The 493,161-nt window shown below is 40.6% G+C and overlaps 16 protein-coding genes across 21 annotated transcripts; 6 read left to right on the top strand and 10 right to left on the bottom strand.

Moving 5' to 3' along the window:
- Positions 1-411: 411 nt before the first annotated feature.
- mnd1 (meiotic nuclear divisions 1 homolog) lies at positions 412-15,827 on the bottom strand. The gene is made up of 8 exons (XM_083927513.1): positions 15,709-15,827; positions 14,406-14,471; positions 13,721-13,778; positions 11,662-11,810; positions 10,655-10,729; positions 10,376-10,490; positions 3,758-3,802; positions 412-1,027 (listed from the first exon to the last, which is right to left on the bottom strand). The coding sequence occupies exons 1-8, from the start codon at positions 15,709-15,711 to the stop codon at positions 921-923; spliced, it is 618 nt and encodes a 205-aa protein (XP_083783639.1). The 5' UTR covers positions 15,712-15,827; the 3' UTR covers positions 412-920.
- A 1,728-nt stretch (positions 15,828-17,555) lies between these two features.
- On the bottom strand, positions 17,556-43,704 carry trim2a (tripartite motif containing 2a). 3 transcript variants are annotated; one of them, XM_083927348.1, is made up of 12 exons: positions 43,564-43,704; positions 30,339-30,517; positions 27,199-27,436; positions 25,985-26,136; positions 25,618-25,798; positions 22,999-23,722; positions 22,229-22,332; positions 21,760-21,927; positions 20,429-20,597; positions 19,968-20,038; positions 19,621-19,761; positions 17,556-18,333 (listed from the first exon to the last, which is right to left on the bottom strand). In XM_083927348.1, exons 2-12 carry the CDS (start codon positions 30,470-30,472, stop codon positions 18,181-18,183), a joined length of 2,235 nt encoding a protein of 744 aa, XP_083783474.1. In that variant the 5' UTR covers positions 30,473-30,517; positions 43,564-43,704; the 3' UTR covers positions 17,556-18,180. The 3 variants fall into 3 exon arrangements, with proteins under 3 accessions (XP_083783474.1, XP_083783472.1, XP_083783473.1); XM_083927346.1 differs by having other exon boundaries at positions 20,417-20,597; XM_083927347.1 differs by lacking the exon at positions 43,564-43,704 and adding an exon at positions 33,655-33,738 and having other exon boundaries at positions 20,417-20,597.
- Positions 43,705-64,851: 21,147 nt separating this feature from the next.
- Positions 64,852-335,282, bottom strand: LOC310963831 (uncharacterized protein; the record flags this gene model as incomplete). The annotated part of the gene is made up of 35 exons (XM_083936764.1): positions 335,021-335,282; positions 329,461-329,647; positions 318,039-318,094; positions 314,109-314,135; positions 313,760-313,884; positions 312,846-313,487; positions 311,634-312,047; positions 309,553-309,673; positions 308,576-308,751; positions 306,769-306,835; positions 305,836-305,886; positions 305,509-305,722; positions 305,160-305,274; positions 302,468-302,539; positions 300,813-300,869; positions 299,979-300,028; positions 298,922-299,097; positions 296,841-298,595; positions 295,647-295,726; positions 295,302-295,399; positions 294,805-294,919; positions 294,562-294,690; positions 294,023-294,217; positions 293,305-293,695; positions 81,673-81,989; positions 79,572-79,633; positions 74,645-74,747; positions 74,431-74,516; positions 73,674-73,774; positions 72,020-72,090; positions 70,561-70,668; positions 69,325-69,395; positions 68,461-68,578; positions 68,117-68,281; positions 64,852-67,032 (listed from the first exon to the last, which is right to left on the bottom strand). Exons 3-35 carry the CDS (start codon positions 318,046-318,048, stop codon positions 64,852-64,854), a joined length of 8,463 nt encoding a protein of 2,820 aa, XP_083792890.1. The 5' UTR covers positions 318,049-318,094; positions 329,461-329,647; positions 335,021-335,282.
- On the bottom strand, positions 102,294-116,964 carry arfip1 (ADP-ribosylation factor interacting protein 1 (arfaptin 1)). 3 transcript variants are annotated; one of them, XM_083927396.1, is made up of 10 exons: positions 116,714-116,964; positions 114,016-114,401; positions 110,231-110,332; positions 108,589-108,697; positions 107,971-108,072; positions 106,567-106,679; positions 106,198-106,419; positions 105,452-105,609; positions 104,872-105,046; positions 102,294-104,773 (listed from the first exon to the last, which is right to left on the bottom strand). In XM_083927396.1, the coding sequence occupies exons 2-10, from the start codon at positions 114,397-114,399 to the stop codon at positions 104,618-104,620; spliced, it is 1,521 nt and encodes a 506-aa protein (XP_083783522.1). In that variant the 5' UTR covers positions 114,400-114,401; positions 116,714-116,964; the 3' UTR covers positions 102,294-104,617. The 3 variants fall into 3 exon arrangements, with proteins under 3 accessions (XP_083783522.1, XP_083783524.1, XP_083783523.1); XM_083927398.1 differs by lacking the exon at positions 114,016-114,401; XM_083927397.1 differs by lacking the exon at positions 107,971-108,072.
- On the top strand, positions 118,162-139,888 carry fam193a (family with sequence similarity 193 member A). 2 transcript variants are annotated; one of them, XM_083927325.1, is made up of 23 exons: positions 118,162-118,514; positions 120,628-120,702; positions 122,633-122,875; positions 126,411-126,586; positions 126,712-126,879; positions 127,451-127,697; positions 127,825-127,949; positions 128,671-128,818; positions 128,938-129,012; positions 129,111-129,185; positions 129,289-129,401; positions 130,693-130,935; positions 131,091-131,247; positions 131,441-131,587; positions 131,956-132,234; positions 132,835-133,057; positions 133,157-133,519; positions 133,959-134,241; positions 134,362-134,548; positions 135,600-135,839; positions 136,009-136,912; positions 138,689-138,770; positions 139,081-139,888. In XM_083927325.1, exons 1-23 carry the CDS (start codon positions 118,290-118,292, stop codon positions 139,172-139,174), a joined length of 4,872 nt encoding a protein of 1,623 aa, XP_083783451.1. In that variant the 5' UTR covers positions 118,162-118,289; the 3' UTR covers positions 139,175-139,888. The 2 variants fall into 2 exon arrangements, with proteins under 2 accessions (XP_083783451.1, XP_083783452.1); XM_083927326.1 differs by having other exon boundaries at positions 133,157-133,471.
- On the bottom strand, positions 145,811-149,298 carry tnip2 (TNFAIP3 interacting protein 2). The gene is made up of 6 exons (XM_083927430.1): positions 148,866-149,298; positions 147,934-148,236; positions 147,690-147,773; positions 147,224-147,487; positions 146,965-147,081; positions 145,811-146,825 (listed from the first exon to the last, which is right to left on the bottom strand). The coding sequence occupies exons 1-6, from the start codon at positions 149,175-149,177 to the stop codon at positions 146,532-146,534; spliced, it is 1,374 nt and encodes a 457-aa protein (XP_083783556.1). The 5' UTR covers positions 149,178-149,298; the 3' UTR covers positions 145,811-146,531.
- sfrp2 (secreted frizzled-related protein 2) lies at positions 153,855-156,837 on the bottom strand. Its single transcript, XM_083927478.1, has 3 exons — positions 156,259-156,837; positions 155,941-156,021; positions 153,855-155,649 (listed from the first exon to the last, which is right to left on the bottom strand). Exons 1-3 carry the CDS (start codon positions 156,758-156,760, stop codon positions 155,345-155,347), a joined length of 888 nt encoding a protein of 295 aa, XP_083783604.1. The 5' UTR covers positions 156,761-156,837; the 3' UTR covers positions 153,855-155,344.
- dchs2 (dachsous cadherin-related 2) lies at positions 178,918-211,935 on the bottom strand (the record flags this gene model as incomplete). The annotated part of the gene is made up of 20 exons (XM_083927314.1): positions 178,918-181,523; positions 183,401-183,542; positions 184,683-184,969; positions 185,084-185,214; positions 186,061-186,212; positions 186,309-186,520; positions 187,082-187,195; positions 187,293-188,153; positions 188,911-189,120; positions 191,725-191,859; positions 195,793-196,032; positions 196,723-197,563; positions 198,473-198,642; positions 198,723-198,822; positions 198,963-199,150; positions 199,247-200,275; positions 202,061-202,297; positions 204,098-204,329; positions 204,525-204,716; positions 210,190-211,935. 20 exons carry the CDS (start codon positions 211,933-211,935, stop codon positions 178,918-178,920), a joined length of 9,825 nt encoding a protein of 3,274 aa, XP_083783440.1.
- plrg1 (pleiotropic regulator 1) lies at positions 215,740-226,085 on the bottom strand. Its single transcript, XM_083927386.1, has 15 exons — positions 225,946-226,085; positions 223,173-223,279; positions 221,680-221,816; positions 221,404-221,457; positions 221,193-221,286; positions 220,948-221,038; positions 220,747-220,845; positions 220,537-220,629; positions 219,423-219,572; positions 219,221-219,322; positions 218,211-218,313; positions 217,313-217,421; positions 216,792-216,931; positions 216,406-216,599; positions 215,740-216,309 (listed from the first exon to the last, which is right to left on the bottom strand). Exons 1-15 carry the CDS (start codon positions 225,952-225,954, stop codon positions 216,250-216,252), a joined length of 1,542 nt encoding a protein of 513 aa, XP_083783512.1. The 5' UTR covers positions 225,955-226,085; the 3' UTR covers positions 215,740-216,249.
- On the bottom strand, positions 228,553-232,419 carry fgg (fibrinogen gamma chain; the record flags this gene model as incomplete). The annotated part of the gene is made up of 9 exons (XM_083927441.1): positions 228,553-228,740; positions 228,902-229,179; positions 229,798-229,982; positions 230,187-230,320; positions 230,625-230,755; positions 231,685-231,769; positions 231,949-232,135; positions 232,227-232,274; positions 232,357-232,419. The coding sequence occupies 9 exons, from the start codon at positions 232,417-232,419 to the stop codon at positions 228,553-228,555; spliced, it is 1,299 nt and encodes a 432-aa protein (XP_083783567.1).
- lrata (lecithin retinol acyltransferase a) lies at positions 242,895-244,502 on the top strand (the record flags this gene model as incomplete). Its single annotated transcript, XM_083927490.1, has 2 exons — positions 242,895-243,428; positions 244,350-244,502. 2 exons carry the CDS (start codon positions 242,895-242,897, stop codon positions 244,500-244,502), a joined length of 687 nt encoding a protein of 228 aa, XP_083783616.1.
- LOC310957074 (lecithin retinol acyltransferase) lies at positions 245,780-247,312 on the top strand (the record flags this gene model as incomplete). Its single annotated transcript, XM_083927502.1, has 2 exons — positions 245,780-246,265; positions 247,157-247,312. The coding sequence occupies 2 exons, from the start codon at positions 245,780-245,782 to the stop codon at positions 247,310-247,312; spliced, it is 642 nt and encodes a 213-aa protein (XP_083783628.1).
- Positions 260,057-261,142, top strand: npy2r (neuropeptide Y receptor Y2; the record flags this gene model as incomplete). The annotated part of the gene is made up of 1 exon (XM_083927452.1): positions 260,057-261,142. The coding sequence occupies one exon, from the start codon at positions 260,057-260,059 to the stop codon at positions 261,140-261,142; it is 1,086 nt and encodes a 361-aa protein (XP_083783578.1).
- LOC310957050 (PDZ and LIM domain protein 3-like) lies at positions 270,012-284,662 on the bottom strand. Its single transcript, XM_083927464.1, has 7 exons — positions 284,499-284,662; positions 277,847-277,998; positions 275,952-276,036; positions 275,643-275,830; positions 272,733-272,860; positions 271,452-271,563; positions 270,012-270,496 (listed from the first exon to the last, which is right to left on the bottom strand). The coding sequence occupies exons 1-7, from the start codon at positions 284,589-284,591 to the stop codon at positions 270,307-270,309; spliced, it is 948 nt and encodes a 315-aa protein (XP_083783590.1). The 5' UTR covers positions 284,592-284,662; the 3' UTR covers positions 270,012-270,306.
- Positions 335,283-354,604: 19,322 nt separating the features above from the next.
- tlr3 (toll-like receptor 3) lies at positions 354,605-361,175 on the top strand. Its single transcript, XM_083923245.1, has 5 exons — positions 354,605-355,006; positions 356,972-357,431; positions 357,556-357,750; positions 357,889-359,738; positions 360,685-361,175. The coding sequence occupies exons 2-5, from the start codon at positions 356,982-356,984 to the stop codon at positions 360,914-360,916; spliced, it is 2,727 nt and encodes a 908-aa protein (XP_083779371.1). The 5' UTR covers positions 354,605-355,006; positions 356,972-356,981; the 3' UTR covers positions 360,917-361,175.
- A 1,689-nt stretch (positions 361,176-362,864) lies between these two features.
- cyp4v2a (cytochrome P450, family 4, subfamily V, member 2a) lies at positions 362,865-369,945 on the top strand (the record flags this gene model as incomplete). Its single annotated transcript, XM_083936778.1, has 11 exons — positions 362,865-363,057; positions 363,196-363,308; positions 363,889-363,974; positions 365,180-365,370; positions 365,500-365,569; positions 365,651-365,777; positions 365,888-366,058; positions 366,527-366,629; positions 367,123-367,257; positions 369,489-369,668; positions 369,782-369,945. 11 exons carry the CDS (start codon positions 362,865-362,867, stop codon positions 369,943-369,945), a joined length of 1,533 nt encoding a protein of 510 aa, XP_083792904.1.
- Positions 369,946-493,161: the final 123,216 nt, after the last annotated feature.

Below are 493,161 nucleotides of genomic sequence, written 5' to 3' on the forward strand. Positions count from 1 at the left end.
AGGAAAACAAGCAGCGCAATAGCCATTCTAGACATGTCATGACAACTTTTGAGTTCATGCAGAAAGTGAGTGTGCAGCTCTGAAACAAAACATAGATTTTGCAACGTTTCAGCCGATATTTCAAAAGAAGTTTAAGCACAAAAGATAGGAGGCCTGGTGTGAATTCATTTACACGGCATATTAAGTTTTAAATGAAGACAACTGTAGAAAAGAGCTGGTAAAATTCAAAGGAACATTTTATTTGCAGTCTGAGAAAAGAGGTTTTGCAAAAAGTAAACAGTATTTTAAATATTTACAGCACTTGTACACATAACACATCCTCAAAATATCCTCTGTAAGTCATTTCTCCTGTCGGCCCCGGTGCTCTTTTTTTGCGAACGAAGAGGGCTGGATGAAGCTCACAGGGGGTTTTTACTTTTTCCTTCCAGCAAAAACAAAAGATAGCATCAACAAAAAAAAGGAAAAGAACAGAAGCTTCATTCCAAACCATCTGTTTAAACCATATACATCAGTTCACTGGCTACACAGATGTGTTAAGTGTTGATTCATTTCCATCATCGACTTGGGGCTCTCAGTTTTCATGCAAACAGGTGTCCCAAAAGTCAGGCTGCTCGGTTGTGTTCATCAGAGAAACCCCTCACCCTTCACAGCACCTAATGATTCGTGCTTCTCTTCTCTGGTTGCACCAAAGCAACATATCAGCTGATGAAGTCCATCTGCTACAGCAAAATTACTGATATCCATCCTTATTCAAAGCCCACTCCAGACCATAAATATAAATCCTGGTGCATTTATTTCCACTCTAATACACAGAACATAAACTAGAACTGCAGAGACCAGCAACACTGGCTCCAAACTGATGCGTTAATGCTTTTTTCCCCACTTATTGTGACGTTAAAGTCTGGTAGAAAAGCCGGCAGTCAGTCCATGTAGTCAAAGTCCTCAGGGATACCAAAGGCTTTATCAATGCGGCTGTCATCAAAGGAGAACTTCTTCTTCGTCCATGACTTGATGGCAAAAACATTGTCTGAAAACAGAAATCAAAATCTATGTTTTAAGAACCAAAGTACACTGATGCACTTGCCCCTCCAGTGTTATATATATATATATATACAGAGAGCACAGTCAGTCGGGGATTGAGAGGATATTCTTGGACTTGAGAACGATGGTTGAGTCCAAGAACAAACCATCTGTCTTGTTGCTCTGATGCACTTGCTCGATGCGGTTTTTGTGAAAGTTGAGTTATTTTGGCTGAAGATGTGATTAATACAATTTGGCAAATTGGGGAGAACTTAATGAGAGTGGGACCCTCTATACAAAAGCAATGTGCACCAGTTTTTAGCATGAAAAAATTTCTAAGTGCAGATTTGATACCATATGTCTGTCAAGTAGAGCTGTGTGCACGATGAAGTGTTAGCAAATGATGAGAAATGTCCCTTATTGAGACTGGTTCCCTCAGTGTGTTACAAAGCAGATGAATACATGTGATCTCTCCAGACCATTTCCATTCATCTCCTTTTACCTCTCACGTTGTTGACTTTAATATAAACTGTTATCAAAGCAGTAAAATAGTTCTTGAGTTTGATGTATGATGGTGAATCTACCTTGATCGTCTAATGTGAGAATACATTTTTGTATACACAAGTCGTACAGGCATAGACTTTCAAAACACATCGGCTTATTAAGTCTCCAAGTAGCATGGACAATATAGTTAATTACTATTGCAGTTTCTTTAACAATCCAACATGAGTTTCTGTTAATTGAGGGAAAGAGCCTTTTAAAGTGAGACAGGCTGAACACTGTGGATGTGTCACCCGTTTTAAGAGTAAGTCAAATTGCTTCCTGTAGATAAACACCTGTTTTATCAAGAGCTTAGGTCAATACACTGTGAATCATGCCATTAGTAATGCCTTTCACCGTACTCCAGTGTTGGAATGATTATGCAGTTGAAGTGCAAGTGATTAACTGTGGCAGGGCTTGTATGGGAGACTTTTTTTATGTGTGGGTGTGTCTCAGTACAACATCGTATGCTGTCACAGAACACGTTGCAGTCACCCACAGGCAATTTAATACATAAGTAGGGTTGTTAGTTAAGCCTGCAGCAGTCTGTTTGAGAGAAGCTGAAATAACACCAGCTACAAGGCAATAAAAGCGACATCCTTAATGTTTAGTTTAAAAAATAGAAAAGGTGCAAAAGAGATGCAGCCACTTCTTCCACCAAGCCCAGACGGTTTGACTTTGCTGTGTGGATTTTGGTGAGAATTTAACAGAGTAACACATTTGCCGCTAATTGACAGAAATGACAAAATTGTGTTTGTAACAGGAAAGCTGAGAACATTGCAGCTTGTCTTACAGAAGACAAAACATTGTACTTGTACTAAGACAGTTATTGTACACAGTACTTCATTCATTCACTAGTGTCCACCACAGGGAAGTAAAAGTCATGGAAGCAGCAGATGTGACTCATAGTTTCTTTAAATGAGTATGCATTTATGGAAGTAAAGCAAAAATGTGCCAACAAAAACCGACAACGTGACTTTGTTGACTAGTTACAGGCCATGTTGACGCTAAAGAGTCAAAACATCACAGACCCGGTTGGTTACCATGATCCCAGAAGGTCAGCTGTCTCCAAGGTTACCGCTTAGGTCAATGAATGCACACAGAGAGCCTAAGTGTTGACTGCCTGGAGTTGACACGTTGAACACAAAGTTCCCTTACAGCCTGAGTAATAGATATTCTTAAAGTCCCCTTCCATTAAAATACTTTTTCTTTTTCTTGTTCCGACGGTTGGATGTTTGAGCTGCATTGTGCAGAATGATGCACGTGCAGAGTTTGACAGGAGAAACCTGTTCTCACATTTATCTGCTCTATCTAAGCTCATTGAAAAATTCAGTTTTAAGGGGCGGGCCTACGTGTAGGATTTGTGACATCACAACTAGTTTGGAAGTCAATCCGTGACCAATATACAACGTGAACAGGTGCAATGAAGAAACTTGAAGTGACAGTGACATTTTGTGCCCAGCAGGGAAATTTTCGAAATTAACATAATCTGCATATTTATAGAGTCTAGGGTTGTTTTTTTTTAATTAGGCAGAAGTAGTAGAGTTTTCTTTTTTTTATTGTTGCAAGCAGACTATTTGTACATGTGTTAATAAATGTCTGGAGGGGAATATTCAGAGGCAGCTTTCTACAATAACTGTATTATTGATCTGGACCAAAGGTTGAAACTAATGCTCAGAGCCGCAACGATCACTGATCAATAAGCCGATCAACAAAGAATGAGTTACATAGTCCCTGGGTCCAGCTTCTCAAATGTGAGGATTTTTATGGTTTTCTTAGTCACATTCATTATATAGAAAACCGTACATTTAGGGTTTAAACTGTTGGTCAACTACAACAAGCAATCCTCGATGTAGATGATTAACCAAATACAAAAAATGATGTTGTAATGTAAACAATCGTTGCAGCGCTACTAATGATTATTATCAGTATTGATTAATCTGCCTGAATATACTGATTAATAAACTGCTTGGTCAGAAATGTCTCCTTTTGTCGGTTCAACAGTCCAAAACCCCAAACTTTTTAATTTACTTTAACGTAAGGAGGTTCGACGTTTAAAGATGTCAAAAATGAAATGGATCAAATTCTGATTGAAAAAGCTGAAACTGAATCATCAGAATAGTGAACTCATTTCTGCGGTTCAATTCCAGACTTATTAAATATGCATGTATTACTGTAAAAAGTTGAGATGACTCACCTGTCCACCTGGAAACAGCTTCTTTTGCTACGACATTTGACTTCCCTGCAAAACAAAATGTATGATAAGAATCTGTAGTTTACATTATATATGCAATTTTCTTTAGAAGTAATTATTAGACTATGCTAGATGCAATCAATCAAAAATGTTTAGGTTTCTTTAAGTTTATCAGTTGAATGTAACATCATTCCCTTGAGTCGGTTTTGCATTATTGCTCAAAACAAGATCAGCTCAGATCTGTGAAACGTAAAAACACCAGCTGAACAAAGCATTTCAAAAGAGTCAAATTAGAAGTTACACTTAATCATGTTGTGTGTGTATAACGACTGAAAAGTCATGTTGCAAATGACACGTCTATTTTGTGTTGCAAATCCTTTAAGCATGTGACCCATTGCTCATGAGCAAGACTCCCATATTGTGCACAAGTAAAATAAGTAAAGTAAAATGAAAAATGTCTTCTGCAACAAATGTATTGCAGGTGTTGTGAATTAGACAGTCACAAAACACTGGACACAAGACGGAAAACATACTGGGAATGTGGTCAAAACTGAAATTCAGCAGCAAACAATATCCTTTATGGAGAAAATGTGTGGTCAGTGATGTGATGGTTGGGTAGCTACAGCCATACTGTATGAACAAGTGGAGATTTACTATTAAATTCAAGTGGACAGGCTGGTGGTTTAGGCTGCTCCTCCCCTGCGGCTGTAGCTGTAAAGAGTCCACCTAGAAACCTGAAACAGAGCTGAACAATGTGCTCCAACTGGATTGCTCTCAAGCTGTAAAATACATATTTGGTGACCCATAAAACTGGATTGTAGAAGAACAGCAGGTAACAAAATTAAGTTGCTAGGCACCTGGAATAATATCTCTGGAAACCTTTTGTTGAACATATATTAACAATTAAAAAGATAAGAAGCTTATTTGGCTGCTTTGCTTAGAAGACTGGGCTGCAGCTTCCTCAAATAAGACCAATGTGAGCTATTTTAGGCCAAGCTCAATTTACAGCAGATTTGGCAGACTTCCCCCCCGATTTGTCCTTCATGAAAATCTGATGAGCGATGTGATCCAAGGACTTGATCAGTAGCAGTATCACTGACCGTCATTTCAGTATTCATTGAGAATGAGAACAATGAGAAGAAACATTGACATTCACAATAGCAGCTGCAAGTGGGAGGGACTAAATGAAATAACTTCTGAGTCATGAAGCTGCTGATTAATGTTTTAATGTCTGTTGTGCCTGGCCAGGTGTAAAGGGCACCCTTTATATAACCATATCAGATTAATAAAAACATAATAAATATCATGCACAATAGTACACGTCCACCAATACTCATGGTGCTTTGCTACAAAAGGAAGAATAATAAAGGTAGGAAAGGAAAGTTGGTCACAAACAATGTTTTCCTTTGGTAAATAAGTCTTCTAAACAAAAATCATCAATGAGTCTGTGTACTATTGTTTTTCTCTTTCAGTATGGTTGGAAATAAGCTGTGTGAATTCATGAGTCCGACTTTTTATCTCAAAGTGTCATATCTGCCACGCACATGCCTGTGTCTGTGTCTGTGTCTGTGATGAGGTGTGTTTGCCCTTCCCTTGTCTGATGGTTTTTTACCCCGCCTTTCACCACATCAGCTATTTGGTATCTATGGGTGTGGTAACAACAAACATGAGCTGACGAAATCCAACTTAATTCAAAATGTTTTTTGTCCGCTTGTCTGGCACCAACACTAATATTTTCATTGACAATTACGCTGAGAATATTTCACTGTGCCTTTAATAGGACTCAAGTCTGATCAAATGGGAAGTGAACACTACTTCACTACACTGTCTACAATCCACAAATGTAGGTTTTGGCTTGGCTTGTTTGTATTAGTGGGTGTGGCAACCGCTGTCAAACATGCCCAGGTCAATCAAAATAGTACGTATTATAATAAACAGTAATGTGGGTCTGGTTTTATGTCAACAGAAGTAAAGTTCAGGAAGTAAACCATGCTAACGCTACCTTTTAAGCTACTTGTCACCAAGAGCGACGCTATGCGACTAGACAGGCTGGTGAGGAGAGCTGACTCAGTGGTTGGCATGGAGCTGAATTCCCTTATGTAAATGGCAGAGAGAAGGACCCTAAATAAACTGCTGTCCAGTATGGACAATGCCCGCCGCCCTCTGCACAGCGCATTCACTAAGCAGGAGTGTGTTTGGCAGTAGACTGAAGCGGTCTTTTGTCCCACAGGCGATACAAAAATCTGTCATTGGGTCAGTCAGTTACGCTTTCTGCACAAGTTGCATTTGTTTATATATATATACATATACACACACACACGTACTAATATATCTTGCAGTTTTCACTTTTTAATTAATTTCTCACTAATTGCTTACATAAATATCTAACTATATATCTACTTTACTGTTAGAAGATAAAGCAAATATTTACCTTTAACAGTATGTTTCTAACAACTATTGTTAAAGTTTTTTTTAATAACCATATTATAAAGTTATCTATCATTCAAAATCCCATTCCTTAATCCATTGAAAATGACACTTAAGTAGTAGTAGTACTAAAGTGCATAAGTATTATTAGCAAATGGACTTTCACCACACAGACATTTGCTTTTACGATGCTCTCTGAACCAACGAGCACCCTATATGCATGAACAGGTCTGAGCCTTTTCTGCAAGTTCAGTCCAGACCCCTCAGCAGTAGACATAACATAATGTCGTACACTCTGTGCATAGCGACTCACAGCTCTAAGAGCACAATCCAAGTTCCACTGAAGGGAGATGGTTATCCGTATCAAAGCTGTGTGTGGTGTAGTTAAAAAAGAAAAGAAAAGAAGAACACCTGTAGGTAAGTGGATACAGGGTGAATGTGAAAACAAAGCACAAGAGTTTGAAAGTAAGAGAAAGTGTCAACTTTCACTGTCTCACTAACTAAGAGGTTTATCTCTAGAATCTGGGTTCATTTATGATCTGCAGCATTCTCTGTAACTTTCACTATCATACACAAGTCAAAGCAGAACATACACACAGAAAAGACACTTAGGTTTTGCCATAACCTCGATTCATAGTGGGGAGAGCCACAACCAGTGAGAGTTGAGGCATCTACTTTTAAGAAATCAACACAAATTACTGCCACACGTCAGAGAGCAACACCAGAGTTCACACACACACACACACACACACGCACGTCAGTAAAGAAATAGGAAGGCTCTGGATTCCACATACTGTACACCCACTGGCAATATAGATACACATTAAACACATCCATGTCAATATTTTAAGAGGGAAAATCCCTTTGTAGACTCTGTTGGGGGTAGCTGTAAAACAAAACTTTCCTGGGGTTGGGATTGTGACTCCAGCAGCTGCTGCAGAGATTAAGCTTGGCAATAACTTTATCACAGGCACACAAGGCTGAGTTTCTGCAGAGGGTCTTACAATGGGATTATAAAGTCATTTCTCTGGGACTAAAATAAAAATGTTAAGCGTTTACGAAGGCATTTTTGATTTTAGCTTATTTTGGCACCAAGTAAAAAACAAAAAAATATTCCATGCATCTACCCTACAGTGTAAAGAATATTTATCCAGCCGCAACAAAAAATATATCACAGGAATGTAATGCTAATCCGCGAGACAGTAAATCTGCGATATATGTGACTATTCATATCGGTGAGATAAAAAACTATTTGCGATACTTTTTTAACAGTAAATGGTGCGACATACTTTTAACTTTGCTTGTCAACGTCATACGTCCCTCACGTCAGTAGACAGCAGTGCCACCATGATGCTGAAATTTAGGATACGGACCAGACAAAAACAGTGTGCAAATATTGCACGAGAGTGATGAACTACACAAACAGCTTAACCAACATGATGCTGCGACAACACAGAGAGAAGCTCCGGTCACCGCTGCCTCAGTGAGAAAAGAGACTAAAAGGCCAAACCAAGCTGACGAGACGATTTACAACCCCGCTCACCAAACGAGTGCAAGAACCAATGAGATTATGAGGGGCACTGGTGTTTATACGAGGGTGTTCTTCGTAGTTGACAAAGAATTTCCACCTCTGTTCCTGTGAAAGGTTCGACAGCAGGAACAGTGAGAACGTAAAACGTAAATTTCAAGGTACACAGGCCAAACCTTAGTTTGTGTTTGTGCTTAAATGTCAATTATTTCTTCTGTTATTCAAACATATATGTTCAGTTTTGCTTTGCAAAGAAAAGGAAATATGCTCTGCTTTGCATGGTTTATACCCCAGAAATAATCATTCTTTAATTCAATAAAGAGAAAGAGAAATGTATATTTTGTAGTTTTTAATAAAGGGATCTTTTTCACTCGTAATTTGTCTTCAAATTCATTTTGTGAAAATAAATCGTGGGAAAATCCTATAATGAATTGTATTGAATCAGGAGTTCAGTGTATCGTCACATCCCTATCATCTTTTCTAGGTTATTTAAGCTCTAAATTCACTTTCTATTTACACTTTATTCCAAACTAAGAACCATTATGACTAAATTATATGAACATTTTGACCATAATTTAGAGATGTACTGTGTCAACTACTTAATACTCTTGACATCAGACTATAACCTAGAAGAGTGAATGTAATTACCTTAAGTGTAAGTTGGCTTTAACAATTATTTTAACTGAGCCACAAATTAGTCAGGGATTATTTGCCTGCATGTCCTTGTGATTGCCCGTTGATGAAGCAATATTTGTGTCATGTTGGAGTGGGAATAAAACAGCAGAAGTGTGTGCAGACTAAATGCATGCTTGGTGCAACACTGGGAGGCGCAGGTAAACAAATACAATTTTTTATGACACCACACGTCACATGTGCGCATAAGGTAACGCAGCCCTTTTACGGGTGAGCAGTAACATGAACCCAAGGCAGTATATGATTTTTGTAATACCACTAATAGCTGTGTGCATTGTGTGGACATACTATAGAAGAGGAGTCATGGCCAGTGGCCTTGCCGCCTTCTTCTTTAAAGCATATAACTCCAATCCCTGTGAGCCGAGAGGTCAGACGTTACATGGTTCATTTAGACCGCTATTAAAACTGACACGCAAGTCATCAGACCACAACAGAAAATGTCTCTGTTTCAACAGGAAGGCTCACACAGTTCACACTCACCGTCTTGTGTCAACATGTAACCAGTTTGTGGTTCGAGCCGACAGTTTAAAACCGACATAAGAGCGTACCTCAGATGCCTCTGGTGTGACCACTTGCGATCGGTTTTCACTTCCTTGTTCAAATTTGGTTTTAAAACGTGAGAGACTGTAACGCTTTGTTCCCAGCAGTACGATTACAGACCAGTACCTGCACCCCAAAAACCATGTCTCAACTTGTGACGAAGGCAAATAAACCGTATTCCACTGTGTTTGGGAGAATTGTTCTCTACACAAACTATGAAGTCGACTGTTCAATGACGCAAGGGAAGCATTTGCATTCACACTGTGATAATGTGGTCACATGTGCCTCTGGTCACCACTGAGCTTAGCTAAAGAGATTGAATCCTATGCATTTTATTTAGAGCTGTCTGAACATTTGAGATAGCTTTCAGTGAAATGTGTGGGGAGGGAATTTGATGGGGTAAAGTGTGTTTTTTTCAACATCCTGCATATGTGTTCTCAGCATTATGAGAAGGATATTTTATTTGGTGGCGTAGTTCATTGCAGCACTGGTTATTTGATTTTTTTTTTCTCTTATCATTTCCATTAATGTGCCTTTCTTTGTGTGCTTGATGTGATGAAAAGGGGTGAATAATATTAATGTCTGCCAACTGTACTAAGGTCTTATTTGTACCAATCCTATATTTGACAATAAGTGGGAGGTTGCACGGAAATAATCAAGCTCTTAATGCACACTTTTGTTTTCATTACCAGGTGTGAAACCACTTATTCTCAGTTTGAATCATATAGAATCTCCTCAAGTGGCTTATTTCTTGGACGTTGCCCAACTCTTTATTTTCTGCCTCTCTTCTTCAGAGATCCTCACTGAATGCAAAAAGCACCATGTGCCTTAAAGAGCCACCTGGTGTTTCTTTGGTGAGTCTTAATTATTACCTTAGAGAAAACAGCTACAGTATCTAAATACAGGCTTACTGTATGGTTGATTCTTTCAAAACCTCACACAAAATACATGCTATAGAATACAAACACAATTTTAAATCCAGTGGCAACAATCGATTGAACCTTCTAGGTATTATCTTAGTACGTCTTTATACTTTGCACAAATCCACTTTGTACTCGAGGTGCTGTCATGACACACTACATGTACTCGGTGACCAGTAAAATGGAAGCATTTGTGCAATGTAATGCAATCCAATACAGCAGCAACACATTTCACCTTCATGCAGGTCTGCAATACAATATTTAACTGAATCTTATACAACTTCAAACGACACCAACAGCTTAAAATGATCACAGAGTTTAATCACCACCACATTGTCCTGGTCTATGTGAAGCTTCACAGAGGGAGTTTATGATACTGGATTGTTTTACATTTTCCAGGGGATTACAGTTCTCTGGTCAGTGATCGTACGTGACTTGATTGATTGATGCCAAAGCTTAAAATGGACTTTTTGAGGGGGAAAAAATCAACAGTCATGTTGCATCTGTACTTACTCATCTCCTCAACGACCTCTGGGTCACATTCTCTGTACTTCTCCAACTCTGCCTGCAGCTTAGTTCGTTCCTCTCTCAGTGCCTGCAACTCCTTCAGCAGAGAGCTTCTGTCCTTCTACACACGTACACACACACACATACATACACACACACACACAGATCCCTTATGTATTTTACAAGTGTAATTAACATGGAATTGTCATTTTATTATGATTACTTTTCATTTAAAATAGATATTCTTTCTGTACAAGGTGTGGAAGCATATAAAAACATTCTTACTGTATCTTGACGTCCTACTTTCGCTTTTTCAACCGCTTTCTGTGCAGACGCTTTGCGCTGCTTTGCTTCAGAAATCTTCAAAATAAAATAGACTTACATAAGGCATCTGACACCAAACTGCTACCAAGGGCCCGACCGATATGTGAGTTTTGAGGTCGAGACGGATGTTAGAGGGGAAATTTCACCAAATACCGATATGATGGCTGATAGACTGAATTTTTGAGCTGAAAAACTTGCGTTGCTTTGTTAAATGGATGTCAGAATATCAACCGTCACATTACATATTTCGAGTCTACACTTAATCTAATAACATGCTGTGGCGTGTCACCAATGCCTGTTTATTGTAAAGCTTTTGGTATAATTATGTCATAATTTGGTGACAGATTGCTGCTCTACATCATTTAACTTCTGTCCCAGAAATCTGGTGGCCATCATTCTCAGAGGAGTCACCACCCTCACACCATCTGTCCACCATGCAACAGGAGGGGAAGTGGGACGCAACAGACTCCCAGAAATCCAAAACCGAGCAGTGTTATTTTCTGTCATAACAAATCTCTCACAATAGCCACCAAGTGCAACATGAGAGATCCTCAGTTCTAAGTAAGACATAGGACTCATAGTTGTTTTTTACATTTTAAAATGTCTTTTTTTCAATATTAAAATGAAACTAAAACACAGTAATTAAAAAAGGGCCATCTATAATTTGATCACTACCACTTCCCATTTTTCTCTTTGCTTTCTATTACCAGAAGCGCTCTCTGAGCTGTTATCATCATATGCTGACCTCATTCACAGTAAACTACAACGAGCAGTGTCAGCTGAAAACTGAATACAACAACCTTTGGTGAAAATGTGTTCAAATCGATCTTCTCCTTAAACTACAAGTGTTTTCAATGGAGCAATGTTTTTCAGCTCTGGAGAGATGTTTACATCAAAGTCTCTGTGTGTTTCATTGAGTTTGTTTAGTTAACATCGGCATCTCTGAGTTATGAGGTAAGTGTTTTCACCTGGTTTTGCAGACCCTCCAGTTTATTCTTGCGAGCGTGCAGGGCCTTGCTGGGAAAGGCCCAGTAGTAGTTGGATGTACCCACTCTTTCACAGTCCACCATGTTGTCATCCACCAGGCTCTGCAGCACGTCCTTCACACTCATGGGAGCTGAAAGCAACAGGGACAGGAACACACCTCCTACATTAACAGTCCACAATCCTTCATTTTCCATCATTGGACCGCCTTCCCAGCAGTTGATGCTATTTGTGGATTATTTATTGATTTGCGGACGACTGATTTATAGTAGAGGAATGTTGTTACAAGCACGGAAGACTCAAGGCAATATAAAAGGTACCTGACGTTACGTATAATACTGCATTCTACTGAGGATTTAAAAAATATAAGTCAACATCAGAGCTCATTTTTACTGTAGGGAAGATGTACCACTCGAATGTTCACACAACGTAACCCACACATCTGCAGCCGGTTTATGCTTATCTGAGAGAACATCGCATGAGAGGATGTAATAGAGCAGAAGTTCCCTCTTGAACAGTGTCAGCGGTGAAATGTGATACTCCCACACGTTTTGCTCAGCCGGTCCACCGTGAAACTGAAAGAGCGTATCTGCTGTGTTAAGGGCTGAGCTGTGCTTGGCGAGTCCTGAGAGGATGTTGAACAGCAGCAAAAATAAAAACGAGCATCGAAAATGAAAAACACTCTGGATGGATCAATCAAACTCTGTGTGTGTTTCTATTCGTGTCATTCAAATAGCCTTTTCGCCCCTTTTTCAACTTCTGCTTTTTAATGGTTACCAGTATGTTATTACCACTCTTATTTTCAGTTTAGCTGTGATCACTCCCTTGGCCCCTTTTCTCACATGTTCTCCCCTTCTACAGGAAACTGTGCCCATAATGCAGATATCTTGTTGCCCCCTCCCCCCATCACTCAGTAACTACATCATGCCCAAGGAAGGGGGACAAAAACATGTGCTTTTAATCACAGCAACACGATCCAGTTTCTCCAGATTAATCTTATGTCCATTTTAAAACAAAACTCCCTCCTACACAAACATACACACCACAGCTTTGCTCCTCTGCACCACTTAAAAATCCAAGTTTGTATTTTTAAAAATGTTCAATCCAAACTCCTGTCAATGTAAGGCTCCATGTTGACACTGAAGGAAAGTGTTTTATTTAAAACCGAAAGCTTTCAGCGGTTTTCTGAAATACGAGATTGCTGCCATTGATAGGTCTGACTCTGCTCATAAAGAACAAATACAGTTAAGATGGCAACAGCTAGTCCAGTTACCATGGTCATGTTGCAAGCATGTCGCCACAATGTTTTCAAGAATGCATAAGGGTGCAATGCCTGTTGACACTGACTGTATGGTCTTTGAATTAAGCTGATGATATTTGGTATTCATGCATGTTTCATCCCATTTTTTACTCTTTAAACATGTAACAATTTTCATCTTGAGGCAACAAACCTAATAGAAAATCACCTGCTTGTCTCCCAAGCATGATGAATATGTCCTGAATGTTTTAATTTAGTTCATATGTTGTATTTTCTTTAAGAGCTACTTATGTTTTCACAAGTCTAGTCATTAATTATTCTTCTGTCTTAAGTTGTGGTTAACAGGTCAGAGTGTAAAAGTGCATGCGCACATCAACTAGTGTGATGCAGCAATAAATATCTCTGGCTAAATTAAATTTGTGGAGAGTGTATTCAGATATCCACCTTTTGACTGGAGGAAATATACGGTCTGTGTGGTAAATGAGCTAAAGCACGAAAACAATTTTTAAAAAAACAGTATGGTCTATGAAAATATGACAATCTGTTCCAAAATCCTGGCGCATTAGCTTTTCCCTCGGAAATCCCTCGAGTGTCTCTTGTTCAGACTCAGCTCCCACATTCATGTTTTTCTTTCCCCAAAAATAGAGTGACGTTATGTACTTAGAAAACAGTGGGGAACAAAAAGACCGTACCATTTAGTGGATCATGCAACAAACCACCTGGACACATGTGAACAGACCGGTGTTAATAATGTTTCTCTACTGAAACTGTTGATCATTACTCACTTATGCCCTTTTGCTTGGGAGCGATCTTCTCAATGTCTTTCAGCTGAAACACATCTTTCTACAAAGAGAGAATGAAAGAGAAAAACATTTGTTTTTATCATAGAAAATGAACTATTCAACATACAGTACATCTAAGTCTTTATCAGTATCTATGTTTTTAGCTGTACTTTATTTGGGCTTTCTGGAAGTTAATAAAATGGATTTACTGTATTTATGGTTTTATATTCATAGTTATTTTAAATTATAGAGTAATGTGACTTTCAGGGTATTTTCAGTCATGGTTTACATATTTTGCGCAGCCTAAAAGTGTTTCATTTTCTGTACTTTTATTTGCCCGATTTATTTATTTATTTACGACTTTACATTTGTGTGTGCAGATGATGTGTATGTGACTGAGAGAAGACAGAGATACATGACCAAGTGATACATTTCTTCTAAGAGCAACCTGTTCAAAATTAGAACACAAAACCGCCTCACGTATCAAGTCATTACAGATCCATTCGTTGTTCTTAATATGAAAACATTAAAGCTTTATGTCATCGCTGGCATCAAGACTCCATGGTTACAACACCTTGTCTCAGAACATCTCTAATTTAAATACATATAGTCACAGTGTAATCCAGGCAACACATACTGTATTATGGTAATATGGTTTCTACTTTGCCTGTAGTGGGAAAAAACTCACCGTTTCAAAGAAAATCTCCATCATCCGACTTCTCTTCTCCTCCAAACTTAGTCCTTTCTTCTTTGACTGTAACAGATCATTTAAAAGGTAACGAAAGGCCCGGGTAATTCAGGATCATCAGCGTATATTCTACACAGAACCAGAATAATAGGCAAGTGGCAGCAAACACTGGTTGACTGCTTGAATGATTGCATTTCCGTGTAACGATTTCCTAGTATTTAGTATGAAATTTGGACATGTCACAATGCATATCAACCATTTGCTACCAGTGTAGCACTTTGAAAGATGCACATTTAATACATGCAATCACTGCTGCCTATGTTTTATTTTTTTATCTTATTTTAATTCCCCCACAAATTTACTTTCACATCTTCACCAACGTCGCGTGACACAAACAATTGTAGAATAATTTGGCATCATACTTTAAATATATACATACACAAGCCAGACATTTTTCCTTTCAATGAACATTACAATCTTACATTATGATAACAAGAAAGACTACTAAAATACACTATAAAAAAAGGAAATAAAAAATAAATACAAAGTAAATAAATAAATACAAATTGAATTGAAAGTTTGTCTATATAATGACATTTCTCTGAGAGATGTTATATATTGGCTTTATAAATACTTATAATGCTACAAACTAAGGTAGGCTGAGATTTTGAATATTTAGCTTTATGGATGTGACATTTTCCTTTTAGAATAAACAAGTTATTTTTGCTTTAATAGTTGAGAATTGCATCTTTTGCTTCAATTTTAGAATTTGAGTGATTGTTTTGAAAGTGGAAATAATTCTTTATTTTTTTTTGCATAACTCCGAAGTATATTGACACCAGCAGAATAAATGTATAATAGTTGTTTGATGTTTTTAAATCTTGTGCATCTACACTTCTACACCAATGTTGTTGTTGTTGTAATACGGCATCCGGCCACCACCGGCAGCACTGCGCAGCTCTCTACTAGACGACGAAGAAGAAGAAATGTCATCTTTTACATGAAATAAAAATTACCCAAACTCCAGTTGAGAATGTCGTGTTTTTATTATTTCACACCGCGGCCCGTTTCTCTCCGGTTAAAATAGAGGTTCAGCTTTTCTCCGGTATGTTCTTGTATCCGCCCGTCCCCCATTAAAGGACGTAATGAGCGTTAATTTACGTTAAGCTAAATAAAGTGAATGGGTCACTAGGTAACCGTTAGCTAGAAGCTAGCTTGGTAATGCTAACTTAACGTTGATCGTCTGGCGTCTCTGAAGCACCACTATCACATCCCATTCGGGTAAAGATTAATAACTGCTTACCATCTTATTATGTTGGCTGTACCAGCAACCTCTACTGACATCAATGTCTGGTGTTATAACATGTTATATAGCGCAGTTGTTATGTTTGTAATCCGAAACCGTTCAACGAAGGACTGAATTTCCCGCGGAAGGCTGTGAAGGGGCTTCTGTTGCGTTCAGGGCTCCTCGTAAACTCTAAACTCCCCGGCCCCGTGCTGGATAGTATGGAGATAACCTGTTGATTGGGGTTTTGATAAGTTTGTTTATTTTAAAGGCTACTGTGCACTTCTATCTTCTAAGCGTAACGCAGAAAACGATCATGTTTGCCACGGTTTTGGGTTGGTGTATGGTAGTGTCGTCTTCATTAAATGTACTAATATTTCCTACTGCAAGGGAAGGCAGCATTCATTTGAAGGGGAGGGGCTATGTTGTTTGACATCACCTTATGATTTTCTGACGCCCTCTGACACACACACACACACACACACACACACACACACACACACACACACACACACACACACACACACACACACACACACACACACACACACACACACACACACACACACACACACACACACACACACACACACACACACACACACACACACACACACACACACACACACACACACACACACACACACACACACACACACACACACACACACACACACACACACACACACACACACACACACACACACACACACACAGTTGAAGCTTAACTAATCATCTGAGACTCATTCTAAGTTTCTGAATTCACACACACAAACACACACAGTGTATGTGAATGATAGCAACTGACAGGAAGTTAACAAGGGCCCAGGTTGTTGCCTAGCAATTAAGGTCTCTGTTTTACTTGGAGAAAACACAAGTTACAGTGTGCTGTGCAGTTTTTGTCATCTCACAATATATTGAAAACTTTTAGAATTGTGAATTTTAAGTGACATTTCTGACATGATTAGTGTCAGTCTCCAAAGGGATAGATGCTATAGTAATAATAATAAAAAATGTATTATATCACCATGTTTTCAGCAACTATGCAAGTTAATTATATAAATGCACTTTATTACAACATAGCCTAAAGTAAGTACACCACAAAATCAGCTATGAACACGATTTTCTTTCCTATGGGCACTTTAATTCCATTTGGCATTACAAATATAAACAAGACAAGAAAACAAATAATTTAACAGGATTGTGTAGAAAATGGATGACCACATTCAGGATAACAAACTGTGCTTGAGGACAAACAAATTCCGACTACGGCTTTCTAATGGGAGCACAGTGCTTTTTTTCTTTACATCTCACATGTCAACTGTTGAAGAGCGTATTGCATTTATTTTTTACAAATTGCTTTCATACTAAAATACAACTTGTTAGTACAGATTTTGAGAGACATAAGTGCACATGGAAAGGAGTGAAGGTGATCTCAGCTCTGCGTCTGATTGGATCAATTAAACCTGCATTGCAGCATGATGAACAAACTATTTCACTGATGTGTCTGAGTTCACTTTATTTTCACCATTGTTGCCATTTACTCAAATTCTGCAACAGATTATAAAGTGTTTTGCACAGAATCACACTTGTTTTGCACACACAAACACTTGTTTTGCACACACAAACACTGTGTCTGTGTGTAATTAGGCAGAAGTTATCAGTGTACTTTAATAACCGTGTGTGTGTGTTAATTAAAAATGACGACACATTGATTAGTCGCTTCACATAGAGATCGAAGTATTGCAGTTGAAACAGTGCTTTAATTCAAAGTTTGTTTTGGTGATTCTGTTCAGTGTCATCTTGAAACATTTATATATTGTGCACCGTAGCGTTTCTGGTGTTTATTAGTAAAAACATGCACAGAGATGCTTCATCATGCTCTAAAATACCCTGCTACCTGCAGTGGGTGGAATATTTTTCTTTTATAGTGAACAGGCAAAATGTGAGGACTCTTAAGAGCATTTAACAGGAAGCTGCAGTTAACTATAAATAAATATCCCATTCATTTTCTATTAAGTTTCTCATTTCAATCTCACTTAACACAGTGCCCAACCAGTGTTGTGTTTTAGGAACAAGTGCAATAGCATTATTTTTCCAGTTTTCCTTCCACATCAGAGCAAATCCAAAAGTCTAACATATGCACAATACTAAAGTTTTATTTTTAAGGTCGGTGTAGTTGAGATGGAATGTGAACAAGGTTATGAGTGACCCCGCGAAACACCAGTCAGCAGCGTCCGTCTGTGAATGTCATAGATCATCTCACTTCACTCAAACCACAAATGATTCTCTGTTCCTTCAGCGTTAGAGGTCAAACAGGATGTCACAGTCACACAGATGGCACAACGACAGCGTGATGATTCACAGGGGTGAAAGTGGGTGAGTGCAAATCTGCCCGTCGCTCCATACTAATGAGTGTGTGTGTGTGTGTGTGTGTGTGTGTGTGTTTATATACACTGTACAGTTTTGTGCGCTGAGAGTAAATGGGGGCTACTGCAGATAGCGGTAGACTTTGAAGCAGTGGTTGCCAGAATCTGCAACCACAACATGTCCGTCAGAGGTGAGAGCGAGTCCCTGCGGGCCGTACAGCGGGTCTGCTGATGTGTTGATGTAGGACAGGAATGAACCGCTGCCATCAAACACCTGAGAGAGAGAGAGATATAAAGGCAGTGTTTTCTTTGTGTTTGCATTTGGAATAATACCAGGGAATCATTTGTAGGTTATATTAAGAACTTGGGTTGTACAACAAAGTCGTTAAAAGTCCATTTAATATATTGGATTTCTCACGTACACCAAATAAGTGCAGGGAGCAGCACTACACACTTGCTGTTAAAGTGAATATAATTAGTTAAGGGGGATCTTTCTATTGGAAAACAGAGTATTACTAAAACATCAGGCTGTGTGGATGCACAGTTGTGTACTGTGCAGTGTATTTTGGTTAGAGTTGTTCCCTGAAATGCTGGATCAGGTCTCAGCAACGATCCGAAATCATGTAATTTAGCCAAATCTACATTAAAGTAGTTTCACTCAGATAAAATGGCTGTTTTCCCAAAATTAAATTCTATATCAGAAGCTTATTTAAGATACGTTACTATAAATCTAAAATACTAAACATTACTGTTTGAATGTGAATATGATCCTGAACATAACGTCGCTCTTTCAGATGTCAATGTTTTTCGTTTTGGGGAGCTGATAGTTTCATTCTCAGCTACAGGAAAATGTGGACATTATTTTCCAGGACATTGTACATTTCCAATCCAATCCATTTAATTTCTAACGCACACTTTTAAATAAACACAAAAGGTTTCCAAAGTGCTGCATAAAACACAATAAAAAGACAAAATACTGAAGATTAAATACACAATAAAACGTATAAATCAACAACCTACGCGGTGTGAAAAGCCAAAGAAAAGAGGTGGGTTTTAAAGTGGGACAGTGAGGAGGTCGGTCTAACGTGCAGCGGCAGTTCATTCCATAATTTTGGAGCTGCAACAGAAAACGCTCTGTGCCCTCCGAGCTTCAGCCGAGTTATGGGAACCCTCAAGAGCAGCTGATCTGCTGACCTGAAGGATCTGTGTTTTAATGCGTTTTCCATGACTGATTTTCTAGGTTTTCCAGGACGCTCATTACACCTGAAAGTAGAGGATCTTTATAAATGAAGTGTAGACTCCAACGTCTAATCAACCGTTTCTGTTCAGGCTAAAATCACATTCTGATTTGTCCAAAGCGACGTAGCGGGGCTATAATATGGCATGGCACTTGATTAAATCATCTCAAATCAAATTCAATTTATATGACATTTATTACATTTATTTAGCCGACACTCTTCACAGTGTAGAAAATAGCCATGAAGGCATATACTGAAATCAGGAGGTAAAAGTCTACTTCCATTTTCTTAAGACTTGTTTAGGTGAGACTTATCGTACTGACCTGTATCCTGCTGTTGCCCCAATCTGCTACGATGATGTTGCCATTGACGTCCACTGCCACTCCCGTGGGGGCGTTGAACTGGCCGTTGCCCTCGCCATTAGAACCAAACTTCAGCAGGAATTCTCCCTCTGTGTTGAACACCTATATTTGGGTTTTCAAGAGAGTAATAGCATGGAGACAATTATTGAAAATGTCTTTTTTACATAGTAAACAAAATACACAAAGTAATGCGACAACTTCAGAATAGTTTTGTTAATTCAAATTGTGATTATCAGACGCTTAGAGGGGCTTTACTCTGGACTTTGTGTGCCTGTAATACACTTTCACCCCTCTGGTTTCGCTCTTACCTTGACCGAGTGGTTGTGGAAATCTGTCACAATGATTTCATTGTTGTTGTTGACGGCAGCAAAGTGAGGCCCTTAAAAAACAGACAACAGAGTCTCAGACATGTGCCCTTTGTCAGAATTCAACAGCGTAATTTGGTTCAGAAAACAACCTCATGACAGATCTTTCCTAGAGAACGTGCAAATGAAGTTAGTAGTCAAATTGATTTAATGACAAAACAATACTGTTCAAACCTATTCATACCACGATCGGTGGTACTACATGCTGATTTGAGTTAATAATATATGCGGTGCGGTGAAAAATTCTTTGGCTCATCTGTTTGTTTTTAAAAACCTCAGAAGTCAAAGGAGGATGAGATGTTTATGGTTCCTGGTTTGGCATTCGTCTTCATTCCACATGCAGATGTGAGCCGGTTGGAGAAAGACTGTAAGGGGGCCATTGCACATATTACCATTGAGTGTACCTGCAAACTGCCTGTCGCCATTGCCACGGTTACCGAACTTGGTGACCAGCCTGCCGTTGAGCTGAAAAATGAAGACGCAGCAGGCCTTGTTGTCAACCACGATGATGTGGCCGTTCCTGTCCACCGACACGCCTTTAGGGCCCATCAGCTTCCCCGAGCCGATCTTGTTCTGGAGAAGTCGCAGATTTTACATTTCTGTCTTTTAATCACAAAAGTTCATGACAGGGAGTAAATGTATGTGACCCCAGTTAGATTTAGATATAGTTTAGTGTGTATCTTAGTCTTGCGTTATGCTCACAGTCAATTTACAAAACTGGACAGTTGTTGAGAGAAGAGCTGCATTCAGCGTATTGACCTGAGGCTGACCTGAATGAACTTGGCAGTATGTTATGTTTTGCTATTACAACCCTGCTTTGGGAAACTAAGTTCGCACTCACACTGTCCTTCCGCACCAGGCCAAAACCGTTTTTTCAGCTAAAGCCTAGTGCGTTTGAGCAGTGTGAGTGCACCCACTACGTGCATAACTGCGGACAGCGGGCCGCAGTTATGCACGGCCCATCTGAGAGAAGTGGGCTTTTGTAGAGCGCGTTTGCACATGTACGAGCACGAGCGTGCGCACATGTACGAGCACGAGCGTGCGCACATGTACGAGCACGAGGCCTACGGCGGTTCTGACGTCTTTCATGTGCGCCTGTTCGGACATAGAAAAAAGAAGGACGGACCATGCGCGGACATTTAACAACAACAACAATGGCGGCGAAAGGTTCACGTTGGTGTGATGTGGAGTTGGAGTGTTTACTGCAGATTTGGTCGATTAAATTATTCAAAAACAATTGACAAGACGCACAAAAACTCCGAGGCCCATGGAAAGGTTTGTAAACAAAGCGACGCATCGCGATGACATTAATCAATGCGTGTGACGTGTGACGTGTTACGGCGTGATGACGTATGGACAGCAAAAAGCATTTGCGCGAGGCCCAGGCAGTGTGAGTACAAACGGGCCTGGGGGGACAAGTACCCTAAAGCCCGGGGAGCGGTGCGGAAGGACAGTGTGAGTGCGCTGACAACTTCTATCAAACTATCCAAATCACAGGGCTAGAACTTTATATTTTGACTGTAAAATCTGCCCTTAAATTAATTCAGCTTATTAAAAATGGACTCAAGTGGGAATTTTAAATCTGCATGTGTCCCTTCAGAAATGACTCACAGATGTAAATCAGGGTGTGGCATGCACCTGTTTTTTTCCATCTGAATCAGTGAAAGACTTTTCCAAGAGTCACTCATTCTAAAAAGGTACAGGGCGTGTTGAATGGACAATGTAAACGACTTACCTTAAATTTGCCTTCGCTTGAGAAGATGCTGACCCATTTGTTGTCATAGTCGGCAATGATGATGTCACCGTTTGGGTGGATGGTCACGCCCGTCGGCCTCTGCAGTTGACCCGGAGTCCTGCCGCGGACACCAAAACGACTTTTGAACTGCCCGTCATTGGAGAAAATCTGCATCATACAAAACAAGTTCACATCACATAAAAACATAGATTTTAAATGTATTCATTTATGTACATTAACGTTACCTAACAAGGCTCTTTGAAGGCACACTGTGTATAGATAGATAGATAGATACTGTAGATAGAGAGGGTATATGTATATAGTATAAGTGCATAGGCAGCACTGTTTAAGGTAACTGATCGATGATAAGTTATATAGCGCTCCACCAGTGAACTCTCCCCACCCTCCTGAACGTGCGGCTCCATCTGTAGGCTGAGAGCAGCATCTTCAGCACAGGAAGTTATTTTACCTGCACACACTGGTTGTTGCTGTCTGCTATCAGCACCTTCCCCAGAGCAGAAGCAGCCACTCCCTGCAGATTAGTGAACTCCCCTTTGTTTCTTCCTTTTGTCCCTTAAAAAAAGACAAACATGAAATATATTTACTGACATGAGCCGGTGCATAAACGTAGATTTTGTTTGTTTATATTGGCTTTCAGGTGAGACTGTACAGTGTGTACAAAGATGTGACTTGTCGGTTTTGAAGTTCAAGTCAAGCTTGTGTTTAAAACCCTACAGCATGTAAAGATGAGAAAATGTTCCATCTTTGCTCGACCATCTGCCACCTGAATCTGGCAGTCTGTGAATGTCAATCTTGCAATGTAAAAGCTATGAAAAACATTCATTTATGACGAAAATATTGTGTAAAACCGCAACAAATTTATTCCACTGAATAATCTTTCGACAATGATTTAAATAATGAGAAGAAGAAGAGGAAAGAAATTTAATACATTCAAATTGCAATGATTAAAGACAGAAAGGCAGCTATTTGAGAGAGAGTTTAACATTTTTTTAATTAATGACTTAAGTGATTAATTAATCATCAAAATAGTTATTAATATTTTGACATACTTTTGTCACTAGTACAGGAAAAACAAGATTGGCAAGTTTGGTAGAAGGTGTTTTAAGTCATGTGTGTTTTCTTAAGATTTTAAACATAGGCCTACTTTTGAACACACACAGATAATATTTGAGTGCATAATTGACATTAACCACATCTGACAAACGGCAGCTTTCTTACCGATCCTGAAGATGAGGTCGTCCTCGATGGGGTTTTCTTTCCTCCTCCCTGTGCTGTACATACTGGCCGGCCTCTTGATGGCCTTCTGCTTGATGTGACTGCTGCCCGGAGACTTCAGCCTCTTCTTGATGCCGTCTGAAGTCGGAGACACATCTATGGATTTGGTGGCTTTTATCTTAAAGGGGCTTCCTTTGATATGCTGGTCATATAAACGCAGTGATAAATTAAAAGTCCCCTCTTTAGGAGCTGTGAACAGGTATTCATAAGTGCCGTTCTTGTTGTCCAGTATCTCCCCGTCACCTTTGCTGCCATCAGTTGAGGACATTTCAGCAGTGATGACTGCGTTGCCCATCTTACACAGCTCTCCATCTTTGTCTTTAGTGGTTATGGTGATGGAAGTGGGGACACCCACCACGCAGTGCCGTAACCCTTCACCTGTCGCCACAGTCTCAGAGGCCACGGCGTTAGTCGTTACAACAGTGCCCAGGTTGTGGATGGACTTCTTTAGTCCCTCCGTCTCCACGATGAAGTCCAGCTGGTTGTTCTCCCCGGGCTGCAGAGGAAGCTCCTGGCTGGCCAGCTCAATGAGACGCTCGCTCATCTGCTTCTTCACCAGCAGCACCTCAGCCTCGGTGCCGTGGCTCAGGGCCTGCTCTGTGAAGTTACAGCTGCTGTTGATGCCCTCCTGGCCCTGCAGCAGGGTGTCCAGCTGGGCTTGGAGCACCTAATACACACATGCACACACCAGGGGGCAGCAGAGTAACCTTGTGGTTAGACAGACTGTCCTTCCACATGGAAAAAAAATAAATGCAGTAAAATCACATCTAAAAACAGACAGAGGGGGGAAACAGAATTCCCTTGAGAGCACGAACTGTATAAAAAAAAAAAGTATAATATCTGACATGCAATCATCAAAGTGGTGGGAATTTAGCTGATTTCTTACACGTTGGCATGAACATATCTTCTTGTGATTCTGCATATGAGAACTAACAACTTTGAGACATAAAAAAACATAAAATGTGAGATAAAGATCCTTCATCCTGTATTAGTCTGAAATTACTATTACAGTTACTGGTATAGTTTACTTAAAAATCATCGTACAAAGTAGCTTATTCACTACATCCTGCAGTAATTCCTACATTAAATAATTGTGAGTCATGCATTACTTAAAGATGTGTTTTGTAACACGAGAAAAATCGTAACTGATTCCTCCTTTTTAGGGGACATCACCTCGCCTCCCTTAAAGCACCGCGACACTCACCCGTATCTGATCATCACGCTCCTCTTCTCCAACAACAGAGGCCATTAAGCCATTAATCCCAGGAGTCACCCTCTACTATCTTTTTCTCTTTACACTAATTCACACTCTGAGGCTCTGACCACTAACATACTGTTGGTACATACTGTAAGAAAAGAGATCAAGCTTCAGAGGGAGAGGATAAAGTGTAGCGGTCTGAAGAGCAGAGCTGTACGGTGTTCCTCGCCGCACATGACACACCCAAAGTGTACATACAGTACACTGGCTCCATCTAGCTACCAGAGACAACACAGCTGAAAGTCGCTTATCTGACTTTCCCCCTTGGGCTCCAGTGTTTTGACTGCACACCACTCAGTGAATTGTAAATCATTAGCAGCCCATGTGATGAAGCTCCCCGAGGGAGGGTGGTGTGACAGCAGGCCAAACATACCAGCTGAGCTCCTAACACAGATCAGCAAAAACAGCCCGATGAGTAGCCTGCGATGAGTTAAATGCTTTAAAACATAGATTAGAATTAGGTCAATGTTCATTTTCTTTGTTTATTTCTGTATCGTTTCCTTTTGTTATATATTCCAAAAACTCTTTGTATCCAGTTGAAAGGTTAGTTTGGATCTTTTGATGTGTGTTTTTTTGGAGTTTCTAATCCATACTCTGTGTATTACCTACAGTAAATGCTGGTTGACACGCCCCCAATCTGGAGAAGCAGGCAGGAGGACTGACATGGAAGCTAAGTGATTTACTGCTGTGGACGGAGGCAGCTACTCAACATACTTTAGACACCTAAAAACATGTATATCTGCTAAAGTGTATGCTATACCTTTGACAAAAACTGTAAGTTTACGTTGCAGAACACTAGTTGCTTGTTTACCGCTTCCTCGATCGTTTAGTTCAGAGGCAGCAGTAGACCAGCAAATCATGTCTTCCGTCAGGGAAAATTACTGTTTTTGTTAATGTAGGCTGGTGGCTTTGAAGAGAGACATATACCAGCTACAGTCGCTGACATAATGGGCTGTTTGATGGCAAGGTAAAGCAGTGAAAATATTCTGAATATTGAGTACACTTGACTGATTTTTGTTTGGGTGTGTCTAATACATTGGTTACCTTCCATGTCTGTCTGTCCTGACTGCATCTCCAAACTGGGGACGTGCTGACCACCATTTACTGTAGTTGATACATCGACTATAGTAGTAACTTATACAACCCCATTTTGAAAAATCCAAACTATCCCTTTAATAGTCCTACAGCCTCTTTAAGAGGTAGATAATAACTTCTGACCAAGTGCTTTACGCTGATTAAAAGAAACTCTTATCACTATTGCAGCCAGAAAGGACCAAAGTCTAAACATAAATGAGGGACTTTACCTTCTGCTTAAGGCCATAGTTGACCTCCAGCTCCATCAGCAAAACGCTCTTGCGGACATTCAGAGTCTTCTGCAACTCGTCAAAGGTAGTATGGATGTCGTCCTCGATGGAGCTCTTTTGATTGGTCAGCTGCTGCAGGATCTCTGACAGCATCTGCAGGGCTGAGTCGATCTCAGGCAACCTGGGGGCAACAGAGGGACCCGATGAATGAGGACACATTTTCACATAATGAGGCAACAGTCACATGACATATGCACATAAAAGAGGGTAGTGTGTCTTTCATTCGTGCCATCGTGGCTGTTACTTGGGAGTAATATGCATAAAGTCTGGAGTGCAGTATGAAGTCGACACAATGCTGCTGTTTTACCTCTTCTTGACAGCGTCTAGCTGGACCTGCAATGAGGCCTTGTGTTGTTCCACTACGTCTTTAAGAGGCACTGTTGGGTGTTCTCCATGTTCCCCACTCGTACACTCCTGACACATGGCCGTCTCACAAGGTGGACAGTAAAACTCCATGACCTAACAGGAAAGAGTACAGATTAGACTTTAATACGGGGTTGAGGTTTATTACAGATTTGCAGCATGGCTGATGGCAACGTTGGTTTCAGGCTGAAATATCTTCACAGCTACTGGATGGATTACCGTGAAATTCTGTACAAACGTTTATGATCCTCAGAGGATAAAGCCTATGGACTATGATGATCCCCTGAAGTTTCCTCTGGCACCACCAGCAGGTTGATATTTTTGGTTCAGTGACTGAAATGTATCGGCCCCAACGGGACAGATTCTCCATGACATTTGGTACACAGTTATCTCACCTCATCTTTAACCGCTTATCCAGGGTCGGGTCACGAGGCAGCAGCTTTAGCAGGGGACCCCAAACTTCCCTTTCTCAGGGCCACATTAACCAGCTCTAATTGGGGGATCCCGAGGCATTCCCAGGCCAGTGTGGAGATATAATCTCTCCACCTAGTCCTGTTCCCCATAACTCAAGTTATTTGTGTACTTTATGAGCAAATAAAGAACAAAACAGGACATTCCCATGAGACTCAATTTTGTCTTTAGTGCTAACTTGTAAACATTAGCATGCTAACACTTTAAACTATAATGGGGATGAACATGGTGAGCATTATACCTGCTGAACATCTGTGTGTGAGCATTGTCATTGTGAGCATGTTAGAATATATTCTTATAGAAATATGAAGCTATTGTTAAGGCTGAGCAAAGCTATGGTCCTGAAATAAACTTTTATGTAAAAGGAATCCAGCTAATTCTGTCACATATCAATGAATGCATGAAGTAACTGTGCATTAACATTCCCAAACTGATGATCTATTAAGTGTGAACTAACCACACAAAGTCATTGTGACTGGATCCTTTGTTTTCATCATGATCATGAAGTCTTGCATTTGTTAAGCATGACTTCAGTATATGATCTGTACCCTTATTATAAAGTGTTACCAGTCAACCACAGCTGGACGTTCAGATGTGGCGGCTTATAGGTCTGAACTTGAGGTCCAACTAACTTTTCTGTGTACATTCGTGAGAGAGAGAAAGAAGGTGAAATGAATAGACCCTTACGTTGCCTCCATGGTTGGGGCAGGAGAGCAGTTGGCCTGTAGCCACAGTGGTGATGTTGTTGAGAGTGGCGGCCTCCTGGCTGCAGCTGTCCGGCGCCCGCTGCAGCACGTCCATCAGGTTGGTGATGAAGAAGTTATTCTGCAATGCCGCCACACCCTTCTCCGGCAGGATCGAGGTCTGGCGGCACACGGGGCACGACAGTGTGAGGCTGTGGGCCGGGATGTAATTCTGCAGGCACCTGGAGGAAGAGGAGACCGGAGGGGACAGTTATTATTCACCAAGAACCTTTTTTTTTTCCTGTTTATTGATCGTTTGTTGAACAGATTGCAACATAAATGAAAAAGCATTCAATAAAAACATTCAATACTGTAATCTTCAATATCGTAACTCTTTATTATCAGTTATTTGAACCTGTAAAGTGGATGAACACAGATTAAAATGTTGCCTATGATGCCACCCAGCGGTTGTGTTACTTACCAGATTATCATCTACACTTGTACAGGTTGGTACAGTCAAATACATTAACTCTGCCTTAAACCCAGGTTATAATGTTCAGTGTGTGACTTGTTGACACAGTTTCAGAGCAGGTGTTTTGTTTCTAGACTTCATGCGATTTAAGGGGTATCAAATATTACCAATATGAACAAGTAGACCAAACAAACTTTTGTTTGTGGTTGTAAAGTAGGCAATAATTCAATATAATAATTGGTCATCTTTCAGTGGAATCGTATTGTGATTAAATCATATATTTTTTTATTTTATTTTTTATTTTTTTTATTTTATTATTTCAGGACAATGCACATTAATGAACATATACAAAGTACATGTAAATGTGCCAGATTGTAGCCCAGGGGCTAATTTCCATCTGTAGTCCAATGTAGGCAGGTTAAAGCTCTAAAGCCTAAAGGCAGGTATATCGAGACACAATTGCCGTCTAGACTGATACCAACAAACACATACTGATTAAGTTTTTTCAGGAAAATCTGAAATATTTTGAGTACTAGAGTTCCTAATAAATTGAGAAAATACCCAGTATTTTTCATGTCACATATTCAGTTCATACAGGAGTTTCTAAAAATAGGCTTTACTATTTCACATAGACAAGTTAAATTACTTATATCGGGACAAAAGATTTTGGCCATGTCTGTCTCTGTTTGTCTCCATGTGCCCTGTGATAGACTGGCGTTCTGTCCAGGGTGGACCCCGCCTCACGCCCGATGTCAGCTGGGATCGGCTCCAGCCCCCCGCGACCCCGAGAGGGACAAGCGGTTGAAGATGAATGAATGATGAATGTCCAACCACATTGTAAAGTTTAATGAGGCTGTTATTATACTAGAGGTCACTATGGGGAATTTTATTTTTTATATTTAATTTTAAGAGGCTCTTTCCAGTCAGACCCATTTTATGTAACTTCAAACCTGTTTAGAGCGCCCCGTTATAAGAAAAGGTGAAAAAACACATCTACTCCATGAGTAAAACTGCAGTGGTTTTTGCCCCAAACTATATGGGATTAGCATGAAGTGGCTATATCTGTAAAGGGGAGACTCGTGGGTATCCATGGAACCCATTCAGATATCTTGGAGGTCAAAGGTCAAGAGACACCTTTGAAAACCTCTATAGCAGTTTTTTCTTAGACAAATTTTTGCCCAATTTTGGAGCATTAAGCTAGCACGACATGGTTGGTACCAATGGATTCATTAGGTCATCTAATTTCATATAATATCTGCACAAATGTTTAATTTAACCCTCTCAGGGTTAATATTTTGTGGCCCATTTTACATAAACAGAGGTGGAAAACCATTAGGAACACCTCTCATTATAATGCAACAATCCCAACACCACCATTATAAGCTCCATAGATCTATTACAGTGCTGCTGTACTAAACTGAATGAACTAAATAAACTCAATGTAAAGCCACATTACATTGGCGACCAGTGTGGTCACAAATGCACAGACCACACCTAGCATCACTTTGGATGTGGTCAGAAATGCATTATAGAAGAAGCAACTTCAGGTCAGTGCAATAATGCCTTTCTACCATTGAGGATTTCACACTATAATACACTTGACACATTTATTTCGGTGCTCTGGGATCACTTCTACAACTAGGAAATGCATTTCCTGCGTAAAATGCGTGGAAATGCTTGATGCTTAAGCTACACTGCAATGCTAGCTTGAATGTGTGAGAAGAAGCTGAAAGTCAAAAGAAAAAGTTAAATATTTGAAATTAATATTTAAAAAAGCTGAATATGTGCAAAAGTAGGAAAAAAGCCTTTTAAAGAGGGGCATGTTTAAGAGGATTTTAAAATGATATCCATAGACTTTCATTATAAAATAAATATGAAAATGCTGAATACATGAAAAAGTATGGCAGAAACAAAGTTGGACATCAGCAAAAAAGAGTTGAACATTTTGATATTTGAATGTTGTTTTTTTTAGCAGAAAGTATGCAGCAGTTAGAGGCGGCCAATAAACATACAGAATAATAATAATAATAATAATAATAATAATAATAAGTTATTTAGTTTTGGGCTGTTTCTCTCTGGTAGATCCGAGAAATCGAAGCCCAGGACAGAAAAAGACGCAACTGATATCTGATCAAATCCAAATAATTCAAATGTGAGGTATTCTTTTCTAGTTTCCTCTTGCCACTTTAGAAAAGTTCACTTACACCACAGACATGCATGTGTGAAAAAGATATACCAGAAGACAAATTGCTACATTGCTCAATTAGACAGCTTGGTACCAGAGTAATAAGGAACAGACAGTCCAGTCAGTTTTTCTTTTGTGTCAGAAACAAAGGCTGGTTGTCAGAGAGCATGGCACCAACACACCCAAGTTAACTACAGAGAGGCTTCTGATATGAAACAATACTCAAACACACAAAAGCACGACACTACTGAGAAAGTATTATTACTGCATCTGCCACATACTGTCACGTAGCATTAATTTCTCACAGAATACATGCAAACTGAATTTGAGACCTGACCAGCTGCGTATCGCCACTTTATCTACTCTTCATTTGCACATTTTAACCTCAAAACTCACACACACACGCACACACAGGTCTCTGTCTAATATATGCAATTGATAGGAACAAAACATGGAATCCGTAAATAGAAACAACATGGTAACTCACCGCTCACAGAAGGTGTGTAGGCAGGGCAGTACTTTGGGGTTTTCGTAGCGGTCCAGACATATGCTGCAGATCAAGAACTGCTTGTCAATCTGGCGGACTACGGGGCTGGGAAGAGTGGAGCCTTCACTTGCCATCCTAAAACTGTGTCATAGGAGTCCCTCTTCCTCTTACCCAGCACCCTGCAGAGAGAAACAGAGAGAGGATGAGAAGGGAGAGGGCAAAACAAAAAGACATCACGTATGATCAAACGCACAGTGATGACCCATCAGTGGGTTGTAAAGATCAAAGTTTAAAGCAAAATGCCTCCTTCCTTCTGTCCCCTCACTGACAGAGGAAATGCCAAATGCACAAACAGACACACAGATCAGTGCCAGTGGCTACAGCCTTAAAGTCGAACTCATGAACACAGAAATATAAAAACTAAGTGACTGTAAACATCTCAATCTGCAGGTCCCCAGGACAAATCCAAGGTGGTTTTCCTTTTGCTCAGTGGAATAAACCCGTTGATATACTAATCCTGCGATGGGACGCAACGCCAAATCAGGTGATGGGCATGAAGTTGGTGTTGGTGGGCAAAGTTTTGTTTTGTGCATCTGGTGAGACATCTTGCTGAGGTTGTGAAAAGGGTGAGAGGTCAAACTGAGGTCATGGCTTCAATACCAAATGTTTGCAAAAGCACCAACTAACTGAGGATCAAAACAGTTGCAGTATTGGGGATGCAAGTAATAAACCTCCAGCTCTAATTTAATATATGTACACATACTGTACACTATATATATATGTGTACACTACCCTGTATATTGAGATTGAAAGTCCATTCTTGCTCTTTGGAAACATCCGAAGGTCTTTTTAGTGGCTGTTCCTGTAACTTTTGATCAAACAACATAATCTCTTCTCAGCAGATAACGTTTGTCTAATCTTATTGAAATGTAGAAGGTCAGATTTCTACTATTCAAATATGGAGCACTTTTGAGAGTGAATGCAGTACAACAGTTGTTGCCAACCTTTTTGGCTCATGACCCCTAGGTTGCCATCCCCATCGACGGTAACCTACTTGAGCTCAGCCTCGCTGCCAACAAAGAAAAATGACCTGCAGTCCAAAAATCATTTTCCCTGTCGACCACCATTATACTCAATAGACCAGAGGCGGTTAAGAGAAGTCTCTAAAACTGTTGACAGGACACCTCAAACTGCAAAAAAGGGTCACTTATGGAGGACCATTGAGGTTTATAAAAGCCATCTTTGACTCTGGTATCTAGTTGCTATAATATATCCGTTCATGCCACGGGTTGCTTACATCTAACCTGACTCTCGCCAGATGAATTTTGTTTCGCCTTCACTCATACGTTGAGTGGAGCTAGGCGGAGTCAAGGCGGATCGAAATTTATCTGGCGATAAATCAGGGTAGCTTACATCCAGGAGTTGTGAGCAATTCAGCCTCACCCACGTCTGGATTACAAAACCAGGCAAAGCAGGCAACTGCCCCCGGGCGCCATTCCCCCAGGAGCAGCAAAAGCCTCAGAGTCATGTGTCAGTTTATGTCTGGTAACTCATTTATTTGCACATTTGTCCCCGGAGGACCCGTAACAAGTTAGTCCAGGTTTGTTCAACAATCCAAATATTTCATTTAAATAGTTTTTTTTTATTAGGAATTCATTATAATATAATGCACAAGATCGGTATTAGCACCTGTACTCACTTTATTAAGAGGATCAGGCCTGATGTGACTGAATTATAAGAAACAGTGTTTAATGGGGATCAGATTTTCAGCTGTTACACAGATTATAATCAGTAGCTGGCTGATAGGATTAGGAGGTGTATATCTATACACATACAGATTTTAGATTAAGGAGAAACAAGAGCACTGGTATTGGATCAGTACTCAATATGGGCAGATACTGAGTTGAGTAGTTGGTATTGGGTGAGAAACAAGTCTGATAATTGCATTCTTAGTCGTTAGAGGCCTAAAGAGGTAAAACTATCCTATATGAAAAGAGGAAAGTCTGGAAAAAACAAACTGAATTCATCTTCCGACCCCTTGTGGGCCCTCGACCCTGGCGTTGGGAACCAGCGCAGTAGCAGAAAGTCTGTGCGGCGCTTGAGTCAGAGCTGTGGTCGGGCGTTTGTCATAAAAGCCTCTTTGAGTGATAAATATTTGATCATAAAGTGAAAGCAAGGCACTTTATTTTTGTAGGTTCGGTCTCTCACTGATGAGTGCTGAACACAAACACTTTAATACCACTATGGACAATATTTACGCTGATTTTTACAGTCTTCTAAAACATCCGTTCACTGCTTCCTTTATTTTAACGTACGACTTTTCTGTAACGTTTTCTGGCAGCCAGCTCTGACACAGAAAGTGTGTCAGTGCTTTTATTGTCTCTGCACATTGAAGACAGAAGCACAGAAACAGGCCACCTCTGCTGCTGAGAGGAAGCCCTCAGGGAATGTACTTCTTTCTACGGTTCATGCTCTCCTTCTCCTCTTCTCTTTTCTGTTTCCTCTTAATCCCTTTCTCTCTCATACACGCCTCCTCCTCTCTTTCCCATCTCTGAAAGCAGATAGAACTACAATGTGGTGATTTGGTCAGCCTGAAAATGGAGCGGTGGATAAAATGACAGTGGGTTGTTACCAAGGTGTCCAATATGTTACATGGCCGTAATGTCCACGTATTGTGTTGACAATAGTTGTTTGTTGAGCAGCTCAGTTCAGCTTCATATAGCTGGTCAGTAAGTTACTGTAGAGTCATGTTACACAAAACCTCAATAAGTTATATATGTGTATACAATCTATCTTAACATTTGACCAGAACAACATTCAGAAAATTTGTACGCATGTATAAAAAGGAAAGGAAGGACAATATATACGCCAGCGCAGACACGCACACACCCAAAGGTCAGGTTTTAGGCTGTAATTTACCAGCTCCGCGGGCCAGATGAAGCAGATTAACAGAGCATCAAATATGGCACAGATTAAAAAAGTATAAATTCCTAAATCCTGCAGAAAGCCACAACAGAAGCAGCCCCGTGTTGATGGTGCACAAGGTCGCAGCAGCCTCACGACTCTCCACTCTTACATAATCAGATCCGCACCAGCTAAGCGGAATAATTCTCCTTGCTGGATCGAGCTGTCATCTAATACGCAGCAGGAGGGTACACATGAAAAAGGCAAATATTATTGGAGGGATGCAAAATGAGTGGATTTGTACATTTTTTGCATGTCGTGACCTGAAGAGAAAATTGTGATAATCATGCAAAATACAAAACCAGTTATTCCAAATGGTTTGCCTCATAATATTGTTAATGGGAAGACTTACAGTGCTGCATCTAGGCTGATCAACAGGCGTCATCCACTCCAGTACGCAGACGGAAACACTGGCTCCATGTGAGTGGGCACTAAAATCCCTCTGAACCTGCCTTCATGTCAGCTGACATGTAATGACGCTTCCCTCCAGGTAGCAGAAAAGAAGCCAAAACAGGAGACGACAGGATGTGTGTGAGCGACACAGCTCCTCCGCGTGTTTATGGGCGTGCACACAGAAACACGCATGTGAGCGAAGTTGAGGAGGGGCGATTTAGCCAGATTGCATTTCAGTTTTTACATCATCATCTTCCACCCTCCCTCACCCACTTCCTCTCCTCCCATCACTTGCATTTTTGGCTCAGTCTCTCTCATCCATTCATCTCCCTCCTACCATTCTCTCCCTCTCTCTCTCAAGTAAATGCTGGCTCACTGCAGTGCAGCGAGTGTGTGCAGCATCAGGAGTATGTGAGTGAGAACTGGCTGACGGATGGCGATCTAACAAATGGAAGAAGGAAAAAGAAAAAAAAGGACAGCAGTTATGGGTCTCCTCCACGACCAATAGAGTTAAAGCCAGTTTGTGTGTGTGTGTGTGTGTGTGTGTGTGCGTGCGTGTGTGTGTGTGTGTGCGCACATGCTGCTGACTCACTGTTCATGCAGAGGCGGAGCAAAAAAAAAGAAAAAAGGAGGAGGCGAAAAGTCAGAGGCAATACATTAAAGATGAAAGAATCATAAGGTATATAGGAATGGAAGTATGACAGAAAGAGGAGAGTAGTGATTCTAATCTGCCAAAATCAGAGACACTCTTATATGTGCATGTACGCATTCCTTTATACTTACATTCACACACTCACATACACACACATACACACATACACACATACACACATACAATCAATCCTCCATGCCACCGATGTATGACACAGCACAAGCAGGCCAATCAATCAATCAATCAATCAATCAATCAATACCTTATTGTTAGGGACAGTGCACATTAATGAACAACGATAACAACATATCACTGTAAAAGTGCCGGATTATAGCAAAGATGCTAATTTGCATCCGTAGTCCCTGCTAAAAAAATACAAAATAAATAAATAAAATACAAACAGAAGAGACAAAACACACCTCACACCTCACATTACATACTCAGGAGGACACCAGACCCACACAGGATAAAACAATGAAATAAAAATGTGCAATATGATACAGACGAGTCAGTGGTCGCACTTTTGATTTGTTTTAAGCCACTTTTTGAGTCGACCTTTAAAAGAGGAATATGTGGGGCATTCCCTTATTGTGGAGAGAAGACTAATCCAGACCCCCCCCCCCCCACAACAGATAACACTTTCTTCCCAAATGCAGTGCGCCTGTGGGGGATCTCACAGTCTCCTCTAACACAAGCCCTGGTGCTCATACCTTACAGAGTCCTTTTCTTTATGAATTCAGTCATTGATGTTAATTTGGACCAACAGCAGCTCCCGGTGTTTACGGCCTGGATATCAGGGAATTCCAACTGAGAGGAGCACACAGCTAATGCACCATAGGTGCGTCCTTTTGACGACTCTCATTAACACGAGGCTAAATTAGGCTGTTAAAACGATACATGGTTACAAAGATTAGAAGTTAGACTTTAGTTTTACACCATTACATTAGACCATCATTTATATTTGTAGGTTAAACAGAAAGTTTGATAGAATTCAGCCAAAAACTGTCCGACTGGTGACACAGATCCGTTAGAATTGAGATACGTTGTTTCTAGCGGCAGCTTTGGCGGTAAGATGTAATTACAGGCACCTTTGGGACTTCATCTCCCAGAGTACCTTTAAAACCAAACAGATCAACTCTAAGACGTCAGCAGATTGGTAGCTCTCATGTGCCCGATGCGGCATGATGCGGCGTGATGCGGTGTGATGCTTTCACCAGTTCCACACTGATCCACAGGAAGGAAGACCAACCCCTGCTGACAGATGTGAAAAGTGTCACTACCTGTGCGGTGCATTTGATTTTAGCTCAGGTCACCGCTGACACTCAGATCATATTTCTGCTTTCATTCATGCGTCATATGATCAGTCACCATTGTTTTATCTCAGTCTTTAATAGATAGAAATTTAACAAACAATTAACTAAATACAAATTTTTACGGATTACAACTTAAAAAAAGCTGTTGCACAATTCAACTTACATGAAAATCAGTCTCTTCTGCTGTTTTTTCCCAAACTGGCCTGGTATTGTTCTCATTCACAGCCGTCTCCACTGGTTGGAGGAGTTGGCTAACATGGAGCATGGCTTTGATTAAATATTTTGACCATATTTCTAGAAATGCATCTAGTTCCTGAGGCTGGGATTGGTTGCTGGATTTCAATGATCTAATGCAGAGAAAATGCATCTACCAGCGAAAAACACACAACACATAACACAGGGAAAGTTCTCAAATTCTTCTGTAGTGTTCCTGACTTTCCATTTTTAAAAATGACCTCAGCTGATCTTGACAGAGAGCGGTTCACACACTTCATTATGCCTGGCAGCTTCGAGGCTGTTCCAGTGATCTCATCTCGGCCTCTGCCAAACTCGGTGAGTCAGTCAGAGGAGCGGGACACAGAACAACAGAAACTAGTGCAACTCTGGGGGAAAGATGAAAACACAATGGCCAAATAGTCTTTTGTGCGTGTGTATCCGGATCCCCAAAGAAATTGAGGTCAAAAGCAAGTATCCGGATCATTACATTATTAAAGCTTTAGGCTCTGTATAAACAAAAACATTGCTACATAGACCTACAGTGGTCAACAACTCGACTGGATCATTTTACTGGTCACAGAAGCTGCTTTCAATTTGGATAATGCAAATGTCGTTCATCCGCGCAGCCTCCAGCTTCTATGACAAACAAAACACTTCTGCATCACTTTGTTTCTGATTTGTTAAAGGCTCCGTCTGCAATCTGAATGGAGACAAAACTACCAGAGATCAAAACACAGGACTGGAACCTGCTACCACCTCCAAACTGACTAACAGGCTTTTTACATCAGCAGCTAAATCACATGTTTTATCACAGCAGCAGTGTTTGTAAACACAGCAGGAAAAGAGGATTTCATTTCAGTTATGATTATGATTCAGTTTACTGCCGAGTTCTTGTCTATCAGTCGAACGCTTCACTTATGCATCGTTTAGCCTAAATGATAAAATTTACTATAGCCTAATGTTTGCAAAAGAACTGTCAGGATGACTAAAGCCATTCAAAGCATGGCTTAAAATTAAGGTTTGGGGCTACAAGTCTGTTCCTTTCATAGCCACAGCAACAGGATATCACATCACTGGAAGGCCGTATGAAAGCAGCATAAAGTAGAGACACTAACAGCTCAGGGCAAGAGTAGAAATCATCACCCCAGGTGCAGGAGGACTTCAAAGAATACCACAAAAGCAATTACACGATTTCCAACTGATTCAGTCGCTCTAATAGATACAAATAAATGACATCTGCAGCTCTCAACACAGAACACACAACTTTGACCAACTTTAACTGTTGTATGTAGAGGATTTAGGGAAGTAGTTCCCAAACTTCTCTTAATAATGTGCTGTACCCTCTTAATATAAAATAATAAATATTTTATTCAGCAGGGTGAGAAGTTCAACCATCCGTGAGGAACTCGGAGTAGAGCCGCTGCTCTTTTGCATTGAAAGGAGCCAGTTGAGGTGGTTCGGGCATCTAGTAAGGATGCCCCCTGGTCGCCTCCCTAGGGAGGTGTTACAGGCACGTCCAGCTGGGAGGAGGCCTTGGGGAAGACCCAGGACTAGGTGGAGAGATTATATCTCCACACTGGCCTGGGAACGCCTCGGGATCCCCCAGTTAGAGCTGGTTAATGTGGCCCAGGAAAGGGAAGTTTGGGGTCCCCTGCTAAAGCTGCTGCCCCCACGACCCGACCCCGGATAAGCGGATGAAGATGAGATGAGAGATTTTATTCAGCCCCCTGACCACAGGAAACAACATTTTTGGTAGCATAAAAAAATACTAAACAACTAAAAAAACAGTTACAATGCTACATTTCATAGTTTAGAATCATCACTAAATTTATGGTGAACCATTTTTTTGTCCTCATGCATTAACACAAAGACAGCATTGTAGTTTCATTGGACTACATCTCGTTGGTCAGGAACTTTTGTCTTGTGCTTCACATCTTTGTCATTCTGTGTTTTCAGCTCTATCGCTGCACGTGTCAACCACAAATCATTTCATTCAGACTCCTCGTTCCAAGTGAACAAACTGTGGACACGATTACATTTGTTGTGACTTTTGACAGTTTACGGGAGTTAATACCTGCACTGAAAATAGGAATACTGAATATTGTTTCTGTCGGGCTGAAACCTTGAATGATACAAAACCGCCTTTTTTTCAGGAACGTGATGTTTTGCTGACAGTTTGAGTTTCCAACGGTGTTACAAGACTTAGTCGCAAGCTTTTTTTAAAGACTTTTCATTAGTTAAAACTTTATAAAACCCACACACAGACGTAAAGAGTCGCCAATAGCACTGATCTATTAAGAAGAAATATGATGATACGAGGATTCAGCGACGATTTGAAACGCAGTTAATCTGACTGACATTTACATTTTTTATTGTACTTAACATATAATAATTTACAGAATCACACATGACTGATATTTTCTAAATGAACATTTTAAAAAGATCTTGTGTACACCCTGCAGTAGTCCCCAGTACCCCTGGAGGGTATGCACACCGTGTTTTGAGAAACACTGATCTAGGACAGGCTGTAATTTTCATTTCAACTCACCAGTATGAAGGGGAAATCGTTTTAAAACAGCTCTTTCAGGTATATTAATGGATTTGGAGGGTTGCATGTTACTCTGGGTCTCCCTCTGGTGTCCATCCCACAGCTCTTTCCAGAGCGCTGACGTCAGCTGTTTTCCCCAGCTCACTGTTTCTACACACATAATGCCATGTCACCCTGCACAATAATGACCCTGTCAGTCGGAACGACCACCATTGGTTACACATCTTCATTTAGATAATGAGGTGTTTCTGTTAGACAGCAAGTTAGTGAACCGTTTATAATCGTTTATGATGCAAGACTCATTTGTTTGTCTGGTCAGAAGTCCAAGAGTCCAGTCACATGCACGTTTACTGCTGTGACACCATGTTGATGTCAACTGAGAGTCACATGACACTTGACTGCTGCTATTTTAATGCACCGCCGCTGTATTGATAGTTTTAATTGCATATTGTGAATAATATCTTGTTATCCTTTGCACAAGTGTATGTAATGGAGATAAAACTATTAAAGAGAGAAAGCCAGTTAGGGTGTACTCATACACTAGGGTCTAAAAATGTTCAACATGTAAACTGCAATCTAAGTGAATCCTAGGAAACATGCTTATTCAAGCCAGATTAGAAAACCCAAACAATCCTCATGTCTGTACATTAAAAACAAAGCTAGAGCCGGTAGGCGTTTCTGTCTGAAGTTGAAATGTTCACTTACTATCACATCTGAAGTTCACTAGTTAACACATCTCATTTATTTCAGTCATAGAAAAACAGTAATGCAAGACTACAATGCACAGCTGTACACAGCTAAATGTTTAGTTTAGCATTTCAGCATGCTAAAACGCGCTACGATACAGGAACTGAGGATGAGTATTTGGTCATAAAGTACTAGACAATTTTTACCTGAGGGGAACCTGCATGTTTGTACAAATGTTAAAGCAATCCAACCGACAGTGTAGACATTTCACTCAAAACCACAAATATGAACCTCAGGATGATGCTGGAGGAAAAGTGATTGAATGAATGTCTGTACAGAATTTCATCTCAATACAGAGGTTATTGAATTATTTCAGTGTAGTGGACTGACTCACCATCCCTCGGGCCAAGCAGCTGTCATGAATAAAAACAACAATTTATTGTTTCAGGGAGCCGTCTCTTCCTGCTTCCAGTCGTTATGCTAAGCTAAGCTAAGCTAATTGAATACTCAAAGTGTAATTCCAGTAAATTTGCATTCCATTATCTTTTTCTGCATGAATTTACATCAAATAAGCCATCGAGACAGTTTTTTTCGTTGATCACCTATTAACAGAGACGTCCTGGACAGTCACAGCCAGACATGGCTGTTAGCAACTAGTGTACAGCGTAGCTATGTTACCCGCTTTGTATCTGAGCGGGGAACATCAGACCCTTTTCTTAAAAAAGGATGCAATGTTCTCCGCTTTTGACAAAAAAGGGTCCTGGAGTTTATTAAAAAAGACAGTTTTACAAGGCTACATGCTTGGGCCGACTCTCAATGCCTCTTAGCCGACTGCTAAGACTTATAGCATTGTAACACAGTCTTTTTTTAATAAACTCCAGGTTTGCTAACTACGTTGTTCGAGCTTCGTTTTATGGGTAGGGACTTTTATTATGCCACTGCAGAGGTTTGGTGCCATTTTGAGCAATATTAGTGGTTAAAAAAAAGCCATTTGAATGGTTCAGCTCCGAGACACTCAGAGTTAGCCATGTCTGGCTGTTTGCGAGTCTCCGGGGTTTCTCTGTTAAAGGGCGATCGACAAAAAAAACTGTCTTGATGGCTTATTTGACGTATATACATGCTGAAAAAGACCATGGAATGAAAGTACGCCGGAATTACACTTTAACACTCAAGCATGAGAGTGCTTAGACGCTTTTTATTAAATGTCTGATTTTACGATATATACTGTATCTGCGGACACAAAATAAGACTAAAGTGGATTTTTTTTTTTTTTGTCCGACAATGGCTCTCAAGTTTGTACCTGACCTCACTATAATCAGGAGAGGTCAACATGGACTGGATGATACACTGTCTCTAAACACAGACTATGTTATCATCATAACTGATGCTTATGTGTGAGCTGTTTGTTTGTTTGTTTGCAGCATTTATTGCATTTTAAATCCTCTCACCACCTAAAGCCAGATGGTCTGTCTATAAGGCTTATGTCCATTGTGACCCTGGTAATCGCACAGTTACATCAATGCTGCAGCAAAAATAATTAAAACCACACCTTTGCAGAGAGTGTATAGAGAGTGCATATTTCAGTTTCAGTGCAATCGGGGGCTTCACATGCCTTCGACACTGGAGACGGTGACATAACCACCTCCCCTGAATTATAAGAACAGTCTCATGCTAATCTAAAGCAACCACTGGGGACAGGATGATGAGAGATTACAGTGGCACAGCACGCCTTCAGCCCGAACAACCTCTCGTTCGACTCCACATCCACCCAACTCCACCCTTTGGAAAGTGAACGACCAGCAGCATCTTTTGCAGATGAAAGCGATTTCCTGAACATCGTTTTAGGGGGTTGGTTCCATCAGCTTTAACATATTTGTTAAACACATTTGCGATCAATAAATAATGTACGATCTGTACAATAATATGATCTGAATATTGTGCGCTGTTGTTTTTGACGAGCTGACCTCCATTCTTTGTGGTTTCTTGGGTCGAACTGTCATTATTCAGAGAAAAAGTCAGAGTGAATAAGGATGTCACTGCGTCACTGGACTGTTTATCTGCCAACCGTGCATTCTGGTTTCACAAGATAAGACAATGCTCCATCTGGGTGTCTAAGTGTGTTAGCTATGTTAACGACAGAACTCTAATTAAGGCCTACAGATGTGCTAACGTAGGGCCACTGGAAACTGTCCATGTTGCACATCTGTCAACCAGAGTAAAGCTAAAACATTGTGAATCAACATCCAGACAAAATGCACCATGAATATTTGTTTTATTTAGTTGATCCTTAATTTTCCTGCAATGCACTTGACATAGCCATGCCACCAGTAAAGGGGAACCATATGTGTATAATTCATTTAGAGTTTGTACTCATTTTACCGTTATTTTAAATTGTTATACATTCATAATTTGCCAACCAACACCCAGAGGCGTTTACAGGGGAATTCTGATTGACCACCTGTATTAACTGTCTTAGCCGTATCAAGAAACTTGATGATCTAAGGCAGGGGTGTCAAACTGATCCAGTAAAGGGCCGTGTGGCTGCAGGTTTTCATTCCAACCAATCAAAAACACACCTGGTCCAACAAATCAACTGTGTGAAGACAGTTCAGGTGATTGAGTAAGTCGAGTCAGGTGTGTTCTTGCTTGACCCTTGATCTAAGGAATCAATTGGTACCAATAGTTTCATGCTAGCTTATCGGGAAGGGGCTAAATGACGGTACAAAGTAAGGCTAAATGTTGGCGAGGGAAAAGCTGTCCCTTGACCTCTGACCTCAAGATATTTGAATTAAAATTGGTTCTACGGATACCTACAAGTCTCATCTTTACAGAAAATACCCACTTTATAATAATCACATGCAGTTTGGGGCAAAACTGCCAGTTTGTCTGCAGTACGAATGTGTTATTGTGGCCTATTCTAATATGGTGTGTTTGAATATTTCTGCATGCTGGGGTCCTTAAACAGTCTTGGAATTGCATGAATTGGGTCTGACTGGAAAGCTGAGACCCTTGTGGATTCAATGAGCCCAATTGTATTAATGCGTGTTGATTTCCGTCCTCATAGGAGCCATTTCATTGTAGTGAGACAATTTTTTGAAACATGAGCTTCCTGTATAAAACGAGCTGTTGTGACCTTGAGGATAATCCCAGCCTTGTGAAACTTTACAACCACAAACTAGAGACCTGAAGCGTTCAGTAAACATCTGTAGTGTTTACAGCTGAGATACACTACAGCCTCTGAGAGACAAAGAGTCAGACAAATAAGTCAATGCCCCACTTGGGACACCCCAGTCAAAAAAGGTATGGATACGCCACCGCTAAGGCCTCTTAAATTCACCAACTCCAGCCATCAATCAGCATTTTTTTCAAATGTACTTGTGTTCAGTAAAGAAGAAAGGTCCGGGACACTCTTCTGGTGAGTTACAACCCACACTTAGCAGCACAAACATCCTTCTTCAGGAGTTAGGGTGAGCTGAACTTTTGTGTCCCTGTCGAAAAGCCCCTCATTATCTGTTTGAACTTCCGAGCACCTTTATATTTTGGTCCTTACTTTTCTGTTTAGCTATAGGACCTACATAACACTTGCACATTGCCTGTACAGTATATTATTTTCCAACTTCTACAGCAGTTATTCAAGTGTAAAAGCTGCAGATATGATTTTTACTTCTACCTACATCGTGAACACAGCTATGATGCAGGTACTTGGTCACAGTAAAAGAGTTCCCAGTTTTACAATATGGTAAATCTGTCACTTTTTATTGACCTAACAGTTTAATGATGCAGCTAGATGTTATACTTTATCACATCAGCTGAGACACAGACCTTTTTTTTTATTATTGTCTATTAAGACTTACCAACATCTGTTTATTGTAAAGTATGTAATGAATCAAATTAGTGCATTATGACCCCATCAAGGGTGTAACATGTTGTACACATTGTAATACCCTTGCAGACAAACTTTGGGTTTTAAAATAAGCTTGACTTGATTGTTTTGTAAGTGCACCTTCTTGGTTTCGAGACAGGCCAGCTGAGGTCACTGAGCATGACAAAACAGGAACAGGAAATTAGATTAAAAGTCAATATTTTCTTGCCAGCATACAGTATACACCTGCACAGAAAAGCCACTTAAATCTGCACTACACTCCACTACTACTACTACACTACACTATGTGAAGACCTGAGACCATGTGAACTAACCTGTATTTCTTGTATTAGCTCGCAAGACTTGCAGGGAAATACCCTGAAATTACAGAAGCATCTTTAAAAAATAAGCTTTTCCTGCTACAGCAGCCAAACAGACTTACACACAAACAATTCATCAACACTGCACTCTTTATAAGGGCTTTCCCAAAACATTTCCTTTAATCATTTCCGTGTTTTATTTCCTGTAATTTTTCCATCTATTACTCATTCTTTCCAAACCTCCTCTCCATCTTTAATCATCCCACTTACTTTGACTCCATGGCTGCTCTCCTCTCCTGCTCTCTTCTCTGGGATGAAAACAAACGCTGCTCTCTCTGTCACCTAATCCTCCTCATCTCTGATATGCTGTGCAGAGTGTGTGCAGTGGGCAGAGAGGGGAGCCCATGTGAGAGGCCTGAGCTGTTACAATAATCCAAACAGACTGACGGGGAGCCACTGGGTGAGCGGAGACAGAGGGGGGAGGGCCTGTCGGTGGTGTAGAGGGAAAGCATCGACCAATCGGAGGTTTTTATTAAGGCCGGAGGAGGTGGGGCTCGAAGCGTGTGCTGCTCTTTAACCCCAGTGAGGACAAGAGTCCCAGAGGCATGACGAGCACGGAGGAGAAACTGATAAGGACTGACGGAGGACAGATGATCTGACAGAAAGAGAAGAGAAACTTTGCAACAGGAGCCGAATTATTTAATCTGCCCAAGCACTGGTATTAAAAAGGCACAGCATCATCTATGTGTTCGTATTACAGGGTCTTAGTGCTGTTTCCCAGAAAGAAAGGCCTCAAGTGCACTATACTTTTCTCTGTAGCAAGCTGCAATGACAATTTTTTTCAAGGACACATGTCCAGATTGTCAAAGCTAAAGCACATATCTCCAAAGAGCAGAACATTTGATCTACTACAGTGAGCGAGAAGCAAACATAACACGGCCATTCTTGAGAGATAAAGTCAACCATGGGCGTTGAAGAGCCAAAGTCACGGTAATTGAAACAAGATGGTCGGCAACTGGAAGCCCCAATAACCATGACAATCCTCTGAATAATGATCATCACAGTGCAGTCATATACAGAACATTATAGCTCAAAGATTTAAACTCCAGTTGTTCAACAGCTGAGCAAGAATGTTAGTGTTTCACGTTTGCCTGGGGGACTCAGTGCTCTAAAGCAAAGCTGGTAATTAAACAAGACAGAGATGGTGAAACAGAACCGAAGACAGGAGAGGAAGATAATAACTTTACCCACAAATTACTAGGATAAACCAAAACAATACTCTCTGAGTCTTTACTCTATGGATGGAAATGTTGGTTGGTCTGTGGAACAAAGTGACCAATATATCGGATACATCTTGTACAGACATTCAGGGTCTCCAGAGGATATATCCTAATGACTTTGGTGATCCCTTAACCTTTCATCTAGCTCCATCACCAGGTCAACATTGTCATTTGTCCAATACGTTGGTTTATGACCAAAGCAGCTATAGCCTATTAACCTTTTCAAGATGTAAACATAAACACGTGTCCTAGTTTTTGTCCTGTTGCAGTGAATGTCATCAGCTGACAGGAGGTTAACTATTGCTGTTGCCTAGCAATGGAATTCCATTAAAAAGGTCTATTGTGTATTGCCGATAAACAACTGTTAGCATGCCTACATGTTAAACATCATACCTACCTTTAGCTTTAGCTTGCTGAAGTTAGCTCAAAGAACAGCCAACACATTCTCACTCTCAACTCGTCAGGTACTTGGTCTGGTCTCCTTGGGCGTAACTGTTTTCGACGCTCTGGGTACCCCGCCGCTTGGTGTCATTTTTGAACGTGCAAAGTAGAAATATGTTTAGGCAACAAAACCACTTGGTTAAGTCTAGGAAAAGATTGTAGTCATGGTTAAAATAAGTAGGTTTGTTACATAACTGACATATGTAAAGTTAGTTAGTTAGTCAACCCTTCAAATGAATTCATTCAGAATCGTTCTGTGGGTACGATCTGGCATCTATCCTCCTCTCCTCCTCCCTACATGGCTCTTTATCCCTGCAGACTTTCGTGCTCTTAATACGTCATTTCACGGCGCCGGGGCCTGTAGGTTAAGGCATCTCATACAGAGGCTAAAGGGTGACTTGTGAGTCGGTATCATAACACACTTCTTCAATATTAATTGTAGTCTAAAAGGCGGTCGCGCTACGTTGCCTTGATAAAACTGTCAAATTATTATGTGCGTCGACGTGAGTTCTTAACATTGGAAACAGCAGTTAAGCAAACAATCTCACCATCAAGTCCATTTAATAGTTGTTCTAGTGTTTCGAATCATATCATGGTGATTGTATCGGAGCGGTTTAAATTACTTAAGTTTTCTGAGGAAGACACTTTGCAATGATCAAAAGCTCCAGAACAGTTAGAAAATGGTGGTAAGATGCTTTGCTCAACTGGCAAAATGTTTTTTAAACCCAAGACTTCAAGTCTGACCCAGAAACTTCTGATACTCGCTGCCAAAAAAGTATTGGAGGTTTGATACTCTGGCCTCTCCTGTGTGTTTGCATTAGTATTTCATGATTTAATTCTTATAAATATCCCAAAGAATGATCGCAAAATGAGCATCCTGTTCAGACAACTGCTGCCAGGAGACCCTTCCCCTCACTGTAACCACAATTTTCATACTTCATCTTGGCAGAAAAACATTTGTGGCTCCACAATAACAAAATCATTCATTCTGTCTTTTTTTACACACACACACACACACACACACGCACACACGCACACGCACACACACACACACACGCACAAGCGCCCCTAGAGAGTTTCCCTGTTGCTTGAAAGCTTTAATCTTATTGGCAGGCCACAAACGATGTTTGTAGTAATTATCCAAATGCATCCGTTTTCCCCCTGTACAACCACTCCCACTTAACTGGATTACTTACAGCGTAGAAAATGACTCAATGCGGACACAAGGATACTATGATTCAATTCTTTTTCAACTTAACTTTATATGATGTGACTGTCATTTGGATAACCAAGTCAAGGGGAAGCATATATATATATATATACACACACACATACGCACACACACTATATTGACCAAGCTAATAATATAAATTGAATCCCTGAGAGCATGAAAAAAGTAAAGCACGTTAAAAAAAGTACAGAACACTTTGACATTTTATGCTAACACACACCAGTTACTCAGTGTATCAGCACTAGTGTGAATGTCAAAAGATAACTGAAGAAGTCCAAAGATCAACTGCAGCCCAGTGTGTAGAAAATAAAAGGTAAGACAAGAATACCAGATTGTTCAGGATATTTTGACTACTGCGGCTCTCGTTTCCTGGGGCAAAGAAAACAAAGACAAAGTGCTCGACCAAGATGCAAAGGAACAGAGGGAGAGGGAACACAAAATAATCTGAAATGCAAACAGTCAATCTGAATGACAAACACAGGTGAGTGTGGACACAAACACACTGTGCACACAATTGTTGGGGACTATGAACTACGTGTTTTTGTTTATTTAAACTCTACCTCATCACTTTTAGAGAAGACAAATAATCAAAAACGTGTTATTTAAGAAGCATCATCACGTCATTCTTATGGTAATTATCTGGGTGGGTCCTGTTCCTTTTGTGCAGCGCTGATATCCCCTGGTGGTCAGAGGATGACATGCACTTTGCATTATGATGGTGCTTGTTTGATCATTCCCCCAAAATGTCTTGCACACTTATTGCTATAGTGTGCAATTGGTTAAGCTGCAGCGTGTCAATGGTGGCTGCGTGCCTAAGGTTGCTGACCCCTGCTTTAGAGAGTCAATAAGACAATTAACAGAGTGATCGATAATGAAAATAATCATTAGTTGCAGCTGTATCTCATTACAAAACAGATGTGATTGTACCTACTAAGGTAAATCAAACAGGGACAGAGTGACCAGCCCTGAAGAGCCTCTTGTTACACTTGTTTTGCGGTAAATGCTACGCCCCTTAACACACAAACACACTATGACTTCTCCAAAGCCTTTACAGTCAGACACTCGGAGTTACTACTCGGCTAAGAGTCATTAAGCTGGCTGATGACCGGTGCTCATCTATTAGCTTTAACCAGACGTCCGTGGCTGTAGAGTTCATTGATCCTGAGAGGTTAAAATGTCACCGAGCAGTACGCCTGCAGGGCCTTTAGTCAATGAACAAGCTGAAGGAAAACATCAATACCTCCACCAGTTGACATTTACAATGGAAAAAGATGTCTTTATCTGGCTAGTCAGACGCTCATGGCCACCCAACCTTTAGTAACGTCATACACTGAGTTATCAGTTCATTAGTTACAGCGATTCAATCTAATCAGTCGTTCTGGAATAAATCTGACCTGACCATTGCTTAACATTTTCAATACTAGCGCTGAAAGGGGCGGGACTTCGCCACTCTATTAACTGGCAGGTGTTACAGAAGACTGAACACGTATACTTAAAAACTGATAACTTATAAATTAGAAAAATGCTTTTAAGTGTGGAATTAATGTAAAATCAGTATGACATGTAATGCATTGTGACAAATCAACCAATTATTATACCTATCAGTAAAGTTGGGTTTACATTTAGCATCACTTCTGTGCACGGAGTCCTCTTAGTGGCTTCCTGGATCTGCGTGAGAATACTCCTGCAGCTGCAGCACAGTGTACTGCAGTGAGAGTTATGCAGCTTTCACTGCATCACTCTCTACTTCCTGTTCCCAGAATCACTTACTGCATTCAAGCACCTCTAACGTCACAGTGACTGAAAAAACAGCTGCCGTAGAACAACAACGGATCAGACATCAAAGAAGGAGAAACACACTCTCACACACAGACAGAGGCAGACAGAGAGAGCAGGCAAATGTAATGAGACGTTAATCCACTTTTAGTTTATCTACGAGCATGAACGGAGCCAACTAATGAAATTCATTTGGCTCGGTGATGTGCTGCTATGATGATACCAGTGCTGCAACTAAAGATTAACATTACTGAATAAAGAATTAAGATTTGTTCCGATCAATTAATTACTGCAAAACGTATCCAGTCTACAAATATATATTTAAAATGCACATCACAGTTTAGGTGTTGTAATTAAAGTGTTCGAGTACAAAGTTAAAGGAACATTCCTGGGAAAAGTGTTTATCAACGTTCTTGCCAAACGTTAGATGAGAAAGTACCAGTCTTAGATCCAACTGTGGAGCGAGAACCAGGAGTTGATCAATCTCTGAATCCATCGACTATCGGTGGGGCCACAATTTAGCTTCTGGGGGCAAAGGTCAATATTTTGGGGGTTCTGGTGTAGCTAACGGATTGGGTCAAGACTTCCTCTTCTATATGCTGGTCATTATTTACAATCTGATAAGCAACCAGATCCAGATCCAGGTCCATACGACATCTCGCGAGCTTTGTATTTTACCCACAGATCAGTCTGGTAACGCGCAACGTGCGTTGTTTTTGAGATGTGTGTGACGCAACAAATGCAAATCCGACCTGATCTAGAAACATTTCAGATGGCGGTAGCTCTAATTCTGTTAGACACTCGCTAACGCTTTTTTCTCTTGGATCCTTTGTTGGAATATGGACCGGGCACCTGAAATTGTGCCTTTTATCCGTAAATTTGAGTTACACAAACGACAAATATCCTTTACCGACATCTTGTTTACTTTCTGAGCTTTGCCTCGACTCTCTGTTCATACGTCAAGCGCTTTGTCAAGCTGATTGGTTGATTTGTCCTGATAGACAGATGGTTTACACAATCAGCAACCAGTAGTTTTGCCCCTTCCCAAAAGATCTCCAAACGAGAGTTCCCAGATGGATATGCTGAGCAACTGCAAATCATGCGAAATACAGATCTACATTCATATGTTGATATCTGTTTATAGAGAATAGGAGTTGATTCATATACTTTAGAAGAGAGACTGAAAGCAAAGGGAAACAGCATGAAAACCACAATTATGTAATTTTTACATTACTGTTCATGAATGAATTAAACAAATGTGACATGAAGTGGTAACTTTAAAAAGGTGCTGGTAGGAAGATTCTTGAATGTTTCCCCCGATTCAACTTTTTATGCTAACCTACCTTAAGGGGGAAATAATGAGCTTGTTCTCTTTAAAGTAGTTTAATCTGCCCACTAACACCTCTTAAGTTCACTGAATAGCATGTTACACCTTGTCTGTACAGGCGAACGGATGACAGTCGCATTGATCTTTCTTTATCTCAAGCTCGGCAAGAGATGGAATAAGTGCATTTCCCAAAATGTCTTCCAGTTCTTTTAAACAATTTTTTAAAACAGTGGTTCCCAAATAGAATCGGAGCAGCAGGGGCGGTGTTGCAGTCTCTTTACCGCACTGAGAGCTGAGCCGGAAGGCAAAGCTCTCGATCTACCGGTCAATCTTCGTTCCTACCCTCATCTATGGTCATGAAAGCTGGGTCAGACCGAAACAATGAGGTCGCGGGGACAAGCGGCCGAAAGGGGTTTTCTCAGGAGGGTGGCTGGAGTCTCCCTTAGAGAGAGGGTGAGAAGTTCAGCACTCCGTGAGGAACTCGGAGTAGAGCCGCTGCTCCTTTGCGTTGAAAGAAGCCAGTTGAGGTGGTTCAGGCATCTAGTAAGGATGAACCCTGGGCGTCTCCCTAGGGAGGTGTTCCAGGCACGTCCACCTGGGAGGAGGCCTCGGGGAAGACCCAGGGCTAGGTGGAGAGATTATATCTCCACTCTGGCCTGGGAACACCTCGGTATCCCCCAGTTAGAGCTGGTTAATGTGGCTCGGGAAAGGGAAGTTTGGGGTCCCCTGCTAAAGCTGCTGCCCCCGGATAAGAGGTTGAAGATGAGAGTAGCGATGAGAGATGGTTCCCAAATATGAGAATATTTCATGGCCCCACTGACTTGTAAATTGATTGGATTGTCATCAACCAGTAAGAATACCGCAGAATATAATAACAAAACAAGATGAAATGTATTAATCAACATGACCTGCATGTTTCTTTTTAACAATGTTTCTAGTGTGTAATGCATTTTTTTGTTCACACGCAAAGACACAAGGCTCTCCTGCTCACTCACAATTGACAGCAAAGTCACATTCTTTGTATGTTTTATTGGTGAGCACCTGTTTTTCCTCCCTGTCAAGTCTGTCCATCTTGTATTTGACACGTTGTTTTTCTTTCTGAATAAATCTTACTCAGCTGAATTTTCAGATCTCTTGTTTCTTTATTGTCCCCAAATAAATAAGACTCTCAGACCTTTTTCATAGCAGACATTTTGACTGAGGAAAACCACAACATGCTGGAACAGAGCCAACATATAATATTGTATTAAGTCATGGCTTAATCCAGTAATTATTGCAGCTGAAATGCACAAATTGTGTCTATTATTTCAAATGTTTGCTCTGAAGAAATCTAACTGCACAAATTCAACAAATTCAACTACAGGTAACAAATAAAAAAAGAAATCCCTAGAACTAAGAACTAAATGTATCTTCTTAAAAAAAAAACATCATAGGCCTACAATAGCAGCTCCTTCCACCTTATTTGCACAAAACCTGAGAGTTGAAGTCTCCTCATATTCTGACAGTAAAACTAAATATATTCTCTATTATCACTGTGCACGTTAAACTATTAAACATAAAGCCACCGAGTGATACACAAGAACTCATATGAACTCATGAATTAGCACACAACGCAGGCAGTCTTGCACTTAACGCGATTGGATCATGCATATTTAATGTTAATCCAGAAATCTGCACTTTTAAAAAGCTTCTTCAGACTCGTGCATTGATGCAAAAAGTCTCAGAACAAAGTGTGAGCACCGATTCAATCCCTGCTCGTGTTTTCTGAAGAAAGCTTTGCAGTCATCACAGCCTAAATTTGCAAAACACTCACCTAAATGTTGTCCGATCTGCGGGTGCGAACTCTACAATGACGCATGAGGATGGCGCTGTTAGAGGACAGGCGGTGATGCTTTCTGCACTTTCCCCAGTTGCACTGCTGTCTGTCTCTGCCTCCGCCGTCCTGCCTGCTGCTCTGCACACAGACTGGGAGCTGCGGCTCACTTCCACCTCACTTATTAAAGGGAACCGCCGACAATGAAAGGGAAGGCAACCGCAGCCGGATGTAGTCAGAGCTAATCCAGTCCCGAAACATAAAAAAAAACCCACATTAATATTACATTCACGTGTATAAATAGCATTTGTCTCCATGCATTATTTCTGTTTTCCCCTTTGGTAGGTTATACAGGCTGTTTGTGTCATGTTGTTTGACCGGCTTTGAAATGCCATTTTAAGTTAACAAGTGTATTGGGTTTTTATTTAGAAAACTTAAAGGGAAGGCAGCTTTATTGGTATAGCCCTTTTCATACACAAGGCAGACTCAAAGTGCTTCAGAGCACAACATGTCATGAATTAAAATGCACTACAGAAAGACAAAGAGAATAAAAACAGAGACGATAATAAAAACAGTGCGGACGTTAAAAGTGCAAAGATTTAGCAGAAAGCTAAGTTTTAAAAGTGGTCAGAGTGGGTGAAAGTCTCACATCTTCGGGAAGTTTATTCCAGCTGTTTGTTGCATAATGACTGAAAGATGCTTTCCCTTGATTTGAGTTTACTCTGCGAACCACTAACAGATTGGCCTCAGAGGATCTTAGTGATCTAGAAGGCTTATGTAGTGGCTTAAAGGGAAAGTTGTGATTTTTTTAAGTGTGGTTATATGAGGTACTTATCCATAGTCAGTGTTTTATCTACAGTAGATGGCGGTCAGCACGCTCCCAGTTTGGAGAAGCGGACAGGAGGACGGGTATGGAAGCTAAGAAATGTACTGCTGTGGATGGGGGCAGCACCTAGACCAGGCGTCTCCAATCCTGCTCCTGGAGGGCCGCTGCCTTGCATGTTTTATGTCTCTCTCTGCTGAAACACACCTGAGTCTAATGATTTTTAAACGTGTGATGAGCTTCAACTGCTTGATAACAAACAGAGCATTAGATTCAGGCGTGTTGGTGCAGGGAGAAACCTAAAACATGCAGGGCAGCGGCCCTCCAGGAGCAGGATTAGAGATGCCTGATCTAGACTGTATAAAAAATGGACGTAGCATACCCGTCGAGGTCCGTTCTCTTGACTTGATCTAACCGTACTCGCCTACGGGAGTCGCCATCTTGTCAGACGTTAATTCCGCCTCATTTCCTCTTACCAAAAAAGGTAAGGTAATGTATGTGACGTTGGGGGGAGGGAGATACGTCCATCTGATTGACGTATACCTCAGAGAAGAAGTGAGGGCCAGGGGCTAGCTGTCACTCAAGAGGTCACGCCCCTAATTATTCATAAACTTTAACGTCCAAAAAAATAAAAACTAGCCTGGTACAAAAAAATGCACCCCCCTCAGTGTTGTCATGGAGATATGACCTAAACATACAGACTAGAATGGTTTTGTACCAGGCTTTAAACAGGTTTAATTATGCTGTGAAAGCGGCCTGTTTAACATGGGGCTCAAAGAGAAACTGCTCTATTTTGCAAACTACTCCTAGTGGACACTTGGAGAACTGCAGGTTTTGCCACTTCCATATTGACCATATTGAGCAACCAGGAAAACGCTATGGTGAGGGCTTGGGGCAGCAGCTAAACGTATTTTAGCGACCTAAAATAAGACCCACTTAAAAAAAATCAATATCGATTTAGGTGTTCACTATATTTAGAACATTTTTCCTGCTTTACCTTGATAGACAGCCCTGTTTAAGTTTATGCGGGGCCACCATTTACAAAAACAGTCATTTTACTTCACAGAACGTGGGAGATGCTGGTCTACTTCTGCCTCGACCTGTTGGTTAGTTAGGTTTGTTAGTTCCCAACTTCTTGAATTTCTTAATTTCATCATTATTTGGCAAAATTATGTGATTTTCTCTATTTTCTCTACAATATAAAGTGCAGGGAATCACTTGTTTTTATTTCCCTACATGATCATAATCATATTCATGACAATCAAGTTTATTTTTACTTGATTTTGTGTGACTGGGTTTGAATTTGAAGACATTTAGGATGTTTCTGAGAGCATCCACGTTGTCCCTTTGCGCTCATCTGACCTCTCCAACCTGTCTGTTGAACTTTACCTCTTCAGACAGGCTGTTTCCCCTGCTTCCAGTCTCTATGCTGCCGGCTATGGTCTAATATTTACCTGACAAACAAATTTACGAATAAGCTAAAAATGCTCAAAATCGAGAAAACTTTAATCGGTCTGAGGATCTATTATAAACCAGAACAAATAAGATTAAGTGGTGGTCTAATATTTACCTGACAAACAAATTTACGAATAAGCTAAAAATGCTCAAAATCGAGAAAACTTTAATCGGTCTGAGGATCTATTATAAACCAGAACAAATAAGATTAAGTGGTGGTCTAATATTTACCTGACAAACAAATTTACGAATAAGCTAAAATTGCTCAAAATCTAGAAAACTTTAATCGGTGTGAGTATCTATTACAAACCAGAACAAATAAGATTAAAAAACAACAAAAAAAACAACATTAATTGACCAAAGTGGGGAAGATTTTCAGCAGCACCAGCTCTACTCCTGATGGGACATCCCAGCCCTAGTAGGAGCTGTGGTTTCCAGTCAAGCCCCTCCCTTCTTATGAGGGAGGCTGTTGCCATGACAACCCTACATTATGCAAGAGGCCATGAAAGACTCTTTTCAGATAAAAAAAACGAAGAAAGAAAGAAAGAAAAGAAAGACAGAAACAAGTTATTTGCATTCCTATTCCATCAAAGATTTTGTGCGATAGAAAAAAAAAGGCGGCGCGAGGTTTATTGTCTGCGTGTGTGGGGGAGGGAGTGATCCTGATGCATCGCACAACTATTTTAGAAAACGAATGCACTGTGTGTGTGTCACAGTCAAAGGGCACCTGCTTAGCATGCAGTGCACAATCGCAGGCTCGCTGCAAAGACTTCTGCTCGTTTCAGCATCTCACCTCTGTTTTATTTAACAGAAACAAACAAAGGTACAGTCACTGATTGAAACTCAAACTTCAAGTCAAACAGTTTAGTTCACAACAGTTTTGAGAGCTAAACGCGACAAAATGAAGCTGTAAAAATTCAATACTCATTTTTTAACGGTAAGAAAATTAAAGTATATTTGCTTCAAGTGATTGAGATGATGAATCAAATCAAAGTGTCAAAAAGCAACATGTAAACATTCAAAGCTGCTACACTGTTACCACTGTTATCACTTATTTAGTTTGTACTTATTTTATTTCAATATGCTGCTAAACTGTACAGTGCATATTGTTGTATATTGTATAAACCTACGTTTAACCACAATGTCTTTTGCATTCTGTCACATCTAGTTAAATGTTTGGTTTATTTTATGTTAGCTTTATTTGGATTGATTTATGTTTTTATGCTTATTGTCACTCTGATCCTTTCCCATCTTTGTATTGAAACTGATGCACAATAATTTCCCTTGGGATAAATAAAGCTTCTTGAATCTTTAATCTTGAACCTTGAATTGCCAAACGTTAGATGAGAAAGTACCAGTCTTAGATCCAACTGTGGAGCAAGAACCAGGAGTTGATCAATCTCTGAATCCATCGACTATCGGTGTGGCCACGATTTAGCCTCTGGGGGCAAGGGTCCATATTTGAGGAGTTGTGGTGTAGCCAACGGATAACTGGGTCAAGACTCCCTCTTCTGTGTGCTGGTCGTTATTCACAATCTGATAAGCAACCAGATCTAGATTGAAATCAAATCCTGCACCTCAACGTTTCATGGCTGTCTGCTGACCCTGTAAATCCAGCTGCACAGTAAAAGAACAAAAGCAGAATAATCAGACCGTAATTTCATCCTGCACCGGCCCCAGCCGCCTGCACCTGCCGCTGTCATTAGTCCAGTAGAGCATGGTGGGATTATCGGAGAGAGTCCTGTGAACGGCTGCTGAATAATTGACCAACTTGTTTGTGCCTCATTCACACTGCTCTGATTGAACATGTGTTGACGACGTAACTGCAATGAAATATGATGTGGAAGACAAATATCTAATGAAGATATTATTGATTGGAGCGAAGAAGAAGAAGAAGAAGAAGAAGAAGAAGAAGAAGAAGAAGAAGAAAAGAAGAAGAAGAAGAAGAAGAAGAAGAAGAAGAATTCCTTTATTAGTTCCACAACAGGGAAATTATTTCTCATGTTACACACAAACAGGCCCAAAATACACACACATGCACAAACAGGAGCTATATACATGCAATTAATGGAGTGATGTCAGAGCCCAGATATGGACCAGATATATAAGAACACGGAGACCTGAACTGCTTTAAGTACCTCAATTATTCTTGATGGGAAAATGAGTAAATGTGACTTTCTTTGTTCGAATGTTCCTATTTTATACAGTACAAAGTAAAATGAAAGGGTCGGAGACAGCTTGGAGGATATGTTAGCACAATTGTTCAAATTCATGCTTTTGCTTAGCCCTGTATGTGTGAAACGGTGCTGAAATGACTTTTTATGTTTCCCCCTGATGATGATGATGAAAGAAACATGATGTGGAAATGGTGATTACGAGGTTTAGAGTGAAACAGTTACAGTACCAAGGCAACACCACAAATATACAGTATCTGAGTGTACAGAGATGTCAGACTGTGTTGTACAGATGGATAATGTTTGAATAAACCTTTTCATGTATCACAATTAGTGTGCTACTATAAACTGTATATATGGGACTTAAAGTGAAATGGTCTTTTTCAGCACTTACATACACCTAATAAGCCATTGAGAAATCTGTGAGAGTCGCTAACAGCCGGGCGTGGCTAACACTGATTAGCTCGAGACATCACGGTGAACACATTTAAACGGCTTTTTTAACCACTAAAACTGCTCAAAATAACACCAAACCTCTGCAGTAGCATGAGAAGAGTCCCTACACATAAAATTAAGCACCAAGAACTTAGTTAGGGAACCCAGAGTTTAATAAAAGAGTGTTTTAAAAGACTTCTGGCCCCACCTTCTATCGTAGTAAAGCCAATTCAAGTTGATTACCAAAGTCTGGATTAAAGGAGCCCATTGGGGCTTTGTTTTATGTCTAAGGACTCTTATCATGTTACTGCAGAGGTTTGGTGTTATTTTGAGCAGTATTAGTGGTTAAAAAATATGTTTTAATGCCTTCACCGTACTGCAACGAGCTAATCAGTGTTAGCCACTTCCAGCTGTTAGTGACTCTTCTATTTCTCGGTTAATAATTGTTCCACGAAAAAAACGGTCTCGATGGTTTATTTGATGTGTGTAAGTGCCGAAAAAGACCATGGGATGATTTTGTGGCAGAATTACACCTGAATATAAAACTGGAACTTGAATCAGAGAACGCGCTAATACAGAAGCTTTTTAACGATGAAGGGATGATTGCTTTGTCTAGGAAACTTTAAAAGTTCAATAAAAAGCAGCAGTATAAAATAAAATGTAAATTTAATATAAAATATTCAAACAGGCTCCTATGTGCTTTCAGAAACCACCCAATCTTTTATTTTAACTTTATTAGCAGCAATGATAATTTACAAACTCAATCAAAAATAATTTGACTGTAAATCTGAATATTAGGACTTCATCAAAGGTTTATTTATATACATATTATTGCCTAATCTGCCGACTATATACAGAATAACAACGTGGTAAATGGACTTATATTGCGCCTTTCTAGTCCTCTGACTACTCAAGGCGCTTTCACGCTACTTGTCACATCCACCCATTCACACAGACATTCACACTGATTGCGGACATCTATATACCATGTAATCTAACCATTCATTCCACATTTACACACCCATGCGCAGCATGGGGTGCAATTCGGGGTTCAGTGTCTTGCCCAAGGACACTTCCACATGCTGACCGAGGGTACTGGGGATCGAACTGCCGATCTCTCGAATGGAGGACGACCCATTTATCCCTCCTTCAATACAAAACCCAAACTCAACATGGCATAGAGAAACAACAAGCTATCACAGAAACCAGAAATGCTTGAAAATTGACTGAAATGATGCTTTGATTTTGGAAATAGTTGCATACAGAGGCCGAGCCAACGTCTGCAAAACCAGTCAGGAGCATCCTTGACTGGAAGAATACGTCACAAACCATAACAACCAAATCTATTTTCAGATGGAGGTCCAAATGTGTATCAGAAAAGGTTGAGAACCACTGCTCTAAATCACAAAAACTGAGCCCTCACTGGATAGTTTCTGTAACAACTCCTGCAGACCTGAATGCACTGCTCCCCCCTCAGCTCATGTCCCAGGTCGCACCTCCTGGCCACGCCCTCTTATTCCCCCACGGCTAACACCAAGTGCCTTGACACCACCAAGGAGCTTTCTCCACTCTTCCCCCTGCTGTCATCAACTCACATCTAGTCGTGTTCATGCCTTCAAGGAGACGTTGAATAAACATCTCTGCAGAATGAGACTGCACTCCTAAAGCTCACGGGCTTCAAACATACACAAATCAGCTCCATATATATCCGCAAGTAGCTGCAGAATAGCTCTAATGATATTCATGAAGCTTGTTTATGCTAAAGCAAGATTTAAAGAAAAACTACTGCATGTTACCAAACTATGCAAAGAAAGAGACAAAGTTTTCAGCTTTGCTCTGTGACCAAATATAGAATAGAATACGTAAGAAGCCGGGTCCAAACAGGAAAGGGAAGCAGTTCATCACATGAAGACGCTACTTATACTGCATCTCACCCCATGTCTGTTTCCTCCAGTTTTATCTCCCTGTCTCGTCTCTCTCTGCGTCTTTGGGGTCAGTTCAGTGGCGTCGGTTCAGCACGTGTTCATGTCCTGTAGATCTGAAGGCAGAAGGAAGACATCAGTATCTCCTACATGGAAACTAATGATGATCATCTTGTCCTTCCCATAAAAAAGACACTGTTGTATTTCCGTTGGCTGCTATTCTCAGTGGTTTTCTGTTGATCTCACACTGATGCCGTATTTGTTAAAGGTCAGACTGATTCAGTGTGACACCGTGTCCTTTAAAGTGACATGCAATAAGGTCATCAAAGGTACACTGTGAACCCTATCACCTTGCATTACAAAGCAAATCATCTCCGAAGAACAAACTCACATGAACTCAAGATAGCATGATAGCGATTAAAGGTCACAGCCTCATTTTTGAAGGGGGGCATCATTGTGTGTTTTGGTGCAAATCTTCAAACATTCAGATTTGATATTCACCAGAAGAACATGCTTTTTTATTTCTATTTATAAGAAACAATTGCTGTATTAAATGTGCACTGAAAATGTTTCATAGAATAGAATAGAAATACTTTATTGATCCCAAGCTGGGATAAAACAGACAGAAGTAGTGACTCACTCGCTCCAGGAATGCTGCTGCTGCTGCTGAGGCCTCCTTCCTGTCCAGGTTGTTGTCTGCTTCATGACGTACTCGACGAGCAGGACAACATCCTCAAGTTGCTTTTTTCACCCATTTAAAACGGGTAAATACAAGATGTGGATGACGTTAAACAATGAGAGGAGCCGTCACTGCCTCCTGCAGCAGTGTCAGAGTGAAAGTCAAGATCCTACTCCTCAGGTGTTTGGTTGAGCTGCAGGATAAGGAGGGATTTAGAGGCCAATAATCCCTCACACATGGCTACAGCAACTTTGATCTAGAGATAAACGTGCCGTCACGACATCTCATGCCATACAATACATAATACTTTGTTTTGAGCAATGCCTCTGGCGTGTAGAGTCCTATATGTACACACAGAACTAAGCCGTATTATAAAGAAACTACAGGTGGTCAGAGTGACTAATCTGTAATGAGTGGTTAACTCATCTTTTGGTGACATAAAACCTTGTTTAAAAAGGTTTTTTAATCATCTTGACTAAAATATAAGAATAAATGAATATAGTGGATAAAAAAAAACCTTTTGTTCATCTCCTGGGCACTGCAGAGGTGCTGTTCAGCAAGGCACCGAACCCCCAACTGCTCTGGGTGCTGAGCTATTGGCAGCCCCCTCGCTCTGACATCTCTCCATTAATTGCATGTGTATAGGTCCTGTTTGTGCATGTGTGTGTGTGTATTTCGGGCCTGTGTGTGTGTTTCCCCTCGCGGGATTTATAAAGTAATTCTTCTTCTTCTTCTTCTTCTTCTTGATGCAGCAGAAGTCACATTTCTCCGTTCACTGGAGGAGTTTCATTGTTCATTGTGGTCCAATAAGGTTTCTAAAAGCCTAGAATCAAAAACTGGCAAAAAACAAACAAAAAACAAAACAAAATGTTGTAAAGTATTAAACCACAGCAGCTAAACCTGCATCAATCAGAGAACTGTTGGAGTGTTATTGACTTGACTGCTGACACACGAGACACTCTGGTGCCCTCTGCTGGTTTACACGCTGAGGTTCACCCGTTAAAGTGGTTTGGACTTCTTTAGCTGCCAGTGAGTGTTTCATTATAAATAACTAACAATAATAATGGACCTTATTTAGTTTGGGTCAATATTTTGTTGTTGGTGTTCTTTAAATATTTTCTGAAAAACTATTTCGAATATACCAATCTGTCTGTTATGACTCAATACAACTACTACTACCACCACTAATAATAATACTACAACTACTACTACCACCACTAATAATAATACTACTACTACCACCACTAATAATAATACTACAACTACTACCACCACTAATAATAATACTACTACTACCACCACTAATAATAATACTACAACTACTACTACCACCACTAATAATAATACTACTACTACCACCACTAATAATACTACTACTACTACCACCACTAATAATAATACTACTACTACCACCACTAATAATAATAACACTACTAATACTACCACCACTAATAATAATACTACTACCACCACTCATAATAATAATAATACTAATAATAATAACAATACTACTACTACAACCACTAATAATTATAATAATAATAATAACACTACTACTACTACAACCACTAATACTACTACTACTACTATTAATAATAATAATACTAATAATACTACTACCGCTACTAATAATAATACTACTACTACTACCACTAATAATAATACGACTACTAATACTACTAATATTAATACTACTACCGCTACTAATAATAATACTACTAATACTACTAATACTACTACTACTAATACTACTACTACTACTAATATTAATACTACTAATATTAATACTACTAATAATACTACTACCACTAATAATAATACGACTACTAATACTACTAATACTACTACTAATAATAATAATACTACTACTACTACTAAAAAATAATGTATACGTTATTAATGTATTAAGGAGGTGAACTGGCACCTCTCCAGCCCCCAGTCCATACTGTATATTTGGTCCGGTCCACTTGACTTGAACTGGTGACACCAGCTGCCTACGGGCTCATCTGCTGCCCAGAAGAAAATCAGCTGTTTACAGTTGGACAAAGAAACACTGAGAACCAGTTTTCAGTTTACACAGCAACATGTGATTTTTATTTATTTCTTAGATGTCATCATCAGAAACACAAACTGCAGCAGAGGAACGTAACAATTTGCAGCCCTGTGGTCTACCGTAGCGATCAGAGCAGGTCAGAGACGATCATAGAGATGTTCACTGTGAGACTTCAGATTGTAAAAGACCAAGCGGAGCGGTGGAGCACCTACATGTATTTGCCTCAGGTGTGAAAACTACACCACACACGTCAAAGGACAAAATAAAAAACAACAACACAGTAGTCCTTACTTTCCAGTGTTCAAAACACTTCCTTTTGGGGGTCAATGAATGCAAAAATAAGACACATTTAATCATTTGGTGAAAGATAAATGACGTGAATACATATTTATACTGCTAGAGACTCAACCGTTCTGCAGGTCATTGATTAAAAAACTAAATTACATTGGGTCACATACAGTGGTGTGAGCAGGTGTGTGTAGAGCAGACGTGAAACAATCAGGACAGCGTGGACTTTTCAGGTTTACAGGGCCTTCAGTAAGTAATGGACTGTTACTACGGAAACCATCCCGTAACAAGGAAGCTGTGGTGAAAAGGGCGAGCGAGTATTCAAATTCCTCAGCAGCTCTACTGCTGTAAGCCAGCCCGATGAAATGTAAAGGGCACCCATTGTAACGCTCGGGGGCTGTTAAAGCGGTGGCAGCAGGGGGCATTGTGGGATACACAAAGGAGACTCTGAGGACGGGGAGGGTGCAGACGATTAAGACTTGGTGTATAAGTTGTGTCTGGGTTGGGGGAATAGCATCGATACAGCTTTTCAAACGGACCGATACAAATGTGATTCCACTGTTAAACCTTGTGCGGAGACAACTTTAGTGTTATTTATGCCAAAGACTAATTTTTACAGTGTTTTAAGTTTGAAAACTGTTAAAATATTTGATCATTTTCCAACAATGCTTATGATTTTTACTTTACAGGAGGAAACACTTGAATGGGTTTCACAACCTTAACCCAAGGTGCACTTACTCACTTTTTTACAGAGCTCTTAATCGTGTTGAACTTGCTCCTAAGGTGAATTTTTACACTCAAATTTAAGACTGAACGGCAATGAAAGTGTATGTATGAGCTGTAGCTTTCCCAGACTGATACTCTTTACTAGTTTCAAAAGTAAAGTCATTACTTTAGAGCAGATTAACTAATTTATCAGTCAGCAGAAAAATGATATACTGCTGCTTTTGATGATGAGAAAATATCTAGATACAGCTTCTCAAATGTGCTAAAAAGGCAACAGCAAATGTAATCCATAGGTGTAAAGTGAAGATATCTGGGTTTGGACAAAGCAAGCATTCTGAACGTGTCTACTTCAGGAAGCCTCAGGACTATTTTCTGACTTGTTACAGACGCAACGATTACAGTATATAGACTATATTCATCAGATTGATTGATATTGTAAGTAATCGCTAGTTGCAGCCCCTCCCCTTACTTTACTTGATACTAGGCTCTAAATGAAGGCCACACACAGTCACACTGGGCCTTTTGTGTCATCGTGTCATTTGCATCACAAGGAACAGGAAGACACCGGGCGCATGTCAACACACTGTAGGTCAGGGCTCTCAACATCTGATACAAGATGTGGATGCATTTTTATCCGTGCGCTCACGTACTTCACTCTTTTAACCTCCATGTTTTGATGCTATGTAAACATATTGATAGTCAGAAAAATACTATGTCTTTACATTATGTACAAAGTGTATCACTAAGCGGAGGAGCCTCCGTTTCAGCTCGGTGTGATGGAATGTAGGAAACGTTTCTTCTCACATTTTACAATGACGCAGTTTCTACTGGTGATGGATCGGCTACATTAAGCTTTAAGGCAACGCACTGTTGTGAGTGTTGCTGCCATCCAGGCAATGGCACAATGCAGTTTGAAAGGCAAGTGGTGCGAAATGGTCAACCTGGCTGAATATAGCCTCAGTTCGTGCCTCTCAGGTGGTATCATTACACACATACGAGTCACAAAGCCAAGCGTCAGGTTTTTTCTGAAAAATAAATACTGGTGATCTTTAAAAGCCAGTAAGGTTGTTTCAAAGCACTCACTGGTGTTCTCAAACGAAATATTACATCTGTTATATGACCAAAAATATCCCTAACCCCCAGATTTAACCTATTTAACCTAAGTTGCAGCTATATTTCTTCTCCAGTTAGCCAGGACACACACGAGAAACATACATAGTTATTTTGTATGCAAATATAAAACAATACAAACTTACTTCAATATGCACAAATATAACTTGTTTCACATTGAACAAATTCAGCAGGAAAATATGTTATTTCCATGTTTTAAATTAGGAAACATTAACACAACTTGAGAAATTAAACGTTGCATTATTGTTCAGCAGAGTATTTTTGTGGTAGAAACAAATGTGGTAAATGCAAATAACATATATACGTCATGCTCAATTTGTACAATGTGAAACAGTCCATAACCTTTTTTCTTTAATCACATTGATGTGATATTGTATCTGTATTTCCAAACAGAATAATGTGCTTATATTATTCTTGTGATGTACAAAATAAGCACATGGCTTAAAATACTTTTGACCGTGCCACAGACAGAATATTTTTGTATTCATGAATGTAGCAGTAGGTAATTTGTTGATTTTTAAAAGGATTTTTAAAATTTTTGTTCACCAGTGACTAGACAATGAAACAGACCGAAGGGCAGAACTTGCGAAAGCAAATCTGTCTGCGACTTCAGAACCACGGACAGCGCTATGGACTAATCCGTTAGGCTACGGATATTTCAGAGCCATGGTCAGGGCCGTAGACTCTAACTTACCCAAACCTCAGTCAGTTAACTAAACCACCCCTCTGCACTCTCACTGCTACTAGGGGCTGGAGAGGGATGACATCAACCTTCATATCACGTACTGTTTATTAAGTAAATATGAAGTATTTACAGCTTCAGAAATGACCTTCAAAAACAGCGTTAAGTGTTGTTGAGCGACTTTCTGGGCTGTTTATTAGTCAGTAACTGTGACTCTGTGATTCAAATGAAGTGGCGACATCTGAGAGGCACAACCTGGGGTGAATTATGACCAGTTACTGTTGCAATTTGACGTTGTCAAGAGGTGCAGGCCCAGAGAACGTATGAGATGACAGCATTCATTGGAGACCAGGCTGACAAGATAATGACATGATTATTTAAGTGTTGTTTTCAGACGCGTTCAATGCTTTCCTTTCAAAGCGTGAGCGTTGATCGTGGATTAGCATACGGTATATAGGAAACATTTCCTACGTGCACGTCTACTCCATGACACCATGGAGGAGTTCTAACACATTTACACATTACCGACACATACATACACAAGGTACAACATGTACCACAGTTGGTTTACACTGGCTTATAATCTGTGACTTTATATATTGTAGTAATATTAATATACCAAGGATTTGTAAAAAGTGACATTGCAGTTTAAACCAACTGATCTACATCTTCATCATGCAGAGCCAAATGAACAAATTCTACTTCTTCTGCTGGTACAAAGGCCACTGCGATCTTTCTTTCTGAGGTATCAAGCAAAGGAACCAAAAAAAGCAAACGGGCGCGATACTCTACAGGAGGACGCAACCAAACTAAAAGACACCATAACAGCAGCAGGTTAAGGTACAACCAATCTTGTAACCCTGAATGGAACAGTCACTGAAACAGACCGTTTCAAATTGTCGGAGCTAATTAGCAGCATCATACAGTCAGTAGTCAACATCATCACAGACACTAGCATATACAGTAAATAGACAGCTAAGCAGGCAAAGAGGCTCCTGTGTAAAAACACCAATTTGCCATTTGTCAGTTTAGTTAATGCCCCCCCCCCCCAAGGAAGTTGTGAAAACAGCAGCAACAAAACAGGATCACGTGGAGCAGTTCATTGCATCTTGCTCTTTGCAGTTCAAAAACCTGATACGGAATCAGCTGTTGGGGAACCTAAAGGGGAGATAGCTTAAAACCTTTTTTTCAGATTCCTGTATTTTGCATGATATGAGAGGATACGTCTGCACTGTAGAAGGGAAGAAATAGTAAATATCAATTGACATCAAAGTCTCTCTTTCTTCTGGTCTCGTCTGCAGACAGTTTCCACTCTATTTGTTTTATTTCCAGCTTGGTTTAGCGCCTCTGCTGGGCGTCCCCAAGTCTCTAGGCTGGACGGACTTTTCAGAAAAGCTACTAGTCTTACGAATATCTTCACGTGTTGGAGGGGGCGGGGGAGTGTCGCTGCGGTAGGCGCTGCGACTGGTAGCTTTCACGCTTTGCACCCGTCGCAGGTTTGTCCCTTGTGGTCGCTCCTCGCTGGTAGGAACTGTGGGCGACAACTTGTTCTGCTTCGCTGAGGTCTGTCGACCTACAACCGAGGGGCTGCGAGACGGAGTGGAGGGGACGGACGGCAGGGGAGCCAGCTCCTTCTTGACCCTGGAAGTTGAAGCTACGGTGTTGCGGGCAAAGCTGGGGACATCTGCAGTGTTTTTTGCGCTGAGTGTCACACAGCTGCTGTTCTCAGAGGAAGCTGCACCCTGAGCCTGAGCCTGAGCCTGAGCTTGGGCTTGGGCTTGGGCCTGCGCCAGGGCTCTCATGGTGGAGCGACACATCTTCTCTTCGGGTGCAGGCTTGGGGATGTTCCTCAGAGGTTTGGCGCTCGGCTTGTGAATAGAAGCCTTTCTCGGCATTGAATCGCGTGCCCACCTTGAAAAGCCGCCTGTGGGGCTACTTCCCTTCTGAGTTTTTGACTCGTCCGGAGGAAGGCTGGAGTGTCGAGGAGGTCTTAACGTCTTCTCGCTCCTTCCTCTCGCCGGGGTGCTCTGGTCACGGCGTGCCTCTTCACTGTCATGCACCAAAGGTCTCTCTGCTCTCTTGCCGTTACCCGTCCTCGTAAGCTTGCTTATGGGCACAACTTTCCTCATGCCCTGGCTCTCGCTGCTGGTCAGCGTGCGCACACCGCGACCTCCGCAGCACTTAGTTGCTTTGATAGCTTTGCTCTTTGTAGGTGCTGGTTTTCTGCTGTTTCTCTGTGCATCTTTCTCCGCACCTTGTTTCCCCTCAGCAGTGTCACAGCTCTCTGTGTCCCACTCTTCCGTGGTGGCAGACGGGGTCACAGATTTTGGCGCGGAAAGCTCATTGGTTGAAATGGACTGTTCGTTGGTTGACATGGACTCCAAATTAGAGGACAGAGAGCTTGGATCTTGTTGGTTCTCCTGGTCAGATTTCCTGCGGTCAGCGGTTCTGAAATTAAGTCCCTCTTTCGTTAGAGACGAGCTTTCGACCTCAGAATAATCCGAGGTGACAGAGCAGTCTGTTTCTGTGCAGTCTAGTATATAAAACAATGGTTTCTTATTGGATACAGAGGTGTCTAGTGGGAGGGGTGTATCACAGGTTGTTGATGAAACTGTGTCCTCTTCTTCTTTGTCTCTCTCAGGAGAGGCCCCAGCTTGTGTGGGAGGATCTAATTTCCCTCCCCATGCCTCCTTGGGACCTTCTCCTCTTTCTAAAATGTGACCATGTAGGAGGATGTCCAGATTTATGGGAAGTGACTGTCTTTCCTTTTCCAAATCAGTCACCACAACATCCCCCTGGTTTACAAAGGGCATGGGATTACTGTTATTGTTTGGACTAGGTAGGTCAAAAGCTTGAGGACCTTGAACTAAAGTGTGCTTCTCCACACTGACATTCATGTGGCCGGTAATTGTTGGGTTAGGAAGATGTGGGGGCTTCTGAAAGATGCAGAAGGGACGAGGCAGAGCGCTGCCCTCTGACAGAGATGAGTAGTTATTGTTGTTGTATGGGTCATTATCATTTAGCCCAGAAGAGGAAAACCTGGCCAGTGGGCTGATCGGCTCAGTTTCTGCACGTGGGGATGTCACCTGTCTGTCACAGCCCAGCTCACGGTTGTCGTCCTGCGCTAAGATCCAGGGGGTCGTCCTTCGCTGCATGGCGCGGCCCGACCGAGGTAGGCTGTTGAACTTGGAAAAGTCACCGGGATTCCCAGTGCCTCCAAATAGCTCCAGGTATCCTTGGAGTTCTCGGTCTGCTATGGAGGTCATGGTGTGGCGGTGGCGGCGGGCGCTAGCGGAGCGTCCCAGCGGGCTGTGCGGACTTTGAGACCTCTGTTGAAAGAAGTCCAGCAGGCCTTCCTTGGTGAGCATCTCCACATCGTTCTCGCTGCTGCTGCGACCGAATCCACCGCTCTGATCTGCACCCGACCAGGCGAAGCGCTTTTCCTCCAACTCTCGCAGACGACGCTGTCTGGCTGCTTCCTTCAACTCACGGTCCGTGTTGTCCTGAGAGAAAAAGGAAGGTGGAGAAGTATTTAGAGGCGGACAGGAAGACAGGGACACCAATAAAAGATGCCAATATCAACATTTCAAGCATCTTTTTACTAAAGTTACTCCTCTTAATGGAAATTTCCCAGTTATTTTAACATCGGCTTGTAGACTTAGTTCATTTTTGGTGATGCAATCTGTGCCCCTAGGACAACACAGCACAGTGCTTTGCTTAACAGAATTGGGCAGAACTGCCAAAATAACTGGAATAGATATAATGACCAAAATGTAAAGCTGTGGTTCTCATGATTAGTGAAATATTCTAATAATTATGGATATCGTGTTTTTATGTGATCATGAGCGGCAAAGCCCCCTATTAACGAAAAATGCCACATCATATTAGTCTTTAACATCACAAATGAATCCATAATTAAAGTTTTCATTCTGGAAAAGTTGGTTTTCTTTTATCTTAACAAGCCAAAATATTAAGTTTACAGCCTGACTTCCTGTTGTCAACATTCTACTACCAGTTGTGGAAACAGTCCGGTTTCAAAGCATAGCTTAAAAAAATCTAACGTATCCATGATCCAATAGCCAGCAAATCCAACAGCCACAATGAAGCACTAGACCCTAATTTACCCTCCACTCAATTTGGAATTAAAACTAAGTGCACACAAAATGTTGGTAAAAATCCTTAATAGCACAAGAAAACTAAGGTTGTACTTTGGGTCATGGTTGGATCAGTAAGTCCTTCTGCGTTGTGTGTGTCTGTATGTTAGCTGACTGTAAAACCATTTCCCCTCAGGGGACAATAAAGAAAGGTGGTGTTGACATTCTGTACACTATGATGATGGTTAGGACAAACAGTTTGGGCAGTAACTTTACTGTTCTTTGTTTGTTTTTTTGCAAATAATGCTAATATGGTCCCTTTAAGAGTAGTGTCATTTTCTCCTTTCCTGGCCTGGTCCGACTTCTTTTCAGCAATGTTTGTGTTCCCACATATCAGCAATCAACTTAGGGAGGAATTGGGGTTGTAATTACTTGTGGAAATGATGCCAAAAACTATGAAAAGTTGTTAAATCAGAGTTATTATTTTACCAACCTTGACAGCTTTCTTGAACTTGATGCAGAAGTCTTGAAAGATGCGGAAGCATTCGTCCAGCTTAAAGGTGTCCTTGTCTTCACAAAAGAAGTCAATAAGAGTGTTCCCCTCTTTACGCAGATCCAGCCTGCGTCTCTTCAGGTCCTGAAGCGTCTGCGCGGAACTCTGAGACATCGGACACATACATTTTTTATCATTACACTCTTATAGCTGTCATTATCTATTGCACAAGTCAGCAGTGCTAGAAATGTACAGTGGCCTGGATCCAACTTTCTGTCTGTGTGTGTCTGTGTATATAATGCATGACATAACTACTGCTGCCGCTGCTGCTGCTGCTGCTTCACCTGCAGAAAGGGCTCCAGCTGCTGCAGTAGCTCCTGGTCTCCTTGAACTTTCTCCTCCAGGGTTTTAATCCGAACGTATAAGGAGGAAAACTCCACTTCGATGTTTTCCACTGAGATTCTACATCAAAACATTACGACAGAAAGATGCAGATCAGGAAAAATGTGCTTAGAGACAATTTTGCGTGATTCCATACATAATAATCACAGTGTCCTCATAATACTGCTGAGCAGGACAAAATATGACAGCATTTTGCTGCATACACTGTCAGACTGTCATCTGTTAAAAGGTGAAGATGGGACCGCTGTGAGAAATGCCTCTACATATCCAGAGGGAGGGGGGAGCAATCTTGGTGCTGTGGTGCAGGAGCTGTACCGTCTTCACACAGAGAGATGACCTTGTGATGCTGACAGAGCCTGACAGCCACCACACTGCGTTCTGAACGTCACCCTCAAAGCACTGCACTTAACTTCCATGTCAGCCTGAGTAGTGAGGCTGGATGAAGGGGTTGTCAATTCAGCAATGAATAAAAATGTTAAAAACTCAAATTTGATCAAAAGATTTTTCACACGCACGTCATTTACAGAACACATAAATAAAACAGACAATAAGTACATAGTATTTTTCAGAGGCCAAAAACATTGTTCTAACTCAAGTGGATGGCGGAGTACACACCACACTATACAGTACTCTGTAATGACAACAACAGTGGTGAACAATGTCACTGGGATCACTTTCAGAGTGATTTAATGAATGACAGAAAAATAGAGAGCCAATTAAAACCCTTCTGAATTTACAGGGCATGATGTTCAACCCGTCCCGACTACATTACCAACTTTGTACAAAAGCTGAGAAGAACCGTTTACCTGGATGCACTCTGCACATCCTGAAGTTTCTCTGGAAACTTGAGCAGCTTCTCGTCTTTTTTCTTCGCCTCCTGTGTGGAGAGACACATCACGCAATTTACATCCATGTTTGTTGTGTTCTGATGAAGTGGCATCACTGCAGTGTGAATGAGCACTCTCTGCTGGGTTATATAAGAGCTTGGCCTGCCCATCTGGGCTCTTTTCTGTTTCCTGTCACCATCTGCTGTCCACCTGCCCTCCTGTAGTCTATTTACTGAAGCACCACTGCGGTGAAAGATCTAATAAAACTTACTGTTTTGTTTTGATGTTTTGTATGATTTAACTGCAGTAATCAGGATATACCAGACTGTAGAGTTAGAGGGGTTGGTAAGCTGGAGTCTGACCAGACTTCCTAATATTAAAAATATTAATAAGATGAAATCGGTGTCTAGTTGTCTGAGAGATAACTGAGCAATGTCTCCAAAAGAGCTCCTATAGTACAGTACATTACTTCAGTTCACATTACCATTAGATAAGTGTGCATTCAGTACTTATTCACATGTAAATACACCACCAAGTACACATAAAAAAAGATATATAATTAGTTATTGTAGAGGTTTGACTCTGGACTGCAGTTCAATAAGTCACCCTGCAACAACAGCAGCCGTGTGAAGCTTTCAACATTTAATTTTATGGTGACTTTGTGTCAGAGAAGTGTTGACATGGTTATTTTCTGATGCCCCACTTTGCCGCGTGGCGTCGTATCGGATTACACAAGACAGTACAGCCCTTAATGATATTGTGTGCATCATATAGAGTGCTGCAGTGGATCTTGGATTATTGCAGAAAATAAGTTCTGTGATACTTGCATGTTTCCCTCAGCACAAATGAACACCATTTTTATGATTTTTGAAGCGTAAATGCATCGGCAGAAGTAAAAAGCTGATGTCAAGCTAAGGCTATGAACGAACTAAACCACCTGCTAGCTTCCAAATGATTTTACTTGTATGGCGTGCTGATGTTTGTAGTCTCATTTAGCCACTTGTTAGCAACCGCCTCACAACAAAACGTCTCTTTAACCACAGACCTTATTTAAGGCATCTAAACAAAAGAACATTAAAAAATCCAATTGACTTTAAGACGAGGACATCGGAAGTGCAAACATGATATCTCACTTTCCCTGGTTTTAGGACGCATTAGTCCAGCACTCTTATTGAAGTAGTAGTAATCAGCAGTATAATTGAAGCCTCCACTTACCATGGCGACAAAGTGTAGGAGGTTCATCCCTGGCTTGTTGGCCTTGGTGTCAGCCAATGAGAGGAGGGATGACAGCTTGAAACCCACAGCGTTTCCTGCGTAACCTCCCTGAGAACCACAGAGGGATCAATGAAAGATCTCAGAAACATATCAAGATGTTGAAGGAGGAGGCCGGGGAGATTCTATATTTTCCTTATAAACAAATCCAATGAAAAGCCCAGAACCAACAATGACCTTATCTGAAAGTACTTCCTATGTAGCCAAAGCCTAGAAACTATAAAAGGAGTAGCTTTATTTTAAGAAATGTCTGTTGTCTGCCTACGCCTGTATCAAGCTAGAGCAAACAGCCAGCTTAGCTTAGCTTAGCATGAAGACTGGAGGCAGGGGGAAACAGCTTGCTGAGCTCTGTAAAGTTGGAAAAATGAGCCTACCAGCAGCTCAACAAAATAAACAAACTAGATACAACACGTTAAGAGTTAGAGGTGTTGGTAAGCTGATATTATACTCTTGAGCAGAGCAAAGCTAGCTCCCCCTTACAGGCTTCCTGTTAGGCTAAGCTAACCGTCTGCTAGCTCTAGGTTCATATTTGATGTACAAATCATCGATATTCTTTTCTAACTCTCTGCAAAGAAAGTGAATAAGCGTATTTCCCAATATATTCATCTTTTAAATATGTAGCTAAAGCAAATGGTTAGCTTAGCATAAAGACTGGTATCAAGGCTACATTTTTGTTTTCATGCTTCAGTTTTTGTAGGAATTCAACAAACAAAATAAAGTGTATTCATTAATTACTCTTAGAGGTTCTGGTAAAGGCAGATTTCATTACATTTTAACAGAGCCAGGCTACATGTTCCCTCCCCAACTCAAGTCTATGCTAAGCTAACTGTCAATGGATGTAGCTCCATATTTAGCATACAGACATGAGAATGTTATCAGTCCCCTCATCCAACTCTCGGCAAGAAAAGGAATGAGTGCACAACCTAACATGTCCAACCATTCCTCTAAATATGAAGCTCTAAAGAGCCAGGAGACAGTTAGCTGAGCATACAGACTGGTAACAGGGGGAAACATCTAGTCTGGCTAAGAAATAGTCCAGCTAACTCCTATAAAACCACTTAGGTTTTTGACTTTATACTTCACTTTTTGCATAAATTGAACAAACATAATACAATGTGTCCATTTAAGAGCTTTTGAGGTGATGGTTAGCTTATTTTTTAACCTTCATATAGAGCCAGGCCAGCTGTTCCCCCCCGTTTCCGTTCTTTATGCTAAGCTAAGCTAAACGTCTCAACCAAAAGGCCTAATATATTTGTGCTGTGTTACAGATTTACGTCTTCAGTAGGACTTTTTGTCTTTTCATGAGTTTCAGAAGAACATCAAACAATAACATTAGGCTTATCCTTAAAATCAGACAGTTAGGAGAGTGATGTTCATGTATGAAGTGAACTGATGGACTTACAGCGTTCATGATGTTTCCGGCCTGCAGCACCAGATGCAGAATGGCATGAAGCTCCTCGCAGCCCATCAGCTCTATAGGATGAGATCGATATAAACTCAATTAGGAAAATTCAAAGCAGATGACTGCAGCGCATAACACATTACATCACCTCCTTAGAGGACATCAGCAGATCCTAATCATGACATCCTACTCCATCAAAAGTTGACAAAGACGTATTTTTGACAAGCTGCCCTTTTTACTTCTACAGTTTTAATTAAAAAGATGTCACAAGGGTTAAACTTAATTTGTCCCATGCAGTGGCTCCGCAATGCAGTGAAAAGGTCAAGGTACTGTAGAAGAGGGTCTAAGAAAAATCCAATAAACCACAGAGCAGAAAGACAGTGGGACTCAGCTAAAATGACACACGCTCAAATGTTGGTTGCATAAAAAGTTTAGTTTACTTTTTTTTTATAGTTTCTTAGTCAGTTTAATAAAACCCAGAATATGCAAGACATGGCTACAAGTACACTATGTGTGTTCTGTATATGGAAAGGTGTGTTATTTTACTGTTAATTACTAATTCAACAGCACACAGCACTTCGAGCCATGTTTGCAGCGTTGCTCTCAAGTGAAGGACGTCACACTGACTCAGATTACCATGAAAACTCCCTCTCAGGAGTAACTGTAACAACTTTGGTGATCCCCAAACGTTTTATTTAGTGCTATCATTGGATCAAGAGGTCCAATACTTTGATTCTCCAAATTCCTGAAAATGAATGACATTCTTATATCTGGTAGCTAAACATCAGCAAGTAAGCATTTTCACTGTGAGCATGTTAGTTATCATTTAGCACCACTGTCCCTAATGCAGAAAACACACAAATCAGCCACAATTATTACACTTTTCTGTGGTCAAGGGGCATGTTCCTGTGTTTCAAGAGGGAAGAAATTATTTTTAAAGAAAAATCAACATGGAGGAGTCACAGTTAAAGGCCACTTTATTTGATATTCAGGACATTGATTAAGTAACAGACAAATATTTTATATGTAAAGAATGTAGTGGAGTAATGGCATCCTGAGCAGATGATGAAGTCACAGTCTTCGTCTGTGTGTGTTTTAATCATAGACTGTATAAAAATGGATGTAGCCTCTCCGTAGGGGTCCGTTCTCTCAACTTGATCGAATCGCACTCGCGGGCATTGATGTGACGTTGGGGGGAGCGAGATAGTCCATCAGGCTTACGAATACCTTACGTATACTATATTAGCAACACCGTCCATTTTTTAAAGATGATTTTTTTGACAGTTTTTCAAACCTTTTTAAACCCACAGCTGCTGCCTCGAGGACCCCCAGCCTCTCCACATTGGGCGGCCTCTCCAACCACTCAGCCACCGGCCGCCCCAATTTTTGCAAACTTTAAAGTAAATTTTATCACTTTAATAATGTATGATTTATATATTGAAAAAATGGTACAGGACAAAACATGACAGTACAATCAATTACACATCCTTGTCTTTCCATTCTGACCCCACGTCAACGCATCTCAGGTGACACATTCCTACTTCTTGTTCAGCACAGCTGACAGCTCAAATATCTGGGTCACCTGTCTGAGCGCATGTGTGTGTGTGTGTGTGTGTGTGTGTGTGTGTAGGCAGCAGAGCCTGTGTGTTGTTACCTTTTGTGGCGACGCGGACGACATCGATCTCGCGGCTCATGACGGCACAGGAAGGGAAGAACTCTTCACGAAGGACAATGGCCTCGATCCGAACCTCGAACCTGTCAGAGATGAAGCAGAGAGCGGTTAAATCTTATTCTGTAGTCTGCGATGAATTGATGGACGTTTGAAAAGGACTGGTTAATGTTCAGCAGGGAAGCGTAAACATAATTTTCACCGTTAAATGCTCACGGTGATGGATGGAGAAACAGGAGGATTGTTAGTGGAACATCACTTTATTGAGTGGCAGTGGGAGCTGATGCGTGCACCTCCAGAGAATTACGACTCATTTAAAAATTTCTGTTACATTAATACTACTTTGATGCCTTATCCCCAGACCTAGTGTTGTGGCAGAAAATACCAAAGGACTTTCAGCAGAACTAACTACAACATATGTGCGACCTAAATCTTTGCAGGTAGGGTAATTTTAACACCTTGGGATGAGATTGCGGATGTGTGGAGCAGTGCAGTTTAAAAGGTAAATTAATGTGCATTGTCCCAGAATGATAAATAAATACAAATACCCCAGTTTTTTAGGAACACACGTGAATAAGGAGAGCAGTGGAAGCTCCTTGGAAAGTCCCCAACAAAACGCAAATCCATCCATCAACTCTGCACGGTGCAAACCCTTTTCTCTTTCACTGACTGTCGAACAAATGACTTCACATCTCCCTTTGACTAGAACGACACTATGTACACACCATTAAAATCAACGTACCGAGGCACCTGGATCAAGAGGAACATAAAGGAATCGACCAGTGTCAGCTTGTCTGGGTCTCCTTTAAACGCTTGAAGTTTCTTGATCTGTTGGGGGGGAGCAGAGAGAGGAAGCTCAGTAGGCTCTTGTCTTTATCCACATTCACTTTCTTTTATCATCAGGTTTGGTCTTTGATTCAAAAACCAAAGCCACACAGATGTTGATAAACACAAACCTCCTCTACGTCAGGCAGGAGTTTCAGCAGGTCTCTGAGCAGCTCTGCTCCATAAGTCTTTCCTTCTCCTTGTCGTATGTCTTCAACAATGCTGCGGTTGGACCTGGAAAACAAACAGTTCATTTCAACATAACTTACTGATGAATAGCACAGTTTCCCTCTTTTAGTGCTTTCACTGTTAATCACAAAACAAGGAACATACGTTAAATGAAAAAACACTTGCAGAGAGCAGGTTTCATACATTAAGTACACTACAGACAGAAGAAAGAATGAAAAAGAAAGGGGGATTTACAAAAAATATGTATAGACATAAAAATAAATATAATTTTAGATCACTTGACATTGATATGAACCAAAATAACACAAAGAGGAGCAGAGACTGCAGCAATAAATCAACACAACAAGATGTATCGCCACATATTTTCCTTGTAATTTTACTGGAGTACATACTACGGAGATCAAAATCAGAGAACAAATTATAAAAAATTTGATTTATTCTGAAATAAATCAAGTATCTGATGGAGAAACATTATGTTTGGCGTCGGCCTGGGAACGACTCGAATCCCAAGTGTCTAAAGAAGTCAGTTAAATTTGGAGGAGGACGTATCGGAGTCCAGATCTAAACCCCATAGAGACTCTCTGGAAAACCTTGGCAACAAAGTAATGACTAAGAAACCCACTACAGTTACCGAACTGTGGAGGAGACTGCAAGAAGAATGGACCAAGATCAAACCAGAGCAGTGTGAGAAACTAGTGATGTCCTGTGGGCGCAGATGTGCTGAAGTCATTCAAAGCAAGGGCCTCTACACATCCTGTTCATTTTTTAATCCTATAGCCCGAAGAAAAAAAAGTTTTATAAATCTTCTCTTCTGACACTTCTGGTTACTGTTCTTCAATTTTCCTCCATGTCTTTGTTTCACAAAATAAAGGTTTTTGTCAAAGTGCCTTGGTTATTTTAAAAAGCATGCTAGTACAGCAGTGATATTGCCACGGCGGATATTCTATCTAATTCTGAGCAATAAAAAAATAATTTCAGAATAAATCAAGTATTTATAATTCGTTCCCTAATTTCTATCTCCAGTGTAAATTTAAGTGCTGAGAAAAACATTTTAAGATAATTTAAAAAACAAAAGAAGGAGGGCTTACTGTTTCTCTGTTTGCTACTCTCGTGTAATGCTGTTTATAACGGCGTTAATTCAACTTTTACTCAGAGAGAAAAATCCCTGTCAGGAAAATCAAACCAAAAACACTGACACTGACAATATTCAACTGTGCATGTGAGCATTTCGTTGCTTTTTCCGACACAACACATCCCCACTTCAACCTGTATTCTCAGTCATGTCTCATTATTTCTAGTGTCATTCATCGATAACACACCCAAGTCTGTGGTGCTGCAACACAACTCCCAGTTATATCACTGCCAGAAGAGAACAATATCAGTAAGCTGACACTTTCAATATGATGTAACCGCAGCACAGTAGCTCTATAGTAAAAACACAAAACAGCTTTATGAAGCTTATAATACTCATATAAACAGATACATGTTTATACAACTGTTGAGGACATTGTTATTGGATCACGGTTGTTGTAACAGCAGAACAGTATTTTGCCTCAAACTGGAAATTGCATGAACTCTATTGTTTCGACCACAGACTGTATTGACAGATGGATGACTTTGCGGCTCCTCAAAAGCGAAGCAAAAGCATCTGAATCTCCCCTAAGAGGCTGGCTGCATTATAGGGCATAAATCCCGCCCCCTCCATGTTTGCGTCAAGTATTTTTTCTACAAAAAACGGTTTCTGTCATTTTGAGTAGTTCTCATCACGCTGGTGTTTCTTCAAGTGTTACATTTTCTGATAAGTTGGGTTTTAATTTATTATTTAATGCTATAAAATAGAGGAGAAATGCCATGATTGACCGCTGTAATCGACTCAGGCGTGGTCAGACAGGTATATGGATGGGTCTTGGACTTAAAAGTTCTCAGGCACCATACCCGATTTCAGTAATAGAGAATAAAAGCATGAATAAATTCATATAAGCCTTTAGGTAAAGCAATTCTTACCTTTCTGGCATTTTGACACCTTTTCTTTTGCAATCCTAACAAGTGTATGGATCACTTAAATGTAAAGTAATTGACACTCATCGATAATCAATTCTCATATATTCTGTCCAAATAAAATTATTTGCAGAGTTTCCTGCCCGTCATCCTTTGTTTCACTTGTGCTCCTCATGCTGTGTTCAAGTGCCATGGGAAGCCCGAAGTTTCAGACCTCCAACTAGGCAAAGTTAACCTCCTACCAGCAAATCAGGGGTAGGTCGATACCCGAAATTCGCTAGTAGGACAGGCTTTTCAGTGCACTTCGCCTAGTTGGAGGTCCAAAACTTCGGACTTCCCATTGCACCTGAACGCAGCATTTCTATCACAAAGCATGTGTCAGGGGCGTCAGCGGTCAGGCAGGGGTAAGAGGTCGGGACTTTGGAGGGAAGCGCTGAGTGCTCTAACTGAGACATAGCATGAAAGGTAAGAACTGCTTTAATGCATTGTACACATTTCCTCCTGGACAATATTTCAAGCTTACAAAGGGTTTCTTCCCTATAATGCCAGAATGTAATATATTGTTTGTTATATTGATGTATAATTATGTTAAATGTTCTTTAACAAAGTTATTTGTTTAAAAAACATTGGTGCACAATCCATGTAGAAAATGCCTATTTTTATTCCAGCTCAGAAATTCACTATATCTGCCGCCATAACGGTATCAGTACGATCAGTTTATGCAAAAATGATTTTGTTTTGTTTTATTGCATGTTGAATGATGAGTTCTGTGCTTTGTGAAAACTGACTCAAAGCATTTATAAAGCCATATAGGAGAGGACAGAGGATAAATACACAAAAATAAACACTATCTGTGATGAGCTCACACTCAGTCCTGACTGACTGCAACATGTCTGACAGTCAAATGTCATGCAAATACAGTGGAGAGCCATGCAAATACACCGTCATGCAAAAAGACACCTAACATGCCTTTTTGTACCCTGCTGCAGGCGACTTACATAACCCACAGCTGAGTCCGGTCAAACAGATAATATAGACGATGAAGAGCTAAGAAGGCCTATTAATTTAAGTGGCATAGATTTGTATCTCTCTGTTGTAAAGGTTTTTAATCCGACACTTTAACATGAACTGATAATGTTTTCAAGATACCATCTGTGAATGGTGTCGTATCTCTGTGACAGCTGCGTGAACAGCTAAACCAAACCACACTTGAATCAAATGGTACATGAAGTAGGATAAAAAAAAAAAGAAATTATCAGTTTTCTCTATGGCTAACAAACACTTATTGTTCCTAAAGTAATTTGAAACTAAGACAAAAACAAGACAGTGTGCTAAAGAGTCACTGACTTCCTCAGAGTGGTCAAAAGTCTCTCTCTCCTAATCTGTCTGGAAAACAATTTGCGGCCACAAGCTGAAAGTTTGGAAAGACTCGCCAAACTGTACATAAACGCAGCCCCCTCCCTCCTTCTAGACACTCTGTACTTCTTATGCTTCACCTTTTGTGGCCTCATAATCTGGATTTAAAGATTGTGACATACATAACTGTTTCACAACCACAGTGAGTTTCACTACATTCTCCTACTGCTCTATAATGCATATACTGTATCTGCAGACAGGAGACAAATGAAAGAACAGCCTAGATAAATGGGAGAAGAGACATAGATAGTTTTGTTGAACCACTTTGTAGTCACCAGATCGGAGAACTGTTGTTCAATAAAAGATTTGAATATTTTGCACATGTATCTACTGCGGCCGGTTCAGGACTGAGGTTATTCTGGAGGACGCTGCTGAAGCCAGTGACGGGAGATTTACGTTTGAAAGGACGAGAGAGAGCGGAGAGAGATAAAGTTTTTATCAAGATATGTGTGAAGATATAAAGCGAATGAACAGAAGCTACAGTTTGCAGTTTGAGCACAAATAAATGCTGCAGCTCCTCCAGAACGGTTGGGTATTTGCCAGGGGGTGTTTGTGTTGCAGTTCTGATTGAATGTCTAACATCTCCCTCATCAGTTGAACTTCCAGAGGTTTCTTCCAATTTTAACCACTAATACTGCTCAAAATAGACCAAACCTCAGCAGTAGCATGAGAAGAGTCCCTACACATAAATCAGAACACCAACAATGTAGTTACTGAACCCAGAGTTTATTAAAAGAGTGTTTTGAAAGACTTACCTTCTGGCCCCGGTAGCAGCTTCTCTGGTAGTAAAGTCCATTCAAGTCGATTACCAAAGTCAGTCCAAAAGGAGGGAGCCCATTGGTGCTTTTATTTATGTGTAAGGACTGTTCTCATGCTACTGCAGAGGTTTGCTGTTATTTTGAACAGTATTAGTGGTTTAAAAAGACGTTTTAATGCCTTCACTGTACGGCCAGAGCTATTCAGTGTTAGTGTCGTCCGGCTGTTAGCGATTCTCCGGATTTCTCCGCTAATAGTTGTTACACGAAAAAAAATGTCTCGATGGCTTATTTGATGTATGTAAATGTCGGAAAGGACCATGGGATGATTTTGCGCTGGAATTACACTTTAAGTTTTTATACGGATTAAACAAGCAAACAAGATATAATGTGTTATGAGCTTTAGAGGTTCCAGGAGGCAGATTTGGTTACCTTTTGGAAAGAGCCAGGCTAGCTGTTTCCCCTTGTATCCAGTATTTATGCTAAGCTAAGCTACTCGACTGGTGGCTTCAGTTTAATACACTAAGTTAAGTGGGAAACAGATGAATAGTGAGGACAGCTGATCGACAGAATGTGCTGCACGTTTTGGTTTATGATCTGACGTTTACATTAATATCCATCCTTTAGTTTGTCACCAATCTGTACTGTACATACTCCACTAAGGGAAGCAGCTCTTCCCTCAGGTAGGCTGGTGACTTACTTCTTGAACTGCTTCAGGAAAATGCCCACATTCATCCCCCTCTTGGAGTCAAGGATGCTGATCTGAGAACAAGAGAGAAGCGATACATGAATGTGCTGCACTTAAACACACAATGAAACACACCCACACATGTACCCGCACCTGGTACTTCTTATAACCTCTCCTGGTTGTTGTTGCTGGTGTTACCTACAGTATAGTCCATGGGACACTGAAAGTCCCCTGGGCCACGTTTGGTTCCCGCCTCCTTCATTAACAATGACTTGTACTGCTTTCCTTTAACAGCTGACTGTACAGTGCGTACATTTTAAAAAAGGCTCCCCCACAAGACCTAATTTGTGTATTATTATTAATAATAAAATAAAAAAACGACAGAGTACAGGTGAGGTGGTGGAAGACACGTAACAAGACCATTTCAATTAATCTACTTCAACCTTGTGTGCAATGCAGTGTTATCATCCATCAACAATATTGATTAATGGTCAGCTGCTTAAGTCATCTATCAAACAAAACTGGTGTATTATCTGGTTCAATCTTCTCCTGTGTTTAATATCATTAGAAGTTCAATATGTTTGGATTATGGACAACTTGAGGACATCATCTTGGGCTCAAGGAACTTCTCTGCGAGCATTTGTTACATTTTATAGACTAAACTATCAATAAATCATTGATTAACTGAGAGTGAAAGCTGTTTGCAGCCCTAATATAATGAATGCATAAATTATTCCCTTGTGACCATGACAATAACCTAAGGTTTGGGACATTATATTTCATATATAACACACAAAGAGCAGCAACTATAGATGCTTCTGTGTGCACAAATGGTGGCATTATCTCAAACTCCCACAGGAGTGTTTAGTAACTACTTTTCCCGACAAACTGCTCACTTTGTGGTTCGACCAGCTGCAGTCAGTCCATTGTGGGGGAAAGAGGCGAGTTATTCTGTGACATGAGTCTCCCTACGCCTCCTTCAGGTATTGCTTTACAGTTCACATGTTAATTTCCAAGAGGCCATAATGACGCAAGCATGCTTTTGTTCTGTTTACGAAACGAAATAATTTCTTAAACTCAAAGAAAAGCTGTAACTGAGCACGGTTACCTAACTTGTCCCTGCAGGGATATCTTAATACAGTGAGAGTAGGGTAGAGTTATGAGCCGTAGCATTGTATGGTCGTGAAATCTTGAGGACCTGAGGTAACCAGCACGTCTTCCCACATGTTAGCAAAAAAACAATGTCTGTGGATGTAAAAATCTGTGGGCAGCATGACTCAACATTACCATAACATCCAAGAATAAAACAGAATATAGCCACAATAATCTGATATTTCCAAATAAAATTCAAGATTTCTGGTTTCTTCTGAGTTTTTTTTTTTAATAAGAAGGATAATATAAACCCTATATCTGTAAAATGCTTTCCTTGGGTTCAGCAAGTAAAAAGCTGTAAAATAATGGGCACACAACTAGACGGGAAACCAGACCAATCTGCCAAACTCATGTTTCTTTTGTTCTGGCAGATAGGTCTGGCCCCTCTCCCATACAGACGGATTTTGGCTTGACATTGTACGGACCAATCACAGCCGTTTAAGACAATGACTGACAGTGTAATCCATCCAGTTTTCAGGCTTAGGTCAAACTGCTAAACTAGGCAGCGCTGATCAAATATGACTTGGTATTCTGTTACTGTGTTGTCTGTTTTTCAGAAATGTATTTTAGTGTACTGTAATATCAGAACATTTGTGACCTGATCGCTGATGTTTTCCACTGAGTTAGCCCTGCTGTTTTGTTGCTCTAAATGGTTATAGGTCTATCAAATTGCCCTGCACCATTGAGAATATCCCTTGGAAACTGAAAATGAACAGAGGAAACCAAGACTAATAGCATTTGTGATTGGTATGGTGATGCCAGGCTGGCACACAACACAAATAAAGGCACTTCTTACGATAATTATCTAATGATCTCATTGGTCTAAAGTGAATCCAGGAACTTCTATCCCACACATGAGCCACTATAATTGTAATCGCTTTGTCAGCACTCTAAATGTACCCATCACCTTTCGTCTTTGTTAACTGTTAAGTCCATTTTTGTCAGTATTTTAACCACTCACCTCATCCTTGCTGCTCTCCTTGAATGAGCGAGACCTAGAGACACGAGCTGAGGTTCCAGCAGCCAGCATCGGCCCACGTACGCCTGTCACAGCCTCTTCCTGCTGACCAAACAGCTCCTCCACAGAGCGAACATCAATCTGGTACTGCTGCTGCCGCACCGCCATCGTCCAGATGTTGGGCTTCCCGCGTACTTTCTCCTCTGGTATCGGCTTCCAGAAGAAGCTGCGGACGCGGCGCTTTTTCCTGGCGTTGTGGTTGGTGGACGTGGTCGCCGGTGGTGGAGGGGGCGGGGGCGGCAGGGGAGGAGGAGGAGGAGCTTCATGCTTACAGGTGTCAGAGGCATCGCTGAGGGAAGGCAGGGTGGGGTGAGTGTGTCCAGACATAGAGGAAGGGTCAGAAGTTGTGCAGCTGCTTCCCTCGCTGCTGCAGCTCTCTGGCTCATTGGTTGTGGATGGACAACTCATAACAAGCATTACAGGGATAAGCTGTCCGCATATGAGCTCTATGCTAAGAGAGCAACACAAACTGAATATATCTGATCAGTACTTCCTCTATTACAAAATTATTTCCAAGTGATTTTCTTTTAGGTGCGTCAACAGGCTCTGAAGAACATCAGAATGATGCAGTGTACGTCCCCTCACTGCAGGAAGAAGGTTGGTGTCCCTTCATCTGGTCACAATGAAGGGAGCACGTCCTTTGATTGTGTCCATCTCCATCACTCAGCTGGTCATCCATCGTGCTGAGCAGAGCCTTTGAAGGTTACCTCCATGGGGAGAGGGCGGGTGGCGGCGATGGCCATGGAGCTACAAGAGCAGCAAAAACAACACAGGATTATACAGAGGTAGTCATGCGTGTTGTCATGGACAATCTGAAATTAGGGGAAATTAAGGGGTGCGACAGATCAAAAGACAAGGGGTACCCAGTCTAAGGGGCTAACAATGAGGGGAAATGGCAAATCCTATTTTTTTTCTGTTTTTGAAGGGCTTTGAAGTCAGGCTCTGGGGTGTGTAATGGTCAGAGACATTACACCCACAGCTTAGCTTCTGTTACACCGTTTGGTATCATTTTCATTCTTGAGAAGTTCTCATGTAGCGGTCCACAAAGAGAGATAACAAGTTATTGCAGGTTAAAACAAACCTCTGCCTCTCATTTAATAATGTCATGTGCTGTGTACTGCAGTAGCTCCATCCCAGGGACTACATCTGGGAATTAGCTGTAAAGGCTAAAGCTGCTCCTTTTTACTGTAAAGTTAATTAAAGGGGACTGTCCACAAAACTATAAACAAATAAATTAAACTAATCTGGTAGACACTTGTTTGGCCTCAAAGTAAAAAGTGAATTTGTCAAATATATAATAATACATTTTCTGTATGTCTGATGATGGTTTGTTTAGTTATTTCTGTCTGCCGACTTTCAGACAGTTTCATCTTTGAGACAGTTTACAAAGAACACATTTAGTCAAGTGAAAAGCAACAACTACTCAAATTCACACATTTCCTTATTTAGATCAGAGGAATAGAGTCTGGTAACCAATCACTACAATCCAGTACTGACTATAGACGAATGAAAAACAACTGACGGTCTCTGGTGTATTCAGCTCAACATCACCTCTTGCCATAGGGAGGAGCCTGTCCCGTAGCAACACCATTAACAAAACAACACAGTGCACCAGGAAAAAAAAAGGTTGAGATTGGGTACATTTTGTCAGATTGTTTTGCAAGGTCATTCTGGAAAAGCATGTAACAGACAATCCAATGAAGTAACTGAAGAAGACTTTAATGTCATCAAACCAGACTCACAAGCTGCACATTTTGCTTGATAGTAAAGAATTATCAGTAAATGACCTTCAGTACTCAAATACAGTACTTTAAAAGGAAGACCAATGACATCAGTCAGATCCAGGTGAATAATCATTTGTGCAATAAAATGGGCTACAAGCTGACTGATAAGAATGGCAAGTAGCATCATTTTTTGCTCATGAGACATCGATGGGTTTAGAAACTAAAGCCTTCCCAGGACATGATTTAATCTCAGATTTCAGGAAAGTGCACACACATCTCCTCTGTCTGTAGAGGAACTTGAAAATATTGTTTTAGTGGCAAACTTTGCACAGATATGAGTCAGTGTCAATATCAGATATGTTTAGGGACATAAAACACATTTTTGAGTGGAGGTGAACTTTAATGCAAAACCAAGCAGCAAAATCTAACATTTTAGATTCTGTAAAAATAAAATCAGCCATTTCTTTTTTACATAAACACACTGTGTAATATTGCAGCCTAACTACTGAGAAACACAGTTGTGTATAGTATAAACTACGAATTGCATATCTGGTGGTTTTACATGTCTCTACTGACTCTAACATTTAAAAGATTAAACCTGTAATATTTGAGTAAGTGGACACTCTTCTCTAGACTACATTAGTTTGAAACAACATAAGATAATTATTTATTTAACATGTAAATGGTTAGTGGTTGATAATGTGGTAAATGAGTACGGGGAAAACCCAACCAGTCAGAGGAAGTACTTCTCCTCTCATCTCTGTCTCTTTGTCAGAGCAACGGTTACAATATGTTGCTCTCAGTTGGAGGGAAACTGGTTCTGTTTCAGGACAACACATCAGTCACTGCCACAGTTGACATGGCTACAGTGACCTGATACTCTTCTTTCCCTAAACAAAGAAATGAAAGGCGTTTCTGACAAAAAAAACAAGATAAATCAGAGGCATTGAGGTGATAATACATTGTCTTTTAGCACATAAGCAGAAAGAATTTGGCTTCAAGGCAAAAAAGATAAAAAAAATCAGCTTCAAGATCTCTGGGATGCGTTCAAATAAAAACAAATAATGAATGTTTGGTATTAAACACTGCATATGTGGCCACTTTCTGGTGATTTATAGAATCAGCCTCTTATTGTAACATCTTAGTGCTGTAAATTCCCATTAGTTATCAGCCCTTTCCACCTGATACCCAGCTATTATGACTAATTAATAAAGCAGACGCCACAGATGGCCTCATGTTGCCAGCGTCAGTCTGCACGCTCAGCGGCCCCATCCTCGAGAGCTGGACCACACGGCCGCTCATGTCTAATTCATATAAGAGCATCTGACTCATCTCCTTCTGTGGTGCTAAAAATTGTGGCTACACTAACGGAGGGCGTGTACCTATGTTCCCTGGGTCCTATGTTCCCAGCTTTGTATGTGATGTTCCCCCGCTCTTCACAGAAAGGGTCCTTTGTTCCCCAGTCTGTTTATTTTTTTCACAATCAGTGGTCAATAGGCTTATGTAGACCCTAACACTATGCCTGACCCTAACTGTAACCCCTAACCCTTACAAAATGCTGAATTAAATCCGCGAAGGAATAGGCTTATGCGACCAGGGAACATCTGATCACTAATGTGATGACTGATCACTGATCTGATGTTCCCCAAGTGGGGAACATAGGACCCAGGGAACATAGGGATGACCCCAACGGACAGCTAGGAGGTAGTTAGCTAAGATTAGCTTAATTTAACAGGTGCGAAAAGCTAGCCTGGTTCTGTCCAAAGGTAAAAACAAAACAAAACTTAGTAACCAGCAGAGGTAATGTGTATCACAACGTTGATCGCAATACTACACTATAGGCCTTTTGATTCCTTTGATAACAATACTATATTTGCTGATATGACCAAGTGTGCCATGATACGACGCAACGTCACTATATACGATTAAATTCATTTCAGGGGCATGTGATCCATAAGACGATATCATAGGCCCGTTTAACAGAATCAGTTACATTAATATCAACTCAAAAGCAACTAAATTTTTACTGTCAGAAAAAGCAAAGCTAGCTACATGCTAAGCTAGGCATCTGCTAGCTATAGCTTTATATTTGATGTACAGATATTGAGAGTCACAAATCAATTCTCATCAAACTCTCAGCAAAGAAAGCAAATAAGCTGATTTCCCAAAGTATTAAGCTAGTTGTAGTCCAAGCAACAGCCAAGAGGCGGTTAGCTTAGTAAAGGGAGGCTAGCTGAGCTAAAGATGTTCCAGTAAACTCCCGTAAAACAAGTTATTGTATGAAGGTGGCAGCAGGCTGATTTTTATATAAAACCTTTGGACAGAGACAATCCTAAGCTAGCCAATTGTTACTGTAAGAAAGGGAATAAGCATATTTCCCAAAATTTCAAACTATTCCTTTAAACAAGTCAAAGCCAGAAAACATTAGCTTAGCAAAAAGGTGGAAACAGCTAGCCTCATTAAAAATGTCACAGCAACTTCAGGTAAAAAAACTACAAATTGTTGATTTTCATGCTTGGGGTTTCCTGTGAATTAAAAAAACAGAATATAGTATGTTAATTACTAAGCTTTAGAGGTGCTGCTAGGCATATTTGCTGAGTCAGCTCACCGTCACTGGTCGTAGCTTAATAGATTTTCCTAGATTTGCAAAAAACTGACAAAAACTCTTTACATTAACCATTGGAGTTTAATGCTTAATCCCAAATCTAATCCTATCCATTCAAGGTTAATGCCTAACCTTAACCGCCTCATGAGACTTGTGCAAATCTTGTGTAACCATCTAGTCATGACCCTTCATAGTGTACCGACATGGGAATCTTCTTACCTCTCTGCAAGAAAGCGTCTTTTCCTAAAGTGTCAAAAATTCCTTAAATTAAACACACACACTTGGAGACAGCCTGATTTAGTTTTCCTGTCTGCATTGTCACTGAAACACAGATATTTAACCACTGTGTTAAGGTGCTCAGGTAAAACAATCCTGCCTCTAAAGACACCGGCTCTGTTACAGTGATTGATTTGTGGTATTTCACATGCATTACATTATATTATATTTCAACCAACCGACCAGGCTAAGTGACATCCTTTACAGAGGAAACACACCTGTCAGTAATACTATACAGAGAAGCCCTGAGGGAGAGAAAAGCACTCTGAGTGTCCAGATTCCTCCGATCCAACCTGCTGCCATGAATGAACACTGACAGCTTGAGATGCTTCATCTAAAGTCCACCTGTTGTCGACCCCGAGGCACTTCCAATCAGTCTTCATTAGTGACAAGAAACACCCCACCCACTGTTATTAGCCTTTGACAGCTAACACTGCCCAGATCAACAGGTCAAAATTTCCCAAGGAGTCGAAAGACAAATCTGAGGTCCTGACTGGTGCGTTTGAGTCCTAGAAAATGAAACCCCACCCAGGACCCATGTCAGGCTAGGTCACAATTATATTCAGAGCTACACCTCAAATTGCAAAATGGTATTCAGGGTCTACCTTTGGGCCCACTCTTGTACACCCATGGGGAGGTTTCTGCGTTGTGCTCTCTTAATACAGGGAGCGTCATTAATTCCGGAGCCATCAGCACCAAGCATACCTGTATTTCGAATTGGTTGCAATAAATGGTTAACTCTATGACGAGAGTGTTCCTGACTGAAATACGCTTGATGTGGTCATTTACTTTCACTTGTCACCTGTCTTTAGTTTCATAATAAACAAAGAATGAGGCACAGAGACCTCTGACTGCCCACCGGATTGTTTTTCCCTTTCCTGCTCTATAAAAAAACCCATTCTGCAAGGATTTTAACCGGAGGTAGGCCTAACTGTCAACAAGCATCCAGGAAGCCACCAAGTCACTCACAAATGTGTAATGCTGAAGGTCAAGGCGCCACCGGCTGCTATAATAATCCCCTGTTGCTAACTTCCCGTTCAATTTCCTGAGGGTCAGTGAACACCCCGCAGAGCCGAGGTCTTTCACTGACACCGTAGGGGCAAAGGGGTGCATTCACAAGGAATTTGGCAAGTCCTGCTCCATCATCATTACCATGGGAACGCTCGTTAAGAGAGACGTTTTGCGTAGGGCTCAGTGGGACGCCGCAGTCAGACCTGTTTGTTTTTGATCCCTCTGACCACCTTGATCTCTGCTTGTCCAAACAGTGGTGAGGGGGCAGACATGACGGGATTTAAGTAGCACTGAGATTTTTTTGTACTTCTCGTTTTATTAAAAACTTAATGAGCAAGGATAAGAACATGATTATTGACGTAAATATTGCTGTAACGCAGTTTGGCTGAAGGTTTTTTGTCATTGTAATAGTGACGATATAGAAAAAATATATATGACGGACATTTTTGTATCGTTTGAGGATATACGTCATGTTGTCATATCTCAGTCCTAACACAATTCTAAACAAATATGCACACGTATGTAAACAAGTGTTTTACCACTCGGATTGTGTGTTTCTGTATCGCTCAGCTCAGTATGTTTTCTGGGACTCCCTGAATGAAAAGGACTCCATGTCCATTTGGTCACTCTCTTCACAGCGCCGGCTTATCTCTCTGATTTCCCTGTGTACAATGGCGAGGACACACAGTGGACTGAGAGTTGAGCACATTCGCAGCGACAAAACACACGCTGCCCAAGCTACAACTGCCCAGATACCAAAGACAAAAGGGCCGTGTTGCCAAAAATGCTCTTTTCACACACAGAGGATATGAAATGACACCTTTTAGGGCGCATGTAGCAAACAGAGCCAGACGTTTACAGTACAGCGGTTCCTGGCAACGGCAGAGAGGCTGCGGTTCATCATTCAGCTGTAGCAGAAGGTGACTGCAGCAGGATCGCTAATGTATTCAAACCATATAAATCTGGTCTGTTACATAAATCACAGTAAGCTTCCAGCCTCTTACGCAAACAAAGTGTGCCTTAGACAAATAATATATAGACCTATATACTGTATATTTATCACTTCTACCTAAAATCTTTTGAAACACCTTTATATAAATTGCTCCTCTAATATTTTTTTAATCTGAACAAAATGTGCTTAAGTACCAAACTACATGTCAAAGATCTGCTGAGCTGCAGGCCATTTATCACCTCGTGCCACTGGTTGTGTAATACTCAACAATACTGCAACAAAACACAGCAGAAAAAAAGAGTCTAATTGGGAAACACTTTGGACAAGGAGCCTATTATTCAGAAAATCCTGGATTTATCAAATATTTTCAAAGATTGAGCGCTTGGTACCGCTATGTCTGTATTTTCTGAGTGAACCCTGGCAGAACCTGACAAATTATTCATGTCCCCATGAATAAAGAAACCCCTCTTCTAACCCATCTGCTGCTGTCCCGAGCCACTCAGTGGTGCTGACCCAGAGGCACATCACCTGCGTACCTGCATGGCTCAGTGAAATATTTATAATGCAGGGAGCAACATGTTGTTGAAGGGCAAAAAATAAAGAAATAAATATGACTGCTATGACAGGGTTTCTGCAGGTTTCATCAATTTTCTTTTTCCTTTTTAGCCACAACGTGTTTTATGGTCACACCAGCCAAAGTATGAAATATACCTGTATCAATGAAAATGGTCTAAATGATAAGTGCAGTAATGAATTGACATTTATCACGTTTCTGTCAGTACTATAATTTTTATTTCTATAAATCATTGAACACACTCTGGGTGGACATGGATTAGCAACAGAAAATGAGAGGATGAATGGAAGAATTAACAAATGTAAAAAAATAAATAATAATAATTTTAGGTCCATGTATTTCGGGTCAGACGCACTGGGATTTTCCAGCAACATTTTGTTTCTAAAATCAAATACGAAAACATGTTATAACCAATATTATTGCCGACGACCAGCCGGAAAGAATATTTGAGACCTTTGAAAATAAAATGTAAGACTTTTTAAAGTCTTTGAATGACCTTTTAGAAAAAGTAGCCTTTGAGATTGTTTGCCTCCGCCGAACCACTGAAGTTGCAGTTTAGATCCAAACTGTCCAGACTTAATATTATATGTAGTGAAGACTTTGAAGAATATTTAATAAAAGGTATAAAGTTTCAAGATTAGTGTCACCAATTGAGTATCCGACCAAATGTCTCGCCCTCTGCTCCTGAGTTATGGGGTTGAAAAATGGTCAGAAACATTATGATGTCACAGTGAAGTTGACCTTTGACCTTTTGGATAGAAGATGTCATCACTTCACCATTTTATCCTGTTTGTGTAAAATATTGTTGTTATAATTGTTATATTATCGTTCCCTGCGATAGACTGGCGTCCTGTCCAGGGTGGACCCCGCCTCACGCCCGATGTCAGCTGAGTCGGCTCCAGCCCCCCGCGACCCCAACAGGGACAAGCGGTTGAAGATGAATGAATGTCATCACTTCATCATTGACACCAAATGGACAAGAATGAGAAGGACAACCTGAAAACATAACGTCTCTGGCCACAGCTGTCGACGGTGCAGAGACATAAAAAACAAATGCTTTTTAAGACTTTTCACCGCCCCATGTTTCACACAACAAATAAATTAGCTCTTAATCACCTTGGAGGGAGGGATAAGAGTTAAAACACTCAAGCTTTCAGCCCGACTCCCTTGACACAAAGTGATCGAGACTCCAGACGAGCAAATACATCAATGAACATGTCAGTACTTTGTCTACAAGCTGCCGCATCAGATAATCCCCATCATGGGAGTCTCCTTCATTTCCTTTACTCACTTTGTCTGCTAAGCTTTAAACTTTTGTTCAAAGGTTGACACAGTTGAAGGCACTCCTCCTCATTCATTCATTCATCTTCAACCGCTTATCCCGGGGTCAGGGTCGCGGGGGGGCTGGAGCCAATCCCAGCTGACATCGGGCGTGAGATGGGGTACACCCTGGACAGGACGCCAGTCTATCACAGGGCACATAGAGACGAACAGAGACAGACAACCATTCACACCTACGGGCAATTTTAGAGTCATCAATTAACCTAACACATGCATGTATTTGGACTGTGGGAGGGAACCGGAGAACCCGGAGGAAACCCACGCAGACACGGGGAGAACATGCAAACTCCACACAGAAAGGCCCAGGCCGGGATCCTAACCTGTAACCTTCTTGCTGTGAGGCGACAGTGCTAACCACTACACCACCGTGTAGCCCGGTAATCCTCCTCCCATTCCTTATTTAATCCTTATAGTGATAAAAAGCCTAAAATGATTTATCTTACATCTAGAATTCAGTCTGACCAATTTGCTGAATGTGCAGCCGACAACCACCATAACAATGATGCCAAAGGCTCTGCATGGAAGATTAACGGAGCTTGAACAAAACTGAACAGTGTCTTTGCTCCCAAATCTCTAGCATTGGTGTTAAGGGGATTATTACAGAGCGAGGAAATACATTCCTAATGAGGCCAAGGTACACTACTTAGGACCTCATACCATGTGAAACTAAGGCTGCACACATGAACACAGATCTTTCCATCACAGGTTTATCTTCTCATTGTCAGTAGAGGGTGATCTCTGTTTTGCTTATCATCCATAACTTCATATTTTCATTTCACAGAATGTAGTTATGAAACATGGCGGATGTTAAGAGGAACAAGATCCTTAAAAAGTGACATGTCACGTGTAAACAGCGTATGCTTAAAGTCTGCAGTTTGCTGTCCTCCAAATGTGGTGAAAAAGAAATTGAGGCCCTGCTCAGTGTTCAGCAATTAAATCCATCTAAAAACTGTCCCCGATGTTCCTCTGCCTGGACTCAGAAATGAGCCCACGATTCACAAACGTCACTATAAATAGACGGCAATCTCTCTTCCATCTCTCCCTGCGTCAAAGTCCCATTCAGTGTGAGAGGAAAGCTGTCAGCTGGAGGTGACAGCGCCGTCCTTTTAATTCATAAAGTTTTAACAAGCAGCTCGGTTATTAACCTCCCAACCTTAATTATTTATTTCTCTTTTGTGATTGAGTCAGGAATACTGGATGGTTCACATTTTCACTCCATGAAGGGATTAAAATAAGTTCAGTAGGTATTTTTTATTAAACTGTCACAGCTTCACTCTTGTTTTGTGCCATCAGTGAGACTGAACAAACAACAATAAGAAGGATATTTAGGGCAGTTAAAAGTCCTGATTAATGATCACGTCTAATAATTATGGCATTGTGTTTCGCTGCTGCGGCACTTTGAGTCTGTTTAATGAGACATCTACTGACTGAGCTTCCTTTCCTAGAATCCCGGCACTCTATTTTAAAAAAAAGTACATAACCAATAACATTTATGATAAAACTGGCAGGCGAATTTAAATTTAAGCACTGTTATTTCAGTTTTTAAAGGGTAAATTCGCAATTTTTCAAGTCTGTCTTAAAGTGTTACTCCGTCAAAAGTGGACCCCACGGTCTTTTTCTGCATGAATAAACATTAAATAAGACATTGAGACGTTTTTTTTTTTGTTGATCACCTTTAACAGAGAAATCCTGGAGAGCCGCAAACAGCCGGACATGGCTAACACAGAGTAGCTCTGGGCGGAGCACGTAACCATCCAAAATGGCTTTTTTTAACCACTAATATTGCTCAAAATAGCACCAAACCTCTGCAGTAGCATGATAAGATACCCTAACAAGTGCCTAAACAGGTCGATTACCAGGTTCAGTTCTATTGAAGTTCAATAGAACTGAACTCCAGTGCATTCGGTAATCGTCTTTGGGCTGCCTGTCAATATGGACGTAGGCAGCTGCTAAGGCTTGTAGCATTGAAAAACAGTCTTTTTATTCAGGGTTCGCTAACTGAATCAATAATAATCAGGTGCCCGTATGTAACAATTCCTCCTGTTAGTGATGGGGGACAAACTCTACAGTCCACCTTCTGTATTCAGTAGTTTATCTGACGTTACTTTGAGGTTCTGAAGGGAAGCAAGGGGTTATTTCACCGTTCTTATAATGGTAAGTTTGAATATTTCTGCATACTGGGGTCCATAAACAGTCTTGAAGTTGCATAAATTAGGTCTGACTGTAAAGCTGAGACTCTCCTGGATTCAATGAGCCCAATTGTCTTCATGTGTGATGATGTCAGTCCCCATAGTAGCCATTTCATTGTAGTGAGACCATTTTGGATACTTGTGTCGAGCTGCTGTGAACACAAAGATAATCACAGCCTCATGAAACTTTACAACCACAAACTAGAGACGTGGAGCATTAGAGGAATGGTGGTTTTCCTGGGTATATTAACAATAAGGGGGCTTGTGAGCAGTCTCCAGAACAGCAGTACTCGACATCCAGTTGCCAAAAACTGTGGTTCTTGTAGAAAACTCCAAATGTCAAGGTCTGGGTGTCTTAATCTGGTATTTTGGAGGGATTTTATTTTCTTATTAATTCACAAGTGGTCAAAAATGGTTACATTTTGCATCAAATCTGTGTAAATGGATCATGATTCAAACAAATCAATAGGCATGTTGCAATAAATCGATTAATCGCATGATAACTTTGCCAGTCGCAATAATTTCCGCCTTCTCGTTTTCCTGGTGTTTCTCTATCAAAGTGACTGGAGGACAAGAGCTTTCACTCTGAGTTTTACACTGCATCTGTTTCCACTGAGCCCTCTCGCTTCCTCAGTGTAATGAGGAGTTAACCCTCGTCTAGTGTCGTGTCAGTCACCTGTCAGCTGCACGGCCTCTGTGTGGGAGGCGGACTCCGGGCGTTAGCCAGAGTGCAGCAGGAGAGCCCTGTGAGGATCAAGTTAGAGGACACGCTAGTTGGAGTTGGTTTCAGAGTCGAACGCCACAGCTGCTGTGTAGGAAGTTCACCTGAGCGAGCCAGTGTGTCGCATTTGTTGTAAAATTGTAGCAACTAAACACGCCAACGTGTTAAAATAGACTGAGAGTCCATTTGATTTATTGTTTTTGGTTGTTTTGTTTATTTTGTGGGATATTTAAATTTATAGTGTCAAATATTCTTTAGAAATAAACGTTTATTGATCTTTGAAAGGGTGTTCTTGCATTATTACGCCATTATCATTATATCGGTTGAAAATGCTCTCAAGGCTTCAATGTTATTGCTTTTCGCAATAATTTCTGGGACAATTTATCGCCCAGCAAGATGTGGTATCGTGACAGGCCTACAAATCAAGTCGATGGTCTCCAAAATTACGGTATTTTGAGTCCAAAATTGCCTTGAATCTTGATTTACTTTACTTTTCCAGCAGCTACAGTTACTCAAAGAACTTCCTATAATAATCAACACATTGATCCTGAACAGGTTTATCATGGAAATATAAATAACAATAATCACAGCGCATTAGAAACCTTTTTTTTCTTTACATTATCTTTGTTGCAGTGTATGATAGCCTGCAGACTGCTGAGGCCCAAATTATGTCTCACTAGGCATTTTTTATTAGAAGCCTGAACAAGTGCATTATTACTTTCTGTTGACACTAGTAAGAAATGATTAATGATATGGGATTTACTGGAATTAAAGATGTCCAAACCACAAGAATGCCAACACTGTCACAAATCATCTTAAAGCTTACATCAGCTGTGTAAAGCGCCCTCCACTGTGCCTCCGACTGCAACACCAACACCTGCAGAGTCAGAGAAGGAAGGACTCTGTGGAGACTGCATGCAGATGCAGTCACTCCCAGCACAACATATCCAGCGAGCTTAGCATAAACCTGGTAATAACAGCCTGTGTCTGAAAGGAGGTTTTCAGATTTGAAAGATTAAAGTTGCCAATTTGCAGAGCACGCGTTGCTGCTCCGTCAATGACTGTTTAAACAGGCTTCACGCGGGTCCAACTAAGACTAATATGAAAGACTATCTCACCTGTAACACAGGTTATAACGCGCACATCAGCTAACCTGTAACTATGGAGGGATTTCATCTATTCATCATATATACAACAGTAAAACCTTTCTAAATCTCAAACAAACAAGGGATCTGCGTTTATCCTCTTAACAGCTGACCGGGCAGAAAAGTGTTTTGAACGTCTCGCTCATTAAAGTTTTGTTGGTAAACAGCTGATGATTCATGTATGTGTATGTGAGATAGGACTCATAATTCCACGCAAAAGAAAAATAAACATTTGCGATAATGACACATCAGCCGTACTTCAGAGAACATCTGCAACACTGGTGAAATGATGAGTTGAATCATCTGATTAGGTTTTGTGATTGTTTGACCATGTTTAACATTTATTCAACAAAAATGTCAAACAATTGCACGTTCCAGCTGCGTTAACGTGAGGATTATCTGCTTTTCTCTGTTTAAAGTGAACACCTTTGGATTTTGGGTTGTTGGATTTGAAGCTGTTACTTTGAGCTCTGGACACGTTAGACTATTTAGATTTTTTGACAAAACAGCTCAAAAGAAAAGTGAAAACAAAACAGTTATTTATCTCGTTTCAGTCTAAACACGACTGAAAAAGCTATTCTTCATTATCTTTGATAGACTACACAATCGATCCATTAATCAAAACAATAATATGCAGGTCAACTGATTATTTCATAGTCATAAGTTGCAGCCATAAAATGAATAAGGGTTGGGCATGATGATATATATAATGAATTATACACCATGAGATATGTTACCACACCATGTAATCGTAGCTCCGTTTCCAGTTTCCATGTGTCGTCAACACTTTTTCACTCCTAACTCGTCACATACAGCCTCTCTGTCAGGTACCATTTACATATGGTGAGTTAAAGTGTAATTCCAGTGAAATATTATCCCGTGGTCTTTTTCTGCAAGGAAGCATCAATGGGCTCCTTCTTTTTGGATTGCATTTGGTGATCAACTTGAATGGACTTTACTATGAGAGGAGCTGGTACCAAGGCCAGTTGATAAGTCTTTCAAAACACTTTTTAATAAACTCTGGGTTCACTAACTACGTTGTTGGTGCTTTGTTTTGTGTGTAGGGACTCTTCTCATGCTACTGCAGAGGTTTGGTGTTATTTTGAACAGAATTAGTGGTTAAAAAAAGACGTTTTAAAGCCTTCACCGTTCTGTCCGAGCTAATCAGTGTTGGTCACGTCTGGATGTTAGCGACTCTCCTGGATTTCTCTGCGTTAACAGTTCATACAAGAAAAAAATTGTCTCAATAACTTATTTGATGTATGTAATTGCCCAAAAACACCATGTGGTTCAACAGTGGTTCCAACCTCACTTAGTATTTCTTTAAACCAATCACAACCCTTAACCTGATAGCGGAGAATGCAGAATCCAGTGAGCCAGACTGTTATCCTCCCTACGTGGACTTCTTTGGTCTTATGAACTACATCATCTCACAGCGCCGTGGTCAAGCAGTTGCTCTGAGCATCTAACATTGCCGTTGATTGGTTTACATTGGAGTTAATTAAAAAGCATGTTGTATCTCCTGCAGATGCTAAAGGGTGCTTTGTGTGTCGGTATCAGACTGAGGAAGCTAACCAAGCTGCCGTATTTGAGGAGTTGGGAGAGAGAACGGGTTGCTAAATGAGTTTTTATCAATGAGGGTAGACTAAGGTAGGGGTGGGCGATATGACGATATTAGATCATGAAGGATTCAAACGTGCTGACGATCTGCCAATGCAGAGAGATCGTAGTATCGTCTATAGGTAACATTTTGTCCCCTGTTCTATTTTCTGCACAAACGCATCAGGGCTTTTTTCTCCTAAGCCAAATCACATTATTTGCTAGAAAGAGAGTACTGGGAAGTCATGGCTGAAAAAATGAAAATGAAACTACAGTGTCCATACGAGTCAGACTATCGCGTTGCATCAACACTGTCTGTCCACACTTATTCATAGAATTTGTGGAGCAAGCTTTAATTATGCGCCTAAAAAAACAGATAAATGCCACATAAAACTGCGGACTACTAATATGTTTAACAAGGAGGCACAGCAGTCACTTAACAGAGGCCGACATTCTGCCCAAACCTGCCACACACACACACACACACACAGTCACGCAAGGTGCGCACATCGGATGGTAACACAACAAACCTTTTCAACCAAATAATGAGACAGCATCCTAAACAGTCACACTGCAGCCAGCAGAGGTAACAGGTAGTTTTAGGTCGATTTTTGTTAAATGTCCAATGGCACAAGTTGGCGAAATTGCACAAACTGATTCACATGTGTTTAGAAAGGTTATTTGGCCTAAATGCTTTGTTATAAATTTTCTCTTTTAGGGCTATGTTTTTACATAGGGAAATACTTTGGCTGCACTTTTCAGTAAGTTGCAAAACAATTAAAAATTAAAAAATCTAAGAATGTGATTTTACTGTAAAAAACTGTGATATTCTGCCGTATCGCCCACCCCTTGACTTAATATTAAACACAGTATCATGCATTTCAAACAAACACTGCAGATCATAAAGTTGAATCAACACCTGTCTACAACAGTTGAAATAAAAACTGAACATCATGAAGGGAGATTCTATCGCAGGACGGCTACGAGGAATAAACCTGCAACAAAGTGCATATTATTCTTTAAAGGTGTTCTGACGCAGGCGAGGAGTTGGTGGAGACCAAAACAGAGCTAACAGTCAAGTGAACGGGTGGACAAAAACCTGTCGCTCCGTGTTTGCTGAACTTTTCTATGATACAATTTAAAACGACATAAAAGGCCAACCACCGTCCCATCTGGTCCGCTTCTAACAGGAACACAACTGTCCCACGCAATGACGCAGCAGCTTCAAACGCACATTTTTACATAGGGATATTACACAAAACATACAAAGGCACTTATTACCCAGAGAAAAAGTAAATGAGGTGAAACAAAACCAACCCAGGCGACGTAATGAAAGGAGAAGGGAGGAGATGGGACACCGTGTGCGAGGCTTCGACTCTTCTTCTGTTTGTTCTTTTGTGAACAGGTGATCGGTGTCTGGCCCGCAGCAGACCGCTGCCTCTGCATCACCTCTGGCTCTGCTCTCCAATTGTTGCTTCAGCAATCTGAGCCCCGGTGCCAAGATCAGCTTTAGGCAAATCTCGCCGTACCTCTTGGCTTTCACAGTCTTTGTGCAGCATTAAACCACCGTCTGCCACGGAAGCTTACGGATTAAAGATTTGGAAGAATAACACGTGCACTGTTTTATGATTCAGTAAAAAACTCCACCAACAGATCCTGAGCAAGGTTATTGTGATATAAAAGGTGAGAAATAAAGCAGGTGTACAGGTCACCATAGAGACAACAGCAGGGAAACATGGAGGGAATGCAAACATGTTTACATGGCGGTGGGGAAAAGTGTTTGCCCAAGGGCCCAGAGACACAGCAGGCTTCATTAGAATACACTTTAATACCTGCGAAACACTACTTACAGACCGCGCATGTGCACGGATCACGTTACAGACTCTCCCAAAACACAGGACAGGAGCCAGGGAGCAGTGCTCAGAAGTCCCCATAACAATATTTATCAAGACATCTGTGGAAAGAATTGTGTTGTTGTTTTAGCCCAGAATGCTTTTTTTTTTTAAATCGCCTTTTCTTAAGTTGTATTTTGCACTTTTTAAAACTTTTTTAGACACTTTATAGCCCAGTGATTCGGCTGGTAACGGGGGTGGGAGCCAAGGACGCTATAATTCTCTTCCTCTTTTCTTCTTTTGTTACATTTTATTTTTTTTAACCGTTTTTTTATTCCAGACTAAAATTGAATTTATAAGACAAGGACAGATTTTCAGAGTGTAAAAGAGCACTCGAGTTGACCCAAGTTGGCAGCAACTATTCAGCACCTCTCCTGCTCCCACAGAAATAAATCAAGCCCCCCCAGCATCTTCCTCCTCTGGTGTGACGTCAGAGAATTGAGTTTTCCATGTTACTCTCTGCTTCCACAGCAACCGGGGGATGACACCGCCCTCTCCCTTGACCTGACCCGGGGAGAAACCCTTTTTTTTTTTCCACGGGGGTATTGTTCCCCACACTTGAATGGATTGCCCTCTAATTCATCTCAGCATGTATAGTAGTGTACAAAAGCCAAGGAAGCCGGGGCCTAAGGTGCAGAACAAAACCAACAGGGGCTGAGTTATACAGCCAGACGTGGGTGAACTAAAAGGGCACTAAGTTGTTTGTGAATCCACAACAGCAACACCAAAACCCTGCTTCTTACTGCAGTTATCACTTTAACGTAAAATAAAAATGTCCATCAAATATACAGGGCTGTGTTTTAACCTTTGGTAGTAGCAGCCAAAACCCATCTGAGGCACCGTAGAGAATCAAAAACTGTGTATTAGCATCGAACGTCTTCTCTGGTCAGAGAGTTCTTGGTTTAAATCAAAGTTTTGCCAGTTTTTAAAACTGGTTTAATTTGTCAAAAGTTCTTGTGTAACGCTGTGAAACGACATTTTAAATTTGAGAACTTTGGCTACTTTTGATTTATAAGAAAATGCATTTTGAAGGGAAAACATGAAAGTATTTGATTGTTACCAAAACATAAAATCACAAATATAGGAACGTTTCAAACTAGACCCAGCACAAACACAATATCTGTGGATCACGTAACTATCAGTTAAGCAAAACGTATAAACTCCAATCATCTGCAAAAACAGACAACTAGAAATTGTTAACATGAAATAAAAACTATAAAAACTACTACTGTCTTGACATTTTTGATTCAACTGTAACACAACACATTTACCGCGACCCGACCAATAAGCGGATGAAGATGAGACAATACAATTAATACTTTTTTATTTATAAGCAATGTAGCCTTATTACACTACAATGGGGTTGTTTGAATGACTTTTACCCCTTTGGGAAGAAATTCTTAATCTATTGTGTAATAATTTACACGTTGGACTCTCTAACAGCATCATTAACTGGCTATAATCAAGTCTTTGAAACATGATCATGTCCTTGAATGAAATCTTTGAAACATGATGAATCTAATGTTTCCTTGGTGTGTTTACATGATCAACAAACATCAGAGCTACAGACCCAGGCCTCAAACTACACTAGAGCTTCACTATGATGCCATGTTGGACCTTAACTGCAGCACAGGACACCTTCTGTTGTCACCGTGAAGGCTCAGGGACAACAAAACACTTCAATGCTCTGAGAAAATGGACATGCAGACTCACTCTCACGGTACAATGACTTTTCACAGGACACACACACACACACACACACACACACACACACACACACACACACACACACACACACACACACACACACACACACACACACACACACACACACACACACACACACACACACACACACACACACACACACACACACACACACACACACACACACACACACACACACACACACACACACACACACACACACACACACACACACACACACACACACACACACACACACACACACACACACACACACACACACACACACAGAACATGATGCGGCGGTACCGTCCTGTTTGACTTACCGGGAGGATGGGAGGGCTCGCCGGGACACGTAACGCGCTCCGACACCGCTGGAGTTGGTGGTCGATACTTTTCAGAGGAGAAAATCTTGGTTGTGTTTCCGGTTGTCAGGCGGTCAGGTGAGCCGCGTCCTCCCGGCACAGCTGCAGCACCAACAGTGCAGAGAGAGACACTCAGCACCACCAGCAGCAGCAGCAGCAGACGGCGGCGGTGTTGTGAGCTTCCTCGTACGTGATTGGTCCAGGTGGAATAGGCGCGTTCGCGTGTCCCCTGCGCGCGCCAGATTGTGACCACTGGTGCAATCACAAGGCTGGGGCCAGTGACTCAGGTGGGTTAATGTGAGTCTGCTCAAAAAGGGGTTGAGAAGTGGTGGAAAAGTCATTTTTACTCAAGTAGTGCTCTGATTAAAGCTTGAATATGGTGAATCTTTATTAAAAGCTATATTTTTAAAATAATACACACACGGGCAGTGGCGGATTAAGGTGGTCAGGGGCCCTAGGCTACTGTTTGTTTGGGCCCCCCACATTAAAAATCATGCTTTATCAGAAAAAAAATATAATATAGGAATCAATATAGGAATCTTCTTGATCTTGGTCCTGTTGATCTTTCAGCCGTTGTGCTTTTCTTTTTTCGTGCACCGCTATCACATTTCCTCTCTGACGCTTTGCCTCAATAATGTCAAGTAACAGTGAGCGACGTATCATTTGACAACACAACTGACCTTCTGAACACAGCCACATGATGGTAGCTGATTGGGTAAATGTGTCCCATATCCATCCAGTCAGCGACTTATTTATTTTTAATGTTTCTATGAGCCCCAATGGGAGGGGAGATTTTTTTTCCCCCAGCATAGTAAATTAAAAAAAGTTAAAATAGTGTCAATCCGGGGACCGTAGGCTGCAGCCTGTGCATTAATCCGCCTCTGCCCACGGGGCGTTTTGAGGGGTACAGAATGAAAGTATTGCTTTTCCATAAAAATATATATTTAGTCTGACAATGACTCTCTGTCACGTTCTGTTTACACGGCGGGTTGCCAGGGTTAGGCTGCAGAAACAAGGACTCACTTCTAGAGAGAGAGATAGCTAATCCATCCAGACTACCAGTTGAAGACTGGCTAACGTTAAATACTGTTGTAAAATTAATTGATCAGTCAAAAGTAGTCGTTACCCTGTTTGATTCATCACTTGACATGGCGCGGGCTGGCAACCCGACTGCTGGAGTTCTTTTTTGTTGTTGTGACTACGATGTTTCAGGCACTAGATGGAGCTGTTCTGCTCATTCTCCATATTCAACCTTTAGGTACACTTTTGAGGTGGTTGTACTTTTTTCGATTTCTATACAACTTTAAACTTTTACTCCATTACAGTTCAAATGAGCTCCACCTTGACCACCTCCAACAGTAAAATGTTGCATGCGTGTATGATATATAAAGCCAGTAATGTCATATGCATGCTTTTGACTTTTGAGTGCAGGGAAGTTAATTTGCACTAGTATTCCTCTTGGAGAGGTGGAACAAGTATTTAGTCCACACTTTAAAGGCTAAAAAAAGAGGAATGTGCATGTTTGCTCAGTCTTCTAAATCTTATGATCAAGATCAAGACAGTTACACTAAATGTCTTCTTTTTTGTTGATTTGGCCTTCGACTGTACCTGCTGATGCTGTAATTCAATTACTTATTATTTAGCATCATTGTGATCCAGATGATTAAAATCACACAGATTAAGATCTGCTGTCATGAAACAGATTTGCAGTAAATCAGTTCATTACACAGTGTTAAAATAATGAACTAGACAAAAACAAACTGATAATAAATGTACAGCAGAGCCTTTCTTTGCATTAGCTCATTTGCATAAATAAGTCTATCAAACACAAACTTTAATTGGACGAGATGGATTTTCCTCCAGTGTCTGCACCAACCAATGAGGTACAAAGTAATTTATGTAAGTGGGAATAGTCTTTTTAATTAGTACTGCGTGAAATTAAGAGTTGTTCCGATGCTTCCTCTGATGCTGCCCTAAAACTCTGGTATCGCTATCAGAGAGTATGCAAGTCTATACATTGACCCTATACCACGTAATTCTACTTTAAAAGCAGTTTATGTCCTTTTTTTGATGACTGTCAAGCTAATAAATAATAAAAGAAAGTTCTAGCATACATTCTCTGCATGTATAACCTGAGCCAGGACATACAACTATAGCAATCATATCAGAGTCATGTAGAGTTAGTAGTATACAGCTGTTGATGAAATGAATATATATATATTTTTCCCCAGACATATTGGTATTGAATCTGTACTCTGCATCGAGTGATACATTCACATATATCAGTCGGTGTCGGGAAAGGAAAACAAAGGTATCAGAACATGTCTAAATCAAATGCATTTAACAATAATGCGGTCACATTTTAAAATTGCAACTACTTTCTTCAGTTTTATTAGAATCATATGTTTTGCTTGAATCCCAGAATCCCTCTCCACTGAGAAACTTAATTAAACTGCTGCTGTCAGTCTGGTTAGAGGAAATGTGCTTTGTCACATGTGACTGACGGTGTACTCGCAGATAAAACACATCACTGAGTCTGTGATCAACATCCTCAAGGCTTTTCCCAGGCTTAACCAGATGTTGTCTAATGTATACCCGCGGGTGTGGTGCGTCTGTGATGATGAAAAACTAAGAGCACCTGGACTTTAGTAAACACAAGGCAATTTAAATCCATGTCAACGCTCTACAAAACATTGCTGTTTTAGTGGGAAAGAACAAGTTGACAAGAAAAGAGTGACTGTGGAACAGGTTTACTTGAAACATGATTATAAATTCTCATAGGGAATGTCGTATTCTTGTCTGTTTCCTTTTGTTTCCTCCATCAACCAAATATGCTATACTACTACTAAGCTGCGTCTACACCTCTGGATGTCCCATAGAGTTACACAACCTTCAGAATCCTTTTCTTAACTCAGCATTAGTTAATGTTTCAATATTGCAAAAGGTAGAAACCAACTAGCACATACTAGTACTAACATATTCTGTAGGTCTTCAGGGGAAAAAACATCAAAGTCAAATGGCAGCATTGATCATAAACTACATACTCAAGGTAAAATAGAGAAAAATACAAATATATATATCCATCTATTTCAGGAAAACAACAGCATGTTGTACAGTACTCACACTCTCAAACTGCTTTGTGGCGCCATAGGAAAAGTACAAATCAACTAAGTGTGGACATGACAGCTGGTTATCAATACCAGCGTGCAATACACTGTATGTCCTCTTTGAAAAATATACTTTTATATAACCCAATGAAAGAAAGCAGCTCAGACAAAAGATGCTGGTCTTTCAAATTTACAAAAAAGACAAAAAGCTTTCTCAAGTTAATTGTATTTTGGTTTTCACCTCACATTTCATACAGTTCTTACAAGTTTTTTTGTAATTAGTCTCAAATGCATAAATGTGCACATGTGCAATGTGGATAAATATCTTTGAGAAGAGCGAGTTACAAAATATATTTAGACTTTCTGAATGTTACTCAAGGATTTTCTGTAACGCAGCTATCGTATTGTGTTGTGAGGAGTGATTTAACATGTACAGTATCCCACTGTACCGCCCTCAGAGTGTGTGTGTGTTTGGTCCATTCTCTTCCTGTAAGAGTTGGTCCCAAAAACGAGCAGTGAGAGTGTCTGCTTTTTAAACAACAAGACCAGATATCAAAGCACGCAGGGGAAGAGTCAAATCCAAGAATTCAAGGCACATTTAGTCACATAAGGCTGGTCCTTCACTTCAGAGAATCACCCCTCTTACCCATTCAGTCACATGCCATGAATGTGTGCTCAAAATCAGAGGGTAATAGTGATTAAAAGTAGCGTTGTGTCAGCATCACCACATCATAACATGTAGGATTTGTTGTGAACGGCATTCAATATGATTTTAACAACGATTTTAAGGAATAGTTTGACATTGCGAAGAGTTAGATTATAAGTTAGCTAAGCATAAAGACTTGAATAAAAACTGGAAAACTCTGTCCTAAGGCACATAACCTCCTGTAAAACAATAACTTGTTTTTTCTAAACTTTGGTTTTCGGATAAGCGAGGTTTTGGAGGTGCTGGTAGGTGGAATTGTTTGTTTTTTTAATTCTTTCGACAGTCAGGCTAATTGTTTCCAGTCTTTATGCTAAGCTAAGCTAACTGTCTGATGGCTGTCGCCAAATATTGAACAAATTCTCCGCAACAAAGGAAATAAGCACATTTCTCAAAATGTTAAACCACCACTTAGCTTAGAGTTTACTGGTGGAAGTGACCAGTTTGCTTTTGCATGATTCATAAATCTGAGTGCCGTTTTGTCCCATTTATCACAACAGGTGTAAAAATCAGTTTCTCGATTAGACTTTCGTAAAGAATTCATCTAAAGCTTTAGTCAGCCAATAAGAGTACTGTAAATAAAGAGTAAAACGGCAGCCGTTTTGATCTGCTGCCCTTACAGAGCCCACATGTCCGCCGTGCTTGGATACAACATTCATATGCTGAAATACAAAAGGCAATGTACAGTTTCCAAATGTGTTTACTGCAGCAACTCCTGTTCGACAGATTTGTCAAACAGTAAAAAAGTGCGATTTCCTATGATTTCAAATAACTGCAGGATGAGAAGGATGATTTAACAACAAGTAAAATGGATTGTAGGAGTGTTTTTTTTTTCATTTTGTGTATTGAGTAAAAAGATTGTGAAAGTTTTAAAGGCAGTGACAGAAGAGTTGAAGGGAGGAGGGAGTGTTCCTGTAGTTTCTGTAGAAATTGACATTTCCTGTTGACCTGAGCCACTGTGGCTTCAGGGGGAGTGATTAGTGCTCTTCCAGCCAAGATGGACTGTCCCCACCTGGCATTTTCAACTTGATGTGGAACTGCTTGAGTGTCTGTTCCAGCTGCTGTTGGTTTCCAGCGTAGTATGCAGCTATGGCATTGTGGAACAGGATAAGCTGGTTGTGCAATACCTTCACCTGTTTGGAAGCATGAATTAAAGAGAGGGTAAGCACACTTGAACGCAAAGCCATTACGTTGGCGTGGGTATGTCGAGCAGAACAAGCCTCTGACCCACCTTGTTCTCCTCCAGGAACTTCAGCTTGACAGACACGTCGTTTCGCATCCTCTCATACTTCTCGCGGTGGATCTGGAACTGCTGCTGGGACTGCTCAATCTTGGGCATGGTGGTGGCATCACGTGGCCCCAGATTCAACTCCTCCAGATCTGTACGGTAGGCGTCGTACTCAACCCTAGAAGTGTGGCATTATTAAAACAGCATCAGAAATATGTAATATGAGTGTATACATTATGAAATGTAAAAAAAAACTACAGATGCAGGACAGTCAAAAATTAGCACAAGATAAAAGTAAAATTGAACTGAACTACTGTTTGTACAATAAAGTGTGTGTAATAAATGTGACTTCCAAAGAAGTCTGGTAACTTGCAAAAGACAACAAAATCCACACCTTTTATTTATCACAAAGACTTGCACTGCTTGAAAAACTTAAAGGCAAGGCCCTGACGATGTAAAACATTTTTGATCCAACAAAAGATCCCACCAGGACTGAAACATCTTTGTCTTAATGGCTACGTAAGCCTCTGTGATTTGTAGATGGTGCTCAGGAACAATAAACACACGATCACGCATTACCTACCTGGCAAATTCATACTGCTTGATATTAACCAGTGTGTCCTCGATTGTTTTGTCCACGAGCGTGTTAACGCTGGAGATGAAAAAGGTGATGGCACCCAGCAGTGTCTCTCCATTTTTGGACAAAAGCTTTTGGGTGTCGGCGTTGTAACCAAACTCCTCCTAGAGAACAGAGTCAAACTCATTTTAGTTGCCTTGCTCGATTTTGCTCTTTTGGCACCGTTCTATGCAGTGACTAAACCAACTACGGGTCACGAACATCAAACAGTTCACTTTGCAAGCATATATACACTTTGCAAGCATATATACACTTTGCAAGCATATATACACTAGTAATAGTGACTGTTAAAACTATATGAGTTAAACAGTTAATTTTGTTGGCATCTACAGCGATTAAACACAAACATTCTTCCAATTCCATAGAAATATTTTCCAACAATAAATGAATAGTGTAACATTCCCAAAAGAACATCAATGTAAGGGATATAAAATGCATACAGTACATTTCTATGATATACAATAGCTGTACTGTACGTGCACTCACAAATAAGACATAGAATGCACTTGGTATTTGAAGCTTGAAGAGAAATCCTGTAACACAATTAGAGGACTCAGAGGAAGAGGAAATTAACTTTAATTATGCATGACTTTTAACTGTCCATTAAGCCATTAACTTGTGATACGGACACGGAGTAAGGATGATGGCAACTACTCAATCTGATGGAATAAAGTGCCTCTGTATGGACTCACATGTAGTTCTGGTGACTTGAGGCTGAGATCGGCGAAGGCGTCCCCCAGCTGCCTCTGCGTCTGCATTATCTGGGACAGCTGACCAGCCAGCGTCTGAGCCAGCTTGATTACGTTCTGGTACTTTCTCTTGTTGTCGCGGAGGACTTCGATTTGAGCCTCCAGCTCCAGGTCCACGGTCCTCGAGCCTCGACCCAGCTTCTCTGACAGGATCTGCCTGGTGCACTGCAGAGGACGGCAGCAAGAAAGAGACAATCAGAGGGAAGAGCAGAGCCAAAATACAAAGTCTGTATAGTTCACTTTTTTGCCAACAATCTTAAAACTGTGAAGATAAAATCGACAAGAAAAAAAATCAAGGACAAAGAGGATTACTTTATATGTGTTGATGCTCCACTTTCTCACTAGGTCCAGTTTTTCCATGGCTGGGCTCTTTAAGTCATCTGAAAGGACCACCGCTCCACTCTTTGGCTGTGCATCCATCTCGCCTGGACAATTAAAAGTCATTCACTTAGTAAGTGATTAAGTTATTGGATTTGCTGGATAGAGAGTTGTGCTGAAAATTAGGAAGGTGCAATTCAAGTATTGTAATCATCAGACACTGTAATGAGATTATCATGTTAACACTGAAACTTCAACACAGACTATAATACTTCATTTACATTAGAGGACACTGATGACACTTATGATTAGTCAACACCATTAAAATACAATTAGTTTGGGCACAGGGAGGAAATGCTGAAAGATGTTGCCCCCAAAGTGACAAAATATAGTTAAAAAAATATCAGACAAGTCAATAACAAAGCTGAATACATCAGTAAACAATATTGTTAAATAGTTAAAATGTAGTATAAAAAGAAACTTGGCCTTACCAGTTCAAATTCAGTTCAACATGACATAAAAAGAAAAAGGCATGAAATCTCTATATTTATTTCTCTTAGACTATATTTTAATTATTTAACAACGCATGTTATTAATTTTTTTTAAAATACTTGGAAAAATACTTTTTGAGATTAGAAATCTCTTTTTCAAGAGTGTCCTGGCTAGGACAGGCAGCAGCACAAGTAACAGTTTCAGATACACACACAATTAAATGGAAATAAGTAAGAAAAATGATCTTCTAACATATCAAAACATAATTTAACATTCAAAACATCTACAGCCGATGTGACGCTTCCAAGTCTTTTAGCATCATTTTAAATGAGTCCAAGGAAACCAGCTCCTTCAGATTCAGGCGGTTTTGGTTCCAGAGGAGGGAGCAAACTTAAACGCCCCTTTTTCCCAGTTAAGTATGGACTTCAGGATGTATTCTGTTATGTTTGACTTGTCTGACAAAATTTTTACTCCATTTTATCAGCATCAGGAGAAAGATTGTGAGAGCCTATGGGTGCCAACTTTTGCAAGGACAAAGGTGACAAGCAGGAAAACCCACTGAGATTATATGTGAAAGCAGTTTTCTTCCCAAGCCAAGCAAATGCTTTATGCATCAGATCTAAATCTTGTGACTCTAAGGGGTGTGTAAACATCATTAGCCACTGCAAAGCAGAAAACTACTTCATTTAGCCCAGACTTATGCAAAGACAACATTTGGAGTGCCAATAAACAAGAAAGGAGAAGAAGAAAGGTTTGACTCTGAACGGACCACAGCCTGTGGGAAGAAGGAGCAGGTAAGAAACTGACAAAAAAACAAGAAAAGGTACAGGGACTGCGGTTAATTTAGTGTGCAAATGGTGACGATTCAGTATCATCTGATTCATACTCCATCACTGCTGCTGGTACCTTTCTCAGCCTGACTATCGCTGGAAGAGCGCGCCAGGCGGCTAGCAACAGCTGAGCTGGGAGCTACAGGTGCCACGGGAGATGTGGGTAGGCTTGCTGACCCTGGGAGATATTCAGAGTTATGATTCATTAGTATGTCACCATCCAGCCTACACAAGGGTAAGGGGGGGCTTCCCGTTCATGTTGATTTCCTGTGTGTGTTCATGACAAAAGCAGGTCTCAACTAGTGTAAACAACATGGAAAATAGCCATGGCAACATTGTGGTGAACAGGTTCACCACTCTATGGGGAGATTTTTATTTGCATTTCTAACAAGGGCATGATGATGAAAAGGAAAGGAGGGTTACAACCTGGAGATCAGAGGAAACTCATTAAATTCAATTGGTTGTCCACCTTTACAAATTCAAATGTCCGCCTTTCAAATTTCAGAGATTAAACCCAAAAGTGGAGCACTGTGAATACATGGAGGGAAAGACTGCTCTAAACAAAGCAATCAATGTAACAAGGCCAGATACGGTTTTGATGAGCTGCACTGTCACAAATGTCTGATGAGCGAGGAACGGGTTCATACACAAAACAAGCAGAGCAACACTAAAATCGTAGCGTGATATGTTTTACCTTTGTATGGTCCTGATTCAATGATGCCCTCTGTTGTTGAAGCGAAGTTGCTGGAAGTGACGCAGGACTCTGAAAGGTTTAGGGCCCCGGGGACACTGGGGTAAGAGTCCTGAGAGAAGGAAAAGGAGGAAAATATATATATTTTTTTTTAAGTACAATGATAGATTTAGATCAGCTTCACAATAAAGACTAGAATGATTACTCCAAAAGTACTGTAGTAGACATGTAGAAATTATGTAGATCAGGTGACAGATATGTTCACTTCTGTTAAAATTAACATAAACATTTGGCGCACTGCTGATGGACGTATGTATTAATTTATGTTATACGCCTGAGCAAATGTTTTTTAGATTTAAAGTTTTGGGGTTGCAAATATTCTTTTGGGTGTTGCATCCTCTCTGCCACAGTCTGTCAGTGTGACTGTAAGCTGTTAGGAGTCAACAGCAGGTCATCTTGAAACACTGCCAGCTCACAGTCACAGTCAAAGAAAGGACTAGTTGTTGACTGATACAGATCTTTGACTGGCAAACCGATGGCCAATATATGATGCATCTGATAGAATTCAAATGAGATAAAAACAATTGCTATTATCTAGCTAACTAACTATTGTCTGCATTGTGTTGTAGGATATAACTTGCAGCATGGTTTTGAAATAAAATTTTAAAATTTAAGTAAAAAAACATCCCGTTGTTGTGGTGACCGCCCCGAAAAGACTTCAGTGTTACACTTACTTACCACCCCAAAAACCATCCCAAATTACAAATCTGATAAATGTTTTTATGAATGGGGGCTGGGGACGCACATGCAATAGTTCAAGCATGGGCGTTCTGTTCTAGTTTCAAGCCCTGTAAACTAGTTAAGATGGACAAATGCTCGCTACCATGATGCTGACATCTACATTATTTACGGCATTGTTTCAAGGCTTTTTTTTATCTCATCAGACAACCTATGAATCCGTTTATCACTAGAAAGGGCGACCTGATTTTTGCATCAAAATGACTTCACTGCAGTAGGATGTTACCTTGACTGTCCGTGTCACTGCCACACAGAAACAAACTAGTTTTGTCGAGCTGCAATGATTTTTTAAAATTTCCCTTTTTTGATATTGGTAAATTGTTTGAGTTTATTTTCAAGATCAAATGCGAAACATTTGTTGATTGCAGCTTCTCTTTTGTGAGGATCTTAGTTGTTTGCCATATGTGACAGTGAACTGAATATTTTTGAATTGTGGACTGTTTGAAATAAAAAAAGCTATATCATTCACCGTTTTCTGGTATTTCATAGGGATAATTTAAATATATTAATTGAGAAAAACATGGTAAATTGACAATGAAATAATCGTTGGTTGCAGCCATACTACTGTATTTATAGTGCCGAAAACAACGGTTTTGCATATTTATGCGCAATATGCCTTTGAATCCAGGAAAAGGGTCCTTATGTTGACCTAATTTGATTAAAGATATTAAACCTGATGTACAGACAGAACATAAATGGCGTTGTTGTTAAAGACGCCATCTTTCAACTGAAGGACTTAAAAACATAGCCATGGTTTTGTTAGGGAAGCTAGGAGACTCACATTGTCTGAGACAATTATATCATTTAGAGGGATGCGGTGTTTAAAAGTCTTTGAACCAGTCCTTACCCTCCGAAAAACCATCTCAGGGCTCTGATCCAGGTCTCCATTGCTGGTGACTGGGATCTCAGCGGCTGAGCTTCTTTGGGACTCCTCAGTCATTGTGCTTTCCTGTAAAGAGGAGGGTGAAATGAAGCAGGCTATTCTTTAAATCTTTTTCTAAACAACTGCAAAGAGGGAGACCTCCACTGAGGAAAAAAAGGACGCAGGATCCACTAGTGGGACACAATAGTTGTGGTCTGCCATCTTGTGGACACAGCCGTTGTGAAAATCATTAGCCTTGGCCGGGATTTGGGGGTGAATATATACATTGGTGATAACCACTTTAAAGTTTAAACATTAACAACACTACAATAAATGCATATGGCGCTTTTCCAGGTGCTCAAATACGCTTTGACAGGACGCTTTTAACTCTACAGGATTAACTCTAACACAGTCCTGTATTCTGGTCAATCCTCTTCTGCCCACATTCAATGATTTCTTTTAATTTCCAGGACAGGATGGAGAACTTTCTGAGCTACAAGTCAGTTATGTTGCAGTATTACAGCATTTACCAGGATAGCTGAAGTTCTTGTGCAACAACTGACAGAAAGTTTCAACACTCCCCTTTTTTACAACACCACTTTTGTTGAATACTACACATAGCAGGATGAAGTATGTTTCCAAGAGATCTCCACATAAGCAAAGTTTCTAATATTATGTGTCATAAAGGTTTAGTGCATAAAGCCTCCACCCACCATGCAAAAACAGGCATCAACCAGTTATCTCTAACGTCTGCTGTTCTCCATAGCAATGCTTTGGACCGACAATATCTGGTTTATCGTTGCCATGTTCATTACAGTGTTTCCAAGCAAATACAAGGCTGTATGTTTGACAGTGACATCAATTATTTCAGACCACTTCAAACCCTGTGTGTCATGTTTTATAACTGGTCATTCTGTGATATAACACGGAAACTCTTGTGATGCAGGGACACACATGGAACAAAATTATCCCTGACCTTGAATATGATTAACAACCAAAATGAAAGTTCTGTTTTAATCTTGATGAAACGTTAATCAAGGCCCGTCTTAATTGTACCTGTGGATTAAAACGACAGAGCTACACACTGGTTTGCTTCGCTGTATAATGCACATTTACATGTTGGCTCGTAGCACACCACAGGGTGGAGACAAGAGTGTGTGCCAATACATTTTTGTTTGGCCTATAATAAACCAGCTGCCTGTAGGCTGAAGATACAGCTGTGTTATAGTCAGTAGTAGAACAATGTGCAGCCTGGTCACTGTGGACTTAGGAACTAGGTCACAGACCTAACCACTAAAAGGCTTTACATGTGAACTTTGTGAGGTTGACATAGATAAGTACTATTATAAGGATTGGTAACACTGAAAACATTTGACAGAATTACAACTGAATAAATCAGAATAAGCATCTTTGAACAAGATCCTTACACTATAGGCAGACCTTGACCAGTGACTAAATAATGCAATCAGCTACCAGATCACCAGGTAACCAGATCTAGGTCTCATCTAAACTGACCAACTGGTTTCACTGTAACATAACACATTTCATATCATAGTTTGCATGTTCAGCTGAATGCATGTATTCTCTGAGTACCAGCTCCTGCCCTCTGGGAGGCGGTAAAGGGTTCCTGAGTGCAGGAAGAACAAATACAAACATTCATTTATTCCTTTGTCCATATCACTGCTGTCCCATGTCTTCATATATAATTGTTGACACACACACGTGCACACACACTCACACACACGCAAGCACTTTTCTCCTCCTAAAGTAAAGTATATGACCATAAAATGACTGGCAGCGCCAAGCCTGTAAAAGGATTTAGTGACCACAGAGAGTCCTACTGCATACATAATACAAAAAAGGTAGATAGACTATAAATAACCTGATAGCTTCTTCAAAACTGGTTTTACTGAAGTCCTAATTATAACAACAGAAGGGTGTGTCATCTTCATATGTTTCAAATACAAGATATAAAAGTTTTTCTTTAATCACAATGTGTCATCTGACACTGTACGTATGTGTTTACAAAGGGTGAAGTGTCAGTGTCAGCTTTATGCAAAAAAGTCTGTGCGTTAGGATTTTGGACTCTCTGGAAGCCAAACCATTTCTCTATAAAGCCAGAATGACAGATTTCTGATATGCTCATACAGGATATAACATTTAAAAATGTTGCATGACAAAGACTTTACTTTGAGTGTTGTGTCATGTGATACACACATAAATACTTAAAGGCCATATGACGCCTGCATGCAGGCAGATCAGCACAGACGGGCACTGGTAGGCTTGTCTAGCGACCTACTGCAGCTACTGCAGATAACACAGACTCCTGCTTGACAATCCTCTCTGACATCAAGTTTAAACAAGCTGTCTGGTACAGACACGTCTCTGAATACATCCATTTCAAAAACAGGGTGTAAATTAATACTGATTGTAACCAAGTTTGCCAACAGGCATATTTTTTTTCATTTTGCTGCAGTTGTTTGCTTAATATCCATGTATCTTGATTCAAGATTCTTTTTACATTGCAAAATCCTAATGGGACTGATCCAGCCATGGATCCATGAAGATCAAGGGTCTTGGTGCCAAAATGATCCAGTCAAACATCTGGAAAGATTCTGCAAGGCTTCCAAGCCTACTGCAGCACTGAGAGCAGCAAAGTGGCTGCAAATGAATCAAGCATATGAAAAGGCAAGGTATGGCAAATCATCTTGCGCCATTCCCTATAGTTCCGTATCCTGGAAACAAGCTAACGACATGACATCTGAGGAAGGGATAACAACAATAAACTCATTGTCCAATTAGCTGTGCCAGCTCTAAAAGGAAGGAATCATGGCGTGCCTCTCACACTAAAGAAGAACATGACCATATTGTGTAAGGCCGGGTTTAAGCTGGATGGAAAGTGTAATTTAAAGTAACCCCTTGAAATTCATGGTTACAACTATGCTGCATTTAGGGTTACTAAATGAAGAGGGTTGTTTTTTTTCTTCTTATTCTCGCCATCTGACATGCAATACTGGCACTGTGCCTCAATCAGAATGTGAATCAACAGCCTGAGGAGTCACACATTCCAGCGACGAAAGAAATGTGGGACTGCCTGAGAATGTGCAGTCAGGAGTCCAAATCTGTTTCACTTACCCAGCCATGTGACCGGCAGCACGTTTACCTCAAAGAGCTCGATGTACACCCAACTTACAAACAGGGAAACACTGTGAGGAAATGGTGTCATTTACACATCATGTACACGTTCACTTGCGCACACACAAACACACGCAGTCAGTGTTCGACACAGGGAGGCAAAAGCATAGAGAAGTGTGTACTTACTGCCTTACACTTAATAACATACAGCACATTGTGTTGATGAAGAGCAAATATAAAACCTTCTCAACAATCACTTTGAGGTAAGCTAGAAGTAACACAAAGCAGAGGAAACATATGAATCCTTGATCATTCCCAGACACATAAGGCACCTCACAGAGCAACACACAAGTCAAAGAAAGAAAGCCACCAACTGCACCATCAACACAGAGCAACAGCTACACCCGCTATTCATTTCTAGCCTCAAGCAAAGCATATATACCGCACAATCTCTTTACAGCTATAACTCAGGTTCATGTTGTTGATTATATCAGATTAAGCTTCACTACTAAAATGAATAATAAAGGAATGAGTCCACCACCACAGCAAGTAAAGATCAAAACAGCGAAATGAACAAGAGCGCAGTGAGGAAATGCTAGAAGAAGATGAATGTCCAAAGTGAAGTTAAATATCACCTTTGTTTCAGTGTGAGAATCTCCACTTGTGCCTGGTGTTTCAGCTGTTTCAACATGATGATTTGTCTCGTGTCCCCCGCTTTCTAAACTGTCAACCATGTGTGCAGCATCACTGTCACTGCGCGTCACCACGCCCTTTCTCTGAATGCCCTCATCCTCCTTCTGAGTAGCCTCCTCACCGTTTTCTGCATTTTCTTCAGCGCTGTCAATATCAATGTCGTACAGCACATCATCTCTGTCATCCACTTCACTACTGTTGTCTACACTCTCCTGTTCTACATCCTCACTCAAACTCTCTTCTGCTTTGTCAGCCTCCTCACAATCCATCTGAGAGTCCTCCGCTGAGGTCTTCCCCGATTCAGCCTCAAGACTAACTTCAGACATACCTGAAAACAGGGAGATAGAAGGGTATAAATAGGTCCTACCAAACTAGTTGACTGCTTATAGTGCACTAATACAGTACAACAAATGTGCAAAACAAACCTACCCCCATTTTGTACCTCTATGTGAATGTAGACAATATTTGAAAAACACAGGTTGTTTAATAACACTTACTGCTATTTAGAAAGTATTTCCAGAAACCTTAAGATAAATATAAATAAGATATATAGATATTTTTCATTTTCCCCACCATGTTATGACTAAGGCAGTAATGCCACAACTCATTGCTTGTACAACACAAGAATAATATAGTGTATATGCATTACTGTTATTATTATTGTTGTGAATGTGAGTATGTAGGATAGATAGACTTAATTGTTCCCATGTTGAAAATGTGTTTCCAAACTGTGTGCATTATCTATGCCTATGAAATATATATGCATCCACACAGCACATAATCCCTGACACACCCATTAAACAACCATGAAAACAACTAGATAGGAACATTTTAATTTGGTTTTGGCTCATGTCCTACAAATTAAGCAATGGGAAAGTCATTTCCAGCTACCATGACTTTGTAAAGCCTTTGACTTTGTATTAGCTTGATCTGTACACCTGAATTATTGTTCCATTTGCTGCATTTGATTATCTTCAACTTAACTTTCTAAAAAATATCACTTCAAACATTGAAGCGATCGTTGCCTTTGATACAGACGAACATGTGAGCTTAAGTGCTGACAACGCAACGTTAGAGTGTGCATTTCCAGGTTTTCGTCTCCCTGCAGATGGAAACTATGACCCATTTCTAACGTGATTGCTGTCCAAGTTTGTGACATTAAGACACATAGTCAGCGCTGTGTATGTTATTATTTGTACAGTTGTCAAACACCAAAGCTGCTGTCACAATGTTTGCTGTCACACACACCGGAACTGGCTCTCACGTTTACGGCAAGCGGTTTTAACATTTAATAGCTAGACTGGATATGTATTGCAGATATCTGTAATTTAGTTCTTCCTAGTCAAAAAAAGCATTTTCCATATCAACAATGACATTTTAGATACCTAGAATAAACATTCAGGATATATGTGAAGTAATTCTTAATTGGAAGAACTCCCATTTCAGATATCTACAATAAAATTGTTACTAATCATAATTCTAATTTCAGATATCCCAAATGAAAATCCAGTCCAGATATCCATAATGTAAATTTGTATTTGACTATCCAAAATATATTCTGACTAGGAAACATGTCATCTACGTATATGTACAAATGCAATTTTACTAGCAAGTAGTACATTACAGATTAGAGATGCACCGATCCGATACCGGAATCGGATACCGGCTCGCTAGATCACAGCCAGATCACATATCGGATAAACGAGGCATTTCTTTTTTATTAACATCATACACAGCAATTCTATGTTTGCAACACCGGTTAGGGTATTATATTCCATTTTAAAATATCTGTTTGAAGTGCACTTTACATGGAAGTGAAGTATTAATAAATAATATTAAGTACATTTATATCCGTGTTCATTTGTTACCTTTTTTTAACAAGGCTAAATGTTTAAGTCAAGCCTGATGCCTTCACTCACATGGCAAGGTTTAAGTTCATTCATTCAACAGTAGGATCGGCTCAACCCAGGTATCGGATTGGAAAACAATGGATCGGTGCATCTCTATTACAGATATCCAGAAAGTTAATTCTAGATATCTTAAATGTGATTGTGGATATCTAGAAATAAAAGCCCAATACACTTGAATGGCAAAAGTAACGTCATTTATACTAGTAAAATGACGTTGTGGACATCTTAAATTGTCAATCTGACTAGGAGAAATGACACTATGGATATCTAAGATTTAATTACAGGTAGGACTGTGATTAAATGTTAAAATCGATTTCAATACGCGTTTAAAAGTTAGGACAATTACCTGTTGCACTTGCAGCACAGTCACGTGACTGGGTGTCCAAAAGTGAGGAAATAGTAGTAAATGCTACTAGCCTAATAACGACACATAATATAACTTAATGTTATGGTTATGTTGAATGGTTACGACCATTTGCAACACAAACCTTTCTGTAGCTTTACCTCCCTGTCAGTTACTTAAAGCTGTCCACTTATTGCAGTTAACGTGAACGCATCAGAGCCGTTGACGTGTTGTTTGCTAACGATAACCTAGCTAAAAGAGCGGATACCGAACCGACGAAAAACGTCAATAAACGCAATTTAAAAATGGTTAAAACTATATTATACCATATATGCAACTCAAACACCGTGAGGGAAAGGCGATGCTAATAACTTTAGTTAACGTTACCTGTCTGCGGTCGTGGCTAACTATTTTAGCTGAGAACTGTTAGCCGTTGGTCACTGGAGTCCTTGGTGCCGTGTGCACTGGGTGCCCCTTTGAAAGGCAGGGTTCGTGTTTTTAATGCAGACGCTGCATAAATATAAACAACCAGCGGCTCCTCGATGGTGCGCGACTCTCCTTAAAGCACGCCGGACTCGCTGTCTGAACCCCGGAAAGACTGATCCACACTGCGGGGCCCTCCTCGGCTGTCACCAGAGGCAGACCGCATCATTCCGCTGCATGCGCTCTCCCCCTGCTGTTATAATGGGTAGTTTGCAGTTTGTGTCCAAAGTGGGAAATTATTTAAAACGTTAACATTTTTGAGAAAATGGGTAGAATAAAATACTGATCAAGCCCTCGCCTATGGAGGACTAAACATGACTTTTTTATTTTGTATTTATTGGTTCCTTTCATGAAAATGCCTATTCATTACATTGTACACACAATGATAAATTCAATTCACAGTTACAATACATTTAAACTTAACTTAACCCTACTGTAATCCTTAGTCAATGTTGGTCGACATCATTTTTTTACATGGTTGACATCATTTTTTTGCTTTATATTTAAGGACTTTTCCTAGCACCATAAAAACAAGAATTGTAGAGAAGTTTGACTGACAGTTACCGTCATTCAAACTTACAGCTAGGTACAGCTAGGTAAACATGAAAGTTAGCTTATCGATCAAGGAGAAACGTAACCATTTAGCCGTGCGTTTTAATGCCGGTGAACTCCTTTATCTCAGTCCATGGAGTGAGTGCGTGGCCTATATTGACTCTGGTTTTTGCCCGTCTCTGGTCACTCAGCTGCTGGGACTAATAAGCAGCTGCAGGATTGGCAAACTCCATTTCACCAGTGCCAGCCTACAGTAGCTGCACCAAACAACAGACAAACCTGGCAACCCGCAATGTCCAACGCTATTGGCTGGTACAATGTAAAAAGAACGTGACAGAAAGTCATTGTCAAACACATAAATGTAAAATATTAATTCAGACTAAACATATTGTTATGGAAAAGCAATACTTTCATTCTGTACCCATCAAAACGCCCTGTGGGTGTATCATATATTTTTTTAAATATAGATTTTAATGAAGAGTCCACATATTTAACCTTAAACATCATCAATTATCATTATCAAATATTTATTGTATTTTTTTGCATATTCATTTAATTTACTAAAACACACAAACACAAATAATAGGTAAATAAACCAAAGGGGAAACGGGGAAATTAAGAACAGCTTCCGCCCTGTATCTTGGTACGACGCTAAATAACACAACAAACTCTATTTCCCAGAATGCACCGGGGCGGTTGACGCACAGTTGCGTTGTAGCGCAAACCCTGGTTGAGGCAGTCCAGCTATAGAGGCCATATTGGAATCTATGAAGTCGGCTTGCACTTTGATGGCACTGAGTGTCTGTCGTTTTGGGAGTCTCTAAAAATCGCTATCCCGGATTTAAACCCGAGTGATTGCGCCAGGCATTCCACTTGAGACCCTGCCAGGTGTGGACGGCAAGTTGTCTCGCATCTTGTGTGGAAAAAAATGAGTCCAACCGATGCTAAGCGAGGGGCTAAACGCAGGAAGAACAAGCGGGGCGGTGGCAGCAGTTGCAGCGCTGTCTGCAACACCAGCAGCGGTGGCAAGGCCGGGGTTGCATCGGCCCTTGTTGGCTGTGCGGGAACAGCAACAACACCTGCCTCTGTTGTCAGCTTCTTAACACCCGGCAGTGCAGGGAATATCGGGTCCACCACGGGCATAAACGGAGAGGTAAGAGTGTCACGCCACTGTTAAACCTGTGGATGTCAAAAACAAGGGCGACTAGCTTAGTTAGCAGCGGTATCAACGACACACATCTGATGATTTGGGCCCCGACACTGATGCGAGGACGGCGGCTATCTATGACTAAAGCTACGCGTAGCTGGACATTTAGTGGCTTAATCACCGCTAAAGCTAGTTGTTATACTTTGAGGAATGCTGTATAATCGTATAGCCGCGTAGTTATAACATCACCGGTGCCGTTATAGTGTAATAACCCGCCGTAAACATTAGGCTAACAGTTACTGTGCCTGACTATCGTTAGCTCAAGTTTAACAGATCGTAGTTGAATCGACAACTTAGCATTATTTTAAAGATAATACAGTCCAGATAGGTGAAGATTACATCTCCAAAAACCAATATTATTCGGGTGTATCATTAGGGTTCAGCACAGCGGACCATTATGGCTGATATTACACAGATAAACATCAATGCTAGCTAATGCTAAAAGAGAAGACTACACGTTACCAACAACTTCAGCCTCTGTCGGGCCTCGATTTGTGTTTTCTTCTATAAACTGACTTGCTTATAAAAAGTTGAACCTAGTTAAAATAACTGACTAACTTCATTTACCCAAGTTAGACTAGTTAAACACCACAAAAGTAAGCACTACAGCAGCAACTCCTGTGTCACAACCCATGTTTAATAGTTAACCTCACACTGTAGATGTCTATTCAAGAGTTAGTTGGTTAGTCACATAATCACACACATAAGTTGGCCAATAATGATAGTCTAACTGCATGACAGTCAGATCTGTCTTGTCTGGTTTTTTTGTGCATATATATATTTAATGTGGTGTTGAATCTATAAAGGTAAACAAAGCCTTTCATTTATCAAATGGGTGTAGGTGTATGATACGTGCAGAAGCAGGCAGCCTCCTAAAATGAATAACCTGCTTCCTTGCATGTTGTCACCTCTTCATTTAGGCAAATCTTGCACATCATGACAATAACCTTGTGGACACAGGTTTTTCCTGTACTTTTAAAACAGATGTCTGTCCACTATTAAGTTGTATGTACTATATTCCTTGAGCCCAAAATGATCTGTTATGAATATTAATCGGTTCACGCAATTTGCCAAAAGATCAAAGGAAGCCGTAACTAGATACTAAAAGGTGCGAGTAGTATTACACATTATTTGTAGTAGTCTATTTGCCTACCCTGGGCAGGCCCGTCTGTATTACTTAACAATTTTCTCCCTTGAATGTGCACCACACACTTAGAGCTTGGAAACTCAGGAAATACAGATCTCAACTTCACCATGTAAAGATTTGAAATATGATGATATGGCCTCGTCTCTATATAATTGACCCGCCAATCGGCAATAGATAAAATGATTATCTCAGCGACATGCAATTCACTCATAGACCTTTTCAAAGATGTAAACCTTTAACATACATTCCAAACAGTCCTAGTTTATTTCCTTTTGCAGTGTACGTGAATTACCTCAGCTGACAGGAAGTTACCAAGGACCAAAACTGTCGCCTAGCAATGGAATTCTGTTGGAAAGGTCTTATAGAGCCTCTTAATATACACTTCTGCTACATTAACTCTAAGTTTTGCTGTAATCGCAAATCAGTTTGTTTTGGCCGATCATCCTGACGGATGTGGTGTTTTGGGCGTCCGATAAGGAGTCCCAGAGTGGATGAATGTCAGAACGCCACCCTTGCGTTTTCATGTGGACAGCTACTCACGTATTTTGTGAAGCGATATCATCACCCCGCCCCTCGACCTTATAGCCTTGCACCCTCTAACTCTGCAAGTCACATCAGAAATAACAACAACAGAAACAACGGACATGCTTCGTCTCTTCTTCTCCGTTTTTGGTGCATTTCTGTGGCATGGCTACAGCGCCACATGTAGGCCTCGCATGTGCATACAGCGTCTTGAGTCGGTTTCAGTGGTTTCGCGTGGACAGATAATCTTGCGACGACGCCCTGTTTTACAGAAAACTTTTTCAAAAAGAGGGGGAAGAAGATCGTTTTGGGATGTGTGAGAGTACCCTAATTAATCAAGTCGGTAAGTGGTCAGTTCCATGTAAACACTGAGTTGTCTGTGTCCCTCAGGTCAAAGTAAACAACAGCGTTACACCACAGTTTACGGAAGGACCAGTGAACGCTGACTTCTCCGGGGTCCTTCAGGTAAATTTACCTCAGGTGTTTTCATTCATCTAAGGCGACTGTAAGATATGATTCTGATGTCTTCTCTTTTTTGCCAACATAATTTACACCTTGATGCCAGAACAGGCACACGCTACCAGATGCCTTAATTGTTATGATGGGATCTGCAACAGTGACATCAAGATACTCCCAACATCTGTATTCAGAGGAGCCACTGGCATTGTAGTGTGACTGTCTGCCCTAAGTGATCACTTTCAACAGTAATTTTAGTCTCACCAGCTCTTTTTTTAACAGCAGTGCTGATAACTCAAATGCTGCTTTCTGCTGGCAGGTAGCCATATTTACATCATCAAAACATGTCCTTAAACAGAAAGTTTGGACTTAACCTGACTTTATATTGTCCTGTTGCAAAGATGTTGGGCAGTGAAATGAATATCTGCAACACAGAAACTCAACGAAACTGAATTGATGATGACATTATATCCAAATTAGTGTTTTTTTTAATGTATGCCTTCTTGCATATAAGGAACTATGCACATATCCCAGTAAATTCTCTGTAGATGTAATTAAAAAATCCAAAACGTTCTTTCAGATTGACAGTTCTCACATAGTATTAGCACATGCATTACCGAACATGTGCGTTTTGTGTTTATTGTTTAGAGTAAATCAGCACACACAGTGAATCAGAATCCACCCCATGCTTGTTCCAAATATGTCAAGTGTCTGTTGACCTGAGCTACCTTAAGTTATTGTCACCACACCTATTTTTTTTTATTATATACTTCTACAAAATTGATTGTTGTACTAAATTGAAGGCAGACATGTGAGGGACATTGTTGGCATTGCTTTTGTTTTTCTCAAAATGTATTTATGACAGAATCATAATGTATTTAATCTAACTTTGAACTATTTGCAACTACATATTGACCTTTACATCGGCTGTAGGCGTGAATAAAGTTGAGTAACTCACAACACCCACAGATTCGGGGGTCTCCTGGGAACTGGTACACTTATAAAATGCTGCTGAAATAGATGTAAAGCAATCTTCCCTAAAGCCAACTCGCTCTCTCTGACAAACATAGCGGATGCGGAAGTCATTAATTGAAACTGCTGGCTGCTAATTATGTGTTTGTGCACCTTGTGGTTCACTTACTGACAATGCTGCACATTAAGAGCGCACTCACACTTGGCCCGGTTGATCCTTGCTGTGCATAAGCGCGATTGTCCCTCCTCCCCCGCTGGCCAGGCCTGATCTGTTCTCACACTGCTTCAAAATATCCGGGCCAAGGCACGATTGCTTCTTTCGTATGTGTCATCGCGCAGTAATCCGAAACACACATCGATTGACGTCATTGTAATGTGTTGCTTTGTTTTTTAAAAGGGGTTCTGTAGGTTTTTGTGCATTTGTCCAACTTGCTTTTGAATATTTTCATAGGATCAAATGCAGTAAACATTCTACCTCTGCATCAAACCACGGATTAAAAAAAAAAAGTCTCAATGAATTAACTCTGTGCTGTGCTCGTACATGTGGAATCGTGCCGTGCCGAACCCCACCTCTCTCAACCGGGCCGGGGCCAGTTGCACTCACACTGGTCAAGCAAACTAGACCTCCGCCGTGATTCGTGCTTGGGTGCGGTACAAATGACAAGTGCGAGTGCACCCTAAGAAGAGGTTCCAGTGTTTTAATGAAGTAGAGAGTGGTGGTTTAGAAAAGTGCTGTACCCAGAGTTCAAGTGTGACCTGCCTTGATACATAGCAGGTATTCTACTGTATTTCAGTATATTTACTTATATTCAGTTTTTCCTTCGAATAGCCTGTTATGTTTTTTTCTGTAAATTCAATAATAGTAAAAGGAAATTTAAATAGTTATTTATGCAAAAGCTAAAGTGGCTGCATACCTTATGGTATATTTTTCTCTCTCTGCTTCGTCCTACTAACATACTCACCACAGACCCCATTCACGTTTGGCTTGAACCAGCGGGCACCCTACACGGCCGGCGATCGCTGCCTACTATGCCGGTGCGAGCGCAAAGACAGCGCCGTGCCTTCAGAGGCAGGGATCTTGGGCCAGAACGGTACAGCACAGCCCAACAAGACACCCAGTGCCCTCCAGCTGCCTCTGTGGGTGTGCTCTGACTGCAGGCGCACAGTGGAGAAGGAGGACCGACACACTGCTCTGGAGCAGTCGTTGGGGGTAAGTCACCTGGGTATCAATAGTTTTAAAGATGTGGACAAGGTGTTGGAGTTAAAAGATAACAGGCAAAAGTTTGTGGCTCTAGTGAAAGAACAGCTGGTCCCTCTGGCTTTCGGAAAGATTCCACAGTTTCCAAACATTATCTGTCTCCGCACCGGTGCCATATATCTGCAGTTTCACTCACAGCTGTGGTCAGTCTTTTAGTGGATGGTGTAGCTTGTGTTCACATCCGTTTCTTTGCCAGAAAAGCTAGAACAGATGGAGCAACCAGAAGCAACAGCTGCTGCTGTGAGAAAATGTTATAAAGGACATACTATCATTTAATATTTAACAACTTCAGTTTGAAATATAGCTTGATAATAATATATTTGTTAAAATATGCTAATTTTGTGAACAATGCAGTGGATTAACTACCGGTACTTACAATACTTTATACTATTCTACTATAAATATGTCTAAGACTATTGCCTGTTCATATGTTAGATGTTAGATGGCCTGGATGTGCTCAGCCTGCATCTTCGTAAGGACAAGGTCAACACAAATGTGGAAATAGAAACAGCTTTTGATTCATTCAACATGGTATTTCTTTTCCACTGGAATACAGAGTCACTTTTCGCCTGGGAATTATTGTGTTCATAAGGGTGTGATTACTTATTGTAAGTAATAAGGCTGCAGTTGACTATTAACATGTCTTTAGACTGAATTTAAAAAGGAGGGGACACCGCTTTATGTCTTTTATTGTAAATTGTTCTTTTCCATGTCTGATTTGATGAAGTGCAGCATAATGAGCAGAGCCTAAAGCCCACTGTCATTGCTGTTTACGTATTTTCCGCTGCCACTACTGTGCTGTAAACATTTGTCAGTCAGAAATAAGGCGTAGTCATCTCTAAATTATGAGAAATTCACAAATCATTACTCAACCATTAGATTAGGAAACTAAAACATAAAATAGGATGTTGCATATTGTAGCAGAATTTCTAATCTAGATACCATCTTGTGATAGGATCGTACCAGCCATGTCACCAAATTTGTCCTGAAGCTTATAGTGGTGGCGCAGTGGCCCCTTCCCTACTTCCTATTCCCCTAATTCCAGCGTCCTTGCTTGGACCACACTCATCTTCAAACTCTGCCTTCATTTTGATTTCAACTACAAACCTGTAAAGTTTTGGGACTCTCTTGCACGGTTCTGACGCTATCATCAAATCGGAGCGGGGGCATTTTTCGAACAGCGCCTTCCTTTTGATCTCAACTACACACCTGTGAGGTTTTGTGAGTGTATCTTTCACAGTTGCAACGCTAACGCAGTGACCTTAGTTGTCTTCTGGACTTAACTACAAACAATACCGTGTTGCTTTTGCGACTGGTATTTTACACAGGGTGACCACGCATCCTCAAAAAGTCTTCTAAGTCTTAAATTCATGTATTTAAAATTAAGCCCTTACAATGTCTTAAATTCTTTAAAAATGTTATATGATGGTCTTAAATACGTTACTTAAAAGGTCTTTAATTTGTTGGGTAGGACTATTTAATGTTATATTTTTTGTTCTTTTTCTCGCGGGACTTTTCGAGAACGAGATGTAGAGAGGCTACTTTCTTACTAGCTGCGGATATAAATGGTTATCTGCATGCTTGCTATCGAGTCTGCGACTATTGGTGAGTGCAATTTTATTGAGTTGGCTGGACTACGTCTGTTGCCAACTGAGAATAGGCCAGATGCATTCTGTGCAAAACGACCTTCAAGCTCGGCACCATGGGGGTTAAGGCTGCTGAGAGCCACATGCAGTGCAAAAAGCACAAAACCGTCTCAAACAGACATCAGCCATGTGACAGTTTTGCGTCTCTGAATGAAGAAATCGGAGGTTTTGTGGATTTTAAACACAGTGGTGAAGCACCAGTCCTACAACTCCAATGAGGGGATAGGATGTCCTTTCCGTTTGATGTTCCCTGGCTCACAAATCGCGAGCATTTTTACTTCTGGAAAGGACAAGACTGCCTATATAACTCGTTTTGGACTAGCGCCTTTCTTCAGAAGCAAGCTAATCTGCAGCATCAAGTCTTTTTTGTTCAATAAACAAATAAAAAGTCAACTTAAATGCATCTCATTGAGTGACACACAATACTTGGGTTGTAATACAACGGCATCGCCCATATTTATAGAGTTTTCCGTTTTAAATTTAATTCAAGACGGCATTGAAAAGGTCCTAAAACTTGAAAACGTAATACTTTCGACCAGCTGATATTATTGGCCGATATTTGGGCTTTTTAGGTGTATCGGTATGGGCTGTTACGGGCTGCTGCGTTCACGATAGTTATTTCCCGGCATTATTTACAGACAGGCGTCCACAGGCAGCTCAGTGTTGCTGGAGACGCCTTTTTTAAGTTAAATAAATGTTCCTTTTTTTAAATTTAGACTCTTAACATTTATTATCATCATTGTGTAATTTTCATGATGTGAATTGAGGGTGCAAAAGTAGTATCGGCTCCAAATATCGGCTCAAGAAAATCAGCAGTCCATATCGGTCATTGGCTAAGGCTGATGTAAAAAATCGTTATTGGCATTCGCCCTAAAAAAATCCATATTCATCGATCCCTACAAGGAATATGTGTACTTGTTCAATTGTGTACAATAAGTGAATGCTTAACACTAATCAAAGTAGTGTTACTAAACACCTTATTGAGTACATTTAGCGGTTGTAACTGTGACATTGTCGAGCTGGTTCATACGCTATTGATCAGGCTTTGTATTAAGGCTTGTCAGGTATGCCGGAGTTGGTAGCCTTTGTTGTGGGTGTGGGTGTCTTAGCCACGGCTGTCTGGGCTGGGTTTGGTTTCCTCATAAATGTATTGTTCCACTGCCTCCTCGCAGCAGTGGGCTACTATGCTGCTGACTCACGATATCATGTCCCTGTTGTAAACGGAGCCAAACCACTGGAAAGCTTTGGCTGTGAAGCGGCTGCAGATAGTTTGCCTGAATAGAACTGTAACACTGAATTATAGCGCCAGTAGCTCGTCAATGATCAGAAACCAGCGAGGCGCTTGTGTCAGTTGAATCAATTTGTCATTCAAGTAGGAAACACTTACCTCATGCCATTCCTCTTGTGTGGATACATGCTTGGCAACGTGTCCGTATTACAGGTTCTCGATCAGGCAGTAGACTCAAGCTGCTCAATACACTTTTACTTTGGTCTTGAAACTGCCAAAGTGAACAAGGAGATGGTTATTACCGATGTATATCAATGTCCACAGTTCCAGCTATATAGAGATATTATTCTTTCTTGGAGAGATAAAGTAAGATACTCAAGTACATTATTTAAAACATTATTTATGTATGTGTTGACATGCCCAATCTGTGTTTTTCATATGTCGTTGCAGCATCTTTTTGGCTCTAGGCGTCCAAACATTATAAACATAATCAATAGAAATAACAGTAAACAGTAATTGCCAAGTTTCCTTTAAAATGTTCCTCACTTGCATCTCGAGGAAAGTGTACAAATTGTTCTGTATCTTAGTGCGCTGTTTGTTATATCTCCCCCAGAGTCAGGACTTCCTTTTGCACATGCCTGTGGGTAACGGAAACCTGGGCCAGGAGGCAGCCACAGGGGACAGACTGACCACTGCTGTGCCTACACTACCCATGCTCCCTGCCCCGGACCTCACTGCACCAATGCCTGCTGACACAGTGTGCAGCTGTGAAGCCTGCAACGAGAGACGGTCAGTTCAGAGAAATTACCATTGAAAGTACATTGAATTTCAGTGCATTTAATTTCAGTGTATTATTTGATCTTTATGTTTTCAAAGCTGATGTGATCTTAATGAATGTGTGTCCTGAATAACAGGGAGATCTCAGCTGAATCAGAGCGGGAGTCACAGCAGCTACAGAACCACTGGTCGGAGGTTCGCTACCTGGTGCGCTGCATCTATCGTCAGACAGGAACACCGTTAGCAGATGACCACGACCAGCCCCTAGAACGAGACAAGGATGGCATGAAGGAGCTGGTCGATAGGTAAAACTTTTTGACTTTTTCCTCTCTTTTGTGGTGTTTGTCCACAAGGGGTCTCTATCGAACTTCAGAAGTCTGTGTGGCTGCAGGAGAAAGCCTCTGTATAAACAGTCAGACCTGACAGCCTTTTAAAGGATGATGTCAACAAGTTTAAACTACTACCTTACCTTTACTGTAATGAGTCAGGTGAAAAGCCCCATAGCATTACATCTTTACTTCCTTGATATGATGTATTTCCTGGTGAAACAAGACCTTGGCTGTGCCATGACTCACGAGGGAACAATTTAAAGTGAAAGAAAACCAGTTTTATTTTTAGTATCTCATATTTACACCAACTATGGCTGGGCCAATAATTTAATTTAATTGTATAACACCATATCAAATTTCACATTTATCTTTTTATCTGTTTTTCCATTGAATTATATTTAAACGTCAAGAAAATCAACGTTTAAAAAAAAAAAAAATATTGGCAAAAAATAATTGTGGTTATGATTTTGAACAGCCCTAACACCAACCTGTCCAGTCACAAAATATTACAATTTTTAATATTAATCCCTTTATTGTCCTCCTGTAGACTCTGTGAGAAGGACCCGTACCAACTGTATCAACGGTTGGAGCAGCAGGCGCGTGAATACGTCTTGGAAATGAAGGTGCGGCTACTGAAGCACCTATCTACAGGGCCCAAGACTACAGGACCAGCGGGGACTGTGGCTGCAGCCCTGGGTCCACCTCAGGCCTATCAGTTAATCTCCCTGCTGCTGGAGGAGTACCACGCCCTCTGTCAAGCTGCACGTACCATCAGCAGCTTCCTGCTCACCCTGGTCAGCTTACGTTTTGTATAGTTTGAGCCACAGAGATGCTGTCAGCTGTCCGGCATCAAGGGCAGTTCATAGCCTGTTTAACTTTGTTTACTTCAACTGTGATCCTAACCCCTTTGTATTTTCTCAGGAAAATGAGCACCTCCAGAAATTCCAGGTTACGTGGGAGCTGCACAACAAGCACCTTTTTGAGAATCTGGTGTTCTCTGAACCGATCTTGCACAGCAGTTTACCTGCACTGGTTGCACAGCTGAAGTAAGATTTAGTTTTAATAGTTTAAAGAAAGATATATTATTATTATTATTATTGTTGTTGTTGTTGAATTTCTGAATTTATTTCACACGTAAAAAAAGAATACAAAAGTATACAAAATGAAATTACTTTAACATGTAAGAGAAAAAAAATTATAACATATATACAATTAATTCTGTCTGAAAAGGAGTAGGAAGAACTTTTCACTTATTTAATCCTACCCCCTTTTAACAATTCAGTGTTTGCTGTAATCTGTAGATTTTATCCACTAAAGGTACAAATTGTTAATCTAATTATACAATAATAAATATTATAGAAATTTATAAATAACATAATATATATAAAGTAACATAATATGATTTATCGGCCTACATATAAACATCCATCGAAGCACATCTGCATACACATATATAGATATATAACCGTAAATATACATATATAGCCCATATTTCTACACAAAGCAATTATTTTGTGTTTTTGTTTTTAAAGCCCTTCCTCGTCCCTATGCCTCCTGAAAATAATTCCCCTGTACCTCTTTTTTTTTAACTGGACCATGTTTGGACGTTGCTTTAGCTCCGTGCTCATTCAATTCTCAGTCTGTCAAAGATTAAGAAAATAAAATGGGTGTTTTTCAAATGAACTATCGTCCGTAGTGAACAAAATTCTACAAATCTGTCTTAAATCATACAAGTGTCCTTAATGTCTTGTTCTGCATCTTTTTTAGACACGGCACAGCCTCTCATGATTCATACAATGAAGATATGTACAGGACCTTGTTAGAAAGCTACCATCAGCTGCAGCAGGAGATGGCTTCCGTGGCTACTGAATGGCAGGAGTGTGAGAAGAGGATTGATGACTATGTAGATGAACAGGTATGTATATATATATCTATTCAAAACAAAAAACAACACATATATATATATAAATATATATATAAAAAGCATGGGTCTTGATAACGAAGCCATAATAAAAGGATATGACTCTTTTGCAGCTGCTTTTTAAGGTGGAGGGTCAGAGTCTCACCAACCAAAGAACAGAGCCACACAAGTCCTTGATTAGCAAAAACGTAAGAGACTCAGTCAATGTCTTTTTATCGTCTTTTCAAATTTAAATTTCTTTCATCTATGGAGGTTCATGTTCTTCTAATTATGTGTCCATTTAAAGACTCTGAAGACTAAGCAGCGAATGCTGAAGGAGGACTGGGAGTTCTTTAAGCAGAGAAGATTTATAGAAGAACAGGTACACAACAAGAACATAGAGCCGTCATGGCCCATTTAAATCTGCAGTTCTGCACTTTACAGCAGTTTTTAAAAATGTTTTTTTTATATATTTTTCTTTATAGTTGCCTAACAGTAAGAAGGCTCCCACCGGAGAAAACAACTTCACAGACACTATGAGAATGCTCTCATCTCGCCTGAGTATCCCAGACTGCCCAAACTGCCATTATCGAAGAAGGTGAGTTCCCACGATTCACTCGGAAACCCGAAAATGGTCTTTCCCCGGTTGAGGGAATAATTGGATTATTAAAGTTCACCCCGTGTACATGCAGGGGAGTTGAATGGGAAAACGGAGTAACTCGATCTCCGGTACAGTAGGTGGCTCTTCACCAACATACAGCTGGTCGGAATACGGCTTTTTCTTCTGGTTGACCAAAATCACAAGCGGGGGGGAAAACAGATGACTTTTTGACAGAATTACAACCGAAATGTGTCACCTTGGTCGTGAATTTACTTGCCTTTTGCGAAGTCCTCCCTCGTATTAAAGGTAACACTTGTGTTTTGGGTTTTTAATTTCACTTTGTCTCAGCGTCGTTGCTTCCTGATTTATTCTATTTCCGGGTCAAAAGCCACTGCTGTGGAGGGGGGAGGGGGAGTTATAACCCACGAAGCACGCGCAGACGTGTTACCCGATATTACTCTGTCTGTTGACTGGTTATGAAAACTCAGAATTGACCCAGGTCACGGTGTTTACATGGCATTTGACAAACCGGAATATGCCCTTAATACGAATATAACCAGGTTTTTTGACTGCATGCTAACATACGTCATGTCAAAAGTTTTTCAGTGGATTTGATCACAACCCCTATTATACCTTCTCTCAGTGAGTTTATTTGGGAGCATGAACAGTTTGAATTAGACGGTTTTGTTGTAATGGTGTATGTTATTCTTCTTATGTTATTAAAATCATTATCCAGAGTAAGGCCTCTATGAGCTCAACTTTTAACTCTGCCCCTTAGTCCCCCATAGGTGACATCCTGCAGTAATTCTTTTCCAAATAATTGTATTATGACAAACCTAATTTTGAGATATCGTTATAACTAGATATTAAAGTGTAATTCCGGCGCAAAATCATCCCATGGTCTTTTTAGGCACTTATGTACAGCATAGCTTTAGTGTTATTTTCAGCAGTATTAGTGGTTAAAAAGCAGTTTTGACGCCTTCACCGTGATGCCCCGAGCTAATCGGTGTTAGCCACATCCAGCTGTTAGCGACTCTGATTTCTCCGTTCATAGTTTCTACGCCGAAAAAAACTGTCTTGATGGCTTACACTATGAATGTTAGTGTCGAAAAAAACCATGGGATGATTTTGCGTTTGACTCTGTGGGATGAACATGAGCTAAACTCATTTACTACTCATTTTTACATGTCATATATTTTGAATACCCAATAACACATCAATATTGAGATAATGCTGTGATAATTATTAGAATATGAATTTTGACTGTTCCGCTCACTCCTTCCAACAGGTGCACGTGCGACGACTGCAGTCTCTCTCACATCCTGACATGTGGCATCATGGACTCCCCCATCGCTGAGGACCACCACATCAAGCTACCCCTTCAAGGGGAACCTCCCCGTGACTACCTGACAGAGGTGCATCCTCCCAGCCTCTCCTCTGGCAGTTCCGCCTCTGGCTCCAACTCCAGCTCTCCCATCACCATTCAGCAGCATCCAAGGCTCATTCTGCCTGAAGGGGATACCAACACTTTGTAAGTTAGCCAGTTAATGTCCCATCATTCAATCATTCAATCATCATCAATTGTTATATTGGGTCTATGAGATCATAATTGCACATCTCTTCCTATAAACAAGCCCCCCTCGTCACTTTCCCCTAAAACGACTACTCATTTTTCTCTTCTTTTAGTATTAGTGATGATGACGAAGTGCCTCCGTTGTCCAGTAAATTCGGGGACATCTACCCTATGAGTGGTTATGAGGAAAACAGCGTTGTGACTGCTGCTGTGAACGGCCTCCATAATGACATCAATGGGGAAGGTGAAAACGTGGAACTAAAGGCAGGGGTGAGTCCTGTACTGTTGTATATTACTTGACAAAAATGCCCAAGATTAGTTGTGAATTTCCCGGCCGAGTTTCTGGATGATGAAACGGATGTTCATTATGAGTGGGCCGTCAGTCGTTTGGGAAATGTTTTGTGAACTGTTCCTCTCCCGATCGCTAATCGAGTTCTCTCTGTGCAACACATTTCCGTCTCAGTCTCCTCGCATGACCAGCAGCAGTAGTTCATCAGAGTGCGATGAGGAGGAAGTCGATGGTGAGGTTGGTGGGGAGCCCCGAGGGCAGCAGGAGGAGCTTTCCTCAGGAAAGACCAACAGTCCCCCACCTTCTTACAACCACCAACAGGTGTTGTAACACTTTTAATAAGCTTTCTTTGTTATAATTGGTTTAAAAAGAAATGCTTCACATACAGAGTTATTACTTTCAGGCACGATGATTCCTAAAAAGGAATGAATAGTCCCTATGTCACGCCCTTGACCGTAGAGCCGCAATTAATTATAATTTTAATTATTGTTTTGTCCGACCAACTGACGATAATTGTAGTAGCCAGAATCAGAGAATTTTTGCCATTTTTGCTTGAATATACTGAACTGATCGATAGTTAAAATTGTCTAATTGTTTCAGCGTACATAAAATAAAATAATAAGGGCAGAGGAACACACACTCCAGGATAAAGTAGACAACATGTTTTGAATTTGTGTTACCACTCTCAGGTAGAACAGGTCCAGCATGCCTGCGAGTGCCACGTGTGCAACCAGGACCCCAGCTCCTCCACCCTGGGCCCCGCCTCATGCCTGCCCCCTAGTCGACTCCACGCTGCACCTCCTCCCCCTGTTGGACACCAGTTCTTCACAGAAAGCAAGACACCCCCTGCCCACCCTGCCCTTCACCTCTACCCTCACATCCACGGCCACCTGCCCCTACACAACTTCTCCCGGCCTTTACTGCACCCTACACTCTACCCTCCCAGTCCTCCTCTCACACACAACAAGGTGAGAATAATCCTGGAGCCCATAGATCCATAAGGCCAGACATCAATTATTTTCTGCCTGATTTCATTTTAAAGTGTTTAAAATAATACGAGAGTCCCCTTAAGGGAAAATTGATTCATTTCCGTATCGCTGGGGATTTTGTAAGTTTCCAGGAACAATACTGAGTTTAGTTTTATTCCAGTTTCACTTAGTTTCACTGTAAGTTTAATTGTTCGCCACAAGGGGTCAGACTGAACCCAAGATAGGAAAATCAAAAACTGTAATGTACATCCATTCAAATCAGGTTCTCATTTTCATTCTCTCATTTGTTTTGTAACTTGTGTCTTTTTTCCTCGAGCCTCTACACCCAGACACATTTCGGAATATTTCATACCTTTAGTTAGAGACAGTCTGAAGTGACTCCTTTATTTCCAACCGATTTGGTCCATGTCTACTTCCTGTCAGCTGATGCAGTGTATTTGTAACGTTTCATGATTGCAACAAGGGAACTCTAAAAACAGCACTGGTCATGACGTCACTTGTGCCAAGCATTAGGATTCTTAATGTGTTAGATTGTAGGAAAGCATCTTCAATAATGTTGCTTTTTCTTTTTTCCTGAAGCCTCTGCCCCCGAACCCTACATCAAACCACTCAGCAGCCAAGCAACCGGCGTTCAGCCCATCGTTACCGGAGCACGTTTACCAGAACTGCTTCGGCGGTGCGGGTGGAGCAGGTGACTGGAACAGCTCACTGCAATGCCTCTCGCTCAAGTTTGAGAACCTGTGGGATGCTGCTGTGATGAAGAGCTGGAATCCATCTGTGCTGTTGCCCGAGTCGCTGCCAGGTGAGCTCCTCCGGAACAGCAGGAATAATCAATAAAAAAAGAAAAAAAGACCTAAGAAGGTAAAAATCTCATGATTTGTCTCGCATTGTTTATCAACAGGTGACATGCTTGGGCCACCCCTCGCTGACGTGCCCCTCCCCCCAACATCATCTATCGGCCACCAAGGGGAACACCCCTCACTTCCCAACCCTCTACCCCCTTCCTGCTCCGCTTCCTCATCATTATCATCGTCTTCATCCTCATCGTCGTCGTCCTCATGCTCCTCCTCAGAAGCCAAACAGCAGAAGAAGAGTGGCGCCAAGAAGAAGTGTCTCTACAATTTCCAGGATGCCTTCATGGAGACCAACCGAGTAGTGATGGCCACCTCTGCCTCCACGTCCTCTGTGTCCTGCACTGCCACCACTGTCCAGTCAAGTAATAACCCACCCATCCATCTAGCATCTAAAAGACCCAACTCTTTAGGTAATATAGGGGGTAGGAGCAATAGTTAGGTTTGAATTGATGATGATTTAATTGTTGGCCACTGACTCAAGTAGCTGGATTGGGTATCAGTCACAATGAGGCAGATCCATTTAGTTTAATTCTATGTTTATATACTATATACATTATATACTGGAATTTAATGCCAGTTCAAGCTTTGACCAGTTTTCCTATAAAAAGGTTGTTACTTGCATTTGTCGTTCTGTTCATTTTGAAGTTGCTGGTGCACAATTTATTATTATAATAACAAATTTGTATCTATGTATTTTGTTCAATTTGACTTTCAGTGAATCGTTTGGCTGCTCATTTTCTGATTTTCTTTACTAACTTGCTCCTTTGTGTGAAAGATCTTTTTAAAGAGTTTGTTTTGGGACAAATAACCAAACAATGCTCTCAACCAATATATCTTTGTCTCCTCTAGACGATGTATTTCACAATCTAGGTAAAGAGGACCATCGGCAACCCGCTCCAGCTCCCCCTAGAACCTGCCCGACAGGACTGACCTCCCTCCCTCCGCTCTCTGGCCCCGCCATGCCCCCAGCACCCACCACGCACCTTCCCACAATGGGATCCCAGCCCTTTCCAAAGATGGCCGCTCCAGCCCCAGACTTTATGGAGGCCCACCAGGGTCTGTGCCTCCCGCCCACCGAGCCTCCAGCGTCCTCAGCAGATGGTCCTGTCAGTGCCCCACCCAGTGTCTGCAGGTAAGACCACAAGAGGCAGACGTTAATGAAGCAAAACATTAATGACAGAGACTGTTTGTCAAGGTGTTTTTGTTGTTTGTGATATTTTAAAAAATTCAAAAAAATTCAAATTATTTTCAGTGATCCTGACTGTGAAGGCCATCGCTGTGAGGGGAATGGGGCATACGAGCACCAGCCGTATGATGGGGAGGAGAGTCAGGACGAGGACAGCTGCTCCGAGCATAGCTCCTCCACCTCCACGTCCACAAACCAGAAAGAAGGAAAGTACTGTGACTGCTGCTACTGCGAGTTCTTTGGGCATGGCGGGGTAAGGCGCACACTTTTCTTGAATTATATTTCTGCATTCAGTGTGTTTTTAAGTTTATATTTAGGATGTAATATTGATTTTAAATAGACATATGGTTTTGGTCCCCTGTACATAATTTAAAATAAAATACAGCATTTAAAGTCTAGTGAATCATAGTGTATTAGCTTAAAGTAAGTAGGGCTGCAACAACTAATCGATTAAAATGGTTATAAAAATAGTTGGCAACAAACTTCTGCATTGCTTTGTTTGGTCTACGTTATGATGCATCACGTTATACTCCAGAGTTTTTGCAGATTTAGCTAAAGCCAATTAGTGAGAGACATTTTGGAATATTTCATGTCACTAGTTTGAGACTTGAGTGACTCGTTTATTTCTTCACAACAGAAAATTCAAATATATAGACTGTTTCACTGGAACTGTATTGTTCCGACTTTGGTCAATGTCTACTTCCCATCAGCTGACGTCATTTCTGGTAAAATGGTCTGCAAAATTGTCTGTCAAATCAGACAAAATACCAATAGTTTCCTTGGTTGAAGTGTATTTGTATAGTGTCCTTGCAACAGGCAACAAAGTGGCACACATTTAGGCCCCGATCAGATAGAGCTTGTTCCTCGTCCCATTTGCTCAGCGCTGTTGAATTGTATGTATGATGCAGGGGTTTTCTACTGGAAGGTATTGTGAGCAAACATTGTGACTGGGTTTATATTGGGAAAACATTAAATTTCTCTTTTAGTCTCAGTACGTGGCTGCATCCCCAATGTATTATTTTTTATTTTAGTGGTGTTGTCCACTTGACTTTTGCATAATCAATTATTAACTAAAACAACATAGTTTGTATTGAGTTAGATGTAACTGCAATTGTTTAAAAAAAGCAATGTATTAGAAAGACAGGGAATATGTTGGAAGTATGGAAGTAATAAAACGTACCAGTTAATAAACGATTAATCCAATTAATAATCAACAGATGTATTGATCATCAAAAGAGTTGCAGCCCTAAATGTAAGAATTTATTCATAGTATACTTAATAATCCTTCACTATTCGATTCCCAGCCCCCAGCTGCTCCTACCAGTCGAAACTATGCAGAGATGCGGGAGAAGCTGCGCTTGCGCCTGACAAAACGTAAGGAGGAGCAGCCTAAACGAGAGGAGCAGCAACCGGTGATCGAACGAGATGGAGGGGTGGAGGACCACAGGCGGGTGGAGGACCTATTGCAGTTCATTAATAGTGCAGACAATAAACCTGTCTCCAGTTCTAAGGCAGCGAAACGGGCCAGGCATAAACAAAAGAAGGTAACTATATTTCTCAATCAGTGTTTTTAACAGTGTCGCAATAATCTTCAGTGTATATCCACCAGGTCTAAACCACAGCACAACTACTTAATACATAGCTCTTTTTGTTGACAAGGATGTCTTAGTCAAAGTTCATTATGCTGAAAGTGTATGTCTCTGTGTGATTCAGATAGAGGAGAAGGCCCGTCTGGAGGCAGAGGCCCGTGAAAGGGAGGAGCAGCAGATGTTGGAAGAGCAGCAACGGCGACAGCGGCAGGAAGAGGAAGAGGCGGCCCTTCAAAAGGAACTGCTCCGGCTGCAAGAGTTGCAGCAGCATCGCGCTGCCAAGAAGAAAAAGAAAGAGAAGGCAAAGGAAAACACCGCTCCACCACAAAACAACCCACAGCCCCTAAAACAGACAGCTCAGAATGTCCTAGATAACCTACAGAACGGAAAGTCACAGTCACTGCTTCAAACCCTCATCCGCCTCCCGGACCAGAAGGAACCCAGATTTGACCATGTACCCCGGCCCAACACACAGCACAGCCCAAAACACACTGAGAGGGGTTTTTCTACTGAGACCAACATCCCCCACTGTCAAGCCATCCTCCACAATGGCACGCCCTCATCTCAGCTCGAGATCAACAGTAAAGTTAAGGCCAGGCAGTCTGCGAAAGTGGCCACTTGTGAGGCTGCTGTAAAGAAAGCTCCAGAACCACCCAAGAGCTCAGATGTGGCAGCAAAGCTAGCTAATGGCACCACCGCCACCATGACAGCAGACACCAAAGCAATGCGAATCAGGCCTGTTGAGGCTCTGGCTCCTCTCCCAACCACTGAACCAAGGAGAGAGATGAGGTGTAATATCAGAAGCGCCAGTGGAAAAAGGCAGCATCAGCCACAACAACCGCTGACCCAACTAAAGGAAGACAGGACAAGTCCACCTGTGTCAAACCCTTCCCCGTCTCCCCCTCCAGCCTCCCAGTCTGAGCAGACACAGCAGAATGGCAAACCTCCAAGTGCAGAGTCCCCACAGCCCAAAGGCAAGACCAAGAAGAACAAGAAGAAGAAGGGGGACAAGATGAACACCTCAATAGGTTGGTATTATTAGGATTCAATGCGTTTACATGTAGTTTAAAAACCAGATTATATTCAGGTTAAGAGCATACTACGGTTTCTTTAAGCCATGTAAACACCGTACACCGGGAAATATCAGAATTCTTGTACCCCAGTTTACCTACTTAGATAACTCTTTCAGTACCCCAATTATTCGTTATTATCGGGTTTCGCGTCTGCGCATGCTCCGTTGGTTATAACCCCCCTCCCCACTCCACTGCAGTGGCTTTTGGCCTGGAAATAGAATAAACCAGGAAGCAACGGCGCTGAAAATAACATGAAAAAATCAACAACAATAGAGCGTTACGTTTAAATCGAGGGAGGACTTCACCATGGCGACTAACAACGCTACCAAGAAGACCCGTTCCTGCAATTCTGGCCAAAAGTCAGCCATTTTCTCCCCGCTTGTGATTTTGACAAAGGTGAACCGGGGAAAAAAGCAGAGTTCCGACCAGATGTACGTTGGCGGAGCGCCACCTACTGCACCGGAGGTTGAGTTACTCCGTCATTTTCCCATTCATCCCCTCTCCTGTATACGTGGCAAACTTCAATAACCTGATTATTCCCTTAACCAGGGAAAGACCATTTTCGGGTTACTGATGTGCATGTAAACGCACTGCATTTGATTTTTAAGTTTCAGGTGTGTGTGTTTACGCCCGGTACTAGTTTGTCTTAATCTCACTTGATCTCACCCCTGGTGCCACAGACATCATGCTAGATGAGAGAAATAAAAACTGTGTTTAACAGAACACTCTGACCAGGGACAGCTCGATCTATTTCCTCACTTGTCTCTTGGGTATTCTGTGGTATATATACGGCAGAACAGCATGGTCAGTGAATGTGTACACCGAGCAGATTGCTAGTGCCATTTTCATCTCACTGGATTGAGCAGTGGGGAGCTGCTTAAAGTAGCTATACTAAAGTAGCTTTGCCACAAATATCGGTGTCGCTCTCATGGCCACTGTGTTCTGGCAGTGGCTGTATAAAAGCCTTTTCCACTGAAAAGGTGGGCAAGTTGTGAAACAACAAAGAAAATCTTCAAGTGATGACCACTCAGCCTCACTCTTGTCCTTCAACCTGCTGAACTAGAACCAAGACGTTGCTAGTGACGGGCATAGGTAATATTTTTGAGAATCTGGTGTAGAATCTTCTTGTCAAATCCGAATCCTTTCAAACCCCTTTCTAAATCATTTTTGGTTATAATGTCCAAACATTTTAAACCCGCAATGTTTTCAAGGTGTTTTCAGTGTTTTCACAGGTTTGTTGGAGGAAGTGGAAAAACTCTCGCATACTGTCTCACTTCCTGCTGGTACAGTGTGTGCGGGAGTTTTTCCGCTTCCTCCAACAAACCTGTCTACATCCAGTCAGCAGAGGTTTTTTTTCACTTTTATTCAAAACCACTGCGTATCGTACTTCCATCTTTACCCATCTACCATTCTACCCATTGGTAGACTCAAAGATGAATGTAGGGTAGGGCTGCACGATCATTTTAGCACCATTGCGTTCATCACTCATCATTGCATGCATCGTTACTGGACACGGACAAGTTCCTCCCTGGTAGTTGCTCTCTCCTCTATATCAAGTAATATAGTTATTGCATTATCTTACAACAATATTGCATATCAAATATTTCCCTCATATCGTGCAGCTTTAACATTAGGTCGACATGTGTATCACAGTTCCTATCAGAGACTAATAATTCACCTTCAAACATCTTTAAATAGGGGGATTAACATGCATTTGTTATTTTGTTCTAGATGATGTATTCTTGCCCAAAGACATCGACCTGGATAGCACTGAAATGGATGAAACGGAGAGGGAGGTGGAATATTTCAAAAGGTATGTGAATTAAAAGTCACTAACTGTGTCAAATACTGATATACAGAGATATTTCTGAACTTTTAAAAGGCACCTTGTGGCGTTCTTGACCACTTTTTTTGATGTTATGAATGTTTTTATAAGTAGATAGATGCACACGCAGAAGTACAGTTTGCACAGTTTTACGCTATTCTAGTGATTGAACATGTTAATTAGGCCTCAGAGCTATACAAACTGTTCTGGTGAGGAACTTTGCACGAAAACTTCTCAGGGCATCTTTTTTTAATATTTAAAATTGAGGTAGTATGTTCATTGTTCTGTTTTCCTGCAGGTTTTGCTTGGATTCTGCTCGTCAGACCCGCCAACGGCTTTCCATCAACTGGTCAAACTTTAGTTTGAAGAAAGCTACGTTTGCTGCACATTGAGGCTGTTAGTGAGTGACTGTCAGGACACAATCAGTACCTTAACAGCTATACCAACCCACACACCCCCTCCCCCCCAGCCCATCCCTTTACCTCCACTCAGCTGTTGTCCTCCCAGAACTTCTCTCCTGCTGTGCCCAAATCACACCCACGCTGCCTTGCTTTGTTCTTGTCGCTGTGTGGTTCCAACACAGACCCATCTGGACTGATCCACCTGCAGAACTAAAATAAAATGAAATGACACAAAAAGAATCACAAAATGCTACGTCACATCTGATTAATTTCCTTGCGTGCTTGTGTGCTTTTAGTCCGAGTTGGGCATTTCTCTTGACTAAAAAAAAGCCATGGTCTGAAATTATTTTCTTATATTGGCTTACCCTGTAGTCAAAAGATGCTTACTATGTCTGGGTGGTTTCCTTCCAAAAAAAAGAGACAATGGAAACCACAAAAAAGAGAAATGTAATGAATTAAAAGCTGTATTTGAGATATTGTGGCTTACTATCCCATCGTTTCCCGTTCCTAGCACGGCATCTCATACACATGATTGACAAGGGAATGGGCTTGGTCAGCTGGTCTCCACTCCCTGCTCCCTCCCCGACCCCCCACCACCTCCACCCTATTTCACAGAAAGGAGGAAAGCGTAATACTTGACAATGTTCTTTTTTTGGTTTTTAAGTTCTGTTTAACAAACTGTTGAGTAAAGGTGTACCAGTTACAGTTTTTGTTTTCTTTATTTTTGACCTGTAGCCAGCTTGTATCAGAATACTTTCAGAATGAAATTGAAAAAGAACAATACTCACACTATCAATCTGTTATAGAGTGTATATTGTATTAACACTGAAGCCAAACTGGCTACTTTTAACATATTGTTAAGTAATATTAAATCTTGTCTTTCTTTTTTGAAAGATGGAATACAGTAGTATGTCAGGATTATGCGTCTTGTGTCAAATCTTATTTCCTACATGCAGTAGAAATTTCCAATAAAGGACATGAACACGTAAAACTACACATACATGTTAAGGTATTGTTCAACATTTTGGGAAATAAGCCCATTCCCTCTCTGGCGGAGAGTTCGATAAGAAGATTGATGCCATTCTCATATCTGTCCTTTAAATATAAACTAGCAGCCAGTTAGCTTAGCTTAGCACAAAGACTGAAAACAGGGAAATTGCTAGCTTGGCTCTGTCTATCGGCATAAAATACACCTACAAGCACCACATAAGCTCACTTTGCATGTTACATCTTCTGGACTATTTCTCGGCCAGGAGCGGTTGAGTCTCCGCTAGGTTGCCTGGCAACCGTTAAGAGCCAGATCTGGCACATAACCCCCCTGAAGAACGGACTATTGATGTTTTTACATCCATCTTTTTTGTACCAATTAAATAAAATGTAGCGCGTTGATAAGTGAGTTTCAAAAGGCGCTAGTATGCAGATTTTGTTACTGTTGGACAGAGCTAGGTTAACAGTTGATAGGTGCTGGATCGCATCCACCCAACAAATCTGGCATACTATGCAAGGGTCAACACTTATGTTAGCAGGGGGTCATCTTTATGTTTCCCGGGTCCTATGTTCCCCGGTCGCAAAAGTCTGTGCTGATTTAATTCAGCATTTTGGAAGGGTTTGAGGTTATGGTTAGGGTCAGGGTTAGGGGGTAGGGTTAGAGTCTACATAAGCCTATTTCGATTTTGGAAGAAATAACAGACCGGGGAACATAGGGCCCTTTCTGTGAAAAGCGGGGAACATCAGATCCTTTTTTAAGAAAAGGGTCCGTTGTTCCCCCGGCCACATACATTTAACATAGGACCCGGGGAACCTAGGTACGCTCCTGTTAGCAGCTAGATAACGTTATTTGTGAAGGGGTTCCATCTCCTTACTTATAAGGTTATAACTTAAAAGTAAAAATGTGAGTACAGTTTCTTAGTTAGCTTAGAAGTTAGCTAGCTTAGGAGCCAATTTAACTGGCAGCAGCTTCATTTTTAACCGGTTCAAATAAGAATCGTATCAAAGTCCTCATCCAAGAAAGAAAAAGCTTATTTCCTTTAATGTCGAATTTCTGGTGGATTTGAAGTTATTTAAACAAAAGTGAGAAAATCCCCTTCAAGATCAATTCACTTCAGTGTGATCCTGCCCGTATGGGACTGGTGAATTATCATGTACTGCCCGCGGCAAAGCAGGAATTTTACCCATTGTTGCTGCTCTGCATGTCTGCGGCTACACAAGGTTGCAGGCTGAGTCACACCCTCAAATGTGTGTTCCTTTTGGGAAATCCACTAATTGACAGTCATAATCAATCTGCAAGGCCCCTGTCACTGAGTCATGTAGAGTCTGAGGTTTAGTTCCAATCGCGAAGACAAAAAAAGGTAGCTTCCATTGGGCTTCTTCAGGCATTTACATATACTGTATAGCCCCATTGCATATATGCACATGAAACTCTAGGGAAAATTGATTTGAGGCAGTTTTGAAATCAAGTACATTCCCTCAGGGTACAGTGAGCGTGAAATGAGGTCATGCTTTGGCTTATCTAGATGTAGATGAGTTAATACATACCTTTCACTGAACAGCACTGACAGGATATCAGCAGCAGTAAAAGAGTTTACTTGGTGTTTGTTTGAGTTAAATACAGAAGTTTTTGTCGACTTTTTGTAAGCTATACCTATTCCAAGCTTCCCTTTCTGCTTCGGTGTCATGTTCAACCTGGGTAAAGCTTGAGAAAATCAGGAACTACTCTTGAGTTTAGATTTGCTGTTCATTGTTGTAGCTAAACCCTTAATTAACATTAAGCCTGTGAATGTTCCCATTCGTCCAGGTCATCGTTATCCCCAAAGAAGTTTAAGTTAAAAGCAACTGGACTTAGTCTTAAGTTGCGCAAATACATGAAGATAAAGAGGTGCCCCAACAATTTCAGGATGCAAAATATTCAAATATTCTCTTTTTCTTTACTTAAAAAGAACTTTTTTGTCGTTAAATGTTAAAAGTACAGTATGGTCATATGTGTAGAGGAAGTGAGTTATACTTCTGTTCCTCACTGTGGCTGTTTCCTCTTAGCTCTTTGAAAAGTGACTGTCACTTCAAACCGAGGGATTTCACAATGAAAAATTACCACCCCCTACAAATTTTGATGATTGAGAGAACTGTGGTAAATGTGCTTTATACAACATGCAAGGGCAGGACAAAAGGTTTTGGGTTTTGTGAGAGCCACCGGAGCAGATGTGACTCATACTTTATTTCAGGTATGAATGACTGTTTGTAGAGCATGCTCGCTCTCAGTCACCGGTGATGTAAGATGGGATCTACCACATTTGAGCAAATGCCCCACAAAACTACCACTAACGTAGACGAGCCAAAAACACCGCGCGAATCGTCCGAGAGACAAACGTGGGCCGTGATCGAAATAAAACATTAAAATTGGCACAGATTTTGTATTTCAAATATGCAGGAATAACAGCCACTTAAGTCAAACCTCTCCCTCAGTTAATAAAAGATTTATAAGTCTATAAAAGTAATTTGAGAAGAAACTTCCATCATGTGTCCTTTCAAAAGGTTTCCATGTTATGACATGTGCTGTTGTGTCTTGGTTCATGAAGGAAGACACAAAGGTGCAGTCTGACAATGACAGGGGTGCGCGCCAATAGTATTATTAGAAGGGATCACAGCTGCCTTTTAGCTTGTAATCTGAATGCTGATCTTTTCATTGTCAACTGCCTGGAGCGCTTCAGGATACACTTCCAAAGGAGGAATCCCCCCCACCATCGTTCCTGGCTACAACCTGCCACAGTTTTGTTTTTGATGGCCGAAAACTAAACCCAACCAAAAATCCTTTAATACACAGTTAGCATTAATACCATCAACCTCAACAAACATACATTAAATCAAAATGATCTGCTCGAGTCGACAGCACTCCATTTTCAAATAAACTTGTCTGCTTTTTTGGGATTTCCCTTGTGACGGTGGGAAATTCCCGTTCTTTTAGGATACACATAAGATTAAAGGCCGCATCTATCCACTCCGTGTTTGTCTGGATAAGTGTCAGGCTGAAGTTTTCCCTCTTTGTTTAAGTATACCACATCGACATCAGTAGACATCCTGATGCTTTCAAAGTAGTTTCCAACAGGAACTGACAATATCGCTGTCACCTGACTTTTCTCATTAACTCTTTTGTTTCTTAGAAAAGTTCCCAGACACTCAGGTGGGGACTTGTGACCTATTTTTTTCCACTCTCAGATTGGTGGGTTGCAGGTTTTTTCTGTGTGGATGTTCAGTCACTTATAGACCCTGTTGTAAATGTGTGGGCGTGTGTAGCGGGGGGGAGAATCCCCAGCAGACACCTCATGGCCTTTTTAGGGCCTGTGTGTATTTCTACCATGCGGTTGGCTTATAGATGAGATACTGATGTTGCCCTTTAAAGCCAAAATTGGAACCAATCATTCTGTGGGCACATGAATTGGTACCAAGCTGCTGTATTATGAAAAATAAATGTGTAGGAAGTTATTCAGCCACAAATATCGTCCCCAGTTAGATGAGTAAGTTAACATGTGATGCTTCCTGGTGTTATTTAAGAGTTTGAGGAGTTGGTTATGCACCAGCTGTCCAACCTCTTCATTTTGTTTTTAAAAGTAGTCCGCCAACATCTCTTATAATTTTTCTTCAATAAAGCTTATTTGCCTCAATTCTAGTTTTGGTGGAGATGAAATGGACCACAAATACAGATTTCTATTGAAAAAACAAACAAAAAAAACTTTTAAAATGTTTTAAAAACATTAAAATACTACTACATTTGACAGTTATACATTTTGGGAATTAAATTTATTCACTTCCTGACATAAAGTAAGATAAGAGGATTGATGCCACTTTCATGTTTATATGCTAAATAAGAAGCTATCACTAGCAGCGAAGCTAGCTAGACGGCTAACCTAGCTCTGCCTAATGTTACAGAATCCTCCTATAGCATCTCTGAAGTAGCCTGGAAATCCAGACCCACATCTAGGCCCCGTTTACACCCATACAGTTATTTATAAAAACAGAAACATTACCATAGGCGCGACCTATGTTTACATTTTCATTTGGCTGTGGTGATCATGGATCACAGGCTAACGTGGGCTTGAACTTCTCAATACACTGCCACCTACAGGCAGGTTTAGGTCATATCTCCTTGACAACACTAAGGGGGGTGAATTTGTACCAGGCTAGTTTTTATTTTATTGGAAGTTTACATTTACGAATAATTAGGGCCGTGGCTTTCCGCTGGCCCTCACTTTGCCTCGGAGGTATATGTCAGCCAGATGGACGCATCTCCCTCCCCCCCAACATCACATACATGCCCTTTTTTGGTAAGAGGAAATGAGGCGGAGTCAAAGTCTGACAAGATGGCGACTCCTGTTGGCGAGTAAGATTGGATCAAGTTGGGGAAACGGACCTCGACGTAGAAGCTACGTCCCGAAGCTACGGCTCATAACAGATAGTTCAGTTTGATTGGTGATCGGTGATTTTCTGACATTGTTAACAAGCTCCAATGGTTCGTTCCTAGAGGCAGCGGCAGAGCTAATTGAAATTTTCTAGTGGTGTCCCTGGATCTCTAGGGTACCTCTAAAGCTCACTGATTAATAAATTATATTGTGTGTTTAATCCGAACAAGTGTGCCAGACATTTTCTCATTTACTGTGTTTCTTTTATTCTAAGCTAACCAACTACTTGCGGTAGCTAACTGTACAGACATGAGTGGCATCAATCTTTTCATCTGACTCTTGGTAAGAAAGAAAATACTATAGAAATATAATATGTAATAAAAATTGAAAGTGAGACTACACATTTTGCTAAATAGCAACCAGATTTACCGTTATATAAGTAAATAAGAGTCATACAATTACAGACACCCAGCAATATTTAGGTAGCTTTCCAACATGAGCTAAAATAATCAGTTGGTCATGGATAAACCTTTTCATTTATTAGAAGCATCTGTTGCGTCTTCTTTTAAATGAGCCATTGTCTGTAAAAAACAAACAAAAGTAACACAATACAGCAAAGAACACATTTGTTTTGGCTGCGTCTTTGCTGTTCACTGCAACTGCCTACTTCCTTTTAAACAGGGGATGTCCAGCTTCCTGTGCTCACTACATATACCTCATGACAACTGATTCACCAAACGGTACTATCGGCCTGTGTGTGTCAAATGGAGACGTCACGGCGACTGACTGCAGAATGTTTCGGTCACTTACTGATCTGCAGACGGTTCTTGGATGTAACTTGAGCTACCATATTTCTCTGGTCGTCTCAGTACCCCTGTAGTGTTTGCTTCAGCCACACAACAGCTGAGAATATGGCTGTGACAGTACAGCGTGCCCATTCAGGCAACACTGGGAAGGGGTTTTCCACCGCGCTCAAGCACATACACGTGACACAGATGGACACACACACAAACACACACTAAAAAGACATGCACACAGACTTAGATTAAGCAGTGCCAACATTTTCGTGGTTAGGCTATGATCTGTGGTTACTGCTTGAGGCTGCAGACTGTCTCAAGAATTAAAATACACCACGCGATAAGATAAAGTGTGGGTAAACTGTCTTTTATTACAAAAATAATGTGCCAGCTCAAGAAAAACAGCACAGGATCTCCAAAAATAAGCATATTATTGTCAGTTGGGATGCAATCTGTACATAAACTGTTACAAAAAGTGAATAAAATATATATATTTTCCATTTGTAATGTATTTAACATTTTTGATCCCAAACGTTTACCAGGAAAAAACATTTTCATGGCTTTGGTGGAAAATAAGGCAACAAAACATTGCATTAAACAAATGCTGTGCCCTTTCCAATTATTTATGCAAAGAGAATAAATATTAATATAATAGTTAGATATTTTAAATCTGTTATTAAGAATATATAATTTACAGGACAGAAATATGTAAAGTTCAATCAAAAAAATAAACAACTAATAGCACCACATTATAAGCTTATGCGTCATGAATCTCTAAATGTCAAGAAAGTGCAACAAGTTTGTAATTTGACATGTTGAGGTATATGATATTTGATATATTGCATTGGCATCCACTTTCCCACCACAACAATATCCCGCATTGCCACAGGAGGACACTAAGAACCTGACACTGGATTTTTTTAACAATGCAGACGTAGAAAAGCCTGATGAACTCATTTCTCTTACAACGGGGGAACTTTGGGTTGTACAGTTTTGCTTCACTATGTACAAACATCTCAAGTTAGTCGTTTCATTTGTAGTCAAGTCTCTCCGAACTGGAAACTCCACTCAGGTTATTTTCTGCCGTGTAGTGCTGCTCTTCAGTGTTCAGTTACTGTCAGCGAGAGATAAGTGTCTTTCCCAAAATGAGTGTTGTTCCGTTTATAGTCTGGCACACTCTTCACAATGGTTCAGGTACTCCGCAGCGTCTGTGTCGCTGAACGTGGCGAGGCATCTAGGGCACTGTAACTCTGACAGGCCTGGGCATTCGTTCCACGCGGGGCTCGATGTTGTTGTTGCTGCTGCTGGTGCGGCAGCTGCAGGCTGTTGCTGCATCTCAGCAGTGGTCCTCAACAGAGGCTCTGAAGAGTCCTTGTGTCGCCTCGAGGAGATCCTATGTCCTATGTGCACACGACACATGGGAACCACTTCTCTGTTCTCTCTGCTTGCTCCCTGCTGAGGACAATTATGTACATACACTGTTAGGATTGCAAAGGCCAACACATGGCGATATATGCAAGTGAATGTATCCAAAAGATGCACTCTTTTTATTTTAATTTTAAATGTACATTTTGAAAAAGGGCTGTTGTCTTACATGTTTGTGTAGCTGCTGTTTCAACTGATAAACCTGCTCCTTCAGGTCTTGGATCTGGCCCTGTGCTCGCTCTCTGTCGGCACGCTCTGACTTAAAGTCGTCTGCGTAGATGAGGACCTGATTTGGGAAAAGAAAGAACCTTTAGTCTTCAAACATCAGATGCCTCAAGAGCTGTAAGCTGTCAAACTCTAACAGATTAAATCTCACATTCCACATAGCAAATTACAGAGATGTACCGAGACCACGATGTGGCACCAACCTGCTGCTCCAGAGTCTGGATGCGCTCTTGATCTTGCCGGCTTATCTTCTCCACTCCTCTACTCAGCCGTGCACACTCGCTCATCTTCTCCTCCAGTAAGCCGTTGAGCCTGGAAATCTCCTGATGAAGCAACCCGGTGCTTACAGAGCCAAGCCCAGGCATCAAGCCCTGCCCAGAGGTCTCCTTCAGCCTCTGACACAGACCTCTGATATAGTCCTCCCTGCTGGAGTCATACTTCTGCCATTGAGTATTCAGACTTTGTACCTAAAATAAGGAATGACAACAAAGAGGTTAGACCTTCTGATCAGGTGCTCGGTTCTGTATTTCCCTCTGATACTGAATGTGAGCACATTAGTGTTGAATTTAGAAGACAGGGTTAATGTATTTTCTAAGAAGACAACACCACCACCTTAATATCTTGCATAAATGTTTGTTTTTTGTAAACTTGTTCTAGGTGAAGACTTACATATGCCACTCGCTGCTTTAGCTGTTGATTTTCCTCCTGAAGTTGACAGATTTGGGCGTTGACACCACTCTTTTCCGAGGTCATCTATAAAAAAAAAAAAACAGCGGGAAGAGAGTTAAAATCAGGGCCCTTTAAAATAAAAAAAAGGTGCTCGCATTGCATTAAAAAGTCCAATGCACGAGTAAATAAAGGCACCCCAGAAAGTATACAAAAACATGTCCAATAGAGCCCAAGAGTCACACACCTCCTGAGACTTTTGCTGCTGAGCCACATCCTCCACTTCTCCTGCACCCTTCTTATCTTTCTCCAGCCTGGTCAGCAGCTCCTGGCACACCTTTACCGTCGCGCCAAGCTGGCTGCGCAGCTGGTCGGCCTCCTCCGCCAGGGATGTGCAGAGTACGGCTCTGGTGGCCTCGGACCGCTCCCTCTCCTCCAGGGCCAACCGCAGCCCGTGGATCTCCTGGTCCTTCTCGTGGTCCGGCTGACACCTGAGACGCTCACACTCCAGCTCCTTCTCTCGGAGCTGCACATTCAGCCTCTGGATCTCCTGGGGAGGAAGACGGGGAGAGATTCATTGCATGACCACATGAGTTTGTAATGGTTTATGTATTAAAATATACACAAATGTACAATTAAAATACCGTATTCTTATTAACCCCTGTTAAAAAGGTTGTTGTTGCCACTGTGTGCACGAGATTGCTGGATAAATACTGTATATAGATATTAATAATAATAATAGTGCGACTCGCTGTTGCTCATGGGGGAACTGTTGAGTCTCTATAAATCATAAATAAGCCAGAGTGTGGTCTAGACATTCCCTATGTGTAAAGTCTTGAGATTTATGATTTGGCACTATTAATAAAATGCAATTGAATTCATTGCTTCCCATATTTGATATTATTTCAATCATGTGTCCACTTATACAGCATCTCTGAGGCAGTCTTTAATTATATTTCCAGTAAATAAATCACAATAACCTACATTTCAAATCCATAACCCCCAGCAGGATGACAATAATAAAGAGATCAGTACTGAAATGTGGATTTAAGGGTTTTTAAAGGGTATTAATTACAGCCACAACCCTTGCAGAACGTGCACCTGTATGTAACAGACCTGTTTTTACAACCAGCCATTATATTAAACACATATTTATAAGAGTTTAACATGATTTATTACCTCGGTTTGTCGCGATGCCTTGAACTCCATGTCGTTCCTCTTCTGTTTCAGTTTGCATATTTCTTGACACAAGCTCTCCAGCAAAGACTTGGACGGCCCGATGACCACAGACTCGTTATCCCCCACGGTCATGTAGATCCTCTCGTACCTCCCCAGCCTCGCTTTCAAATCTGCGATGATATTGTCCTTAACATAGATCTGTTTGTTCAGGAGGTCGATTTCCTGCCGAGTCTCATGATACAAAGTATTCAGCGTGCTGCAGCTCCGGAGTTTGTCTTTCAGCATGTCGTTCTCAGAGTTTATACTATCCATAGTTTGTAGATGTTGACAGGTGGATGTTTTTTTTTTTAATGATAATAATAATAATCCAGCATTTGACGCATGTGCTTCGAGCTCCTGGGTCTTTTTCAGAACTGGACCGAGGACGGTGGATTGTGTCGGAAGGTCTGGCGCAGCATCGGTGTCGAGAATAATATCCCCGAAGTCTTTGGGGGATTTCCTAGGGAACTTCCCCGCGGAGTTTTTTTTTTTTTTTTGAGCTTCGTCAAACTGTGAGCCCTGCCTGCTTTCAAAGATTCACCGTCGACCGTCATTTGAAGAGGTGAAAATGCGCTTTTTTAGCTTTAAATAACACAAAAGAGACGCAAATGTCACGTAGAAGCTAAAGAAGTTTAAGCTAGCTGCAACCAACGGCTGGGAGAGAGGACCGTTGTGCTGCCTTCAAAACCGCCGTAAACTACAGCACTCTCTTTTTGACAGGGGAAAGTAACTAAGTACATTTACTCAAGTACAATTTTGAGGTACTTTACTTGAGTAATTCAACTTTAATCTACTTTATACTTCTAGTCCACTACATTTCTTTTAGTTACTTTACAGATTCAGATTATTAAAATGAAAGTATTATCAACAATGAAACAACATTGTTATAGATTAAGCTACACACGAAAATATAAAGTAAATAAAATCAGCCTCATCTTTATCAGCTGCAACATTAAAGTGATATTTACAGGAATCTACCACTAATTATAATCCAATAATCTAATATTCTGAAATAGACCGTTCTGCACAAGGAGCCCTTTTTGTACATTTTGATGCTGATACTTTTGTTCTTTTACCAAGTAACATTTTAAATGCAGGACTTTTACCTGTAGCAGTATTTCCACAGTGTGGCATTACTACTTTTACTGAAGTAAAAGCTCTGAGTACTTCTTCCATCACTGTTTTTTTAATGGCAAATAGCAAATGAGTCGCTAAAGTGTAAACAACAAGAAGTGCTCCTATGAAAGAGTGTTTTACTTTATGCCGCACAGCCTGGGTGTGAGAGGAAAATAAAAAGTAACGCTCATAGCATGCATCGCATTAACAAAACTGTTTTCAAAAATGGTCATTGTAGGCTACAACAACAGAAAGTAGCTTCAAATAAATACATGAAGTCCCCTATAATAAGCATTAGCTAACATTTTGCATGGAACAACAACAACAAACACTAATTTAAGAACAAAACAAACAAACATTACATTTCCCCAACAATAGTTTACAGGGTTTCCACGCATCCGTCCCTCTAAACGTCACATAAGTGCATTTGGAGTGTCACAACAAATTCCCCATATTCTTAAAAAGGTATTGATTTCTCCCATAAAATTGTGGAGGCATCAAATTGTCTTCTCATGATGAGGTAATATGTAATATTTCTGTTGAGCAGTCTGAGTTGCGCAGTTGCGGCCACCACAGCAGTGAGTGTGTGACTGTATCACAGCTGTCCAGACTGAGGCTGATTCATGCACCATCACTGACCATTGTATACATCTCCAAATAATCCTGTGGGGGCATTTCTGCTTTCTGAAATTTTGGAAAAAGCACTAAACATCCCTTACTGTAACAAATTCAATATTTATAGTAATTATAATGCCATTGTGACATCACTTCAGTTGAGAGTCTTATTGTCCCTTGAGGGGAAATTTGATTTACTGTAGCGGCCAGAAACAAAAACACAACAAACTCATGGCACTTGAGTTGATGTTTTATGTTTCTATGTTGTTTTGTTTCTCTTTGTGGTCATTTTATCCATTTTTAATCATTTTGCACGTCTGTTATTGTTTTTTCTCCCCCCCTTTGAGGTCATTTTGTGTCCATTTTCAGTCATTTAGTATCTCTTCGTGGTTTTGCATCCCTATCCGGCCGTTAAGTCTGACGTAACACCCTTTCAAAATACGATTTCCGGGTCCAAAGGCTCCGTTGAAACCATAGACAACAATGGCCGAATATGTGAACAATTACGATCACTTATTTTGTCAGTTAGACATCATCAATAAGAGAGGTAAAATGACAATTACGTTGTTTTTTTAAAAACTCAGATCTGTTCAAACAACAGGGAACACGGCACTACGGCGTTGTAGAGATACGCTGCTCGGGCCGGCTTGGACCTGGAAATCATATTTTAAAAAGGACGTTATGTCACGACTTAAACAGATTGATAGTCATTTTGGGTTGTTTTACTTGTGGTCACTTAGCATCTTTGTGATAATTTTTCAGTCCAGTATGGTTAAAAATAAATGAATTAACTTAATTTAAATAGTTTAATAAATAGTAAGTCCAGAAAATGTAAGCCTACATAAGTTTTATTCCACAACTGCGCATGTAAGGCATCTAGCTAAAGTTCATTCGCAGGCACAGTTAGGCTTTGAATTGAGGATATAGTCAGACATGCAGCTAAATGCATAATACTTCATACACATGACCTATTGTTAACTTAAAAATAGTTAGTGTAAAACTCCATTTCCTCCAGAGTTAGACCCTGGACCACCCACACACACACACACACACACACAAACACTGTACTTTTAATAATTATCTGGTCAAAATGAAACTACCGTCTAGACTGTAGGTAGAGTTAAAGACCTTTCATATGAGAGTCCTCATCAGTTCTACTGGCCTGTGGGGAGTCCCAGGTATTTCTGGGTCAATGGCACCATAATGTCACATGAGGGCGCACGGAGGTGAGTCATTGAGGTCACATGGCAGTCATGTGACAGCTGTCAGACCAGCGATCAAGGTGTGAAGTGTGTAAAAACCATGCAGAAAGAGGTGCTGGGGGGAATTTCAAGTGAAGCTTTAAGGCCAGTGAATGTGACTTCCCTTCCCTCAGGGGACACTGACAGGACTCTGAATATAGGTAGCCTGATGATTTAAATGCCATCCTGACACTCCTTATTTGGTTTCACTTTTAGACACACCTTGATCATGCAACTCCAATAAAGGTCTGCTACGTGACGGCGTGCTGAACCCAGAGAGGCGGAAAGTCCTGGGACTTCCAACCACCGGTTAAGCCTTTTGGACAAGTGGCAAAAGACTTTACCCTCGGAAATCCAGGGTGATTTTGACCTGTTGATAGGGCTTTAGTACATGTGTCTCAGACTTGAGTCCACTTGCACTGGTCTTGGCCTTGTTGGACTCGGCTATGGAGAACTGTTCCAAGTTCTTGTTGGCTGCTGCTGATGTGGGATCAGTTGTGTAGAACATTGTATTTATTAGTTTGACGTTAAATAGATACATCTGGTTTAAATATCCATTCTAACACCTTATTTTAGTATATTAGTATTGGAAAGACTATTGCTTCTTGAACTGGACTTGGTGTGCTCTGGACTTGGTCTCACATCCCTGCCTTTTGGTATAATGCTGAGTCATCCAGGTATTGTACTACCTGGATGACTCAGATGAACCTACATTTTTACTGCATGCACAACACAAGTTAAGTAGACCTGCAAGTGTAGTTTGTTGTAGTCTGACAATACTGATTGACATATTTGATAATTCAATTAAAAAAGCTCAACATTTGCTGGTTTGAGCCTCTCAGATGTGAGAATCTGATGTGTCTCAATTTATATTCCCTTTACACAGAATTTTTTTTATTTATTTTTGGCCACACCATTTACGACGCCTTTTACTCAGACTGACAGACGTTTCACTATTTTCTGACATTTTACAGACAAATTAAATGTTTTAAAAAAAAATAATCAGTCATAAATCATAAAAATAATTCTTAGTTGCAGCCTGACTTTGATGTTTCCAAATGTGTAATTGTCTGAGGATGTAGGGAACATTTTTGGCTATTCAGTAAAAAGGTTAATAAAGTTTTTAATATCACACACATGGACAAAATAGACATTTCTCAAAGGTTCGTAAAAATGTGACCAGTAATATTACATGAAAACAATAGCACATACATTTACACGTTTCCAATAAGTTTATGAGCAAAGACAATAAGTATCTTCTATCTTTTATTCCCTCAATGAAATTACCCGTCAGATTATTTTAAAAGCCTCTCGTCTCGTTTAGACTCAGAGTTTGTGAGCGGGACAATAAAGTAATCAAAGTACTGAAAAACTAATTTATAATAAAAAGTGCCATTCATTTCTCAGGAGTGTGTTAAAATATGCAACACTTGGAAAACATGTAGATATGTGCAATATGTGCACAGACACTCTGCCTACAGACTAAGCTTTATTTAGCATTATAAGCCCATAATTGTAAAAGTGGTAATTCTCATGGAATACGTAAAAAAAACCCAAACCTCTGAATACAGAAGGTTGCAAACCACCACCGAATGCCTCTTATTCATCCAAATATGACAATAACTAAATTCTGCCATTGGATTCCACTAGATGGCGGCGTTTCTTTCATAATACAGATTTTAAGTTGATTTTGCATCTTAACACTGTGGCCGCTTGGATGATTTTTTTATTCCTCTTTTATTTGGGAATATATTGATTTCCTGCGACACACACACACACACACACACACACACACACACACACACACACACACACACACACACACACACACACACACACACACACACACACACACACACACACACACACACACACACACACACACACACACACACACACACACACACACACACACACACACACACACACACACACACACACACACACACACAGAGAGAGAGAGAGTCTTCACAGAACATATCGTTGGCAGCTTTTAATCGCTGAAAACTTTATACAAGAATAAAAAGGCAGTATTTCATATTTACACAGTAATACTTTCAAAAAAATATTTTACTTTGCACACACACACACGCACGCACACGCAACCACTTGATTATTTGCGCCTAACACGTTACTGCTCATCAAATCAACACTACCAACCAAAACTCAGATATTCATCCTCTATAATAATGCCTACGATAAAACGAACAACTTGTGTCACTCAAACAGCATGAAGATGCAAACCAAAGCTCAACGTAAAAGTTCAAATGACATATGAAAGTCTGGAGTAGAAAAAATATTCATTTCATACTGTGGTAGAAAATAATGCAGCGGCTCAAGTACAAAAAAGATCACTAAAGAGTATTAAAAGGTTGAACAGAAAGAGAATATAGCCAGCTATCTCTCATTGTTGCTTGAGAAAACAGGAGGGATACAAAAACACATACTTTTACTTTGAACCTCACACTAATGTACATGCACACAGCTTCACTCAATATGCACCACACAATATGAATTAGTAATTGTACAATGACAGACAAATGCTTTTTATAGGATGCCAATACTTATGTGGGGGAACTCACACCAGAGCTCTTTTTATTTAACTTGAGTTAAGCCGTTAAGGTCTTTGACCCTTGTGATTTAAAATGTTGCTTATAGGAGTTTTGAATAATTCCTGAACAAACAACTTTACCCCATGAAATAAAGTGTTCGGTCATGATGCAGATCCCAGGGGATAAAAAGAGAGGAAAGGTAAATGTCTTAAACTCACCCTGTCGCAGGATTTAACAGTTAACCACATCTGCCAATGATTTTTTTTCCCCTTTAGACTCAATCATTTTTAAATCCCGGATTTAAAGCTCTGCTAGTTTTCACTTGAACCATGTAATGAGGGATACCTTTACACCTTGGATACCAGCTGAGTGCAATTAATGAGGTGACAGCAAAAGCAGCTCCCCAGGAAAGGACACACTGCTTTAACAGTGGCCACTAGGGGGCGCTCACTGCTCACTGAGTGCAAAATGAGTGGGAGTTAATGGATGAAAACAAAAATCTGTTCACAAAATGACAATTTTAAAGGTTTTTTTTTCTGTGCTTACTTGTGATTCAGCCCCTTAAAGATGTGGTTTTAAGAATGTCGTGGCCTGTTGATGAATGCATTGAGGCACAGCACCTTTTTACAACATGAAAATCCAGAAGAAGTATGATTGTGAACTGTGAGTTGGGTTAGCCAGCAGTTAAGCTCTATGTTGCCATTTTCTTTTTAAAGATATTGGGCATTTTTAACTATAAACCAATGGAAAACAAAGGAAGTGGTGCATTTTCAGCCTAAGAAACATGTTTTGGGAATCTAGAGAGGAATCTATGAACCGTAATTGCAGCTTTTGTGACAACTGGAAAGGGATAATTGGAAAGAGCTCAACTAAACTTTGTCTTCAACAGTGACACATGCAGTTTGTTCCCCCCTCCTTAGCACTGAAGTTTGCGGATGCTGCGGGAAATCCTCTTGAACTCTCGCTGTCCCTTCTGCCAGCGCTTCAGCGAGGTGATGACCAGATGGCCGTCCATCTTCTGGCCCATTACCAGGTAGGCAGCGTGGATGTCGTTCATCTCCTCGCAGATGCACTGCAGGCCGTCCTTCAGCCACAGCACAGTCTTCCTCAGGTCACGCTCGGTCACGCCGTTCAGCTTGTAGATGGTCTTGCTCTTGTTCTCCGGCACTATTTTGGTGTCACCGTTTATGTAGGAGATCTCCTTGACTTTGATCTTCAGAGCTTGGAGAGAAAATAAGGCATTTGTTTTCACAAAATCTGTATAGAGGTCATTTTTGACAAGCAACGTTAGGAGGCCTTTTATATTTCCATGTGGTTTAATGCTAAAATACAGACAATAAGGGAGATCAAGGGAAATCCTGGTCACATTGCACATTCTTTCTTTGGACTTTCTATTGAATTCAACACATTTAACAGTGGAATTGGTCTTGAGACCTCACTTCATGGCCTCTCGGGCCCCCTGAACTTCACCATGGGAAATTCTGCTAAAACCAAATAGTGGGGTGAACTTACCAAAGTCGTTCTTACACAGGTTGTCAACAATTTCGTTGTCATTTTCATCCGTTTCCTTGCAAGCATCACACACTCTGGGTACTAGAAGATAAATTAGATAAGGTGAATATTACATAATCTGACACAATTCAACAGAAAATGTGCAAAGTATGTAGGACACGCGTAAACAGTTGTGATCACAGTGGATCCTGGTGCAGTCAGTGGACAGATGAGCGGATGATCTATTATTTACGCGCCGAAAAGTGTGTATTTGGCATTTATACGCAATACTTTACAATGATAAAGCTGCTACTAAAATACAGTTTAACAAAGTCTCACCTTCTTTGGTGACTGGCACAAAGTTGTCGATGCCTGCAGGTGGTATGCACAGGTCATTGTCGAGTGGGAATCGTTCGCAGTCCAACATCTTTGGCCAAGGGAAGCCAAACGCGGACATCACGGGCGCGCAGCCGTTCTTGACGCTCTCGCACAGAGACCTGCACGGCTGTATGGGCTCGTCCAAATCGTCCAGACAGACGGGAGCGAAAAGGGAGCAGAGGAACTTTCTTGTGTCGGGGTGACATTGCTTCTGAACCAGCGGGATCCAGGACGAAGCTTGCTGCAGAACTTCATTCATGGTTTCGTGTCCGAGCAGGTTCGGCAGGCGCATCTCTGTGTACTCTATGTCGTGGCACAGGAGGAGATTTGCAGGGATTGGCTTGCAGTTATTCTTTTTGTAGAATAATTCATGCTGGCCGAAATTGTACAATCCGTGGATAGCTTCCATACAGGGTAGCGTTACCACCCACAGCACTGTCACTGTCGAAATAAAGGCTTTCATTTTGAATGCGCGTGAAACCTGCAAACAGGCTATAACTGCTTAATCAGGGGTTGCTGAGCATCAGTCACCGTGGATGGAGTCTCTGTCAGTGGCCAGCTCCTACTGTAACAAGAGGTTTTCTTCCAGGCATGTCTGGGAGGAGTCTCTATGCTGTGCGTAAAGACCCCTTCTCCATGCAGCGCTTGGTTTCCTCATATCAGGTAAACATTGTGGACAAATTTATCTCCTCAGTCAAAATAAAAGCCCACATTCTCACTTGTTGCTCCTCTGGGTCTTCCAGGTATGTTTGATTTCTAATTATAGCTCATAGTATTTTACCACCAGTAGTTTTCTTTAAAAAAAAACAACCTCTATTTCATCTCCTGTCCTTCATGGAAATCATAACAAAACGTGCCTGACAGGTTTTCCTCATTACACCCAAATCAATAGCCATATATCCTGAGTGATGCCTTAACTTGCTGTTTTTAGAGCCACGCTGTAAATAGTTTGGGAATGTTGTCAGTAGGGGCATTTAGCTCAGCTCAGTGGAGCGTTAATTTTCCATCATTAGGAGTTCAGCGGTGAAATCCTCTGGGCAAGTCTGCAGGTTCATACCACATGGTGATATATTGTCTGCCCTGGTGTGAGAAGCAGACTTTCACTCAGCACACCCAGGGGTGAAACCAAATCTGCCTCCTCCTCGCACTGCAGCTCTGGCTCCTATCCGCTCACAGACCCCCTTGAGCTACAGTCTGGTCTGCAGACAGCAGCGTGGTTCTTCTCAGGCTTGACCCTCCTCTTGCTCTGAAATGAGTGAACACTTAAATCTTCCATGTGGAATTTCTAGCTGTAAGGGTCAGTTCAGTCAAATTACAGAAATATATTTTCCCTCTTACCCCTTGCGGTTTCTAGATATTCCGATATGTTTGCTTTTACTTACCCAGATTTAGAGACATGTGTCACTGAGACTTCTGCTGCCACCCCCCAAATACAATGATGGTAAACAGAAATCCATTTGTGAAGCTGGAAACTCAGCGGCAGCTTCTTGTTTTCCAGAAGCAATTAATTAATGAGCACTGATCTGTTCTAAAACTCATCTAAGTCAAAGTACCACATGTTGATTCCTGTATTGTCACAATTCAGTCTCTCTGTAGCTCCGCAGCAGCTTAATTAACCATTCAAAAAGATTATGAGTCACTTGTTCTAAGTAGTGGGAGAAGGTATTTGAATAGAAAACACAGTTATAGTTTATTTTCTCTGAATTAAACCTGTCATTAAAGTTTATAGCTCTAGGTGTGCCGGAATAGGTCCCATTTCTTACTCTTTCCGTATGAAAACAAGCCAGAGCGCATAAAAAACGGTTCCGTGAACCTGACGTAGAAATAGTGTTTCATGAATCAAGTGCTGCACCCTTGAATAAGGTGTTTGATTGTTTCGCTGCTGTAGATCGTATTTCCCGACTCCTTAACAAAGGAGTCTGAGTCATGAGAGCAAAGCTAGAGCAAGAGACACATTGTAACTGCTACAGCTGCAGGCTACAACAATGCTTCTTTCCAGTAAGCCTTTCCCTTTATATTTAGGCGGTCAGTTACAACAACAAAAGTGTTGTCACTTAACTGTACTTGTATCTAGCCATGCAGACAGTTATTGGTTTTATTTGCAGAGTTTATGAGATATAGTTCTCCACCACAGTGCAAGGTTAAATTGGAGGTGAAATGAGGTTAATACTTGGTGCTCAAATGCTTCGAAAAATCATTAAAAAGAAATTCAACAGCAACATATTTTTCCAGAAACTGTGTTGTTGTAATGCTACACAGAACATGCTAGGAACACTTTTCATATAGGGACTGTTTCTTCAGGGGAATTGTCCACATACATGTTATAGCTCTGTTTTTGGTCTCCACCACAGACTGTATATAAAGATGGACGACGCAGCTTCACTTTCTCCCACTCAACAAAAGTGAAGCCAAACCACCCGCCCAACCAATCACGAGTCGATCACAGCTGTCAATCATGATGTTTCGCCCAGTTTATATAGCATCAAATAACTGATTAAAACAGAATGTATCAGAAAAAGGAACACTTGAACAAACATCAGCCTGACAGAAAACTACCCATAATGACAGAAACCATCTTTGGGAATAATCCATTCGAGGTGTGCTTTGACTTATTAGTTTGGCCAATGTCCCATCCGCTAACATGGAGGGGGAGGGACTTATGAGCTATATTGCAGCCAGCCACCAGGGGGTAGTCAAGATGCTTTGGCTTCAGTTTTGCAAAGCTTTCAAGCTGTGCATCTTTATGTACAGTCTATGGTCTCCACCAACTAATATCCGTCTCTTTAGACGCTAAATGCTTCACTATGTTCCCAAGCTACTTGCCAACAATGTCTGTCTGCCATTTAGTGCCAACCAGGTAACATAAAACGGGCTTTTAGAGTCCACTGGGGCTATGAGAGTGGTGAGAGTGAATCAAAAAAGTAGAGTTGTGGGACCTGAAGAGTTGGCTGAATATTCTCTGTGGACTGATTTGATCCTGTGTTATATAAAAAAAGGTTATAGCTTCTTTAAAGTAAAAAATATCTTCCAAGCCTGTCAGAATTAAGCTGGCATTCAGGGTGAAAACAGTTGCGTTGGTGGAGGGGTGGTGTTGCTTTAGGTACCAGTGAGACCTGAAATCCGATCCAGGAAGTTTGAGTCAGCCGTGAGTCTGAAGGATTATCAGATGCCAAAACGCTGCAAAGCAGTTTATAATACAGAAACGCAATAATATAATTCTGAAAAGTTATCACAGTGGCAATTATCATTTGTTCAGATGATTTTAGAGAAAATTGGAGAAATATGTCAATGTTACAAAGTAATCTACCAGGAATGTGCGTTTAAATGTATTTGATTAGCCACCACCTCATCTTGCCGGATGATGTCATGTTGTCAGACAACACTGCATTTTTTTTTTTTTGCCATAGCCCCTGTGTTGGCTTTTCTTCTGCAGTATTCAAATGAATGAGCAGGGTTGTGTTATTTTTTCATGTAGAGCCAGTTGGTCTGAATGTATGAGAGCCCTAGAGCAGGGACCCAACTGATTCTTCAGTCTGTGTCAAAGGTTTAAGTTGTTTTTATGGGGCATCTGTCCCCCTCTTATCCCCTTTCCTTCAAAGTGTGCTAATTGTATTCAGGTCTCTGTAGAAACACATATACTGCCATTTAAGGGCCCCTATTAACCTGCAACTGGACTCCCTTCAGCTGAGCGGCAGGTCAGCTGGCTAAACTGTACCTGTGGTGTGGCAGGTCACATGCTAACCTTTCTTGGGCGACTAAATGTGATCAGCTGTAAACACACTCATGATCCACACTTGGGCGTTGAGGCATCAGATGTATATAAAACATGTGGTAAAGTAGTCAAAGCGATACATCCTGGAAACTTCAGCTGGTCTTTTGAAATGATGAGAAACAGAGTCTACAAATGATGCAAAGGATCCAAAGGAGGATAAATGGAACTAGGGTCACATCGTACCAAGCATCAGGCTTTGTTTCTCAAAAACACAGATAACATGCAGTCTCCATTAACAATACGGTTTCACACACAGTCAAGGTCAGAGGCTCGGGATAGAGGTAAGCTGATCCTAGGCCTGTGCTTAAAGTCACCCCAGCGGGTTTTCATTACAACTCTGTGTGAAAATGAGACGCAGCTTGTCGGGCCTAGTGGTGCATCTGTAGCCCAGTAACCCCTCGTTCTTTCTCTTTCCCCTCCACTACCATCCACCCTTTACCCCTTTTTTCTTTCTTTTTCATAAAGGATCGAGAGCTACACTACTGTCAAAAACAATCACAGAATGTATAGTGCAGGTTCAAACCCCAAAGGAAATCCAAACCCCAGTGGAAAAGTGTGAGGAATCAATTTATCGAATGCATGAAAACTTGTTGCCCAGTGTGAGAAACATCAAAGTCATCACGACTGCTATAATATAAACCAAACCAACCCAGTTTTTTTTCTAGCAGATTCCCCACGGTCTCATTTACATGCAGACAGGCTAACTAGCTCCATGCAAGACCTTGGGATTTGGACAAAAACAGATTAAAAGATCCTTCAGAGATGTTCTTTATTTGTCTCATTTGTCAACAAATCCCATGCAAAGACCAAAACCAACAATGGGGTGATTCCTCTAAATACAACTCAACTGCATTCTCAATTTCATTTCAAGGGACATGTATTTTGTCACAGATTACGTTTGTTTTTCACGTCACAAATCCGGTTCTAACCAAAGACCGCGTCGGGAAGATGCTAAACTAACATAGAAACCAGTCTTTTCCTAAACCTAACAAAGTAGTTTGTCGTCTTAACCTAACCAAGTAGTTTTGTAACAATTCACAACGTTAACCGTGTGTTTAAAACTGCAACCATTTCACAATGTGGGCCTGTCGCTGGTAGAAAAGACATGTTATCGAGGAGAAAATGTGTTTCCTTGGAACCATAATTGACAATGCCGTTTTTGGGAGACAGGGTTGCAATGAAGCGCATTGCTAAACTGGGTGAAATGTTCCCTCATTGCCATAAATATGGACACTAGTTTATTTTGAATCAGTCGCATATACAACATCCTGCTGCCGTGAATACCAAATGAACCAAATGTGTATTAATCCACGGATGAAAATAGTCCCAAAGAATTGCACTATTTACTCCTGGTGGAGTAATATTGATTAAAAATCTCAGTGCCCAGCTGCTTTAGGGAGTTACTGAACCTCTTTTAAAAATCAAACTACATTTTAAAGCTTTATGTCCTCAGTACAAATATATGGGCTTTGGGTTGAGGGCCATAGACGGGAAAAGATGGGATGAGAAAGTCGGACATTATTGACAGACAGACTAATATAATGCTGACTTTCTTATGATATTTTTAGAATGAAGCCAGCCTTGTTCTTTGAAGGAAAAATCTATTTTATAGTATAGTGTAACTCTAATGGTCTGAAATCTGTTACGTGTGATTGTGCTGAATCACAACCACTTCTGAGTGTACGGCAGACTCTCGGTATCAAAATACTTTGTTGGGACTTGGTAAAGATGGTCTACACTTGATAGACAAAAAATGATTTTATCTGGTGTTAACTTGTCCAATAAAATAAGGATCGTGTAGTAGCCCAGAATAAAACAGATCCCCAAGCCTCCACCGTTAGGACCATAGTCTTTATCTTCCATGGCCTCTTGACTGCCAACTGAAAATCAACCATACGGCTCTGAACATTGTCTTGAAGTGCACTAATGAGCTTGTTAACTTCAATCACTCTTTCTACATTGACATTTGGGATAGGATTTATCCCATCCAAGAGGAATTAATTTCATTAGAGCTCAGAGTCATATAGATTGTGCCTGCTTGGCGTAATTGATGTCCCTATTGTACAGGTCTAATTGACTCAGTATGGGGTTTCCGAGCAGCTGTGGGACATGTAGACGACTTTGGGATAACGACATGCCTATTAGAGATTTGTGCACTGTACATAGCGGTGGACAGATATGTGGAGAGTTGAACTATTGAGATGTAATGTAAATACATATTCAAAGTGATCAGAAATTTATGAGTCATGGAAAGCAATCATTTGACATACAGTTGGACATATAGGCATAGTTTCCAGGTCTGAAAAATGAAGCCAACTGAATCCACTGGCTGCAGAAAGAAGTCTGTTTGAATAGAAGTCAATGGGGAGATGAGCCTACTTCTCCCTTGATTTATTACCTCAGTAAATATCTAATTTAGTTAGTTTATGGTCTCAATTACTATTTTCAAGTCTTCTTCAATACAGCACGATGTTCATTTTGTAAATTATGTTCCCATTTTGTGTAAAATGGATGATAAAGCAGGGTATACTGTAGCGCCTGGCTACCTTGTGATTGACAGGTTGCCATGTTAGCGACAGGATAGAGGTTTAGCGATAGATATACACGACACTATGTACTACTAAATTAAGATAGCAATGAACTTGAATTTGGGTGTTGTCAGTGTTAGGTTCTTAAGGACTTTGACCCTCTCAGAGTGTGTTTTCACTTCATTTAAGTTAATTGTAACCTTGCGGTCACCTTAAAATGTATTGATAAGAGTTCTGTTGCACCTTCCTTACAAAGCTAATGTTAGCTTGATAGTGTTAGCTGAAAACTTCAAATTGTACTCCAGAAGAATCTAGATGCATTGTTTCTAGCGGCCTCTTTGGCGGTAAGATGTAATTGCAGGTAAGCCCTCCATCTTGTCCCCATCTTGTAAACTTTATTAACACATGTTTGGTTTCAAAAAAACAAGATAGCGGCGGACAAAATGCCAATTTCCTGGCTTCAAAATGGTAGTCCACAAACCAATGGGTGATGTCATGGTACCATCTCCTATAGTCTGGGGGTGGAAGAAGAAGTAGTAATACTCTCGTCAAGAAAGCAAATAAATGCATTTCCCAAAGTGTCAAACTGCTGCTCTTATGGCTTGTGACGACCAACATACAGCTTATTAACAAGCAAAGTATTTTAAGGCTTGACAAAAGTTCAGCCAGATATGTGTTACAGGATCCAAAAACAGTGTCATTGTATCATAAAAACACAGCAGTGAGCCAGGCAGGTTTATGCTTGCAGGATGTCGACGGTTCGGTGTGACAAGCAGATCCTTCTGTAGAGCCGTGCTCTTTGACCCCTGACCGATACTGAAGCTGGAAGACTCGCACTGTGAAGGGCTCTTAGGGGATATTTTACAACTTAGACCAAAGTACAAGCAGCTCTGCCTTCACAGAAGTGTTTTGTGAATGACCCGTACCTGATCTCCCCCCCATACGGAGAAGGGCACCCCATAGTCCTTACCCTCGCCACCTTCACACATTCCTTACAAAAGGGATGTTGCTGCTCGCTACTGAACTAGCAGCTGAGCTTTTACCTTTTACCATTGAGGCGAGTTTCTTGCTCTTCCAAGGAGGTTTCAAGTCAAGTTATGTTCCGCAACCTCTATACATTTACGGAGAAGGATAAAAGTTGACATTTTTTTAGTTTTAAAACCTATTTCAGTTCAGTTAAGTGCAGATCCTCTATGACTGCAGCGCAGATATACAGATGATCACACGCCCTCTGAGGCAGGTTTGGAACTGATTGTTAAATATATCATAGGTTGCGATGAATAACGTCGGCTCGAGCTATGTGTATAATTCAGAATTGGCAGGTTTTAGCCCATTGTTTGCCTTCGATTTGAACATTTGATATGATGTTACACCACTTTTGTTCTCTTTTTTTTGCATTAGTCAGGGATGGAAACAAAATTAGCTGTTATCCAGTGTGATTCAATCTTTATTTATATTTTATAAATATATTAGTTTTTGATTCAACATATTACAAGTAACGGATATATAAGGATTTTGCAGTCCTAAATTGGCTTTTTAGAGGCTTCTTAAGTGTTACTTTTAGTGAAGTTTGATAGACGTGGGCCCTTGGTCTCCATCTGCAACATTGTATTTTTTTATGGTATTGTGATGTTGGATGTTGGGTGTTGACTTTGATTTGGTTACTAGCATTCTTGTGATGCTCTCTTGTTTGTTTGATTCTTTTCTATTAATTTGAGTCTTTTAAATACACAATAGTTTGAATAACAAGAACATGTTTATTGGATGTAAATGCAGATGAAAAAGACAAATTATTTGATCTCGAAACGTCAAGACGTTTAAGACGTTGAGTCTTGAAAATAATTTACTTCCTACAAAGACAAGTTCTCCGTGACATGAACAAATTACCACTCTGGGAGAAGTCATGGATCATTTGCCTTTTGACAGTTTATGTTGTGAAATATAATCTCACATACCTCCATCACAGGAATTCGGGGGGGTTAGAAAAAACTAAAAAGAAAAGCCACCCCGCTTAATTTTAGCGATGGTGGCAGCGGGTTAGCAAGTGACCCACAGTGACCCCTGGAATACCAGACACTGGCTCAAGTGTAAATAAAGGTTTGGTATTCATTCACAGTTGTGACACCACAACAAGGACACATTTTGTTTGGAGGTATAGCTGAGAAGTGTGTGTGTGTGTGTGTGTGTGTGTGTGTGTGTGTGTGTCAATCTGAACAGAAACAGACTTTACACACAAAGTTCAACTCAAACTCTGAACAACCTCTGCTCACCGAGCTCAACTCCACACTTCAAAACAGCCACTCCGAACTATGAAACAAGATTTGACTTGTAGTTGTTTTCGACAGTTTCCAGAATTGGACAAAGCCATTAAATTATATCTATCCCCTATGAAAACCTGCATAGCACAGAAAACAGATCTCCGAGATAATCCTTTTTTTCATTTTCCAGATGTATGTGATGGGATTTCTTTCCCGACACTGTAAAAGTGTTTTCTTTTCTCCCCACGTACTACAAGTAAGAACGATAACTCCCTTCAACTTAAATAAATGTAATTAAGAGTAATTTTATCCAGATACCCACGGCCTGACAAAAACAACACACATGCATACCTAAACAGAATAAACACTATCGTTTTCTAGGAAATCTGCTTTGGGATTCAAGTCCTTTAGATAAGAGCAGAAGAAAAACAAAAAAAAAACACAGCACATGAAATTATATTTGTTGTGTCTGCTTTGTCAATATTTGAACTACCGGTTGATCGTGAAAAGCAAATGTAGTGAGAGAAGAACGTTCTGCACGCTCACATCTGCTTCATAATAAAACCAAACCTTCTGCAAAATCAAGATGTCAACAACATTCATACGTCAGAAAGAATATGTCAGAAACGCAAAGTCTAGACAAATCCGACAACCACTTTGTGCGTCTGGCCATCTCTCGGCGCCGTCACTACTGCAGTGACAAAAAGCAGTTTCAGTGTCTGTCAGTGTTGAGATGGACAGCAGCATGGGTAGTCGGACTGATGACAAATCAGCTAAACTGATGACAAACTAAAATGCAGACATTATTGACTGTCTGTCAAACAGTTTTCCATGATTAAAAAACGGTTTAACAAGTGATCGTGTTATAGTGCCATCAAGACAGTAATTTTCATGTAACAACTATTAACAGAGAAATCCAAGAGAGATGCTAATAGCCGGATGTGGCTAACACTGATTAGCTCGGGGCATCACGGTGAAGGCATTAAAGCGACTTTTTAACCTGGAGTTTATTAAAAGAGTGTTTCGAAAGACTTACCAACTTCTCCCGGTACCAGCTTCTCTTGATGTAAAGTCCATTCAAGTAGATTACCAAATGCAGTCCAAAAGGAAGCGGCCCATTGTTGATTTATTCCAGCAAAACATGCAAACTTTGTGTTTTTTTTGGCAGTTTGGTGAAATATAAGTTAATAATAGATGTGAAAGGTTTGGAAAAGTCCCAGACAGCAAGGTCAAAGGTCACTCGAGGGGTCGGGGACATCTGTTGCCGGAAAGGGCTACAGGTAGAGGTAGCATTAGCAGTCTCTGTGTGCAGGCATTTTTCGCTGTGCCTGTGGGTACTGTGAGTCTACGGGCACCGAAGAATAATATTTTGCCAAAAGAGTGGCATTTTTCGCCGTGGCCTGGAATCATTGAATACTGCAACACGCTGTATGACGTGCAAACGTAGATGCGAAAGCCAAACGTGTTTTCAGTGAGCGTTCGGTTAAAAAGCAAAAAAAGTAACAAAACTACATTATTATTATTACCTTCAGCCCAGTCTTTTGTTCATAAGACTAAGGGAGTTTGACTCAAAAAGAAAACCTGGAATAAATTAACCTAATCAGCGTCAAACAAACGTCATTTCTTGATCTATTTAGTCATTTTTTAAAACTGTACTTCAGTACTTTTCATTTTTTCCATCATATAATGTCTGGCATTCTTATTTTACTACTCTACAAGGTTCATTTTATAGCTTATTTCCAAAAATAGACATTTTCTCCTTCTCAGAGCTAAATGCTTTTGCAAGAGTGCCAACTATGAACGTTAAGTGGTCTAATGGATCCACAAACATGTCATCACTGCTTCCCTGTTGTTTTCATATGAAGACTGAAACATTAAAACCCCACATGCTGAATTCTCCTACTGTGGTAACAGAGGACCACACTCTAAATCGGTCAGAGGGAATCACCGAGTCCTTTATTATTCCTCAGTGCACTCACAGAAGTGAGCATGTTAGCATTGACTTACAGTAGCGTCACTATCTCGTGTGGTTGTGTGTGTGTTTCTGTCTAATGGCTGATGGAACATGCCCGAGGCGGCGTGCATTAAACCTACAGTCCTGCTGAGAGGAGGAGGAAAAATACTCTGAGTTATCCTAAACTCTTTGGGGAGACACACACCGCAGACACACTTAAAACTGGCCTCACATTAACTAAATGATGGCTCCCCTTAAACCAGGGCTTTTTCAACCTCAAACATCCAACAAAACGACCTCCTCCAAAGTGCTCCTGCTGTAATCTTTTGACATTCTGCCTGTATTTTTCACAGGAGGATGAAACAGAAGCTCATTGAAAGTTCTCTAGAGCATCATCGCTGCACCACAAGGCACACAACCAGAAAGTAAACAAAGCCACGCTTATCTTTCACAGTAGTGCTTAATTACATATTCTGTAAATCTTTGCTTGACAGTCCTGGTTAAATTATGGTGGTGGCACAATATTGAGCTGTAGCGTTCCAACCGAAACATCGCCCTGGCTCTGCCTCATACTGCCAGAAGTTACGTATGCCATATCAGATGACACATCCAGTGTATACAGACTTAAATATGGCATTTATTCTAACCCATTCCATGCATGATGTCTGGGTTTTAAGGCTGCAAATTGTAATGGTAAGCAAGAAGTGACAAACTAGCTCAGTGTCAAGATGACGAGAATGCTTTGTTTGCCTTACTTTTGAAGAAAAACCTTTGTTACTGTCGCTCTGCCAAAGGAGCATACAATATCCCATTGTTTATAAGAAATATTAAAACTAAAAGCTTCATTGTATTCTGATGAGATCAAGCTGGTATTCAATGTTACAGATGAGCTAATATTTAAGATGATTTTAGGGTTGGTGTAGCGCATGCATAATGAATAATAAAGTCATTGTTCTTTTTAAGGTTAAGGCTTGGCAACCAACGACTTAGTTTGTTCTAAAAAGTCAGACTTTGCAACACAACTGGCATTAAAAGGCTTAATATTGCACACAAGCTCAAAAGTGTTTCAGTGTTTTAGGCCTTGTCGAGACTGCCAACCCAAATCTGTTTTTGGCATATGCATATTGAATCCAGATTGATTTTACAAGGACTGGACAACAACAAAAAACAAATCAGATCCAAACCACATTTGGAGGTTGTTTAAAAGGTGATTCCAATCAGATTTCTACAGGTGCCTCTCAGTGTGGATGCTCTGGCATCAGTCATAAAGTCAGTTTTGTGTCACTTACAAAGCAACACACAGCAATGACGTCAAATCCAAAGGGCCGGAAGTGCTGAGCAGAATCCATGCTGCTACTAGCAGAGCGCTATCGAGGCTAACATGGAGGAGAACAACAGTCTGTGGACAGACAGTGAAATAAATGGCTTGACAATGGAATTGTTCGGAGGGTAAAATGATGGACCTCCATTTTAAATTCTTTTCTGTTGGAAAGTCGGCCCACCAGCGCAACTATGGAGTTACTGATGCCTGCATCGTTACCACAGCAACCCATGTAAACAGGTTGGTGATGGACAAATTTGGGAAACAAATCATATTTGCCTGCTAATGCAGCTGAAACCTCAAATGTGTCATTCATGAACTATATATCGTACAGTCATGTTAACGAGCCAGCAAAGTCTAACATACAAACAGTCATAACAACAAACTCAAGAATTGAATTGCATTCGTTTGCGTTCTTCCAAAGAGTTCGATTAGAAGATTGGTACCACGCTCGTATCGTTAGGTATGGTTCTACAGTGAGGAGACGTTAGCTTAGCATAAAGACTGGAAGCAGGGGGAAAGAGCTAGCTTTGCTCCGTCCAAAAAAAAGCCTCTGGAGCTGTAATGCTGGCATAACTATTTCTTGATGAATATTAACCAGCACTACTTGATACCTTGGCAACTTCACCGTGATGATGAGTCTCTGGGAAGTCTCTGTGCCTGCTAATAAATAGCTTCAGCATGTAACGTAAATCCACAAATTACTGTTTGTGCACAAATTAAGCAAATAAGAAACAATGTCTTAATGGGTGATCTTTAGAGGTGTTGGCAGACATGTTAATGAATTTTGGAAAGCTAGGCTAAGCTAGGCTAATTGTCTTCTGGCTCTAGCTCCGTACTTAATGCACAGACAGAGTGCTATCAACCTTTTCATCCAACTCCACAAAAAAAATTTTTGTTTAATTTTCCAAAATGTTAAACTATTCTTTGTATTCGTGGTAATGTGTCCCTCTCCTGAAGTATGCATTATGTAGGTTACATGACACCATAATGTACTAGCTAGCAAAAAAATATAAAACCACTGATGATTCACTGTGCTGCCGCCGCCTGGTAATCAGACATACAACATTAATACTGTCTGTTGAGAATTTTACAGACAAAAAACCCCCAGAAAACTAAACTGAAGTGAGTGAGTCAGAACTTAAAAGTAGTTCAAAGAAAGTGAAGTTCAAGATAGCAGTGGGAGATTATTTTTGAAAATTTGTATGGTATTTTTTGCATTACCGAATCCTTTACAACATCTTTTTACACTGCCAAGACACTCCTGCACTATAGCCTGTATACTTGTGGTATGTTTACTGTACTGTTTGAAGCTGCCTGTTTCTACTTTGTTCAGCTACAGCGTATCTGTCTTTTTGTTTTTGCACTCTGTATACGTACAATAAGAAACACAGACAGAGCCCTAATCCTTGTGTATGCCAGTAAACTAAATAGTTTGAATGCACACATGCTTTGTTGCTTCTACACTCTGCAGATTATCCTGCACACACACACACGCACACGCACACGCACACGCACACGCACACGCACACGCACACGCACACACACATACACATACACATACACATACACATACACATACACATACACATACACATACACATACACATACACACACACACACACACACACCTTTTCCTTCTGTCTCCCACATCTTTGTCCGCGGCCTTAATGGTTTAATACCTCTCCCCTCCCTACCTCCCTGTGCAGCCAAGGCACTAACAGGCCCATCAAGGAACTAGTGGGGCCTCTGATTCTTGTTAGCCTGGGTTAACTGATGGACATCTCAATGGTCAGTGGATGAACTCATGTTACCCACCACCTGTGTTTATTCCACATGGTTGTCGTGGCTGGATTGTGTATATCAGTGTGTGTGGAGGTTGGTAGAGCGGTTTGGAAAAACTGGTTGTTCAGTGGGCTGAGGAAAACTAGGAGAAAAAAAAGTTTCTAGTCTGTTTGTATCATTCTGTCTGTCTTTAATGTATGCATGCTGTTGAAGTTGGAAATAATCTGTTTATTTTTTTTGCATGTTTTGCACTGTGCATAACATCAGCTCTTCTTTGTTGAACAGGGCAAAGACAATGACTCAGTGGCACCACCAGAGAGATAGACACTTAAGTCATTTGCTACATGTACTAAATCTACATGACACACGGAGGGACACCCAGTGACAGTTAGGTTGTAAAAAACGTGACCCTCAAGTTGTTTGATCCCTTTCATTCTTCTGATGTCCCCACAGACAAAAATGGATGGACTCCTTTTGGACTAGAAGGGAGGAAAGCTGTCATTGCCACCTTGTCTACTCTGTCAGACGCAACTGTTTGAACCTGAGGTTGGAGCATAAATCTCCACCCTTGGGCCAGCCTTGACATTCTGTTCCCAGATGGTGCCCCCCCTGCTGCGGACTCTGCCCCAAAGGGGCCTGGCATCTCAGCTAGACCCATCCATCACAGGGAAACCAGGCCCCTTATACTGGGAACGGAGGCCCCAGTAGGGAGCACCTGCCCTGTCTTCACCCTTGTGGCTAAAACTACCCCTCCCCCCGGTGCTTTTCTGAGGGGTTAGAGGTCATTTGAGGGTGTGACACAAGTTTGCATGTCCAAAAACACTCTTTTAAGGTGACATTCGCACTCCCAAATCTATTAGGCCTCATATTACAAGCAGGTCAAAGGTTGAGATGTGTTAGCAGAAGGCCACACAAGCTACAGACGAAACATGACAGTACTCGAGGCACTAATGTTAAGAATGAAAACTACAAAACAGCACAAACATGAACAAATAGACGGCATTTTATGAAAAGAAACAAGGAAAGCTGCAACGCAAAGATCAATCGCCTCCCAACAGCTTTTATACAAAAGAGTTGTACTCCTCTCAGTTTTGGTCCATCTGTTTTATATATTGTGGCCAAAAAAACATCACTGATTTGATTGGACCCAAATGTGATGCTTGAGGCTCCTTCATACATCCAAAGCCTGTTTGACCCTCCCTTCTCCTGCCCTCCACGAACAAAGCTCCCTTTCCCTCTCCCCACTGGTCTCGTTCAAGGGGCTCCAGACATGACTGTGTGTGTGTGTGTGTGTGTGTGTGGGAGGGAATGGGGTGTCTTGTTCTAACTTATTGGGCTGCCAAGTATAAAACCACCTGTAGGCTTAAAAGGTGGCTCTGTAAAGCTTTCATTTGTTTGTTTGTCGCATGCAACTACCTTTGCTAGTGTTGTAGCGAAAGACATAAACAACAAACCACTGGTGAAAAATGTAAGCTGTATATACTGTAGCCATATTGTGACATATTTGATTCATTCCAAGTATTTGGTCATAAACCAAAGAATTGGACAAAATAAAACTTCCAGTAGTTGTTGCGACATTTCACATAAAACCACTAATGGTTGCGCTTGGGGGGGTGGGCACCAGACACATATGTACCAAATTTCCTGGCAGTCCATCCAGTATCTTTTAGATATAGATAATTCAGTCTGAATAAAGGTGGTGGACCGAGTACAGACTAATACTGCCATCCTCACATGCCACTTGAGCAGCAAAAACAAACAACAAAAACTTTCTGGAGTGGTTTTAATTTCTGGACATTTTCTACACTTTTATAGCCGTGAAACTGGATTATTGGAGTTGGAGTTGTTTCATTCTAAAATTACACCATAAGTAAGAAAAGTGTCTCTCTGCTGTTACATTTGGACGGATCAAAGAACAATAGAATAACAATGACACAACTTTGTCTTCTTTAAAAAGAAATATTGATAACTACTATAGAAATTGATAACTACAGATAACTATAACTATAGATATTATTATAGTTACTGGAAGTGTGTCTGTCTCTGTCTTTGTCTCTCTCTGTAATCTATCCGTCTTTTCTCTCTTTCTCTCTCCTTTTCTTCCTCCCCAACCGGTGCAGACAGATGTCCGTCCTCCGTAGAGCTGGGTCTGTCTGACGTTCCTGCCTGTTATAGTGAAGGTTTTCGTTGCCACCGTACTCTACGGGGGAATTGTTGGGTCTATGTAAATTATAAATAAGTCATAGAGTTTGGTCTTTACCTAGTTTGTAAAGTGTCCTGAGATAACTTTTGTTACGATTGGGCACTATCAATAAAATTCAATTGAATTGAACTAGTGGTTGAGGGGGGTCTTTTATTGAAGTGAACGTAGCATTGCCACAATGTACTCATTTGAAGTTAAAGTCTTCAACTGTATTCATGTACAGAATTAATAGCAGAAACTTGTCAAAAGAAAATGTACATATAATGCTGAATGGTCACTATCATAGTATTGTATTTGTATTGTATTTTATCTATCTGTTGTATCTTTACTACTTCATAAACGGTTGAGTGGTTTAATCTCCAACACTGCATCATATTACTTATATATTTCCATATCTTATGCTTTGTATCAAAAATCTGCAAAGGAATAAGTAACTATAGTTGTCAAATCAATGAAGTCATGAAAGAAGTACAATATTTACAGAAAATCATGTATTATCCTGCACAAACACACACACACACACACAAACACACACACACATCTTCGCACAACCCTGCTGGAAGGCGCCACACTCTTGAATCATGAGTGAAGGCTTCATCATGTCTCTGTTTGTGCCCTGTGATTCAGTATGTGACACTGAGGGGGAGGGGCATTGCAAGGTGGCGGTTTGGGTTGAAACTCCACGTGGGCCAAGCCTACACTCAGAAACGTGCATTTCCCTCTTTAGATAAGAAGTAAACGGGGTCTCTGCAGATACAGACACCACCACACACTTCATAATTGATGATTAAGAGGGACTACTATTTGTATAAGTTCATAATTTGGTTTTGGTATAATACTACATTTTATACATTTAAATACTTCCCACTTGTGGTTCACTGTAGTTAATATTAAATGGGTTTGACTTATTTAAGAGATATAGAAGTTTTGTTTTCCTAAAACTGATGTACTGCTTGTTGTTTTGGAAGGAAGCTCCACAGTGAACACACAAAAACAGATTCCCGATAAGGGTCTGGAAGAACTCTACCGAGCAACGATCCAGTTTCTACATGTTACCATCCCCACCTCAAATCCTTGTTTCCAGCTCTGCTCAGCTATCCCACATCATGTCTGTATTAATTTACATCAGAACCAGACACAGCAACACACTCTGGCATATATCATCCCGCACACTTGTCAAACATCTGAAAAGAAGATAGAAAAGACGTTCCACATGGTTCTGATAAAAACAGAGGTAAGCCTTGGTCAGCGCAGTTTTGTTTCTGTTCTGTGATTCATTCTTTATGTAAAGTGTGTTGTGGATTGATTGTGGGGTAAACGGCTGTATTATAAATAAATGCAAAAATTGGTCCCCGTTATTAAATCATCATGATGGTAAATATTCTTTCTTCTTCTGTCAAATGTGTCTTCTTTTGTTTTAGGGGGAAAAACGGTGGAAAAGAGAAAACGGGAAACATTTGGATTGTTTCCAGCCTGCAAACGAAGCATAAAGCATGCTCTGTGTGACAATGTTTACATAATCTTTCAGCAACACGGCTTAGATGAACTTACAGATATACGGAAAAATATCAAGACCCCGCACATATGTTGATTGTCTGGAGGTAAAGGGCCCGGTGGTAATTTATGATACCGGAGATGATGATTTATGTTTTTGCAACAAACCTGCTGACAGACTGTAAACAGAGTCTGGCTCTCTCTTAACTAACGGGTATGAATTCAGTGCAGATATAATTCTCCTGCAACCACTTAGGCCTACTCTACACTGATAAGAAACAGCCTTCTAACTGTGTTGATTGTTTGTTTTTAAAAAGTGATCAAGTCGGATTTAATCTCGAGAAGTGGTCCGCGTTTTACCGCAGGTCCAACAATTAATTCTCATTGCCTTTTTTTCTATAATCACGAGATGACAAGAAATCTGAAAATGAGAAATGGGGGTGTGGAGTTAGAAAGAAGTAAGTTTTCCGGATCTCCTTATCTCAGCTCAATGCTACATAATCTGCTAGAACATTCAAATATCCAACCAAACTGTCTGGGTCTGGTTGCATTATGGGTGATGTAGGCACCAGGGTTTTTTTGTCCATCCTGTGTCTGACTGTAGTCGTGTTTCCATAAACGTACTTCAAAGCGCATTTGGAAGATTTGCATTGGAAACTCTTTATGGGAATGGAAAAATGAGATAAAACTTCCTCAAGTGTTCATAAAAGTTTTTATGCTGGTTTGAGTTTTTCCTTTTTCCAAATAGGGTTGATTAGCTGAATGAGATATGGAAACACCTTGGCTGATTTAGTTCTGACGTAATGAACATTTAACTCACGTGGCTGACCAGCTGTTTCCTCTCTTGGCCTCTTCCCTGATATTCTCATGATTTTGAAGACTTGAACCTGAATGCTCACACTTGAACGAGCTGCTGTTGTCATTTTCCAGTCTAAATTAAGTCTGTAATCCATAACTCATGTGGGAGTTCCCAGACAGTCGTGTTCACTTTACTCATTAAAGGTGGAATTTGTAACTAAAATCTCATGCTATAAGTCTGCATCACATATTTATTTTTACTGTTAAATCAAAGTCTAACAACCCACTGTACCTCTGGCCCCAAACATAACAAACCAGGATTAGACTGCTGCAATTACAACTGCAAATTCAATCACATTTTACACCCTTCAATATTAAAACTTCCACTTAAGCGAAACATAAAGGTGACACAGTAAACGCAAAACGATGTCTGTTCTGTATACATGCTTCAACTCCATAAAACCCCTTTTTTAGTCCAGAGGGAACTTTAGCAATCCATCAGAACCTTTAACAGTTTTAAGACAATTGATTATAAAATCAACTATCACTCTCACTCCACATCAGTTTCTCTGCCAAGTGAATGTAACCGAGATTCCTTCAGTGCAACATACAGCCTCAAGTCCCCTGAGAAACCGAGCCAGAACAAGCCAAAAACCACGATGCAGAGCTTGTTTCGAAGCCAGAACACATCTCTATAGAATGATAGAGATGCATATAAAATCCAAGGATGAGAACACAGCTGTGTTTTATTTGTCACAATGCCTCCTCTTCCAAGTGATTATCATATTGGACTATCAGATATAATCTTTTCTTTCCTTGTTCTGCAGGAAAAGACAGCTCAGGGTGAATGCTGTGAGCTCACCCATGACTAGATTTGACATGTGATGATCTAATACAGATGACAATACATTGTTGTACAGCTTAGAGATCTAGGTTTTTCTTCATTTGACTGTGGCTTTTTGACACTACTCTGTCCGCCAGTAACATTTACTCAAGTGACATTGATGTGCTTGATTACAAACTGTACACAGTGGGCGGTATGATCAATACAATACGAACAACAATTACAGCTGTGAGACTTCCACCATACCACGGACTGGACCAATCAGCCGTGGTCATATGAAAAAAGGAATGGGAAGTGCTTCTAGTGTAAAACATCTTTTGGATGGTTTGGACTTTCTGTCCAATTACAGGAAGTTCTGGCAGGATCAGTAGAAGCCGAAAGAGGAAATGCAAGAAAAGTAAAAGAGCTGTAGGAGCACATGGGGAGAGGAGGAGACCAAATGTTGAATTGACGTTTGATCCGTTGACTTAATAAAGAGTCAGTTGGAAAAACTCTGACATTTCAATTATTTGCCGAGAGGATGAGAGAGATGGGAGCCCGTCTACCACCCGATCAATGTCAAATTTTGGGAGACGCAGCTCACATACGTTATAACAACAGGACATGTAGCCTATAATTCTTTAGTGTGCACACATAATTGCTACTCTGGCATCACCAGACTAATAGCAAATGTGTATTAGTCTGGGCCCTCTCAGTTCATTTTAACTAAGGGTTGTTAACGGTGCAGAGCAAAATGCTTCTGGACGCAAATGGACAGACCTACAACCATCCACAGCAACTAAATGTTGTTGCTTGCTCAGTAGAAAACAATGGCGACCGGGGTCACAAACTTTCTAAAATTAGAGCTCAACAGTACACTAAAATACATTTCTGAAAACATTTTATGCAAGAAATAGACAATACAGTAACAGAATATCGAATCATATTTGATCAGTGCTGCCTAGTTTGACAGTTTGATCTGAGTTTCTTAAAACCTGAAAAACTGAGCTGAACAGAGCTGAAGAGTGGACATTGACACTGTCAGTCATTGTCTTAAACCTGCAACACATGAGCTTAACGGTTGTGATTAGTCTGTACAGGGTCAGGTCCGCTGGAAATCTGTCAGAACAAGTGAAGTTTGGCAGATTTGCATAAATGCCCTTTAATTAATTGCAATATGTAACAAAAACTAACAGGATCAAATTTGTAACAAAAACGAGAACCTTGGTTTGGACTTTCAGTTGTGAAACGGTCCTAAAACAAGTTACCAACCACCAAACACGGAGTCAGCATGCCATACATGGTGCAAACAGTGGGAGGATCGGGATAATGGAGACCCAGGAGCTAATTTTTGCCAAGGGCTCCCTAACAAGTTAATCTGGCCATGCTCGAGATTACAGCAATTTTCCCAAATCTGCTTTACTAAACTGTGAATAACCTTAAGTTTGTAATGTACATAAAAAGTGTTTCTGCCAAGTCAAAAACTTCTTTGTCTCTAAAGAACTAAGGAATCTTTTGTATTTGAGACTTCCTGCCGTCTCTCAGCAAAGCTAGTTTCCTGACTGACAGGCGGTATTTGATAAAGATCCACTCAACAGTTGTAGAGACTGTTGAGCTGTGTCCTGCGACACAGAAGCTTGTTTGGCCAGTTCACCTGATATGGCGAGAGATCTCTTCCATCACTGATCCCGAGGCCAAGGACCTGCTGAAATCACAAATACAGGAGTGCAGAGCTTGTCAAAACCCACTGAGGTGCAGAAGAGAGACTGAACTGAGTCAATAAATAATTACGCACCTATCAGTGACTACATGCAGGACGTGCCTGTCTGTTTATTATCCTTCATGAAAATATCTGATAAAGACTTTGGCTCCTCGGCTTCCTCAGCTCATATGTTCCCAGAGGGCGGCGCATTTGGATTAACAGCAGACCAAGTGGAGCCATGTTGGGTCATTTTGTATTTCTTTACTTTTCTTAGAGAAGCGAAATTCTTAGATGTTCAGATCGCTGTTGGAAGCAGCAAAAATAAAGTCTCTGAAACTGTGGAGACGCTCTTCAGCTTTTTAAAAGAAAATTAAAATTGTGCTGATACTGGATAAAGGTGATGGACAGAACAGTGAAAATTAGCTACAAAGACACGGGATATGGGGAAATATATAAAGTATTAAATTAATTAGAAATGAGTAAAATGAATGAATAATTCATATTTCACTCACCAGAGAAACTTGAGTTTCCATACGACAGTGTTTTCAGAACTTTAAAGCTACTTTTGAAGATTTTTTTTTAGGAAAACATCAAAGTTCAAGAGGTTAAGATCTGGCTTTGAACCATGGCATTTTATCTAGTATGCAGTATGAATAGCTTCACTTTGAGTAACACGGGAAAAACACCAAGGGTGGCCATGAGAAATTGGATTCAGGAGAATAAATGCCCTTTATAAGCAAAATTCATACATTTTAAAAAGAGGCACAATATTTTATGCAGCAGTAAATTAAGTTCTGTGGTAAAATACATCTAATAATAAATCTCCTTGTTTTTGGCAGATCATTGTCTTTGTTCTTTCCCCAGCGTTAAGAATACAGTCTTCATTATTGGTGCATTTACTTCTCATCTACAGTAAGAACGGCTGTTTTTGAATATGACTTCATACACGCACAAGCTAATAAATCATCCTGAAAAGACAATGACTACCAGAACATAACTCGCTTTAAATGGTGAATTAAAAAAATACAGAAGGGGAAAGTTTATTTATGTTTGTATTCATATTCAAACTCATACAATTCTCTTGAAATTGTACATTTAAAGTGTATAAAGTGGTCTTTAATAACAGGGTGTTGGTAGTCAAAGGTCAGCACACACAAAAACAATCATGAAAGGAAGACTGTTCATGGGAAAAAGTAATAAAGCCAGAACTTGGAACTAGTTTATGTATCATGCCGACCTGTGACAGCGGGACAATCTCATCCCATTTCTTAAATCCCTATGAAATTAGTGTCAGTGAATAATCCATCATATTTCTTTTTAGTCTTTGAAAGACTTAATATAACATGGCAATTAAGAATGGTCCGAGATTGAAGGAATAAATGTTCTGTTCATCATAGGATTTTATTACCATCTTATTGACAGAATACATGTATATTAAAGAAGAGGGAGGCAAAAATGGGTCCGCCTTCAAAATCCTGGTTTTAATGATTCCAGGAAGATATAACCACAGAACAATGTTGCCTTTCTTATTAAAGTTAAACCAACCTCGAAAGGTTTCCATTTAGAAGCTGCAACCAACGGCAAAAACAAAGTGTTTCATTTTCTGCACATATAAACATGTTTACAATAAAACATTCAATAATTAATAGCCGCCTGGAACATCTGCTCGTATTCAAAATGCTGAATTATAAGAATATAATGCAAGACTGAGTTCAGGCTTGTTTTATTACAGAAGTGAGTTATGAAATCAACCTAAATCCAAGTAATTAAATGACTACATTATGTTCAATGACAACTTTGTCTGTTTTGCCCCTTTGAGACTAAACTCATGATACCCATGAGTCTAAAACCATAAAAATGGGATGAATGTAATAAACCAAAATGAAAACTAAATTGTGTCCCTTAAAATAATAAGGGAAATACCTTCAGATGGTGAATGAAAGATGAAATTGAAAATCACAAATGAGCTCAAAGTTTATGTCTATACCTGGATTTCTGCCTCCAGTAGGCTTGCAGTGTGGGGCCCTGCATCAAGTCTTATACCCCCCACCCCGGTCTCAGAGACAACTGGTGAGGCACTGGGGGTCCTGATGGTGAGAGAAGAAAGCGACGGGGAGAAAGTGGGCGTCATGGCTGAAGGGGTAAGGCCCGTGTTCCTGGCTAAGGGGGAATATGCATATTTGGGGTAAGAGGGCTTCCTTCTCAGGCTTGGCACACGCCTCGGCTTTCTTGAAGGTACAGTCCTAATGCCAGGCTGAGCCACTCTCGTTATAAGAGGCGGTGGATACATGAGACAGCTTGCCTCTGCTGCTAAGTCCTCACGGCCACCTTCTAGCTCCTCGTCAGGGAGCATCCCGATATCGGTGAAAACGGAGGCCATGGTCTGGAAGCGTGGCTCCCAGTCCAAAACGTAGTCCCAGCAGTAGCTGCCCTCCAGCTGTTCCTCTAGACACACCAGTGAAGAAAGAGAATCTGCAGAGGCATGGGCTTCTGAGAGCGGCGCATACCCATTTGTCCTCATGCCCTCCTCCAAATCCCTCACCCTAATTATTGCAGGAAGTAGACCCTCACCTCCCCCCTCCTCTTTGAAGTGGTGGAGGCTTTCTGTGCTGGCCATCCCTGAGACTATACGTTTATTGATGGATAAAATGTGCTCCGGCCCTACGTCGATAGAATGGTAAGAGATATTGTCCCCAGGTAAAGCAGAGTCTGGGATCTCTGTGGCCTGGCTGCCTTGCACAGATTTGTCTCTTTTACGACAGGGGTACTGATTAATCCACTTGATCTCTTGGTCCTCAGCTGTCTCACCTTCTGCTGATCCACGGCCACTTGAGTCTGACTGATTGTATGGGTTTGACATGTCCCTCTTGGTCACCAAGATGCTTGGCCGTTTCATCGCTTGCAGAGAGATGGCACTTTGGCTAATGGATCTACCAAACGAGCCTGTGCCATGGTTCAAGTTTGTGGCAATAGCAGCAGCCTTTTTGATTGCCGCTTCCTTGATCTTGTACCTGAGAACCAAGCCCACAAATATGAGAAGGACAAGGAGGAACATGATTAGTGAGACACTCAAACTGAGCATGTGCGCATCAAGAGGCACCCCAGTGAGTGCTTCTGCTGAACTGGAGATATTAATGTAAACTAGGCAGGCGGTGGTCCTTGAGGCCAATCGGGGACTACCTGCAGACACGACCAGCTCCATCATGTCCTCACTGCCATGGCTGCCTCTCCTGCGATATACAGGACCTGACACAAAAATTGCACCAATCGTTTTGTTTATTGAGAAAAATTGCGATGACTTCACAAAGGAGTACTCCACCAACCCGTCCACTCCTCCGTCATGGTCCATCGCCATCACGTAACCGACTGTCTCTCCAGGCTTGGTGTTTTCTGGCAAGAGGAAATGGTACTGCTTTTGGGTGAAGATGGGACTGAACTCATCCACTCCTGTGATGGTCACCTGCACTCTCACTGTAGCTGCTTTGTCGCCTTTGTCCCTGGCCTCCACAACAAAGCAGTACTCACTTTCTCTTTCGTAATCAAAGGTCTGTCTGGTGTGAATGTCACCCGTTAGGGGGTCGATGGCAAAGGCCTCCTTCTTCTCAGGACTGCCACTGCCATAATCCATGAAGCAGGAGGAGACAATAGAGTAAGTGAGCTGGCCGTAGGGGCCTAAGTCATTGTCAACAGCATGGACAGAACAGGTGTGAGTAAATGCTGGAAGGTTCTCCAGCACAGAACAGTTCACTGTAGGGAACATGAAGTATGGAGTGTTGTCATTTACATCCAACACTGTGATGAAGACCACTGTAAAAGCCACTTTACGTTCTTCGGATGATTCACCACCATCAGATGCTCGGATGGTGAGGGTGTATTTTGAGTCCTCCTCATGGTCAAGCGAGTGGTTGACCACCAGAAGGCCAGACTGAGAGTCGAGCTTGAGGTGACCTTTGCTGTTACCAGAGATAATGTCGTACCGCACCAGGCCGTTAATTCCCAGGTCAGGATCATGAGCACTGACCTGAACCAGTCTGGTACCCACATGGCCATTTTCACTCACCTGCGCATGGTATCCTGTGCTGGAAAAAACAGGGGCGTTGTCATTGCAGTCTGACACAGTTACCATAACGACAGCAGAGCTGTTCAGTGGAGGCGTTCCTCGATCAGACACGCTCACTGTTAGTGCGTAGCTCTCCGTGGTCTCGCGGTCTAAAGGGTTACACAGAACAAGTTTTCCTACATTTCTCATCTGATTCTCAACCGGAATCATTTTAACTTCCAGACAGAATCGCTTCTCCTCATTTCCCCTGACAATGGTGTAGTCCAAATGGGTATTTTCAGGGCTCCAGTCTTGGTCCTCTGCAGACAGTGTCAGTAGGGTGGTGTCTGTGGGCGTGTCCTCTGGGACGGTGAGTGTATAGATGTCCTGGACGAACAAAGGTACATGGTCGTTGGTGTCCAGAATCAGCACGTCTATGGAGGTGACAGTAGACTGCACAGGGTCGCCGTCGTCTCTGGCCTCAACCAGAAGATGGATCAGGTTGCTGTTTGTGATGGCCTTCAAGGGCTTATTGGTGAAAACAGATCCTACAAGACAAAGTGCGTTCGTGAGTGAATCAGTTCTTTTTAAAGCTACACTAATCAATATTTTTTATATTATAAATATAATCCAATGAGTGCACAATGTGAAAGCTGCTCATAGTGACGAACCTGCGGACAATTACCACCAAACTCACCTCAGCTCTATGCAGCTTCTTTTGTTTTTTAGCTACTTACGGCTAATTCTGTTTATTTTGCAAACTATTGTACAGTACACTACCTATCCGGCACCAAACTACAGACAGAAGAGTTTGTGAATGGCTTTGATCACAGCAGAGCATCTAGCACGTAAACAGCCAGCTATTCTGTCAGAAGTTCAGAGAAGGTAAGACAAAGCTAAACGGAGAGTGGCTATTGGATATAGGTTTTTAGGTGATTAGAAACATGACTCCAAATGAATGCAGATGTTACTCTGTGTGTGCTGCATGTGTTGGAGATAAAACATCAAATTTCAGTGACCAAAAAACCCATCTATTACTAAAATCGGCTTAAAGTTTATCAAAACATTATATTGCAGTCAGTCAGAGAACATCAAGAACTCATTTGCACGTTATTTAAAACAAAAAATGTAATCTTAGAATGAAACTACTAACAAGGTAGAGAAACTTCAAGAAAGACCTAACATCTGGTACCATTGGGGCTGCCCCCTGAAAGTCGAATATTTGCATTGAACAGCCAAATCCGACTGGACTAACAAAATTCTGAGCCAGGTACAGCCTTTAGTCTCACCAATGTAAAACTATAAAACTCTTTTTGATGGATTTAAAAGATGCTTTAACAAATACACAAATTGTTCCTTGAAGAGTTTTTGTTCAGGTTAAATATGAACCTGCTTGTATGACTAAATTCTGACAGTTAAATCAAAATCATCCTTGTCATTAGGCACCGCAATGCAACACAATTTCCTGTGTGAATGTTTAAATTAATTCCATATGTACACCGCAAGAGCAATTTTTCATCTTGGATGACAATAAAGTGTTTGTTCATCCAATTTATTGTTCCACTTCACTGCCACTTAAACTTTTCTAAATGATGACTTCATTCATTCTGAGGCTCTACTCTGCTACAGCACCATTTACTGTTTGTGAAACAAATAGGCATGGAAAAACGGAGAGGCGCCGCACGACAAAAAGCACCATATTAAACGCTTTGGATTTAGAGCCTCAGTCAACATTGATGCGATTTTCACTTTTCATCGGCGGTGCTCACCGCAAAACAAGGGCAAATACATTTCTTTGAATTTAAACTTTGGAGTTCAAACGTGATCGAAGCCCATAAATCACACTTGAGTGGAAAAGACTAGCCAGAACTGAGGGGTGGTGGTTCCCTTTCAGCTCTGAAGGATTTATCTCCTTTCTTGGGTTTAGACATTTTTTGAAGGGAGATAATAGGATAGGCATGGCTCCTCCGAAGCACTTTATCTCAATGACTTCTAATTGCCTTCTCTGCTGCTTCTCTTTCCCCTGTTCGAAGAACTCACTATCCAAGACTTCAAAAATATAAACACAGGAGAAATATACTGCTACTGGCAGAAACTCCCAGTAACCTCTGATACTGTATTCAGAGCCTCTAAGAACCAGGCAAATACTTTCTCTGTGCCCTTTTCTTTGCCAGTAAAACTGATTTTAATGGAGGGAATAAGAGGACTGAATATGAAAATCAGTCATAAGTCATGCAACTTGTAAAACTTGAAGTAATGTGTTTTACAGGAGGACTGCAATACATTTGACATTATTGTTTTATCCCTCTGGTGACTTCATAACCTCTCCCTTTTCTATTTTTAAATACACACAGTGAGAGTTAACTGTTATTGAAACATCAGAGCTATCGCAGGACATATTCTTCATCAGTTAAGATGTTCATACCATTGTCTGGCTCGATGTAAAATCCTTGTAAAGGAGAGGAAAGCAGTCTGTAGGTGATCTTCCCGTTGAGTCCAGAGTCTCTGTCTGTAGCGGACACCGACAAAACTAACATGTCTGCCGAAACCATTTCCGACATCTTCACCTTAAAGAGAGAACAAATAATGAGTCACATCTGCAGAAAGATCATGATATTGACTCCATATCCACTCATACCCCTTTTCTTATAAGGTTTATGACCATTTTTTATGCTAAAGGACTCAGCTTTTGTACACTAACAACTTTGGGTTGCCGTGTTCTCTTTGGCTGGTACATAACCTTCTTCTGCAACATTTAACTTTACTTTTTTTTAACTCTATATTTCACCAAGAGGACCCCTCAAATGGACAGCTCTAAATTGAGGAAAAAGAGCTGCAAGCACAAGCGCCACACCTGGGTCTTTCTAAACTCTTGTGATCAATTTCCAGTATGGGAAATTTTGGACCCAGTGTGTGGAGATTGACCCACACTAAGGACTAAATGTCAGGATATCTAAATCTGTTCTGCTTTGATTTTAACCATTCCCCCATTTGCCCCACCACTGGGGTACCTCTTTAAGGACTTTCTAATAAGCCGTCAAGGTTGCAGTTCATAATAAGACAGACCAAGTTACACTGAGGGATACTGTACATCAGGTACATAGATTTTTACATCCTGGCATTCCAAAAGTTAATTAATTCATTAATTCATCTTCAACCGCTTGTCCCTGTCGGGGTTGCGGGGGGCTGGAGCAGATCCCAGCTGATATCAGGCGTGAGGCGGGGGACACCGTTGACAGGATGCCAGTCTATCACAGGGCACATAGAGACGAACAGAGACAGACAACCATTCACACCTACGGGCAATTTAGAGTCATCAATTTAACCCAACACATGCATGTCTTTGGACTGTGGGAGTAAAAACCAGTGAACCCGGAGAAAACCCACACAGACAAGGGGAGAATGTGCAAACTCCACACAAAAGGGCCCCAGCCGGACTTTGAATCTGGAACCTTGTTGTGAGGCAAGAGTGCTGACCACCACATCACCGTGTCGCCACATTCCAAAAGTTGTCTTAATTAGTTTAATTAATCATTAATAAACACATTTTAATTATAACTTATACATCCTGAATAAGGCATGCTTTGTTCGAAGAGGTTCCCTTGTGTTATTTTACAGTAGGAACATGCATATACCATTATATTCATGACTAGGTGACACCAATCAGTTGGCCTTCTACCTTTTGATAGATAACAAATCATCTGTACCTGGTAGGAGACCTTGGTGAAGACTGGAGCGTTGTCATTGACGTCAAGCACTTGAATTTTGACTTCTCCCATTGTCTGGTGGAGGGAATCAGACGCCCAGACCGTCAATGTGTACTCTGTCTCCTCTTCATAATCCAGAGCTCGGGTCAAGGTAACTACACCAGTATATCGGTCGATAGCAAAGGGAACATTGGTGCTACTGTTTTCTGCAAAGCTGTAGGTGATGGTTGAGCTCAGGTCCACGTCGTTTGCAGTCACCTGGGTGACCATGTAACCTGCTGGAAGATCTACAGTAAAACAGAAGACGTCAAAATAAGTTCACAAAGAGCACAGACAGTGTTTATTTCTGAATGAGTGTTTGTTATTAGAAGCAGTCAGACAGCAGAGGGGGTTGGTCTTACTCTCTGCTATAACCACAGGCTCCATGGGGGGGATGGCAGGGCTGTTGTCATTGACGTCCACCACTTGGACCCTGATGGTGGCGGTGCTGCTGAGCGGAGGGTTCCCCCTGTCTGCTGCCTGCAGGACCAGCCTGTAATATGAAGGCAGTAAACAAATGATGCCATTTTACATAGAATGAAGAGTGTATCGATGTATTATGCTGGAAATGTACAAATACAATTATTCTCAATGATAGAATCAAGCAGATATTTTAGATATATGTTCAATTTGAGTCTAAAAATAAGTAATTTTGCTTTCACATGAGCAGGTTTTTGACGACTGTACAGAAGTACATTTGGAAATTACAGTGTAGTACATTTGCCTTGTCAGGAAATCCTTTGCTGAATCTGGATCAGGGGCCTATTTCATTATTTCACTTCTCATTTACAGTTGACATGTTTCACTAATTAAACTAATAACCCACCCATGAGCTTGTAAGAGCCCTGTAGGACTTTTGCAATTTTTGAGAAACAACGATTCGTGAAACATAAAGCTGCCACCATTTTTAGCAATTTATGCACTTTAAGTAGTGTTCTCAAATAACTTTGTGAAACTGACCCCACAGTCCAACACAAGCCCTGTCACTGTGACAACACACATCAGGAGTTGACTTGACATTCAGTGACTTCCCATTTAAAATTAGAATATTTAAATTTACACCTCTATCTCCTTCCACAGCTTTCACACTGATGTGACAGTGTGCCACAGCAAACAGTAGGATGCAAGAATATAAATATATTCAATACTTATAACTTCTACCTTTGAATATGAGCAAAAAACCTCTTTACCAGAAAACTCACAGATGCTGGTGATAGATGCTAGCTATGACAGGAATGGCACTCTCATAGGTAGATATTTACTAAACTACTTTTGTCTTGACTATCATACATTCTAGAAATAAACACATAATATTTTTTAATATGTGAGGCGGGCGTACCTGTATGAGGGGGTGATCTCGCGGTCCAGCATGACAGTTGTAGCCAGAATGCCACGAACAGAGTCCAAGACAAATGCTTCGTTAGGGTTACCGGACACGATGGAGTACGCAATCTGCCCGTTCATCCCGCTGTCAGCATCAGACGCAAAAACCTGCAGAAAATATAGGCAGTGATTATTGAGTAACAACTACATTGATGATATACCTACTTGTTTTTCAAAGAGGGCTTAAATAGTCATAGCATCTACCTGCATGATGTAGGTATTGTGCACCTGCCCCTCCCAGACAGCTGTTCTGTAGGTGCCGTGTTCAAACACTGGTGCATTGTCATTCACATCCAGCAGGGTGATGGAGACCCTGCAGTGGGTTGTCTGCAGCCCGCTGTCAGCCAGCACCACTAGTTGGATCTGAGGGCTCTCCTCAAAGTCCAGAGAGTTATCTTTCTGCACACGGATCTCACCTGGATGAGAGGAAAAACAAAAGGTACTATGTAGCCCCAAACACTGTGCAAACTCAACATGAGAGACGTTTTCAGCTCATCGTGTTTCAAGTTCTTTTATCAGATCAGGGAAAATGAAGCCATTGTAAAAGGAAAGAAAAACATAACTTTTCATCTATAAAATATGGTGTTGACAGAAGCACTTTTAGGTTCAAGTTTCTGTGGTAACACAGAAAAAGTATTTTTTACTATGTCAGTATGATATTGTGTGTTTAAGTCTAACTGTGTCTGCTTCATTATGTTATGTAGACATGAATCCAAAAAGAGAGTTTGGGGTAGAATATGATAAAATCAGGCAGGCGACAATCATAATTCCTGAGGAAATACTTGTATATAAACAACCAGATAAGCCGAAAGGTCATTTGGAAGAGATGTTATTGGTTATACAAAAATAATTGAGGACTGAGTTATAGTCTGGATACTTTTGTGGAAAATAAAATGGATGAATGAATGAGAATTTGCGCTATTAGCATAACTGAAATGATGAAGGCATGCATGACATTCCTAGAAATTCCTTCTTACCCGTGTGACGGTTGATGGAGAAAATATGATTCTCGTTGCCACTAAATATGGTGAATGTGATCCTTTGTCTGCTGTTGGATTGATCACTGGCCTCCACTTTTGCAATCCAAGTGCCTTGACAAGGAGAGAGGGAAAAGATTGATGAGTTTTTTTTCCATTTTTTTTTTTACACTCTAGTGAAAACAGAAGAAATAGAGGTTGTAAAACGTACCAGCTCTGCTGTTCTCCTTGACAGTAGCGTTGTACACTTTATTTGTGAACTGTAGTCCTTCATGTTCTCCCTTCAGGTGGATAAAAACCAGGCAGGTGGAGGTTAAAGCAGGTTGTCCTTGGTCTGAAACCACAACCTGGAGCTTCCTCCCGGAGAACCCTGCTCTCACTCGTCTTCTCAGTGAAATCTCTCCTGATTTGCTGTTGATGTCAAACAGGTTTTCCTCATCAGACAACATAAACTGTACAGTCCCATTGTCACCCTGGTCACCATCTGTTGCCTCCACTGTTGTAATTATCTGGTTTGGTAGGGTCCTCATTGAAACCCATGCGTTGATGGCGTTCTGTTCACAGACTGGCACGTTGTCGTTCACATCCTCCACCTGTATGGTCACCGCTGCCACAGAGCTCAGTGGTCCCTGAGTACAGCCGTCAGTAGCCACAGCTCTGAAGGTGTATTGAGCTCTGCTCTCTCTGTCAAGAGACCTGGTGGTGCGGATCACTCCCGTGAAAGCATCCACTGAGAAGGCCCCCTGGCTGCTGTCCTCTGTCAGAGAGTAGGTCAGGTCCCCGTTGGAGCCCTCGTCGGGATCGAAAGCGCTAAGACGCAGGACCTCTGCTCCTGCAGGTAGGCCCTCGCTGATGGAGGCGTGGTAGCTCTTACGGGTGAAGGAGGGCACGTTATCATTCTGGTCCAGCAGCACCAGCTGGAGTTGGGTGGAGGAGCTGAGTGGGTTGGGGCCATAGTCACGGGCCTCTATGGTGAGTGTGTAATTCTCCCTTTCCTCGCGGTCAAGGACCTGTGTGGTGCTCACTGCACCTGTGTGGCTGTTGATGGTAAAGCGACCTCTGTAGTCCTCACCTACACCGACAGTGGATGGAAATGAAAAGGTTTAGCACAATTTTATTGTAATTTTTGTACATTTGCCCATCATTTCTATCCTTTATGGTAACACTGTATGCACCAAAGTACACTGCTATGACTATTCAATTCAATTCAATACAAAAAACTTTATTTGTCCCCGGGGGGCAATTCAGGGCACACAGAGCAGCAAATAACGACAGTGCAACTATACAAAGACATTTAAACCTATCAACAAGAATAAAGTGTAAAAGAAGAATAAGTGTCAGGATGTTAGTGTGTTAGTACAGGTTAGAATCAATGAAGTTTCAGACATTCACGCAGGTTGTAAACACGACCACGGTTAGATTATCTATTATTTTACAAGGGGGTAAAATAACCTGAAATGTTGCTAATAATAATAATCCCTCATTGCACAGAAAACTGCATTTACAACTATGGAAAGTATGATCGCTAAGCGGAACCAATAAGTTGGTTTGTTAGCTGGGTTCAGTGTTTATAATGGACAATCTTGGGTAGCCATGTGTCCCCTTCCTCTTTGAAATGAGTTTGGCTTACCTCTGGGTTTGTTTAAAATCTATATGATCGCTTACTTAATTTCCCCTTTGGGCTTCTTTTTCACAATGTCGATGGGTTCCCAGATCTAAGCTATTAACTTTGTGAGTATATAGTGTTATTACCAATAAAAACGATAGCCAAGACTACCACGTCATGGTCCAAGTAGCTTGATTTACAGAGCTCTATCTGGGTTCCTTACCTAAAATGGAGTAGTGAATAGTTCCATTTTCTCCGTGGTCTGGATCTGAGGCCTGAGCAGTGTGGACCACCCCAGGAGAAAGGTTTTCTGGCAGGCTGATCTGGAAGGATGACTGCATGAACTCCGGAGGGTTGTCGTTGTCGTCCAGCACGGAGCACAGCACTGTGGCTGTGCCCGACAGAGGCCGCGTGCTGCTGTCCCGAGCCTGGACTGCACACAGGAGTCAAAAGGAATTCACGCTAACTGTAGAAATCTTAGTATGACTTTATTTATGGCGCCATGGGGCCTCTGATCTATGGTCCTTATTTACTTCCTGAACATGACTAAGAGTCTACAGCCATGGTAGGATCTCTTTGAGGCTCTACTTGTTCCTCTCTGTGGAAAATAACTGATCTATAAAAAATCTCTTTCATGCTAAAAAATTATGATGCATTTCACTTTATGACCAAGCTACAATGATGGTCTAAAGTAGTTTCAGGCTGTTTTTCCAGAAATCCATTCTCCTTCACAACTCTAAAAATAAAAGTAATAACGCAGCATTATCCCTGAAAATATTTACCATTTTTACCATCTTGCCTCAGCATGTTAGCATGCTAGCTTTTAGTCCATAGGTGACTTGGCTGGGAACCGTAGGGTCACTGGTTCAAGTCCCGGTGTGGACCATGTATGGAGCGTGGACTGGTGGCTGGAGAGGTGCCAGTTCATCTCCTGGGCACTGCCGAGGTGCTGTTGAGCAAGGCACCGAACCCCCAACTGCTCGGGGCGCCGGTCACTGGCAGCCCCCTCGCTCTAACATCTCTCCTTAATTGCATGTATAGGTCCTGTTTGTGCATGTGTGTATTTCGGGCCTGTGTGTGTAACATGATTAATAATAAGAGTGAAAAAAATGTATTTCCCCGTTGCGGGATCAATAAAGTAATTCTTCTTCTTCTTCTAAACAAAAAAACACGAAACAAAAAAACACGAAACAAAAAACGTGAGGTTAGTGAGAAGGACCTCAGTTTTGCAGGTAGTTAGTTATAACCCAAAGTACTGGACATCGGGGATCATGGTTAACTGTATCAAATATCATGAAAAATCATTCAAACGTTGAGGAATTTCAGTCTGGATTAAAGTAGTGGACCGACTCCATAGAGGCATGCTGCTAGCATGGCCAAATCTAAAAATACATATTGGTAAACAGCTCAAAGAAGCCACAAACTGACATGATAATAGCTCCTTCAACAGTTATTACTGTACATATTGCAAACACATGTCCTACATGTGACAGTGTATGGAAACTGCAGTTTCGCTCAGCAGTCTTTAAACACCACAATGACTGAACTGATTTTTAACAGCAGTAATAATAATAATAAGAGCTGTCACACTTACTGCGACAGCTCTTAATACACGCTGAGAAAGGCTAAGTATTGTATATTTCCTTCCAAATTCTTCTATAGCCAAAGCTGTAAACTTCAAGACATGCAGGCATTCCTGTTAGATTTTGGTATTATATTTAATTATTCCTCATGCAGCTGACTGTGCAAATATTTTGATAAAACATCTGAAAGCAGTTTATCACTGCACTGAATAGTTTGGATGTAATTGCTGTGCATGCCCTCGAGAGAGTGAAAGCAAAAGGCAGAGGGTGCCGTCGGTAGAGGTTAGACATACTGTACCTCAGCCCTTTAAACGTCTACTGTTTCCTTAACATAAATCAATCTGCTGAGTTATGTTGCCTTCACACAAGAAACCTTGGATTATTTATGACTTTGGCCCCGGAGCATGTCAAGAGAGGAGGTAGAGAATGAGAAACAGAGAACAAGGGAAATATCTGTGTTTGATTGAGATTTTATACGTTTTGTTTTAGCAGCTTTAGGCTGTAGATGTTTTTATAACCTTTTAGTAGCAAGATAGGAGCCAAGGACTGATTTAAATGTGTGTGTGTGTAGCCAAGCGAGGGCATTGTGCAAGGAAAAACCGAATCGCAGGCTTCAGTTTCACACTGGAGACGTTTTTTCATTCTATGTCATCCTGATCACAGCCACTGATGAAACAAGGTCATATCTGGTCCTTACACACTTTAAACTCTTAACCCGTGTCCATCTGGTGATTATGAAACCGACCTCTGCCCGGTGTCTGACCTGCAGTACAGCAGGGAGTTCTTTTTTCTTACTCATCAGCGCCTGATTGTGATTGATTGTCACTTCTTTTCCCAACTTGTAAAATCTCTGAAGCTTTTCTTTGTTCCCTGCTGACATGGCAACACGCTGCTCTGATTTATCCCAGTGGAGAAAACGTACCATGTGATTAATCACTCACCTGCCGATCAGGCAAATCCTTACGCGTTGCATCGTTATCCATGCGGCGTCAATGGTGGTTTCACCACTCGTCTTACTCATTAAATAGGCGGCCTTTGCTGTGTGATTTAACACCATTTTTCCCATGATTAAAATTATATCTGTGGGGCGGCCGGCGGCACAAGGTCCTGTAGGCAGCGGCCGCGGGTTCGACTCTGACCTGAGGCCATTTGCTGCATGCCCCCCCCCTCTATCACCCCATTTCCTGTCTGCCCTGTATAATAAAGGCTTGGAAAACTGCCAAAAATAATCTTTAAAAAAATGATATTTGTGAAATCCCTTTGCTTTATTTCAGGAGAGGCAAGTAGCTACTGTCCCTATGTGTTTGACTCTATCTTCAACAGAGTACTTATTAAATTACAAGCCGCCCTCGTGAAGTGACAGACTGCTTAACAACAGCAAGAGTGTGTTTCAGAGTGTTTCTCAGGTGCAACAGGTTTGAACTGTGAGTGTTGTTTATGCGCTGCTGTTTTACCTCTGAGAGTGAAGTGATGCTGCTGCTCTCTGTCCAGGTAGGAGGTTGTGGTGATCAGACCGGTGTAAGGGTTGATACTGAAGAGCTCGTAGCCGGGGCTGGGCAACAGGCTGTACCACACCACGGCATTCTCCTCTGTGGCAGGGACACAGGAGGTTAATGTACGTTTTACACACTCTGGAGACATGTGAACTCTGTTACAGACATCTTTAATCTCAGTGAATCCTTTTCCTGGTTAAATAAAGGTTATACAAAAAATTATAAATGTAGTGTGGTCTGCAGAGGTCCACGGGTGTGGAATGAGGTTGGAAACATTATAACAATGTCTTTGCCCTCTTTAAAAAAGACCCCAGGACATCAGTTACTATTTAAATAAGATGAAGCTTGAATACTCGGCTGGAGACTGATGGAATAAATGTCTTAGGACCTTAGAAGTTCAGGGTTAGGGTAGTTAGGGTCTTTGTAGCACTAGGTTGTAAATGTAATTGTGTAATACATGCTCTTTTTTATCTAAACATTGTGTTAATAGTTAAAATGTGTTTATTATCTACTTATTATCTGTACACAAGCTTTAGATAGCTTATCGGGGGTCCCATTACGTTCACTTCACACTTTTGTGAATGAACTGAGCTGAACTCAATAATGACATGCTTATCCTTCAGCTTTTTTCACGTCTAAAACAAGATTTTAGCATCCACTTGAGTCCTGAGGTTGAGTTTAGCACCTCATCAGGTGAGTTCATGTTTCTGGCTGCCTCTATTTCAGACCGGCCTTATCTGACGCTCCAAATTGAAAACAGAAGCATAGGGTGTAGTAAATCACGTCACGTGTCACATTTAAAGATACGGACAGGGGGAGCACAACCTCGATCGGAGCGCCTTGCTGCAGAAGGCTGACCCTGCTGCTCACAGATCACAGGTCTCATGGTTCTTCTATTGGCAGCTACGCGTTAACCGGCAGATTTGAAGCTGCACACAAACTGTGGTGGGGAAGCTTATTATTGTCTTGCAGCTGCGACAGGACAATGTGTGTGTTTTTCATCATCCCAGAAACACAGGAGCTGGACGATATGATGATATAAAAATGTCTATCGCATATATTTTTCTAAATGTCGAGAAACCAGGGGCCAAACTGCGCTGTAGCAATATTTACGACACTTGTACGACACTTTACATTCTGATCCTTGCACGCTATTTTCATTTGACACTAAATTTCTTAATAAAATGAGAAAATACTCAGTACTTTTTCATTTGTGAAGTATTTAATTTACATAAATAGGCTTTAACGTGTGATCATTTCACTATTATACTACCAGAAAACATGCTATATTGTGATTTATGTCATTAGTGAGATATGAAATTACTTATTTTGGGATAGAAGCAGGGGATAAATGGTCCTCTGTTTACCTGTACTAGACAATAAATGGACGCAATGTTCAGCGATAAAACACAACGTGAGAGAAAAAAACAGGACAGCAACAGGTGATGCTGACACAAAGAGTAACAGATATCTGCATCATGCATTAATGTCATTAAAGTTGACTTCTCACTGTGATCGGTTCTCAGTAGAACTACTTTCTCCCAAAGAAATAAGTCCCTTTGAAAACTGTTGACAGCTTGTTCTGTTGTACATCTTTTATGAGGTTTTTTTCTGGAGCTAATTGAGAAAATGTGGTGATTTCTTTTGCAATTTGAGTAAAATCAACATTCATGCTCTTGTTAGTCAGGATAATAACATTACTGCCAATGGCTCTGGATCTGGATTAACTCCCATTTCATTAGAAACATGTTTTTGTCCATGTGAAAGGTGTGTTGAGTGACCATTTATTTTATTACAGAACAATTAGACGGTCTTTAGTGCACACAGCTGTGAAACCTTTGAATGATATTTGCTCTATTCCTACGGTGCATTACCTAATTAGCATCATTATTATTATACTAATTGTTTTATTTTGTATTTATTAACTGATCAATTGTTTTGTTTTTTTATATTTAAGTTTTTAACAACTCCTACTCTGTGTTAATGTGTGTGTTAGTGTTTCTACTGTAGTGGCAGTATGTCTTACTTGTGACCAAACTAGTTTTTACGCTAATAAAGTTATTTTAAATGTCTCCCTTTTCGTTTCAGATTTTCTTCTCAAAGGAGAACACAGAACAAGTGATTCACATTACAGATATGTATCCTTGCTGGAGTAGACAAAAATATTTTCATATTTCTTTTATTACTAAATAATTGCAAGATTTAAGAGAGTTAAGAGAGCCAGTGTTGTCCTGATGCAAACACGCACATGGTAAGTGGACAGCACGGTTATTATTTTTTTTAAATCCCACCAAAGACATAAACATTTTCTCAACAAAGTGGAATCCAGGCCACGCAGAGTAGCTCAAAGGTTAGCTGTCACACTCGTTGATAGTGTACTTCTCCTCTGACTGACTCCAACACATGGAAACCCGATACAGGGACCCACACAGACACAAAACAATGGTCATCGTCGGGGAGAGTCGGGAGGGAAAAAAACAGTACGAATGATAATTAAATAAGACTGGTGGGAGAGCGGGCTGAGCTGCCAGACGAAGCGTTTTGAGTAGAGCGATGAAAAAACACGAGGCCTATTGGCACAGATGGCTTGGATTATGGAAATCATCATGGGAGAGGACCTTTCAGATCTCCCAGAGGAGCGGTGTGCTTGCTGTTCTTGGACAATTCTCACCCCCAAGAATGTTAGTCCACATCGAAAACCCCTCCTGAACAGATCCTCCTGCCACATGCCCTCCACCTCCGGTATTTAAAAGGACTGGTACTGTCAACACGACCAGGTGAAGTGGGATTTAGGAGGCCCTGTGCACAACGTGTTAAAATAAACAGCGCTGATGTGTAGATTTGTGAATATGATTAGGGGGTTAGATGAATGAGGGATGTACAGTGAACGTGTGAGCAGGACACAAATGGAACGACACATGAGGGCAATTAAGCTGCTAATGGAGTGAAACAAAACAGGCGATTAACTTCATTTACTGCAGCGCTGAAGTTTAAACTATAACATTGGCAAAGTGAACTGCTGCTCAACTGTATTTTGTCATGTTAGTTTACTTTAAAGACAATAAAATTAACTGTTATACTGCTGCTTCCCCCTTTTTGCCATTTTTCTTTTAAATATTTCAACAGATGTAAATGAAACAATTACTCATGTCTTTATCATTTATAATATAAAACATTACTTTGGAGTTTAGACCCCTTGTTTTCTTTTTGTGTAATTTTATATTTGTGCGACACTGTTTGGTTGTATGCATATTAAGTGTGTGGTTTGGGTCTGTTAGGTCTCAGAGACATGCTAGTGCTGCCATCTACTGTGGGCCCTTTGGAGGCATACAGCCATCCTCACTTTACAGCAGGACGACTTCAGGTTAAGTTTGAATGCTATTGGATGAAAACTGAAGCTAAACTAACAGTTTCATCATTGAACATTATTTAGACTTTAGAGAATGTATTCCTCTGTTTATTTTCTCCTCATCTTCCAGTCTCTCAAGTAGATCTTTATCTATAGCCCCAAAACACACATTTGTCCTCAGACCCTTCAAAGAATGAAAATAAGGTAAAACGCCACAGAAAGGGACAAACAGCAGAATTCAGATCTTATTCAGCTGCCATCAATATTAGCTTGGTTGTCATCCTGGTTCCTAGTTCGTTCAGTTCATTGATCTTTTTGCTACTGACTTAAAGGTACTGTACTCAATATTCAGAGCATTAATAGAGCAGCAATCAAGTATTTTCTATGTAAATATATAGTGGAGTAATGAGCAGAGATAAAAATCACTATCCCTTTGTGTGTGTGTTGTGATAGACGGTCCAGCAATGCATGCATGCATGTTTTCAATATTTTTTTTACATTTTATGAAATAAAAATTATTAAATCAATTGAGAAAATAATCTGTAGATGAATCAATAACAATACATAATCACCAGTCGCCCTGGAAATGAATATAAGTGTGTTAAATGCACTTTCCCCACTTTTATACGACGACACTAACTCACTAATTAAACCACAAACATGCTGCCAATAATTATTACCTGAATCTGTATCAGTGGCAGAGACCCTGAGCACTGGTTCTCCAGGATCTCTGTTCTCCGCCACGCTGGCGTTGTAGACACTCTGACTGAAGACGGGTGTCTGGTCGTTCACGTCCCCCACCTCCACTGTCAGAGTCTGGGCGGAGGAGAGCGAGGGCAGGCCGTGGTCCACTGCACGCACGGTCAGACGGTGGAAGCGCTGTGTCTCATAGTCCAGAGGGGCAGAGAGGAACAAGAGGCCTGTAGAATAAGGAAGACGATGAACTTTGAACGTGATGGTTTTATAATCTTCAAACAATAGTGGCTTGAAACTTTCCGGAGTTGTATGCAATAAAACAAAACATCAAACTTTGTCAGGATGTTTTTTGAAGTAACTTTTATTCTTGTGTGTTGATTATTTAGTCAAAAGTAATTTTATCTACAAGTCAAAACCATAACAATACTGGAATTTAGAGACCAATACCAATATGTATATTTATTTATTCACAAGCTCACAATATGTGCTCACCGGGACACTTTCATAGCTGAAAAATCAGCGCTTTGGTGGGAAAACTAGGGAAACACGGCTTCTAAATTTTATTTAATTTAATTCTTATTTTATTAATTTATTTGACAGGGACAATGCACAGCTGCTTACCAGTACCAGAGTAAAATATAAGTTATTTTTCATCTGTAGTCCCTGGGCAGGAAACAGCGCTAAAGTCTCTGTCAAAAGGGAAACCTAATTTTCTGTACTGCATTTTTATATGCCGACATATACACCAATGCAGATACTGTACAGTAGTACGTTCATATCTGCTAATATCAGCCCGGCCTACCTGTTGATCATCATTGGATAGATAGATTGACAGATAGATGATGTTGTTGTCCCCCGTTTAAGGAAATTTGTTTCCACATTAATTCATTAATCATGCCCTGTAAGAATCCCACCTGTTTTCTCCTCCAGTGTGAAGAATCCTTCTTTGTTTCCAGCCATGATGACGTAGGAGACAACGCCGTTTTCACCTAAATCTCCATCTATGGCCACAAAATGATGCAGCAGACTTCCCACTTCTGCATCCTCCATCACCTGAGCTGTGTCGGCCGATATAAAAACCGGCCGGTTATCGTTCACATCCAGAAGGAACACCTGAGCAGTCACTGACGTCTGCTTCCGCTCGTCCTTCCTCTTAGCCTGATCGGTGGCTGTTACGGTGAAGGCAAAGCTGGGGACGGTCTCGCGGTCTAAAGGTGCCGTTACGGTCAAGCTCCCTGTGTGAGGGTTGATCTGAAAGGGGAAGCGTGAAGACCTGCTGAGTCCAGGGTCAAAGGTCAGGGAGTAGCGGAGGGCACTGTTAGCAAAGGTCCCGTCAGCATCCCTGGCGTGGAAAGCATATGCCAGCGATCCGACCGAAGCGTCCTCCAATAGGCCGAACATCACCAGTCTGTCAGGAAACCAGGGTGTGTGGTCATTTACATCCTCCACTATCACACTGACCAGAACAGACATGTTCACTCCAGGAGCGAGTCCTGCATCTTCAGCTCGGACCATGAGGAAGTACTGCATGGCAGACTCATAGTCCAGCGGCTGGTTGATATAGATGTCACCAGAGGAGCTGTCGATGCCGAAATGGATGCTCCCATCGCCCTCAGTGATGGAATATTGGAATCTCCCTTTATAGGAAACACCGGCAGAGCCAATAACAGTCGCCGGCTCCGTGTTCTCTTTCACCGTAAAACGCCTCACAATTTGGTGATCGGAGTGGCCATACAGAGCCTCTAATCCGTGAACCTGCGGGCGAAATACATACACTGTAATTATTGTCAAAGATTTGAAAAGTCACAGCAAAACTATAACAAGTCAAAACACTGGGAAGAATTTAAAAGTTGAGGTGGTAAGAACAAAGAAAATGAAGTGAAAGGAAACACGTGGCTAAAAAAAACAATCTCCCAGGGTTGTGATAATTTGGAGGAAACACCTTTTTGAATACACATTTAATGCCCCACAGTCTAGATGAAGACTTGGATATAAAAAGTAACAAATGTATCCCGGTGGTGCTGAACATAAAAATACTGTATGTTACATATTCGAAATTACAACATCTGGCTTATTTTTTGCAGTCTCATTATCCAAGCCCCCACCACAGCAACTTCCTGGTTGATCCAATAAGGAAGTGCCAAAAACTGCAGTTTGCAGGGTGTCCAGTAGGGGCAGGTTTCATAATAGAGCAATTTCTCATTGGCCCCCATGTTAAACAGGCTTTTCACAGCATAATTAAACCTATTTGAGCCCTGGTAAAAAAATAATAATTCTAGTCTGTATGTTTAGGTCATATCTCTAGGTGAATTTTTTTGTACCAGGCTAGTTTTTATTTCATTGGAGGTTAAGGTTTATGAATAATTTGGGGCGCGGCCTCTTGAGTGACAGCTAGCCGCTGGCCCTCACTTCTCCTTCGAGGTATACGTCAGCTAGATGGACGTATCACCCTCCCCCCAACGTCACATCAATGCCCTTTTTTGATAAGAGGAAATGAGGCGGAGTCAACGTCTGACAAGATGGCGGCTCCCATAGCCGAGTACGATTGGATCGAGTTGAGAGAACGGATGCGACAGAGAGGCTATGTCAATTTGTTTATACAGTCGGTGGTTGTATCTTGCGTAGGTAAGATGAGGGGTTTTGTTAAAGATTATTTGAGCATACCTGTATATGAATGACTGCAGTGTCCTCCAGAGGTGTGGCTCCGTCGTCCTTGGCAGATATTTTCAGAGTGTAGTACGGTTGGGTGTTCTCTGTGAACAGCTCCGTTGTTTGGATGTCTCCACTTTCACCGTCAATCTCAAAGTGTCCAAAAGCCTCATCCTTTAAATCATCTGAGAGAAACACAGGATGGTGATACTCAGGAACTCATCAGTAATATTGTAACAGTAAAAGTGCACACGGTATAACTCACCTGTGACCAATGAGAAGGTGACGGTCCCATTTTCTCCTGCATCTAAATCTTTGGCAAACATGTTTGTCACCAAGGAACCTGCTGGCAGACCTGCCCATATCTGCAATAAAGAGACATATCAACCACACTGTTTACTTTAAGAGATCTATAATCTTTCTTAACTCCATAAAAACTGCCCGTCTACCAGGGTCACACATGCTGCTGTAGAACAATATACAGGCGAGATTCTAATATGTTTACCTGAACATTAAGCTCCTTGCTGGCAGGCAGGTGTGTAAACTGTGGAGTGTTGTCATTGATGTCAGTGACCATGATGTGAACGGTGGCGGTGGCATTGAGACGAGGGTGGCCCTGGTCTGTCACCATCACCTTCAGGCTGTGCTGACTGTGCTGCTCCCGGTCCAACGCCACCCAGTTGATAATTTCACCTGTAAGGGTACGGAGAGGGAAAAAAGGTGAGGACGGAAGCATTATTAGAGCGGGATATCACCTCTACGTGGTGTTATTAATGTGAAGATTTTTACCTGTTTTAGAGTTGATGCGAAAGAACTTCCCATCTGTGAGCAGGATGTAGGACAGCTGGGCGTTTTTCCCAGAATCCTTATCCATGGCCGTGACTGTCCCCACCAGGCCTTGGGGGGATGAGCCCTCTGACACAGTGAAGTAGTAGACCTCGCTGCTGAACAACGGGGCATTATCATTGATGTCCAGCACCAGCACTATCACCGTGGCTACAGCTGTCATGTTTGACAGCGAGGCCTCCCCGGCTGTGGCCAACACTTGAAAGCGAAACCTGGTTTCTGTCTCATAGTCCAGATTGTGGGACAAATACAACCATCCTGTTTTTGGGTGAATACGAAATGGAGCAGGGGGAAATCCGGCCTCCTCCTCCATGGAGTAGGTGAGGCCTGAGTTTGACATGTGAGCTCCCCGGCTACGGTGAGCCCTCACCTGGATGACCCTTGAATCTTTCCTGTAGCCCTCACCTATCTCCACCTGGTAGACTAACGTCTCGAAGGCGAGACTGTCTTCAGCAGAGGTGGGGTCCACATTGACTGCGAGGGTCAGTGTCGAGCTGAGGTATGGTTCTCCTTCATCTTTAGCCACAATTTCCAGGCTGTACCTCTGCTGATGAGCCCCCTGCAAACTCTGATTTAATGTCACTGTCCCGAGGTTGTGGTCAACAACAAACGTACCGTTTCTGGTACTTTTCAGGTGATACCGCACCCTCCCATTGGCACCACTGTCGTAGTCGTGTGCATGAGCAATGAACAACACGGTCCCTGGAAGTGTGTTTTGAGACACCGTGATGGCGTCGCTGGGTTTGGGGAAAACAGGAGCGTTGTCATTAATGTCAGCAATAGTGATGTTGACCTGGGTGGTGCTGTAAACTGGAGAGGCGTCAGTGTAGGACTGAAGAACCAGCAGGGCGTATGGCTGAGACTCGTGGTCCAGAGGTTTAATGTTGCTGATCAGGCCGGATTTGGGTTGCACAGAAAACAAACCCTGAGGGTCTCCAGAGGAGATTCGGTAGGATACTGAATCCAGAGAACCTGGGAAGACAAAGAGTTTTTATTGATGGATGATCGACAAAACATTTAAGTTGTACTGTTTGGTGGTAAGACGTAACTGCAGGCGAGCCTGTTCTTTCAGAGCCTCCATCTTGTCATGTTCACGGTCACTATGTGCTCTTTTTTAAATTTTATTAAAACACATTCACCTCTCTACTCTGAGTCCACCCCCTATATGTTACCCTCTTAAACACACACACACACACACACACACACACACACACACACACACACACACACACACACACACACACACACACACACACACACACACACACACACACACACACACACACACACACACACACACACACACACACACACACACGCTCAGAAGATCTCATTAATCCCCCTCTGAGTGTTTGTCGTCTTCAACAGTAACTAACAAACCGATGAAACAAGCAGAGAGCTTAAGGGCGCCTGACCTCTTGACAAACAGGCCCAATTCTGTTGTGTCCACTTTAAGTTGAAGCGTTAATCCGTTAATTGATTAGACAACCTTAAATGACTGTCTGACTAAGTGGAGTTAGTGGCACGTTACAAGTAGACCATGAAGAGATAATCCTGGAAAACTGGGGTGTCGAGAAACTCTCCGCATGACGACTGTAGATCAAATATTATGCAGAATAAAATGTGCCTCATCTCCTTCACTCAGAATCCTATTTGTATCTATAATGTGCAAAACTCCCTTTTACCTGCAATTACATTGAATAAACTCTCACATTATAATAGGGTAGCTTCCTCTAGCCTCCTCTGTACCTCAGGTCTCGCTGCCCGGCCATGTCTCTGTAGTGACAGCTAGTGTTTGTTTAGGTGTGAGTCTGTGTATCTGTGTGCCAGCATGGCTGTGTGTGTTTATGTGAATGTGTGAATAACTTATATACATTTGTGTATGTCTCTGTGCATGATTGTGGGAGGGTTGGGTTCTTTTAACTTTCTTCTCCTGATTTTATTTGATGTTTCTCTTTTTCTGTACATCTCTGTAAGGCACTTTGCGATACTTTTCTGTATGAAAAGCGCCGTATAAATAAAGGTTGATTTGATTTGATTATTCATATTTATGATAAGAATAAATAAATATATAAATAAATAAGAAATAATAATAAATCGTATAGCAGTCTAGGTGTATATTTATAACAGGACAATCTTTGACTTGTAAAAATACAATACAGTGTTCATTGTCTTTGACCCTTTATCGTTTGTACATGTCTCTTAGGAGGATTAAAGATTAAACGTCCTCCCTACTGCTTGCCTCTTCATGTCTGGAAGGAGATTTGAATAATGACAACGATGGCTCAGTTGTCTTTGTCACAGTCGTCTGTCAGGGCAAATCCTGCTTATACTGCATGTCCGCGATGTCCAGAGTTAGAGAAATCTGCCTTTTGCATCAGTACGTTGACATTATTACAATATTTTTGTTTAAAGTGAATAATGATAAAAGTTAGTGTTATAGAAAGAGTGCATTTCCTCACCCTCCTCATATATTTTAAACAGCATTATGACTTTTACTGATTGTGTTATTCTTTCACATGAATTTTCAGAGTTCATTCTCTTCACTTGCTCCAGTGATAAAGTAAATATCGATGCACATATGAAACAGTTTAGTAGCAGAGATTTGAACCTTTTCACTGATTCAAAAAACATGTGTTAAGTAATCTGATAACTCTTATATACACCTGTGGTATTATGAACCTTCTCATCAACATCCACCTCTAATCCATCTGCACTCAGACCAGAAAACGAGGATGTGGTGAGATATAAACTCACCTGCTGGGTTTATGGCGTCCACTGTCCCCACAGGAGTCCCAGGAGGGGCATCCTCACGCACTGTGAAGGTGTAGCGTGACCTCTGGAACGCAGCCGGAGCCTGGGCGCTGCGTAAAACATTGATGTTGACCTCTGCAGGCCTGACTGAGGTCAAGCCCTCCCCGTCCTGGGCTGCTATTGAGAGCTTCACACTGGCTGCACCCAGGTGGGTCAGAGCTGAGGTCAGGAGGAGCATTCCTACAGGGACAGAAAGAGGTTAAATTCAAATAGGCGTCATTAACATGAGTAGGTTGACTTTTTTCTGTTTCATATCAATTTAAAACAACAATTTGACTGCATCACAGTGGGCTTTGGGAAATCATAGACAAAACAATCAATTAATGGAGAAAATAATCCTCCAATTGATCAGTAAAGACAATTATTCTTGGTTGTAGCCGTGACTGAGAATAAAATTTCCTTTTAAAGAGAGGGTGGCACAAAAACAGTGTTATAAAAATACAACTTTGACAACAAACAGCTAAAGAAACCCTGTAAAACACGGTGCATCCAGGTATTTGCATTTTAAAAACAACATCCACATAAATCTACAACAATGACCAAAGGGTGTAATTTAAAAACAATCTTTAAAAGAGACTTTGTTCATAAATAAGTTGCATTAATAATAGCCCCATTTACAAGAGACAACATTTTGTTTACTGCATCTATAGACAAACAACTGTCACATGACAGATGGGTCAGGAACATGGAAATTTACCTTTTAAAATCCTACGATACAGACAATCAACACCGCTGCTCATTTGGTACTTAGTTTGGAAAAGCATTCATGTGCAGGCAGAACTACAAATACACTCATTTAAAAATTATGCTTCTTCTACTTAACTGAAATATTTTATTCAGCATTACTTGTGTCTGAGTACAAATCTTCCCTTACACTCAGCCACATGGGGATAACAAGCTTTGGGCTTTCTGCATCACCCCTGCTGAGCGGTGACACTGGCAATCATATCATTGGGACTTACACAAAGTAAGTCGCTGTTTATCCCTGAGCGCTGGCACTGCCAGTCACACAAGTTACTCAAAGACTCGTGAGTGGCTCTATGTGACAAGTCACGGAAGATTGAGAAGTCATATCATATACAGTTGTAACTGTAAAAGATAAAAAACACAACGCTGTGTTAACTGCTGTGTTAACTGCTGTGTTAACTGCCGTGTTACTTTCTGTTATTAATATTTCAGGGGAGTTTTGATTATGAAAGACGGGTTGGCTGATGAATAGCCATACGTATGGTGGCCCAGAGGGGAATAAACACAACATTTCACAAAACAGTCAATTTGTTAGTTTCATCCAATGTTTTTTGTGTTTTGCCCCTCAGGCCATCGTAGTTAGAAGAGATATGCCACATTTCCACTGCATGCAGCTCAGCTTGCATTTTTCGGTCTCCCCTTAGCAAAAGTAGTGGATAATACCTGGGGCTCTTTTTTGGTTCCACATCAAAGCGTGATGAGCTGATACTAGAAGGCAGAGTTAAAACACTGCAGACCACTGATTGGCCGGAGACATCCTGCACAAATCTGCCGTGTTTAAAAGGCAAGTTACCACCAATAGCAACTGCATTTTTTAAAAAGAAAACGGCAGCCTGCAAAACTTTGCCATACACTGTGCTGTACAGTTGAGGACGTGCAACGAAGAAAGGATCCAGCAGTGGCACATGTGACGTCCCGGCCCTTTTACGTGGCGTCACTATGGCAATAAAGTGAAATTCTTGCCTACACTGAGGGGGTACTACTTGCAGTTGAATGAAATAAATTAAATAGAGAAAAGCACCTGGAACCAAAATTGACAAGATGATAGAAAGACTAGAAAACAACTCGGCACACAAATGACATAAGATAGATTTGACTATTCTGAAGGCACAGCAGATTTATGAATCGCTAGCAGTGCATACCTTACTTTATTCTATGTGTTTCCCAACATTCTTCTCCTTAACAAAACAATAAAGACACAAAAACTATCAGTGTCTTCTTACACCTGCCCACCTGTTTGTTTATCCAGCGTGAACAAATCGGACATGTCCCCAGGCAGGAGATTGTAGGTGACCTGTCCAAACCTGCCTGAATCTCGGTCGGTGGCGATAACGTTGAGGATTTCTGTTCCGGGCTGTGTGTGGCTGCTGATGCTCATGGTGTACTCGTCAGGGTTAAACACCGGAGCGTTATCATTCCGGTCTTCCACCTCGATGTGCACATAGGTTTGTGCACTCAAGCCTCCCTGAGATTTGGAAAGTGAGAAAAGAAGAGAACTTTGTTTGTGCAATGGACCATTTGGCATTTAAAAGCTGCACTTTGTGAGTTCAACCTTGTCACGATCACAGCGCAGGGAGTAAAATGATCATCCTTCAAGAGAGAAGGTCAGGGTTTGACACAGTAGGTCAAAGCTAATTATTCCTAAATGAAGTCCACTTACTGGGTCCTCAGCTTTGATCAGAACGTCGTGGGCCGTCTGCCCTGCGTCTCGATCGATATCCTGAGAGACACACAGCTCTCCAGTCTGCGGGTGGATTTTGAAGAGAGGGTGTTTGTCCTGCATGTCAAAGCCGTCAGACAGAGAGTAGAGCAGTGTGCCAAACTCAGGACTGTCTGCATCTGTGGCGACAACCTAAAAAGAAGAAAAAGACGGTTACATGCAAACAACTCAAACACTGTCGTTAACACCTGTGGTGCAAGTATGAAAGAAATTGGCTTTGGCTTACTTATAGATTTTAAAGACTTGAACATCCTCTCATTATAACTGCATTCAATGATTGTTTTTATGAAAATATCAGTGGAAAGAGACAATCTGCCCTCAGACACATCACTGCTCCCAGATTAAGAAATTAATAAACAAAAAAAAACATGCAGGGAATTCCTCATATGGGTTTTAGGCTACATTTAGAAGAAGAATAGAAGAAGAATTACTTTATTTTTATCCCACACGGGGAACTTTTTTTTCACTCTTATTATTATTCATGTTACACACACAGGCCCGAAATAAACACATGCACAACCAGGACCTATACATGCAATTAAGGAGAGATGTTAGAGCGAGGGGGCTGCCAGTGACCAGCGCCCCGAGCAGTTGGTGGTTCAGTGCCTTGCTCAACAGCACCTCGGCAGTGCCCAGGAGATGAACTGGCACCTCTCCAGCCACCAGTCCACGCTCCATACATGGTCCACACAGGGACTTGAACCAGCGACCCTACGGTGCCCAGCCAAGTCACCTATGGACTGAGCTACTGCCGCCCCCACCGTATAAAACAGATCAACCATCAACAAAATGATGGTGGTGTCATGAATGTCATGAGTATGATTTTAAAAATATAAATGTTAAATCATTTGTTCAGTATGATTTAGAAGAAGAAGAAGAAGAATTCCTTTATTAGTCCCGCGAATGGGGAAATTCATTTTTTCACTCTATTATTTTTCATGTTACACACACACAGGCCCGAAATACACACACATGCACAGACAGGACCTATATACATGCAACCAATGGAGAGATGTTAGAGCGAGGGGGCTGCCAGTGACCGGCGCCCCGAGCAGTTGGGGGTTCGGTGCCTTGCTCAACAGCACCTCGGCAGTGCCCAGGAGATGAACTGGCAGTCACGATTCCCAGCTCAGTCACCTATGGACTGAGCTACTACCGCCCCATCATTTGTTGGAGGTGGTTGTTACTTGTCTTTGGAAAACGAAGCCAGTGCTGGTAAAGAACTTGTAAAGCCTTGTTTGACGGTAATCCCGTTTGCCTCGACCTGAAGGCTGTTATTTACTGTAAACATCACCTGCACATGTAAACCTATAAACCTCCATTAAGTGCCACGCAGTTCTTTTGCTTCTTCAGCATGGATAATATCTAATGTAGAGTTTTGTCATTATGTCACAATAATACTTTTTGTCTGTTTAACTACAACATTAGTCCACATGCATGAGCGCACATGCATTTCTTTTACCTGCACATAAACAAATTCTTCTATATTTCTTCGTTTCTTGTCCTTATTTCAATATGTTTTTTTCCGTAGCATTTTATAATAAAACTTAAGTTAATACTTGTTTTATTGTTGAGAAATAATGAAATGACAATGAAAATATGTGTATGAAATAATTATTTTGTAAATTAAATATTGTATCATAGCTGAAAAGAGAGACAATTACATTCAGATTAGATAATTAAAACTTAAAGTCACTGATTAAAAGTTGTTTTGTAAACCATCCGAATATATTGCAACTGATGCTTATAATAATGAATTAATGATTAAATCATAATTATATTATTAACCTTATGAAATGTTATTAATATTGGGGATCTATTAAAGCAGTCAAGATACAAATACATCAAAATCAAGTCAAACTAAAAGCCACAAAGATGTCTCAAGTCTTAAAGGTCCACTTACGTGTCCCAGATCTTTTGACTGCATCTCACCTTGTCTCTTTATACAGATTTGTATTTATGTACTGGCAGCAGCTATTTCTGCTAACACTCATTTTCACCAACCTATTCTTCCATTCTGTGTCAAATTTATATATTTCCCAGAATACAGTTAAAACAGCCATGTTCTTCAGCCCTTGTACCAACGTGGTCTCATGGGAGGGCGTATAAATAGCACGCCACTTTTCATGACTTGCATGACTTTTCGCGTGCATGTCTACGCATATTAAGCTTTTCGCGTGTCATTTAACGCCCGTAGTTCCCCAGGGTTAGGGTTAGGGTTAGGGTCTGGGTTAGGGGTTAGGGGTTAGGGGTTAGGGTTAGGGTTAGGGCATTTCACGCCCGTTATTTCAGCCATCCTTCACATGAAATATTGATTTAAAAACAACCCTCTGACAGAAAGCTCCACCACTTCGTATTTCTCCGGAAAGTAGCGGAGAAATACGAACACGTGGGTTTTCCCTCAATGACATTTGTGCGTGAAATGACAATGCCATCTCTGCACTATACAAGTCAATTGAGACTACATGGCGTGAGATGACACGCAAAAAACATGACATGCGTTGTAATTATACGCGAGATGGCCTGAGAGAAATAGTGTGTCATTCACCGCCTTTTGGTGATACCAGGCTGCTTGTACTGAAGCTACATATAAACAGTAGTGCCACATTGTAGTCAGCGTCATCTGTCCACGTGTAGATTAAACCTCTGAAGTAACCGTGAATCATAATACTTGTCTTGTTCTGCCGCAGAAGGTCAACGTAATAAAAGCATAAACAACTCCCCACGATCAAAGGGTGAGGAGTATCACTGCAGTGGAAAACCAAACTGCAGAGCAAAGACACGCCTCAGCTCCGACAGAGATCCTTTCATGATTCACCGTGTCCGTGAAGAGGGACGTGTTTTACAGATAGTGCGCTCACTTTCACAGTCATAAAGATGATATCATCTCAGAGTTTATGGACCCTGATCAGAGGAGCTTTTACAGACATGGGTCAAAGTCTCCACAGATCTGTAACACACCCAGAAACTTTGACTTTACATGCCTTAAAACTACATTAAAATCCTGGATTTCTCCTGACGTTTGTATGCAAATAACCTAATCAACAGAGTAAATCACAGGCTTAATAACGCCAGATGATAGCTGAGAACTGGGATTCGATTTGGAGGGACATAATACGCTCCACCTAGCGATATTCAGTCTAGGTATTAAATCTTACCCTCAGGAAGGTTATAATGTTCAGGTTTTGTTAAAACTGATTTCAAGGGGTGTTGAAAACGCCAAATGATGAAATGTTACAAAAAACAGTGCGTGTCCAGCACACACGAACATATAAACTCTCTGACACACTCGCACGCACGCGCTTCCAGCTCTTCAAATGTGAATATGTGCTTTTTCCCCCTGTTTTAAACATCCATCAAGGAGGTTTGGCGTCTGCAGGATTATGTAAAAACTACTGGCCTAGTTTGAACGAAACTTGGTGGAAGGGTGTAGCACGGGCTGAGGAAGAACGCACTACATGCTGGAGTGGATCCACATCACGGAGCACATGAGAAAATTATCTTAGTTCCTGAAACTAAAACAAAAATTCAAAAGTAGTGTCTGCATCATGATAGTTGTTCATGTATTATCTTCTCATTCTGGACCGCTGGTAATTCAACTTGACAACACTTCAAGCTCTGGGAAAATGTGATTAGCATCTGTCACATTTTATAGACTAAATGCTTCATCTGAAAAGAAATCGAGAGATTTGCTGATCATGAAAGCAGCCCTTTCACTTTCTCTGCCGTGTTGTTTTTGAAGTCTTTCATAGATCCACTGTTGGCTATTATTTGTTACATTTTTGCTCAGCTCTTCACTTGTCTGAAGGCATCTCACACACACTTAAAGCTGGTGCTCGACCACTCTACAGTGAGAAAAGGTTTCCCTGAAATACAAGGATTTACGACAACAACGACGATGACCTAATTAATCAAATTAAATGTCACTTATTTGTTGTGATCACAGAAAAGGCGATTTGTAAATAAGGCCCCTTTTTTGTTTGAGCTTGAGCTTGTTCCAGGCTGGAGGAGAGTGGTACCAGGCATCGCATCTGTCATATCAAAGTCACAGTGCTGAACTGGAAAGGGTGTGTGTGTGTGTGTTTGTGTGTGTTTAGGAGGAACACTGATGCCTTTGTGCAAACAGACTGAAGGCTACTTTTGTCTTACCAGACGTAAGAAAGAGACAGCGAGACAGAGAGCATAAGATGCTGAACGATCACACTGGAGACTCTGGATTGCAGTCGGGGGGATTGTCAAGACAACCCTTCCAGACATTTTGCCTTACTAGCCCTTATAATAAAGATATGTCTACTATATTTTTAGAGGTATAACTATTTCACAAGAACAAAATTAGGAAAAAAAGGATAGAGACTTCTATTTTGAGTATAGGCACTGATGTAAACTAACATAACACTTCTTTTTACATGGCCCGAACAGGACAGGATGAAATTTGACTGTGCTTTTCAGTCATTCAACCTTAAAAAAGTAAGGGAAGTCCATTTTAATTAATATTTATCTTTATGTATGTGAAAAAAACGCCAAATATCATTTTGTAAAGCAGACCCCTGAGATTTTTGTTGTGACCCATGGAGGGGTCGCGACCCTCAGGTTGTAAACCACTGTTGCAGAAGAGCTTCGATTTAAGATCGGGGAAATGGTCGGGAAGAACAAGATGACTCTACAGACAAACGAATATAATTTAAAAGGTCAGTTCATAAATATTACAAAAAGAAAACATATATCTCATTCTGATGCCATTTCTGTGTGCAGATCTGTTATTTGAAATGAAACGATTACTTTCATTACGGATTAATCTGCTGATTACGTTCTCAAATAACTGATTAATGTACAAAGTGTAAGAGCAAATTAGGAAAGGCTTATTATAATTTGTCAGAGCTCAAGGTGACATCTTCAGATTGCTTGTTTTGTCTGCCCAACAGTCTGAAACACCAAGATATTCAGTTCACAACGTTGTCGAACCAGAGAAAAAAATCAAAATGTAAGATTGAGAATTGAGTATTTGGTATTCTTTGCTTACTGAAACGATTAGTTTAATTTTCTGTTGATGGACTAACTAATCAGCTAATTGCTTCAACTCCAGAGTCAATTGTCCAAGTTTTGATATTTGCGCCTTCACCCCAATACAATGGAGATTGATTTGTGGCGCTCGCAGCAAAGCATCATTACATTTAAAACACTCAACAGGAACATTTCTTCACAGGAACATTGTTGTGGTGACGCTGGATAAGACAAACACATGCTTCACTACCAACCAATCCAGTAAGCAGGACATCATTTTTCAGTGATTTGACCATGAAAATTAAATTCTGATCACTTAGTGGAGGTAAGAGCTTAAGACACTGACAGTATAACTGCAGTGTCCCCAGTTGTCTGAATGTGTATCCTTGTTAAATGTCATTCTCTCTCTCCCCCTCCTCTACATGCAGCTCTATCCAGTAACTCCAAGAACTTAAAAGGAGTCCTGAGAGAAAGGCAAAACTTTCAGGGAGGGATGTCTTAAAAAATGGGACAATTAAACAAAAGTATTCACATGGCAAGACACCCCTGAGCATGAGTAGAAAAGTGTTTCTATATCCTTTATGCTAAATATTCTCCAACATACTTGTAAGAAGCAGCTCCCAACGTCACTGTGCTCTGGTATGGACACGTTGTACAGCTGCTGCTGGAACACAGGCTCGTTGTCATTGACGTCCTCCACCAGCGCAGTGACCGTAGCCGTCGATGACAGAGACGGTTCCCCTCCATCAGCCGCCACCACCAGGAACCAAACCTCCATGTGCGTCTCTCTGTCCAGAGCTGCAGCCGTCGTGACCAGGCCCGACTCCGGGTCGATGCTGATCAGGCTGTCCTGGTTGGACTTGAGGATGGAGTATCTGACATCTGAGTTGACACCCTCATCTGTGTCTCGGGCCCGCATCTGGATGAGGGAACTCCCCCGAGGAGCATCCTCGGAAATGCTGATGATGTACACATCCTTCTCAAAAACTGGGTGGCAATCATTGGTGTCTGCCACCCTCAGGAGGAGGACCACCTCACTGCTCAGAGGTGGGCTCCCAAAATCTGACGCTTGCACCTTCAGCTCATACAGATCCCTTTCTTCCCTGTCTAGCTCTGCATTGACACACAGAGCATACAGAAAATCATCTGTCTGCTTCAGGGTGAACTTCCCATAATCCTCCTCAAGCGTGACGGTGACCCTCTCCTCCTTAAAGTCGGAGTCTGACACTGAAATACGGGCAACGTAGTCCCCAATCGCTGCCGACTCTGACACCACAGCCTCTCCTGTCTCGCTGAGAAACATCACGCTGATGGTGGGACTGTTATCGTTAATGTTAAGCACCTTCACTACCACAAAAGTGCTGCTGTACTCGGGCTGAGCCCCGTTATCTGTGGCACTGATGATCAACTCGTGAAAAGCCTGAGTCTCATAATCAAGCGGCTTGTTGAGATACACCACACCGCTGGTTTCGTTGATGGAGAAAAACCCATTTGGGTCACTCTGCCGCCTGTTGATCTCATAGGTGATTCTGCCGTTATCGCCCAGGTCGAGGTCAGTGGCGTGCACCTGACACACAGAAGACATCACCGGAGCATCCTCAGGCAGCGAGGCGTGATATTCAGTCTGGTTGAACACCGGGGGGTTGTCATTCTCATCCAGGACGTGGATGTTCACCTGAAGGGTCCCCGTCCTGGCTGGGATGCCACCATCGAAAGCCTCAATGGCGAGGGAGTAGAAGTCCTGTGTTTCTCTGTCTAGTCTGCTTGTGAGGATGAGATCCAGGTTCGGGTGGTTCTCGGATCCACTGCGGTACTCCAGGTGGAATAACTCCCCCATCTCACTCTCTTTGATCCTGTATCCTTGGGTACCAAACTCACCCTCATCCTCATCTTTAGCAACTTCAAGCTGAAATCGACTCCCAGGGGGACTCAGCTCTGAGATCTCCAAGTCAACCTCCTCTGAGGGAAACGCAGGCGAATGGTCGTTTACATCTTCTACCTCTAGATTCACTTTTATCATCTCTCCCGTAAGAGTGGCTGCCACGAATTCATACTTATCTCTGCTCTCTCTGTCCAGGATCACAGCTGTGGAGATGATCCCCGTGTCCGCGTCTATTTCCAAGTCTCTGAACACATACGAGTCTCTGCTCTCCGAGATGAAGAACCCAGTGCTCGGCCTGCTTAACCCCGCGCCCAGATCTCCAACGATGGTCTTAGCAGGCAAGCCCTCTTTAACGGAGAGCGTCAGGTTGAACACCTGTCCGAGCGACTGCGCGCAAAGCAGCGACAGAACGAGCGTCCGGAGGAGCGGCGTTGCGGCGTTTTCGCGACCCATTGCTCCTTTCCTCATGGAGTTTCAACTCTTTGGTTCGTCAGTCGAAGTCAGGCTACATATTTTCAAAGTCACAATCCTCAATCACATTTTCAGAGCACCTCTCCGGACATTTTTTGCGCGCGGAGAAACCAGCCAGCAGTCATTCTCCATCACAATATTCCTGCAGTTTATTGCGTGATTTTGGAGACGAGAAATCCACACACCTCGCAGCGTAAATCCCCTGGGCTTCTTCACACATCATGGCACTGAGTGGACACAGAGCACCAGCTGCGCGCACAGAACACACCCCCAGGCAGGCGGCACGTCCCACGCCGATCGGCTCCATCTGTGGCCCCGATTGCGGGAAGCGGTTGAAATTAAATAAAGACAACACTTAAAGACAACACTTAAAGAGGTTAAGTTTTGGAAAAAGTCCATATAGTATTGGGGTGGCTCCCTCTATTGGTAAACACGAATACTGCAGACACTGCACACCCGCAACGGACACACGAGCACCATTTATCTGGTCGATTATGAGCTCAAATAAGTGTCAATAACATTTGAAACAACTGAAATGATGCTCAGAAATCGTTTAAAAGTCTATGGTTGCAAAGCTTTGTGAATATGTAGAAACGATCTGTACAGACAGACAGACAGACAGACAGACAGACAGACAGACAGACAGACAGACAGATAGACAGATAGATAGATAGATAGATAGATAGATAGATAGATAGATAGATAGATAGATAGATAGATAGATAAGCTTTATTTCAGACTCAAGGTCCATACAAAAAGTAAAAGCAAGACACGCAGTACAAATGGAATAAGAATCACACAATAAAACAATAATAATCTATTATATATATCTATTGTATACTTAAAAGTGTGTAAAATGTGTGGCACTGAAGTTTAACACAGGCATTTAAGTTCACTCAGCTTTGACCAAGGTGTTCAAAAATGTATATCATAGTCATATAGTACAAACACATTAGGCCACGCATTAATACAAACACTGAAATATGTTTTTGAAACCACAGCCATTAAAATTAGAACAGAAGTTTGAAACTAAACACCATCAGTATAGAAAAACATGATGCATAAGGCTGTTAATAACTTGCTTTATGTAAAGCATATTCAAATATTATCTGCAAATATAAACAGATAGATTAATTAATATGAAAACACAAATAAATATCAAACATTCTGATTGTTTTTTTTACTTTTAATTTCACATAAAGTAACAATTAAAATAATTGTGACTTAAAAACACTTAAAATGGTTTGTAAATATATTTCCAAACTAAAATAATCGACGAAGTACAAATAAAATGATTCTATCTTTTACATAAAGCTTAAAATAGCGTGTGGAAAAGATTACGTTTTATTTCCACTTTTATAAAAGTGTTTGTGTCAAAAGGTTTTCAAATAATTCCTTGACCAGTCCATAATAAATAAACCTTGCAATCCATATCAATAGAAAACCTAATAAAATATATGAGGCCTTCCATAATTTAACATTCATTATTTTGTCCCACAGCTCTATCAGCGCCTTGTCTATCATTGTGCAGCTCCTGCAGGGCTCAGTCATGCAGCCTCCCTCCTGTGCTTGCAAGCACTTGTAACCAAGCAACAGATGTAACCGGAGCTGTATGAGTAAACAAGCAGCCTAACTACTGACTCTCCCTTTGTCTGGGACACTTAGTGAAGCAACTCCACCACAGAAGTTTCATACAGACTTGATTTCTCACAGATTTTAGTGAAAAACAGGGGAAAATGCCATCTCATATTATGCTCTCCTACCAGTGGGATGACCAGGCTCTGGTGAAAAGGATCTACAACCGCCTCAAAGATGATGGTCTGCCAGTGTGGATGGATATCGAAGGAGGTGTCATGGGGAACATAAACGACTCGTGAGTACAGAGGAGTCACTCATCATTCATCATTCATTCATCTTCAACCGCTTATCCCGGGGTCGGGGTCGCGGGGGGGCTGGAGCCAATCCCAGCTGACATCGGGCGTGAGGCGGGGTACACCCTGGACAGGACGCCAGTCTATCGCAGGGCACATAGAGACGGACAGAGACAGACAACCATTCACACCTATGGGCAATTTTTTTTTTAGAGACACCAATTAACCTAACACGTGCATGTCTAGTCACTGATGAGATAAATAGATGTAGGACTTAGATATACTAGAATACATTCGGCCTCTTGAGGCAAAAGCTGTGTGTGCTTTCAGGATGGCTGCAGGTGTGGAGGAGGCTGTGGTGATTTGCCCGTTCATGACTCCAGCTTACCAGGCGTCCCGCAGCTGTAAGAAAGAGCTCAACTATGCAGACACCAGGCAGGTCGTCATCGTGCCGGTCATGCTGACGGAGAACTGGGAGGCCAGTGAGTGGCTGGGGCTGATCACTGCAGGCCTGCTGTGGGTGGACTTCAGGTGAGATGTTTTTAAAACAGTTCATCCTCTCAAAAGGGTAAGATAGGGAGAAATGATTTGATACAAAGTGTTCTTGGTGAAGTAAAGTGTATTTTGAGATTGGATGATGTAAATTAAACATCTGTCATATGTGATATCAGAAATGTTACATCTTACCATAAGTGGTGTTGTCTTTTTCAGAAATGCAGAGAAGGATGAAGAGCAATTTGAAATGTGTCTCAGGTCTCTGGAGGAGGAGATCATGTTTAACGCCGGTCACCTCCTGGCAGTTGAAGAACCTCCAAGAGAGGAGGAGGTGGATCAGCCAGAACCATCAAAACCCAGACTGAAGAAGAAACCAGGACGAGGGTTTCGCCATGCTCTCTCAAAGCTCTACATCCATGAGTCAGGTACATATGAATATGAGACTCTGAACACAAAGTTACTCCTTTTGTGACCATGGATTTCTTTCAGTGTAGACCAACAGACTTCCCTGGGATGTTTTGACACATGCAGAGTCAGTGTTTGGTAGAAAGTAGTTCCAATGACAACTGTTCGCACTGATTTTGGTGCATTATCCATTTATTATTTAAATGTAGTCAATCCCCCAGTGTGTGCTTTATTGACCAAGACAGCTGATCTTGGTCAATATGATCGCTTCCCTGCTTACGGAGCATTGCACGTGGGCGGCAAGTTCTCTACTTAAGACAAGCTCTCTTAGTTTTATGAGTCCAATAAATAACCAAAATAAATTCACAAAAGGCCAAGAAAATAAATATTCTTTCACCTAAACATTTAAATACGACTGTAAACAAATAGGAATTAAAGTTTCTCACTTCGACTGAACTAAGAGACAGAGATAAGGGTGGAAATTCCCCTTTATTTGAGACATTGGGAAAATGTTGCTGTAAACTTCTTACTGCTTGAATAAATACCACTTGAAAATCTACTTTTTATTCCTTTAATTTTTCTCTGCTAAGACCTGAATGACCCCACCCTTTTCTCTTTTTTCTACTATTATAAGTATTATGCCGTTTTATTGTCTTTATTGTCCTGCTTTTATGACTGAGTGTTTTTATTGTTTGATTTTGTAGAGGTGACCTTGGGTGTTCAGAAAGGCGCCCATAGATAAAATGAATTATTACTTGTTGTAATCTTTAATCTGAATAGCAATCTTTACTGTATGGACTTCTATTAAAACTTGTGTATGTGACGCATTCTCTTGTGCTGTGATCATTTCACAGGTGAGCAAGAAGATCAGATAATCAGAAACACAGTGGAGCTCAATGAGGCACCTGGAGATCATTGTTACTGGGAGGAGATTAAGGGTAACGGCTGCAAGTACTACAGGAACGTTGTCACCAACAGATACCTAGGTAAATACACAAACTGCTCTTTACTGAACAAAAGAAACAGCATGCATGTGAAAAAATGACTGTTTATTAAACGGAGCAAAATAAACCATATCTTGCAAGACAGAAAAGGGGCATCGTTTGTTTCTGTGTCTGTAAAACTGGCAATTTAGACTCACGATACAGTTTTCAAAGCATTGTCCATCCGTCCGCAGGGTTCGACCCCAGCAGGAACCAGGTCCACTCTGACATCAGTCCGTCTGAGTCTGAAGAGTGGCTGATGTTGGTGGATCAGACGGACCAGAGCCATCAGAGAGCCGTCATCATCAAGAACAAACACTCAGGGAGGTTCCTGGCAGTCCAAGATGGCCACTTTATTGGACTTACATCGTACAATGAGGACTGCAAATGGTTTTTAGAATAAAACGGGACAATGTGGTCGTTTCTGTCTAAGACACATCAGTTATTAAGAAAAAGCTGTAGCAAACAAAACTTGATGGGTGTATCTACACCAGGAGGTTTGGTAGAAATACAATGAAACATTGTTACTGTGACAAAAATAAAAAAATAAAAAATATTTAGAATCTTTTTCTCTTGAGGATTTCTGGTTTCCAGTTGACAGGATGGCTTTCTTCTGTCTGCGAAGGGAAACAAGAGTTGTCAAATAATCAATCTGCTGCCTGAGAACTGACACTAAACTATAAGAGGACTTTTGATATCAAAGGATAACTTACAGCGCTGTCGTCCTCTTTGTATACTTTGATGGTCTTGTCAGCCTCGGCGGTTATCAGTCTGCTCTCTGAGTTGTCGAACATGCACGCAAAGATGCCCGACTCGCTGTCCAGAGATCCAGGCTGCACGGCTGCGTGGATCCGCTGGAAGTTGTAGCCCGTCCTCCAGTCCCACATGTGGATGGTTCCATTGTCGGCTACAGGGAGAACAAAAATGTGCACGCTCAATCACAGTTCTGAGCTCGATGTGTTTCTAATCCAATATTGTAATCACCTGTATCACTGATTCAACGTTTACTCAAATCAAAATGGACAATCTATTATTAAGAATTTAAAGTTAAACTGTTTCTGTAGACCAAACAGGTGACAGTGTAGCCATTTTTGAATACCTCCAGACACCAACACGCCATCAGAGTTAACAGCAAGAGTGTTGATGATGGCGTTGTGGCCCGACAGGTTCTGGATGAAGTTTCCGTCCGGGAACATCCACTGCTTGATGTTATCAGCAGAACCGGAGGCAAAAGTGTATCTGTACAAAGGAAAGGGATGAAAAATGTTAAGTGTATACCAAACTCTTGAATCGTTTTTGTAATGGTATAACTGGTGTATTAAAATCCCTCAGGTCAAACATCCCACTGTTCCTCATAACTAAATCATTTTTTTTAAATGATTGATTCATTTTCAAATTAAGCTTTCAGTCTGTAAAATAAATAAAAAAACACACAAATGCCCATCACAAGTTTCTACAGCTCAAAGTCTTCAAACTGCTTATTTAGTTTGAAGATTCAGAATCCAACATTTATTCAAATCAATGATACAAAAATGAGAAAAGCAGCAGTAACAGTTCACTAAAATCGACGTACTGTTCACTAACTAATTAAACACTAGATGTTCAGGCTCGGTAACTTACTGTCTGGGGTGCAGCGCCAGAGTTCGGACAGACTTCTTGTGGTTTGTCAGCGTCGCTCTGGTTTTTCCAGCAATCAGATCCCACAGCCTGATGGTTGAATCGTGGCTGCCTGCAAGAAGTTGATCAGTTGTCAGCTGAGAGTAACAGTTAAAGGCCGACCACTCAGCTACAACTTTGATGATGATACAGAATCATTCTTTAGGGACTCTTAGACTTCTTATCCCGTGTCTGCAGGGGTCTTGAACCCTATTCGGATGGGATTAGTTTTACGAGGGTAAGGTCATTTTACCAGGGGTTTCAGTCCTGTCCGAACGCGTCACGTCAGTAATTTTTCCAGAGAATGAAAAAAAATATACCTTAGGTAAAACTAATCCTGTCCGAATACGACCCTATGTTAAGTATATGTGCTCGTCTCAGGCAACAGATACGCTCTCAATTTAATCTACTCAGGTGAGTGCACCAGCTACCAAGGCTCTTGTCTCCCGGGCGTAAAAACACAACCTGAAGATTTTATTTACGCTTCAAGTATATTTATTCGACAATACACGCATAAAAGCAAAGTTGATGCCCTGAATCAGGCTGAAGAATTATATTTTTAACCTTTTGTTACATGGGCGGAGAAGAGCGTGCTGTAGCTGGAGCCAGAGAGCAGGAAGCTCTGCTCCACGTTAATCCTACGGTTACCCTGATGAGCTGCAGTGTTTATTCATGGACAAACTGTCACCTACGCTGTACATTTACTGACAATTTGACTGTCTGGCATTATCTGCCCGCTGCTGGACGCTTTGAAATGCGCAAACCAGACAGTTGCTTCGGTGTCAGATCAAAACTGTCCGCATGACGTTGACGTGACTTCTGCGGTCAAGACACAGGGTTCATTTCTTTCTTTTCTTTTTACCTGTGATGATTTGTGGTTCTGCGGCCTGACATCTCACGGTTGCCACAGTGTTGGTGTGGCCGGTTAGTGTGTGCACGTTAGCTTTTGTCCTGATGTCCCACACCTGCATGGGCAGAGAAGCAATTTAATTAACGAATCCTGCAGAGGCCTAATTACTGACACATCATAAACATATTCAAATAACAGTCCATTGAGAGCGAGATGGTCTCTCAAAACACCCGTCCATTGTGACACTTTTCCTCCTTTAGTGTTGTGGGAGACATTGATGCAATCTGAACTTGGGTGCACGCTAAAGAAAACTACACCAAGAGCAAGTGAAACTGCAGAATGAGTATGTTGTTCATTATCTTCTGCCCACATATTTGTGTTTACACATGTGTAGAAACCTCAACAGATATGGCCTGAATTCTCAGGACGTCATACAGATGCAGGTCCAGAGAGTCTGAACAGAACTAGGCAAAAGGCCTTTTCTGTCCCGTCTGCCTGGAACGATGTATAGAAGGACTTAAAATTGACACAGCTCGTAACTCAAAAGTTCAAGACAGTTCTAAAAAACAGAGAAATAAACTCAATTGGATCTTCTTATTGCACTGTGTATCTTGTAATCCCACTTTCTCTTTTTAACACTTTTATTTGTGTTTTGTGTGTAATCACGCTGCTTTTGTGCTGCCGTCTTGGCCAGGTCACTCTTGGAAAAGAGGTTTTAATCTCAATCAGTTTCTTAACTGGTTAAATAAAGGATATTGGTTGATTGATCCAACTATTTTTCTATGGTTGAGAAACTGCCACACAGGTATAAGGTGACAGATGCAGACATCGGATAGCCAGAAGTTATTCATGCTTAGAAAACATAACCCGAGATACAGAACTGAAGCCAAACCAAAGAATGACCAGGAGCACACCAGAGTAATTTTCAAAGTAAGAAGTCTCTCTTCAAACTGAACCCTGTTTAGTTAAAGTGAAGTCATTTCAACATTATCAAACGATGAACGTGCATAGTACGAGCTTACCCTTGCTGTAGCATCTCTGCTGCACGTCACCAGCACGTCAATAGTTGGATGTAGGTCTATATCATAGACAGCACTAAGGTGTCCGTGGTAGTGCCTGATGACCTAAAACACAGACAGAAATTGTCAGGAGAAATACCATAAATCAACTGAAATGTCTTTTATGGCCCTTTATCACTTAATACATCACATTACAATTGTGCACCTTGTTGTACTCCAGATCCCAACATTTGACCTGCTTGTCTTCTCCACAGGAGAACAGGTAGGGACTACGATTGCTGACCGCCACCCCACGCACCGTACTGATGTGACCAGTCAGGGACAGTTTCAGTTTCCCACTGGCCAGGTCCCAGATCTGTCAAGACAAACCGCATTAAAGTCATACTATGAGCCTTATAGAATATTTCTAGAAATAATGTCTCCACGGTGCCATCTTGAGGTCGCAGGATGGCACTGCTAGAAGAAAATCTACGACACACGGCAGTTAACAGTTGTGTTTAATAATGCTGCCATCACCCATTCTCAGGTGATTCATTGGGATGAGAAATATTTTACCAGGGAAGTTAACAGTATATCAATTTAATACAAGGTGCTCAGACATCATCTGTCATTTTCTCTTTCAACCACATCTTAGTCTTCATCAGTGTGTTAAAGTTGTCTCAGTTGCCATCAGTGATAGACTGATACTAGAGATGCACAAATCCAATACCCTCCGATTACATTGGAAAAAACTGGATCGATGAATCTCTACCTGATACATTGGCAGGCTGATAGTTTTTTAGTAATTGTTTTCAATAATTTTTCCTTTTATTTCAATTGAGACTTGTACCTTTTGTTATCATCATTGTGTAATTTTTATGATGTAAACTGAGGGAGCAAAAGTTGTATTTGCTCCAAATATTGGCTCAAGAAAATCAACAGTCCGTATCGCTCATCGGCTAAGGCTGATGGGAAAATACAAATCGGTATCGGCCCTAAAAATGCCACATCGGTCAATCCTTAGCTGCCATCATGTGACCAAACTCATGACAACTAGGCCACCTTCAATTTGCTGATGAAGACCACAAGATGTGGTTGAAAGCTCTGGTGATAGAAAATAGACTTTTGAGTTACAAGAACTATGTGCATCTGCTGTTCCAAAGGTAAAGAGAGCTTTCATGTTGATAATGTCATGTGCTGTATTGTTCTCATATACATCAAGACAATAAAAAGAATAGAACTTCTGGATACTATTCGTTATTATTTCTGACATAAATCACACAATAATGTATCAAATAAAACACTGACAGGTAAAATTAGTATTTTTCAACTTTACTCACCTTTATGGTTCTATCAGCAGACCCTGTGACGAACCACTGATTCCCAGGCTCCACAGCGATGGATCTCACCCAGCCAAGGTGACCACTGATGACCTATCAGATAAAACACATTTCTGTTAAAATAACACAGAGGACACGTGCAAGATGCAGGTCTCACTTTGGCCTCAGTGTGTACAAATAAAAAAAAAAAAAAAAAAGAGTTGTAGTTACCCGAAACAGTTTCCATGGTGGATGCCACTGGGGTTTGGGCATGGTTGGCGCTTTCCTCATGAGAGCAGAAGTTCTGGTACCGCCTCCCTCCAAAAGTGACTAAAATAAAATCATTGATTACCACCTGTGCACATCTTTCAGGCTTTTTTAGAGCAAGGGTACAGAAGATACCACATCAAGAGGAAATACACTGTGACCTACCACAGCCATTGACGGAGGGTGAGACCTCTCTGCTCCTCCTGCGTGTCGGTGGATTTCACCAACACTGGCAGCGGTGCGGCTTACATCCTGCCTAAAATTCAACAACACATGAATTTTGTTTATATATATATATATGGATAACTTGTATCAAATCCTGAAAACGTTCTCAAAAATGTACTTCCTCAAGTGTTTTTGAGTACCAATAATGTGCGTACACACTTTCGAGGGGGGAAAAATAGATTTACCTAGCTTGTGATGGTGGCAAAGCCAGCGCCATGGAGTGGACTCCTCCCTCACTTGGATTCCTGTGCATCTTTGTGTCGGCAGTCAAGGCTACTCCTATTGAATGAAACATACTCATATAAAAACACTAGACTGATGGTGATGCAGTTCATTAAGTGGGCTCAGAACATGTGCGTGCATGCAGCTTGGTTAAATTAATAGCCTAGAACTTACCAGGTCCAGAGGGATAAGCGTGTGTCCCGGTGATCAGGTAATCTGGGTCGTCCCCTGGAACATGTTGGAAACCCCCACACGTCAAATGAGCTACTTTAAGAGCATCAATATTCACATAAACCCTGGAAATTTTATCTTAAATTCAAATAAATCACAAATCTAATCACTTGGCTTTCTGAAAAAGGCATGGAAATATAATTTCTGCATGGATGTTTTCTCTCCATAATCAATGGTTATCAAACTGAGGGTAAAAGGTGGTGTTGGTTTCATCCTCACCTGGCTGTGCGTAGCTCTCGTGGCCAAGCATGCTGCCAGGCATGTGCGGCACTCTGTCTCTGCCTTCCTTCAGGATAGGCATGTGTGAAACAGCACTGTAATCCGCTTTCAGTTTCACACCCATCTTCATCTTGTGGCTGCAAATACAGGCGACAACGATGCATCATTTTCTCCTTTAAAAATCCTGTTTTGTGCTCACTCATCTTTTTTGCCTGATACAATGCATAAGAATACACTGCTCATACCTTTAAACAGTTATTTTACAAGTTATTGGCCAACCCTATATTTTACATGCAATTTATTGATATTGGAAAACTATCCTTATTAATACCATAACAATGAATTTCAAGGATATTGCCCAGTCCTGATCTTAATGTGCCTCTGATCTCACTTGGTAGAGAATGACTCCCACCGCCTGCAGGAAACTCTAACAGCCCTTTCCTTCCTGCAGCGGTCAGACTGTAAAACCAGCACTGCTCCCAGTAGACCTCACACACCAAAAGCAATAATTGTAATGTTCACCAACTGGGTTCACTTCAGTGTGCAATACTATTATTTTCATTTGTGCCTTAGAGTAAATTTGAAATATTAAAAAAAATGTAAATATTGGTCCTGTTATTCTGATATTCTATATTTTCCTGTGTTCATATTGTTCATATTTTTCTACTATTTATTGTTTCTTATTGATGCTTCTTCTATGTGTGTGATCCACTTTGCTGCTGTAATAAGGGATTTTCCCCTTCGTGGGACTAATAAAGGAATATCTTAACATATCTTACAAATGAGTAAACAAGCGAGCTGATTTATCTGCCCATTCTCCCTTGTTGCACAACTTTTAAAAAAAAACAGCTACTATGATAATTATTAATTTGTCAAGTCTAAAGATTTGTGACATTTATCATAGTCGATAAAAGCAGAAATAAGTGCAAGTTTACTTTTCTTCTCTGTACTCTTCACTAGTGATAGACCGAAACATTATTGCATTTTTTAACTTGTATCGTATCAGCCGATGCTGGCTGCTGTGTTCGATACGATACACGTAAAAAGTGCAATTATGTATCGGTCTATCACGGCGTTATTTACAGACATGAGTCCACAGGCAGCTCTGTGTCGCTGGAGACGTGTTTTTTAAGTTCAATTAACGTTAGTTTTCTTAAATTGTAACATTTATTATAAGTATCGTGTCATTTTTATGATGTAAATCGAGGGAGCAGGAGTAGTATCGGCTCCAAATATCGGTCACAGGCTAAGACTGATGGAAAAACAAATCAGTATCGACCCCAAAAAATCCTTATCGGTTGATCCCTACTCTTTACCTCATAACTCTACTTTACAGCACAAACTGCTGCACTTAAACTAGTAAAACGTGGACTAGACTTACACTGGACACCAAGGGTTGTTTGGCAGTTTGCAAAGTATGAATATTTAAATAGCCTTGCAGAGACAAAGTTACGTAAGTTAAAATAACTGTAACAGTTATTAGTGTAAAGTACCTTTCTTCATCCAGTGCGACAGATTTCGCCTGATCGGACACGAACATATCGTGCGTCCTTTTGAGAGATCTGAAGACCAGAGTGTGGACTGAGTGCTTCTGGACATCCTGGAGAATAAAGTAGGAACATTTAATACAACTTTATTTAGAAACAGAATTCTACCAGAGGACATACAAAAGTTGTTTTTAACATCAGAGAAAGCAAATCATAGGAGGAAGTTTGACTTTAAACATCAGTGTCAAGAACAACATTAAAACAAATGTGCTCATCTGTTAAAGGTGTGAAACTGTGGATTTCCCAGGAGGATGAATTAAAAAGATGTCCGAATAAAGATTGTATTTAACTAAACATATTGAATCATATAAACTTGACGAGTAGCTGGATGTACGTGTTGTATAAATTGTTTAGTATTTAACTTGGTGATAAATGTGCGAAGGTCGGGGAAATCAGGGGAGGTCTTCACATGTTTGTGTTATGTTGAAAAGGGGCAAACAAACATAAGAATTGTATTCTTCTTATCTGCTCCTTTCCATTCATGTCAAGGTTTAAATGTATTGTAATTGTGAATTGAATGTATCATTGTGTGTACAATGTAATGAATAGGCATTTTCATGAAAGGAGCAAATAAATATAGGTACAGATATAACCAGCCACATTTATGAATGGCCCTGCCCTTGAATAGAAGTTATACAGACAAGAGTACTTTACTGTAACTAACTTACTTCAGTAAGAAATGCTGCTACACTTCACTGTACTTTACTGTAACTAACTTACTTCAGTAAGAAAGGCTGCTACACTTCACTGTACTTTACTGTAACTAACTTACTTCAGTAAGAAAGGCTGCTACACTTCACAGTACTTTACTGTAACTAACTTACTTCAGTAAGAAAGGCTGCTACACTTCACTGTACTTCAATATAACTGACTTACTTCAGTAAGAAAGGCTGCTACACTTCACTGTACTTAACTGTAACTAACTTACTTCAGTAAGAAAGGCTGCTACACTTCACTGTACTTTACTGTAACTAACTTACTTCAGTAAGGAAGGCTGCTACACTTCACTGTAACTAACTTACTTCAGTAAGGAAGGCTGCTACACTTCACTGTACTTAACTGTAACTAACTTACTTCAGTAAGAAAGGCTGCTACACTTCACTGTACTTTACTGTAACTAACTTACTTCAGTAAGAAAGGCTGCTACACTTCACTGTACTTTACTGTAACTAACTTACTTCAGTAAGAAATGCTGCTACACTTCACTGTACTTTACTGTAACTAACTTACTTCAGTTAGAAAGGCTGCTACACTTCACTGTACTTTACTGTAACTAACTTACTTCAGTAAGAAAGGCTGCTACACTTCACTGTACTTTACTGTAACTAACTTACTTCAGTAAGAAATGCTGCTACACTTCACTGTACTTTACTGTAACTAACTTACTTCAGTAAGAAAGGCTGCTACACTTCACTGTAACTAACTTACTTCAGTAAGGAAGGCTGCTACACTTCACTGTACTTAACTGTAACTAACTTACTTCAGTTAGAAAGGCTGCTACACTTCACTGTACTTTACTGTAACTAACTTACTTCAGTAAGAAAGGCTGCTACACTTCACTGTACTTTACTGTAACTAACTTACTTCAGTTAGAAAGGCTGCTACACTTCACTGTACTTTACTGTAACTAACTTACCTCAGTAAGAAAGGCTGCTACACTTCACTGTACTTTACTGTAACTAACTTACTTCAGTAAGGAAGGCTGCTACACTTCACTGTACTTTACTGTAACTAACTTACTTCAGTAAGGAAGGCTGCTACACTTCACTGTACTTTACTGTAACTAACTTACTTCAGTAAGAAAGGCTGCTACACTTCACTGTACTTTACTGTAACTAACTTACTTCAGTAAGAAAGGCTGCTACACTTCACTGTACTTTACTGTAACTAACTTACCTCAGTAAGGAAGGCTGCTACACTTCACAGTACTTTACTGTAACTTACTTCAGTAAGAAAGGCTGCTACACTTCACTGTACTTTACTGTAACTAACTTACTTCAGACAGAAAGGCTGCTACACTTTACTGTACTTTACTGTAACTAACTTACTTCAGTAAGAAAGGCTGCTACACTTCACTGTACTTTACTGTAACTAACTTACTTCAGTAAGAAAGGCTGCTACACTTCACTGTAACTAACTTACTTCAGTAAGGAAGGCTGCTACACTTCACTGTACTTAACTGTAACTAACTTACTTCAGTAAGAAAGGCTGCTACACTTCACTGTACTTTACTGTAACTAACTTAACTCAGTAAGAAAGGCTGCTACACTTCACTGTACTTTACTGTAACATAGCTCTGTAGGAAATGCTGCTACACTTTTAACACTAATCACTTATCGCTCACTTATTTAGTTTGTACTTATTTTATTTCAATATGCTGCTAAACTGAACAGTGCGTATTGTTGTATATTGTATAAACCTACGTTTAACCACAGTGTCTGCTGCACTCTGTCACACTTAGTTATTATTTGATTTATTTTACGTTAGCTTTATTTTGATTTGATTTATGTTAGCTTATTGTTACTCTGATCCTTTCCCATCTTTGTATTGAAACTCTTGCACAATAATTTCCCTCGGGATAAATAAAGCTTCTTGAATCTTGAAGAAATCGTATCATAAACGTAACGCGGTCCAGCAATTAGCCGGGTCCCGAACACGCACCGCCTGAGCGGGAGCTAAAGAAACAAAGCCACGAACAAGACTTCAAAGCTCGACTTACCTCGGCCATGGTTGGTGCTGTGAACTCGGAGAAAACGCCTCAGCTGAAGATGCAACTTCTTAGTTTGAAGGGATTATTGTTCAGTCGCACTCAAAGATATATCACAATACTGGAAACGCGACCATCACCACAAGCCGACGACCGCACGACCCGGAAGAAAACAACACGAACAAGCAGCGTGACGTTTGTCAGCGCCCCCCGCCGGTCAGGAGGTGTAAGTGCAATTTAAAATGAAACAAACAGTTGCTCTTTATGGAGGAAATAAACCAGACTTAAGTCTCTATAAATAAATGCATAATGTAGTTATTTAGTTATATATATATGTATATTCTGTTTTTCTAATGTATGCTGTCTGTGTAATATTTGTTGTTTGTATATCTGGAGTTCTGTAACGAAAATAATTTCCACCTGGGATTATTAAAGTATTTCTGAGTCTGATTCTGAAATTAATAAATGCATGCAGAAATAAATGTATGAATAAATAGATTTATGAATAAATAAATGAAAGAATAAGTAAATGCAGAAATAAATGCTTAAATAAATGTATGAATAAATAGATTTATGAATAAATAAATGCAGGAATAAATGCTTAAATAAATGTATGAGTAAATAGATTTATGAATAAATAAATGAATTAATAAATAAATGCAGAATCAAATGCTTAAATAAATGTACGAATAAATAGATTTATGAATAAATACATGCAGAAATAAATGCTTAAATAAATGTATGAATAAATAAATGTATGAATAAATAAATGCAGGAATGAATGGCTAAATAAATAAATGGATGAATAAAAGAATAAATAAATGCTTTACATTTATTTCTACATCTTCGTTCAACTACATTTATTTATTTATTTGTGTATTTCTGTGTGTCCATATGCTAATGAGGTAGGATGCCCTATTTATTTATTTATTTATGTATTTTTTCATTTATTTATTTATGCATTTATATACAACATTATTTATTTATACATTTTTATACACTCCATACATGGTCCACACAGGGACTTGAACCAGCGACCCTACGGTTCCCAGCCAAGCCACCTATGGACTGAGCTACTGCCACCCTTAAATGCCTCTTTCAAGTTTCACTGTAATTATTTTAAGACCAAACTCAAAAACCTATTTGACTTTAGAGACATTAGGTAGTGAGGGGGGCTGTGTATCAGACATTTGCACAATGATGTCCTATATTAGGCCATACGGAGGAATTTGCTGTTTGGCACAACCATCTGGGCAGGTGGAGTTTGGACTCCAGCAGAATGTGATGATGAATGGGACAAGTAGTGCCGTTACACGAAGCAGATAAACTTTCACAACGTGGATCAAAATAAACAGGCAACTGTGACGCTCTGACAAAATACATCACAATAACTGTTTTGGTGAAATTGATATGGTTCCTGCAGTTAGTTTTGGAAGGTATATTCAAGCTTTGGGGTTGGCTCTGTAAAAATGTATTTAGTGTGAATAACATGAGCGAAGACTGAGGAAAATACAAAATCCTCATTGCATTAATAAATATCACAGGATTTAAGGCAGAAGGTGAAACTTTCTTTAAAAAAAGAGTATTTTGTTTATTTAAAAAACCCAAACAACTGCGAGAACACACTCTATAAAGAGCACTTTAGTTTTAATAATCAAATTACTCACTTCTTAAATGTATACTTGAATGTTTTCAAGTGCCTGTTAGAAGCACTTTGAGGATCACTGCCCCGCTCAATAGTTTTCAGTTATTCATTTCATGGGGAGGAATCGGCCTAATAGGGATTGTGTTTTGTTGCTTATAAAACAAATTGATTTTATCCATACTGCATTTAAACCGGACATTTAATCTTCTAAAAGGTCCTCTGTGTAGGTTACTCATGAATCAAAAAGGATGTTCGTTTTAATCTAAAAGAAATACACAGCTGTTTCTTGTGCCTCCACATGTGTATATTATACGAATATGACCTGGTGTCCTAAAAAAATACGTGTGACCAGAAAGCTTAAAACCCCATATAGCTCATAACTGACTCCAAATCATAGGTTTCATAATAAATACTACATTAGTAAAACTGTAATCACTTTAGCTGTGTTAGAGTGGTGTTGAATATCTAAGACAACATAATGAAGTGGCCACTTTCGTTACTTTTAAACCAGTATTTATTTCAAGGCTGTTGTGTTGCACATACAGATGTATATTTTTGATCACTCTGTGCACGATGACAAAATACTGAAACGTTTTGCGGAGACATTTTATTTTGGCGTTCTCGATTATTTCTGTTTGACTTTTTACCAGGTGCTTTGTCTAATCTTCACATTGTTTTACAGAACAGCTGCTCGCCATATGGACTTTACAAGGTTGAGTCCAAACTATCCAATAAAGTAAAGGCCTTATTTGGTTAAGAAAATACATTTATTTAGTGCTCAAAACACTATGGAGGGGAATGGAAAATGTGAACATCAGTGTCCTGCTGCGACGGATCAGCAAAGCAGGCATGCATCACACATCATAAACTCAGAAACACTCATGTTACTTCATTGGATGGGGCTTTCAGTGCTGTTGTGCGAAACACCTTATGAACTGCAGCTCAGACAGACCACAAGCAAATGAGTCTAAAGTCTAAGCATCTCCAAGTCCGCCAAACTGTTTCACCCCAGTCTGCTGTCCACCGGTTGCTGTGATGCGGGTAAGGGGAATGAGCTTCATGGTGGTCTCTTTCAGGGAGTACCAGCGGCTGTGCCATGTGACCCAAATAATACCGTTGTCATAGCCGAATTCCCCAGCGTCCTTTTCTGTGTACCTGCCACCTAGATATTGAGAACACAGACAGTTAAGAGTGGACTTCAAATGTTTTTTTATTCAAATATGTGCTTGGACAACAGTTTTGTTAATAACAAGCTATAGCTGTTAATAAAAACATAATTATAGGACGGTAAAAAGGATTTGGCACTTAGCCATGTGGTCTTACCCTGGTAGTATTTGCCGTTCAAATGTGCTGCGTGACATCTGTTCATCCACCAGCCGGAGCCATCCTGCCGAGCGCAGTTTCCATCGTACTTGTCATTGTCCTTGTCGAAGGTACTGAACTGCATGCCGTTGTGAGATGTGTAGAACTTGTCACTGGGATCATCGCCAAAATCAAAGCCATCGAAAGCATCACCAGCATCACCGCCAAAGTAGTAGCTGTATGTGAGACGGTACATGTCGACCTCTGCTCCAACTCTGAACGTGTTGTAGTCGGCATATCTGGAGAAAGAAGGCCACAGAGAGGAGTGGAGAATTAATGTTAGACCCAGGAATCTATCGGCTATTGATGACTATTAAGCCTCTGGGGAACGCCCAATAATTCTGGGGTTTCTGTGTAGCCAGCGGATTTCGGGATAAAAGATATCCTGGCCAAGACTTCCTCTTCCATGAGCCTTGTTCGATTAGAAACATAAGATGCCTGGATGGAGTTGGATTTGAGAAACAACGTCTTCATGAAAAGATATCTGCATCTATGCAGATAAAAGCTTACAAAAAGCTAAATTGACATCAGATGATAGCCGATGAATCTCGATCACTGCGTTCTGCCTCCTTTGAGCTCCACAAAGACTGTTTACCTGCATTTCAACCGAAGCCCGCTCACATGTGACTGGTCGATGCTACACAGGCCACAAACAGAAACCAGAACACTTTCGATGCCACAATCTTTGAGGTCCCTTTGCCTAAAGATTCTGCATTCATACGCAGATATGTGTTTACAGAGATAAGTTCCTGCTAACCTCTGCTGAGTCTGAAAGCTCATCATCAGGGTCATGTTTGTCTTGTCAGTGAGTCCCTTTGCTCCTCTCTTACATAATCTAATATCATATGTGTACGCACCTTTTGTTGCCATCCCAGTCAACAAGCTCAATCCTCAGCACAGTCGGGATGTTTGAAAAGGCCGTCAGGAGATGGATCTTCTCGTTACCAAGCCAGAACTCTGTGGTGTCATCTGGGGAGAGATAACCAAAGCCCTCCTTGTACTGAACCCAGTCCTTGTGGAAGTCCACGCTGCCATCGCGTCTCTGTGGACAATGAAAGAGTGATCAGTGCAGGCCTTCCGCTTTTTAGGATCAAAATATAAGGTTCAGCCTTTCGGGATTGGCAAATTACAAGCTGTTTCTGAGTATCACGTTCTATTTCTTTGACAAAAATAATATACAGGACTCATTCAGTGCAAGATGAAGACAGTAAAGAGCAATTTCCTTGATTGCTCAAGTGAAGCATACCCTTTGTATTACTGTGAAGCCACGACCAAAGCTATCAATCTCACAATAGACCAGGAACTGCTCGGTGGCTTTCTCTGGCTTCACATAATAAAGGCCACTGGTGGTGGCACCTTTGTTTGCAATATCCTGGCAGTCTGATGAGAAGAGGAAGAAGACAAAGAAGAAGAAAGATTAAGTTTTTTCCTGTAATTGGGTTTATGTTTGAAGTAATTATGGTTCATTTTAATTATTATAATATAGACAGAGATCTGAAATGAGTTCACAACAAAATACACCTAGAATGAATCTGTTTACTGTGCATTTACACACCATATTGATTTAAGCCTCTAACTAAACACTGAACAAGGACACAAGAGGTTCAGGCGAGGCATGATTGAGAAACCTCTTGTGAAATGGGAATGGTCTAAAGGTCAATGAATTGGATTTTCTTTTTTTTACCTGTTCCTGTGAGAGGTTGGGTCTCAACTGATTCTTTGCAGGGCTCAGTGCATTTCTGCTGAAGCTGAATGGAGAGTTGTTTCAAGTCTGACATTCTCCTCTCGTTGGATGAAATTAAATTCTGTAGGTCACTGGGAAGAGGGAAGCAAATCTGACTTGTATGTTTCTTACACAGTGAGAAAATAAATAATGAAGCTCAAAGACATTTATTATAAAAATAGACAGGATAAGAATATATGAAAAGAAAGCAAAAGGAATAAATGATGAGCCACATTTGGAAAAAGACGTGAAATTTAATTAAATATGAATGTTCCTGTGTCTATAGGGGAAAGAGGAGCGGGCGGCAAATCGCCCTATGATCTATGTTCAGTGCTGACTGTGTGGGTGTGAAGGGTTGGCGTGCATTGACCTGAAGGCGTGGGCGGCTGGAAGAGGTAAAAGTGGGTACCCTGTGGCTTCTTTTATACAGTGTTACTTATACTTAGTTTGTTATGCTATATTAAACATGACAATAGGCTATTGTTAGATTATACCGTATTTCTCTGTATAATAATGATGATAATAATAATAATTATGTATATTTTATTACCTAATTAACCCTAATCCCCCCCCCCCCCCCCACACACACACACACACACACACACACACACGTGAGATAAAGCAAATCTGATTGATTTTACATATTACGTTTATTCCACAGCAATGAATAATAACTGTAAAACCGTACATTTTTTTTTCTATGTAGAGGAGGAATAGAAGGATAAAGTGACCAGTTAGTAGTCACCCCCAGAAATAGCTTCTGTGTTTGGACAGATGGGGCCACTGAAAATCATTGGCATGTCAATATGAGAGTTGAGGAATCGCAAAGTGATATGGTTTCTTATTTGTAGGTATTCAATCCAATGATTCTTCATACATGTTTAAGGGGATTCACTGTTCAGATAGGCTACTTGCCATCTCCTTTAAAAAAGAGTAAATATACTGTACACTTTGTCACTTGGCTCCTGTCGATATTAAGGTTTCAATGGTATTTGAAATGTAATTGCTGATAGTAACTTACTACATTTGTTGTTCCTGTGCGATGATGGTCTTTTCAAATCGAAGAACATCATCCAGCATACTTGAGGATCTTTTGAATTGTGCGTCTGAAATAAAAGTGAGTCAGAAATGATCTCAACACATTAAAAAAAACATTCACCACAGTTTAATGATATGAACAACAGTTTGAACTCATTTAAAGCTCATGATCAAAGTGCTTACAGATGAGGGGACTCTTTATACAACACCATTGTATAAAGACAGCCCCAGAATAAGTTTAAGTTACCTGGCTGGGAAGTCTTTTGAGCGGAAGTAGCTGAATCTTTCATGTAGACAACTGTTTCTTCGGCCCCCTGGGTCAAATTGGCGATCGTCTCAAGTTGATCTAACATATCGTCCAAATCCTTGTCCACCCCTGGCATATACTTCAGCATGTAATCAGCCACTCCACATGTTGTAGGACAGTACGTTCCCTGAATACAGATCGATAAACATTGATGACAGTGCGCCCATAGATATAAACATATGCAATCCGAAGATTATCATTTGTAGCTGCGTACTTACAAAGCCATCATTTGTGGTGCATGTTGCGATGTTGTCTCCTCTAGTTTGCTGCACAAAAAAAGACAAAACTATTTAGAGGTTTGTGTTCAAGTGAACTGCGGCAGTGAAACATCTGTATTCAGGGACTTACTGCTGATGAGAAAGAGAAAAGTAACAGAAGTCCTCCTGCCGTTGCAAGAAGTGATGGAGCCATGTTGCTTTGGCCACCAGATGTGGTCTGTTGCAAATGATGAGCAGCTCGACTCTGTGTGATATTTATCTGAACAAAGTCCTCGGGTCACGGTTTGATAAGGAGCTCGTATGCAAACAGCCCGCTCACTGCGTTGGGACAAAGCTGTGACTCAAATATCCAACAGAGGTCATTTCCCAGATTTGACTGAGTCTGTATTGAACTGTCAGAGCACAGCTGCATGCAACATTAGCACAAACTGCATATTTGTGTACAACTCAGTACTGGCAATGATTACAAAGCAAGATGAAAAGATGACTCAGCTTCTCTTATCATTGCCTTTTCTAGTACATGATGGCATTTTCTTGTATTGGACTAAAGAGTGCCAGCCAAAGACCCAGGACTGGAACACAGTTTATTTACTTTACTTATTCATCAAATGATAAGAATCAAAGAAAAAATGAGATCATGGGTCATTACTTAAAATGTCATTATAACGATGTATCCCCGTGAAACATTGACAATGTTAATACAGATGTGCCAAGAAATACAGGCCACAGAAAACACATCTACTAGCAAATATCAGTTTAAATGTCGTAATAGGACATCTGACACGTATGGAAGCCCATTGCTGCCACAAAAGAGGGAATCTTCAGAAGAAAAACAACAGTATTCATGTATGTTGCGTGTGGCAATGAAAGATCTCCTCCATGTGCCTAAACCTGTTTTCCCTTTTCTCAGCAGGCTGGCAATCGGTCCGACACACCTGCAGCCGAGCCTGATTGCCAACCTGCTATATAAAGCCAGCAAGACCATTCCCTGGGGAGACACAGACCCACCAGAACCTTTGGGCCCACATTATGATTTGTTAAAATCTTTGATTTAATAGTTGTTTTATTTTTGGCCTGGAGATGGCCGGCAGCCTTCTGTCTTCGTTTAGTTTTTAGTTTATAATTTGGTTTTGTTAGGTAGGGAGGGGGGCCAGCTTCGACATCCCTATAGGGCAGGGCTGCCCAACCCTGCTCCTGGAGGGCCACTGCCCTGCATGTTTTAGGTTTCTCTCTGCTCCAACACACTGAATCTAATGATGTGCTCGTTATCAAGCAGCTGAAGCTTGTCACAGGTTTGAAAATCGTCAGACTCAAGTGTGTTAGAGCAGGGAGAAAACCTTAAAACATGCAGGACAGTGGCCCCCCAGGAGCAGGGTTGGGCAGCCCTGCTATAGCGGGCGGCCTGGTCCCCCCTCCATTTTTGCTGAGTTTGGCCGGCATCTCCAGGTCCCTTTTTTGGGTTTGTTGATTTCTTATTTTGGTAAGGTCCTCATTTGTATTTCGCTTGTTTTCCTTCAAGAATGTTTATTTCCTGGTGGGATAAGTTGTTTAATAAAAAACTTTAAAAGTTCTGTTTTCTTTGGTGTCCTTCTTTTATGTTTCGGTCTCCAGTTTGAGCCACTAGTCAATATATTCAATTGTTTGGAGGCGGTAACAATGTAGCTCAAAATGAAGTTGTAGGTCAATATGAAGGGATTGAAAATGGAAATCATAGTGATTACTAAGTGAGTCATGATTTAAATATTTGATATTGTCTTCCAAGACTTCTGTTAACTTGCTGTTTCCTAATAACTGTCAATGTTTATTGCATTTAACCAAGACCACCATTGTTCCTGTATACCTTACTAGTTATTTACTCTAATAATAATAATAGTCATATACAGTTTAAGTCCAGCAATCTTGTGCACACAGTGGGGACAATAACCTTCCTTTTAACAGGCAGGAACATCAAACAGACTCATGTCTATGGAGGTCGACCATCTGTCTTGACCGGTTGGGGAGAAAGAGAAAGAAACAGACTGACAGACACAAAGACAGTCCCAGTGATGCAAGCATGCAGAGAGGAGAGAAGCTCGGAGTATCAGAGGGACAGCAGTATCCCCTGGCAGACTTGGCCTACAGCAGCATAACTGAGGGCTTGTAGGTCCTAACTATAAACTTTATCAAAGAGGAAAGATTAAGCTTCAAACTTTATTTTATAAATAAACTGAATCTAAAACATCTGTATGCACGCCAAACTTTAAAAACCTTTTGCATTTCAATATGTGGAGTGAAACTTTGGAACAGACGAGCGGAGGAGCTAAGGGCGCACTCACACTGTCCTTCCGCACCGGGCCAAAACAGGTTTTACGGGTAAATCCTAGCTCGTTTGACCAGTTGAGTTGAGTGCAACCGCTCCGCGCGTAGCTGCGGCCAGCTGGCCGTCCACGGCCTGTTTGAGAGAAGTGGGCTTTTGTAAACCGTGTTTGCACTTGTACGAGCACGAGCTCCAGCGGCTCTCACGTCATTTTATGTGCGCCTGTTCGGACATAGAAAAAAAAAGACGGACCATGAGCGGACATTTAGCAACAATGGCGGTGACATTGGTGTGATGTGGAGGTGGAGTGTTTACTGCAGATTTGGGCGGATGAAAATATTCAAAAACAGTCGACAAGACACACAAAAACTCAAAGGTCTATGGAAAGATTTGTAAACAAAGCGACGCATCGCGATGACGTCAATCACTGCGTGTGACGTGTTACGGCGTGATGACGTATGGACAGGTAAGAAGCATTTGCGCGAGGCCCAGGCAATGTGAGTACAAATGGGCCTGGCCAGCGGGGGGAGAGGGGGGGGGGACAAGTACCCTAAAGCACGGGGCACGGTGCGGAAGGACAGTGGGAGTGCCCCCTAAGACAATGTCCAGCCATGAGCAAATTCAAACAGCGGTACAAACGGATGGTGTTTACAAGGTACAGGGAAGAAGAGGAGTATGACAAACACTAAGGTTCTTACATTTTGCCATACTTGTCATTTATTTATTCTTACACAAGCAATTATTGTGATGTTTGTTTGTTTTGTTGAGCGTATTAAAAAAAACAAAAAACAAAAAAACAGGATACACAGGAAGTAAGAAAACCTATAGTACAGGATACTAAGTGGAGAAGGTGTATAGGAATTAATAAGCTAATGCTTCTTCGTGCTCCTTTTCAAACATACAAAGGGTTTTAATGACTAGTGCTTCAAGTGTAATTTATTTTTCATATGTTTGAAATAAAGCATTCATTCATAATATTCATCCTTTTTTACTTTTCCTGTTGGAATTTGGCTTCCATACCAATATTCAATTCTGAATCAGGGTGGAGGAACTGCATATTAACCATAGCAACAATAGTTAACATAGTTGCTACCTGCAAACTGTAAATATGTGTCATTGGCGAAACAGACCCGAGCATGGGGTAAACTGACAATGATCTCATGGCCTATGGTAAGTAATTTTAACTGAAGCATCACAATATCACTTAAGCATTCATCAGGACACTTTGTGGTAATTTAGGTTATAATATTTTATAAGTCAATAACTCCATTCTTACTTCTTAACTTGATACGCTGCATTCTGACTCTTGTTGGTGGTGTTGATCTCTTATTCAAAACCTGGCTGCACTGAATGGTGAAACCACTAGTGGGAGTGGAACCACAATAAAACCAAACACCTCAATCAGTGAGTACACCTTCAAAATTAAGCCTTTAGTAGCATTCAGAAGACAAAAGTAGTAGAATTAGTCTGAGTTAAATAAAAACATTCACGCAAAAATGACGTATAGAAAGAATTGATGATGAATTTGACATTTTCTGTGAGAAGAAGCTAAATCTGACTTAATTTTATGACAAATTACATTTAGCAGACATGTCTCATACAAGGAAGAACAATGAATCACGGCTGGAGGTAGCTTTAATATAGTACCTTTATTAAAGTATTCTAGTTTTCATGTTGTATTTTAGACACAGAGGAGGGGTGATTAGCTTCCTGCAGTCTGCTGGAAAATTAGCTTCAGCGTGCCTTTCTGAGAAAACAAGGCACATTTTTCGCAGGCTTACTTTTAAAGAAGCCCACGTGCAGCTGAGTCGTTGTTTATTGACGCCAAACAGTCCAGACGAGACAGAAGACGGAGAAATCTAGTGAGGCTCTCAGCTCATTAATGGCATCAACAATTCATATTGGACATTAATGACGTCTTTTGTCGAATCCTAAACAGGTCAATAAACATTAGTATGTAAACTCTATAATTCATCTCCCCCCGGTCAGGGAAGGAACAGTGGAGACACTGTGTCCTGAGCAAACGTCACTTTATATCACTTTATATCATCACTGCATCAATTTATTTAGTCGTACTATTTAGTTGTACTGTTAGTTCAGTAAGGAATGCTGCTACACGTTTAACACTGTTATCACTCATCGCTCTTTATCACTTATTTAGTTTGTACTTATTTTATTTCAATATGCTGCTAAACTGAACAGTGCGTATTGTTGTATATTGTATTTACCTACGTTCACAATGTCTGTTGCACTCTGTCACATTCAGTTAAATGTTTGATTTATTTTACGTTAGCTTTATTTTATTTGATGTATGTTATCTTATTGTTACTCTGATCCTTTCCCATCTTTGTATTGAAACTGTTGCACAATAATTTCCCTGGGGATAGTTAAAGCTTCTTGAATCTTGAATCTTGAATCTTGAAAGTAAGGTGCATGATTTCCAAGCAATATGTGCAAATGCTTAGAACAAATAGGCAGGCATATCTGTGGCACATGTGTGAGTTATATTCTGTGGTGTTTTAATAGGTTGTTTTGTGTAGATGGACTTTCAGGCCCGCTCAGTCCATCTGGAATGGTCTGATTAGGGATATTATGCTAATCTGCATGAAGGCTGAGTGCTTTCAAATCACATTTTCTCGACTTGACTTTTTATAATTATTACTAATCATTCCGGTCACTGAGGTTGTGTGTGTTTTTTGGGGGGTTAGGTTTCGACAGGGTGAAAAACAAACTCTTAATAGTATTGTTTTGGACTCCTTTTAGGCCAATACATTAATGAAAAGTTTCATTATTTTCCCACTATGATTTCATTCCTGGCAGTGTGGAGAGAGCTTTGAAACAAAGTTTAGACTCTGATGTTGGGAAATTACATTTACAAAAAACACAATTGAACAGCTGACTGAATAAATGAACTACATCACTGACAAACATACAAATCACTTAGTTGATATTTGGCGTATTGTCCTAATTGTCTGCCCGGTGGGGGTCTATTGGGGGGAACTCGGCCTCTAAAGTCATTGCACATAGATTTTTCTTAGGGCATGTCACAAAAGCTCGTTGAAGGGCTTTCCATCGCAATCAACAGTCAGTTCTATAGTTTCATCAAAGTGTTGAAGAATATTTTAGTCTTTATTTTAATACCGTTCCCTTCAATTACCTAAGTTTAGTGTATGGTTTAAATGTTTGCAATTCAGGCATTAATTGATGAATAACTTTAAACTTTGAGAGTGGCTGCAACACCGCTTACATCATTATCCTCCATCATTAAACAAATTTTATGGATACAACGCATTTGTAATTTAGCTAATAAACAACATTAAAATTACACTTGGTTTTCATAATTGTATACATGACTTGACACCATTAAAGAGCTAAATCTCCTCAGGATCAGCTGCGTCTCATGTGTTTCTTATCAACTGTGTTTAAACTTCTCTCAAACCTCACAATGAGTTTTGACACAAAGCAGTGGATGCACCAACTGTCAGTCGGCTTCTTTAGCTTTTGTTTTTACTTGAAAATTATTTTTGGAGGTGGGGGAGGGGGCAGGGTTTAAAAGTGGTGGGGTAGCGACAGACCAGTTGATCTCATAGCCTCTGTATTTCTAAAAGCCTGGCTCCAGCCCTGAATAATCCATAATACAAGGTCAAGCAGTCAAAAATGATCACAAACAAAATAAACTAAATGCATGATTAACTTGAATCTGGTTGCTATTAACAATGCAGTAACCAAGGGTAGAGTATGGTGTAAAACTCTAGATCAGAAAATGATGATCTGATCTCTTCTAACAGTAAATCAAAGCATATGTAAATGCTCTCACAGTTACAGATCAAATTTCACATCAGGACAGTAAAACTGATCCATCACCTGTTGTCTCCGTCACGGTAAGCTTCCCACCGGGCTCTGGTTTCATGCTGCTGTGCTCGTTTGAGTTGCACTTAATGGAAATACACTTTTTTTGTGACAGATGAGTTTGAGTTTTAACCAAGAAGCCCACATTCAAAAGACAAATGTTTATGTGCTGTGGATTTTAAGGTTTAAATGTCAGTGGGTTAATGGATCTATCACTTTAACATTATAAATGATATGCATTCTTTACCACTGCTGGGTGAAAGTGAGTTATCAACGGGTAAAGTGCAATATTTTTTTCTTTTTTGACTGAGGCATGTTTACAGTTCAAGGCCACTTTACAACCGCACATAGAGGTAAAACTCTTTTTATTTCATCAAAACAAACAATGGAGATGGAACAAAATAAAGCTCAGCAAGGCTTTATCTGTGGCCCCAAGTTGACATTAGATGATAAATTGTACCTTCACTGCCTCTTGTGTGACCTGGTTTTATTATGTGGGAAAAAAACAGACCCAGGACGGATACATAAAGTCTCACTGACCTGAGAATGAACTGCCAGGCCCATGAACCTAAACAGTGCTGAACTTTTGCTGAACTGGCCTCTTTGTAAAGAAACACCAGATGGAAAGTGTTTCTTTCTTTCTCTAAGTGCCATGAAGACATGGGCACCCTCTCTGAACACTGTGTCCGGGTTGTTAAGACGTGCTTTGGGATGTTGTTGGTATTGCTGCATTCAGACACTGATGCCAGACGGACATTCTGTATATTGTGTGTATTGTATCAGGATGTAAACCAACAGAAAAGCAATGCAAAGCTATTAGTTAATACAGTGCTGAATCATTGTTTTTCGTGAAACTACAGGAACAATGTTGGTCAGTAATCAACTTAAGTTCCGTGGCTGAAAAACAAAGTCAGCATAGTTCACAGGTGGTCCGACCTGGAATTAAATTTAATGAGCCTTGTTAGGGTCCCCCAGTGGTCACAACTACAAGTCTGGAACCATTTGACCATGGTGTAAATCTCCCCCCGGACAGAGGGCAAAGGTTCGTTGTAATGCCACCTCAGGGTTCAACCTGTGGTCACAGACGGTAAGTCGACTCAGCTGAACGTAGATCTGAAATTAAACATACAGTGAGATTGTCCACACACCATAAATGACTGTGGTGTATCGCAGGTTTTTAATGACTGGGTTGGCTTTTTTATGTTTCTCCTAATATTAGCACTGCCATATAGATTTATTGCTCTCTGCTCAGCTTCAATGTTTGGTTTGCGCACACCCAGTTTGGAGAGGGTCATTCGGTCCTGCAGCTGTGCTATAATAACATATCGTTAAAGTCACCAGTATATCGATATGTGTCTCTGATGGCTCCCCCTTTTATTTCCCTGATTGGTTTACATGATACGTAGTTGTGGCATGTGGCAAGTTCCAGCACCAACCAGTTTAACCGAAACTTAGAGCATTTGACCCCTTGGTTCTGTTTGTTTGGGTTGGTTTGAACTCCTGACCCGAACTGTGTTGCAGACCAAACAACGGCTCTATGGTACGTCTAGGAGGGGTGGTCTGGGACCGTTGTCAATTCAACTCTGGAGCTGATGGTGCTCCATGATACATGACTTCCAGGTAGAAATTGGGAGGACTTTCCACCACATGACTGGTTTTTAGTTTCTGGACTGTTTGAGTTTCGCCTTTGTTAATGCAAACGTGGCCAGTTGGGAAACTTAAACAATGTAACATCCTTGCATTAGTTCTCTTCAGAACCTTAAGGTGTTAACCTGCACCTCACCTAACTTTAGCCCCTTTCACACATGCACCGGAAATAATCGAGAAATCACCGGACGAAGCTGAATGTGAGAACGTAAAAGTCAAAATCAGTCAGACAGGACATCAATTGCTGAAAATAAATCTCTGAGTGAGCCCAGCTAGTGGGCATGCTGATGACATGTCCCGTCCAAGCAGACCTCTGATGGTGAAGAAGAGGGGTGATTTACACAAAAATGGCAACAGAACTGTATGAATGAAGAGCAACGAGATTCAGTAAGGTCTGTTGTGGAAATGGATACTTTATTAAAGATCAACAAACAGGATCAGCTTTTTCTCCGTGGTTTATTTTGCCAAAGCATTTTCCTCTGCAGACAAAAAAACGTTCATCCCCACATCCTCCCAAAGTTAGAGTCTAGCGAATAGCCTTGGTCTGGTGACGTCTTTAGACCAAACAAAAACATGCCTTAGACATTAAAATTGTGAACATTCTGAACCTCTCTCATCACAAGGTCTCTAACACAGGGTACAGATGCACAAATGTGCCAATATATCATCATGAGTTAGTTATTTGCAATATCCATTAAGAAGGTGAGACAGAGGAGACACTGAACTGTGTCTGACCTGACAAAACTATGATTATTAATAACAAATGTCCAAAATTCAGGTCCCACACCGAAATCATCAGACAAATTCAAGAGATGGCAAATCCTGAAAGCTCTACACAGGTGCTCCCCCCTCGCCTGGATCAAACAGAGTATGTCCTTTAAGTGAGAATGCATTAGACACGGAGAATCTCCTGCCATGTGCAGCATGTGTGGAAGAGAAACTCCGGACGAGTATTTTTTGCTCAACTACCTGCATTTTTTTACTCTGCTACATTTATCTGACAGCTATAGTTTCTACAATTAGTCAGTCTGCAGATCAATGTCAGTATGTCCATTTTATAAATTATGATTGATAAAACTACCTGACACTATATAAAGTACTTTAATTAGCACCATGACCATTTAATACATGCATTAGTAATTATTTGTACTATAAATATAAATATCTAAAAGGGGTCATTATAAAAAATTATTTAAATTTGGGGACTTTACTGATAAGTGTTGGCAAAACTTAAGTAACTTTGTGAATTTAGGACTTATACTTGTAGCAAAGTAATTTTACATTTTCAGTTTGATGCTTTGTTTTGTTTGTTTTACCTTTAACTGATATATTAGATACCTCCTTAAAAGTATGTGTTGTGGGTCAAACTAGTTTTCTCATAATGCAAAATGGATAAATTCAGCTTTTTGTGAGTATTTTACAGTATCTAGGTCAGCAAATATAGCAAATGAGTCAAAGGCACAGATCAAAAAGGCTGAAGTGTTTTTCAGAGTAGTTTCTGGGTCAAATGATGAGTGTGTAGCTGAAGTCTACAGGATTATGATAATCTGGTCAAAGGAATGTTATCTCATCATATGGTTCCTCCCAGAAGTTGCAGACCATCAAATACAGCCTAATTTTCCTACCCCTGATCCTGAATTGATGATGGGATAGAACAGGCGAGCCACTATGAGTCAGCAAAGTCCTCTGCACATCTTTGTCTGAATAGTAATCGGCTTAATAGTCTAATTAGAAATGTGTTTCACACAGGGGTAGTCAAATCAAAGAGTTTAAAGTAAACAAAAGTTGGAAAATGAAAAACACACAATATCTCACACACTATTATCTACAGTATATATCTAAAGATCAACCATAGGTCATGCAATAATGAAAAGAAGAGTTTTTTATCCTTATTTTGTCCATTTTTTTGTTTTGCAGAACACAATTTAAATTTGTTCTGGACCTGTGAGTTTGCAAAGATCAATGGTGGAAAGTGACTAAGTACATTTGTTTAAGTATGTACAATGTAAAATGTTTTAATGGGTGTAAACCATCTCACCAGTGGATTAGTACATCCCACACTGCACTGTCTGCTTCCCTCTTGTTCTTGGAAACCTTGTATCATAAGGCTCCAGTGCGCCAACCGCTGAGTATGGTTGTACATCTGGGTCAGGAAGACGGGAGGCTTGTGGTCTGTGGTCGGGTGGAGAAGTTCATCTGGTGGTGTATAAACTTCACACCAACATTGGCCTACTTGTCTATATTTACACATCCTTCCAGTGATGCTGCTATAAATCTTAGATCTTCAGGAACAGCGGCTGAACAACACAGAGAGATTAGGAAACTTCTGCACCACAGCTGGAACCAACTTTTAATATACACTTTTAGCCTACACAGCACTTGAGCTACTTTTCTCACTTCCATACATTAATATGTGCTACATCAGTTTTATTCATCTCTATTTCATTGTTATATTTTGAATATCACCAACTACTCCTGCTCAAAATCCAACTTTAAGTTTACAGTGTTGCCTTTCTTTTGAAATTAAAGTCCTCCTATAAATCTGCATCTAATTCTCTTGTTTGCTGCAGTTCCTGAGATGATTAGTGGACGTGTTTAGGGGGAAGCCATGTGTTTAGAGGAAAGCCATGTGTTTAGAGGAAAGCCATGTGCTTCCGAGCTTGAGAGAAAAATGCAAAAGAAAAAAAAAAAGCAAGATGCTTAGGAGGAGGTCGCACGTGCAGAAGGTCACCCGTGACCAATCGTGTCCCGGGATTTCCTCGGAGCTCTCTCTCTCTCTCTCTCTCTCTCTCTCTCTCTCTCCTCCTGGTGCCAGTGAGGATAAAAACCTCACTTCACTCCAGCAGTTAGGATATTTACCCCCGAAAACTCTCACGATGCTGCAGCTGTTGACATTCCTGGTGGAGAAGCTCTCTCTTTTCTCCAACTTTAAACTTTTTGAGCCCAGCTGGTCGGACGGTGAGGACCGGGAGCGCCCGGCGCCGCGCGGCCCCCCTCCGCCCCTGCGAAGGGGAGACCTGCTGGAGGTCCCCAGAACCCTCTTCACCCACTACGGCATTTATTTAGGCGACAATAAAGTCGCTCACCTGATCCCTGACATCCTGCCTGTGCTAACGAACGACAAGAAGCTCATCGGTTCTGTCATCACAAACAAGAGACTCATCCTCGGCAGCATCTACAGGTGTGCCACGGTGCGCGTGGACACATTAGAGGACTTTGCATATGGCTCCAACATACTGATTAATCGCATGGATAAGATGATGAAGAATCCAGCATCCCCTAATGAAGATGTGGCTAAGAGAGCCGAAAAGCTCATCGGAGCAGTTCCGTACAGTTTGCTGTGGTACAACTGTGAACACTTTGCAACATACTGCAGATACGGATGTGCAGCCAGCAGGCAAACAGAGAAGGTAGAGTCCTTTTCTGCAGAAATGAATGTCTATCTCATTGATCATGTAGTAAATAGCAACATTAGTCATTATGCATGAATTACTCTTGGTTAAAACATGTATAGTACATTATATAAGTAAACATATAGCCTATTCTCCATGCTGTCATATAGAAATCTAAGTTACAAGTTAAACTTAGAATTTATAAGTTTGTTTGTGCCTCTATTGACCTCCCCACACCCCTTACAACCTTCAAGTTCCCATTACACAGACATACATATATAGACAGAGCTCATGTTGATGTGGATTTCTTGTATCAGCTTTTGAGTGGCATTTTTTTTATTTAACACAGCTTATTTTAGAATTTTGTCACAAGACAACAGACACACACGTTTAGTTTAGTTTAGCAGAGTCTTTAGCTGTGATGGTAAGCCCCCCAGATCCCGACACACATACTTAGTAGATGACAGTCTAACCAAAATACTGAGTTTATTAAATATCATTTGCTCTTTTTCTCTTGAGGTTAATGTATTATTTAAAAAAGGAGGCACTCTTCATCTCCACCTCTGCTATAAAGCACTGAGAGAAACCCTGATAATACAGGGCATGACTGTGTTCAAGTGGTGCACAAACAAATCTGCGAATCAGATTAAACCATCCAGCATGGAGCAGACCTGGGTTTCTAGGGTGCCTTGAACTTCAAGGCCAAGTGATAATCCAGCTGTTATTTGAGTTTAACCATCACAAGTAACTGTTGCTATGGTTACATCCGGGTTAACCTTGCGCGGAGTCACGGTTATACTATAAACTATGATCGTGGTATGAAAGATATGCTTTTAATCCCACTCTATCCGGCTGACTGTCAATCAGAAATGTTCTGTAGCCATGAGATACAATTCTACGTAATATTAATAACCTGAACTGTATTTCTTTCCTTTGTAGTTCTGCGAGTGCTTGAAATCAATCATCAGAGACCAGCGCAGCGTCATTGTCACAAGCCTCCTCGGAATGATCTCCATGGTCTGTTTCGGCTTGGCACCGTCAACTACATTACCCACAATCCTGATTCCCTTTACTCTGTGGATGGCTGGTTAAAGAAGTTCATCCCAAGGAACCTGCAAAAAAAAAAAACAAACTGAACTTTTACTTGGAGGTGAAACCTCCTCAGGCAGGACGGTGCACTCTCGCCATGTGATGCCTTATGAGTCTGCTTTACAGCTATACTTTCATTTGATTGTGTAGACAAAGTTTAATGTATTGTGTTGGTACGTGAATTAATAGTTTCCTTTATGACTTATATTTGTCCTGCTACAAAGTGTAGGGAAACAATAAACGTTTTTGTTGTAGGAATATCAATTCATGTTTGCTAACATTTGAGTCACCATAAAAATGAATATGCATTGGTTCATTGAATATCTTTATGTAAATATGGTCTGTATTTTATAGTAGTGTACTTAATATAAAATTGTAAATATGACAAATGTTTAATAAACATTTTATTTTTACTTGTGTGCCTTGTGTGAGTGTGGCTCCCCCTACATCTCCAACCACGTCAGTGAAAGCAGAGGCCTAAATGAGCCCTACTGTGTGTGATATTTAATCATGTATTTTCTCATTGAGATACTCACAGTATGGGTGTATAAGTGTGTAAATACACACTTGAGAAAATGCTGAGTAATAATGGCAATATTTCAATCAGTCACATCTAAATTGCCCGTAGGTGTGAATGGTCGTCTGTCTCTGTTCGTCTCCGTGTGTCCTGTGATAGACTGGTGTCCTGTCCAGGGTGTACACCGCCTCACGCCCGATGTCAGCTGGGATCAGCTCCAGCACCCCGCAACCCCGACAGGGACAAGCGGTTGAAGATGAATGAATGAATGAATGAATATCAAAGCAGTATCATACAATGTCAGTTTTCTTTTCGTCCTGAATGCTGCACCTATTAACCTTTGCTTTTGACTCTATACATTTCGATGACGTCTAATTACGTTTCACCTGCCATAAAATACAACTCCAAATTTGCTAGAAAGTGCTGAATAACGATGAAACAAACAAAGGACTGCAGAACAATCTAGTCCACGAAAAACAAAGGCCGTTTATTTGGGTGCGATGGCTCAATATCAGTGACCTTTTTAAATGAGGATTTAACTTGTTGCCAAGTCAGGCTTCTTAATGAGGACCCTTGTCCTTAATACAACAAAGCCGGAGTTTTAAAATCCAACCACACAGCAGTGATTAGAGAAAGCTCCTTTATTCATGTCAAAATCTTACTGAAACATTGACCAATATCTAATCCTACTCACTGCTCTAGCCCCTCCCAATCCCAACTTAAATAAAAATGCGTGTCAAGCTCTCTGTAGCACACTGCCATCATGTTTCTTTACCAACTACTCAACTTTTTCTACGTAGCTTCCCAAAAGGAAGACGACCCTAAACATGACCTTTCCCTTTACAAGCGTGGTGATTTATTAGAAGTCCCCAGAACATTATTCACACATTTTGGAATATACTTGGGGGACAATCGCGTGGCTCATCTCATTCCGGACTTCCTTCCTGTGATTTCTAAGAATAAATCTGCGATTGCCAAGATGGTAACAAACAACCGCCTACTGCTGGGGGTCATCACTAAGGTTGCCAGCGTCAGAGTGGACTCCGTGGTAGATTTTGCGTATGGCTCAGAGATTCTCATCAACCACATGGACAAGGTGTGCAGTCAGCCTCCCTTGGATGGGGACGAGGTGGCCAGAAGGGCCGAGAAACTCCTGGGCTCTGTCACCTACAGCTTACTGTGGTACAACTGTGAACACTATGTCATGTACTGCAGATATGGCATGGCCATCAGCTACCAGACGTACAAGGTAGAGTCTCTGGCCTCCTGTCAGTAGAGATAAGTAGAAAAATGACAGTATTTGTATTGCAAAATTCAAATTGTTTGCTTTCCCTTGACAAACTTTTCGTGCTGAGCCGATATGGACAGGAATAGTATAAATAAATAGCAAATACAGATAGACATTTCATTTGCCAAAGTCTGTCTGCTGAAGCCTATATTTGCTTTAGCCGTACAATGACATATTTTCATTTTTGCACGGAAGCAGGACTTAATAAAGGCTCTTATCACTTACATTGGAATTGCATAAGGAATGAATCTCTTCACAGCCAGCACATGTCTATTAATATAAGATAAATTAAACTCTACCTTCTATCTAGTATGATTGCATTTGTCTATGTTTGTAAGCTGTCTGCTACTAAAAACATCAAAACAAGTTCTGGCATATTATCACTAACCATGATTATTACTTTGAACAATGAGTCAGAGAGTTATGCGGAAGTGCTGATTTGTGTTTCCACAGTAATTCAATCTTTACCATTTTATGTAAATTTATACTGCATAAGAAAGATCACATGCAAAATCAAAAGCTTTAAGGTTCATTGCATGTGTAGCCTTTGCGGTACTGTCAGTTATTTCCATGGGTTTATTGAAGAAACAGTGTAACTCAGTGTAAGGTGACGTTAATCCACAGTAATATACTTATGATAGTGTGTCACTGAAGGAAAAGGTCTTATTTGAGTGAGATGAACTTCACTTATTTGTGAGGGGAGTAGCTCCATCTAGTGTTACTTTATGTGAAAATGTCTGCCACTCTGGATATAATAAAGATCTCCTTGATAGCAGACCTCTTCTGCACTTCTAATTTCTGATTTACCTCGAACCTCAGATCACTGTCTAACGCTCACACTCTTTCTTGTAGTTCTGCACAGTGGTACGGAAGATTGTTTGCAGCCGGATCAGTGCCTATTTGACTGCACTGTGTGGTGTTGGAGCCATGCTGTATTTGGGCTGCGTGACACCGGTGACGGTTTTTCCGACCCTGATCATCTCATTCACCATCTGGATGGCAGCCTAACGGCCTCTGGTGAGACGGCTCATGGGAAACTTATTTAAGACACTGGTGGGACTAAAGACAGTGGGAAAAAAATGTGTTCACTGTGGCAAAAATGTCAGTATTTTACTTTTACCTTCTTTGGGAAATTGTCGGTTTAAAATAAAAAATGTGAACTGATATCTTATTCTTATTGTCTTTGATAATGTGCTTATAATACCCGTGCTGTTTTAAACCTACCATACCTTATTATTCATCCTTAATGTTCATCAGGCTCTGATATTCAACATTCAACAGTAGCCGCTCAGATTATAAATGGACTTTGATTGAGCACAGAGGAAAATTTCTGCAAGCTGAGATAACGCTCAACGGAGATATCAGGAGAGTAAACACTCACCTATGGAAATAATGGTGGTGTATGCAAATGCATGTAGTGAATACTTTTCTGCGGGATACTACGCTTATATGATGCTCCAGCTAAAAGGTTGGCCTGGACAAAGTGCAGTACTGTACGTTTCTTCTTAATGAATACAGTATCATTTTGATATTGTATAGTCATGACAAATGTAATGTGTTTGTTGGTCCATTAAACATGTATTTGTACCTGCTTGCTGTTGTCTTTATTGTACAAAAAATTAAACAATTTTTTCTCCTCTTCTGTCCGTCATTACATTTTAGTCGATTTTTTTTTTTTTGTATTATTAGCAATTGTCTGATTTTCTGATAATTGCAACCCTTAAATGTTTTCATTCTGGTTCTGGACACTTTGTAACAGTCTTTTAAAATGCCCTGTATAAATAAAGTGTATTATTATTATTATTATTATTATTAATAATACATACAAGGGAACATAACACAGGAACATAGGCTTGAGAAAAAAAACAATTAAATTAGAGTTAAATGTTTTGCTCATTACTGCAGAAAACGCAGTCAACTATCATTTAAGAAAACAACACTATTACCATGGCAACGCTGAGAATCATTCCTAAAGCAATTCCTGTAAGAATTCAAAGCAGACCAACGAAATCCTTAAATATCTAAGTGATTAATAATATAAAATCAGAGTTGTAAATTATTAATCCTGTCTCTGTCAGAGGGAAAATATTTAAAACGGTTACAAAGCCCACAGGGGAGATGGATCTAATTTTCTTATGGTCTTGGTCATGCACACAACGAGATACACATTCCTTTCAATAGTTTCACGATATTCCACCGATAAACAGTTTATTCTGATTACACGCCAAGAAACGTATCGATGCGCCAGCAAAGGCAGAGAAGGAAGAGGAAGTCGTGGATGAAACACTTGACTTTGCAAGTGTTTGATGATGAAAGAAATGAATCTGAAGCCAGAACAGAAACGGTAGTTACAATCATCCCCCCCGATATACGACCACCTGTTATCGAGTGGCTAAGGTTTGGTTAAAGTTTCATAATTTACTACAAAACATATCCCTGATATTGATAACCACAACTAATTTCATCAAATCACAAGGGTCAAACTGTCAGACTGGATTTATCCCTGCCTCGAGTAACACAGGTAAAGACTATTGCCAATGAATGATAATATCCTTGGCATTACACTCAGACACTAATCCTGCAGAGAAGCTCTTTGTATTGATTTGTGAGAGGCTGATGTAATTGGCTCAAGCCCCCACGTTCTATTAAGGGGAGTGCAGGTGCACAGTCCCTGCTGAAATGAAAGAGTAACTGAGTTTTGTCACCTCTTATATTGACACCTTTCCGTTTTTAGCCTGGATTCACTGAGGGAAATCTAATTTCCATATATTCCCACATGGCTACCAATAAATACACACATGGATCACATGGCTGCTTTAGAAATCAAGTTTCTGTTTCTGTAAGAATAGAGTGAATTTATACCAAGAGCACAAACAGTCCTCTTGGATGAGGTAAGAGTTACATGGTTACAATGTCCATCATTCATATGGGCCATGGGGAAAAAATCCATTACTGTACTTAAAGTCTCAATACATTTTCTTTTGATATTGATAGATAAGTTATCCTTTTACAGTCTGTACTTTCTTTGTACTTGCTATGTGACCACGCCAAAGCCTTGAGGGACATCACAGTCCAAACAGTCCAACTGTGTAATTCTTGTTGGCAGAGGTGAATTGTGCAGTGGTTCTTGCAAGCTTACCCGATGCTGAACCAAGGACAATGCCAAGGAGTAAAAACACAGTGGGGCATTTGTCTCGCTCAAACTGGAAGAGAAACTTTATTGACCCACATGCTCGTAACACATTAATTGCAGTACCTCTCATTGGCTGTTATCATTGTCAGTTATTCACTACCTGCATCAAGTTTGTCTGAGTGACAATACGACCTTAGGATTATCCTAAAATAGATTTTCAGTTATAAGCGACTGGACTTGGTTATTTGGTAGGAAGACGTTTCACCTCTCATCCAAGAGGCTTCATTAGTTCATGTACAGTATGCATCTGAGCATGCAGGGACTGGTCCATATGTCTGGTGTGTAGATCCAGGTATTTAACCTCTAGTGAGGGCGTGCAAAAGGCCGATGACGTCACTGGAACCCTTTGTGCTCCAAGTGCCAACGACCGTCGTTGGAGTAGCAGTCGTTGGTGGGAAGTTGGTTTCGGCTTCGTTAGTGCTCTATTGAGTCTTAACGGCAGTCGTTGGCGTCACAGGAGGCCATGTGTGAACAGTTGTCCTTTGAGGTTAGATTGTTGAATCTCCTGGGAAGGGCTGAAAGGGCGGCATTGTAAATTTGAGATAAGTGGTGTCTCCGACCTCCTCCTCTGTTTAGCGATGGTTTCTCTACTTTTGCATAGATGGCTTCTTTTACTCCTCTTTCAAACCATCTGTCCTCTCTGTCCAAGATGTGGACATTGCTGTCGTCAAATGACTGGGCTTTCTCCTTGAGATGTAAGTGGACAGCAGAGTTCAGGCCTGAGGAGTTAGCTCTCCTGTGTTGGGCCATGCGTTTATGCAGTGGTTGTTTTGTTTCTCCAATGTAAAGATCTTTGCATTCCTCGTTGCATTGGACAGCATAAACCAGATTGGTTTTGTGGGTGTGTAGTGTTCTGTCCTTCGGATGTACTAGTCTCTGTCTGAGTGTGTATCTGGGTTTGAAATACACAGGGATGCGGTGTTTGTTGAAGATCCTCTTGAGTTTCTCTCATACCCCAGCCACATACGTTATGAATAACATTAAGATTAATTTCTACACAATTGAGAGCACATTCTTCATATATGTCGACAGTTCCCGCACCATTGAAAGTAGTTACTCTATTTAATGAGTACTATACCTCCAGCAGCAGACTTTTTTTTTAAATATATTTAAATATGTGCTTAGATGCAGCAAACACAAATATTTTTAATTAGATTTTTTTTCACTTATAATATGATTCAAATGCAGCAAGGAGTACATAGAAGACATTGACATCTGCAGCCTTGGACTTTCATGGTATAAAAGACTCAATCACTGTTTGAACATAATTTGTATGCAATCCACATATGCTTAACTATGGTAGTTCCTCCTTGAAAATAAATCAGGTGACGTACTATAAGAGCACCAAGATCTGCATAAGGAGGAGGGCTGGAGTGGTGGATGGGTCCAAAACCACAGGACTTTCTCCCAGGGGACTGGTGTTTGTGTCCCTACAGTATAAACCAAAACCTGTGCTCTGTTCATAACCAAACAGTTTTGTTGCCTAAACTTAACCGTCCTGGCCTTACCATGGAATTACATATTTCATAAGATATCATACGAATTGTTGTACATAGTTTGTCATAAAATATAATCCGTAAATCTCTAACTGCTTTTCTGCAGAATGGATGCACATTGGAGAGAAATCATAGGACCGTGGTGTTTCCCGATGCATTGACGCCCATCCTGTTGACATGATTATGGCACTGTTGGTGTGCAGGTTACATGGGAAACAATCATACGCTGCCAGTGTGTGCTGCCCTATATTTCTCTGCTTTTCAATGTGGACTGTGTAAATTCAGCTACATGGCATATAATTGGAACTTTGAACATGCTGACCTGAACTGAATGAGACAGTTGGACAGAGAGGCTGCTGTCCAATTATCAGGAATTTAAGTCCAGATTCTGTTGGCGTCGAATGTTGAGAGGAACCAGTTGAGGTGGTTCGGGTATCTAATAAGGATGCCCCCTGGGCGCCTCCCTAGGGAGGTGTTCCAGGCACGTCCAGCTGGGAGGAGGCCTCGGGGAAGACCCGGGACTAGGTGGAGAGGTTATATCTCCACTCTGACCTGGGAACGCCTCAGGATCCCCCAGTTAGAGCTGGTTAATGTGGCCCGGGAAAGGGAAGTTAGGGGTCCCCTGCTAGAGCTGCTGCCCCCGCGACCCGACACCGGATAAGCGTTTGAAGATGAGTGAGTGAGTGATTCTGTTGGCTTCGAATTTGTAAGCAAAGTCAAAGCTGACCCAAATTTATATGGAACTGTGATTGCTGCTCAAATCTCTCCAATTCAAATTATTGCTTACTTGGATGCAGAAATGCCTCTTTTTAACTGCCTGCCTTATTTGTTTATTGTTGGCCAAAAATTAAACTGTTTCGGGTCATGGATTACAACTACTGACAAATATTTTTTATCTTGCCTCATCTCTTTTTCCCCAGTTTTACAACCAAGAATAAAGAAACAGAAAAACTGCGTCTGTAATGAGGCCAACAAATTGTATTAAATTAACTTACTTCATAGACAGTGAATGAGACACTGGCGACAGTTAAGCTGGTTTTAAGATTTCTGAATTAATACTGTATATAATAACTATAAAAATGATTACTACTTTTATTAAAGATAGTGCGCCTTGTTGCTGCTTGTGGGGGAATTGTTGGGTCTCTGTAAATCATAAATAAATGATTGATCTTTACCTACTCTATATGTAAAGTGTCTTGTCTTGAGATAACTTTTGTTATGATTTGGCACTGAAAATAAAACCACAATGTTTAACCCAGTCGCACAGATAAGATGTTGGCATTGTACATTTCTGCAGACCACAGTTACATTGAATCTCAATGTTTTTGAATCCCTGAAACCTGTTCACACTCCCTACCTCCCCCTTACGCTTTTTGATGCATCAAAACTGTTTGGTGAGATTTAGGAAAGGTTCATGGTTTCGGTTAAAATAAGTATGAAGAACGGGACATGATCTGTGGTCTCCTGGGTGAAAGTCCAGCGTGCGTTTGACCATCTAAATCAGTTAGTTTACATTGAAATCAGTTTAAAGTCCAGTACATCGAATACAGACCTACAAGGGTGCCCAAAACATTTAATGTCAACGTTTCTGTGGTTTTCACAAACATAGAATGTCATGTTCATGATGATCGCACCAAAGGCCATCGAAAGTAGGGCCGTCCTAGAAGCAGCATTGTGGGACCCTTAGAACTAAACCCATGTACATCTTCGTTCACTTGTTTTTTACTTTTACTATTGCTTACAGTACCTTCCTCCTTCCACCAGAGACAAACAAAGTAAACCAATCCCTGCTGTTGTTGAACTGGTCTGACGCCTAAATAAGAGATCTAAAACAGAGACAGTACAGTTTTCCTTTTTCTTAAAGGGTAAATATGGCACATCTGTAGGAAGTATGATAAAGACTAACGCAGAGAAGCCGTCAGCCAGCAGACAGACAGATTATTAACCTTGGCTGTGAGAAGGCACTGTGTATAAGTCTGCCTGCATGTGAAGAAGAAGGCCAAGGCTTTGTTGTTTTTTGAATACAAATTTCTGGCAGCCGTGACTGAGTTTATTTTGTGATGATCATCTCATTTAGATTCATAAAAGACCCTGGTATGTCTGCAGATACAGATAAGGACTGAAGTAAACACACCTAAAGAGTCATCCTTTAGGTGAAACCTGCAGAGCCATATACACAGAGAACACATCATTAATAGCATCTGAAACAAAAGAACAATTTGAATAATGCCTTGACTTAAAGATTACAAACAACTATGACCACTTCATTGTTCTTTATATCTGCATATGTTTTGTCTTTAGAACGGGTGTCCATGTAATTTTGTTTCATGCCATCCCTTTCTCTCCCCCCTCATTTTCTGCCATCTCTCTACGGTCACTATTTGTTTTAAGGCAGTTTTTGTATAGAAAATGATCCCATATTTTAGGCACATGATTTGTATGTGGACACAATCAGCCACAATTCAGAAAAAAGGAGGTTTGGACCCAACTGCTGAGAAACTTATGAGGGGGCAGGTAACGGCAGTCAGGCAGGAAAATCCAAAACACAGAAATTAAAGCAATACCAAAAACACACAACGTCTGAAACGATGCACACATGTTGAGACAAAGGCACACTAGCACTGAGACGTTAAATACACAAGGTACTAATTAACTACAGGTGATGTGGAAAACAGGTGGGGAAAACACACAAAGACAGGAAGTAAAACAAGACACGAGACACAATGTGGGCACGTCAAAATAAAACAGGAAACACAAAACAATGACTGAAACGAGGAACATGAAAACCAAAAAAATGTTGAACAACAAACACTAGAGTAAAAACAAAGACGGATGAACCAATCAGAAACATAAAGATAGACAGCGAGAGAGTCACTTGAACACAATCCAGTCCGCACAAAGCGTCTGAACACCCTATGGAGACAGAGACGGACTATGACACACAAACATACGTCGTCATATTCACAAGATAATTCCTAAAGGTCAACTCAACTTTTTGCAAGTCTATACAACTTCAGCCCACAATATTAACATGTAACTCAATTAATAACTATATTAATATTTTGATTACTGTGTGTTCTGTACTATGTTTTCATTACAGCCTACCCCAGAACTTAAAGATTCATGTTTTATTATATTTATATATATATATATATATATATATATATATATATATATATATATATAAATAGTATATATTATATATAATACTGAACGCCGGAGGAAGTCTTTCCTTCCGGCGGCCATCAAACTGTATAATTCATCTCCCCCTGGTCAGGTAAGGAACAGTGGAGACACTGTATCCTGAAAATGTCACTTTGTCACTTTATATCATCACTGCACCACTTTATTCAGTTGTACTGTCACTTACTTCAGTAAGAAATGCTGCTATTCTACACTGTCACTTTATATCACCACTACATCACTTATTTTGTGGTACTGTAACTTACTGCTGCTACACTTTATACTGTCTCTTTATATCACCACTACATCACTTATTTATTTATTTAATGGTACTGTAACTATCTGCTGCTACACCTACTGTGCTTTAGGACATGCTGCTACATTTTACTGTGGTTTACTGTAACTTACTTCAGTACGAAATGCTGCTACACTCCACTGTGCCATACTGTCACTTAGTTCTGTATGACATGCTGCTACATTTCACTGTGGTTTACTGTAACTTACTGTAACTGTAACTTACTTCAGTACGAAATGCTGCTGCACTCCACTGTGCCATACTGTCCCTTAGTTCTGTAGGAAATGCTGCTACATTTTTATAATTTTTAACACTTATAACTTATCGCTCCTTCTCACTTATTTAGTTTGTACTTATTTCATTTCAATATGCTGCTAAACTGAACAGTGCGTATTGTTGTATAGTGTATAAACCTACGCTTAATCACGATGTCTGTTGCACTCTGTCACACTTAGTTCATTGCTTGATTTATTTTACGTTAGCTTTATTTTGATTTGATTTATGTTTTTATGCTTATTGTTACTCTGACCCTTTCCCACCTTTGTATTGAAACTGTTGAGAAATAATTTCCCTCAGGATAAATAAAGCTTCTTGAATCTTGAATCTTGAATCTTATTAAGTGTCTTTTGTTTGCTGTATTGTTTTTAATTGTAAAGTGAATAGGGACCATGCTGCAGGGGGATTCACACTTTTAATTGAATAATTAAATAATAACAGCGTAGTTAAAACTAAAGCAAATATGAAGTTTCCCTGTCCAAGCACTTCACCTCCAAACTGACATTTGGTCTTTGGATCGTGACACCATGCAGGGGGTGTGCAGTTTTCGTATGGAACAGGAGACATTTGGTCAATAATTTAATTAATGTGTCAGTCCTCCGATATAAGGGCCCCTATGCAGTTTAGCATATTAATGTATTTGCTGTTCAGAATGACGGATGTGCCTTCGTCCTCTACAGACGGTGTGTGAGCCATGGAAATGGCTGCAGGTATTTTAGGTGTCCCCCTCAGATTTCTCCGGAGCGTGATTCTGTTTCGATAGAAGAAATCAATAATCAGTCATAGGTTTTTTGTTGTTGTGAGTAGCTCTAATTTATACGATGTGAGTGGAAGCAGTGGTTGCATAAGTCGACTCGAAATGGAATCACTAGGCTGAAACATGAAAGGGAGGGGAATCCATTCAGAGTCATTTAAATTCATATCCTCATACTACATTTTCACTGGAGTGGGCATACATATTGTACAAGCTTAAGATGACTTTAATCCTCATTACAGATGGATGGTAATATTATCCACATTATTAATTTTCATTAATCATTCAATGCAATCTTGTGAAGACCTCATTTGACTATAAAATGCAAATTAAAAATTTGATATTAAAAGGCAGAAAGAGATAGAAGAGTGAAGTTAAGCCTGAGCCTACACGGGTTCATTTAGATAAAAAGTCTTCTTCTAAAAGCTCCTGCAATTTCATTTCTACCACTGATCTTTTTACAGCCAAAGCCCAAGGAAAATATTAATGCTGCTTTTATCATTACTTTTATATTAACAGTAGATCACATGACTATGTGCTATGATGAGTATTGCTCGTAGTGATGAGCCAATAGTTAATTATCACCTCTTCTTTTAACATCTTTCAGGTAATTGCTTTGATTTATGTTTGATTGAATGTTAACGTCTTCATCAACCTCAAAAATATCCACAGACTCACTGTGACTGACTTGTGACCAGCAGCTTTCCACAGCAGAGTTAGCCGGTTATCATAGTGGAGCCATGATTGACCTACATTCATCAGATGGACACAAATCCAAATGTATGGACCATGTTTGGTGGTTGTTGGAACGGACAAATATTTGCTAATATATTCACCATATCAACATACAGCACGATATTATGTCAGTGTCGTGTTACGGCTTACTCTACTGCGCAAAAAAATAAAATCAGTTTAAGCGGATTCAAGGACTTTTGTCCTGGTAAGTGGATTTCTATGACTTATGCCTTTTACTACAAACAGCATATATTTTACCTCACAGCTTTTGCAAGTCAAGTCATGCTGTGTCATCCTGGCAACATGTGGTCCTGGAGAAACCTACTGTGGCACTGATGACAACACAGGTGGTTTTGAGTACTTTGTAAGGAGTCTATGTCAGTCTGCAGACAGATTTTGTTCATTCATTCATCATTCATCTTCAACCGCTTAGCCCGGGGTCGGGGTCGCCGTGGGTGCTGGCATCGGGCGTGAATCCAACTGGACAGGACGCCAGTCTATCGCAGGGCACATAGAGACGAACAGAGAAAGACAACCATTCACACCTACGGGCAATTTTAGAGTCATCAATTAACCTAACACATGCACGTCTTTGGATTGTGGGAGGAAACCGGAGGACCCGGAGAAAACCCACGCAGACACGGGAAGAACATGCAAACTCCACACAGAAAGGCCCAGGCCAGGATGCGAACATGGAACCTTCTCGCTGTGAGGCGACAGTGCTAACCACTACAACAAAATCCCCAGGAAGCGAAATGGACTTTGAAGACAATTTCACATAGTGGACAAATTACAATGGACATGTGATGTCTTTGGGCCCAAAAAGGCTCGTTCCCATTAATTCCCATAAGTAAAATCTGAGGATACATTTTTTCAAGGAACACAACCCACGTGAAATGACACGTCTTAAGGGAAGAAGAGCCACACCATTAAATCATTTAATCCCCATTCAAGTTAGCTGGAGCGCTAAAGTCGAAGTAACTGGCTCGGCCGGTGGAAATAATGCCAAAACATTCAGATGTTTGAGACGCAGAGGTTGAACTTTTTCTGTCCTCATGAGCCACTGAGCAGCTTTCATAGGAACTGCAGGAGCTCTGCCTACGATGCTGTCAAGTTCTCTAAATACATTCATGCTTTATGCTTGCTCCCATCACAGCTGGTGCAATCCAAGATGCAAGATGGCCTCTAGTTCAATGATTTCCACTCATTTCTTCATGGGATAAAACTTAAGCAGACTTTCAATACTTTCTTGGGTTGTGTTATCCATCACAATGACAGAGTCTACATTAAAGCACTGCGGGGAGATCATGACTGACAAACAATAGCTGCCTGGAATTAAAGGATAATCACGTAAAAAAAAGTCACCAAAAGTAGCACGTATACATGCATCGTTAAATAACGGAAACTGTTATGACTAACACAATGGTGTGATTCTTTAATGACTACAGAATAATCTTCTCTTGTGCTGACCTTCATGTTCAAACAAGGCCATCATCATTTACAGTCGGCTCTGCATTCACAGGAGTCACTGGGGAAACTCCTAACATGCTCTTGTATTCAGGGTTTCTTGTTTTTTTTGCATTAGGTCACCATCTGTGTATTGCACTATGGGCTAAACTGGCTTTTGCCAAGGAGGCTGCTTGACTGTAACTCAATTTCCAGTGGCCACATGGTGTCTTGGTTTGTAACAGATGTAATCAAATTATGAGCATAATTACGAACCAGAGGCTCAACAGTTTGAAATGGGTATGCTACATTGTGCTACACTTTAAATGGTTAAAACTCAGTCAGTGACCATAATATAAAATGTTAGAATGATTTCAAGTGATGTCTCTAATGATGATGCAGTTTATAAGTAAGAGTGAAGTCAATGAAGCTTCAGGGTTTCTCTGAGAAGAGGTATCTTGCTTTGATCACTCAGTATAATCTGGGATCAAATTATGCCGTTTCATCACTACAACGTTTCTGTAAAAAATATATCTCAGGTTTGTAGTTTGTCAAGACAAATTGCTGACGTGGGAAGTTTATAACTGCCTCATAATATGTATTTTTCCTCTTATTTAAGGGGGAAGCAGACAATCTGATGATGTACCCCCATCTGTTAATCTCTGACTCTGTACAGGACACTGAGTATAATTGATGGCGAAGTATTACCTCTGACTGCTGCAGTCAAATGTCAGTCCTTAAGACATTGTGTTTGCGTTATGTGCAGGCAATTAAGCCATTTCCTAAAAGTATAGACAATATGCAACCATGTCCTGAATCCCAACAGCAGGATATGATGACTCAACCATTGTTGCTTCTCACTGACATCCATCTATTAATAAATAGTTTATCTGGTCCTTGATTACGTTTGAAACATTTATCGATATGGTTTGATTGAATTTCGTACACTGTATTAACTACAGTTGAGCCCAAATGCCCCATTAATACAAGTACATCGTTCTGCATGCGGCACTTACAAGAGGAAACATGCCATCTGTCATTCCAGCACGAGGAGACGTGTATAAAATCAAGTGGATCAAAAACGACCCATTGTGAGGCAGAGAAGACTTGACCTCTCGAGTTGAGGGGGTCGGTCTGTGAAGGACGCGTGTGCTCTCTGTGACTAAACCCGCCTCATCCGTCGCTCTCTCACAGTCTCACTGTGCAGGTAACGCGCCCTCGGTGCCAAACGAACTCAAGTGCGCGCCGGCAGAGGTGAACGCACGTTGTTCCTCCTGTTCCTCTTTTCTGGATACCTCAGCAACGAGAAGAAGAATGGCAAATGCTTTTATGAAACTTTCCTGCGTGCAGAAACAATAAGAGGAATCTGAAAATACCTCTGCTGATGGAGGTGAGTAGACACATTGACGGTGTTGCAATTATTGTTCTGATCCGGACAATTTTCCAGAAACCCGAGCAGTGATCTGCTGTTTCGTTGTACAGTGTATTACATCTCGCATATTACTGATCCATGCAACGCTTCTCACTTTTCTTATGAATTATTATCCCGATTTGTGGGACTCATGGTTACTTGTATTTTAACTTTCTCTGCCTAATACACGAACTAACTGAAAAATATCATGGCTGGGGTATTCCCGTAGTCCAGGCGTACTATTTTTTAAGATACCCAGCAGCAGGTTGTCACTCATCTTCACCTCATGTTTTTTTATTTTTTTTTATATTAAAAACACACACATCAGTTATCCTATACAATGGAAAACAGCATCAAGACTTGAATCAGTGAAGTCATCAGATGACACTCATATATGTTGTGAGTTTTATTTGTAAAATAAATATATAATATATATGTATATGTACCCATATTACAGCAAGATCACAAAGTCTGCTTTTAGTGTGTAACAGCTCCAGGATTTGTCTCCTGACTGGTCATCTGCAGTGCTTATATACCAATTAAATGAAACTTGATTTAAGACACATTTACAAATCAAAAATGTGCTATCCAATATTGGAGGTATAGATATACTGTACATGTGCTGTAGAAATGTACCATTTACAAGGCTTGTACACATGTAGTTGATCTTCCTCTGTAATGCAAGTTAGATATTTAGTAGGCATCGGTCTATTCCTCGATTATAATAAATGTTCTTAGAATCCGGTAAAATCTACACATATATAAAAAAACGTACTTTAAGTGTTATTGTTGTTTGCATGTCAACTGCAAACTCAGGAATATATTATATAATATTACATATGGTTTCTGTAGAAATAAGCATTTTGTTGCCCATTAATAAAAAAAAAAGGACCGTCACACTGTATGCCCTTGCTGAAAGTGATGCCCATCTTTTCACAGAAGGACTTATGGGGACTGTTAGCCATGGATAAAGAAGATCAATTCAACATGACTCAAGTAGAAGACTCACAACTTGAGCCCAAATCTTACAACTGCTGCTCAATAGACGAGGAGTTCTTTCAGCTGGATGACAGCACAAAGCTGGTTGAAGTTCGGGTTATTCTCATCTTGGCTTACAGCACAATCATATTGTTTGGAGTGATTGGGAACTCCTTAGTGATATATGTGGTCTACAAGTTTAAAAATCTACGGACTGTCAACAATTTCTTCATCGTAAACCTAGCTGTGGCAGACTTGCTGGTGAACACGCTGTGTTTGCCTTTCACCCTCGTCTACACTCTTCACGGCGAGTGGAAGTTTGGTCAGGTGTTGTGCTTCATGCTGCCCTGCGCTCAAGGCTTGGCAGTGCATGTGTCCACCATCACCTTGAACGTCATCGCCCTGGACCGCCACAGGAGCATCGTCTACCACATGGAGACCAAGATGTCCAAAGACATGTGCGCTTTGGTCATCGTCATCTCATGGGCCGTAAGCGCCCTGTTGGCCAGCCCGCTCGCCATCTTCAGGGAGTATGGGACGTTCGACCTTTCACCGGACAAGTCTATTGAGGTGTGTACAGAGAAGTGGCCAGGGAGCAGCATGAACGGAAGCATCTACAGTATATCAGCGCTTCTGGTTCAATATTGCTTACCCTTGGCTATCAACTGTGTTGCCTACATCCGCATATGGAACAAGCTGAAGAAGCACAGTCGAAATGACCGTAATCAGAGCAGGAAGAAGACAACGAAGATGCTGCTGACCATGGTGGTGGTCTTCGCAGTCAGCTGGTTGCCTTTCCACGCGTTCCAGTTGGCCGTTGACATCGACAGCACTGTGTTGTATATGAAGGACTTCAAGCTGCTGTTCACTGTGTTCCATATTGTGGCGATGTGCTCGACGTTTGTCAATCCCATCCTGTACGGGTGGATGAACAAAAACTACAGGACGGCCTTTTTGTCTGTGTGTAAGTGTAATCAGCCCTTCAGTTTAAGGTCAAGACGCTCCAAAGGCAGAGAGACAGAGAAAGAGGAAGACAAGGTTTGTTCGGATTACAAATCAACAAATGTCTAAGCTGCACGGTCAAAGAAGGTTTATTGATTATCATTTGTGAACATTTGAAGTCCGGTTCTGTGTGGGCAAGTTGAGGGATGATGAAAACTATGTTGAAAGAAATGACTTAAACATTAAACTTAAACATAAAGTGCAGCCTGGTCTCACCAAAAGGCGGTGAATGACACACTATTTCTCTCAGGCCATCTCGCGTATAATTACAACGCATGTCATGATTTTTGCGTGTCATTTCACGCCATGTAGTCTCAATTGACTTGTATAGTGCAGAGATGGCGTTGTCATTTCACGCACAAATGTCATTGAGGGAAAACCCACGTGTTCGTATTTCTCCGACACCTTGCGGAGCTTTCTGTCAGAGGGTTGTTTTTAAATCAATATTTCATGTGAAGGATGGCTGAAATAACGGGCGTGAAATGCCCTAACCCTAACCCTAACCCTAACCCTAACCCTTACCCTAACCCTAACCGTAACCCTAACCCTGGGGAACCACGGGCGTTAAATGACACGCGAAAAGCTTAATATGCGTAGACATGCACGCGAAAAGTCATGAAAAGTGGCGTGCTATTTATACGCCCTCCCATGAGACCACGTAGTAAAGTGACTAAATTCACCTGACTAACACTGCAACAAAGAGGGGTCATACTAGCCCATCCAAGCAATGTGTGTCATCTCAACAATCAACAATTTATGCATAACATATGATTTCAAATATGGAGGGTATTCCTCTTCGCTGGTGCAGCCTTTTCCTGTGTTTGGCTTGTTTCACATTCTTTAGACTGTTCCTTCTGGTATCTTAAATAATTTGAAACCTAAATTTGAGCACAGATTATTCAACCTTTGGAGCTCAGTCAATCACACGCCCCCCTTTTATTGTCCTGACTAAAGCATACCTGAGCAGTGTTCTCACACCTTTCAGCCTCTAGTATAGTCCAGATGAGTGCTGAGCTGATAAAAATATTGATACACTTATGAGTCACCTTCAGTTAAGTGCTTTAACAACTTTATTTTGCCCTCAGTTTTCCCTCTCAGGCTGCTAAAAGCTTGCTCTGCCTCGGTTATGATTGTTGTGTATGCAGCCTGGAAGGAATAGAGCTCAACAGTGAGGTCCCGTTCATGTTCTGCATCAGGATTTTGATTCCAAACCGTAACGTCTTAACCATCAAATGAGACTGTGACACGATGGTTTATGCTCCCGTTGAAGCAGCAAGTCTGTAGGGCTTGCTGTTACCTTTGACCACCACCACCACCGCAAACGGCTCGTTAGCTGCTACCACTGAACTCACCGATCAGTTACACACAGTCTTGTATGTTCGTCTTTTCTTCTGTTTTCCAAATTTGTTTTTGCGCAGAATCACGTTTTATGGTCACAATTCGACTTGTGGCTGGCTGCCTTGGTTCCAGGCTTCAAACTCTTTATATACAGAATTTGGGAAACGTCATTGTAGTAAATGAACGGGGAAAATCACTTCTGGAACCAGAGCTGGTTGAAAAGTAGACGGTCACCGTTGAGCTCTCTACCTGCAGTCAGTATGCAGGGATTTTAAAAAAGTACAGGCATCTACAGATTCTATAAATGAAACTAAAGATGATTGTTGGGATACAGTACAGATGCTAAAATATAAATCTATGTATCAGCCTTTCCGGTCTTTAAGTCGTAAAACATAATGTCTTTTCAGAGTACCATTTCCGGGTTCAAGACTTATATTTCAACAATGCCGTTCCCCGATGTTTGAACAGATCTGAGTAAAAAAAAAAAAAACGGGATTGTCATTTTGCATGTGTCTCACTGGAGAAAGAAGTGATCGTTAAAGACTCGGCCACTGTTTGTTTTGTTCAACCAAGCGTTTGGATACGGAAACTGTATTTTAAAAAGGGTGTTATGTCAGACTTAAAAACCGGATGTCAATTTTCTCTTTATTGTGTCACCGCCGTTTCTGAAAATTACGTCCTTGAGTAAAGAACCAGAACACATAACTATCAACCCCCTGCCAATACAACATGACCCACTTTTGTTGCAGTGTTTGTAACCACTATTGTGTCACTTTAGGGATTTAAGTGCGTTTCTATGCGATGTTACATAATGTGACATTATTTTTCTCCTCCTCCTATAACGTGTCAATCTATCGAGAATACTTACTTTCAGTGTAATTCTGAACCCTAAAGGATATTCAAACACAAAAACCATAAAGTATACATCACATAGGTTACAATACAAAAAAGATTTAGAACACGCATAAATCACGTTAACTCTTGGGACTTAAATAAAACATATTTGCTCCATAAATTATCAAAATGTAGAAGTAGAGTCTTGCTCCAGAGTTAGTGTTTCTCTCTACCATCCCCATTCTGTATATACATTGATTTTTCTCTTCACCTCCTGACGTATGGACCATTTATGCTGATTAATACTAACAATAGCATCATTACGTGTGACTTTAAGTCTCGACATACTGCTGTTTCCAAGGTCAGGTGGTGATTCAGGGACATACAGTCAGAACATCCAGACTTCAACATCATGTGTCTGTTACCCTGAACATATCATTTAGTCCACTGGTTCTCAAACTTTGTTACTTGTACAACTGGTGGTACTCGAGCTTTCTCAGGTGGTACTTCAAAGAATCTCCAAAATATGAAAAATAGGAAACTTTAATCACTAAATGAATGTAATACTAAGAAAATACTTAATCATTTATGATACATGAAATCTCATCTAATCTCATCTTCAACCGCTTATCTGGGGTCGGGTCGCGGGGGCAGCAGCTCTAGCAGGGGACCCCAAACTTCCCTTTCCCGGGCCACATTAACCAGCTCTAACTGGGGGATCCTGAGGCGTTCCCAGGCCAGTGTGGAGATATGATCTCTCCACCTGGTCCTGGGTCTTCCCCGAGGCCTCCTCCCAGCTGGACGTGCCTGGAACACCTCCCTAGGGAGGCGTCCAGGGGGCATCCTTACTAGATGCCCGAACCACCTCAACTGGCTCCTTTTAAAGCAAAGGAGCAGCGGCTCTACTCCGAGTTCCTCACGGATGGCTGAACTTCTCACCCTCTCTCTAAGGGAGACTCCAGCCCCCCTCCTGAGAAAACACATTTCGGTAATTTAAAAATAGGTTTAGCATTTCCTGTCATATTTTTGTTTCAATATCAGCCTGCTACATAGTCACGTTCATAATCTACGAGCTAAACTGTGATGGCGAGAGAGTAAGCAGAGGTTAAATAATTAGTTTGAAAACACTGACAGGTCAGTTCTGATGCTTCCTACAGCGTGGCAGTGGCTGAAGACAGTCAACAATAAATAATCTTCTGATTTGGAATAAGCCTTCCTGCCCGTAGCTGAATAGCGTCGGCCTACGCTGCTGTATTTTAATGTTGGTCTTAGTGGTGGTACTCGAGAGAGCCTGATATTTTCTGAGGTGGTACGTCATGTACAAAGTTTGAGAACCATTTAGTCCATGTGTATCTATCAGCCATCAAATCAGCTATAAAAGGGTGACTAAAGGCTTTTGACCCTACTCTCCCTTTGAGTTACAGTGAATTGCTGAAATGCATATTAATTATTCTTCACATCTAGTTATTAGAAAGTCAGCACTTTATTGAGATCATAAACTAATGAACTGAAGAAAATACAACACAATCCTCTGCAAACAAAAACAAACAAAACAAAACAAAAATACGAAACAAACAAGTCCGCACCAGTCATCTGTCTACATTCAAAACAATGTATATATCATGCCTAACCCCCTTTCTGTGACAAAAAAGGTTAAAAACAGTTCACAAATAACCTTTAATCTATACATGCAATTATTATTATGAGCAGGTATATAGATCATTCTAACCTTTGTTTTAGTTTTTCCAGATTTGATTGAACGCCATTAAAACATCTAAAAACACACAACGCTACCTGGAAATGATTGAAGAGCGTATCTAAAAAACCTCTATCAAGTTTCATAACTCTATATTTTCCCTTATATGTCTGTAGTGTACTTTTCTACATTAGGCCGAGGTTGTTCCGTGCTTCTCACAGAGTTCGGTCAAGTAGCTGAACTGCTCTCCCATTTGATTATATCATTGTGACACCAATGAGACATCTGTGGTAAATGTCATTTTTGGGATTGTTTACGAATCAATAAGAAGGCAGTATTATGTTTTTCATACTCATGTTCACAAAAACTCACACTCACAACTGGAGCTTTTGTAGATATTTGGAAATATTAAAGTGTAATCAATGCTGAACTTCATTGCCTCATAATATGTTATAAAAGTAAAATATGCAGCTGTTTACAATCCAATCAGGATGTTTTTTTTTACAAAAGATAGAACAAGAACCTTCATTTATTCATCGAGTCAAGGTGCATCAAAGTCTGCATACTTTATAACCCTATAAAAAGATTTTTAAATGTTAAATGGAAATGCCGCAATGTCCCATTTTATCAGCCTGGTCGGTTTGTTTCAGCCTTCCTTGACGTTGGGGTCTTTGTTGTGGGGTCGGAGCTACGGTCGCAGAGGGATGTACATGTTTGCATTATGGGTTTAGCAGGAAACTGAAATAGGTTTTTGTTATTAGACGCATAAAAGGAGTTCCTCTCCCTCTCCAACTTGTCTTTGTTTGCAGCAAGCGTCCTAATTACCTCTGTGTGCTTCTGCAATGATTACACAGCTACTCAGATTTGAAGAGCCCTTCCTGTTGACCGGCCCCTCGCTGATTTACTCTGTGCGTACGTGGGGAGCCGAGGGACCGGCGTATTAGCTCTACATGTCCTTTTTTTAGTATAAGCTATTCATGGTGTATTCAGCACCGAATCGATAATTCTTTGTTTGCTTGTCTGATGTTATTGAGCATCTTCTGTCACAAAGTGTACCCTCAGGAGAAGGATACTCACTAATCAAGTCAAATGAACAATAGCTTTTAAACTAATTAAATTGATCCGTGTTTACTGATGGTCTTCATAAAGGGAAAGCACTTAGGTCACTCCCCATGTCTGTCTCTCGGCTTTCCATCCATATGGATTAATATTTGATTAATGTCAGTATGTCAGTGGCCAGAGTATCGATTTTGTCAATGAATTGTGTTTTGATTGTGCAATAATTAAGTGGAGCACAGTGAGACGGCATATTCACCGGAGATGGCTCACTTAAAGAACATTGTTTTGGTTAATGTGGCTCACGGTGTTCATGGGGGGTGTTGTTACTTTACAAAATATTTATGAGGGTTCAGTCATTCTGAAAACATTAGTTATTAGTATTAATCAATTATTCAGGGAGGCAGAAATTTCACCGCGTATGAAGTAAAGCTGCCCAACATTTCAATTTGCGTGCTCATCATATTATTCTAATATGGAGGGTTTTGCACTGATGGACAGATAAAATAGGTCACTATAGAGCTGCGTACATTTTCGGAAATAACAATATTAAAAGCCAACATGTTTGCAACAGTCACCTTCTTACACATTCAGCAGATATGAAGAATTAGCATTTATAGGGCAAATACTCAGCTGTGGTTTGGTCAAGCTCCTGAGAAGTATCTATGCTTGACTCTCTGTTCCGAGTTTAGTGATGCTGGGAGCATACGACGGGCTCGTCAGCATTTTCTTAATGGAAACGGCAATCTGAGGTCGATCATTCGAACTGCTACGAGTCAATAAAATAAAATGTATGAACCGTGAAACCAAAACACAAACGACGCCTTTCATTTCTTTAAAAAAATAAAACGTTTATGCAGCTTTAAGAAATCACTTTGGGGTCTTGTAACGTCCATTTTTGCTTGTTTTTGATACTTTAAAATTGAACAGTAACTCACTCAAAATATGTCCTCAATCAATAATGAAAAGCACTAGAGTGAATCTCGGCAGCACATATAGTTAAACATGATATAACTGGGTACAGACTTTAGAAAGAGACACTCTAGCTCCCCCTGCTGTCACAACAAGGGTCTGACCACAGGAGTCACTTCTCAATATACAGTATCCGCAGTAGACTGAATTATTGATGTAATGATGCTACTGTTGAGCCTTAACATTATAATTAAAGAAAGTACCCATAGTTGTCTCTACAGTGCAGTACTGTCATTGCAGAGTTTTAGGGGTTTGTGTGTGTGTGTGTGTGTGTGTGTGTGTTTATTGAGGTGACAAGTCACAAGAAGTTTTGACCGAGTGAACAATAGTTTATCTGCACACTCTTAAACCAGCACTAAACCACAGCATTTGATCGAATAAACACAACACTGTAGCTTGTGCTTTACTCGGCTTTCTACTTTACTGCTTGCTCTCACACTCTGCATGTGTGTGTGGTACATGGGCACGTGTGTTTATGTGTGTGTGTGCGTGCGTGCGTGCGTGCGTGTGTGTGTGTGTTTTAAGTAATGTACCCCAGTTTCAGCCTGGCCTACTGGAAAGTAGAATTTGAAATAAAGTTCTGTAGTTTTAAAAAACACACTAGTAAGGCTTGTTGTTGTGTATCATCAGCAGAGTCGGTTGTATAACTGTCTGTCAGGGCAGGAAATCTTTTAATCTCATCAATAATGTTTTTATCCCCACTGCCCTTTCCATCTACACTTAATTAAAATGTATCCTCTAATGAAACGCACAACTAATTCAAAAGGGAACAGCTTTGTAATATAAATACATTTTTTGTTTTGTTTTGTAATGGATGCTGAAGAAAACTCAAAGGAGAAAAGGGAGAATAAAATCACATCTTCATCCGCAGAACCTTCTCTACTCACTGGACTGAAGTAAACTGCTCTTTTTCTAATAGCTACAGGATCAATGGTGTTGCAAGGTGGTGTATTACATCACCTTAATTCTCTTTAGTTGCAAGTTCTTTGACATTACTTCACTTCATCTGGGTTCCCATTTTCAGACTTGGGTCCAGTCCAAACAGTGCGCTCAGCAGCAGTGGTCAAATACATCAGCGCAGGCGGTCTCACAGGGTGGCTGCGTTCCAGCGCTGATGTATTTCCCCTCAAAAAGAACCGATGATGAAGACCAGGCTTACACAGATTAACCACAAAAAACACATGTGCTCCCTCCCGCTCTAAGTGTGTTGAATTTCAGATGTAGTAAAGTTGAACGTAATGTGGTGCTGGGTTATTTCAAAAGCAGAAGAGAAATGTATCGTTTATAGATTTTCTGGTGGACAGATCCGAGATCAAGAAGCTGCATCCTGTTAGATGTATGTTTGAACTACTTTGTAAGGATTAAACAACAAAAGTCCTGTTTTTGTCTGACCTATTCATCCACCCGACCGCTTTCCTACACAGACTTTATACCACGTCGTCTGACTTCCTCCTTGAGGCAGGCAGTCCTGCATGGCCTGGCTCACAGTTGCATTATGTTATGTATACTTACAAGTGTTTTACTTTTCCTGAGTACAAGTACAAACAGTGAAAGAACAGCCTGGACTTTTATATTGGAGTGATTCCACTTGTGGTCCAGTAGTTCATTTTCTTAAGTCAGTGTTGCAATAGTACAAATCCCTACAGGCCCATTCAGACAGTGGTGAAGGGTCAGATCGTTGAACAGCTTCAGTTGATACCTTAACTGATAATAAGCTGAATTTAATGACATCACTTTGTAAAAGAAAAGAAAAAAAAAAAGCCAAGAAACAACTGAAACCTCCTCTGGAAGCTTACCTGGTTTGGAGTGTGCGGTAAACTAATAACGCTCTTCTCATCACCGTCTCTGTCATTAGTTGCTGTGGTAATCTCTCAGAAACCGGCTAGAAAAACATTTAGGCCGAGAGACCGGTAATCGGTTAAACTGCTTCGTCATTTTCTGTAAGAGAGTAATTTCAAAGGCTCATTTTACGGCGTCCTCTCCTCTTTCTGTGTGGAGAGCTTGAGCCTGAGTACGTTTATGTGATGTAAACACGTTTTATGCATTATAGTCTTTTTGCCTGTGTGTTTCACCCGGCTGCAAGGCAAATGTACCTTCAGGGACAATAAAGTTGAGGTTGAAACACTTCAGGTCCTGCACATCCACACAGGTGTTTTCAGTTATTCTTGCTAATTACAGCTCAGCTGAGGTTCAGGATGACGACAAAGCTCTGCTGGGAAGAACATGAAGTTATGGACCAATAAGAATGTCTTTGATTAAGAATATCAAAAGGACTGAAAAGTGGTCCATCAAACTAAATAAGTGAAGGCAGAAGACTTTTTCATTGGAGTGCAACAGGCCCAATTTGGCTTGTGAGTATTTTGTTGTTTTCTGTGTGTGTAGTCAGCAATGCCAACACGCTAATGTATGCAATTACAATGTTCACAGTTTTATTTAAGAAATTAACATTTGCCAATGAATCCTAAAGGGATCATCTCTATATGTTCCCAGGGCTCTATGCTCTTGATATCAACATTTGAAAACTCAAATTGCAGAAGAATGAAGGGACGTCAATTGTAATTTGATGGGACTTTTTTTCGGTATTGTACAATTCTGCAAACCAAATAAACTTTGATATGAAATGTATTTTGGCACCTATTTGGCGCCTCTGTATAAGACACACCAGGCTTCCAACTGGCTCCACTGTAAACCCATAACAGACATACTTATTTGAACCCAAACCATGATCTTCTCCTAAACCTGACTGTAGTAATATTGCTTGTTTAAATTGACAACGCGTTTAGATCCACGACCATGTGACGAGTAGGGAATGAGAACGAGTTGCAGTTGTTCAAAAACACTGAGATTCAACCTAATTGTGGTTTCCAGAAACACACACTGCCAACATTTTATTCTGGCGCCTGAGTCTTTTAGTTGTAGGTGGGTGATTTCAACATGTCGCTTTTGGGAAAAAGTATTGCTAAAACCCTTGGAGAGGTCTCCTTAATGTGTCATATTAAGTGCTTTTCATCTCAAGACTTCACACATAGATGCCATCTGTGAGTCAGTATGAACAGGGGTCTTTATTAGAAAGACATCAAATCAGGAGAAACTGCTAAGATGAAACCTGCGTGTCACAGCTACTGGGCTCTTCAACAACCAGACTGATCAGTAATTAACTGTAAAATGTTCCAGAAAACTTCATACTGTTACATTCAGAAAAGTAAAGTGTATTCTTATTCAAATATTAGTATTGCACACAGACAACATCAGCTAAACAAGTGCAGATAAACACATAGAACAGACGCTGGACGCAGGAGTGTCTGTTTGCATGTGTGTCTGAGTGTCTGTCGTCAATCTATGCAGAAGGGAAAGTCGTGACGAGGTCGTGTCCCTCCGGGGGTCTCATTCTAGAGCGGGCGTGAGTCTCACAGTACAGCTGCCCCTCCACAAAGAAATAGCCCTTCTGTTTGAGGTTGACGTCACAGTCGGAGCACACGAAGCATCCCGGGTGACGATACTTGTCTCGTGCTTTCACCACTGTCCCGCTGTAGCATGAAAGACAGAGAGGGTGATGTCATGAGCAAATAATAGGCCACTGACAATACGGAAGACAATACATAGAGTGCACCAACTTTAAATGGGATTGTTTCATTTTTCAACAAATAAAAACTTGCACAATCACAATAATTTGAATGACGCCATAATACATAATAATAATAATAATAATAATAATAATAATAATAATAATTTAACAGGAGAGAAAAGAAGAATCCGATTTGTTAAACATAATGATGCAAAGTGACTGAATTGTTTATTTACTTACTAAACTGTAATAGTAACTCTTTACTCCATAAACCATCATTTAGAATCAGTATCAACGCATAATGAATGTTGCATAACACTTTTAAAGTGTTTATTAATGTATTAGTCAACTATGATAACTCCTTATGAAAAACAGCTGTAATGAGTGTGCTTTAATGAACACTTGATAATACAGTAACCCATAAATATATCATATATAACGGAATATGCGATATAATTACATGATTAAAGTCATGAACAAATGTTTGCAATGTGTTATGAAGCATGTAATAACTATTAATACACATGCACAAATAATTGACAGGCTGATTGTGTTAAAATTATGTTAAAATGATGTAACAGCTACTTGAAATAAAAAAAAACCTCTTACTCTGGATTTATATATTTATGTGGTCAGTGAACAAAACAACTCCTATATTTGTTAAACAATCTGCATAAAGGCATATCATGTTCAGATTTGTGTTACAAGTGAACTCACAGTGTAATTATGTAAATAAATAAAAATAAATGCTTAATGAAGCTTATAGAGTCAGTAAAGTTCATCTTATTAATGTTACATGTAGCCTAATTAACAGCTCTCTGCGTATTGTTCCGATACACTTCTCCACCCTTCGTATTGATTCATGGAGGCTCTAAATGTGAATCACAGATGATTTTTTATTTTATTTTTTTACTCACACAATCCCATTCCCACACTTGTCGCAGACGGGCAGTTTCTGCAGGTTTCCTGTGGGCGGGGTCGGTTTGGTAGTGGGGGCTTTTACCGTTCGGGTCACAATGGGACGAGTGCCTGCCCACACGAGAGAGAAAACACTCAATAAAACGACCCTGTACTTATACAGGAGCACATAAAAAAAGAGTAGAGGAAGGAGCACTCGTAGCCTTGTGAATCATAATTTGAAGTGGGTATAAGCATCTTCCATAACATCAACTCTATCAGGAAACATTTTTACTGATGAAGGAAACATATGGAGTGCTGTTTCGGCCTATTGTTTACGTTTAAGAGGCCGGTGAGTCATAAATCGTCACAATTCGTCACAAACATTGAGTACATGTTGTCTTTTTTCCCTGTGTTTATGCCACAGTAGCAGGTCATCAAATGAGCAAGGGTCGTAGGGTTGTTGGTTCAATCCCTGGCGCCTCTTATCCACATGTCACCCCCCCCCCCCCCCCTTGGAAAAAAGTGATAAAGACCTCAAAAAACATTTGCAGCTGCACCTTATTAGCTCTAAACTATGTGCTCCAGCCCTAATGACTCCAGAATGTACTGCAGTCTAATTGAACTGAATCCTTAATGATGTTCCTAAAAATAAAAAAACTGCATCTCATGAAGAGAAAATATAATTAATATTGCAGAATAGTTTTAAAGACACGGACAACTTTTCTTCACATTTTAAACGACACATTCTTGAAGATTTTCATTCAAATTTCTTTAAGTTAGATTAAGTTGCTGTCTACCACCAAATGAGGAAGCACAGTGGTAACTGAGCCAATATGACCGTCTGATGAAAGCCCTTGCATTTGCAGTATTACAAACTCTGTGTCTGTGGCAACGTTTACAGCATATGTGTCTTTTTGTTTGTCAGTAAAATAACAAATATTTCTTTGTAGAGATGTTCCGATACCATTTGTTCATCCACGATGCCTGAATTTGCATATCGGCCGATACCGAGTGCTGATCTGATACCAGTGCGTTAAAAAAAACAGATAAATATCATTAACATATTTTTTAACAGCTGTTTCCTGCTTACCCTGTTCAAATATGATACGACTGCTATCATCGCTGTACGCCCTGGCACAGGTCATACATACAGACAATGAATGCCATAGAACTTTCTTTTATTATCTAGTCCAGACAGTCAGTCTTAACGGAAAACAGAACATAATAAGAACTACTAAATAAACTACTCTATTCCTCTGTTTGTCTCTCTTATTGTCTGGGAAAGATGAAGAGCTCACCATCACTGTCAATGAAGTCCTGCAGGGCTTTGAATGAGCCGGACTGCCGAGGCTGCTGGGGCTCCTCCTGGTCTTTCTGTAACATCTGGTACACGTCAGAATCCTCGATGCTGGTCAAGGTCCTGGGGCTGAGCAGCACATTCAGACACACACACACATACATACAGTACAATACTTGGTCAGGATACAAACACAAATGTGCAGTTATCCAGTGGTGGAAGAATTCTTTACTTGGGTAAAAGGAGCAATACCACACTGTAAAAAATACTCCAAAGTCAGAAGTGCAGAAATAAATGTTCCCCGCCAGTGTTTCAATAGTATACATGATGTTTCTGGATAGATATTACTGCAGCTAATGTGTAGCTTTAATACAACTGTGTTGCATGTACCACATATCTCTAATAAGTCAACTTTTCCTGAGCTCAGAAAAACAGCTCTGTTGTCAGTCTTATCATGATGCATTTTTAATTTAAAGTTAATCTAGATTAAGAAGTAAGATCATTCTCTCTGCACATAAAGGAAAACTTCATCCTTTATGTCTATCAGAAAGAAACATTCAAAATCACAACATTTTGAGATACATAGTTTCCACTGGACGGGAAAGGTATGAAAAATTATAATCCGAAAAATAACTAGTAACTATAAATGTCAGACAAACACAGGGGAGTCAAAGGTACAGTATTGTTTTAATCGAGAGTACTTGAATAGGCTAAATGTAGTCCCACTCCACCACAGTCACAATCTATGACTTTGACAAATTGACCCTTTCTTCCCACAGAACACCCTAAGTCGATTTACATTATTAATGCTAGTGGCAGAAATAATGCATTGAATCCAAACTGCAACTGCATTTCCCCAAGACTTTTAAAAAAAACTTGTAGTGAAGCAACCAGCTGAAGATTAAAGAGCTACAACACGGCGTGTCAGCCTTAAAAGGAGAAATAGTGTTAGAGATGAATGTGGGATGAGAAGGGAGATTCATCTGGACCACAGAGAGTAAAACGAGAAAGGTAAGAGGACGTTGATCAATAAAAGATTTTAGCTGAGTTTTCATTCTACAACACGCCCTTTTCCATGTATATTGTAACCTCTTATCATAATCCTGTTCTTGTCTGTGGATTATTGCAGTTCCGAATACATACAATGAATCTACATCACTACTTTCCCATGTAACGTAGCTTAGAAGTGATGCAAAGCGGTTCTTTGTCCATCAGCTGATATGACTTAGGTTTGATGTGATATATGTCCTATTCAGAATTTGTGGTAAAGCCACGGACAGATTTATTCCTGCGGGCTGTGGTAATATGGTCTCAGTGTGACACATCGTATATCAGGAAGCCAAATGAGATCCACATGAGGGAAAGGCTGAAGAACAACATACTGTAGCATATCTGTGGCCGTGTTAAACTGCTCAACTGACGCCTTCAGACAAACTGAGTGATTCAGGAGGTGATCCTGGTCAAGAGCAGGTGGACTTGTGATGACCCTCCCTGCTCTCTCTCTCTCTCTCCCTCTGACAACAGCAGGGTCGTCAGCAGCATTGGCACCACCTGGGCTGTGAGAGTCTGGGTGCTTTTAACTCTCTCCTGGAGCTCAGTCAGTGCGGCTCTCCTCCCAGAGACACCTTGTTCACCTTTTGTTTGGCGTTTTAGTTTCTGTTCATCCCTCTTACAACATAACACACACACACACACTTCTCCACTCATGCATTTACCCACACCACTGATTCCACACGCCATGATTAGCTTAGGTTACTTTTTTAGTTACTTTTTCTCCAATGAATAATTAGTTAATTGTCTCACGTGTGCATCTCCTTGCTTTGTCATGGCCGTGCGGCCCCGTTTGTGACAGACTGCAGTTATTGTAACAATTGCAAAGCAGTACAGGAGAAATCACGGAGAGAACACAATGTATTGCATCACACCCCAGAAACACAACATGGATTGATGGGAATGGACACGTCACTATTCTTAGCTCGGTACCATTAGTGCGTAAAAAAGTTTGGCCTAAGAGTGACGCCAGTGGAAAAGCTATTATTGAAACTAGCAGACGATTAATCAGTTTGTTCTGTGATCACATATTCTAGACTCGACTCAGCTTTTGTCCATTAAAAGCTAAACTTACATTTATAGTATTTAAGCACAGATACATGTTTCCAAGTTTCCATGAAATAAACTAATTTTATTTGTTTGGCAGAAAACCAATAAACTTTAATGCAAACTAACAATTTTAAAACTTTTATCAAGCAAAAATGCCAAACATTTGTCGTTGACAGCTTTTGAAATGTGAGGATTCATTTTCTTTGCTTTCTTACACTTAAACTTTTAATACAAGCGTGAGAAACATTGTCACACTAAGTAAGAAGTCTTAAATAATAATAATAATAATAATATTAATAATACAATGAGCAGCTTCAAGACATTTGTCTCAAGATCACACATCCTCCGACGCATCTGTCACTCATTCAGGTGTGCAGAGGTTTTCTTTAATAGGATCGGATAAAACAAGCGATGTCATTATCTTTGGCTTTGGAAATGTGTAAATGTTTTTAATTGTATTTGTTTCTTAACTATTTTTTAAACAACAAAAATGTTGCAACCCTAAAACCAACTACTGCAGCATGCTAATAGGCTCAACACATAAGCAATGTTATCAGTTACCCTAATGACAAATTCAGTCAGTATGTTTGTAAGTTAGCTTTAAGCTTTTCAAAAAGCTCTGTGGAAATGTCATTTCGATTAAGGTTCCTCGCTGGGCGTCAGTCAAGCTTCCACATACTCGGGTGCAGACATTGGAGCCAGCTGACTCCTTCACATATATGTCAAAGTAACGTGCTGGTACGGCTCAAAATCTGACAATACAAAGAGGAGCAGTAGTAGTTTCAGCTGTAGATCGAGTGAGAACCATCACCTCACAGACTTGGGTACAACCAGGCCTCGGATCTGGCCCTCCATGGCGTCGGCGATGTTGCCTGAAGAGTAGAGGCCTATGGGGGTGTTGTAGGCTGAGCTGACCACCTGATGCGTGTCATCGATGTTCGCTGCTGCAACAAACGGCTGAGCTTTCCGGTTGTGACCAGTGCCAATAGGTTTAAATTCCTATAGGGAGAAGAGGGAAGCAAAGCCATTACTGAGACAATTATGAGGTAATGATGTGAAGAAAAATGGCCGCCATAATCTTTAAATAAATGTGAAGTCATTGCTGAAAAACTCCACAAACCTGCTGTTCTGCTTCCAGGTTCATTTTAAATGGGTGAGCTTTACCGTCCTCCACAACACGTGGTGACCACAGTCTCGATTCATTCCTGGAAATGAAACACAGATCCGAGTCAGAGGCTCTCCACAACATGAGCTGTGGATGAATGATGGGCTGACTGTTGAATGAGTGTGTGTGAGTTGTCTTAAATCCCAACCCATAAAATATCCAAATTCATTTACATTACATTACATGGGAGGAGGCCTCGGGGAAGACCCAGGACTAGGTGGAGAGATTATATCTCCACACTGGCCTGGGATAGCTCGGGATCCCCCAGTTAGAGCTGGTTAATGTTGCCCGGGAAAGGGAAGTTTGGGGTCCCCTGCTAAAGCTGCTGCCCCCGCGACCCGACCCCGGATAAGCGGTTGAAGATGAGGCTGAGGCTGATTACATTACATCATTATATGTATTATATTTAAACTTCTGCCCACATGTTAGCCTGTTCTGGTCATAGGATACATTTGAACTTTTAGAGGTGGGGTTTAGGTGTATCTAAATTAAAAAAGTGACTAAATTAAATCATAATGAAATTACCAGAATTTGAATGTGCAGTCGGACACTACTCTCCCATAATGCGGCTCACAAAAGAAAGGTAAGACGCTCAAAGCTGGAAAAGGTTTAAACTAAATTGAGACGATGATAAAACTCCAGAAACACAAGCACTAGTTTTGTATGACAGCAATTTGATGCCGATGTCAGCACACATCATTGCATCCCCAGTACAAAACAGTGAAGTATACTAATTTTATTGCATGCTACCTGTAGAACACAGTAATATGACAAGTCTTGGTAAATTGACTTGTACTTATATAGCGCCTTTCTTGTCTTCTGACTACTCAAGGCGCTCTCACAGTGTTTGTCACATTCACCCATTAACACACATTCACACTGATGGCAGTGGACATCTACATACCATGTAATCTAATGTAACCATTCACACCACATTTACACACCCATGCGCAGCACAGGGAGCAATTCGGGGTTCAGTGTCTTGCCCAAGGACACTTCGACATGTGGACCGGGGGAGATGGGGATAGAACCGCCGATGTCTCGAATGGAGGACGACCCACTCTTCCACTGATCCACAGTCAGCCCCTAAGTCTTCAATACTGTATATCAATGGTTTACAAACTGAGCACCTGATCACCCTGATCCAGATACAAACTTAACAGAGATGACTAAATCTGGATAACCAGCTCTCTAAGTGGGACTACATATCACATTGTGCAGGCTATTAGCTGCATAGAGAGCAACAGGTAGAACAGCCAGCGTGAATGTTTTTTATTTCAGAGGAGACTGAAAACAGGATGGGGGTTACAAACTACCTTTGACTGTCTATGTAAATCAAATACAATTAAAATATATATTGTTTGATAATCAAAGCTATTTTATGAGGACCAAATATGTATTTTCTATTTACTTTAAGTGTAATGCCTACTGTATCTCCTCCACTACTATGACCTTATGCTTCATAGACTGGTTTCCGTCTTCTGCTCTGGATGTAATTTCGACTGTAAATATATGAGTTTCCACACAACTTACAGGTCATCACTTTTTGTAGGTACATATATGAGCACAGCCCGTATGGAATAACAGTGGGACACATGTATTGACATTTGGCTCTGGAGTTACTGGACACATAAAAAGCAACAACTGTACAATATGTAATCTGATACAACAGTGGTCATGAATCTTAATTTAGAATTGAATCAACAGCTGTGTGATACTAAAATGGAAAATATGATCTTCTCAAACATTATTGCATCTCCAATGTATTACATTTCATTACACAGTGCAGGTGTTGCCTCTACTGTGTCCACCACCTGTTTGTGTGCATGCTTTTTGTTTCTGCGTGTGACCTTTCAACAGTGAGACGGAGCTGATTGGTGGACTCTTTTATCTTGTTCTGGGCTTCACAGTGCAGCATGTCTGCGGCTGGGGATCCCTCGATGGCCAGGATGACGTCACCCGCACACAAGTTGGCTATGGCGGCCTTACTGCCGGGAGTGATCTGAAAGTGAGTTCAAAAAATAATAAATAAGAGAAATAGAGATGCTTTATGTGCATTATTTTGCTAATGTATCACCCAAGAAGCAGAAGGACTGATTATTTCAACACAAAAAAGGAAGGGAAAGAGAGAAAAGAAGCCAGTTCTCTTAGATCACTTCCTTTTTTACACAACAATATTAATTAAATCCTTAAAGAATTATTTTCTATATAACCGCGTTTAAGCTTCCAACCACAAACCACAATGTCTCGCTCTAACTCAAGTGATGGGGGTCATGAGAAGTTTGGGACTTCAAAACAAGGTCATGGGACAGAAAAGGTTCAAAGCCTTGATTTAGGGGCAGCGGTAGCTCAGTCCATGGGGACTTGGCTTGAGAACCAGAGGGTCAGCAGTTCAAGTCCTCATCCGGACCAAGTACGCGTGAGTACGAGTGTGGACTGAGAGCTGGAGAGGTGCCAGTCATTGAGCAAGGCACTGAACTGCACTCATTCTGACAACGTGTGTGCAGGTGTGTGAAAAAAATCAAGAGATCAATCAAGAAGCCTCTGTCTTCTTCAGCACATGCTAGAGGTGAAACCCAACAAAAATGGCAGACTTGAAGCAGAGACCTCTTCCTGCAGCTCTCCCTCTCCTCTCTGTCCTGAGCCAATGGGAACGCTTTCTGTCTTTCTCTCAAATGAAAACGTCTGCTGTCACAGACTAGATTGTCTAAAGCCTGAAAGCAGAGCCACGAGGGGCTGCAGAAATCTTGTTTTCTCTCACACACACACTTTATATTATATATATTATTATGGATTTTTTGCCCTACAATGCCAAAAATAAACAGCCTACCCCAGGTTTAAATAGTTGCAGTAAGGGTTTTTGGTATTTTAACTGAGGCAGAGATGTTGCTTTTCGTTGTGTTCAAAAACTCTGTAAACTTTACTGGTTTGCCAGAAAATTGTTCACAAACACACCAGAACGTAATGTGTAGCTGTTGTTTAGGGACATCGGTATCAGATCTAAATCGACTTCGATCAATCTTTCCACTTACTATAAATTGCATGATGTAAAAATGATGTGTCCTAAAGGGGCATGCCATGAGACCCCCCCTCCCTCCCCTTTCCAGTGATTGTGCACACACATTTGGGTATCTGGAGTAAACACCCTTCTCACAAACTTGGAAATAAGATAATCCAGACAGGGTTTTGTGGGCTGCCTACAGTAGATCAGAAAAACAAGGGATTCAACAAGCCATTCAGATTTGACTCCCCTTCTTATGCCACGTGCAGGCTCCTTAAAATATATATCATATCATTTTGCAAAGGTGCACCATCATTTTCTGACAAGCCAATCAGAGCAGACAGGGAGAGGCTTAAAGAGAGAGACACTAAAACAGAGCGCTTAATTTTTCAGGTACAGTCAGACGGACATTATGAGGAAAATGATGAGTTTTTTAAACATTAAAGCATGTAAACATGGTGAAGTAGCTACAAGTATATGAGCTTACAAATGAATGTGATATGTCTCTTGAATAAACTGAATTCAAGTCCCACCACACTATATCATTTCTTCCGGAAGAACTCTGTTGTTAATTTCTTCTGCCATTGTTTTTTTCCCCCGCGATTTATAAAGGATTCAATTCTACAGATATGTGAATGAATAAGAGATTATACTGTTATTGACATTAGAATGATTCCCATAGCAACTTCCTATAATTTGTTCAGCCAGGATACAAAAAAAAAAAAAACAACAACTCTGTCTTTCACTTTCTGTCTCCCTATAAATCCCATTCCAACAGTTCAGTATGTGCAGGTGGAGCAGTCTTGTGAAACACTTTGGTCTGTTCTCCATCACTGGCACTTCATCTTTTAATACGCAGCCCAACTGCAAGGCCCCTTGCTCATGTTCCCCTGCTGGGATCACAGCTTTGTATGGTTTTCTTTCCCTTTCTCTGAGTCTCACCTGGCCTAAATACTCCTGCGATATACAAAACACAGACTCCGCTAAGAAGCCCAACTATTCGGTGGAACTCAAAGAGATTCAAAAAGATTCAGGCCGTTCGTGACCTAAATCTGCAAATTTTTGCACCGCACGCACCCTGCCGAACGTTAACTTCTCTCTGAGATGCAGTATGCCCTGGTTGGTATGTATGCGTGTTAGCTGCCCGTCCCTTGTCATGGAGATACAGTAAACATATACTACTTCACCACTAAGTGACAGCATCCAGATGGAATATGTATTTTTGCCGGCCAGGAAATGATCAAGATGAATAAGAACTCCCAGAAGTCTTTCAGGGTCATAGAAAATACCTCAGGAGGCAGCTTCAAACCCGACCAAACATTCCCACTGACACTACACAGGCCGTGACCTATGATCAGCCATATTGCATTACGGGACATAGGAAACTTAGCTACACTGGGATGTTGCGTTGAAACTTGAATTCGGTCATCTGCCTATAAATAACTGTGGATGGAAGTGCCGAGGGGATGTCTCATGCTGCCAAAGAGGGAGCGGTAATTTACAGTGGAGCATTTGTTGAAGCGCTGCTGTCTGACTGTATGTTTCACCGCTCTGATGTCTGTTACCTGAATCTGTGCACAACTATGCTTTTTATTGGATTCTTTTGGGTCCACGCTGCTCGCCTGTCACGTCGAACTTTTGTTTAAATTACAGCCATCGTTTTTATTTTACGTTCTGTCGGTTTACTGTCTCGCTTGTCTCCAAATATCTTTTTCTCTTCCTTTTCTCATTGCTGCTTCCTTTACCTAGTATTTTCCTTCCTTAACTGATGTGCTAGCATGAAAATCCCCCAAACTAAAGGAGGAAACAGATAAAAATAAAAAATAAATTCTTCTATAATCCCCTTTGAGTTACTTTACATGTACATATGGTACATGAGTACAATTTATACATATTTGTCCATGTAGTTTTGTAAGAAAAAAACAATGTCATGGGGTGGCACAGTTAACTGGTGGTTAGCATTTTTGCCTCACAGCGAGAGGGTTCCTGGTTCGAATCCTGGCTGGGGCCCTTCTGTGTCGAGTGTGCATGTCCTCCCTATGTCTGTGTGGGTTTTCTCCGGGTTCTCTGGTTTCCTCCCACAGTCAAAAGACGTGCACGTGTTAGGTCCATTGATGACTCTAAATTGCCCGTAGTTGTGAGTGTGAATGGTTGTCTGTCTCTGTTTGTCTCTATGTGCCCTGTGATAGACTGGCGTCCTGTCCAGGGTGTACCCCGCCTCACGCCCGATGTCAGCTCGGATCGGCTCCAGCCCCCCGCGACCCCGACAGGGACAAGCAGTTGAAGATGAATGAATGGAAACAATGTAAAGCAATGTAAGAATGAAAGTCAGTAATCATAAAAGAAAGATATAATCAAGTTACTGTTATAATCTTTCAAAGAAGTAAGAAGCCAGTCTGGTGCATGGGTCACTTAAAGGAGTACTGAGGCCACTTAAAGTTGCATTTATAAATATTTTCATACCACCATGGATCAAATGACTGTGATGTGAATGATGATGATGTGTAAAGTAATAGAATGAAACAGGAAACTAAAAGGGCACTCAGAGAACACAGACCTCAGCCAGGGCCCTCTCTCCCGATGTTAACAAGTGAAACATCATTTGTGTATCCACCCTGTGATTGGGATCTGCACAATGTGTAATGTTGATTTAAAAATGGGCTTGTAGTTTTTTCCTAAACCTGCTGACAAACAGTCGTACAAAACCATCAAACCGCACCGAAAACATAACCTCCTTATCACTCGACTCTGCAGCCGGACAATTTTAGCAACTAGCTGATAAACATAGTGGAGCCTTTAGCAGCTAAAGAGCCCGATGCTTCCCTCAGGAGTTGGTGGAGACAGAGCTAAAAGGAGATTGAACGTTGGGAGCCCAGAAACACAGCTCCAAATGAATGCTAATGTTTCACGGACATCTAACCATTTACATTGTGTTTAAAGGTTGCTGCACTGCCCCCGAGTGGCCAAAAATAATTTATCCATCCATCCATCCATCCATCCATCCATCCATCATCAACCGTTCGTCGCGCGATATAGATGGGGGGTTTGGACATCCCAGCTAACATCGGGCGTAAGGCGGGGTACACCCTGGACAGGATGCCAGTCTATCACAGGGCAAATAGAGGCAAACAGAGACAGACAACCATTCACACTCGCAGCAATTTAGAGTCATCAATGAACCTGGAGAAAACCCACGCAGACACGGGGAGAACATGCAAACTCCACACAGAAGGGCCCCAGCCTGGATTCGAACCAGCACCCCTCTTGCTGTGAGGTGACAGTGCTAACCACCACATCACCGTGCCACCACCAAAAATAATTTAATGTAGGTATAAAGTGAAAGTTGTGATACTTGCTAGAGATATGCTAAGAGGCTAAGATACCCTGGTTCCAGTGCTGGATCCTACACTTCCCATAATACAACACAATTGAGTCTTTATCAGATCCTCCCTGCTGGAGAACATCAGTGTCTATTTACAAGTTTTTTTAAACACATGCTTACTTTTATACATTTGTCTCCATGTTTCAAGCTAAAATGACCCTGATGACATCACCAAGGTTCCTCCAGAGCCACAGAAGACAGTATGCTATTTTAACACAGGCTCAGAAGTACTCCCCATGACATGAATATCACGTAAACTGATCTTAATGTGTGAATTCGAAGGCCAGCCCTTTAAGGCTGCTGTCTGCTGAAGAAAAATCTGATTATCACTTTGTGTTTACTTTTCTCGACCGGCTGGGAACACTGGTGGCTCATAAAGAGGAGGATGTTCCTGACCAAAAATGGCAGTAAAGGGAGACACTTGTGTTTAAATGAAGCCTGGGGATCCACTGCAGCAACTATGTATCTCATAGACAGTTAATGCACTGGTGAGGCGTTTTATCAGGTATATCAGAGCTTTAATACGTTTTAACACATCACTTCTTGTGTTACTGCTCACATATCGTTTACCCTCCAGGATTCCCCTCCTTCCTCGTTTAACCCGGTCTTCTCTCACCACAGTGTCCACTAACACAACAGGTGTGGTGTTATAGGACAGAGTCAGTGGTTTGGAGGCCTAACTATGCTTTCAGTGAGTAGTTCCTGAGGTCTTTCCCTAAATATAGATGCACATAACCCAAACAGAGCAGGATTACTGGGTCTCTTCATATCTGACCCTGTGTGACATCAGTGATACAGCTCAATCTGAGTCTGACTGCAGATTAAGACACAATTTATTCTTTCTATATACTGACTAATTATTGATTTATTCCCTTCTTCTGCTTTCCTTCAATTCATTAGTGTAAATTAATGAGCTTTAGAGGTTGGAGGATTTTGCCTCGTTGTGACAGAACCCGACGCCCCCTTGCTTCCAGTCTTTGTACTAAGCCAGGCAAACCGTCTGAAAGCCCCCAACTCCACATTTACCATACAGACATGAGAGTGGTATTGATCTTCTCATCAGCCAAGAAAAGGCAAATAAACGTGTTGAACAGCTCCTTTAAACTGAATAGTTCTTATCAACTGTCTTTTTTCTCCCGTGTGAGTCAGTCGCTTGGTGGTAGCTACTTTGTATAAACAGGAAATACCATATTTGTTTCGGGAAATTATCATTTTCATCAACAGATAAAGAGAAATTCTAACTCACCTATCTTAAATCAGCAGCTACAATCTTCTAAACATTCAACATCTTTTGAACTAAATAGCTAATAAATCATTTGTGCATCTAAAGAATCGGTTCTGTTTTTAATTTCACAACGATCTGTCATCTCCCAGTTCTGTCTGTGCTGTTAGTCTACAATAATGACAAGCCGCACGCCGTGGTGTGTTGACCTCAGGCTGACGTTTACCAGCTTCTGAACAGCTGCACGGTTAAACATATCATAAGTGACACTGTGACACTGTATCTGACACATTAATTCTTCAAAGTGTGGACCCGACTGTCAGCACATATGTCCTGAATGTGTGGAGCAATCAAACTTATAAAGTGGATGATCTACATCTGGAGGATTCTGCTTTTCTTTTTCTTCAAGTTTTGTCAGAATTGATTAACTCACTCAGCAGTGTGAGTGTTTAGGAATAATATTCAAACCTCACTGGGCTCTTTAATTCTCCAGTCTGAAATACACTCAATGAGACATTTGTGTGTGCGTGTGTGTGTGTGTGTGTGAATGTCAGAGTACAATGTAAGCTGCTATTTGTATCTAAGCCTCCTGCATTAACTGTGGCACAGGTGCAAGCCCTGTACCAATACAGACAGACATTTTCTGGAATGAACCATCCTGGAGACACAATGTTGATGCTAACACCCAGGCCTATTACAAACTATTGTACCCCCCCCCCCCCACACACACACACACACGGACTCCTCTGGACTGGACCATCAAGTCATCAGAGCACATCCACATTAAATCCCTGATAATCCGCTCAAGAAGTTTAGTTTTGAACAAGTCATTAAGAGACAAATATTTTTGAATCCGTATTCTGTTGTTATAGTAGAGACACCCTGTAATTCACTCACCCTGGAGATGGTCAGGGGCTGGTTGAAGTCCTTTCCTCCTGTCAGGCGAAACCCCCAGGGGGCCGGACCGTCCAACACGACATTGAGTGACATGACCCTTTAATGTCTCCCGGCTGTTAGACAACAGCAGCACAGGCAGTAAACTGCACGCTGCGGGGAACAAAGTTACACAGCATAGGAATATCAAAGTGATGGAGATTTAGACCCATGTGGGTGGGTGCAGGGGGAGGAGAATGGACAGACCCCACCCCAGCAGTGAAGTAATTGGTCAGATTTTGGGAACGGGCTCCCACATCGTTCTAACGGCATTTGCTCGCCAGTTTTCTGTTGAGCCCTTTTTCCTCATTTTCTCTCTTTCTACTTCTCTCTTCAAATAGAAAGCGATGTTAGCCTGTTAAATCAGGTGCTATCAAAGCATCAGTCATCCTAAACAAATCCAGTTTTGGCTCCCAGTGTGCGAGTACCTACATGGACACTTGTTGACAGAGTGAGGATGTAAACCAGCTGTCCCCCCCCCCCCCCTCATCGCTTCTCATCCCTGGGCAGCTCACAGTCTGGCTGGCCTCCTCTCGCTCTGGTTGACGGGTCTTGCTGCTCCTGTCCTTATTTGGTCTGGAGGCGCAGCTCCACTCTGAGGCCTTGGAAGTCCCACAGGCACATTCCAGCCACTATTGATCTGGACGGGACCCAAGACTCTCACCCCTGGGCTTGTCAACAATCCAGTTTTAACAGTTTCTATCATCTTTCTTTCTTTGTTGTTTATGCCAAGAATTGTCTGTCTTGTCTGTGAAACACAAAGTATTAAAGTTTTCTCTTGCTTTTGTTTATAATCTGTGTTTTATTCCAAGCTGAGGATGTTTTCTCCAGTTGCAACATGCCCTTGATATCTGCATCATCATCCAAAAATGATAACTGGAAAGGCTTTGTGGTGACAAGAGCACATTGTGGACAGACTGAGTGCTTGTTAATCTATCTGAGCACTGATAGGCTTTTGAGTTTTTCCATCATGTAAATGTATCATTGTGCCAGTTAGACATGTCATTCTACACAAGTATTTTAAAGTGGACCAGAGACATGGTTTGTTTCTGCAGTTACCATGGCAACACAAATAAGGGAAGTAGATGAAGAATTCACACTCTAAGATGTCTCTCTCTTTGCAGACATGTAAGAGTCTACCTGCATTGTTTCCTTATTCATACACTTCCTCTCTGCCACTAATTCACACCCGCACCAAAAGCATGTGAGCATATGTAGCATACAGTGCCTTAGCAAGTAATATACTGCCCCCTTTTCTATGCTTTACTTGCTCCACCTGTAAAAGACATGTACATTAAAATGGACCTATATGCATACTTTTTTTTAATCGCACATCAACTGAAAAAGTAGTTTGATCATCCATTTACTCTCTTAAAATAGCTTGGGGGTGCCCTGCGATGCCTGATGATATCAAAAATCATTAAACACATACTCTCAGTCAAGTTAAACATCTACATTAATGTGTAACCAAATAAAGGTTTATTCATTGAATTGGATAAAAACAGTATTCCTAAATCCTATGAGAGGTTTGAAGTAGTTTCAAGTGTGTTGCACCTGTAACCTCATACATCACTGCAGCAAGCTGAGACGTCTGGTGATATTTAAATTTTAGTTTCCTTTTTGCCACAAATTCCAATGAAAGACCCTAAATTAAGTTAATTGATCCACTAACATATGTTGTCTGTGTTGTGTTGTCAAAGCCCGATTAAGCTCATCTCTCCCTGCCATGGAGATCCATTGATGTCCAACAACTATTAGAACACACATCAATGCACCACAATGTGAATTACTATGAACATGGGCACTGTTGTTTATTTTCCTTTTGTTGTCAGTTCTGTTCACCTTCATGCTGCCAGAAATACCCACCGGAGCACCTATGTGTTAATCCACTGCTGAAAGTAGTTCCCAGAAAAATGAAACATTCACTGTTTGTTGAGTATTGTTGCTTTAAACTGCAGTAGGTGTTTAGCAAATTACTCACCCTTAAAAGTAAACTATATAACCCTGTTCTGTTTAAGGAAAAAAACTGTCTCGGAGCTACGAGAGACGTAAAGTTCTGAGAGATCGACTAATTCACTGTATTTTCATGGAATTTGTAGACAATGAGAAGAACAGGTATCTCCTTGAGACCACCGGCCTTTTTTCTGCATTCAACAGTTCTCACCCAAAGTATTGTGCACATTACGCCCACCAGCTGTGGAACCATGTGACATAGAGAGGACAAACATGTGTGTCACCTCTGTGCCCGGGATAAAAGGGTAGGAAAGGGGTCAAAAGCTGTCACGTACCTTTAAACATCATGCCATCAAAAAATGAAGCTGTCTTTCCTGTTAAACTGAAAGCAAAACATAATTGGAAATATTTCATCTACCAGCTGGATTTTTATTAGCAATACAGCCCCATAAAATCATCCATCAATGCTAAGATACTGTAGAAATACTTAGGTCCAAGAGAGTGTGCACTGAATTTGATATTAACATGAATAACATATAAGATTAACATTTCCATTACATGTATAGACATATCAGGAGTCAAATTCATGTCTTCGATCCAAATCTGTTCCTAATGTTGTATCAAAGGAGGTTTTTATGTATGTTTCAACGCTGTTGTGAATACGTTCTGTGCACTTTTCCTGATGATTGCTAGACTATATATAATGCATAAATGAATTTTTTTGCATCACAGAAGAGGTTTACATATACATGGCTATTAAATTAGTGAGTCGGATGTAAGGCAGCGATCACCAACTCTACTCACTCTAACTACAGTAACTTCAGTTTAAATACGTCACTGGCTCTTAAAACGACAAATAACCGGATAAAAAGAGGCCTACGTGCCTGGCTACGATGCTAAGTCTGAAAAAGTGGAAATTAGCACCACTGATGAAGAATGTGAAGAAAGAAGGAGAGGAAACCAAATATGACGGTGGGTGAGAAAAAAGCTGACTTTATAAAGCAAGTGGATGTTGGCCATTTTACAGCACTCATACAAAAGGCTTACAAAAACACCACGGACACACAGACACACACACACACAGTGTTCTCACACCAGCTGAAATAGTGGATGACAGGGGGTGACGTGAAGGACAATGAATGATAAAACAAAAAATATATTTTATAAGGTGCTTTAACAATTGTTTTGTTGTCAATGTCCATCCTAAGTGAAACATGTAAAATGAGAAAAAAAAAAAACATAAATCACAATTCACCGAGCATGACAATATGGAATAATTCAGATAATTCCAGATAGCGTATAGGTTCATGAAACAGTGACCCAATAACTCTGACAACAGGGTTAAAAGACGCCACAAAAGTGGAAAAACTGCAGTTACATGACATGATAAAATGCTCTCATCCTGCTTCTGACTTAAATAATTCAACACAAAACATCATGACACCTGGCATTATTATAGTCCGTGAACTATTGTGTTATCTTGTCGCTCAGCATCTCTACGGACAACAACGCTTCATAACATAACAATCCTTCAGATGTGGGTTTGCTGCTGTTGAAATTCCTTTTCGAAAATCCTTTTAACACAGTTCGACCAGCACTTGGCCTCTAATAAATATAATACCTAAAAAGGTCGGTAACCTTTTTGCATACACTTTTCAAACATGACCAATATATCATGAAGCCCCACAAACATTAACGTCTAATGTGTCAAATCTGAAGTGAAATTTTAAGATAAAACACGAATTTGTGTTAAAAGTTTCGTTAAAGTGCATCAATCCTAGCGTGAAGATGACGAACCAACATGTCGAAATTTTTTTTTGTTCTCAATCTTTGAATCTATTATATCAAGTGCAACAGTGTCAATGATATTTTCACACTTTCTTAATTGCAATATTTGACATGATTGTTTCATAACGATTAATGATTTCACATCCCCAGATTCTTATCAACCAATCGATACGTTCACACATCAGACTGATACATGCACAGCCTTTTCCACATGTCAGTGTGGGAAGTAACACCCTTTTACCTGAAATATAGGTTGCAATCCCTTCAACACAGTTGGTACACAGCAGACCTGCTGACAGAATACTGTTTTTACAACACTCTGCACTGAATGTCTTTGGGGATGTGTGTTACTGAACACTGAAATGATATGTAACAAGTGTTTTGATACTGCAGAAAAAGAAAAGTCATCTTACTGCCCTTTAACAGAAAGAAAAAGCATCACTGTGCTGCCCTGTCTTCTATACGACTGTTTGCAAAGTTCCTTCGATATCCTTCAATCACAGTCAAAAGTTAAAGGTCACTGACTGGAGCACAAAGTTTGGGTTCTCCGTAATAGAAAAATAAAGATAAAAAGATAAGATTAAAAAAACAACATTATTTTATACAAGTCTTCCATTAAAGATGGCTAGTTAGAGCTAAATGTTCTGTGTGAAGCTGACGAGCCACACATACACGCAAACACATAAATGTGCGACAGTTTTTTTTTGGGGGCAACCAGTGTTGGGAGGTGGTGTCCTGCGGGTGCTGTGCTGAGGGCGTTGAACGTGTCACAGAAAGGGGAGCAGTCAAGGGGGAGCGGGGGGTCTGGAATCATCATTATAGCTGCTTTACGTAGTTTCCTGGGAAGGTTCCAAACAACTTGCTCCTTCGAGAGGTCCCTTTAAAGACAAAGAGCAGTGAAATGGGATTGTCAGTGCTCGACTGGCTGAAACTTGGCAGTAGCTGCCACTGATATTATTCCAGCTCACTGCAGTCTGTAATCCAGCCAAACCTGGAGATCAAACTGAATCACATGAACACATCTTTAGAGGGCAAAGTTTTTCCTAAAAGATTAACACAGAAAACAGATTCTCAGGGCTCTCAGACTTGCTCAGCTGTGCAGAATAATGTTGACTCAACAGTCATGTTTTAAATAGGATGTAGTGACATCACAGTGCCATCTAGTGGTCACAGTTTGTTGATATTAGCACAGTGCCTCTAGGTCAGGGGTGTCCAATCCTGCTCCTGGAGAGCTACTGCCCTGCATGTTTCAGGTTTCTCCCTGCTCCACACACCTGAGTCTAATGATTATCAAACCTGTGACAAGCTTCAGCTGATTGATAACAAGCACATCATTAGACTCAGGTGTGTTGGAGCAGGGAGAAACCTAAAACATGCAGGGCAGTAGCTCTCTAAGAGCAGGATTGGGCACCCCTGCTCTAGATCATAGTACCAATCAGACCACAAACCCTGCATGGACAGTACTTTGGTTGTCCAGCAGGCCTCTTCTTACCAACAAACCAGCCATCATCACACTTTTCCATCACATCTACAATGTCGCCGTCCTTCAGCTCCAGCTCGTCCTCGTTGCGAGGGTTGTAGTTGTATACGGCCTGGTACCTGTGTTAGAAAAAACAATGGTAAACTGACATTCATGATATTGTGCAGTAAAATACTGAGAAGCAATGTATAAAAAAAGAAATCTCACTTACGGGTCTCCTCCACCGTGGAGTGCATCCTGTACTAATCGCTGTGAAAAAGACAGAAACAGACAGACAGACAGAAAGTCAAAACCATGTAGTTGTGAGGCTGCTGTTTAAGATGTGAGGGGGTGGAACAATAAGTCTTGTCCAATGTTGTCTCGTTAGACTCGGCAATATGGCCAAAATCTTCTTCCTTGATAAATGCAATTTCATATCTTGATAACAATATTCTATATATATATATAATGATATAGAATGTCTTCCACGTGGTAAATCCTATTTTTGTATACTCCTGTATATAAGACAGACATTTAAATAGTGTTTTGATAATATGACACCATATACCCCAGCCCTATTGTTGCTTATGACCTCCTTTGCAAACAAACATGACCAGACAAACCATCCAAATACTAAAATTCCTCCTTTCTCATAAGGACAATTACACTGTATTTGAAAAGCAGCAAACTTCATTGTGTGTTATAGAATATGTGGTGATGATAATGTTGTTTCTCAAGATTTCCTCCTTCCTGCACTGAGACAAGAGTACAGCGAGAGCATGGTTGAATGAAGACATGGCCCCCTACCCTTCGACCTCTAATGGCGGACAGATAGGACCTCCGAGACAAGATGGGGCTACGAGGAGGTTTACCACCAACAACTGGATCCTGCTTGACAGGCAGAAAGACCAGAGGCAACACACCGATAATCTTCAACAGTAAACGTGTCAGCAGCTTTCATGAGCTGAACACACAAGTACAAAAACTAATGACATGCTGCAACACATCCTCCACTAACATGCTGATGAATATCCTCCGACTGTAAACACACCACAGCAAAACCAACAAGAGCAAGAATAAGAATGTTCTCTGCTGTACATGAATCATCACCACCACCAACCATCACCAATGTACTTATACTGACAATGTATGGTATGTTAGTGCACTACTGTAGTACGTAGTAGTCTCAGCCACGGCTGCAACAAACAATTATTTATAGCTGTCAATCTGGTGACACATTCTGATTAATAGTTTAGTCAATACATTTAAAAAATAATGAAAACCAGATCAAACAGTCCAAAACAATCAGATTTTAAAATGTTGTCCATTTATTTTCCTCAATTGATTAGTTGACTTATCGCTTTTCATCAGTCTCAGCTTGAGTAACGTCAACAACACACAAGTTAGAGAAAGCCATCATCACATGAGTTCTTCGTATTATCCTTGGCACCACAAACATGATCTAAACCAAAGCCATCATCTCTGCATTCCAGCTTTACCTTCACTTTGGGAGACCTACGTCCTGGATGGGGTAAAGCGGGGGGAGAGCGTGGGGTTGGGAGGGGAGGAGAGACGGGTTTAGGGGGAGTCAGGGCGGGAAGGGGAATAGCCGATTCTGAGTTGGGGCAGGATGTGACCGGATGAGGCAGACTGGGAGAGCTTGAGGGCTGAGACACAGAGCCCTGTGAGGGAACGTTTGAAGAGGGGTGGGAGGAGTGGAGGGGTGGTGGTGAGACAGGTGGAGAGGGAGCGATTGAAGGCAGCGGCGATGTCATGAGGCGAGGAAGGGATGGGGGCCGAGGGGAGATGGGGGGAGAGGGAGGGAAGGTGTGATCCTGCTGTTGTGTCCGCGGGAAAGAAGATGGAGTAAAAGAAGAAGGAGAAGTAAAAGAAGGAGTAAAAGAAGATGGAGTAAAAGAAGAGGAAGTAGTAAAAGAAGAAGGAGTAAAAGAAGATGAAGGAGTAAAAGAAGAAGGAGAAGAAGAAGAAAGAGTACAAGACGATGGAGTAAAAGAAGAAGAAAAAGGAGTAAAAGAAGATGAGGAAGGAATCAAAGAAGAAGGAGATGAAGGGGGAGGTAAGGAGATCACAGGTGGTGGTATTGAGGGGGAGGGTAGGTTGGGGTGAGGAAGCCATGTCAGAGTGGAAGAAGAGACATCAGCCTATGGAGGTAATAACACACACATCAATTCAGAATCGTAGAAGCTAAATGCTGAGGATTTTTACTGAACTCCAGAAGGGAAATGTAGAAAAATATTTTAAATACATGATAGAAAAAAACCTACTTTTGAGTAAGTATACAGTATACTTTACAATAGTGATATTTTCGGACATTAGCGTCGATGCATAGTTGCTTTTTGATTGTTAATGCACAAATAAAATGTCACAAACACGTCCTCCTCCTCGCATGTACAGTACTTTATCCTTGAAAATCACTCGCTCCTGTATGTACCATGTGGTGCACTAGATTTATTGTTCACCATAGTGAGTGCAAAGTTGAACCTCACGATTCCAACAACTGCCTTTTTTCAGCAGACATTTCGACTTGTCATAGTAGGAAAAGTAGAAGTGTTACTAATTACATTACTGATGGCTCTATTCAAGTGTCCCAATACGCCGTGGGAGTGTGACAGTGAGCCAGGACCCTGAAAATTAAGCAGCTAAATGGAATTAAGCCATTATTTATTTCACTTTCCTAGTGTGACGTCATGTCAAATGTCTTGTGTGAAAAAAAGCACTATGGAACACAAAGAATGCCATGTATACTACTGTGGACATGAGTACATTGACCTTTTTGTCAAACAAAGATTCAAAAGGAAATGTAAAAGTAGGTCTATTTTTTTCCTACGATTTAAAACAAATCCCTCCATCTCCCTTCCAGGGCCCTGAAGTGTTTCCAAACTCAACAGATGCAGCTCACACCATGCTCTACCTGTGGACTGAGTCTCTCATTGACACCTATGATGTCCTCCTCTTTGTCCTCTCTAGCTTCATCCTCTTCCTCAATGAACAACTCAGTAAATCCCCTTCCTTTCACCGATGGTGGTCTTTGAGGCTCGACTGGTAGCTCACTCAGAGTTTCTGACTGCCCTCTCCAAGTGATGAAAAGTGGCTCCATTGTCACAGGCTTGTGAACCTGTACCTCTAACCGACTGCTGCCTGCCGAGGCGCTGGCTGGAGTAACTACTGTGGGTCTGACTGGTGGCTGATGGGACTCTTTTGCTTTTAGCTTAAACTTGCTTTGGAGTTCATTTGTTAGCGTAGCTGGTGGGGAATCTACCGGAGACAATCTGGAAAAGTTAGCATCGTCTGTACAGGTAGAACCACCCAGAATCATGGACAACAGCTCATCATAAGGGTCTTTCACGTGCAGCTTAACATCAGGGATTTTCCTGCTTTCGTTTACTTCCACTTTTGACTTGTGCACTTGTGCGTACGACTTTATTGGTTCTGACACTGTGCAAGACAAAACCTCTGGCTTAGAAATATGCAATGCTTGGGCTATTCCTTTGCCACTGTTGTATCGCAGGGAAGAGTCAGGCAGTGGAGAGGCATATGAGGAATGAGGATGGGGAGGAGGAGGAGGAAGAAGAGGAGGAGGAAGAGGTGGTTGGGAGAAAGGCAGGGCAGCTGGAGTGTGACCTAAACTGAGTCTCTCTTCTTTAAAAGGAGGAGTTATGAAAGACTTCTGAGGCAGCAGGGCGAAGCCTCTTTGTGTCGGCGTAGGTGAGGGTGCCTTAGCCTCCTGGGCCTTTAGGAAAGGTGCAAGGTCAGTGGGGAGAGGAGGTGGTGTGGGTGGTACAGGGGTGGTGGTGAGGGAGCAAGCTAGAGTGGACGCTGATGGGTCCAATGTGAGGGACAGCCACTCGCTGGTGATAGCCTGCAGGTCAGGCCTTCTCAACGGGGGATGAGGGGAGGGGAAGTCACGAGTAGTGGAGGATGGAGGTAGATGGTAGAAAGGCTCCATGGAGGTGAAGTGAAAAGAAGGAACAGTGTAATTTATAAAAGTGGAACAGAGTCATTTGAGGGCTAAACAGAGCTTAAATCTGTATTAACTCTCTTACGCAGATGATGTTTTTACTTACCTATTAAGTCCATCTAAGTATATTTATTATCTATCTAAGTATTTTACCAAACTAGAGACACAACATGTTCATTTTTGAGAATGTAAAATGTCAATCTATCAATTACTTTATAAAGCCGCTCAAAGTGGTATGAAAACAAATTGCTGCATAGTTTTTTAACACAGTTTTACTGTCACAATGTTATATCGATTCTCCTACCTTACCTTGATAGGTGTAGAGCTTGGTGTCCTGTTGCCTGGGTAACCATGTGGGTCTATGTGGTGGGTGGAGCTCTTGGACGGGGAGCGTTTGAGGATGTCAACGTATGACACAGGAAAGATGCCCTGTTTGGTCGTGTCTGGGATCTTTCCCTCGTACCAGTTCTCGTCCACCTGCCTTATCACAATGAGTCTCTCGCCCTTCACAGACAAAAAACAAGAAATATGTGGAGAGAGTGACACTTGTTAGAGAATCTGGGTAACCAGAGATGGACTAGTTCACAAACGCTGCACATGTGCTTTACATGTACAATGCACACAAGTGCACAAACTCAACACACACATGCACACACGCACGCACACACGCACGACTTATATTGAAATCTACATTACTTTAAGCCCAATTATTTTGATTCTACATACTAACTTAGATCTAATGATTTTCACTTTAAAGTTCAGCAGAAAAACACAAAATACCATCATTATAAACACTTGCAAAACCTGCTGCATTGTTGCAGCTTTTCATTCACACACAAACATGCTACCTTTCTGAGAGAAAGTTCCACATTAGTATCAGCATTGAAGTTGTAGCGAGCTACTGCTTCTCCGATCTCTCTGACGTGTGCCGGCGGAGGAGGACGAATTGGCTGCTGCTTCTCTGAGGATGGCATCTTCTGTTTGGTGTAAATGTGTGTGTTGAAGAGGGAGAGAGATTGGTTAGACAAATTACATAAAAGACACGAAAATGGTGCACATCTACTGTACTCACATACCAGTTTATCACTTACTTCTACATATGATATAGGTAATATCCCAACCCGTCCGCGGTGCTCTCCTTCATACCAGTTGTTGTCTATCTGCCGGATGATGTTCACTGCATCACCCTTCTTAAAGGTCAGCTCCCTGCAACACATTCATGTCATCAAAGTGCCAGTACACAGACGTAAATGAATGAACTGACCACTTCAACCATCACATCTCATTTCATGTAAATAGCAACATAAGCTACAGAACAGCCACTGACGCAGGATGATATTAGAACACGCACAGCGAATCAGCCTCACGCATATATTTATGCATTAAAAAGATCAGCATCGTTGTGGTGGTTAGATGCGACAAAGAAATAATCCTAAAAAGCAAAAGAAACTTTGTGCAATAAATGCGTGAGGATCTGAAATCATATTACTGGATGCAACAAGTCGAAATGTGTTGATATGCAGTAACGCATACATGCTTTAAAAAGCTTGGCTTCCTTGTGCATGCGCTGTGCATTTACTGTACTCACTTAGCCGTTTGTGCCTTAAAATCATAAATGGCTCTTGCAGGCTGTTTCTGATGGAGGAGAGAGAACAGAATAAGTTGTGTCATCTGTTTATGGGACACCTAGGAGATGAGAGTGAGAGAAAGAAAGCCGGCAAGCATTACCAGGCAAAACATAAAATACAGCTTTTTGGAATTTTTGTGAGAAAATTCAACTGCGCCGTGTTATTGTGACATTTTTCTTATTTGTTAAACATTTTTTATAGTGCCAGCCATATTATTTGTGTACTTTCTGAATTGTTTTACTGAGTGCTTCTAATACAGTGCATGCTCGTGTTGAGAGTGCTAGCAATCAGTTTCAATGTTGTACCTCTCTGTCAGGAGTAGGTCTTCTACTCTGGGGTGTGTGGCGTCCATCCATGGTGGAATAACACCTGGAGACATCCTGGTCTGTGGTTAGCAGAGACATGAGAACGGTCACAGGAGTTACCACAGTAAGCACAATCATGTCACATCCATGCTCACAATACAAAAACGTGCTTTGGGATCGTAGTGAATGGTACAGTTATGATGGCATTCCAACAGGTAAATGAGGGAATGAAAGCTCTGGGTCAAAAAGTGTTTTATTTCCATTTCATTGGAAAAACAAGGTAAATCCCATAATACGACACATGCAACAAACAAAACAAGGGAATAAATCCCCCAAATGACTTAATATGATAAAAAAAAAAAACATTTACAAACATAAACATACAAGCAAATGGATTGAAGGAGAGAATGATTTTGGGATAATAAGACAACATAAATAAATCTACAAAACATACAAATTATAAAACCAAAACAAATATAAACAAACAGGAATATTCACATGTATTTATTTCAACCAGAATAATACACTGTAAATTCTCAGATATTTCTTTACCTTGATTACAGACAAATCCAGCCCTCCATGTGTGCTGTATATTTGATCCCATTTTAGTACTGGAAGTTTAGTGTTGCTCTTACTTACCATTCTGTTCCTCTGATTTTTTTCTAACATGACATATTGTTCCCCCTCTATAAATTTCAATTGTTCCTGCATTGCCATTGTTTTGTTCAGCATTAAGCTACTGTCAATCAAAACCAGGATTTTCTGCTGTGTTTCAAATTAGGTTTCCAGTAGCTCAAAGTGAATCATCCTCCCATTTCAGTAGCAGACCTTTAAATGCGAAACATCAGCAAGAACTGTTAAATCACTGACTGGAGAATTTACAGTACAGAACACTGGATGTCATATAAATATATAAAAAAAAGCACAGTAATGAATGTCAGGCTGACAATGAAGGGAATAGGGCACGAGCCCATGCAATACTGAAAGAGACACTGAGGTAACTGTAGGTAGATTACATATATGTATATGTATATAGGCATGTATGCATGTATCTCTGTATGTGTGTGTGTGTGTGTGTATGCATATTTATGCAGGAAAATAACTATGTGCAGGTATAACTGGCTGCATGAAAAAGTGTACATGTACATATTTGAAGTGTGATATGTGTATTATCTCCACCTGAATAACAGAGACCATTTCCATTGCCCTGCTCCTCTCCATATTCATTATTGTTTGTGGTGTCTGAGTGGCGTCCGTAACAGGCACTGATTGGTGACTGTAGCCGTGGCGTTGAGGGATCCCCTCTCTGCGAGGCATACCCGGTGGGGCTCCCATCTGGGTACAAAGATGCAGAGGACTGACCCCCGTGCCAACACCCCCTCCTCCCCCGTAATGAGGAGCTTCGTTCAGGCACATTTGGCAGCAGTTCAGCCAGTATTCTCCTTAGGATGCTATCATCAGGTGCCCGAGTTCCTCTGTGGCCTCTCTCTGTTTGAATGTGCTCATATATGTCTCTCAAAGCTGCATCCAGTGCCTCATAAATTGCCTGTTTGGACTTGGGTCTGCTACCTCGATCTCCGCCACCACTGCTTCTTCTAGAGGTCGGTGGTGAGCCCTTTTTCCTGCGGAAAGGCACTGGGCTGACTAGGAAGGCCAACTTCGTCATCGCTTGCTGTGAGCTCTGAATCTGAGAATGGCTGCTGCGGCTTTGCTGTGAAGGTCTCTGGTGCTCCTGGCGCGCTCGTTCTCTCTCATGGCGCAGCATGGTTGTGAAACGGGTATAAGAGGCTGGGCAGCGGCCCTTGCAGGAGCTGATGAGGTGACGGTGTTGGTAGCCCTGGCTCTGTCCTAGACTCTGGTGACCAGGGTGGTGGTGGTGGTGGTGGGCATGATGACGGAGGTGGTGGTGGTGGTGAAGGGTAGAAGAGCCGTACAAGCTCTCAGATGAGGTTAGTGAGCAATGGTCAAAATCACTCTCACTGCAAAATGAGGAGCCCTCCACCTGGATAAAGTCACTGAGGTCTGATGCAATAGCATCTTGTTCACTGTCAGAGTAATCTGGGTTGGCTTGTGGGCCCTGGGGAACAGGAGGAGCAGGAAAGGGCCGCCCCCGGCTAGGCTCCGGCCCAACGCGAGGCTGGCCCTCAGGTGGGCTACGGGCTCGATGCAAGTGATCCATGGTGCGAGGTACTGTTCCACTGTTGCCGTTATTGTCTTCCTCTAGTAAAGATTCTATGGAAAAACGGCGTTTTGGGAAACTCGGTGTGACACCCCCACCACTGCTGGCTCGAGATGACGAGCCCCCTGGTGTGGTAGTGCCTGAAGGCACCTCAGTGTCACCCAAGTTGGGCATGGATTTAGACTTCTGAATAAGGCGCTCATATACAGAAATGCGGTTTGGCACCATATCCCGTGGCACCTCCATGCCCCAAGAGGGTGTCCAAGGAGAGAGGCGATGCCGATGCAGGTGAGGTTGGCGCTCTAGCTCCAGGATACGAGTGCGGACTGAGCGAATGATTTCAGATGGGATTAGCTGAGCTCGGTCAATCTGGTGCATTTTACGATAGAGCTGGAGAAAGCCTGGTGAATCGTGTGCTCGTCGCCGGTGTAGGCGAGGCAGTGAGCGAGTGGAGATAGATTCAGGAGAACCTGAGGGATTCCCATCACAAACCAGTGACCCAGCACTTTCTGAGCGGATGGCGTTGCGCCCACCTGAGCCAGAATGCCCATCATTGAGTAAGTCATCACAGCTGCGTGACCTGAGCTTGCCAGAGACTGGAGGCACCTCCTCCACACTGCTCCATGTCTCAGCATCCTCGCATTTTGTCTGCAAACTGTTCTTACAATAGACAGACTGCTTTGAGGAGGAGCTGCCTTCCAGGCTAGCATCCTCATGGTCATCGACGAGGTCAGAGGGGACAGGGGGAAGATAGGGGCGTTGATAAAGACCTGGGGAGGTCAAACTGTTTGAATACATGTTGCATGCGTCCCCACCTTTCAGATGTCCAATATAGAGCAGCGTGGTGAAAGAGAAGAAGGAGGAAAGCATTTTAAGCAATTATACCCAGCAAAAGGGAGGAAGAGCGAGCGAGAGGGGGCAGAATTAGGAGAAAAAAGGGTGGGAAAAAAAGTTTTTTCTTCAGACTTCCACCAACATGAATCAAGGAAACACCAGACAGAAATCACACAACAAATCATCTTTGATTTGGGGAAAAAGAGGGGAGAAAATAAACACAGAGAAAAATATATCAAGTGAAAAGGAGGATTGTGTGTACCTTTGGCTCTGGAGGGTGAGGATGGTGAGGAACGAACCACAGGTTTCTTTAGGCTGCTGCTGGGTCTATAGGCATCCACTGGTTTAGGGGAAGTTACAGCTCTGCTCTGGGACTGGGCATTCACTTGGGTACTTAATGGCTCGGACTTCCTTCTCTTTCTGTAGTCACTGGCAGCACTGCAACACAGTCAGACATCAATGACAACTGTGTTCAGAGGCACATTTTTTCCAGGTACTATAAATGTCTTGTGAGTACATTTTATTTACTATATTTCCTGTATCATCAGGATAAAAACATGTATAGACCAAAATACAACAAATATTAAGCAAATGAATATTGTTTCACATCTCAAATCACCTTGGTGAACAAAAAGTACACTTTTTTTCCTCTTTCCAAACCAATAACACAGAAATGAATAATACATGAATTAGTACTGTGAAAAAACAACAACTTTTTCATGGTCATTTACTGACTCATTTTTAAGTATATCAAAGCTCATCCTACTAAATATTAGGCTATTATCCTTGTGTGTGAAAAGATGAGACAACAGTTACCCTAACTTCTCTTATATAAAATGTCTAAAAACCCAACAGGCTTTCTTGTCAGAACAAACACACACAATGTCCCTTGAATGAATTACATGGTCTATTCATCTTATCCCATTTATGCCCTTTCGGTTCACCGAGGAAAATGCGACTGAATAAGCAGGCCATTGGTGAAAGGCAGTAGGACGAGGGGAGGAACGGGGGGTTGTTGAGGGAAGGATAAGAGGTGAATGGCAGAATCAATAGGTTCGCTGGTTTAATTTATTCTGGCTCAGTTAGTGAAAGGGAGATAAAAAGTGCCCTGCTTCAGTGACAAAAGCAAATAAAGACTAACACTAATCCTTGAAAAATCATCATTAATGGCTGAAACAGAGGCTATTTGCACCAGAGTCAAGGCAAGAAAGAGCAGTTCTGATTCCCTTCTGAATCACAACAAGGACCATAGCTGTTGAGAGGATGGGGGAGGGGGAAGAGGGAGTGATGCAGAGGAAAATAAAAGAAACAGGGTTTACCTTGCAGGTCTCTCCGGAGCCTTGTCAGCAGGAGTGAGGTTCAGGGATGTCTGAAATAGGGCAGACAACAAAAGAGAAAAGTGAGGTCCGCAAGAACAAAGACTTGAGGAAGGGCAGCTCACAATGCACAGCCTGCATGCGGTTGTTGCTGTGCCACACTCAAAACGCTCCCCCAGCGTAAGGTGTGATGCATGCTGGTTCCACGTGGCACACCTGAGCAAGAAGAGGCCTACCGGTGTAAGCGGAGAAGGTACATTTTTGCTCTCTCTTGGGCTGCTCCGGAGGATGACGGCATAGGTAATATAGCAAAGGATGTGAGCTGAACTCAGGGGGGCAAATGTTGCCTTGTAAAATCTGGCATGGATCAGCTGGAATGGGTCTTAGTGGTAATTGGTCCATACACTTTAACAGCAAAGGTCTTGCTGGGGAAATGCTAACTATTAAATGCCATCATCCAATAATGTTGGAAATATAAAAAATGATTTCCACTGAATTGGATTTTGAGTTTGTGAAAAAATAAAAAAATCTAGATTTTTATAAAAAATCACCAAGGAGAACCATGTTAGCAGATAGAAGTTCATACAATCCCAAGCAAATGAATAGTGTTTCTAAGCTATATTAACAGTTCGACAGTCTTCACAAAGAAACATCATACTCATTGTGTGGTGGATGGCTGATATGGTGACATGAGATGACACTGAACTGGTGCTACACAACATTACACTCATTTGTAAGAAATCTTACAGTTTTCTTAACAATATAGATTTGGATTTCTATGATTATTAGAAATTGTGATCAACAACACTACTGGAACACTCATGAATGTAAGATTACCTCAATGCGCTGGCGAGCGGAGATGTCTGGATTATAATCCAGTCGTTTTTTAGGAGGCTTGAGCCCCAAGCAGCAGCAGTGAGCAGAAGGAGGAGGAGGAGGAGGAAGAAGGTGAAAATGAGGTGAAGGAGGAGGAGCAGCGGTGACATCATGGGGAGGAACAAAAAAACAAGAAACATGTGGAGAGAGTGACACTCGTTAGAGAATCTGAGTAACCAGAGATGGACTAGTTCAAAAACGCTGCACATGTGCTTTGCATGTACAATGCACACGAGTGCACAAACTCAACACACACTAACACACACACACATAATACACGTTCATTCAAATGCACATTCTAGTGTTTCTATAGCCATTGATGCTTTATTTCTATGCCCATATCAATATAGTAACATTAGTAGGACAATGCCACAATAAATTAGGCCTATTCCAAACTATTACACACACACACACACACACACACAAACACACACACACACACAGAGTGCCCATGTACCACACACACATGCAGAGAGTGAGAGCAAGCGGTACAGCAGAAAGCCGTGTTGTGTTTATTCGACCAAATGCTGTGGTTTAGTGCTGGTTTAAGAGTGCGCAGAAAAAATATTGTTCACTCGGTCAACACTTCTTGTGACTTGTCACCTCGATAAACACTCAAACAATGAACATACTGTGAGATTCGGTCCCAGCTGGACCAGTCAGTGTATGTAGGGAAACCATCTACACCCTTAGGGCTTATTCAGTGGTGTAAAACATTCAAAATATTGCAGGTAGAAAACTCAACACACATCCCAACATGACTCTTGGAAGTCATGCCAGCTCCAGATGTGACATTTTCACCTGAATATTTTGAATAAGCCCAGCAAACCATCACATGATGTCATGCTCTGGCATGGACAGAGGCATGGCACATGTAAATCAGTGAGGTTGGGGTAATTCGATCCCAGATCTGTGGTGAGAAGCAATCCCGCCCTGAGCCACTAGGACGTTATTACCACCTACATCCAGCAGAGGGCACTAAAGCATTTAGCCTGTAGACATGCAGAGCATAGCTCCACTAAAAGTCAAGATTAGTCAAAACTACTAGCAGAAATCAGTCAACGATCAAATGAGGCTAAATTTAAAGGCTGCTTAAAGAATGTTGGCATGTGCAAGAGATGTTGAAGAAACTGCACAGATTCAGATTGTTATGCAGACAAAGGGAGTGTTTTTATTTTTAGAATATTCATCTATTACATTTATATCAATATTATGATTGATTTATTGACTATTCTGTGCAGTTCTACCACTCAAAAAGCCAGGTCATCAAGCATCTGGCGCACATCGCCTTTTAAACTATTTCCCGTCTTGTTTTGGGGCAAGATGCAACACTAAACTGACATAAAATTATCCAGGTTTGTGCTTGAATATTTCAGTGCCTGCTAGCCCACCAAAAAAAAAACAGCAACACATAATGCAGCCTGTCACAAGGGTGGGGGAGAGAGGGGGGGATCACAGCACCCAACACGTACCACATGCCCAAAACAACTAGCTCCACCCAGACTACTGGTGGACATTTAAAAAAAACAAAAACAACAACAAGGGTGGAGTAGAGAAAGTTGGTGTATGCCTATGGCAAAGTTGTGGTTGAGGGAGTAGCTATGGCCCTGACTTACCGGCCGCCCAAACTCCAGCTCGGAAAAGAACTTATACCAAGGCTCGTTCTCTAAATCTATGTCATCATAGGTCTGGGAAAGCATGACAGTGACAGAGAGAGGAGGTAGAAGAAAGACAGAAGAAAGATGGTGTGGAAAAAAGTCACACACAAAGAGAGACATGGACCTCATGGTTAGGAATGGGCAAAGGTGGCACAGGGAAATGGGCACAGGATGAAGATTTAGATTGGCTCATTGGGACGAAAGCATGATCTAATGTACTGCTGACATATCCCACTGAGAATTATTCACTTTACTACTTAAACTGGTTTGATAGCAATTCCAAAACATAAGGGAATCCAAAGTACTAGTGGGAAGCATAAAAGTGCCATATTATCAGTCAGTAATTTTAAACACATTGGCCCTTTAAAATTGATATTCATTCATTTTTATATGCATGAAATATAAGAGGGCTATGAATCCCCCTGAGAGAATCACATTACCGCTGCCTTGTTCTAAGCCATAGCACAGGTGACGGGTTAGTTTGAGCGTTATATATTTGACACCTAACCTCATTATCCACACCTGTGTGCAGGCTCAGTGGATGCAACACTAAATGTCAGAGTAGCAGAGAAAGGCCAGATTCTCACCACAGGTACTCGTTATAGTTAAGAAGAGAAGGGGCACATTGAAGAACTGTTTGGAAAAGACATGAGGGGTTATTCACATGGATATACAGTCTGTTTCACTTCTGTATTGGTGAACGCAGTTCTTGTATAACAGTCAGCCAACCAAATGGCCTAAATGCTACATACTTGTGTACCTGAATGTACCTGAATGTACCTGAAATACCCGATCAGAGTGAACATAATGACTGTTTTTTGAATAGCTGTGTGCTTTGATTAATGAGCAGGTAACAGATAAAGGGAGGAGTGCTTTAAACCACTTAACCACTTGGCCTGGCAATTTATGTTTCTAAAGAAATAATTAAATGAAATTAAAATGTTAGTTTACTCTTTTCAAATCCTATGTATGCGTCTTTTTTATATTGCCTTGCATTCGTTTTACATCCTGTCTAAATGCCTTTTATGTCCTATGTAAAGCACTGTGAACTGCCTTTTTGAAAGGTGCTATACGGATAAACTCATCAGGCTCATCCGCTGCCATCCAAATGTTATTAGATGAAATAATGTTGTATTCCCTCCACTATTTTGCATGTATGGCATGTAAATGACTAATTGCCTTAAGGAAGCAAAAGATTATCTGTGATGATGTGACTTGATGAATTATGATGTCAAACACACTTCCTTTGTATCGTGCAGAGATACATTTTCATATCAAAATCAACCTGCAATAAACAGTGTCAGATGGTTGGAAGTCTTTACATGCAACAAAATAGGCCAGGTAAGCCAAAGCAATGGTTACTGCTATGTAGCAAGTTAATCATCTTCTTTTTTCTGTTTCACACCCTTTAGCGTGCACGACAGTCATTTACTGTTACTTTAACTGTAGTGATGATGCATTGGTTACTACTCTGTGTGCTCTTCCTAACCCCATTCCCGCATGGTGAGTTTTCGCTTGGTTTTCACGCCAAATGAAACGCTGCCAGGAGACGTTTCGTAGGTGTTGAGGTGTTACATTTCTCTTGCTAAGAAGAGAATTCAGCTTCGAGACAAATGAGTCACCCTGTAAAAATTGAGAGCCTAGAGCAAAGACTGTCAATAACACAAGTACTAGGAAAGAAATAAACTAAAGACTGCCAGAAAAACATTTTTTCGGACACTTCACCGGAGTGGAGAGTGGAGAAAAATTCTTCTAAAAGCATCTATACAAACAACATATATAAGTCCCAGACAGCACATTAGCCAGCGTGGGCTCACTTCCACTCTCTGCAGCTTTCTCTTTTTATTGCCTTATCAGGAACTGACTCATGCATTATTGCCCTGGGAGCTCTCTGCAGTCATCACATCTGCAAAACCTTCACAAATACCTTTTCTTTTTTAATCTTTTCCACAGAAGAGACTCCTCTCATCTCTCAGTATAACACATTCTCCATTAACGCTGTAGTTTATCTCAGATACCTTATTATCTTTGCCCTCCCTCTACTTAGTAATTATCTCTGCTGTCTGCTTTGTCATTCACCCCACACAGAGTGAACAGCCAGTGCACTCACTAGAGGATGCAGCATTGGAAACCTTTGCTTTTTAACGCCCACACTGTGTCTGATGGAAAGACGTCAATGCAAAAGCCCATAATATTAAAGAGCATGAAGTGAGAAAAGTGAATATGCTTGTGACTCATTTTTCAATGTCACCATCCAGTTGTTCTTTGTTAATGTAGCTCTATCTCTGCAGTGTTATTTCACTTCATGTCGGTAAATGTTCAGATGTTTACCTCGTCAGGCACGGACATTCTATTTAGCTTCAAAGTGAAGAAAAGCAGCAACATAAATAATCTCTTGCTGACAAAAGCAAGCAACAATAGTAACAGAAATCCCTTCTCTGTCACAATAATAGAAACATTATCCCAAGATGCTGGTGTGAAGCCAGCTAGGAGCATGCTTCATATCTTATGAATGTTATAAAGACTTGCTTTTAAAGCTTGAGCAGATTACAGATTGACTAATAGAGGCAGTAACATGAGGAGGGTTGATTTTAACAGAAAAATTCATTATAATCAATTCAAGAAACATTTGCATAAACTCAATACTCACTGGTCTTTCATGCTCCAAAATGGAGGACTTCCCAGGCTCATACTCAAAAATACTCTTCGGCTCTGCCCGATACTTTCGTGTGTCCACTTTCCTGTTGGGAGGACCCCATTCATTCCTGGTGCAGGAGAAAAACAAAAACCTGTCAGCACATGTGAATGAATGAATATGAGAAGAAAAGAGAATTCACAAAATGCACATAAATAATCCCTCCCATTAATTAGTGCATGTACATGCACAAGAGGGTGGGTTTAGTTTTAATTTGATTGCTTATACAATTGTGATTAAGCGCCAGTATTTCATAACTAATAATGTGTAATAAATTAAAGGGATCAGACAAAGCTCAGCTTACGTGTCAGGTGAGTCTCTCTCACGGTCACTGTCTCTCGCCCTCAGTTGGAGGAGAGATGGCATGGGTGGAGGTGGTGGGGGTACAGGGGATGGCGAAGGCTCCCGAGGGCCCAGTTGCCCTCCATTGTCCGAGGGGCTTTTGGCGAGTGGCCTGTACGTATGTGTCCGGGGAGGAGGGTGAGCCATGGTTGTGTTGGATGGCTGGCTGTAGTCATCTGTTGAGGAAAGGACAGAGGAGGCATTGGATGAAGAAGTAATGAGGCACAGCAAGCTCAAGAAATGGGTTGGGAAATTACTTATTCTATAACTTGTGTAAAACATCTCTCACCGTTGTTTATGACAGCATATGTTGCATTGTATGTGTCAGAATAGTCATCATCTGTACAAGAAAGGAACAAAGGGTGATTGGGATACAAGCCAAACATACTTTCAGGTACAGAGAGTGCAAGTGTGTAGTTTTCTTTCCTAAGAGAGCAGAACCTTTAGTCAGCTTGAATACAGGCAGTTACAAAGTAATTTCCAATAGTGACCATTTTTCCTAGAGGAGTATCAGAACCACCCAAGCAGCATAAACCACTTCCACTGTGTTCATTCACAGCATGTCTCAAACAACTGTTTTTTAAGTTATAAGAAGGACCATTGGACTTAACAGTGTACTAACCATAGATTCATATGACTACACTTATTGGATTCTGGCTGAATTCAAAGCTGCTGTTTTCTGCAAATGAGGAAACTCTAATTGTTTAGACTCTTTAAGTCTACAGGGGGTTACTGGGATATTGCTTCATAAATTCACTGAGAATATGCAAATATTCTTGGGAACTGTCCCGAGATGCATCAAAAGATAATCACAGGCCTGTAGATGTTTTTAGGCACACAGACGGTCATGAAATATTGTGTGTGATTGTGTGTGTGCTGCAGTAGAGGAAGCCTGAGCAATTTAGAACAAACACGCTTTGAACTGACTGAGCGATACCGTCAAGCCCATGAAATTAGAACAGATTTCCCAGGACAGCTCTGTGTCTGTTAGAGGTTTCTCTCAATTCCAGACTCTCTTGCTCTCATCTAATGAGTTCTGGCTCTGAGCTTCTCTGGGTCTTTTGGTTTAACAAGATCCGACGTGCAGAGATGACACAAAAAGATGCACACGCACACAAAAACGCAGGCATGCTTGGCCAATTCCTCTCAACATGTCCGATGATCAAACTGCACCAAATAATAGGTCATTTCTGCCTTCCGGTGTGATTTAGTACAGACTTACCTGCTTTGTGAACCTTGTGGATCTGTTTGAACATGGTCTTGTACCAATCCTTAGGCCTATCCACTGTCTGTGGAAAAAGACACAATCATAAAGATTTATGTACTGCGGAATGCAACATTAACTGGATAGCTGAAGTTAGAGAAAAGAAAGGGTTCCCACTGTTTAATGGGACTGACTAGAGCAGAGAAAAACACACCCTCAGCCTTTCTAGAAATCCATATTTCACTCACAGCTAATTTCACTTGTGCTGAGACATGAACACATTATGTATAAAGAAAGATTCATGGTATGGGACGCTCTCCACACAACTTGAGGATGACTAAATCTCCTTTTTACCTATTCACTATAAAAAATCTTGCCAAGAATATATTAAACTTCATTCAAAGTATCTCCTCCTAACATAGCAGGATATTTCATTTCATTATGAGCGAGAGCTGACGAGAAACAAGTCTGGAAAGTGAATTGCATGGTTCTCACGCTCACATTCAAGACATCTATTAAAGATACAGTGATACATACATTTTCTGGGTTTCAATCCTGTGTACCTGGATTCATTGTTCATTTATCCATTGTTATGCATGTTAAAGTTGCATCAAATATGTGATGTATGTATGCATGTGCTTTGGGGTAACAAGCTTATCCATCATATAAAACCAAACTTGACAATTAGCTCATGGGTTGTAGTAGCTACTGAGCAGAATGTCATAGTAGGATGGTTGTTTGGATATCTGTTGGCAAAGAATTCCAGATTGTATTGCACAGCGGGCAGCAGGGAGACAGCGGGCATAAACAGTGTTTAGATTCAGCATATGTTCACATCTGCAAACTAAGGATTTATTTCAACCAATATGGCAGTTTGTTTCGATATGAGTTTGCATGTGCATGTTAAGGTGATTTTGTCTACTTTCAAAAATCCATGTCAGCAGGTTTGATTTTGCAGCACAGGGGATACAGAAGCCTTGTTGCTACAAAATCCAATTTGGAGTTCCTGGTCGCCTGGAAATCCAAGAGAAACCCTGGTATGTGTCTTTGTGTATACAGTATAGATCTAAAAGCCACTTCAAAAAAGTGCTATGAAATGGCAGAGAGACTTAATCCTCCCTTTATTCGGTAACACTAAACACAGTGTCTGGACTCTGGTCAGAGAAGAGGCAGTTTGGCTGCACAGTGAAGGGGTGTGTGTGTGACTGAGCATGTACCATTGGCACGGCCAAGCGATGGGCCAATTACCACTTCACTCTCCATGGTTACCAAAGAAAGTACCCACAAAAATGTTTGTCTGCTCACAACAAGGAGCATCTGTTTTTCTTCTTTTCCAGTTTTTTTTTCTCTTCACCTTTTCTCTTTGCTTTTATTGCCTGTCTTTCATTCTTCCCCTAACTTTCTCTGGCTCACTCATTCTGTAGTTGAACATGTCGGCCTTCCAATGCCCCTCTTGAAGAAATGGATAACTGAATGAAGTGTTAATACACAAAAAGCCTGAACAGAGATAACAGACAGACACACCCTTTGACAAGTATGCAAGCCTTGCAGTGCTAAAGCAAAGATCTTCTGAGCTCATCTTTATAACTAGCACACAGAGGGAGAGTAAAAGAGATAATAAAAGAAGGTGAGAGCAAGAGAGACAGGGTTTTTAATGTGGGGTCAAAAGCTGCTGACAGCTGCGAGTGATCCCCTCTTGGGAGCCCGATCACATATCAAGACAACCGAAATAGGTTAATAGACACTCCTGTGCAACACTACAGTATCTTACTGTGTCTGTTTGCTTCACACCAATGTATTTAGCTCTGTGTACGTTTGACCTCACCGTGCGGATGGCGATGGGGATGCCAGAGTCGTCTACAGGGCCGATGCCTTCATAATGAGGGGCTTTAATAATGGACACCCTTTTCTCTTCTTCTGAGAAATGGGCGATGGGCACAGTGCTGCCGATGCTGGTGTAGCCCGACACCACAGACTCTCTGGTAACTGACTCGCTACCCTCTGGATATCAGGAGGAAGAGGAGAGAAAAGAGAAACACAATGTCAAACATTGTCTTTATCTACATTTCATACTGTGCTCCACAACTAAATGATTCCATCATCTACTAGTAGATATAAACATATCATATCCTGGTCTTGTAACAAATGCATTTACCATAAACCATTTAATTGATTTTGACAACGGTGTAGATGAAGGTGACTTATTGGTCCTTAAAAGACGTACACATTCTTGAAACTCTAAGCACTTCAACTATCTCAGAGCAGGTTATACAGTATTAATATAATATACAGCTAATGAGGGGTTAATGATTTTTTTCTGTAGGTCCTTCATGTTTATGTTCCGCATCTGTGTGTTTCTGCAAATGTATTTTAGCAGGAGATTCTGAATTAAAATATGAAGTGAAATAGTACTTAATTAACTGAAGAAAATCTTGGTCAACTTAAAACAGATCTGTAAAATTGAGATTATCTACATAGAATTATAAAAAAGCACATATAATAACATATACAAAATAACATTTTAAAATGCTGTGTTTACAAGAGATGTGCTCACAAGTTTCTTGTGAGTCTAATCAACAATAAATCTGAGTTGACTAAGTTGTCCAAAATGACTGATTAATCGACCTAAGAGGGGACACTAGGTCGATTACTAGTACTTCACCTTCACTTATAAAGCATAATTCATTTCCTAATCATACATGTTGATGACTTTCAAACAGTTATATTTTAAAAGAATTGCTTCAATAGTATAACATGTTGTGTCCTCAGCTCAAATAAAGGAACCAAAGATCTGCGACTCACCTGAACTCCTGCTCTGTCTCTGGAGTCCAGTGTGGAGCGAGGTGGGGGGAGGAGGATAGGCTGGAGGAGAGAGGGGCCTCTGTGGAGCACTTCCATTCATAGCGTGAGAAAGGACCTGGCCCTAGGAGTGACCCACAAGTCAGAAACAGAGATAATCAGTCACTACCACTCACAAATAGAGGCAAAATGTAAAAAAAAAAACATTTATAGTGAGGAATTTTGCTGTTCTGCCCTCCAACATTAGATAATGAATGAAAATATAAATAAGTAGAGAAATAAGAGAACTATTAGTTTTATAAATCCATTATTAGTCATCATATTGCTTCAAAACTTTAATGGGGGTAGAGGAGCCTTTTATGGAAATCAATGTACAAATAGGCAGATATTGGGGCTGATGAGATTTAGGATTTGCTGAAACTGAAGTGACTGTACATTACATTGTCAGACCAGTTAGTGAGTGGAAGGGGCACTTATATAAATCACCTCAAAACACACAAAAGAGATTAAACAGTGACATAAGCAAACAAAACACTTTCAGATTCACTACATTTCATTCTAAATTAGTTATGACAAACAAGACATCGGACACAATGCGAGGCTCTTCTGAAAAATGCTCTCCCATTCAACATGACAAAGGAAAATATGATTTAATTTGGCAAAGGATACAAACACAGTGTTTTAATTCTAAGGCCAGTTGGTTTTGATCAAAGATTCACAACAGCTCTAAAACCAATTACCTCCTCCTAAAATATACCAATGCAGTCGATTCACATTGAAGCAACACACCAACTGGGTTGACAACACTTAATGAAGTGTATCCAGCAGTGTGTCTACAGAGGAGACATTTCAGCCGTGTTTTTCAGTGATGTGTCTCATGCATGTCTGACGGAACAGATATGCTTCTTTTTTTAAACAATCCATCCGTCTACACAGACAGTTATATGTGTGTAACTGCAAGTGTATTTTTGCGATTCAAGTCAATTTTCTTCTCTGAGTGCTACCAAAAGACGGTTTGCCTACACCCAATACCGTGCCTTAATGCATCCTGTGTAGAGACAGAGAACTGAAGCTGATGCTGGTACATGCTATTTGCGCTACACTTTCAGGGTGGAACTAGTTGAACTGGGAAGTCTGAGTTCCCAGTTGGAAATTTTTACCATGATGCCCTCTGAAGTCAGATTTCCATAGCGGACAATTTCAAAGCAAGGGTTTGATGCTGGCCATTATCACTTGGAATTCTGAATCCCATCGATGATCACATCTCAGATTGAGCGTTTCAAAAGTCTGGTGTGTTTCTCTTGTGAATGGATTTATTCTTGGTTGGAGAAGCAACCAAGCCATCAGCACCTTCGTAGGTGGGATGGAGGTCGGGAATGTCATCACCACCACACAGTGAAGTTATTTAGAGAGCCACAAGGCTTGGGGTAAACAGTGACAATGCAATGCAACTTAACATGATAAGACACCAAGCTGCTTGGCTAATAAGACGCCAATGTAAGCGGTAAATAATGTCTCAATATTCAGTCTCAATATCAGTCTTGTTAGAACTGGGAAGACAAGGTGCATAAGGAAATGTATGTCATAAAGGTGGACTATTCTGTGGCAGGGTCCCTATCTATTCTCACAGCAATATAGTGAGCTGACAGAAATCAGTCCTCACAAATGTTAGATCTTAAAACCCTCCACTTCTCATTGGACAAGTTTGGTCTTTAAAGATGCCAGCTACATGCAGCCAACAGCTACAGACTTCCCCCTGCAACAACTGCTCTGAAAAGTGGTTTAGTCTCGTCGTGAATTTTTGATATAAACTGGCCTTAAGAGACAGTATAATTGCATTAGATTGCAAAAAAGGCATAAAGGAGAAACACAGAGGAGCACATAAACAGCAGAGTTCTAATGAGTACAGAGACATTGACATAATAAGGGAACATTAGGTTGTAGTCGATGGTTAGTGAAAGGTCAAAATCGGTAGTAAAACACAAAGTGTCTGGTTCAGCCATCCAAATGAGTGGGGGGAGGGAGAGAGCCATTTGTTTTTGGATATCATGTGTGTTACAGCAGTGACTTGTTGGGATAATTACATTAGTGACAGTAGCCGCTGCAGCAGTGGAGGCCACAAAGGTTGTTAGCACATCATCAGGGCCAGCAGTGGATGTGTAGATAGAGACATGGCTGAGGGTGGGCGATGGTGTGGGTGAGGCGCCAGGTGAGTCGAAGCTACAGATCTGCAGCTCGTCCAGCAGACCCGCCGTAGACGACGAGTAGTGGCTGAGAGCTGACACCGTCACGGGGGAAGCAGAGGGTGACACGTAGCCACCGATGCTCGCACTGCTGATTGTGGGGAAGCTCGGCCTGCTGACTGCACCAGCTCCAATAGGAACATACGGGGTGGGTGATAGAGCCTTGGGCATTAGGCCTGACAGGTAGTTGAGTGATTCTGAGCTGTGGCAGCGATAGGGAGAGTGCCGTGCTGCGGGCTCGGGGGAAGGTGGCCCCTGGTGTTGGAGGGAGAGGGAGTTGATTGGAAAAGGAGGAAAGGAGGAGAGTGCTTAGTGATATCACTCATTAGCCACGTTGTCACAAAGGAAGTGTGGAGGTAACATGTGAGCTGAACAGAAGGTGAAATGCTGCTGTGAAACCACACTGAAGTGTCATGAGGCTGCAGCATCTTCTTCTGAAACCAAACTTATGCTGTGAATTGAAGAGGCTCTGTTAGTTCAAACTCTGTGGGAGGCAGCAAATACAGTATACAGACAGTAGCAGTGGTATGAAATAAATTAAACAGTTGGTTATCACACATACAGTATGAGTTCACACCAATGTAGAACCAATATTAGTTTGGTTGGTTGCTGCCAATACTAACAACCTATAGGGTAACACACAAGCAGCATACAGTATGACGTACATAAAAACACCTATACTTCACGTTTTCCATAAAAGGCAATATATTAGCTTCAAGGAACACCACTGTCAGACTTCCTGGTGTTTTGACGCATACATACACCAGGAAGAAAACAGCAATTTTTCCACTTTTGGCCCCTGAATTTGGCCCATCCCTGCTATGGAATCTTGACTACTTCTTCTGTTTGTAATGGAACATTTTGTGTGTGTGTGTGTGTGTGTGTGTGTGTGTGTGTGTGTGTGTGTGTGTGTGTGTGTGTGTGTGTGTGTGTGTGTGTGTGTGTGTGTGTGACAAAAAAAACCCCGGTGAAGTTCCATTATAGTGGCCTTGAAATCGACACAATCATTGCTCTCTGTTGTTCTGCTGTAACAGTATGTTGTCAGTTATGTACCAACAGTTCTGCAGGAGAAGGTCTTGGTGGAACTGCAGGAGGAGCCTTCATTATCTCCACCCGGGATGGAGCTGGACTTGGGGTTTGAACTGGGTCTGGTTCTGGGACCTTGAGATCCGCTGTGTTGTTTGAAGGCTGGCACTCAGGATGTTTTGTACTCTCAGGGCCCAAGTGGATAGAGAATGAAGCTGCCTGTCTCAGGGGCTGAGACAGGGTGGGGGCTCCTTGTGGAGGGGGGGAAGTAAGTGAAGGGGAACCTGTGGTCTTTGGTTGGGGGTCAAGGTAAGAGTTGCAGTGAGCCGGGGGGTCAGGGATGGTGACAGGGGTTAGTTTGAGGGAAGACACCTTACGGTCTTGGGCCTGTGTATTAGTGGTGGCAGATGTGCTACAGTTGCTAATGTCATTCGTGACAGTGAACTGGTGTGCCTGTTGGACTGAGTTTGCATTGGTGTCTGAGTAAGAGTTAGAAGATGTTCTACTAATAGTGTAGGACTCTTTGAAAACTGCTTTCTCATTCTGGGTGAATGTTAACATTCCAGGGCTAAAATCATTAGCCAGGGCAACAAGAGAGCTGTAGTCTGGCGGATTAGTGCCTGTGGGCGAGAAGTGGAAACTCTCTCTCCTGGGGGGTGGCAAGGGCACGTGACTGATATCCTTATTGGCCAATTAGAAAGCAACAACCAGCGTTAGTTCAAGCAAAAACAACCAAAAAAAAGATCAGTTCAAAACTTGATAAAAATCAACAAGTTGTTATAATAATACTATGAAATACTGCATGGTGCTGTGTTACTTTTGATTGAATAGTAGAATACACTTTTCACATAGACCAATGTTTTGATTAAACCATAAATAGTAAAAAAAAATAAAAACGACAAATGCCAACATCTGGCAGCATGATGTGTAAGACATCTTACCTGTGTTGGTGACTTTTTGTCCTGCAGGTTGGGTCTGACACTGCGGAAGCCTTTGGCAGCAAGAGAAGAGCTGCTGGCGTCTCCGTTCTTAAGGCCATCGGTTACACTGCGGGACCGCCAAGAATCTGGAGACAAAGTTAATAATATTGAAAGTAGGAAAAAAGTGTCACGCACTGACGTTGTTCCTACATTCAAGTCTTCTTCCAGTGATATAGTGTTATATAAGGTAATAATATCAACATCACACACTGCAGGGTTTAGAATATGTTTTCTGGTCTCCTATTGAGTCTTTTTTTTTTAATTTCCAAAGAGTCTGAACTCCAATTCAACACAAGGAACAGACACCTACCCAAGTCTGATGAGTGAGGATCACTCCCTAGGGAACAGAGAAGACACAGCAACAATAAGTGACATGAGCAAATGCGTGGCCACATTTCTGCCTGTAACAAATGTCAGTACTACTGCATATGGTAACATCCGAGTAGTCGTCATCTCACAAAATGCTTGAGAATGTTCAGTTTGAGAGAGAAGAAGAAACTTGGTGGTTGGGGTAAGAGATTAGTAGACGAAGCACTGAAAAGGCACAAACTAAAGAGGAAAAGTGGATTGGGATTTAGGGTTCAAAATGTTGTTGCTAGAGACAATACAGATTTCTAAATCAACAAATTGTATGTATGAGAGTGGGCTTTCTTCACAAGGATGCTCTTTATGTGCAGTCGGTGCAAATGTATCAAATCAGACCTGTCTCTGAAGACCACTTCACTCCTATGACTAATAAAGAAAAAAATCCGGAGTACACGAGTGTGAGCTCCATTTTTGAATATAAAGATTAAAATCTACACAGCAGAATCACCACTGTCCAAGGAGCTTTGTTTTTAATTCAACCAGGCATATTTCCAATTAATGTCAATATTGTGGCTGTGGGTCGTGCCAACCTTGCACTTGTCACTTCGTAATTTTTCTTGTTATGAATCTGTCTCTGTCAATTGATTCGTGGCTGGTTATGTTGGCTAGCTTACAGCATCATAGATAGCTAGTTTTAGATGTGTTGGTTTTCGCCCCAGCACACAAAACTGAACAGGCTCCTTAACCGCCATTTCCTGGTCTAAAATTGGAACCATCCCGGAGTTAACTTTCTGTTTTTCTAGGGACCAGCTTAGCATTTTGGAGTGTAGACACAAAACGGTATGCTAAACAGCAATGGTGAGGATATTGTACACCCCTGCCAATGCTGAGGGTCCTGCAGAAGCTGACGCCTGCACAATAATGTTTTCCTGGCCATGCCAAGGATCCTAACTCCCTCTAAGTGGTGGTTGCATCAGTCGTACTATGCTCCTATACTTTCTATATCTGACTACAGCTCATCACTTTTCAGACAGTGCCCTGTTATTGTTAAAAGGTGCTGACAGTGTCTAGAGTGCCTACATGGGTGCAGCCGTTAACCTAGTTGCTGACAAGGTCCAGGCACAAACATTGCTCTTTCAGCATAGTAAAGGAATAGGTAGCTGGGGAAGACCAGCTGCAGCCTTTGGAATCTGAGAGTATATTTTAGCTTCAGTTCTACCCGTCTGCTATTAAAAAATTGGTTCAGTTGTTCATCTTGACTTGAAAAGAGATAGGCAACAGTTTTGGAATGAAGGGTTTAATGCATACAACAGATCTGTAAGTTTGCTTGTATGAACCTGAACCACTCATCAGGAATAATTAAGCAGAGTCATGCCCTTTAAGTCAACACACAAGCCCATCCAAGAAGATTTCCACATTCTCCAAGAGTTTAGGCTCAAGGGAGCTGTTCCATGTCTAACCAATCAATGCTGACAGAGGAGAAGAAAAAATTAAACGTAGACGACAAGATGAGTAGAATAAACATGGCATGGAGCAGTTTGGGAGCATGACATGAGAGCTGTCAAGGAAGCTTACACAACAGGTAGGTACAGTGTCATGTATAATTGATTTAGGAAGCAAAAACAGGCCCAAAACAGGAGAAACTAAACAAAAGATAGTAAAAGGATTATACAATGAACTGATTGGAAAATATAGCATCCTGCAATCCAAACATTGCTCAAGCATACTGAAGCAGCCACAGCCTATTTGAAAGTACACTCACCGGCCACGTGCACCTGTCCAACTGCTCTTTAACGCAAATTTCTAATCAGCCAATCACATGGCAGCAACGTAATGCATTTAGGCATGTAGACATGATCAAGGCCATCTGCTGCAGTTCAAAGCAAGCATCAGAATGGGGAAGAAAGGTGGTTAAAGTGACTTAAGGGATTTTCACGCACAGCCATCACTAGGGTTTACAGAGAATGGTCCGAAAAAGAGAAAATATCCAGTAAGCAGCAGTTCTGTGGGCCCAAATGCCTTGTTGATGCCAGAGGTCAGAGGAGAATGGCCAGACTGGTTGGAGCTGGCAACAGAAACTCAAATATCCATTGGTTACAACAGAGGAATGCAGGAGAGCATCTGTGAACACACGACACCACCTACTTTCTAGCAGATTGGTAACAGCAGTAGAAGACCACACTGACACTTTATTAAGCACCCGGTGCATCTAATAAAGTGGCCGGTAAGTGTATTCAAATATGCTTAAGCCAAATCAGGTTGATAAAGGCCAAACAACAACAAAAAAGCCACTTTTTACCTTGAGCTCCGCTTTTTTTTTTTCCTCATGCTATTCAGAGTTTAGTCCAGTCAATACCTGAAGTGTCCTCTTATCCAAACGTGTTAATTTGTAGTGTATTTGTGAGTGTTAGTACCTGAGCCTAGATTTGGTGAGCTCTGGACCCTCTTCATGGGAGAGAGCACGAGTGACAAGGCCACGCTTTTGCGAGAGCATCCTCCGCTATCTGAGAAATCACAGCCAGGCAGGTGATCACAGAGGCAGAAGCAGCAGCACACATGCACATGCATATACACAAAAACACAAATACACACACAAATGCATCCAGGCAGAAACACAACGCAAACAGGCAGAGGCAAAGCAAATGCATTTAAAGAGCCTGATTTTTACAGCATGAGCTCAGAATATGAAACAAAGCTGGTGCACAGTATATTGCAAAGTGTAATTGTAAAGTAGCATTTTGTATTATATTGCATTAGTTTACACTAGCCTAACTATTACTGATAGAGTATGCTGAGGAATTAGATCTTTTTAAATTGGTTGACCCTGGATGTCTCGTAATTAGGCTTCAAAAATCTGTATCACGACTTTAGTAAGACTGATGTGATACATGAAATTAAAATTATATAATAAATAAAAAATTATAAAATCGCCAAAGCTTGACCTGAAAAGAGTGTTCAAGCTTGCTGGCTGAGGTAACGGTGAGTGCGACTTTTGTGATTCCCTCACTCTTGATTGCGTGAATTCATAATATATTTTCTAAGTTTGGGTCCTGGGGAGTCACTTAATTTCTTTTGGGTCTGGTGCTAAAACTATAAAGTTTGGGAAAACCCTGGGAACCGTCGTTCTCCTTCATGTTTGGCACACGGGAGAAGTTTCAGTTGGTTGCAATCTGCCACCTCAACGTCAGATGCCACTAAAACCTTTAAGCTATTGGACAATACAGGTCGTTCAAAACCTGTGCATTAAAGTCTGGTTTTAACTATCATAGCTTAATTGGTTGTCTTTCAACACATGGCAAAGCTATTTTTGTTGTTGGCTTTATTGAGAAATACAGGCAAACAGTCAAGCTACTACTGGCGGCCACACAAGTGGTGTGTGTGGAGAAGGCTCAAAGGCGGATTACTCGTCATTGATTCTCCGGCTGCAATACACAGTGTATTTCCGGATGACTGCCAAGTTTAGGACAAAGCTTTGGTGATGTATTATTGAGGGAGTAATCCGTCACTGTGGTTAAAAGCAACAAGCTTCCTATACTTATTGATGCTTTTAGTCACAATAAACCAGTCCCAAAATGGACAATCGCCGAAGTGGTGAAACAAGGTCAGGGTTAGAAGACAAATGCCTGTGGTAGAGGGAAACTAGCACACATGGCAGCTTTTAAAATAGCTATGTGGTCTGAAAAGGGAAACATATTGACATTTTTAGTGTTAGATATCAAATGTAAACAATAGTTTTTGGGGTTTTTTTGTACAGTAAATGTGTAATACAAGAACACAAACGGAATTGTAAAAATGAAAACAAGTATTCTGCTTTGCCAAACAAAAATAATGGACATGAACTGGATGGATGATTCCCCGACAATCTTATACAGTGTAGAGTTTGTGTTTGCGTGTGAGTGTGTGTGTGTGTGTGTGTGTGTGTGTACTTGAATACCTGTATTCATATTGAAGAGCACTTCTTACTGGTCTAGTGCAGGGGGACACACTTTCCTGCACAACAAAAACAAAGTATTTCAGAAAAACAATAAACGTCTCCCAGAACAGCTGATTGACACTCTGGAACGGAGAGAGTTATAGCAATTATAGGAGGCAATCCCTTTTTTTTTTTTTGCATTAACTCTTGTATCAAATCCCAAATATAAGCATTTATTTTGGCGATCTGCCAGTTTCCTACTGCCCACTAGGTCATTAGTATCACTTTGATTCAAATCAATCTTAAAGAGCCAGAATCTCTGTGCAGGGAAAGTTTGGAGATTAATGATGTTTATAAGGAGGAATGCTGTCTGCTGACATACTGCAGTTAACTCCTTTTAGACATTTGATTTTTACAGTATTGACAAACCCGGGTCTGAAGGCTGAAGTGTAGACTTCCTGGAAATGTAAACTGACAGCATGAACTGTTGCACCACCCACATCTCTGATTTGTTCAACAATTCATATGTTTTTTTAACTAAAATTTCAATTCAGTCTTATTGTCAGGACAGGATAGACCCAGAGCAACCCTTAATAGGATAGGAGGGTTAGACAGTTGATAAAAGGATAACTTTCTCTGGATATGAATCACCAACTGATACTGATCTGGACTGCCTCGGAAAGATCTTGAGAGTAATTCTGATTAACTGCTTTAACAACGAGATGAAGAATATCAGATGGACATCGGACACACAAAGCCTATGTCTTGTTTTGGAAATATGTTTTCAAGGTGAACAGAAATGTACTTCAACTGACTTGAAGTGTCAGCTGTCTCTGACGTGAGTTACTATGCATAACCATACAAAAAAGTGAGTTAAATTAAATCAACACATACTGCCTGTCATGTCCAAAAAGATGTTTAAGCCAAAGCGTAGAAACCAAATGTATCACTTCTTCCAGCTGAGTGACTTAGTGACCTTGGCAATACATGAAATATAAATTGTAAATGATAAATGAAACAGAATACCATGTTTACTCAACTATACCCATATGTGATGCCTGCCTCTTGATGTATGATGACCTTTTCTTGGAACTGCTGTAGTAGGGTCATGATTGATATGAATAGGGCACACATCAAAAGCCGAAAGCGCAACACAGACTGTTGCGCTGCTGCATCAGTGCATGGACGTGTGTCATCATGGGACTAAGTGTGTATGACAGATATTACAAGTGACAGCCTAGAGTGGCCCGGTAGGGATCATACATGTCTGGTATGTTAATAACTGTGACATACAAAAGGTTAACCTCGCCCATGGACCCAGCCTTACACACACAGAAGTTTTGGGAATGCGATGTACAGTAGCTGTGGTTTAATGTTAGTGAAGATTGCTCCAGAACTTTTTAACTACTGAAACATTAGGAATGTTATCTAACTAACCGGAGCTGTAACACAGAGAAAATTAATATGTAAAAAGGGAGGCAAGGACAAAGTCATACATATAGTTGGTCAGTATACACTGTCTCAACACATACAGTGGAAAAATAACTTCATTTTGCACTTGGCCAAAATATATTTCTCTAACTGAGGTTTGGTGACTTTAATAATACATGTGCTTATCAGTGATCTCAAGTGACTTTAATGATGGCAAGAGAGCATTTAGGTTGAATTGGGTCTGTGCAATAGTCACAATTTTTCTGTGGAATATTTCTGTCTATTACAAACCACCTCCGGTTATCTGGCAGAAGCTAATGCTTTAAGACAATATTTTATTTCAACTTTCCGTTGTAAGTTCATCTGTACAAGAAGAGTTTGCACCCCCAAATTAATCAGAATACCATTTTTAATTATATTCTCTGCTCAGCAGAGGGGAGTGAAATGCACAGATGCTTCGGCTGTGCTTTCTTCAGCAAGTAAAGCTGTACAGGTGTGACACTACAGTACAGAACATAAAAAAATAATCTATGTAAACACAGATTGTGTTTGCATATCAGTGATTAGGGATCTCCCCTAGACATAAAGGCTGATGAAAGAACATACCTGTGTCGCAGTTTGTGCTTGCTGAACTCATGAGGAAATCTTTTTGTCCCAGCTCTGAGTACGAACAAACTGAAAATGCATTGCTAGACATGTTTTTCAACACTATGACAACACCGGGCCTTATCGCACATTGACAAGTTAAGTCTAATTATCAGGACTTTACTTGTCAATCTTGTCAATCTCACTTTACATGGCTATCACTGACTTGGGCTTATTTTGGAAAAGGTATGTAACCGTGTTCTGAGTGACATGAATGTGTAAACTGCCTTAGCAGTTGGCGCAGGTGATGAGTGGCACGAGATGGACAGCTTAACATCGACCACGCTGAAAATTGTACAAGCAGATCACAGACATTTCTGAGATCCCTTTTCTTATATAACAACTGACTTATAATACATATTCTAATGGCAAAATATAGTGTGGCAGCTCTGCATTTCTACGCAATGATAGGAGTTTAGAGCTACAGTATAAGTATAACGATCCACATTAGCATTATAACTACACCACTAATTAGGCTAGGCAGATTGTCCTGACAATTACATTTATTAATTTGCCAAATGTCTTGTTATCTAATTATCTTGGTCACAGTAATCGAATGGATCTGTGTCAAGATTCTTCTTTCTGCTATGTTATGTAAAAAAGAATATTGGCCAATATATTTTAAGCTCCCAAATATCCATTTAAGTATCGGCCTCAAAAATCCACTATTAGTCAGGCTTTAGTTGGAACATAAAAAGGGCTGTAATGTACAGTATGCCATGTGGTTGTTTGTTGTGGTATTGTCACTTTTCTTACTTTGTCTCAATGCTGACACAATACCTTTAGGGACCATTCATTAAGAACATAATATAGCAAAACATTAACCTAAGTATCTATGTATATGATGCTTTTAGTACATGGGAAGAATTTTAGAATGCACTGATAAATAGCATTTAATAACTACATACAAACGTAATCGTCATAATCCATCTGTCCAATCAAAAACTTTTTTTTCTGTGCGTACATGGACAGTCAATAAAAGTTATAATCATAAAGGGTTGTGTGAATTGTACATGGAATTACATTTTTCATGAATTTTGTTGTAGGCTTTTATGTTGCCGAAGCAGTGACATGACAACGGAAATGTATTACTGAGTTTGTTCGTCTATGATAAAGATTATTTTGGGACCATTTTAGTTTAGTATAGTTTGAACATGTAACAAAACAAACGGCAATGACAAATAAAATAAACCGTACACAAAGACCAAACTATACGACTTCTACTAATATACGACTTCTTAACATAACATAAATTAATAATAAAATAAAAGCAAAACACATAATACTCAATTCAACCTGCACAATCTTTCAAGAAACTTTACAAGAACCCTTTAGCAACAAGTGTAACTTGTTAATCATCCTCTTATAAATAAGTCATTAGTTATCATCAGAACAAATACCCTAATTTACATACATACAGCTACTTTGTTGCCACCATGTGAGGGTTTCCAAACACTTTTAACGCTGGGGGGGATGAAATATTAGCCTACTTGTGGGACTACATCAAGCCATGCACCATGGGATACTTTCAGCCCCTGAAGACCTAACCCTCACCCTCATACAGTACGCCCTCGTAAATCTATCTCTGAAAAACACACATACACACGCACTGGGGTAAATCATGGGTCTGGCGTCGCAGGCAGTCGCCGTCCAAATGACGGTCAGATTATAAACAGGATCATGTTTCTTGGGGACAGATCAGCGGCGACACAGCAGCTGTGGCCATGGTGTAATGTTATGGCTGGATACTTGAAGAAAAGCAGTCCAGGCTATACACCTCCAGACCACTTTCACTATCTGTTAAGACCTTTTTAAGCTTTAAATCACAAAATGTGTAGCACTCTGAAATCTATGAGGGGTTATTAGCAGATATCAGGGTATACATTATACTGAAGTGGCACCAAATGTTTCCATTAATATTCAGGGAGTGCTTCTTCGCCCCCTAATGCTTAGGCTAATGCAATACTTGCAAGCTCTGGTAATATATGTTGGCAGATCAAACACTTATCCCATCATTTCTAATAAAGAATCAACTTAAATGTCAATTAAATCTGCTACATTGAGTCTTAATGTAGCTTTACTGTATGAAAGTAAAGACATTTATTAAATAAATAGATAAACAACAGACCTTCATTTCCGAAGAGTTGTTTTCAATTCTTGTTCTAGTTTTGCTGACCAAGTCACTGGTATGCTTAGTTTCTTTTTAGTCATTTCCTTTTTTTTTACTTTTCAGTGGTTTATTCACTGACTGTAATTTAGGCATTGGTAGACCACTATCGAGGCTAGTGTGTATATAATTACTGAGTGTAATAGCTGTGGGACTGCAAATACCCAAGTCGGAGCTATAAGCCACAGAAAGCAGGGATGTCCAACACCACAAGCCCATCAAGTCTTATTAGTCGGTTGAGTGACCTACTGGGACCAATTCGGTTCATATCAGTGGACTAATAGGGTTTGAGCTTTGAATCCTTGTGAAACATAAGACATACTCATCCTCCATTGTTCCTTCATTAAAAGAACACTACCTCTGATTTGAGCTCATCACCAGAAACCTTTCTATAATTGCAGGGCCATATTCCTCACCTCGATAACACTAGAATTTTCCACACTGGGAGAGTTTTGATATTGTTGACCTTGACAAGACTTTTCTAGTTATAAATTCAATATAAAAATACATGATATGAGTTGTAGTGAGTAAATGGGTATTTCAAAAATCTCCGGGCTATTCAAATGATCTCATTACATTCATGTTGATAGCACTTAGACGGCAAAGCAGAACTTATTCAATGCGACTAGAGAATGAGGTTAAAAGCGCGTCACAAAATGTCATGAACCACTAGCTTTACCCTGATTAACAAATGAAGGGTCATTTGGCTAGGTCATTATACTAAAAAGAGATGTCCTGAAAAAACAATAACAACATAGTGAAAAATGTAAACCAGACAGGGTAATGGAAACACAAAAGAAATGAAAGAAAAACACAAACAATGTCCTCAAAGAGCACCGGCCAGGATGCCATTAGTCACTGGCAATTTGCCTTCGCATAGACAAAACAAGTGTCACCATCTTTCCATGAGAAAAATGCTAACAATGAAGACATACACTAAATAACAATTAAACTCTCTGAAGCAATGTTTAAGAACTGTATAACTTTTTTCATGTGTGCATGCTGTTCTATACATTGCTTATGACAGGGTATCTCTATTATCAATTGGACTTAATGGACTCACATTGAAAAAAAGTTAAATGAATGTAAAAAATATATCCATGATTTTGTAAATAATGAAATTAATTTAAACTCAAGTTTTTATGAGGAGTTATAGCTTTCACTATAAACGTTTTATGGGAATTAATCATTCATATGAATTTAATTGTTTCCGTTTTATGTCAAAATATCATATTTCCATTTTATTCATTTAACTTCGAAACATTTTAACTGAGCTTTTAAAGATACTTGTTTGTGTGTTTGTGTGTGCATGTGTGAGGCCAGCAGGAGAGAGTGAACAATCATTGGCGATAAGCCGACTACGGTCTCAAGGGTCCTGACCCTCAAGTGGTCACTCAGACTGAGACATACTCACAGGATGTCCACAGATTAAGCTCCTTAGCAAATCTATTTAAAGGCCGGACTAAAAAGTCATCAGATAGACATTTTCTATTCAGCTGTTGTATATACCAAAGATTATCAGATGTTGAAAGCTTACAAATACAAACTACAGCAGAAGTACATTAGGTACAATTTGAATGCAAAACATTTAAATTGATTAAATCAGAGAGAAGAAATCATTTTTAAACAAGGCAACAGAATGTCCCAGGAGATCCCAGATAAATCTGTGTCGGGACATGGCTAGCCTGAAACCAAACTGACAGGGAAAGTGACCCCTCCAAAAAAGGCAGAAGTCAAAATTGCTTCATTCCTTTATCACTGAATTGGAGCCAGGTTATTTTAGTAGGCCATTTTTGTGGTAAAAAATGTTGGGAGTGCAGGGTTGTGGTAGGAAAAAAAAAGAAAGGCTTGGGAATCAAAATAAAAGTTGAGCTATAAGTAATTACGCATTGTGCTTTGTATATTCAGTGCTATAATACCACAGCTAAGGAGAAGGATAACTGCAATACTTTGGACTTAGCTGTTCAAATTTCAACAGTAAACGTAAATATTCACATCCTTTTTCATTTTAAAGTTTGGACAACAGGATATCAAAGAAACCTTTGTCTAGAGTGCTTTACTTGAAGCTACTACAAACTGGATACATTTAGTAAACACTGCAGTAGCAGTGTTAGCTGCTAAGACAACTGTTGTCTTCCATTCCCAAGTTAATAAAGTAATATTGTCTCGACAGCCAGCCAGCCAACCTACTGGAGCGTAGCTAAATGGTACAGAGGACTTATTCATCCCGATGATGCATTAATAAATAATGAGGCTACTCTGATTTTTTTTCAGGACTGTTCTAACTTCAGATTGAGTAAAGATGGATATTGCTTACAACCAAGGCACTGCACAACCATATGAGCATCTGAATAAGTGGAATTTGTCTTTACATACAAGCAAGGGAATGAATTAAACCCAGTATTTTTCTAGGTCTTGTTTAAAAGTCTATCTTGGGATAAAGGCCCAATATCGTCATGAAATCATACTTTGGAGAAGTCAGCAAGAACCAAGTCTGAAATAGAAATTCGTGGATGTGACATTAAGATCTAATCTACATCAATGTTTGAAGGACTTTAAGAACAACACAGAGGCATGTGTCAAAATCCTTGTGTTAAAATCCTTTAAAGCACACATCAGGATGATTATCCTGCTTATACCTTGGTTACCCTGGCCGCCAACAATGTTATCCAATAACAACATTCACACCTTTTTGATGATTTTTTTTAAAGATGGTTTGCAAAAGGTTATGAATAAAAGTAAGCTTACTTAAGCTTGATCTGCTATTGATCAGCATACTGCCATGCTTACATAGGAACTTTGTGGCCAGCAAATAAACCTGAGCAGTGAGCAGTCAGTGAGTATTGAAGCAAACCATGGTTTAAATCAGGGGTGGGCAATTACGGTCCTGAAGGGCCACTGTCCTGCATGTTTTAGGTTTCTCCCTACCCTAACACACCTGAGTCTAACAATAATCAAACTATGACAAGCATCAGCTGATTGATAACGAGCAAATCATTAAAATCAGGGGTGTTAGAACAGAGAGAAACCTAAAACACGCAGGACAGTGGCCCTCCCGGACCGGAATTGCCCACTCCTGGTTTAAATCAAAGTTAATACTGTCAATATAGGGGCTTCTTCACATTTGACTAACTATTAGTTCCAATCAAATAAGGCTTCAAGCTAAGTTTTTTACACAAATCCAAAGCTACTTGTTAGATGCAGGCCATTTTAAAAGGAATATTTTATCAGCTCATTGTAGCTGTTCTACCACTACATTACTGCCACTAGTTGAACAAAAACCACGTCCAACAAAGTCTCCGTTATCAGTCTTGTTTGTTCAACCTTGCCACTCATTAGCAGACCCCCCTCTGGCTGTATGAATGGATAGGGGAGGTCAATACACTGACCCTATGTGCCCACTCACTGCCCATACTGCTAACAACAGAGACCCGTGTGTTCTGCAGATTGCATCACAACCCAACTAATGAGCAGAGCCATTGGCCTGAGAGCACTGATGCAATTATGCAACACAAGCCCCGGTACTGTGAGTCGGGGCTATGGGGGAAGAGAGAATGAATTGGATGTGACAATTCGTGGGTTTGTTATCTTACCATTTCTATACAGAGCTGAAGATGCATTCCCTTTATACTGCCCTGATGTAAAAGACGACATAGACAAGCATAGAAGAAAATGGCAAATAAAAAACAGAGATGAACACAGAAAAAGGGTATGTATTACAGAGAGGATGAGAGATTGCCCAAAAAAATACATTTGAAGAATCAAACAGAGAAAACAGAAAGAAGCCAATTTTAGCATGTAGTATTATGTAAGCTGTCTGGCTAAAGCCGTCTGGGGACACATCGCGAGTAAACAACACCTCTAGAGCTGCCAGAGTTTCATATCCTCATCGGCAAGATGTGTACACTACATGTAGAGCTCTATGATAAAGGCTAATGATGACAACACAATAGAACCCCAGGCTACAAACAGAGATAATAACAACAAGCTAATAGGGTATAAGCAGAGTTACAATGAAACGATAGGATGAGCAAATGGAGGGACATGGCTTTTACGTGGTGCTGAATGCCGAAGCAATTTTAAAGATGAAGTTTGAGCTTTTCCTGACTCGACATTTTGACTTAGTGTCATAGCCGGGCCCCAGTTATGGCTTCAGCCTTTTCAAATTGTTGAGTGAAGGGAGAACAACTGCTAGTCACCTCGGAATCTCAAACACTTTCAGTTTAAAATGTGATATTGAAACTGTAACGCTCTCAGCTGAAGACACATTAAAATACTACATTTTACGTGGCTCACAAAATGGGAAGCGCAGGCTCTATCAAAGCAACAAATGAGGTAATTTCTCAATATGCTGCGGGGAATATGATCTTTATGAGGACTTCCCCCTGAGAGCACAACCACCACCTAATGCAAGTGAGTAGAGCATATACTGTAAGATGAGTACGTTAGCATAGACAGGTCTTAAAAGACAGCAAAGAGGTTGTAAATGACACTGAATTCATGTCTGCTTTTAAATATAAGTTTTCTAAATCAGGTTAAATCTGAGACAGACTACACAGCATAGTCAGCCCAGCATGACCGCATACTTAGACGAATGGTAATTCCTTTAATTACTGATTAATTTTAATAGACAATTGTTTTTCAGTCCAATTTGAATCCAATCTGGTACCAATGCATAAAGCCTAAGAAGTTGGCTGAATATGGCACTATCTGGTAATTAAAAGAGGCCTGCCTAATATGTTTGGCTTAATGGAGAAGAGACATTCAGGAGAATTCAGAAATTAGCTTCTTCAAACACTGAGACAGTAAACACTCCTATCTAGAGAATGAGGGAGGTAAACACTGCTCATTATTTATCACTCGTGGGGAAATTTGACAATCATTGCACCTCCACAGAAAAAAAAAATGATCGGCTGAAGAACAATATTGTCATCTTGTAGAAAGATTTGATACCTCAGAGACAAAATCAACTGCAAATTACACACCAATTTACAGTTTGTTTAGTAAAGACTTTGCGTGTCATTCTTTTATAACACTTTCAAAAACAAGACAAAAACGAAACATATTGAAAATAGTCTGTCATTCGACGCAAGGGGTAAACTAAAGCAGAATGACTATCAGCTGTGGCTAAGATTACATTCCCCCTACATAGTCTGGATTCCCCAGGTACCAGTGTTAAGTGTCAAGCATGAAGATAAGAAGAACTTGATTAGCAGGGCTGCTATATTTACTGCCATTAGGCAGGACCGCTTACCCTCTAAGGTGGTCCGGATCATCATGAAAATACATCTATGGACTTTTATGTAGGTTGGGTGCAAGCAAGGCATGAGGAAATATTATCATTTTACATTTTCAATTCCTACATTCACCAGGTGGATAAATAGAAATGGTAAACTTTCCCATCACAACAGGTATCTCGAGAGAGATAACAGTTTCTCTGCTCAAAATCGTCATAGGTCTGAGAGTGAGGAATTGCTCAGTTGCTATGTTTTGACTCAACATTTTAAGACTTTTTGTTCATGTAATTGATTTTGGCTTTTGTTATACTTTTATTTCCATGATGGTCACCGTATAACACTTCAATTAGCTAGAAAAACCTCCTTCCATTGACAGCTTTGTTGAGGTTTATGTTAATGTTAACGAGTAGTAATGCAATTAATGGCATGAATTATGAATCAACATATCCTCAAATATTTATATAAATACAAAGGCATCTTTAAAAGATAATTTACACGTCAGAAGGAAAGTATGATGCCCTTTTACTGAGAGTATCACACAAAGACTGTAATTCGAGAGCCTTGTGTTTGCAGTAATTCTGTAAAGGCAACTTCTGAATGTCTTTTATAAATCAGACTTTAAAGGAATAGCCAGTATCAGAGAGGAATGAGGATAAGGAGGGCAAACAGAGTGACAGTAACAAGGGAATTAAAGTTTTCAAGCTGCTGAAAATAAAACAATAGTATTTCTGTACAGCCCTGGTAAGCTGCCTGGATTTGTAGGACGCACCTGACTCATTTTGCTTCCTCTCCAACCAAGTAACTACTTCCTAGATGCACATCACAGGTTATACCGATCCAGAAAAACATAAAGCTTTTAGTGAGACTGGAATAATCACTAAGATGCATTAATAATGTCACATTCACCGCGGAAAATTGGCGTTTAAAGGGAACAGACAAAGTGCCTCACTGTATGTCAGGTCTGGCAGAAAGGGAACCAAGCGGACCATTGCTACGAACCGAGGCTGGGAACCACCCCTTACTGTGTACCCAAGGGGTCAAGGTGACATTCCACAACACCTCTGAGACTGGCCTAATGGAGGGATTGGAGCATGGCTTTTGTTGAGTGGGAAAGAGGAGACCATGAAAAAGGATGTAACAAGAGATGGAAGTATGCAAAAGGAACAGAGGGAAGAAAATGAGATTCTGGGGCCAAATTATTGGAAGTTAAAGGGGAAGGAAGTTTTGGGGGATTTAATGAAAACTTTCCCCCACATTTGTCTATCAAAATGCAAAAGACAAAAGAGTAACAGGTGAATTCCTGTTCATTTCATTTTCATTTTCCTTTCAGTTTAAAAGCAACAAACCTTTTTTTCCCCTCAAGCCTAAATTAATCCTCTATGGTTGAAGTATAAAACTTTTCAGTCCACAAAACTGTAATCTAAGTTATTTCGGAGGTGACCACAGTTGCAACCAGTTTTATTTGACACCATTTCCCTTGTCCACTGTCACAAAAGACAACATTTTGGCTCTATAGTCTATAATTGTGGCTTTTGGCATAAGGGATAAATACAATTCCCTTTTGGTGTTCGGTTAGTAAAATCTATTCCAATCTTTAAATTTGCATTCCCTTTAAAGCATCAATGTGTACATAGACACATCACAAAGAAGTAGTTGCATCGTTTGTGTGTGTACTGAAACTCAAACCCAAATGTCTGTAAATTATACATTTTAAATATTGCAGGAATTATCTTTCATGAATTCGGAGGGATAATTAAACCTGTATTTGTCAAGCCATTATTTAAATCTTCAATCTTCTTTCAAAAATTGGAATTAAGTGAGTTTTGGAATTAAAATGCACATGCACACATTTTTTACCAATGAAATGCAACTCTGCTGTCCGAGTATATATATATTATGACATTTACTAAAAGCCTGACCTCTTGATCAACAGTCCATCAAGCAGAGGAAATTTAACTCTTACCGTCATAAAACCAAAAGTCTGGAGACTTTCTAAGAGTCAGGTGTAGGTGAGCTGTGAGCCCAAGTTCCTTTCCTCCCTCGTTCTCTTCTTATAGTCTGATTCGTTTTTTTTCGTCTTCTTCCCTCAGCTCAGGTTAAGTCTCTCCTCCCAGTCAAGCTTTAGTCCCAGATCTTACCCCGTTTAATGCCTGGGAAGCACAGAGACAACAGAACGAGGAGAAAGTTAGAGGGCCAAAGAGTGGGAGTGACAGGGAAAGAGAGTTCCCTGTTTGGGTGAAGCAGTGATCAGATACGGCTATTTTCAGACTAAGGCATGCTCGTCTATGAGACTGGAAAGTTACCCCCCAGTGTACATGGGTGGGGGCTAAGTGACAGGGTGACTATCTCTATTTTACCACACGCACAGGTTTGCATGCACGCATACCACATAGTATGCACAGACTATATCTACACACATTCACATACTGTAAAAACACCACCGCAGTCACACAGGTTGAATTTCTATCGTTTAAAATGCATCGGGTAGGTACACCTCTGACAAGTTATGAACGGTAAAATTAGGGTAAGGATGGCAGCGAGAGCGAGCAGCATCAATCCTCCAGGGCTTTAATGTCACACAGCAGCCAATGTCGTCAGTGTGGGGCTATGTCAAGTGGACTTCTCCACACGGAAACTGACAGGAGTGTCAAACTGTTCTCACATGAGATTTTCTTTTACTGTCAGTTGCTGACACTTTGATTGCCTGTGAAGAGGGTCCGCTCAGATATGTGCAAAATGTGCACGCATGGATATGGAGATGCAGACACACCGACTCTTTCTCCTTTTATCACTAATAAACCACGTGCAGTCAGTGTCATATCAGGCTGTAAATATATAGAGACTAAGTATGTGTCCACTCACCTGCTTCATTAATAATCATACTGCTGTGTAATTCATATGGCAATGTATATTTGGAAATGACCACACACATACACACACAGGCTGAATATACACAGCAGAGAGGTCAAGCAGAGGCACCTCTAGACCCCAGACTCCCTGCTATTCCCAGAATGATGATGTAACTACTTCTATTAGCATCTCATATTTAGAACCTGGACACCTAAAACCAACCAACCAGGCAGCTACTGTGCAATATGCTATTTGGATCACTTCCACCTCCTCTCTTCACATCCCTACTTGACAATAAACAAAACAGGCACAAAAATCAAGGGCTAACAAATGAATGTATAGTAGGGTTCATGAAGAGTTCAGCAGTCTCTGAAAGAAATCCATTAACATATGGTAATGTGGCTCCATTAGTAGCAAGTTAATGCGGATAAGATCGGTGGAGTGGTGACATATTTTTTTCTACAAAGAGAACTGTGATTTTTAATGACTGTTACACAGTTATTGATGTTGCCCCCTGTTGGGGTTTTCTCACCTCATTTCAACTTATGAAGCAGTAAGGTATATAACTTAACCTTCCTTAGTCCACAGCCTTTAAGATGGCATGCCAATAACTAAAACTATCACTTGACTTGTGTCGCTCTACATTAGAGCTATGATCAAGCCCCCAAAAAATCAGGCAACCCCCATCGTGAATATGACATATATGCTGTCAAACATTAAATAGATATTGTATAAACATTTTTCTCATTATTGAGAGGTGGGAGATGAAATTTGTCCGAGCTGGACCAGGCCTGAAACTGAAGCTCTCGGTCCACATCTTAAACGGAGCCATTACTGCAAGTATATCAAACACTATTAGTTTAGCTGGGTCAAGTATTTCAAGCATATGAATCTAAAATGGTAAAAAAGTAAACTCATGAACACACTGGATCAAGTGTCAACATGTTGCTAACCTTTAAATCAAACATGGCCGGCCTTAGTTGAGATATTCGGGATCAACACTATCCGTGTCCACTGTCATCGTGCCAATGATGAAGCGGTAATGTAAAAATCCCAGCTACTGTACGTGGACACAGATGGCTCCAATGATAAGTATCACTGCTTTAACCATGTCCATCAAACACCCCAGCTTCAGACCTTGGGGTTTCCACAGCTCACTATTGGTGTGTCAGCAGATATAATCAAACAGCAGCTGGCCCCCAGATATTTCTGATCACGTGCCAAGGATCACGGAGGTATGGTGAAAAGCTGACAACTGACAGGTGCTAATGATGTAACCTCAGGGCCAGAATCAGGGAAGTATCAGGAGACCAATAAAGTACTGGAGGGCACCAGCACTTGACCTGAGTTTAGTTCACTATTATAGTTATTATCTATTTACTGAAGATCATTCTAAAAGATCTCACAAACATCTGAACATCTGGATGTGATTTTACCGTTCTGAATCGTATCCCTCGCGTATTAAAACTAAAATGTGACTTTGATAATCCTTTCAGGAATGATTTATAAAAACTATTAAAACCAATATGACACAGCAGCAGCTTAGGAATGATCTCATTAAAGTACCAGAGCAAACTATTTTTATAGCGACTGACACAGACTCACACTCAAACACACCGACACTCTGACCTATGAGCCACATCAGACTACAGTGGCCGCGTCGACATGGTCTCGCCCGTACAGTTTCAACACCTAATTCATTATCAGCTTCTGCAAGGCCCTGCTATTCCCAGTTAAGTAAGTGGCAGGTTATAAAAAGCAGGAGAGCTGCGCATGTACACATTAGTAAGTGTCACTTACTGGAAAACACTTAAAACTGTGAGCGGATCGAAATGGATAACGGAAAATATACCCACAAATATATTGCTCAACAGACACAGCAGTATTGATGTGTTGTTACTTGAACAGCACCCAATGCAGAAGAATATGAACTAAATCGATTTGAATAATGAAGTAATTTACAACACATTTGAAACCAGCTTACTATGATCTCAAAATGTTGATCCAGTTTGATCTATGACGGGCTGGATACTACAGCAGCCAAAACAACTGTGGTACTGCATGTGGCTTTGTTTATAATGAGCAGAAATTACGTTTGTCACTGCATGTTTATCTGTTAACCATTACCTGCAGGCACTAGGCAGCAAGTACTTGTCTAACATCATATAAAGCTCATCAGACTGCATTTGCAAATCAATTCTGACCTACCTGTGTAGGTATACTTGCAATACTTTCTCCTAGCTTAGCAGGATAGACTGCTTAATACCTCTGTGTTGAGTCGCTATTTAGTTTAAAAGCATGTCTCAATCCCCAACTGCTGCGTTTAGAGCCTTTTTTTTAATTCAACCTTTTTAAACTTGTGTTTGTTCTTATGAGCATTTAAAATGGATAAATTATAATTCCCCGGATGGAAAAAGTATTTACATGTCATGATAGAAGAAAGATGTACCAGTGAAATAATATAGATTCTTTTTTTAATATTTTTACTGATTAAATATTAGTTTTGAGATCACTACAGTAAATGCTCTTGTACTGTGTGGGCAGGTTAAAAACAGTTATGCTTGTCTCTGTATCTTTTTCAATTATTTCATTACCTTACGAAATAATAGACAACTTCATTGTGACACCCTTGGCGCAAACTGACCGACAATCACCGATCATCCTCATCAATCTCCACCGTCAACAACAAATTAGGTTTTAATAATGAAAACAAAGAAACTCGTAGGCAAAAATTAAGATAAGATATTTCTTTATTAGTTCTACAAGGGAAATAATTCATCCATCATCAAACAGCTTGGTAAGCTCTCGCAGATTTAGTCATTGAGAAAGCTTAGGGAACAAGCATGTCCAGCAGACGGCCCCTATAATCAGTGAGACTATAAGACAAGCTCTTCACACACCACTTAAGCCATGACATCAGCCTCTGAAGAAGGGCAGAGAGAGGGGAAGATGGAGGCGGTAGATACAAAAATAGAGGGCACCAAAACAAGGAAATAAACAGCCCAAAGGAAAACTAAAATGAGTGTGTATGTGTGAGATGGAGAGAAGTGAGATATAAAGTGAGTAACCCTGTTACATTCTGTACTTTTTAGGAGAAATGTATCGCAGTGTTCATTCCCTGATGGCCTGCCTTGATCTCCTTTCCTCCTGGCACTCTCCCTTCCTTTTCCTCTCTCACTCAAACATGTACACAGTCCCTCAGTAACTCTAAACTAGCAGGTGCAATGCTAACAGAGACATACTTACTGGCTCATTGGCCATCAATCAAGTCAAAACGCTATGATCGCCCATTAAGTGTGTATATTTAAGCCTCTATGAGAGGCTGTTTATTGGCGTAGCAGCCCCTCATGAGACAGATAGCGGCCAACTGTTGCTCATCATATTGCACCCTGCTGTGTTGCTTCCTCTCCCCCAGACACAAGTATGCAGTTATTGCAGTCATAGAAATACATATAATACTACATCAAAGATACCATCCAGCCGCACACACACACACACACACACACACACACACACACACACACACACACACACACACACACACACACACACACACACACACACACACACACACACACACACACACACACACACACACACACACACACACACACACACACACACACACACACACACACACACACACACACACACACACACACACACACACACACACCAGGTAGGCTACACTGGGAGTGGTATGAGGTTCCCGGAGTGATAGTGTTACACTTTGTGCATCCTGGACACCTCCCCGCTCTCCCTGTTTGACCAGCATTCAAATGGGACTCACAGATGCTATCCATCGCTGCTGGCCTTCCCCCCCCCCTCATTACATCATCCCTTTTTATGAGTTAGCAGACAGCACCAAAGAAACACAGGGATGTGCTGGCTATTGCTTACTGATTTCTGTCAGATCTAGGATATAACATGGGTACCGCAACAGATTGGTCTTAAAATGTGACATAAAATGCCCTTCTGCAGCACAATTCAGGAGTCAGAGGCCCACTGGTTCTCCTCCCATCCCTCTCAATAAGTGTGAACTAGCAAATGTATAGGTGCCGGCTTAGTGTTGCTATTACAAAACTCTGCTGGACACTATACAAAACTCCTATTTTCAAGTGCTATTTTCTCTAAATGGACCAAACTAATATTACTATATAGTTGTTTTTCGTGCTATGAACATAAAATACTGCACTGCACTGCACTGTAGAAGTGCAAGTAAACAATAGAGATTATCCTAAGCATTTGGGATGTAGGTTAAACATGGATATCCGAAGGCATGCCTATTACCAAGCAGGCAGCACGTTTGTGGTGACTGTAGGCTACTACTACTGTTAAGCAATACTTCCAAAGCTTAAAAGCTTGTGGTTTGACGTTATTTAACATCCTCCATAGCCCTGACCGCATCTCCCTTTAATGAACTAGAAACAACAGCAATCCACTGGTATGCTTAGTGGAAATAGAGGCGGATAATTTAACCCTGGTCTCGTCGATTACAACCGTACGTTCTCCGGTGCCTGTAACACACTTTAAACCCTCAAAATAGCCCTCATCTAACAACATGAAATCCAGCTCTGGGTTGCATCCGCTGCAGCTGCTTCAAGCGGCGCGGAGAGAAATATATTAGCCCCTTCACATCAACAACACTGACACGGTGTGTGTGTGTAACTTACCTTACTTTAATGCCGCCTCACTCGGCTAATTGCGCATAATTTCGCCACATTATCAGCCTCTTCCATGTGAGAGCTAATGGTGAGTGGGGTCCTTTAGAAACGCAGCGAGCTACAGCGGCTCGGAAGCTAGTGCGGTGTCCGTGTGATGAAACAGTACACCTGTTTATCGACGCGCATGGATGTTGCCGGCGTCGGTCAGCTAGCTGAAAAGGCAACTCCCTCTCTCCGGGGTCACCGGGGCTCGGGTAGCAATGCGGTGAAGGCTGCCCTCTCCCCCCTTTCCCTTTCCTACGACACAAACCCCCCAAGGAAGAGGCGACGCGGTGGCGGCGGCGGCGGCACAAGAAGTTACCGCATGTCTCTATCTCTCTCTCTCTCTCTCTCTCTCTCTCTTTTTTACTACTACAAGCAGTAGCACCGCGGCCCACTCCCATACACCACTCTACCGGATTTAAAGCACTCGCGTCTATCCATAAATATGGACTGAGCCTGCCTCCCGTTTCCGCTTATTATTACTATTAATATTATTGAATGATGATGCCGTAGCGTCGTGCGCAAAATGGCCTCTGTTATTTTTCATTCAGCAACAGTCCACCGCGAGCTTCTCATTGGGTCTTCGTGTAGCCATGGCAACGCCCGCGGTTCAATCAGCCCTCACGCAGAGGACACACACACACATAGGCAGGCCTGTGTGCAGCTCCCCTCATGCCATCAGGACAGTGTGCCACTTTACCTTGCATCTGCAGTTTAGAAAGTGCATTTAGGCCGTGTGCTAATGCCTTGAACGTGATAATAATAGAGTCAGGATTAGAGAGTGACCCTCCACAGACTCATGCTGAGAATAAAGCTCCAGAGCTGTGCCAAAATGTGTATATAGCAGCATACCATGGTGTCATCGAACTGTCTGAAGGCATTTGTTGATGTATTATTAAATGACAAGTAAGTTATATCTTGACATCCTTGTATTAGGCTACTGGGCTGCTTAAAGTATAGGCCTAGCTTGTGTTTTGAGATGTAGGGTCAAGGGCCTGAGGTGGTCATGGGCCCCTAGGCTACTGTCTGTTTGGGCCCCCCACATTATTAATCATGCTTTTACAGAAGAAAAAACCCTGCTAGAACAGAAGAAGAGTCTGCAACCTTGAAAAATCATGTCAGTTTAGGAATTTTCTTCAGTTGATCTTGGTCCTGTTGATCTTTCAGCCATTGTGCTTTTCTTTTTCGTGCACCGCTGTCACATTTATTTTCTGACGCTTTGCATCTATAATGTCAAGTGACAGTGAGTGACTTATCATTTGACAACAAAACTGACCTTCTGAGCCCGGCCACATGATGGTAGCTGATTGGGTAAATGTGTCCCATATCCATACAGTCAGCGACTTATTTATTTTTAATGTTTCTATGAGCCCCAATAGGAGGCAAGTTTTTTCCCAGTGTAGTTAATTTAAAACAAAACTTAAAATAGTCTGGCCAATGCAGGCCCCCTGCACACCTGGGGCCCCTGGGCTGCTGCCTAGGCCAGCCTGTGCATTAATCCGCCTCTGGGTCTGGGAAATAATACACATAAGTTTTCATTGTCTTCATAATATATATGAGGCATAATATAGCCTACTGTAGATATGATCTGGGCCATATGTGGCATTTCGGTTAAACACATATATTTATTATTATCAGGTACAGTGGCTAGGCTGTTGTTGACATTTTGTTTGTAGATAATTAGTAGTAGTTATTGCTTGAGTTATCTGGCAGAGACAATCTTTAAAAAAACTGAATTATTTGGCCTTTATTTTGGCCTTTGGATAATAAAATACGTCAGCACATATGTCAGTGTTAACACTGCAAGTGTCGATTTTTCAGGTGTTGACAGAAAGCTGACATCATTTCGCGGCAACAAAATCCTGTAATGATTTGAGCGTGTTAAACTCTAAGGTGCGGATTTATGTCAGTACTGGCATGGTGTTGGTTTTAACACCCAACGTTGTAATTAAAACCGACGTTTCTGCTGTGAGGTCTTCTCTTCTACCCTTGCTGGGTAAATGCCAGAAGTTGAATTATGGTTTTGTCTTTTTAAGTGTTGCCCTGTAACAAAATTGTTTTAACTTCATGTCTTCATGTCTTCATTAAGGAAAGCAAGGGGAATTCCCCCCTCTCTCTCTCTCTCTCTCTCTCTCTCTCTCTCTCTCTCTCTCTCTCTCTCTCTCTCTCTCTCTCTCTCTCTCTCTCTCTCTCTCTCTCTCTCTCTCTCTCTCTCTCTCTCTCTCTCTCTCTCTCTCTCTCTCTCTCTCTCTCTCTCTCTCTCTCTCTCTCTCTCTCTCTCACACACACACACACACACACATCTCCCTTTAAATAATTTACAGACTGGATGGTAGCCCTTTATAGTCAATGCTGGGTATCCTGTGACCATGGCAGAGAGCATTGCCTTCACACATCTATCACATTGCTTTGCTTATTTCAAATGACATAGCATGAGTCCTCTGTGTCCATTTTGGTGTTATTGAAGAAGCAGATAAATCAGCTGGTCCAGAAAAAAAATCCAATTTGCTATTTTGCAGTAATTATGAATGTGAAGTCTCAGTGCGATATTAGAGACATACATCTGCAGAATTGAAGCGAAGAAGTGAAAGCAAAAGCTATATTTCTCATAAATTCTTAAAACCTTTAGAGGGCTGTTAGAGATGGTCTAGTGCAGGCTGCCCAACCCTGCCCCCGGAGGGCCACCGTCCTGCATGTTTTAGGTTTCACTCTGCTCTAACTCACCTGAATCTAATGATGTGCTTTTTATCAAGCAGCTGAAGCTTGTCACAGGTTTGAAAATCTTTAGACTTAAGTGTTTTAGAGCAGGTAGAAACCTAAAACATGCAGGACAGTGGATTGTTGTCGGCTCTAAGCTTGTCACCCTGGAGGAGGTTGTGGAGCACAGGATATTGGCAAAACTACTGATGATCATGGACAATGTCTCCCATCCCCTCCATGAAACCCTGGACAAGCTTCAGAGCAGCTTCAGCAGCAGACTCATCCAACTTGCTGCCTTAAAGAACGGCACAGGAAATCATTCCTACCTGCTGCCACCAGACTCTACAACGCTGCACAGCAACGCTGAGCAACGCTCAGGGAATAAAATCTCACTTCTCGAAGTGACCTGTCACTGAAATGCACCTCTCTCTCTCTTGCACATTAAAATCCACATAGCATATTGTAATATAGTGTTTATCTGCGATACTGTACTTTTTATTTTATTGTTGTTCATATTCTGTATTTTATATTTTATCTTATTTTTAGTACCTCTGATTGCTTTGTACCGCTGCTACGATGACCTAATTTCCCCTCGGGGATAAATAAAGTTATCTATCTATCTATCTATCTATCTATCTATCTATCTATCTATCTATCTATCACACATGATGCAAACGTGCAAATGCATCCATTCTTATGCAAATGTATGACAAATACAATCCTGTTTGAGCTTATGTAATGGTGTCAACTCTATGTGTGATTATTCAACGCTGGCTGATATCAACTTGCAAATAGAATAGAAGTCCTTTATTGTCATTGCACAGAAATTAAATAGCCATACGAACGGCGCAAACACACATATACTGTATAGTTACACATATCAAACAATATCAATATCAAATAGAAATTACAAATTAATAATGAAAGTAAAAAATAGTACCATTAAAGAAACAATGTATTGTATGAATAGGTATTTATCAATACATCCTAATAATGAAACCATTTGCACATAACTAAATTGATAAATAACCTTGCTTGCTTTTAAAAAAAAAAAAAACAGTGCAGTGTTTTTAATCCGTGGATTACTTGGTTATATGTTTCTATAACAGTAAGTCTTCACTCTAGTTATGCTTGTAATTGATTTCCCTGTCAGTTGATTTAGTAGTACAGTCAAAATTTCTGACTGTGTTTACTGTTTAACGCTGCAAAATGAGGGAACTTCTCCCTGTGGTTAATTAACATGTCGCCTTATAAAAAAAAAAATAGGCCTTCTTCATGTCACATCGACAACAAATCATCCGTGTTAAAGTTGCAATGTTGTTCACACATGCGTAAAGAGTCCTTTCTTATGTCAACATTAAAGGCGTATAAATTTAGACCGTTATTGATAGCTGACCTTTCTGAAGTGTCAACAAGACCACATCTGTGACTCTGTGTGTGTGTGTGTGTGTGTGTGTGTGTGTGTGTGTGTGTGTGTGTGTGTGTGTGTGTGTGTGTGTGTGTGTGTGTGCGCGCGTGTGTGTGTGTGTGTGTGTGTGTGTGTGTGTGTGAACGAGTGCATGCATGCATGTGATTGGTCTTTTACCACCGGCTCTTATGTGCAACAGCCCTTACTGAATCTGACTGTTGTCAAGTAGGTGCCTTTTTTAGGTGGCATGTCATCCACAGATACACTCTTAGAAATCCACTCTGACGGGGCCAAGGAGGATGATGACGATACGTTATGTCTGGTATGCAGTGGTCCATTGGTGTTACAGGTGCGGACATACTAAGGGTGGAGCTTAGGACGTTACAGCACAGACATTCATCTCACACACGGAACAGATACACTTCTATTTTAATCAATACAGCTGTCTACAAAGGCTGCGTAACAGCTTGCATTTCACTGTGCTATATGCTATATTCACTTCAAGTCTATTTTCTACAGTGATTGTGTATTGAGCTGTGTAGAACAGTATACAGCCATGCAAATAGCTCTGCAGTGAGGCTCTACTTTGAAACAGCAGTGCTTTGAACTAAATGCTGATGTCAACAGGCTAAAATGTTCACAGTGACAATGCTAATGCTGTTGATTAGCGTGTTTACTAATTTTTGTTCACGTGTGATATCACGCATACTAATTATCACGATGTAAAAAGTATGCTATAACTGTGGCTGATGAGAAAATGATTCATTTTGCAGTATAGTTAGTCATAAACCAAGAAAATGAACCTAAATTTGACGTGATGATTTCATTAAAAAAAAAGTTGAGACTGCATTCACACCAAATCAACCATCATGGCAATTAGCGCAGTGTTGTGTTTGTATTGCCATAATGGTTGATTTGGTGTGAATGCTACTGTGCTTTGTTTGATCAGCTGTTGGTTACGTGAAAGTTGATACTGTTTCAACTTTTCGCTGTAGACCACTGCGTTTGTTTGTTTTCTGGGAATCCCCTGCGTTCCCCAACGCCACAGCCTACTGCCAGCAACCTACTTTCAAATGAATGGGTTGTTTTCATCGCGACCCCTGATATGGTGTGAATGCAGTTAAGTGTCCACTAAACATCTTTTTCTGTTGTGGAGCGCTTCATTCCAGCACTTTGAAGCACTGCCAGCGGGCTTCATTTATATGACAATGTGACAAGGACATTTATGTTAGCTAGGTAGCTAGCTAAGTAGGTAACTTAATGCTATATTAGCAAAGGGTTGATACACAGCTAACAACAAGTGTAGCAGCCGAAATGTGGTGGTGTTTATTTACTGTGGGCAATGGGTGGCACTGTATCTTACCTGTCCACAGGTGTATATAAGGCAGGAAGTTACCGTTGTCAGGTGTTCGATCAGTCAGAGAATCACAAAGTCAATAGGCTTTGTCTTAGAGTCATGTCAATGTATTTACAAAATGTAATAGCAAACCATCCAGTTGTTAGATAGGCCCGTTTTAGTCTGGATAAAAGTGGTGAACCAACCAACTGACAGATCTACAATGCCATAGCTAGGCCTCCTGGACTGTGTCACGACATATAGTCACAGGAATCTGTACCAACCCCCTCCGAGAGCCAAAAATGGGATTTAAGCATACTAGGTAGTAGAGGTGCCACCAGTGTGCAACATCCATCTAGGGGAGTCAGGTGTTGACATGAGAGCGATCCGAAAGCTGGCCTTGGATACAAGATATACTGAAGCTGACCACAGACAAGAAACCACTACATTACAATACACACAAAGTATCCGGATCCGTGCCAGACCTTCATCCAAATGCAAATGTGTAATAATGTGTCCCATAATAGTAGGGTGGTAACATGAACCTTATCATCGAGGGCATGACATCATCAAGCGTCTGTTTTAATGGCTTCAGCTACCTATCCTCATCCAAGTCATGTCTGCAATTATCTTCTATCCATCCCAAGCATATACTACCATTACACCCCTCATGGCCTCTCTTAGAATAGCCCACAGTAAAGGAGAGCAGGCTGGCACCTGGATCTTGTGAGAAAATAACTCTTTTATCTAAGCAGTGGCACTCGCTCCCATCTTTCCACTGATGCTTTCCAAAGAGATCCACATTTGGAACAGCTGATACTGAGGTTCACTGGTCTGGCCAATGTTAAAGTGGCACAGTGGTGCTGAATGAGTGGATGGCATATGAGTGCATGAAGACATTGTCTGGCAATGACATCATGCCACTATCACTTGTATTTGCTTTGATGTCTAAGAACTGACCAGGTGAAATGGCTAAGGCTTCTGCTGAAGAGTCCTGCATCAGCTCCCTGTTTATAGTGTCACTGAAGTGCAAGTCAACCCTTCACTGTCTGTTTATTGCAGGTTTGTATTTACATGTTAACAATATTGTTACATTTCCTTATTAGACTTCTTTTCACTGCATTAATTGCTGTCAGTCAGACGTGTAACATAATTAAGCATCATTGGTTGCCGAAAAGGTCGATCCCTACATTATAATGATAGAGTGAAGAGAATAACATACTGAAGTCAACCGTCATTCAACCATCCAAATAACAATTGAACTCCATATAACCCAACACTCACCCTGGCCTCTGCCTTCCTACTATGTTCCATCAATCAAAAAGACAGACACAACATTGTCTTGTGAAAATGCCAGTGTTACTCATGACTCTTCATTTTGTACATAAAAGCTGGCACTGCGTTGTTATGACAGATGTTAGGGAGAAGCTGTTAACAGAGCAGAGAAAAATGGTGGACGAGAAAAGATGAAGAACAGAATAATGAATGACACAGTTAAGGACACAGAGTAGCAGATAAGCATAATCATAGTAATAGGCATTTGCTCTAGCTAATACAAGTTAACATAATAGTCTTCCTGTTTAAATATGATTACCTCAGGAATCTAAAGTGCATTTGTCTTCTGTAATATTTGTTGTATAGATTTGTTTCTATATTGTAACAGATCTTACAAATGTATTCGCTGACTTAGATGATTTAATAGAGAGAAAGCTGATGTTCCTGACAGGCTCCACCTGTAGGCTGCCTGAATTGCTCGCACAGTCTATGGTTGTACCATCCCTAAATTCCATTCTCATAAATTCTGCAGTGAAAACAGTGACAAGAGGCAGCTGGTTTCGGGATAAAACAGTTCTAATGTACCCGCCTGCCCAGCACCAAAGTGCAGATGGACAAAGACAGCTTGTGAAGAAAGTTATTTATCTAGCACGCTAAAGACACAAATATTCCCTTAGCAGGTGGAGACCAAGACAGAGTCTTGTTTTTCAGTTCAGTTTGTCCGAGCCTAAGTGGCTAAAAATCAACAATTAACATTATGTCAGTCTCCAAGAGTCATGTACCAAAAAAACAACAACACAGACACGAGCATAGCTTACCCCTTAATGTAAAACTAACACATACTACACACTATTATTCAAACACAGACCATGTGAACCAGGTTTTCATGTTGTTCACAATGAGAAGTCTCAATGCCAGCAGCAATTTCAGTTATTTTAAAATTAGTGACAATATTTCACATATAACACATCTTCACGGCACAGTAGCCTAGGCATGCAGTCGGCAGCTGTTGAACATTCAGAGGCAGCACACACCAGCACAAAGTTCTATAATGAGTCAAACACTGTAATTACAACAGCAGGATATGAGGGTGCTTTTAGGCATCCAGAGTGCTAATTCCTCTGCCTGTCTCTCCTTTGTGCAATTTCCTGAATTGCGAGGCTACACTCGGTGATAAAACCTAATTTCTAAACTCTAAACAGCAAATGTGGTTAAATCCAAGGTCTCTAATGTGCCCATGAAACCCTGGAATCTGTTTTGCAATAACTAGTAGGCCTATGCTTGATAATGTAATTATAAACAGATATTTTACTATCTGCTGGATGTCATCTTTAACAACATTCCACACATGCTTTCAAACATCTCCAAGATATATTAGGGTCTGGAAGCACACTGCTGCACACAGACATATCTCAACACATATTGGACATTTGGTATGTGGTACAGACATTCATGGTTCCCAGAGGAGGACAAAGTCTGATTACTTTAATGATCCCATGACCTCTTGTGTCTCTGTAATACCTGCTACAACTAATAATCATCAAGGACAAAATTTCAGTGTAACCAAATACTTGCAAAACATAAGACAGTCCCATCATATCCCGCTCTGCTTTGTGTTCAAGCTTATTAACAAATGTTAGCATGCTATCACACTAAACCAAGATGACGACCATGGTAATCATCATCATACACGACAAACATCAGAAAGCTGGCAGTTCATCATTGTCATTGGGTGCATTTCAGCATTCTAACATTATAAGCATTTAGCTCACAGCCTACAGTAGCATCTCTGTCCCTATAAGTAGAGCCTCACAGATCTGCTATAGTCAGGTTTCCTTTAACGTTTGAGTATTCGTATGCTTTTTCTATGTTTTTAACTATTTCTGAACTGAAATGATCTCGATACCGCAACATAGAGTATAATTTGTTAATAATGCAACCCTGATATTGAAACATCTAATCTGACTCTTGGAGTTCATAATGTCGTCCGCCTTTCTGCTTTTCCTTATCGGGGCATGGAGCAAAGGCTTAGGCTCGTTATGCAACGTGTTTCCCACGTGTGTCTTCCAAGCACAATTACTGATAGACTCTCTCTTTGGAACACTTTCTAATATTACTCTGCACTTCATCCACATCAGTACCCTTCACTGATGTTGCTTAGCCAGGCCTGTCCTTTGTGACTGCTGAGGGGATTGATAAGTGGTGTTGTGGCTGATGAAATGTTGCATGGCTGGATGGTGATGCGATGTCTGCCAGAATTCTCACTAGAAGAGCGGGAGGGATGATGAGACTCAAACAACAAAGAAAAGACAAAATATTTATACCGTTTCAACATAAAAGACAAGGAGTAAGAGGTGGCGAAAGAAGAAAATTAAAAAACAACCCGATGGACATGCGGAAGTGAAATGAGAGTGTGTACAGGCAACACTATGCAGGACACAATGAAAAGTGACATGACCGTGAGTAAGAGCATCTTCAAGAGGATGTGATACCAATCAACACGTGGATATGCCAGCTGGCTCAGGCTGTGTCACATGAACCTGTCTTTGAACCCTTTCAGGCTCACATAGTGGCGGAGTCAGGCTGTCTGAGGGGCAGGGGTGAGAAAAAAAAAGTGCACCAGCTGCATGCAGTGGAGCACCAGCACGCAAGATGTTTTCTAGCATGTAGGATATGGCACTGCATCAGGTTTTCTCTACTGGAAGGATGCAGTAGTCCTCAAACATGTCTGCCTCATATTTAACATAAAAAAACATAATATTTAGAAAGTACCCCTAAGTATGATCCATGAATGGTAATGACACGTAAGTCCAGTATCAACTGTCCCACTAAAATCACCTGAATTTACTGTCCATGTAGCAAACAATAATCTCTTAAGACATCATTAAGCTGTGAATGAAAGTCAATGTAATTCAGCCTATAAACGGTTGCAACAGAACAATCTACAATGCATATATTCTTCATGGACATTATGTGATTCTAGATACCCTAATAAAAAGCTGAAATAGTGCTACATTCAGATTTTACCTACAAAGGTAAAGGCGGGGATTCCTGCACTCTGTGGGTAGCTTCCACACTCAAAATAACCAAGCAAGGACACCACTAAACAACAAAAACACAAGCAAACATGCAAGAATAACATGGTGATCATTGTATTCTGGTGAATACCAGGCTTCTTTATCTTGGAGGGAACCGTACAGAGAGTCCTGAAAGTTTTGGACACACCGTACCATGTGGGATGCTCTGGTGTTAGCCCTCCCTGCTAAGTCAAATTCTGGGCGGGCTACCCATTTCCCATTGTTTTGTTACTAATCGCGATCACAACGCTGGTATTGTTTTCATCTTGTGAGTCTGTGTGTGTGTGTGTGTGTGTGTGTGTGTCTACCATCATGCCAAACTGTGGTCCTGGAGACACCTATTATAGTGGAAACTACCGCAGAGACTTTGAGCTTTTAACCATGTGTTTATTTGTGGGATTTTGTCACTATGATAGCGTCACTGTGCACGATGCGATCGGGAAGGTGTGTAGCTGAGATCAAAATGAAGGTTGAATGTGAAGATGGGTTTGGTTCAAGCAAGAGCGCACCAAGTAAGAGGGGCAGGAAATGGGAAGGGGACACTGCCCTATTCGTGGAGTAAATGAGTTTAGTTGTTTTGAAGCCAGCCAGTAGAGGGCATCATAGAAACCATCTTAATTGATCTATCCATTAATTCATATTCAGAATCAGAATCCAAAATACTTTTATAATCCCAGGGGAAATTATTTTTGTAACAAAACTCCAGATATACAAACAACAAATATTAAAACAGACAAACATATATTAGAAAAAGCTCAAATTTAAATGTACAGAAATATTTGCAGTAGTGAAATATATACAATACTAACTATAATCCAGTTATTGCCGATTCCAGCATGCACTGAGTAAAGGGCTGAGAGACTTCCTGGACATGTTACCATTAAATTACAACAGGACTTCCAACAGTTATATAAAAGAAAAACTGTTCAGCTGCTGTCTGTCAACATCAATTGTCAACATGATTTAATGAGAACAATTTTTTACGGCTCAATCTGTGCAATTATATTTGTTTATTCATTATATATACCTTTGTGACCCGACCCCGGATAAGCGGATGAAGATGAGATGAGATTTGATATACCTTTGTTCCATATTGCATGCATCATGTACACCATGTGTGTAATACAGTTTAGGTGCAATACAAATGTGTCATAAGCAATTCATACTGCATGTACATATCTGTGCTACATAGATGAAGGGTGTCTTTAGCTTGTATTCTATTTGTTTTAATGGATGAAACTGTATTGTATTTTACTTAAATTTATTTGATCTTCTTTGTATTTTCGTGTTTAATTTGTACCACTCAATCACTTTTACTTTGCCTTTGCTAAACATAACAGATATTTAATATGTGCATTTCTCCAGGTTGGGCTCAATACATTTCATCTTATCTTATCTAAAACTTTGGACCAAGGTTTCTATCGTGCAGGCCATTAAAAATTACATACATATAGTATTGCATATTACATGCCTGTATTAGGGCGGGCGTCTAAATGGAATTCAGACATCACTAATCTTATTATTTACACCATGTGCTTCTCTGAGATATGTTAAAAAATGTATTACATGAAAAACTAAATATCAAAGTCAACCAACTGCTTCACAGTAGTATTTCTTTGCAATGTAAAAATATCATAATCAAACACAGTTTTTAGCACCAATAATTAGATATATTATTATTATTATATTTATTTTGATCAATTTTATTTCACAACAGCACATATAGATCTCTGTTTGCCCATCTCCGCGCACGCCTATGTTCACTGACTGAGGAATTATTGTGATGCTCCCTATCAGCAGCATGAGACAGCAGCTGGGGATGCTTAAACAGAGTTGGCAGAATAAACAGCATTACTTGCTCTTTCCATCATCTACTTACTAATTAGCCAGTTAGGAGAAAGTATTCATGGGAAAAAAGAAAAGATCTGCTTCAGAACTCTATCCTTGATTTATTGTAAAAACTGTAAACCCCTTTTCACAGATTTCCTGCCTCTTCTCTGCTTGTAATCAACTAATGGCTCATTTAATCCTATCAGACCCGCATTGCCAGAGGGGAGAGCAGGAGCTTTTATTAGGAGGTAACAGGAGGAGATTAATCCAGTCTAAACAACAACAATATTAGTGGTACACATTTGTCTACAGGATGGAGCAAATAATGGCAGTTTGGAATAATAATAGAATACTTTTACAACCTGTCTGAGTCCCTGTAAAGGAGTCCAAACAGCAAGAATGACAAGTATTTATTTAGGAGAAGAAATGTGGATAGAGAATAACTTGAATGTATAGGGAAGAAATGGGCTTGAGTAAATAAAGAATAACGCTGTACACTTCCATCATACAGGATGTGCAGCAGAGACAAATACTGCTACCACAGTTCCAAAGCTAAGACAGGCCTTTCATCTCTAAGTTCCAGTATGTTGTTTCACAGCATTAGCACAAACAGGAAATGGGGAATAATGGTAACGTACAAGTAGCAAACTGTCCTGCTGTCTGGGTCAAAGCAATTTGTTAAGGCTGAGAACTTTTTAGGATAAGGAATGTGACCCATGAATCTCCCTCTTCCTTCTTTGGTAACAACAGCGCTGCTGCGCCACATCAAGAGAGACCTAATTCGCTAAATCAGTTTTGACCACATGACCCAGAGAAATATTTGTGTATTTAGCCAAAGGGGGATGAACTTATTAGTGGATGCAAGAAAAACGCTGCGGGTGTTTACTGCATGTATTAATTTATTCATAAAATCATCAAAATCCTATCAAAACCGTTGATCTTATTGCTTTAATTGCTTTGGCTACAACTTTTGTTTTGTTTGTTTGTTGAAGACAATGTGCTCTGTTGGACAATGGTGATATTTAACCGATTACAAATAATGTAAGAAAATGGTAAAAGTCTGCAGTCAGCATGCTGGTCAGCTGGAGTTCTTCTGTATGTGCAGTGTGTTCAGAGAAGGTCCTCAAACCATATGGCTTTTTAAATCAAGAGCGCATTAAGTCTCTGCTAACTATCACTGACAGTCTCGGTACTTTCAAAGCTTAAGGTGCTGGCACTTAGCTCCGCCTGCCTTCAGTTAGGTGTTAGACGGGTGTAATCTCCCTCTGAATAGGCCACTTGTCTGTGCTTTTAGCACATGGTCAAAGCCTCACAGTGTCAACTTCTCACTCGAGAAGTCCCTGCAAAACTCACACAGGCACAGTCTGTACACTGAAGGCACACATTTCAATATAGGACTCATCACATAGAGTCTCTAGCTCCAAAAATTAAAAAAGTTACAAATGTTTTTTAAAATCATTCATTCAATCATTTGTTTTACTGAAACTCAACTGAGGGCAACCTACCCCGCACATTGTGACAATCAACCATGTGGTTAATAACTTGCTGTAAAAATAAGTTATAAAAATAATAGACCTTAAATTTCCCTCTAATGCAGGAATGGCTATTCTAGGATGTGTTGATGAGAAATTCCTGCAAGAATAAAAAGGTTAGCCCTACTGCAAATCTCATTCCTATACTGTATACGTCTATACATATCATACATATTACACGGTACATCATAAGATGTATTGCTGGAACAGCTGATATGCCATATTTGGTGGTCATAGCTTCATGTGAAAGTTTTCTTGCCTCCCTGTTTCATAATTGTAATATTTGAATACATGTTATTTCTTTTAACTATTTCTGAAAAGGAACGGGGAGTTTTAAGGCTCCTCTTTGGGGCACACATTCCTAATAAGTCAGTCATTCAGCCACACACCGAGTTGTCTCTCCTTGCATTTTACTGAGCTGCACTGCAGAGAGTTAACAGCACAGTAGTAGATCCACGCTGCTGATTCCACCTCAGTATTGATGTCCTGTCACCCCTGGGGGACCACTTTTAGTGAGAAGAGGCCTGAGTCAGCACTTAATGAGCACTGGCCAGTGATGTTAAGCACATACCATCAGCTAATGCTCAAATAAAAAATAAAACACAATGAGTGTGTCGATAATTGCAGTCGCAGCTGACAGTATGTTTTTCACTGAAGAGAAGGAATTCTGTAATTTTCACTAGTGAGTCTGTTTATTGCTGTCGCACTGGTTTCATTGATCACAATCAGGGATACATTCCTTAGGAAGTTACATCTGTTACATGTCACTGAATGCTCACTCTCCTGAGTCTAACACAACTATCATCTTGTGTGCCATATCCGTGAAGTCATCCATGTAATGTGTGTGTTAATTACCTTAATAAAGGACTAAATCTGATAAAGACAAAGAACATTCAATGCATGCACGTTCTGTTCTGTATTCTCTCCAGCATGTCATTGAAATTAAAATGCACATACATTGCTTTTACATTTGCCCCTCCCTTCCTCTGAGGTGTAATAACCACAGTGTTCTTGAACAAGCCGTGTGTCAGTGTGGCTGACACCAGTAGCAGAGCTGGGTGTCTGACCTCCAAACATCATTGGTCAGCAAACTGGGGAGGGGGAGATATACTGCAGTGTCTTTTTTTTCTGCAGAGGGCAGAGAGAACATGCTACAACATTGCTGCTATCGCCTGCACCGCTCCTTGTATGTACATTATCCTTTCTCTCTTCCCCAGATAAAATCTCACTTACCCTATATCTGCTGTTTCGTCTTCACCAGCCTCATGTGGAGATGAACAGGGAAATCATCCTCTCCTTCTCTTCTTAATACATCAATGCAAAATCAAGCTAACATAGCCTTCAATTACTGTACCACTGCTGCTCTGGCTTTTTAGGGATCCTCGCTCTAGTTTTTGTTTCACTCACTTGAGCTGCACATGAATGGTCGGTGCCCATTACGTCAGACAATTACAATGCACTGCTGTTAGACTGCAATTAACTCCACATCATGAGGTTTATGCTGTAAATACTCAGACAAACTCCCAGGAACACATTATGAGTGTACAGTTTACAGACTTCCTGGTGTACATCAGTGTGTAGTGAGGATTTGAACACGTTGATAATGATGTTACTGTGTGAGGTAATGCACAGGATTACATAACATCCACCATGTATACAGTAGCAGTGAAGAGCCAAGAAGGCAAACTCACCTTTGGTTTCGAAGCATTCCACCACTCCAGAGAGTCTGCAAATGAAGGAGAGTAGATTTACCCAAGCTAGTAAGATTAAGTATGTGGCACACACACACTCCCGCCCCCCCAGTTATCCCTCTTGCATGAGTGGATTCAATCACACATACGCAAGACACACACTAGCCACTCACAGGGTAAGTGAAACATGTATAGCAATGCCTGTCGCTCAGTTTGGTAGAGGTGGTTCTCTTTACTTTTAATCCCTCATTCCAGTGTCAAGTTGTTTCTCCAAGAGAATATGATGTGAATCTAATTCCTGTCAGCTTTCTCGTTCCCTGCTGCATCATTTGCTTTGGTTCTCATCACGACCCGTTCCATCTCCGTGCACCTTTTGATCTCTCTTTTGTTTTATAGCTGTCTTTCCTGCATAAAAAACCCTGAACCTTATAACTCTTTATTTAATGTATCACATTATTACCTTGACCGTCACAACAGTGCTAACCATGCCGGCTCTCTCTACTTTTTACAGGTCTTCAGCAATCCAGCTATTGACACAAAGCCCTCTAGTGTAAGCTGCCTTGGCTTAGCACCGGGCTAAACCATCAAAGACGTCAGGAGGCCTGAGGTCTATGCCAGGAAGGACCAGCATTAATAATCAGTGGAAAAGAGGGGGGGTAGAAAGGTGTATGCATGTTTGTGTGACTGTAAGGAGGATCAGGGGAGTTTACTGCATAGTTCCTTTTTCTTGGGTCAATGGATCCTGCTTTGCATATTGTAGAATCCTCAACAAAGAACACAGTTGTCCTCCTTCACTGTAGCATATCCACAGTAATAATCCAGTTACCTGAGAGAGAAAACTGTGATGAAAGGTCACAGGGTCAGTGTCTTCCCTCCATAAATCTCCACACAATCAATAGTCTATAAGCAAAGAGAGTGCAGGGGAGCGGGAAAACATGGAGGGAAACTGACATGCTGCGTCAAACGGGGAGTTAAGAGTTTAAACACAGGTTGTTACACTTTTGTCTCGATGGGCACTTATTAGATATATTGTTGGGGCAGGAAATTACAACACCAAAGTACAATCCAGAAAGCATTCACAACTGTTATTATATTGTGGTATGCAGCATAATTTAATGTGTGCCTGAGTGAATGCATGTGTATGATTGTTTTTACGAATCCAACAAGCTATTAAGCATAATTGAATGTGATTGATTTGGTCATGTGTAAATCTGGACTAGGAGTCAGCACCCATGCTAGCAGCGCTGTGATGCTGTACGAGGCAAAGCGGTGCTCAGCATGGTAACATGCTAACAATGACAATGCTAATATGCTGTTTACAGGTGTATACAGGTGTATTACAGGTATATATTCATCATATTCATAATCTTAGTGGATTAGGGATTCCAAATAGCAAGGCCGAGAATATTTGGAAATATATTATGAGCGGATCATCGCCTCTCCAGGCCTTGAGTATCTGTAGCAAATTCCATACAAATACCTCCAATACTGTCACACTCACAGTAGCCCTAAAGGGAAAACAACTCAGTCAACCAAAGTTTTTAGGAGTCATATTCTGGAGATTACGAATGTCTATACCAAATTTCATGGCAAACTATACAATATCTATTGGATATTTCAGCCAGGGCCAAAGTGGTGGACCCAAAGAGCGGCTTTGCCATCCCTCGAGTCATTCTGCTATAGCCCACAGTGGTCCTGTGTACAGAACCTAATAACACCTGGACAATGACTTTAAGAAAGGCTACACATACAGACATACTTCGAATCAAAGTTCATCGTGGATTTTGACGAAACAAATCATTCATTTAAGCAGCACTTTGATACAGTGTGTCTCAGGACATCTCTCATCATTCCCAAGTATGCCATAAATCCAAACCAACACCAGCATGGTTCAGTGTTGCGTGACAGCTGACGTCAAGCTAATTAACACGGTTCAAAGTGGCTGTTGGTGTGATGGGATAAAAGATTTTATATGACACTAGTGAGAGATATGGTCAGTGAGTGAAAGAGGATATTAAAGCATTTCTGGGAAAAAAATAAAATAATAAATGACATTACACTTACCCATCACCCACAAGATGTTAATTGCGTTCAGTAGTGCAGAGTATTTTAATCAACTGTGGTTCTAATTTATGACTCAATTAGCACCAGCAGCAGGTCATGTCTGCTTTTACATTACTGCTGACCTTTCAAAATGGGTTGGGCCATGTAGTTATCTTCTGATTTATTGGTTTTTCGACGGTCTCAGTAATTCAATTCAATTCCATTTTATTTATAGTGCCAAATCATAACAAAAGTTATTTCAGGACACTTTACAAACTAGGTATAGACCACACTCTATGACTTATTGATGATTTACATAGACCCAACAATTCCCCCGTAGAGTACGGTGGCAACGAAAACCTTCACTATAACAGGCAGGAACGTCAGACAGACCCAGCTCTGTGGAGGACGGACATCTGTCTGCACCGGAGAGAGGAAGAGAAGGAGAGAGAAAGAGAGAAAAGACGGACAGATGGACAGAGAGAGACAAAGACAGACACAAAGACAGAGACAGACACACTTCCAGTAACTATAATAATATCTATAGTAATGCACTTACCTCCAGCCTAGAACTGTTGTAATATATACAGTATTGTTCAATAAATGAGCTTCTTTGATTTAAGATGTATACTTTTTTAATAACTACAATAACTTTTCAAATAATACATTTTATTTAAGATGTATACTTTTTTAATAACTACAATAACTTATTTAATAATACATCTAATTTAAGATGTATACTTTTTAATAACTACAATAACTTTTTTTAATAATACGTTTAATTTAAAATATATACTTTTTTAATAACTAGAATAACTTTTTTAATAATACATTTAATTTAAGATGTATACTTTTTTTAATAACTAGAATAACTTTTTAATAATACATTTAATTTAAGATGTATACTTTTTAATAACTGACATCCTTTTATACAAAACAAAACAAAACATTAATAATGTGTTTTAAATAATGGGATTAACCCTCAAAGATGATCCAGATTGAACCGCAAAAAGTCTTGAAATAGATGAATGCATGCATTAGCGTCGCTGCAACAGAGAGAGAAGCTTTGATTAGATGTGTTGCAGGTGAGTAACATAGTGTCAGAGCATATGCTCCAATATGTCTGTTAGTATGTTTCCAATACTAATCATGCTATACCTTAAAGCAAGACATGTTTCAAGAATTATACTGTGGCCTCAAGTGTGTTACTTACTGATGTTGAGCAGCTCAATAACAGTATTTTCCTGCCCTCTAGTGGTTCTTTCTTTTTTTTGTCCAGTTTATTTCACTTAAGTTTCACTTCTCTTGTCTTCTCAATGAAGGCATTTAAAGTTATGTAATGTAATAAAACTATGACTAATTCAACATTATCATATGACTAGAAAAAATTATGTTTTCTCGACTTAGAGACTGTCCCAAAAGAGAGTGACTGAGTGGATAGCACCCTTCTCTGCTTCAAAACAAAGTGCCCTGAGACTGCAGCTTCCAGGTTTGTGTGTTTAGGAAAGAGTGTTCATTCTTTCCCTGGTGTATGAAGGTTATAAATGCTTTTCAAAAGGATAATTTCTGTACCCCATGGTTTGTTAATTATACCTATGTCACAGATTTTAAATGCAGTGTTTCTGCGCCAGGGTGAAGAGACCCAATCCATCTGTGATTGTAAACACAACATGCACAACAGAAATAAAGTAGCACATGCTTTTGTCTTATACTCTTTCAAGGTGTATTAAAGTAAAATTACCTTCAATAAATGCAGCAGTTTACCATATTAACACCCCTATAGGGTTTTCTCCTATAACCTGGGCACTAAAGCACTCTTTTCTGGCATTCTCTCACTTCTGCACCTTGACTGTTGCACACTATTTTTTGGGGAACTACAGGTGAGAGAATCACTCACTTCCATCTTCTAGGATTAGTATTCATTTTTTTTTTTAAAGATGACTGCATCTGTTCTTAGAACGGACACATGCATAATGAAATACTCACTTTGATAACAAGTGTGTGCATGTGTCATTCTGATCTAATGGTTGAACTTTGGGCTGCACAAATAAAGTGATCCCATAATTGCACCGCCCTGATCCTGAATATGGTAACTGCTGAGCATTAAATTCTAACAACCCAGTGTCACTTCAGATAAGACTGGACCAACCTTTCTTCCAGAAAGGTTGATGCATGGGCTGAAGACAAGTTACTTTTGTCAACTACAGTAGACAGGTTATGTGCAGAGTCATGCTCTGTTTCCAGAAGATGCCTACTGAGAAGTCAGAAAAGAAAAATCAAACAAATCTCTGAAAATGCAATGGGCTGCATAGTATATAAGTCAGCACACACATACCCAATTTAATTGTGTTCTTTCAAACTCATCAGAGGCTTTATAGATAAGCAATACAACTGTTTACAGCCGGCTTTGCTCCTCCACATAAATTGTCTTGCACATATACTTGGAAACTTACGGTAATTATGCCACACTGCGTTACATCAACACGAATTCGTCAAACAGTTTGTTCAATAGAAATGGCCACAAATGTTACCCCATAATCTCTGTTTACAAATGAATTCATGACTTAAAACACATTTTCCGAAATCAACATGACTCCTATTTAACACACATTACGGTATTTCGAGGTATGCCGTCCTTCTCTGAGGACTGTGCCCGTACTTTGCCAGTTTGACACCACGCCTTACCAAAACGTTACCGAAGTCTCGAGCCAACATGTCAGACACACTGTGAATGTTGTATCAGCTTAAAGAGCATATTTCTTAATAACAATGGATCCAGTCTGTTTGAGGAAGTCTATGACTTTCATCCAAACTTCCCAATCTGCCTGGTGAAGTGTTCTGGTAGAAAGTGTTAAATCCTCCAGTGGCTCCAGACAATGTTGTAGAAGTGAAACCGGAGTTTCCTTTTTCTCGTTTCCGTATTTTCTTGCCTTGTTGCTGCAGCGCGTCCCTCACAAGCTCCCGTTAATACTCTCGTCTGCACACAAGAATTAATAACACAGTGGTGCTGGAAGGTCACGTCAAGTCTACACGCAAACGTTTTCTGCAAAGGCAAAATCTGGTAAGAACTCTGCAGGTTAAATATCCAAAATATTAGCCAGACTAACAGTGGAGAGTCGAGGTATGCTGCTATAACTGCTATGATTATTATACAATCCTTTAGATTTCCGCATAAATGGACTAATGACTAATATTAAGATTCAAGATTCAAGAAGCTTTATTGATCCCGAGGGAAATTATTGTGCAACAGTTTCAATACAAAGGTGGGAAAGGGTCAGAGTAACAATAAGCATAAACATAAATCAAATCAAAATAAAGCCAACGTAAAATAAATCAAGCAATGAACTAAGTGTGACAGAGTGCAACAATGCGCACTGTGCAGTTTAGCAGCAGATTGAAATGAAATAAGTACAAACTAAATAAGTGAGAAGGAGCGATAAGTTATAAGTGTTAAAAATGTTAAAAATGTGGCAGCATTTCCTACAGAACTAAGTGACAGTATGGCACAGTGGAGTGTAGCAGCATTTCATACTGAAGTAAGTTACAGTTACAGTAAGTTACAGTAAACCACAGTGAAATGTAGCAGCATTACCTACAGAACTAAGTGACAGTATGGCACAGTGGAGTGCAGCAGCATTTCGTACTGAAGTAAGTTACAGCTACAGTAAGTTACAGTAAACCACAGTGAAATGTAGCAGCATGTCCTAAAGCACAGTAAGTGTATCAACAGATAGTTACAGTACCATTAATAAATAAATAAAGTGATGTAGTGGTGATATAAAGAGACAATGTGAAGTGTAGCAGCAGCAAGTTACAGTACCACAAAAATAAGTGATGTAGTGGTGGTATAAAGTGACAGCAATCAACATTTCATTATATTAAAGGTCCAATATTATGCTCATTTTGTATTTTGGGTCTCTACTAGAGCATGTTTACGTGCTTTAATGTTCAAACAACACTTAATCATAATAATGTGTCACTATACCTGTATTACCTGTATTTAAACCGTGACATCACAACTGTCCGAAAGTCCTGGCTCGTTTAAAGGCACAGTTGCTCAACATGGGCTGTGTGTTTCTCTGTGGGTTGAACTTTTTGATACTTTCACAGTATTCGTAAAGCACATCCACCTGCTTTATAATAAAGAATACATGTGGGACCTTAAACATTATAGATTAAATAACTGAATGATGAGAATTAACGCCCAGCTTGACTCTTTTACAGTAGCTCTTTATTTTAGTTTGAATGCCTGCAACTTTCCTGTTTTGATTCACACTCCGTAGTGGCATTTATTTTTAGTGTAAAAGCTCTGATAAACCCACCACGCTCTAAAATCTCAGCAACAAAAACAGCAGACTGACAAAACTAGCAACTAGCTGCCACTTGAGCATTGTTCTCAGGATATGGTTGAGACCCAAACGGAGCTAAAAGAGGACTGAATATTGGACTTAGGTGTTGTGATTAGTTCTGGACAGTCTCTTCCTCTCCTTTTTAATCGTTGTTTTTGTCTCCCTCTGTCTGTGTTTTTCTGTATGTGCTTTGATTTCTGTTTTCTGGTTTGAGTTTGTTTTCCTGGCAGGTGATCCTTGTTAACATTGATCACCTGCCACTCTGCACATTAACCCGGTACTGAGCCTCACTCGGTGCCGGATCATACCCTCTACATACCCTGATGTCTCTCTGTGTACCTGTTCCTCTTGTGTCCATCCATCGTGCCAGTTTGTATCTAGTTCTCTTCGTGTTTTTCCTTTGTTTTTAGTGCAACTTTTGTAAATAAGTTTTATTAAATTTGTTAATACTGTCTCCTGAGTTCCGTGTCTGCATATGGGTCCCCTCCGTGTATTCTCCGTCATCACACATGACATTAGGACTCCAAAAATGTCCTGATGTTGCTCTGTGTCTGCTGGATGTGTAAGCCATGACGGTTTGCTTACATGTTTGACGTATATTTTAAGATGATAATATAGCTTGCACAAACGGAAAGTTTAAGGTTTGCAGATTTGATTCCATCTCTCCCTTTTAAAAGGTTTTGAAACATGGATGTCCCCAGTTCCCTTCTCCTCCCAGCGGTGATCATCAGCTATTTTATGACAGGGCTGCACAATTGCGTGGCCTCCCAGAAGACCTCCTGCAATGTGCAAAATGGCAGAGCTGACTGCAGCCACCTCAGCCTCAGTGCGGTTCCTCCAGACCTCCCCAGGAACATCACCATCCTGGATATGTCTCACAACAGATTGAAGGGGATTCCCCCTGCATCACTAACCCCATACCCAGGCCTCGTCCATCTCGATGTCAGCTATAACAGTATCACCAAGCTGGACCGGGGTTTGTGCCAGACTCTGCCTCTGCTACGCACACTGAACATGGAACACAATCAAGTGTATGTGCTGAAGAAGGAGGATGTCAGCCATTGCACTAATCTAACATTTTTGATTATGGCCAGTAATAAACTGAAGTTACAAGGAGAGCCCTTCACTGCACTTAAGGTAAAGATGTCAGTTACAGAGTCAGTTACCCTCCTTCATTTCAACTATAGTTGTTTAATGTGCCTCTCATACATTGCATTAATAACACTTGGTTATGTTTTTATTCTTCTTTCATCATTCACAGAGCCTGAAAGTTCTTGATGTCTCCAAGAACAAACTGCAGTCAGCCAAGCTGGGCTCTCAACCTCAGCTGCCCAGCCTCATGAGCCTCAATCTGGCATTCAGTGACTTCACCACTCTGAAGAAAGATGACTTTTCCTTTCTTAACCAATCGTCCTTTGTACAAGTCCTCAACATGTCGTCTGTGTCTCTAAAAACGGTAAGAAACTTACCTAGAAATAGGAAATGAAATGTCAGTGTCACTAGAAAGTAGTCACTGTGGCAACTTGCTTTCAGTCCTCTGTTTTGTTTCCCTTTTTGCATCACTGTAAGAACTCTGTGTTATGTTTTGTTGCAGTTGGAGCCCGGTTGTTTTACGCCCATTTCAAGCCTTCGCACTTTAATCATGGATGGAAGCAATATGGATACACTAGTTATTTCTAATCTCTGCTCGGAGCTGTCAGTGACGGCCATTGACGCCTTGTTTCTTCGGAAGATGAAGCAGCTGGTCACACTCACAAACACGACCTTTACAGGGCTACAGACAACAAATCTAACCTTTCTGGACTTGTCCCATAACAGCATGAAAGAAATTAAAGAAGGCGCCTTTCAGTGGCTGTCCAGACTTGAGAATCTAATTTTGACAGACAACAACATCCAACACCTGACCAAGGACACATTTCAGGGGCTCAAACGTTTAAAAAGACTCCAATTGACAAAAGCTCTTGTGGGTCACCCAATCCCAATCATTGATGATTTTTCCTTCCAACCATTAAGTGCCCTGGAGAGTTTGATATTACAGAGAACTGCAGTTCATGAAATCAGTGAGTACACATTTACAGGCTTGATAAGTCTGAGAGAACTTGATATGAGCTGGAGCAGTTATCCGTCACTCAGAAACATCACCTACAAGACTTTAGTCTCACTGGCGGGATCGCCTCTTAAAAAGCTCAACCTAACTGGAACAGCCATAGCACAGATTAATCCGAGGAGCTTCTCCGTTTTGAGAAACCTCACTACTCTACTTCTTGATTTCAACTTTATCAAGCAAACTCTCACCGGCAAAGAGTTTGAAGGCCTAGACCAAGTCGAAGAGATTTACATGTCGAACAACCACCAGACAGTCAATCTGGACTCCAAATCATTTGTTAACGTGCCCAGGCTTAGGGTCCTGACTTTGGGAAGAAGCCTTAAAGCCGAAGCTGTGAACCTGGAACAGTCTCCATTCAGTCACCTTCTCAACCTCACCTTCCTGGATCTCAGCAACAACAACATTGCTAACTTGAGAGAGAATATGTTGGAGGGGCTTGTGAACCTCAAGGTACTGAAGCTCCAACACAATAACTTAGCCCGTTTGTGGAAGAATGCAAACCTTGGTGGGCCGGTGTTTTTCCTCAAATATACACAGAGATTGATTACCTTACAGATGGATAGTAACGGGCTGGATGAGATCCCAGAAAAGGCACTAAGAGGGTTGAGGGACCTCCGTGAACTCAGCATGGCGAACAACGTCCTTGATAGTCTTAAGGACTCCATTTTTGACGATCTGAAGTCACTGCAGGTTTTAAATTTACAGAAGAATCTGATCACAACTGTGAGGCCCGAAGTGTTTAAAACTCCCATGAGCAACCTCAGCCTACTTCTAATGGACAAAAATCCATTTGACTGCACATGTGAGAGCGTACTGTGGTTTGTGACATGGTTGAATGACACAAATATGACCAGGGTGCCAGGTCTCAGGGACCAGTATATGTGTAACACTCCACTAGCTTACTTTAACCACTCCATCATGGATTTTGACATCCTGTCTTGCAAAGATATGACCCCATTTCAGACTCTTTACATACTGAGCAGCACTGTTGTCATTATGATGATAGTAACTGCACTTTTGGTGCGGTTCCACGGCTGGAGGATCCAGTTTTATTGGAACATATTGATTAATCGCACATTAGGATTAAGCGACGCCAACGTGGAAGAGGGCAGGCAATTTGAATACGATGCTTACATCATATACGCAGAGAAAGACAGCAGCTGGGTGGAGAGAAAGATGGTCCCCTTAGAGAATGGCAATTGCAGGTTTTGTCTGGAGGATCGAGATGCAGTCCCTGGCATGTCACTGCTGGAATCCATCGTGAACAATATGAGGAATTCCAGAAAAATCTTGTTTGTCGTCACTGAAAGTCTTCTCCGAGATCCCTGGTGTAGACGGTAAATCAAACATACGATTTATACGTTAGAATAGATAGTAATAATAGTGAAAATCTAAATCTGTCATATATAATTTTGTGATGCATTTTGTCTGGATTACATAGGGTCTGATATTTGTGTTATATATTTTTAATATATATTGTGAGTTTTAAAACAAACAGAAATCTGATTGGTTGTTAGCCGTACTATAATACCTGCATATCACGGTGGTGACGTCTAATTCCTTGACACAGCTCACTCACTCCACTTTAATCCCTTTATACAAGGTGCTTGAGACTTTGTGTTATTACTAAGCAACCCACACTGCTTTTGTAGCAGTATCTTTTATCTAGTATCAAACTGGTTATCTAACAAACTGCTACAAAATGGAAACACGTTGCATCTCCACTGTTAGTGTCTCGGCCGTCGTCCAGTTCAGTACCGCGGATAGCACCAAACAGTGCCAACTTGCCATCGGTACATAAGGTACTTATATGATAACATGTGACATATAAACTCGATTGATAGATTAATAACACAGATTATGCGGTGGGATTGACTGCGGTGATAAGGCTAAATCGGTAGGCTATGCTAAGTTAAGCTAACCAGGCAGCTACAGGCTGAGTTAAGTCAAGATAGTACGTTCCATAGCAACCACCAGGCAGGATGACCTATTTCAATTCAATTCAATTGAATTCAATTTAATTTTTTTTATAGTGCAAAATCATAACAAAAGTTATCTCAGGACACTTTACAGATAATGTAAGAACATTGCTTTATGGCTTATTTTTGTTAATAGAATTGGTTTGAACTGCAATCTGTCCATCACTTTAATATTGTCTCTGCTGGGCCGAACAAGCCCCTTAGCTGTAATATAAGCCAAATATACCCCAGCCTGTTGTGAGCTATTGCTTGATTCTCACAGTTTTCTCTCTGCCCTCCGTCCCTTATCTCTTTCCTGATCCAGATTCACAGCCCATCATGCACTTCACCAGGTCATTGAAGCCAGCAGGGACTCTGTTGTTTTGGTCTTCCTGCAGGACGTTCACGACTACAAGTTATCTTGCTCACTCTTCCTCCGCAGGGGCATGTTGCGTCCATGCTGCATCCTGGACTGGCCTGTCCATAAGGAGAGGGTCCCGGCCTTTCATCAGAAGCTTCTCATAGCACTTGGTGTTACGAATAGATTGCAGGAGTGATCATATCTCATTGACAGTAGTAGAAAATGAGTGAAAGGTGGTGTTGTGTGAGTACAATTACCTGTACAACAATTGTGGCTTTTCTTTGTGTGTTTATTGTTTTTATTATTTTCCTGTTCAAGTACGTAAAGGTTGGAAATCAAATGTTCTCCAATGTTGTTTTAAACAAACTCCAGTTTAACAGTTATATTTTGACAATCCTCATTTAGGAATTTGCTCCATACATTTTGTCATTCAAAATAAAACTATTCCAAGTTCAGTTCTAATGATTCAATCATTTGAAAAAAGGTTGACCCTTACAGTGCAAAGTGGCATAAACCCTAAATCAATGAAAGAAATCAAAAGTTTATAACTCAGTCTTGATATACGATGAACTTTTAAACGTATAATTTATCTGAAAAAGTAAAATCCTGATTTTTATGTAGTAATCATATTATTGCATGATCAATCTTTGGAGCAGAAAAAGCAGAAATCAATCCCTAAATATTGTGTAGTCATGCCATCTAGTGTTTATAGTAAGAAACTGCACCATTTTCTGTGTTTCAAATACTAAACAAATGTTCCATCTGTGATCTGACCATATGCACATTAACAAGTAAGCCACTCCAAAAGACCGCTTCAAAGAACCGTAGAAGACAGCAGCGAGAGTCATTGGCACAGAAATACCACCACTCATAACATTTACACTACTCGCTATGAAATGAAAGCCCAAAACATAATTACGGAGACCAGCCAAAACCATTACCCGACCATCAAATCACAAACCACTCGACTCACTATGTATGTATATGTATAAATTGTTTCTTTCCAGAAGCTGATGCCCCCATATGCACCTCACATGTCGTATGTACTGGAGATATTGTGTATGAATAATTGTGTACATAGTCTCACAGTAGGTCTGTGTTTGTGTGTTCCTTGCGTTAAGAGTCAGACCACAAGAATGTCACTGTATTTCTAGATAGATAGATAGATAACTTTATTTATCCCCAAGGGGAAATTAGGTCATCGTAGTAGCGGTAGAGAGCAATCAGAAGTACTTAAAATAAGATAAAATATAAAATACAAAATATGAACAAAAATAAAATAGAATAAAATAGAAGTACAGTATTGCAGATAAAACATTGAATTACAATGTGCTATTTGGATTTTAATGTGCAAGTGAGATAAGATGCATGTCAGTGATAGGTCACTATGAGTAGTGTGAGTTTATTCCCTGAGCATCGCTCAGTGTTGTTCTGCAGCGTTGTCAAGTCTGACTGCAGCAGGTAGGAATGATTTCCTGTGCCAGGCGGCAATAAAGTAGAAATTGAAATACATACCACATGAATGAGAAGCACACACTGACTTCATAATTACATAATTACTTAGTCATATAATATTAATACATTTATAATAATGATAAATGACAATATCTTAATAGGAAAACCTAACTATAAAATAAATGTTATCGTGACCACATTAAAAATCCAAAATGCGAGAATTTGGGCAAACTAAGTAATATCCCTTTAATTATTCACATTCAATTTACAACAGTGACTTTGGTTTCAAATCCGCACAAAGATAATGCTGTTATTTATTAACCAATCTGATTAGACAGAGATGAAAGATATTTATAAGTACGTAAGTAAGTAGGGCTTGACAGGTCCGGGGGTAAATAATTGACATCTTTATTATGTTATTTGTGCCAACATATACCAGCTCTGTGTGTTACTCCTACACATTTTAGTATCCATGTTTATCTACCTCCCTTTTAGCATTCTATAACATGCCCAAGAGCGATAAAAGACAAAGAATGAAGGGGCCCCATGCACTTTAACCCAGTAAGCTCTCAGTGGATTGGCTGCAGAGAAGAAGGAGGGACAAAGATACGTCACTTATTCATGGTCAAGGGATATGAGGAAAGCTATTTCAACACACACATATACTGTACCTTCACACCGAAATGAAGATGGCAGTGTCACTCGGTAGTTACTCGATACCTTTACTTGGTATCAGCATCTTCCTCGCTTCTCTGATCTACATCACCTACAAGCTGCTCAGCGATTACCTGCACAAATGGTTTACCATGAAACCCATTCCAGAGGTGGAAGGAGCACATCTCTTTATTGGACATGCACTGCAATTGAAAACCAATGCAGGAGGTAAGAAAACAATCACCATGCTGCTCCAGGAGGCCACATTAGTAGATTTAAAAAAAATTTGCTTATTTATTGTGACTGACATATCTGTTGGAGTAATTGCCTACTTTTACATATGGATTTTTTCCCCCTTTGTTTCAGACTTCTTTCGGCAAGTTCAAGATTTTACCCGTGAGTTCGCCAATGCACCGCTATTTAAACTCTGGATTGGACCAGTCCCATTTGTGGTTCTGTTTCATGCTGAAACTGTTGAGGTACTGTATAGTGAGTCCTCCACATTTACAACACCAAGTATTATACAGGTGGTGTAACTGATAAATGTCCACATGCCTTTTTTGGCAAACATATAATCTCAGACACTGAATAGGAGTAAAACGTGTTTTATTTGTATTCAGTGATATGTGAGACAATTACAGTCAAAGTCTTGCAGATGTAACTATAACATCTCATCTCATCTTCAACCTCTTATCTGGGGTCGCGTCGCGGGGGCAGCAGCTCTAGCAGGGGACCCCAAACTTCCCTTTCCTGGGCCACATTAACCAGCTCTAACTGGGGGATCCTGAGGCGTTCCCAGGCCAAAGTGGAGATATAATCTCTCCACCTAGTCCTGGGTCTTCCCCGAGGCCTCCTCCCAGCTGGACATGCCTGTAACACCTCCCTAGGGAGGCGCCCAGGGGGCATCCTTACTAGATGATCCTGAACCAGCTAAACTAGCTCCAGCCACCCTCCTGAGACAACCCATATAATATAACATTTAATGAAGTATAAGCTGCAGCTCTCCTATCTATTGAATGACATTTTTTTCTGGCTTTTTCTTTTAATTGTCATTTGCAGACTGTTATTACCAATGCTGTTCACATAGAGAAATCCTACACATACAACTTCCTCCATCCTTGGCTTGGAACCGGACTTCTTACTAGGTATTTACTTGTTGCTCTCGTCTGCACAATATTAAAAGCATGTCAGTGATGGTCAGAAAGGATACACAATCATGCATTGATTAAGAGAAAAAAAACCCAACATAATAATTAAATAAATTAATTAAAATAGGACCGTAGCAACTGTTTGTAGTTTTTTCACATTGAATTTTTTTTTTTTTATAACAGCCAGAGGCTGGCGCTAAAAGGGTATTGGTGTAAAAAGGGAATTTTATGGTAATGTTTCACTTGATTTTTGTGATGTGGGACATCTGAAATGAGTCTTGGAAGAGATCAAGGGGCCACTACTAACAGTATGGGTCATTAACAGGGAATCTTGTGAAATCAGTACTTAATTCAAACTGAGGGTGGCACTATAAGAAGGAAAGGGGATCATCATTTGGGGAACAATAATGTGTTCAGCCGACCTCTACAGTGGAAAGACCCACCAAGCCACCAGAATAAAACGTTGACATTGTGTTTCTGCAAATCAAAGACATGTTGAATAGTAACGCTTCTGAGCCGCTGCAACCCTGCACCAATTCCCTGCTGACATGCCAACACTTTTTGTTGCTCCACGCAGTTTTAAACACATTACTTAGGTTTAGGTGTAAACATGACATAGTTAGGTTAAGGCAAAGATCGTAGTTTGGGTTATAATAAGTACGTCTTTTATGTGACGCAAATGGGAGGCAAACTGCGGTCTCCTGTGTGAAAGTGTGTTTGACCCAACCCCCACCAACTTCCTGGAGTTTGAGGCTTGTTATACTACGTCACTTGATTTCCAGAACGCTTGCACTGAATGTGTATTTTTTTTTTTACTGGAGTCAGCTGAAAGCCCAGTACATTGCATACAGATGTAAAATTGTGCCAAAAACAATAAATATCAATGTCTTTGCTTTGCAAAAACAAACAATGGCAACATTTTTTCTGGCAACCAGGCTGGAAAATACTGACCTGATGGAGGAGCAAGAGGAAAAGCCAGAGGGGTCAACCTTAATAATAGGTGTTTCCAAAACGTCACAGGGAAAATCAAGACCCGATTAAAGAATTTAGAATTTAATATGACCAAATTGAGTCAAAGCTCATCTCTGCTTATTTTGTCATTAGTTTTCATCCCATCCTATATTTATATTACAATATGAACATGGGTCTTTGGTTCTCTCTCTCCCAGTTAAACTCTTTGATGTCTTTCTCCTTTTGCTCAGCACTGGCCTTAAGTGGCGTCAGCGGCGCAAGATGTTGACTCCCACCTTCCACTTCTCCATCCTGACGGACTTCTTGGAAGTGATGAACGAGCAGGCAGAGATCCTGGTGGAGAAGCTGGAGAAACATGCGGGGAAGGGTCCATTCAACTGTTTCAGTCACATAACTCTGTGTGCCCTGGACATTATCTGTGGTGAGAATATGGGCATTGAATGAAAATGTGTGCATGTATGGGCAAACTGTTTACTCCTATTTGCACAAAACAAATGTTAACGTATCCATGTACATTAAGAAAGATGTCCAACAAACAGTATTTTTTCAGAAACTGCGATGGGAAGGAAAATTAACGCCCAGAGTAATTCTGACTCAGAGTATGTTAAGAGCGTTTACAAGTGAGTTTTCCTTTCCATCACACAAATACAGACAATAAGGGAATAATTAAAAGGTCAATTAATAAAGCTTTTTGTCCTTAGAATGAGTGACATTATCAGCCGCAGACAGAGGACACCTTGGTTTTGGCCTGACTTTATATACAACTACTTTGGGGACGGCCAAGATCACAACAAGACCCTCAAGATCCTGCACTCTTTTACAGAAAAGGTGAGTAATGAAGCCAGTGGTTTGAAAATCAGTCAATTTTCAGAATTTATCGCATTGAAACGAAGCAGAATCCACATTCAGCCTTAGCCCTGACCTTCATTTCGTCTCAGGTGATACGAGAAAGCTCGGACAACATTTCCAATGAGTCAGACAGCGACTCTGAGAATGGTAGAAAGAAAAGACGAGCATTTCTGGACATGCTCCTGAAGACCGCATATGAGGATGGCAGCAAAATGAGCCCACAGGACATTCAGGAAGAAGTGGACACCTTTATGTTTAGGGTTGGTGGTTAGAAATACAACTCTCACTATCTATCTATCTGTCTGTTTATCTATTCTCTGTTTCTCGCACATACTCTTCTAGACTTACACAACGCACTTTCATAAAATTTGCACAATACTCCTACAAACCAAAACAAATCATAACCGACTGTTTCATGTCAGTGTGTGTATATTTTGTTTCCCTCGGTAGTTGGGGGGGATATATTAAACTTATATTTGTTGGCCAGAAACCCAACATCAAATCAATGCTAATGTGGCTCTATATCTGCTGGATGTGTATTGTGAAATAAATATGCAAGTAATTACATATATGTATGTAAATGTATTGGGAAATATTTGCACAATTAACATCACTGGTTTTGCAGCTTTTCCCTCTATCCCTGAGTGTCCCAAAAATGCAATTCAACACAGCTTTAAAGTTGTAAATGATTTGATGTTTCTGTGTATTTAACTGCCCTCATTATGCAGGGACATGACACTACAGCAGCCTCGATGAACTGGGCCGTACATCTGCTGGGCTCACACCCTGAGGTGCTCAGCAAAGTTCAACAAGAGCTTCAGGAAGTGTTCGGTAACAGTGACATACCCACTCCCCTGTCACCACACAGCTTCTCACTTTCATGACAGCATTTGTTTTCCCGCCTGAGGGCCTTTTGACTCATCTTTGCTCAGATTAATTTGTTCTTTACAAGTCGAGGGGAGCTTACACAGGGATAATAGCTGTGAAAAATACCTGCCAAAATACATAGAGAATTTAAATATTTTCACTGCTGTGTGGATTTACTGTATCATCGCCATGTATTTTTTCCATGACGCTAACTAGATGGCCTTGTAGTAATAACACATGCTCAGTTTTTACTGCAGATCTAAACTTGTCATCAAGCATAGCCACATTCATTTTGTGATATACTCAGTGTAGGATTAATAATTACTTAATTACCTTCCACGCGTCATATAACCAATTTTCAACATCAATAATCAAAGGCAGGCTACTGCAGCTCAATATAAACAACAGTGACTTAATCTTAATTTTGTGCTGAGAAGTTTTCTGTTAATGTGCAAAGGTACATCTGACCGGCCTGTTACCATTGAGGACCTGAAGAAGCTCAAATATTTGGAGTGTGTGATCAAGGAGGCCCTGCGACTGTTTCCCTCTGTGCCTTTCTTTGCCCGCAGCCTCGGTGAAGACTGCCATATCAGTAAGTTACAGCTGAGTGATGACACTTGAATGAAACCTTCATTTGCTGAGTGCAAATCCCCCAAGGCAGAGGTATATTTTATGAGAAGCCAGTGGAGGCCAAGCTTCCTCTGTCATTTTCATTTGAAAAATAGTTTTCTTTGTCACATCACATTTATTGTGTTTTTATCTCTTCCACAGTGTCTTCACATTTATAAAACAAGGCCGATATGGATTGCAATATGTGCTAAATAGCCCATGTGAAACGTATTTGTCTTCTTACCTGAAGTGCTGTTTATCAATCTAGATGGTTTTGGTGCGAGTTGCCCAGTGTTGAAGGAATCAGCTGAAGAGATGTTTGCCTTCTTCTGAATTTAACAGAGCCCGCTGTCACTTGGCCTGTGGTGCTCAAAGAGCTAAAAAACAACCCAACATACATTTGAAAAACATTAACATTGATTTGTCTCCTCACAAATCATCAGCGATTACACAAGATAATCCATAGACCTGGTTGTGAGCAGTTTCATGTAGTAACAGAAATGTAAGCAGCAGAAATGGACGAGAGGCGTGTGCTGAGGCTGTGTTGTAGCTATAGCAACGACAATATTTGAATCAATAGTTTGATACTGCTCACCTGAGGCAGCTCGGCCAAGGATGACGCCATTAATGTTTACATCTTGCGCTGCCACAAATGTGATTTTTTTGGGGGGAGGTGAACTGTCCTTTTGAGTCTGGTAATAGAATGTAAAAAAACATCCCATTCTTTGATGAAAAGTAGGAGTAACGAACAGTATTTGGACAAATTGTGATGCAGAGACATAAATTATGTTACAATTAGTTAGCAACATTGTTAACATGAGTATTAGCATGTTTTCTAGTATTGCTAAAGCCTTTTTCAGACATATAGCTAGCATTGATCCTGGGGGGTGTATATGTTTACCCAGCAAATGGACTTATGAAAGGAGTCTTGTCATGTTCTTCTTTGCTTTCTCACAAATGTTTTCATAGTTCTAGCTGTTATTCAGTAACATTAACACTTTTGGCTGCTCACCAAGTAAACAGCTGAGGTCTTGGAATACAGTGACCTGTCTAAAGACAAGGTCAGCAGTCAGAAGTTTGCATCTATTGCCCATTGGACTGCAAACATTAGCAAATGATAAGCCTGTGAATGTACTCATTCGTCCAGGTCATCGTTACCCTCGCTCGACAGAACACCACACACCCACAAAAGCAACCTGGTGTATGCTGTCCAATGCAACGAGGAATGCAAAGATCTTTACATTGGAGAAACAAAACAACCACTGCATAAACGCATGGCCCAACACAGGAGAGCTAACTCCTCTGGCCTGGACTCCGCTGTCCACTTACACCTCAAGGAGAAAGCCCACTCCTTTGACGACACAATGTTCAAATCTTGGACAGAGAGGACAGATGGTTTGAAAGAGGAGTAAAAGAAGCCACCTATGTAAAAGTGGAGAAACCATCGCTAAACAGAGGAGGAGGTCTGAGACACCACTTATCTCCAGTTTACAATGCTGCCCTTTCATCCCTTCCCAGGAGATTCAACAATCTAACCTCAAAGGACAACTGTTCACATATGGCCCCGTGTGACCCCAACGATTATCGTTCAGACTCAATGGAGCACTAACAAAGTCGAAACCAACTGCCCACCAACGACTGTCACTCTAACGATGGGCGTGGGCATTTGGAGCACAAAGGGTTTCAGTAACATCATCGGCCTTGTGAGAGGTTAAATACCTGGATCTCACACCAGTTAGTTGGACCAGCCCCAGCCTGGTCAGATGCGTACATGAACTGATGAAGCCTCTTGGATAAGAGGTGAAACGTCTTCCTAGACAAACAACCAGTCCAGTTGTTTTTGACTGAAATTGCTTTGAGGATTAGCAAATGATTTGACGATTACATGATGAGTCCTTAAATCATAGCCAATCTAGAATAGTAAGACCCAAATTGTAATACTTATATTTTAACTAGCTGTTGTCCTTTTTGTTCTTCTAGCTCTTATCTGCATATCAAATGACTTCAACTGCGGATCCATTATTTATTCAAAATGCTCTTTTCCCAAGCCCTTTAAAAAACTCAAATCTCACATGACCTGCAACATCACAGGGTTTTTGCTAAGGCTGAGGAGTGTTTCCATTTAAAATAAAGAAGAAAAGAATGCAGATGGAGTTAAGTGATTTGTAAAGACCATTTTTTCTTACTGTAACCAATTTTATTTTGTACTTGTAGAGGGTTTCAAGGTGCCCAAAGGTACCAATGCCATCATCATTACCTACGCTCTCCACCGTGACCCGCGATACTTCCCTGAGCCAGAGGAGTTCAGGCCTGAACGCTTCCTGTCTGAGAATTCAGTAGGAAGACCTCCATATGCGTACATCCCCTTCTCAGCTGGACTCCGCAACTGTATTGGTAAGGACGGGACAGGTTTAATTTGAAGTTTACTGGATCTGGATCATGCATACTTTTATCAGACTCTCTCCAGAATAACAGCTGTGTGTGTCTTCCATTATAATCTGTCTCAGGTCAACGTTTTGCACTTATGGAAGAAAAGGTGGTCTTGGCGTTAATTCTGCGTAACTTTAGCATTGAAGCTTGTCAGAAACGTGAAGACCTGCGGCCGATAGGAGAACTCATCCTGCGACCGGAGAATGGCATCCAGATCAAATTGGAAAAGAGGAAAGCCTAGACTAGAAAGCCCGAGACAATGGGTGTCAAAGTCAAGGCCCGCGGGCCAGATTCGGCCCGCCAATGAATTATCTTGGCCCCCGGGATGATATTTGATTAGTATTAGAACCGGCCCGCACGCCACAGCTGCCTGCTGGTGTTTCACGCAAAAACTACATTACCCACAATGCAACGGTAGCCCGCGAACTCACTGTAGCGCCGCAAGTGGGCCGCCCCGTCTTCAATATTCTTAGGCATTCAGGGCAGATGTCAACGTTCAACACCCCCCCCCCCCCCCCCAATAATGGCTAAACGGAAGGTGGACGATGAGAACCGGGTGTTTCAAGCTCGGTGGGAGGCAGAGCACATGTTCACGGAGGTAAAAGGCAAAGCTGTGTGTCTTTATCTTGATATTAAGGAACACATTTTCTTTTTGAAGGACATTTTCTTTTTTGCTGTTTGCCTGTTGAAAATGTTTTCCTTGAAATAACTAAAGTCATAAGAAAATATTGCTTTATTCATTTCATGTACAGGACATGTGTTTTCTCTTTGAAGGAAGTTTGTTTTTGTCTGTGAGCCTGTTGAAAAATGTTTTCACCTGAAATTACTGCTAGAGCCATACAAAAATATTGGATTATTTATTTAATTATTATATATAATACGGTACACTGTGTTAGGTCTTGAGTCAATAGGTTATATGCAATCATTTTAATATGTTTTAATAAACATTGAACCAGTCCGGCCCTCGGCTTGTAGCAAATTTGGTTTTTCGGCCCTCTGATGTTTTTGACTTTGACATCCCTGCCCTAGACAAACTAGGACCTGCTCTGGTTTACAGAAGCTATTCGCTAAATTCACCTTCTTTTGTGGTCTTGATTTAGAGCAGATTACATCATTCTAACGATGCTGTAATGGTTTCTGATTATACTTTGAGGGGTCAAGGAAAGAAGTGACCTTGGTGTTTAGATTTTAGACATAATGACAAAAACTAGACCTTATAAAAATAAATCAAGATCTTCTTTTGTGGACATTGTTATTTGAAGGGAAATAGTTTCATGATGCACTCTTCTGGCTCCATATATGAACAATGCTATTTTTGTGCCATAACAATGTCTAAACACCACACATAATATAGAAATATATACAAATATTTGATTTAATTTAAGTATTAAATTGCAATAGAGCTAAGTAATGATAATGTTTGTGAATCAAATGAAAAATAAACATCTTTTGCAGAGTAAGTGTGTGTTACTATGAGTCAGCCACAATTCAAAGCACATGCTTGAAAGGCTCAATATGTGTTATTCTCCATCGTTCTCTGCAGTACGAGTCATCCTTTCACATGACGTATACAGTCATTTGAAAGTCAATATTAAATGAGGTTGTTTTGAGGGATACTCCCGTGATGAAGGAGATTGTTTTTTGACAAAGCTGGAGATGCTGAGAGTGACAGCTAAGCAAAAAAAAGGAAAAAACCATGTCTAACAGGAAGTGTGCCGGACTTTGAAGCCAATCTGATATCGTGGCCAAATGGTGGAAATACAACTTCCATGTACATCAAGTGATGCCATTGGTCCTAAAGGACTTTTTCCCATTGACTTACAGTTCATGGCAAAAGATATGTCTGTAAATCTGTGGATCCATTCTAAGAGCGTCACAACCGCCGCAAAATGTCTCGTTTCACTATCGGAGTTTGATCTATATTGTTGGATAACATTTCTAAAGTCTAGAAGCATACATAATTTAATCCATATTCAAGTTAGCGGAGTGCTAAACAGGAAGTAGCCGGCTTGGCCAGGGGAAGTATCTAAAAGGCGTGTTTCCATTAGCCCTGTAAAGTGGCCTCCCGGAAAGTTTCAGGGCACGCTCGGCCGCTGGTGATCAGCTGATCAGTGATACAGTGGTGTGTTCTTCCTCAAGAGAAATACAGAACAGCTGTAGTTTGATTCAAGGTGGACCGTATGATTCACAACATAAACTTATGTACAAGTAACATGAAAGAAAACACTCCACCTTAAATATACGCGGCGCTGTAGAAGAGTTTGAAGACAGACAGGCTGTCACCCCACTGCAGTACGGTGTGTGTGTGTGTGTGTGTGTGCGCCTTTGTGTGTAAATCGGAGAGAGAGAGAGGTATGGAGCACGCAGCAAAGGACCACAGGTCGGAAATTCAATCCAGAACCCGTACACAGCATATTTTCTGCGCTGCATTCTACTACATCACTGGATAAAAGTGTATACTCTACTTCACCGTATTGGTATGGCGGCTGTTCTTCCACACGTCACATCCCGCTGAGAGCTACATCCTATCAGCAACCGGGTATATCTCAGGGGAGAAAAGAGGCCCTACTCTTCAATAGGGCCTCTTTCTACTCAGTCAAAAGGGCCTCCTGAGCGACTCACATGCAAATTAGGGGCGTTTTTTGGCAAGCCTTATTCAGGGTAGTCGACTATAGTGGAAACGCACCAAATGTGTCTGCTCAATGGGCCATGTGATGTTGGTTATCTGGGTATTTTTAACTACCTGTACTACGTACACCACTGAGCACAAGGGAATGAACAGAGCTCCACCTCAAACACTGTATCCATACTCTTTGTACATCCATGATTAACACCCACATCTTTCAAACTCCACAAATCCATTTTGTAACACACACATTCTGTTGAACATGTTGAAAATAACTGTGACATCATCCGGCTTATTTTGTCAGACCTGATGAGGCTCCTCCAGAGCCACGAAAGACATTAGTCTCCTCATGACGAATATTCTGTACTTGTATAACAGTTGGATAATCCATTAATGCCATTGTTTAAAATAGGGTTTCAGTGTTTGTTTAAGGAATAAAACTGCACACAAATCTGAAAATTGTCAAATATGCCTTCAGTAGTTTTGAAAAACCATTTTGGTAAAACTCCTGACCCATCATAACCCTGCTGGTTTAACCTCTGATGAGAATCCATTGCAGCATTATGCATATAACCTGCAACACTCTTTAGTCACTGGATCACATTGAGGTCATAGGGATCCATTGTATCAAAGCAGTAATCATAGCATGACACAGTTACAAATGACCCCATCCATAATGTCATAAGATGATTTAGCTGGCATGCCTGCAAGGGTCATTGCCCAAAACGACATGACTGATGATGAATTGAATGCTCTTCTCCGATGCTATTATTTGAATTATTGAGCACATCTCTAATCAATGGCTGGATATAGCTGAGGCGCCTGAGCTCCAAATGAAGGAGGCAGAGTTCATTTATCTGAGGATCTCAAATAAATGGCTCAGATTAAAGGAGCTTTTGTCTCAGATTCAGTAGCTACAGTGGGTGGGTTTCAGGACATTATGCATGTGTGAGTGAGTTTCACATGATAAAGCATTCGTAGAATAGGCCTGTGGATGTTCTCATTTGTCCAGGTCATCGTTATCCCCACAGCAATTTCAGTCATAAGCAACTGGACTTGGTTATTTGTCTAGGAAGACGTTTCACCTTCATCAGTTCATGTACGCATCTGACCAGTCTGGGACTGGTCCTGCATTCAGACAAGTATCTAAACATTTTTAAAAATAGTGTGTGGATGGTGCCTGGATTATTCCCCTGTGTTAGTTTAATGTTTTTTCAGAGTAACTTTTTGTTATTTTCTTGTGTTTTTCAGGAACTTTTTATTGGTGAATGTCATAGACATACAGTAGATTTCCTCTTTACTCCACAAGCTATTTTTGATGGTTGACTGTTTTGGTTTATGGTTGACATTTTTTATAGAGTAAAACAACAAATGGAAAAAGCTGAAGGTGCACAAGACTGACCCCATTAGTGTGCTGAATGTCCCTCAACTCTCCCATGCCTGGCGGTTTTATTTTACTGAACACTGGGTTTATATAATCATTTTAAACAACATTTCAGTTACCTGCAGTACCAAGAGAGCTCCATGTGAACAGTAGTATCATGTCTTCAGTTACACGAGGAAGATTCTAATCCATAAAGACGATTGTTTAACATATACAAAGAATTAGATAGTCTGCCAGTTTGACTTATAAGGGCCGAATTAGCAGTTGGCAGGAGTTCAGAGGAAAGTTTGCACTCTGTTCAAAGTCTGTGTGTTGTTTCAGATACAAAACAGTCAGCCAGGTAAAAACAGACACTGTGAAAGCACTGGTTCCCAACCTGGGGCTCGGGTCCTCCCAAGGGGCCATGAGAGAAATCTGAGGGGTCGAGGTGATTAACAAGGAGAACAAAAAAGTGAAAAATATAAACATTATTGACAATTTATATTTTTCAAGATTTCAAGTGAAACAGTTTGTGAAGTAAAGTCTGTTACTGGTGACACTGCTCACAGATCAAAGTTAGGCTCATCGCCAGGACTTCTTAAACGGAGGTCAAAAGTCTGTGCAGCCCTTCCCATGCCCAAATCCTGTCTCAAAGAGACCTTAGAAGTTTTCCGGCACTTACATACATCAAATAAGCCATCGAGACAGTTTTTTCCTGTAACAGCTACTAACAGAGAACTCCGGGAGAGTCGCTAACAGCTGGACGTGGCTAACACTAATTAGCTCAGAGCACAGTGGAGGCATTAAAACTGCTTTTTTAACCACTAATACTGCTCAAAACACCAAACCTCTGCAGTGGCGTGATAACAGTCCCTACACATAAAACAAAGCCATGGGATGATTTTTGCTGGAATTACACTTTAATTCAAGGTTTTATGTCCCAGAGTTTCTCTACATGATGGTATAAAAATATATTTATACTCTTGGGCTAAATTATGTTAAAAACTAAACTGATTTATTATCAATGCATTTCTCCAGTTTGTTAAATTTACACTGAGTTTAAAGGAAGTTGATATCTACCTTTTAATTTAAATTCAAATCAATTATATTTATAGTGCCAAATCATAACAAAAGTCACTCAAGACACTTTACATATAGAGTAGGTCTCAGCTACAATCTATAGCTTCTTTATGATTTACGGAGACCCAACAATTCCTCCATGAGCAGCAGTAAGTCGCAATATCTATAACATTAATAATAACAATAATAATAATATCTATATATATTTATCCAGAAATCTTGCGCACAGTGGCAACTTTTCCTTTGAACAGGCAGGAACGTCAAACAGACCTGGCTCTATGTCAGGCGGCCATCTGTCCTGACCTGTTAGCAACATACTATGTACTTTGAATTATAAAATGTAAACTGCACTGCAGGTTCATATTCCAAGGAAAACACAAAACTGAGGCCATGACCTTGGTGTATTTAGACATTCCTCATATTTGAGGAGTCACAAGGCTTAAGTATGTTTTAACACTAATGCTTTTTTTGCTACATGTTGTTGAGACAATCCAGCAGACATGTGAAACACTATGAAATACTGATTAAAAACAACACTAAAAAGGCTTCAATGTCAGCAAGTTCCATCTGAGGCACACATAGGCCCTTGGGCTCTGTGATGAAATTAAATGAAACAACTTCAAAGCAACAAATGACAATATAGAGAAAAAAACATATGCTCCAAGTATACAATAAGGTCTTGGCGTACAAGAGAGTAAATGGATTTACTTCTATAGTGCCGTTCAAGCTTCAAAGCAACAAATGACAATATAGAGAAAAAACATATGCTCCAAGTATACAATAAGGTTTTGGCGTACAAGAGAGTCAATGGATTTACTTCTATAGTGTCGTTCTGACCATGCAAGGTGCTTTAAACTACTTGCCACATTCACCCTTTCACACACACATTCGTACACTGATGGCAGAAGCTGCCATGGAAGGTACCATCTGCTCATCATGATCTGATCTAATCATTTAGATGCACATTCACTCAGTGATGGCACAGCGTTTAGGAGCAATTTGGGGTTCAGTGTTTTTTTCAAGGATGCTTCGACATGCAGCCTGAAGGAGCTGGGGATTGGACTGTCGATCTTCCGATTAATGGAAGACCCGCTCTACTTCCTGAGCCACAGCCAGTAAGTAGCAGCAGATTATAAAATGACCATCATTAAACTGTCCTGCTTTTAAATAAAGCGTAGTTCAAATTGCTGTCCAGAGAGAGGCAGCAGTGTATGCTTTTCTAAGAGTGTGCAAGGACATGCACAAGTTCCTATGAATTGTACAGTGTGTGTGTGTGTGTGTGTGTGTCAGACAGTGAGTGAGGGGGGTGGATGAACAGCACGAACAGCAGAATATAGCTACAGTTTTTTTCTCTCTGAATGCCCAGCAGCTCCATGATAATGTGAGTGACAGCTGCATTCAGTGTGTGTACAGTTTAAAGTCTGTGAGTCTCAGATGTTCAGTGTTCTGACACTTGAATGACACATGATAAATGTCCAATCTCCCTTTAAACATGGTTAATTAACACATGCCCAGTCTCGGCTACATCGCTCATCCAATTTCTTAGTATATTAGTATACTTAGAAAACTCTATGAGACACTGATTTACATATGACAAGATCAATCTGACCATGATACAAACACCAGCTCACTGGCTGTCATGGGAAAATGGCTGCAAACTGTCTCAACAAACTCACATTGTCTTCAAGCAGACATGGAGTGACTTGCTGGAGTTTTTCCTCCATCTAAATGTGTCAAAAACAAAATACATGATCAATGATTTCAGAAGGTACCCCACCAACTGCCAGCTGTCATAAAATGTGATGAAATTGACCTAGTGGTTAGGTACAAACATTTGGGTGTAGTAAACAACAACTGTGTTTCTAAACCCATGCTGATGCCACCTGTGCTAGGTACCTCAACGGAGGGGCAAAGAAAAAACGGGAGTTCGGTTGGTACAGTCCACAACTTTTGACAATGGAAACGCAAAAATAACCATTCAAATGTGTAACAAACTGAAATGAACTAGACTGAACTGAACTGCTTGGTGGAAACATTTGCTCTTCTTTTTATTTAACTGATGTTTTCCGTTGATCTTTAGTATTAAATACTTGGTTACTTGGTTACTTGGTTTAGAAATCTAGATCTGGGAAGTCTTGTTAAGAAGGCCAGTCAGTATCAGGGAGGAGTCAGGCCAAGCTCCTGGACATTTATCATCCTTATCCTTAACATATCCTTAGAAGGGCCAAAGTCATATATTGGATTGCCAGGACTATTGACTACTGGAGGAGTTTAAGCTTTCTCCTCCGGGCACTTCAGGGCACCCATTAGGAGGATTAAGGGGTTCCATGCTGTCTTCATTCCAAGTGCTATGGATGTGTTTCATATCAAATAGCCCTCTGGCTGAATCCCTTGCACCTCCCTCTTTACAGACACATTTTGCGCTGTACATGCTTGACGGATTTCCATGTCTTTGCTTGAGCTCTGCCATTTATTGTGTTGTGATGTTGTTGATGTTGTCTATATGTATTCTGTTTTTATGTGAACACAAAACAAATGTTCCCAGTGGAACTATAAAGATAACCTTAAACCTTAAAATCAAATATTCAAACTTTATGGTCTATAAGAACAACCAACCCATTCTCATCCCAACTCATCAAACTGGGACACTCCCCTACGGTCGCTTTATTAAACACTGGGAGCATATTATGACGGATTGACTGAATGTATTGTATTCGGCTACTGATTCCCACATGTTGCACCACGGAACACAGGGAACACGTTAACGTTGTGAGGTCAAACAAAACTATGTGTTTAGGTGTAGGCATCAAAACTACTTGGTTATGAAAATGTCGTGAGGGGGATTAAAATAAGTATTGTAATGTAAATACAGTAACAGACGGGACACAAATGAGACCTCAACATGATTTCATAGGTGAAAGTCTTCTGTGTGGGTTTGATCCCCGACCCTCTCCCTATGCAGTCTTTATCAAGTGTTTAAAAAATATGTTCAAGGGGGCCTCGTGCGTCGGTACGCTGAGGGTGCTGACAAATAGAGGGCATTTGACACTTCTGAACGAGAACGGGCTGGCACAACAGATATACTTACGTGTAAGTTGAAATTGGTAAAAACTTTACTGCTTGTAATATTAGTATTGTCTGTGTTTCCAAAGCACACTAATGAATCACATTGTGCCACATGCAGGGGATAAAAAAACCCAGGCTTACACAAAATTAGTTTTGGTCTTTTAATTTGTTGACAATGGAGCCAGCCTTGTCCTTTGAAAGCTCAAATAACCCATTATTTAATTGTATTATAGGGATGTATAGGACTTTGATTTTAAAAAGAAACAAAAAAGTGGAAAATTGGACGTTGAAATAACAAAAGGATATCTTGAAAAGGAAATTACAACATGGAAAATGAAATAAAACAATTTAATTCTGTGTAAATCTGTCCTCAATAATCCACCTGATCAATAATAAACAGGTATGTTTTTTGTAGGATATATTATTAATTGTTTATTTTATTGTGCTTTGAAGTCCAGTCTTGTGAATCTACATAAATATTCCAACAACTTATTCATGTGAATCCCAATCCATGACACAACCTTCAGATTATTTGCTTGTTTCAAACAATAGTTGAATCCCAGTTAATGACCCATTAACATCAGTAGAGTTGTTTGAAGCTGCAGCTGCCTCTGGACACAAGAAGAAGGTGTAGCTGGGACGGTGTAGTGTTTATATCTACATCTCTGTGATGTCTTATAGACCTTGCTGGCCCACAGAGCACAGAGACCAGTGTTGAGGAGGATAGGATGTGACAGTATCCCTGGATCTGACTGAGCACCATGCAGGAGCTTCATGACACACTGCTATCTCTATTGGTTGCTTTTAGTCACTCTCCCGCAAACACACACACACACACACACACACACACACACACACACACACACACACACACACACACACACACACACACACACACACACACACACACACACACACACACACACACACACACACACACACGCACACGCACACACACACACACACACACAAGCATCCACAGTTAAACCACCCACTCATTTCCAGCACCTCTTCCTTTTGCTCTCCCCTCATGCGTCTATTTTCACATCAAATGATTGGCCCTACTAGAGACCATGCTCTTAATCAGGACTGTGTCGTCCAATATGAAAGGGGGCAGGGATATGTGGATGGAATGAGTGAAGGAGAAAGAGAGAAACAAAAAGGTGAACAGGAAGTAACTGAGATTAGCTGGAGGGAAAGCAAATGAGGTACCAGGCGGAGTGGAAGCGTGAGAGCAGAAGTCTAATTGAAAATGAGGATCAGTGAGAAGGAATGATCACACAAGCCACATAATCTGAGCTATCAGCTGAGGATACAGGACTCATGGCAAAGGAAGGATTTCCTCGGGTAAAATAAACCCATCTGCCTGCTTACACGTTAGCAAGTTAACCACAAACTTTGAGGTGGACGGGTACGCATTGCTCAAGGCTCAAGACCACGCATTCTTCCCTTCCTTTGAAGCACACCAATAGGTAATCTCACATTTAAATTGTTTGAAATGTAGGTCATGGCTCCAATTTTACTACAGTGGCACAAGACTTAAAAACCAGCAACAGCTCAATATATCAGTGCTTAGTCTCACTTGTACTCTGACTCCAGAATAATCTTTCTACGGTCATATCTCATTTAGAAGAAGAGTTTCTGGACAGGCTCGTATTAAATTTCAATTATAAGCAGCCCCGGGTAAACAAAGGTGTTGGATTGAGGTCAAACCAATTTGTTGAAGCTGCTGATGAAAAGGAAAAGGCATTTTCATAGAACCCAAATGTTAAATAACTTAACTTTCTCTTGTTTTGGTCTGTTTATAAAAAAAAATGTGTTTATTGTATTTGTACCAAAGTAGGAAGCATAAACAATACTGTCCCAACCATCCCAGGGATAGCAGACACATTTTTTGAGTCCAGTGCGAGCTAGCATCAACAATTCTGACAGCTAACACTAGCATCAATGGGTAGAGAAGAAAATAGGCTTTGCAGCAATAGGTATTTTGCATGGGACATTTCTAAAAACAGTAGCGTACCTGAAAAAAGTATGAGCTTGTTGAATGGCAAAGGCAACCTGCTGTCCCAACCAACCCCACTTTCCCCTATGTCCATACAAAGAATAAGACTCTATCTCTTTATCTTTTTAGCCCTATATCTTTAACAAAGATTTAATAAAAAAAAAAGACTAGACAGTCATGCTTACAATTCTCATACAATCATAGTGAATGGATGTATTTTCATGGTGCTTTACATTTCTTTGCCTCTCATTCCCCCATTCACACACATACTGACACACTGACGGCAGCAGGACCATGTAAGATGCAGGCCAAACATTGGGAGTTATTTGGGGGTTCAGTGTCTTCATTATCTAATTCATATGATTTTTATATTCATCAAACCATTCAGTGACACTTTTCAGGCTCATAAATCGTTTCGCTTTAACCCCTGAAACCAAGTAGTTTGTGTGAATGTGAACGATAACAGTGTGTTGATGTCACACTACCCTGCATGTTGAAAAATTACTCTCAAAAAAGGTACAAAGTGCATTCAAAAGAGACACTGAGGTGGCCTGACCCAGCCTAGTTTACTGTGTGATGGCATGTGGAAAGAAAATTCACCGTCCAAAGTTTCAAGGTTGAAAAAAAAAAGGTAGTCGGTGTTGTGTTGAAATAGTCATCCCCGTACAAAAGCTCAGGCAGTGTAGCTATCAGACGAACCCAACCATGCAGCTGAACACAGAATAGGACAAACACAGAGGGACATCTGATAAGTGACCTCTGTCTGTTTCTCTCTTCCACTACAGCAGGTAGAACTCGCACAGACAGTGAGAACGAGAAGAGTTTTACATGCTTCTCAAAATCTGCCCCTTATCACACAATCCCTGACTGGCTTCTCCACGAGCCCCCGGGGTGCCCGGTGGGCTAAAGAAAGAGGGAAAGAAAGAGATGAACTGCAATGGGTAGCGCTGCACTCAAAATCGCCCCTAAAATAGAGAGCAGCGTGTGATTACCATTTTGAGGGCAGAGGAGTGTGTTAAGAGAAGCAAAATGGCATAATCATTAGCGTGGCCTGACACGCACAAGAGGACCAAGGTTAAAGCCTCGCCAAGGTTAAAGCGGGTCTGAATCCTTAGCAGCTCCATATATGAAGAAATCAAGTATCACCAAGAAAAACTCCTCTTTTCCCTCCAACACATTCTTGTCCAAAAGCTGAACATGTTCTCCAAAGATGGATATTAAAACTTCTGCTCCAGGCTAACCAGTGTCTCTGTCTTCCTGCCAAGCAATTTGTTTTTCTTTAATCACAGAGGTTGGATTAGAATGACTGCTTCCACATTAGTCTTCTTGTCCTGCAGCTCTTTCACTGTCTGCTGAGCTTGTGTTCCCCATCTGCGATGAATCTTTGAAAGGTTCCGTGCTATTTGTGTGAACCCAAATAATTCACTAATACAATGGAATTACTACTAAGTCACTGTGTCCATTCTGTTTTTCTCGCCTGCATTTGAAAGGATAAGTACAACCTGCGCAGCACAAGAGGGGGACATGCAGGGTGACGTTTGATGGGCCAAAACTGCCTGACCAAACAATCAAAACTGTCATGGAACATTGGTTCTGGCAGCCATGTTTGCCCAAATATTAGCTGTGCATGATGGGGAAGCAAATGCGCTCTGTTTACTTGGATTGAAGCATACGTATGTATATTTGTTATGCTCTATCCATCCCAACCACTCCATACTGTGTGCGAGTGACCTTATCCGAAACCGCCTGACTCACCATGTATTACTCATTTCAAACTACTCCACTTACTCCCTTGCAAAAAACTATTATAAAGATATAATCAAGATATTCTCTATCTTCACGTGAAACAGTACACTCACTCACTAAATACAAAAATTCAAATTTCCCCTTTCCTAACCCGATGCCCATCTCCATTTCTCATCCTACTTCTCCAGTGCTCCAATCACTGCCCCATTAATGACATTTTTAATACTGAAAAAGAGTTTGAAGCCGTTTTCTGAAGTTGACAAAACTGGTAAGCTATGACTGTTTGTTTTTTTATTTTCATTCTCATACTTTTTGTATTAGGTTTCTGCTAGAACACATATAAATGCTTTCTTATTAAAGAAACAAACTGTTTTATTGTTTTTGGCACAGCCCAAATATGATCAAACAGCGCTTTTCTTGCGATTTAATCGCGTACATCGCGTGCAGTGTGATCACAGCTTTAGGGTTAGGCATCAAAACTACTTCGTTAGGATAGGAATAAAGATTGTGGTTAGGTTTAGTACTCCTGGGACAAAAACACTTCCCCCCTGTGTTTTTAGACCCATCCACCACCCCAACATGCTCTTAGTGGAGATCAGCAGTCTATTCTACAGCACCTCATTTTAACCGGGCATTCACACCAAAAACGATGGAGGCGATGAAAGCATCAAGCTGCCATTCAAAATCAATGTAAATGACGTGATGACAAGCGATGTCGAAGATAAGAGCAACGCGACGAACGCCATCGCCTCGTCACCTCATTGCGTGTCACTTGAAATTCAAGCGAGATTGCGTGACGCTGTGCCGCGACAGCCAATCAGCGTTGAGATTGTGGTAAGCATCATCGAAGTTCTCTGTGACACATCCAGGGGCTCGCCAAAGTCGCCATTGTTGCAGTCGTTGGGGTAAACCACAGTGTTGATGCACAATCTGAGGTGCCTGCACGATCTGAGGGATAATATAATGCATATAACTATGAACTCTGGATGCCAGCAACATGCCTTTAGGCATCTAGTCTGCCATAAATCCAGAAGAAGAAGAAGAAAAAAGCCATCAGTGTAAAGTGAGGCGTATCCTGGTCTGATCTACCGGAGAATGGTCAGCACCCTGTACGGCTTTGGAGGTGAAGCACTGCCTAATCTCACTACAACACAACGGTTCATTTAAGAGCCACACTCTTCACCTGAGAGCTTTATTCTGTTCTTTCTTCAGATCCCTGTTAGCACTAGCATCACTTCCCATTTAGCACAACAGCAGAGTAGGCTGAGCCGGGTGCTAGTTTCAGTTAGCTCGCCGCTTCAGATCAAAAATGTGAGCGAGCGGAGCGAAGCGAGACTCGCGTCCCAGGTGATTTAATTGCCTCCATCGGTGGCATCGGTGTGAGGCATGGTAATATGTGGAATACAGACAAATTGCAGTGCATTCTAGTTATAAATATGTGAAATACACACAAAATGCATTTTAATTATTCATATTCATATTTGAATACACACACATTTTTGTGTATTACTTTTCATACAATACCATACGTGAATGAGAATAGCCTGCACAACCGTACAATATTACTGAGAACTCATTTAGCACCTCCACTTTAAAAAAGACATGGAAATCTTACTGTTTACAATGGGATCTTTGATATCTAGTACACTGGTTCTCAAACTGTGGTATTTATACAACTGGTGGTACTCAAGCTCTCTCTGGTTGTATCTTCTGTTTCCAGCAATTTACAAAAAAAATGACCGCCCTTTTGCAACCCTAGCTGTGATAGGTTACCCACAGTGTCTCACATACCACATTTTAAGAATGCAAGGTAACTGTCAGGTAGGAAATCAATGATATCTCTTGGTTTATTTGATCAGATAGTTAAGTCATGTAATTAGAGCCAAATTACGAGCTAAACTGTGACGGCAAGATAGTAAGTAGAAGTAAAATGATGGTGAAGACCTTCAACAAGAAATAATCTTCTGATAAGGAATAATCCTTCCTGTCTGTTGCTCAATAGTGTCGGCCTACGCTACTGTATTTTAACATCGGTCTTGAGAGAGCCTGATTTTAACTGAGGAGGTACGTCATGTACAAAGTAATTATAATAAATAAATAAATATAATAATTATCCACATTAACAGTTTGACATTGTGGGAAATGTACTTTATTTTTGACCATATAATCGTGAAAGTATAGTATTTATCTTCTCATCTGGGTAACTCTCAGAAAGAAAGGTAATAAGCCTATTTCCCAAAACGTCAAAGAACTTCTAATAACCACCATGGTGTGACAGTCATTTGTCTGTCCTGTACTGAGTGACTCATAATAGAGATATCAGGGGCTCTTCTGAAAGAGAGACTGTTCTCTCAGTGAACTCCCCTCTGGTTTTAATAAAGCAGCTCTTTTTACACGTAATTTCCTTGCGTCACAGAAGACAGGACACTACTTGGTCAAATGAGGGTGCTATGAGAGAATTTATTTTTCGCTTGCTTGAAAGAGGTTTAATTGCACTACATAAGACGGAAACTCGTTTCTGGTTACGCCTTGCATATGCTGTTATCATCACAGCATAGCCTCATGCTGACCTCATATTGTATCCTCAATATTAATAAAATTCAATTCAGACTCTGAGTCATGCATATTAAGCACCATTAAGTCCCATTAATTGTGTGCAGCCTGGGTTTATTTTTCTAAATATATCTGTCTTCTTTTGTGCTTCAGTGTGGCTCCTTGGCGAACTGGCCTTATTTTAAATATCATTCCACCCTCACTAAGTTTCATATTTATGTTAAAACACATGAACGTAATTTGCTCCTAGAGTGATCAGATGAAATTTGGGACAGGTAAGTTGGGGGTATGCTTAACCTCCAGTACATTACCTTCAGATGACTGTTTTTTTCAGTATATGTGTCCGACCCTACTCAATTGCATGATCTCTTTATGCCCTTCTGCTGTATTAATTGCTTGATTATATATTATATGTTTTTGTCTTTAAATTATGCCCTTACAATTCTCTTATATCATTGTTTTTTTTCTTATGTGCTAAGACTCCTCACCAGCAACTTTTCCTAAATGGCTCAAATAACTTTTTAATTTAAGGATAGGCACAACACATGTGGTTTTGGAAAAACAATCATTCACATCTGACCTCTTCATGTTGTCTCAAAATAGATTTTTTTGTCCTCAAGATGTTTTTGCATGTGTTATCTTTGCAAATCTCCTAGTCCTGAATAGAATTTAAATAGAAGCTCTGGGGCCCTGTGCATGGCTACCCACCATTTGTAATCATGAACTGGCGAATGTTTGTTTGCAAATGTTACAATTGATAAGATTTCCTCTGTTTTCTTTTTTCTTTTCTATAGACCATTTCACGATTGTAAACCTATACATTCTTGATGTGCACCAGTGTATTCGCTGTTGCAATGTATGTGGATGAAATCAACTGACAGGAAGTAAACAAAGACCCAGACTGCTGCCTAGGAATGGAATTGCAATGAAAAGGTCTATACTTTTGTGAGCTGTTTTCCTGTTGTGAGATGGTGTGGATGCGGTTATGCTGGGTGTGTGAGCACCAACGTCTGGTCGTCGTAGATGTGCACTGAGGCGAGAAGGCAACAAGGTGTTCAAAGGCTGTCTCACAAGCCAAGCAAGGACAGTGAATGAGATGGGAGGGAGTTGAGAGGAGAGAGTTCTTTTGGAGGTAGTTGTTGGACATGGAGGCATTTTACATCAGCTTCATCTAACGCGCTAGGACTTCCTCCTCTAACCTCAACCAATGGTACGGAGAAGACCCCCTCTGTCCTTCTCCCGCAAACCTCAAGCATATTCTGGTTGGGTGCAAAACGAGCCTATCACAAGGCTCTTACACCTGGCGGCACAACCACATCCTGAAGTGCCTAGCAGCTACTTTGGAGACCACATGGGTAATGATCAATGGCCTGCCTCCTCCATCATTCCATCCTACATCTGCAAGGGAGGTCATCCGAGAAGGTGCTAAGCCAGCCAAAGCTAGGAGGGGCTCGTGGCTGGAAGTTGGCCGCAGATCTGAATCAAAGGCTCTTCTTTCCTCCTGAGATTGCTACAACAAACCTCAGACCAGACCTCGTGCTCTGGTCTTCCTCACTCCACACCATGTACAGCATAGAGCTTACCATTCCCTGGGAGGCTGCTGTGGAGGGGGCATTCGAACACAAGAGCCTCAAGTGCACCGAATTGGCAGTGGATGCTACTATTCCGGGTCCAAAAGCTCTGTCAAAACAAAACAAACAACAATGGCTGAACCTGTGAACCTTGTACGATTACTACTTCAATGATAGGAAAGTAGTAAAATGACAATAATGTTGTTTTTATACTCAGATCTGTTTAAACAACGGTTAACACCGCACTGCGGCATTGTAGAAATATGAGGCTTGGACCGGCTTAGACCCGGAAATAGTACTTTGAAAGGGTGTTACGTCACAACTTAAAGACCAGATAAGCATGTTTGACTAACTTGATTGTGATTGGCCAGTGACTGCTGTCTGCGTTAAAACCATGGTAAACACACAGCTTGACAACGGCTGGAACTATCGATTAGCCAGTGGAAGTTCCTGTGAACTTATAGCCAGTGGCTGATCGATAGTCCCAGCAGCGTTCATTGGCTCGTATGTGTTTTTACTAAGAAACCGCAGTTTCATGTCATGATGCCAGACGAATCAGTCAACTCTGTGGAGTGGACAGATTCTAAGGTCTGGACCAAGGCAAGTACTGTATCACACACACACAGGCACGTACACACACATGCACGCACTGTGGATCCGACTGATTATCTCTCTCAGTTATAAATATGCTCACAGCAGAAGATTAGGGGGATAGGGGATTTCGCACATAATAACTGAGATTATCCTGCTGACTCCTCTGACGTCAGAACTTCTGATTTCACAGGAACTTGCACGATTCAACGTGACACCATTCAGGGGGGACAGACACCCACACTCAGATTACTGTTGGCTGAAAGACAAACGTCACAGTCAGCCCCTGCATTTGAAAATTACACTCCCCAGGACTGATGATTAACTGGATCATATAAGCATATACATATGGTACATCTTTAGTACAAGTCAGACACTAAATTGAGAAAAAACATACTATAAATTATGGGCCATATTCTAAAGCATTACCAAAATCTGTAAGGCTAAGCTGGCGACATTTGTTATGTGAGACAGACACAATATAAAGTGTTAAGTGAAAGTAGACTGATGAATGAAGGGTTGCACATTTATACCTCAAATTAAAATGTACTCATGTGAACATATAATCCCGTGCTGGTTGTATTTCATGTTTTTAGGAGGGCTGAGAAAACCATTGTCACATGACCAACATTAATCACTTCAGGGTTGAATGCAGGAGCCCATATCTGATTTACCACATGAGAACTCAAGCATACAGTTATGATGAAGCAAACACTTTTTAACTGGGGATGATCTCACTCTCTAATACAACTGCAGGGCCTCACAGGAATCTATATGTGATACACATATCCAAAGTCAGTCATGGGGAAGCAATGTATTCCAAAAAGGTGAATTAGACAGCTGGCTGCTTTGATCTGTGTGCTTTGATGAAGTGAGATTTCAGGAGAGCCTGAAATGAGCAGCACAACCGATTGGTTCTCCAGTTCTCCCGCACTTCCTAAATAAATAAACAGTGCGCAGCCTTCAAAAAGTACTGACATACCTGTGTGCGGATATGATTATTTAGCTAGAAAGTTCGTAAATTAAAGTCTTTGAAAGAACAAAGCGAAACAAGAAAGAGTTGCGTCGTTTAAGTCACGGAGCAACCTTTCCCTTCAAACTAAACTGATGAGTAATTTTACTAATCAGCAGTGGCTACATTGAAATATGTTTTGTAAAATGCGCAGAATGTTTTTGCTATTTTTCACAACATGAAAGGATTATGTTAAATAATTATAACACGAAAAGCTGCAGAGTTCAATAGCTTAGTAAAAAGTGCTTTTGTGCTAATACTTTAATTATAAGTTTACTTCTTATGATAAAATCATCACTTCTGGTTGATTCTGTGAGCTGTAGCCCTCAGTACTTGCATGCCCTCCACCTCTTCATTCCCTGGACTGTCTCACTCTCTCTATTTATCTATGATTGACTAAATGGAGTCAGGTGTGCCTGAGCAGAGCTTCACCAGCTGCATCTAAGCCTGCAATCAAGACTCCCAAGACTCAGCTCCTCCACATCCACCGGATCAGTGAGTCTGCATTTTAAGCCACTTCTGCCGTACATTTGCTCATGACCTGTATACCCCAGCCCAGGTGCGTCACTAGCTCGTGCAAACATCCGGGGCTGTAGCCCAGAAGTCAGAGTCCTTTCCAAACGGGGTTCAGGGGTCTCTCCCCCGAGGGAGAAAAGGAAAAGGCCTGGTGATGTGTGACTCCAGATCTACAGACACCAGCAGCAGAATGAGACATGAGAACAGCCTACAGCCTCAGAAACACTGACATGCCCCGACCCGATGTCAAGTGGACCGGGTTGAATCCACTGCAGGTCTCCTGAAACTGTGCAAACTAGAAGACATCACTGTTCCGACGGACATTTTCTCTCCTGAATCGGTGTTTGGGTTAAGCCCGTTAACTGGACACTTTCAGCTGAAAGCGTCCGCGGTTGCCACAGTGGTGTTTATATGTTGCTTGTTGTTACATTGATCAGGAGGAGAGCGAGTTGTTCTCCCTAATAATATCTATGTCTAATTCATTTTCTAAATAAATCTATTTGTCTTTGAAACTTGCCTGTGTAAACACGTGTGCGTAGAATTTTATTCACCACTTCAAAAAACAAAACCTTTTTAGGAGATTTGTAGCCATGCCGTTGTAGGAAAATAAATGAAAGTTAAGAGATTAACCCAGCGCGCCACCAGCCTCGTCACCCTGGTGTAGTAAAACAGATCTCCTTTGTATACAGTCTATGAGTATCTCTTTAAAACATAATCCTGTTTTCATCATCTGCAACCGCAGAGGCACTCAGCTGAAAGTCTCTGGTTAACAGGGTCACTCGTTAAACCCAAACACCGTCACTAAGTCAACTTTAGGTTTGATTCGGAAGTTATCACTTGTCAGTTTGTGGACGCGTCAGAATTTTGCGGTTTTTGCTGCCACAATGTTGCATCTGTGTAACAAGATGCAACATTTTCTGTACAATCTGTATCTGTGTGGTAATGCAACCACATAAAAGTCTATTATACTGGGCTATTTTTATCATCATTATGTTTTAAAGAGGTCCGGGGCTATTTCCAAGAGATACGGGGCTATAGCCCCTAATGCCCAGGTCTAACGACGCGCCTGCCCTAGCCTAATCACTTTCTTCCTCTCCCTGCTGTTCCTCTCTGTCTCCAATCCTGATCCAGTTGGTCTTCTCCCTGCCCTGGATCCCCACTGAGCTCAGTTACACTTCAGATTCTCTTGCCAGCTCGGCTCAGTTTTCCCTCATAGCCCAGTCCCACCTTCCCCTCTGCTCAGCCATTTCCCGACTCATATCCATTACCTTTTTAGCCTACAATAGACAACCTCCTTTTATTTACAACTCCAGTACACGCCTTCAAGCTCAGCTGTAACAAGTAGTCCAGAGCTGTGTTCAAAATCATTCCCTATCATAGAAGTAGTGCACTATATAGTGTGTACGCCATTTTGTAGTGGTGTTCGAATTCTCCGTGGTTAATTTCATTCACTATATAGTCCACTATTAAATATCCACAATGCACAGCTAATTTGAGTGTACATACGTTGCATACTACATTGTACTTCGGTATACCACAATGCATTGTCATGTTTTACCAGAGTAAAGGAGAAGCGGAAGAGGCGCTAACAGTAGCCAGGTATCTGAGAGCTAACCGCAGTTACTAACAGCCCTTCTTCAAGAGCTTACTACTGTAACTCGCTCGTGAAATAGATTAACCGTGGGCTATTACAGCTCGGAACCAGGACACACAACCCTTGTATGACAAAACCACACTTTAACACCATTGAAATTTCAACAATTTATTTGGGATTTAACATTAAAATTAAAATACACCATCAGTACAACCTTTTACCGTCCTCCTGAGTGCAGGTTTGTATCATAAATAGACTGTAAAATGGTTTTACAGCTCTGTTTGTTTACATGGTGCTGGATGCACCCACTTCCGTCACACATATATCCGACACATCTACTGACGCAGCGATTTGTTAGAAAATTCCAGTGTAGTGTCCGAAATCTCGTTTGGTCATTCCCTATATAGTGCAATATTTAATAAACAGTAATATTGAGTGAGTGAGTGAATGAGGGAATGACTTGAACACAGCTCAGGTTTCATATGATAACATTGACATGGTTCTGAAGCAACTGCCGGGGTCAGAATATGACAGTCAGCACTAATTGTGTAATTGTAAATGTTTACTCCAAATGAAGTAATAGACAGGTAACTAATCTGGGAAAACTAACCTCACAACAAATGACATGCTAGAATGTTTTGCAGCCTATTTATTGTCCCAATGTAGACATAACTAGCTAGTAGAATAAAGGTCTACTCTGGATGTGTGTTTTGATTGTGGCTGTATGCTTTTTTTTTTTTCATTTGATATTTCCCCCCATATCCCTTCCCTTCTCTTCTATGCATTTATAAAGTTGAGTTGTGTCTCAGGATATCAGCAAATTAGATGCTCAAACTAGAACGTTTTACACTCACGAAGACACGTCTCCAGCTCAACTCGCGCTGCCTGGAGCAAACTTGCGGCTATTCATGTCCATTAGCGTCTTTTCATTGACTTTGTATGCAATTGTGCCATGTATAATATTTGCTCCGCTTTCATTCTGAACACATCTTGAGAGGCTCTGCTTGTGCACACATTTACATTTTGTGACAAGTAGGACATCAACAGAAGCCTCATATTTGAATATTTAAGCACACTGGAGACTTTTCTTAATGCTGCAGCTAAAACATTTGGAGCGAGCCGAGCACTTTATCAGAGCTGTGATGAAGAGTTTTCCACCTTCTCAGTTACAGTGTGTTATGGCAACTGAACCACCCAGGAGAGAAAGCAGTTGGGCAGAGCTCAATGCACAACATCTAAGATCACTGGCTGCCCTCACAAATCATGACACTTGGTCCAAAAACAAGGTGCACAAAGTGATCGTTGATCCATCACATTCCTCATGCTTCCTTTTGAGATCTCCTCAGATGCAGAAACACTTGTTTCAGGGCGTGGGGGCTGTCCAACATTCAAACTTTATCAGAGTAATGCTGTCATTAGCACACAGACTGTAACTATTCTACCATCAAGCCCCACACGCAATGTCTCAACTCAGTATTAACGTGAGAATCTCTGCTTGTGGATTTATATGTGCATGTATTTCTGTGGGATCTATTAGGATCTCTATTAACCTGTTGTTTTTACTGGACGTTATGTTCTTTAGAAAAGCCCCGGAAATGCCCAGCTTGTTCTTATGTTAATCGAATGTAATAGGAATTTTTTATAAAAGTCCTAATTTGATTCTTTGGAGGATAAAGGATGACTTTGTATGATATTTCTGGGAAATACAGGTGATAAATAGCCTTTGGCTAACTGTTGAATTTACAGAAAATTCATTGTCAATATCACTGTCAAAACCTAAATAAATACATTTGCGCCAAAAAATTGTCTCATTTAGTCTCATTTTACAAAAACTGATATAATATGTTTTTGAATAATAATGAGCCTTTATTTTCACTGAGAATGTAATCTTGCAGAAATATGTGAGATTGTCCTCCACCTAATGAATAACACAGGCTAACCACAATCAGTATGGAAATTGTTAAGAGCACAATTCCTGCACCCTTAAACATGAGCAGTATTCACACATACACACATTCATGCATTTGCATTCTTCTTCCCCTAAATTAAGTGGGCCCGTTTCAGAAAGCTCTAAGAATGCATTTCTTATACATCACCAAACATTTTCATAAATATCTCAAACATCTTGTATGTTATCGTGTGTTTTCTGTAAAGCAAAACAAAACATAAAACCAAGTGCATTTGCTGTATTAACATTTTTTGAAGAAGCCATAAAGAGCCTCTTGGTTTAAAAGTGTTCTCTACTACAGTGGTGATTTGATGAACAATGGGATAAATGACTTTGTGCGATGTAAGATGTGTCTGTTTCACCGACTTATTAACTAAGCACCTGACTTTGGCATTTGCTTCAGCTAAATAGAGCTTCTTGGTGTCTAATCTATGCATAAGTCAGTATAAGAGACCCATTTCACATTACACAGTCATTTTTTCCATTGTTTATAAAGAAATATTGATTAAACACCATATATACAGGTACGTTGTCTGTTCCAAGTGCATGAGCTAACGGACATAGAAAACATCCATGTGCTCTACTCCCTTCTCTTGGTATAACCTCAAGACTGAGTGAACTGCCTGATTTCAATGTTGAATAATAGGTATTTTCAACAAGTTAATGTATTTCTCTATGTTCTCTTTTGGTTATTTTTGTCGTTGTCTATTAGCTTTTTATGCCAAGTCGAGTTAGCAATTACCCGGGGAACATTTAGCATCTAAAGAGCCAGGTATTTATTTCAGGAGTTGGAAGAGACCAAAAACAGAGCAAAAAAAAAACTGATTGGACTTAAATGTGCCTCGAAATGAATGCTCCATGTCAGCTGGATGTGTGAACAGGTAACTGTTTGCTAACACATTTGCCATGAATGGTTTCACTCGATGCATTTGTGGTCTCGATTCAACCCGACAAGCCAACTTGTCGGTCTCTGACAACTTTCAGGTGCTGACCTAGGGGCCCACCTTCCCACAAGCTTCTACAGGCTGAGATGATCGTATCCATTTAGACTTTGATCATCAGGCTTAAGATGCTTTGGGGTGAATGGGAACAGGTCATGTTATCTTCTCTTACTCCTATTTCCCCAGTGGTGGAATTACTTGATAATTGCAGTCACCATATAAATGTTACAATTGCTTCTGGGATTTATAATACCTACGCGGACGAGGGGATGTGTAACTGAGTTGGTTAGGTCATATTCATTTGTTTCATTTAATGAGCCAAGTGAGGAGGATTAGCCCACGACCCTGTGTCTGACATGAGGTCTGAAGCAGGCTAAGAGGAAAACACACTTGCCCTCATATTCAACTGCCCTCCACTCATCTCTTTACCTTTTCACTTCTAAGGGACATAAAACGGTGATGTGGCGGTTCAAGCATGTACTGGAGAGGTACACTTTCACACAATTCACAGGATAGTACTAGTGCTGTAATTAACAGATGAACATGAATGATGTCTTATGTGAGCGACTGTTACAGTGTCATCAAATGTGCATACTGTAGAATGATTAGATGTGGATTACTTCTGCTACTGACTGGTGTTACGTCGACAGTTTCTCAGAGCGTTTGGTAAAAAAAGAAGAAGACTGTGTACTCACTGAGGAATTATTGCTCTGAAAAAAACAGCATCATCTACAGTACACTTATGACTGCACTGGCTAGTCAAACAGAAAACCTATAATAACCTGCACAGATAGTCTTTTTTAATTTACAGCAGATATTTTATTAACTGTGTGTACACAATTTTGATTCAGTAAACCTGAAAGTCTAAAATAATAACATTCAATAAATGGACTTGTACTTATATATATAGCCCCTTTCTAGTCTTCTGACTACTCAAGGCGCTTTCACAGTGTTTGTCACATTCACCCATTCACACAGACATTCACACTGATGGCAGTGGACATCTACAGACCATCTAATCTAATGTAACCATTCACACCACATTTACACACCCATGCACAGCACGGGGAGCAATTCGGGGTTCAGTGTCTTGCCAATGCACACTTCGACATGCGGACTGGGGGAGGTGGGGATCAAACTGCCAATCTCTCGAATGGAGGACGACTCACTCCTACACTGAGCCACAGTCGCCCGTGAAATGCTGTACAGTAAGCCATATTCTTCTTCATATTGCTTTGCAGCTGATTCAATTGTACCAAGGTCAAAATGTCCCACAAGCCTACATTTAAACACTGGAGATATGACAATCAACCAGCCAGCAATAATAAAGCAGTTATTGGAGGATGATTGGGTATCATTTCAGACTGGGCAGCTATTATCTGATGATTATCCCTCAGTGGGCTAGATGGCAGACTCCTGCTGCATCCAAATTATAGGGGCCTTTAAACACATCCATCAAAACCAGTCTTGTAAGCATGAAATGAAATTGAAACTGTGAACATTAAAGCACACACGTATTGTACGCTGTGATATAATACAAAGACACAAAATCGAATAACAAATAACATTTTTTTAACAGAGATTTTTATCATGGCGAAAAGCATTATTAATTTGCTCATGGTGCAAAAACTAGACCTTAACTTTAAATTCTGATTATTCAAAAAAATCATTAAACTGTGTAAATGACGCTCAGAAAGTTGGAAAAAAACTGTATCACAGCCCACCATGGTTCCCAGGGGCTTTGATTAAACCACCCCTCTATATATGCGCACACATCTATTAAACGTTAGGTAGCCATAGCAACAATAGTGCTGCTTGATGCAACGTACCAGTTAATGATGAGCTGAGGACACATAAGGACAAGTTGAATACAATCTACCCTTTGTTTTTTTTCTGTGGTGGATTTGCAATCAACCAATTCATCATGGGCCCAACTAAAAACAATTCATACATAAACACAGAGAGACAATAAGAACACACTACTCCCCAAAGTGTCTTGACGTAGTAAGCAACCTTGTCCGTTAATTTGATAAGTACACAACCTTGTGTTTCTGTGTGTTTGATTGTCACATCTATTGTTTATTTTACAGTTTTTTAAAAAAAGAGGTTGAATGTGAACTTAATGAATCATATTTCAAAATGTTTTTGTTAGTTAGGTAATTGCTTGTGATTAACCACTGAAAATGCTACTCCTTCCTCCTTCTGCTATCAGTATAGTTTAACTGATTATTCGATTACTCTTGGTTAGATAAGATTTAGTGGGAGCTTGGAGTAATAAACCAATAGACTGTTTGCAGTGTTTTAAGTGACAAAGCCATGACTGAAACTCATGTGTGCAGTTCCAGGAGATTAAGTATTTAGTGCTGTAACGCTATATTCTCACCTGGTAATAAAGGTAATCACTGCATCCAAAATATATGAATATATCATAGCAGCAGAGATAGCTCTGCACAAACAGGCTACGTGTGTGTCATCAACACTAATGAGGCTAACAGCAGATATGTGGCGCCACATGGGAAAATCTTTCGTCCACATCGTTCCGTCCGCCAGTACATCCTGTCAGTTTGCTGCTGTGCTGTCCGCCTGTAGACCAAAGGAGACACGCTCATCCTCTTTCTCTGCTCTGCTCTGAACACCCTTCACAGTTTTGGACTCCTCCGACTGGTTACCACCGTAATTGCAAGTCATAGCTGTTGTCAGGCTTTCCCCAGTGACTCACTGTCTGCCATCGGTAAATTCTCTCTCTCTCTCTCTCTCTCTCTCTCTCTCTCTCTCTCTCTCTCTCTCTCTCTCTCTCTCTCTCTCTCTCTCTCGTCCTTCTGCTTCCCCTAAACTGGTCATCTAAGCTCCACCCAGGGACGCTCTATGAGGCATGATCAATAGGTCACACTTGATTCAGGCTTTCGCTGTGTGTCTGTTGTCGTCTTGATGCTGGCAGATTGACTTTAAACAGACAAATACCCTTTGCTAGTTCTGAGAGATTTCTCTTTCTAGTGGCATATCTGCCTTGATCTGTTCTCTCTTGTGTCCCTGTCCCAGTTTAGACCTTCTCCTCCCTCCTCTGTTTTCCTCACATTTCCTTCCTTGGCTTGTTACTAAGTGACATTGAACGGTGCTTACATGCATTATCCTGAAGCTGTTCTTTGTCACTGTTTTCTTTTTTTCTCTGTTGAAATAACTTTTCATAAAGGTAAACAAGAAGCAGTGTGAATAGTTGAAAGACAGGCGCTGCAAACAATCAATGTCAAGGGAGCAGAACAGAAGGAATCAAACCAGATAACTGCACTGGTGTGGGTTATTGATTGAAAACATGCTTATTCTTTTTTGCTGAGCATTTCTTTAAAGTTTCCATCGATTGCTCTTATCAAGACTTATCTTTAATGAGGGCAGCAATATTATATTTGTTTATATCAGAGGTAGCCTGGCACACTGGATGTACAGTGCTGGGATAAAGCCTGACATTCCCATTCACTATCTTCCCAATCTATTTTGCACTGGCTCTGCTCACTTAGCTCCACCCAAGATGATTGTGAATGTGATAGGATTAAAGTAATATAAACAAACCATAGCTTAACTTTCCCCTATCCAGCCTATAGCCGCTAGGTCTGGCTATACAAGACTATATTAGGGGCAAAAAGTATTAAAGTCGGAGTGACCTGAAAATAGATCCAAACGAACAGAGGCAATTAGTCACATAATCCAGTTTGAGAAATTTCTGTTTCATTTAATTAAGGCTACTTGCTGACACGGTGTGAAGAGGTATCACAGCTTGTGCTTTGCATGTTTGGCAGCAAGCAGGGAGCAGTGGGAGCATCACAGGGAACTATCTGAGGAGTAGGGAGGGCTGAGGCAACAGACATAAACCATGCTGGGGGAAATTAGTAGAAGGTTTTTTTATGATGGTTATTGAATGATACATTAAGTCAAAGTCTGTAGGGTTAATCAGGGGAGGTAGTAAGTGGTAATATCGACTTGACAGTGAAAATAGCCTTGACACCTTCTTATCAAAGTAGGTTACATAATTCCCCAGGAGAAAGATAGAAGCAGGTGGAGGGTGCAAAGGAGAGAAATATAAACACTAATGTTTTCTGATGTTTCAAAGCATTAGATTTCAGAAAAGAAGATTTTCTCCCGTACGTTCGTTTGATAAATGAGGGCCACTGTGAGAGGGTCAAAGTCCTTAGAATTGAAAACGAGTCCACGACTATTTTAATGTACACTTTTAATGTACACAGTGCCATTGATATGCTTTACTTAATCTCTATCCTGTCACTAGTTTTTGCTTTTCAAACCTAGAAGCTATGTCGATCTCCATTATACAGTAATGACCAGGGTCTTAAATGAACTTTTTATCTTACTGCAGTACAATGTGGATATATGATTAAGCTAAGTTTTCAGCTAAGTGCCATGAGGAGACATGAGGAGAAAAAAATTAAATGAAAGAAAATGAGGCTGACCAGGTCATTGGAGCGTTAACAGACAGAGTTAAGAGTGCACGAGGAAATACTGTACAATTTAGCTGAAAATGGTAAAGAAAACTCAAAACTATGTAATTTAAACTGGCTCCAACTTTGTCATTGATTAGGATTAGTATACTCACACACGGACATTGGAAACCCTTTGAGTAGTTTGTCTCATAGCACTCTTTATTGAAGACCTGTGCACCTCCAGCCTGCAGAAGCTTAGGGAATGACCTGCTGCAAATCCCTGAGCTGCACATCATGTGTTTGAAAACTGATCATTCTTTGAACTGCACTGATGTCATTTCCCTCAAGAAACCTGATTTCAGCATGAAAACACTGAGAGAAGAAGTGGTTCCCACGCCTCGGCCTTTCAATCACTAATCCTCGTCAGACAGCTCTTGATAATAGGCGTGCGTGTGGTCTATTGTGCGAGTGTGCATATGTGTGTGTAGGAGGAGGATAGTCCACAGAACGCTAACCTAGATTATCTTTACTCAATCAATTGATGAAGGGGCTTAACCATTGATGGCTCTTCATCTAATTTAGGTGTACTTAATTTCAGGCTTCCACTGAGTCCTTAAGTGTATAAATCAATGAAAATGAGCTCTTTCTGTCATGATCCCATACCAAAGCACTTTTAGAAAACATTGCAAAATAGTTCAAACCATTCTGGAAATTCTAACAGAAAGTCAGACACAGGCGACTGTTTCGTTCCAAAACGACTATATATAAACATGGACGACACAGCTTCACTTCCCCCCACTGTACAAAGTTGAAGCCAAAATATCCCAGAGTTGTCAGGATTAGCATGTCAACACCGTCATCCTGACCCCGACTGCGGTCACTCTGTGGTGGTGTTACCATAAGTTATATCAACAAGATGGTTTGCTCTTGGATCAAGAGTGCCAAAAGATGGTTTAGGAACACAACATGTTAGCGTTAGCTCTGTTATGCTAATTAAATAGCAGCTCTTGCACCATGACCTGCAATATAACCTACTATTGATGGCACTTACTCTAGATGCTAATCTGAAGCACTGGGAGGATTCGGGACGTGAGGGTCAGTGTTTTATAGTCTATGGGCATGGTACTGTGTTGAATATCAGTTTAAATCATAGATAACAAATGCTGCCTGCACTTGACTCCCAGAGTTGATGTGTCTTCCTCTAGAGACTGACACAGGAGTACCTGCACTTGTGGGTAACGGGGCGGGACTAGATAAGCTTTTGCTTCTCAAACAGTAGCGGACATGCCGATGTGATACGATGAGCTTATTGTGTAATTTTCGTTGCTTGTGTGTGTTGGTCACTCGTTTCACTGTTTACTGCTCTCACTAAATTCAACTGTTATTGTTATAATATTCAACACAACGGCTAACTACCGCTTAAGATTTAAACATCCACTAGTTCTACTCAAGCACTCACAGCTCTCCATCCTTCAGCCACTTCTCGCTAATCGTATAGTGTTTAATGTTACATGCTATTTGTTAGCCACTTTAGCTTAGCAGTGGGCTTCACGGCTGGTGATGGCTTCCCCCGCTCTCTCTCCTGCTCTCTCTTGCTCGGAGTGTCTTATGTTTAGCTACTCCTCTGCCTCCTTTAGTGATAATGGTAAATGTAATAAGTGTAGTGTATTTGTATTGCTGGAGGCGAGGCTCAGTGAGTTAGAGGCACAGCTCCGTATCACGGAAGCTCAGTCTTATGCTACGGTAGCTAGCCAGCCACCTATAATCATAGCTGGTGCGGAGCCACGTGTTATTCACCTTGGCGGTAATGACACCCAGTTACGTGAATCGGAGGTCCCTAAAGTTAATGTGGTGTCGGTGTGTACATGTGTAAAAACTGTCAGACTCCGTAATTTTCTCCTTTATAGCCGCATGTCATCATTCTGTCACTGGCTGTCTAGATGGTGCCCAGTAAATAATGTCGGCTTTGTAGAAAATTGGCAGTCTTTCTGGGGAAAAGCTTATTAGGGGAGATGGTATTCATCCTACTTTGGAGGGTGCCGCTCTCAAAGGAACCTGGACAATTTTTTTAGCGGTCTAAAACCATGACAACAACCCAGTGTTGGGATCAGCAAGCACAGTCACAGTCTAAAACACCTCTCTGCTCTTCCTGTTGAGCATTTTTTAAATAAAAAATGAACAAGTGAGGAGCTATACAGAAAAACTTGAGAAAAATTAACACCAAATCTGCGATAATCCAACAAAATTGTAAAATAAAATGTGGACTTCTAAACATCAGATCTCTGCCATCTAAAGCAGAGATGATTTGATAACAGATAACCATTTTGATCTATTCTGTCTGACTGAAACCTGGTTGTGTCATGAAGAATATGTTATAACCTAAATGAAGCCTAAATTAATCTCCCAGTCAAATTAATACTCATTTCTTGAGGCAGTGGCCGAGGAGGAGGCTTTGCAGCTTTTTATGACTCAGGCCTATTAATCAACCCTAAACATAAACTTGAATTATAATTAATTTGAAAGTCTTATTCTTAGTCTTTCACATTCACATTCACAGCTTCTCTCCTCTCCATCTGTATCACACTCTCATTAATGCATGTTACTAATTCAACTTCCTCCCTGGTGTTGTTTGTGCTTTGTCGTCTCGCAGGTCTCTGCTGATCGTGGTGGTGCCTGCTACCGTGGTGCTGCATGACGCTTCCTGCTGCTATTAACACTATTACTCATATAAACTATCATTAATTCAAAAAAAATTATTAAATTTGTAGCCATAAAAACACCATCACTAATATATCTTATTGTATCACAGCTGTTATTACAGCTACTCATCATTGATCATATTTACCACCATAATTATTATCATTATCATATTCCATCACCTTAGCTGTACTTGTTTCTACTATTCTTCTATATTAACTGCCATAACATGTAAGTCATGTTCACATTACTATAGCTATTATTATAGTGTTTTTTTTTGGTTGCTTGCATCTCTGGAAGTGTATCTATGTCTGTGTTTTTGTCTGTCTTTTGTCTCTCTCTGTCCTTCTGTCTGTCTTTTCTATAAAATTGAATTGAATTATTCATGCAATAAATGCTAATGCTAATGGCTGACAAAACTGGAATATTGGTTGCTTATGTTGTTCATTGCTCCCTAATTTCTGTCCACTCGAAAGGGCAGCAGCTATGAGCAAAAATAAATATCAATATATAAATATATATATGTTGTTTGAACATTAAAGCATGTAAACGAATTCTACTCAACTCACTCAACTTCAACCAAACTTCCCTTTCCCAGGCCACATAACCAGGTCTAACTGGGGGATCCTGAGGCGTTCCCAGGGATGTGTGGAGATACAATCTTTCCACCTGGTCCTGTATCTTCCCCAAGGCCTCCTCTAAGCTGGACGTGCCTGGAACACCTCCCTAGGGTTGCACCCTGGTGGCATCCTTACTAGATGCCTAAACCAACTCAACTGGCTCCTTTCAACGCAAAAGAGCAGAACCTCTCACCCTATCTCTAAGGGAGACTCCAGCCACACTCCTAAGAAACCCGATTTTGGGCAACCTCATTTTTCCGGTCACGACCCAGCTTAGGACCATAGGTAAACATATTCTAGTAGAAACAGAATATACATGTATTAACATAAAAAAGAGTATAATAGGTCCTCTTTAAAAATGCATTTTGATGTTGAAGAGATCTGCATCATGAGGAACAATGAGCAAGGGAGGCCTGTAAGTGTGTTTATGTTTACAGCATCCCATATACCCTCAAAACAACACAAACAGCACAGTAACCCTCTGACATGGTGATGCTTTGACATTTCAAACACAATATGTAATTTAAAGTGTGCACATATCCATTGAAAACCATGTACACAAACAAAAACAGAACACTTGAAAAACCGTCATGGGGATCACAAAGGCAGCCAATACAGAGCTCAATTGAACAGCTTAAATGGATGAACTTTTTCTCTGTAAAGCCCTAAACACAAAACACTTTTCACCACAATTTTCAGAGACGTGTCAGTTTAAAGTTTTTTTTTATCTGGATTTCATTCTCCCAGCAAACTGCTGTGTGTATCTGCTGTAAAAACATAGTGGAGATATATATGTATTTTTAAAGTTAACATTTTGTTGTCATGAGCGCAGTTTAGGAAACACTTATCGAAATTAAATCAAATCAACTTTATTGATATAGCACTTCAACCACAATGCAGTTCATCCAAAGAGAGAGAGAACAAAAATAGAAATAAAATAGAGACAATAATCACACATTTAAATTGCATGAAAAATAACATGCTGGTTAAAAGGAAACTAATTCCTTCTGAAATTGACCAATGTCTCATCCCAGAAAACATAAACTACAACCAAACAGTGATTGATTCATGAAAAATACATATACTCACTGATCCATCCTGTCGAGTCCAGCCTACATGCGTAGGCTATATCATTTTAAGTCTCAATAAAGGGACTTTATTGCATGAATAGGGCTGATGATGCATCTGAATCGTGATGCCTAATGGGGAAGACGCATATACTGTACATCTACTTTGGTAAACCATGGTAAAAACAATGAGACCCTGAAGGAAGCTGTAATGAATGCGCTCTATACATCATGAGAAAAATACAACAATAGAGAAAATCAAGTCAACAGCCTGAACTGTAAATGAAACACGATTGCTTCTGATTTAATTTCTTCTGTACAGTTTGTTCATATTCACAGCTGCCTGCATGATTTAAGACTGATCATGAGAATAAATAAAAGCACTATGCACACATTTAGCACTCTGCTAAATCCTCACAGTGTCCACAGTACTACGCAGGAATCCCTCGATCCAGACGAGCTGTAACAAAAACGGTGCAGCGGCAGGTCGCAATTAAATAGATTTTTCTTGAAGTCATATCGATTGAGCAGTTCAAGAGTAGAAAAGTGAGTGTATTTGCAAATGGTACTACAGAAAAATTGCCTGGCTAGCAGACATCTGCTTACATGAGCACACATTCCTGACCCAGAAATGTGACACAATTGTAGTTAATGGACGACTTTTTCCAGCCCTGTAAAGTGAATATGACTTGAAAAGTAAATAATGACCACTAATAAAACAAAAGTCTGAGGTCAGAAAGCAGTGTGCACCTTGGCACAGCGGTGGGGGTGGGTTCTGGGTCAGACAGCTGAGGAGGATTAATTCATAATGTGGTGTAACTGGATAACAGCACAGACTTCTGGGTAAAGACCTAAAACAGAGTTGAGGAGGCAGACTGGTGTAAAGCTTTTGGCTTAAGTGTCCTTGCATGTCTTAAAATAGTGTTAAAATATACATATGGTGACAGTGATGGAGATGACAGCTTTTTCCTGTCACAGGCAGGTGACCTCCAGGTAAAGTTATTATGACTGTAAGCAAATCTTTCCTTTGTCATTAAAGGAAGTTGGATTTTCATGCTTGCCTTGTGTTCTTTTAGTATTCAGCTTATGCCAAGGTCGAGCAGCTGAGGTCTCATTTTTATACAGTCACACCCATGGCAATGTCAATCAAGCCCATGTGAATAGGAGCGGTGGGATGGAGTGTGGGAAGGGGCACGGGACAAGACTGAGCCTCTCTATATTTAATGGCCTGATTAATAATAAATCCCTTGTCTAATTATGTAATGGTCAAAACTAATGAGATGTCTGCCACCCGTTTTTCTAATGAGGGTATTAGCAATTCCACTCACCCCGGCTGCCACACGAATGATAACATCTGCATATGTCACGTTCCTTGAAGCCTGCACAACACATGTATATGAAACTTTGTGTTTTGTACACACTGTTCCTTCTACTAGGGGGTGTTCAGGAAGAGAGAGATGACATTGTTCCTGTTTTATTTTCCCTGTCTTTTATACTATACTTAACTATCTGCAGCTCACACCCAATCTAGTGCCTACACACCTTTTCTCTCACTCACTCCCTTTTTGCATATTGGCGGGAAGGGTCTGGGAATGTCCTAAGCCAGCTGGCATAGAGACGAGTAAAACGAATAACCTTCAGACAGAGTTTTGTTTTGGTATATTGCTGGGAAATGCAACATCTGGTTGTTTTGAGACACATCCACCACCCTCTTCACTGCACTAATTTGGCCTTCTTATACTAAGTACTTGATTTTTTTCTTTGCTTTGGGTAAATTAATAAACAAGTTGCATACCAATTACAGTTGTACATCCAGTATATGTATCAATACGACTTATCTTGGCGTCTTGTTTGATTGTAAGGTGCAGTTTGTATTTGCAGGTGTGAACACAGCAATTGCACTCAGGTGCGGTCCAAATCAACTGAACCAAAACCACATTGAGGAGCTGAGCTCAGACCGGTTACAATCAAACTCTGGTATGACTACAGTCAAGCTAGCTGTCATTCGCATCTCCAGGGTCAAAACATATCCCGGCCAAAGATGGAGACGGACATGCAAGCATACGTAGTTACATTTCTTGTGATGCAATGTCTTCACAATGGCCATAGTCAGAAATGTGCACTAGTATAGAACACAGGACCTTCTTCCTGTATTTACTTTCTTACTGCCCAGAGACTTCTGAACCCTTATACCCAAAACATTTCATTTTACCACAAGAAGAATTTCTAAATTGCACTAGAAGTTCCTAACTAAGAGTGTCCTCTTAAACCCTGTTCACATAGCTGCTGAGACAAACGTTTACTCAGGAATTGGGAGAAGTCTAAAGCTAAGAGAAAGAGTAGTGTTGACCCTGTTGCGATGGATGATATCATGTTTCATGAAACTGTAATTGACTGTATTGGGCAACTGAGGACAACTGAGGGCAACTTCATCACTTGGAGTGAGCTGAATCATCTGCAGCTCAACGTGACTAAAACAAAGGGGCTTCTAGTGGATCTGAGGAGGGTAAACACACCTATGACCCCTGTCTCCATCCAGGGGGTCCCTGTGGACTCTGTAGAGGAGTATAAGTACCTAAGTGTGTACTTCAATAATAAGTTGAACTGGTCTAGAAATGCAGAGGCTGTCTACAAAAAGGGCCAAAGTTGACTCTTCTTCCTGAAGAGGCTGGGATCCATTAACATCTGCCGGATGTTTTATGAGTCTGTAGTGGCCAGTGTGATCTTCTTTGCTGTCACATGCTGGGGCAGTGGGCTAGAGGTCGCAGACACCAACAGACTGAACAAACTTACCAGGAGGGCCACCAATGTCGTGGGGGAGGAGCTGGACACCCTGACAACCGTCGCAGAGAGGAGGATGCTGTCCAGGCTCCGGTCTATCCTGAACAATGTCTCCCACCCTCTCTACGACACCTTCGACAGAGGAGCACCTTCAGCAGAAGACTCTTCGCACCTAGATGCACCACAGAGCGCCACAAGAAATCTTTCCTGCCTGTGGTCATTAAACTATACAACACATCACTTGGAGAGTCTGACTCCCCCTTTCTGTAATACGGACGTGCAAAAAATCTGTTCTTTGCACAAATTTACGATACTTTGAACATTGTTACAGTACTTTTCAGATTTTTTTTAATCACCATACAACCTCCACGTTCTCTGTCAGGGTCCTTTATCTGTTCCAGACTTGGATGAAGACTAAGGGGGACAGAGCTTTTGAAATAGAAGCCCCGAGGCTCTGGATCACCCTGCCTGAGGAAATACGACAGGCTCAGTCACTGGCTTCTTTTAAATCCAACTTGAAATTTTTATCGCACGTCTTTACAGATTTAATATGACTCTTTTTATTCGGTCAGTGGGTTCTGCATTTTTCTATTTTTTTTTTCACATGGTTCATTTTAGTACTTTCTTCTTTTATTACTATGCTTTCATGTGTTTCTATTTAATGTTTTATGCATTAGCTGCTTGCAATCATCTTGTTTTTCATAACCACTATATTAATAAAGATACTATTATAATTATTATTATGACACACACTGTTCCAAAAGACCTTTTTCTGACCTTTTTCCGAAACAACAAACACAATCATTGGCAGAAACAAGGCAGGGTGAACTGAAAAACACTGAATACGTTGCACATTACAACCAAGGCAGTCTGACAAGTGACTGGAGTAAACAAGCAAGTACATATATTGTGGGACTAATTGGGTAATGAGCAGCAGGTGTGTAGAGAGGAGCCGGGTAAGGAGGGAAACTTCATGAGGGCAAATGTGCTCCGTCTCAATTCTCAATTTTGTGCCTCCTTGGTTCGTTAGTTGTTGTTAGTTGTAAAATACAATTAAGTTTGTGGTTGTAAAATGACAAATTTCATATATATATATATGGGGAGCATGAAGAACAAGAGAGGAAAACAGTGCAGGTGTTTCCATGACACTAAGTGGCAACTTGCTAAAAAACAAAAATATTGTGGTGATTTACTTGATGGGACTGGAGGTGAGATTGTTAGCTAATGTTTCCAAGATCAAGAATGAGCTTAATCAATCAAGTAAAAAAATGTATCTATTCTATTACATGCTGATTGTTTTGGATCATGTCAGGCTTTAAAGTAAAATCACATTCAAAGGGATACTTTACTCCTTTTAATCCAGGTCTGCGTCATGGCAATGTGGGCATTGTGTTCAGATAAACATTGTTCCTGGGGCGACAGTAGCTCAGTCCATAGGTGACTCGGCTGGGAACCGGAGGGCCGCCGGATCGAGTGTCCCTGTGTGGAGTGACATCTCTCCATTAATTGCATGTATATAGGTCCTGTTTGTGCATCTGTGTGTATTTTGGGCCTGTGTGTGTAACATGAATAATAATAGAGTGAAAAAATCTAATTTCCCCGTTGCGGGATTAATAAAGTAATTCTTCTTCTTCTGTGGGTCTTCTGCTACTGGGACAAACCAAACACTGTTCATCTGAACACAATGCCCACATTCAATTTCAATTCAATTTTAATTTATAGTTCCAAATCCTAAAAAAGACACTTTCCATATAGGGTAGTTGTTGACCCCACTATGATTTATTTACCATTTACAGAGACCCAACATTCCCCCACTGCCATGACACAGACGTGAATTAAAATGGGTAAAATATCTCTCTTAAAGTAGCTAAATTAGCAAGACTTCTAACAGTATCCAGGGGGACTATTGTTCGCAGGGAATGGTAAGTCCATCCAACAGTTACCTATTTTCACCCTCAAAGAGTAACCCATAGTGAAGGGTCAGTGGGCAGGAATCAGTTAAGGAAAGTGCCCGTGTGTTAACAGCAGAACATAGACGCGTGACATCATGTTTAGACAGCTGCAATTCAACTAGCAGCATTAGTATTAAGGCCCTTGGGCTTACTTGCAGTAGATGATCTGATGACTTCATACAGCATGGTATGCACAAGAACAAAACCATATAATTGATATAATGACCACCTGTCAGCGCACTATGATCTTTTACAAGTCAGTACCGCATGGACCATGCAGATACATGAAGACTACAGTTTATTTGACTTGTTAATTGCTGTTGACAGTCAAATATTTCTTATTAAGCTACTCACACCACAAGTGATGATGGGAAAATGTGGTTTATCACCAAGCCAGCCTCCCACTCCACTCTTGGCTGCTTGAGCGCTATGATCCATCTTTTTGATAATAGACTGTCATGCTTGTTTCCAAATGAGTTTACTGTTATGACCTGTTTTGAGTCAAATTATCTGTTGAAGCAGAATATTTGTCAAATATTGTGTAAACTTACAATGCATGAACATAATTAAATGTGGATGAGGCAACAGCTCCTTGCTCGCCCCCCTCCACTGAGCCAGATAAATGCTTTGGGAACAGGCAGCATTTTCTGTGTGTGTATGTGTGAAACAGAAAACTCTAACCTGGGCATACAGGACACATTTTCACACCTAACATGTGCATAATTCACACCCAAGGATGCTCTAATGGGCTTTCCCTTTGGTTATTAAAATAAAACTTTTATTAGCTGCATCTCAACTATCACCTTCCTTCCCTCCAAACTTTTAAAACCCTTCAGGCATTTGAACTATTTCGTTTACAGGGACATAATCTCTATAAACTGATGTCTGCATGTGGATGCAGAATCTGTAGGTAATGGGACAAGATCCTTTATTTAAATGTATTTATCTGTATTCGTATGTAGATATATGTTTATAGAGATGGTGAATGGTGGCCGTTGCACCCATAGGCTACAACGCTGTCAAAGCGATTAGTTCAGAGATTGACGTGGACATGATTTCATTAGCTGCAGGTTACATATCATTTTAGCATCTGGTTATGTGTTTTTCTATCTGTGGTACAGACACAATAAACCTAATATTAGTTCCTGAAGGTAATCCAACAGTTTAGAGAAGACAGACAGGAAAATGGGAATCATGTCTTTACATTAATTAAAGTGCAAACAAAATAAAATAAAAACTAATCCATCAGTGAAATACAACAAGTTTAATTTCACACAGGACAAAACTGACACAAAGAGCTGCAGCAGAAGTAAACCATGAACTCATTCTTCCACAAAAGTAATGTTTATAGTGGATCTGGGGGGTTTGCATTAACACAACTCCTGTCACACCTTTTCCCAGGTTTCCTTCTTATCGTGTCATGATAATATTGGAAACTCTTACTATTGTCAGGCTTCATGAAAATGGAGCGGCACAACAAGAAAAACGGTTCAATTACACAAACAGAGTTAAATGAGAAGCTGGGGTCAAACCAAATAATCAGCCAGAGAAGCAAACACATCAAGTTGCAGCAGGCAAAAGTGAAAGACCAAAAATTTAAAAAAGGCAGGTCAAAAACTGGAACTGGCAGGATAAGAATCAGAAGATAATGGGACACTGTAGAGACACGTCAGGACACGAGACAATCTGGCAAAGAGGAGAAAGAATGGACCCATAAATATATACTGAGGAGTTGATAAGTTGATGAGGGCCAGGTGAGATTGGGGTGTTCAGGAATGTTTGAAAACTCTGCACCTAATATAATTTGCAGCGCTGAAATGTTAAAATACGTTTTAAAATAGATTTCCATTTAATTATCATGGACATTATGGAAACACATAATGGATCTACAGCCTATGTTCCTCGGCGAGGCATTAAAATACGTGTCAGGGGTAATTGGTTACCATGCCACAATTTTCCCAGGGTTCACAGTTTAATGAATTAAACATTTCCTCCTGTCCTCCCAACTGTACACAGAAAATCCCATTATGATCTGCTTCAGTGATTCACATAGTGTAGGAAATGAATCCGAGGCAGTGTCTCCCTATAGCTCACTGCATCTGAAACAGCCTCAAAGAAACGTTGTCGCAGATTAGTTAAAGAGATCCTATTATGCTAGTTTTCAGGGTCATATTTGTATTTTTGAAACGCTCTGTCTGAGCTTGCTGGGAAGTTTACAGTCTGACATTTCAGAATTTCTTTTTTTTGCAAAAATCCAAATAACAAAATCCTTGAAAAATAAAGTTAATCCACTGGGTCTCCACCTCCTCTGATGATGGTAGTACATGACAGCTTTAGCAGGTAGCTTACGGGTCCCGGTAAGTAAGCTAGTTTCTGTTTGAGCGGGTGTCTAACCAGGAGAAGGGCACTGCCGGGTATTCTGCAGCAAGGAATGAGGTACTATACTTACAGAAGTAAACACCAAAATGCTACCTGCCTGAAGTGTTTCAGGCAGATAAAGAGAAATGCTGTCTGAGGGAGAACCATGGAGAAAACTCTGTTGCTGTGGAATATAGTTTTTTTATTTCTTAAAACACCTTTTACATGCAAGAATAAACTACTTATATAACATACTAAAGGACAGGAAAAACCCCCCAGCATAGGGCCTCTTTGAAACTGTCAATTGTAAGAGGGGAAATTCAGATAACTAGATACTGCATTAGATACTCTTCTGCAAAGAAGGTATTCATTTCAAGTCAAAGTGTGATCTGGTTAAATAGGCAGAAACCTATTAGTGAAAAAAAAGCTTGGCAGGGCTTGTTACCTAACACATTATGTAATGGTTGCGTGTGTGTGTGTGTGTGTGTGTGTTGGGCAGCAGATGATAGCAATCAGGGCAAACAGTGAAAGAGAAAGCAGATGTTTCTCTGCTAAAGCTGTTGGTGCATCATGTCTGTTAATATGTATACATTAATTGTTTCTTACTGGTGTGCAATGACAACACACAACACAACACAGTTACAAACACCATATAGCCTCATTCACCTTCTGCTTTAAAGCTCCTGCTGATCACGCAGCAGTTTATGGCGCAAGATTTAAAAGACAAAAAGATGAACTCTGTACTAAAGTTATACAAGGAGAAAAGCACAATATCAACGTTTTTAATTTAAAGTGTTTATGGAACAAGATGACATAGCAATATAACTCGGTTCCATCTGTAAATGGATGTGCTTTACCTCCAATACACAGAGGTGCATGCAGGGCACAGGAGGAAGTAAATTATCATGCTGCAGTGCATAAAAGCAGACCTGAGCAGGTCACATCTGAAGGGTTGGCTGCTGAGCAAAAAGCAGCAAAGCCCTGATACTGTGCAGCCCCACAGCATCAGATTATAGCAAACTGCAAGGACAGAGGCTCTAAAATATTCCACCCAGTCATGCATCGTGATTGTGTGTTACTGAGCATACAGAGAAAATGATGTCGAATCATAACAGTGAGCAGCAGCCAACTATGTTGTTCATAATTTTGTAAAGCTTATAATCAGTGTTGATATTCATAGTCAAAGACTGATAAGTCTCTAATTGCATTTTTTCAGGCTGTTGAAGCAGTAAAACACAATTATCCACACAATAACCACAATTAATATAACAACAATGAATTAAGTAATTCAAATATGCTCTATGATTATTAATGTTGCCATGTTTACATGCATGAATTCACTACCTTAAATATCTCAGTGAAACAATCTGTTTGAATCATACAAAGCTGCACAAACTGAGCAACCCTAGCATATATATCCTGTCTACATGACTGTGACATACCCATAAATAACATATCCTCTATACTTTGTCGCACAGTGTGAGAAAAAATATAAAAACGTAAATGTGGCTCAGGAAAAATGTTACTTCGCTAATGAGAAGCTACAGTATGTTTCGCATAATGAGCCCGCGCAGTTATAGAGAAAGTGTGTTCTGAACTTCCACCATACTTACATAGTATAGTCTAACCTTCCTACTGGAGGGAGGGTGCTATTTTCTAAAACATGTAGTTGAAGGAATAATTCAACATTTTGTGAAATACACTTATTTGCTTTCTTTCAGAGAGGTAGATGAGAAGATTGATACCACTCTGGTGTTTGAATGGTAAATATAAGGCAGCCTGCTAAATGAACTTAGCACAAAGACAGGACAGAAACAGCTAGTCTGGTTCTGTCTAACAGCAACAAAATCAGCCCAACACCTCAAAGCTCTCGGATTGACATGGCTTGTCTTGTTTGTTTAATTTGGGGAAAAAACAAAATGTGATAATGACAAGTTGTTGTTTTGAGGCTGGTTATGTAACTATTTGTTAGCCACAACTAGGGATTTCTTGGTGTCTCTTTTGGTTGCCAGGCAACTGGTCCTGGCCTAGAATATGTTCTTCACAGTTTATCCCCACTGTTTCCATCTTTATGCTAAGCTAAGTTAACCAGCGTCTGGATATAGTTTTATACTTGGTGCAAAGATGAGAAAGATATTAATCTAACATCTAATTATTGGCAAGAAACGTGTATTTCCCCTAATGGCAGAACTAAAGATAAGACAACTATATGCTAGGTAAAACATATAACTACTGCGTAAAAACGACAACCAAAAAAAACATGTGTAATATAAAAATAAATGGTTACAGAGTTATAAAGCCAATTCTCATCTGCAGTCATTTCCCAAGTCACAGGTAAAACAGCAATTTAATTAGAAATTGGAAAGGACACACACACACTTATGTGCAAAATTATGTCACACACACACACCAGCAAGAACTGTAGTTTGGACAAATTAAGAAGCTGAACTGTTGATTTGGGATGGGACACAAACTCCTCCATCAGGCATGACAGTTGGGCGTTATCACCCTTCCATCGACCCGACCCCCATGCCCTCCCTTTCCACCCCACTGCATAAAGGTACTTCCTGCATTGGCATTTAATCCTGGCACTAGACTTTGGCTACATTTTGTGCTACTGAGTCATCTAACACAAACATAATTCCTGGGGATATTGGGCTGATCTTACAGAGCATGTGGTTCAATTTGAGATGCACTCTGCTGTTTGAGTGCTTGACTTTTGTTTTGCTGTTTCCACCAGCATCATATTGTACAACACCATCATCGTTTTCAGTCTACATCCACGCTCCAGAACTTTCTATATGGTGTCTCATCAGATATCAGATATTTGGTGATATTTTCTGAAACAAAATGCAGTAATGGCTGGTGTCGGTGGATCCTGTTATTTTATTGTTATGGCAGCAATGCACTGAGCTGACAGTGTCACTATAAACTTTATACGCACGGAAAAGGTTTTTTATGTTATTTTTCTACCCAGAAAATTCTTTTACAGGAGAAGCATGTTATATGATCCTATTTCCTGTCGAGCTGCACTTGCTTTAATATCTTTTTGCTGCCACATTATTGGAGTCAGGAGTGGATGTCAACATCAAAGATGGAGTTAGATGCCAGTCTTTTTATGTCTTTTATACCAGTGTGTGTGTGTGTGTGTGTGTGTGTGTGTGTGTGTGTGTGTGTGTGTGTGTGTGTGTGTGTGTGTGTGTGTGTGCATTTTATTTAAGCACTACAGGCGGCCAACAGTATGACTTGCAAGCATAGCATCTGACATTAATAGGCAGGTGTTTGACCACTTTGTAAATCATTCAGCGAGCTCTCAACCTAAATGGTTACTGACTAAAAGCGACTTTTTAACATCATGCCTAAATGAAGTTCTCACAGCCACATCAGTTTTGCAGCTTCACAGAAACGGCTACACAGCAGACATCCAGACAAGTGCCTGAATGACTGGAGAAAAGCTGTGTGCTGACCTCAGACGTGCTCTCTGATTGAATTAGTTTCACACCTCTGGGGAAAAACCTGGGAAATATCAATCATATTGAGTCTGATGCCAAAGCTTTCTGAAAAACATGGGTGCTGCAGATGATTAGTCCTTATAACAATCACATAATCACACATCAAAGTTGCAGTCAGACAGAGGTTCCATGGAAAAGACAAATCATCACTTCAAAAATGTTTGACAAACCAATCAAACATTCCTTCAGGAGAGGTGGTAGATATATTATGGGCCTTAAGTCAAAAGTAATATTTGTGAGGAAGTGGTGTTGCTTTTAATTGGTCATATAGATGCTATACTGTATAAGAGATGCGTAAAACACTGCTGCTAATTGAATTTTAAGATTTTGTAAACATTTTGTAGTAGTAAAAATTATTTTAACCAGATAATATGCACATGGAATAAACATGAAACAAGGCACATGTTTCTGGACATGTTTCTGGAGTTTCTGGACCACACTGAGCATATGGGCTGCAAAGAATAAGAGTAATCCTAGATTTCTTTTCAGCACTGTAGCCAGGCTGACAGAGAGCCACAGCTCTATTGAGCCATGTATTCCTATAACCCTCAGTAGTTACAGTGTCATGACCTTCTTTAATGACAAAATTATGACTATTAGAGACAAAATCAACTCGCTTGGCACCAATTTGTCTTCAAACCCAGGAACCTTAAAAACAACTGTACGACCTGATATATTCTTGGACTGCTTTTCTACAGTCTACCTTAACAAATTAACATCTACTAATACAGCATCACAGCCCTCTACTTCTCTCCTAGACTCTATTCCAACTATATATGATCCACATGTCTTTATCAGCAGGTTATGTACCACAGTCTTTTAAAGTAGCTGTAATTAAACCTCTTCTTAAAAGGCCCAGTCTTGATCCAGAGGTACTAGCCAACTATAGACCTATATCTAACCTTCCTTTTCTCTCTAAGATCCTCGAGAAATTAGTCGCCAATCAGCTGTGTAGCTTTTTACATAATAATGAGTTATTTGAGGACTTCCAGTCAGGATTTGGAATGAATCATAGCACTGAAACAGCACTGGTAAAAATTACTAACGACCTTCTAATAGCTTCAGACAAAGGACTTGTCTCTGTACTTGTTTTACTACATCTTAGTGGGGCCTTCGACACTATTGACCATCGCATCCTGCTACAGAGACTAGAGCATCTAATTGGCATTAAAGGAACCACATTAAGCTGGTTTAAGTCATATTTATCAGATAGATCTCAGTTTGTACATGTTAACGACAAATCCTCCATACACACTAAAGTCAGTCACGGAGTTCCACAGGGTTCTGTCCTTGGACCGATTCTATTCACCTTAAGTAAGCACTCCATAAACTTTCATTGTTATGCTAATGATACACAATTGTATTTGTCGATCAAACCAGAAGAAACCAATCAGTTAGCTTAACTTCAAATGTGCATTAAGGAAATAAATAGCTGGATGACCTGCAATTTGCTGACGTTAAACTCAGATAAAACTGTGTACTTGGCCCCGAAGGCCTCCAAAACTCAATAGCTAAAGATATTGTTACTCTGGATGATGTTATGTTGTCCTCCAGCACCACAGTAAGCAATCTGGGTGTTATTTTTGATAACACATAACATAGGGCTACACGGTGGTGTGGTGGTTAGCACTGTCGCCTCACAGCGAGAGTTTTCTTCGGGTTCTCCGGTTTCCTCCCACAATCCAAAGACATGCACGTGTTAGGTTAATTGATGACTCTAAAATTGCCCTTAGGTGTGAATGGTTGTCCGTCTCTGTTCGTCTCTATGTGCCCTGCGATAGACTGGCGTCATGTCCAGGGTGTACCCCGCCTCGCTCCTGATGTTAGCTGGGATCGGCTCCAGCCCCCCCCCCCCCCCCCCGAGATAACTTTTGTTATGATTTGGCATTATAAATAAGATTGAATTCAATTCAATTCAATTTCAAATAGGTGGATTATGCTGCAGGAATGGTTTGAGAAGTTTCTTTGGACCTTTTGACCCTGTTTTTTAGCCATGAAAATGTGTTACTATTGGAGCCAACATAAATTCAGGCTGACCATAGTGGCTATTCTCTGAGAAATATGAAAAAAACTTTCATCTTTTCATGCCTATTGGGCTAAACTGATACATTTTTGGTCGGGTATTCCTGGAGCAGGCCCCCAGCAAGTGCACTGGACTTTGAAGACAATTTGACAAACAGTGGAACTACAACTTCTGTGTCAGGCACGTGATGCCATTAGGCCCAAAAATACGTTTCCCCTATAGGGAAAAGGACGTCTGTGAATTATTGGATACCCTTTTCCCAGCATCGCAGCTCCCTCAAAATTAGTCTAAGAGCTGCACAATTAAATCATTTAATCCCCAGTCAAGCTAGCAGATGGGAGAAGCCTGTAGTGCTCCTGAGCTGTACTCAACATTTAGAACATTAATATAGCAGCAAACACATTTGATGTGTAAAGATAAAGTGGAGTAATGCATTTTCTCTGTTGTTTGTTTTGATAGCCTATCTAGCCAGTTTCTATCTGATGTGAGTTTCACTTTGGCTCATTGCATGCACATGCACATGCATGCCCATGCACACACATACAGTACACACAGACACTCGAGCACAAGGACATCCTGTCAGATGTACCTAGATCCATACCAAGTCCTGTGCCAGAGCCCTGGAGCCATGAAATATCTTGTGCCTAGAATTGATTTGAATATATTAGCCAGTTTATTTGGCTCAACAGACTCTGCAACACTTCTCTGAAATTAGTGCAAATGATTATTTTACGTAATACATCGTGCTGCTTTCTTTTATAGCCATACAAAAGAGGGCTGGGCTTACGAGTGTCCTGCTGGTCATTCCCATTGTAGTTTATTAGATTGCATGCACTGTAAAACAAAATAATGTCAAGCAATATCAAGCAGAAAGGTTGTGAAGTTTTTTACGTCACATTTGAAAGCTGTGATTTTACTGACACTGATGTCCTTCCGGCCCTGGGATGGACACTAAAACAAAGGATGCGAAACACTCAATGTCAGCATGGATAAGCATGGCCACGCACACGTGACACATATTGACATGCTTACCTTACAGTTTTCTAACCCTGCAGCCTGCTCTTGCCTAGACTGTTATGTGTTTAAAAAAACACCTAGCATGCTCTTGTTGCAGTTGCCATTTCCTCCACATTGACATTGGTTTGCTGACTCATAACATCTATGACTTTGGGAAGGATAAGTGGCTGTTACAGCTGTCATGGCATGAGGTGCAACATGAACCACAGGGCAAGAGGAGAGAGTTCAGGGGCTACAGTGCATATTAACCACATACACACACAAACACACTGCTGACTGAGATGGAGAGGATGAGTTATAATCTGCAATATGATCATGATTTGTCCTTGACTAACAAGGGTATGCCATGTCAGAGACTGTAGTCTTAATTATACCTTTGTTTAGTGGACAAAGGTAAAGGCATGCCTTACATGCATCACGTGATTTAAAGTAGGCTAGTATGATCATCATGATTTCAATCTTTAGAGAAAACTAAATTGAAATGTTTTCTGTAGAGTTTTCAGTGCTTTGATGATCTTTGCAGCAGCAGATTGAACCAACTCTCAGCACCAGATGAAAGATGATGCTCAATGTATCTTGCTCCACATCACTGGTGAAGTGACTTTGGGAAACATGCTGGTAATGTGGTGATGGTGAAAAGATTGTAAATGAGTCCTGTGCATCTATTCTTCTGCAATGCAGACATGTTGTACTACACCATAGTACCGTTTCACAAAGCAGGTTCAACAAACTCTGAGTCTAACCCTGAACTCTGAGTTGATCTACTAGGAAACTCTGAGTTTTTGGTTCCAGAACAGCAGATTTGCATTAGTTTTATCAATTCAGAGTAGTTTCACCTGGAGTTAAGCACGTGCACCACAAGTATAAAAAAAGACAGCATCAATGGAGCCCTGATTTGACGAGTCACCATGGCAACGGGAAGAGGAGGGCTACGCTACCCCTGGAACTGGAAATATTAATGCGCTCATACGGAGAGTTTGAGCATGTTTTTCGCCTAAAGTGTAACACCGCTGTAGCAGCAAAAGAGAGGGTGATGGCGTGGGAGAACATTGCTGCTCAGGTCAATGCATACGTTTAAATGTAGTCCTTTGCAATCACAATTTATATCACAGGGGAAACTGCTTGAGTGGTAGCCTATTAATTAGCAGTCCCACGGGGGAGAAGCACACTTGGCAGCAGCTTAAGATGAAACATAAAAACATTGTTCAAACAGGTAAAGCCATGGCACAATCTCATGGTGACACCTCATTTTGAGCATGTTTTACATTGTAAAGTAAATATTACTGTAAGTGGCTGTTTTATACGTTAAGCTTTAGTTTCCTAAAGGGTGTTACCATGGTAACTGACCGAGAGGTTAAGTTACCTCTCTTTGTGAAACAGGCTAGAGTTACCCCTCTTTCTCTGGTTTGAGTTACCTCACTTTGTGAAACGGAAAACTCAGAGTTTCCCTCATTTCAGGGTTAACAGACTTTTTTTTTTTTCACTAAACCTGCTTTGTGAAACGGACCCCATGTATTTAAAGAGTGTTTATGTGAAGGATACAGAGTGATAACATGAGTCTGGGCTATAATGTTATCCAAAATTGGCCGACATAAATTATCAACTGTAACATAACATAATATGTTTATTTTCTATTTAATTTTGGGTTTCTGAAAAGAGACTGAGCTTCATCTTATGTGTACTAAATATATCAACACAGCATTGAGCCACTATTGTTTGTTTGTGTGTGTGTGTGTATGTGTATGTGTGTTTAAAGAAGCAGCCAATGGAAATGTTAAATTTAGAGGTGCCACCAAGCTGCTTAGCATTAAGTCTGCCCACAGCTATGGTTTTAACATTAAAATAAGTGTGGTCTAGTTGTCTAATTAACAGTAACAAATGGGCCATCTCTGCCAACGCAGAAGAAACAAATCTGTTACTAAGCTCCACACATGCCAACAATGCCCCTGTCCTTCAGGGCTGGTAGAACTTTTTTAGATAATAGTAGACTGTATTATTCACCTGTCAGTATTATATTATTTGAGTAACATTACTGACACATTCATGTATAAGCAGCATTTTAATGGTAATTTGAACTAGTTCATATATTAGTCAATTATTATTATAATATTGCATTGCATTTTATAAGCTAACTAAATGTTTTTTTAATCTAAAATTCTCGTCTGCAAAGAACCTAGTAACCAGAGCTGCATAAGTGGTACTGTAAAGACAAATGCTAAGGTACCGTGGTACAGTAGGATACATAGCAGCCCAAGGATATAAGTAGATAAACTAATGATTCAAATACACCACATGAATACAAACACGTTGTTGTGGTGTAGTAGGGGGGTGGACCCAAATACAGGACACTGACAAGGAGGTGGGTGAAGTTAAGATTTATTGTTAGACCACAGGGAATGGAGGTGGAGCAGAGATAAGATGGCTGGCTGAAGCAGAGGGCTGGGGGGCGATGGTGGATGGCAGACTAGGCTGGACAGGTGGATGAGGATGAGTGGCTGGAGGGTAAGTAGGCAGGTCGATGAAAGATGATCCTGAGGCACAAGGAAAAACACAGTTGTGTCCAATATTTTTATACATTTTTAATATATATACATTTCCATATGGTACTCCCCGTTTTTATGACTCCTATGTCCTTTTTACACACTGTGCACCGCACTGGTGATTGGCTTTGAATTATAATTCATATTCTTATCTACCGCAAAGCCCCTGGGAGGTAAGGAAGGGGTAACATGTTCCTATTTTGAATATTGACTATTGTGATTCATGTGAATTCAAAGCACTCCTGACTGATCTGAAAGTACAGCATGGTGGGTTTTCTGCCTTTGTGAGCGTCAGTAAAAGTTTCTCCTGTTTGATATGCATGATTTTTGAGAAATTAGAGGGAAAACTTTTTTGCAAAGTTTTTTGCAACTAGGGTAATGATTTGCATGTGCTGTTTGGACAATTCTTTTGATGCAAAGTCCCCCAAGAAACTGAAGGATAACAGACATTATTACTGCAGTAACAGATGCTGATAAAATAAGGATGTCATGACAACGCTATTTTTGCCTCTTTTTTTTTACCATGTCGCCTTTTTTCCTTGTCGTTTCGCTCTCCTGCTGTCTCTTCTTTTTACTTGGCTTTATGTTTTCGAACAAACGACTCATATTAACATTTCCATGAGACATGTTGATGTTATTTTCCTATCACATACCACATCTAACCACTAATGTGAAGGCTAGTGGACTGCATTGTGTAGGCGTGAGCCTTCCTCTGTGACACACTGAGATAATTGGCAACCAGCAATATAAACATCCAACCCATCCAATGTCAAAAAATTTGTATTTACAGCTCCTTGGTTTTGTTTATAACTTTGGAGAGTTGTATTGTTGTGATGTCTTGTGTATCTGGCTTTCAAATAACAGATAGAGGATATAAAAGTTACCCTGAAACAGGTGTGAAGTCTAATACAGCTTGCACAGTAACGCTAAGAAGCATATTCAGTGAGCAGACGGCTGGGAGCTTCAAAGCCACTTTCGTATCCACCTCACAGTTGTGGAAGAGCTTTGCTTTGGTAGACAGCTTATGAAAATCTATACACATGGCTTTGCAGAGTGCTCATTAAAGCTGTGCATCTTTTCCTCCACAGGAAGCGTCATGGCAATAAGTCTTTGTGTGGTGCATTAGTTACATTATTGAGCAGTGAACTTTCAGTTTCCATGAAAGTTCAATTCAAATGCTGTAAACTGGTATTTTTGGAGACATGAACAATTATTTAGCAGTGGCTAACACCAATCTGCTCACTAAGAGCTCCAAGATGCCACCTGAACCCATTATTTGTATTAACTGCCATAACATGTAAGTCATATTTACATTACTTTAACTATTATTATAGTTACTGTTACTGTTGTGGTTCCTTGCATCTCTGGAAGTGTGTCTGTCCATCTGTCTTTTGATCTCTGTCCATCTGTCCGTCTTTTCTCTCTTTCTCTCTCCTTTTCTTCCTCCCCAACCGGTGCACACAGATGTCCGTCCTCCACAGAGCTGGGTCTGTCCGACGTTCCTGCCTGTTATAGGGAAGGTTTTCGTTGCCACCGTACTCAATTGGGGAAATTGTTGGGTCTATGTAAATCTTAAATAGGTCATAGAGTGTGGTCTATACCTACCTATACCTGAGATAACTTTTGTTATGATTTGGCAAGAAATTGAATTACATTGAATTGAATTGAATTATTTCAGCCAGCTTGAATTCTGGCTGCTCATCTAACTGAGCTCTGTGTTCAAACATGGCACAGCAAGTGGAGCCTCTGTCAGTGGCAGAAACCTGATGGCTGACAACTTGGGTTTGACCTCATGATGTGTCTGCTAGCCTGAAGCTGATGTTTGAAACTGGAGGGAGGAAACAATGCAATCTGTAGATAGGGTAAGTTGTAATATGATACCTAGCACTTGGTTTAAATAAGTTAGTTATTCTTTGGCAGGATTTTTTTGTTCTTAACCCTCCATCCTTTATTATTTTCGGGCTAGGGGTTGGAAGCCATGACATAAATGATATACAATGATGGACACAGCTTCTTAAAGTACAGGTCTTAAAAAGTAAGGCCAACGTGGAAGTGCCTTAAACCTGCATTCTTTCTAATAGTTGGCAGGGGGTGACTCCCCTAGTTGCCAAAAGAAGACCAATTTTGTAGAAGTTAATTGGAATAAAGCCCTACTTCTCATTTGATTTATTACCTCAGTAAACATTTTCCCAGTGAGTCGTAAATAAATGAATGCCGATGTCAATCAGGAGAAGAATAGACACATTTCCATTGAAAAGCCTCCCGTGCTGTTTTTGGCTTTTCTTTCAATCATGACGGGTCTGACAAAACTGAGCTGAATATAGATTTCCATGTGACCTGAACCTAAAATTCACGTGATCTTGTGTTATCGCGATAATTCCACTGTGCAAGGTAATTAACATGGCAGTCAAAGAGATTAATTTTGTGATGTTTTTTATGTTTTCCAGTCCAGATTTCTGGGGCATTTACTTGGTTTATTCACACGGTGGTGCCATGAATACCTGGGTGATCCTGAGACGTCCCCAGTCCAGATGGGATATATAATCCCTTCCATGTGTTCTAGCTTTATCCTGGTCCTGTTGTATGAAAATCAATTTTAACATCCCTTCACCACCTTTGTCTAGACCATAGAAATTGAACTGCATAGAAAGGGCATTAAGCTATTTGCCGTGCAACACACGTCAGTCGATAAAGCTCGCTGGGAGGAGAGCGAACTGACACAGCTCAGGATACGTTCTCCAGTGCAGCAGGGAGTGAGAAGGATGGACTGTTAGACCCAGCCCCTCTTAACATCACTACTCCACTAGTTGTTACTGCAAAACCTCTTTTATCTTTCTATCTAATTTCATTTCTGTGGTCTCGCCTCCATTAGGAGGATATTCCTATACAACTCATTGCATTAACTCTCCTAAAATGATGATATTACAATGGGGTCTAATCAAAGAATCTTCACATTTGTGGTGCACTAAGTCAATCATGAGTGATCAAATGTATTTATTATGCCTTTCCTGATGAAATGAACTCTCAGTGTTTGATGTTGTAGTTCCTGCCCAGATATATGCATTTGCAGCTGCTTTGTCCTTGATTTTGTAACAGCTCCATAATAGATAAAACAACCATCTGACCTGCCAGTGGGAACACAGCTCAATGTCTATGAGAACGAGTAGTGGTAGCTTGCCCAAACTGCTGTTTTAGTAACTTTTTTCAAGCCACATCAACAAATTGTTGACATTTTGATTTAGGCTAAAAATCTGTCTCGTTGATGCTGATTTGCTCAACCTTCGAGTCTATGAGCAGTAAACACACAAAGGTGTGTGATAAAACATCATTTCCCAGTGAGAGCAGGCTAATTTGCTCATGATGAAGACTTTTTAAGCTGGAGTAGCACTTTTCTATCAATATGAAAAGACAATAAAATGTGATAAATAGCAAAGGTCAGACTTTCATTAATGCTCCAGGATGATAAGCTGAGGTTAGAGTTTGTCTTGCTTCCCAATGGCCACCGTCAAACAGATCTAATGTAATCAGATCTTATGTTAAGTGTCTGACTAAATGAAGAATTAAAGAAAATGAACAAAAGAATAATGGAATAAATGTGTCCTTCTGGATTCATCATGTACCGCATATTTAAAACTTGACCATGGATTTTAAACAACCGCTGCTGTGGTTGAGACATTAAAACCCAAGGATAGAAAAGTGGAGAATGGTGACAAACCCATCAAACATTTGGATGACTACACCATCAAACACTGGCAACATGACAGGATGCCGTTCATCATGTATTGAACCTAAAAAAACATGTTAGAGAACACCATGCCACAAGACTCACAAGGGAAGTTGAGAAAGTTGTCCTCTTGCACGCACATGCAATTACCTTGAGACAAACATACTCAGGACAATCGTCTTCAACTCCAAATAAAAACTGAAGGAAAAGCCGGCCATCATGGTCATCAGTCTTCTTAATAAGAAAATCAATGCATGGAAACACATCACTAGGGAAATGAACTACTTTGTGCCAATGGGAGAAATGAACTACCCAGTTGGAGTTGAGTACTGTATGTGTTTAGCCCTAAACACGTCCACACACATCAGGCTGGTCAGAGGCAAGAGAGAGCCTGTCACTTTGAGAGATTGAACAGGTGAGGTTTAATGACTTAACCTGTGAGATTATTTCAGTTTTATATACATTTAGATGGCATGCTCCTGATTTGTTTTTAATGTGATTGATGTTTTTTTTTGTGTTCAGTCATTTGTGTCCTTTGAAATATTTCCATTTTGAGAAATTGTATTGCAGGCATATTGCAGCAGTTTTGTATTAAGGTCTCTCTAAAGTATATGTTGTTAAAAAGCTGACAAGATATACTTGTCAGCATCTTGCAACATCCCAGAAATGTAACGTCAGGCATTTCTCAAAATTGTCTCCATTAGAGTCTCCTGAGGCTTCCAGTCTGTCTGTTGATCTTGGACCCTAGATTGCATTAACAGTGCTGAGTAAGTTTATTAGGTATTATGTGTAATGATGACTCAAATGCTCATTAAACAATCAGGGACTTAGTGCTACGTTTTAGTTTTTATCACAATGCACTAATTAGAGACATTTGACAATTTCCTCAGAGGAGCTTTCTGCAATTACATAACCGTTCTGTGCCTAGTATTTAAAGATGATGATGATGGTGATGATGATAAAGATAATGACTAATGCATTTATACAGTTCATGGGTCTGAAATTGGTGGACATGCAATCTGGATGAACCCATAATTAAACTTATAAGTTGTTTTCTCATTTGGTTTTAAATGCACTCAATCCATTTATGTAATTTTGGCGCATCCATAAAAACTGAAAAGCATGAAATGAGTGTCTGAATGCTGGTTTAAGACAGTAACAACATCACATATAATTGTATCTTGATTCTACCAGGATCAAAATGAAACAAATGTTATTTTGATCTCAGCATGACACTGTGCTGTACTAACAGGTTGTCTCCATGTAATGTAATATGACATATACGGTAGACATCAGTTCCACCTGGTTGTTGTACAATTAATCATGTCTGTTGAAATTATACTGTTTTCTATCACCAGGGGAAAATGACATTAAATGTATAGAATGTCATAAATATTCTCAAGCTTTTTTTTTTTCTTTCTAGGCCTGTCACATCTTCTATCTCTAATGACAGATATGTATGGGTGGCACGCATACCACTTTCCTGCAGCTGCACAGTACTTAACCAGGAGAAAATTGAGTTCCCCCTTCATTAAATCTTCAATTAAATTGCAATAACTTACAGTATATCAGTTGCATCCACAGTAGCAGCTTTCATTCAAGTCATTCTGATTTTTTAATTTAAAAAAACTGCCGGCAACTATTACCTGATAGGGTAAGATGATAGTGTCTGTGTAAGTGCATATGTGCACGCAATAGAGATTCTGACTATGTATGGATGTGTGCGTGTGTCTGTTTTTGCCCCATTACCATTACAATTATGGCTGCCTAATGGAAAGACCATTTAACAATATACACAAGTAACCTCATAGATTCAATTCAGTGCATTTTTCATACAATGAATAACCCCCGAGTGGAGCAAGTGAAACTCTATTGGTTGAGAAGAATGTATCCCACAGCGAGACCCATAATTGTGATGATGTTAAGGTGTGCATTATCTCGTACCTCCGTTCTCCTAAAAGAACGGAAAAAAAGAAAAAGGATTATTTACAAAACTCAGTCAGCTCATTCAGCCCGTTCTCATTCCCAGTATGAAATGCATAAGCCTCTCAACTGCAAAAATCCATCTGTGGCATAATCAAAAACTTATAAAGAGTGCTCCAGAGGAAGGAGTGACAAAGTGTACGTGGGGTTGGATCAAACAAACGTAGGACTTTCACCCATAGAGACCGTGGTCAGTGTCCCATGCATCACTGCAGTTACGTTACAAACATACTGATTCTAACTTCACTTATGATCTATTCCTCGCCCTAATCTAGTGGTTTTAACCATGTGGTTCACAACGTCCCAAATGTTTGTTGTACGTTTAAAAGAACGACTATAGTGGAATGACAGTTTGAGGTACAGGGCGACGCGGTGCGCTGACGTTGACGCTGAAGTCCTGAGGAAGTAGCTGTATACAAATACAAGTTGGGATGATAACAGGTTGGTTCATCACATGGTCTGAGGTTTGTGCAAATATTCCCCTGGTTTAGAGAATAAAAGCTCCCTGTGCTTCCTCTAAAGACCCCCCTGAACTGTGGCCCTTGTCTGATTTTCAGCCAAAATCCAAAACAACACGACTAACAACAGAAACAACAACAAAGTCTAGCAGCCATTTAGATAAAATTCCTGAGTTATGCATAATATTTAAAATTCTGCTTGGGTCAGTCAGCAGCATGGCTGTGTTGTTTTGCTGACACAGGTCCTCATTAGAACCAGTTGCTGATTAAAAACAAGCTCATCTTGTCATCCCGCTATTCCCTCTCCCTCCTCCGTCTTCTCTTCCTCACTCTGTCCTTCCCTGTGCTGTTGGTTCTACATCAAAGGGACAATTTGCATAGAGCGAGAAAGGGAGTACTGAGAGCCAACCTTGTTTAGCTAGTCAGTGTTCTGGTGGTGCTTAATGGCTGCTGACAGATGAAAGGAAAACTGTTCCACTACCCAAACCTCATAAGTACAGCCTCTTCCTTTCCAACTGGCATGATAAAAGATAATTCTCTCAGTAAAAGTGAACATCCTCACAACTATCTACAAGTATGCACATAATAATAAGAGGTTGAATGAGAACAATAACACAAACACTTCAGTCACCATTTATGACCTGCTCCTCGCTCTATAATTTACTCATATATGATTACTGGTTTCATTATCTTGCTTTCCCTATTATGTGCAATTTACCACTTAGATCAAGAGCTGGATGACCAAACAGAGATTGTTATAATGATAATCATAGCTAACGATAACAATACTGTACCTGACTACAATGTCACATTAATCATAGTGGTTAATACTGAATGTGTGTGTGTTTGTGTGTGTGTGTGTATGTGTGTGTGTGTGTGTGTGTGTGTGTGTGTGTGTGTGTGTGTGTGTGTGTGTGTGTGTGTGTGTGTGTGTGTGTGTGTGTGTGTGTGTGTGCATGTGTGTGTGTGTGTGTGTGTGTGTGTGTGTGTGTGTGTTTACATGTCTGAGCATGTGTTTACAAGGTTGTATGCATGCTTGCTATGCATCGCTGCTTTACATCAACTGTAATGAGATTATGGGTTCTATTTTCATGGCAGTGCAAAGACTGGCAGAAGAAGCCGCCACATAAATTGCTATTTTCTTGACCTTGAAATGCTCTTTTCCCATTTGTGAGGTATTTTTGTTCTCAGCGCACACACGGCAAAAAGATGAGAGGTAGATGTGCAAACAGAAGACATTAATTCAAATGAGCAGGCAAGATTTTTTTGTTTTATTTGGTAATACGTTTCTGTTGTTGTTGAGCAGTGAGGCATTAATATGCTATGTATCATGATCACTGTTTTTCAGTGATGAGCAGTCGAAAACTGTGACTCTTAATCCTTGGACTTCTGCTTGATGTGGTGAGGGAAAAAAAAGACAAACTCCCAACCTAGATTACTGTATCTACCACACAAACCTGACAAAATTCAATGTGCTGTGACATCATGACAGCACGCCCACAGCCAAGCAATCATTAGTAACAGACACTTACATGTTGGTAACTTTACAGACTGACGAGTAATTCTGCATGACTGTCCCCAAATAATCCTCATATAGAAAAGTTGCAGTGGCAGACAGACCAACATCAGTTGGCACGCCACAGTTAAAAGTTCAAGTTTACTGAAGTCAATGAAACAGAAATTTAAACCAGAAAAACAAAATGCCCGTTACCACATTTGCAGTTCAGCACGGTGATCTCTGAGCAAAATCTGTGCACATTCACGTGAGCAGAAACCACTTCATACCCCTACTGCCGAGAGCGAAACCACCTCCTCTCTCCCGCCTCCCCTTGTTGAATGGACTGGAGGCAGGGAGATAGCGTGTGGAGGTCTGAAAGCCCTTTAAGGCTGGAAAGCTAAGACCAATGGAAACTACACAATCTCACAGGGAGTGAGTGGAAATGAGCCAATACTGTATATATACTGGAAAGATGATCATGGGAATAGAAAGCAGGTGAGTATGTAGGTGGGGAAAGTTGGGTGATGGAAATGGCGGGTAACTGCAGGGCAGGAGGGACGAGCTGAATGTGAAATGGCAGGGAGAGTTTGTATATTGCAGAGCAGGCCACATAGTAAATACAAGCCTACATTCAGGGTCCACCTCTTTCTGTCCAGAGCTGGAATTAGACTGAACCCTGCAGCCCCACTGAGGACTTCTGGAGTGCTGTGTGCAGTCACCAGGGCAAACGTAAAGGTAGCTGTTCGTAGGCAAATACTTTCAAAGTGTATGCTGGCTGTGTGTTAAACCTAATGCCTTGTTTTTTATTTGTGTTACATTAAGAAAACATGACATGAGGGTATGGAGGCTTTGACGTTGTTGAAGGTTAACATTGTTTTTCCAGTCAGTCTCAAAACTCGCAATAACACTGGAATATATACTGTTTTCTGTAATTGTTGCTCCTGAACAAATCAGGCAAATAAGAAATCCCCTTTAAAAGTGTTTTCAGTGTAAGCGATGGGGATCCAGATCTTTTTTCTTTGGCACTGGCAATATAATAAATGCTTTGTCTGGTTTGAAGAATATAACCTCCTGAGTATTGCCAGTAAATGAAATGGATGAGCAAGTTCAGCAGTCTCACTTCCTTTTAGTGTTTCTTTTTCCCTGTAGGTTCAGACTGTGACAAACAACTTTACCATCTTTATCGCGACCTCCATCAATTGTTTGTAATCACTGCGGGGGGCTGGGGTCACAAAACACACAAAACGATGTTGTTGTTGTTGTTGTGAAGCGACCAGGTTGTCATTGTGTTGCCGGCCAAATGTTTTTAATTTATTTTATTACATTTTTTTTCAATTTAAAATTGACCTTGTCTATTCTATCATATGGAATCAGTGCCAGTGTCATGCCTCAGTGACCACCATTGAAAGGACAAAGACTACTATTATGCCGGACACATGGTTTTGTAATGTAAGGGCTTTGTGGTGTCCTTATTGATGGGAGACAGTTAACTGGAATTGTATCATTTCTGTCATGGGAGATTAGTGGCAGTGATATCCTTGACCTCTTGCAGGACTCCCCACGGCAATAGCCCTTTAATAGTTAAGGCAGGTTGAGTGTGAAACGCCGATGGAATTGGTGTAAAAGGTTTGTGTGTGGGTGTGTGTGTTTGTGTGGTGTGTGGTGTGTGTGTTTGTGTGGTGTGTGTGTGTGTGTGTGTGTGTGCAGCTCAACAGATAACCTCCTCTCATGCATTCTTGGGTCGCTTTTTCCTTGCAGCGAGACTGATTTTCATTTTATACAGTAAATCCCTCATTTGATGGATACGTCTTATGATTTCAGACAAAAGAAAAGCAATGAATGTTAAATGCATTCCTCGATTTCTTTCTCATTTTGCTGGGATAACAAGCTATAATTGCCCCTGCTCTATTGAACTTGAAGTTAACACTCAAGTATCCTTCAGACAAACAAAGTCCTAATTCTAAAAGCTTTCTTTTATAGGCTACCATTAAAAAGTAAAACATACCGTTGAAGACAGTAAAAATGTAATTATCACTTATGCAGCTATTAAGTGCATATTCAAGCCCTTGCAGAAACATTAAAAAAGTCGGCCGTAGACAGTGTTTTGAACCAACCCATTAAGCTGTTGCCAGTTTAATTAGCTACCTAGCTGAGAATATGAATCAAGTGTGTCTCTTGATATTAACTATAAGTGATTGTTAAGGGCTACTTTCGAGTTCAAAATGCAAAAGAATAAAGGGAGATGGACGTTTCAAATGCAGTTTCAATGGTTTACAAATTAAAGGGTGGAACATAAAGGATTACACATTTGACCTAGGGAAAACATTGCTGGGAACATAAAAATGAAATGAAAAATCTGCGTCTACCTCTGTCTGAAATCAAGGACTCATGCATTGTTTCAAAAAAATGTAATGAATTTCTTTCAATGGTAGATCTTCCCCTATTATCATCATTGGCAATTGCTTTACAAATCCTTGGCACTTTTGCTTTTCATTCAAGCGGACAAAGTTCTCTGTCGGACCAACAGCGCTGAAGCCAGTCTCATGATAATTACATGTTTCCAGTGGATTTCCCTGGTGCCTCCAGACTCTGTGGGGGGACTGGAGTTGTTGGGTCTCAGAGGGGCTAGAGTTTACAGGGGTACGTGCAACACACTGTGAATAATCTGCAGATTTATATCTAAGAGCTTTATACTGACAGTACATACAGACATTTACTAGCCACCACCACTTTTTTGTTTGTCAAGGTGATGGGTTCCTGGGCTTTTTACAAGACCTAACAATTATGATCATTACAGAACTGACAAAATATAAGAGAAGGAATAAAGAAGAACTGAGGAAAAAATCCAGTCAGGCCTTTAATTACGACCACATGACACCAAAAAAGAACTTGGGTATTTAAGGAATCCATTGTTATTACGCCAACAAATGAGTCTTTCTAAGAATTCCCCTTAATCCCTTGTGAGAAATCAAGTGTGAACCAAATCACTTTGATTCCAGTTTGGTCTGTTGATTTCAGTTTTCTTTGTTTGAAATTCCTTGTTGTCTCCAATTTTCCACCACCATGTCTACAAACCGTATTTTCTTAATGAAGACATGGATTTGGCTTGCTTCTTGTGACATTTCATTCTCATACCTTTACTTTTGTCATTAAGTAATATTTCATTTGGCTGAATGTGACCAAATGTTGAAATGTTTCACCTGTTGGGTGGAGGTGAGTTTTATGATTTGACAGCCACTGGTTTTAGAGCCCCCCCACCCCACACACACACTACATGTATAGAGCTACATCCATTTCCCCTTGTCTCCTGAACTAAATAGGAGACTATTGCTGTGCAACCATGTGTATAGTACATTCTCTCATTTACTGTAATACAGAGTTATTATTGCAGTGAGCAGGAGATGTGACGGTGAGATGATTCTGTGTTAGTGAAAAGGAAAAACCTTGCTTCCAAGTACTGATTTTGTCTTCATTGTCAAACGAACACCAGCTTCAGAAAACTTGTCGGGGGAAAACACAGGCAGCACAAGTTCACAGTTCTTGCAAATCCATGTCGTATCGCCATAGGATTGGCGTCACTTTGTTTTCAAAAGAAATTGAAAGAAAATATTATTGATGTTTAAGCTAACTTTAACATCTCTGCTGACCTTCTGTCACTGCCACTATCTACGTGTGAATCAGAACTCAATCGTCATCAATAGTCAAGAGGGGTGGGGAGTGGTGAACATTAAGTTACATTTTTACGGAGTTGGATGTTAGCTACTGTGCAGCTAAAATGTTTTCAGGCAAGTAGCATTTTAATAACTGTTGTTTTTTTAAACATATATAACATCAAGTTCACAATCTAACATTATCACCTTGCTGGTATTTATACAAACTAATTAAACCTGAAGGTTGAGTCTAAATTCCATGACTACCCATGTCTCAAAGACACTCAGTGAGAGTGATTTAATTAATTTCAGTATGTCCATCTTGGTCGTAAATGAGATCCCCAGAGATGACTGGCAGAACACTGGTGATGTATTTAATTATAACAGATAACATCTAATGAAAATTAATATTGTAATTATTACTGATGAGATTTGGGGTCTTCAGTTAATGTTTGACAGAACAGATACATGTTCATCATAGGGCCTAACCTTGACATCGCAGAAGTAAATTAAACAGTTGTCTTGATGAGACTGGGGATTTTTCAGCATTAAAAATAAAAATAATTTAAAAAGGGAATAGCACTGTTAAGGATATTTAATGTTTTCCTTGGATAAACTTCTCCCCAAATGTGTTTTTCATTACTCTTTGCAATACAAAGCTTCCAAAAATAAACTGACCTTTAATAAACATTCAAAACAGAATCCACACCAGCAAAATGATTCAAAAATAAATCTTTTCCTGAACAAAATAATCAGAGAGAAAGAATTTAGGCTTGTATTCCCGACACATCTTAAGGCTAAGCTCCTAACTTGCAGATTTAGGAGCATGAGTATTTCACAAAAGGTTTTAGCTCAAACTTAGAAGTGGTCAAGAGAACTCCTAAGTCACTGAGAGCAAATCACAAACAATCAAAAATGGCTGCTGCTGGCAATCCAACTTGTAACCGTGTCAACATTTCAGAAACCTTTAATGATATCTGGGGAGCTGCATTCAGGCATAAATTTCCCCCTTTTTTATTTTCTTTTTACTTTCGCAGTTATCCTGACTCTTGAAATTTCCTATGTGCCCTGCGATAGACTGGCGTCCTCTCCAGGGTGTACCCTGCCTCACACCCGATGTCAGCTGGGATCGGCTCCAGCCCCCCGCGACCCCGACAGGGACAAGCGGTTGAAGATGAATGAATGAATGAATGAATGTCTTTCCATTCATACACAAGTTGGGCAAGGAGTAAAAACTTTTGTTGATTGCACCTCTGCTATCAGCCATGGCAATTGTAGTCTGATAATTAAGAGGCTTCTTACATGGATACCTGCTAATTGATAACAAGCTGCCAGACATGCAAACTGACAATTAGCTGCACATATCCTTGACTAGTCAGTAGCCGATATTACCCATGTATAATACTCTGCCCTTTCCCTTGGCTTATTACTTCTTCCAGTTCCTTAGTGAAAGTTGGTCTCAGTAGCTTTGTGAACAGGTTTTAAGACACTCTTAGTGAGGAACTTTTAGTGCTATTTAGGAGTCATCCTAGTCATCCTAAGATAAAATATTTAAATAATAAGGGCCCTGGTTTAAACAGCTTTATTGTTTTACACACTTTTGAATCTCTCTCCAAAAGACAGAAAGATAGGCATTGACTAAAAATTCTAGATAACTGTCAGCTGTGTGTTTAAGTTGTATATCGACTTAAACACACGTATATTGTGCCTCAGGAAGGCAGTACCAGAGTGTGTTTCAGCTTTGAAATGGAAAATGTCCACATATTAGGATCAATACCAAATGTGTGTCTCTGCATCAATGTACGGAGCCTGAACCAGTAGGTGATTAGCTCAGCTTAGCTCAGCAGAAAGACTGGAAGGGGGGAAACAGCCTGGCTCCAAAGTAAATCTATGCCTTTTAACTAACGTGAAGTTAAGGACCCAGGCTGTTGCCTAGCAATGGAATTCAACTAATAATGTCTATCTAGAATATGTTCAGCCTTTTACTGTACCTTGCCGTCAGACAGTATTGACCTTTTGCACTACATCTTCTAAATGCATTGCTACACATAAGAGCATCTGTGCTGCACAAAGTGGTGATTGCTCTAAGACTGCAAGGGAAGCTCAGCTTCCCCTATAATGTCACCAAAAAAAAAGTAGTGAAATACATACTTTTGTGTGTACATTTCATTGACTAAATACGCACTAGAAAGCCTTCATCTTTTGTTCAGTATCAGCTACTTATCACAGGTAACCTGCGCAACTTCCTTCTTATTGATCCCCGCAGTGCCACAGCACTTTACACAGTCGGACACTCAGCTTCTACTGACTTCAATGCGGAAGCGTAGAGCGGGTTGTTCCACTGCAGCAAAACTAGACGGTCATTGGATAAATGCTGGGCTTTGTCCTGCCCATTGGACGCTCAGCGTCTCTGGGGGTTTATGGGACAGTGGGCTGGCCCGGACGCTCAGGTTCTGCAGGATGATTGGATGAGCTGTCTGAGGCGGTAATCCTTTTTTGATTGACAGCTAAACGAGCTAATCAGCGATCTTAAAGAATAAACATCCACCGGAGCATTTTTCAAGTTTTTCATTCTGTTGTTCTGAACTGATCCAGAGACTTTACCAATCCCCAGCGACTTTGTCTTTGTTATAAACGACTACCGTTGTGTTTGGCGACTCTGTTCTGTCACTCTACGGTTTCTTTCACCAACGAGCAGCGGCAGCTGTGGAGCTTCTCCCCCCGTCATGATCACTCACACTCACAGGCGGTCACACTTCACAGTAGCCTGGCGCAGCAGCTCCAGCTGGGCCAAGGAAGTTTAAGCAGCCTAGCTCTGCTGGCCATTGAGAGGACACTGGTCAAGTCCCTGGAAAAGACGCCTAGTTGGTACGACAAGTTCACAGATAATTTTCTTGAAAAGGATCGAAGGGTAGAATTTACATATAAATAAACAAACACATTTATGACATAGGCCGGAAAAATTAGCTTCCTCGCCTTGAAAGACCAGCAGCCGCCCCTGGAGCCTGCACCGTGTATTACATTGCAGACCAGCTGTCTGAGTGAAATACAGTTTATGGAAAAAAGAGATACAAGTAAATAAAAAGTTGTGATTTTAACAGCAAGGATGATATTCCATTCACTATGGAGATAAGAGGATATCTTTATGAGCTTGAGTATACAGAAGAAGAACTTTCGCAGACGAAAGAGAGAAGGGAAACTTCTGTAGAAACTGGAGGAAAGGTCTTTCTGGGCGGTAAAGCAACAAAAATATTCTAAGCGTGCACTTAAACTGAAATAGATTTTTATTTGTACATTTTTAATTGGCTAAAATATGGTTAGAGTTCTGCCCTCTTCCACAGGAGTGCATTGTTTAGCTTGCTTCACTAAACTGAAGGGGTGTTAAATGCCATACACTGACTATGGATACTTCTTATAACTCCACTTCAAAATAGCCAAACAATCCCTTAAATTATGCTTGTATACCCTTTTAAGTAAAAGTATTTTTAGATCCACCATGCCGATTTCTTCCTGTACATAATAATGGTTATATAAAAGTAAATAGTACATGAAAATGATATAACCTACATTTCAGTCCGAGGAATTCGATTTTTTCAGTGGGAGGAATTCGAAATGATAATCACAGCAGGGTAGGGAACCTTATGAATTGTGCTTACCATGTCCTTAATCAAACTGGTTATTGATGGCTTTCCTTCTCATACTATTTACTTGTTTTATTCATTCATTCTTCTACCACTTTATCCAGTTTGGCCCTCCATACCTGGTTATTGTAACATGGTTATTGTTGGCTTTCCATCTAATTTTATCTTACTATTTTATTTAATAGTTTATTCATCTCCTGATAAATCAGATTTGGGCTTCTGTAACACTTCAAATGAAACGTGTTCAGTTAGCCTTGCGCCAAATTCATCTCAAATCGCTCTTTCTGCACTGAAAGCATGTTTTTAATTACATGTTAACAAGCGTGTGGCTTCCCAAGTGGTTGCCGATCAATTGAGTGATTGCTGGAAGATTACTTTAACAGACGAAAGGAAGCTTACAGAAAAACTAAGAAAACAGGCAGGTGGCTTTCCTTTTCTCTATTCTGTTGTCGACGTGGCATATTATTCTTAAACCTATGTTTAACTCAATCTGAGAATATCTAGGTGATGGTCCGTGTGTGCATGTGCACAGTGCTGGAAATAGAATTAGTGCACCAGGAGTAAAATTGGCTTCCATCAGACATAAGCTGTTGTTTTGTCATCTTTTCTAGTGAGATTCATGCTCTGATGGAAACTTTTAACAGTTTTTAAAGGACAAAAGCAAAACTGTTTTAGGATGTCCCACAAATGATGAAAAATTATTTTATTTCCTCAGCACTTTATGAACAGAAATGATGTGGTTGTGGTGTGAATTATTTACAGGAGTGGTTGAATTGGATTAGTCATCCAAACCCGTAGACGGTACAGCATGAACATGCAGCTTTTACAGAAAAGGACTGTTTTGGATGAACTTTGGATGCCTAGGTGGTGGGTTTATGTTTATACTTGCTAAAAATGACCAGGCACAAACCCTTTTAAATAAAAAGAATAAATTAAGATAAACATGTTTATAGAAGCAGAGAATGAAGGCACGTTTAACAGCATTGTTGAAGTTAACGTATTGTTAATTTTTTTTATCACAATTTTATTATTTTCATTGAAAACGCTATCTGGGGGCAGCACGGTGATGTGGTGGTTAGCACTGTCGCATCACAGCAAGAGGGCCCTTCTGTGTGGAGTTTGCATGTTCTCCCCGTGTCTGCGTGGGTTTTCTCCGGGTTCTCCGGCTTCCTCCAACAGTCTAAAGACGCGCACGTGTTAGGTTAATTGATGACTCTAAATTGCCTGTAGGTGTGAATGGTTGTCTGTCTCTGTTTGTCTCTATGTGCCCCGCGATAGACTGGCGTCCTGTCCAGGGTGTACCCCGCCTCAGGCCCAATGTCAGCCGACTCCAGCCCCCCCACGACCCCGATACCCGATAGGGACAAGCGGTTGAAGATGAATGATGATGCTATCTGGGACTTAACACAACCGAAAACAAACAAACAAACAAAAAACATCTGCATCTTTAGCAACAGCCGGTTTGACATAGTGATAGTCTGCCATACAGGGCAATAGTCTGCTTTAAAATTATTGCTTATTATTAAACAAGGATTCAATATGGCCTTGTAATAAATTCTAATAAAGCACTTGTTCAATAACTAACCATCAATCTTTTAGGACCCAGCTCGCGAGGGGAAATGTAGACAACATAAAAACCAGTTGTTTTTGTTAAAAAATAAAGTTATTTAAAGAGTTTTTAAGTGCGTCTACAAAACTAAATGAGATAAACTTCAAACGAAAACGGCCTGTTGGTGCTAGTTGAAACAAAGACACAAATCTGACCAAAAGAGGACCCTTCAAAAATAAGAGTTGCTAATTCATTAAACTCCAGAAACAAAAGTAGAAAGAAAACCAACTAAATAAATGAGCTCCAAGCCTAAAGCACAGGTAATACAGCTCCCCAGCTCCTCCGGCCCACTTGGCCATAGGCAAGACACTGAACCCAAAATCGCTCCCCCTGCTGCGCATGGGTGTGTGAATGTGGTTTGAATGTTTAGATTACTTCATATGATGGGCAGGTAGCCTGTGCCAATCATCTAATCGGAGCTGGGAGGGACAGGGCCTGGCTGGACCAATCCCTGTCTGGGAACCACACATCCATTCAAACACAATCACTCAAACGGTAAAGCACAGGAGAGTGTGCCAGCAGCTGCAACACATCGAACTGTTAATGATATTTGATAATATTCAGGAGGGCTAATGTTGGCCAGCTCTACGGATAACAGGTCAGACCTGCTGGTCATGTATCATGATGTAGCAGCTGTCTTTTCAAACTGGCTTGAGCTGAGCTTTAAGCAGCTGTTAAAGCAGAGCCACAATCTGTTTGTAGTCTATAGATATACAGTAGATAAAAAAAACATCATTCAACTTCACATGCTTTGTTTTATTATTGGAAGGTTAAACAGCACAGATATAATGGTCAATTAATTTCAATACAACTGGCACCAGAGAAATAATCTAATAAGTACCTAATGAACGTCATTTCTTTGAGAGATTTCTTGAAGTCTTGTTACCGCAGCGAGGTTGTCAAGCAACCAGCAGAGATACAAAAATAATGTTGTTCATCAAGAACAAGCTACTCTGAGAGCACAAACTGCTGTTTTTACATTAGTGTCAGTGTATAGATTAAAAACAAACATGTTTATTAGTGAGCGTTAGAAGTATTGATAGGCGATCATTTTTCATTTCCTTTTTTTTCTACTATGTTACATGTTACATACATATTGTGACCGTGTTTGACGTGGGTTGTTGGGAGGATAGCGGGATTCATGTTGGGGGTTTTGTCAGTGGTTTTTTCTTTTTTTTTAACCTTAAAGCAGACTTGTGCTATACCTGTTTCTATGTTATATCTGCAAAAGACAATAAAACATTTGAAAAAAAAGAAAGTAGTAGTAGAAGTATTGATAGGCATACATTTTCACTTTGGACATACAGGCTTGGCTGTTTCCTCCAGGTCTTTATGCTAAGCTAAGTTCATCTTCTCGTTGCTTCAGCTCCATACTTCAGGCACACACATTAGAATGGAGTCAATTTGCTCATAAAGGTCAAGCCAAAAGCATTTCTTTGGGGGCGTTATTCAATGTCTTTCAATACTGTAGCTGGACATCATAAAACAGGTGTTTTTACCTTTTTGACTTTATGTAGGTTGAGAAAAATGAGACAACACAATAATAAAAAGAAAACTATATACGTTATTACACATTTCAGTATCAAATCAGCAAAACCTTAATGGCAGGCACCTTTTAACAGAAGAATGTGATTGATCAATATGATTACTCAGTATTAAAAATCAACCTGATTTTCTCAGAAATCTATGCAGACAATACTTTTTTAAATCTTAAAATGTTGACTCAGAGATTTCTATTGGTGCATGTTTGATGACACTTGAGGTACAATGTGTGTATAAAAGTCCTATGTCCAACTTGTGACTCATATCATGTGCTTATAATAATTCCTATTGGAAAGAACTTCAGATATAATTTTTCATTGTTTTCAATTCCTATTTCCTGTGGGTCATTGCTATTTATCTGAGTAAACTTCAAATACCTCTCACGAGGATTAATGGACACAAAACATCAAACAACCAGGGCACATAAAAGCATAAAAACTAATTTGTCAGCCAATATAAGGGGATCAGCTAGTAGTCCATCTTAGAATCATGAGTGTCCTCTACAGTATATCCCTACTTCATCTTATTGTCTAATACTAATGGAGGAAAAAAATAGGACAGTGACTAATAGATTGTGTAGTAGTGCAACAAAAAGGGTCAGAACTCAAGGTTGCTGTCACTTTTATCAGAGTGGATTAACCTGGTGCTAGTGTGTGTCTAACCGAATTGCATTCTAATGAGCACATGAACAGCCTAAGTGTAGGACGTCATGGCTGCCATCCACTGATAAAAACTATACCAAAATCCTGTCATAGCACAAATTTACATATAGTCGTAAGAGGCAATCATCAAACATAACTGATTTTGCATAATCTGAAAAATACAGTGTGAAAGGCTTCTAAATTGATCAAATGTTGCACTGAGGCAAACTTTTGTCATAATTCAGTGGATATGCTGAAAAAAAAGTTTAGTTCGGTAGGAAGTATGGGTGATTTATTTAGATTTTTTGAAGTTTGGAATGTGCAGCCCTTATTCTGTAAGGTTGCTTTTTCACAAGACTAATTTGCCTAATCTTTATGGGTCTTTAGACTGCAGCGGAAACACAGGTAACAATGGGCGGAAGGAACCTTGAAACGTTGTTCCTGGAAATAAAAGTCCAGAAAACTTGGGGTGGGATAACACAGACACAAACAAACCACTGCCTGTCACTGATATCCCATTTCAGTAATTGCTCAAGTAGTCCATTTCATTTTAACCCTGCAAATACTTGGGCAGCAAGTTGTTTTTTTACCCTTCAGCAATTAGGCACTCAAAAGTTGTTTTTCCTAAACACTAACTGGCAGCATCTGGTCCACCCGAACTTGCTGAAACCAACCTCAATGAGTTTCTGAGATGACAGGTGACCAATGTTATTGGAAGGCTTGGTAAAGCTGAACTCATTGACGTTCATTGATTCTCATGGATGTAGTGGAGGCTATACGCAGGTATACATATCCACCCCTTTTTTTTGGTTTTAATTTTACACTCATCAGCCAATAAGTCACTTGAATATATAAGAGGGAATGCTTATACACTTCCTCCTCTGGAACCTACCCATCCACTTAGTCGTACACCCAGCTCATCAAATTCCACTACACCACTGTTGATTTTTTATGTCCTTGCTGAGCGTTTTTTTGTTCTTTCATGTCATGTCGGTATTTTTGAAAGATGTAATGCACTTGCTAGACCCCTGTTCCCAAAATCCCTTAACATCCTCCCTGTTTGCAGGGCCAGAGACCATTTGTGCAGTAAATGTTGTACAGTCTACTGGCTAATGGCATAAGACAGGACCCAAGGTGCTTCTGTTGCATCGTGCGGGAATTTGATGGAGCACCTAAGCACCTTTAGTGCCCACCAAAGAGCCTCGATGTTGTTCTCAGACCAGCTTCATTTCTCGATTTTAGTGATGGTTAGAAGGTATTACATAAGATGTTCAGTTAAGTCCTAATTTTCCACTCTACTACCAATCTCATCATGTCTATATTCAGCTCCACAACATAATGTAGCCTGGCAACAGTTTAACAGTCTACCTCAACTAACTTGATGCCATTTGACAAGTACACCACCACAAAAAACAGCAGTGTGCTGACCTGAAACGACATGTAAAATGTTCTGTTGCATAAACTGAAGACAGAATGTTTGCCTAACATGAGCTATTGTTAAATTAGATAATGCAGAGGAGATGAGCCTTCACAGACGGCATAAACCTTACATCTGTCTTTAATATAATTCTGTATTATCTTCATAAATAGAATCTATGAAAATATTTATTGATCTTTAATGCATTTTTAAATGTTTACAGTTTTACTAGTGGTGGATCCACAGAACATTTACACAAGTTCTTCAAAAAGTAGGTATACAGTATATTGCAGTCTGCTTTATTTATTTTAAAGCTGTAGTTACTAGTTCATTTTCAGAATAACAATTCAAATTAACTACCAAAGGGGTGGCACGGTGATGTGGCATGTTCTCCCTGTGTCTGCATGGGATCTCTCCGGGTTCTCTGGCTTCCCCCCACAGTCCAAAGACATGCAGGTATTAAGTTAATTGGCCATAGGTATGAATGGTTGTCCGTTTCTGTGTCAGCCCTGTGATATACTGGGATTGGATTGCAGATGATGGACGGATGGGATGGATGATTAATGACAAAAAAAATAATATTCTGTGTGTAGTTGGGGCCCCTTGTAGGCATGGGACATGCCACCCCACATTTCAGGGCACTTACATCAAGTCTGGATCTCAGTCTTTGAATAATAATTGATGACTCACTCTCATTTAAACCTCACATTCAGCAACTGTTAAAAAAAATGAAAGCTGAAATTGGGTTTATATTTTAGAAACAAGTCTTGCTTTTCCTTTGAGGCCAAAAAAAGACTTGTCTCTGGATTATGGTGATGTTGTATGTATGCATGCATCCACACAATGCCTTCAAACAGCACTGAGATTTATCACAAATCTCAAAGCTTAGCATATTTTTTTAGAAGTCTGTCAGGACTCATTCCTTCTAACTGTCCCTTAAGTGCGTACTGAACTGGAAAAAGGGTGTTTAAGTTTGCTTCTCCCTCTGATTGGAACCAGTTACAAAACCACCTGAATCTCCAGGAGCTGGTTTCCTTGGACACATTTAAAGCGATCGTAATGACTTGGAAGCCGTTACATCTGTCTGTAGATGTTTTGAATGTTCAATTAAGTTTTGATGTCTTCAATGTTATTTCTTACTTGTTTGCATTTAATTGTGTGTGTGTATCCGAAACTGTTATTTGTGCTGCTGCCTGTCTTGGCAAGAACACTCTTAAAAAAGATATTTTTTTAATCTTAGTGAGTCTTTTTCCTGGTTAAATTAAGGTAAAATAAAATAAAATAATAATAAGAAAAAAAATCAGAAACTTTCATGTCACAATTATTTAGGCCAAAAATAATTGCCATTCATGATATTTTCCAGATAATCATGAAATATAATTAAAACTCTTGAATAAAGCAATCATAAATCATAAGGTCCCTCTTACTGAATTAAAAATTATTATAAAAATGTCATATATGTCAAAGAATCGCAGTGGAACGGACTTACAGTGATCACAGTCTATTTATTTATCAAACTTAAATTTGTCGTTGTTTGTTGATGTTAATTGTACATGCTACAAACACTAACTCTCTGCTTCTTTTAACAGGTTAAATCAAATAATCTGTAAAACTAAATAAATTCTACTTGATGTGAACAGTAATTTATCAGCTATGACCAAAGTAATGTTACAGTTAGAGAGTTAGTGTAGTCAACTGCAGTCAGTTCACTGGTAATGTCACGCATAAGGATATTCATGATAATTATCCTGATAATGGCAATGGAAAACGCGATCAGTGATAAAAATGATTTGGTCTAACAGCTATACCAAAAAGTAGTCTCGCATTGCCAGACCTATATCCACGAGATGTATCAGCTCTAAAAAGTCTGGCTGCACAAGTTAACATTCTGGTATAGGGTATAAAAACGCTGGCCCATTTGTATTTCTTTAAACCAACCACAGTTGCCTTGAATGGGAGGGGAATACCTGCCATTCATCCCTTCTCTGTGCATCCGATATAGACTAACCAGAGAGATATTTTCTTTTCAGTCGAATAACCATTCAAGGCCAAAAGGTAAAATTATCAAGTATTTCACAAAAAAAGCAAAGAGTATTTGTACAATTTTTAATTGTGGTATGCATACATTATAGGAAAACCTGGTAATTATTATAATAGTAACATGAGTAGGAACAGTGATGGAAGGGCTATTACAGTTACTGCTCCATGGAGAGCCATAGTCTTAAAACAACCTGTCGTCCAAAGTGCCCCTTGATGATACAGCTTTTAGTCAAGCCCCATACTGAATTATCAGATGGAAGAACTCAGTGACCACCTGAGGCGCACCAGGCAGAATATATATCGATGTAAAACACATCTACTCCCATTTTCTGCTCAAGCAATCCCATCATTCACCTTACCTAAGTTCTTCTCATGGGCATCAGTTTCGCAATGACACAGATTTTCCATTAGCTCCGAGCTAACACTGTTGTGAGGTTACTGTGTTGCTTCTTTGCTACCAGCGCCAAACATGCCTTAACACACTAACAGGGCACAAACAGCATCTTAAGCGTCCTCTGCTCTTCATAGAGATAGCCAAAGGTCGAGCTCCTCTTAAGATATAGCACATGGGAAATAATTTTACTAATGTAACTTACTGTTTTAAGAAGTTTTATGACAAAAAAAATGGTACATTGTAGGGCTGCAGCTTTCAAATATTTTTGTAATCGAGTACTTTACTGATTATTTCATCGATTAATCGGATAATAAAAATCCGTGAAAAATGTATTATAATTTGCATTATTTTGCAAAAAAAAATATATTATATCTGGGCGAGGCCTTTTTGGTGTGGTAATCTCACAGGGGTGTGTGTGTGTGTGTGTGTGTGTGTGTGTGTGTGTGTGTGTGTGTGTGTGTGTGCACGTGTGGCTTATTTTTTAAGTGTGAAATTATCCTCCGCCTTTTTACGGATGTAGTGGTGTGCATCCGCAAAAACGGTCCGTGTGGAACGATGATCCCTCCGCTGAACAGGTCGCATGACGTGCCTGATAGGAATTAACTTAATTCAATTGATTATTAATTTAATTCCTATCTCACACATTTTTGTAATTGAGTTATTTGAGTAAGCAGTCAATAACAGAAAAGACAGATCTTGGGTGACTTCATGTGCTGACCAGGAGACAGAATGTTTTCCTTTATTGCAGTGATGCAACCTTATGACCAGATTGAAGCAGACTGAAGCAGAGTGTCTTTGCACAGCTCAACATTCTTTTCCACAGTTGATGCAGTGTCAGAGGACCAATGGTTTTCTAGTACAGCCCGGTAAAATGCATTGGTTAAAGGTGTTAGAAGTGTTCACAATAAGAGATCCCTGCTGGTTTGTAGGTGGGAAGCTTTCCATGTGAGCCAGAAGCAGCAGGGAATGTGCCATTTGTAGTAGCAGAAAAAGGTAAAAAGTTATGTGTTTGTGTGTCAGCTAGAAGTCATCCGGCCCCTCAGTGTCCTGTGAGGAGCTACTGGCAGTTGAGGTGGGAAGGGGGAGGAGGGGGTGACAACGACAAGAGGGGCGGCCACTTGTTCAAAACAACAATGGCGGCTCCTAAGGAGGTTAACTTAGATGCTAAAATAGCCTCAGTTTTATCAATACTGGAGAGTTTTTCTTCATTGAGAGAAGAGAGCGACACTGAAGGCTTTTCTCGATGGAAAAGATAGACAAATAGTTCATCCAATCATCTGCCAGATATGTTTTGAAAGGACCTGCCCTTTCCCAATCAATGATTTGCAAGTTTGTAATGACACCTCGAGTCAGGTTAGGTGTTTCTATGTCTGCGGTCATTGCAATAGCATCACAACTGTGCGAGATGCAGTCATGAAACTTTACAGGTGTAGTTGAGATCAAAATGAAGAACGAGTTTGAAGACCGGTGTTGTCCGATTAAGGGCGTAGAAAGTAGGGAGTTGAAAGTTGGAAAGAGGCCTTGCCCTCACCCTAATTTATGCCTCTGGCCTGATTTTGCGTTGCAGCTGGTTGGATCCCACCGCAAGATGGTCTCTAGTGTTTTGAGAGTAATCAGTTGAGTGCACCTCTCTCCTTATCACATATGCATTTGAGAGATCATACAAATACCAAGAAGATTGGATAAATTCGGGTGAGTATGCATTCTGCTGGTTTACTGGATTTATTAAGGTTCATGCAATTTAAAAAATGTGTGGGTCTAAGGAACATCGGCAAATTTGCATAGGTACATAAAAGCTGGTTGTGGTGCAAAAGAGAGAATTTGATTAACTACTACATAGAAATCAACATGACAGCAAAATAATATATATATGCAGGAGACGTGCTCTGAATTACTTCAAATGTGAAAAAAATGCTTTTTAAGAAGAAGGAGAAAGCAGTAATCATAAAGAGCGCAGACAAGACAAAAAGTGACTATTTCATACAACCACACAAAGAGTGAACAGGGAGCTGTGGCTTTCAGGTCATTAAATGTCCACTGGTTGTAAAAAGATTACAAGCCACAGGAGTATAATCTTTTTATTTCTTTCTGTTTCTTTTTCATCCCCTCATACATGTGTTTAATGGTGCCTATCACTTTACCTCAACTATTATTTTTATACAGAAACAGCTGCAGTGGCTGCCTGTGCAGTTAGCAACCGCCCAATAAATCAGATACTTGTACTGCAGTTTAATACAGGTATGTACTGTAAATTATTGTTTAGTTCTGTTGATTCTTAAATACAGTTGTAGAAACACAAACACATCTGTTAACTGGACATTTTAGATTGAAGGATTTAACCAATGTTATTGGGTTTTTTTTTTTAGCTACAGTAGATATCACTTAAAATTATTTGCATCAAAGCTTTTTATAAGTATATATAATGCATTTTGAAATGTTGACACATGCTGTGAAGAAGACATGATGGCATGGATTATAAAGTGGAGGTGGAGAGAAAAAACGGAGAGGGTCAAAGAAAAGTGAGGGCAGAGCTGAATCTAAATTAAAACTCAGTACAGTGTGTGTAAAACCGAACTGACCACAAAAGCACAACATCAATTCTTCAGTATCTCAGCAGAAAGCATCTAGTCCACAAAATGAGCCGACACAAGGTAACAGCATCTTGCCGTAATTCAGACTCTGCCTCACTGCAGCCGGCCAGCACAAACAGATGATACAGCATTCATGGAGCCCCACTTACCAACAGTCTGACCGGGTAGACTTGTATATGGCACTTATTGCTTGAATGTGGCACTTAAAGGTGCAGTGGGTAAAAAGCAAAACAGAAAAAAAACAATTAAAAGCAGAGTCAGCTCTCCCTGTCCACTCTGTCCTGAGCCGATAGGAAAGCTTTCTCTCTTTAAAATGTCCTGCGATCGGCCAAAGTGTCCCATCACAGGCTAGATTTTGTAAAGACTTAAACAGTCAAGTAGAGGAGCAAAAGTCTAGTTCACTCTCAGAACACTTGAATAACAATATGATGAAAGACCAACAAAAGATTTATAGCTGAAAGGTTTTCTCTAAGTTGTGGTATGCAGTGAAAGCATTACACATGGGGGAAATAGCAAGCTAGCTAACGTAAGTTGTCGTAAAATTTAACAACTTAGTGCTTCATCCACACACTCTCGTTACAATGTAGGAAGCACTTCTATCATCCCCATTGTAAAAGTGTTGCCAGAACACCTGCAACTGCAATCAAGTTTTATATTCCATTGTGAATTTTTATTCTAGGTCTTTGTAAAACTGTCCTTGAGCCTAGAAAAATGAAAAACATGTGATGTCAACACAATATAAGTCAATGAGTCGAGCAGTAACTCGCGAGCTGGTGGGAGAAAAACTACTGTGCATATTCAGTGGGCCGTATATCATGGACGTAAACCTGGGAGCCCAGAAATGTTTTTCAGGCAAGCAATTCTCATTTGAGTGAATATGCCACCATTTTCAGTCCAATGAAAATTGCTCAATGGTGTGGGGAGATGGAGGGACAGGGGTTTGCTAGATAGCTTACTTGCTAACGTTACTATTAGATGAGTTGGCAACCCATACAGCTACTGTCTGTAGCTACCTTTTGTGGTGAATTCTGATATCCCTAGTCAAAACAATCATGCAAATTACTTTGAGTGTGTTGAACATTGCTGTAATGATATAATGTTGTGTTGTATTGTGTCCAACTATATCTAGCTAACGTTATATTGATTCATGCTAGCTCAACATATTTTTTGAGAGAAAGGAAACTTTGTGCAAATTAAGAGCAAGCAACCTGACCAGGTCCCCAGGACAGGTGCTCTTGTCGGATGCTCTTACGGGCTTAGTGGCCAACTGTGGTACTGCAGCACTCGCCTGTTTGTGTCGCCCATCTTGGACCCGGTAGAACATTCGCCCATTCACTCCTATACATGCGGAGATCAAGAGGGGATCACCTCTGAAACTGGATACTAATCAAAAGGCTCAAAATTATCTTGAGACCCTCTACTAAAAAATGTCAAGCTATGGACAGGAGAAGGAGGGTGCGTGACTTAAAAGAGCCGGGGTCAAACACATTCAGTGTATTCAGTCCCATCACCATAAAGGCCAAGTGCGAGGCTCCAGCAGCGACACAACTCTTATGCTCAAACCTTTTGTGCATTGAGTCCGATGTTTTTTTCTATTGTTTTTCGTGTTGTTTTGCATTTGGCGCTCGGGCATGGGCTCGAGAACGTGTACATTTCTACATCACGAGAAGACGCCACAACCGGGAAGTAGCAACGTTCTAAAGCACCCATGCGCCCCTGAGCAGCTTTCATAAGAATGAATGGCCGTCATTTTTCGGTATGCCGTCCATACTTTAATATGTCCATGAACCCGACGCCTGGTCAATCAAAACTCAAGCATCCAGTGCCAAAATGCTGCACTCAGTATGCCCACCCTCCAACCTGACCACGTTGTTCAGCACGTGTTTTGAGCCAGTTGTTTTTCTGGATCTGGAACATACATAGCTATTTTTTGCATGCATTTAGATAAGGAACACTACATCCTGCCCATCCAGCATGATAAATTAAGTAGCCAACTTAAATGACTGTTTTGTGTGTGTGTGTGTGTGTATGTGTGTGTGTGTGTGTGTGTGTGTGTGTGTGTGTGTGTGTGTGTGTGTGTGTGTGTGTGTGTGTGTGTATCTGGCTGAGAGAGAGGATGGAGATTGCGTGCCGAAGGAGAGACAGGGAGGGAGGGGGAGAGAGGGTTAGCGACTGAGGGAAATAATTCTGAAACGTGCACGGGAAACACCTCTATTTTTAGCACATCTCCTCAGAGAGCAACGCAGAGGCATGAGCTGAATGATTTTAAGAGTGGGAGTTTGGGGGGGGGGGGGGGGGGGGTTGAAAATAAAGAAATAAAGCTAGTTTTATTTTTAGCTCCACTGCATTCATACATTTATGAATCTATATATAAATTGTGCGCTTTCTTGCCTCCAGCAAATCCCATCTCTTGCTTTTGTTGCTGCTTGGCTTATTTGCAAACCTCGCACAAAACATCTTGGTGTGGTAAAACCGTATCAGTCGTGACAGGTTAAGGACACACGTGTGAAGCAAAAAGAAGTATGTGTGTGTTTGGGTGTGCGTGTCTGCGGCATGTGCGCCCACATCTATGAGAGTGACAGAGTCTGTGTGTTGCTCTGCTGTGAAATATCCTGAAATGGCTTGCCTTCAGGGGTTTGTGAAAGTATGAAGCGACACGTGACTGTGTCGTCAATGCTTCATGACTGAATGGAGAGGAGGGGAGAAGGACTTCAATGAGAGAGCAGGTAAGAGAAGAATGGGGGAAGAAAATGAGTTAGACATAATGAAAGGGAGGGAGAGGAGAAAAACAGCAAACAAACTTCAATGAGACAGGAAGTAAGAAGAAAGACAGGTGCATGTGATGGAGTAGAGGCAGTGAACTGGAGAGGCTAAGTCTGTCACGTGCAGCGCTTTTCAATTTGTCAATTTCCATGGCACCATTGTGGCTAAAAATAGAGTCCATATAAATAGACACAGGTCTGTTTTTTTCTCTCTGAAGGACAGAATGGTCACTGTGTATTTATTATATTTATTTCATATTTCTAATATAATGTACCTTAATACAAATGATTCAAACATGACTTGGAGATTGATGACGAGATTTCTGGCTTTTCATACTTTTTAGACTTGCATCTCATGACACCATCACGGATGCCAGATATGAGAAGATGTGTAACCTAAGGGTGAATGATATTATGTTGACAGGGAACGTTTAAATAGCTTTTTGGTTTAATGTTTATAGTTAAAACTTTATAAAAAACAAAACACACATATCTCTAGTGGTGTGTGATCGTGAAAATAGTTTCCGGGTTCTCTTGCACAGGTTTTCCAAATGGGTGGTACAAATGCACATGATGAGCTCAATGTCATAGGGTCGAAGGTACAGAGATGGATGGAGTAACCAAGAACTGAAAACCAAAACCAAAAAAACTGTAAAAACCGCTGAAGGGGTTGTTTTGTAGTGGCAGGTGGCGTCTTTTTTTGACGTTTGACAAATGTCCAATGCCATTCAAGTCCCTCCGACCACCAACTCTAACATACAGCATTTATACTAGGTCATGTGAGTGAAGTGTCTTGCCCAAAGACACATCTATTATGACACAAGGAAGGACGATCGAACCGCCGACCCTCCAAAAATTGGTCAACCCACTGTAACACCTGAGCCACAGCTCAACAACAGCAGCTGTGGCAACAGGTTGTTTGCTGCTAGCAGAGGCTCTTACATTAGCTTGTTGCTTCTGACCTGCATTTTTTGGCTCTGTAGCATTAGACTGTTGAAGAGCTCTGTCATAATAAGGTGGTTAGGCTACCATGAAATTATTTTACACAAAGTGCATTTCCAAATTAAAAAAACAGATACATGCAAAAATACATATATGCCTGAATAAATTAGTATATAAACCAGTTATAGAAAACGGAAAATGTAAAATAACCCCATCATGTACATTTCTTGCCATAGACGTCCAAAAAATTTACCCAGTTCACAGGTCAAATGGTGAATTTCAATATGATGTCCAAGTTGGGTAATGGTTCCACGTCCAAATAGTGGACCGAGTCGAATAGATGTCCAGAATTGGTCATGGCCAGACGGACCCAATCTAGACGTGATCTGCACCTCTGTCTGATGTCCAAGGTTGTGAGGGTGTACTTTGCAAAAACAAGTACTCAAGTAGAAGCAAAAGTATTCAACAAATAACTACTTGTATTTGACTATTCAAATATTAGATTTGGATGTTTGTTGTTTTTTTTCAAGGCTGAAGAATAACATAATCCTGCTTTTATTTAATTTGAAAAACATGTCCTGCAGGACAGTGTTTACTGCGTTTTTCTGTCATTTACGATCAAATTTCTCTCCTCTTGTCTTTCTCTCCTCTCTTCACACTGGGGCTGAGTCAGTAGCAGGGAGTTGCAGGTGTGACTCAGCAGCTGCTATGCTACCAACATTAGCTGCTCTGTTTCAACAATGTTACACTTAACAATGCAGGTTGAAGTCCATTAGCTGCTGATTTTCCAATTCCACTGAAAAACTGCAGCACTGTGCCATCCATTTAGGCAGGAACGGAGAAATGTCTGGCTGAGTGAGTTCATAACCGAGCAGTCTGATGTGTGTAGAGGTATGTGTGGTTTTACTGTAGTAGCTTGGTTTCATATGTAGGTTCTTTCACTGACCGATGATCCCTCAGCTGTTGATTAGTACTGGAGATCTGAAGCTCAAAAATGGTACTCTGGACAGCCCTACACTTACTGCTCTCTGTCAGCACAAAATTAGGAAGGTTCCCTTCAAACTTCAGAAAGCATTTAAAACCAGAGTCTGCTGCACTGTAAGCTGCAAATTCCTCTGTAAATATTAGCTATTAGTGCTATTTGCTGCTTTGAACAGAGTCATGTAAAAGCATGGCTGCAGAAGGATAAGGAAGTGCTAGCAGCAGACCTGGGACCAGGGGAACGTTCAATATGATCACTTTTTTTACGGTTTCCAGGTTGAACGACATGTTGCCTCAAAATGGTGTGCAATGGACTTGGAGGTGCGTTTTCTCTAGTTTGGTGGGTTTGTCAGAGGTGTTGCCCACTTAGCAGCGATGTGAATGTAAACACTTGGTATTAAAATGAAAATGCACTGGCATGCACAACAGTGCTTTCAAGGAACCATAATTTCAGTTTGAATAAGCATTATGCTACATTATGTTTCCAACACACTGTAACGGGTTGCCTGAATGTTCTTTTATTGGCACGCCAGCCGGTGTTTAGTCAGACAATTTAATGATGAGGTTCGTAATATAAGTCAATCCCCAGTAGTGGCGGCTGCTGGTCTTTCAAGGAGGGGAAGCTAATTTTTTCGGCCTACATCATAAATGTGTTTGTTTATTTATATGTCAATTCTAACCATTGTTTCTTTTCAAAAAATGATCTGGGACCTTTGTCGTATGAACTAGGCATCTTTTCCTTGACCAGTGGCCTCTCAATGGCCAGCAGAGCTAGGCTGCTTAAACTGCCTTGGCCCAGCTGGAGCTGCTGCGCCAGGCTACTGGGAAGTGTGACCGCCTGTGAGTGTGAGTGATCATGACGGGGGGAGAAGCTCCACAGCTGCCGCTGCTCGTTGGTGAAAGAAACCACAGAGTGACAGAACAGAGTCACCAAACACAACAGTAGTCGTTTATAACAAAGACAAAGTCTCTGGATCAGTTCAGAACAACAGAATAAAAAACTTGGAAAATGTTACGGTGGATGTTTATTTTTCAAGATCGCTGATTCCCTCATTTAGCTGTCAATCAAAAATGATTCCGCCTCAGACAGCTCATCCAATCATCATGCAGAAGCCGAGCATCCAGGCCAGCCCACTGTTCCATAAACCCCCAGAGACGCTGAGCGTCAGATGGGTGGAACAAAGCCCAGCATTTATCCAATGACCGTCTAGATTCGCTGAAGTGGAACAACCCTACGCTTCCCCATTGAAGTCAGTAGAAGCTGAGTGTCCGACTGTGTAAAGTGCTGTGGCACTGGGGGGATCAATAAGAAGGTAGTTGCGCCGGTTATCTGTTATAAGTAGCTGATCCTGAACAAAAGATGAAGGCTTTCTAGCGCGTATTTAGTCAATGAAATGTACACACACTAGTACATATTTCACCACTTTTTTCTTCTTGATGACATTCTAGGGGAAGCTAGGCTCTAGGGGAGCAACCGCCACTGATCTGCAATTACATCTTACTGGCACAGAGGCTGCTAGAAACAACATATCTCAATTATTATGGAGTACAACTTTAAGGCAAACAAAAGCGGTCATGATTACAAGAAACCAAATACTGACTGAGGCACACAGGGATGTGAAAAATGTAAATATCAGTGGTTTTAGTGAGGGCAGCCTCATCACTCAATAAAGTACCCCTCCACTCAAAAAAGTGGTTTTATTCTGTTACTCATCTCATCTCATCTCATCTTCATCCGCTTATCCGGGGTCGGGTCGCGGGGGCAGCAGCTTTAGCAGGGGACCCCAAACTTCCCTTACTGTCCTCTAAAATGTTTAACACTAACTGAAGTTACTTGTGTCTGAGCAAATGTTGTCACTAGAGAGGTGTTTAAACATATTGCTCTACTGAAGGAGATGTGCTCTTCTCTGCAATCTGACATTCAAACATATTCAGGTAAGCTTTAGTTGGAACGTCACTAATAAATAAACCGATCGCTGTCTTATATGTTAAACACTATTCCACGGGGCAACAACACAACACCGGCAAAGAAATATAAAACCTCCAGCTCAGAGTGGACTGTCAGTACAGAGAGAAAACACTGCCATCATAACAACAGAAACTAATAAAAGATACTAACTACACTTACGATTCTGATATATCTGCTAGTTGCCAATTTTAGTGCTCAACATACAGTATTCCTTATTTGAGTCTGGGTCACAGTAACTTTAACTCAATTGCAGATTGTCAACATTAGCTCCTTGGACAGGCAGTTTGGGCTATGTGTTTGTCCATCCACCTACGGGTCTCCAGGAGTTGCAACTGCCATACTGCAAGTCGGCGATCTGCCCAAGGGGCTCCGCTGCCCTGCCACCTCCCGTCTGAAGCTGGCTCAAACATGTAAGCCTATGGCTGATTCTCTACCATGTGTTTAGTCATCTCGATGAGTCGTGTGCATGGTTCAGTTAAATCCTTGGGCATCTTCATAAACCTCCGGTAGATGCTACAAGTAGTTACCAAAGATCTCAACGTAGGTGAGCACGTGTGCGCACAAGCGTTGTTACAAATAAAGAATTCTTCGATTAGGGAGAAACCGTAAATGTGCTTTCCAGCTACCTCTAATCATATCACAACACATATCTGGAGTGGGACTTTAATGTATTAAAGGTGAGAAAGAGATAAGGAGGCTGACAGACTAAAATTTTTAACAAGAGATGTTGTTATCTGCTGTTGATGGAGGTGTTGAGTGGATCCAGAGCTCCTTTTTTTCCACCCCTGAAGTGTTCGAGGAAATCATCCAACAGCTTGAACATCACAAATGTGTTCCAAGTTAAACATTTGTGTTGCAAGCTCCAAAGCTTAATAATGCAACAGTCTTTTGATGAAGTTCCTCTTCCCCAAAGACAGCACAGGATGGAACTATATTATTTGCCCAATTGTGTTAGGAGGAAGGAGAAGGTTTAATTTGAGCTTTTCCATATTCCTTCACTTTTGTGACCGGCAACATATATTCCTTTTTTTCATTTCAGTTCCAATAGTCGTAATATCTTTCACCTGGTTGTCACATGTATCAAACAACACAGTAAAAATGCACAGGGCAAAGTATCCAAGATGAGCTTTTAGTAGTCCATCTTTGGACCCACGTCAATAACATCCGCTCACACAAAATGACGTAGCCTTGTGTAAGTGCAGTCGGATTCATAGAACTGCAGTTGTCTTCTGTACCTTTCCTTGAGCTCTTGACATTTGTCACGCATGTCAAGTAAAAGTATTTGAGAAAAGAGTTTTGACTTTTTTTTTTCATAATGTTTTTGACTGCAGCCATTATGTTTCCTGTGGTGCATACACAAAGGAAAAATAATGTTTAAAGGGCTGAACCTTGAGGCACTTCACATGTATTCAAGAAACATCAGCAGACAAACTTAATGGTTTTTTTCTCCTCAAACTGACAAAGCAACCCACCACCTCAATCTATCAATAATAATGCTATGGTCAACACAATCAAAAACTGCACAAAGGTCAAGAAGCAAGTGTTCTCGTAAGAAGCAGCATTCCATCCTCTGTTGAAGCAATCAAACAAATCCTTGCCTTGCCTTTCTTACTTTGAACAAAGATAGAACAAGAATATAGTTATACTAGATGGCAGACCTGGATCTGAAGAGTCTGAGATGAAAGAGATGTGTGCGATATTTTTCCCAAGAGAAATTTGGAAGAACAATTTAAATAAGGGCATGAACCTTCAGTAAATTATGTAGGGAGGGAATCTCAGACTGAATAACCGGAAGACATCAACTTCATCTCAAAAGAAGGTTAAACATGTCTCAGGCTCAGCATTAGAGACCTGATGATGCAAGTCCATCAAAATATCAAATATAATCTAAACTTTAAAAATGGCCTATTGTGTTTTGAGAAATCAGTTTGACATGACATGTTGCCTTGTGTTGATAACCCTCAATCAATTTCAGTCAAAAGCAACTGAACAAGGTTATTTGTCTAGGAAGACGTTTTTACTCAAGTAAAAGAAGCCATCTATGTAAAAGTAGAGAAACCATCGCTAAACAGAGGAGGAGGTCTGAGACACCACTTTTCTCCAATTTACAATGCTGCCCTTTCATCCCTTCCCAGGAGATTCAACAATCTAACCTCAAAGAACAACTGTTCACAAATGGCCTCCTGTGACACCAACGACTGTCATTAAGACTCAATAGAGCACTAACGAAGCCGAAACCAACTTGCCACCAATGACTGCCACTCTAACGTCCGCCGTTGGCACTTGGAGCACAGAGGGTTCCAGTGACATCATCGGCCTTGTGAGAGGTTAAATACTTAGATCTCACACCAGTTAGTTGGACCAGTTCCAGCCCTGTCAGATGCGTACATGAACTGATGAAGCCTCTTGGATGAGAGGTGAAACGTCTTCCTAGACAAATAACCAGTCCAGTTGCTTTTAACTGAAGTTTCTTTGAGGATAACGATGACCTGGACAAATGAGAACATTCACAGGCTTATGTTGATGAATAATATTTTCAACATTTCTACCTATTAAAATGAAATACTGTATTTGCTAGGGACTATTTGGAAAAGATGAGTGTGATATAATATGTTCTGTATATTAACGGCCATTTATATTTATCTAGTATTGTCATGAACGGTACAGAAATAAACAAAAATGGTGGACCCAATGCAGACACGGGGTAAAAGTACAAACAAAACGTTTAATAATACTAAACAGACAAACGCAAAACACTACAGAAAAAACAGGTAATACAAATAACTAGATGATCGAGGGTAAAACAGGAACGAGGAGACGACGGAAGATCAGCGAGACGGACGCCAATCCGGGGGGAATAGTTTTACCAGTAAAGGGTCTACAACGGTCTGGCGCTGCAGCTTGGCGGGGAGTGCCTACCGGACCTAAACGAGAGACACGAGGAAAACACACACATGCAGGAAAACACAGACAGAGGGAGACAAACTCACACAAAAGGGAAGAGAGGAGGATACTGACAGAACGAGTCTTGACAAGTATTTAAGTGTCAACGAAGAGCAATTATATTTTGTGAGATGATAATGTTTCCAGAGTGGGGCATTTTTCTGATTTGTATTTAAGGAAACTGGGAATAGTCTGCCATGGTACACTGAAAAATAGCTTTTCATTTTAAGAATTCTTGTTTGCACAGAATGGACAAGAATTTGGTGCCCTACTGCCTTGGCCCCAAACTGAGGCAGCAGATGCTTTTATTTCTATGGGATATGCTAATGGCATAACAGGTAAAGTAACATGGTTCATCAAAACAATTCAGGAAATCATTTGCGTAAGGAAACTGAGACAAAGCAGCATTTGGAAGAAGTAAATGTTAAAGATGTGAGAGCTAACAGATTTTTGCTTGAAACAAAGATTAATCACACTCACTTAAATATTTCAAGACCAAAGGGTAAACTTTCAGTTCACAGGTAAGACCTAAACTAAGAATTAGGAGGGCACAGCACATCCATTATATCTAACTGAAGCAGCTACATGGGATCAACTCTTATCTATCTATTCTTTTTTTCTCCCTCTGCATGCCACACTCAACCGACAAAGTCTGTAAAGCTGGTAACAAATAAATGCTGCGCCTCTGTTCCTCATGTACTTTAACTCTTATCTGCAAAGCCATTCAAAACAATTCGCGTGGGTGGTGAAATCACCACATTGATAATTAGAATTTGACAACAGACCTTGAACAGAACCAGTGTCTCAAAGCTTCATAAGTTGTTTGTTGCTAAGGGACTAAATCGACAGTAAGTGACATATTTACAAAAAACAATTCAGTAGGGATGAGCGAGTACAGCATAATCTGTATCTGTTTGCCACATGAATTATCTGTATCCATACTGGGCGTGGCCTAACCCGGATATGGGCGGGGATTAACCAGGAAGTCGGGTTGTCTTGTGGGGCGGGGCTTTACCCAGTATGCTATTTTAAGCATAGAATCGATGAGTTGATCAGGAATTGTTATATTTATTGGTGATTAGAAAACTACTTACAGTAACACACTCAGCATTGAGCTTCAGATTAATGGTTTTGATCACAATAGCAAACACACAGTTTTGCAACAATGAATACATGCGGTTGCAATTATGAAGTAAGATGTAATGAACAAGAGTTTTCATACTCAACATAACTTTATTTTTTTAACTTTTAATTTTTGTGTGATAGTGTGATATTTTTATTTTTTTGTTCTGTTTTATTTCCATGGCAGGTGTGTGTATGTGTGTGTGTGTGTGTGTGTAGCTTAATTTGTAATATTATTTATACCTGAACAACAACTGAGCGGAGCTTGGCAGGCTGTTGCCAAGAGGATTCAGAAACCCAAATAGAAGAGCATAGCCGGAGCACGCGGAGCGTTGTGGCCGCGCGTCTACAGGAAGTGCAAGGGGCAAGTCTCCCAGCCCCAGTGCCCCGGTAGCCTATTAGACTCACTGAGACACTTGCACTGAGATTGATATGAGAGAGGACAGCGGCCATGAATTACTTTTCTAAAAAGGCCAGTAAATAAACCCTCGCGGCCTGGATCCGCCAATTGAATAGGGCCTAAACATTAACGGAAAAGACCTGCGAACATGAGTGACTGAGGGAGAGACGGAGAGCTGTTCTGTGTGTGATAGAGCAGAGCGGAGGGCGCTGTGACAAGACTATCACAAAACGCAGACACAGTCAGCTACCCAATGAGGATTTTCATTCAGTCCGAGCACAGATATTGACTCGTATTACTCCTATCATACTTGTACTCGGAAAAAGTGCTTTATCCGTACCGTATTGTGTATCCGGCTCATCTCTACAATCAAATTCACAAGGTTCAGGAAAAAAAAGCAATTCACATATGGACCAAAATTTCTATAAGGGAGGGGATTTTGGAAAAAAATAAAAAAGATATTTGGATCCATTATGTTTTTTTGTGAGAGACACTGAGGACACTAATTTAGTGTGCAGGTAAGTGCACTGTGCCCAGAGGTAGTGGTGCATTTGGTATTTTCATTGCTGGAGGCACAGGTCACAGCATAATGAAAATTGGCCAACTCATGTGTCCTTCAATTAAATCAAAAGTCAATCTCAGTTTGATTTTTACTGCCTATTTTCTTCACTCCTCGGTTCATCATCCTACAGAATTACACCTCACTACCCATGCACTCAATATGGATTAGCATTGATTCATACAACTGCGGTTTTGAATAGAAAATAAGCTTATGTAAATGCAGGAGACAGGGATGGACAGTTTTTGAAAAGGATAATCCGTTTTTCATTACAGTACAGTATATACTTTTTTCCTTCTATTTTTCATTGCCATGCTTAAAGTACTGTACTAGAAATACTGAAGAAGTATTCAAAGTCCAGAATTTATTTGTGACCTTGGGCTCATGTATGACACTCTCCATGAACTAAGTCTCCTGTCACAGGAGCTTCAGTCTTGTTCGATAACTTTGCTCAGAGCAGAGCAGAGAGAGTGCAGGTGAGAAATATAGTGAGGCTTTAGAAGCAAAAAAAGACAGAGGAGTCTATCAATCCAAGACAGTTCTTACAAAGCCGTATGAACAATCTGGAGAAACACTTGTCTATTGAGGATTAGACCATCAAGGACCTCAGCATTCTTGATCAGAGTAAATGGCAATTGAACCCCAGCATCCGCCAAGGTGAAGAACGAATTAAGCGACTGTGCAAGCGATTTAACCTGTGCGCAGACCAAGCACTGAATGGGATGCGGGACCTACTGGAAGAGCTTTGTAGTGAGCCCAAGGACTTAAAACCACTCGTGAACTGTATGAAAACATCCCCTGTCAGTTAGGGCTGTATGAACAATACACGATAGTCAGCTCTCAATACGATATATAGCACGTAATTCAGCCAGCAATATGATTCAATTGGATACGATGCGATATGATAAACTTACATCATTTTCTGAAAGATTTTAAAGGGACAGTGTGATTTTGGTGACATCTTGAGATGGTTCCATTGACTGGGATTGAAGTAATAAAATAGAGTTGAAGTGCAACCTTATTGTATAATTACACAAAGTCCCAACTAATGACACCTTATACTCTAGTGTAAATAAAGAAAGTCTGCTGCTTCCATTACCTGAACTAATTACAGACCCACATGAAACTCCAGGTCCTGCTCTCATTGGAGGATTTTAAGACATTTGATAATAACTCGGAGGCCGACACATCTGTCTGTAGATATTCTGCAATATATATTCATGAATATGCTCGATTTTTATGTATATTTGCTTTTTTTACTTGTTATTTGATAAATTTTGATTTTATTACAGTCATGTATTTTATATTGGCTTCTAATTATGTTTGTCAGAAACGTTGTCAGTCGTGCTGCTGCCTGTCTGAGAACACTCTGAAAAAAGAGATGTTTGATGTCAGCGAGCTCTTTCTGTGAAATTAATTAAAATAATCCTCCAGCCTCTCAAACACAGTGTAATGGCTAACAACGCAGTAACATTAACGTTATGTGGTCAACAATAAACCTGTAACATACACTCACTGGCCACTTTATTAGGTGCACCTGTCCAACTGCTTTTTAACGCAAATTTCTCATCAGCCAATCACAGGGCAGCAACTCAATGCATTTAGGCATGTAGACATGGTCAAGACCATCTGCTGCAGTTCAAACCAAGCATCAGAATGGGGAAGAAAGGTGACTTAAGTGACCTCGAACGTGGCATGGTTGCTGGTGCCAGACAGGCTGGTCTGAGTATTTCAGCAACTGCTGATCTACTGGGATTTTCACACACAACCATATCTAGGATTTACAGAGAATGGTCCGAAAAAGGGAATATATCCAGTGAGCAGCAGTTCTGTGGGCGCAAATGCCTTGTTGATGCCAGAGGTCAGAGGAGAATGGCCAGACTGGTTCGAGCTGATAGAAAGGCAACAGCAACTCAAATATCCACTGGTTACAACAGAGGAATGCAGGAGAGCATCTCTGAACGCACAACACCACCGACTTTCTAGCAGATAGGGAACAGCAGCAGAAGACCACACTGACACTTTATTAAGCACCAGGTGCATCTAATAAAGTGGCCAGTTAGTGTAAACTTGCCTTTAGCTGACATTAATAATTAATGAGTATTTCCCCTGGTTTAACAGCGTTAGCCAGCAGATGGAGGCAGCACCAGCAAGAAAACACTTTTCAAAAATATGTAATTTAATGAATGTTAATGCTCCAAAAAGTACATAGATAAAAAGAATGTGCACAAGTCTCAAATCTCGAATCTCCATCTCTGATGGACAGACAGCTAGAAATACTCTACAGCGACACATGCGGCTGGAGGACCTAATAGCTCTTCCTGCAAAGTGAACGGGGGAGGAAATGGGCAGCGAGCAGAGTGCCAGGGGCATTTGAATGGGACTTAATGTACCGATACATGCGACCAAAAAAATCGATACTTTCTGTGGAACCAAATATGGATTTATATCTCAGAATCGATAAAATCCTACGGCTCTACTGTCAGTACAGCAGAGTGTGAGATGAACTTTTAGCCTTATAAACAATATAAGCTCAGATAAGAGGGCTGTACTACTGATCTCAAACATATCAAACTTGATGATGATTAATATCAATGGCCCGCCTACTTATAACTTTGATCCTAGACAGTATACTAGGACCTGGTTGAAGAGCCATCATGCTGCCTAATCTGTGCGTTCTAGGCAGTGCAGTGTAAAAACTCCTGCAGAAACCAAATCTGTCTGGAAAATACTGTAGTATGAGAAACTTAGTACTGGATTCAGAGAGTATTTCACTGTTGATTCACTGTATGCACATTTTAACACTGTTTACATGATAAGTAAGTCAGACTGGAACATAATATGGCTGCACCATTCACTTCACTCACGGCAAACTTGAACAGGCTTTAGCCTTAGGTTATGCTTTACAGTAGCAGAACCACACAGTAATAAACACAACATTCAAATATTTACTCTCTTAGCTTAGTTAAGTCAGTACAAGAATGACATAAAGAGAAAATGACTGAACTGGACACCATTACTCCACTATAACTTTACATTGCAGAAATGTGCATGCTGCAATATTAATACTCCTTAGAGGCATTTGAAAAAAATTGCTTGATAACAAAATTTGACCTTGCATGAAATTCTATATGTCATCTTCCAGGAATTGGTATTCTGTGAAAATAGTGCAAACACAACCTGCCTTATAAAGGTATGTAGAGCTTTACAGGTACTATACCCAAAAGCAGAGTTCTATCTAAATTTGATCAACCTGTTGATCTCCACTATCAGGGCAAAATGAGAAGGCCGGTGAAAATGTCTTGGCCTGTGCCCTGCCCTTTAGGGCAGTTTAATCTCCGAGGGATTCAGTGTTTTGAACAGGGGTTGTGTGATGTCACCACATGCCCATCTTTTACTGTCACTGCATCCACTACCTTCCCGAGGCGATAAGGATGGGTCTGTTTTTCAGTGCTGGACTGTTATTCCTCCCTAGGCTGGCCGCAAGCCTGTTCACATTTGAAAAGGCATGTGCATGTGCATGCTTTTGCTTGTGTGTGCGCGTGTGCGTGTCTGCGCGTGTGCATGTCTGTCTATCTAGGTTCACACTATGACGCTAGGTTCACCCCCTGTGTGGGAGGGTTCTGTGGTCTTTGGGCTTAATTCCTTTATTTACTGCAGTGTGGCTGTTTGTAACACAAAAGGCACAAGTCATCCTGAAAATATTGTTTCAATGTGAAATAGAAATAAGGGTACACATTGTAGCCCTAGCTCTATGAGTACAGACAGACCCTGATGTGGTAAGCGTGCAGCTATGATTTTTGTTAGCTAAATACAAGTCGTTTTCACATATGAACCCTGGACAATATCAGTTGTATCAGGTCATGGGCACGAACCATCAAGTCCATTGACGTTCCTTGAATTTGTCTGATGATTTTGGCATCAGTCCTTAACCTTGTATCTCCAGGTATACATTCAATTTTTGTTGCTGTCTTTGTGTATATTACCCTTATCTTACACCACCTGAGGTTTTTTTTTTCTTCTGGTGTCACCCACAGCCACATAGAAACGCCAGCAACGCTCACTCTCTGTGAATACACCAGAGAATGAGTGGCTGTTCTCCAACACAGGCTCATTTGAGGACTAGGCAGTCTTTGTGCTAGAGAGCTGGGAGGGTAAACTCTGTTTGATGTCTGGATCAACTGATTCAGACATTTTTGTTACATTCATACACACAGCACTTCTGGGTAAGGTCTATATCATTTCTAAACCAGTGTAGCATGAAATCATGGTGGAATTAGCAGGCTAGCTAACAAGCCAGATGCTAAATGGATAAACATCCATCTACACAATCTTGTCACAGCATAGGAAAACACATAAATGCCGCTGTTGAGGCTGCAACAAAGCACTCACCTCAGGCTTAGCCACGAGAAGAAATGGCTAATTGTCCTTCCTCAAATAAAAAAAAAATCATAATATTTATGTAACAGACATGCTTAATTAGACTTGTCTAATCAGGCAATCTAATACCAGTCTTAGGCCAATACTGGTCTTGTGGGTGAGAGGGAACCAACACAGTATATGGTATTTAGTTTGTTAGAGCTGCGGAGAACTTCTGAGCAGTGACGTTTCCATGACATTTTGACTGAGGTGGGCCAAGGTGGACAAAAAGCTAGAGTGGGATGGCCATAGATACCATAGCTACCAAGCCCCTCTCCTGTGGAACCAACTCCCAAGTGTAATTCGGGAGGCCGACACTGTCCCCATATTTAAGAGTAAACTTAAAACTTTCCTCTTTGATAAAGCTTAAAGCTAGGGCTTACGAGCCCTTAGCAATGTCGTTATTTCTATGCTGATTTTGTTCTGCTTAATGATGCTGCTATAGGCCTAGTCTGCCGGGGGAAAATACTTTTCCTGATACTCTGAGCTTCTCTCCTCTCTGTCTGTATCATTCATGTCTCATTAATGCATGTTACTAATTCAACTTCTTCCCCGGAGTTGTTTGTGCTTTGTCGTCTCTCAGGTCTCTGCTGATCGTGGTGGTGCCTGCTGCCGTGGTCCTGCAGGACACTTTCTGCTGCTCTTATAATCTATCACCTTAGCTGTGCTTGTTTCTACTATTCTGTTGTATAAACTGCCGTAACAAGTCATATTCACATTACTATATATATTATCATAGTTACTGTTACTGTTGTGGTTGCTTGCATCTCTGGGACTGTCTCTCTGTCTGTCTTTGTCTTTCTCTATCTTTCTTTTCTCTCTTTCTCGCTCCTTTTCTTCCTCCCCAACCAGTCAAGACAGATGTTCGTCCTCCACAGAGCTGGGTCTGTTCCACGTTCCTGTCTGTTATAGGGAAGGTTTTCGTTGCCACTGTACTCTACAGGGGATTTGTTGGGTCTATGTAAATCATAAATAAGTCATAGAGTATGGTCTATACCTAGTCGGTAAAGTGTCCTGAGATAACTTTTGTTGTGATTTGGCACTATCAATAAAATTGAATTGAATTGAATTGAATTAGATAAGTGAACCTTAATCAATGGCATATGATATACACTATTAACCAATGCAGAGATGATTCATAATTGACTTCCAAAAATCATTTTAGCATTCTTTGTAATGTTTGTATTCAAGTAACACACACAGACCAATAATCTTAGCTATCTTACAGTCATGTTACCCATTTCTTAAATCAGCTATTCATAGATAAGAGACATCAGCAACTCTTGTTTGACCATTAGTGTCTATGACTCTGACCCTGGATAAGATTGCTAAAAATGCTTGACAAGGAACATGTTTTCATGACTGGGGAGAAATAGGGGTCAAAGAACTTTAGAGATAGATCCTAATGATAAGAAATAAGGAGTAGATAGTATAAGCCTAGAGGATGAAAAGGAAAGAGATAAGTGGCAAAAGTCCGTTATCCGGGATACTCAGTCACTGAATGTGCAGAGTAGAGTATATATTTACTTACAATAATACACATTATATACTGGTAGTACAAAGTACACTGGTTCATGCAAAGTAAGCAGCTTTAAGTATATGGTGTGGACCTGTATGACCTGATACAATCCAACATGATATGTCTGCGATATATAACCCCTATAATGACTTTAAATACACAATATTGAATTAAGTAGGTTGTAAATTAATACAAAATGAAATGCTTTCAAAACAGGCATGATTTATTAAGTCAAATACAAAATTATTATAAACCAAAATAACCTTTATCTCACCATTAGTCAGTGGATCAGAGTATAAAGCGACCATCATTGACCCTCTTGGAAGTAGCTGGTGGTGTAACATCCATCTTCTCAAGGAGAGCGAGAGAGAGAGAGAGCGAGAGAGAGAGAGATGAAGAAAGATAGCGCACTTGCTTGCTCACTATTTCTAATAATGTAGTAATTTACAAACATTTCACACTATGCAGAAGAGGTCTGTGCACTTAAAGAGCATATTAATCCCTTTTTCCAAAGCTGTTTTATGGTAAGAAGAGAAGAGAAAAATTTGAGGTGATTGATAATTCAATCAGATCATGATTTATGACTCCTGGAGTCCAAGAAAGAAGGGGCTATAAAAGACAGTTTTAATCATGTGACCAATAAGAATCAATAGTTTTTAATTTTCCATATGCCATTCTTTAATGCATGTTGTACTTTGACCTTGGCAGATTCTTTTTTTTTAGGAAAGGATGAGATTACAATATGCATAAATGTTTCAGACACATTAAGTCGAAAAGCAGATAATGCCTAAAATTGTCTCCTCTTTTCTAGATCAGATAGTCGACATTATGAGTTCCACCTAAAAATGTACGATTATTATTTTCCACTTTATATCCACGTAACAGTCCTTGGCCTTAGACTGTATTTACAGTCCCAACAGTGAGTCGTCTTCTGCCAAATATCCCAAAATGTTTCTTAGACACAGTTCATCAGTCATGTCACTTCTGATTTTAGCTCGTCATCTCTGTTGAAATCACCCAGGCCTTTAGTTTTGGGCAGTCTGCCATACAAGTCTCATCAGATGCAGCCAACAGTCAAACTACAAAATCGAATCGCTAATAGTTTTCCAATGACGGGATGTGCAGGTGCAATAAAATACTTCCTACAACAGATGCTCTTGTGTTCCCTCCTCCCTGTGAAGAGACATTTTGTCAGTGTGATTCTTGTCATTAAGAGAACAGCCATAGTCTTCAAGATGTTGATCCTGGATTGACTTATGTCTCCCTGCCTGATGAACAGAGGAGCAAAGAGGCAAGGAAGCATAATTAACTATTGATACAACCCGATACTAAATCTAAAAGTTGATTGCAGCGCCAAATTAGCATGAATGAAGTAGAGTATTTTTAAATACTGTATGAGCAGAGATTAAAAGTGCTAATTAGAAGGAAACCCTGCAGAACGAAGATTGTGAATACAGGCCTAACAAATGAATGACTGTATGTTTCCCAACCAATTTAATTTGCAGCCAGTGTTATTCAACTCTAACAATCAACTTTATCAGGTGCAGTCACCACAGGGAACCACTCAGATGTAGGGAGCCCAGGCAGCTGCACACCTGCAGGTACGGCTTTACTAGGATTCTAACCAAGCCATGCATACAAAGGAAGTGGAACAACACCAGTCTAGCCCAGCACTGGTTACTCCTGCTTCCTAACTATTCATGCCATTGAATATTTTCTTGATGGGCAGTATGTCCAGCATTCTGTCTTCGAGCACATGATGACAGTTGTGGGTTCCTAAAGGCCAGAGGTCAGGAACAAGGACAACGGAAAAATGTATTTCAGCATATGTTATTCGCTCCAGGCCGAGGATCAGCTTTCTGAGGGGCTCACCAGAGGCAACTGTCACCAGGAGATTCAGTACTTGTATTGCTTTCCTACTCTGGTTACAAATTGTTTTATGAATTGTGATGAAAAAAGGTGGTCATACCATACCAAGTGATGGATTTTGATTATGAGATTAGTCCTATCTGAAAGAGGAGGGGCAGAACGACGTTGCTACCTTGATCTCCAAAAAGATTAGAAGGAGGCAGAGTCTGTCTCTGGAAGAGATGAGTTTGACATTGAAAGTAAAGTGAGTCTGAATTACAAAACAAATGGATGTTATTTAAAGTTTGGTAAGTTTAGTCAAAAGAGGAGAATGGAGATAAAAACTCAGTTCACCTTAACACCTACCAAAGAGAGCCAGTATGACTCTTTATAGCAGGGATGCCCAACCCTGCTCCTGGAGAGCTACTGCCCTGCATGGTTTAGGATTCACCCTGCTCCGACACACCTTTATCATTATTATTAGACCTGTGACAGGCTTCGGCTGTTTGATAACCAGCACATCATAAGACTCAGCTGTGTTAGAGCAGGGAGAAACCTATAACATGCAGGCAGTAGCTCTCAAGGAGCAGGAGTGGGCACCCCAGAGACCGTACAGACAGTAAAATTAGCTTCTTTTTTTTCTTTAGGGAAGAACAAACCACCCAACCAACCTATGCATCAGTCTCATGCTTGTACACGTGCGCACGCTCGTGTTCGTACATTGGCAAACACGCTTTACAAAAGCCCACCTCTCTCAAACGGGCCGCAGCTAGGCGCGGAGTGGTTGCACTCACACTGGTCAAACGAACTAGGCTTTACCCGTAAAACCTGTTTTGGCCCGGTACGGAAAGACTGTGTGATTGCGCCCTGAGTCAAAGGTCAACTTTGAAGGGGTGGCCCCAGACTGAGCTCTGGAGCAGTTAATTTCTGGTGTGAACACCATTCGAACCAATTACAGCAAGCCTACTATTTTATGTTATGTTATGTTGTTCCTGTTTTTTTGACTGATGAACGAGTAGCCTTTTTGCTATTTGGCAGGGGACAGTCATCTTCTGTGATAATACCATCTGATGGCAGATCGCTCCCTTGAAATCATTTAATAACTACAGTCTTATGAGTTCATATGTGCAGCCGCCTAAATCTGCACCCAAGATCAATACCAATATGAACAAAACCTGACAACCAATATCCAGGTAGAAGTTGGGAGAGGCTTTTTACCGGCTACCAACTGTATGATCAATAATCAAAAGACATTTAACAACATTACTTTTGTTTAGAATTTCTGGACCTTTGAGAATGCAAACCGGAACAGTTGAAAAATGTATACAACATATCATCCTAGCATTGGTTTGATTCAGAAACTGGACCTTTAGGTGTGAACCTACCCTAAAAGACCCCACATTCCTACAACCCCTTCATCTACTGCCCCAACAGCAAGGCCTCACTATTGTCCTGGTGTACATAACTGTCCTTAGGAATATACCTTATTATTAAAACATTGATATCATCTGCATAAACAGACAACACTAGCAGCAAACCTTGGAAAAAACCCAGCGCAAACCTGCATAACCTGCTTAACAAAAGTAGAAATTGGACAGCTCTATCTCATGCCTCTCCTGACAAGAACAAATTCTCAGTGTAATTTCAACTTCATTTCAGAGTAATAAAGGGGGTTGCTTGCCTCTGCCTCTGTTTGAATTGTGTGATTATTTGCCTGCAACAAGACTGAGGTTGTATAATATTTTCTGTTCAACTCTCCATTCAGGCGGAAGAACTCGCTGAACATAAATGTCTGAGGCCAAAAGCTAATGGCTTACTTGAAAATCTATTGTGATTTTGCAGACATTTTGAAGGGAATGTCATTTTGACTAAGAAAAGCACTTATATGTAGTACTCTATAGATCAGCTTATTTGAAGCTACCGCACTTACTTAATAACTTGCTCTTCTGGTTTGTACCCTAATTATTGAATGCACCTATTGGAAGTCGCTTTGGACAAAAGCTTTAGCTAACTGAAATGTAATGTGATGTATAATGTAATGTAATTTTGTTCTGCACTAACCACAGATACATATCAGGCCAAAGAACACTTTTAATAAAAACTGAATTTCTAAAAGTATTTGTGCATTACATTTTTTGTGTATGTTCAGACACAAGAAAGGTTGTGAGATAGTGGAGGTGTATCATGCAGGGAATAAGAACTTCCTCAGGTATTCTGGAAGTCTATATAGCAAATAATTCAACACACCTCGCGTTTCCCTCAACTTCTACAATAATTTCAAATAATTCAAAATTGTCCTAATAATACTATACTAATAATTTTCTGTCCTATTTCTTGGACTTCATAAAAAATAAACAATTGATCCCAAAGTCACTGATAGCTCTTTTATTTAGTCTTTGGTCGACGTTTCGGTCTATTGACCTTCATCAGGACCCGGTTTTCTGTGACCAGTCATAGGCTACTATATACACGCTTTTACTCTTTACCTTAAGCTGCCCTTGCTAGCTACTAACACACTAAACCACAGAATGTATAAGAGCTTGCATTAAGCCTTGATTGCTAAAACATACATGTTAATGAATTATTCATTGTTTGCAGACTTGGTTCTATTTTTAAAAAGTATGCCAAAGTTAAGTCAAATGGAACTCCAACGTGTAAAATATTTAACATTTATGCTAAGTATATGTCATCTTGCTTCCACAGACAGACATCGTCTCTGCAGGCAGGATGTCATATAAATGATACAAGGATCTTATTTTGCTCCTTTGGGCCTTGTATGCTTACATTTGTTAATCCTTTGCCCTTTATGTTTGCAGAGGTAAACAGATAAACAAATATCCCAGGCAGTGATCCTGCTCTCATGCATATTTTACCTGATTTAGTTTGTTTGTGTAAGATTTAATACTTAACAAGATAAATGACCTTCCTTTTCAATCAGAGATGCAATATATAAAATGACAGAGACTAAAACATTATGCCAAATGCCTTTGGCAACTCATTGGTCTGCAGCAATGCTGTGGACTATGTCCCTAATGTGATCTCCCATGTCTTCTTGATGGACAGCTCTGAGACGTCACAGCAACAATCAAAAAGAAGATGAAGTGACAGGAACATCCACTTATGTGCATGCATGCCCAAGAATGAACAACACTGTCACTGTGTGTTCGACTGTGTCTTTCACACATACACGCACAGATCTTTCAACGTGAACTCTTGGGTAGTGTTCATGGCAACAAGAAAACAGAGACAGGCAACTGTAGATAGAGCTGCTAAAACAGTGACAGGAGTCAAATTGAATTCAAGCAATAAACCAAGGGCCAGAAAGAGAACCTGTCTGCAGTGCTGCTTAAAGCAATGTCAAGATCACTAAAAGTAAGAATCCAAATGAGCACTACGTTCATGACTGCCCGGACTGAATATGTCAGTGCTAATTAACTTTACATAGCACAAAAGGTTGTTATGCGTGTTGGTGTTGTGGGAAAACAGGTAAGAATAAAGTGCTGGGAAGACACGTGCCACTTACACAATACATCAGTGCTAAATAATGTGTCGAGGGGGATAGACCTGCATGGATGGAAATGTTGAAGCCTCTTGCACATCTGACCACAGAATTGTACATAGATTTTTTTCAGACATACATTTTATAACAGCAAAAGAACACGTGATTGATAAAATGTTATTTCCAGTTTCCTGTGTTTTTTTAAATTAATGAATCTGTTTGTTAATTAACTCTGTACGCTCTAACAACTCAGTTCCAGCGCCAGCCAAGCCAGTGCTGATAGCTACCGGAGTTTAACACCTGAATGAGATGATTAAAGGAAAGTCCGCCGGCTGGAGACCTGCGTGTGAGCAGAAGCAACACAGTCGCTAAAGTGAATCCTCTCCTTCCCCATTCATGCTTTAGGGGCACTTTGCCTTTCTTGGATTGTTCAGATTCTTTTTAATTGTTACTTAGGTTCTGTTTGTGTAATTGTGGTGTTTGTAAATAAATTAAACCATTTTGGTTTTCCTTATAGTGCTAAGGGAGAGTCAGACATCTTATTTGAACTGTTTTATTGTCCAGTATAACACTGGAAAACTCGTCTTTTTCAGTTAGGAATATAGAACCTCATGTATACCGTATGAGGTATCTGGTGTAACATTTTATGGTTGTGTTGGGGCACTCCTAGCCTCCCATATAACCTTCCCTATAACTACTGGAAAAATAAATCTTTTTACACTTCTTTTTTACAAGTTTTAAGCATTTTATTCCTTTATTAGCATTCACGGCAGAGATTGAGTAATAGAATGAATAATGCATGAAATATATCCTGAGTGAAACCTGGGACGTTGTGGTTTATGGTCGGCACCTTATCCCATGGGAAGGCACATTTTTTCTAATCTAAAAAGTCAATGCAAGTAAAGATTTTGTCTAGTGATAATTTAGGGAGTTTTATTTCAGTTCTTCAGTTCAAAGAAACTGTTCCCTTGTCTTCTATCTCTCTGCCCAACAAGAAATATATAAGAGATAAAACGATTCCTTACAGACAGATCGCTAAAATCGGCTTTGGTTTTCCAAAATTAACTATCACTAACAGTACTGTGATTGTCTTTAAATAACAAAAATAAAGTTAAAGTTAAAGTTAAGATTAATAAAAAAGGATGAGAGGAAAACCAGCCCATCACCCCATGAGATTTCACACACGATGGCTTCCAGGGGCACTGCACACTTCTAGACCCTGTGTTCTCAATGGGCCCCTCCCTGAACAAAGATACTAGAATGAATAGCCCCATCTTTGTGGGCCCTCCTCACATGAAGGCTGTGTATACTCCGTCCCTTATTTGCCCCCAGTTTGACGCCCTTTATGGCTTCTTGTGTTGATATTCATTGAAACACATCCCTCTACATGACCACCAGTGTTGGATGTTAGTTGTAAAAGTAAATACTTACATAACAAGATCACTGCTATTAAAAGTAGTTATGTAACGGTGTTGCCTACTGAGAAAAGTAACTTGTTTGAGTAATTTTGCATTACCAAAAATGAAAACCCCTTTTGCAATAGCTTATGCATGTCTGTTGTATTGTCCAGAGAACGTACATGCATCTACCATTGAATGTATTGATTGTACCATCATATCCAGTCCACAGCTGTAACTGCAGGCTAATAATATGAATGACAGATGCAATATCTCTTTTACAGCTCTTTATTAAAGAGACATTTTGCTGATTTAAATCCAGCTCTGTCGTGACAATGTGGGCGGTAAGATGAATGATGTGGGGCTTCCTCTTTGGCAGCAGTGGACGGAGCTCCAAACAGGTCAGAGCAGCAGGTCCACAGAGACTCAACCGAAGCTCTCATGTAGGCTAAGTAGAGAACCTTGAGGGTAAGTTACCTGACAGGTCTGTGCCACCTTTTGGCTGCTAACGATCTGACAACAACCTGGTCAGAGGCATACTCCGCAATTTCACTGTGTCCGCTGAGACACCCTCTCTCCTATGGTGACAGGCACAAGCAGCGGTCGTCTGGTGGTTCTTGGAGGCAAATACTATAATAATACAAGTAATTGTAAAAGTTTCCCAAATGAAGAAAAAAAAATGAAATATGGGCTTGTACGAGGTAGTCAGGGTTTTACCAACAGTAGATGACAGTTAACACGCCACCGGTTTGGACAAGCAGGCAGGAGTACTGACAACCCGACTTCAAAAAAGCTAAACTATCCCTTTTACTCAGTATTAAGAACAAGCACCTATGACAGCGATTACAGCCTTGAGTCTTCTTGGGTGAGGCAACAAGCTTGGCACAGCTGGATTTGGGGATTTTCTGCCATGCTTCTCCGCACCTCCTCTCAAACTCTGTAAGGTTGGATAAGGGCCATCAGTGGACAGCCATTCTGGGTTCACTCCCAGGCTCTGGCTGAGTTCATTGTCCTCTTGGAAGGTAAACTATCTGTTTTCATTAAGGATATCTCTGTGCTCTGTTCAGCTTTTACTCAAGCCTTGGCCAGTCCCTGATGCTGAAAAACACTGGCCATGAAGCCCAGACTGGTGGAACGTTACAGTGATGGTTGTCCACACAGAATCTCTGGAGCTCAGACGTGTCCATCAGGTTCTTGGTTACCTCTCAACAAGGCCCTTCTAGGCCGGCTCTAGGAAGAATCTTGGTTGTTCCAAACATCTTTACAAGAATTATATAGGTGCTCTTAGGAACATTGAGTGCAGCACATTCTTGTCTGCCTTGACACAATCCTGCCTCTTAGCTCTGCAGGCTCTTACCTTTACATGTACTATCAGCTGTGAGACATTATACTGTATAGCAATGTGTGTGTCTTTCCAAATCATGTCCAATCAATAAATTGAATGAACCACAAGAGCTCCAATCAACTTGTAGAGACATCTCAAAGATAATCAAGTGAAAATTAGCCACCTGAGCTAAACTTCAAGTTTCAGGGGTTTGAATACTTATGTTAATGTGATATTTTCATATTTTTCTTTTCAAAAAATGTGCAAACACGCCTGTTTTTTGTTTTGGTATTATGGGGTAGTGATATGATGACGGGAAAATTACTTTAAACTATTTTAGCATAAGAACAAAAACAGATGCATTCACACAAAATCCCTCTCTCTCTCTCACACATTGTAACATGTTGGATCACAAGTTTGTATTTTCCTTTTTGTGGCTTTGCTGTTTGGGATAATAAACTAGACCTAGAGTTTGGATCTTAATCCTTGAGACATCTTTATCTCTTTCTCTGCCACTCGTCTTTTCATCTCCCTGACACAAACACTGAAACACTTTAACATTGGGCTTCTCAAAAAGGCCCCTGCTGCCTAGCTAAATGTTTAGTGTGTACAAGTTGGTTATCCACAGTATTTAGTTAAAAGTAATGGTGCCATCAGTGGCAGTCATCTATTGTATTTAAGTATAATAAGGAACATCTAATTAAAAGTATAATTTCATATAAGACGTATAGCATTGCATAGTTTTTGTATTATGTAACTAGCGTGAGCGCTGACATTTAATATGCATAAACACTCGCAATGAAGCCAAATTAGGAAGATAAATGATAACCTTGCATGTCTCACTCATACATTATCTGAATTCATCATCTAATTAGCACACTGATCCTTCTGTAGTCTTTTTCAAGACAAACAGCATCTCCAAAATTATGCACATAATGAATCAATGTTCCCATTCAAAAGATAACTGTAGGCCAAGTATTTTTGTGGAACTGCAAGCTTCATAAGGCCTATAAAAACGTTTTCTACCTACTACAGACAGCAGCCAGTGCAGAAGATTATATTATCTTTCACTAGACCTTTCCTGCTGGAGTTTCTGATGTGCGGACTATTGATCTTTATCCAGGAGAAGTTGTTAAGACACTTTAAGTGCTGCAGATTTCTTTCCAAATGTGTAAGACATAGAAATACTTTGCAAACAGAGTGTCAAGCAGTTTCTGGTGATTTGTCTAGAATCTTGCTCTATAGAGTTAATACATATACGGTAATAATCTCCCACAGAATAGTGGTGGTGCACATAATCTGGTGTCGGTGGTTTGTTTTACATGAAACAGATCATACGCTTTTTCTACAATGTTTTACTAGTTCTGGGAAACTACAAGAGGGGAGGTAGGTGATGTTATTGTTGAACCACAAAATCCTTAAGAGGTCAGGTGAATAGATGGGTCAACAAATCATTGGACTTTGGCATGGGAGGCCATGATTTGCTTCCTGTTTCCCACAGCACACAACATATTTGGATCTTTCCTTAACCCTAACCATGTCATTTTTGTATTGTAGATATCAGAGGTATCAGATTAAACAGGGCTATATTTATATATATATCCAATGAGAATGTAAATTATGTCTTAATTTGTAGAGCAATCATTATTCTGTACTAAATACAATACAATGTAATACAAATCCTATGATGATCCTACAGTATCATCAAGGACAGAGGAGGTTAAAGACTGAAGAGGAGTGTGGCACTGTAGGGATAAAAGCTATTAGCTCTTCCTCGACCTCCAGCAAGGTGGGTCTGAGATGTTCGACAGTCATGCGACTTGTCCGAGAAGGGTTCTTAACGTTCTCCTTAGGATTAACAGTGCAAATTGCACAGGGATGGCCACTGTGAGTGTAAATTTAAAATGGCTGACAGGCTGCACAGTAGCTAACCAACTGTATCCATCATCCTATCAACTCCCCCAACGAGCATTTTGTCTATAGCAACAGCACAAATTTTTTTCACAGCCCCTATGTAGAGGATGCAGGGAAGGCGAAGTGAACCACAAAAGGTCATATAAGTACATCAACTGTGACATTTGACCTATTTTCATGTGTGATCTTGATATTACATGAAGTAATCATGAAATTATGTATAGGCCTACTAAATAGGTTTGGATTTTGAAGAGTGTATCTGTTACATTTGTGTGTTAAACAAAAGCTTTGCCAGTAAGTCCCTTCACCCCCATGTGCTAAATGTATCTCCATCTCTGTCATTTGGCACAGACAACTCTGATGCTCTTTGTCCGTTGACGTCAATGTCACATATGGATGATGCCCAGTCAGATGCGTAAATTAACTGATGAAGCCTCTTGGATGAGAGGTGAAACGTCTTCCTAGACAAATAACCAAGTCCAGTTGCTTTTGACTTAAATTTCTGACCCAGCTGCAGACAGATGTAGCTGAACAGTTGAAGATCAGCCACCGCTTTGAGACGCAATGGTCAGGGCCGAGAGACGAAGTGTGAGATGAGGTCATGATTGTAGGAATTGTTATCTAAATGTTTCATTGCCTTTTTGACCTGTGAACAATAATGTACCTTATTCGATGCATCTTTTTCGTACACTGCTGTATACAGGAGAGCGGTCAAGCATAGGCAGTGTTCTTATGTGGTGTAGCCTGTGTGGAATTGGACTGAAACCTGAGATCAAGACAGGGAAATATGAATAAGCACAAGGACGGGTACATAAAAATGTAGCAGACACATTTTACAGTTCAAGAAGAATCAATGACCATTTAGCAATTTTTGACAATAAGACCATTCCATTAGCTACTTGACGACACAAAAAGGCATTAAGATTTAGGAGACACAAGGCAATATTTAGATATTACCACATTTAGACGTCTCTCCTTTCGCCCAACACTACTCTCAATGCTCTCAACCGGTCTGGAATGCCGTGTCACATTGTGTCATCTCACTTGATGCCTGTGTTGCTTTGCATCCCAGATATGGAGCCAGCGCTGAGTCAGGTGTTTGTATCCCACTGGGGCTGCCTGTGTAAGAAATAGCATGCATCTAGGGAAACACACTGAACTTGGAGCGAAAACATACACTCAGTACATGTGTTCCAAAAGCAGATCTTTTGGTTCATCACATGCCATTCAAATTACCCATTGACAGGTACATTGTGCTTACAGCTGAGAAACGAGCTTAACTTGACGTCTGCTAAAGATTTGTGCCAGCAGTATGTTTGCCGCTCCTTAGTTGCCTACATTAGTGAGTGAGCTGAGGAATAAAGATGACTGGATTTAGGGTTCTATTTAGGATAAGATTAGGAGCTAAAGCCCAGTGTGATTGACAGTAAGCCCCAAAGATATTCAATATTAAAATCACTATATCTTTTCATTTGCCATTCATGCAAACACATTTTTTGCAGTTTTTTTGCTTAAACATTCTCTGTCTTTGTATACCATTTAGTTTGTCCTCCATATTCATGATTTTTTTTGTTTTCCTCTTCTCCTCATGAATTCCACCACTTCCTAAGCTTCCCATTCCCTCCCTCCATCTTTTTTCCCTCTGTCAGTCTTATCGCTGTTCCCTTGGTGTTCATTCCTCTGGGGCTTTGATGGGTGCTGTGATGGCAAGATGATTGACAGGCTGAGCTGATTTCCACACCCTAATCATGACATCAGCGCTCAGTGGATTTCATTGCACATCACATCACATCAAGGGAGGCTGCCTGGAAGGTGAAAAAGACCAAAACATTTTCATCCCTATCTGACTGAAATAATGTACATTGACAGTATGATGATCTGCTTACACTTTTATGTAACATAATCATAAACCTTGACCAACCACACAGCAATGTATTTTATTTTTGCTTCTCACTGCCACGTAACGCATTTTTACCATCAAAGCAGTTGATCATTTCCATTCATTCAATGTAAGGATTTCAAACATGCTTGCCAAAAGCACCAGACATACATTATGTCAGCTTTATATTTGTTGTGCATTAAAAGATGCTCCAACATGTGACATTTCAGAGTCAACCGCAGAACAGAATTCTTGTCTTATATGTTGTTGTGAACTTGAACACAAGGACATAGTTCATTTGCATTTATACATGACCTTATCCAAGTTTGACAGTTAAGTAAAGACTATTAAGTGTTTACTTAGATGGATTGCCTACAAGATGCTACAAGGATTTGCAATTTGACTCAGACAATGCAATAAAATGACTGTAAACAAGTGGATGCCTAGAGGAAATCAATTCCTTAAGGCATACTCTCTATAAACAGATTCTGCATATGAATTCAGAAGCTGTAGGTTTCCATTTCAAGCACAAATAGTATTGACCAATGCCGTATGAGCATGCTTTGGTTGCATGCAGGTAACCAGTCTGACTAGAGAGCAAAGGGAGGTGTAACACATTGGCCTTAATATAACTTGGAACACACAATTCAGCTTTTCATTGCTTACTCTGTCATTGTGTCTAAGTTGATTGGACCATATACAATGGTTGCTGCTCCAAAGAGGAAGTCCTGGCGGGGATATCTGCTGGCTTACAGTGTAAAGCCTGGGATATTGGCTGTTTCCCCCAAAGACTCATTGTCAGACTGATAGCCCATAGGTTCTGAGAATGCTAAAGGCATGCTTTAAAGGATTGTTAGCCATTTAAGGTATGCTAAAACACACCAATGAACCCAGTACTTTGATCCTTATGATCCTTACTACTACTTGACCATTATCCTATTATCTGAAGGAACTTGGCTGCCATTTTCCAGAATGAGAGGATAGCCGTTACTTAACCAAAATTACTTGCTTCATGTATTGGATCATATTCCACAAGAGTCAGACAAATCAGATGATGACCTGAATTTAAATTACATTTTTTTTATCAGTTACAATAGCTTTCATACTCATAGTGTTTTTTCATTCTGCACATAATTGCTTCAATGGTTCTCACTGGGACAGCAAAAGTCCTCAGATGCATTTGAAACCAATATTCAGATGGAGACTACATTAGGAGAAACCTCAACGGGCCAGGGAAATCTCAGGCTGATTATTATGGTCTAACTAGCTGTGACAATATGCTGCTTTGTTGGAGCCTGAGTGGAGGCACTTGTAGGTACTCAATATACAACACACAATACAGCTGGTTAGGTTCAGCAGTGGTTTATACATATACACAGATAAAGGCGAAAGAAAGCAGTTGAAAACAAATCATATATTTTGTTCATTTTGACAGTGCAGATGCAAAACGCCTTGTGATTAAACAGTGTTTTCTTGCCAAAATACTTACTAACCGTAGTAGTTAATCCAAATCTCTGAAAAAAATGAAAATAAAAAAATTATGGCATTTCATTTATGGTATTATTTGTTACGCTTAAAACATAGAACAGCGTCATTTTTTTGGCAGTGTCTCTCTCCAGACACAGTGTCTTTTCAGAAACAAAGTTAAAGCTCACCTTGATGTTAACAGCTTTCATTGGGAGTGCTTTTGAGTAATGAATGTGTCAATTTCTCTGGATCGAGTGCTTTGATACTTTCACTTATTCATAAGGAACCTAGACCTGCTTTTAAAACCCCCAAAAGACAGGAAAATCTCACTCTTTACAATATGGGACCTTTCATTTTTTTCAGTCTTCAATAGTAGCTCAATTCTACACATGTCCATCAGCGTGTTGTTCACGTTGTCTGTCAGCCTTTGTCAGAGCTCTTTAACTCATTAACAAAAAAATAATCTACCTGCCACTTAAGAGGATGAAAGCAGCAAAACCAAAACAATGATCTTGAGATGACATAAACACTTTGAAGAGCTGAGGGAAGCTGCAGAGTTGCAGTGATAATTAAGTCATAATTCTATTAAATATTGATTAGTGCCGTTCTAAGTGAGTCGATTTTGAAATATCCTGTTAAGCCAGAGACAAGAAAACTGAATCATGTTGGCAAAGGTTATTATCTTATCTCGTTTACAGACTCCACTGGAAAGCTCTTGTGGGAAAAAAACAATAAAAAAGAGACTTTTTTGTAACACTCAATATGTGGAGCAGCATTTCACTCCTTGGCTGCAAGTGAGTTCCAATCGGCCACTGTAAAAATAGATCATAAAAGGTAGGCGAGACATATGAAGACTGGTATTTGACCCCCATATACCCACCAAAGTTTTAAATCTGGCTTATGCACTTAGGTGCTCAGATTCCCCATCACTCTCTCTGTCTCTTTTTTTCATCTCTGTCTCTTCACACATGATGATACTATGCTATAAATAGCAGCTGCATTCGCCAAACCATCTTCACACCGGGGGAAAAGGAGCGTTAAACGTAAGTAACCATGCCTTTGCCTGCAAAAGGCCAATGTTTCACCTCTAAGACTGACGCTAATCATGGTGACAATATTTAGAAAAAAATGCACACAGATACTCAGAGCAGCTCTGTCATCTCTGACATTTCCTATTTTCCATCTTGTTATCTGCAGCCTTCTGTTGACATTCCCAAAGCCTCACGTGCGGAGCCAGAAACAGTCGAAGGAGGATCTAAAAATAGAATCAGCACACAGCTCAGTGTGCCCAATATGAGTGAGCACGTTTTTAATATATCCTCATTGAATATGCATGAGATTAAGTACTTTAGACGCCACTGTTTATTGAGTCACGGGCATTGTTTTTAAAAATGATCAACTCCCTGCACCCAGTATTCGCATCTGTTGTTTTTCCAGTTCAGTATAAATGAATGCTTTACTTGACACGTGTATAAATACAGATATGATAGAAAGCATACTCTACACAGAATTGTAATTATTATTACACCGTGAAATAAACCCATTGCAAATGTCTTTCACAAATACAAGCATGCATCCTCCAATTTATATCTGTTTCTTAGACTAACTGATTAGCACAACTCCTGTTGCCACAGTTACCCAATCAGATTATTTAATTGACAGGATAGATACATCACTTGATCTTCAAAATGCAGGGAAGGAGGTATAGCCTCTGTCTCCACAGCTGTCAGACCTGAACAGTTAAATCTTTTAATCATGGCTTGAGTGACTGAACGTCAAAGGTTGCACACTGACCCCACATTTTCTGTATGTCATAGAACTCTCTGAAGGGTGTCAGGGAGGAAATGCGCTCTGCTACTTTTTCTCATGAAACTGTGTTCATATACCTCTAATGATCTGTGCAGGTGTCACTAATTCAAATGTGGGTCATCGCTCATGACCCCACAGACTGGGCAGCATATGCCACAGTACATGCTGACAGATCAAACCAAACTTCATATTGTATTTAACAAAACAAAATTGTGTTGCAGACTATCTTCATTAGTTTTTCTTGTAATTATATACCAAGACGATGAGGTAAAATAGGCGGGAATGTTAGCAGGCAGCTAAAATCCCTTTGTTGAATTGGCTCCAGTGGCAGCCTCTATAATCCGAAGGGACAGGTGTTGCCATGACAACAGCTTGCCCTGAGCTGAGCTGGCAAAGCATACAAACAACAAATGATTACATGAGTGAAAAAAACTATGTCCGCGCCAAATATGTGCGCGAAGAGCACACACTGCCTCCTCTGCTGCTATGTACACGAAAGTGAAGAAACGCATCCAAGTCCTCGTCGAATACCTCAAACGAAAGCTATAGAGACACAGGGTGGATACCAAACAGTGGGCATGAAATGACCTTGGATCTGTCAGACGATAACTTAACCAACAGTGCTTGGTGGTCTCATTGCTGTATAGGCTGGAGATAAAACTAATAATGGAGTTCTTATAAGAGAGCACAGCAGCACCATCAAACACAAAGGCAGGAAAAAAGGCCTCACAAAATGCTTCAAGCTAAGTAAATACAGGAGGGAGGAACTGATGGCCGACAGTTCCATTTTGTTTCTCTTTCTGACCTTCAGATTCTCATCATGTATTAGCAGGAACCATATGGAGCTCAAACCTGGCCAAAAGTTTTGATCATTTGAAAACAAAAACTGTAATTGGAAAACTAAAATGTGAAGGTGAAAGTTTAAGTTTTGATCTTGTACTCAAAGTTATTTATTCTCATTTTCACTTGCATACATATTTTGAAATTTGAGGTCTTATGTTTTCAGTTGTAGATTTTATGTTTTCAGATTTCAAATGATCCCACTGTCTCTGTTCTTGTTATGGTTTTATATTGTGTTTTTTGGGAAAGCACTTTGTAAACTTGTTAATTAAAGTGCTATAGAAATAAAGTTTATTATTATTATAATTATTACTAATAGCTACAAAACCTCCAGTTGTAAGTTCTGATGAAGAGGAAGGCAGATATTTTATCTTTGGATGGCAATGCTGCCTACCTTTACCGTTATTCCCTGCAGGTCTCACCTACTTTTACCGTACTGTTCTCTTCCAATAAAATTATATCTGGTTTTGCGCCTACCATCCTCCTCAGTGGGACTAATGCTGCATTTACATGAATTGAGAGCTACTGTATGTGCTTTAACAGATAGGGCTTAATTGGAAGTCTTGTCTCGCTGTTCCAAATCCCTACTCGTTTATTTGCTCTTTGGTTGTTATCAACGACTCTGAGTGCTAATCTTTAAAGAGGATAAGAACAATTGCTGGGCTTGCAGTGTTTTAGAAAGTTTACAGCAGTTTATCTCAGTTGTTGAAGTGCTAAAAATTGAAGCAACATCAAGCAGTTGGTTAACTGAATATAAAGACTGGAAAAAGTCTGGCTCTGTTTAAATGTAACAAAAAAACAAAACACCTGAAAGCATTTCCCTAATAATCTCTCTTAAAACACAATATATTGTATTGTATATTGTATTGTATATTAACATGTTGAAAACCAAAGTGTAAAAATGACAAGTTGTGATTTATATGTTATAGTATTTTCTCCTCATGTTGCTGATATACACTAATAGATGGCTATGTCATTACTCCTATTAGTCTGTATTGCACACTGCAGTCATGGTTAGCAGTGAAAACATGTTCTTCTTGTCTCAAACAATGTAATGCTTTGAGCAAAGTGGGGCAAACAGAACAAGTCATTACTCACCTAATAGATAGGCAGAACATTTAAAGATCTTGCTGCATCACTTATTGTTTGTATCAGCAGATTTTCTTTGAAATCTGGGACTTATGGTATCTGATTGATTTTGGTGTGATGTTAATGAGATGATGCACTCAGAAAACATTGATACATATTGTATGTATGATTTTAAAACACCAGAGCTCAAACAGAGTATGCAACATGTTTTTTGACATACTGTAAATATTGTTCTTAGGACTGTGACATAATAATCCAGCTAAATGTATAGTCACCATATTAGTGGGCTATATTGCATTAATAATATGAATTGTTACAATTTTCACTTTCACTGATAGTAATGGGAAAAAGGGCCCACCACACTGGTCAGAATAGCATCATATTGAATAGATTTCATGCAAATATTCCAATGAGATTTTGATTTTGGCCTATAGTTTGTATTTGAGGAAAAGAGTATAACATAAATGAATAGGATGCATCCTCTGGGAACCATGAACAAAACAGGGGAAGTCATGGAAATCCATCCTCAAATAGTGCTGGTAGTTCTGCTTCTGGCCATCTCTGTTCAGCTTATCGATTCGGTAAATCCCTCAGGTAACACGGTTTGTCTAATTCTGGCATGTAAAAGTCTGCTTCATTTATAACTTGGAACTTGTTTATTTGGCTTCCCATTACAGACCGCACAGGCATTAAACATTTAGAGTCAATACCTTGTGAAGCTATTTTTAGAAACCACAACCCACAAAAGCTACCTTTCCCTTGGTTGCACAGGCTGCCGGGGTAATTTAGGTTTCTAAAACCAGCTCTCAAGTTTGTGCTTGTGATAAAAGAGCGTTAAAGCATGGGGGCAGTCCTTCTCTGTGGCTTATATTCTCACAGAGCTGTCTCATCCAGCAACACTTCAAATTAGCATCTCTGCCCACAGGGCAGTGCTAGGAAAATACTGGACTGTCTGTAACGTGGGAGCCAGGAGCTGGCTGACAAAGCCCAAAGGGCCAGAGCTCACTGCCTTTGGTACGAGGTTTTAGAGAGTGAGTGGGAGAGATAGGAAGAGTAGGTGGACAGTTTCATCACTGTGGAGAAAAAACAGGGTGCTCTCCCAAATAGTTCTGGAGGGTGGCAGGGGGAAATTAAAAAAGAGCAGAGTGGAGTTGATTACTTAATGTGAGAAAAAGCACACCGTAAGTACCCTAACAGCCATTCAAACCCACACATTAGCCCCCAAGCATTCCTGTGTACTCAACATGGATTTGAGAGTGCGTGAGAAACGATAAAATTACTACAAAGCCAATCACATCCATTGAACATGCAAGACGTCCTTTCAATTATTCAGCAAGCCCAGCTTACTAATTATGTATATGCACGTAAGCATCATCAATTATGCACATGAATTATTCATTTTAGAGCATCAAGGCAGAAATTGGAAGAATTAATCTAATATCTATATTACATGAGGGGATTTCCAATGTGTTTTTTCTGATGTTCCATTCAGTTACTATTAAAAATAAATAAATACATTACAGTAATCATTAGGGAATAAAAAAATACTACTTAACAATTCATAAACATAATCAATAGTTTTGTCCATTGAAGCCATGTATTTGTTTACAATCGGGAAAGATGTAAAGCCAGAGTCCACCCTGTGTTAAAATACTATAATCTTAAATGTTCACCTACTAGATTTTTGTGAACCTTTCAACTGTATCGCACTGCTTTCTTCAGCAAATAGCTTCCGGATGTAGCTTGATCTTCCTCCAGCTATCCACTCAGTCAAGGCACTTTCCCGGCAGATGTTGTTACCACCGATAAAACACTCCCTCATGTATCGTACGACTGAAGTTCCATACTTATTGCAACTTGATCACCAACCAGGGGCACTTGTACCATCATGCCCATCAAAGAGATGTGATGAAAGGGTACCTGAACCCATCTGGAATTTTGTGAGGGTATCTTGGACAAAAAAGAAAATTGTGAGCCACCTCTGTACTGCAAGTTTCATTTGTATAGAAGGCCATGAGATAAAGTGTGAAATGTCCAGTGTGACATTTCTTCATCAACACAGAGAAATGGTAGACTTTGTGTAACTGAATGCGCATTTAAATTTAATCAGAGACGCAACCAGGGACACCTGTTGCTGTTGTTGTTGTTAACACTGTATTGAACCCCTTACTGACATTAGCATGCTAGGTTTGTTGTTGCTACAAATGGTGATACAGCTGTGGACGTATGAACAATAATTAGCATATTAGACCAATTAAAAATGGCTAATTAACAGGGCATTTGGTCCGTGGTGTATGGGTTTCTAATTTTTGCATATTATTCATGTAATCATGATAAAGTAAGCTAATAAATGCCCTTGAAACAGTTGGCCAGAAACACAGCTTTAAAGATATTATTTTCTAATTTGTTGGAGTCATGGCAGAGCTCTTCTAAGACACAACGACTGATACATGTTTGCCCCTACAAGGAGCTAAAATAATCAGCATCAAAGTCGTAGCTCTGCTACACCACCCGTTATAAAAGGTTGAACACTGGCTATATAGGCATCCGGACATGCAGAGTGACCTTAGGCTAATATGGTCTGACAGCATTTTATTCGGTTGTAATTTTGGACTTAAAAAAAAACAAAAACAGCTTTAACCTGCAACTTAATTATGAATTCTAAATTTGATCCACTATATGTCACAAATATGAGAAGGTCTGTGTTTGCTCTCCAACCAAGAAGCTTTCTACTTCCATCTTCCCATTTCTATTTTTAGATCTGTTCTGTGTTGTCCAGCATAGCCTTCCCTTCCAGAGGCTTGTTACTTAGAGCTGGTGGGATCTGGGCATATGTGTCCCTGTTTGTTTCCGATGTATTTTCAGAGAGGTTAATGCGTGCTGACATCACATAAATGTCCTCTCATCCAACTGAGAATGTGCCAACTATGCAGCAAGCAAGCCAAATGCAAGCCAAATGCGCACACTCACTCCCGCTCTATCACTTTGTCAATCCTTCTCATCTGAGTTGATCTTTTTTTTCTTTCGATACACTGTAATCTCCATCCACCATTCAATCATTCAGTAGTGTTGGGGTACTTTCTACCAATTAAGTACTTTACAGCAAATACTTTTTTAAAAAGTAGAAGTTGAATTTTACGGGGGAAGAGCCTTACTCTTAGTCTGTATATAGGTTGCAGGCAGTCCTACTGCATATGTGATTAAAAAGTAGAATAAAGCCTTTTGCTTCTTCAGGGCGGATAAGTTTTATAATATTGAGTGATAACAACATGAATAATGATTGATGTAGAGGCAGTCAAGATTTCTTTGTTTATGAAATAATGTAGTATATCTATACATCTCAGGGAAAATAATTATTCTTCGAATATTGCATGAACTTATGCAACACAACTTGTTGTACATAGCAGTAGTCCATGTCATTGTTGTCTTGCATCAAACTGTAACTGACATGGCTGCAATCTTTTTGAGAATCTTTCAAAAAGACGAGCTGCATTCAGCCAATGAGAAGGAGTGGACGATATGATGACCCATGGAATCTTAGCTGTCACCTGTCAATTAACAGATAGACTCTGGGGGTCCATCGTCAGTTGAGAGACTTTAATTTAATCACTGAGACAAATTTCAGATGTTGTGCAAGCTCATTTACTTACTGTAATCTAAAAGCTGATATATTTCAGACAAATACAGATCAGTGCATTGAGAGGAAAAAAAGGGCATTCTGAGAACTTTGTGTATTAACTATTAACGCATATTTTGCATTAAAACATCTTTTTTAACCACTAATACTGCACCAAATAACACCAAACCTCTACAGTGGCATGATACGAGTCCCTACACATTAACCAAAGCACCAACAACATAGTATGTGCACACGGAGTGTATTAAAAGAGTGTTTTGAAAGATTTACCTAGCAGCGTGTTAGCCGCGACAGACTATTACCGTCCAGAAAATCTACATTAATAGTTCATACACAGGAATTGTCCCGATGGCTTATTTGATGACCAAATTTGCTTAAAAGACCCTGGGATGATTTTACACCAGAATTTCACTTGAACTATTTGAGAGTGTCATTAAAATGATAGCACATACCTTGCAGTATACTACTTTGTGTTGTTCCCAGACATAGACACATTCAGGAATATGTACACAACACAATAACACTTGCGTCACCATTCACAGTGGGGTATTATGGCAGAAAGAGCCACCTGGAAAAATACGACGAGCTGTTCTCTACCAAGCAAGAGAAGACATATGTCCTTTACAACACAGTTCATTAACTCCGTATGGTACCCTCAGAGCAGCATACCACATACCAGCAACATACAGTACAGTAGAAGAGTGAAATCATGTCTGTGCCACATAAACAAGCTGGTTCTCTTTTATCCGTTTTTACATGTGCATGTGAAGCGAAGATTCAGGGCATTATTATTTAATACTAACACAATGACTAAAAAAAGATGTTGGATCAAAACATACTGTTCTACATTACATTTCCACAGTATTAGCGGTCTGTGGAAGTTCTAAAATGAGAAAATCATATGCGTGCATTATGGCAACACACTGTCATGACGTGGCTACTTGGTTGATATTAACCAGTGATTTCAGAATTGTTACTTTGAGGAAATATATCTTTAAAATGCAACAAAAATAAAATACAATTAAACGCAAAACTGTGCAGAAATGACCATGAAATGGAGTTTATTATTATGCTTTTAATTCTTCCATATTTGTTAGATTGTGTTATGATTATTTTAGTAGAGCAATGGCTTTTTAAATAACTGACCCTCAGTCTCTTTCCAATTATAATAGGTCTGAGGTACTACGGGAGTCTACTGTATGACCATCTTCATAATGCTGATCTGAGGTCATTCATGTGTGAATATAAAGGAAAGGAAAAGTTTGTTCGTAGTTTAGGTCATTTTGTCGCATACAGCTTTAGGTTATGTTTAATACAGTTGATTCTACAGGTGTGGAAGTTGTGGTGCCTCACATTGCCCTCTGACACAATAAGGTATACTATATATCTTAATCATTCTAAAACAGACTGTATGTACGTTTTTACATGTTGGAAGGCCGCATGGCTGCGTGCACGGGGAGAAAACTAGATGAGCCGCGCAAAACTGAAGCTGAAGCCTGTGCAGCCTCCGTGGCCCATGTAGCTGCTTATAATGGACACACTGTGCTGTGGGCATCCCGCGAGAGCCGTGTCGCGTGCTGCCTATGTAGCCCATGGAGTGTTGCCGTTAGCTTGCAGAGCTAAAAGTCACTAATGAAATATGAAACATATAACATGAAAATACAGATGGTCTCAACATGGCATTTTTTTTTAATGCAGAGCAAGATTAATGAGCAGAAGAATCAAACTGTGAAGAAGTCACCTGCAGCAGCGGGATCATCTCTACGGCCCTGCAACATCGGTGATCTTTTATGTAATGAAAACTTTAGTTTTGCTTTCATTGGAGTGAAATATTACCCTTGAAATAACTTCCCACTAAGGACTAATCAGTTTTCTGTAAATTCAAACAAGCAGAAGAGGGCCTATTACATTATACAGTACAATAGAGATCAGCAGAAAGGCAAATATTTTTGCATAGAATGGGCTACTTTGTGGTATTAATTTACAACTCAAGTCTGAGATTCATTTTCACAAGTATCCCTTCAGCTAAAGTGACAAAATCTAAGACCCTATTATATTCAGGGATTCTGTAGCTGACTGATTATTATGGTGGGATTTGGCACATTAACATTCACAAGATTTAGAAGACAAAGTTGTTAAGATTCTGATAAGTGAAGCAAGGTCAAATGTCATCATGATTTGCAAACGAACCGCAAAAGCTGAAAAGAAATTCAATTCACATCCACAGAGGAGATCTATTAAGGCATATTATTTCCATTACGATCAGTGTCAGGTGATAGAGTCACTGTGAGAGAGCAGATACAGTGAAATGAGTTTGACAGAGAGGGATACAATGGCACAGAAGAATGATTCTCCTTGAACATCACAGATGATGAGGTAGCAGTTTAAGCAGCAGATATATTGGCACTAACATGTTATTGAAAGTATTTGGAGTCCCGTCAGAAAACAGTGTAACACATCAGAACAAGCCAAGTTCAGACAAGGTGACTTTAGATTTGGCAGCCACTTGTGTAGTCTGCCCCCTTGCGAAATGATCTTGCTGTGCAATAAGTGACCCTGGCATGGGTACAACGCATTGTTTGTTTTTTTTGTTTCCTTGACTTGACTTTTTGAACAGGTGTGTGTTAATTTAATAGTCAATAGAAATATAGCATTACCTACCTTGGCTGTGAGTCAGCTTCCATAATTGTCCTGTCATTGATAGTATAAGATGATAATGCGCCATGCAGTTGCAGGGTGACTGGAAATTAGTAAAGCATATGATAATAATAATAATAATAATAATAATAATAATAATAATAATAATAATGATAAGAAGAATACTTTAAAATGTTTAGCCATATAAATTGTGTATGTATTATATGAAAAAATCATTCAAATCAAGTTTTGTTTCATATTTTACAATACAACTATAGAAGTCCGACTCTCGATGCACTTTAAGGTACAGCATCTCAAGACTACTTCACTGCTATGATTACTATTTAGAAAAAAACTCTGGGGCTGGAAGCACATTCACTCTTTCTCCCTCATTGAGATATTCTGGGACTGCGAGTGACTTAGCTTCTACCAAGGTTTACGAGCAAGCCCGAGGTGAAAGAGAAGAACGAAACCCAGCCATCAAGATGACGAAACACATCGGAGAGAATCTGCCATCAGCCTACATGGTTTAGCTGGCTTCAGACAGAAGGCAGCAAGGCAGCTGACCATCTTGCAGTGTGGCGGATGCGACCCATGGTGGATGCACAGACACGGAGACCGGGCTGCCTGTCCATGGAGCTTAAGTTATCAATCTGCAACCGAATTATAGTTTCTGCATCATCAACCCTGCGTCAGTCAGACCCAGACTCACATGAGGAATAAGTTGTGCACTAAAATGGGCAACTTGCAGAAGTATCAGAATGGTAAGTGTAGTTAGCATGTTGTATTAGCTTCTGTTGTTTGTGAGCTTGTTAGCTTGTAACTGTCGGTGGCTGACAGCTATAATTATGGCAGTGTGTTTTCTCTCTGTACTGACACTCCACTCTGAGCTGGAGGTTTCAGGTTTCTTTGCCATTGTGTCAAAGTTGTTCCCTTGTCGAATAGTGGTTCACATATTAGACAGCAATTGGTGTAAATTTCAGAGCAGCGTCCAGACATCTCCTCCTTCTGGAGAGGACTGTCAAAACAACTCTCTAGTGACAAACTTTGCTCAGATACAAGTCAGTATAGTCAATGTGAGACATGAAGAGAACAGAAACACAGTTTTGAGTGGGTGAGACTTTTTCTAAAGTCACATTTACACTTAGGGACTCCCACTCTCACTTAACAGCTACATTACTGTCTAGGACATCATAATGACTGCCAATGAAGACATAATGACACATACCTAAGTATCTTTAATTATAATCAGCGGCTGCATTTAATAGATTGCAATTCCCTATGCGTACGGCAGCTTCTGTTCACTGACCATTATCCACAGTCTGTGTCATTGTCTAGTAAAGGTGAAGAAATGACCACACATCTGTTCATATTCACTTTTGTTGTCTGATATTTTAAAATAAATCAGAGCTTAAAGAGAAATGTGTGTGTGTGTGTGTGTGTGTGTGTGTGTGTGTGTGTGTGTGTGTGCACATGCGCGTGCAAGACCCCCCCACAAAGAGAAAGAGAGACATGCTGTGTCATGGAGGATATATTTTCCTCTAGCTGCCCAGTTAACACTATTAATGGCTTCCCAGCATGTCCGAAAGCCGCCTTGCTCCCTCATTAGGAGAAAGTGTCACTGCCTGGACCTTTGCTAAAAGGGACCCCGGCTGTGAACTGAAACAGTGCAGACCGCTATCTCCTACTGGGGCCGCCCCTGAGCGTGTCTCTCTTTTTCTTTCTCTCTCGATTCCCTTTCTTTCTTTGTCTCTAAACCCATCCATCATTGCCTTTCCTGTTCTATCCAGGACCCGAGGAGGACTTCTTAATTAGTGCAGTCATTAAAAGTAAAAATTCTTACAAAGTCACTGTGGAGGCATGTGCTAATTCCACATTCAGATGCCATCCTCCCTTTGTCGAAGGGATAGATTGGTTGGTCTGAATATGCCACTTTGTAATGAAAAGAACTAAAAATAACCATCCACTCATTTTTAACACAATGATTTATCCATTTAAAAAACCATCAAGACCTCCTTAATTCCCTGTGAGATGTCAATGCACTTGTACAGTATCTGTCTGTTTAATGTGGGGTCTGCAGACACGTGGGTGAAATGGTGTCAGTCTTACTAATGGAATAAAGAAACTTGCACATGCTGTTTTGGTTTGAATGAAAAAAATAACTTAACTTATGCAAAAGATTTCAACCTCATAGGTTTAATATGATCAATGATTCTGCAATAGGCTTTACATAAGTAGTCCATCTATATAAGTCATGATAGTTAGAGATGTACTGTATGAAATGTGATTCTTTTTTTTCTGTGGGTGCATGAACATGAACAGTGAGATCAATTATGTTGGATTTGGCTTTACTTGATTACATGAATAGTTCAGCAGTTTGGAATATACCTATTTACTGCATTGAATTAGGAGATTGACATCACTCTCATGTCAGTGCATTACAGAGTTTGAGCTGTAGGAGGGATTTAGCACAAATTACATTTGTGTACAGGTTCAACATACAAGATACAGCGTGTTCATGAGAGAGATGTGCTCAGACAGCGCACAATGAACATTCCAAGTTCAACAGCTGTTCACATGGAACCTTTCTCCACTTCGGCCTTCAAAGTTCTCGTTTGAATTTTTGCTACTACCACCAAGATGTGCACATAGCGTAATTGCATATAAAGTAATTAAAAAGACATGAATAGACACAACTTTTATTTTTTTTACTGGAGTGAAATTTGTGCACACATCAGGGGTTTAATGAACTCTCCTTATGAAACCAGAGTAAAAAGAGTAGAGTAGAGTCTGGAGGAAAATAACAGAAAGAACTGGTGGGTACTGAGATCAGTCAGAGTCTGAGCTGTCAGACAATCACACACAGTCCAGTAGTCAAATGTGCATAAATAATCAAAGCCAAACTTCTTCTGACTATAAAGCCTCTGTGTTTTTGTTTTAAGTAAGATCTAAACCTCATAGAGAATCTCTGGAAAATCCATGGCAACAAAGTAATGGAATAAAATGGTAATAATAAGAAAGGATCAAACCAGAGCAGTGTGAGAAACTAGTGATGCCCTGTGGGCGCAGATGTGCTGAAGTCATTCTACTTCCTGTTAATTTTTTAACATTGTATAAATCTTCTCTTCTGACACAGTGGTTACTGTTCTAATTTTGCTCACTGTTTTTTTTTTTCACAAAATAAAAGTTTTTGTCGAAGTGACTTGGTAGTTTAAAAAAACATGCTAGTACAGCAGTGGTATAGTCACAGCTGATATTCTATCAAATTCTGAACAATGGAAAATAACAGTATTTCAACATAAATCAAGTATTAATATTTGTTTCTCTAATGTCAAGATTTGGCACTATAAATAAAATAAAATTGAATTTAATTGAAATGCAGATTTCCAAAACACCACTTTTAAATAGTGCCCTGCTCTGTATACCTGTTACAAAACACAAAAGTCACAAGAGTACTGGAACAAACACTGGCTGCCAATATATGACAGTCTTTGACTACCACTCAGTCTAAGTTCAAGTACAAAAATGATCTGAGATAATGCACATGAATTAATGTCACTTGCAGTTTTAGATCAACATATATATAGTGTGTGTATGTGTGTACACTTGTTTGTATCTAAATAGTCAATTTAATTTGGGCTGAACAACCCGTTGTATTTAATAGCAGTAATCGTGTTTTTGGCTTTAGTGTGACGACGACCTTTACTGTTCAGTTGGCTTCCAAGCCTATACTGGCACTATGTCTGTGTATTTTTATTTCCTGAACAGATATGAAAAGAGCATGCCAGGCTGCTGTATTTGTTAAAAGCCTATAAAGGAAAACAGACTGTTGGGTTCATGTGCTATTGTTACATGCCAAATACAGAGTCAGCCGAGGATACGCTATCAATAACTTATCTTCGGTTTATTATAGTTCCTGGGTAGTAGGATTACTTTACGCATGCTGTATGGATATTTTGGTATTGATATTTAAAATATGTTTTACGAATTGGTGGATTTAAAAATGCAGGTGAGGAGTGTATACTATATGAAGGATTTATTGATGGAACAATTGGGCGATGAGGATGTTGAGAGATTGCCCTCCAGCAGGATAGGCTGATGAGAGTGTGGCTGGTGAGATAGCTCAGGGTATGGTATAATAGGAAGCAGGCAGGGGGATTGGAGGGTACTTATCCTGGAGAACCAAAGAAAACGGGGTTATTTGAGGTAAAGCAACAGCATGAATAACTGGTTGCACAAAACAGCGCGACAAACTACCACTGTGGCTGTAATAACGATCTGGTGATGTGAGATTAAAGAACTGGAGTAGATATACTGTGGAGTTGATGGAAAGCCGCTGTGCAGACTGAACAGGTGAGGTGTATGAGTTGTTAGAGCCACGCCCACACCACATACAAACATCAAACTTCACAACTGTTTCCCATTCCCTAATTAGTCTTTTACTGGTGGAATTTGGGGAAAAAAACGTTAAAGCTTTTAGTTAAAATCCATTTATCTAATGTATTTTTAAGATGATTATTACCCAGAAATCTGTATCATAGAACTGTGCTGTCAACGAGTGTTCATTGTGGTCTGTGTATCCTTTGATTTGTTCATTACACTGTTCGTTGAAGGTTACAGTAGCAAACACACTTTGCAAATTAGCAGCGTTGCTACCTACAGTAGTATTTACTGCTGCCCTTTTGTGAGTGTTTTTTGTGGAAGTTTTATTGCCGTTGTTGTTTGAGTCCACAAGCCTGTCAGTTGATGATCATTGACCTTGTTAATCAGAGAAAGTGTACTATCTCATTCATTCACCTGCACTGCAGTAAGAAAGTGTCATCTCCAACCAACCGTTGCATACACATACTCCTGGGTTCATCCAACCAACAAAACCTATCCATGCAGCAAGACTTGCTTGCACTCAGCTGAACTTACACTTCAAGTATATTCAATAGAAGGACAACAAAAGGCTTTGAAAAAGCACCTGCATTTGATTGTGTTTATCATCTTCACACATGATAGACAATTAGCCGTGTTAGTGGCTGGTAAATTTCTCCCTATTAATCACTTTTCTGTCTTTCATTATTTACACCCTGTAGTATTTTTTGACATTTACTGGTGACTGATCTGTTCAATGCAATGTGCTCAAATTATAATTTCTGAGATCACGTCGGTTGCTTGAAGGTTTTGAAGCATTTACAATAGATCAATGCTCAATGAATTATGGGACCTTGGGAACTGCAAAGGATATGACATTTGTGCAAAATACACATTTCTGCATTTCGGTGTTTCCGCAGGTTAATATGGGACAGACCTTTTTGACCCAATATGATGTATTCGTTCTAGTTAGGGTAGCTTATGAGGATCTGGCTTCTGAATTGGGACACAGCCTTAGCACATACGGACAGGTTTGAAACTCCTGACTTTGCAATATCAAAAGAACCTGCTGTTCCATATCCATGTAACTAGGGGAGACAGATGAAAAGATGCCCTTTCTTGTCCTTGTCACTAGGACGTCGATTATTGTACTTTTTTCAAGGTCGAAGTGAGTGTAGCAGATTTTACTACCGACATTTTATCTTAACCGTCCTCCATCATCACCTGATGACTCTACATTGCTAAACTATGTGTCTCTATCAGGTACACATCACACACATACACGTACATGTGCACACACAGAGACGTACATGGAATTACGTGTGAATCAGATAACCTTTCGTGCCTTCTCTCAGAGTTCTGAAAATAGTTGCCAACATTAAATGAAATATGACTGCACTACAATGTAAATAATGCAATGAGTGGTTAAAGAGACATCCAGACGAACCCCTGTTACATCACAGCTCTAAACAAATATTTCTTTCTATTTGCTTCACTGATGTTCGGTGTGGTTTCAAACTTCTTTGAAATACCATGAAAAACAAAATCTTGTGTATTTTAATAAATGTTTTGGATTCTTAGGCAGAATGTTTACCATCTTGTTGGATTAGTTCAATAAAACAGGATTCATTCATTTTAAAAGTGACATTTCTTAACCTATTTTTAAGATTTTAAAAATTGTTGGAGAGATACGGCCCTGTTGTGCCCTCCGTAGTTTATTATCGACACAGCACATACAGAGCAAGTATAACATTTTTTGAGACATTGCACTTAGTACATTCCACCCAAAACCATCCATCCATCCATCATCGGGGTCACGGGGGAGCTCAATGGAGCTGAGACATTTTTCCATTTGTCTATCATGAGACAAAGGACAAAGTAAGACAGAATTTGGAGCAAAACAAAGGGGGGGGGGGGGGTATGCTAAATGCAATTATTGCCTGTAATCCAGGAATAAAGAAGAAAAAGTGTTGTGAATCCTTACATTTGTATACGATACTGCTTCATTCAAAATACTTTTCTATAGATCCCTTCCTCAGTCTCCATCCTTCTCTCAAGTTGTGGGGTTGTTTTGCACTGAAGATGAGTCTTGGTGAAGAACACCACCTCCAGAATCTGTAGAATCGTGGGATTTAATCTAAGAGGTAAACCTATAGTTATGAGACATTGAACACACTGCACACTTGTTGTTGTTGTTTTTTGGCGTGTGTGTGTGTGTGTGTGTGTAAACTTGTACAGCTGCATTTGTGAGGACCAATTTCAGAATTTCCCCAGCAGATTGAGGACATTCTTGGAAAGTAAGGACATTTTGGTCCTCACTTTTTCAAAGGCTTGTTTGGTGGTTAAGACTTGGATTTAAGGTCTGAATTAAATTTTAATTAGGTTTAAGTTGGGGTTAAAACATAGCGAGGGGCATTTAGTTGTGATAGTTAGGGTAAGGGGCTAGACAATGCATTATGGCAATGTGTGTCCTCACAAATGTAGATGTATGAAACTGTGTGTGTGTGAGGGTGTGTGTATGTGTGTGTGTTTATACTCACGCTATACACCAGGGTCAGTGTTTCATGGCAGATAATGACATCAACTGCAAAGTGACTTTTAAATAAAATCTAATTATCTCACAGAGTAAAAGTAGTATCACACTAATTAGGGCATATACATCTCACCTCCCTCTAATATTATATCAGCTTCACTCCCCTGGCAGGTGTTCTCCGGGAACACTTAAGGTGGCTGCACGGCTCTCTATCTGCACACTCACATGCACACATGACTGGAGCACTGAACTCATGTCCAATGAAACAGGTTCTACAGGTACAGCACAGGATGTTTAAATCTCAAAGTAATAAAAAAGAATGATGGCTAGAAGGAATGTCAGTATCGTCTGAAACACAGTTCCTCAAACATGAGTCATCTTTGTTTCTTGGATGGCAGTATCCTCTGATGAAATAATCCAGTGCTCATACACAGTACTGTAAACAGTCATAAGACTAAAAAAGATGATGCTTGCTTAATGTCAACTCCTGCTTCACCAATAAAGCTCCAATTTGAAGCCTATCCTGCCTCTCAAAATATTTTTCCTACAATATCTAATCTCTGATATCCGTCTCTGCATAGACATAGTATATTTCTCATTCTAAATTGTCAATGTAGCTCAGAATTAAATGATTATACTTAAATGTCATCTAGAGGTGAAACTGTCTTCCCTTAATCCTTAAATGTTAACATTTTATTTTGTTTCATCAAAAAAAAAATGAGAATTTAACTAAAATATTACTCTTTCACAAGTGAAAGGTCTTGAAGGGTCTATTGCAGACTTTGGGCATACGTTGAGTATGCAGATGCGTACATGAACTGATGAAGCCTCTTGGATGAGAGGTGAAACATCAGACCCAGACAAATAACCAAGTCCAGTTACTTTTGACTGAAATTGCTTTCGGGATAACGATGACCTGGACAAATGAGTACATTCACAGGCTTAATGTGAACAATAATGCTCCGATGTTCACTGATGTTTCTAAGTGAAAGCCATGAGCTCAAATGTGCTACTCTTTCAGTCTACATCTGTTAGTGCAACAGAGTGGTGAATAAAAGGAGAGTTTCAAATATATCTCCATTATGGCAAACATAAAAAGGGTGCATAACGCTTGGCTTTTGTTAGAATGTAGAAATAATCTCAAAAGCTTTTTTCCACTGTATCCTCTATTCTGAAATAGTTTTAATGATACAAAATAAGAGCATCTTCAGCATGCATTGTTACTCAAGTTTTATATCAATATAAATTTTATGATACAACATTCTCTCAATTCACTGCATTCCCACTGTCTTTGCTCTGAATAACTCCCTATCATTCTTTTGTGGTTGGGCGGAAACCAGAGCTGGAATGCTTACCTGGGACATGTGATAAAAAGGTATGTGAAAACAACTTCTGTTAGTGGATGAAAACTGGAGAAAATGAGAAAAAACCTGCAGGAGAGAATAATTGTATGAGCCAGTAAGCAAAAATGTTTAAATAAATATACAGTCACAAAAAGAAGTGGAAAAAAATGGTTTCTTGTAAATTTCACTGTCATGCTGCTGTGCATGCAGTTGTAAACATTTTCGTATGGTGTCATTGTAGTTTGAACATAATTAGGTTGCTAATGGTCAACTCTTTTCAACACATTGCTTTGTCGTGAAATTGTATGTAACTCCACTAGTGGTGAGATCATTATGATGTTCTCTCTGTCGTCTTTATCAGACTATGGAGTGCAGTCTTCTCCTATATCAGGCTTCCACAGCTCATGGGAGCATTCAGGGGCCCAGGTGGCTGCACCGAATCCTCTGTTGGATTATGTCACTGAGAGAAAAATAGGAAGACCAAGCTACTTTATCCAGCATCTTAACAATTTTAGACATATTTCATTGGGAATCAGAGCTGGCTAAAACAAACACGAAGGACACAGCGGCACCTTACAGGTGATAGCAGGGTTGTTTTTTATGGATAGAATATGGATTAGTGTCACAGTCACTGAGCTGCACAGTAAAAGGTAATATGCAAAACATTAAGGCAAAAGAAAATCTCAATGTATTACATTATATTAATTGTGTGTGTATTATGTGTTAGAATTATTTTCTCTTGTTTTTCTTTTTTTGAATCTCCTAAAGCTGCTTCAATCAACATGAAGCAGAACGTTAACAATGGATCATATGACTGTGTGTAATGTAAAAGTTGCTGCCTGCAGTGAATAGAGAATTATTACTGGCTCCGCAGCTGGAGCTTTTTTAGAATCTTTCAGCTCATTGTTTTGATTTAATGGACCTTTTACTGTTTCACTGCACTGATGTGACTTCACTGTATTGGCTCACTTAGCATTTTTTATCAACTTCATGTCCAACAGTAGCAGGCAGCTATATAAGCAATAAACCCTTATGTGCACCCACTGTATGCTACTTGTCCCAAACAAACAGGTTAGCTGGTTGTTACGACCTGGCTCAGGTCACACCATGATCAAGTTTTTACAAAATATATAAAATGAATTAATCCAACTGTTAACTGTGTGTTGTGTGGTAATCAGTGTTGTTGTTTTTTTTGTATTTTTCACCAGCCTCGCTGATATTTTCATCCTGTGTGTGTGTGTGTGTGTGTCTTTGTCTGTCTGCTGCCAAATTTGGTCACTGTGATAGAATTGCAACTGCGCGTAGTTGAAATCAAAAGGTTGAGTTAAAAATGGGTGTGGTTAGAGCAAGGGCATCCAAAATATTGTGGTAGGAAGTAGCTAAAGTACCATCTTCATGGTCACAATATAGGGAATAGATATTGTATACGCGTTTGGTGTCAAAGTTTTTACAGATTGCAGAGCTTAACTGAAGCC

Source organism: Echiichthys vipera (assembly GCF_963691815.1).
Source record: "Echiichthys vipera genome assembly, chromosome: 2".
Lineage (NCBI taxonomy): Eukaryota > Metazoa > Chordata > Actinopteri > Perciformes > Trachinidae > Echiichthys > Echiichthys vipera.

Excerpts from the sequence above, each read along its gene's own strand:
- mnd1 (XM_083927513.1), bottom strand. Across the intron at positions 11,811-13,720 it reads TCCCAAGCAAAAGGGCATAA|CTCCCATGAGTGTGAAGGAC; the intron begins GTGAGTAATGAT and ends TGTTGCTTTCAG. Across the intron at positions 10,730-11,661 it reads TGGAGGGTCTGCAAAACCAG|ATTTCTGAAGCAAAGCAGCG; the intron begins GTGAAAACACTT and ends TTTATTTTGAAG.
- trim2a (XM_083927346.1), bottom strand. The coding sequence starts at position 30,472 with ATGGCAAGTGAAGGCTCCACTCTTCCCAGCCCCGTAGTCCGCCAGATT. Across the intron at positions 26,137-27,198 it reads GCCCCAACCATGGAGGCAAC|GTCATGGAGTTTTACTGTCC; the intron begins GTAAGGGTCTAT and ends CTTTCCTGTTAG. Across the intron at positions 21,928-22,228 it reads GCAACAACCAGTGTGTGCAG|ATTTTCTCCAATGACGGGCA; the intron begins GTAAAATAACTT and ends TGTATGATGCAG.
- arfip1 (XM_083927396.1), bottom strand. The coding sequence starts at position 114,399 with ATGTCTGAAGTTAGTCTTGAGGCTGAATCGGGGAAGACCTCAGCGGAG. Across the intron at positions 110,333-114,015 it reads ATTCTCACACTGAAACAAAG|GAAAGCACAATGACTGAGGA; the intron begins GTGATATTTAAC and ends TCCTCTTTACAG. Across the intron at positions 105,047-105,451 it reads AAGCAGTATGAATTTGCCAG|GGTTGAGTACGACGCCTACC; the intron begins GTAGGTAATGCG and ends CCACACTTCTAG.
- fam193a (XM_083927325.1), top strand. The coding sequence starts at position 118,290 with ATGAGTCCAACCGATGCTAAGCGAGGGGCTAAACGCAGGAAGAACAAG. Across the intron at positions 126,880-127,450 it reads ATGAAGGAGCTGGTCGATAG|ACTCTGTGAGAAGGACCCGT; the intron begins GTAAAACTTTTT and ends GTCCTCCTGTAG. Across the intron at positions 133,058-133,156 it reads GTTGCCCGAGTCGCTGCCAG|GTGACATGCTTGGGCCACCC; the intron begins GTGAGCTCCTCC and ends GTTTATCAACAG.
- tnip2 (XM_083927430.1), bottom strand. The coding sequence starts at position 149,177 with ATGGATAGTATAAACTCTGAGAACGACATGCTGAAAGACAAACTCCGG. Across the intron at positions 148,237-148,865 it reads AGGCATCGCGACAAACCGAG|GAGATCCAGAGGCTGAATGT; the intron begins GTAATAAATCAT and ends CTTCCTCCCCAG. Across the intron at positions 147,082-147,223 it reads TCCAGACTCTGGAGCAGCAG|GTCCTCATCTACGCAGACGA; the intron begins GTTGGTGCCACA and ends TTCCCAAATCAG.
- sfrp2 (XM_083927478.1), bottom strand. The coding sequence starts at position 156,760 with ATGAAAGCCTTTATTTCGACAGTGACAGTGCTGTGGGTGGTAACGCTA. Across the intron at positions 156,022-156,258 it reads TGTGCCAGTCACCAAAGAAG|TACCCAGAGTGTGTGATGCT; the intron begins GTGAGACTTTGT and ends TTTATCTTCTAG. Across the intron at positions 155,650-155,940 it reads CCTGTGTAAGAACGACTTTG|CTCTGAAGATCAAAGTCAAG; the intron begins GTAAGTTCACCC and ends TTTCTCTCCAAG.
- plrg1 (XM_083927386.1), bottom strand. Across the intron at positions 221,039-221,192 it reads TTGCCACCATCACAAGCTAG|GCAGGATGTAAGCCGCACCG; the intron begins GTAAATCTATTT and ends GTTGAATTTTAG. Across the intron at positions 216,310-216,405 it reads ACAAAGAGGACGACAGCGCT|ACAGAAGAAAGCCATCCTGT; the intron begins GTAAGTTATCCT and ends TTCCCTTCGCAG.
- LOC310957050 (XM_083927464.1), bottom strand. The coding sequence starts at position 284,591 with ATGTCACTCAATGTCGTGTTGGACGGTCCGGCCCCCTGGGGGTTTCGC. Across the intron at positions 277,999-284,498 it reads AGCCCCTGACCATCTCCAGG|ATCACTCCCGGCAGTAAGGC; the intron begins GTGAGTGAATTA and ends ACTCACTTTCAG. Across the intron at positions 271,564-272,732 it reads GGACTTCATTGACAGTGATG|GCACTCGTCCCATTGTGACC; the intron begins GTGAGCTCTTCA and ends TCGTGTGGGCAG.
- tlr3 (XM_083923245.1), top strand. The coding sequence starts at position 356,982 with ATGGATGTCCCCAGTTCCCTTCTCCTCCCAGCGGTGATCATCAGCTAT. Across the intron at positions 357,432-357,555 it reads AGCCCTTCACTGCACTTAAG|AGCCTGAAAGTTCTTGATGT; the intron begins GTAAAGATGTCA and ends CATCATTCACAG. Across the intron at positions 359,739-360,684 it reads CGAGATCCCTGGTGTAGACG|ATTCACAGCCCATCATGCAC; the intron begins GTAAATCAAACA and ends TTCCTGATCCAG.